Here is a 576,716-nt window from a genome sequence, read left to right as displayed (position 1 = left end):
AATGCAGTTACATAGCATTCAGGACACTGCAATTACACCTACATAGTTTTTAAATGATTTTGATGCAATACATTTTTTGATCTCCATGGGGAGGGCACTCAAGCTAAACTTTTACCCAGCTCTGAGTTCCACGACATCGTGCACAAACGTGACCATGTCCCCCTGACTTTATTTTTATTTTTTCACTCTATTTCATTCATTGTGTGTTTATAATGCAAGTAAGCCACTGTAACACTCAATTGTTTTTATTTTAAACAATTTTTGTGCATTTTTTCACACTTTGATGCATCTTGGGACATAGCCATTTTTTGCTCCAGGTGCACTTCAAAGGTGTTAGAAATTCATTTTGGAGGTACACAGGACACTACAATTGCACATTTATAGCATTCCAAACACTGCAGTTGCATCTATACACTTTTTAAATTATTTTGTGTTATATATTTTTTTGACCTCTTGGAGCACATGAAGCACCATAGCCTTCTGCAGAAGAAGTGACTCTGTACCCTGAACAACTAAAATGTGACAAATATAACTAAAACAGGTGGATGGATGCTAGAATTGTGTCTCAGACATTGCTGCTATATCACCTGAGGTATAATTTGGGTTCCTGATGTCCTCAAGGACCCACAAACTGTCAAGAGAGTCAATACCGAAAATTAGCTAAAATTGTCAAAAAAAGATTTTTTGACAAGATTTGCTAATTTGTCAAATAACTCAGACTGGATATCAGAGACACCTTTTGAGTGTTCAAGACATAAATACACTTGTTAGAAAGGCCAGATCTGATGCTTTCATTAGATCTGTCTACCTTTGGTATTATCTGAAATTTTTTTTCCAGCTTCCAAAAAAGGGAGAAACATGAGATTGTACCCGATTTTGAGCACGTTGGGCTGGGTGGAAGAAGTGACTTTGCCCCCTTAAACACAAAAACTTCAAAAAGTCGCCCCTGGAGGGCAGAAAAGGGTCTTAGACACTCCTGGTATGTCATCTAAGGTATACTAGGGTGTCCTTGGGTCCAGAACTGGAAATGTGATGTGACTCTGAGCTCTATGGCCTATAATGGAAAAAATGAGTTTGACACCAAACACCTTGAAATGTCACAAATAGGAGTCCGACATGTACCTGGAGGCTGGAAATGAGCCCTAGCCACTCTTGCTACATCACCTGAGATATATTATGGGGTCCTGGTGGCTAAGGGGACCCACAAACAGTCATGAGGGTTGATACTGAAAATTAGCAAAACTGGCTAATAGTGAGCACTTTTAGCAAGTTTTGCTAATTTTTCAAATAGCTCGGGCTGGATATCAGAGACACCGTTTGAGTGCACAAGATATAAATATACTTGTTAGAAAGGTCAGATCGTATGCTTTCATTTGATCTATTTACCTTTGCTATTATCTGAAGTTTTTTTTCAGCTTCCAACCAAGGGAAAAACCTGATATCGTACCCAATTTTGAGCACCTAGGCTGGGTGGAAGAAGTGACTTTGCCCCCTTAGACCCCAAAACTTCAAAAAGGCATCCCTGGAGGCCTGAAATGGGTCTTAGATACTCCTGCTATATCATCTGAGGTATACTATGGGGTCCTTGGGTCCAGAACTAGAAATGTGATGTGACTCTGCGCTCTATGGCCTACAATGGAAAAAATGAGTTTGACACCAAACACCTCGAAATGTCACAAATAGGAGTCAGACATGAACCTGGAGCCTGGAAATGAGCCCTAGCCTCTCTTGTTATGTCACCTGAGATATATAATGAGGTCCTGGTGGCTACAGGGACCTGAAAACAGTTATGAGGGTTGATACTGAAAATTAGCAAAAATTGTCAAAAAATGTTTTTGGACAAGATTTGCTAATTTGTCAAATAGCTCAGACTGGATATCAGAGACACTGTTTGAGTGTTCAAGACATAAATTCACTTGTTAGAAAGGTCGGATCTGATGCTTTCATGTGATCTATATACCTTTGGTCTTATATAAAGTTTTATTTCCAGCTTCCAGCCAAGGGAAAAACCTGAGAACGTACCCGATTTTGAGCACCTTGGGCTGGGTGGAAGAAGTGACTTTGACTCCTTAAACACAAAAACTTCAAAAAGTCACCCCTGGAGGCCAGAAAAGGGTCTTAGACACTCCTGGTATGTCATCTGAGGTATAATATGGGGTTCTTGGGTCCATAATGGAAAAAATGAGTTTGACACCAGACACCTCGAAATGTCACAAATAGGAGTCAGACATGTGCCTAGAGCCTGGAAATGACCCCTACCCACTCTTTTTATATCACCAGAGTTATATAATGGGGTCCTGGTGGCTACAGGGACCTGAAAACAGTGATGATACTTACCCATGTGAATTACCATGTATGTGGCACATTGTAAAGTAGTCTAAATGTGAAGTTGAATGTATGATGTTTTTCAATTACGTCACATATTCCAAAAAGTATGCCTTACATTTTGTCCCATAGTTCTAAAACCATACAACCTGGAAATATAATTCAAAGTGTAGCATAAAGCAAACATTATGCCCCTGTTCTGTGTCCATTTTCATGCTTGTGCCATGCTTAGAAGTGGTGAGAATCTTTCAGTGATTAAATGCTTGTTTTCAATAAAAAAATCTCAATTATTTTCAAATATGTCCCGTATATTGTGCCATAATTCATGATCCATACTAGATAGAGCTTCATTTGCACATGTTATGTTATGTTATGTTAAATTAAATTTGTTAAGCGCACGTACGCCCATAGGCTTCATGGCGCTGTTGGAGGATTTGCAAAACATAACATATAACAGAGAGGGCCCGAAATTAACTATGGGTAGGCTTGCCTAAAAAGCCAAGTTTTGAAAGCCTGTCTGAAAGCCAACAAGTCTTCATGAAGTCTCAATGTCAGAGGCAGAGAGTTCCACAGGGAGGGGGCCAAGAAGTGAAAAGAACCGCCTCCCTGGCGTTGTTTCCTAATACGAGGCACCACTAACAAGTTCTTTTGACCTGAGCGGAGAGCACGAGAGGGGGTGTAGCTAACAAGCAGCCTGCTAATAAATCCAGGGCCCTTACCTTGTAGAGCCCTAAAGATAATGCATCCAGCTTTAAAAGTTGCTCTCTGCGCTACTGGCAACCAGTGGAGACTGGCCAAACCCGGCCTGATGGACTGCCATTTGGGAATCTTACAAATCAGCCTGGCTGCTTGGTTCTGAACCAGTTGAAGTCTCTTGAGCTGCCCAACTGGAAGACCCAAATACAAACTGTTGGAATAGTCCAGACGGGACAGCACAAGAGCGACGATAACTTGGCTCAGAGCAGGGTGAGTTAATAAGTGGGCAATCTTCTTGATCTTACGAAGTTGAAAGAAACTTGAAGATACCACAGTCCCTACCTGACTTTTAAGCGAAAGATCTTCGTTAAAAGTAACCCCTAGGCTTTTTACTGTTTGGGACTTAGTTGGAGGATTTCCCATTTCTGGAGGCCAAAAATGTGGCACATGCAACACATTCTATGGAATGTCCCATTGCAGGATGCCAAATTACATGCCTCTAGGATGTAGAGAAAGTACATAAAAGTAACATTGACTCCAACTTGGGCGATTTTACATCTCCGGCCATCTGGTCACGCAATTTAAACTATTTTTGTTTATAATCAAGTGAGTTTTTATGCTATTGTGCTCATAATGCATCACATTAATCCTTAGCATGTCTATAATAAGCTACAATTGTAAAATAGATGAAAAAACATTTTAAACCATGTTTTATTTTTATTTTTAAAATCCTCATTGAAATAGACTTGTTACACCTATGCAGCTTTTACCGTACGCGTAATAAGAAAATGTGCCATAAAAAAGTGAGAATGACACATAGAGGTTTTTTTTCTTTTGTTTATGCAGCCTAATGTGAAAACAAGTCAAACTAATGTTTTACTTTACAAAAAATAAATTCCCAAATATGTGCGTTTTACCACTTCTATAAAACACCTCCAGAGAAAGTTGCATATAAATGAGTGAGGGTACATTTTTTTAAAAACTTTTTCCGGCTTGAGAATCCACATAACAAAAGGCTTAATTTGATATATAACACAACCTAAAAAAAATTCACAAAATTGATTTTTTTGCATTTTTCCCAAGCTCAATGTTAAACATCCGCTACACTGGTGCAACGAAAGGTGAAGTCTAAAAACGGAAACGGCTATAAAAAAAATCTGATATATATTTTTAAAAAATTCCTTTTGTTTCTGTGGCCTAAAGCCAAAAGGCTTCCAACAACACCTTTTTTTCAAAAATCGAACAATGTAAAAATCTCCTGCGAACATTTTTTCTTCCCCAAAAATAGTGAAAAATTTTGAGTTTTAGTGTAAACAAGTGAGCGTTTGAGATTTTTTCACCAGATAAAGTTTTTTATGATCACAGTACACTTAGGCTTCGGGTCCATATGTTTTCAATTATTTTGGCGCCCCAGAATTTTTTTTTCTTTTTTCCAAAAGCTGCACTGGTGCAGCTTCTCAGACTTGAGCCGTTGCACCAGTGGAGCACAAAAGAGAAACTTTTTAATAAAGGGATTTAAAATTAATTGAAGATATACATTATCTAAGGAATATTATAAAGCCTCGGAAATTATGACTTTTTTTTCATTTTCCATCATTTGTGAGCGTTTCAAACCACTTTGAAGCACTGGTGGAGCTTTAGGAATTTAATTATTAATATGATCAGAGATACTCCTAATGTGTTTACAATTCATGTGGGATGTCTCCAAGACACTGCAATCACACCTATATAGTTTTTAAATCATTTTGATAAATTTAAAATTTTGACCTCCGTAAGGGGGAAAGGTTGAACTTTTACCTCGCTCGGAGGTCCATGACTTTCGAGACCTTGTCCCTCTGAAATTTAAAATGGATTTTTCCAAGTAATTTGTAAAACTATCTTTCTGTGTCATTCATTGTGTGTTTAGCTTGCTATTGGGCCACTGTAGCACCTTGTTTTTTTCATTTTTATGCATTTTTGACCGTTTTTGAACACTTTGATGCTCCAAATGGTCTTTGGACTTAGTCACTTTTTGCTTCATGGAGACTTCAAAAGTGTTAGAAAGTCATTTTGGAGGTACACAGAACAGTGCAAATGCACCTATATAGCATTCAGGACACTCCAATCACACCTATTCGTTTTTAAATGGGGGGGGGCAAAGTTTTAACTTTTACCCCACTCGGAGTTCCATGACTTCCGTGACCTTGTCCCCCTGAAATTTAAAATAGCATTTTCCAAGTAATTTGTAAATATATTCATGCTGGGTCATTCATTATGTGTTTAGCAGGCTATTGGGCCACTGTAGCACTTGTTTTTCCCATTTGTATGCATTTTGGAGCATTTTTGAACACTTTGATGCACCAATGATGTCTTTGGACTTAGTCATTTTTCACTTCATGGAGACTTCAAAAGTGTTAGAAATTCATTTTGGAGGCACACAGAACAGTGCAAATGCAGTTACATAGCATTCAGGACACTGCAATTACACCCATACAGTTTTTAAATGATTTTGATTTAATACAATTTTTGACCTCCATGAGGAGGGCCCTTAAGCTGAACTTTTACCCAGCTCGGAGTTCCATGACTTCCATGACCTTGTCCCCCTGAAATTGAAAATCGAATTTTCAAAGTATTTTGTAAAACTATTCATTCTGTGTCATTCATTATGTCTTTAGCATGCTATTGGGCCACTGCGGCACTATGTTTTGTTAATTTTAACCAAATTTTGACCTTTTTTGAACACTTTGATGCACCAGTGAAGTTTTTGGACTTGGTCATTTTTCACTTCATGGAGACTTCAAAAGTGTTAGAAATTCATTTTGGAAATACCCAGAACAGTGCAAATGCAGTCATATAGCATTCAGGACACTGTAATTACACCTATATAGTTTGTAAATGATTTTGATGCAATAAAATGTTTGACCTCCATGGGGAGGCCACTCAAGCTAAATATTTTACCCAGCTCTGAGTTCCACGACTTCGGACAAAAAAGTGACCATGTCCCCCTGACTTTATTTTTATTTTTTCACTCTGTTTCATTCATTGTGTGTTTATAATGCAAGTAAGCCACTGTAACACTCAATTGTTTTTATTTTAAACAATTTTTGTGCATTTTTTCACACTTTGATACATCTTGGGACACAGCCATTTTTTGCTCCAGGTGCACTTCAACGGTGTTAGAAATTCATTTTGGAGGTACACAGAACAGTGCAAATGCACCTATATAGCATTCAGGACACTCAAATCACACCTATATTGTTTTTAAATGATTTTGATGAATTGAAAATTTTGACCTCCATAAGGGGGGCAAAGTTTGAACTTTTACCCACTCGGAGTTCCATGACTTCCGTGACCTTGTCCCCCTGAAATTTAAAATAGCATTTTCCAAGTAATTTGTAAATATATTTATTCTGGGTCAGTCATTATGTTTTTAGCATGCTATTGGGCCACTGTAGCACTTGTTGTTTTCCGATTTTAATGCATTTTGGAGCATTTTTGAACACTTTGATGCATCAATGATGTCTTTGGACTTAGTCATTTTTCACTTTATGGAGACTTTAAAAGTGTTAGAAATTCATTTTGGAGGCACACAGAACAGTGCAAATGCAGTTACATAGCATTCAGGACACTGCAATTACACCTATATAGTTTTTAAATGATTTTGATGCAATAACATTTTTGATCTCCATGGGGAAGGCACTCAAGCTAAACTTGTACCCAGCTCTGAGTTCCACGACATCGGACACAAACGTGACCATGTCCCCCTGACTTTATTTTTATTTTTTCACTCTATTTCATTCATTGTGTGTTTATAATGCAAGTAAGCCACTGTAACACTCAATTGTTTTTATTTTAAACAATTTTGTGCATTTTTTCACACTTTGATGCATCTTGGGACATAGCCATTTTTTGCTCCAGGTGCACTTCAAAGGTGTTAGAAATTCATTTTGGAGGTACACAGGACACTACAATTGCACATTTATAGCATTCCAAACACTGCAGTTGCATCTATACACTTTTTAAATTATTTTGTGTTATATATTTTTTTGACCTCTTGGAGCACATGAAGCACCATAGCCTTCTGCAGAAGAAGTGACTCTGTACCCTGAACAACTAAAATGTGACAAATATAACTAAAACAGATGGATGGATGCTAGAATTGTGTCTCAGACATTGCTGCTATATCACCTGAGGTATAATTTGGGTTCCTGATGTCCACAAGGACCCACAAACTGTCAAGAGAGTCGATACCGAAAATTAGCAAAAATTGTCAAAAAAAGTTTTTGGGACAAGATTTGCTAATTTGTCAAATAATTCAGACTGGATATCAGAGACACCTTTTGAGTGTTCAAGACATAAATACACTTGTTAGAAAGGCCAGATCTGATGCTTTCATTAGATCTGTCTACCTTTGGTATTATCTGAAATTTTTTTTCCAGCTTCCAGCCAAGGGAAAAACATGAGATTGTACCCGATTTTGAGCACGTTGGGCCTGGGTGGAAGAAGTGACTTTGCCCCCTTAAACACAAAAACTTCAAAAAGTCGCCCTTGGAGGGCAGAAAAGGGTCTTAGACACTCCTGGTATGTCATCTAAGGTATACTAGGGGGTCCTTGGGTCCAGAACTGGAAATGTGATGTGACTCTGAGCTCTATGGCCTATAATGGAAAAAATGAGTTTGACACCAAACACCTCGAAATGTCACAAATAGGAGTCCGACATGTACCTGGAGGCTGGAAATGAGCCCTAGCCACTCTTGCTACATCACCTGAGATATATTATGGGATCATGGTGGCTAAGGGGACCCACAAACAGTCATGAGGGTTGATACTGAAAATTAGCAAAACTGGCTAATAGTGAGCACTTTTAGCAAGTTTTGCTAATTTGTCAAATAGCTCGGGCTGGATATCAGAGACACCGTTTGAGTGCACAAGATATAAATACACTTGTTAGAAAGGTCAGATCTTATGCTTTCATTTGATCTATTTACCTTTGCTATTATCTGAAGTTTTTTTTCAGCTTCCAACCAAGGGAAAAACCTGATATCGTACCCAATTTTGAGCACCTAGGCTGGGTGGAAGAAGTGACTTTGCCCCCTTAGATCCCAAAACTTCAAAAAGTCATCCCTGGAGGCCTGAAATGGGTCTTATATACTCCTGCTATATCATCTGAGGTATACTATGGGGTCCTTGGGTCCAGAACTAGAAATGTGATGTGACTCTGCGCTCTATGGCCTACAATGGAAAAAATGAGTTTGACACCAAACACCTCGAAATGTCACAAATAGGAGTCAGACATGAACCTGGAGCCTGGAAATGAGCCCTAGCCTCTCTTGTTATATCACCTGAGATATATAATGAGGTCCTGGTGGCTACAGGGACCTGAAAACAGTTATGAGGGTTGATACTGAAAATTAGCAAAAATTGTCAAAAAATGTTTTTTGACAAGATTTGCTAATTTGTCAAATAGCTCAGACTGGATATCAGAGACACTGTTTGAGTGTTCAAGACATAAATACACTTGTTAGAAAGGTCGGATCTGATGCTTTCATGTGATCTATATACCTTTGGTCGTATATAAAGTTTTATTTCCAGCTTCCAGCCAAGGGAAAAACCTGAGATCGTACCCGATTTTGAGCACCTTGGGCTGGGTAGAAGAAGTGACTTTGACGCCTTAAATTTTTTTTTTCAAAAAGTCGCCCCTGGAGGCCAGAAAAGGGCCTTAGACACTCCTGGTATGTCATCTGAGGTATAATATGGGGTCCTTGGGTCCATAATGGAAAAAATTAGTTTGATACCAGACACCTCGAAATGTCACAAATAGGTGTCAGACATGTACCTAGAGCCTGGAAATGACCCCTACCCACTCTTTTTATATCACCAGAGTTATATAATGGGGTCCTGGTGGCTACAGGGACCTGAAAACAGTGATGATACTTACCCATGTGAATTACCATGTATGTGGCACATTGTAAAGTAGTCTAAATGTGAAGTTGAATGTATGATGTTTTTCAATTACGTCACATATTCCAAAAAGTATGCCTTACATTTTGTCCCATAGTTCTAAAACCATACAACCTGGAAATATAATTCAAAGTGTAGCATAAAGCAAACATTATGCCCCTGTTCTGTGTCCATTTTCATGCTTGTGCCATGCTTAGAAGTGGTGAGAATCTTTCAGTGATTAAATGCTTGTTTTCAATAAAAAAATCTCAATTATTTTCAAATATGTCCCGTATATTGTGCCATAATTCATGATCCATACTAGATAGAGCTTCATTTGCACATGTTATGTTATGTTATGTTAAATTAAATTTGTTAAGCGCACGTACGCCCATAGGCTTCATGGCGCTGTTGGAGGATTTGCAAAACATAACATATAACAGAGAGGGCCCGAAATTAACTATGGGTAGGCTTGCCTAAAAAGCCAAGTTTTGAAAGCCTGTCTGAAAGCCAACAAGTCTTCATGAAGTCTCAATGTCAGAGGCAGGGAGTTCCACAGGGAGGGGGCCAAGAAGTGAAAAGAACCGCCTCCCTGGCGTTGTTTCCTAATACGAGGCACCACTAACAAGTTCTTTTGACCTGAGCGGAGAGCACGAGAGGGGGTGTAGCTAACAAGCAGCCTGCTAATAAATCCAGGGCCCTTACCTTGTAGAGCCCTAAAGATAATGCATCCAGCTTTAAAAGTTGCTCTCTGCGCTACTGGCAACCAGTGGAGACTGGCCAAACCCGGCCTGATGGACTGCCATTTGGGAATCTTACAAATCAGCCTGGCTGCTTGGTTCTGAACCATGCTTCGAAGTGGTGAGAATCTTTCAGTGATTAAATGCTTGTTTTCAATTATTTTCAAATATGTCCCGTATATTGTGCCATAATTCATGATCCACACTAGATAGAGCTTCATTTGCACATGCATCACATTCTATGGAATGTCCCACTGCAGGATGCCAAATTACATGCCTCTAGGATGTAGAGAAAGTACATAAAAGTAACATTGACTCCAACGTGGGCGATTTTACATCTCCGGCCATCTGGTCACCCAATTTAAACTATTTTTGTTTATAATCAAGTGAGTTTTTATGCTATTGTGCTCATACTGCATCACATTAATCCTTAGCATGTCTATAATAAGCTAAAATTGTAAAATAGATGAAAAAACATTTTAAACCATGTTTTATTTTTATTTTTAAAATCCTCATTGAAATAGACTTGTTACACCTATGCAGCTTTTACTGTACGCGTAATAAGAAAATGTGCCATAAAAAAGTGAGAATGACACATAGAGGTTTTTTTTCTTTTGTTTATGCAGCCTAATGTGAAAACAAGTCAAACTAATGTTTTACTTTACAAAAAATAAATTCCCAAATTTGTGCGTTTTACCACTTCTATAAAACACCTCCAGAGAAAGTTGCATATAAATGAGTGAGGGTACATTTTTTTAAAAAACGTTTTCCGGCTTGAGAATCCACATAACAAAAGGCTTAATTTGATATATAACACAACCTAAAAAAAAATCACAAAATTGATTTTTTTACATTTTTCCCAAGCTCAATGTTAAACATCCGCTACACTGGTGCAACGAAAGGTGAAGTCTAAAAACGGAAACAGCTATAAAAAAAATCTGAAATATATTTTTCAAAAATTCCTTTTGTTTCTGTGGCCTAAAGCCAAAAGGCTTCTAACAACACCTTTTTTTCAAAAATCGAACAATGTAAAAATCTCCTGCGAACATTTTTTCTTCCCCAAAAATAGTGAAAAATGTTGAGTTTTAGTGTAAACAAGTGAGCGTTTGAGATTTTTTCACCAGATAAAGTTTTTTATGATCACAGTACACTTAGGCTTCGGGTCCATATGTTTTCAATTATTTTGGCGCCCCAGAATTTTTTTTTCTTTTTTCCAAAAGCTGCACTGGTGTAGCTCTCTGAAAAAGGGCGTGGCGGAATATTTTTTTGCGCACAAAGGGGGGTGCATATGAAAGAGGGCGTGGAAATATTATGATTGAGGACGTTTTTTTTTTCGACATGTGCGCATACATGGTAATTGACATGGGTAAGTAGCATCACTGTTTTCAGGTCCCTGTAGCCACCAGGACCCCATTATATAACTCTGGTGATATAAAAAGAGTGGGTAGGGGTCATTTCCAGGCTCTAGGTACATGTCTGACTCCTATTTGTGACATTTCGAGGTGTCTGGTGTCAAACTCATTTTTCCCATTATGGACCCAAGGACCCCATATTATACCTCAGATGACATACCTGGAGTGTCTAAGACCCTTTTCTGGCCTCCAGGGGCGACTTTTTGAAGTTTTTGTGTTTAAGGAGTCAAAGTCACTTCTTCCACCCAGCCCAAGGTGCTCAAAATCGGGTACGATCTCTGGTTTTTCCCTTGGCTGGAAGCTGGAAATAAAACTTTATATAAGACCAAAGGTATATAGATCACATGAAAGCATCAGATCCGACCTTTCTAACAAGTGTATTTATGTCTTGAACACTCAAACAGTGTCTCTGATATCCAGTCTGAGCTATTTGACAAATTAGCAAATCTTGTCAAAAAAAAATTTTTGACAATTTTTGCTAATTTTCAGTATCAACCCTCATAACTGTTTTCAGGTCCCTGTAGCCACCAGGACCTCATTATATATCTCAGGTGATATAACAAGAGAGGCTAGGGCTCATTTCCAGGCTCCAGGTTCATGTCTGACTCCTATTTGTGACATTTCGAGGTGTTTGGTGTCAAACTCATTTTTTCCATTGTAGGCCATAGAGCGCAGAGTCACATCACATTTCTAGTTCTGGACCCAAGGACCCCATAGTATACCTCAGATGATATAGAAGGAGTATCTAAGACCCATTTCAGGCCTCCAGGGATGACTTTTTGAAGTTTTGGGGTATAAGGGGGCAAAGTCACTTCTTCCACCCAGCCTAGGTGCTCAAAATTGGGTACGATATCAGGTTTTTCCCTTGGTTGTAAGCTGAAAAAAAACTTCAGATAATAGCAAAGGTAAATAGATCAAATGAAAGCATAAGATCTGACCTTTCTAACAAGTGTATTTATATCTTGTGCACTCAAACGGTGTCTCTGATATCCAGCCCGAGGTATTTGACAAATTAGCAAAACTTGCTAAAAGTGCTCACTATTAGCCAGTTTTGCTAATTTTCAGTATCAACCCTCATGACTGTTTGTGGGTCCCCTTAGCCACCAGGACCCCATAATATATCTCAGGTGATGTAGCAAGAGTGGCTAGGGCTCATTTCCAGCCTCCAGGTACATGTCGGACTCCTATTTGTGACATTTCGAGGTGTTTGATGTCAAACTCATTTTTTCCATTATAGGCCATAGAGCTCAGAGTCACATCACATTTCGAGTTCTGGACCCAAGGACCCCCTAGTATACCTCAGATGACATACCAGGAGTGTCTAAGACCCTTTTCTGCCCTCCAGGGGTGACTTTTTGAAGTTTTTGTGTTTAAGGGGGCAAAGTCACTTCTTCCACCCAGCCCAACGTGCTCAAAATCGGGTACAATCTCATGTTTTTCCCTTGGCTGGAAGCTGGAAAAAAAAATTCAGATAATACCAAAGGTAGACAGATCTAATGAAAGCATCAGATCTGGCCTTTCTAACAAGTGTATTTATGTCTTGAACACTCAAAAGGTGTCTCTGATATCCAGTCTGAGTTATTTGACAAATTAGCAAATCTTGTCAAAAAAAGTTTTTTTGACAAGATTTGCTAATTTTCGGTATCGACTCTCTTGACAGTTTGTGGGTCCTTGTGGACATCAGGTACCCAAATTATACCTCAGGTGATATAGCAGCAATGTCTGAGACACAATTCTAGCATCCATCCACCTGTTTTAGTTATATTTGTCACACTTTAGTTGTTCAGGGTACAGAGTCACTTCTTCTGCAGAAGGCTATGGTGCTTCATGTGCTCTAAGAGGTCAAAAAAATATATAACACAAAATAATTTAAAAAGTGTATAGATGCAACTGCAGTGTTTGGAATGCTATAAATGTGCAATTGTAGTGTCCTGTGTACCTCCAAAATGAATTTCTAACACCTTTGAAGTGCACCTGGAGCAAAAAATGGCTATGTCCCAAGATGCATCAAAGTGAAAAAATGCACAAAAATTGTTTAAAATAAAAACAATTGAGTGTTACAGTGGCTTACTTGCATTATAAACACACAATGAATGAAATAGAGTGAAAAAATAAAAATAAAGTCAGGGGGACATGGTCACGTTTGTGTCCGATGTCGTGGAACTCAGAGCTGGGTAAAAGTTTAGCTTGAGTGCCCTCCCCATGGAGATCAAAAATTGTATTGCATCAAAATCATTTAAAAACTATATAGGTGTAATTACAGTGTCCTGAATGCTATGTAACTGCATTTACACTGTTCTGTGTGCCTCCAAAATGAATTTCTAACACTTTTAAAGTCTCCATGTAGTGAAAAGTGACTAAGTCCAAAGACATCATTGGTGCATCAAAGTGTTCAAAAATGCTCCAAAATGCATAAAAATTGGAAAACAACAAGTGCTACAGTGGCCCAATAGCATGCTAAACACATAATGAATGACCCAGAATGAATATATTTAAGAATTACTTGGAAAATGCTATTTTAAATTTCAGGGGGACAAGGTCACGGAAGTCATGGAACTCCGAGTGGGGTAAAAGTTCAAACTTTGCCCCCCTTATGGAGGTCAAAATTTTCAATTCATCAAAATCATTTAAAAACGATATAGGTGTGATTCGAGTGTCCTGAATGCTATATAGGTGCATTTGCACTGTTCTGTGTACCTCCAAAATGAATTTCTAACACCTTTGAAGTGCAGCTGAAGCAAAAAATGGCTGTGTCCCAAGATGCATCAAAGTGTGAAAAAATGCACAAAAATTGTTTAAAATAAAAATAATTGAGTGTTACAGTGGCTTACTTGCATTATAAACACACAATGAATGAAACAGAGTGAAAAAATAAAAATAAAGTCAGGGGGACATGGTCACTTTTTTGTCCGAAGTCGTGGAACTCAGAGCTGGGTAAAATATTTAGCTTGAGTGCCCTCCCCATGGAGGTCAAACATTTTATTGCATCAAAATCATTTAAAAACTATATAGGTGTAATTGCAGTGTCCTGAATGCTATATGACTGCATTTGCACTGTTCTGGGTATTTCCAAAATGAATTTCTAACACTTTTGAAGTCTCCATGAAGTGAAAAATGACCAAGTCCAAAAACTTCACTGGTGCATCAAAGTGTTCAAAAAAGGTCAAAATGTGGTTAAAATTAACAACACATAGTGCCGCAGTGGCCCAATAGCATGCTAAAGACATAATGAATGACACAGAATGAATAGTTTTACAAAATACTTTGAAAATTCGATTTTCAATTTCAGGGGGACAAGTTCATGGAAGTTATGAAACTCCGAGCTGGGTAAAAGTTCAGCTTAAGGGCCCTCCTCATGGAGGTCAAAAATTGTATTAAATCAAAATCATTTAAAAACTGTATAGGTGTAATTGCAGTGTCCTGAATGCTATGTAACTGCATTTGCACTGTTCTGTGTGCCTCCAAAATGAATTTCTAACACTTTTGAAGTCTCCAAGAAGTGAAAAATGACTAAGTCCAAAGACATCATTGGTGCATCAAAGTGTTCAAAAATGCTCCAAAATGCATACAAATGGGAACAACAAGTGCTACAGTGGCCCAATAGCCTGCTAAACACATAATGAATGACCCAGAATGAATATATTTACAAATTACTTGGAAAATGCTATTTTAAATTTCAGGGGGACAAGGTCACGGAAGTCATGTAACTCCGAGTGGGGTAAAAGTTCAAACTTTGCCCCCCATTTAAAAACGAATAGATGTGATTGGAGTGTCCTGAAACGCTATATAGGTGCATTTGCACTGTTCTGTGTACCTCCAAAATGACTTTCTAACACTTTTGAAGTCTCCATGAAGCAAAAAGTGACTAAGTCCAAAGACCATTTGGAGCATTAAAGTGTTCAAAAACGGTCAAAAATGCATAAAAATGAAAAAAACAAAGTGCTACAGTGGCCCAATAGCAAGCTAAACACACAATGAATGACACAGAAAGATAGTTTTACAAATTACTTGGAAAAATCCATTTTAAATATCAGGGGGACAAGGTCTCGAAAGTCATGGAACTCCGAGCGGTGTAAAAGTTCAACCTTTCCCCCTTACGGAGGTCAAAATTTTAAATTCATCAAAATAATTTAAAAACTATATAGGTGTGATTGCAGTGTCTTGGAGACATCCCACATGAATTGTAAACACATTAGGAGTATCTCTGATCATATTAATAATTACATTCCTAAAGCTCCACCAGTGCTTCAAAGTGGTCCGAAACGCTAAAAAATGATGGAAAATGAAAAAAATCATCATTTCCGAGGCTTTATAATATTCCTTAGATAATGTATATCTTCAATTAATTTTAAATCACTTTATTAAAAAGTTTCTCTTTTGTGCTCCACTGGTGCAACGGCTCAAGTCTGAGAAGCTGCACCAGTGGAGCAAAAGCTACACTGGTGTAGTCGAAGCTACACTGGTGTAACAGAAGTCAAGCTACCAGTTTGACTCGCGCCCATGTCGAAAAAAAAAAACGTGCTCAATCATAATATTTCGACGCCCTCTTTCATATGCACCCCCCTTTGTGCGCAAAAAAATATTCCGCCACGCCCTTTTTCATAGAGCTACACCAGTGCAGCTTTTGGAAAAAAGAAAAAAAGATTCTGGGGCGCCAAAATAATTGAAAACATATGGACCCGAAGCCTAAGTGTACTGTGATCATAAAAAACTTTATCTGGTGAAAAAATCTCAAACGCTCACTTGTTTACACTAAAACTCAACATTTTTCACTATTTTTGGGGAAGAAAAAATGTTCGCAGGAGATTTTTACATTGTTCGATTTTTGAAAAAAAGGTGTTGTTGGAAGCCTTTTGGCTTTAGGCCACAGAAACAAAAGGAATTTTTGAAAAATATATTTCAGATATTTTTATAGCTGTTTCCGTTTTTAGACTTCACCTTTCGTTGCACCAGTGTAGCGGATGTTTAACATTGAGCTTGGGAAAAATGCAAAAAAATCAATTTTGTGAATTTTTTTTAGGTTGTGTTATATATCAAATTAAGCCTTTTGTTATGTGGATTCTCAAGCCGGAAAAAGTTTTTTTAAAAAAGGTACCCTCACTCATTTATATGCAACTTTCTCTGGAGGTGTTTTATAGAAGTGGTAAAACGCACAAATTTGGGAATTTATTTTTTGTAAAGTAAAACATTAGTTTGACTTGTTTTCACATTAGGCTGCATAAACAAAAGAAAAAAAACCTCTCTGTGTCATTCTCACTTTTTTATGGCACATTTTCTTATTACGCGTACATTAAAAGCTGCATAGGTGTAACAAGTCTATTTCAATGAGGATTTTAAAAATAAAAATAAAACATGGTTTAAAATGTTTTTTCATCTATTTTACAATTGTAGCTTATTATAGACATGCTAAGGATTATTGTGATGCATTATGAGCACAATAGCATAAAAACTCACTTGATTATAAACAATTTTTTTTTAAATTGGGTGACCAGATGGCCGGAGATGTAAAATCGCCCAAGTTGGAGTCAATGTTACTTTTATGTACTTTCTCTACATCCTAGAGGCATGTAATTTGGTATCCTGCAGTGGGACATTTCATAGAATGTGTTGCATGTGCAAATGAAGCTCTATCTAGTATGGATCATGAATTATGGCACAATATACGGGACATATTTGAAAATAATTGAGATTTTTTTATTGAAAACAAGCATTTAATCACTGAAAGATTCTCACCACTTCTAAGCATGGCACAAGCATGAAAATGGACACAGAACAGGGGCATAATGTTTGCTTTATGCTACACTTTCAATTATATTTCCAGGTTGTATGGTTTTAGAACTATGGGACAAAATGTAAGGCATACTTTTTGGAATATGTGACGTAATTGAAAAACATCATACATTCAACTTCACATTTAGACTACTTTACAATGTGCCACATACATGGTAATTCACATGGGTAAGTAGCATCACTGTTTTCAGGTCCCTGTAGCCACCATGACCCCATTATATAACTCTGGTGATATAAAAAGAGTGGGTAGGGGTCATTTCCAGGCTCTAGGTACATGTCTGACTCCTATTTGTGACATTTCGAGGTGTCTGGTGTCAAACTCATTTTTTCCATTATGGACCCAAGGACCCCATATTATACCTCAGATGACATACCAGGAGTGTCTAAGACCCTTTTCTGGCCTCCAGGGGCGACTTTTTGAAGTTTTTGTGTTTAAGGAGTCAAAGTCACTTCTTCCACCCAGCCCAAGGTGCTCAAAATCGGGTACGATCTCAGGTTTTTCCCTTGGCTGGAAGCTGGAAATAAAACTTTATATAAGACCAAAGGTATATAGATCACATGAAAGCATCAGATCCGACCTTTCTAACAAGTGTATTTATGTCTTGAACACTCAAACAGTGTCTCTGATATCCAGTCTGAGCTATTTGACAAATTAGCAAATCTTGTCAAAAAAATTTTTGGGACAATTTTTGCTAATTTTCAGTATCAACCCTCATAACTGTTTTCAGGTCCCTGTAGCCACCAGGACCTCATTATATATCTCAGGTGATATAACAAGAGAGGCTAGGGCTCATTTCCAGGCTCCAGGTTCATGTCTGACTCCTATTTGTGACATTTCGAGGTGTTTGGTGTCAAACTCATTTTTTCCATTGTAGGCCATAGAGCGCAGAGTCACATCACATTTCTAGTTCTGGACCCAAGGACCCCATAGTATACCTCAGATGATATGGAAGGAGTATCTAAGACCCATTTCAGGCCTCCAGGGATGACTTTTTGAAGTTTTGGGGTCTAAGGGGGCAAAGTCACTTCTTCCACCCAGCCTAGGTGCTCAAAATTGGGTACGATATCAGGTTTTTCCCTTGGTTGTAAGCTGAAAAAAAACTTCAGATAATAGCAAAGGTAAATAGATCAAATGAAAGCATAAGATCTGACCTTTCTAACAAGTGTATTTATATTTTGTGCTCTCAAACGGTGTCTCTGATATCCAGCCCGAGGTATTTGACAAATTAGCAAAACTTGCTAAAAGTGCTCACTATTAGCCAGTTTTGCTAATTTTCAGTATCAACCCTCATGACTGTTTGTGGGTCCCCTTAGCCACCAGGACCCCATAATATATCTCAGGTGATGTAGCAAGAGTGGCTAGGGCTCATTTCCAGCCTCCAGGTACATGTCGGACTCCTATTTGTGACATTTCGAGGTGTTTGGTGTCAAACTCATTTTTTCCATTATAGGCCATAGAGCTCAGAGTCACATCACATTTCCAGTTCTGGACCCAAGGACCCCTTAGTATACCTCAGATGACATACCAGGAGTGTCTAAGACCCTTTTCTGCCCTCCAGGGGCGACTTTTTGAAGTTTTTGTGTTTAAGGGGGCAAAGTCACTTCTTCCACCCAGCCCAACGTGCTCAAAATCGTGTACAATCTCATGTTTTTCCTGTGGCTGGAAGCTGGAAGAAAAATTTCAGATAATACCAAAGGTAGACAGATCTCATGAAAGCATCAGATCTGGCCTTTCTAACAAGTGTATTTATGTCTTGAACACTCAAAAGGTGTCTCTGATATCCAGTCTGAGTTATTTGACAAATTAGCAAATCTTGTCAAAAAAACTTTTTTGACAATTTTTGCTAATTTTCGGTATCGACTCTCTTGACAGTTTGTGGGTCCTTGTGGACATCAGGAACCCAAATTATACCTCGGGTGATATAGCAGCAATGTCTGAGACACAATTCTAGCATCCATCCACCTGTTTTAGTTATATTTGTCACATTTTAGTTGTTCAGGGTACAGAGTCACTTCTTCTGCAGAAGGCTATGGTGCTTCATGTGCTCCAAGAGGTCAAAAAAATATATAACACAAAATAATTAAAAAAGTGTATAGATGCAACTGCAGTGTTTGGAATGCTATAAATGTGCAATTGTAGTGTCCTGTGTACCTCCAAAATGAATTTCTAACACCTTTGAAGTGCACCTGGAGCAAAAAATGGCTATGTCCCAAGAGGCATCAAAGTGTGAAAAAATGCACAAAAATTGTTTAAAATAAAAACAATTGAGTGTTACAGTGTGGCTTACTTGCATTATAAACACACAATGAATGAAATAGAGTGAAAAAATAAAAATAAAGTCAGGGGGACATGGTCACGTTTGTGTCCGATGTCGTGGAACTCAGAGCTGGGTAAAAGTTTAGCTTGAGTGCCGTCCCCATGGAGATCAAAAATTGTATTGCATCAAAATCATTTAAAAACTATATAGGTGTAATTGCAGTGTCCTGAATGCTATGTAACTGTATTTGCACTGTTCTGTGTGCCTCCAAAATGAATTTCTAACACTTTTAAAGTCTCCATGAAGTGAAAAATGACTAAGTCCAAAGACATCATTGGTGCATTAAAGTGTTCAAAAATGCTCCAAAATGCATAAAAATCGGAAAAAAACAAGTGCTACAGTGGCCCAATAGCATGCTAAACACATAATGAATGACCCAGAATGAATATATTTACAAATTACTTCGAAAATGCTATTTTAAATTTCAGGGGGACAAGGTCACGGAAGTCATTGAACTCCGAGTGGGGTAAAAGTTCAAACTTTGCCCCCCTTATGGAGGTCAAAATTTTCAATTCATCAAAATCATTTAAAAACGATATAGGTGTGATTCGAGTGTCCTGAATGCTATATAGGTGCATTTGCACTGTTCTGTGTACCTCCAAAATGAATTTCTAACACCTTTGAAGTGCACCTGGAGCAAAAAATGGCTGTGTCCCAAGATGCATCAAAGTGTGAAAAAATGCACAAAAATTGTTTAAAATAAAAACAATTGAGTGTTACAGTGGCTTACTTGCATTATAAACACACAATGAATGAAACAGAGTGAAAAAATAAAAATAAAGTCAGGGGGACATGGTCACTTTTTTGTCCGAAGTCATGGAACTCAGAGCTGGGTAAAATATTTAGCTTGAGTGCCCTCCCCATGGAGGTCAAACATTTTATTGCATCAAAATCTTTTAAAAACTATATAGGTGTAATTGCAGTGTCCTGAATGCTATATGACTGCATTTGCACTGTTCTGGGTATTTCCAAAATGAATTTCTAACACTTTTGAAGTCTCCATGAAGTGAAAAATGACCAAGTCCAAAAACTTCACTGGTGCATCAAAGTGTTCAAAAAAGGTCAAAATGTGGTTAAAATTAACAAAACATAGTGCCGCAGTGGCGCAATAGCATGCTAAAGACATAGGGGCAGATTTATGTTGGTAATGCGCCACGTTTGCGTCACGCAACTGCGGCGTAAACGTGGCGCATCCCTACGACCCATTTACAACGTGACGCATCTAGGCAGATGCGTCACGTTGTAAAGCCCTGCGCCACTTGTGGGCGTTCCGGCGCAGGGTGGGCGTTCCAGGGCAGGTGCGCCTCGCAAAAGTTGCTGAGTGAAATCTATAAGATTTCACTCAGTCACTTTCAGGCCAATGCTGCGTCAAAACCCTGCGCCTGCTTGAAGCAGGCGTAGGTCTTGACGCAGCATTGGTCAGATAGGGCATCCCCGAGCTTTGCTGGAGCTACGTCGCGCTTGCGACGCAACTCCAGCAATGCGACACCTTTACGGCACAGATGCGTCACGCATCTGTGCCGTTTTTGCCCCATGGTGCGCCGCATTGTAAATGCAGCGCACAATGGGTGGCGGAGCAGCGGCGCAATATAACTGGCGCATCCCTGGGGATGCGCCAGTCATCATAAATCTGCCCCATAATGAATGACACAAAATGAATAGTTTTACAAAATACTTTGAACATTCGATTTTCAATTTCAGGGGGAAAAGGTCATGGAAGTCATGGAACTCCGAGCTGTGTAAAAGTTCAGCTTAAGGGCCCTCCTCATGGAGGTCAAAAATTTTATTAAATAAAAATCATTTAAAAACTGTATAGGTGTAATTGCAGTGTCCTGAATGCTATGTAACTGCATTTGCACTGTTCTGTGTGCCTCCAAAATTAATTTCTAACACTTTTGAAGTCTCCATGAAGTGAAAAATGACTAAGTCCAAAGACATCATTGGTGCATCAAAGTGTTAAAAAATGCTCCAAAATGCATACAAATGGGAACAACAAGTGCTACAGTGGCCCAATAGCCTGCTAAACACATAATGAATGACCCAGAATGAATATATTTACAAATTACTTGGAAAATGCTTTTTTAAATTTCAGGGGGACAATGTGGTCACGGAAGTCATGGAACTCCGAGTGGGGTAAAAGTTCAAACTTTGCCCCCTCATTTAAAAACGAATAGGTGTGATTGGAGTGTCCTGAATGCTATATAGGTGCATTTGCACTGTTCTGTGTACCTCCAAAATGACTTTCTAACACTTTTGAAGTCTCCATGAAGCAAAAAGTGACTAAGTCCAAAGACCATTTGGAGCATCAAAGTGTTCAAAAACGGTCAAAAATGCATAAAAATGAAAAAAACAAAGTGCTACAGTGGCCCAATAGCAAGCTAAACACACAATGAATGACACAGAAAGATAGTTTTACAAATTACTTGGAAAAATCCATTTTAAATTTCAGGGGGACAAGGTCTCGAAAGTCATGGAACTCCGAGCTGGGTAAAAGTTCAACCTTTCCCCCTTACGGAGGTCAAAATTTTAAATTCATCAAAATGATTTAAAAACTATATAGGTGTGATTGCAGTGTCTTGGAGACATCCCACATGAATTGTAAACACATTAGGAGTATCTCTGATCATATTAATAATTAAATTCCTAAAGCACCACCAGTTCTTCAAAGTGGTCCGAAACACTCAAAAATGATGGAAAATGAAAAAAAATCATAATTTCCGAGGCTTTATAATATTCCTTAGATAATGTATATCTTCAATTAATTTTAAATCCCTTTATTAAAAAGTTTCTCTTTTGTGCTCCACTGGTGCAACGGCTCAAGTCTGAGAAGCTGCACCAGTGGAGCAAAAGCTACACTGGTGTAGTCGAAGCTACACTGGTTTGACTCGCGCCCATGTCGAAAAAAAAAAACGTGCTCAATCATAATATTTCGACGCCCTCTTTCATATGCACCCCCCTTTGTGCGCAAAAAAATATTCCGCCACGCCCTTTTTCAGAGAGCTACACCAGTGCAGCTTTTGGAAAAAAGAAAAAAAATTCTGGGGCGCCAAAATAATTGAAAACATATGGACCCGAAGCCTAAGTGTACTGTGATCATAAAAAACTTTCAGCCTGATTCATGAAGCGTAATAGCGCTCGCAAAGGGCCAGATTCTCAGAATCTGGCCCTTTGCGAGTGCAATTTTTGCATTTGGGATTCATCATCCCAAATGCAAAAATCGCTAATAAAGAATTATCAAATATGCGAGGATTAGCATTTAAGGAATCTCTATTAGAGATTCCTTAAATGCTATTCATGACACATTTAAAAATTGCGAATTTGCAATTTTGGGCCGCTATTTACCGAGAGGTCAGACCTCTCGGTAAATAGCAAAAACTTAGAAAAATGCTTTTAAAAGCATTTTTCTAAGTTGCATGTTGCACACACACATGTCCTTTGGACATGTGTGTGCGCAACACCTGTTTCAATTTGCATTTCAGGGGTGTTACAGGGTGTCCTTTGGACACCCCTGGCACCCTTTCAATCGCTATCTTATTTGCGAGTAGCAAATTGCTACTCGCAAATAAGGAATACTCCCCATTCATTCCTATGGGCCTTTTGGCCCATAGGAATGAATGGGGTGTTATTCCTTATTTGCGAGTAGCAATTTGCTACTCGCAAATAAGGAATGTGTAGGAATCGCTATTTATTTAGCAATTCCTACATGAATACCGTTTTGCGAGTCCTTAATAGTGATTCGCTATGATTCGCTATTAGGGGCTCGCAAAACGGCCCGTTGATGAATAAGGCTGTTTATCTGGTGAAAAAATCTCAAACCCTCACTTGTTTACACTAAAACTCAACATTTTTCACTATTTTTGGGGAAGAAAAAATGTTCGCAGGAGATTTTTACATTGTTCGATTTTTGAAAAAAAGGTGTTGTTGGAAGCCTTTTGGCTTTAGGCCACAGAAACAAAAGGAATTTTTGAAAAATATATTTGAGATTTTTTTTATAGCTGTTTCCGTTTTTAGACTTCACCTTTCGTTGCACCAGTGTAGCGGATGTTTAACATTGAGCTTGGGAAAAATGCAAAAAAATCTATTTTGTGAATTTTTTTTAGGTTGTGTTATATATCAAATTAAGCCTTTTGTTATGTGGATTCTCAAGCCTGAAAACGTTTTTTAAAAAAATGTACCCTCACTCATTTATATGCAACTTTCTCTGGAGGTGTTTTATAGAAGTGGTAAAACGCACAAATTTGGGAATTTATTTTTTGTAAAGTAAAACATTAGTTTGACTTGTTTTCACATTAGGCTGCATAAACAAAAGAAAAAAAACCTCTCTGTGTCATTCTCACTTTTTTATGGCACATTTTCTTATTACGCGTACGGTAAAAGCTGCATAGGTGTAACAAGTCTATTTCAATGAGGATTTTAAAAATAAAAATAAAACATGGTTTAAAATGTTTTTTCATCTATTTTACAATTGTAGCTTATTATAGACATGCTAAGGATTAATGTGATGCATTATGAGCACAATAGCATAAAAACTCACTTGATTATAAACAAAAATAGTTTAAATTGGGTGACCAGATGGCCGGAGATGTAAAATCACCCAAGTTGGAGTCAATGTTACCTTTATGTACTTTCTCTACATCCTAGAGGCATGTAATTTGGCATCCTGCAGTGGGACATTCCATAGAATGTGTTGCATGTGCAAATGAAGCTCTATCTAGTATGGATCATGAATTATGGCACAATATACGGGACATATTTGAAAATAATTGAGATTTTTTTATTGAAAACAAGCATTTAATCACTGAAAGATTCTCACCACTTCTAAGCATGGCACAAGCATGAAAATGGACACAGAACAGGGGCATAATGTTTGCTTTATGCTACACTTTGAATTATATTTCCAGGTTGTATGGTTTTAGAACTATGGGACAAAATGTAAGGCATACTTTTTGGAATAAGTGACGTAATTGAAAAACATCATACATTCAACTTCACATTTAGACTACTTTACAATGTGCCACATACATGGTAATTCACATGGGTAAGTAGCATCACTGTTTTCAGGTCCCTGTAGCCACCAGGACCCCATTATATAACTCTGGTGATATGAAAAGAGTGGGTAGGGGTCATTTCCAGGCTCTAGGTACATGTCTGACTCCTATTTGTGACATTTCGAGGTGTCTGGTGTCAAACTCATTTTTTCCATTATGGACCCAAGGACCCCATATTATACCTCAGATGACATACCAGGAGTGTCTAAGACCCTTTTCTGGCCTCCAGGGGCGACTTTTTGAAGTTTTTGTGTTTAAGGAGTCAAAGTCACTTCTTCCACCCAGCCCAAGGTGCTCAAAATCGGGAACGATCTCAGGTTTTTCCCTTGGCTGGAAGCTGGAAATAAAACTTTATATAAGACCAAAGGTATATAGATCACATGAAAGCATCAGATCCGACCTTTCTAACAAGTGTATTTATGTCTTGAACACTCAAACAGTGTCTCTGATATCCAGTCTGAGCTATTTGACAAATTAGCAAATCTTGTCCAAAAACATTTTTTGACAATTTTTGCTAATTTTCAGTATCAACCCTCATAACTGTTTTCAGGTCCCTGTAGCCACCAGGACCTCATTATATATCTCAGGTGATATAACAAGAGAGGCTAGGGCTCATTTCCAGGCTCCAGGTTCATGTCTGACTCCTATTTGTGACATTTCGAGGTGTTTGGTGTCAAACTCATTTTTTCCATTGTAGGCCATAGAGCGCAGAGTCACATCACATTTCTAGTTCTGGACCCAAGGACCCCATAGTATACCTCAGATGATATAGCAGGAGTATCTAAGACCCATTTCAGGCCTCCAGGGATGACTTTTTGAAGTTTTGGGGTCTAAGGGGGCAAAGTCACTTCTTCCACCCAGCCTAGGTGCTCAAAATTGGGTACGATATCAGGTTTTTCCCTTGGTTGGAAGCTGAAAAAAAAACTTCAGATAATAGCAAAGGTAAATAGATCAAATGAAAGCATAAGATCTGACCTTTCTAACAAGTGTATTTATATCTTGTGCACTCAAACGGTGTCTCTGATATCCAGCCCGAGGTATTTGACAAATTAGCAAAACTTGCTAAAAGTGCTCACTATTAGCCAGTTTTGCTAATTTTCAGTATCAACCCTCATGACTGTTTGTGGGTCCCCTTAGCCACCAGGACCCCATAATATATCTCAGGTGATGTAGCAAGAGTGGCTAGGGCTCATTTCCAGCCTCCAGGTACATGTCGGACTCCTATTTGTGACATTTCGAGGTGTTTGGTGTCAAACTCATTTTTTCCATTATAGGCCATAGAGCTCAGAGTCACATCACATTTCCAGTTCTGGACCCAAGGACCCCCTAGTATACCTCAGATGACATACCAGGAGTGTCTAAGACCCTTTTCTGCCCTCCAGGGGCGACTTTTTGAAGTTTTTGTGTTTAAGGGGGCAAAGTCACTTCTTCCACACAGCCCAACGTGCTCAAAATCGGGTACAATCTCATGTTTTTCCCTTGGCTGGAAGCTGGAAAAAAAGCATCAGATCTGGCCTTTCTAACAAGTGTATTTATGTCTTGAACACTCAAAAGGTGTCTCTGATATCCAGTCTGAGTTATTTGACAAATTAGCAAATCTTGTCAAAAAAACTTTTTTTGACAATTTTTGCTAATTTTCGGTATCGACTCTCTTGACAGTTTGTGGGTCCTTGTGGACATCAGGAACCCAAATTATACCTCAGGTGATATAGCATCAATGTCTGAGACACAATTCTAGCATCCATACACCTGTTTTAGTTATATTTTTCACATTTTAGTTGTTCAGGGTACAGAGTCACTTCTTCTGCAGAAGGCTATGGTGCTTTATGTGCTCCAAGAGGTCAAAAAAATATATAATACAAAATAATTTAAAAAGTGTATAGATGCAACTGCAGTGTTTGGAATGCTATAAATGTGCAATTGTAGTGTCCTGTGTACCTCCAAAATGAATTTCTAACACCTTTGAAGTGCACCTGGAGCAAAAAATGGCTATGTCCCAAGATGCATCAAAGTGTGAAAAAATGCACAAAAATTGTTTAAAATAAAAACAATTGAGTGTTACAGTGGCTTACTTGCATTATAAACACACAATGAATTAAATAGAGTGAAAAAATAAAAATAAAGTCAGGGGGACATGGTGACGTTTGTGTCCGATGTCGTGGAACTCAGAGCTGGGTAAAAGTTCAGCTTAAGGGCCCTCCTCATGGAGGTCAAAAATTGTATTAAATCAAAATCATTTAAAAACTGTATAGGTGTAATTGCAGTGTCCTGAATGCTATGTAACTGCATTTGCACTGTTCTGTGTGCCTCCAAAATGAATTTCTAACACTTTTGAAGTCTCCTTGAAGTGAAAAATGACTAAGTCCAAAGACATCATTGGTGCATCAAAGTGTTCAAAAATGCTCCAAAATGCATACAAATGGGAAAAAACAAGTGCTACAGTGGCCCAATAGCCTGCTCAACACATAATGAATGACCCAGAATGAATATATTTACAAATTACTTGGAAAATGCTATTTTAAATTTCAGGGGGACAAGGTCACGGAAGTCATGGAACTCCGAGTGGGGTAAAAGTTAAAACTTTGCCCCCCCATTTAAAAACGAATAGGTGTGATTGGAGTGTCCTGAAACGCTATATAGGTGCATTTGCACTGTTCTGTGTACCTCCAAAATGACTTTCTAACACTTTTGAAGTCTCCATGAAGCAAAAAGTGACTAAGTCCAAAGACCATTTGGAGCATTAAAGTGTTCAAAAACGGTCAAAAATGCATAAAAATGAAAAAAAACAAATGCTACAGTGGCCCAATAGCAAGATAAACACACAATGAATGACACAGAAAGATAGTTTTACAAATTACTTGGAAAAATCCATTTTAAATTTCAGGGGGACAAGGTCTCGAAAGTCATGGACCTCCGAGCGGGGTAAAAGTTCAACCTTTCCCCCTTACGGAGGTCAAAATTTTAAATTCATCAAAATGATTTAAAAACTATATAGGTGTGATTGCAGTGTCTTGGACACATCCCACATGAATTGTAAACACATTAGGAGTATCTCTGATCATGTTAATAATTAAATTCCTAAAGCTCCACCAGTGCTTCAAAGTGGTCCGAAACGCTAAAAAATTATGGAAAATGAAAAAAAATCATCATTTCCGATGCTTTATAATATTCCTTAGATAATGTATATCTTCAATTAATTTTAAATCCCTTTATTAAAAAGTTTCTCTTTTGTGCTCCACTGGTGCAACGGCTCAAGTCTGAGAAGCTGCACCAGTGGAGCAAAAGCTACACTGGTGTAGTCGAAGCTACACTGGTGTAACAGAAGTCAAGCTACCAGTTTGACTCGCGCCCATGTCGGAAAAAAAAACGTGCTCAATCATAATATTTCGACGCCCTCTTTCATATGCACCCCCCTTTGTGCGCAAAAAAATATTCCGCCACGCCCTTTTTCAGAGAGCTACACCAGTGCAGCTTTTGGAAAAAAGAAAAAAAAATTCTGGGGCGCCAAAATAATTGAAAACATATGGACCCGAAGCCTAAGTGTGCTGTGATCATAAAAAACTTTATCTGGTGAAAAAATCTCAAACGCTCACTTGTTTACACTAAAACTCAACATTTTTCACTATTTTTGGGGAAGAAAAAATGTTCGCAGGAGATTTTTACATTGTTCGATTTTTGAAAAAAAGGTGTTGTTGGAAGCCTTTTGGCTTTAGGCCACAGAAACAAAAGGAATTTTTGAAAAATATATTTCAGATTTTTTTTATAGCTGTTTCCGTTTTTAGACTTCACCTTTCGTTGCACCAGTGTAGCGGATGTTTAACATTGAGCTTGGGAAAAATGCAAAAAAATCAATTTTGTGAATTTTTTTTAGGTTGTGTTATATATCAAATTAAGCCTTTTGTTATATGGATTCTCAAGCCGGAAAAAGTTTTTAAAAAAAATGTACCCTCACTCATTTATATGCAACTTTCTCTGGAGGTGTTTTATAGAAGTGGTAAAACGCACAAATTTGGGAATTTATTTTTTGTAAAGTAAAACATTAGTTTGACTTGTTTTCACATTAGGCTGCATAAACAAAAGAAAAAAAACCTCTATGTGTCATTCTCACTTTTTTATGGCACATTTTCTTATTACGCGTACGGTAAAAGCTGCATAGGTGTAACAAGTCTATTTCAATGAGGATTTTAAAAATAAAAATAAAACATGGTTTAAAATGTTTTTTCATCTATTTTACAATTGTAGCTTATTACACACATGCTAAGGATTAATGTGATGCATTATGAGCACAATAGCATAAAAACTCACTTGATTATAAACAAAAATAGTTTAAATTGGGTGACCAGATGGCCGGAGATGTAAAATCGCCCAAGTTGGAGTCAATGTTACTTTTATGTACTTTCCCTACATCCTAGAGGCATGTAATTTGGCATCCTGCAGTGGGACGTTCCATAGAATGTGTTGCATGTGCAAATGAAGCTCTATCTAGTATGGATCATGAATTATGGCACAATATACGGGACATATTTGAAAATAATTGAGTTTTTTTTATTGAAAACAAGCATTTAATCACTGAAAGATTCTCACCACTTCTAAGCATGGCACAAGCATGAAAATGGACACAGAACAGGGGCATAATGTTTGCTTTATGCTACACTTTGAATTATATTTCCAGGTTTTATGGATTTAGAACTATGGGACAAAATGTAAGGCATACTTTTTGGAATATGTGACGTAATTGAAAAACATCATACATTCAACTTCACATTTAGACTACTTTACAATGTGCCACATACATGGTAATTCACATGGGTAAGTAGCATCACTGTTTTCAGGTCCCTGTAGCCACCAGGACCCCATTATATAACTCTGGTGATATAAAAAGAGTGGGTAGGGGTCATTTCCAGGCTCTAGGTACATGTCTGACTCCTATTTGTGACATTTCGAGGTGTCTGGTGTCAAACTCATTTTTTCCATTATGGACCCAAGGACCCCATATTATACCTCAGATGACATACCAGGAGTGTCTAAGACCCTTTTCTGGCCTCCAGGGACGACTTTTTGAAGTTTTTGTGTTTAAGCAGTCAAAGTCACTTCTTCCACCCAGCCCAAGTGTAGGAGAGTAGGGTCTGCTATCCTATGGTCACCCCAAATTTTTGCTTTTTGCTTTACTGGTTTTCGACTACTGAGGCTGTGGGCCTGCTGATCAGACCCCCAGCCTGCTGTTCTCTCACTAAATTAATGATACCTGTGCTATAGGCACATACCACAATTGGAAATGGACTCCTTGTCAGCCCCTGTATAACGCACTATAGGTGCCCAGGGCATAGGGGCCACCAAGGCCTACCAGGGGCTGCAGCATATCTTTTGCCACCCCTGGCTGGTTCTTAAATTGACACAACTGGCTGATCACTCAGCTGGGGTAAGGTGGTGTAATCACCCCTTACTTAGATATAGTATACCTATATCTAAACCTATATCTGGACACATATAAATCTGTGAGCCACTCCTATGGAAGGCCTCATCAATCCTGGAGGCAGAGTGCGTGGTTTAATGTGAGATGGAGCTCTAGCATGAGCTGAGCCTGTCTGCAGTTTTCGGGAACAAATCCCTAAGCTGTTTCAGGATAATGCCATACCATATACTCTTAAGTATAATCCTCGCGGTTATATAGCAACTTTGGTTTGGCTTTATCAAAACATGTCGTGTAAGGTGTCATACAATTTGGAATACTATCCCCTCGCCAGTTCTGGCGACGGGGATAGCATTCCACCCCTCTAGAGGGGTAAGACATGTTACTTTACTTAAATGCGGTTAATTTCTAAAAGGACCTTGGATCCACAAAATGGATGCCTCTGCCACAGACACGAGTCTGACCCCCTGAAGCTGACCGAAACTCAGCCAGATGGGGCCTGGACAAAGGGTTTCCTGTCGCAGGGAGGTGTTACACCCGCTCAGACAGGAGATAGTGGATTGTAGCAGGGAGGTTTGAAAGAAACCAGACACTGCCTGGGGAGCACAAGGCTGCCCCTTGCATAATCCGGCCAAACCGGTTCTGGGGCACTCCAGCCCTCGTGCCAGGGCGGCCTGGATCAAAGGAAGGGGGTGTATCCACCCACTTCCTGGGTCCCACCCATAGGAGGGGACCTAGCAGGTAATCCAGCCCCCAAAATGAGTATAAGACTGGGAGCAGTGCCAATGCACTTCAGATTATCCTGATGAAACACAAGAAACAAAACTCTGGACCCTTCGACATCCTACTCAACGTAGAAGACTGAAGAATCTCCCTTGTGGTCAAGGAGTGACCACCCTGTGCAAACAGGCACCATCCAGCCATCGACGTCTGATTTGTCGCAGTTCCCGCCGGAACTCGAGCGACAGAGATCGACGAGATCAAGCTTGCCTGCCTTCGAACAGCCGGATCCACAGTCCCTGCAGAGCTGAGACCCGTGGAGGCGACCGGAAGCGTGGGGCACGCCATCTTGGAAAGACCACGAGACGCTGACCGTGCAGCCCGTGAGTGACCCTCGAAGCTGTACACCGGGGTTTGAGAAGCCCCAACCCTGAGCCACTCTTGCACCGAAGTTCAGCCCTCCATACTCGACGAGTGCTGCGTGGGGCCCTTCTGCTTCTTTTGGCTCAACGCGTTGGCCCGGTCACTTGCCAGCTGGCTTGTGGCCCCTGTGCCGACGAAATTTGAAATTCGACTTGCGATTCTGGTTGCTCCAGATTTGCACCAGCTCCCCTGAAAAGGAGCCCCCACTCTAACCCTCCTGGTTTGAGTGAGAAGCAATCTCCCGGTTCTGCGTGGATTGCTTTTGCCAAGTGTTGTTTGCTCCAATCTTGAAGCCGACAGCGCCGACGGCGAGAGCCAGCGTGGACAGATCGTGACCTGCTCCTGGACTTCGTAGATGCCCCAGAGCCCACGTGACAGCGGAGAGAAGCTCCTCAACAACCACCTGATTGCGCCCGACATTGCCTGGTTCCGTCCTGGTTCCACCCTGGTCACTGCTGAGTGACCCAGACTCTGTCCCCTCTGCTTTCAGGTACTTTTCGACTTGAGTCCACCCTTGGACCCCACCGGACACTTCTCTTTCACCCTGCCTGCAGCCCTTTCAGCTCCAAGCACCAAGAGCCTGCGTGACGAAACCCGACTCAACTTCGACCCTGTGCACCCGCTTCCTGTGGGGGAGGTAACATTGCAACGCCGGTGTTCCCACACTGGTACACACCTCTAGGGTCTGTGTCTTAAGTTTTGTTCCTCTAGGTTCAGCGGAAGTGTCCTTTAACTCTAACTTTGTAACTTTTACGCACCATTGGTTAACATTGGTGCATGCGTGCGCTTTCTGCACTGCACCCGAATCCCGCGGGCTTTTCCCGACTTCAGCATTGCTTGTCCCGACTGCTCCCAGCGATTCCCTAGGCCCTAGGCCTAACCACTGTTCGATTGGTATCTCTTATACCACTTGTTTAGTATATGGTCTGAGTGGCCCCTCGCCCTCATCCGTATTTGTGCAACTTTGTATGTTATACTGTGCTTTTGATTTAACGCGTGTGCCCCTTTATTCATAAAGAATACTGGGGATTGTTTTTAGTAATAAATACATATATTTTTATAATATATACTTGTGTGGTGTCCTTTCATTTGATATTACAGGATTGTATGTGGTAAAACAGCTCGCTTAACACGACCTCTTAAGTTAAGCCTTTAGGCTGCTTAGTCCATGCTACCCCTAGGATAGCTTGTCTAATAAGGTTGACTTACAACCAGACACCATAAGGGATTGTTTGGTCTGATAACAGGTGGTTCCAGAATTGGAAACATCACCTATCAGGCCAACTTCTCACATTGGTGAGCAGCGGTGCGGATTTTAGCTTGCTGTTGTTTTACCATTGCAATCTTTTATCAAATTGAAAGATCACATCAAGTACCTCTAGGTACATATAAATCAAAAGCTTAGCATATTTAAGTTCTACTGAACTTAGTAGCTGTAGATTAAAGGGATTAGCACACCCTGACTACAACTCACTAGCAAGGTACAGTAGGGAAACACTTAGTGTAGGTAGGTGCATCACTTACACCACACTAGAGTCATGTCTGACACAGGAAAAGCCTCAGGGTCTGCTCCTGTGACAGTTGACCTTACCCAGGCAACTTCCAGCTATGACAAACTAACCCACAAAGACTTGGTTGCCTTGTGCATCTCAAGAGGGTTAAAAAGGGGCAGAAGTCCCACCAGTCCTTCCCTGATAGCCATTCTAGAACAGGATGACTTAGAAAAGGCGAATGCAGTTCCCTTAGAGTCAGGAGATGGAGTGAACCCCCCTGTAACTGATACCCCTCCAGAGGAAGAAGAAGTGGAGAAAGAGGAGGAGGAGGAGGACTCAGATGTAGAGGACCCAGAGAAACAGGATCAGAGGGGTAGCCAGGTCCTAGTTGCCAGGCTTAACCAGGCCAACTTAGACCTACTGGGAAATGGAGAGGGCCAGCACCTCCCCAGATCCCACCATGTCATTCTCCCAGGCAACAGAAGAGTGAGATCTCCCTCAGGGGACTCTCATATTTCTAGTGCCTCAAGAGAATCTCAGAGAGGTATGACTGCCTCTCAGAAGATAGAGCATAGGGCCAGAATGAGGGCTGTCAAACTCCAAATAGAGAGGGAGGAGGTAGCCTTGGCTCAAGCTAGACTTGCCTTGGCAAGAGAGCAGAAATTGTGTGGCTTAGATGCCACTGGTGGCAGCAATATTCCTAGAGAAAAAGTCAGGAGCTATGATAATAGAAACCTGACAAAAATTGTGGCCCCCTACAAGGAAGGGGATGACATCCACAAATGGATGACTGCTCTTGAGAGAGCCTGCATGGTACAGCAGGTTCCTCAGGATCAGTGGGCTGCAATTTTATGGTACTCCTTTTCAGAGAAAGGGAGGGACAGGCTCCTCACAGTTAGACCTGAGGATGCCAACAACTACTCTGTCTTGAAGAGTGCTCTTATTGAAGGGTTTGGCCTAACCACTGAGCAATACAGGTTGTTGTTCAGAGACACCCAAAAAGCACAGACTCAAGACTGGACTGATTTTGTAGATTGTGCCACTAAGGCTCTGGAGGGTTGGTTGCAGGGAAGTAAAGTTTCAGACTATACAGGATTGTACAATCTTATCATGAGAGAACAGATCCTTAATAACTGTACAAACCAGCTGTTGCATCAATACCTTATTGACTCTGATCTGACCTCTCCCCAAGAATTGGGAAAGAAGGCGGACAAATGGGTCAGAACAAGGATTAAGCAGAAACCCCAGAACCAAGGTGGTGACCAGAAGAAAACAGACCAGAAGGGTGGAAATCAGAAAGATAAAGAAAAGGACCAGAAGTCTTCAGGCCCCCAAACTAGTAATAAGGAGGGTGGTTCCCAAAATGGAAACAAGAAAAAGAAGAATAATGGCCCAAAGAAGCCTTGGTGTAATACCTGCAAATCAGTTTCACACTGGGGCAGTGAATGCACCAAGACAAATCCAGTCCCCACCACTGCAGCTCCTAAAGCACCTGCACCCCCTAGTTCAGTAAGCAGTGGTGGAACACATCCAAAGGGTGTAGTAGGGTTGACCCTGGGTACTGAAGTAGGATCTGGCCTAGTCAGAATCCCTACTCAGGCAGTTCTCCTATATGATGTGGACCTAGCTTTGTCCACTACAGTGAGTCCCAGTAACCTGGGCAAATATAGGCAGACGCCTTTAATCAATGAGAAACTGGCTCAGGCCTACAGGGACACATGTGCCAGTGTCACAATGGTGACACCTGACTTTGTGGACCCTGGACAGATTGTACTAGGTGAAAGTTACCTAGTGACCAATGCAAGCAACTCCACTACTTCCCATAGTGTGGCAGTTGTGAACTTCTCCTGGGGAGGGGTAGATGGCCTAAAGAAAGTTGTTGTGAGTGCAGACCTCCCAGTAGACTATCTGTTAGGCAATGATCTTGAAAGCTCAGTTTGGTCAGAAGTGGAGTACAGGACTCATGCAGAAATGCTAGGGATTTCAGCACATGTCCTTGCAGTGACAAGGACTCAGGCTAAGAAGTGCCTTCCTGAACCAGTGGTGGATCTTGTAACAATAGACCAACCACAACCCAAGAGAAGGAGCAAGAGAGGAAAGGCTGAGCCTTCCACCTTGCCCCAGGTTGAGGATAAGGTTTCACAGGAAACTGATTCTGCAGTCCAAGAGGAGACTGTCTCTGAGGAGCTTGTACCTGACCAAGTTGAGTTTCTGGGGACAGGGGGACCCTCAAGGGCAGACCTGAGGCAGGCTCAATTAGATTGCCCTTCCCTTGAACCCCTCAGACAGCAGGCTGCTGCTGAGGCTGCTGGGGATGCCCAAGGTACCCATACTGTGTATTGGGATGATGGACTCCTTTATTCAGAGGCTAGAGACCCCAAGCCTGGTACAACCAGGAGGTTGGTCATACCTTTGAAGTTTAGGGGTTTCCTTCTTACCTTGGCCCATGATATTCCCCTTGCAGGACACTTAGGCCAGAACAAGACGTGGGACAGGCTTGTTTCACACTTTCACTGGCCTCATATGTCAGAAAATGTCAAGGAGTTTTGTCGCTCCTGTGTCACTTGCCAAGCCAGTGGTAAGTCAGGTGGCACAACAAAGGCCCCCCTCATACCACTACCTGTGGTGGGGGTACCCTTTGAAAGAGTTGGAATAGATATTGTGGGTCCCATGGACCCTCAAACAGCATCTGGGAACAGATTTATACTGGTGGTAGTGGATCATGCCACCAGGTATCCAGAAGCTATTCCCCTGAGGACCACCACAGCACCTGTGGTGGCAAAAGCCCTCATTGCAGTTTTCTCAAGAGTGGGCTTTCCAAAGGAGGTATTGTCAGACAGAGGTACTAACTTCATGTCTAGCTATTTGAAAGCAATGTGGAAGGAGTGTGGAGTAAACTACAAGTTTACCACACCCTATCACCCACAGTGCAATGGGCTTGTGGAGAGATTCAACAAGACCCTCAAGGGGATGATAAAAGGATTACCAGAGAAGCTTAGGCGGAAATGGGACATTCTTTTACCCTGCTTGCTCTTTGCTTACAGAGAGGTCCCACAGAAGGGGGTTGGCTACAGCCCTTTTGAACTTTTGTTTGGCCACCCTGTGAGGGGTCCATTGTGTTTGGTGAAGGAAGGATGGGAGTTACCTCTCAAAAAGCCTAAACTAGATATAGTGGACTATGTACTTGGTCTCCGCTCCCGGATGGCTGAGTATATGGAAAGAGCATCCAAAAACCTGGAGGCCAGTCAAGAATTACAGAAAGCTTGGCATGACCAAAAGGCTGTTCTGGTTGAGTTCCAGCCAGGACAGAAGGTGTGGGTACTGGAGCCAGTGGCCCCAGCAGCACTCCAGGACAATTGGAGTGGACCCTACCCTATCATTGAGAAAAAGGGAGAAGTCACCTACTTGGTTGACTTTGGAACCCCTAGGAGCCCCCACAGGGTGCTCCATGTGAATCGTTTGAAAGCATTTGTGGACAGGGAGGACATGAGCTTGCTCATGGCCACAGATGGGGAACAGGAGGAAGAGAGTGACCCTCTCCCAGACCTGCTTTCTCAGAACCCTGATGATGGTTCAGTTGATGGAGTAGCCTTGGCAGGCAGCCTCACTGACCAGCAACAGATGGACTGCAGACAAGTTTTGCAGGCCCACAGGCATTTGTTTTCACTCACACCCAGCCAGACTAACTGGTGCACCCATGATGTGGACACTGGTGACAGTCTGCCTGTCAAGAATAAGATCTACAGGCAACCTGATCATGTCAGGGATTGCATCAAGGCTGAGGTGCAAAAGATGTTGGAGCTTGGAGTGATTGAACCATCAGAGAGCCCATGGGCCAGCCCAGTAGTCCTTGTGCCAAAACCTCATACCCAAGATGGAAAGAGAGAAATGAGGTTTTGTGTGGACTACAGAGGTCTCAATGCTGTCACTAGGACAGATGCACATCCCATTCCAAGAGCAGATGAGCTCATTGACAGATTGGCTTCTGCCAAGTTTCTGAGCACATTTGATTTGACAGCTGGCTACTGGCAAATCAGACTAGCTGAGGAGTCAAAAGCCAAGACAGCATTCTCTACCCCCAGTGGGCATTATCAGTTTGTGGTGATGCCCTTTGGTTTGAAGAATGCCCCTGCCACCTTCCAAAGGTTGGTGAATCCAGTCCTTGCTGGGTTGGATGACTTTTGTGCAGTATATCTAGATGATATTGCTGTCTTTAGCTCCACCTGGGAGGATCACCTGATCCACCTGAAGAAGGTTTTGGAGGCTCTGCAAAAGGCAGGCCTAACTATCAAGGCTACTAAGTGCCAGATAGGGCAGAGTAAGGTTGTGTACCTGGGCCACCTAGTAGGTGGGGGTCAGGTTCAACCACTGGAGAGCAAATTCCAGACCATACAGGACTGGGCTCCTCCAGTTACCCAGACACAAGTCAGAGCCTTCTTGGGCCTGACTGGGTATTACAGAAAGTTTGTGAAAAACTATGGGTCCATTGTGACACCATTAAATGACTTGACATCCAAGAAGATGCCAAAAAAGGTTCAGTGGACAGTTAGCTGTCAAAAGGCATTTGAAGACCTGAAGAAGGCCATGTGCTCTCCACCTATCCCGAAGAGTCCTGACTACTCCAAACAGTTCATTGTACAGACAGATGCTTCTGAGTTGGGGGTGGGAGCTGTGCTTTCACAACTTAATCAAGATGGTCAAGACCAGCCCATTGCTTTTATTAGCAGAAGGCTGACCCCCAGAGAGAAACGTTGGTCAGCCATTGAGAGGGAGGCCTTTGCTGTGGTTTGGGCCCTGAAGAAGTTGATGTCCTACTTGTTTGGAACTCACTTCCTAGTTCAGACAGACCATAAGCCCCTCTTGTGGCTCAATCAGATGAAGGGTGAAAATCCCAAACTGCTCAGGTGGTCCATTTCCCTACAGGGGATGGACTTTACAGTGGAGCACCGCCCAGGGACTGACCATGGTAATGCAGATGGTCTCTCCAGGTACTTCCACTTAGAACATGAAGACTTATCTGGTCATGGTTAGTTTAATGTCCCTGCGTTTGGGGGGGGTTGTGTAGGAGAGTAGGGTCTGCTATCCTATGGTCACCCCAAATTTTTGCTTTTTGCTTCACTGGTTTTCGAATACTGAGGCTGTGGGCCTGCTGATCAGACCCCCAGCCTGCTGTTCTCTCACTAAATTAATGATACCTGTGCTATAGGCACATACCACAATTGGAAATGGACTCCTTGTCAGCCCCTGTATAACGCACTATAGGTGCCCAGGGCATAGGGGCCACCAAGGCCTACCAGGGGCTGCAGCATATCTTTTGCCACCCCTGGCTGGTTCTTAAATTGACACAACTGGCTGATCACTCAGCTGGGGTAAGGTGGTGTAATCACCCCTTACTTAGATATAGTATACCTATATCTAAACCTATATCTGGACACATATAAACCTGTGAGCCACTCCTATGGAAGGCCTCATCAATCCTGGAGGCAGAGTGCGTGGTTTAATGTGAGATGGAGCTCTAGCATGAGCTGAGCCTGTCTGCAGCTGTCGAGAACAAATCCCTAAGCTGTTTCAGGATAATGCCATACCATATACTCTTAAGTGCACTATAATCCTCGCGGTTATATAGCAACTTTGGTTTGGCTTTATCAAAACATGTCGTGTAAGGTGTCATACGATTTGGAATACTATCCCCTCGCCAGTTCTGGCGACGGGGATAGCATTCCACCCCTCTAGAGGGGTAAGACATGTTACTTTACTTAAATGCGGTTAATTTCTAAAAGGACCTTGGATCCACAAAATGGATGCCTCTGCCACAGACACGAGTCTGACCCCCTGAAGCTGACCGAAACTCAGCCAGATGGGGCCTGGACAAAGGGTTTCCTGTCGCAGGGAGGTGTTACACCCCCCCAGACAGGAGATAGTGGATTGTAGCAGGGAGGTTTGAAAGAAACCAGACACTGCCTGGGGAGCACAAGGCTGCCCCTTGCATAATCCGGCCAAACCGGTTCTGGGGCACTCCAGCCCTCGTGCCAGGGCGGCCTGGATCAAAGGAAGGGGGTGTATCCACCCACTTCCTGGGTCCCACCCATAGGAGGGGACCTAGCAGGTAATCCAGCCCCCAAAATTAGTATAAGACTGGGAGCAGTGCCAATGCACTTCAGATTATCCTGATGAAACACAAGAAACGAAACTCTGGACCCTTCGACATCCTACTCAACGTAGAAGACTGAAGAATCTCCCTTGTGGTCAAGGAGTGACCACCCTGTGCAAACAGGCACCATCCAGCCATTAACGTCTGCTTTGTTGCAGTTCCCGCCGGAACTCGAGCGACAGAGATCGACGAGATCAAGCTTGCCTGCCTTCGAACAGCCCGATCCACAGTCCCTGCAGAGCTGAGACCCGTGGAGGCGACCGGAAGCGTGGGGCACGCCACCTTGGAAAGACCACGAGACGCTGACCGTGCAGCCCACGAGTGACCCTCGAAGCTGTACACCGGGGTTTGAGAAGCCCCATCCCTGAGCCACTCTTGCACCGAAGTTCAGCCCTCCACACTCGATGAGTGCTGCGTGGGGCCCTTCTGCTTCTTTTGGCTCAACACGTTGGCCCGGTCACTTGCCAGCTGGCTTGTGGCCCCTGTGCCGACGAAACTTGAAATTCGACTTGCGATTCTGGTTGCTCCAGATTTGCACCAGCTCCCCTGAAAAGGAGCCCCCACTTTGACCCTCCTGGTTCGAGTGAGAAGCAATCTCCCGGTTCTGCGTGGATTGCTTTTGCCAAGTGTTGTTTGCTCCAATCTTGAAGCCGACAGCGCCGACGGCGAGAGCCTGCGTGGGACAGATCGTGACCTGCTCCTGGACTTCGTAGATGCCCCAGAGCCCACGTGACAGCGGAGAGAAGCTCCTCGACTACCACCTGATTGCGCCCGACATTGACTGGTTCAGTCCTGGTTCCACCCTGGTCACTGCTGAGTGACCCAGACTCTGTCCCCTCTGCTTTCAGGTACTTTTCAACTTGAGTCCACCCTTGGACCCCACCGGACACTTCTCTTTCACCCTGCCTGCAGCCCTTTCAGCTCCAAGCACCAAGAGCCTGCGTGGCGAAACCCGACTCAACTTCGACCCTGTGCACCCGCTTCCTGTGGGTGAGGTAACATACATTGCAACGCCGGTGTTCCCACACTGGTACACACCTCTAGGGTCTGTGTCTTAAGTTTTGTTCCTCTAGGTTCAGCGGAAGTGTCCTTTAACTCTAACTTTGTAACTTTTACGCACCATTGGTTAACATTGGTGCATGCGTGCGCTTTCTGCACTGCACCCGAATCCCGCGGGCTTTTCCCGACTTCAGCATTGCTTGTCCCGACTGCTCCCAGCGATTCCCTAGGCCCTAGGCCTAACCACTGTTCGATTGGTATCTCTTATACCACTTGTTTAGTATATGGTCTGAGTGGCCCCTCGCCCTCATCCATATTTGTGCATATTTGTATGTTATACTGTGCTTTTGATTTAACGCTTGTGCCCCTTTATTCATAAAGAATACTGGCGATTTTTTTTAGTAATAAATACATATATTTTTATAATATATACTTGTGTGGTGTCCTTTCATTTGATATTACAGGATTGTATGTGGTAAAACAGCTCGCTTAACACGACCTCTTAAGTTAAGCCTTTAGGCTGCTTAGTCCATGCTACCCCTAGGATAGCTTGTCTAATAAGGTTGACTTACAACCAGACACCATAAGGGATTGTTTGGTCTGATAACAGGTGGTTCCAGAATTGGAAACATCACCTATCAGGCCAACTTCTCACACCAAGGTGCTCAAAATCGGGTACGATCTCAGGTTTTTCCCTTGGCTGGAAGCTGGAAATAAAACTTTATATAAGACCAAAGGTATATAGATCACATGAAAGCATCAGATCCGACCTTTCTAACAAGTGTATTTATGTCTTGAACACTCAAACAGTGTCTCTGATATCCAGTCTGAGCTATTTGACAAATTAGCAAATCTTGTCAAAAAACATTTTTTGACAATTTTTGCTAATTTTCAGTATCAACCCTCATAACTGTTTTCAGGTCCCTGTAGCCACCAGGACCTCATTATATATCTCAGGTGATATAACAAGAGAGGCTAGGGCTCATTTCCAGGCTCCAGGTTCATGTCTGACTCCTATTTGTGACATTTCGAGGTGTTTGGTGTCAAACTCATTTTTTCCATTGTAGGCCATAGAGCGCCGTCACATCACATTTCTAGTTCTGGACCCAAGGATCCCATAGTATACCTCAGATGATATAGCAGGAGTATCTAAGACCCATTTTCTGCCCTCCAGGGGCGACTTTTTGAAGTTTTTGTGTTTAAGGGGGCAAAGTCACTTCTTCCACCCAGCCCAACGTGCTCAAAATCGGGTACGATCTCTGGTTTTTCCCTTGGCTGGAAGCTGGAAATAAAACTTTATATAAGACCAAAGGTATATAGATCACATGAAAGCATCAGATCCGACCTTTCTAACAAGTGTATTTATGTCTTGAACACTCAAACAGTGTCTCTGATATCCAGTCTGAGCTATTTGACAAATTAGCAAATCTTGTCAAAAAACATTTTTTGACAATTTTTGCTAATTTTCAGTATCAACCCTCATAACTGTTTTCAGGTCCCTGTAGCCACCAGGACCTCATTATATATCTCAGGTGATATAACAAGAGAGGCTAGGGCTCATTTCCAGGCTCCAGGTTCATGTCTGACTCCTATTTGTGACATTTCGAGGTGTTTGGTGTCAAACTCATTTTTTCCATTGTAGGCCATAGAGTCACATCACATTTCTAGTTCTGGACCCAAGGACCCCATAGTATACCTCAGATGATATAGAAGGAGTATCTAAGACCCATTTCAGGCCTCCAGGGATGACGTTTTGAAGTTTTGGGGTCTAAGGGGGCAAAGTCACTTCTTCCACCCAGCCTAGGTGCTCAAAATTGGGTACGATATCAGGTTTTTCCCTTGGTTGTAAGCTGAAAAAAAACTTCAGATAATAGCAAAGGTAAATAGATCAAATGAAAGCATAAGATCTGACCTTTCTAACAAGTGTATTTATATCTTGTGCACTCAAACGGTGTCTCTGATATCCAGCCCGAGGTATTTGACAAATTAGCAAAACTTGCTAAAAGTGCTCACTATTAGCCAGTTTTGCTAATTTTCAGTATCAACCCTCATGACTGTTTGTGGGTCCCCTTAGCCACCAGGACCCCATAATATATCTCAGGTGATGTAGCAAGAGTGGCTAGGGCTCATTTCCAGCCTCCAGGTACATGTCGGACTCCTATTTGTGACATTTCGAGGTGTTTGATGCCAAACTCATTTTTTCCATTATAGGCCATAGAGCTCAGAGTCACATCACATTTCGAGTTCTGGACCCAATGACCCCCTAGTATACCTCAGATGACATACCAGGAGTGTCTAAGACCCTTTTCTGCCCTCCAGGGGTGACGTTTTGAAGTTTTTGTGTTTAAGGGGGCAAAGTCACTTCTTCCACCCAGCCCAACGTGCTCAAAATCGGGTACAATCTCATGTTTTTCCCTTGGTTGGAAGCTGGAAAAAAAAATTCAGATAATACCAAAGGTAGACAGATCTAATGAAAGCATCAGATCTGGCCTTTCTAACAAGTGTATTTATGTCTTGAACACTCAAAAGGTGTCTCTGATATCCAGTCTGAGTTATTTGACAAATTAGCAAATCTTGTCAAAAAAAGTTTTTTTGACAAGATTTGCTAATTTTCGGTATCGACTCTCTTGACAGTTTGTGGGTCCTTGTGGACATCAGGTACCCAAATTATACCTCAGGTGATATAGCAGCAATGTCTGAGACACAATTCTAGCATCCATCCACCTGTTTTAGTTATATTTGTCACACTTTAGTTGTTCAGGGTACAGAGTCACTTCTTCTGCAGAAGGCTATGGTGCTTCATGTGCTCTAAGAGGTCAAAAAAATATATAACACAAAATAATTTAAAAAGTGTATAGATGCAACTGCAGTGTTTGGAATGCTATAAATGTGCAATTGTAGTGTCCTGTGTACCTCCAAAATGAATTTCTAACACCTTTGAAGTGCACCTGGAGCAAAAAATGGCTATGTCCCAAGATGCATCAAAGTGAAAAAATGCACAAAAATTGTTTAAAATAAAAACAATTGAGTGTTACAGTGGCTTACTTGCATTATAAACACACAATGAATGAAATAGAGTGAAAAAATAAAAATAAAGTCAGGGGGACATGGTCACGTTTGTGTCCGATGTCGTGGAACTCAGAGCTGGGTAAAAGTTTAGCTTGAGTGCCCTCCCCATGGAGATCAAAAATTGTATTGCATCAAAATCATTTAAAAACTATATAGGTGTAATTACAGTGTCCTGAATGCTATGTAACTGCATTTACACTGTTCTGTGTGCCTCCAAAATGAATTTCTAACACTTTAAAGTCTCCATGAAGTGAAAAGTGACTAAGTCCAAAGACATCATTGGTGCATCAAAGTGTTCAAAAATGCTCCAAAATGCATAAAAATCGGAAAAAAACAAGTGCTACAGTGGCCCAATAGCATGCTAAACACATAATGAATGACCCAGAATGAATATATTTACGAATTACTTGGAAAATGCTATTTTAAATTTCAGGGGGACAAGGTCACGGAAGTCATGGAACTCCGAGTGGGGTAAAAGTTCAAACTTTGCCCCCCTTATGGAGGTCAAAATTTTCAATTCATCAAAATCATTTAAAAACGATATAGGTGTGATTCGAGTGTCCTGAATGCTATATAGGTGCATTTGCACTGTTCTGTGTACCTCCAAAATGAATTTCTAACACCTTTGAAGTGCACCTGAAGCAAAAAATGGCTGTGTCCCAAGATGCATCAAAGTGTGAAAAAATGCACAAAAATTGTTTAAAATAAAAATAATTGAGTGTTACAGTGGCTTACTTGCATTATAAACACACAATGAATGAAACAGAGTGAAAAAATAAAAATAAAGTCAGGGGGACATGGTCACTTTTTTGTCCGAAGTCGTGGAACTCAGAGCTGGGTAAAATATTTAGCTTGAGTGCCCTCCCCATGGAGGTCAAACATTTTATTGCATCAAAATCATTTAAAAACTATATAGGTGTAATTGCAGTGTCCTGAATGCTATATGACTGCATTTGCACTGTTCTGGGTATTTCCAAAATTAATTTCTAACACTTTTGAAGTCTCCATGAAGTGAAAAATGACCAAGTCCAAAAACTTCACTGGTGCATCAAAGTGTTCAAAAAAGGTCAAAATGTGGTTAAAATTAACAACACATAGTGCCGCAGTGGCCCAATAGCATGCTAAAGACATAATGAATGACACAGAATGAATAGTTTTACAAAATACTTTGAAAATTCGATTTTCAATTTCAGGGGGACAAGTTCATGGAAGTCATGGAACTCCGAGCTGGGTAAAAGTTCAGCTTAAGGGCCCTCCTCATGGAGGTCAAAAATTGTATTAAATCAAAATCATTTAAAAACTGTATAGGTGTAATTGCAGTGTCCTGAATGCTATGTAACTGCATTTGCACTGTTCTGTGTGCCTCCAAAATGAATTTCTAACACTTTTGAAGTCTCCAAGAAGTGAAAAATGACTAAGTCCAAAGACATCATTGGTGCATCAAAGTGTTCAAAAATGCTCCAAAATGCATACAAATGGGAACAACAAGTGCTACAGTGGCCCAATAGCCTGCTAAACACATAATGAATGACCCAGAATGAATATATTTACAAATTACTTGGAAAATGCTATTTTAAATTTCAGGGGGACAAGGTCACGGAAGTCATGTAACTCCGAGTGGGGTAAAAGTTCAAACTTTGCCCCCCCATTTAAAAACGAATAGATGTGATTGGAGTGTCCTGAAACGCTATATAGGTGCATTTGCACTGTTCTGTGTACCTCCAAAATGACTTTCTAACACTTTTGAAGTCTCCATGAAGCAAAAAGTGACTAAGTCCAAAGACCATTTGGAGCATTAAAGTGTTCAAAAACGGTCAAAAATGCATAAAAATGAAAAAAACAAAGTGCTACAGTGGCCCAATAGCAAGCTAAACACACAATGAATGACACAGAAAGATAATTTCAGGGGGACAAGGTCTCGAAAGTCATGGAACTCCGAGCGGTGTAAAAGTTCAACCTTTCCCCCTTACGGAGGTCAAAATTTTAAATTCATCAAAATAATTTAAAAACTATATAGGTGTGATTGCAGTGTCTTGGAGACATCCCACATGAATTGTAAACACATTAGGAGTATCTCTGATCATATTAATAATTACATTCCTAAAGCTCCACCAGTGCTTCAAAGTGGTCCGAAACGCTAAAAAATGATGGAAAATGAAAAAAATCATCATTTCCGAGGCTTTATAATATTCCTTAGATAATGTATATCTTCAATTAATTTTAAATCCCTTTATTAAAAAGTTTCTCTTTTGTGCTCCACTGGTGCAACGGCTCAAGTCTGAGAAGCTGCACCAGTGGAGCAAAAGCTACACTGGTGTAGTCGAAGCTACACTGGTGTAACAGAAGTCAAGCTACCAGTTTGACTCGCGCCCATGTCGAAAAAAAAAACTTGCTCAATCATAATATTTCGACGCCCTCTTTCATATGCACCCCCCTTTGTGTGCAAAAAAATATTCCGCCACGCCCTTTTTCAGAGAGCTACACCAGTGCAGCTTTTGGAAAAAAGAAACACAAATTCTGGGGCGCCAAAATAATTGAAAACATATGGACCCGAAGCCTAAGTGTACTGTGATCATAAAAAACTTTATCTGGTGAAAAAATCTCAAACGCTCACTTGTTTACACTAAAACGCAACATTTTTCACTATTTTTGGGGAAGAAAAAATGTTCGCAGGAGATTTTTACATTGTTCGATTTTTGAAAAAAAGGTGTTGTTGGAAGCCTTTTGGCTTTAGGCCACAGAAACAAAAGGAATTTTTGAAAAATATATTTCAGATTTTTTTTATAGCTGTTTCCGTTTTTAGACTTCACCTTTCGTTGCACCAGTGTAGCGGATGTTTAACATTGAGCTTGGGAAAAATGCAAAAAAATCAATTTTTTGATTTTTTTTTAGGTTGTGTTATATATCAAATTAAGCCTTTTGTTATGTGGATTCTCAAGCCGGAAAAAGTTTTTTTAAAAAAGGTACCCTCACTCATTTATATGCAACTTTCTCTGGAGGTGTTTTATAGAAGTGGTAAAACGCACAAATTTGGGAATTTATTTTTTGTAAAGTAAAACATTAGTTTGACTTGTTTTCACATTAGGCTGCATAAACAAAAGAAAAAAAACCTCTCTGTGTCATTCTCACTTTTTTATGGCACATTTTCTTATTACGCGTACGGTAAAAGCTGCATAGGTGTAACAAGTCTATTTCAATGAGGATTTTAAAAATAAAAATAAAACATGGTTTAAAATGTTTTATCATCTATTTTACAATTGTAGCTTATTATAGACATGCTAAGGAATATTGTGATGCATTATGAGCACAATAGCATAAAAACTCACTTGATTATAAACAAAAATTGTTTAAATTGGGTGACCAGATGGCCGGAGATGTAAAATCGCCCAAGTTGGAGTCAATGTTACTTTTATGTACTTTCTCTACATCCTAGAGGCATGTAATTTGGCATCCTGCAGTGGGACATTCCATAGAATGTGTTGCATGTGCAAATGAAGCTCTATCTAGTATGGATCATGAATTATGGCACAATATACGGGACATATTTGAAAATAATTGAGATTTTTTTATTGAAAAAAAGCATTTAATCACTGAAAGATTCTCACCACTTCTAAGCATGGCACAAGCATGAAAATGGACACAGAACAGGGGCATAATGTTTGCTTTATGCTACACTTTCAATTATATTTCCAGGTTGTATGGTTTTAGAACTATGGGACAAAATGTAAGGCATACTTTTTGGAATGTGTGACGTAATTGAAAAACATCATACATTCAACTTCACATTTAGACTACTTTACAATGTGCCACATACATGGTAATTCACATGGGTAAGTAGCATCACTGTTTTCAGGTCCCTGTAGCCACCATGACCCCATTATATAACTCTGGTGATATAAAAAGAGTGGGTAGGGGTCATTTCCAGGCTCTAGGTACATGTCTGACTCCTATTTGTTACATTTCGAGGTGTCTGGTGTCAAACTCATTTTTTCCATTATGGACCCAAGGACCCCATATTATACCTCAGATGACATACCAGGAGTGTCTAAGACCCTTTTCTGGCCTCCAGGGGCGACTTTTTGAAGTTTTTGTGTTTAAGGAGTCAAAGTCACTTCTTCCACCCAGCCCAAGGTGCTCAAAATCGGGTACGATCTCAGGTTTTTCCCTTGGCTGGAAGCTGGAAATAAAACTTTATATAAGACCAAAGGTATATAGATCACATGAAAGCATCAGATCCGACCTTTCTAACAAGTGTATTTATGTCTTGAACACTCAAACAGTGTCTCTGATATCCAGTCTGAGCTATTTGACAAATTAGCAAATCTTGTCAAAAAACATTTTTGGACAATTTTTGCTAATTTTCAGTATCAACCCTCATAACTGTTTTCAGGTCCCTGTAGCCACCAGGACCTCATTATATATCTCAGGTGATATAACAAGAGAGGCTAGGGCTCATTTCCAGGCTCCAGGTTCATGTCTGACTCCTATTTGTGACATTTCGAGGTGTTTGGTGTCAAACTCATTTTTTCCATTGTAGGCCATAGAGCGCAGAGTCACATCACATTTCTAGTTCTGGACCCAAGGACCCTATAGTATACCTCAGATGATATAGAAGGAGTATCTAAGACCCATTTCAGGCCTCCAGGGATGACTTTTTGAAGTTTTGGGGTCTAAGGGGGCAAAGTCACTTCTTCCACCCAGCCTAGGTGCTCAAAATTGGGTACGATATCAGGTTTTTCCCTTGGTTGTAAACTGAAAAAAAACTTCAGGTAATAGCAAAGGTAAATAGATCAAATGAAAGCATAAGATCTGACCTTTCTAACAAGTGTATTTATATCTTGTGCACTCAAACGGTGTCTCTGATATCCAGCCCGAGGTATTTGACAAATTAGCAAAACTTGCTAAAAGTGCTCACTATTAGCCAGTTTTGCTAATTTTCAGTATCAACCCTCATGACTGTTTGTGGGTCCCCTTAGCCACCAGGACCCCATAATATATCTCAGGTGATGTAGCAAGAGTGGCTAGGGCTCATTTCCAGCCTCCAGGTACATGTCGGACTCCTATTTGTGACATTTCGAGGTGTTTGGTGTCAAACTCATTTTTTCCATTATAGGCCATAGAGCTCAGAGTCACATCACATTTCCAGTTCTGGACCCAAGGACCCCCTAGTATACCTCAGATGACATACCAGGAGTGTCTAAGACCCTTTTCTGCCCTCCAGGGGCGACTTTTTGAAGTTTTTGTGTTTAAGGGGCCAAAGTCACTTCTTCCACCCAGCCCAACGTGCTCAAAATCGTGTACAATCTCATGTTTTTCCAGTGGCTGGAAGCTGGAAAAAAAATTTCAGATAATACCAAAGGTAGACAGATCTAATGAAAGCATCAGATCTGGCCTTTCTAACAAGTGTATTTATGTCTTGACCACTCAAAAGGTGTCTCTGATATCCAGTCTGAGTTATTTGACAAATTAGCAAATCTTGTCAAAAAAACTTTTTTTGACAATTTTTGCTAATTTTCGGTATCGACTCTCTTAACAGTTTGTGGGTCCTTGTGGACATCAGGGACCCAAATTATACCTCAGGTGATATAGCAGCAATGTCTGAGACACAATTCTAGCATCCATCCACCTGTTTTAGTTATATTTGTCACATTTTAGTTGTTCAGGGTACAGAGTCACTTCTTCTGCAGAAGGCTATGGTGCTTCATGTGCTCCAAGAGGTCAAAAAAATATAGAACACAAAATAATTTAAAAAGTGTATAGATGCAACTGCAGTGTTTGGAATGCTATAAATGTGCAATTGTAGTGTCCTGTGTACCTCCAAAATGAATTTCTAACACCTTTGAAGTGCACCTGGAGCAAAAAATGGCTATGTCCCAAGATGCATCAAAGTGTGAAAAAATGCACAAAAATTGTTTAAAATAAAAACAATTGAGTGTTACAGTGGCTTACTTGCATTATAAACACACAATGAATGAAATAGAGTGAAAAAATAAAAATAAAGTCAGGGGGACATGGTCACGTTTGTGTCCGATGTCGTGGAACTCAGAGCTTGGTAAAAGTTTAGCTTGAGTGCCGTCCCCATGGAGATCAAAAATTGTATTGCATCAAAATCATTTAAAAACTATATAGGTGTAATTGCAGTGTCCTGAATGCTATGTAACTGTATTTGCACTGTTCTGTGTGCCTCCAAAATGAATTTCTAACACTTTTAAAGTCTCCATGAAGTGAAAAATGACTAAGTCCAAAGACATCATTGGTGCATCAAAGTGTTCAAAAATGCTCCAAAATGCATAAAAATCGGAAAAAAACAAGTGCTACAGTGGCCCAATAGCATGCTAAACACATAATGAATGACCCAGAATGAATATATTTACGAATTACTTGGAAAATGCTATTTTAAATTTCAGGGGGACAAGGTCACGGAAGTCATGGAACTCCGAGTGGGGTAAAAGTTCAAACTTTGCCCCCCTTATGGAGGTCAAAATTTTCAATTCATCAAAATCATTTAAAAACGATATAGGTGTGATTCGAGTGTCCTGAATGCACAAAAATTGTTTAAAATAAAAACAATTGAGTGTTACAGTGGCTTACTTGCATTATAAACACACAATGAATGAAACAGAGTGAAAAAATAAAAATAAAGTCAGGGGGACATGGTCACTTTTTTGTCCGAAGTCCTGGAACTCAGAGCTGGGTAAAATATTTAGCTTGAGTGCCCTCCCCATGGAGGTCAAACATTTTATTGCATCAAAATCATTTAAAAACTATATAGGTGTAATTGCAGTGTCCTGAATGCTATATGACTGCATTTGCACTGTTCTGGGTATTTCCAAAATGAATTTCTAACACTTTTGAAGTCTCCATGAAGTGAAAAATGACCAAGTCCAAAAACTTCACTGGTGCATCAAAGTGTTCAAAAAAGGTCAAAATGTGGTTAAAATTAACAACACATAGTGCCGCAGTGGCCCAATAGCATGCTAAAGACATAATGAATGACACAGAATGAATAGTTTTACAAAATACTTTGAAAATTCGATTTTCAATTTCAGGGGGACAAGTTCATGGAAGTCATGGAACTCCGAGCTGGGTAAAAGTTCAGCTTAAGGGCCCTCCTCATGGAGGTCAAAAATTGTATTAAATCAAAATCATTTAAAAACTGTATAGGTGTAATTACAGTGTCCTGAATGCTATGTAACTGCATTTGCACTGTTCTGTGTGCCTCCAAAATGAATTTCTAACACTTTTGAAGTCTCCAAGAAGTGAAAAATGACTAAGTCCAAAGACATCATTGGTGCATCAAAGTGTTCAAAAATGCTCCAAAATGCATACAAATGGGAACAACAAGTGCTACAGTGGCCCAATAGCCTGCTAAACACATAATGAATGACCCAGAATGAATATATTTACAAATTACTTGGAAAATGCTATTTTAAATTTCAGGGGGACAAGGTCACGGAAGTCATGTAACTCCGAGTGGGGTAAAAGTTCAATCTTTGCCCCCCCATTTAAAAACGAATAGATGTGATTGGAGTGTCCTGAAACGCTATATAGGTGCATTTGCACTGTTCTGTGTACCTCCAAAATGACTTTCTAACACTTTTGAAGTCTCCATGAAGCAAAAAGTGACTAAGTCCAAAGACCATTTGGAGCATTAAAGTGTTCAAAAACGGTCAAAAATGCATAAAAATGAAAAAAACAAAGTGCTACAGTGGCCCAATAGCAAGCTAAACACACAATGAATGACACAGAAAGATAGTTTTACAAATTACTTGGAAAAATCCATTTTAAATTTCAGGGGGACAAGGTCTCGAAAGTCATGGAACTCCGAGCGGTGTAAAAGTTCAACCTTTCCCCCTTACGGAGGTCAAAATTTTAAATTCATCAAAATAATTTAAAAACTATATAGGTGTGATTGCAGTGTCTTGGAGACATCCCACATGAATTGTAAACACATTAGGAGTATCTCTGATCATATTAATAATTACATTCCTAAAGCTCCACCAGTGCTTCAAAGTGGTCCGAAACGCTAAAAAATGATGGAAAATGAAAAAAATCATCATTTCCGAGGCTTTATAATATTCCTTGGATAATGTATATCTTCAATTAATTTTAAATCCCTTTATTAAAAAGTTTCTCTTTTGTGCTCCATGGTGCAACGGCTCAAGTCTGAGAAGCTGCACCAGTGGAGCAAAAGCTACACTGGTGTAGTTGAAGCTACACTGGTGTAACAGAAGTCAAGCTACCAGTTTGACTCGCGCCCATGTCGAAAAAAAAAAAACGTGCTCAATCATAATATTTCGACGCCCTCTTTCATATGCACCCCCCTTTGTGCGCAAAAAAATATTCCGCCACGCCCTTTTTCAGAGAGCTACACCAGTGCAGCTTTTGGAAAAAAGAAAAAAAAATTCTGGGGCGCCAAAATAATTGAAAACATATGGACCCGAAGCCTAAGTGTACTGTGATCATAAAAAACTTTATCTGGTGAAAAAATCGCAAACGCTCACTTGTTTACACTAAAACTCAACATTTTTCACTATTTTTGGGGAAGAAAGAATGTTCGCAGGAGATTTTTACATTGTTCGATTTTTGAAAAAAAGGTGTTGTTGGAAGCCTTTTGGCTTTAGGCCACAGAAACAAAAGGAATTTTTGAAAAATATATTTCAGATTTTTTTTATAGCTGTTTCCGTTTTTAGACTTCACCTTTCGTTGCACCAGTGTAGCGGATGTTTAACATTGAGCTTGGGAAAATGCAAAAAAATCAATTTTGTGAATTTCTTTTAGGTTGTGTTATATATCAAATTAAGCCTTTTGTTATGTGGATTCTCAAGCCGGAAAAAGTTTTTAAACAAAAGGTACCCTCACTCATTTATATGCAACTTTCTCTGGAGGTGTTTTATAGAAGTGGTAAAACGCACAAATTTGGGAATTTATTTTTTGTAAAGTAAAACATTAGTTTGACTTGTTTTCACATTAGGCTGCATAAACAAAAGAAAAAAAACCTCTCTGTGTCATTCTCACTTTTTTATGGCACATTTTCTTATTACGCGTATGGTAAAAGCTGCATAGGTGTAACAAGTCTATTTCAATGAGGATTTAAAAAATAGAAAATAAAAATGGTTTAAAATGTTTTTTCATCTATTTTACAATTGTAGCTTATTATAGACATGCTAAGGATTATTGTGATGCATTATGAGCACAATAGCATAAAAACTCACTTGATTATAAACAAAAATTGTTTAAATTGGGTGACCAGATGGCCGGAGATGTAAAATCGCCCAAGTTGGAGTCAATGTTACTTTTATGTACTTTCTCTACATCCTAGAGGCATGTAATTTGGCATCCTGCAGTGGGACATTCCATAGAATGTGTTGCATGTGCAAATGAAGCTCTATCTAGTATGGATCATGAATTATGGCACAATATACGGGACATATTTGAAAATAATTGAGATTTTTTTTATTGAAAACAAGCATTTAATCACTGAAAGATTCTCACCACTTCTAAGCATGGCACAAGCATGAAAATGGACACAGAACAGGGGCATAATGTTTGCTTTATGCTACACATTCAATTATATTTCCAGGTTGTTCGGTTTTAGAACTATGGGACAAAATGTAAGGCATACTTTTTGGAATATGTGACGTAATTGAAAAACATCATACATTCAACTTCACATTTAGACTACTTTACAATGTGCCACATACATGGTAATTCACATGGGTAAGTAGCATCACTGTTTTCAGGTCCCTGTAGCCACCATGACCCCATTATATAACTCTGGTGATATAAAAAGAGTGGGTAGGGGTCATTTCCAGGCTCTAGGTACATGTCTGACTCCTATTTGTGACATTTCGAGGTGTCTGGTGTCAAACTCATTTTTTCCATTATGGACCCAAGGACCCCATATTATACCTCAGATGACATACCAGGAGTGTCTAAGACCCTTTTCTGGCCTCCAGGGGCGACTTTTTGAAGTTTTTGTGTTTAAGGAGTCAAAGTCACTTCTTCCACCCAGCCCAAGGTGCTCAAAATCATGTACGATCTCAGGTTTTTCCCTTGGCTGGAAGCTGGAAATAAAACTTTATATAAGACCAAAGGTATATAGATCACATGAAAGCATCAGATCCGACCTTTCTAACAAGTGTATTTATGTCTTGAACACTCAAACAGTGTCTCTGATATCCAGTCTGAGCTATTTGACAAATTAGCAAATCTTGTCAAAAAACATTTTTTGACAATTTTTGCTAATTTTCAGTATCAACCCTCATAACTGTTTTCAGGTCCCTGTAGCCACCAGGACCTCATTATATATCTCAGGTGATATAACAAGAGAGGCTAGTGCTCATTTCCAGGCTCCAGGTTCATGTCTGACTCCTATTTGTGACATTTCGAGGTGTTTGGTGTCAAACTCATTTTTTTCCATTGTAGGCCATAGAGCGCAGAGTCACATCACATTTCTAGTTCTGGACCCAAGGACCCCATAGTATACCTCAGATGATATGGAAGGAGTATCTAAGACCCATTTCAGGCCTCCAGGGATGACTTTTTGAAGTTTTGGGGTCTAAGGGGGCAAAGTCACTTCTTCCACCCAGCCTAGGTGCTCAAAATTGGGTACGATATCAGGTTTTTCCCTTGGTTGTAAGCTGAAAAAAAACTTCAGATAATAGCAAAGGTAAATAGATCAAATGAAAGCATAAGATCTGACCTTTCTAACAAGTGTATTTATATCTTGTGCACTCAAACGGTGTCTCTGATATCGAGCCCGAGGTATTTGACAAATTAGCAAAACTTGCTAAAAGTGCTCACTATTAGCCAGTTTTGCTAATTTTCAGTATCAACCCTCATGACTGTTTGTGGGTCCCCTTAGCCACCAGGACCCCATAATATATCTCAGGTGATGTAGCAAGAGTGGCTAGGGCTCATTTCCAGCCTCCAGGTACATGTCGGACTACTATTTGTGACATTTCGAGGTGTTTGGTGTCAAACTCATTTTTTCCATTATAGGCCATAGAGCTCAGAGTCACATCACATTTCCAGTTCTGGACCCAAGGACCCCCTAGTATACCTCAGATGACATACCAGGAGTGTCTAAGACCCTTTTCTGCCCTCCAGGGGCGACTTTTTGAAGTTTTTGTGTTTAAGGGGGCAAAGTCACTTCTTCCACCCAGCCCAACGTGCTCAAAATCGGGTACAATCTCATGTTTTTCCCTTGGCTGGAAGCTGGAAAAAAAAATTCAGATAATACCAAAGGTAGACAGATCTAATGAAAGCATCAGATCTGGCCTTTCTAACAAGTGTATTTATGTCTTGAACACTCAAAAGGTGTCTCTGATATCCAGTCTGAGTTATTTGACAAATTAGCAAATCTTGTCAAAAAAACTTTTTTTGACAATTTTTGCTAATTTTCGGTATCGACTCTCTTGACAGTTTGTGGGTCCTTGTGGACATCAGGAACCCAAATTATACCTCAGGTGATATAGCAGCAATGTCTGAGACACAATTCTAGCATCCATCCACCTGTTTTAGTTATATTTGTCACACTTTAGTTGTTCAGGGTACAGAGTCACTTCTTCTGCAGAAGGCTATGGTGCTTCATGTGCTCCAAGAGGTCAAAAAAATATATAACACAAAATAATTTAAAAAGTGTATAGATGCAACTGCAGTGTTTGGAATGCTATAAATGTGCAATTGTAGTGTCCTGTGTACCTCCAAAATGAATTTCTAACACCTTTGAAGTGCACCTGGAGCAAAAAATGGCTATGTCCCAAGATGCATCAAAGTGAAAAAATGCACAAAAATTGTTTAAAATAAAAACAATTGAGTGTTACAGTGGCTTACTTGCATTATAAACACACAATGAATGAAATAGAGTGAAAAAATAAAAATAAAGTCAGGGGGACATGGTCACGTTTGTGTCCGATGTCGTGGAACTCAGAGCTGGGTAAAAGTTTAGCTTGAGTGCCCTCCCCATGGAGATCAAAAATTGTATTGCATCAAAATCATTTAAAAACTATATAGGTGTAATTACAGTGTCCTGAATGCTATGTAACTGCATTTACACTGTTCTGTGTGCCTCCAAAATTAATTTCTAACACTTTTAAAGTCTCCATGAAGTGAAAAATGACTAAGTCCAAAGACATCATTGGTGCATCAAAGTGTTCAAAAATGCTCCAAATGCATAAAAATCGGAAAAAAACAAGTGCTACAGTGGCCCAATAGCATGCTAAACACATAATGAATGACCCAGAATGAATATATTTACGAATTACTTGGAAAATGCTATTTTAAATTTCAGGGGGACAAGGTCACGGAAGTCATGGAACTCCGAGTGGCGTAAAAGTTCAAACTTTGCCCCTCTTATGGAGGTCAAAATTTTCAATTCATCAAAATCATTTAAAAACGATATAGGTGTGATTCGAGTGTCCTGAATGCTATATAGGTGCATTTGCACTGTTCTGTGTACCTCCAAAATGAATTTCTAACACCTTTGAAGTGCACCTGAAGCAAAAAATGGCTGTGTCCCAAGATGCATCAAAGTGTGAAAAAATGCACAAAAATTGTTTAAAATAAAAACAATTGAGTGTTACAGTGGCTTACTTGCATTATAAACACACAATGAATGAAACAGAGTGAAAAAATAAAAATAAAGTCAGGGGGACATGGTCACTTTTTGTCCAAAGTCATGGAACTCAGAGCTGGGTAAAATATTTAGCTTGAGTGCCCTCCCCATGGAGGTCAAACATTTTATTGCATCAAAATCATTTAAAAACTATATAGGTGTAATTGCAATGTCCTGAATGCTATATGACTGCATTTGCACTGTTCTGGGTATTTCCAAAATGAATTTCTAACACTTTTGAAGTCTCCATGAAGTGAAAAATGACCAAGTCCAAAAACTTCACTGGTGCATCAAAGTGTTCAAAAAAGGTCAAAATGTGGTTAAAATTAACAACACATAGTGCCGCAGTGGCCCAATAGCATGCTAAAGACATAATGAATGACACAGAATGAATAGTTTTACAAAATACTTTGAAAATTCGATTTTCAATTTCAGGGGGACAAGTTCATGGAAGTCATGGAACTCCGAGCTGGGTAAAAGTTCAGCTTAAGGGCCCTCCTCATGGAGGTCAAAAATTGTATTAAATCAAAATCATTTAAAAACTGTATAGGTGTAATTGCAGTGTCCTGAATGCTATGTAACTGCATTTGCACTGTTCTGTGTGCCTCCAAAATGAATTTCTAACACTTTTGAAGTCTCCAAGAAGTGAAAAATGACTAAGTCCAAAGACATCATTGGTGCATCAAAGTGTTCAAAAATGCTCCAAAATGCATACAAATGGGAACAACAAGTGCTACAGTGGCCCAATAGCCTGCTAAACACATAATGAATGACCCAGAATGAATATATTTACAAATTACTTGGAAAATGCTATTTTAAATTTCAGGGGGACAAGGTCATGGAAGTCATGTAACTCCGAGTGGGGTAAAAGTTCAAACTTTGCCCCCTCATTTAAAAACGAATAGATGTGATTGGAGTGTCCTGAAACGCTATATAGGTGCATTTGCACTGTTCTGTGTACCTCCAAAATGACTTTCTAACACTTTTGAAGTCTCCATGAAGCAAAAAGTGACTAAGTCCAAAGACCATTTGGAGCATTAAAGTGTTCAAAAACGGTCAAAAATGCATAAAAATGAAAAAAACAAAGTGCTACAGTGGCCCAATAGCAAGCTAAACACACAATGAATGACACAGAAAGATAGTTTTACAAATTACTTGGAAAAATCCATTTTAAATTTCAGGGGGACAAGGTCTCGAAAGTCATGGAACTCCGAGCGGTGTAAAAGTTCAACCTTTCCCCCTTACGGAGGTCAAAATTTTAAATTCATCAAAATAATTTAAAAACTATATAGGTGTGATTGCAGTGTCTTGGAGACATCCCACATGAATTGTAAACACATTAGGAGTATCTCTGATCATATTAATAATTACATTCCTAAAGCTCCACCAGTGCTTCAAAGTGGTCCGAAACGCTAAAAAATGATGGAAAATGAAAAAAATCATCATTTCCGAGGCTTTATAATATTCCTTAGATAATGTATATCTTCAATTAATTTTAAATCCCTTTATTAAAAAGTTTCTCTTTTGTGCTCCACTGGTGCAACGGCTCAAGTCTGAGAAGCTGCACCAGTGGAGCAAAAGCTACACTGGTGTAGTCGAAGCTACACTGGTGTATCAGAAGTCAAGCTACCAGTTTGACTCGCGCCCATGTCGAAAAAAAAAAACGTGCTCAATCATAATATTTCGACGCCCTCTTTCATATGCACCCCCCTTTGTGCGCAAAAAAATATTCCGCCACGCCCTTTTTCAGAGAGCTACACCAGTGCAGCTTTTGGAAAAAAGAAAAAAAAATTCTGGGGCGCCAAAATAATTGAAAACATATGGACCCGAAGCCTAAGTGTACTGTGATCATAAAAAACTTTATCTGGTGAAAAAATCTCAAACGCTCACTTGTTTACACTAAAACTCAACATTTTTCACTATTTTTGGGGAAGAAAAAATGTTCGCAGGAGATTTTTACATTGTTCGATTTTTGAAAAAAAGGTGTTGTTGGAAGCCTTTTGGCTTTAGGCCACAGAAACAAAAGGAATTTTTGAAAAATATATTTCAGATTTTTTTTATAGCTGTTTCCGTTTTTAGACTTCACCTTTCGTTGCACCAGTGTAGCGGATGTTTAACATTGAGCTTGGGAAAAATGCAAAAAAATCAATTTTGTGAATTTTTTTTAGGTTGTGTTATATATCAAATTAAGCCTTTTGTTATGTGGATTCTCAAGCCGTAAAAAGTTTTTAAAAAAAAGGTACCCTCACTCATTTATATGCAACTTTCTCTGGAGGTGTTTTATAGAAGTGGTAAAACGCACAAATTTGGGAATTTATTTTTTGTAAAGTAAAACATTAGTTTGACTTGTTTTCACATTAGGCTGCATAAACAAAAGAAAAAAAACCTCTCTGTGTCATTCTCACTTTTTTATGGCACATTTTCTTATTACGCGTACGGTAAAAGCTGCATAGGTGTAACAAGTCTATTTCAATGAGGATTTTAAAAATAAAAATAAAACATGGTTTAAAATGTTTTTTCATCTATTTTACAATTGTAGCTTATTATAGACATGCTAAGGATTATTGTGATGCATTATGAGCACAATAGCATAAAAACTCACTTGATTATAAACAAAAATTGTTTAAATTGGGTGACCAGATGGCCGGAGATGTAAAATCGCCCAAGTTGGAGTCAATGTTACTTTTATGTACTTTCTCTACATCCTAGAGGCATGTAATTTGGCATCCTGCAGTGGGACATTCCATAGAATGTGTTGCATGCGCAAATGAAGCTCTATCTAGTATGGATCATGAATTATGGCACAATATACGGGACATATTTGAAAATAATTGAGATTTTTTTATTGAAAACAAGCATTTAATCACTGAAAGATTCTCACCACTTCTAAGCATGGCACAAGCATGAAAATGGACACAGAACAGGGGCATAATGTTTGCTTTATGCTACACTTTCAATTATATTTCCAGGTTGTATGGTTTTAGAACTATGGGACAAAATGTAAGGCATACTTTTTGGAATATGTGACGTAATTGAAAAACATCATACATTCAACTTCACATTTAGACTACTTTACAATGTGCCACATACATGGTAATTCACATGGGTAAGTAGCATCACTGTTTTCAGGTCCCTGTAGCCACCATGACCCCATTATATAACTCTGGTGATATAAAAAGAGTGGGTAGGGGTCATTTCCAGGCTCTAGGTACATGTCTGACTCCTATTTGTGACATTTCGAGGTGTCTGGTGTCAAACTCATTTTTTCCATTATGGACCCAAGGACCCCATATTATACCTCATATGACATACCAGGAGTGTCTAAGACCCTTTTCTGGCCTCCAGGGGCGACTTTTTGAAGTTTTTGTGTTTAAGGAGTCAAAGTCACTTCTTCCACCCAGCCCAAGGTGCTCAAAATCGGGTACGATCTCAGGTTTTTCCCTTGGCTGGAAGCTGGAAATAAAACTTTATATAAGACCAAAGGTATATAGATCACATGAAAGGATCAGATCCGACCTTTCTAACAAGTGTATTTATGTCTTGAACACTCAAACAGTGTCTCTGATATCCAGTCTGAGCTATTTGACAAATTAGCAAATCTTGTCAAAAAAATTTTTTTGACAATTTTTGCTAATTTTCAGTATCAACCCTCATAACTGTTTTCAGGTCCCTGTAGCCACCAGGACCTAATTATATATCTCAGGTGATATAACAAGAGAGGCTAGGGCTCATTTCCAGGCTCCAGGTTCATGTCTGACTCCTATTTGTGACATTTCGAGGTGTTTGGTGTCAAACTCATTTTTTCCATTGTAGGCCATAGAGCGCAGTCACATCACATTTCTAGTTCTGGACCCAAGGACCCCATAGTATACCTCAGATGATATGGAAGGAGTATCTAAGACCCATTTCAGGCCTCCAGGGATGACTTTTTGAAGTTTTGGGGTCTAAGGGGGTAAAGTCACTTCTTCCACCCAGCCTAGGTGCTCAAAATTGGGTACGATATCAGGTTTTTCCCTTGGTTGTAAGCTGAAAAAAAACTTCAGATAATAGCAAAGGTAAATAGATCAAATGAAAGCATAAGATCTGACCTTTCTAACAAGTGTATTTATATCTTGTGCACTCAAACGGTGTCTCTGATATCCAGCCCGAGGTATTTGACAAATTAGCAAAACTTGCTAAAAGTGCTCACTATTAGCCAGTTTTGCTAATTTTCAGTATCAACCCTCATGACTGTTTGTGGGTCCCCTTAGCCACCAGGACCCCATAATATATCTCAGGTGATGTAGCAAGAGTGGCTAGGGCTCATTTCCAGCCTCCAGGTACATGTCGGACTCCTATTTGTGACATTTCGAGGTGTGTGGTGTCAAACTCATTTTTTCCATTATAGGCCATAGAGCTCAGAGTCACATCACATTTCCAGTTCTGGACCCAAGGACCCCCTAGTATACCTCAGATGACATACCAGGAGTGTCTAAGACCCTTTTCTGCCCTCCAGGGGCGACTTGTTGAAGTTTTTGTGTTTAAGGGGACAAAGTCACTTCTTCCACCCAGCCCAACGTGCTGAAAATCGGGTACAATCTCATGTTTTTCCCTTGGCTGGAAGCTGGAAAAAAAAATTCAGATAATACCAAAGGTAGACAGATCTAATGAAAGCATCAGATCTGGCCTTTCTAACAAGTGTATTTATGTCTTGAACACTCAAAAGGTGTCTCTGATATCCAGTCTGAGTTATTTGACAAATTAGCAAATCTTGTCAAAAAAACTTTTTTGACAATTTTTGCTAATTTTCGGTATCGACTCTCTTGACAGTTTGTGGGTCCTTGTGGACATCAGGAACCCAAATTATACCTCAGGTGATATAGCAGCAATGTCTGAGACACAATTCTAGCATCCATCCACCTGTTTTAGTTATATTTGTCACACTTTAGTTGTTCAGGGTACAGAGTCACTTCTTCTGCAGAAGGCTATGGTGCTTCATGTGCTCCAAGAGGTCAAAAAAATATATAACACAAAATAATTTAAAAAGTGTATAGATGCAACTGCAGTGTTTGGAATGCTATAAATGTGCAATTGTAGTGTCCTGTGTACCTCCAAAATGAATTTCTAACACCTTTGAAGTGCACCTGGAGCAAAAAATGGCTATGTCCCAAGATGCATCAAAGTGAAAAAATGCACAAAAATTGTTTAAAATAAAAACAATTGAGTGTTATAGTGGCTTACTTGCATTATAAACACACAATGAATGAAATAGAGTGCAAAAATAAAAATAAAGTCAGGGGGACATGGTCACGTTTGTGTCCGATGTCGTGGAACTCAGAGCTGGGTAAAAGTTTAGCTTGAGTGCCCTCCCCATGGAGATCAAAAATTGTATTGCATCAAAATCATTTAAAAACTATATAGGTGTAATTGCAGTGTCCTGAATGCTATGTAACTGCATTTACACTGTTCTGTGTGCCTCCAAAATGAATTTCTAACACTTTTAAAGTCTCCAAGAAGTGAAAAATGACTAAGTCCAAAGACATCATTGGTGCATCAAAGTGTTAAAAAATGCTCCAAAATGCATAAAAATCGGAAAAAAACAAGTGCTACAGTGGCCCAATAGCATGCTGAACACATAATGAATGACCCAGAATGAATATATTTACGAATTACTTGGAAAATGCTATTTTAAATTTCAGGGGGACAAGGTCACGGAAGTCATGGAACTCCGAGTGGGGTAAAAGTTCAAACTTTGCCCCCCTTATGGAGGTCAAAATTTTCAATTCATCAAAATCATTTAAAAACGATATAGGTGTGATTCGAGTGTCCTGAATGCTATATAGGTGCATTTGCACTGTTCTGTGTACCTCCAAAATGAATTTCTAACACCTTTGAAGTGCACCTGAAGCAAAAAATGGCTGTGTCCCAAGATGCATCAAAGTGTGAAAAAATGCACAAAAATTGTTTAAAATAAAAACAATTGAGTGTTACAGTGGCTTACTTGCATTATAAACACACAATGAATGAAACAGAGTGAAAAAATAAAAATAAAGTCAGGGGGACATGGTCACTTTTTTGTCCGAAGTCGTGGAACTCAGAGCTGGGTAAAATATTTAGCTTGAGTGCCCTCCCCATGGAGGTCAAACATTTTATTGCATCAAAATCATTTAAAAACTATATAGGTGTAATTGCAGTGTCCTGAATGCTATATGACTGCATTTGCACTGTTCTGGGTATTTCCAAAATGAATTTCTAACACTTTTGAAGTCTCCATGAAGTGAAAAATGACCAAGTCCAAAAACTTCACTGGTGCATCAAAGTGTTCAAAAAAGGTCAAAATGTGGTTAAAATTAACAAAACATAGTGCCGCAGTGGCGCAATAGCATGCTAAAGACATAGGGGCAGATTTATGTTGGTAATGCGCCACGTTTGCGTCACGCAACTGCGGCGTAAACGTGGGCATCCCTACGACCCATTTACAACGTGACGCATCTAGGCAGATGCGTCACGTTGTAAAGCCCTGCGCCACTTGTGGGCGTTCCGGCGCAGGGTGGGCGTTCCAGGGCAGGTGCGCCTCGCAAAAGTTGCTGAGTGAAATCTATAAGATTTCACTCAGTCACTTTCAGGCCAATGCTGCGTCAAAACCCTGCGCCTGCTTGAAGCAGGCGTAGGTCTTGACGCAGCATTGGTCAGATAGGGCACCCCCGAGCTTTGCTGGAGCTACGTCGCGCTTGCGACGCAACTCCAGCAATGCGACACCTTTACGGCACAGATGCGTCACGCATCTGTGCCGTTTTTGCCCCATGGTGCGCCGCATTGTAAATGCAGCGCACAATGGGTGGCGGAGCAGCGGCGCAATATAACTGGCGCATCCCTGGGGATGCGCCAGTCATCATAAATCTGCCCCATAATGAATGACACAAAATGAATAGTTTTACAAAATACTTTGAAAATTCGATTTTCAATTTCAGGGGGACAAGGTCATGGAAGTCATGGAACTCCGAGCTGGGTAAAAGTTCAGCTTAAGGGCCCTCCTCATGGAGGTCAAAAATTGTATTAAATCAAAATCATTTAAAAACTGTATAGGTGTAATTGCAGTGTCCTGAATGCTATGTAACTGCATTTGCACTGTTCTGTGTGCCTCCAAAATTAATTTCTAACACTTTTGAAGTCTCCATGAAGTGAAAAATGACTAAGTCCAAAGACATCATTGGTGCATCAAAGTGTTAAAAAATGCTCCAAAAGGCATACAAATGGGAACAACAAGTGCTACAGTGGCCCAATAGCCTGCTAAACACATAATGAATGACCCAGAATGAATATATTTACAAATTACTTGGAAAATGCTTTTTTAAATTTCAGGGGGACAATGTGGTCACGGAAGTCATGGAACTCCGAGTGGGGTAAAAGTTCAAACTTTGCCCCCCCATTTAAAAACAAATAGGTGTGATTGGAGTGTCCTGAATGCTATATAGGTGCATTTACACTGTTCTGTGTACCTCCAAAATGACTTTCTAACACTTTTGAAGTCTCCATGAAGCAAAAAGTGACTAAGTCCAAAGACCATTTGGAGCATCAAAGTGTTCAAAAACGGTCAAAAATGCATAAAAATTAAAAAAACAAAGTGCTACAGTGGCCCAATAGCAAGCTAAACACACAATGAATGACACAGAAAGATAGTTTTACAAATTACTTGGAAAAATCCATTTTAAATTTCAGGGGGACAAGGTCTCGAAAGTCATGGAACTCCGAGCGTGGTAAAAGTTCAACCTTTCCCCCTTACGGAGGTCAAAATTTTAAATTCATCAAAATGATTTAAAAACTATATAGGTGTGATTGCAGTGTCTTGGAGACATCCCACATGAATTGTAAACACATTAGGAGTATCTCTGATCATATTAATAATTAAATTCCTAAAGCACCACCAGTTCTTCAAAGTGGTCCGAAACACTCAAAAATGATGGAAAATGAAAAAAAATCATAATTTCCGAGGCTTTATAATATTCCTTAGATAATGTATATCTTCAATTAATTTTAAATCCCTTTATTAAAAAGTTTCTCTTTTGTGCTCCACTGGTGCAACGGCTCAAGTCTGAGAAGCTGCACCAGTGGAGCAAAAGCTACACTGGTGTAGTCGAAGCTACACTGGTTTGACTCGCGCCCATGTCGAAAAAAAAAAACGTGCTCAATCATAATATTTCGACGCCCTCTTTCATATGCACCCCCCTTTGTGCGCAAAAAAATATTCCGCCACGCCCTTTTTCAGAGAGCTACACCAGTGCAGCTTTTGGAAAAAAGAAAAAAAAATTCTGGGGCGCCAAAATAATTGAAAACGTATGGACCCGAAGCCTAAGTGTACTGTGATCATAAAAAACTTTCAGCCTGATTCATGAAGCGTAATAGCGCTCGCAAAGGGCCAGATTCTCAGAATCTGGCCCTTTGCGAGTGCAATTTTTGCATTTGGGATTCATCATCCCAAATGCAAAAATCGCTAATAAAGAATTATCAAATATGCGAGGATTAGCATTTAAGGAATCTCTATTAGAGATTCCTTAAATGCTATTCATGACACATTTAAAAATTGCGAATTTGCAATTTTGGGCCGCTATTTACCGAGAGGTCAGACCTCTCGGTAAATAGCAAAAACTTAGAAAAATGCTTTTAAAAGCATTTTTCTAAGTTGCATGTTGCACACACACATGTCCTTTGGACATGTGTGTGCGCAACACCTGTTTCAATTTGCATTTCAGGGGTGCTACAGGGTGTCCTTTGGACACCCCTGGCACCCTTTCAATCGCTATCTTATTTGCGAGTAGCAAATTGCTACTCGCAAATAAGGAATACTCCCCATTCATTCCTATGGGCCTTTTGGCCCATAGGAATGAATGGGGAGTATTCCTTATTTGCGAGTAGCAATTTGCTACTCGCAAATAAGGAATGTGTAGGAATCGCTATTTATTTAGCAATTCCTACATGAATACCGTTTTGCGAGTCCTTAATAGCGATTCGCTATGATTCGCTATTAGGGGCTCGCAAAACGGCCCGTTGATGAATAAGGCTGTTTATCTGGTGAAAAAATCTCAAACCCTCACTTGTTTACACTAAAACTCAACATTTTTCACTATTTTTGGGGAAGAAAAAATGTTCGCAGGAGATTTTTACATTGTTCGATTTTTGAAAAAAAGGTGTTGTTGGAAGCCTTTTGGCTTTAGGCCACAGAAACAAAAGGAATTTTTGAAAAATATATTTGAGATTTTTTTTATAGCTGTTTCCGTTTTTAGACTTCACCTTTCGTTGCACCAGTGTAGCGGATGTTTAACATTGAGCTTGGGAAAAATGCAAAAAAATCTATTTTGTGAATTTTTTTTAGGTTGTGTTATATATCAAATTAAGCCTTTTGTTATGTGGATTCTCAAGCCTGAAAAAGTTTTTTAAAAAAATGTACCCTCACTCATTTATATGCAACTTTCTCTGGAGGTGTTTTATAGAAGTGGTAAAACGCACAAATTTGGGAATTTATTTTTTGTAAAGTAAAACATTAGTTTGACTTGTTTTCACATTAGGCTGCATAAACAAAAGAAAAAAAACCTCTCTGTGTCATTCTCACTTTTTTATGGCACATTTTCTTATTACGCGTACGGTAAAAGCTGCATAGGTGTAACAAGTCTATTTCAATGAGGATTTTAAAAATAAAAATAAAACATGGTTTAAAATGTTTTTTCATCTATTTTACAATTGTAGCTTATTATAGACATGCTAAGGATTAATGTGATGCATTATGAGCACAATAGCATAAAAACTCACTTGATTATAAACAAAAATAGTTTAAATTGGGTGACCAGATGGCCGGAGATGTAAAATCGCCCAAGTTGGAGTCAATGTTACTTTTATGTACTTTCTCTACATCCTAGAGGCCTGTAATTTGGCATCCTGCAGTGGGACATTCCATAGAATGTGTTGCATGTGCAAATGAAGCTCTATCTAGTATGGATCATGAATTATGGCACAATATACGGGACATATTTGAAAATAATTGAGATTTTTTTATTGAAAACAAGCATTTAATCACTGAAAGATTCTCACCACTTCTAAGCATGGCACAAGCATGAAAATGGACACAAAACAGGGGCATAATGTTTGCTTTATGCTACACTTTGAATTATATTTCCAGGTTGTATGGTTTTAGAACTATGGGACAAAATGTAAGGCATACTTTTTGGAATAAGTGACGTAATTGAAAAACATCATACATTCAACTTCACATTTAGACTACTTTACAATGTGCCACATACATGGTAATTCACATGGGTAAGTAGCATCACTGTTTTCAGGTCCCTGTAGCCACCAGGACCCCATTATATAACTCTGGTGATATAAAAAGAGTGGGTAGGGGTCATTTCCAGGCTCTAGGTACATGTCTGACTCCTATTTATGACATTTCGAGGTGTCTGGTGTCAAACTCATTTTTTCCATTATGGACCCAAGGACCCCATATTATACCTCAGAAGACATACCAGGAGTGTCTAAGACCCTTTTCTGGCCTCCAGGGGCGACTTTTTGAAGTTTTTGTGTTTAAGGAGTCAAAGTCACTTCTTCCACCCAGCCCAAGGTGCTCAAAATCGGGTACGATCTCAGGTTTTTCCCTTGGCTGGAAGCTGGAAATAAAACTTTATATAAGACCAAAGGTATATAGATCACATGAAAGCATCAGATCCGACCTTTCTAACAAGTGTATTTATGTCTTGAACACTCAAACAGTGTCTCTGATATCCAGTCTGAGCTATTTGACAAATTAGCAAATCTTGTCAAAAAACATTTTTTGACAATTTTTGCTAATTTTCAGTATCAACCCTCATAACTGTTTTCAGGTCCCTGTAGCCACCAGGACCTCATTATATATCTCAGGTGATATAACAAGAGAGGCTAGGGCTCATTTCCAGGCTCCAGGTTCATGTCTGACTCCTATTTGTGACATTTCGAGGTGTTTGGTGTCAAACTCATTTTTTCCATTGTAGGCCATAGAGCGCAGAGTCACATCACATTTCTAGTTCTGGACCCATGGACCCCATAGTATACCTCAGATGATATAGCAGGAGTATCTAAGACCCATTTCAGGCCTCCAGGGATGACTTTTTGAAGTTTTGGGGTCTAAGGGGGCAAAGTCACTTCTTCCACCCAGCCTAGGTGCTCAAAATTGGGTACGATATCAGGTTTTTCCCTTGGTTGGAAGCTGGAAAAAAAACTTCAGATAATAGCAAAGGTAAATAGATCAAATGAAAGCATAAGATCTGACCTTTCTAACAAGTGTATTTATATCTTGTGCACTCAAACGGTGTCTCTGATATCCAGCCCGAGGTATTTGACAAATTAGCAAAACTTGCTAAAAGTGCTCACTATTAGCCAGTTTTGCTAATTTTCAGTATCAACCCTCATGACTGTTTGTGGGTCCCCTTAGCCACCAGGACCCCATAATATATCTCAGGTGATGTAGCAAGAGTGGCTAGGGCTCATTTCCAGCCTCCAGGTACATGTCGGACTCCTATTTGTGACATTTCGAGGTGTTTGGTGTCAAACTCATTTTTTCCATTATAGGCCATAGAGCTCAGAGTCACATCACATTTCCAGTTCTGGACCCAAGGACCCCCTAGTATACCTCAGATGACATACCAGGAGTATCTAAGACCCTTTTCTGCCCTCCAGGGGTGACTTTTTGAAGTTTTTGTGTTTAAGGGGGCAAAGTCACTTCTTCCACACAGCCCAACGTGCTCAAAATCGGGTACAATCTCATGTTTTTCCCTTGGCTGGAAGCTGGAAAAAAAGCATCAGATCTGGCCTTTCTAACAAGTGTATTTATGTCTTGAACACTCAAAAGGTGTCTCTGATATCCAGTCTGAGTTATTTGACAAATTAGCAAATCTTGTCAAAAAAACTTTTTTTGACAATTTTTGCTAATTTTCGGTATCGACTCTCTTGACAGTTTGTGGGTCCTTGTGGACATCAGGAACCCAAATTATACCTCAGGTGATATAGCATCAATGTCTGAGACACAATTCTAGCATCCATACACCTGTTTTAGTTATATTTGTCACATTTTAGTTGTTCAGGGTACAGAGTCACTTCTTCTGCAGAAGGCTATGGTGCTTTATGTGCTCCAAGAGGTCAAAAAAATATATAACACAAAATAATTTAAAAAGTGTATAGATGCAACTGCAGTGTTTGGAATGCTATAAATGTGCAATTGTAGTGTCCTGTGTACCTCCAAAATGAATTTCTAACACCTTTGAAGTGCACCTGGAGCAAAAAATGGCTATGTCCCAAGATGCATCAAAGTGTGAAAAAATGCACAAAAATTGTTTAAAATAAAAACAATTGAGTGTTACAGTGGCTTACTTGCATTATAAACACACAATGAATTAAATAGAGTGAAAAAATAAAAATAAAGTCAGGGGGACATGGTGACGTTTGTGTCCGATGTCGTGGAACTCAGAGCTGGGTAAAAGTTTACCTTGGAGATCAAAAATGTTATTGCATCAAAATCATTTAAAAACTATATAGGTGTAATTGCAGTGTTCTGAATGCTATGTAACTGCATTTGCACTGTTCTGTGTGCCTCCAAAATGAATTTCTAACTCTTTTAAAGTCTCCATTAAGTGAAAAATGACTAAGTCCAAAGACATCATTGGTGCATCAAAGTGTTCAAAAATGCTCCAAAATGCATAAAAATCGGAAAAAAACAATTGCTACAGTGGCCCAATAGCATGCTAAACACATAACGAATGACCCAGAATGAATATATTTACGAATTACTTGGAAAATGCTATTTTAAATTTCAGGGGGACAAGGTCACGGAAGTCATGGAACTCCGAGTGTGTAAAAGTTCAAACTTTGCCCCCCTTATGGAGGTCAAAATTTTCAATTCATCAAAATCATTTAAAAACGATATAGGTGTGATTCGAGTGTCCTGAATGGTATATAGGTGCATTTGCACTGTTCTGTGTACCTCCAAAATGAATTTCTAACACCTTTGAAGTGCACCTGGAGCAAAAAATGGCTGTGTCCCAAGATGCATCAAAGTGTGAAAAAATGCACAAAAATTGTTTAAAATAAAAACAATTGAGTGTTACAGTGGCTTACTTGCATTATAAACACACAATGAATGAAACAGAGTGAAAAAGTAAAAATAAAGTCAGGGGGACATGGTCACTTTTTTGTCCGAAGTCGTGGAACTCAGAGCTGGGTACAATATTTAGCTTGAGTGCCCTCCCCATGGAGGTCAAACATTTTATTGCATCAAAATCATTTAAGAACTATATAGGTGTAATTGCAGTGTCCTGAATGCTATATGACTGCATTTGCACCGTTCTGGGTATTTCCAAAATGAATTTCTTACACTTTTGAAGTCTCCATGAAGTGAAAAATGACCAAGTCCAACAACTTCACTGGTGCATCAAAGTGTTCAAAAAAGGGCAACATGTGGTTAAAATTAACAAAACATAGTGCCGCAGTGGCCCAATAGCATGCTAAAGACATAATGAATGACACAGAATGAATAGTTTTACAAAATACTTTGAAAATTCGATTTTCAATTTCAGGGAGACAAGGTCATGGAAGTCATGGAACTCCGAGCTGGGTAAAAGTTCAGCTTAAGGGCCCTCCTCATGGAGGTCAAAAATTGTATTAAATCAAAACCATTAAAAAACTGTATAGGTGTAATTGCAGTGTCCTGAATGCTATGTAACTGCATTTGCACTGTTCTGTGTGCCTCCAAAATGAATTTCTAACACTTTTGAAGTCTCCTTGAAGTGAAAAATGACTAAGTCCAAAGACATCATTGGTGCATCAAAGTGTTCAAAAATGCTCCAAAATGCATACAAATGGGAAAAAACAAGTGCTACAGTGGCCCAATAGCCTGCTAAACACATAATGAATGACCCAGAATGAATATATTTACAAATTACTTGGAAAATGCTATTTTAAATTTCAGGGGGACAAGGTCACGGAAGTCATGGAACTTCGAGTGGGGTAAAAGTTCAAACTTTGCCCCCCCATTTAAAAACGAATAGGTGTGATTGGAGTGTCCTGAAACGCTATATAGGTGCATTTGCACTGTTCTGTGTACCTCCAAAATGACTTTCTAACACTTTTGAAGTCTCCATGAAGCAAAAAGTGACTAAGTCCAAAGACCATTTGGAGCATTAAAGTGTTCAAAAACGGTCAAAAATGCATAAAAATGAAAAAAAACAAATGCTACAGTGGCCCAATAGCAAGATAAACACACAATGAATGACACAGAAAGATAGTTTTACAAATTACTTGGAAAAATCCATTTTAAATTTCAGGGGGACAAGGTCTCGAAAGTCATGGACCTCCGAGCGGGGTAAAAGTTCAACCTTTCCCCCTTACGGAGGTCAAAATTTTAAATTCATCAAAATGATTTAAAAACTATATAGGTGTGATTGCAGTGTCTTGGACACATCCCACATGAATTGTAAACACATTAGGAGTATCTCTGATCATGTTAATAATTAAATTCCTAAAGCTCCACCAGTGCTTCAAAGTGGTCCGAAACGCTAAAAAATTATGGAAAATGAAAAAAAATCATCATTTCCGATGCTTTATAATATTCCTTAGATAATGTATATCTTCAATTAATTTTAAATCCCTTTATTAAAAAGTTTCTCTTTTGTGCTCCACTGGTGCAACGGCTCAAGTCTGAGAAGCTGCACCAGTGGAGCAAAAGCTACACTGGTGTAGTCGAAGCTACACTGGTGTAACAGAAGTCAAGCTACCAGTTTGACTCGCGCCCATGTCGGAAAAAAAAACGTGCTCAATCATAATATTTCGACGCCCTCTTTCATATGCACCCCCCTTTGTGCGCAAAAAAATATTCCGCCACGCCCTTTTTCAGAGAGCTACACCAGTGCAGCTTTTGGAAAAAAGAAAAAAAAATTCTGGGGCGCCAAAATAATTGAAAACATATGGACCCGAAGCCTAAGTGTACTGTGATCATAAAAAACTTTATCTGGTGAAAAAATCTCAAACGCTCACTTGTTTACACTAAAACTCAACATTTTTCACTATTTTCGGGGAAGAAAAAATGTTCGCAGGAGATTTTTACATTGTTCGATTTTTGAAAAAAAGGTGTTGTTGGAAGCCTTTTGGCTTTAGGCCACAGAAACAAAAGGAATTTTTGAAAAATATATTTCAGATTTTTTTTATAGCTGTTTCCGTTTTTAGACTTCACCTTTCGTTGCACCAGTGTAGCCGATGTTTAACATTGAGCTTGGGAAAAATGCAAAAAAATCAATTTTGTGAATTTTTTTTAGGTTGTGTTATATATCAAATTAAGCCTTTTGTTATATGGATTCTCAAGCCGGAAAAAGTTTTTAAAAAAAATGTACCCTCACTCATTTATATGCAACTTTCTCTGGAGGTGTTTTATAGAAGTGTTAAAACGCACAAATTTGGGAATTTATTTTTTGTAAAGTAAAACATTAGTTTGACTTGGTGACCGTTCTGCTTCCTGCGGACTCGGACGCTCCCTACGCTGCTCCCTGACTCACCTTGCTTCCCTGCTGGGTATCGTTACGCAGCTCCGCTGCTCGCTTTGGCCGCCACTACATTGCTGCCTGATTTATTTGCATCGCGCTAATCCGCATACCATTGCCTATTTACAATTACCGATTTTCATTCTTTTCATTAATCTGCGCCGCTCCGCTGCTTGCCCTGGCCGCTGCTGCCTGCCTGGCATCACACTTGCTCTTGCCGCTCTGCGCTGCGTGTTACTGAGGTCACAATCGATTTCTGCAGGTAAAGTGCAGCTGATCGATCCTGCGAGGCCACCGGCCATTTTGTTGTTGTTGTTGTTGGTCGCCCTGCCCTAGTCTCCACCCCGCTCCCGCCTTCCCAGCTGACCCGCCCTCCCACTAAGCTCTACCTCCGCACTCTGACCCTAACGCGCTGTGACCGTTCTGCTTCCTGCGGACTCGGACGCTCCCTACGCTGCTCCCTGACTCACCTTGCTTCCCTGCTGGGTATCGTTACGCAGCTCCGCTGCTCGCTTTGGCCGCCACTACATTGCTGCCTGATTTATTTGCATCGCGCTAATCCGCATACCATTGCCTATTTACAATTACCGATTTTCATTCTTTTCATTAATCTGCGCCGCTCCGCTGCTTGCCCTGGCCGCTGCTGCCTGCCTGGCATCACACTTGCTCTTGCCGCTCTGCGCTGCGTGTTACTGAGGTCACAATCGATTTCTGCAGGTAAAGTGCAGCTGATCGATCCTGCGAGGCCACCGGCCATTTTGTTGTTGTTGTTGTTGGTCGCCCTGCCCTAGTCTCCACCCCGCTCCCGCCTTCCCAGCTGACCCGCCCTCGCCCCTCCCCCCTCACCACCATATATGACAGTAGTTCCCGCGCGCAGCGTTCACGCGCAGCGACCGCGCCCAATCCGCGCCCAAGGTGCGCCAAAGGTAAGCCCGTCTACGCCCGTCCGCGCCTGGACCGCGCCCAGCACCAGAGCCCCTGCCCCTCGCGCTGCCCAGTCCTCCCGCATTACCTACGATGCCGCCTCCCTCCTAGCCCTTAACCCCGGCCGCGCCCCCACCTGCGTCCAAGCCGCTCCTGGACGCACCCATGGACCTTTCTCCTGCTACTCCTGCAAATTCAGCAGCACTGTCACCAACTCCGCTACGACCACAACACAGATTCCCGACCCCAACCACCTAGAATGCATCCTTCTCAACACCCGCTCGGTCCACAGGCACGCCATTGACCTTTGGAACCTACTAGACACCATCTCTCCTGACGTCGCCTTCCTAACGGAAACATGGATGAACGCTTCCTCCGCCCCTGACATCGCCATCGCCATCCCTGATGACTATAAGATCACACGCAAGGACCGCACCGACCATACAGGAGGTGGAATCGCTATCGTCCATAAGAAAACAATCCGCATCTCAACCAGCTCTGATGCCAACCTCGCCAACTCCGAACACCTTCACTTCCAGATCCACATCGACCCCAAGACCACACTCAGAGGCACCCTCCTCTACAGACCACCAGGACCACGCGCAAAATTCAGTGAAGACATCACGGACTTCATCACCCCACAAGCACTCCCCTCCAAAGACTACATCCTTCTGGGAGACCTCAACTTTCACCTTGAAAAGATCAACGACCGCAACACCGCCACCCTCTTAGACTACCTCGACAACCTCGGACCTAAACAACTGGTCACTTCCCCCACCCACATCGCAGGTCACACTCTCGACCCCATCTTCACCTCCAGCAACCATGTCTCCTTCAGCCACACTACGGATCTCCTCTGGACTGACCACAGCTGCGTTCACTTCACCTACAACAAGCCGAAACCCATCATCCACCTCCAACCAACTCTACAAAGAAACTGGAACAAAATCACCACAGAACAGATCTCCACATCGCTCCTTCAAACCTCCCCAGCCCTCTCTTCTAACGCCAACGAAGCCGCCTCCAACCTCACCCTTTGGTTATCCAACACCGCCGACACCTTAGCACCACTGAAAAAACGTCAACACAAACTTGGCATCAAGAAGGCCGCATGGTTCAACGACGACCTCAAGAAGTCCAAGAAACTATGCCGCTCCCTTGAAAAGGCCTGGAAAAAAGACCCATCCACCAGCAACAAGGACGCCTTCAAAAGCGCCATCCGTACTCACCACCAACTGATCCGAAAAGCCAAGAAAACAGCATTCAAAGATCGACTTGACAACAACGCCCACAATAGCAAGGAACTTTTCAACATCGTCAAGGAATTTTCCAACCCCTCGGCCAACTCCAACGACATCACCCCCTCTCAAACCCTCTGCGATTCCCTAGCCTCTTTTTTCCACAACAAGATTGCTGACATCCACAACAGCTTTGACAACCAACCCGGAAGCCAACCCACCCTACCATCAGCTGACCATCTTCCCCCCGTTAACACCCTTAACGCCTGGAAGCCAATCTCCACTGAGGACACCATCCGCCTGATGAACTCCATCCACTCTGGATCCCCCACAGACCCATGCCCTCACCACATCTTCAACAAAGCAGACTCCGTCATAGCTCCGCACCTCCGAGACGTCATCAACTGCTCCTTCAACTCCGCTACCTTCCCAGAAGACTGGAAACACGCTGAACTCACCGCCCTTCTGAAAAAACCAACAGCAGACCCCACCGAACTCAAAAACTACCGCCCCATCTCGCTTCTTCCATTCCCGGCCAAAGTCATCGAGAAAGCCGTCAACAACCAACTCGCCGCCTTCCTCGAAGCCAACAAATCCCTCGACCCCTCACAATCTGGCTTCCGAGCCAAACACAGCACTGAGACCGCCCTCATCGCAGCAACAGACGACATTCGAACTCTGCTGGACAATGGAGACACAGTCGCCCTCATCCTCCTCGACCTCTCTGCAGCCTTCGACACAGTCTGCCACAGCACCCTTTTACAACGCCTCAGAAACATCGGAATCCAAGGAAAGGCACTGGAATGGATCACTTCGTTCCTCACCGGAAGAACCCAGAGAGTCCGCCTCCCACCTTTCAAGTCCGAGGCCACCGAAGTCATCTGCGGCGTACCACAAGGATCCTCACTCAGTCCCACCCTCTTCAACGTATACATGAGCCCCCTCGCGGCCATCGCCCGCCAACACAACCTCAACATCATCTCTTACGCGGATGACACTCAACTGATCCTATCTCTCACCAAGGACCCCAGCACCGCCAAAACTAACCTACACGAAGGAATGAAAGAAGTCGCCGAATGGATGAAACAAAGCCGTCTGAAACTGAACTCAGACAAAACAGAAGTCCTCATCTTAGGTAAATCCCCCTCTGCATGGGACGACTCCTGGTGGCCGGAAGCCCTCGGAAATGCACCCATCCCGACAGACCACGCACGGAACCTTGGTGTCATCCTGGATTCTTCACTCTCAATGAACAAACAAGTCAGCGCCGTATCCTCTTCCTGCTTTAACATTCTTCGCATGCTCAGAAAAACATTTCGCTGGATCCCCTCCGAAACAAGGAAAACAGTCACCCACGCTCTAGTCACGAGCCGACTGGACTACGGAAACACCCTCTACGCAGGTACCACCGCTAAACTCCAGAAGAAACTACAACGAATCCAAAACGCCTCAGCCAGGCTCATATTAGACATCCCACGCAACGAACACATCTCTGGTCACCTTAAAGACCTCCACTGGCTACCCGTCAATAAGAGGATTACTTTCCGACTGCTTACCCACGCACACAAATCACTCTACGACATCGGACCAGATTGCCTCAACTCTCGACTGTCCTTTTACACCCCCTCCCGACAACTTCGCTCTTCCAGCCTAGCCTTCGCCACTGTACCTCGCATCAACAAGACCACCATGGGAGGCAGATCCTTCTCATACCTGGCTGCCAAAACATGGAACTCACTCCCCGCTTACCTTCGCCTCACCCAGAATCACCTAGCGTTCAGAAAGCAGCTTAAAACGTGGATATTTGACAAATAATCCTCCTCCCCTTCCTAAGCGCCTTGAAACCCTCTGGGTATGTAGTGCGCTATATAAATGTTATGACTTGACTTGACTTGACATTAGGCTGCATAAACAAAAGAAAAAAAACCTCTATGTGTCATTCTCACTTTTTTATGGCACATTTTCTTATTACGCGTACGGTAAAAGCTGCATAGGTGTAACAAGTCTATTTCAATGAGGATTTAAAAAATAAAAATAAAACATGGTTTAAAATGTTTTTTCATCTATTTTACAATTGTAGCTTATTACAGACATGCTAAGGATTAATGTGATGCATTATGAGCACAATAGCATAACAACTCACATGATTATAAACAAAAATAGTTTAAATTGGGTGACCAGATGGCCGGAGATGTAAAATCGCCCAAGTTGGAGTCAATGTTACTTTTATGTACTTTCCCTACATCCTAGAGGCATGTAATTTGGCATCCTGCAGTGGGACATTCCATAGAATGTGTTGCATGTGCAAATGAAGCTCTATCTAGTATGGATCATGAATTATGGCACAATATACGGGACATATTTGAAAATAATTGAGTTTTTTTATTGAAAACAAGCATTTAATCACTGAAAGATTCTCACCACTTCTAAGCATGGCACAAGCATGAAAATGGACACAGAACAGGGGAATAATGTTTGCTTTATGCTACACTTTGAATTATATTTCCAGGTTTTATGGATTTAGAACTATGGGACAAAATGTAAGGCATACTTTTTGGAATATGTGACGTAATTGAAAAACATCATACATTCAACTTCACATTTAGACTACTTTACAATGTGCCACATACATGGTAATTCACATGGGTAAGTAGCATCACTGTTTTCAGGTCCCTGTAGCCACCAGGACCCCATTATATAACTCTGGTGATATAAAAAGAGTGGGTAGGGGTCATTTCCAGGCTCTAGGTACATGTCTGACTCCTATTTGTGACATTTCGAGGTGTCTGGTGTCAAACTCATTTTTTCCATTATGGACCCAAGGACCCCATATTATACCTCAGATGACATACCAGGAGTGTCTAAGACCCTTTTCTGCCCTCCAGGGACGACTTTTTGAAGTTTTTGTGTTTAAGGAGTCAAAGTCACTTCTTCCACCCAGCCCAAGTGTAGGAGAGTAGGGTCTGCTATCCTATGGTCACCCCAAATTTTTGCTTTTTGCTTCACTGGTTTTCGACTACTGAGGCTGTGGGCCTGCTGATCAGACCCCCAGCCTGCTGTTCTCTCACTAAATTAATGATACCTGTGCTATAGGCACATACCACAATTGGAAATGGACTCCTTGTCAGCCCCTGTATAACGCACTATAGGTGCCCAGGGCATAGGGGCCACCAAGGCCTACCAGGGGCTGCAGCATATCTTTTGCCACCCCTGGCTGGTTCTTAAATTGACACAACTGGCTGATCACTCAGCTGGGGTAAGGTGGTGTAATCACCCCTTACTTAGATATAGTATACCTATATCTAAACCTATATCTGGACACATATAAATCTGTGAGCCACTCCTATGGAAGGCCTCATCAATCCTGGAGGCAGAGTGTGTGGTTTAATGTGAGATGGAGCTCTAGCATGAGCTGAGCCTGTCTGCAGTTGTCGGGAACAAATCCCTAAGCTGTTTCAGGATAATGCCATACCATATACTCTTAAGTGCACTATAATCCTTGCGGTTATATAGCAACTTTGGTTTGGCTTTATCAAAACATGTCGTGTAAGGTGTCATACGATTTGGAATACTATCCCCTCGCCAGTTCTGGCGACGGGGATAGCATTCCACCCCTCTAGAGGGGTAAGACATGTTACTTTACTTAAATGCGGTTAATTTCTAAAAGGACCTTGGATCCACAAAATGGATGCCTCTGCCACAGACACGAGTCTGACCCCCTGAAGCTGACCGAAACTCAGCCAGATGGGGCCTGGACAAAGGGTTTCCTGTCGCAGGGAGGTGTTACACCCCCCCAGACAGGAGATAGTGGATTGTAGCAGGGAGGTTTGAAAGAAACCAGACACTGCCTGGGGAGCACAAGGCTGCCCCTTGCATAATCCGGCCAAACCGGTTCTGGGGCACTCCAGCCCTCGTGCCAGGGCGGCCTGGATCAAAGGAAGGGGGTGTATCCACCCACTTCCTGGGTCCCACCCATAGGAGGGGACCTAGCAGGTAATCCAGCCCCCAAAATGAGTATAAGACTGGGAGCAGTGCCAATGCACTTCAGATTATCCTGATGAAACACAAGAAACAAAACTCTGGACCCTTCGACATCCTACTCAACGTAGAAGACTGAAGAATCTCCCTTGTGGTCAAGGAGTGACCACCCTGTGCAAACAGGCACCATCCAGCCATCGACGTCTGATTTGTCGCAGTTCCCGCCAGAACTCGAGCGACAGAGATCGACGAGATCAAGCTTGCCTGCCTTCGAACAGCCCGATCCACAGTCCCTGCAGAGCTGAGACCCGTGGAGGCGACCGGAAGCGTGGGGCACGCCATCTTGGAAAGACCATGAGACGCTGACCGTGCAGCCCGTGAGTGACCCTCGAAGCTGTACACCGGGTTTGAGAAGCCCCAACCCTGAGCCACTCTTGCACCGAAGTTCAGCCCTCCACACTCGACGAGTGCTGCGTGGGGCCCTTCTGCTTCTTTTGGCTCAACGCGTTGGCCCGGTCACTTGCCAGCTGGCTTGTGGCCCCTGTGCAGACGAAACTTGAAATTCGACTTGCGATTCTGGTTGCTCCAGATTTGCACCAGCTCCCCTGAAAAGGAACCCCCACTCTAACCCTCCTGGTTTGAGTGAGAAGCAATCTCCCGGTTCTGCGTGGATTGCTTTTGCCAAGTGTTGTTTGCTCCAATCTTGAAGCCGACAGCGCCGACGGCGAGAGCCGGCGTGGGACAGATCGTGACCTGCTCCTGGACTTCATAGATGCCCCAGAGCCCACGTGACAGCGGAGAGAAGCTCCTCAACAACCACCTGATTGCGCCCGACATTGCCTGGTTCCGTCCTGGTTCCACCCTGGTCACTGCTGAGTGACCCAGACTCTGTCCCCTCTGCTTTCAGGTACTTTTCGACTTGAGTACACCCTTGGACCCCACCGGACACTTCTCTTTCACCCTGCCTGCAGCCCTTTCAGCTCCAAGCACCAAGAGCCTGCGTGACGAAACCCGACTCAACTTCGACCCTGTGCACCCGCTTCCTGTGGGGGAGGTAACATTGCAACGCCGGTGTTCCCACACTGATACACACCTCTAGGGTCTGTGTCTTAAGTTTTGTTCCTCTAGGTTCAGCGGAAGTGTCCTTTAACTCTAACTTTGTAACTTTTACGCACCATTGGTTAACATTGGTGCATGCGTGCGCTTTCTGCACTGCACCCGAATCCCGCGGGCTTTTCCCGACTTCAGCATTGCTTGTCCCGACTGCTCCCAGCGATTCCCTAGGCCCTAGGCCTAACCACTGTTCGATTGGTATCTCTTATACCACTTGTTTAGTATATGGTCTGAGTGGCCCCTCGCCCTCATCCGTATTTGTGCAACTTTGTATGTTATACTGTGCTTTTGATTTAACGCGTGTGCCCCTTTATTCATAAAGAATACTGGGGATTGTTTTTAGTAATAAATACATATATTTTTATAATATATACTTGTGTGGTGTCCTTTCATTTGATATTACAGGATTGTATGTGGTAAAACAGCTCGCTTAACACGACCTCTTAAGTTAAGCCTTTAGGCTGCTTAGTCCATGCTACCCCTAGGATAGCTTGTCTAATAAGGTTGACTTACAACCAGACACCATAAGGGATTGTTTGGTCTGATAACAGGTGGTTCCAGAATTGGAAACATCACCTATCAGGCCAACTTCTCACATTGGAGAGCAGCGGTGCGGATTTTAGCTTGCTGTTGTTTTACCATTGCAATCTTTTATCAAATTGAAAGATCACATCAAGTACCTCTAGGTACATATAAATCAAAAGCTTAGCATATTTAAGTTCTACTGAACTTAGTAGCTGTAGATTAAAGGGATTAGCACACCCTGACTACAACTCACTAGCAAGGTACAGTAGGGAAACACTTAGTGTAGGTAGGTGCATCACTTACACCACACTAGAGTCATGTCTGACACAGGAAAAGCCTCAGGGTCTGCTCCTGTGACAGTTGACCTTACCCAGGCAACTTCCAGCTATGACAAACTAACCCACAAAGACTTGGTTGCCTTGTGCATCTCAAGAGGGTTAAAAAGGGGCAGAAGTCCCACCAGTCCTTCCCTGATAGCCATTCTAGAACAGGATGACTTAGAAAAGGCGAATGCAGTTCCCTTAGAGTCAGGAGATGGAGTGAACCCCCCTGTAACTGATACCCCTCCAGAGGAAGAAGAAGTGGAGGAAGAGGAGGAGGAGGAGGACTCAGATGTAGAGGACCCAGAGAAACAGGATCAGAGGGATAGCCAGGTCCTAGTTGCCAGGCTTAACCAGGCCAACTTAGACCTACTGGGAAATGGAGAGGGCCAGCTCCTCCCCAGATCCCACCATGTCATTCTCCCAGGCAACAGAAGAGTGAGATCTCCCTCAGGGGACTCTCATATTTCTAGTGCCTCAAGAGAATCTCAGAGAGGTATGACTGCCTCTCAGAAGATAGAGCATAGGGCCAGAATGAGGGCTGTCAAACTCCAAATAGAGAGGGAGGAGGTAGCCTTGGCTCAAGCTAGACTTGCCTTGGCAAGAGAGCAGAAATTGTGTGGCTTAGATGCCACTGGTGGCAGCAATATTCCTAGAGAAAAAGTCAGGAGCTATGATAATAGAAACCTGACAAAAATTGTGGCCCCCTACAAGGAAGGGGATGACATCCACAAATGGATGACTGCTCTTGAGAGAGCCTGCATGGTACAGCAGGTTCCTCAGGATCAGTGGGCTGCAATTTTATGGTACTCCTTTTCAGAGAAAGGGAGGGACAGGCTCCTCACAGTTAGACCTGAGGATGCCAAAAACTACTCTGTCTTGAAGAGTGCTCTTATTGAAGGGTTTGGCCTAACCACTGAGCAATACAGGTTGTTGTTCAGAGACACCCAAAAAGCACAGACTCAAGACTGGACTGATTTTGTAGATTGTGCCACTAAGGCTCTGGAGGGTTGGTTGCAGGGAAGTAAAGTTTCAGACTATACAGGATTGTACAATCTTATCATGAGAGAACAGATCCTTAATAACTGTACAAACCAGCTGTTGCATCAATACCTTATTGACTCTGATCTGACCTCTCCCCAAGAATTGGGAAAGAAGGCGGACAAATGGGTCAGAACAAGGATTAAGCAGAAACCCCAGAACCAAGGTGGTGACCAGAAGAAAACAGACCAGAAGGGTGGAAATCAGAAAGATAAAGAAAAGGACCAGAAGTCTTCAGGCCCCCAAACTAGTAATAAGGAGGGTGGTTCCCAAAATGGAAACAAGAAAAAGAAGAATAATGGCCCAAAGAAGCCTTGGTGTAATACCTGCGAATCAGTTTCACACTGGGGCAGTGAATGCACCAAGACAAATCCAGTCCCCACCACTGCAGCTCCTAAAGCACCTGCACCCCCTAGTTCAGTAAGCAGTGGTGGAACACATCCAAAGGGTGTAGTAGGGTTGACCCTGGGTACTGAAGTAGGATCTGGCCTAGTCAGAATCCCTACTCAGGCAGTTCTCCTATATGATGTGGACCTAGCTTTGTCCACTACAGTGAGTCCCAGTAACCTGGGCAAATATAGGCAGACGCCTTTAATCAATGAGAAACTGGCTCAGGCCTACAGGGACACATGTGCCAGTGTCACAATGGTGACACCTGACTTTGTGGACCCTGGACAGATTGTACTAGGTGAAAGTTACCTAGTGACCAATGCAAGCAACTCCACTACTTCCCATAGTGTGGCAGTTGTGAACTTCTCCTGGGGAGGGGTAGATGGCCTAAAGAAAGTTGTTGTGAGTGCAGACCTCCCAGTAGACTATCTGTTAGGCAATGATCTTGAAAGCTCAGTTTGGTCAGAAGTGGAGTACAGGACTCATGCAGAAATGCTAGGGATTTCAGCACATGTCCTTGCAGTGACAAGGACTCAGGCTAAGAAGTGCCTTCCTGAACCAGTGGTGGATCTTGTAACAATAGACCAACCACAACCCAAGAGAAGGAGCAAGAGAGGAAAGGCTGAGCCTTCCACCTTGCCCCAGGTTGAGGATAAGGTTTCACAGGAAACTGATTCTGCAGTCCAAGAGGAGACTGTCTCTGAGGAGCTTGTACCTGACCAAGTTGAGTTTCTGGGGACAGGGGGACCCTCAAGGGCAGACCTGAGGCAGGCTCAATTAGATTGCCCTTCCCTTGAACCCCTCAGACAGCAGGCTGCTGCTGAGGCTGCTGGGGATGCCCAAGGTACCCATACTGTGTATTGGGATGATGGACTCCTTTATTCAGAGGCTAGAGACCCCAAGCCTGGTACAACCAGGAGGTTGGTCATACCTTTGAAGTTTAGGGGTTTCCTTCTTACCTTGGCCCATGATATTCCCCTTGCAGGACACTTAGGCCAGAACAAGACGTGGGACAGGCTTGTTTCACACTTTCACTGGCCTCATATGTCAGAAAATGTCAAGGAGTTTTGTCGCTCCTGTGTCACTTGCCAAGCCAGTGGTAAGTCAGGTGGCACAACAAAGGCCCCCCTCATACCACTACCTGTGGTGGGGGTACCCTTTGAAAGAGTTGGAATAGATATTGTGGGTCCCATGGACCCTCAAACAGCATCTGGGAACAGATTTATACTGGTGGTAGTGGATCATGCCACCAGGTATCCAGAAGCTATTCCCCTGAGGACCACCACAGCACCTGTGGTGGCAAAAGCCCTCATTGGAGTTTTCTCAAGAGTGGGCTTTCCAAAGGAGGTATTGTCAGACAGAGGTACTAACTTCATGTCTAGCTATTTGAAAGCAATGTGGAAGGAGTGTGGAGTAAACTACAAGTTTACCACACCCTATCACCCACAGTGCAATGGGCTTGTGGAGAGATTCAACAAGACCCTCAAGGGGATGATAAAAGGATTACCAGAGAAGCTTAGGCGGAAATGGGACATTCTTTTACCCTGCTTGCTCTTTGCTTACAGAGAGGTCCCACAGAAGGGGGTTGGCTACAGCCCTTTTGAACTTTTGTTTGGCCACCCTGTGAGGGGTCCATTGTGTTTGGTGAAGGAAGGATGGGAGTTACCTCTCAAAAAGCCTAAACTAGATATAGTGGACTATGTACTTGAGGGCAGATTTATGTTAACTGGCGCATCCCCGGGGATGCGCCAGTTAACATGCGCCACAGTGCGACACTGCTCCGCCACCCATGGTGCGCCGCATTTATGATGCGGCGCACCATGGTGCAAGGCAGTGAGGATGCGTGACGCATCTCTCGGCGTACGGGCGGCGCATTGCAGGAGTCATGTCGCAAGTGCGACATGACTCCTGCAATGCACAGGATCCACCTATTCAATGCATTGTGCGTCACCCTTACGCCTGCTTCAAGCAGGCGTAAGGAATTGACGTAGAACGTGGCTGAGTGAAATCTCATAGATTTCACTCAGCCACTTTTAGGAGGCGTTCCTGCGCAGGAACGCCCCCCCCTGCGCAGGAACGCCTCCTTATGGCGCAGGGGTTTCCAACGTGACGCATCTCCTAGATGCGTCACGTTGTAAATAGGGCGCATTGTTTTGCGCCGCCGTTGTGTCACATTATGTGACGCAATTGCGGCGCAAGGAGGCGCAAGGGAATCATAAATCTGCCCCTTGGTCTCCGCTCCCGGATGGCTGAGTATATGGAAAGAGCATCCAAAAACCTGGAGGCCAGTCAAGAATTACAGAAAGCTTGGCATGACCAAAAGGCTGTTCTGGTTGAGTTCCAGCCAGGACAGAAGGTGTGGGTACTGGAGCCAGTGGCCCCAGCAGCACTCCAGGACAATTGGAGTGGACCCTACCCTATCATTGAGAAAAAGGGAGAAGTCACCTACTTGGTTGACTTTGGAACCCCTAGGAGCCCCCACAGGGTGCTCCATGTGAATCGTTTGAAAGCATTTGTGGACAGGGAGGACATGAGCTTGCTCATGGCCACAGATGGGGGACAGGAGGAAGAGAGTGACCCTCTCCCAGACCTGCTTTCTCAGAACCCTGATGATGGTTCAGTTGATGGAGTAGCCTTGGCAGGCAGCCTCACTGACCAGCAACAGATGGACTGCAGACAAGTTTTGCAGGCCCACAGGTATTTGTTTTCACTCACACCCAGCCAGACTAACTGGTGCACCCATGAGGTGGACACTGGTGACAGTCTGCCTGTCAAGAATAAGATCTACAGGCAACCTGATCATGTCAGGGATTGCTGAGGTGCAAAAGATGTTGGAGCTTGGAGTGATTGAACCATCAGAGAGCCCATGGGCCAGCCCAGTAGTCCTTGTGCCAAAACCTCATACCCAAGATGGAAAGAGAGAAATGAGGTTTTGTGTGGACTACAGAGGTCTCAATGCTGTCACTAGGACAGATGCACATCCCATTCCAAGAGCAGATGAGCTCATTGACAGATTGGCTTCTGCCAAGTTTCTGAGCACATTTGATTTGACAGCTGGCTACTGGCAAATCAGACTAGCTGAGGAGTCAAAAGCCAAGACAGCATTCTCTACCCCCAGTGGGCATTATCAGTTTGTGGTGATGCCCTTTGGTTTGAAGAATGCCCCTGCCACCTTCCAAAGTTTGGTGAATCAAGTCCTTGCTGGGTTGGATGACTTTTGTGAGTATATCTAGATGATATTGCTGTCTTTAGCTCCACCTGGGAGGATCACCTGATCCACCTGAAGAAGGTTTTGGAGGCTCTGCAAAAGGCAGGCCTAACTATCAAGGCTACTAAGTGCCAGATAGGGCAGAGTAAGGTTGTGTACCTGGGCCACCTAGTAGGTGGGGGTCAGGTTCAACCACTGGAGAGCAAAATCCAGACCATACAGGACTGGGCTCCTCCAGTTACCCAGACACAAGTCAGAGCCTTCTTGGGCCTGACTGGGTATTACAGAAAGTTTGTGAAAAACTATGGGTCCATTGTGACACCATTAAATGACTTGACATCCAAGAAGATGCCAAAAAAGGTTCAGTGGACAGTTAGCTGTCAAAAGGCATTTGATGACCTGAAGAAGGCCATGTGCTCTCCACCTATCCCGAAGAGTCCTGACTACTCCAAACAGTTCATTGTACAGACAGATGCTTCTGAGTTGGGGGTGGGAGCTGTGCTTTCACAACTTAATCAAGATGGTCAAGACCAGCCCATTGCTTTTATTAGCAGAAGGCTGACCCCCAGAGAGAAACGTTGGTCAGCCATTGAGAGGGAGGCCTTTGCTGTGGTTTGGGCCCTGAAGAAGTTGAGGTCCTACTTGTTTGGAACTCACTTCCTAGTTCAGACAGACCATAAGCCCCTCTTGTGGCTCAATCAGATGAGGGGTGAAAATCCCAAACTGCTCAGGTGGTCCATTTCCCTACAGGGGATGGACTTTACAGTGGAGCACCGCCCAGGGACTGACCATGGTAATGCAGATGGTCTCTCCAGGTACTTCCACTTAGAACATGAAGACTTATCTGGTCATGGTTAGTTTAATGTCCCTGCGTTTGGGGGGGGGTTGTGTAGGAGAGTAGGGTCTGCTATCCTATGGTCACCCCAAATTTTTGCTTTTTGCTTCACTGGTTTTCGAATACTGAGGCTGTGGGCCTGCTGATCAGACCCCCAGCCTGCTGTTCTCTCACTAAATTAATGATACCTGTGCTATAGGCACATACCACAATTGGAAATGGACTCCTTGTCAGCCCCTGTATAACGCACTATAGGTGCCCAGGGCATAGGGGCCACCAAGGCCTACCAGGGGCTGCAGCATATCTTTTGCCACCCCTGGCTGGTTCTTAAATTGACACAACTGGCTGATCACTCAGCTGGGGTAAGGTGGTGTAATCACCCCTTACTTAGATATAGTATACCTATATCTAAACCTATATCTGGACACATATAAACCTGTGAGCCACTCCTATGGAAGGCCTCATCAATCCTGGAGGCAGAGTGCGTGGTTTAATGTGAGATGGAGCTCTAGCATGAGCTGAGCCTGTCTGCAGCTGTCGAGAACAAATCCCTAAGCTGTTTCAGGATAATGCCATACCATATACTCTTAAGTGCACTATAATCCTCGCGGTTATATAGCAACTTTGGTTTGGCTTTATCAAAACATGTCGTGTAAGGTGTCATACGATTTGGAATACTATCCCCTCGCCAGTTCTGGCGACGGGGATAGCATTCCACCCCTCTAGAGGGGTAAGACATGTTACTTTACTTAAATGCGGTTAATTTCTAAAAGGACCTTGGATCCACAAAATGGATGCCTCTGCCACAGACACGAGTCTGACCCCCTGAAGCTGACCGAAACTCAGCCAGATGGGGCCTGGACAAAGGGTTTCCTGTCGCGATAGTGGATTGTAGCAGGGAGGTTTGAAAGAAACCAGACACTGCCTGGGGAGCACAAGGCTGCCCCTTGCATAATCTGGCCAAACCGGTTCTGGGGCACTCCAGCCCTCGTGCCAGGGCGGCCTGGATCAAAGGAAGGGGGTGTATCCACCCACTTCCTGGGTCCCACCCATAGGAGGGGACCTAGCAGGTAATCCAGCCCCCAAAATTAGTATAAGACTGGGAGCAGTGCCAATGCACTTCAGATTATCCTGATGAAACACAAGAAACGAAACTCTGGACCCTTCGACATCCTACTCAACGTAGAAGACTGAAGAATCTCCCTTGTGGTCAAGGAGTGACCACCCTGTGCAAACAGGCACCATCCAGCCATTAACGTCTGCTTTGTTGCAGTTCCCGCCGGAACTCGAGCGACAGAGATCAACGAGATCAAGCTTGCCTGCCTTCGAACAGCCCGATCCACAGTCCCTGCAGAGCTGAGACCCGTGGAGGCGACCGGAAGCGTGGGGCACGCCATCTTGGAAAGACCACGAGACGCTGACCGTGCAGCCCACGAGTGACCCTCGAAGCTGTACACCGGGGTTTGAGAAGCCCCATCCCTGAGCCACTCTTGCACCGAAGTTCAGCCCTCCACACTCGATGAGTGCTGTGTGGGGCCCTTCTGCTTCTTTTGGCTCAACACGTTGGCCCGGTCACTTGCCAGCTGGCTTGTGGCCCCTGTGCCGACGAAACTTGAAATTCGACTTGCGATTCTGGTTGCTCCAGATTTGCACCAGCTCCCCTGAAAAGGAGCCCCCACTTTGACCCTCCTGGTTCGAGTGAGAAGCAATCTCCCGGTTCCGCGTGGATTGCTTTTGCCAAGTGTTGTTTGCTCCAATCTTGAAGCCAGGAAAATAGCTCTCCCGCCTAGGGAGAGAACGCCCCTATGCACAACTGTTGAAGGACCAAAGGGTCTGATTCTATACTTCCAATTTTTAACAAAACGATGTCCAAATTGGAGATGTTTTCACATTTTCAATGTTTATTGGATGTGGCTTTAAAGGATGCGATCGTGTATATGCTGTATGTCAAACATAGTAATCCAAAGCCATATATTTCATTCGAGGAGTGTTCATTATCACACAACCCAATGCATTTCGGGCGGAGCCCGTCGTCAGGGGGTTACTTTGTGTGACAATATCAGGCAGACTCGTGAGAGTTTCGTGAGGGTGCACCTGATATTGTCACACAAAGTAACCCCCTGACGACGGGCTCCGCCCGAAATGCATTGGGTTGTGTGATAATGAACACTCCTCGAATGAAATATATGGCTTTGGATTACTATGTTTGACATACAGCATATACACGATCGCATCCTTTAAAGCCACATCCAATAAACATTGAAAATGTGAAAACATCTCCAATTTGGACATCGTTTTGTTAAAAATTGGAAGTATAGAATCAGACCCTTTGGTCCTTCAACAGTTGTGCATAGGGGCGTTCTCTCCCTAGGCGGGAGAGCTATTTTCCTGTATTCACGTTGTTACACTGCTTGGCCAGACAGTGTTTCCCCATTGCACACTACAATCCTTTACAACAAACCACTTTGTTGATCAAATCAGCTGTGCGAGATCCTTCTTCATTTGTACCAATCTTGAAGCCGACAGCGCCGACGGCGAGAGCCTGCGTGGGACAGATCGTGACCTGCTCCTGGACTTCGTAGATGCCCCAGAGCCCACGTAACAGCGGAGAGAAGCTCCTCCACAACCACCTGATTGCGCCCGACATTGACTGGTTCAGTCCTGGTTCCACCCTGGTCACTGCTGAGTGACCCAGACTCTGTCGCCTCTGCTTTCAGGTACTTTTCAACTTGAGTCCACCCTTGGACCCCACCGGACACTTCTCTTTCACCCTGCCTGCAGCCCTTTCAGCTCCAAGCACCAAGAGCCTGCGTGGCGAAACCCGACTCAACTTCGACCCTGTGCACCCGCTTCCTGTGGGTGAGGTAACATTGCAACGCCAGTGTTCCCACACTGGTACACACCTCTAGGGTCTGTGTCTTAAGTTTTGTTCCTCTAGGTTCAGCGGAAGTGTCCTTTAACTCTAACTTTGTAACTTTTACGCACCATTGGTTAACATTGGTGCATGCGTGCGCTTTCTGCACTGCACCCGAATCCCGTGGGCTTTTCCCGACTTCAGCATTGCTTGTCCCGACTGCTCCCAGCGATTCCCTAGGCCCTAGGCCTAACCACTGTTCGATTGGTATCTCTTATACCACTTGTTTAGTATATGGTCTGAGTGGCCCCTCGCCCTCATCCATATTTGTGCAACTTTGTATGTTATACTGTGCTTTTGATTTAACGCTTGTGCCCCTTTATTCATAAAGAATACTGGGCATTTTTTTTAGTAATAAATACATATATTTTTATAATATATACTTGTGTGGTGTCCTTTCATTTGATATTACAGGATTGTATGTGGTAAAACAGCTCGCTTAACATGACCTCTTAAGTTAAGCCTTTAGGCTGCTTAGTCCATGCTACCCCTAGGATAGCTTGTCTAATAAGGTTGACTTACAACCAGACACCATAAGGGATTGTTTGGTCTGATAACAGGTGGTTCCAGAATTGGAAACATCACCTATCAGGCCAACTTCTCACACCAAGGTGCTCAAAATCGGGTACGATCTCAGGTTTTTCCCTTGGCTGGAAGCTGGAAATAAAACTTTATATAAGACCAAAGGTATATAGATCACATGAAAGCATCAGATCCGACCTTTCTAACAAGTGTATTTATGTCTTGAACACTCAAACAGTGTCTCTGATATCCAGTCTGAGCTATTTGACAAATTAGCAAATCTTGTCAAAAAACATTTTTTGACAATTTTTGCTAATTTTCAGTATCAACCCTCATAACTGTTTTCAGGTCCCTGTAGCCACCAGGACCTCATTATATATCTCAGGTGATATAACAAGAGAGGCTAGGGATCATTTCCAGGCTCCAGGTTCATGCCTGACTCCTATTTGTGACATTTCGAGGTGTTTGGTGTCAAACTCATTTTTTCCATTGTAGGCCATAGAGCACCGTCACATCACATTTCTAGTTCTGGACCCAAGGATCCCATAGTATACCTCAGATGATATAGCAGGAGTATCTAAGACCCATTTTCTGCCCTCCAGGGGCGACTTTTTGAAGTTTTTGTGTTTAAGGGGGCAAAGTCACTTCTTCCACCCAGCCCAACGTGCTCAAAATCGGGTACAATCTCATGTTTTTCCCTTGGCTGGAAGCTGGAAAAAAAATTTCAGATAATACCAAAGGTAGACAGATCTAATGAAAGCATCAGATCTGGCCTTACTAACAAGTGTATTTATGTCTTGAACACTCAAAAGGTGTCTCTGATATCCAGTCTGAGTTAATTGACAAATTAGCAAATCTTGTCAAAAAAACTTTTTTTGACAATTTTTGCTAATTTTCAGTATCGACTCTCTTGACAGTTTGTGGGTCCTTGTGGACATCAGGAACCCAAATTATACCTCAGGTGATATAGCAGCAATGTCTGAGACACAATTCTAGCATCCATCCACCTGTTTTAGTTATATTTGTCACATTTTAGTTGTTCAGTGTACAGAGTCACTTCTTCTGCAGAAGGCTATGGTGCTTCATGTGCTCCAAGAGGTCAAAAAAATATATACCACAAAATAATTTAAAAAGTGTATAGATGCAACTGCAGTGTTTGGAATGCTATAAATGTGCAATTGTAGTGTCCTGTGTACCTCCAAAATGAATTTCTAACACCTTTGAAGTGCACCTGGAGCAAAAAATGGCTATGTCCCAAGATGCATCAAAGTGTGAAAAAATGCACAAAAATTGTTTAAAATAAAAACAATTGAGTGTTACAGTGGCTTACTTGCATTATTAACACACAATGAATGAAATAGAGTGAAAAAATAAAAATAAAGTCAGGGGGACATGGTCACGTTTGTGTCCGATGTCGTGGAACTCAGAGCTGGGTAAAAGTTTAGCTTGAGTGCCCTCCCCATGGAGATCAAAAATGTTATTGCATCAAAATCATTTAAAAACTATATAGGTGTAATTGCAGTGTCCTGAATGCTATGCAACTGCATTTGCACTGTTCTGTGTGCCTCCAAAATGAATTTCTAACACTTTTAAAGTCTCCATGAAGTGAAAAATGACTAAGTCCAAAGACATCATTGGTGCATCAAAGTGTTCAAAAATGCTCCAAAATGCATAAAAATCTGAAATAAACAAGTGCTACAGTGGCCCAATAGCATGCTAAACACATAATGAATGACCCAGAATGAATATATTTACAAATTACTTGGAAAATGCTATTTTAAATTTCAGGGGGACATGGTCACGGAAGTCATGGAACTCCGAGTGGTGTAAAAGTTCAAACTTTGCCCCCCTTATGGAGGTCAAAATTTTCAATTCATCAAAATCATTTAAAAACGATATAGGTGTGATTCGAGTGTCCTGAATGCTATATAGGTGCATTTGCACTGTTCTGTGTTCCTCCGAAATGAATTTCTAACACCTTTGAAGTGCACCTGGAGCAAAAAATGGCTGTGTCCCAAGATGCATCAAAGTGTGAAAAAATGCACAAAAATTGTTTAAAATAAAAACAATTGAGTGTTACAGTGGCGTACTTGCATTATAAACACACAATGAATGAAACAGAGTGAAAAAATAAAAATAAAGTCAGAGGGACATGGTCACTTTTTTGTCCGAAGTCGTGGAACTCAGAGCTGGGTAAAATATTTAGCTTGAGTGCCCTCCCCATGGAGGTCAAACATTTTATTGCATCAAAATCATTTAAAAACTATATAGGTGTAATTGCAGTGTCCTGAATGCTATATGACTGCATTTGCACTGTTCTGGGTATTTCCAAAATGAATTTCTAACACTTTTGAAGTCTCCATGAAGTGAAAAATGACCAAGTCCAAAAACTTCACTGGTGCATCAAAGTGTACAAAAAAGGTCACAATTTGGTTAAAATTAACAAAACATAGTGCCGCAGTGGCCCAATAGCATGCTAAAGACATAATGAATGACACAGAATGAATAGTTTTACAAAATACTTTGAAAATTCGATTTTCAATTTCAGGGGGACAAGGTCATGGAAGTCATGGAACTCCGAGCTGTGTAAAAGTTCAGCTTAAGGGCCCTCCTCATCGAGGTCAAAAATTGTATTAAATCAAAATCATTTAAAAACTGTATAGGTGTAATTGCAGTGTCCTGAATGCTATGTAACTGCATTTGCACTGTTCTGTGTGCCTCCAAAATGAATTTCTAACACTTTTGAAGTCTCCATGAAGTGAAAAGTGACTAAGTCCAAAGACATCATTGGTGCATCAAAGTGTTCAAAAATGCTCCAAAATGCATACAAATGGGAAAAACAAGTGCTACAGTGGCCCAATAGCCTGCTAAACACATAATGAATGACCCAGAATGAATATATTTACAAATTACTTGGAAAATGCTATTTTAAATTTCAGGGGGACAAGGTCACGGAAGTCATGGAACTCCGAGTGGGGTAAAAGTTAAAACTTTGCCCCCCCCATTTAAAAACGAATAGGTGTGATTGGAGTGTCCTGAATGCTATATAGGTGCATTTGCACTGTTCTGTGTACCTCCAAAATGACTTTCTAACACTTTTGAAGTCTCCATGAAGCAAAAAGTGACTAAGTCCAAAGACCATTTGGAGCATCAAAGTGTTCAAAAACGGTCAAAAATGCATAAAAATGAAAAAAACAAGGTGCTACAGTGGCCCAATAGCAAGCTAAACACACAATGAATGACACAGAAAGATAGTTTTACAAATTACTTGGAAAAATCCATTTTAAATTTCAGGGGGACAAGGTCTCGAAAGTCATGGAACTCCGAGCGGGGTAAAAGTTCAACCTTTCCCCCTTACGGAGGTCAAAATTTTAAATTCATCAAAAAGATTATAAAACTATATAGGTGTGATTGCAGTGTCTTGGAGACATCCCACATGAATTGTAAACACATTAGGAGTATCTCTGATCATATTAATAATTAAATTCCTAAAGCTCCACCAGTGCTTCAAAGTGGTCCGAAACGCTCTGCGATAGGGAGTCAAATCGGGCTTGAGCAAGTCTTATCTTCGAGATAGAAGTTGAAGCTGGCTTGTGTTTGTGCAGATTTTAAGGTAGGAATTTGCTCATCAGGAATGATTTTGCTTCCTTTTTGAAGAGGAGCTTTGAGGTGATTTTTCTGATGAACGGCGAAAGCGAGTTCCAGATTCTTGGCGCCGCTCCAGAAAATGCTCTGTTGGAGGTTCAGTCTTGTTGAACCTTACGGGTGCAGGAGTAGGTCATCTGTGCTCCTGGAATGTCTGTTTCCTCCAGGTAGAGTACGTTTTTGGGCTAGGAACTGCGGGGTATTGTTGTGTAACGCCTTATGAGTAATACAAGCAATTTTTAAGTGAATACAAGCTTCATAGAGTAGCCAGTTGAGTGCCTTCAGGTGTGGCGATATGTGGTCGAATTTCCTTGATCCTGTAATGAGTCTAGCTGCGGCGTTGAGACAAGCTTTTAGAGGTGCAGTAGCAGTTTTAGGAAGCCCAGAGAGAGTGGAGCAACCATACTCCAGCCTTGAGATGACTGAGGCCTGAACTGCAGTTTTGAGGATGTGATCTCGATAAATGGCTTAATTTTCCTTAGATAGTTGAGGTGAAAGAGGGCCTTTTTAGCCATCAAGTTAATGTGGGCTTACATGTTAAGATTCTTATCCAGTGTGACTCCAAGTGATATTGTGGATTCCACCAGCGTTGGGGTGAAATTCAGGAAGGTGATCATTTTGGTCCATTCCTTTATTTCTTGAGAGGTTTTGGGGGGGAGATTAAGAGAAATTCGTTTTTTTGTTAATTTAACTTGAGGAAGTTGGTCGTTAGCCATTGTATGTTTTTTTCTAGAGCTAGATTCATTAACTTTATCTCTTCAATGGAGGTAAATTTGATGTAAAGTTGGGTGTCATCCGCGTACATGTGGTAGGAGATGCTTGCCTGCTGTAGTAGATCAGTGAGTGGTTCAACATATAAATTGAATAGAGTGGGAGACAAGGTAGAGCCTTAAGGTACTCCTAGTACGTTAGGTGAGGATAGAGAAAGGATCTTATTGGTCATGAATGATTGTGTTCCATTTTCCAGAAAGGATTTGAACCATAGAAGGACTGTGTCAGAAAAGCCCATCCTGTCTTCTAGTCTTCTTAGAAGTTTGTTGTGGTTGACCGTATCGAAGGCTGATGAGAGGTCAAGCAAGACTAGCAGGCATGTTTCATTGCAGTCAAGAGCTAAGAGGGCCTCGTCTACTATATGTAGGATGGCTGTTTCAGTGCTATGGCCAGGTCTGAAGCCCAATTGGTGTATTGGGTCTATTCCTGGGAATTGACAAAGGCCAGACTGCCAAACTGCAGTTTTTACTGAATTCGGCAGCACAAGTACTACTTGATATTCTCAAATATCATCCCACGTCTGCCAGTATAAGGCTGTTTCACTGGCTCCCAGTCCAACAGTGAGTAGAATTCAACACTCTCTGTCTTGTGCATTAGGCACTATATGGTGGGGGAGCCTTGGACATTCAGAAACTATTTTCCTGGTACTCCCCACAATGAAATCTTAGATCAGACAACACAGGGCTAGTACAGATTACCAAAGTACAAAAAGCCAGATGGGGAGGCAAAAGCTAGGCCTGGGCGGTGAACTCTGCTCACGGCATTTGCAGAGTTTCCTCCACTCTGCGTTATGCGGAGCTCGCGGAGTTACGAAAAACTCTGCTTCGCGCTTGTGTTCACCAATGTTAGGTTCGCAAGCACAAGCGTGGAAAATAAGCATCCAGGCGAGATTTCTCAATGCGGGGTGGTCAGGTTTCTCATTGCGAGTGGTCGCATATGGTCTCAAACTGCTTGTTTGCGCTGAGCAAGCTGCCGCTTGAGTAAAAATCTATTCTAGCGGCAGAAAAGAGAAAGAAGGGACCACTTGCACTGTGCAAATTGCCGTTCGCAATGATTGCACAGTGTGGACAAGCATCCGCTCTGTGCAATCACCGCAAACGGCATTTTTCTATGGAACTTCGCTTAGTGCAATAGAGTTTTTTTGCACTTTGCATAGCTCCGCTTAGTGCAACTCCACAAACTCCGCCCAGGGTTAGCAAAAGCCTCTCTCACCAAGCAGTCAAATTATGGAACATGCTACCTACCAGCATTAGACTTCAGTCTAATAGGTTTCTCTTTAGGAAATTGGTCAAGACCTGACTTTTCTCTCTGCAATAAACCTCGGTCGAGCCTGTGCAGCGGCAACAAGTCACTCCTAGCGCCAAGACATCTCGGCAATCGAGCGCTTTATAAATATGTCAGTCAGACAGTCAGATTGCTCTATTCTTTGTTATTAGGAGCTTTCCCCTTTTTTTATATGCTTCGGTAAATTTGCATGATGTAGGTTGAGTTCTGCCTACTGTTGATTTGAAGGGATTGTGCCATCCTTCCACTGCGCTGTTTGTTTTGGCTCCCAGTGCCAAGGTGCTGTCATAGACATTCCACCATAGTATCTTGTACTTGGCTTGACATCTGTGTCCTGAACGATGTAGTCTGCCAATACAAGTATCTTTGAAATAGTCCATTAGGGGTCTACGTTTGTCTTGATTCTATTGTACAAAGGGCTTTCTATTCGTAATTTAGTAAATTGATACTTGTATAGCGCACTACTCACCCGCAAGGGTCTCAAGGCGCTTGTATGAATACCGCTGTGGAACCCATCCTGGCTTTCCCTGTGAGTGGCCACTCCTGGGAACCCCCAAGGTGGAGGCCAGGCATCCTTAGCGTTGTGGGGGCCGTTGTGGAGATTAAGCAAGCTATTGCCCAGAGTTACAGAGTGGGACTCCATGATTGGAATAGGCACCGAGGCGAGAATTATCAGGTCCGTGGAATTTTGAGCCCAAGACCCGCCGAGGCGGGGAATTGAACCCTGGTCCCGGGCTAGACCTCTGCATCAGGGTCTGCCGCTCTAACCATTGAGCCACACTTCTCCACTAGTGTGGCGTGGATGTAGGCTAGGGCTACCATTTTTATTTCAACAAATTGGCTGTTAGTGGAGTATTCTACAACTAGCGCCTTAATGCAAGTATGGGGGTCCCAAAACCGCTGCACCCATGATGGCGGTCCCACCACCGCAATTTCGATGTTCCAACCACCCGATTGAGACCTTGGTGGTCTGACCGACAGAAGACCACCTCCGCCACAAGGATCCTAGATTCCACGGAAGGTGATGGTGTGTAAAGCGGTGGGGAATGGAGGCAGTGCTGGTATTGGCACTGCTGTGCCTGTTCCGACCTGGCTTTCCACAGACCTCTTGAAAGTTGGGATTCCACCATGAAAAGATCAACAGAAAGGCCGCGAGGGGGCCCCAAACAGGGCCTCTACCCATTGTTGAATGACTTGGTGCATGATAACAGTGTATGCACAACAGTACAGGCACAGCAGTGCCGCTGCATTGCCTTTAAGCTCACTCTGTGAGTCAAAGCATGCCACTGCCACAAAATCATCCCCCGCACACCACCAGCGCAGCGGGCAACTCAGAATGCAGTGGTTAGGATGCCACTGGCTTGGTTCCTTTCTGGAACTGCACAGGTCAGAATCAGGCCCTTTGTGTTGATTTTTGGAGGTAACACTAATTATAAATAGTAATAGTTTGCACTTCTGTCTACTTACTGTTCACATCTTCCCAATAGGCTGAATGATGTATTCAAAACATAGGCTGCAAAAATGGTAAATATGAATTTGGTAATTCATAAGGCAATCTAGGTTTGAATTCCAAGTGGGCATCATTACAATTTGTCCATCCTTCATTATACTTTAAATACACAATATACTGTTCAGATGTTGTAGTAGGTCCACCATGGAAAATAATAGCTACTGCTATAAATGTTCTTCCTTAAATAGATATTTGACTTACAATAAAAAATGTATTTTTGGTTTCCAATTTTCTTCCATTTTCTCTACAACGTTTTAGCATTAAAATTAGATATTTTTCAAATCTTTCTATATGGAATGTAGACAACATCTGTGATCTTCAATGCAAATATAACATATGCTGATTGGCTGTTTCTTATCAATTTGTTAAGGGGTACTGATTTGCAGTCTGGTATTGTCTAGTATATAAATCGTTCTGTTTGTATTTCAGTGGTGGAAGTAAATCAATACTCTTGACATTAAAGATCCCATCTGTAACTTCGTCCAAATACTTTTTCAATTTGTATTCCTTCATGTTCTAATACTCCAAGGATAAAGATTAGAAATTCTTGTGCATCTTGTTGTATTTTAACAGTAAATGTAAAAAAAAAACAGTACAAATATCCAAAAGTTGCCGAATGCCAGAAGCAGTATGGATTTTATTTCTGTCAGTTACCAACTGTTCAAATAAATGATGTAGTAAAATACAGAATCTTTTTTCATGATTTTCCATGATTTCTTGATGAAGATCAAAATGATAAAACACAACATTCAGAATCACATTAGCATAACAGTTGATACCTGAACTATTTTCAAACTGGTATCCTACAATGTCATCCACAGTTTTCATTTTCGTTTTCTTTACACCTTCAAGTTTCTTTTCAATTGTTTTCTTTTTTTGAACCTCAGTTGACTGCTTGACATATTTCCATTTTGGCAGATTACACATTCCTCATATATGGGATATTCACCTAAATCAGGTGAATAAAGTCTTCTTAAACGATTATACTCTCTTCCACAATTTGCATCTGCACTAAACTTTTTCTCATTGAAATCTATCAAATACAAACCAGACAATGTTCTTACTCGAGACAAGGCAACATATGCCATTCGGTCTTTGAACACTGTACTTCCAATATTTACAAACGCACGGTCTATACTTAAACCTTGAGATTTTAAGAATAGTTACTGCATATGCTCAAGACGGAGGAAACTGTTTTCTGCAAACATACAAATCTTTTACAAGCTAAAAACGTACAACACAACACCCAATCTGTCTTATCTCTTTGATCTGATCAAATTGTATAATCAAAAATTCTATTCCATCTCTGTTCTAAAATTTTACAAAATCAACTACTTTTCCCATTGCTCCATTTCCTAAACCTTCTTCTTCATTCAATTACACCATACAATTAACTGACAGTTAATACATACATGTAAAGTCTTTTCTAAGCCTGCAGTTTTAGATACAGTCTTATCCAAAGAATGCAATTTAGCCTGTAGTTTCTCTATAAGAAGAATAGTCACTACCTGGTGTTTAATTTTATCAATAGCTTCAATTTCCACAATGTGTTGTTTTTCCAGTTTCAAAAGTTCTTAATTAAATATAGAACACTCTTGCAGTGTAGCATTAGGCAAACTACAGACTTATTTTCTCCAAGCTTATTGTACATTACTTAAGCCGCTGTGTTACCAGTTGTAAACAAGTTCCTTGGTAACCAACTTTTTAAAGCTTGTTTGCCAGGTTTCGGCAAGTCACCAATTCTTATATCTTGAAGAATATGTCCATAATCTTCCTCACTTGCTTGTCGCATGTTCGTAACCAATTCTTTATATTCAAAATGTAACCAAATGTTCACATTTCCAATGCTTCCCAATGATTTCCTAGTGCCTGCATGAACAAGTGTTTTAAAAACAGGTTGTCCTTTTAAAGGAATTAGTTGTAGTAGGTCTCCAAATTATATGTTTTCCTCCAAACAAAACATAATGATATGTTTTTAAAATCTGATGCATTCTCAAGTATAAAAAGGTAAGCATTAAGTTTGAGGCCATGATCACCTCATCAATAATTAAAAGTTTCATTTTCTTCAGTACTCTTGACACTTCATAACAAGTGTTTCCAGATAGCTTCTGATATTCAAATTTCTTATCATGTTCAACTAGTAGCATAAGTTATCTATGTAAAGTAATCCCTTTAATGTTGTGTGCTACTAATCCAGTTGGAGCTGTTACAACACAAGATACAAGTGAATATGTAGTTTTGTGTAGATAACTGGTCAAAACTTTAATTACGAAATGTTTTCCAGTTCCAGCTTGACCACTGATGTACATTAGAACAGGTTTAAATGATGAACATTGGCATTATTTATTTCATGCAGCAAACCATATTGTATCTGTTGTGTCGCTTATAGAAAATATTTATTTTTGTTCACAATTTAGTTGTTCTTCTAACTTTTCCAATTGAATAATTTCCTGTTGTACATGTTGCATTGCAATTTCTACCTCATTCATGGCTATTGCTGTTTCATTTTTGATAATTGGTTGTCCCAGTGGATCTTGACTCAGTGGACCTGAACTTTAACTATCTGGAGAAATTTCTCTCGCTATTTTAGCTGCAGTAGTAGTTTCTTGTTCTATCTCATCATTTAACATTTGTAGATATGTAGGGAAAATTGTGTATTGAATACTATCTTAACTTGCAATAAAATAATTTTCATAGCATTCGAAATCTCCAAGTAATTCCGTTTCATTACTCCAAGGCTTGAACAGTTGCAGAGGTGCTAAAAAGAAAAAAATCCTTCTTATCTGGACATTTGCAACTCAGTTTTCTGTGGTTAATAAGATTTCCTTTGGCATGTTTTACTAAACATCCATCACATCCAATTACTGCATCATTTTCTTCTTTGATATTTTCTGTAACTTTTCTTTTAAAGCTGTAATGTTGAAGTATTTTATACAGAGAGATAGGTTTTTGAGTTGTGGAATCCTTTTGGGATAGTATGTATCCAAAATATTCATTTTAACAATATCTGTACTCTCTGGTTCATTCTGTGCTAAGTATTCAATTTCTTGTAACGATTTCAATACTCTATTTTGTGTGGAGGCAAGACCTAAACTTACCGAAATGATTCCTCTTGACTTTGAATATAAACTGGTAGAGCTTAAGTGATCTGAACAATCATAGGATCCAATTTCTCGATGTGAAAGCGTTTTCAAACTAAAGCTGTGCAATTTCTTGCTAAGCCTAAGACTCTTCTCTTGTGAAATTTCTTCCCAAATATCTTTCATATCTGTCTTTTCAGATTTAGTTGTATATGATGTAACAGCAATTAAATTATCTGCAACATATCAAATATCCATGTTTGCATTCCACATTTTCAAAATAACTGGATTGTAGTCATCAATATACTTTAAATCTTCAGTTCTTTTTAAGTTATATGTATTTTTGGGAGAATTCCGAGTTACTGTATGCCATACTGCTGCCCAAAAACTATTTACTCTTTCTTTAGAAATTATTGGACTATTCACTTTCGTTCTGACAGCCGATCGCAGTGTGTAGCAGGAGAGCAGCGGGACACCACAGCTAAGCTCCCAGCTCCCGGACCCCAGAGTCCCTGAGCCCCCGGAGAGACGCCGCAGTGGCACCTTCACCCGCAACTGCAGCCGAAAAAAAGACCAAAGGTGACAGAGTACGGACCCCAATGGTCTCAAGCCGAAAACAGTCAAGGGATTGTGGACTGCGGAGTGTGGAGTGCAGTGAGCGGCGTTTGGAGCTCGGTACCTGTTGCCTGGTGTTCAGAGGAGAGAGCGGAGCACGGAGACCAGAGACCGGCAGCGGTTGCGGAATGGAGGGGACTCGGAACGGAGCAGTAGAGAATTGAAGGGCTGCCTGTTCGCCCCTGACTTGCTTCCTGACTCGGTTAGGTTCGGAGGTCAGTCACAGCCGCTGCTTCATTCCCCCATGCTCCTGTGTCTCACAAAGCCAGCAGTAAGTGAAACGCACGGTGAGCCGCCCCCTCCTCACCACCCACGCCGCAATCTCTTCAGCAATCCTTTCAGCAACCCCTTCTGCAGCTGCAATTCCTGCCGCAGCCACCCTCTACCAGCCTCCACCTGCCTCTACCTGCCCTGCCCGCAGAGAATGTGAATGAGGTGCGGAGGGGAAAGTGTGTGAACAATGATCTGCAAAGCGGACTGTCTTAAGCAACACCTGCTGCAACCTAGCCTCCGTTCTAATCTTCTTTCCGCTGGTTAAAATTGTAATACCTGTGGCAGGTTCAGCGAAGGTTATCATTGAAGTTGCTATTGAGCCACTATTGAGCCACTGAGCTACAGTATTGCAAAAAAATTCTTTTAACGTCTTATCGTCTTTTGCAACTCTCAATATAGCCTGTGCTTCCAAGGCTGACTCCGGTTCTGAGCCAATCGTACGGTGGAGGCACCTACAGTATTAACAGCATCAACAGGTGGCTACACAACTCAGGGGCGAAGGATACCGGCCCGCGGCCCCCTTGCACTGCAAGCCACAGTGCCCATAGCCCGCAGCCTACAGTTACTCAGCTCCTCAGAGCTGCAACATAACTACTAAAGCAACCTGCCTGCCGCCTGTAGGCCAAGAGGCTACAAGGACAGGCGGCCGCAGGCATCCATAGGGCAATTGGGCAAAAGGTCCCTCACACTCGGCTGCATCAAAAGCTGAGGAAAAGGAAGGGGAGCTTGTGATAACAGGGCCAGCAGCTGGCTCTGGCCTTTGCTGTGAAAGCAGAGTGGGAGAAATGAGATCAGGAAGAGTCAGACAGACTCCAACCCAGAAGGCCAAGGGCAAAAAGCTAAGTAAAAGAAAAAAAACAATCAACTAAATCAGAAGGCTGTGATCTCAAGCAAAATACCCCACTAATATCTCCGTTAATAACAATGTTCAGAAACATAGAGGAAGGCACCAAAAGGAAGTCAGCCTAGAGTGACAGATTTTCATTACTTAAAGACCCTGGAGCTGCCATCTACTCTACAACAGCGGAGATTCCAGGCCTCATGACTCCTCTCGCTCCCCAGACAGCCTGTTCGCCTTTTAATGGAAAAAATAAGGTACAAAACAATTCCACACAAAATTTAAACTGTACAATCAATCCATGGTTTACGCAAAAATCGACTAAGAACACAGATAAGCCTGGTTTAAATCAGGCGGCCAAGGCGGAATTAATTAATGAAGTCAGTTTAGGCATTAGATTTAAAGAGGATATATGCCTGAGCAATGAACATCTTCAAGATGAAAGGACAAAAAGTGTGGATAACACAAATAACACTGACGAAGAAAGATCAGTCCATATGAACTAATCAGTAGGTTTGCAAAATCACGATCAGAAAATGCTTAGATACAGGGGAAAATCTTACTCCCCAACAACAATCCTCAAAACACCTCAAGGAAACCATACAACAAGGTTACAGATAGCCGCACAGGTCCATCAGGCGGACCAAGATGACCGAGAAAGCATAAATAACCCTTGGCAGATTGATACAATGTCGGTACCAACTAAAGACAGTATGCAAACATCTGTTTTTGAAACAAGCGTCCCAATGGGGGGAAGTGTTACGTTAACTCTCAAGACAACACAGCTTTACAAGGATTAAAAACCACTCAGACTAATGATATTAGTTATCTGTTTAATCAAGATCAAAAAATCAACCAAGAATTAAAATCGCAGCTTCAACAAGGAGAGACAGCTAATAATCAAAGTCCTTTTTCAGAGATTTTTAAATCTTTACTAAAACATTAGAGACAACAATAACAGCATTTAATATGCAAACAGACAAAATGGACATACAAATAGACCTCATGAATATTATAGCATTACAAATTGCAGGGATTAACACCAAACTGGACAACATGAACAATTTGATTTTAAGAGTTCGAGCAAAATATTCAGTTCAGTGCGCATGCAGCCCAATAATTGATTAATTAAGTCTATTGCCAACACTTCTAGAACAGATAATATTAATCAATAAATCAACTTTGGGAGTGAGAGACAAAAAAGATGAACCAACTGAACCCAACGCAGAAAATATACAAGTCCATTTAAGCTCGGTACCTTGCAAAGTTGAAACGGATTACCAGTCAACTGGAAATAGTGAAGCAAATAATCAGGATAAAAAAAGCAACAAAGAACTAAAGCTGTCACAGAAACAAAAAAAACGCGACAGGAAAGCTAGGAATAAAACGTCTCTATTAACGACACAGCTGACAACCAAGGTTTACCCAATGTTCTGTCCAGCAAGGACGAGCAATCTAACAACAGACTCAGCTAGTGTTACAGAAGAACGCCTGTCTAGTAGCAATAAGTCAGAAAATGCAGATAAGGACATCCAAGCAGAAGTTAATCAGAAAACAGGAAGAGGTGGAGAGATAAATTTGGATCTATGTATAAATCCTGGGGATCCACAGAAGATGACGAAAAGCAAAGGAAACAATAAAAATGGACCAAAGAATAAATCTATTAGAGCCGGGAATATAACTAGCAACAAAGAAATGATGAAGACAAAGGAGTCTATAGAACCACAGAATAAAAGTGGGCAAGGTATTGATCCCATCAAAGAAGATCTGATAAGTCAAGAAACAACCAGGACCAATGATTAGCAACACAACAGCTTACAATGCCCTTGTTAAAAAAACTATGGGGAATAAGGCGGCAAATAACCAAAGACAAAGACAAAAAAAACCGGAACAATATACCACGGAAACTCGTGAGGATGGAGGGGAGAGCCAAAAAACGGAACATAAAAAAGAAGAAAATTTAAACCCGAAGATCCAAAAGCTCAGAGACAGCATGTCGGAAGGACTGATAATGGACAACCCTAAGGCCTATGTGTTTGGTCCTGGTGAAACTAATCCAATGGTGAAAATTCAAATGAATCCCCAATTGAAACAGAGAGGTGAGAACACCCGAGGGAATTCGGATCAGGAAGTAGTAACTAACTACAACACAGGACGCCTTCAGGAGAACATTGTGTCGGTCGACAAACAGGTTCTAAACACTACGTTGGGAGACAAGACCCAATATGTAAACGTAAAAGTTGATAATAAAGATGACAAAAAACAAATTACAGCCGATAACAAGGAAGAAGAATACAATGTTACAGACAGATCATTGTAATGTGCTTCCGAAACAGAAATTACTGTTAACACCAGAATATTACTCAAAAGGGCCACAAGATATACTGAATAGGGGTAACATATTGAAATTAATAGCAAATATTCCAGCTTTAAATTACCTGACCTCGTCGAACTTATTGGCAGTAGAATTTATAGTAAAGGGAAGTCAAAAACATAAGGATCAAACATTAACAACGTGGCAGACTAAAGTAGATGTCCAGCACATTATGAACTCCAAGTCGCAATTTGAAGCTTGGGGAATTAAACTGTCAAGACCAACGACACCTCGCTATCCTGGCCCTTTAACCAGTAGCTTTAACAACAACAAGAGCTATGGACAAAGCCAAAAAGAAATCATGCCGAGTAACCATACAGTTCTCAAAGGAGCAATAGGCAGCAACCTTCCAATGGCACTGAAGAGAGACATACAGAACGATCAGGCAGCTGGAAAAGATGGGGTTAAGGACAATTGGCGCTGGCTGCCAGGAGTGCTAAGTTTGAATTCAGGCCATTGACCGATGGAAAAGACATCAGCTGCTCAAGACTCAAGAAACATACAAATGCTCTCATGGAACATAGCAGGGGCAAAAAAATGGCTAGAAAGTGGGTGTCAACCAAATAATTGGGATAAATATGATATATTAGCACTGCAGGAGACTTGGGCACTGGAAGATCTCCCTCAGACAAACTATATACATTATACAGTCCCAGCTATTAAAACCAAAGTTTACAGACGGCCAAAGGGGGACTGGCAGTCTATATATCTACAGAGCTAAAAATCGACTCAGAACAGATGGCCCCAGCAGGACCTAATATTCAACTGATCAACTTAACATCCGGGCCAGTGGGTAGAATAAAAACTGTCCTGCTGATAAATACATATGCACATCCCTTAGCAAGGAAAAAATCTGCCCACAATGTTCAGTTGATTGAAATTATTACAAATATAAGGAGTCCCAACCCCTTATGGGATTTGATACTTACAGGGGACTTTAACTTCAATTTAATTCACACACCGGATGAAGATGACTTGCTAGTATCTGACAATATATTCTGGAATGTTCCACAGCAATATCAGCCAATGAGACCTACAGTTGACCACGTAGGCCAAGGACTGGTAAATGCTCTAGAGTTTCCTGGGTTAAGAGTAATAAATGGAAGATCATTAGACGACTTCCCACCGAAACACACATTCCATGGGGGAAAGACGAGATCAAGACTGGACTATACAGCAATTTCTGTATCACTGATGCAATTCCTCTCCCACTTCTCAATAGAGTATACAACCAGGAGCGATCATTCCTACCAGCACACACACTTCAGGTTACAAATCACCAAACATCAGATAAACACAACAGTTGAAGGAAACATACATACAGTTGACCTAAAACGTCTAAAATGGTCAAATGACACAATCGAAACACTACAGTCCAAGATAAATATGAAGATAATGGCTAGTAAAGCGGAGGCCCAGGATAAAATTCAAACTTGGGTAAAATTTACGGTGGATCTAACTACATTAATGTCGACTGGAAAAAAGCAGACAAAAATTCATGGTAAAAAAAAAAGAAACGAATAAAAAAACAACGGCTGGGCTGTGAGCCTTGAAATGCAAACTCAAAAAAGCAATTAGGAGGTTAAAAAGAACAGTACCTGACCTAGCTGCCTGGGAGAGGGTACAGCAGTTAAGGAAAATCTTTAAAATGGAGCTATGGGAAGAAAAAGGAATGAACAATGATACATTTTGGGCCGAACTGCATTGTAGCGCTAAGAAAATGAATTCAAACCAGTTTTGGATAATCATAAACAAATTGTACATACCAGCGAATGTATTATCATCAAATATTCAAGAATACGAGTGGGCTGAATTTTTTACTACAAAGTTCATAGATATAGTTACCCAAGACACGCCCGAAGGAAACAACCTGGCTCAGGCTGAGGAAAAAGACAAATCCAAAGGGGTCACTGAATCAATCAGCCTAGGAGAAGTTATTACTCCTCACAGGAAAGAAAAAAAGACGCAGGGACAAAGCAAATGGAGGAAAAAGGAAAGCCGCAGGGGAATAATGGCATTCATTCCCCGATAACAGTGACAAGTCACTCGTCCTTGTCAAGTGAAGTAGTTATACGTATAATTAAGAAAGGCAGAAGTGACGTTGCTCCCAGCCCTAATGGAATCCCTCAAGCAATTTTCAAACATGACACATTGTTCTGGGGCAATCATCTTTTTAACCAAACCAAGAAATAGAGCTCCTAAATTATATGCCAGCGAATTGGCAAGGCTCGATATTGACACCTATTTTTAAAGGAGGTGAGAGATCTAATCCATCAAACTATAGGTTAATAGCCCTCCTGGACGTCGAAGCCAAATATTATGCCACTCTCGTACTAGAAGAGATTAAGGATTAGTCCGATAATCTCAACCTTATCCCGGTCAACCAGACAGGCTTCAGGCAAGGTATAGGGGCGATAACGAACATCTTAGCACTATCTCTAATAGCAAACAAGTGCAAGCAGAGGAAACTACATCTTTACCCCTGCTTTATAGACCTAAAAGCAGCTTTTGATAGTGTTGATCGTCACCTCTTGTGGAAAAAGTTGCGAGCATGGGACATACCTGAAAGGCTACTAAAAGGCATACTGCTATTCTATTCTAACATGTGGTTAAGAATTAAGATAGGTGATGGGTCCAGACTATCAAGGAAGCTGATAACGACCAGAGGCCTCAAGCAAGGGTGTGTTCTGGCCCCACACCTTTTTAATTTGTTTATGTCTGATCTTTCGCGGAGGCTAGACTGCACTAATTCTCATCCGCCGAAACTTGGTAAATTGGTACTCACTCATCTCTCATATGCCGATGATGTGGTGCTAATGAGTCAAACAAAGATCGGTCTTCAAAGAAGTTTAAATGAAATGTCAGCTTATATTTCAGAAAACAAACTTGAAATAAATACATCAAAGACAAAAACTATGGTGATCGGGATTCAGTGGAGATGTAAGCAGACTATCTGGCTTAACGGCAACCAACTAGAGGAGGTAAAAAAATATAGGTACCTGGGATTCTACATTGACAACTCACAAAACTATATGGAACAAAAAAGGTATATGACTCAGAGAACCAGTGCCCTCATATTTGCCTTCAGTTTACTGGCACAAAAAGTTGAAGGGCCCTTCAGACAAACCACTGCTTGCTGTAATGAAGGCAAAAATCCTTCCAACGATATCATATGCCAGCGCTGCCTTTCATGGTGAAGACGGAGAGGTTTTAAATCAATTAACAGTTTCCATCTATAAAAAAGTATTCCAGATACAAAGGTCGACCTCACCGGCACAGGTCCATCTTGAATTCGGCTTCACAAAACTTCTATTAACAATTCTTTTCTTTTGCTTTTCTCTTTCTTAAACACCATGGGCCCGATTCACAGAATGAACTTAAGACTCAATCCTAAACTTACTACTATTTTGGCATTCACAGAATGTACTTACTACTTTTGGCATTCACAGAATGATCTTACTACTTTTGGTTTTCACAGAAGTTAGGATTTTGCCTTAAGTTTGTTTAAGGCAGACTTAAGACAGACTTAAGACAAAATCCTAACTTCTGTGAATACCAAAAGTAGTAAGTGCATTCTGTGAATACCAAACTAGTAGTAAGTTTAGGATTGAGTCTTAAGTTCATTCTGTGAATCGGGCCCCATGGTTTCATCCAATATTCTCATTCTCTTCAATATTAATATAAATAATTGTTGTTATAATTCAAAAGCTATATCTACTAAAGTTTCAATGTGTTGCTTCTTTGTATACGCTGCTGAGCTTCTTTTATCTTTTTTTACAAAGTTTTATTGAATTTTGAAATACTCAACATTTGTATACGTATCTCTTTAAATTGTTTTTGCATTCTTATAACGTGCTGTTTTTCCAAAAACTAATGTTTTTTTACCATTAAAAATCCTCTTCTCCTTGTGCTTTGTTGTCAAACTTTTCTTTTTCCGTTCATTATTATTATCTTTCTTTAATCTCCCTGCAACTGTTTTAAGTAACTGTTTAGTGTTCTTACCAGAACAGACTTTATCCTTAGTAACATTTTGATCTTTTTCTAGTGCACTCTTTTTACTTTTCTCGAAGTGGATCTTTTTTTTGTTGTCTTCTACTTTAATGTTTTCTTGCCATCTTCAATTTGTGATCCAAACAAAATAATTTTCTGAAAAACAAAGAACAGTTCAATAGTTTGTTACATGAATTTACACTTTTAAATTAATTACATATCAATATTCATATTAACTAGTGAGCAATTACATTGTTATTCTCTTTACTACAAATAAAAACCAACACGTGCAGAAACAAGCAGGAGAACTGCAGAAAGAGGAAAAAAGGTGCTGAAAGAGAAGGAAAGGCATAGAAAGAAAATAAACGGTTAAAAACATTGAAAAGAAATACACAAAGAACAACACTGCTACTATAAAACGTGAGAAATACCGAAAGAGGTGACACAGGTGCACAAAGACACAATAGGGGTGCACACAGAAAAAACAGAGGTGCACAAACATGCAAGAGAAGTGCACAAAGAGGTGAGAGAGGTACAGAAAGAGGCAAGAGAAGTGCAAAACAGGGAAGACAGGTGCAAAAAAAGGCAAGAGGAGTGCACAAAGAAGCAAGACAGGTGCAGAAAGAAGAAAGAGAGATGCTCAAGGAGGCAAGAGAAATGCAGAAAGCGAAAAGAGGGATGCAGAAAGAGACAAGATGGGTGCAAAAGGAGACAAGATGAGTGCCAAAAGAACCAATACAAGTGCAGAAAGAAGCAACAGACGTGTACAAAGAGGCAAGAGAACTGCATAAAGAATTAAGAGATGCCCAAAAAGGAAAGTGAGGTTCAGAAAGATGGAAGACAAGTGCAGAAACATGCTATAGAGGTGTAGAAAGAGACTAAAGAGCTGCAGAAATGGGGAAGAGGGCTGCAGAAAGAAGAAAAAGAGGTCCAGGAAGAAACAAGAGAAGTGCAGAAAGAACCAACAGAGGTGCAGGAACAGACAAGAAGGATGCAGAAAGAGTCAAGAGAAGTGCAGAAAGAAGCAAGAGAACTCCAGAAATTCAAAACACCCATGTTTGCAATGTTACTATTGTAAGTCCCACCATATTCTTGAAAACATGCATGCATGTGTCTCTATCTTTTACTGGACACATCATACAACTAGTTGTATACCTGTACTACACATGTGTAGCATGTTCAGATGCATAGCACTTATAAGAATACTTCTGCAAGTAGAACTGCATTTCCCATTATAACCTAACACCTAAAATTATACGGCATACTCCAATGATACTTGTCCACAAACTCATACAAAGTAACATAATCACTAATCCCTCTGCCAGCATGTCTTAAATCTCACTTTTCTCTTGCAGCTTCACTGTTCAGTGACTAGTTACAGTATTGGGCCTAGCCAAATATAAAGCAGTAACCCTTTGCTGATGTGTGTCAATTTAGATGCCCGTACATGGGTTTATATAGGCAAAATTCGCATTGCCCTTATTTAGGCATAGAATCCCAGTCCTTATTTAGGCATTTGCCATGCAATCCAAATACTGGCACGGTAACCTACATCCATCCATCCCACGTCACAATGAGTTCTTAGAAACCAGACCCTTAAGCCATTGGGGCAATCCCTGCTTGGATTATTGATTTCCCCAAGAACTCATTTATTATGCATGAACCGCTATATCTTAAGGGTTCATTCATGACGTCTTCCTCTGCCCGACTTTACATCAATGCTAGCATACCTAAGTACCTTCCAGGTATAAATATACCTTCACTTGCCATGGCAAGTCATGGCTGCATACTTGCACGGCTCGGCACGGCTGCATACTTGGGCGGCTCAGCACGGCTGCATACTTGCATGACATGGCTCGCCACAGCAAGTTCAGTAGTAATGTGAGTCCCCACCTGAAGCACTTACCAGACGCTGTCTTCCCTGCTCGAACCCAGAGGGACTCTTGGCGTACCAACTATAGCTTACTATACTATAGAAAACAGCACATACTTCTTACCTCGTACTACACTTAGGTTAGGTACACTGGGGTAGAACTATTTAGAAGCATCAGATGAGTATTCACATTTTAGCCTGTGTTATTTATGTATATGTGTATGAATATAGGTCATAGCTAAAAGACAATGCTAGTACAGTATTATTTCTTCTTACTGCTCACGCTGTACATTTTATATCTTGCATACTGTCTTACGATCATAACAGCTCATATCTCTTGCACCAGAAATAAGACTGTTCAATAAATCCTTTTATTGAAACGCCCGTCTGTCCTTTATGTGTAACTCTGCAGAAACGAAGCATGCACGATTGACTAAGTGAAACTGTTATCTATTGTTTCCACGATTCTGAGAACCGTTCCAATTCTAAGGGAAACAAAGTTGTCATGTTTATGCGGTTGTCAGAAACTACTCCCTTCTTGTTTATTTGAGAAAATTCTAGTGACCTCTGAGTTAGCTGGCACACAAAGTAATTATGTTTAATGTACTCGATAGAGGCATACTGACCTCAGTCCTATGCCAAAACTATAGTCTATATTATTCCAATTCGCAGAGCCTATAAGGGAAATAGGTACTACACTACATCGCATGTCTCTGTTGTAAGTGTCACCATATTCCTGAAAGCATGCATGGATGTGTCTGTGACTCTTGCTAGTGGATTCATATTTAAAAGAAACATAAATATAGGTCTAGTATCTTCAGGTGCAATACAAGTGTGAAAATACATCTACAAGTAGAGACATAAATCAGTCACAAGTCAATGTTCCAACTTGATAAACTACACTTCTCATTTCAATCAGACACCAACATTTATAAGACATAGTTCAAGTGTACCATTCACAGACTCATCCGAAGTACCCTAATTAGTAATCCCTCTGCCAGCATGTCATAGACCTTACTTGTTTCTTGCAGCTTTACTATTCAGCGACTACTCAGAGTACTGGGCCTAGCCTAATATAAAGCATCAATCCTTCATATGTCTCTTTTGTAAGTCTCACCATACTCCTGTAAACATGCAGGCAAGAGTCCGTACCTTTTTCTAGTGCCATCATACATAAGTAAAACATACAAATATATCTGTACTTGTGTTTTATAGGTCGAGCATGTTCAGATGCATCACACATGTGAAAATACATGTACAAGTAGAGACATACCTCATTCACAACAGCAGGCTGTACTTTCAACTTGAAAGACTGCACTTCCCACTTCAAGCAGACACCTACATTTATACAGCGTCCTTCAATTGTACCTTTCCACAGACTCACAAAAAGTCGCCTAACCACTAATCCCTCTACCAGCATGTTTTAAACCTCACTTTTCTTTTGCTGCTTCACTAACCAGCAACTACTCAGAGTGTAGGGCCTAGTGAAATATAAAGCAGCAACCCTTTGCATGTCACTTTTGAAAGTCTCACCATATTCCTGAAAGCATTCATACATGTGTCTGTGTCTTTTGCTAGTGCTTTCATACATAAGTGAAACATACAAATAGATCTACACTTGTGTTGTATAGGTCTAACATCTTCAGATGCATAATACGTCTGAAAATACATCTACAAATAGAGACATACCTGAGTCCCAATATCACGAAGTCCTTTAAACTTGACAGACTGCACTTCCCATTTAAAGGAGACACCAACATATATATGGCGTACTTCCGGTATACCTTTCCACAGACTCATATGAAGTACCCAAATCACGAAACTTTCTGCCAGCATGTCTTAAAGCTCACTTTTCCCCTACACCTTCACTGTTCAGTGACTACTCAGAGTGTTGGGCCTAGCCAAAAATAAAGCAATAACCATTTGCATGTCTCTGTTGTAAGTCTCATCATATTCCTGAAAGCATGCAGGCAAGAGTCTGTACCTTTTGCTAGTGCCATCATGCATTAATAAAACATAAAAATGGATCTATACTTGTCTTCTATAGGTCTAGCATCTTGAGATGCATAACACGTGTGAAAATACATATACAAGTACAGACATACCTCAGTCACAAGCCCATGCAGTACTTTCAACTTGGAAGACTGAACTTCCCATTTCAAGCAGACACCCAAATTTATATGGCGTACTTCATGTGTACCTTTCCACAGACTCATAGGATGTCGCCTAATCAATAATCCCTCTACCAGCATGTCTTACACCTCACTGTTCTCCTGCAGCTTCACTATTCAGCCACTACTCAGAGTGTTGGTCATAGCCAACAATAAACAAACAACCCTTCTCATATTTCTGTTAAAAGTCCGGACCCCCTACCTGCGCCAGTTTGGGCCCCCGTGGACCCCATCGACCAGGCTTGGCCTCTTAGTGGGGACCGCGGGGGATCCCCAATGCCCCCTTGGTCCCTGCCAGCTCCCCGCCTGCGAGAGCCAGTATTGCTTTCAGACAAAGGGAGTTGCTGACATGCAGCTCCCTTTGCCCAATAGCAATTCTGCTTTGCTTCACGGAAGCAAGAGTAGTTTTTCTGCTCTTGCTTCCTTGAAGCTAAACAGAAGTTTGCAATGGCAGCGCGGGAGCAGTGATGCGGGGGCGCATGCCCCCTGGGTGATATTAACAAAGACCGGGGAGATGGAAGTCCCCAGGGCTGCGGTGGCCGCCCCATCCTATTTTGCCATTGCCCCGGGACCTGGCCCACCCAGGGGCTTAATTAAATTAAGCAGGGAGTCTTCCCTTCATTTTTAAAAAAGAAATTCAGCGGAATGCCCGCAGTCTATGCAACTCCTGCAAAAAAGTTTTTAAAAAAAAAATTTTTTTTTGGTCCTTGGGGTCCCTATGGGACCTCTGAGCAGGCCTAGGGGGTCAGGGTTTTTATACCCTGACCCATTTTCTTGTTTTTGTATCTTTTTTCAGATTTTTTCTTGTGCCTCGGTTGAACAGAGTCACAAGATGGCTGCCAACACTCCCTACTTTGAAGTGTTGCCAGCCAACCAGAGTCAAGCTCAAGCTCAAGAGAGTTTGCGGACTCGCCGCAGTCACTAGATATAAATTCTTTTTTTACACCATTTAATGAAAAGAGTGCTTTCTGAACCAAAAGATATTTTCTGCCAAATATGGTGTAATTCCGTTCAGCAGTTGGGGCTGTACCCGTGTCTAAAGTTTCCTATGGAATTAATATGTAGACAACATGTTTTGGGACCCCCCCTCTTTCCTCAGCCCCCACTTCACAAATCACCCCAGAACGTTTTAACACTGGAGCTGACCGGTGCGCCCCATTAGTATTGAGAATTTTGCAAAGCTTCATCAATCAGTGCTAAAGATATTGGCAAAAGAAAAATCGCTTTTTGGATAGAACCAAGGTCTTAACTATAACTACCTACTGGTGACAGCCAGTCGGTGTTATATATATATATATATTCACTGAAAAAACCATAGGTTATAGACCATATATAGTTAGGAATTAGCATTTAAAAAACCTTATTTTACTCACACAAAACCATTGAAATTCCATATATAGTTAGTTCCACTAACTATATATCGCGCACCCGCAATCCACTGCTGATGATGTCACATATTACATCATTCATGACATGGTCAGTGACATCACTGATGACATCACTGATGACAACATCCAGTGATTATGTGTTTCTGTAAAGTTTAAATATGTTTTACATATTGAAGAATGAGTGGATGTATAAGTGTCTGAATGAAGGTTTTAGTAGGTGCGTGATTGACTGTATGAGTGAGTGATTAAATGCGTCTTACTGAATGCACGGGTTAGTGACTAAACTGTCTGAAAGTGTGCATCAGTATGTCTGTTGTTGTGCAAGCTGCTGCATGTATTGATCAGTAGCTATATAAGTAGCTATATGGGTTATTGATTGGTTGCACAAGTATTTGTATGGGAGACTGAGTGTGTGTATGGCTGGCTGGGAGGTGTGTGACTCTGTGCAGATCAATGTGTACTTGCATCAGTGATTCTATAAGAGAGTAACTATGTGTTAGTATATGTTTCAAAAATGTAAGGTGTTCTGTGTTTAACTGTATAGATGAGAAAATGGAAGTGTGATTGATTCTTTTCAGGACTGACTAGGTGTGTGAGTAACTCCATGGATGAGTGGCAGAGTGTGAGTGTCTGTATAGGTGTATGAGTGCATATGATAGTGTTGTAAAGATGAGTGATTGTATGTATGAATGATTGTATGAGTGAATGTGTGTGTAGACATAGGAATCAGTGAGTGCGTATGTAGTAACTAGTATTGGTTTGTCAATGGTTTCAAAAATGATACTCTCTATTTAACACTGGGTGTAACGGAGGTTATATTAGAGTGTGAGGAGATGCATTGTATTATCACATGAATGATATCATCAGTGATGTGATCATTGATGTCAAGTGAGATGTCATCAGTGATGTCATTTGAGATGTCTTCAGTGATGTCATCAGTGATGTCACTGACCATGTCATGAATGATGTAATATGTGACATCATCAGCAGTGGATTGCGGGTGCGCGATATATAGTTAGTGCAACTAACTATATATGGAATTTCAATGGTTTTGTGTGAGTAAAATAAGGTTTTTTAAATGCTAATTCCTAACTATATATGGTCTATAACCTATGGTTTTTTCAGTGAATTTTCAAGGTTTTGTAAATGCTAATTCCTAACTATATATGGTCTATAACCTATGGTTTTTTCAGTGAATTTCATTGGTTTTTTAACAGCTAATATCTGTAGCTGTAAAATGTATTCTTCTTTAAATCCAAAAATATATTTTATATGTTTATTAATAACTTTTTTTTAAAATATTTTTTTTCTTTGTTCCCGCTTCGCGAATCGGGAAGCTTCCCGTTAGCTGACCTTGATGCCGCGAAATAGACCGCGAGCCGGTAAACGTTTCTTTACCGCAACTGCCGCGTTAGAAAACAACATCGTGACGCCTCCCGTCCGCATGACGTTTCGCGTTGTCGCGTGATACGTCATATGACGTGCTACGTTAGCGAACTGGTACGCTTACCGAGTCGCAAAGCGCAGGTTTCTGGAAGCAAACCGGGAGGCCCTGCAAAGCGCGTAACGTAAACACAGCAGGTCATGTGACTTGGTAATAACACTTTTCATTGGTTCATTTCACTTTTGGTTTCCTAATGATGTAAGACTAGGTCATATAATCTAAAATGAACACTTTTCATTGGTTGAGAACTATTGTTTTTCCCAAATGATGAAAATCCCTCCTTCTTTCCTCACTCTGACTTTCATCATTGTGAGAGAAAGACCCTTTGTTACCAGTGAGCAATGGCTTCTTTAGTAGCTTCAGCTGATGCTTCCCCACCACCTCCACCACATCCAAGGAAGAGTGGACCACCTGCTAAAGTTATAATTCAGCAAGAAGAGGAAGAAGAGGAACAGGACGACGAGCACGAAGAGAGGCACTTTTTGCCTGAGGAGCCCAGGACGTCTCACCGGAAAGAAAACTTAATTTGGCAATTTTTTAAAATTCCCAAAGGTCAGAAAAAAGTAAATGCAAGATACGTAACTTGCCTTATATGTCAAGATAGACTGTCCAGAGGGACCGACAAAAAATACAGTTTAGGAAACTACACAATGCATCGCCATATGACTAGGTGGCATCCTAACAACTACAGTGCTGCACAGTTTCGTAACGACCTAGATAATCTCCCTATTATGGCCAGAAGATCTGTTGTACCGGAAGTAACGGGACCAGAGGGCAGGGAGATGGTGCCAAATATACAAACGAGATTTCGTGAAGTAAAACAAGTCTGCGTACATTGCAGTGGATTCATTTGCTACGGAGAAAGTAGCATCACTCTGATCAACAGAGCTATTGACAATCATGCTCATGTTTATCCGAAACGCCCCAAACAATAAATTCTTTTTTTTTGTTTTGTTGCTCCTGTTGAGCCCTTTACAATGAATCGTTTTCGTTGCCCCCTCCGGAAAAAAACCAAAAAAAATATAAAACTGTTCAGAAAAATTCAAAAAAAGTAAAAAAATGTTCAGAAAAATAATAAAAAAAATATAAAACAACAAAAACAATAAAAAAAGTTCTTTTCAGAACTACCTCCCCGTTATTAAAAAATTGGTACAATATTTGGAACTGTGCCAACCTCTATTTCTCTTAGTTCGCTTCCCAGTTCGCTCCCCGGTACGCGAACCGGAAGCGAACCAAAAATTTTTTTTTTTTAAAAAGAACAGTAAGTATAAGGGAAGGAAACAGACAGTTATGTTAAAATAAAGACAGTTATAGGGGAGTAAACTAGAGATACTATTACCCGTAATCCACTGCTGATGATGTCACATATTACATCATTCATGACATGCTCAGTGACATCATCAGCAGAGGATTGCGGGTAACAGTATCCCTAGTTTATTCCCTATAGCTGTGTTTCTTTTAACATAACTGTCTGTTTCCTTCCCTTATACTTACTGTTCTTTTTAAAAAAAAATGTTTAGATCAGTCAGAAACAGTGAAAGTAATGAAATATAAAAGACTACGTAGAATATGAGCACTGTATGCAACAACTTTGACACTTACAGAAGCCTCACCTTCTCCATGCCTCCTACACAGTTCTACATGTACATCATAAATGCAAACAGAACAGAATTAATTATACATGTTAAATGGTTTATTTTTGCTGTTCTCAGAATGTATCAAATTTCACTAAAACAGTGACTTGAAGGTATTCATCATATAACAGCGGGGAAAAAAAAAACACAATCAAAATGATTGTGTTTAAAAAACCCATACAACATAACAAATCAGAATTCAGAACTCCTTAAAGTTAACTTACTTTCCATGACGGCCAAGGATGTCCTATGAACAGCTTACACTCTGTTGTGCTGTTATTACTTTCAACCCGCCACTTTCTGAAAGAAAACCTCCATCGTTTTCAAAAACATGTTACATACAATAAATGACTTCTCGCTCTCTACCACACGTTTCCACAAGGCCAAATCGTGTCTGAGCCATTTATAACTCTTAGAATTCTTTTAAGCCAATCCCGTCATGTTGTATTTCCGCAACTTTCACAATTAAAATGTTGAAGATCATTTTCACAATCCTGGACTAGTAATATCTTCCCCTTCTTGCTCAATCATGTTCTACATTTCCTATCACACTGATACTGCTTACTATGAAGCAGACTTACACTACCTTTATGACTAGTACAATTATTTAATTCTCTACATCACTTTTAATGACAAAGCAATGTAAAACAGTAGACAGCATTGCAGACTTACATTCCCTCTACTCCATGTTTTGATTGGCTGCTTCAATTAGCTTATAAAAAGAAACAGTTTTTCTGAACTCATTCAAAGTGCACGTATTTCTCCATGACGTCCAGTGTTATGGTAAGAAGTTATGTCTCTGTACTACACTTATCCTCAAGGCCAAATCGTGTAGGAGCCATTAGAACTTCTTGAAATTCCTCAGAGCACATCCCGAGATTCTTTCCCTAAAATTTTGGTTTTAAAAACACCAGGTAAGAGTTTTTAAGGTCATACGGCAATTTTTTTTTGAAAATTAAAACAGAATCATTGCAGAATGACCAGCCATTTCTACACTTTAAATAAGCTGTATAATGTCCTGATGTTATTGAAGGACCATCATGATATATAATTGCTACAGTTACAAAAGTCCTTCCTGATATTGACAACTGTGAAGCCACAACATTTTTAATTAAAGTTGTCAATTTTGTTCCATCAGGCCTACATCGTTGGAACATTAAAATGACATACTGGCCATATGTTCGTATAAATAATGTGGACATCATTTCAGATTTACATTGGCTACACTCCATGTTGTGATCAGCTGCTTTTACTAGCTTATTAAAAGAGACTGATTTACTGTCTGGCAAAGTTAAATATATAAATCTTTCTGAGTCTACACTAGTAGTACTTGATACCCTACAGTTCTCGCAGTCATGCTGCCATTGATAAGAAAGCCCAAACAGGTGATCTACATCTACACCTTCATCATGCAATACATCAAGCATATACATTAAAAACTCCTGACAATCTTGCTGACTATTTTGAGAGAATTGTGTTTGGCCTGAACATCTGTCTAACAGATTTCGAATTTCAGACACACTTTCTATGTTTGTTCTATCAGTGCTACATTTCTCTAACACAGAATTTAACAAACTGCAAAATCTTTGATCGGAATTGACCACAATCTCTTCTTTTACAATTTCTAGAGAAAACAAAACATTAACCACTACATTAGCATAGCAGTTGACACCAGAACTGTTTTCAAATTGAAAACCAACAACATCTTCAACAGAATCCTTTTTGTTTCTGCTTATAATTTCAGGTTCATCAACTTTTCGTCTTTTTGCTACAACCTCCCCAGTATTGGTCACATTTCTTTGTTTCCGGCCTACCACACGTTTCTCAAACAAAGGATACTGAGGCAAATGTGGCGCATACTCTCTTCTTAACCTATTGTATTCCTTAACACAATCTAGATCCGCACAAATGTTTGTGACATCACACTCAATCAAGTACAATCCCGATAAAGTTCTAACTCGTGACAATGCCACATATGCCATACCCTCCTTGAACACAGAACTGCCAATATTCACCAATGCACAGTCTACACTTAAACCTTGCGATTTATGGATTGTCACCGCATATGCCAAGCAAACAGGAAACTGCTTACGACGAACATATAAGTCTTTTACAAGCAAAAATCTAGCAGAACAACGAGCAATTAGCTGTACTTCCTCAATGCCATCAAATTTAATTTTTAAAAATTCAATTCCATCTCTATTTCTGTATTTCACAAAATCAACAACATTACCCATTGATCCATTTACCAGACCTCTTTCAACATGTAAATTCCTTCTTAAAATTATACGGCAGTTCAAGCACACATTCAGAGTCTTTTCAAAACCCGCAGTTTTAGATATACTCTTCTCTAATGAATCCAATTTTGTTTTCAGATTCTCAGACAAAATAATTGTTGATCCCATATGCTCTACTCTGTCAATAGCTTCCAGTTTCACAATCTCTTGCTTTTCTAAATGCAACATTTTGTTGTTGAATTTGGCACATTCTGCAAGAGTTGGCATCAAACATATTCCAGATTTTTTCTCAGTAACTTTCTAAAAAAAAATTCTCAGGCACAACATCTTCGTCTGGATATAAATTTGTCAGTAATCGTGCATGTAAAGCTTCTTTCCCATGCTCGGTCACTTTTCCAATTCTAACATCTTGTAGAATAGTCTTGTAAACTTCATCCTTTGCCTGACGCATATTTTCATGCAGTTCAGCATAATTGAAGTTTAACCATATATTGACGTTGCCAATGCTCCCTAAGCACTTCCTGGTATCTTCATGCGTGAGCATTTTGAACACAGGTTGCCCTTTCACTGGTGTCAGCTGCAGAAGATCTCCGAAAACAATGATGTGTTTGCCACCAAATAACACATCATACTCTGTTTTGAAAACTTCTTGCATTCTCAAATGCACAAAGGCAAGCATGACATTGGAAACCATGCTTACTTCGTCAATGATAAGAAGTTTCATTTTCCTCAAGACTCTTGAAACTTCAAAACAAGCATCTCCAGATAGCTTGTGATATTCTAATTTGTTGTCATGCTCCACTGGCAGCATCAGTAAACGATGTAAAGTAATCCCTTTAATGTTATGTGCTGCCAGTCCAGTTGGAGCGGTGACAACACAAGACAGCGATGACTCTGTCCTTTCCTGCAAATAACATGAAATTGCTTTAATAAGGAAACTTTTTCCAGTTCCCGCTTCTCCACTCACATACAGTCGGACAGGCTTCAACGACGTACATGAGCACTCTTTCTTGTCATGACTTAATCCATGATCAATTTGCATGGTAAGTTCGTCATATATTTTCCTCTGCTCAACGTTGAGTTGTCTTTCCAACTCTTCTAAGTTAACCGCATCCTCCTGAGCATGTGCCATGGCTCTTTCCACTTCATTCATAGCAGTGGCAGCTTCATTTTCGATAAGAGGTCCTCCTAGTGGATCCTGACTCAATGAAGCAGAACTCTGACTGTCCTGAGAACTGTCTCTGGCAATCTCGGCTGCAATCGTTGCTTCCTGCTCAATTTCCACAGTCAACATTTCTACATATTTGGGAAAAGCAGGACATTCTATGGTCTCCTTCGCAGCATTGAATGAGTCTTCGTAACAAAGGAAATCTCCAAGCAGTTCCTCTTCTGCACGCCAAGGCTTAAAAAGTTGCAAAAGTGCTAAATAGAAAAACTCCTTTTTTTCAGGAGATTCGCCACTCAATTTTCGATGGTTTATCAAGTGGCATTTTCTTTGCTTGACCAGACATCCCTCACTTCCTATTACAGCATACACTCCTTTCTCAGTATCTTCTTTGATGTTCCTCTTGAATATGTAATTTTGCAGAACCTCATACAGACAAACATTCTCGAGGTGACTGCTTCGATTTGGATAATATGTATCCAACATGTTGCTCTTCAAAATGTCGGTACTGTTTGGCTCCTTTTCCGCCAAATACTCAATTTCCCGCACAGGTTTCAGAACTCGATTACGCGTTGCAGCAAGACCAACACTCGCCCAAACGATACTCCTGGACTTGGCATAGAGACTTGCTGAAGACAACCGGTCAGAACATTCGTAAGCTCCGATTTCTCGATGCGACAACATCTTCAGACTGAAACTGTACAACTTCTTGCTGAGGCTCTTTTCATGGGAAATGTCCTCCCACATATCCTTCAATTCTGTCTTCTCTTTTTTGGTGATGTAAGATGTCAAATACCGAGCCACAGCCATACAGTTATCAGCCACAAACTGTATATCCATGTTAGCATTCCACATGGACAAAATCACCGGGTTGTAGTCGTTGATGTACTTAGACTCTTCGTTCCTCTTCAAATTGTATGTGTTTTTAGTTGATTTCTTCATCACATTATGTCGCAGCGAAGACATCAAACTGTTCACTCTTCCTTTAGAAATCACCGTTCGTGGAAAGCCGAAACGACATTTGGTGTAGAACTTGTCTTTGTTCCGGAATTTACGACGACAGTACTTTCCACATCGATGGCTTTGGAAACGTAGAACTTTTTCTCTTAGGCTTTTTTCTCCTTTGCGTTTGGAACAGCACACGTAGAATACTGTTCTATGAAACTCATCACTGAGTCTTCTGCATCCGTTCCAAATTTAGGTGCATCCTTGATCCACAGCAACATATGTATATGAGGAGCACCTCTTGCTTGGTACTCCTTCCTCCAGAAGAAATCCAACACCTCTCCAAGAGGTGGATTCTTCTTATTCATGATGAAAGACATCATACCTTCAAATCTATGATTGAAGTACCTACATACATTGACTGGATCCAAAGAGCACAGTTCTCCGGGTGTCTTGAATTCGATGTTTTCTACGTTAGCATTTGCCTCTCGTAGAAATTCAAGTAAGTCTTCCCAGCCATACTCAGCACAGCTCAAAGTGAGGAACCATGTGGGAGTTCCTAAGTTCCTCAGCATACATTTTAAATCACCATGACGACGGTACCAGTACTCATTAGTACCACGCTGACACGCCATGAGATTAATCAGGTGAGAATCCAAAATACTGTCTTGGACATTGACTTTATCCATAAAGTCACTTGCCGAGATGTTTTGCATGTGTATACCACTTTTCAAGATGTGGTTCACTGCATATGACAGTCCAGACAGATCGCTTTCAAACAGGAGATGAAACAAATAAGGAATGCATTGTCGAAACCTAGGATCTCCTGCATACAATCGCAAAGTCCGGTATTCAGAAGCAGGAATTTGATGAGGTCGCTCATCATATCTTCCTCCCTGACCTGTTGGAAAAAGCTGTGGGAAACACCGAGCTTCCAAACTTTCCTCCCAAACACTAATGGGACTCCCTTTCGCTTGTTTCATTTGAAACAACTCAATAGCATTCCCCATGACTTCCTTGGAATGCAAAGGATGAACACTATAATGTTCATATATTTCTTCACTAGTACAGGGTTCTACTTTCTCAATTTGACCAGCACACAAATCGCTATCCTCTTCCTCACTTACTTCCTCTTCTGCAACATATACATTTTTATAGTATTTATTATATTTTTTCAAATACAATGTTGCCCTTTTGACTTTCCTAACATCTACTAAATCTTGCCATATTTTCTTATTCTTTGTCGGAACCCCATTAACTAAGATAACAAGAGGTTCCTCTTCCACTTTTTCTACTCCAATTGTGTTAATGTTTTTCTTCAAATCTAGAGGCAAATAAACAACTCTTCCCTTTAATCCTCTCTGTAAATCTGATGGAGGCAATTTCCCTGTCTTTGGCTCCATTCTTACAATAGCCTGAAAGGGATGGATACTTTGAATCAAAATAGATTCATAAGTATTTAAATCCTTCAATTCAGAAGGAATCTCAACCAATTCCAGATTATTATGAACTGCTCTAGCAGGCATCTGGTTTTGATTTAATTTGTTACAACAATAAGTACACACACGTTGATCCAATCCCAAATCAAAACAATTTTCTACCATCAAGTATGTTGTAAAATCCTTCCATTCACTATTATTTTCCCTTTCACTTTTTCCATATAAATCCACTAACTTAGTCTGATTCTTATAATAAGTGCGTCGACAACACACACAAGTGAAATTTGGCCTCTCACTTGATTTCACCTCAAACGTCGCAATTTCCCTCTGGAAATTATCTGTACTGGAAACCTGTACACTATCTTCCACATTACTCTCTTCTTCTTGGTCAATTTCAACATTCTCCTCTTTACTTCCAAAGTAACAAAACTCAATTTCTTCACATATATTCTTCACATCTATTTCAGAACCATGCAAAAGCGCAGCGCATAATTGTTTAAGCATAATTGCTGGACTCTTAGCATAATACAACATTCTAACTAATTTCCTCACTTTATTATGATGCACTGCTAGCATCCTGAAATGATGAAAAACACTCTGGCATACTCTCCTGGAAAGACAAGCCAGTGAATGACCATGCAAACCTATCACTTCTCTCACTCTGCAAGGATCTAATTCTTGCAACAACATCATTTTCTGCTTCAAACTTTTCTTATTAAATGACCGTATAAAATCACAAAGCAAATTGATGGAATCCTGTCGTACACTGCAAATACTACTACACTTCCAGGTGTACACAGGACCCTTAGGACGTCTCCCTAAAACCTCATTACCTAACACCTCTTCTATCTCTGTTGTCACAAGTTTTTCTTTTTCAACTGGACAACCATCTTTCACTTCATAAGCTCGACCACTGGTGTCAACTGCATGCACCAAATCATTATCCTGGAAATAACTCTCCTCATTAAAAAATGCCTCAGAGCTTGAACTATGCATCCATTCTCCAGAAAAAACTTCACAAAAATTACTACGATTAACTATTCTCTTCCATCTACTATTTCTTTTGAAATCATAAATTGCCTTGTTTAGCTTCCTAATTCTATTGATTGTCAAAATAAATAACTTACGTTTAATTTCAAATGCCTGATCAATAACTTTCTCAACTATTTTTTTTCTCTTATAAAAAACCACTTTCTGTTGACCTTTCTTAATATTTTTTAACAAATTGCCAATTATCCTGTTGCGGAACATTCGTTTACGAATGTCCCTAAACTGTTGTTTCCTTCTACTTTCATGCATAGAGTTATCTCTTACTCTAGCAGTAACATTTCTCATTGGCCTTTCCTTACCGTTTGAATTGCTTCTCCTTTTCTGGACTGAAACATTTTCTGTAGTAATATTTTTTTTACTAGAGATATTTCTTATGAATGTTTTTGTACTCTTACCCGGTGCTTTCTTGGTGACTTGACAAATCTTTTTGTTAGAGGACTGCTGCTTTTTTTCATTCACCTGCTGTCTTTGACGTTTTGCAGCCTTTCTCACTCTTTCTTTGCTTGGCATCCTAAAATCTTGAAATAATCTGCAGTTGAATCTGTGGTAAAATATAATAAAAAATGTTATTAACCACTATTACCCAACAGTAAATTAATAACAGTCATCAAAAACTTAACACACTACTTAACATTTTTACATAGAAGAATTTTTTGTACATGGCAAATTTAGAATACAGAAATAGCAGAAAAGATATGGAATTTATATTCATTTTACCTGTGCTGTTTTATATATGAATCTGATCTAATTTTATGACCATATTTTAATATTTTATTGAAGACACTACACATAACCTGTTTTTGAAGGTGTCTTTATTTTTAAATTAAACGGTTTACATATTTACTTTTTATTTATTATAAATTTATAAAATAAATGTTTATAGTTCCATAGGCTCAAGCACGTCAGCTTCCCATCCTATGTCATACAATTCTGACAAATCTGCATCCTCATCACGTTCTTCTTCATCCTCAGGATTGAAATCATCCAAGGGATCAACATCCACTGATGTTTCAATTACGAGTTCAATGATGAGGTCGAAATCAACTGATTGCTGATTGTCGCTCATGTTGATGTTGTCTTTATCTTTAAAGAAAGATAACAACAATGAGATGTTGCACAGTAAGAGACAAATCTCAGAGATTATAATAGTAAAATTGTTTAACAAGAGTAACATTTTGCAGCTATTATTTAACCATGTCCAACGATGCTGAGGAGCAGAGGAGGTGAAGCCTATCTCCAATTTTTCACTGAACAGGACTCATCTCTTCTTAACCTTGGATAAACCTCACCGACTCTGTGTCCCCTGCACATAATTAAATGTAAAGGGGCAGATTTATATTAACTAGCACATCCCCAGGGATGCACCAGTTAACGTGCACCGCTGCTCTGCCACCCACGGTGTGCCGCATTTACAATCAGATAGGACAAAGCTGCATCAAAACCCTGCGCCTGCTTGAAGCAGGCATAGATCTTGACGCAGGTAGGCTGAAAGCTAAAGCAACAACTAAGTGTTGTGTGCAGAAGTTGCAAAAAAGGAAAAATGGCGTTTAAACCAGTAATGAGCCCATGCTAACTTAACACAGTGTAAAGATATCCAGGATCTACATCAGTTTGGGGTTCACGAACCTGGCAGGTACAAGGCACTGAGGCTTTGCACCATGCATGTCTCATCCTAAATCATATGTTGTTTGTGAATGAAACAATTTCCCAGACCAAATGCTTTGGATTGGCTACTTCTAAAAAATTAAACACCCCTACTATCCCGGAGTTAGAGGAATATGATGGTTGGAGTAATTTTACTCGGTTGTCCATTAAAGATTTACAGGCCCTACTCCGTAATTCTTCCTTTAACATTTCCAGTATAAATCCAAAAGGTTGGCTGCTTTGGCAACGTGCCTTATCCACGGTTTAATAACGCTGCCTTTTGCTTTATATAAGTTTTCAAATTGTATGAAATATATACCAATAGGTCGTTATGAACCTTTAGGTAGTGGTTTTCTTCATGAGGTCTGGTCGCTTCCATACACATACAGATTTTCAAAGATGATCAAGAAGTTTATCTGAATGGAGAGGAATGTACTGAGACACCAGATCATTCACTAATGTGTACGCACATACAGTTACACGGTTCATGCAACAAACACCGACCAAATATGGCTTGCGTGTTGCAAGGCACGCCAGTTCCTGCTATCATCCCCACGTTCAAGTTGTTGGAAAATGGTAGTTATTTGATGCTCAATAATGAAGATTGTTCTGGGTTAATTAAAAGTATTCCTTTTATCGTAACAGTAAGTGAACGGGTTATTTCCTGCAGAAATGTTCTATTTCCTCCCACACATGAACATAGGGAGTTTTCAATCTGGCCACAAATACCAACCTTGGGAGCACATTTCAACGGCATGGCAAGAATAAGAGCTCTTTTGTCTCAGAGAGAGGTGGCCTTGAGTTCGGCCCGTGAAACTTTCGTGCTTCACATAGCGAACACCCGTACAGAGGTGCAGACCCTTTTAAATACTGATTCGCCTTTGCATTTCAACGACATGGTTCGGACTATCTTTAACGCGTCCTCCACAAAGGGCCTGGCGCACTTTTTTAAAGTTGTTACCAGTGGTCTCGTGACTTCATTTGAGAAAATCTTTGGAGTCATCCCTGCTTTCTTTCATTCTATTTTTTCCACTGTGCTTGGTGGATTCCCATTTTTACTTGCATTACCAACGGACGCTCTTGTGCTTTTTTACATTTTTAAATATGGATGTCCCTCCTGTGCAAGCTCCCGCCCCGCAGCTGCTGACGCTGTTCCGCAATCGCATGCTTGAATATTATGGCACAATGCCGTTGGCGATATTAAGCACGGCATATGGATTATCTTTTCGATTCTCCTACTTCACCTGTGTCCAGCCTGTATTTCACTGCCTGACCTGTGATTTCGATTGGGCCATTGATTTGTGTCTCTGCGGACCGGTTTCTCCTGACGTCGACTTTAATCAGCTGATGAGTCCTATCATTACTCACGAGTTGGTTTGTCCTGGCGAAAGGATTATGGCTGTGGCATTGATGCATGGACTAATTGGTCCCTGGAATTTACTGGCGGCAACACAGTCTTTCTTGGAACAGAGCTTTCTTGAAAACCCACCGAGCTGTCCTCTGATGGTGATAGAGGATCCGGTGCTGGGAGAGCACGTATGTTCTTTTCCGCTTTTAAATTGGATGGCTGAACTCTTTTCGGATGAAGACGGTGACTTCCTATTAGAGGCTGTTGCAGCTTATTTTGCATACACAGTTATGTCATAGACCTTTTTCATGTTTGATATGCTGAGTACTAGCATTTCATTGACAATTCATTGACTTATTTGTCAAGTTTTTATTATTTAGCTTGCCAATTGGCTTAAGCCTCGATAAAGTAGTTGGCTGTTTTATTTTTCTTTAGCATTAAATTTTGCTAGTTTTTAATGTTTTACCTTGCGGACCGTGCACATATAAAGTTGCAATCTGCTCTCATGAGATGGCACTTCTATTATCTTATTCAGTTCGTTTCCGTATCATGGGGAGGTATCATGTAGATCCTGGATATCTTTACACCGTCTTAAGTTAGCATGGGCTCATTACCGGTTTAAACGCCATTTTTCCTTTTTTGCAACTTCTGCACACGACACTTAGTTGTTGCTTTAGCTTTCAACCTAATAGTTCATCGTGATTTACATGAGAATAATATGTTATTGCTCTACTATCTGCTTTACTTGTTAAACTATATCTGTACAGCGAGTGCTGAAGTTTCAAGAACAACACGATACAGAATTGTTATGAGGTCTGATCTCCACGACTTCATACTCATAACATAAGTGCAGCTTCTGCCAATTCTGGGCATGAGGCGGGTTTTATATTGCTTTGCCGAACACACATACACAACACTTGATGCGGTTCACATGAAGAGAGAGCTGGTGTATGCTGATGTGATTCCTTCAAATCTAAGACACTAAAGTATGGGCACGCCCTAAACCAACACAAAGAGACCTTCTTAGCAAATAATATAATATGTGTATTAGGGAGGGTGAGATATAAGCAGCCGCGGGCCGTGGAGGGAGTTACGGTGGGGCAGGGAGGCGGGGAGGGGGAGGGGCAGGGTGGAGCCCTCTCCACCCTGCCCCTCCCCCTCCCCGCTTCCCTGCCCCACCGTAACTCCCTTCACGGCCCGCGGCTGCTTATAAGTGTTGCTAACTCTTATTCATTTACAGCATGTTAACATACTGTCACCATTCGCTTCTTATGTACTAGTAACTATGCTGGTAATTTTGCTACTGATAATATGTGTACTTGTATTATCTAAGATACTACGCCTGAGAAGACGGCATTAGTAAATAAACATTTCAAATACACATGTGTTCTTCTTAACTCCATGTTCTGGTTTCTAAGAAATATATAACAACCGACTTTTCATGAGTTCCACGTATCCTGAGGTACTATAAGTTCATATTCTGGATTGTCTAAACATTGAGAGTTTGTTATATCCAATGTGACACTGTACCTAGCTTGCTAAGGGGTTTTTGATTACTAAGGTGAGTTTTGGGGCACCCTAATTCGCCGAGGTTCCAATCCTCTGTCCACAGTTCTGTGTGAGAACAGAAACCCTGCGACAGGGGCACCCCTGAGCCTTGCTGGAGCTTCATCACACTTGCGATACAACTCCAGCAATGCGCCACCTTTACGGCACAGATACGTCACGCATCTGTGCTGTTTTTGCCCCATGATGCGCCGCATTGTAAATGCAGCACACCATAGGTGACGGAACAGCGGCACAGAATGACTAACACATCCCTGGTGATGCGCCAGTCATCATAAATCTATCCCTATGCTTCTTATCTTGTTAGAGATGAACCGCCATATGTATCATCAAAGTTTTTTGCATTTCCTAAATAGCGAACTTTAAGGAATAAATAGCGATTCTTTACCATTCCTAGTTTGCGATGAGCTATTTGCTAATTACAAATTACCCATTCATTTCCATGCAGCAGGAGGCCCATAGGAATGAAGGTGCAATTTTCGATTAGCAATTACCTCATCGCAAATTACGAATTTTTCCGAGGGTGAAGGGGTGTCTCAAGAACACCCTGCTGCACCCCTGAAAAAGAAATTTGGGGGCATATGGCGCACATAAATTTTGAAAACATTCCTTTACCTCAAAAACGATTTTCAACTCATAATTTGAAAACACTGCACATGGGGAAATGACTTAAAATGTCCTTAAGACACATAAAAGCGTTTTTTGATTGCCTTTGCAGCATGTTTCAGTCACCTTTAACATGCCTATGTAACGCAAACATTCAAAATCTAAATTTGCCATGCACAGGTGGGAGCATATTTACAAGCAATTTGCTCCACAGACAAACTTCTTACATTGAAATGGGAAAAATAACATCAGAGACTCTCAATTACCTTATAAAGAAGCAGACACCATTATGTCCTTGTCATCAATATTAAAACCATTGCTTTTTCTCAAAAACGATTTACAAGTCATAATTTGAAAACACTCCACAGCTCCTATGCACAATAACACCCTGTCAGTACTAATACTTCACATTTTCTCCAATTACAATTTCTCAAAGAAACAAAATCTATTTGTAAAACACTTGAGACAAAGCAACATTTGAAAAACACAACTTTCTCCATACTTTTCTCCTTAAAGCACACTATTTTCTATCTAAATTAAAGAAATCTTTTCTCACCTTAGCAAATACTTTGAGTTTCAAAACAGTCTCAGAAACACACCAATTTGTCTTCAGCAGAGCAAAAGGTATGCACTCCAGAGTCTGCAGCTATCAAAAGCACAGAAATGCTGTAATTCTTCACACATATCTCTCATGTCACCCAATCAAAACTCTTCCCTCACTTTTTTTCAAATCAAAACCCTTCCCCCCTCTGCCCCCTCTCTGCTTTTTCTGCATAGCAACCACCTCTTGCAAGACCTCTGGTGTTTCCAAGTTCACACAACAATGTTGCAATTGAACTCTGAACTCTCAGTGCACCTGCATATCCAGTGCAATCTTTCATTTAATGTTTTTTTCTTCGCCACTCAAAATACATCTTTCAACGAACTCATCCATGCACCCTAACTTTCTGTTTTCAGCAATCAAAATCCACCAATCACTCTTACTGCTTCATTAACACAGAAACTCCTCAGTTTTTTTCATTTTACACTCTCATTTTTTCAACTGCCATTTCATTGCCACACTTCATCTGACTGCAGGAGAACCTTCTCTCGCCATGTTTTCTGTCTGGATTGTTGGACATAGTTACATCTATTGGGCTCAGAGGTACGCTGAAAACAGGAATTTACCTAACCTCAATTTACAAGATGTGGAAATTAAGTGGTTTGGCCACAGAGGATTAAAATGTCACCAATTGATACCATTGGTGAAAACCTTTATGCATTTGCCAAAACCTGACCTGTTAATTGTGCACTGTGGAGGTAATGATTTGGGCACTTTGACTGGGGTAGGTCTGGAAATGCTTTTAAAGGACACCTTTGAGCAATTGATGGCACTTTTTCCTCAGACTGCCTTGGTATATTCAAATATATGCCAAAGACAAAAATGGAGGTGGTCGAACCAATTTTGTCCACAAATTGAGAAATCGAGGAAGCATGTAAACAAATCTGTTTCAGCTTACATGAGAGACCATGGAATGGGCTCCCTGTACAACAATAACTTGCGTTACTACATGCAAGATATCTACAGAGGAGATGGAGTTCACTTCTCAGATGAGGGCAACAGAATTTTCATTCTGAATTTAAGAATGTGCATTGGTACCTACTTATAAGTACCTAAATGTACCATAAACCCAAAAGCTCTTCTCAGAGCTACCCTACATCTGATCACTCACAATTATTATTTTACTCTAACTTTTTTCACTAATTTTCAAGAAAGTACGCTCCCTGGGGCGCTTCCCGGTTCGCGAACCGGGCGCACTCCACGCAAAAAAACTAAAAAAACGATATATTTTTTTTTGCCCTACGAGACCCTTTTAAAGCCTCCACATCAAACCTAGGGGGTCAGGGAGGATCTACTATGCCCCCTTATGGTCATTTGCCCCTTCGCTTTGGCCTCCTCTTGTCTCTCGATCCTACCGAGAGACAAGATGGCGGCCGCTACGGACTGTTTGGAATGTTTACAGACGCCGGAGAACCAATCAGCTTCGCTTCACAAAGCTCCGTTGCGCGAAAAGTCCGCGAACCGGAGCGCTGCCCGGTCCGCTGTTACAGATATATATCTTTTTTTAAACGTTAATTTCTCAAAATCCACTGGAGCACATATATTGAGACCTACAAAAGGCACATCGGGCTACCAGTCCCTACAATTTTGCCAAGTTTCGTGCAAATCCATTCAGCCGTTCGGGCTAAAAGTGAGGCCAACCGCCCTATGGAAAACTCAATGTTAAAAACACGTTTTGGGACCCCCCTTTTTTCTCGACCCCCCCTGGACGAACCCCCCCCCCCAATTTTCAGGGGCTGCTCAGAAACAAAATGTGCCATTTTCCTGAAAATTTCAGCCAATTCCGTCCACAAATGCCAAAGTTATTAGACATAGAATTTTCAAAAATCCCATAGAGAAAAAATCCTAACTATATATACCTACTGGCGACCGCCAGTAGGTAATATATATATATGTATATATATATATATATCTTGACACCTTACCCGGCTGGGAAAGATTTGAGTCGCACTACTTCACGGTTAATTTCATTTCATTATTTATTCAAGTTTGACGGATTAATTGTCCCAATGCATTTCGGCCATTCACTCAGCCTTCTTCAGGGGAGGAAGTTCTTCAGACAGCAACCGGTTTCGCCTCTGGGTACCAGGTAATTAATATATATATATATATTCAAATGTTCAAAATAATTGACACACCAGATACGGTTAGCAAGCTTATGGTGGCCTGAGACAGACATGGGTCCAATGGAAGATCCAGAGTGGTGGTGGGCATAAGCAGCACCTATAGGGATTACAATAGCAGCCAAAATCTGCCTAATTAATTCTAAATACCTGCACAAGGATACTACACGAGAGAAAAATGTTTGCACATCAAATATGTCTCCTCACCTATGTGTCTCTGATGTCAAACTCGGAGGGAAATTTGGTGCACACATTTTGGAGTTGTAATTACCTAAAGGTGTTCTGGAGGAGTGACGGAAGGCTTATGCAATGAGGTCATGGACACATGAATCACACTTGATCCCCGTACTGTACTATTAAATATCATGGATTATCTTGGTCTCACAAGGTGCCAGAAAATATTACTCAGTTTGGGCGTGAAAGTGGTCCAACAAGACATTTCCCATAATTGATTCCCTTCAAATGCCAAGTATCATCAAATGGAAACATGGGGGCCGATTGGGATCGCGGTGAATCCGCATCCTCCGGGCCGGCGGAAGCCACCGCCGGCCCGGAGGATGCGGATTCACCGCTGCGGAGGCTCCAAAGACCCACCACCAGATTAGGATGGCTGGTGGGTCAGGAAGACCGTCCGCCGCTTTTCCGCCGCGGTCACATTCCAACTGTGGCGGAAAAGCTCTGATATGGTGGCGGTGTCTATATGACACCGCCAGCCATATTAGCATGGGGCAGAAGACATGCTTTTCCGCGGCGGCTTGTCCGTCGTGGAAAAGCATGTGGTCTTTCGTTTTTGGGGGCTCGTTGCGAGCCCCCAGGGTGTTGGTGGATGGGGGGAGCACATGGGGGGTACCTATGGTACCCCCCTGCATATGCATTCACGAAGCGGCAGGCACCGCAAAGCATGCACTTTTAACCTTGCGGCGGGCGCTGCTTCAAGCAGCACCCGCCGCAATGTTAAACATAGGGTATGTGCCCGCCAGGGTGGCGGTCACATCCTTATCTGCATGGAGAGAACGCCGCAGTCCCTGCAGACGTTCCCTCCACCTCGGGGGTGGCAGACGGATGCAGGTCCGTCCGCCATCCTAATAGGCCTCATGGTCTTGATGATTGCAGGCAGCTGGAAGAGCCTGGAAATAAAGCAAGTGGATGCCTTTGCAAACATGTAAAAGTCTGGGGACTTTGGCCCAACATTGAGGTTTTGATAACCTTTCCTCCTCAAAGAATCTATGCAGTAGGCAACTCTGTGCGAAGCAGAAACTGTTATACATGACTGATCCTCAAGGTATATATTGTACAGACACTGGAGACCTTTATTGGTTGACTTTAATGATTAGTTTGATATTAATAATGATTGCTTTTAATATACTATAGCAGGAGGCAATTATAGAAAACTTCATTTTCTGTTCTGTATTCTTTTGCTATGTTCTTAAAATAATGAAAAATCCAGATATATGAATTTCTTAAGTTTTTAAGTGAAAAAGCTCCAAGAAAAGCACAACATCTATGGGTGTGATTAACAGCGAACAAGGCTCAAGTTGTGGGGGACCATGATGTACAAAACACCATATAACAGTATTGGAATGATTCTAAAAGAATTTGCCTTTGTACTTACTGCCTGATTACAAGTTGTATGGTATGGACTAACAGTAAAATCACATGTATGTGTGGTGAATTTGCACCATAACTGTGCAGTTATGAGAAAAACCCCATGGAATGTTCAATTACCTTACAGAACCAATTTTTATAGTTGTAAACCCAGAAAACATTTCTAAAATCATTTACCAACTGCTCTGAGTAGTGGGGGTAGGGGAAGCAGGAGAGAGAAGGTTTTGTCCAGTAGGTGGCAGCACTCCAGAGTTCCTTGTCAAGAAGAAATGGGAAATAAAGCGTGTCTGCAGCTGCAGCCGAAGCCATATTTGGTTACTCCAGCCTGTAGTTTCAAGCATGATTCTTTCTTAGAAAAACTGGGTGTGGAAAAAGAGCTCGAAATCCTCCAGTCAGACGAGTCAGAAAGTTTTATCCTGGCATGATGCCCCAAAGACAGATATGTTAGCTAAAAGGGTCTGCTGAATCCTTCTTTTGTGTGGCAAAAATCCTAAAAACATGGCTTTTCAATAAATAGGTATGGCTATACAGGTATATTAAATCCTCAGTTTATTACCCTTCTTGCTAGGTTTCTAATAGGTCTTGCTTTATTCGTGTGCCAGAAATTCTCAGCGCCTAGACACATTCGGGTACTAGAGCGCTCTATAAATCGCAATTTAATTTAATTTCATTTCATTTAGCAGGACCATCCTGATGTGCCTGCTCTCCATGAGTGTGGCTTGTCAGATTGCCTTGGTGGCTAGTGACTGGTAGTTAGTGGTTGGTAGTTACCTGTGATTGTTTGTACCACACCTCCTGAGGTTAAACCATTTACATGTTTCAAGTTTTTCCTCTTGGTCACTTCTAAGGGTCCCAGGACCTCATAGACAGAACTTAGATGCTAGGAATCATTCAAGCAGAGACCACCAGCAAAGTCCAGTTGGGGTCCACCTGCCATTGATCTACAGGTTCCTTCCAGGAAAGGCCTCTTGCAGCTTCTTTTATGCCAATCGGGAGGTGAACCAACTGACCCTTGAAGTCCACTTCTCAATCCTTGGTAAAAGTGGAAGCAGGTCATGCCCCTCAGGACTCCTTACTCATTACAGACAACAGGCATCTTCCTCTTCTGTTCTTCCACAGGTCCAGAGGTGGTCAGAAGTGCTAGGAGTGAGGTGACACATTTGTGCAGTCCACTAGCTAGTAGGTGGGGATGACTCCCTGACCAATTGAAAGAAAGATCTTAGGGCCAACCATCCCCCTTTAAAAACACATTATATTTGCCTTATTGCAAACTATCCAACAGTATACCCTTTGTAGGGAAATTCAAGATTTCAGCAACCCTTCTCTACTTGGAGAAGACGTGTGGCCCACCAACTGTTGAGTCCATGACAATATGCATCCTCCACCTAACTAACCACAGTTGATTGGTTCCGGGACTACCCTCCCTCCCACTGTGAATTGAGTCAGGGGAGGTTAGAGTATATCGTTGGATCAAAAGGACCCACTTCTCCAGGTCTCACTTTACAATAAACTATGAATAAGAAGAACTCTTCCTGGTCCCTTTCAAGTTACTGTAGTTCTTCGGCCCTACCTATTGTCTTTACATGAGATAAGCTGATCACACCATGGGAACAGTTTCACATCTACTCAAGGGAGGCAGAGTTGACAGGGAGGGCATCCCAAGCAGGCTAATTTCAATTAGCCTCCTAAAGCTTTAGGCAAAAAAGTGCAACTTTTCAATAGTCACATTTCCTGAATATTTTGCAAAAATCCAATGTAATCCTTGAATTGGGCATTTTGTATAAATATCAAAACAGTGATTGAATGAACTCTTGAGTTTTTTCTAGGTCAATTGTACAAAATTAGAAATGTAATTGAACTTTACATATAGACATGGCCTTAGTACGTGTACAGTGAAAATAGCTATTGGAGGCTAGACACTGCAGGGGTATGTTAACTGTTAAGTACTACACACCCTGCCTGGTTACCTGCAAGTCTTACTTAGGGGGTGACCTGTTTAGTACTTAAAAGTAAGGTTTTCTCCTGTCAAAATAGGTTTATTTTTGACACGTTCAGCTGGAGGTTTCTAACATACAGTGGTCTAGTTATGCCTGTCAGACTGAAACAATGTTTTTTGGTCAGCCAAGTGTATGGCAAAACACATGCTACAATTCACTGGTGACTATTCTGTCATGTTTTAAGATACCAGGAAAATGCACTGGGAACTGGATAGTAGTGCCCCAGAGTTCAGAATTCAAATACTAGCAGCATCAATTAAAAACAGGGATAACCACACAAAAAGAGACACTTTCTCATAAGAAAGTTACTGAATGTATTTGATTATTTGTGCACAGCGGATAAAATTACACTTGATGCAAACCTTTGGATCAAAAAAGCATAGTCTAACTCTGAGTAGTTGAAAATCAACAAAGATACCTAAAATTGGAGAATAGATGGTCGAAATGTTTTGTATATCAACAAGGGAGGAGATTTAATTCAAGACAAGAAGTCAAAAACTGCTTTAAGGATATTTTGACAAATTTCCTTGAGCTATATTGTGACCCAGATATGACTCTAAAGTTTTATTATAAACTTGGAGCCCTCCTAGCGGGCTCTACCAACCATTAAAGGCCTGCTCCAGCATTAAGGGAATGGGCCTTTGATGGCTGGTAAAGCCCGCTTGGAGGTCTCCAAGGCTATTGGAACATTCCAATCCTAGAGGGCAGAGTGTTCTAATTAGTAAAAACAAAAGCCTCACCGTGCCAGAGGGGGTTTAAATCCCACTGGGCTCTGAAAGGCCTTTGCTCACAGCAACAGATGTGAAAAGAAAAAAAACATTGGAATGTTGCTCTCCTGGCTTCTACCAGCCAATAGAAGCCCAGAGCACTCCATTGTCCCTAATGGAGCTATCAACATTCTAATGTTCTATTAGTATATATTTGTCTAATGTTCTTTTAACTTGCCTATATAATAATTGGTCTATGTACACTATACTGCCTATGAAATACACTATATTATATAAACTTTCCAGATACAGAAAATGATATCCTATAATTAAAGTTGTTAATCTATTAGACAAATTAGGAGTAGTTGGTGTCAATGGGCTAATCTATACTATTCTGTTTATATGAATATTAATTGTATTTATTGATAGTGTATGTAGGTTTTAATAAAATAAATCACAACATTTTATTACCTTTTCTTTCTCTTCTTCCTTACGTGACCCATGTCCAGCGCTGGGCCATCTGCGAACAACAATTGCGACTTTAGGGAAAGGATTCTCTGGATGCGCCTTCATGGTCCTCTACCTGTACACCGCTGAGCTCTACCCCACCATCCTCAGGTATGGCTAGGCACTACATTCTGACATTCATGATTGATAATTTGGGAAACACCAACACCAAAACAATCTCATCAGTCTAAAAGAAAACATAAAAAAATACATAAAAGATTAAAGTTATCCTCTATCTCCAGAAGTATTTTTATCTGGGTTGCATTGAGAATCTGCATGTTGTGTGTTGTATTCTCTTATTCTGTTATAGCTTGTATTTCTCTTTAAATAGAACATTCTAACTTCGCTGATGTCACGATGCAACTTGGTGCTCTGGTATTCTGAGTCTGCCAGTTGCTCCTCAGCCTTGGATGAGATCACCAGCTTTTACTCTGCTACTTTCATTAAATCATCTTTATAATTCATAAAGTTTCCATGACCATTTATCTTCGTTTACATCACATGGCGACGATTGGCTCATCGTTTTTATTGAAGAAGTGAAGTACAGAGTGAGTTTAATTAATGGAAACTTGACTGGTGGAGAAGAACCTAAAGAAACGCGTGGAAAACGGAAATACGTCTTTGTAAAGAAACAAGGATTAATTGGGGATATTCGGCCGTAAAAGTATTGTGCTGGGACTAGTTCATGATTCCCCCCATGTGCGAAGTTGACAAGGTTTCTGCCAATTAACCGTATTATCATGTCATAATTCTTGCAAATTAAGGGCATTATATACACTATTTTGATGCACGGCAGTGCTGCAAGCCTTACTGCTATGTTAACGTGCATCAAAAGATACAAGTTATTTTTGATTTATTTATTTAACTTATAAGGCGCACAGCTACCCACAGTGGGTTTCCCGGCGCCAGGTAAAGGTCGTGCGGTGTAAACACCGCGTTGTAAGTTACAGAGCATTCCTGTCCTTATCCCCGTGTGCTGGCCCACAATGGGCTGTCATGCACCAACGCAGGTGCCCTTGCACCATGGTGCAATTGTAGGGGTGATTGTTTAGAATGCAACACACATAGACAAAGGAAAACAGTGGAGAAATAAAGGTATTAATCCTTGTTGTGCCTTCCTTACGTCTCCCCTGGGGAGGAAAAAGAATCTGCTGCATCCTCAGGTTTACAAAATCTTGCAAATCTGTGAATGCACCAGGTTCCATGGATGTTGAATGGGAAAACCTATAGCAACACCCATGAAATGCCCCATTCACGCAAAGTAATGCCTGAAAGGCGGCCATATTTAAAGGCCATGGAAAGCCACGGAGGCCGCCAGTGCATCAAGAACAAAAAAATGCACCGTCCGTGCAAAGGGCTTGCAAGTAAGCCAATAAGTTCCAAATGAATATTCTACACAGTTTCATTGTTGTGAACAAATTCAATAGTTGATTGGTTTCTCTTTCTTTTCTGAGTATGTTTTGAGGAAACATAAGTAAAAAAGATTTCAATCAAAACTTTCTGCAAAAATTATTCTTTCTTCGCACTATAACTTCAAAATCAAACCTAATGTGGCAAGATACTGACTACCGGAAAACACAAAATATGTAGAGATCCCATACTTAGGTTAAAAACTATTTCCTTCTCCTAAATTCTGGCCTGTGCCTCGTTCAACTGCTAAAATATATCTTCTTTTTTTTTTCACTGAGTTTTATACAGCGCAAACTTAACCCCAAGGTATCGGGAATCAGAGTGCCTTATACAAGCACCAGTTGCCAATAGGAATGAATGGGAAGGCCTTCCTTAATAGAAAAATGCAATTTACAATTCGCTATTAAGGAATATGTAGGAATCGCAATTTTTTGGGCAAAACCTACATGCATAGATAATTGTGACTCCCTAATAGCGATTCCTTAATAATCGCTATTAAGGATTCGCAATTCCCTACTTTGAAGCATGTGCCCCTTTGTCTCTTTCTCCTGCCAATGTACGGATGTATGACAGTACAACACGATCATTTTGATTGCGGTACTTTACATTGCGGTTTTTACAACGCAAGTCGTTACGACTTGGGTTGGAGGGTGCTGGATTGAGGAATAATATGATTTTCTATTCCCACTCCACCCCACGTAATAGTAGGGAAGGTGTTGGAATAGAAAATCACACTATTCCTTAACCTAGAGCGCCATCCAGCACAAGTCATTGTAATGACTTTCGTTGTAATGGCTGCGTGGTAAAGGTCGTGCGGTGTAAACACCGCCTTGTAAACAACGTTTCCCAAATGTACTATTGGTGATTATAAGATTTTCATATGTACATTATATTTGTCATAACATGCCCAGATTCATTGAAATAGTTTTATGGTTTTAATTAACTTAAATAATAAAGATACATTCTTCTTCTTAGTTCTGGGAATGGGTTTTTTAGAAATAATCTTATCATTTGATAATATTATACTAAATATAGAAGACTATGCACTAGATACTAAGATATGTGTTTGTTCTAGTTTTGCTAGAAAATATGAGTTATCTGTAAAACGTTCACCACAATATGAAGGATACAGGTAGTCGGGGCACGATTCACAGAACTAACGTAAGACAAAATCCTAAACTTACTACTTTTGGTATTCACAGAAGTTAGGATTTTGTCTTAAGTTTGTCTTAAGACAGACTTAAGACAGCTTAAGTTAGGATTTTGTCTTAAGCCTGTCTTTAGTCAGTTTTAAGACAAACTTAAGACAAAATCCTAACTTCTGTGAATACCAAAAGTAGTAATTTTAGGATTTTGTCTTAAGTTAGCTCTGTGAATCAGGCCCTATGTACTTTAGCACCTTCAGATTGTGATATTTTTTAGCAAATATTGTTTTTGGACAACTGTTGCATAGAGTGTACACATTTCTCAGAAGAATCTTTTGGATACTCTGTGGTGTATTTATCATGAGAGTTTCTCTGCCTGCAACAGTTTGACACAAACTCTTGCCACAGAGAGAATTTTTTTTCTTTACAGTGCCCACTTTTCTGCTGATATCAACTTTATTTCTTAATATACACTCAGTGAGTGCCACAGGTATAATACAGAGTAAAGCTGTATGTACAGGCTACTTTTTTTAAACTGGCTTTCAGTATTTTGTTTTTCTCTCAATATTTGTATAGAGATTTAATGTTGCAGTGAATGATGGTTTCCCATATATGTGTGGTTGATTCTTAATGTGATCTATCCTAACTGTAAAGTGTGTGCTATAGGCTTAGTGTTACATATAATGTTTGCTTTTAACACCTAAGTGAGTTGTATCTGTGGTTGCAGTAGTAATGGCTGATATTTTGGAGTTAATGTCAGGACTCTAATATCATAGTAATTTAAAGAGCAGTATTCAGAAAAATGTAGTTTGAATGATGTCATCAGCGATTTCATCAATGATGTCATTTGAGATGTCATCAGTGATGTTATAAATGATGTCATAGAACATGTCATGAGTGATGTCATATGTGAGGTCATGAGTATTGCATGGTCGGGGGCGCAAGTTATAGTTAGCCCTGCTAACTATAACTGCTGAATTTCAGGTTTTTTTTAGTTCAAAATGCTAATGATGCAACGGACAAAATCACCTACTTATAATGTTACTTGAAACTTTTTTTCAGTGAATTTAAAAGAAATTGTAAAACAAAAAAAATATTTTCACCACACCTAACTATAGCTTACTTTAACCTTTGTTTGTTTAGTGAATTTCATTTTCTAGGTTTTTTTTAGCTTTTAAAAAATGTAAGTCTATATATGGTATAGTAACTGAATAATGCATCGTGTGCGGACGGTATTCTGAAAGGGAATTGCTTTCGCATTGCAGCCTAACAAGAAATAGTGCACACTTTGCAAAATGTTTCTGAAAAATGATGTTTGAGTATAAAACAGAGTAATACAACATTTGTGTTGAGATTGTCTGTCTCTTCAGTCCATCTGACACTCATATTGAGACACTTTCTTGCTGTGACATACTCTGTCCCAGCCGACTGGTCTTTCAGCAGCACCAAGCCTTACATGTAATTTACTCTGCTGCGGCCCTAATACCATCAAGTCCGAGCTCGGACTGACTATGCCGCAGGGTGGTATGGCCTCCTGGAATGCGCTCCCTGTAAGTGGGCGCGCTGAACGCCTCCTGCTGTGACCTTTTCGCAGGACTTGGCGGCCTGCCCTGCAGCTACCCCTCTCCCCACTTGCCTGATCGGGAGAAGACCTGGAGGGCCTGGTGTTCACTTGGATTACCTGCCTATATCCCACCCCACAAGATTCAAGGGTGAGTGACTCTCCACTTGGCACTGCAGCTTGACCCTCTGCTTCGCGGATTGGAGCCAAATTGACAGTGTGGACTCCGTGCTTCTAGGGACGCCGTGATTTCAAGGGTCCTAATTGCTCATGTGTCCTCTGTGTGGGACCCCAGGCCACCTTGGAGAATTTGGCGTGCCCAAGTGGTAGGGTGCTTTTTCCCAGGTCTTCTGCTTAAACTTTCACTCAGGGTTATGTTTGGTGGTGGAAGAATGCACTCGCCTCATTCCTCAAGACCTGGTTTACATATCCAGAGGTGCCTCGCTTGCATCCTGCAATTAGGAGGGGGTTTGTTGGAGGTCTCAGTGGACCAAGAATAAGGGAAGTGGAATTACCAAAGCCTTCCAGAAGATCCTCTCTCATGTTGATCAACATTGTCTGTGAACTTGCTTGTGGCCTGATCCCTGACTGACAATTGTGTAGCAGATGAAGAGATTTTTCAAATCTTTGGTGTTTCTTTTATGACTGAAACCTTTTTCAGCTGGTTAACTGCAACCTCTGTTGGGCATACTGGACACAAGGCTGCTGAGGAGCTAGGAGGACTCTACCTCTAACGCAAGGTATGCTAAGCAGAGTTTCCTGCCAACAGTCTGGCACCCAGTTATTTATCCTGCTCATTGCTGCATGTTAGATTATACATTTCCCCCCACTCCATGCTCCATTAGGGTAAACTTAGACAATACTGGTTAGTGTCTCATTCTGCTGACTTGTCCTGTCCACTCTGTTTTGACATGCATCTTCTCAAGCTTGGACTTTGGGCTTCATGGGGAAACGCAAGACGGTGGTGGCAGCTCCAGTGCCCCCTTGCAAAAACCACAATGGATTCATTTTTACAGCGTGCTGCGGGGGTACTAGACAAGGAGATAGAGCTTGCGGTTCATCAGCTTTCTTGCTCCCTGGCAAAACACCAGCCCGCACTTTTATCCATTCCCCCAAGTGATTCATTTTGAGCTTTACACAGCCTGGAATTGGTGGAAATGACTGAGCCAGTCAGGTGGCTCTCTACCGTGCCCATCTCTGTCCAGGAAGTAGTAGGTTCTTTTGATGCCCTTGTAATTAGAGATGACATAAGCAGAAGCAAAAAAGTACCGGTGTTCGTGCCCAGTTGTAGTAAGGTCACTGTCAATCCAGTGGCTCCCTGCCCTCTCATTTCAACAGGGGTGCAGGGTACTGGTGAGGTTATTGGGATCAGGGCCAAAAGAAAGTGTTCCATGATAGGGGGTAAGGCAAAGCGTCCCAGGGCAGATGCCCAGATGTCCAACACACATGTTGCTCAGACCCTGTCTAAGGAGGACATGGCAGCTATGATGGAAACATTTGTGGGTACCTTATTGGAAGGACTGGACTCCAAATTGGAAACAAACAAGCTATGACTTGCCTCAATAGATCAGGATCTTCCTAATCTGACCCAGTATAACAACATGGGTAGCAACATAGTTAAACATGGCTCTGTGGATACATGGGACGCTCTGGTGTTGAGGGTTTTAGTCAGCCTGGGCCTTGTTCAGCAATTCAGCAGTATATACCACCCCCTTTTAATCACAGGAGAGTATTCTCCGGTGCACAAACAGAATATTGAGTTCTTAATATCGATACACAAAAATATTGAGTTGTAAATATTGTGATGCAGGAATATCGACAGCAAGAATATTGTGATCCAGAATATCGACTTTAAGGTAAGAAAATTAGTTTTTTTATATATCGAAGTCAGTAATATCGTGTCCAAAAATATTGTTGTTTAAAATATTGATTTATATATTAGAGTTATGTATTTTAGTATGTATTTTAAAAGTATGTGATAGTATTTTTTTAGCTAAGAATTGCTTTTGTTATTAATTATACTGTTACATTTTTAGTAGTTGATAATTTTATGTTAATTAAATGTGTTTTTAGTTCTGTAGCTGTTTGTGGGTTAATAGGGGAATAGGGTGGGAACTAATTTAATTATAATAAATACATTATTATTTTTTATTTATCAGTATTTATTTAATTTAGATTGTATGATGCCAATTGTGGTAATTAATTTGGTATTCATTAATTATTAGTTGGTTGTTAATTGTTACTAATTAATTAGTTGATAATTATATTGATTGTGTTTTTTTTAAGAGCTGGTTGTGGGTTTATAGCGGAATAGTATGGGAAGTAATTTAATAATAATACATTAATTAATATTTTTTATTTATTCGTATTTATTTAATTTTGATTATTTAATGTTAATTGTGGGAATTCATCTATTATTAATTAATTATTAATTGGTTGATAATTATTATCAATTAATTGGTAATTATGTTAACTGTATCAATTTTGTAGGAGCAGGTTGTGGCTTTATAGTGGAATAGGGTGTGAAGTAATTTATTAAAAAATAATCAATTGTTAATTAATGGTAATAAATGAATACATATTAATTATGAAAATTGTGTAATTCATGTGAAATGTGAATTGTGGCATTTATAGGGATAAAGGGTGAGTGCACAAGATATAAATACACTTGTTAGAAAGGTCAGATCTTATGCTTTCATTTATCTATTTACCTTTGCTATTATCTGAAGTTTTTTTCAGCTTCCAACCAAGGGAAAAACCTGATATCGTACCCAATTTTGAGCACCTAGGCTGGGTGGAAGAAGTGACTTTGCCCCCTTAGACCCCAAAACTTCAAAAAGTCATCCCTGGAGGCCTGAAATGGGTCTTAGATACTCCTGCTATATCATCTGAGGTATACTATGGGGTCCTTGGGTCCAGAACTAGAAATGTGATGTGACTCTGAGCTCTATGGTCTATAATGGAAAAAAAGAGTTTGACACCAAACACCTCGAAATGTCACAAATAGGAGTCAGACATGAACCTGGAGCCTGGAAATGAGCCCTAGCCTCTCTTGTTCTATCACCTGAGATATATAATGAGGTCCTGGTGGCTACAGGGACCTGAAAACAGTTATGAGGGTTGATACTGAAAATTAGCAAAAATTGTCCAAAATTTTTTTTGACAAGATTTGCTAATTTGTCAAATAGCTCAGACTGGATATCAGAGACACTGTTTGAGTGTTCAAGACATAAATACACTTGTTAGAAAGGGCAGATCTGATGCTTTCATGTGATCTATATACCTTTGGTCTTAGATAAAGTTTTATTTCCACCTTCCAGCCAAGGGAAAAACCTGAGATCGTACCCGATTTTGAGCACCTTGGGCTGGGTGGAAGAAGTGACTTTGACTCCTTAAACACAAAGGGGCATATTACCAACGTTAAGCGATATTTATCGCTAACGATGCTTAGCAACACATTTTTTAACGCTAAGCATCGTCAGAAATTATCGCAGATAAACCTTGCTATTATCAAGGTTTATCGCAAATGCGATAAAAAACGGCCGCAATGCATGACTATCGCTGAAAAGTCAGCGATATTCATGCATTACCGAGCTAATGCTCTTAGCCATGTTATCCACCTCCCATTGGATAACATGACTAAGAACTGCTCAGGGCAGGTGTTAGTTTTTGGAGATATCCGCGCTTAGCGCGAATATCTCCAAAAGTTGGTAATAGGAGATAGCGATGTTAGCGACTGTTTCCAGTCGCTAACATCTTGGCACGCCCACTTTGCATGTCATTAGTGATAAATATCACTGACATGCAAAGTGGGGCCAAAGATGGTCGCTATCTCCTACTAGCTGTCGCTAACTGGTGTTAGCAACAGCAAGGTAATAGGGAGATAATTTTATCTCCGCTTTCTTGGCTTTTAAAGCCAAAAAAGCGGAGATAAACCCCCTTGATAATATGCCCCAAAAACTTTAAAAAGTCGCCCCTGGAGGCCAGAAAAGGGTCTTAGACACTCCTGGTATGTCATCTGAGGTATAATATGGGGTCCTTGGGTCCATAATGGAAAAAATTAGTTTGACACCAGACACCTCGAAATGTCACAAATAGGAGTCAGACATGTACCGAGAGCCTGGAAATGACCCCTACCCACTCTTTTTATATCACCCATGTCGAAAAAAAAAAACGTGCTCAATCATAATATTTCTACGCCCTCTTTCATATGCACCCCCCTTTGTGGGCAAAAAAATATTCCGACACGCCCTTTTTCAGAGAGCTACACCAGTGCAGCTTTTGGAAAAAAGAAAAAAAAATTCTGGGGCGCCAAAATAATTGAAAACATATGGACCCGAAGCCTAAGTGTACTGTGATCATAAAAAACTTTATCTGGTGAAAAAATCTCAAACGCTCACTTGTTTACACTAAAACTCAACATTTTTCACTATTTTTGGGGAAGAAAAAATGTTCGCAGGAGATTTTTACATTGTTCGATTTTTGAAAAAAAGGTGTTGTTGGAAGCCTTTTGGCTTTAGGCCACAGAAACAAAAGGAATTTTTGAAAAATATATTTCAGATTTTTTTTATAGCTATTTCCGTTTTTAGACTTCACCTTTCGTTGCACCAGTGTAGCGGATGTTTAACATTGAGCTTGGGAAAAATGCAAAAAAATCAATTTTGTGAATTTTTTTTAGGTTGTGTTATATATCAAATTAAGCCTTTTGTTATGTGGATTCTCAAGCCGGAAAAAGTTTTGTAAAAAAATGTACCCTCACTCATTTATATGCAACTTTCTCTGGAGGTGTTTTATAGAAGTGGTAAAACGCACAAATTTGGGAATTTAGTTTTTTGTAAAGTAAAACATTAGTTTGACATTAGGCTGCATAAACAAAAGAAAAAAAACCTCTCTGTGTCATTTTCACTTTTTTATGGCACATTTTCTTATTACGCGTACGGTAAAAGCTGCATAGGTGTAACAAGTCTATTTCAATGAGGATTTTAAAAATAAAAATAAAACATGGTTTAAAATGTTTTTTCATCTATTTTACAATTGTAGCTTATTATAGACATGCTAAGGATTAATGTGATGCATTATGAGCACAATAGCATAAAAACTCACTTGATTATAAACAAAAATAGTTTAAATTGGGTGACCAGATGGCCGGAGATGTAAAATCGCCCAAGTTGGAGTCAATGTTACTTTTATGTACTTTCTCTACATCCTAGAGGCATGTAATTTGGCATCCTGCAGTGGGACATTCCATAGAATGTGTTGCATGTGCAAATGAAGCTCTATCTAGTATGGATCATGAATTATGGCACAATATACGGGACATATTTGAAAATAATTTAGATTTTTTTATTGAAAACAAGCATTTAATCACTGAAAGATTCTCACCACTTCTAAGCATGGCACAAGCATGAAAATGGACACAGAACAGGGGCATAATGTTTGCTTTATGCTACACTTTGAATTATATTTCCAGATTGTATGGTTTTAGAACTATGGGACGTAATTGAAAAACATCATACATTCAACTTCACATTTAGACTACTTCACAATGTGCCACATACATGGTAATTCACATGGGTAAGTAGCATCACTGTTTTCAGGTCCATGTAGCCACCAGGACCCCATTATATAACTCTGGTGATATAAAAAGAGTGGGTAGGGGTCATTTCCAGGCTCTAGGTACATGTCTGACTCCTATTTGTGACATTCCGAGGTGTCTGGTGTCAAACTCATTTTTTCCATTATGGACCCAAGGACCCCATATTATACCTCAGATGACATACCAGGAGTGTCTAAGACCCTTTTCTTGCCTCCAGGGGCAACTTTTTGAAGTTGTTTTGTTTAAGGAGTCAAAGTCACTTCTTCCACACAGTCCAAGGTGCTCAAAATCGGGTACGATCTCAGGTTTTTCCCTAGGCTGGAAGCTGGAAACAAAACTTTATATAAGACCAAAGGTATATAGATCACATGAAAGCATCAGATCCGACCTTTCTAACAAGTGTATTTATGTCTTGAACACTCAAACAGTGTCTCTGATATCCAGTCTGAGCTATTTGACAAATTAGCAAATCTTGTCAAAAAACATTTTTTGTCAATTTTTGCTAATTTTCAGTATCAACCCTCATAACTGTTTTCAGGTCCCTGTAGCCACCAGGACCTCATTATATATCTCAGGTGATATAAAAAGAGAGGCTAGGGCTCATTTCCAGGCTCCGGGTTCATGTCTGACTCCTATTTGTGACATTTCGAGGTGTTTGGTGTCAAACTCATTTTTTCCATTGTAGGCCATAGAGCGCAGAGTCACATCACATTTCTAGTTCTGGACCCAAGGACCCCATAGTATACCTCAGATGATATAGCAGGAGTATCTAAGACCCATTTCAGGCCTCCAGGGATGACTTTTTGAAGTTTTGGGGTCTAAGGGGGCAAAGTCACTTCTTCCACCCAGCCTAGGTGCTCAAAATTGGATACGATATCAGGTTTTTCCCTTGGTTGGAAGCTGAAAAAAAACTTCAGATAATAGCAAAGATAAATAGATCAAATGAAAGCATAAGATCTGACCTTTCTAACAAGTGTATTTATATCTTGTGCACTCAAACGGTGTCTCTGATATCCAGCCCGAGGTATTTGACAAATTAGCAAAACTTGCTAAAAGTGCTCACTAAAAGCCAGTTTTGCTAATTTTCAGTATCAACCCTCATGACTGTTTGTGGGTCCCCTTAGCCACCAGGACCCCATAATATATCTCAGGTGATGTAGCAAGAGTGGCTAGGGCTCATTTCCAGCCTCCAGGTACATGTCGGACTCCTATTTGTGACATTTCGAGGTGTTTGGTGTCAAACTCATTTTTTCCATTATAGGCCATAGAGCTCAGAGTCACATCACATTTCCAGTTCTGGACCCAAGGACCCCCTAGTATACCTCAGATGACATACCAGGAGTGTCTAAGACCCCTTTCTGCCCTCCAGGGGCGACTTTTTGAAGTTTTTGTGTTTAAGGGGGCAAAGTCACTTCTTCCACCCAGCCCAACGTGCTCAAAATCGGGTACAATCTTATGTTTTTCCCTTTGCTGGAAGCTGGAAAAAAAAATTCAGATAATACCAAAGGTAGACAGATCTCATGAAAGCATCAGATCTGGCCTTTCTAACACGTGTATTTATGTCTTGAACACTCAAAAGGTGTCTCTGATATCCAGTCTGAGTTATTTGACAAATTAGCAAATCTTGTCAAAAATACTTTTTTGACAATTTTTGCAAATTTTCGGTATCGACTCTCTTGACAGTTTGTGGGTCCTTGTGGACATCAGGAACCCAAATTATACCTCAGGTGATATAGCAGCAATGTCTGAGACACAATTCTAGCATCCATCCACCTGTTTTAGTTATATTTGTCACACTTTAGTTGTTCAGGGTACAGAGTCACTTCTTCTGCAGAAGGCTATGGTGCTTCATGTGCTCCAAGAGGTCAAAAAAATATATAACACAAAATAATTTAAAAAGTGTATAGATGCAACTGCAGTGTTTGGAATGCTATAAATGTGCAATTGTAGTGTCCTGTGTACCTCCAAAATGAATTTCTAACACCTTTGAAGTGCACCTGGAGCAAAAAATGGCTATGTCCCAAGATGCATCAAAGTGTGAAAAAATGCACAAATATTGTTTAAAATAAAAACAATTGAGTGTTACAGTGGCTTACTTGCATTATAAACACACAATGAATGAAATAGAGTGAAAAAATAAAAATAAAGTCAGGGGGACATGGTCACGTTTGTGTACGATGTCGTGGAACTCAGAGCTGGGTAAAAGTTTAGCTTGAGTGCCCTCCCCATGGAGATCAAAAATTGTATTGCATCAAAATCATTTAAAAACTATATAGGTGTAATTGCAGTGTCCTGAATGCTATGTAACTGCATTTACACTGTTCTGTGTGCCTCCAAAATGAATTTCTAACACTTTTAAAGTCTCCATGAAGGGAAAAATGACTAAGTCCAAAGACATCATTGGTGCATCAAAGTGTTCAAAAATGCTCCAAAATGCATAAAAATGGAGAAAAAACAAGTGCTACAGTGGCCCAATAGCATGCTAAACACATAATGAATGACCCAGAATGAATATATTTACGAATTACTTGGAAAATGCTATTTTAAATTTCAGGGGGACAAGGTCACGGAAGTCATGGAACTCCGAGTGGGGTAAAAGTTCAAACTTTGCCCCCCTTATGGAGGTCAACATTTTTAATTCATCAAAATCATTTAGAAACGATATAGGTGTGATTTGAGTGTCCTGAATGCTATATAGGTGCATTTGCACTGTTCTGTGTACCTCCAAAATGAATTTCTAACACCTTTGAAGTGCACCTGAAGCAAAAAATGGCTGTGTCCCAAGATGCATCAAAGTGTGAAAAAATGCACAAAAATTGTTTAAAATAAAAACAATTGAGTGTTACAGTGGCTTACTTGCATTATAAACACACAATGAATGAAACAGAGTGAAAAAATAAAAATAAAGTCAGGGGGACATGGTCACTTTTTTGTCCGAAGTCGTGGAACTCAGAGCTGGGTAAAATATTTAGCTTGAGTGCCCTCCCATGGAGGTCAAACATTTTATTGCATCAAAATCATTTAAAAACTATATAGGTGTAATTGCAGTGTCCTGAATGCTATATGACTGCATTTGCACTGTTCTGGGTATTTCCAAAATGAATTTCTAACACTTTTGAAGTCTCCATGAAGTGAAAAATGACCAAGTCCAAAAACTTCACTGGTGCATCAAAGTGTTCAAAAAAGGTCAAAATTTGGTTAAAATTAACAAAACATAGTGCCGCAGTGGCCCAATAGCATGCTAAAGACATAATGAATGACACAGAATGAATAGTTTTACAAAATACTTTGAAAATTCGATTTTCAATTTCAGGGGGACAAGGTCATGGAAGTCATGGAACTCCGAGCTGTGTAAAAGTTCAGCTTAAGGGCCCTCCTCATGGAGGTCAAAAATTTTATTAAATCAAAATCATTTAAAAACTGTATAGGTGTAATTGCAGTGTCCTGAATGCTATGTAACTGCATTTGCACTGTTCTGTGTGCCTCCAAAATGAATTTCTAACACTTTTGAAGTCTCCAAGAAGTGAAAAATGACTAAGTCCAAAGACATCATTGGTGCATCAAAGTGTTCAAAAATGCTCCAAAATGCATACAAATGGGAACAACAAGTGCTACAGTGGCCCAATAGCCTGCTAAACACATAATGAATGACCCAGAATGAATATATTTACAAATTACTTGGAAAATGCTATTTTAAATTTCAGGGGGACAAGGTCACGGAAGTCATGTAACTCCGAGTGGGGTGAAAGTTCAAACTTTGCCCCCCCATTTAAAAACGAATAGGTGTGATTGGAGTGTCCTGAAACGCTATATAGGTGCATTTGCACTGTTCTGTGTACCTCCAAAATGACTTTCTAACACCTTTGAAGTCTCCATGAAGCAAAAAGTGACTAAGTCCAAAGACCATTTGGAGCACTAAAGTGTTCAAAAACGGTCAAAAATGCATAAAAATGAAAAAAACAAAGTGCTACAGTGGCCCAATAGCAAGCTAAACACACAATGAATGACACAGAAAGATAGTTTTACAAATTACTTGGAAAAATCCATTTTAAATTTCAGGGGGACAAGGTCTCGAAAGTCATGGAACTCCGAGCGGTGTAAAAGTTCAACCTTTCCCCCTTACGGAGGTCAAAATTTTAAATTAATCAAAATAATTTAAAAACTATATAGGTGTGATTGCAGTGTCTTGGAGACATCCCACATGAATTGTAAACACATTAGGAGTATCTCTGATCATATTAATAATTACATTCCTAAAGCTCCACCAGTGCTTCAAAGTGGGCCGAAACGCTAAAAAATTATGGAAAATGAAAAAAATCATCATTTCCGAGGCTTTATAATATTCCTTAGATAATGTATATCTTCAATTAATTTTAAATCCCTTTATTAAAAAGTTTCTCTTTTGTGCTCCACTGGTGCAACGGCTCAAGTCTGAGAAGCTGCACCAGTGGAGCAAAAGCTACACTGGTGTAGTCGAAGCTACACTGGTGTAACAGAAGTCAAGCTACCAGTTTGACTCGCGCCCATGTCGAAAAAAAAAACGTGCTCAATCATAATATTTCGACGCCCTCTTTCATATGCACCCCCCTTTGTGCGCAAAAAAATATTCCGCCACGCCCTTTTTCAGAGAGCTACACCAGTGCAGCTTTTGGAAAAAAGAAAAAAAAATTCTGGGGCACCAAAATAATTGAAAACATATGGACCCGAAGCCTAAGTGTACTGTGATCATAAAAAACTTTATCTGGTGAAAAAATCTCAAACGCTCACTTGTTTACACTAAAACTCAACATTTTTCACTATTTTTGGGGAAGAAAAAATGTTCGCAGGAGATTTTTACATTGTTCGATTTTTGAAAAAAAGTTTTTTGAAAAGTTGGTCGTTAGCCATTGTATGTTATTTTCTAGAGCTAGATTCATTAACTTTATCTCTTCAATGGAGGTAAATTTGATGTAAAGTTGGGTGTCATCCGCGTACATGTGGTAGGAGATGCTTGCCTGCTGTAGTAGATCAGTGAGTGGTTCAACATATAAATTGAATAGAGTGGGAGACAAGGTAGAGCCTTAAGGTACTCCTAGTACGTTAGGTGAGGATAGAGAAAGGATCTTATTGGTCATGAATGATTGTGTTCCATTTTCCAGAAAGGATTTGAACCATAGAAGGACTGTGTCAGAAAAGCCCATCCTGTCTTCTAGTCTTCTTAGAAGTTTGTTGTGGTTGACCGTATCGAAGGCTGATGAGAGGTCAAGCAAGACTAGCAGGCATGTTTCATTGCAGTCAAGAGCTAAGAGGGCCTCGTCTACTATATGTAGGATGGCTGTTTCAGTGCTATGGCCAGGTCTGAAGCCCAATTGGTGTATTGGGTCTATTCCTGGGAATTGACAAAGGCCAGACTGCCAAACTGCAGTTTTTACTGAATTCGGCAGCACAAGTACTACTTGATATTCTCAAATATCATCCCACGTCTGCCAGTATAAGGCTGTTTCACTGGCTCCCAGTCCAACAGTGAGTAGAATTCAACACTCTCTGTCTTGTGCATTAGGCACTATATGGTGGGGGAGCCTTGGACATTCAGAAACTATTTTCCTGGTACTCCCCACAATGAAATCTTAGATCAGACAACACAGGGCTAGTACAGATTACCAAAGTACAAAAAGCCAGATGGGGAGGCAAAAGCTAGGCCTGGGCGGTGAACTCTGCTCACGGCATTTGCAGAGTTTCCTCCACTCTGCGTTATGCGGAGCTCGCGGAGTTACGAAAAACTCTGCTTCGCGCTTGTGTTCACCAATGTTAGGTTCGCAAGCACAAGCGTGGAAAATAAGCATCCAGGCGAGATTTCTCAATGCGGGGTGGTCAGGTTTCTCATTGCGAGTGGTCGCATATGGTCTCAAACTGCTTGTTTGCGCTGAGCAAGCTGCCGCTTGAGTAAAAATCTATTCTAGCGGCAGAAAAGAGAAAGAAGGGACCACTTGCACTGTGCAAATTGCCGTTCGCAATGATTGCACAGTGTGGACAAGCATCCGCTCTGTGCAATCACCGCAAACGGCATTTTTCTATGGAACTTCGCTTAGTGCAATAGAGTTTTTTTGCACTTTGCATAGCTCCGCTTAGTGCAACTCCACAAACTCCGCCCAGGGTTAGCAAAAGCCTCTCTCACCAAGCAGTCAAATTATGGAACACGCTACCTACCAGCATTAGACTTCAGTCTAATAGGTTTCTCTTTAGGAAATTGGTCAAGACCTGACTTTTCTCTCTGCAATAAACCTCGGTCGAGCCTGTGCAGCGGCAACAAGTCACTCCTAGCGCCAAGACATCTCGGCAATCGAGCGCTTTATAAATATGTCAGTCAGACAGTCAGATTGCTCTATTCTTTGTTATTAGGAGCTTTCCCCTTTTTTTATATGCTTCGGTAAATTTGCATGATGTAGGTTGAGTTCTGCCTACTGTTGATTTGAAGGGATTGTGCCATCCTTCCACTGCGCTGTTTGTTTTGGCTCCCAGTGCCAAGGTGCTGTCATAGACATTCCACCATAGTATCTTGTACTTGGCTTGACATCTGTGTCCTGAACGATGTAGTCTGCCAATACAAGTATCTTTGAAATAGTCCATTAGGGGTCTACGTTTGTCTTGATTCTATTGTACAAAGGGCTTTCTATTCGTAATTTAGTAAATTGATACTTGTATAGCGCACTACTCACCCGCAAGGGTCTCAAGGCGCTTGTACGAATACCGCTGTGGAACCCATCCTGGCTTTCCCTGTGAGTGGCCACTCCTGGGAACCCCCAAGGTGGAGGCCAGGCATCCTTAGCGTTGTGGGGGCCGTTGTGGAGATTAAGCAAGCTATTGCCCAGAGTTACAGAGTGGGACTCCATGATTGGAATAGGCACCGAGGCGAGAATTATCAGGTCCGTGGAATTTTGAGCCCAAGACCCGCCGAGGCGGGGAATTGAATCCTGGTCCCGGGCTAGACCTCTGCATCAGGGTCTGCCGCTCTAACCATTGAGCCACACTTCTCCACTAGTGTGGCGTGGATGTAGGCTAGGGCTACCATTTTTATTTCAACAAATTGGCTGTTAGTGGAGTATTCTACAACTAGAGCCTTAATGCAAGTATGGGGGTCCCAAAACCGCTGCACCCATGATGGCGGTCCCACCACCGCAATTTCGTTGTTCCAACCACCCGATTGAGACCTTGGTGGTCTGACCGACAGAAGACCACCTCCGCCACAAGGATCCTAGATTCCACGGAAGGTGATGGTGTGTAAAGCGGTGGGGAATGGAGGCAGTGCTGGTATTGGCACTGCTGTGCCTGTTCCGACCTGGCTTTCCACAGACCTCTTGAAAGTTGGGATTCCACCATGAAAAGATCAACAGAAAGGCCGCGAGGGGGCCCCAAACAGGGCCTCTACCCATTGTTGAATGACTTGGTGCATGATAACAGTGTATGCACAACAGTACAGGCACAGCAGTGCCGCTGCATTGCCTTTAGGCTCACTCTGTGAGTCAAAGCATGCCACTGCCACAAAATCATCCCCCGCACACCACCAGCGCAGCGGGCAACTCAGAATGCAGTGGTTAGGATGCCACTGGCTTGGTTCCTTTCTGGAACTGCACAGGTCAGAATCAGGCCCTTTGTGTTGATTTTTGGAGGTAACACTAATTATAAATAGTAATAGTTTGCACTTCTGTCTACTTACTGTTCACATCTTCCCAATAGGCTGAATGATGTATTCAAAACATAGGCTGCAAAAATGGTAAATATGAATTTGGTAATTCATAAGGCAATCTAGGTTTGAATTCCAAGTGGGCATCATTACAATTTGTCCATCCTTCATTATACTTTAAATACACAATATACTGTTCAGATGTTGTAGTAGGTCCACCGTGGAAAATAATAGCTACTGCTATAAATGTTCTTCCTTAAATAGATATTTGACTTACAATAAAAAATGTATTTTTGGTTTCCAATTTTCTTCCATTTTCTCTACAACGTTTTAGCATTAAAATTAGATATTTTTCAAATCTTTCTATATGGAATGTAGACAACATCTGTGATCTTCAATGCAAATATAACATATGCTGATTGGCTGTTTCTTATCAATTTGTTAAGGGGTACTGATTTGCAGTCTGGTATTGTCTAGTATATAAATCGTTCTGTTTGTATTTCAGTGGTGGAAGTAATTCAATACTCTTGACATTAAAGATCCCATCTGTAACTTCGTCCAAATACTTTTTCAATTTGTATTCCTTCATGTTCTAATACTCCAAGGATAAAGATTAGAAATTCTTGTGCATCTTGTTGTATTTTAACAGTAAATGTAAAAAAAACAGTACAAATATCCAAAAGTTGCCGAATGCCAGAAGCAGTATGGATTTTATTTCTGTCAGTTACCAACTGTTCAAATAAATGATGTAGTAAAATACAGAATCTTTTTTCATGATTTTCCATGATTTCTTGATGAAGATCAAAATGATAAAACACAACATTCAGAATCACATTAGCATAACAGTTGATACCTGAACTATTTTCAAACTGGTATCCTACAATGTCATCCACAGTTTTCATTTTCGTTTTCTTTACACCTTCAAGTTTCTTTTCAATTGTTTTCTTTTTTTGAACCTCAGTTGACTGCTTGACATATTTCCATTTTGGCAGATTACACATTCCTCATATATGGGATATTCACCTAAATCAGGTGTATAAAGTCTTCTTAAACGATTATACTCTCTTCCACAATTTGCATCTGCACTAACCTTTTTCTCATTGAAATCTATCAAATACAAACCAGACAATGTTCTTACTCGAGACAAGGCAACATATGCCATTCGGTCTTTGAACACTGTACTTCCAATATTTACAAACGCACGGTCTATACTTAAACCTTGAGATTTTAAGAATAGTTACTGCATATGCTCAAGACGGAGGAAACTGTTTTCTGCAAACATACAAATCTTTTACAAGCTAAAAACGTACAACACAACACCCAATCTGTCTTATCTCTTTGATCTGATCAAATTGTATAATCAAAAATTCTATTCCATCTCTGTTCTAAAATTTTACAAAATCAACTACTTTTCCCATTGCTCCATTTCCTAAACCTTCTTCTTCATTCAATTACACCATACAATTAACTGACAGTTAATACATACATGTAAAGTCTTTTCTAAGCCTGCAGTTTTAGATACAGTCTTATCCAAAGAATGCAATTTAGCCTGTAGTTTCTCTATAAGAAGAATAGTCACTACCTGGTGTTTAATTTTATCAATAGCTTCAATTTCCACAATGTGTTGTTTTTCCAGTTTCAAAAGTTCTTAATTAAATATAGAACACTCTTGCAGTGTAGCATTAGGCAAACTACAGACTTATTTTCTCCAAGCTTATTGTACATTACTTAAGCCGCTGTGTTACCAGTTGTAAACAAGTTCCTTGGTAACCAACTTTTTAAAGCTTGTTTGCCAGGTTTCGGCAAGTCACCAATTCTTATATCTTGAAGAATATGTCCATAATCTTCCTCACTTGCTTGTCGCATGTTCGTAACCAATTCTTTATATTCAAAATGTAACCAAATGTTCACATTTCCAATGCTTCCCAATGATTTCCTAGTGCCTGCATGAACAAGTGTTTTAAAAACAGGTTGTCCTTTTAAAGGAATTAGTTGTAGTAGGTCTCCAAATTATATGTTTTCCTCCAAACAAAACATAATAATATGTTTTTAAAATCTGATGCATTCTCAAGTATAAAAAGGTAAGCATTAAGTTTGAGGCCATGATCACCACATCAATAATTAAAAGTTTCATTTTCTTCAGTACTCTTGACACTTCATAACAAGTGTTTCCAGATAGCTTCTGATATTCAAATTTCTTATCATGTTCAACTAGTAGCATAAGTTATCTATGTAAAGTAATCCCTTTAATGTTGTGTGCTACTAATCCAGTTGGAGCTGTTACAACACAAGATACAAGTGAATATGTAGTTTTGTGTAGATAACTGGTCAAAACTTTAATTACGAAATGTTTTCCAGTTCCAGCTTGACCACTGATGTACATTAGAACAGGTTTAAATGATGAACATTGGCATTATTTATTTCATGCAGCAAACCATATTGTATCTGTTGTGTCGCTTATAGAAAATATTTATTTTTGTTCACAATTTAGTTGTTCTTCTAACTTTTCCAATTGAATAATTTCCTGTTGTACATGTTGCATTGCAATTTCTACCTCATTCATGGCTACTGCTGTTTCATTTTCGATAATTGGTTGTCCCAGTGGATCTTGACTCAGTGGACCTGAACTTTAACTATCTGGAGAAATTTCTCTCGCTATTTTAGCTGCAGTAGTAGTTTCTTGTTCTATCTCATCATTTAACATTTGTAGATATGTAGGGAAAATTGTGTATTGCATACTATCTTAACTTGCAATAAAATAATTTTCATAGCATTCGAAATCTCCAAGTAATTCCGTTTCATTACTCCAAGGCTTGAACAGTTGCAGAGGTGCTAAAAAGAAAAAAATCCTTCTTATCTGGACATTTGCAACTCAGTTTTCTGTGGTTAATAAGATTTCCTTTGGCATGTTTTACTAAACATCCATCACATCCAATTACTGCATCATTTTCTTCTTTGATATTTTCTGTAACTTTTCTTTTAAAGCTGTAATGTTGAAGTATTTTATACAGAGAGATAGGTTTTTGAGTTGTGGAATCCTTTTGGGATAGTATGTATCCAAAATATTCATTTTAACAATATCTGTACTCTCTGGTTCATTCTGTGCTAAGTATTCAATTTCTTGTAACGATTTCAATACTCTATTTTGTGTGGAGGCAAGACCTAAACTTACCGAAATGATTCCTCTTGACTTTGAATATAAACTGGTAGAGCTTAAGTGATCTGAACAATCATAGGATCCAATTTCTCGATGTGAAAGCGTTTTCAAACTAAAGCTGTGCAATTTCTTGCTAAGCCTAAGACTCTTCTCTTGTGAAATTTCTTCCCAAATATCTTTCATATCTGTCTTTTCAGATTTAGTTGTATATGATGTAACAGCAATTAAATTATCTGCAACATATCAAATATCCATGTTTGCATTCCACATTTTCAAAATAACTGGATTGTAGTCATCAATATACTTTAAATCTTCAGTTCTTTTTAAGTTATATGTATTTTTGGGAGAATTCCGAGTTACTGTATGCCATACTGCTGCCCAAAAACTATTTACTCTTTCTTTAGAAATTATTGGACTATTCACTTTCGTTCTGACAGCCGATCGCAGTGTGTAGCAGGAGAGCAGCGGGACACCACAGCTAAGCTCCCAGCTCCCTGACCCCAGAGTCCCTGAGCCCCCGGAGAGACGCCGCAGTGGCACCTTCACCCGCAACTGCAGCCAAAAAAAAGACCAAAGGTGACAGAGTACGGACCCCAATGGTCTCAAGCCGAAAACAGTCAAGGGATTGTGGACTGCGGAGTGTGGAGTGCAGTGAGCGGCGTTTGGAGCTCGGTACCTGTTGCCTGGTGTTCAGAGGAGAGAGCGGAGCACGGAGACCAGAGACCGGCAGCGGTTGCGGAATGGAGGGGACTCGGAACGGAGCAGTAGAGAATTGAAGGGCTGCCTGTTCGCCCCTGACTTGCTTCCTGACTCGGTTAGGTTCGGAGGTCAGTCACAGCCGCTGCTTCATTCCCCCATGCTCCTGTGTCTCACAAAGCCAGCAGTAAGTGAAACGCACGGTGAGCCGCCCCCTCCTCACCACCCACGCCGCAATCTCTTCAGCAATCCTTTCAGCAACCCCTTCTGCAGCTGCAATTCCTGCCGCAGCCACCCTCTACCAGCCTCCACCTGCCTCTACCTGCCCTGCCCGCAGAGAATGTGAATGAGGTGCGGAGGGGAAAGTGTGTGAACAATGATCTGCAAAGCGGACTGTCTTAAGCAACACCTGCTGCAACCTAGCCTCCGTTCTAATCTTCTTTCCGCTGGTTAAAATTGTAATACCTGTGGCAGGTTCAGCGAAGGTTATCATTGAAGTTGCTATTGAGCCACTATTGAGCCACTGAGCTACAGTATTGCAAAAAAATTCTTTTAACGTCTTATCGTCTTTTGCAACTCTCAATATAGCCTGTGCTTCCAAGGCTGACTCCGGTTCTGAGCCAATCGTACGGTGGAGGCACCTACAGTATAAACAGCATCAACAGGTGGCTACACAACTCAGGGGCGAAGGATACCGGCCCGCGGCCCCCTTGCACTGCAAGCCACAGTGCCCATAGCCCGCAGCCTACAGTTACTCAGCTCCTCAGAGCTGCAACATAACTACTAAAGCAACCTGCCTGCCGCCTGTAGGCCAAGAGGCTACAAGGACAGGCGGCCGCAGGCATCCATAGGGCAATTGGGCAAAAGGTCCCTCACACTCGGCTGCATCAAAAGCTGAGGAAAAGGAAGGGGAGCTTGTGATAACAGGGCCAGCAGCTGGCTCTGGCCTTTGCTGTGAAAGCAGAGTGGGAGAAATGAGATCAGGAAGAGTCAGACAGACTCCAACCCAGAAGGCCAAGGGCAAAAAGCTAAGTAAAAGAAAAAAAACAATCAACTAAATCAGAAGGCTGTGATCTCAAGCAAAATACCCCACTAATATCTCCGTTAATAACAATGTTCAGAAACATAGAGGAAGGCACCAAAAGGAAGTCAGCCTAGAGTGACAGATTTTCATTACTTAAAGACCCTGGAGCTGCCATCTACTCTACAACAGCGGAGATTCCAGGCCTCATGACTCCTCTCGCTCCCCAGACAGCCTGTTCGCCTTTTAATGGAAAAAATAAGGTACAAAACAATTCCACACAAAATTTAAACTGTACAATCAATCCATGGTTTACGCAAAAATCGACTAAGAACACAGATAAGCCTGGTTTAAATCAGGCGGCCAAGGCGGAATTAATTAATGAAGTCAGTTTAGGCATTAGATTTAAAGAGGATATATGCCTGAGCAATGAACATCTTCAAGATGAAAGGACAAAAAGTGTGGATAACACAAATAACACTGACGAAGAAAGATCAGTCCATATGAACTAATCAGTAGGTTTGCAAAATCACGATCAGAAAATGCTTAGATACAGGGGAAAATCTTACTCCCCAACAACAATCCTCAAAACACCTCAAGGAAACCATACAACAAGGTTACAGATAGCCGCACAGGTCCATCAGGCGGACCAAGATGACCGAGAAAGCATAAATAACCCTTGGCAGATTGATACAATGTCGGTACCAACTAAAGACATTATGCAAACATCTGTTTTTGAAACAAGCGTCCCAATGGGGGGAAGTGTTACGTTAACTCTCAAGACAACACAGCTTTACAAGGATTAAAAACCACTCAGACTAATGATATTAGTTATCTGTTTAATCAAGATCAAAAAATCAACCAAGAATTAAAATCGCAGCTTCAACAAGGAGAGACAGCTAATAATCAAAGTCCTTTTTCAGAGATTTTTAAATCTTTACTAAAACATTAGAGACAACAATAACAGCATTTAATATGCAAACAGACAAAATGGACATACAAATAGACCTCATGAATATTATAGCATTACAAATTGCAGGGATTAACACCAAACTGGACAACATGAACAATTTGATTTCAAGAGTTCGAGCAAAATATTCAGTTCAGTGCGCATGCAGCCCAATAATTGATTAATTAAGTCTATTGCCAACACTTCTAGAACAGATAATATTAATCAATAAATCAACTTTGGGAGTGAGAGACAAAAAAGATGAACCAACTGAACCCAACGCAGAAAATATACAAGTCCATTTAAGCTCGGTACCTTGCAAAGTTGAAACGGATTACCAGTCAACTGGAAATAGTGAAGCAAATAATCAGGATAAAAAAAGCAACAAAGAACTAAAGCTGTCACAGAAACAAAAAAAACGCGACAGGAAAGCTAGGAATAAAACGTCTCTATTAACGACACAGCTGACAACCAAGGTTTACCCAATGTTCTGTCCAGCAAGGACGAGCAATCTAACAACAGACTCAGCTAGTGTTACAGAAGAACGCCTGTCTAGTAGCAATAAGTCAGAAAATGCAGATAAGGACATCCAAGCAGAAGTTAATCAGAAAACAGGAAGAGGTGGAGAGATAAATTTGGATCTATGTATAAATCCTGGGGATCCACAGAAGATGACGAAAAGCAAAGGAAACAATAAAAATGGACCAAAGAATAAATCTATTAGAGCCGGGAATATAACTAGCAACAAAGAAATGATGAAGACAAAGTAGTCTATAGAACCACAGAATAAAAGTGGGCAAGGTATTGATCCCATCAAAGAAGATCTGATAAGTCAAGAAACAACCAGGACCAATGATTAGCAACACAACAGCTTACAATGCCCTTGTTAAAAAAACTATGGGGAATAAGGCGGCAAATAACCAAAGACAAAGACAAAAAAAACCGGAACAATATACCACGGAAACTCGTGAGGATGGAGGGGAGAGCCAAAAAACGGAACATAAAAAAGAAGAAAATTTAAACCCGAAGATCCAAAAGCTCAGAGACAGCATGTCGGAAGGACTGATAATGGACAACCCTAAGGCCTATGTGTTTGGTCCTGGTGAAACTAATCCAATGGTGAAAATTCAAATGAATCCCCAATTGAAACAGAGAGGTGAGAACACCCGAGGGAATTCGGATCAGGAAGTAGTAACTAACTACAACACAGGACGCCTTCAGGAGAACATTGTGTCGGTCGACAAACAGGTTCTAAACACTACGTTGGGAGACAAGACCCAATATGTAAACGTAAAAGTTGAAAATAAAGATGACAAAAAACAAATTACAGCCGATAACAAGGAAGAAGAATACAATGTTACAGACAGATCATTGTAATGTGCTTCCGAAACAGAAATTACTGTTAACACCAGAATATTACTCAAAAGGGCCACAAGATATACTGAATAGGGGTAACATATTGAAATTAACAGCAAATATTCCAGCTTTAAATTACCTGACCTCGTCGAACTTATTGGCAGTAGAATTTATAGTAAAGGGAAGTCAAAAACATAAGGATCAAACATTAACAACGTGGCAGACTAAAGTAGATGTCCAGCACATTATGAACTCCAAGTCGCAATTTGAAGCTTGGGGAATTAAACTGTCAAGACCAACGACACCTCGCTATCCTGGCCCTTTAACCAGTAGCTTTAACAACAACAAGAGCTATGGACAAAGCCAAAAAGAAATCATGCCGAGTAACCATACAGTTCTCAAAGGAGCAATAGGCAGCAACCTTCCAATGGCACTGAAGAGAGACATACAGAACGATCAGGCAGCTGGAAAAGATGGGGTTAAGGACAATTGGCGCTGGCTGCCAGGAGTGCTAAGTTTGAATTCAGGCCATTGACCGATGGAAAAGACATCAGCTGCTCAAGACTCAAGAAACATACAAATGCTCTCATGGAACATAGCAGGGGCAAAAAAATGGCTAGAAAGTGGGTGTCAACCAAATAATTGGGATAAATATGATATATTAGCACTGCAGGAGACTTGGGCACTGGAAGATCTCCCTCAGACAAACTATATACATTATACAGTCCCAGCTATTAAAACCAAAGTTTACAGACGGCCAAGGGGGGACTGGCAGTCTATATATCTACAGAGCTAAAAATCGACTCAGAACAGATGGCCCCAGCAGGACCTAATATTCAACTGATCAACTTAACATCCGGGCCAGTGGGTAGAATAAAAACTGTCCTGCTGATAAATACATATGCACATCCCTTAGCAAGGAAAAAATCTGCCCACAATGTTCAGTTGATTGAAATTATTACAAATATAAGGAGTCCCAACCCCTTATGGGATTTGATACTTACAGGGGACTTTAACTTCAATTTAATTCACACACCGGATGAAGATGACTTGCTAGTATCTGACAATATATTCTGGAATGTTCCACAGCAATATCAGCCAATGAGACCTACAGTTGACCACGTAGGCCAAGGACTGGTAAATGCTCTAGAGTTTCCTGGGTTAAGAGTAATAAATGGAAGATCATTAGACGACTTCCCACCGAAACACACATTCCATGGGGGAAAGACGAGATCAAGACTGGACTATACAGCAATTTCTGTATCACTGATGCAATTCCTCTCCCACTTCTCAATAGAGTATACAACCAGGAGCGATCATTCCTACCAGCACACACACTTCAGGTTACAAATCACCAAACATCAGATAAACACAACAGTTGAAGGAAACATACATACAGTTGACCTAAAACGTCTAAAATGGTCAAATGACACAATCGAAACACTACAGTCCAAGATAAATATGAAGATAATGGCTAGTAAAGCGGAGGCCCAGGATAAAATTCAAACTTGGGTAAAATTTACGGTGGATCTAACTACATTAATGTCGACTGGAAAAAAGCAGACAAAAATTCATGGTAAAAAAAAAAGAAACGAATAAAAAAACAACGGCTGGGCTGTGAGCCTTGAAATGCAAACTCAAAAAAGCAATTAGGAGGTTAAAAAGAACAGTACCTGACCTAGCTGCCTGGGAGAGGGTACAGCAGTTAAGGAAAATCTTTAAAATGGAGCTATGGGAAGAAAAAGGAATGAACAATGATACATTTTGGGCCGAACTGCATTGTAGCGCTAAGAAAATGAATTCAAACCAGTTTTGGATAATCATAAACAAATTGTACATACCAGCGAATGTATTATCATCAAATATTCAAGAATACGAGTGGGCTGAATTTTTTACTACAAAGTTCATAGATACAGTTACCCAAGACACGCCCGAAGGAAACAACCTGGCTCAGGCTGAGGAAAAAGACAAATCCAAAGGGGTCACTGAATCAATCAGCCTAGGAGAAGTTATTACTCCTCACAGGAAAGAAAAAAAAGACGCAGGGACAAAGCAAATGGAGGAAAAAGGAAAGCCGCAGGGGAATAATGGCATTCATTCCCCGATAACAGTGACAAGTCACTCGTCCTTGTCAAGTGAAGTAGTTATACGTATAATTAAGAAAGGCAGAAGTGACGTTGCTCCCAGCCCTAATGGAATCCCTCAAGCAATTTTCAAACATGACACATTGTTCTGGGGCAATCATCTTTTTAACCAAACCAAGAAATAGAGCTCCTAAATTATATGCCAGCGAATTGGCAAGGCTCGATATTGACACCTATTTTTAAAGGAGGTGAGAGATCTAATCCATCAAACTATAGGTTAATAGCCCTCCTGGACGTCGAAGCCAAATATTATGCCACTCTCGTACTAGAAGAGATTAAGGATTAGTCCGATAATCTCAACCTTATCCCGGTCAACCAGACAGGCTTCAGGCAAGGTATAGGGGCGATAACGAACATCTTAGCACTATCTCTAATAGCAAACAAGTGCAAGCAGAGGAAACTACATCTTTACCCCTGCTTTATAGACCTAAAAGCAGCTTTTGATAGTGTTGATCGTCACCTCTTGTGGAAAAAGTTGCGAGCATGGGACATACCTGAAAGGCTACTAAAAGGCATACTGCTATTCTATTCTAACATGTGGTTAAGAATTAAGATAGGTGATGGGTCCAGACTATCAAGGAAGCTGATAACGACCAGAGGCCTCAAGCAAGGGTGTGTTCTGGCCCCACACCTTTTTAATTTGTTTATGTCTGATCTTTCGCGGAGGCTAGACTGCACTAATTCTCATCCGCCGAAACTTGGTAAATTGGTACTCACTCATCTCTCATATGCCGATGATGTGGTGCTAATGAGTCAAACAAAGATCGGTCTTCAAAGAAGTTTAAATGAAATGTCAGCTTATATTTCAGAAAACAAACTTGAAATAAATACATCAAAGACAAAAACTATGGTGATCGGGATTCAGTGGAGATGTAAGCAGACTATCTGGCTTAACGGCAACCAACTAGAGGAGGTAAAAAAATATAGGTACCTGGGATTCTACATTGACAACTCACAAAACTATATGGAACAAAAAAGGTATATGACTCAGAGAACCAGTGCCCTCATATTTGCCTTCAGTTTACTGGCACAAAAAGTTGAAGGGCCCTTCAGACAAACCACTGCTTGCTGTAATGAAGGCAAAAATCCTTCCAACGATATCATATGCCAGCGCTGCCTTTCATGGTGAAGACGGAGAGGTTTTAAATCAATTAACAGTTTCCATCTATAAAAAAGTATTCCAGATACAAAGGTCGACCTCACCGGCACAGGTCCATCTTGAATTCGGCTTCACAAAACTTCTATTAACAATTCTTTTCTTTTGCTTTTCTCTTTCTTAAACACCATGGGCCCGATTCACAGAATGAACTTAAGACTCAATCCTAAACTTACTACTATTTTGGCATTCACAGAATGTACTTACTACTTTTGGCATTCACAGAATGATCTTACTACTTTTGGTTTTCACAGAAGTTAGGATTTTGCCTTAAGTTTGTTTAAGGCAGACTTAAGACAGACTTAAGACAGACTTAAGACAAAATCCTAACTTCTGTGAATACCAAAAGTAGTAAGTGCATTCTGTGAATACCAAACTAGTAGTAAGTTTAGGATTGAGTCTTAAGTTCATTCTGTGAATCGGGCCCCATGGTTTCATCCAATATTCTCATTCTCTTCAATATTAATATAAATAATTGTTGTTATAATTCAAAAGCTATATCTACTAAAGTTTCAATGTGTTGCTTCTTTGTATACGCTGCTGAGCTTCTTTTATCTTTTTTTACAAAGTTTTAATGAATTTTGAAATACTCAACATTTGTATACGTATCTCTTTAAATTGTTTTTGCATTCTTATAACGTGCTGTTTTTCCAAAAACTAATGTTTTTTTACCATTAAAAATCCTCTTCTCCTTGTGCTTTGTTGTCAAACTTTTCTTTTTCCGTTCATTATTATTATCTTTCTTTAATCTCCCTGCAACTGTTTTAAGTAACTGTTTAGTGTTCTTACCAGAACAGACTGTATCCTTAGTAACATTTTGATCTTTTTCTAGTGCACTCTTTTTACTTTTCTCGAAGTGGATCTTTTTTTGTTGTCTTCTACTTTAATGTTTTCTTGCCATCTTCAATTTGTGATCCAAACAAAATAATTTTCTGAAAAACAAAGAACAGTTCAATAGTTTGTTACATGAATTTACACTTTTAAATTAATTACATATCAATATTCATATTAACTAGTGAGCAATTACATTGTTATTCTCTTTACTACAAATAAAAACCAACACGTGCAGAAACAAGCAGGAGAACTGCAGAAAGAGGAAAAAAGGTGCTGAAAGAGAAGGAAAGGCATAGAAAGAAAATAAACGGTTAAAAACATTGAAAAGAAATACACAAAGAACAACACTGCTACTATAAAACGTGAGAAATACCGAAAGAGGTGACACAGGTGCACAAAGACACAATAGGGGTGCACACAGAAAAAACAGAGGTGCACAAACATGCAAGAGAAGTGCACAAAGAGGTGAGAGAGGTACAGAAAGAGGCAAGAGAAGTGCAAAACAGGGAAGACAAGTGCAAAAAAAGGCAAGAGGAGTGCACAAAGAAGCAAGACAGGTGCAGAAAGAAGAAAGAGAGATGCTCAAGGAGGCAAGAGAAATGCAGAAAGCGAAAAGAGGGATGCAGAAAGAGACAAGATGGGTGCAAAAGGAGACAAGATGAGTGCCAAAAGAACCAATACAAGTGCAGAAAGAAGAAACAGACGTGTACAAAGAGGCAAGAGAACTGCATAAAGAATTAAGAGATGCCCAAAAAGGAAAGTGAGGTTCAGAAAGATGGAAGACAAGTGCAGAAACATGCTATAGAGGTGTAGAAAGAGACAAAAGAGCTGCAGAAATGGGGAAGAGGGCTGCAGAAAGAAGAAAAAGAGGTCCAGGAAGAAACAAGAGAAGTGCAGAAAGAACCAACAGAGGTGCAGGAACAGACAAGAAGGATGCAGAAAGAGTCAAGAGAAGTGCAGAAAGAAGCAAGAGAACTCCAGAAATTCAAAACACCCATGTTTGCAATGTTACTATTGTAAGTCCCACCATATTCTTGAAAACATGCATGCATGTGTCTCTATCTTTTACTGGACACATCATACAACTAGTTGTATACCTGTACTACACATGTGTAGCATGTTCAGATGCATAGCACTTATAAGAATACTTCTGCAAGTAGAACTGCATTTCCCATTATAACCTAACACCTAAAATTATACGGCATACTCCAATGATACTTGTCCACAAACTCATACAAAGTAACATAATCACTAATCCCTCTGCCAGCATGTCTTAAATCTCACTTTTCTCTTGCAGCTTCACTGTTCAGTGACTAGTTACAGTATTGGGCCTAGCCAAATATAAAGCAGTAACCCTTTGCTGATGTGTGTCAATTTAGATGCCCGTACATGGGTTTATATAGGCAAAATTCGCATTGCCCTTATTTAGGCATAGAATCCCAGTCCTTATTTAGGCATTTGCCATGCAATCCAAATACTGGCACGGTAACCTACATCCATCCATCCCACGTCACAATGAGTTCTTAGAAACCAGACCCTTAAGCCATTGGGGCAATCCCTGCTTGGATTATTGATTTCCCCAAGAACTCATTTATTATGCATGAACCGCTATATCTTAAGGGTTCATTCATGACGTCTTCCTCTGCCCGACTTTACATCAATGCTAGCATACCTAAGTACCTTCCAGGTATAAATATACCTTCACTTGCCATGGCAAGTCATGGCTGCATACTTGCACGGCTCGGCACGGCTGCATACTTGGGCGGCTCAGCACGGCTGCATACTTGCATGACATGGCTCGCCACAGCAAGTTCAGTAGTAATGTGAGTCCCCACCTGAAGCACTTACCAGACGTTGTCTTCCCTGCTCGAACCCAGAGGGACTCTTGGCGTACCAACTATAGCTTACTATACTATAGAAAACAGCACATACTTCTTACCTCGTACTACACTTAGGTTAGGTACACTGGGGTAGAACTATTTAGAAGCATCAGATGAGTATTCACATTTTAGCCTGTGTTATTTATGTATATGTGTATGAATATATGTCATAGCTAAAAGACAATGCTAGTATAGTATTATTTCTTCTTACTGCTCACGCTGTACATTTTATATCTTGCATACTGTCTTACGATCATAACAGCTCATATCTCTTGCACCAGAAATAAGACTGTTCAATAAATCCTTTTATTGAAACGCCCGTCTGTCCTTTATGTGTAACTCTGCAGAAACGAAGCATGCACGATTGACTAAGTGAAACTGTTATCTATTGTTTCCACGATTCTGAGAACCGTTCCAATTCTAAGGGAAACAAAGTTGTCATGTTTATGCGGTTGTCAGAAACTACTCCCTTCTTGTTTATTTGAGAAAATTCTAGTGACCTCTGAGTTAGCTGGCACACAAAGTAATTATGTTTAATGTACTCGATAGAGGCATACTGACCTCAGTCCTATGCCAAAACTATAGTCTATATTATTCCAATTCGCAGAGCCTATAAGGGAAATAGGAACTACACTACATCGCATGTCTCTGTTGTAAGTGTCACCATATTCCTGAAAGCATGCATGGATGTTTCTGTGACTCTTGCTAGTGGATTCATATTTAAAAGAAACATAAATATAGGTCTAGTATCTTCAGGTGCAATACAAGTGTGAAAATACATCTACAAGTAGAGACATAAATCAGTCACAAGTCAATGTTCCAACTTGATAAACTGCACTTCTCATTTCAATCAGACACCAACATTTATAAGACATAGTTCAAGTGTACCATTCACAGACTCATCCGAAGTACCCTAATTAGTAATCCCTCTGCCAGCATGTCATAGACCTTACTTGTTTCTTGCAGCTTTACTATTCAGCGACTACTCAGAGTACTGGGCCTAGCCTAATATAAAGCATCAATCCTTCATATGTCTCTTTTGTAAGTCTCACCATACTCCTGTAAACATGCAGGCAAGAGTCCGTACCTTTTTCTAGTGCCATCATACATAAGTAAAACATACAAATATATCTGTACTTGTGTTTTATAGGTCGAGCATGTTCAGATGCATCACACATGTGAAAATACATGTACAAGTAGAGACATACCTCATTCACAACAGCAGGCTGTACTTTCAACTTGAAAGACTGCACTTCCCACTTCAAGCAGACACCTACATTTATACAGCGTCCTTCAATTGTACCTTTCCACAGACTCACAAAAAGTCGCCTAACCACTAATCCCTCTACCAGCATGTTTTAAACCTCACTTTTCTTTTGCTGCTTCACTAACCAGCAACTACTCAGAGTGTAGGGCCTAGTGAAATATAAAGCAGCAACCCTTTGCATGTCACTTTTGAAAGTCTCACCATATTCCTGAAAGCATTCATACATGTGTCTGTGTCTTTTGCTAGTGCTTTCATACATAAGTGAAACATACAAATAGATCTACATTTGTGTTTTATAGGTCTAACATCTTCAGATGCATAATACGTCTGAAAATACATCTACAAATAGAGACATACCTGAGTCCCAATATCACGAAGTCCTTTAAACTTGACAGACTGCACTTCCCATTTAAAGGAGACACCAACATATATATGGCGTACTTCCGGTATACCTTTCCACAGACTCATATGAAGTACCCAAATCACGAAACTTTCTGCCAGCATGTCTTAAAGCTCACTTTTCCCCTACACCTTCACTGTTCAGTGACTACTCAGAGTGTTGGGCCTAGCCAAAAATAAAGCAATAACCATTTGCATGTCTCTGTTTTAAGTCTCATCATATTCCTGAAAGCATGCAGGCAAGAGTCTGTACCCTTTGCTAGTGCCATCATGCATTAATAAAACATAAAAATGGATCTATACTTGTCTTCTATTGGTCTAGCATCTTGAGATGCATAACACGTGTGAAAATACATATACAAGTACAGACATACCTCAGTCACAAGCCCATGCAGTACTTTCAACTTGGAAGACTGAACTTCCCATTTCAAGCAGACACCCAAATTTATATGGCGTACTTCATGTGTACCTTTCCACAGACTCATAGGATGTCGCCTAATCAATAATCCCTCTACCAGCATGTCTTACACCTCACTGTTCTCCTGCAGCTTCACTATTCAGCCACTACTCAGAGTGTTGGTCATAGCCAACAATAAACAAACAACCCTTCTCATATTTCTGTTAAAAGTCCGGACCCCCTACCTGCGCCAGTTTGGGCCCCCGTGGACCCCATCGACCAGGCTTGGCCTCTTAGTGGGGACCGCGGGGGATCCCCAATGCCCCCTTGGTCCCTGCCAGCTCCCCGCCTGCGAGAGCCAGTATTGCTTTCAGACAAAGGGAGTTGCTGACATGCAGCTCCCTTTGCCCAATAGCAATTCTGCTTTGCTTCACGGAAGCAAGAGTAGTTTTTCTGCTCTTGCTTCCTTGAAGCTAAACAGAAGTTTGCAATGGCAGCGCGGGAGCAGTGATGCGGGGGCGCATGCCCCCTGGGTGATATTAACAAAGACCGGGGAGATGGAAGTCCCCAGGGCTGCGGTGGCCGCCCCATCCTATTTTGCCATTGCCCCGGGACCTGGCCCACCCAGGGGCTTAATTAAATTAAGCAGGGAGTCTTCCCTTCATTTTTAAAAAAGAAATTCAGCAGAATGCCCGCAGTCTATGCAACTCCTGCAAAAAAGTTTTTGTTAAAAAATTTTTTTTTTGGTCCTTGGGGTCCCTATGGGACCTCTGAGCAGGCCTAGGGGGTCAGGGTTTTTATACCCTGACCCATTTTCTTGTTTTTGTATCTTTTTTCAGATTTTTTCTTGTGCCTCGGTTGAACAGAGTCACAAGATGGCTGCCAACACTCCCTAGTTTGAAGTGTTGCCAGCCAACCAGAGTCAAGCTCAAGCTCAAGAGAGTTTGCGGACTCGCCGCAGTCACTAGATATAAATTCTTTTTTTACACCATTTAATGAAAAGAGTGCTTTCTGAACCAAAAGATATTTTCTGCCAAATATGGTGTAATTCCGTTCAGCAGTTGGGGCTGTACCCGTGTCTAAAGTTTCCTATGGAATTAATATGTAGACAACATGTTTTGGGACCCCCCCTCTTTCCTCAGCCCCCACTTCACAAATCACCCCAGAACGTTTTAACACTGGAGCTGACCGGTGCGCCCCATTAGTATTGAGAATTTTGCAAAGCTTCATCAATCAGTGCTAAAGATATTGGCAAAAGAAAAATCGCTTTTTGGATAGAACCAAGGTCTTAACTATAACTACCTACTGGTGACAGCCAGTCGGTGTTATATATATATATATATTCACTGAAAAAACCATAGGTTATAGACCATATATAGTTAGGAATTAGCATTTAAAAAACCTTATTTTACTCACACAAAACCATTGAAATTCCATATATAGTTAGTTCCACTAACTATATATCGCGCACCCGCAATCCACTGCTGATGATGTCACATATTACATCATTCATGACATGGTCAGTGACATCACTGATGACATCACTGATGACAACATCCAGTGATTATGTGTTTCTGTAAAGTTTAAATATGTTTTACATATTGAAGAATGAGTGGATGTATAAGTGTCTGAATGAAGGTTTTAGTAGGTGCGTGATTGACTGTATGAGTGAGTGATTAAATGCGTCTTACTGAATGCACGGGTTAGTGACTAAACTGTCTGAAAGTGTGCATCAGTATGTCTGTTGTTGTGCAAGCTGCTGCATGTGTTGATCAGTAGCTATATAAGTAGCTATATGGGTTATTGATTGGTTGCACAAGTATTTGTATGGGAGACTGAGTGTGTGTATGGCTGGCTGGGAGGTGTGTGACTCTGTGCAGATCAATGTGTACTTGTATCAGTGATTCTATAAGAGAGTAACTATGTGTTAGTATATGTTTAAAAAATGTAAGGTGTTCTGTGTTTAACTGTATAGATGAGAAAATGGAAGTGTGATTGATTCTTTTCAGGACTGACTAGGTGTGTGAGTAACTCCATGGATGAGTGGCAGAGTGTGAGTGTCTGTATAGGTGTATGAGTGCATATGATAGTGTTGTAAAGATGAGTGATTGTATGTATGAATGATTGTATGAGTGAATGTGTGTGTAGACATAGGAATCAGTGAGTGCGTATGTAGTAACTAGTATTGGTGTGTCAATGGTTTCAAAAATGATACTCTCTATTTAACACTGGGTGTAACGGAGGTTATATTAGAGTGTGAGGAGATGCATTGTATTATCACATGAATGATATCATCAGTGATGTGATCATTGATGTCAAGTGAGATGTCATCAGTGATGTCATTTGAGATGTCATCAGTGATGTCATCAGTGATGTCACTGACCATGTCATGAATGATGTAATATGTGACATCATCAGCAGTGGATTGCGGGTGCGCGATATATAGTTAGTGCAACTAACTATATATGGAATTTCAATGGTTTTGTGTGAGTAAAATAAGGTTTTTTAAATGCTAATTCCTAACTATATATGGTCTATAACCTATGGTTTTTTCAGTGAATTTTCAAGGTTTTGTAAATGCTAATTCCTAACTATATATGGTCTATAACCTATGGTTTTTTCAGTGAATTTCATTGGTTTTTTAACAGCTAATATCTGTAGCTGTAAAATGTATTCTTCTTTAAATCCAAAAATATATTTTATATGTTTATTAATAACTTTTTTTTTAAATATTTTTTTTTCTTCGTCCCCGCTTCGCGAATCGGGAAGCTTCCCGTTAGCTGACCTTGATGCCGCGAAATAGACCGCGAGCCGGTAAACGTTTCTTTACCGCAACTGCCGCGTTAGAAAACAACATCGTGACGCCTCCCGTCCGCATGACGTTTTGCGTTGTCGCGTGATACGTCATATGACGTGCTACGTTAGCGAACTGGTACGCTTACCGAGTCGCAAAGCGCAGGTTTCTGGAAGCAAACCGGGAGGCCCTGCAAAGCGCGTAACGTAAACACAGCAGGTCATGTGACTTGGTAATAACACTTTTCATTGGTTCATTTCACTTTTGGTTTCCTAATGATGTAAGACTAGGTCATATAATCTAAAATGAACACTTTTCATTGGTTGAGAACTATTGTTTTTCCCAAATGATGAAAATCCCTCCTTCTTTCCTCACTCTGACTTTCATCATTGTGAGAGAAAGACCCTTTGTTACCAGTGAGCAATGGCTTCTTTAGTAGCTTCAGCTGATGCTTCCCCACCACCTCCACCACATCCAAGGAAGAGTGGACCACCTGCTAAAGTTATAATTCAGCAAGAAGAGGAAGAAGAGGAACAGGACGACGAGCACGAAGAGAGGCACTTTTTGCCTGAGGAGCCCAGGACGTCTCACCGGAAAGAAAACTTAATTTGGCAATTTTTTAAAATTCCCAAAGGTCAGAAAAAAGTAAATGCAAGATACGTAACTTGCCTTATATGTCAAGATAGACTGTCCAGAGGGACCGACAAAAAATACAGTTTAGGAAACTACACAATGCATCGCCATATGACTAGGTGGCATCCTAACAACTACAGTGCTGCACAGTTTCGTAACGACCTAGATAATCTCCCTATTATGGCCAGAAGATCTGTTGTACCGGAAGTAACGGGGCCAGAGGGCAGGGAGATGGTGCCAAATATACAAATGAGATTTCGTGAAGTAAAACAAGTCTGCGTACATTGCAGTGGATTCATTTGCTACGGAGAAAGTAGCATCACTCTGATCAACAGAGCTATTGACAATCATGCTCATGTTTATCCGAAACGCCCCAAACAATAAATTCTTTTTTTTTGTTTTGTTGCTCCTGTTGAGCCCTTTACAATGAATCGTTTTCGTTGCCCCCTCCGAAAAAAAACCAAAAAAAATATAAAACTGTTCAGAAAAATTCAAAAAAAGTAAAAAAATGTTCAGAAAAATAATAAAACAAATATAAAACAACAAAAACAATAAAAAAAAAGTTCTTTTCAGAACTACCTCCCCGTTATTAAAAAATTGGTACAATATTTGGAACTGTGCCAACCTCTATTTCTCTTAGTTCGCTTCCCAGTTCGCTCCCCGGTACGCGAACCGGAAGCGAACCAAAACATTTTTTTTTTTTAAAAAGAACAGTAAGTATAAGGGAAGGAAACAGACAGTTATGTTAAAAGAAAGACAGTTATAGGGGAGTAAACTAGAGATACTATTACCCGTAATCCACTGCTGATGATGTCACATATTACATCATTCATGACATGCTCAGTGACATCATCAGCAGAGGATTGCGGGTAACAGTATCCCTAGTTTATTCCCTATAGCTGTGTTTCTTTTAACATAACTGTCTGTTTCCTTCCCTTATACTTACTGTTCTTTTTAAAAAAAATTTTTTAGATCAGTCAGAAACAGTGAAAGTAATGAAATATAAAAGACTACGTAGAATATGAGCACTGTATGCAACAACTTTGACACTTACAGAAGCCTCACCTTCTCCATGCCTCCTACACAGTTCTACATGTACATCATAAATGCAAACAGAACAGAATTAATTATACATGTTAAATGGTTTATTTTTGCTGTTCTCAGAATGTATCAAATTTCACTAAAACAGTGACTTGAAGGTATTCATCATATAACAGCGGGGAAAAAAAAAACACAATCAAAATGATTGTGTTTAAAAAACCCATACAACATAACAAATCAGAATTCAGAACTCCTTAAAGTTAACTTACTTTCCATGACGGCCAAGGATGTCCTATGAACAGCTTACACTCTGTTGTGCTGTTATTACTTTCAACCCGCCACTTTCTGAAAGAAAACCTCCATCGTTTTCAAAAACATGTTACATACAATAAATGACTTCTCGCTCTCTACCACACGTTTCCACAAGGCCAAATCGTGTCTGAGCCATTTATAACTCTTAGAATTCTTTTAAGCCAATCCCGTCATGTTGTATTTCCGCAACTTTCACAATTAAAATGTTGAAGATCATTTTCACAATCCTGGACTAGTAATATCTTCCCCTTCTTGCTCAATCATGTTCTACATTTCCTATCACACTGATACTGCTTACTATGAAGCAGACTTACACTACCTTTATGACTAGTACAATTATTTAATTCTCTACATCACTTTTAATGACAAAGCAATGTAAAACAGTAGACAGCATTGCAGACTTACATTCCCTCTACTCCATGTTTTGATTGGCTGCTTCAATTAGCTTATAAAAAGAAACAGTTTTTCTGAACTCATTCAAAGTGCACGTATTTCTCCATGACGTCCAGTGTTATGGTAAGAAGTTATGTCTCTGTACTACACTTATCCTCAAGGCCAAATCGTGTAGGAGCCATTAGAACTTCTTGAAATTCCTCAGAGCACATCCCGAGATTCTTTCCCTAAAATTTTGGTTTTAAAAACACCAGGTAAGAGTTTTTAAGGTCATACGGCAATTTTTTTTTTAAAATTAAAACAGAATCATTGCAGAATGACCAGCCATTTCTACACTTTAAATAAGCTGTATAATGTCCTGATGTTATTGAAGGACCATCATGATATATAATTGCTACAGTTACAAAAGTCCTTCCTGATATTGACAACTGTGAAGCCACAAAATTTTTAATTAAAGTTGTCAATTTTGTTCCATCAGGCCTACATCGTTGGAACATTAAAATGACATACTGGCCATATGTTCGTATAAATAATGTGGACATCATTTTAGATTTACATTGGCTACACTCCATGTTGTGATCAGCTGCTTTTACTAGCTTATTAAAAGAGACTGATTTACTGTCTGGCAAAGTTAAATATATAAATCTTTCTGAGTCTACACTAGTAGTACTTGATACCCTACAGTTCTCGCAGTCATGCTGCCATTGATAAGAAAGCCCAAACAGGTGATCTACATCTACACCTTCATCATGCAATACATCAAGCATATACATTAAAAACTCCTGACAATCTTGCTGACTATTTTGAGAGAATTGTGTTTGGCCTGAACATCTGTCTAACAGATTTCGAATTTCAGACACACTTTCTATGTTTGTTCTATCAGTGCTACATTTCTCTAACACAGAATTTAACAAACTGCAAAATCTTTGATCAGAATTGACCACAATCTCTTCTTTTACATTTTCTAGAGAAAACAAAACATTAACCACTACATTAGCATAGCAGTTGACACCAGAACTGTTTTCAAATTGAAAACCAACAACATCTTCAACAGAATCCTTTTTGTTTCTGCTTATAATTTCAGGTTCATCAACTTTTCGTCTTTTTGCTACAACCTCCCCAGTATTGGTCACATTTCTTCGTTTCCGGCCTACCACACGTTTCTCAAACAAAGGATACTGAGGCAAATGTGGCGCATACTCTCTTCTTAACCTATTGTATTCCTTAACACAATCTAGATCCGCACAAATGTTTGTGACATCACACTCAATCAAGTACAATCCCGATAAAGTTCTAACTCGTGACAATGCCACATATGCCATACCCTCCTTGAACACAGAACTGCCAATATTCACCAATGCACAGTCTACACTTAAACCTTGCGATTTATGGATTGTCACCGCATATGCCAAGCAAACAGGAAACTGCTTACGACGAACATATAAGTCTTTTACAAGCAAAAATCTAGCAGAACAACGAGCAATTAGCTGTACTTCCTCAATGCCATCAAATTTAATTTTTAAAAATTCAATTCCATCTCTATTTCTGTATTTCACAAAATCAACAACATTACCCATTGATCCATTTACCAGACCTCTTTCAACATGTAAATTCCTTCTTAAAATTATACGGCAGTTCAAGCACACATTCAGAGTCTTTTCAAAACCCGCAGTTTTAGATATACTCTTCTCTAATGAATCCAATTTTGTTTTCAGATTCTCAGACAAAATAATTGTTGATCCCATATGCTCTACTCTGTCAATAGCTTCCAGTTTCACAATCTCTTGCTTTTCTAAATGCAACATTTTGTTGTTGAATTTGGCACATTCTGCAAGAGTTGGCATCAAACATATTCCAGATTTTTTCTCAGTAACTTTCTAAAAAAAAATTCTCAGGCACAACATCTTCGTCTGGATATAAATTTGTCAGTAATCGTGCATGTAAAGCTTCTTTCCCATGCTCGGTCACTTTTCCAATTCTAACATCTTGTAGAATAGTCTTGTAAACTTCATCCTTTGCCTGACGCATATTTTCATGCAGTTCAGCATAATTGAAGTTTAACCATATATTGACGTTGCCAATGCTCCCTAAGCACTTCCTGGTATCTTCATGCGTGAGCATTTTGAACACAGGTTGCCCTTTCACTGGTGTCAGCTGCAGAAGATCTCCGAAAACAATGATGTGTTTGCCACCAAATAACACATCATACTCTGTTTTGAGAACTTCTTGCATTCTCAAATGCACAAAGGCAAGCATGACATTGGAAACCATGCTTACTTCGTCAATGATAAGAAGTTTCATTTTCCTCAAGACTCTTGAAACTTCAAAACAAGCATCTCCAGATAGCTTGTGATATTCTAATTTGTTGTCATGCTCCACTGGCAGCATCAGTAAACGATGTAAAGTAATCCCTTTAATGTTATGTGCTGCCAGTCCAGTTGGAGCGGTGACAACACAAGACAGCGATGACTCTGTCCTTTCCTGCAAATAACATGAAATTGCTTTAATAAGGAAACTTTTTCCAGTTCCCGCTTCTCCACTCACATACAGTCGGACAGGCTTCAACGACGTACATGAGCACTCTTTCTTGTCATGACTTAATCCATGATCAATTTGCATGGTAAGTTCGTCATATATTTTCCTCTGCTCAACGTTGAGTTGTCTTTCCAACTCTTCTAAGTTAACCGCATCCTCCTGAGCATGTGCCATGGCTCTTTCCACTTCATTCATAGCAGTGGCAGCTTCATTTTCGATAAGAGGTCCTCCTAGTGGATCCTGACTCAATGAAGCAGAACTCTGACTGTCCTGAGAACTGTCTCTGGCAATCTCGGCTGCAATCGTTGCTTCCTGCTCAATTTCCACAGTCAACATTTCTACATATTTGGGAAAAGCAGGACATTCTATGGTCTCCTTCGCAGCATTGAATGAGTCTTCGTAACAAAGGAAATCTCCAAGCAGTTCCTCTTCTGCACGCCAAGGCTTAAAAAGTTGCAAAAGTGCTAAATAGAAAAACTCCTTTTTTCAGGAGATTCGCCACTCAATTTTCGATGGTTTATCAAGTGGCATTTTCTTTGCTTGACCAGACATCCCTCACTTCCTATTACAGCATACACTCCTTTCTCAGTATCTTCTTTGATGTTCCTCTTGAATATGTAATTTTGCAGAACCTCATACAGACAAACATTCTCGAGGTGACTGCTTCGATTTGGATAATATGTATCCAACATGTTGCTCTTCAAAATGTCGGTACTGTTTGGCTCCTTTTCCGCCAAATACTCAATTTCCCGCACAGGTTTCAGAACTCGATTACGCGTTGCAGCAAGACCAACACTCGCCCAAACGATACTCCTGGACTTGGCATAGAGACTTGCTGAAGACAACCGGTCAGAACATTCGTAAGCTCCGATTTCTCGATGCGACAACATCTTCAGACTGAAACTGTACAACTTCTTGCTGAGGCTCTTTTCATGGGAAATGTCCTCCCACATATCCTTCAATTCTGTCTTCTCTTTTTTGGTGATGTAAGATGTCACATACCGAGCCACAGCCATACAGTTATCAGCCACAAACTGTATATCCATGTTAGCATTCCACATGGACAAAATCACCGGGTTGTAGTCGTTGATGTACTTAGACTCTTCGTTCCTCTTCAAATTGTATGTGTTTTTAGGTGATTTCTTCATCACATTATGTCGCAGCGAAGACATCAAACTGTTCACTCTTCCTTTAGAAATCACCGTTCGTGGAAAGCCGAAACCACATTTGGTGTAGAACTTGTCTTTGTTCCGGAATTTACGACGACAGTACTTTCCACATCGATGGCTTTGGAAACGTAGAACTTTTTCTCTTAGGCTTTTTTCTCCTTTGCGTTTGGAACAGCACACGTAGAATACTGTTCTATGAAACTCATCACTGAGTCTTCTGCATCCGTTCCAAATTTAGGTGCATCCTTGATCCACAGCAACATATGTACATGAGGAGCACCTCTTGCTTGGTACTCCTTCCTCCAGAAGAAATCCAACACCTCTTCAAGAGGTGGATTCTTCTTATTCATGATGAAAGACATCATACCTTCAAATCTATGATTGAAGTACCTACATACATTGACTGGATCCAAAGAGCACAGTTCTCCGGGTGTCTTGAATTCGATGTTTTCTACGTTAGCATTTGCCTCTCGTAGAAATTCAAGTAAGTCTTCCCAGCCATACTCAGCACAGCTCAAAGTGAGGAACCATGTGGGAGTTCCTAAGTTCCTCAGCATACATTTTAAATCACCATGACGACGGTACCAGTACTCATTAGTACCACGCTGACACGCCATGAGATTAATCAGGTGAGAATCCAAAATACTGTCTTGGACATTGACTTTATCCATAAAGTCACTTGCCGAGATGTTTTGCATGTGTATACCACTTTTCAAGATGTGGTTCACTGCATATGACAGTCCAGACAGATCGCTTTCAAACAGGAGATGAAACAAATAAGGAATGCATTGTCGAAACCTAGGATCTCCTGCATACAATCGCAAAGTCCGGTATTCAGAAGCAGGAATTTGATGAGGTCGCTCATCATATCTTCCTCCCTGACCTGTTGGAAAAAGCTGTGGGAAACACCGAGCTTCCAAACTTTCCTCCCAAACACTAATGGGACTCCCTTTCGCTTGTTTCATTTGAAACAACTCAATAGCATTCCCCATGACTTCCTTGGAATGCAAAGGATGAACACTATAATGTTCATATATTTCTTCACTAGTACAGGGTTCTACTTTCTCAATTTGACCAGCACACAAATCGCTATCCTCTTCCTCACTTACTTCCTCTTCTGCAACATATACATTTTTATAGTATTTATTATATTTTTTCAAATACAATGTTGCCCTTTTGACTTTCCTAACATCTACTAAATCTTGCCATATTTTCTTATTCTTTGTCGGAACCCCATTAACTAAGATAACAAGAGGTTCCTCTTCCACTTTTTCTACTCCAATTGTGTTAATGTTTTTCTTCAAATCTAGAGGCAAATAAACAACTCTTCCCTTTAATCCTCTCTGTAAATCTGATGGAGGCAATTTCCCTGTCTTTGGCTCCATTCTTACAATAGCCTGAAAGGGATGGATACTTTGAATCAAAATAGATTCATAAGTATTTAAATCCTTCAATTCAGAAGGAATCTCAACCAATTCCAGATTATTATGAACTGCTCTAGCAGGCATCTGGTTTTGATTTAATTTGTTACAACAATAAGTACACACACGTTGATCCAATCCCAAATCAAAACAATTTTCTACCATCAAGTATGTTGTAAAATCCTTCCATTCACTATTATTTTCCCTTTCACTTTTTCCATATAAATCCACTAACTTAGTCTGATTCTTATAATAAGTGCGTCGACAACACACACAAGTGAAATTTGGCCTCTCACTTGATTTCACCTCAAACGTCGCAATTTCCCTCTGGAAATTATCTGTACTGGAAACCTGTACACTATCTTCCACATTACTCTCTTCTTCTTGGTCAATTTCAACATTCTCCTCTTTACTTCCAAAGTAACAAAACTCAATTTCTTCACATATATTCTTCACATCTATTTCAGAACCATGCAAAAGAGCAGCGCATAATTGTTTAAGCATAATTGCTGGACTCTTAGCATAATACAACATTCTAACTAATTTCCTCACTTTATTATGATGCACTGCTAGCATCCTGAAATGATGAAAAACACTCTGGCATACTCTCCTGGAAAGACAAGCCAGTGAATGACCATGCAAACCTATCACTTCTCTCACTCTGCAAGGATCTAATTCTTGCAACAACATCATTTTCTGCTTCAAACTTTTCTTATTAAATGACCGTATAAAATCACAAAGCAAATTGATGGAATCCTGTCGTACACTGCAAATACTACTACACTTCCAGGTGTACACAGGACCCTTAGGACGTCTCCCTAAAACCTCATTACCTAACACCTCTTCTATCTCTGTTGTCACAAGTTTTTCTTTTTCAACTGGACAACCATCTTTCACTTCATAAGCTCGACCACTGGTGTCAACTGCATGCACCAAATCATTATCCTGGAAATAACTCTCCTCATTAAAAAATGCCTCAGAGCTTGAACTATGCATCCATTCTCCAGAAAAAACTTCACAAAAATTACTACGATTAACTATTCTCTTCCATCTACTATTTCTTTTGAAATCATAAATTGCCTTGTTTAGCTTCCTAATTCTATTGATTGTCAAAATAAATAACTTACGTTTAATTTCAAATGCCTGATCAATAACTTTCTCAACTATTTTTTTTCTCTTATAAAAAACCACTTTCTGTTGACCTTTCTTAATATTTTTTAACAAATTGCCAATTATCCTGTTGCGGAACATTCGTTTACGAATGTCCCTAAACTGTTGTTTCCTTCTACTTTCATGCATAGAGTTATCTCTTACTCTAGCAGTAACATTTCTCATTGGCCTTTCCTTACCGTTTGAATTGCTTCTCCTTTTCTGGACTGAAACATTTTCTGTAGTAATATTTTTTTTACTAGAGATATTTCTTATGAATGTTTTTGTACTCTTACCCGGTGCTTTCTTGGTGACTTGACAAATCTTTTTGTTAGAGGACTGCTGCTTTTTTTCATTCACCTGCTGTCTTTGACGTTTTGCAGCCTTTCTCACTCTTTCTTTGCTTGGCATCCTAAAATCTTGAAATAATCTGCAGTTGAATCTGTGGTAAAATATAATAAAAAATGTTATTAACCACTATTACCCAACAGTAAATAATAACAGTCATCAAAAACTTAACACACTACTTAACATTTTTACATAGAAGAATTTTTTGTACATGGCAAATTTAGAATACAGAAATAGCAGAAAAGAAATGGAATTTATATTCATTTTACCTGTGCTGTTTTATATATGAATCTGATCTAATTTTATGACCATATTTTAATATTTTATTGAAGACACTACACATAACCTGTTTTTGAAGGTGTCTTTATTTTTAAATTAAACGGGTTACATATTTACTTTTTATTTATTATAAATTTATAAAATAAATGTTTATAGTTCCATAGGCTCAAGCACGTCAGCTTCCCATCCTATGTCATACAATTCTGACAAATCTGCATCCTCATCACGTTCTTCTTCATCCTCAGGATTGAAATCATCCAAGGGATCAACAACATCCACTGATGTTTCAATTACGAGTTCAATGATGAGGTCGAAATCAACTGATTGCTGATTGTCGCTCATGTTGATGTTGTCTTTATCTTTAAAGAAAGATAACAACAATGAGATGTTGCACAGTAAGAGACAAATCTCAGAGATTATAATAGTAAAATTGTTTAACAAGAGTAACATTTTGCAGCTATTATTTAACCATGTCCAACGATGCTGAGGAGCAGAGGAGGTGAAGCCTATCTCCAATTTTTCACTGAACAGGACTCATCTCTTCTTAACCTTGGATAAACCTCACCGACTCTGTGTCCCCTGCACATAATTAAATATAAAGGGGCAGATTTATATTAACTAGCACATCCCCAGGGATGCACCAGTTAACGTGCACCGCTGCTCTGCCACCCACGGTGTGCCGCATTTACAATCAGATAGGACAAAGCTGCATCAAAACCCTGCGCCTGCTTGAAGCAGGCATAGATCTTGACGCAGGTAGGCTGAAAGCTAAAGCAACAACTAAGTGTTGTGTGCAGAAGTTGCAAAAAAGGAAAAATGGCGTTTAAACCAGTAATGAGCCCATGCTAACTTAACACAGTGTAAAGATATCCAGGATCTACATCAGTTTGGGGTTCACGAACCTGGCAGGTACAAGGCACTGAGGCTTTGCACCATGCATGTCTCATCCTAAATCATATGTTGTTTGTGAATGAAACAATTTCCCAGACCAAATGCTTTGGATTGGCTACTTCTAAAAAATTAAACACCCCTACTATCCCGGAGTTAGAGGAATATGATGGTTGGAGTAATTTTACTCGGTTGTCCATTAAAGATTTACAGGCCCTACTCCGTAATTCTTCCTTTAACATTTCCAGTATAAATCCAAAAGGTTGGCTGCTTTGGCAACGTGCCTTATCCACGGTTTAATAACGCTGCCTTTTGCTTTATATAAGTTTTCAAATTGTATGAAATATATACCAATAGGTCGTTATGAACCTTTAGGTAGTGGTTTTCTTCATGAGGTCTGGTCGCTTCCATACACATACAGATTTTCAAAGATGATCAAGAAGTTTATCTGAATGGAGAGGAATGTACTGAGACACCAGATCATTCACTAATGTGTACGCACATACAGTTACACGGTTCATGCAACAAACACCGACCAAATATGGCTTGCGTGTTGCAAGGCACGCCAGGTTCTGCTATCATCCCCACGTTCAAGTTGTTGGAAAATGGTAGTTATTTGATGCTCAATAATGAAGATTGTTCTGGGTTAATTAAAAGTATTCCTTTTATCGTAACAGTAAGTGAACGGGTTATTTCCTGCAGAAATGTTCTATTTCCTCCCACACATGAACATAGGGAGTTTTCAATCTGGCCACAAATACCAACCTTGGGAGCACATTTCAACGGCATGGCAAGAATAAGAGCTCTTTTGTCTCAGAGAGAGGTGGCCTTGAGTTCGGCCCATGAAACTTTCGTGCTTCACATAGCGAACACCCGTACAGAGGTGCAGACCCTTTTAAATACTGATTCGCCTTTGCATTTCAACGACATGGTTCGGACTATCTTTAACGCGTCCTCCACAAAGGGCCTGGCGCACTTTTTTAAAGTTGTTACCAGTGGTCTCGTGACTTCATTTGAGAAAATCTTTGGAGTCATCCCTGCTTTCTTTCATTCTATTTTTTCCACTGTGCTTGGTGGATTCACATTTTTACTTGCATTACCAACGGACGCTCTTGTGCTTTTTTACATTTTTAAATATGGATGTCCCTCCTGTGCAAGCTCCCGCCCTGCAGCTGCTGACGCTGTTCCGCAATCGCATGCTTGAATATTATGGCACAATGCCGTTGGCGATATTAAGCACGGCATATGGATTATCTTTTCGATTCTCCTACTTCACCTGTGTCCAGCCTGTATTTCACTGCCTGACCTGTGATTTCGATTGGGCCATTGATTTGTGTCTCTGCGGACCGGTTTCTTCTGACGTCGACTTTAATCAGCTGATGAGTCCTATCATTACTCACGAGTTGGTTTGTCCTGGCGAAAGGATTATGGCTGTGGCATTGATGCATGGACTAATTGGTCCCTGGAATTTACTGGCGGCAACACAGTCTTTCTTGGAACAGAGCTTTCTTGAAAACCCACCGAGCTGTCCTCTGATGGTGATAGAGGATCCGGTGCTGGGAGAGCACGTATGTTCTTTTCCGCTTTTAAATTGGAAGGCTGAACTCTTTTCGGATGAAGACGGTGACTTCCTATTAGAGGCTGTTGCAGCTTATTTTGCATACACAGTTATGTCATAGACCTTTTTCATGTTTGATATGCTGAGTACTAGCATTTCATTGACAATTCATTGACTTATTTGTCAAGTTTTTATTATTTAGCTTGCCAATTGGCTTAAGCCTCGATAAAGTAGTTGGCTGTTTTATTTTTCTTTAGCATTAAATTTTGCTAGTTTTTAATGTTTTACCTTGCGGACCGTGCACATATAAAGTTGCAATCTGCTCTCATGAGATGGCACTTCTATTATCTTATTCAGTTCGTTTCCGTATCATGGGGAGGTATCATGTAGATCCTGGATATCTTTACACCGTCTTAAGTTAGCATGGGCTCATTACCGGTTTAAACGCCATTTTTCCTTTTTTGCAACTTCTGCACACGACACTTAGTTGTTGCTTTAGCTTTCAACCTAATAGTTCATCGTGATTTACATGAGAATAATATGTTATTGCTCTACTATCTGCTTTACTTGTTAAACTATATCTGTACAGCGAGTGCTGAAGATTCAAGAACAACACGATACAGAATTGTTATGAGGTCTGATCTCCACGACTTCATACTCATAACATAAGTGCAGCTTCTGCCAATTCTGGGCATGAGGCGGGTTTTATATTGCTTTGCCGAACACACATACACAACACTTGATGCGGTTCACATGAAGAGAGAGCTGGTGTATGCTGATGTGATTCCTTCAAATCTAAGACACTAAAGTATGGGCACGCCCTAAACCAACACAAAGAGACCTTCTTAGCAAATAATATAATATGTGTATTAGGGAGGGTGAGATATAAGCAGCCGCGGGCCGTGGAGGGAGTTACGGTGGGGCAGGGAGGCGGGGAGGGGGAGGGGCAGGGTGGAGCCCTCTCCACCCTGCCCCTCCCCCTCCCCGCTTCCCTGCCCCACCGTAACTCCCTCCACGGCCCGCGGCTGCTTATAAGTGTTGCTAACTCTTATTCATTTACAGCATGTTAACATACTGTCACCATTCGCTTCTTATGTACTAGTAACTATGCTGGTAATTTTGCTACTGATAATATGTGTACTTGTATTATCTAAGATACTACGCCTGAGAAGACGGCATTAGTAAATAAACATTTCAAATACACATGTGTTCTTCTTAACTCCATGTTCTGGTTTCTAAGAAATATATAACAACCGACTTTTCATGAGTTCCACGTATCCTGAGGTACTATAAGTTCATATTCTGGATTGTCTAAACATTGAGAGTTTGTTATATCCAATGTGACACTGTACCTAGCTTGCTAAGGGGTTTTTGATTACTAAGGTGAGTTTTGGGGCACCCTAATTCGCCGAGGTTCCAATCCTCTGTCCACAGTTCTGTGTGAGAACAGAAACCCTGCGACAGGGGCACCCCTGAGCCTTGCTGGAGCTTCATCACACTTGCGATACAACTCCAGCAATGCGCCACCTTTACGGCACAGATACGTCACGCATCTGTGCTGTTTTTGCCCCATGATGCGCCGCATTGTAAATGCAGCACACCATAGGTGACGGAACAGCGGCACAGAATGACTAACACATCCCTGGTGATGCGCCAGTCATCATAAATCTATCCCTATGCTTCTTATCTTGTTAGAGATGAACCGCCATATGTATCATCAAAGTTTTTTGCATTTCCTAAATAGCGAACTTTAAGGAATAAATAGCGATTCTTTACCATTCCTAGTTTGCGATGAGCTATTTGCTAATTACAAATTACCCATTCATTTCCATGCAGCAGGAGGCCCATAGGAATGAAGGTGCAATTTTCGATTAGCAATTACCTCATCGCAAATTACGAATTTTTCCGAGGGTGCAGGGGTGTCTCAAGAACACCCTGCTGCACCCCTGAAAAAGAAATTTGGGGGCATATGGCGCACATAAATTTTGAAAACATTCCTTTACCTCAAAAACGATTTTCAACTCATAATTTGAAAACACTGCACATGGGGAAATGACTTAAAATGTCCTTAAGACACATAAAAGCGGTTTTTGATTGCCTTTGCAGCATGTTTCAGTCACCTTTAACATGCCTATGTAACGCAAACATTCAAAATCTAAATTTGCCATGCACAGGTGGGAGCATATTTACAAGCAATTTGCTCCACAGACAAACTTCTTACATTGAAATGGGAAAAATAACATCAGAGACTCTCAATTACCTTATAAAGAAGCAGACACCATTATGTCCTTGTCATCAATATTAAAACCATTGCTTTTTCTCAAAAACGATTTACAAGTCATAATTTGAAAACACTCCACAGCTCCTATGCACAATAACACCCTGTCAGTACTAATACTTCACATTTTCTCCAATTACAATTTCTCAAAGAAACAAAATCTATTTGTAAAACACTTGAGACAAAGCAACATTTGAAAAACACAACTTTCTTCATACTTTTCTCCTTAAAGCACACTATTTTCTATCTAAATTAAAGAAATCTTTTCTCACCTTAGCAAATACTTTGAGTTTCAAAACAGTCTCAGAAACACACCAATTTGTCTTCAGCAGAGCAAAAGGTATGCACTCCAGAGTCTGCAGCTATCAAAAGCACAGAAATGCTGTAATTCTTCACACATATCTCTCATGTCACCCAATCAAAACTCTTCCCTCACTTTTTTTCAAATCAAAACCCTTCCCCCCTCTGCCCCCTCTCTGCTTTTTCTGCATAGCAACCACCTCTTGCAAGACCTCTGGTGTTTCCAAGTTCACACAACAATGTTGCAATTGAACTCTGAACTCTCAGTGCACCTGCATATCCAGTGCAATCTTTCATTTAATGATTTTTTCTTCGCCACTCAAAATACATCTTTCAACGAACTCATCCATGCACCCTAACTTTCTGTTTTCAGCAATCAAAATCCACCAATCACTCTTACTGCTTCATTAACACAGAAACTCCTCAGTTTTTTTCATTTTACACTCTCATTTTTTCAACTGCCATTTCATTGCCACACTTCATCTGACTGCAGGAGAACCTTCTCTCGCCATGTTTTCTGTCTGGATTGTTGGACATAGTTACATCTATTGGGCTCAGAGGTACGCTGAAAACAGGAATTTACCTAACCTCAATTTACAAGATGTGGAAATTAAGTGGTTTGGCCACAGAGGATTAAAATGTCACCAATTGATACCATTGGTGAAAACCTTTATGCATTTGCCAAAACCTGACCTGTTAATTGTGCACTGTGGAGGTAATGATTTGGGCACTTTGACTGGGGTAGGTCTGGAAATGCTTTTAAAGGACACCTTTGAGCAATTGATGGCACTTTTTCCTCAGACTGCCTTGGTATATTCAAATATATGCCAAAGACAAAAATGGAGGTGGTCGAACCAATTTTGTCCACAAATTGAGAAATCGAGGAAGCATGTAAACAAATCTGTTTCAGCTTACATGAGAGACCATGGAATGGGCTCCCTGTACAACAATAACTTGCGTTACTACATGCAAGATATCTACAGAGGAGATGGAGTTCACTTCTCAGATGAGGGCAACAGAATTTTCATTCTGTATTTAAGAATGTGCATTGGTACCTACTTATAAGTACCTAAATGTACCATAAACCCAAAAGCTCTTCTCAGAGCTACCCTACATCTGATCACTCACAATTATTATTTTACTCTAACTTTTTTCACTAATTTTCAAGAAAGTACGCTCCCTGGGGCGCTTCCCGGTTCGCGAACCGGGCGCACTCCACGCAAAAAAACTAAAAAAATGATATCTTTTTTTTTGCCCTACGAGACCCTTTTAAAGCCTCCACATCAAACCTAGGGGGTCAGGGAGGATCTACTATGCCCCCTTATGGTCATTTGCCCCTTCGCTTTGGCCTCCTCTTGTCTCTCGATCCTACCGAGAGACAAGATGGCGGCCGCTACGGACTGTTTGGAATGTTTACAGACGCCGAAGAACCAATCAGCTTCGCAAAGCTCCGTAACGCGAAAAGTACACGAAGCGGAGCGCTGTTACAGATATATATCTTTTTTTGAACGTTAATTTCTCAAAATCCACTGGAGCACATATATTGAGACCTAGCAAAGGCACATCGGGCTACCAGTCCCTACAATTTTGCCAAGTTTCGTGCAAATCCATTCAGCCGTTCGATTATTATTATTTATTTATTTTTTGCCCCGCGGGGCCCTTTTAAAACCTCCACATCAAACCTAGGGGGTCAGCGAGAATCTACTATGCCCCCTTATGGTCATTTGCCCCTTCGCTTTGGCCTCCTCTTGTCTCTCGATCCTACCGAGAGACAAGATGGCGGCCGCTACGGACTGTTTGGAATGTTTACAGACGCCGGAGAACCAATCAGCTTCGCTTCACAAAGCTCCGTTGCGCGAAAAGTCCACGAACCGGAGCGCTGCCCGGTCCGCTGTTACAGATATATATCTTTTTTAAACGTTAATTTCTCAAAATCCACTGGAGCACATATATTGAGACCTACAAAAGGCACATCGGGCTACCAGTCCCTACAATTTTGCCAAGTTTCGTGCAAATCCATTCAGCCGTTCGGGCTAAAAGTGAGGCCAACCGCCCTATGGAAAACTCAATGTTAAAAACACGTTTTGGGACCCCCCTTTTTTCTCGACCCCCCCTGGACGAACCCCCCCCCCAATTTTCAGGGGCTGCTCAGAAACAAAATGTGCCATTTTCCTGAAAATTTCAGCCAATTCCGTCCACAAATGCCAAAGTTATTAGACATAGAATTTTCAAAAATCCCATAGAGAAAAAATCCTAACTATATATACCTACTGGCGACCGCCAGTAGGTAATATATATATATGTATATATATATATATATCTTGACACCTTACCCGGCTGGGAAAGATTTGAGTCGCACTACTTCACGGTTAATTTCATTTCATTATTTATTCAAGTTTGACGGATTAATTGTCCCAATGCATTTCGGCCATTCACTCAGCCTTCTTCAGGGGAGGAAGTTCTTCAGACAGCAACCGGTTTCGCCTCTGGGTACCAGGTAATTAATATATATATATATATTCAAATGTTCAAAATAATTGACACACCAGATACGGTTAGCAAGCTTATGGTGGCCTGAGACAGACATGGGTCCAATGGAAGATCCAGAGTGGTGGTGGGCATAAGCAGCACCTATAGGGATTACAATAGCAGCCAAAATCTGCCTAATTAATTCTAAATACCTGCACAAGGATACTACACGAGAGAAAAATGTTTGCACATCAAATATGTCTCCTCACCTATGTGTCTCTGATGTCAAACTCGGAGGGAAATTTGGTGCACACATTTTGGAGTTGTAATTACCTAAAGGTGTTCTGGAGGAGTGACGGAAGGCTTATGCAATGAGGTCATGGACACATGAATCACACTTGATCCCCGTACTGTACTATTAAATATCATGGATTATCTTGGTCTCACAAGGTGCCAGAAAATATTACTCAGTTTGGGCGTGAAAGTGGTCCAACAAGACATTTCCCATAATTGATTCCCTTCAAATGCCAAGTATCATCAAATGGAAACATGGGGGCCGATTGGGATCGCGGTGAATCCGCATCCTCCGGGCCGGCGGAAGCCACCGCCGGCCCGGAGGATGCGGATTCACCGCTGCGGAGGCTCCAAAGACCCACCGCCAGATTAGGATGGCTGGTGGGTCAGGAAGACCGTCCGCCGCTTTTCCGCCGCGGTCACATTCCAACTGTGGCGGAAAAGCTCTGATATGGTGGCGGTGTCTATATGACACCGCCAGCCATATTAGCATGGGGCAGAAGACATGCTTTTCCGCGGCGGCTTGTCCGTCGTGGAATAGCATGTGGTCTTTCGTTTTTGGGGGCTCGTTGCGAGCCCCCAGGGTGTTGGTGGATGGGGGGAGCACATGGGGGGTACCTATGGTACCCCCCTGCATATGCATTCACGAAGCGGCAGGCACCGCGAAGCATGCACTTTTAACCTTGCGGCGGGCGCTGCTTCAAGCAGCACCCGCCGCAATGTTAAACATAGGGTATGTGCCCGCCAGGGTGGCGGTCACATCCTTATCTGCATGGAGAGAACGCCGCAGTCCCTGCAGACGTTCCCTCCACCTCGGGGGTGGCAGACGGATGCAGGTCCGTCCGCCATCCTAATAGGCCTCATGGTCTTGATGATTGCAGGCAGCTGGAAGAGCCTGGAAATAAAGCAAGTGGATGCCTTTGCAAACATGTAAAAGTCTGGGGACTTTGGCCCAACATTGAGGTTTTGATAACCTTTCCTCCTCAAAGAATCAATGCAGTAGGCAACTCTGTGCGAAGCAGAAACTGTTATACATGACTGATCCTCAAGGTATATATTGTACAGACACTGGAGACCTTTATTGGTTGACTTTAATGATTAGTTTGATATTAATAATGATTGCTTTTAATATACTATAGCAGGAGGCAATTATAGAAAACTTCATTTTCTGTTCTGTATTCTTTTGCTATGTTCTTAAAATAATGAAAAATCCAGATATATGAATTTCTTAAGTTTTTAAGTGAAAAAGCTCCAAGAAAAGCACAACATCTATGGGTGTGATTAACAGCGAACAAGGCTCAAGTTGTGGGGGACCATGATGTACAAAACACCATATAACAGTATTGGAATGATTCTAAAAGAATTTGCCTTTGTACTTACTGCCTGATTACAAGTTGTATGGTATGGACTAACAGTAAAATCACATGTATGTGTGGTGAATTTGCACCATAACTGTGCAGTTATGAGTAAAACCCCATGGAATGTTCAATTACCTTACAGAACCAATTTTTATAGTTGTAAACCCAGAAAACATTTCTAAAATCATTTACCAACTGCTCTGAGTAGTGGGGGTAGGGGAAGCAGGAGAGAGAAGGTTTTGTCCAGTAGGTGGCAGCACTCCAGAGTTCCTTGTCAAGAAGAAATGGGAAATAAAGCGTGTCTGCAGCTGCAGCCGAAGCCATATTTGGTTACTCCAGCCTGTAGTTTCAAGCATGATTCTTTCTTAGAAAAACTGGGTGTGGAAAAAGAGCTCGAAATCCTCCAGTCAGACGAGTCAGAAAGTTTTATCCTGGCATGATGCCCCAAAGACAGATATGTTAGCTAAAAGGGTCTGCTGAATCCTTCTTTTGTGTGGCAAAAATCCTAAAAACATGGCTTTTCAATAAATAGGTATGGCTATACAGGTATATTAAATCCTCAGTTTATTACCCTTCTTGCTAGGTTTCTAATAGGTCTTGCTTTATTCGTGTGCCAGAAATTCTCAGCGCCTAGACACATTCGGGTACTAGAGCGCTCTATAAATCGCAATTTAATTTAATTTCATTTCATTTAGCAGGACCATCCTGATGTGCCTGCTCTCCATGAGTGTGGCTTGTCAGATTGCCTTGGTGGCTAGTGACTGGTAGTTAGTGGTTGGTAGTTACCTGTGATTGTTTGTACCACACCTCCTGAGGTTAAACCATTTACATGTTTCAAGTTTTTCCTCTTGGTCACTTCTAAGGGTCCCAGGACCTCATAGACAGAACTTAGATGCTAGGAATCATTCAAGCAGAGACCACCAGCAAAGTCCAGTTGGGGTCCACCTGCCATTGATCTACAGGTTCCTTCCAGGAAAGGCCTCTTGCAGCTTCTTTTATGCCAATCGGGAGGTGAACCAACTGACCCTTGAAGTCCACTTCTCAATCCTTGGTAAAAGTGGAAGCAGGTCATGCCCCTCAGGACTCCTTACTCATTACAGACAACAGGCATCTTCCTCTTCTGTTCTTCCACAGGTCCAGAGGTGGTCAGAAGTGCTAGGAGTGAGGTGACACATTTGTGCAGTCCACTAGCTAGTAGGTGGGGATGACTCCCTGACCAATTGAAAGAAAGATCTTAGGGCCAACCATCCCCCTTTAAAAACACATTATATTTGCCTTATTGCAAACTATCCAACAGTATACCCTTTGTAGGGAAATTCAAGATTTCAGCAACCCTTCTCTACTTGGAGAAGACGTGTGGCCCACCAACTGTTGAGTCCATGACAATATGCATCCTCCACCTAACTAACCACAGTTGATTGGTTCCGGGACTACCCTCCCTCCCACTGTGAATTGAGTCAGGGGAGGTTAGAGTATATCGTTGGATCAAAAGGACCCACTTCTCCAGGTCTCACTTTACAATAAACTATGAATAAGAAGAACTCTTCCTGGTCCCTTTCAAGTTACTGTAGTTCTTCGGCCCTACCTATTGTCTTTACATGAGATAAGCTGATCACACCATGGGAACAGTTTCACATCTACTCAAGGGAGGCAGAGTTGACAGGGAGGGCATCCCAAGCAGGCTAATTTCAATTAGCCTCCTAAAGCTTTAGGCAAAAAAGTGCAACTTTTCAATAGTCACATTTCCTGAATATTTTGCAAAAATCCAATGTAATCCTTGAATTGGGCATTTTGTATAAATATCAAAACAGTGATTGAATGAACTCTTGAGTTTTTTCTAGGTCAATTGTACAAAATTAGAAATGTAATTGAACTTTACATATAGACATGGCCTTAGTACGTGTACAGTGAAAATAGCTATTGGAGGCTAGACACTGCAGGGGTATGTTAACTGTTAAGTACTACACACCCTGCCTGGAAGTGGTAAAACGCACAAATTTGGGAATTTATTTTTTGTAAAGTAAAACATTAGTTTGACTTGTTTTCACATTAGGCTGCATAAACAAAAGAAAAGACAAAAGAAAAAAAACCTCTATGTGTCATTCTCACTTTTTTATGGCACATTTTCTTATTACGCGTACAGTAAAAGCTGCATAGGTGTAACTAGTCTATTTCAATGAGGATTTTAAAAATAAAAATAAAACATGGTTTAAAATGTTTTTTCATCTATTTTACAATTGTAGCTTATTATAGACATGCTAAGGATTAATGTGATGCATTATGAGCACAATAGCATAAAAACTCACTTGATTATAAACAAAAATAGTTTAAATTGGGTGACCAGATGGCCGGAGATGTAAAATCGCCCAAGTTGGAGTCAATGTTACTTTTATGTACTTTCTCTACATCCTAGAGGCATGTAATATGGCATCCTGCAATGGGACATTCGATAGAATGTGTTGCATGTGCAAATAAAGCTCTATCTAGTATGGATCATGAATTATGGCACAATATACGGGACATATTTGAAAATAATTGAGATTTTTTTATTGAAAACAAGCATTTAATCACTGAAAGATTCTCACCACTTCTAAGCATGGCACAAGCATGAAAATGGACACAGAACAGGGGCATAATGTTTGCTTTATGCTACACTTTGAATTATATTTCCAGGTTGTATGGTTTTAGAACTATGGGACAAAATGTAAGGCATACTTTTTGGAATATGTGACGTAATTGAAAAACATCATACTTTCAACTTCACATTTAGACTACTTTACAATGTGCCACATACATGGTAATTCACATGGGTAAGTAGCATCACTGTTTTCAGGTCCCTATAGCCACCAGGACCCCTTTATATAACTCTGGTGATATAAAAAGAGTGGGTAGGGGTCATTTCCAGGCTCTAGGTACATGTCTGACTCCTATTTGTGACATTTCGAGGTGTCTGGTGTCAAACTCATTTTTTCCATTATGGACCCAAGGACCCCATATTATACCTCAGATGACATACCAGGAGTATCTAAGACCCTTTTCTGGCCTCCAGGGGCGACTTTTTGAATTTTTTTTTTTTAAGGAGTCAAAGTCACTTCTTCCACCCAGCCCAAGGTGCTCAAAATTGGGTACGATATCAGGTTTTTCCCTTGGTTGGAAGCTGAAAAAAAACTTCAGATAATAGCAAAGGTAAATAGATCAAATGAAAGCATAAGATCTGACCTTTCTAACAAGTGTATTTATATCTTGTGCACTCAAACGGTGTCTCTGATATCCAGCCCGAGCTATTTGACAAATTAGCAAAACTTGCTAAAAGTGCTCACTATTAGCCAGTTTTGCTAATTTTCAGTATCAACCCTCATGACTGTTTGTGGGTCCCCTTAGCCACCATGACCCCATAATATATCTCAGGTGATGTAGCAAGAGTGGCTAGGGCTCATTTCCAGCCTCCAGGTACATGTCGGACTCCTATTTGTGACATTTCGAGGTGTTTGGTGTCAAACTCATTTTTTCCATTATAGGCCATAGAGCTCAGAGTCACATCACATTTCCAGTTCTGGACCCAAGGACCCCCTAGTATACCTCAGATGACATACCAGGAGTGTCTAAGACCCTTTTCTGCCCTCCAGGGGCGACTTTTTGAAGTTTTTGTGTTTAAGGGGGCAAAGTCACTTCTTCCACCCAGCCCAACGTGCTGAAAATCGGGTACAATCTCATGTTTTTCCCTTGGCTGGAAGCTGGAAAAAAAAATTCAGATAATACCAAAGGTAGACAGATCTAATGAAAGCATCAGATCTGGCCTTTCTAACAAGTGTATTTATATCTTGAACACTCAAAAGGTGTCTCTGATATCCAGTCTGAGTTATTTGACAAATTAGCAAATCTTGTCAAAAAAAGTTTTTTTGACAAGATTTGCTAATTTTCGTTATCGACTCTCTTGACAGTTTGTGGGTCCTTGTGGACATCAGGAACCCAAATTATACCTCAGGTGATATAGCAGCAATGTCTGAGACACAATTCTAGCATCCATCCACCTGTTTTAGTTATATTTGTCACACTTTAGTTGTTCAGGGTACAGAGTCACTTCTTCTGCAGAAGGCTATGGTGCTTCATGTGCTCCAAGAGGTCAAACAAATATATAACACAAAATAATTTAAAAAGTGTATAGATGCAACTGCAGTGTTTGGAATGCTATAAATGTGCAATTGTAGTGTCCTGTGTACCTCCAAAATGAATTTCTAACACCTTTGAAGTGCACCTGGAGCAAAAAATGGCTATGTCCCAAGATGCATCAAAGTGAAAAAATGCACAAAAATTGTTTGAAATAAAAACAATTGAGTGTTACAGTGGCTTACTTGCATTATAAACACACAATGAATGAAACAGAGTGAAAAAATAAAAATAAAGTCAGGGGACATGGTCACGTTTGTGTCCGATGTCGTGGAACTCAGAGCTGGGTAAAAGTTTAGCTTGAGTGCCCTCCCCATGGAGATCAAAAATTGTATTGCATCAAAATCATTTAAAAACTATATAGGTGTAATTACAGTGTCCTGAATGCTATGTAACTGCATTTGCACTGTTCTGTGTGCCTCCAAAATGAATTTCTAACACTTTTAAAGTCTCCATGAAGTGAAAAATGACTAAGTCCAAAGACATCATTGGTGCATCAAAGTGTTCAAAAATGCTCCAAAATGCATAAAAATCGGGAAAAAACAAGTGCTACAGTGGCCCAATAGCATGCTAAACACATAATGAATGACCCAGAATGAATATATTTACGAATTACTTGGAAAATGCTATTTTAAATTTCAGGGGGACAAGGTCACGGAAGTCATGGAACTCCGAGTGGGGTAAAAGTTCAAACTTTGCCCCCCTTATGGAGGTCAAAATTTTCAATTCATCAAAATCATTTAAAAACGATATAGGTGTGATTCGAGTGTCCTGAATGCTATATAGGTGCATTTGCACTGTTCTGTGTACCTCCAAAATGAATTTCTAACACCTTTGAAGTGCACCTGAAGCAAAAAATGGCTGTGTCCCAAGATGCATCAAAGTGTGAAAAAATGCACAAAAATTGTTTACAATAAAAACAATTGAGTGTTACAGTGGCTTACTTGCATTATAAACACACAATGAATGAAACAGAGTGAAAAAATAAAAATAAAGTCAGGGGGACATGGTCACTTTTTTGTCCGAAGTCGTGGAACTCAGAGCTGGGTAAAATATTTAGCTTGAGTGCCCTCCCCATGGAGGTCAAACATTTTATTGCATCAAAATCATTTAAAAACTATATAGGTGTAATTGCAGTGTCCTGAATGCTATATGACTGCATTTGCACTGTTCTGGGTATTTCCAAAATGAATTTCTAACACTTTTGAAGTCTCCATGAAGTGAAAAATGACCAAGTCCAGAAACTTCACTGGTGCATCAAAGTGTTCAAAAAAGGTCAAAATGTGGTTAAAATTAACAACACATAGTGCCGCAGTGGCCCAATAGCATGCTAAAGACATAATGAATGACACAGAATGAATAGTTTTACAAAATACTTTGAAAATTCGATTTTCAATTTCAGGGGGACAAGTTCATGGAAGTCATGGAACTCCAAGCTGGGTAAAAGTTCAGCTTAAGGGCCCTCCTCATGGAGGTCAAAAATTGTATTAAATCAAAATCATTTAAAAACTGTATAGGTGAAATTGCAGTGTCCTGAATGCTATGTAACTGCATTTGCACTGTTCTGTGTGCCTCCAAAATGAATTTCTAACACTTTTGAAGTCTCCAAGAAGTGAAAAATGACTAAGTCCAAAGACATCATTGGTGCATCAAAGTGTTCAAAAATGCTCCAAAATGCATACAAATGGGAACAACAAGTGCTACAGTGGCCCAATAGCCTGCTAAACACATAATGAATGACCCAGAATGAATATATTTACAAATTACTTGGAAAATGCTATTTTAAATTTCAGGGGGACAAGGTCACGGAAGTCATGTAACTCCGAGTGGGGTAAAAGTTCAAACTTTGCCCCCCCATTTAAAAACGAATAGATGTGATTAGAGTGTGCTGAAACGCTATATAGGTGCATTTGCACTGTTCTGTGTACCTCCAAAATGACTTTCTAACACTTTTGAAGTCTCCATGAAGCAAAAAGTGACTAAGTCCAAAGACCATTTGGAGCATTAAAGTGTTCAAAAACGGTCAAAAATGCATAAAAATGAAAAAAACTAAGTGCTACAGTGGCCCAATAGCAAGCTAAACACACAATGAATGACACAGAAAGATAGTTTTACAAATTACTTGGAAAAATCCATTTTAAATTTCAGGGGGACAAGGTCTCGAAAGTCATGGAACTCCGAGCGGTGTAAAAGTTCAACCTTTCCCCCTTACGGAGATAAAAATTTTTAATTCATCAAAATAATTTAAAAACTATATAGGTGTGATTGCAGTGTCTTGGAGACATCCCACATGAATTGTAAACACATTAGGAGTATCTCTGATCATATTAATAATTACATTCCTAAAGCTCCACCAGTGCTTCAAAGTGGTCCGAAACGCTAAAAAATGATGGAAAATGAAAAAAATCATCATTTCCGAGGCTTTATAATATTCCTTAGATAATGTATATCTTCAATTAATTTTAAATCCCTTTATTAAAAAGTTTCTCTTTTGTGCTCCACTGGTGCAACGGCTCAAGTCTGAGAAGCTGCACCCGTGGAGCAAAAGCTACACTGGTGTAGTCGAAGCTACACTGGTGTAACAGAAGTCAAGCTACCAGTTTGACTCGCGCCCATGTCGAAAAAAAAAACGTGCTCAATCATAATATTTCGACGCCCTCTTTTATATGCACCCCCCTTTGTGCGCAAAAAAATATTCCGCCACGCCCTTTTTCAGAGAGCTACACCAGTGCAGCTTTTGGAAAAAAGAAAAAAAAATTCTGGGGCGCCAAAATAATTGAAAACATATGGACCCGGAGCCTAAGTGTACTGTGATCATAAAAAACTTTATCTGGTGAAAAAATCTCAAACGCTCACTTGTTTACACTAAAACTCAACATTTTTCACTATTTTTGGGGAAGAAAAAATGTTCGCAGGAGATTTTTACATTGTTCGATTTTTGAAAAAAAGGTGTTGTTGGAAGCCTTTTGGCTTTAGGCCACAGAAACAAAAGGAATTTTTGAAAAATATATTTCAGATTTTTTTTATAGCTGTTACCGTTTTTAGACTTCACCTTTCGTTGCACCAGTGTATCGGATGTTTAACATTGAGCTTGGGAAAAATGCAAAAAAATCAATTTTGTGAATTTTTTTTAGGTTGTGTTATATATCAAATTAAGCCTTTTGTTATGTGGATTCTCAAGCCGGAAAAAGTTTTTTAAAAAAAGGTACCCTCACTCATTTATATGCAACTTTCTCTGGAGGTGTTTTATAGAAGTGGTAAAACGCACAAATTTGGGAATTTATTTTTTGTAAAGTAAAACATTAGTTTGACTTGTTTTCACATTAGGCTGCATAAACAAAAGAAAAAAAACCTCTCTGTGTCATTCTCACTTTTTTATGGCACATTTTCTTATTACGCGTACGGTAAAAGCTGCATAGGTGTAACAAGTCTATTTCAATGAGGATTTTAAAAATAAAAATAAAACATGGTTTAAAATGTTTTTTCATCTATTTTACAATTGTAGCTTATTATAGACATGCTAAGGACTATTGTGATGCATTATGAGCACAATAGCATAAAAACTCACTTGATTATAAACAAAAATTGTTTAAATTGGGTGACCAGATGGCCGGAGATGTAAAATCGCCCAAGTTGGAGTCAATGTTACTTTTATGTACTTTCTCTACATCCTAGAGACATGTAATTTGGCATCCTGCAGTGGGACATTCCATAGAATGTGTTGCATGTGCAAATGAAGCTCTATCTAGTATGGATCATGAATTATGGCACAATATACGGGACATATTTGAAAATAATTGAGATTTTTTATTGAAAAAAAGCATTTAATCACTGAAAGATTCTCACCCACTTCTATGCATGGCACAAGCTTGAAAATGGACACAGAACAGGGGCATAATGTTTGCTTTATGCTACACTTTCAAATATATTTCCAGGTTGTATGGTTTTAGAACTATGGGACAAAATGTAAGGCATACTTTTTGGAATATGTGACGTAATTGAAAAACATCATACATTCAACTTCACATTTAGACTACTTTACAATGTGCCACATACATGGTAATTCACATGGGTAAGTAGCATCACTGTTTTCAGGTCCCTGTAGCCACCATGACCCCATTATATAACTCTGGTGATATAAAAAGAGTGGGTAGGGGTCATTTCCAGGCTCTAGGTACATGTCTGACTCCTATTTGTGACATTTCGAGGTGTCTGGTGTCAAACTCATTTTTTCCATTATGGACCCAAGGACCCCATATTATACCTCAGATGACATACCAGGAGTGTCTAAGACCCTTTTCTGGCCTCCAGGGGCGACTTTTTGAAGTTTTTGTGTTTAAGGATTCAAAGTCACTTCTTCCACCCAGCCCAAGGTGCTCAAAATCGGGTACGATCTCAGGTTTTTCCCTTGGCTGGAAGCTGGAAATAAAACTTTATATAAGACCAAAGGTATATAGATCACATGAAAGCATCAGATCCGACCTTTCTAACAAGTGTATTTATGTCTTGAACACTCAAACAGTGTCTCTGATATCCAGTCTGAGCTATTTGACAAATTAGCAAATCTTGTCAAAAAAAAATTTTTGACAATTTTTGCTAATTTTCAGTATCAACCCTCATAACTGTTTTCAGGTCCCTGTAGCCACCAGGACCTCATTATATATCTCAGGTGATATAACAAGAGAGGCTAGGGCTCATTTCCAGGCTCCAGGTTCATGTCTGACTCCTATTTGTGACATTTCGAGGTGTTTGGTGTCAAACTCATTTTTTCCATTGTAGGCCTAGAGCGCAGAGTCACATCACATTTCTAGTTCTGGACCCAAGGACCCCATAGTATACCTCAGATGATATAGAAGGAGTATCTAAGACCCATTTCAGGCCTCCAGGGATGACTTTTTGAAGTTTTGGGGTCTAAGGGGGCAAAGTCACTTCTTCCACCCAGCCTAGGTGCTCAAAATTGGGTACGATATCAGGTTTTTCCCTTGGTTGTAAACTGAAAAAAAACTTCAGATAATAGCAAAGGTAAATAGATCAAATGAAAGCATAGGATCTGACCTTTCTAACAAGTGTATTTATATCTTGTGCACTCAAACGGTGTCTCTGATATCCAGCCCGAGGTATTTGACAAATTAGCAAAACTTGCTAAAAGTGCTCACTATTAGCCAGTTTTGCTAATTTTCAGTATCAACCCTCATGACTGTTTGTGGGTCCCCTTAGCCACCAGGACCCCATAATATATCTCAGGTGATGTAGCAAGAGTGGCTAGGGCTCATTTCCAGCCTCCAGGTACATGTCGGACTCCTATTTGTGATATTTCGAGGTGTTTGGTGTCAAACTCCTTTTTTCCATTATAGGCCATAGAGCTCAGAGTCACATCACATTTCCAGTTCTGGACCCAAGGACCCCCTAGTATACCTCAGATGACATACCAGGAGTGTCTAAGACCCTTTTCTGCCCTCCAGGGGCGACTTTTTGAAGTTTTTGTGTTTAAGGGGGCAAAGTCACTTCTTCCACCCAGCCCAACGTGCTCAAAATCGTGTACAATCTCATGTTTTTCCCTTGGCTGGAAGCTGGAAAAAAAATTTCAGATAATACCAAAGGTAGACAGATCTAATGAAAGCATCAGATCTGGCCTTTCTAACAAGTGTATTTATGTCTTGACCACTCAAAAGGTGTCTCTGATATCCAGTCTGAGTTATTTGACAAATTAGCAAATCTTGTCAAAAAAACTTTGTTTGACAATTTTTGCTAATTTTCGGTATCGACTCTCTTGACAGTTTGTGGGTCCTTGTGGACATCAGGAACCCAAATTATACCTCAGGTGATATAGCAGCAATGTCTGAGACACAATTCTAGCATCCATCCACCTGTTTTAGTTATATTTGTCACATTTTAGTTGTTCAGGGTACAGAGTCACTTCTTCTGCAGAAGGCTATGGTGCTTCATGTGCTCCAAGAGGTCAAACAAATATATAACACAAAATAATTTAAAACGTGTATAGATGCAACTGCAGTGTTTGGAATGCTATAAATGTGCAATTTTAGTGTCCTGTGTACCTCCAAAATGAATTTCTAACACCTTTGAAGTGCACCTGGAGCAAAAAATGGCTATGTCCCAAGATGCATCAAAGTGTGAAAAAATGCACAAAAATTGTTTAAAATAAAAACAATTGAGTGTTACAGTGGCTTACTTGCATTATAAACACACAATGAATGAAATAGAGTGAAAAAATAAAAATAAAGTCAGGGGGAAATGGTCACGTTTGTGTCCGATGTCGTGGAACTCAGAGCTGGGTAAAAGTTTAGCTTGAGTGCCGTCCCCATGGAGATCAAAAATTGTATTGCATCAAAATCATTTAAAAACTATATAGGTGTAATTGCAGTGTCCTGAATGCTATGTAACTGTATTTGCACTGTTCTGTGTGCCTCCAAAATGAATTTCTAACACTTTTGAAGTCTCCATGAAGTGAAAAATGACCAAGTCCAAAAACTTCACTGGTGCATCAAAGTGTTCAAAAAAGGTCAAAATGTGGTTAAAATTAACAAAACATAGTGCCGCAGTGGCGCAATAGCATGCTAAAGACATAGGGGCAGATTTATGTTGGTAATGCGCCACGTTTGCGTCACGCAAATGCGGCGTAAACGTGGCGCATCCCTACGACCCATTTACAACGTGACGCATCTAGGCAGATGCATCACGTTGTAAAGCCCTGCGCCACTTGTGGGCGTTCCGGCGCAGGGTGGGCGTTCCGGGGCAGGTGCGCCTCGCAAAAGTTGCTGAGTGAAATCTATAAGATTTCACTCAGTCACTTTCAGGCCATTGCTGCGTCAAAACCCTGCGCCTGCTTGAAGCAGGCGTAGGTCTTGACGCAACATTGGTCAGATAGGGCACCCCCGAGCTTTGCTGGAGCTACGTCGCGCTTGCGACGCAACTCCAGCAATGCGACACCTTTACGGCACAGATGCGTCACGCATCTGTTCCGTTTTTGCCCCATGGTGCGCCGCATTGTAAATGCAGCGCACAATGGGTGGCGGAGCAGCGGCGCAATATAACTGGCGCATCCCTGGGGATGCGCCAGTCATCATAAATCTGCCCCATAATGAATGACACAAAATGAATAGTTTTGCAAAATACTTTGAAAATTCGATTTTCAATTTCAGGGGGACAAGGTCATGGAAGTCATGGAACTCCGAGATGTGTAAAAGTTCAGCTTAAGGGCCCTCCTCATGGAGGTCAAAAATTGTATTAAATCAAAATCATTTAAAAACTGTATAGGTGTAATTGCAGTGTCCTGAATGCTATGTAACTGCATTTGCACTGTTCTGTGTGCCTCCAAAATGAATTTCTAACACTTTTGAAGTCTCCATGAAGTGAAAAATGACTAAGTCCAAAGACATCATTGGTGCATCAAAGTGTTAAAAAATGCTCCAAAATGCATACAAATGGGAACAACAAGTGCTACAGTGGCCCAATAGCCTGCTAAACACATAATGAATGACCCAGAATGAATATATTTACAAATTAATTGGAAAATGCTTTTTTAAATTTCAGGGGGACAATGTGGTCACGGAAGTCATGGAACTCCGAGTGGTGTAAAAGTTCAAACTTTGCCCCCCCATTTAAAAACGAATAGTTGTGATTGGAGTGTCCTGAATGCTATATAGGTGCATTTGCACTGTTCTGTGTACCTCCAAAATGACTTTCTAACACTTTTGAAGTCTCCATGAAGCAAAAAGTGACATGCAGCCTGATTCATGTACATGCCGTTTTGCGTGTCCCTAATAGCGAATCATAGCGATTCGCTATTGAGGACACGCAAAACGGCATTCATGAAGGAATTGCTACTTAAATAGCGATTCCTACATGTTCTTTATTTGCGAGTAGCAATTTGCTACTCGCAAATACTCCCCATTCATTCCTATGGGCCAAGAGGCCCATAGGAATGAATGGGGATTTGCGAGTAGCAAATTGCTACTCGCAACTAAGATAGCGATTTTAAGGGTGCCAGGGGTGTCCAAAGGACGCCCTGTAGCACCCCTAAAATGCACTTTTGGACAGGTGTTGCGCACACACATGTCCAAAGGACATGTGTGTGTGCTACATGCAACTTTGAAAAATGCTTTTAAAAGCATTTTTCTGAGTTTTTGCTATTTACCGACAGGTCTGACCTGTCGGTAAATAGCGGCCCCAAAAGTCCAAAATCGCTATTTTGTTTTGTGTCATGAATAGCATTTGAGGAATCTCTATTAGAGATTCCTTAAATGCCATTCCACGCAAATATGCGAATTCTTACATAGCGATTTTTGCATTTGGTATCATGAATACCAAATGCAAAAATCGCACTCGCAAAGGGCCAGATTCTCAGAATCTGGCCCTTTGCGAGTGCAATTTACCTACATGAATCAGGCTGTATGTCCAAAGACCATTTGGAGCATCAAAGTGTTCAGAAACGGTCAAAAATGCATAAAAATGAAAAAAACAAAGTGCTACAGTGGCCCAATAGCAAGCTAAACACACAATGAATGACACAGAAAGATAGTTTTACAAATTACTTGGAAAAATCCATTTTAAATTTCAGGGGGACAAGGTCTCGAAAGTCATGGAACTCCGAGCGTGGTAAAAGTTCAACCTTTCCCCCTTACGGAGGTCAAAATTTTAAATTCATCAAAATGATTTAAAAACTATATAGGTGTGATTGCAGTGTCTTGGAGACATCCCACATGAATTGTAAACACATAGGAGTATCTCTGATCATATTAATAATTAAATTCCTAAAGCACCACCAGTTCTTCAAAGTGGTCCGAAACACTCAAAAATGATGGGAAATGAAAAAAAAATCATAATTTCCGAGGCTTTATAATATTCCTTAGATAATGTATATCTTCAATTAATTTTAAATCCCTTTATTAAAAAGTTTCTCTTTTGTGCTCCACTGGTGCAACGGCTCAAGTCTGAGAAGCTGCACCAGTGGAGCAAAAGCTACACTGGTGTAGTCGAAGCTACACTGGTTTGACTCGCGCCCATGTCGGAAAAAAAAACGTGCTCAATCATAATATTTCGACGCCCTCTTCCATATGCACCCCCCTTTGTGCGCAAAAAAATATTCCGCCACGCCCTTTTTCAGAGAGCTACACCAGTGCAGCTTTTGAAAAAAAGAAAAAAAAATTCTGGGGCGCCAAAATAATTGAAAACATATGGACCCGAAGCCTAAGTGTACTGTGATCATAAAATCTTTCAGCCTGATTCATGAAGCGTAATAGCGCTCGCAAAGGGCCAGATTCTCAGAATCTGGCCCTTTGCGAGTGCAATTTTTGCATTTGGGATTCATCATCCAAAATGCAAAAATCGCTAATAAAGAATTAGCAAATATGCGAGGATTAGCATTTAAGGAATCTCTATTAGAGATTCCTTAAATGCTATTCATGACACATTTAAAAATTGCGAATTTGCAATTTTGGGCCGCTATTTACCGAGAGGTCAGACCTCTCGGTAAATAGCAAAAACTTAGAAAAATGCTTTTAAAAGCATTTTTCTAAGTTGCATGTTGCACACACACATGTCCTTTGGACATGTGTGTGCGCTACACCTGTTTCAATTTGCATTTCAGGGGTGCTACAGGGTGTCCTTTGGACACCCCTGGCACCCTTTCAATCGCTATCTTATTTGCGAGTAGCAAATTGCTACTCGCAAATAAGGAATACTCCCCATTCATTCCTATGGGCCTTTTGGCCCATAGGAATGAATGGGGTGTTATTCCTTATTTGCGAGTAGCAATTTGCTACTCGCAAATAAGGAATGTGTAGGAATCGCTATTTATTTAGCAATTCCTACATGAATACCGTTTTGGGAGTCCTTAATAGCGATTCGCTATGATTCGCTATTAGGGGCTCGCAAAACGGCCCGTTGATGAATAAGGCTGTTTATCTGGTGAAAAAATCTCAAACCCTCACTTGTTTACACTAAAACTCAACATTTTTCACTATTTTTGGGGAAGAAAAAATGTTCGCAGGAGATTTTTACATTGTTCGATTTTTGAAAAAAAGGTGTTGTTGGAAGCCTTTTGGCTTTAGGCCACAGAAACAAAAGGAATTTTTGAAAAATATATTTCAGATTTTTTTTATAGCTGTTTCTGTTTTTAGACTTCACCTTTCGTTGCACCAGTGTAGCGGATGTTTAACATTGAGCTTGGGAAAAATGCAAAAAAATCAATTTTGTGAATTTTTTTTAGGTTGTGTTATATATCAAATTAAGCCTTTTGTTATGTGGATTCTCAAGCCGGAAAAAGTTTTTTAAAAAAAGGTACCCTCACTCATTTATATGCAACTTTCTCTGGAGGTGTTTTATAGAAGTGGTAAAACGCACAAATTTGGGAATTTATTTTTTGTAAAGTAAAACATTAGTTTGACTTGTTTTCACATTAGGCTGCATAAACAAAAGAAAAAAAACCTCTCTGTGTCATTCTCACTTTTTTATGGCACATTTTCTTATTACGCGTACGGTAAAAGCTGCATAGGTGTAACAAGTCTGTTTCAATGAGGATTTTAAAAATAAAAATAAAACATGGTTTAAAATGTTTTTTCATCTATTTTACAATTGTAGCTTATTATAGACATGCTAAGGATTGATGTGATGCATTATGAGCACAATAGCATAAAAACTCACTTGATTATAAACAAAAATAGTTTAAATTGGGTGACCAGATGGCCGGAGATGTAAAATCGCCCAAGTTGGAGTCAATGTCACTTTTATGTACTTTCTCTACATCCTAGAGGCATGTAATTTGGCATCCTGCAGTGGGACATTCCATAGAATGTGTTGCATGTGCAAATGAAGCTCTATCTAGTATGGATCATGAATTATGGCACAATATACAGGACATATTTGAAAATAATTGAGATTTTTTTATTGAAAACAGGCATTTAATCACTGAAAGATTCTCACCACTTCTAAGCATGGCACAAGCATGAAAATGGACACAAAACAGGGGCATAATGTTTTCTTTATGCTACACTTTGAATTATATTTCCAGGTTGTATGGTTTTAGAACTATGGGACAAAATGTAAGGCATACTTTTTGGAATAAGTGACGTAATTGAAAAACATCATACATTCAACTTCACATTTAGACTACTTTACAATGTGCCACATACATGGTAATTCACATGGGTAAGTAGCATCACTGTTTTCAGGTCCCTGTAGCCACCAGGACCCCATTATATAACTCTGGTGATATAAAAAGAGTGGGTAGGGGCCATTTCCAGGCTCTAGGTACATGTCTGACTCCTATTTGTGACATTTCGAGGTGTCTGGTGTCAAACTCATTTTTTCCATTATGGACCCAAGGACCCCATATTATACCTCAGATGACATACCAGGAGTGTCTAAGACCCTTTTCTGGCCTCCAGGGGCGACTTTTTGAAGTTTTTGTGTTTAAGGAGTCAAAGTCACTTCTTCCACCCAGCCCAAGGTGCTCAAAATCGGGTACGATCTCAGGTTTTTCCCTTGGCTGGTTCGAGTGTCCTGAATGGTATATAGGTGCATTTGCACTGTTCTGTGTACCTCCAAAATGAATTTCTAACACCTTTGAAGTGCACCTGGAGCAAAAAATGGCTGTGTCCCAAGATGCATCAAAGTGTGAAAAAATACACAAAAAAAGTTTAAGAATCTCCAAGGGCTTGAACTAGAGCTTAACTTCAGCCTGAAGTCTCAGGGATACAAGACTTAACCAATCAGCTCCCCCTGAATTCCCTTGCTGGCATTTGAACTGCCTGGTGTTGTGGTGGGCCTTCTGGGAGACTGCGTGTCACTGGGAGCTGGAAGCCCAACGCAACAACGAGAAGCGTGTCGCTGCTGCAGCCGCTCTCATTGCTTCGCCGAAGAAGCGAGCTGCCGCTGCTGCTGTCATCATCGCATCGCCGAAGCACAGCACATCGCAGGAGAAGCGGGACGCTGCCACAGAGGTTATCTTCGCATCCCGAGTGGCAGGGCCTGTCGTGGCTCCAAAGTTCATCAAGTCACCGCACAGCCGTCGGGCGTGCATGCACCACACCAACGTTGTCGCATCGCAACCAAGACGCCATTTTGTCGCATTGCACCGGAGAAGAGTATTGCATCGAGGTGCCATCTTGTTGCATCATACCAGAGAGCAGTAAGAAACCGACGCATCAACTCCCCACACAGTAAGGAATCGAGCATCAACTCCCCTGCGCAGCAGTAAGAAACCAACGAATCCACTCCCCAGTGTGTAAGGAACCGATGCATCAACTTCCCTGTGACCCTTTTGGTTTCTTTGCGTTACGCATCAAAGGTACATTGAGAGTAAAGCGTTGCACTTACAACTTGAGAGAACTGAGCATTTTTATTACATTTTAAAGTCTATTTTTGAATACAGTATTGTGGATTTTTGTCATTTGGTCTTGTGTTCAGTCTACATAAAAAGAATTATTTTTATAATACAACCTGTGTGGTGTCCATTTGTAGTGTTGCCACTGTATTACTGTACGTGTTCACAAATGCTTTACACACTGCCTCTGAGATAAGCCTGCCTGCTTGTGTCAAGCTACCAAGGGGGTGAGCAGAAGTTATTTTAGGAGTGCTGCCCCCCACCCCGACTAGACGCAAGGGTCCCTATTTGTCAAATGTACCTGCCTATGCCAACTAGAAAACCCCAAATCTACCATGTGTCATCTATTATGTGGGTCATGGCTGATTTGGTACTGTGCCCATATCGGAAGCAAGATTGTAATTGGTCAAGCAGGTGAAGTGGTCAATGTGGTTACTAAGCTGCATGTAGACACATTTTTCAAGTAGTTTGGCCAGGGTCGAGATGTTGAATATTGGGCGATAGTTATTCAGGTCTAACGGGTCTGCTGATACTTGCTTTAGGATGGTGATACCTGACCAGATTTAAGGATGTGTGGGATGGTTCCTTGCTGAAGAGAGGTATTTATAATCCTGGTCCAGAGGGGCACTAGCAGTGGAATAAAGGTCTTCAAGTGGGTTTCTGGGAGAGGGTCTGTAAAATGATTGGAGGGATTCAAAGCTGTGAGCGTGTTTAAGATAGTTTCTTCGCTGTAGAGGTAGAAGGTGGTCCATGAGGTGTTGTTCTTGAGGTCGAGCTTTGCAGAGCCGTTAAGCGTGGTCACTGGTGTGGTCAGCGAGGAGTTCATGTGTGTGTAGGTATGGTATATTAGGTCGTTAAGTACGTCTGTCTTTAAGTTTTTAGTCTTTGTTGTGAAAAAGGAGGCATGTTCCTCGCAACTGGGGAGTGTTTCGAGATTATCTTGGGGGGAGTAGGAGACACCCTTAGATTGAGCTTTCATTATTTTGAATAGTTTTTCGGGGCAATTCTTAGCATGGTCTAATTGTTTACATATGAAGTCAGCTTCTCAACGTCTAATCATTCTGTAATAGGAGTTTCTGGTGCATCTTAGTAATTTGAGTTAGGCAGCAGATGGAGCGGTTCTCCATTGTCTTTAAATTGCTCTCAGTGATCTTCTGTCTTCATTTAGCTTTCTATCATACCAGGGGTTTGAGTCTTTTGTGGTGACTCTTTTCAATTGTAGGGGTGCTAGGTTGTCAAGTACCCTGTTCATATAGGGGAAGTAGTGATCAGTCAGATCCTGTACATCCTTTAATCCATGCAGTGATTGCGAGAGGATGTGGCTAGCTGTTGCGAGAGCGGCAGGATTGAGGTTTTCTAGGTTCCTCTTCCAGATTTTCATTGTCGTACGCTAGACAGAGAGTAGTTTGACTACTTCCTTGGTATGGAAAGTGATTATGTGTTAGTCGGACCAGTCGCAAGGGAGAACCGATTTCAGCTGGGTAGAGTCTGCTTTGGAAATTACTAGATCAAGCGTTAAGCCTTTTTCGTGTGTGGGGCTATCACAGATTTGAGACAAATTGAGGTCGAACAGGAAAGCTTTGAGGCTATTGACCTCTGGGTCATCAAGATAATTCCAGTGGAGGTTGAAGTCCCCCAGGAAGATCTGAGTATTCTGTTGACCGACAATTGTTGCTAGAATATCCATAATGTGTTTGATAAAGGTAAGGTTGTCGCCAGGAGGATGGTAGAATGAATGAAGTGAGCATATTGACTTGTTATTGCTTGTGATGTCTAGGCAAAGGTATTCACAGGAAGAGAATACCAGGGAATGTGGGCGGTTCACAGAGAGCTTGTTCCAATGAATGTAGGCAATGCCACCCCCTCTCCTACTGCAAATCTGTCTTGACCCTATACCTCATGGGAACAGTCCAGCCCGAACTGCCAAACCATGTCTTCCCTGGACCTGAAACAAGCATTTTGGGATCAGTTTCGGGCTAACAGCCTTCATTAGCCAGGCTCGCTTTGATACAGTGGCAAAGTGAGCAAGGGACCCACGTTTGGACCTTCCCTGCAAAGTTCATACCTAAATTCAGAGCAGGCTCTTCCCCGTATTCGTTTTGAATCTGTTTCAGGGCGTCTGGTATTACCTCCATGGACGGAACACCATGTGTTTTAGTGTAGAGAGCAGCAAAGACTGTGCCCCAAGTGGTTCAGTGTTCCAGATGTGGTGTGATCCCCATTGGTAAACAGATTGTTAGAATTCTATATTTGCCATAAGGGATGTTATTAGGAAACACTGTTTCGATTTGAGTCATTTTTTGAGCTATCCAGAATGGAATTTGTTCACGTTTTGCGGGCAATTTACCCATGACTGCGTGTAACGTCTGTGGAGTGATTTTTAGTGCATTCCCCTGGTGAGAGCTTTGTTGTGGGACAATTAATGTTGGTTGGACTGTTAAAGTCTGCATGACATATTGGACCAATTGTCTGTGGATTTTGATGAACTCTTTGAGTTGAGCAAGAAATTCTACTTCTGTCATGTATTCCATTTCAGGATGAGGTGTGTAACCTGCTAAAAATGGCAATGTTGCTCCTGGTCTACCTAGTGGACCGAGCCTGGTAATGTGATTTAAATGTTATGGTATAAGAGTGGATTTCAACATCCTCGAAAGTAATATATTCCTCTGGTGGATCATCTTCTCTGCAGAAGTGAAACAAATAAGTTATTGGATTTGATTCATGGAATACTATCCATAAATAGAATACATCTGTCTGCCTCTATTACAAAAACTGCTCTACCACCTCTTGGTGTTAGGCCATGCTTTACAAGTTTTAGAGTGATGGCTCTCCTTATATTAATAGGAATGATTATAGCATTCATCGGTTTCAGTAAAACCTGTAAAGTTAAAAACTGCTCAGCTTGGTCAGCCGCAGCAACACCAGTTTCCGTGGAATTGCCATTTTCGGTCATTGTGAAATGAAAATTGCAGAGCAAGTTTCAAGGGAACAAAGATAAGGTGCACAATATTTTGGAACACTGAATCCTTCAACGTTGAACAAACCAAACAGCTAATACATTGGATTTTCAACCTACTCAGCTATGGTGGATATTTTCCCTTACCCACTCCAGACGTCTTATGGAGTATTACGAGTAAAGGGGTCTCTGAGAAAAGCACGACTAGGTTACTTCAGCACCTAGTGTTACATTTTTGCCTTACCAAACCGTTGGGCACCATGTAGTATAGTTCCTATATCTCTGATATGCTCTGCACGTTGAAACATTATACACTATAGTTCAGACATAGGACTGATGTCAGTATGTCTCTATCGAGTATATTAAACATAATTACTTTTGTGTGCCATCAGAGGTCACTAGAAACTTCTCGAATGAACAAGAAGCAATTAGTTTCTGACAACCGCATAAACATGGCAGCTTTGTTTCCCTTAGAATCGGAACAATCTCAGAATTGTGGAAACAAGAGATAGCAATAGATAACAGTTTCACTCATTCAATTGTGTATGCTTTGTTTCTACAGAGTTGCCCAGAAATGGAGAGACAGGCGTTTCAATAAAAGAACTTATTGAACAGTCCTATTTCCCATGCAAGAGATATGAACTGCTACAATCATAAGACAGAATGCCAAGTATAATACGTACATCATTCGCAGTAAGATAACATACTTCTGCAATTGCATGGTATGTAGCTATGACATATATAACAATACATACATAAATAACACAGGCTAAAATACTCAACTGGTGCTTCTAAATAACCCTACCCCAGTGTACCTAACCTAAGTGAAGTGCGAGGGAAGAAGCAGGTGCTGTTAGCTATAGTATAGTTTAAGTTTAGTTTTGCCAAGAGTTGCCAAAAGTTTCTCTAGGTTCTAGTCTGCTCCATACCTTAGAATGAGAGAGGTTGTAATCTATTTTCCAGTACTCGATCTCTAACACCCTGCAAGGAGAGTCCGAAACACTGGAGCTGGATTTTCTGTAAAGAAGCTGACAGGGTCCGGTCAGTGCGTCAGTTGGGGACTTGACTTTCTTCTTAACTTGCTGTGGCGAGCCATGTCATGCAAGTAGGTAGCCTAAACTCACTGTGGTTTGCCATGGCAAGTGAAGGTATATTTATACCTTGAAGGTGTTTAGGAATGCCAGTATTGATATACAAGTCGGGCATAAGAATGTCATGAATGAACCCCTAATGAATAAATGTTTATGCATAATAAATAAATTCTTGGAGAAATCAATATCCAGGCAAGGGAAAGTCCTAAAGGCTTAAGAGTCTGGTTTTCCAAGAACTCGTTGTGACAAAGATAAACAGATGTATTTGAACCTGCCTGTATTTGGTTAGCATGAGCAATTCCTAAATAAGAGCTGGATTTCTATGCCTAAATAACGGCAATGTGAATTGTACATATATACGGGCATGTTTCGGGAAATCTATATATCTAAATCGACACATAACATCCTGGGACCGATTTTGGGCTAAAAGCCCTCATCAGCCAGGCTAGGTTCAATCCAGTGGCAAAGTGAGCAAGGTACCCACTTCTGGGCATAACCTGCCAATTTAGGGTGAACAAAGCAAACACAAGGAGATGATGGACAGAGTGCTGAAACTTTTCAAACACTCATCCCCAGTCACAGATCTGGGTTTAATACATCCTCAATCTTTAGCTCAATTTGCCACCCCAGTTCAGATAGACAAATATGCAAATCAGTCTTGACCCTCTGCCTCATGGGAACAATCCAGCCCGACCTGCCAAGCCATGTCTTCCCTGGACCGGAAACAAGCATCCTAGGACCAGTTTCTGGCTATCAGCCGTCATCAGCCAGGATAGCTTGACTCCAGTGGCGTGAAGAGCAGGGGACTCACGTCTCAGCATACCCGTCCCTCTCTGGGTGACAAATGCAAAAACAACAGTTGATGGACAGAATGGGATAAAGGGATTTAAAATTAATTGAAGATATACATTATCTAAGGAATATTATAAAGCATCGGAAATGATGATTTTTTTCATTTTCCATCATTTTTTAGCGTTTCGGACCACTTTGAAGCACTGGTGGAGCTTTAGGAATTTAATTATTAACATGATCAGAGATACTCCTAATGTGTTTACAATTCATGTGGGATGTGTCCAAGACACTGCAATCACACCTATATAGTTTTTAAATCATTTTGATGGATTTAAAATTTTGACCTCTGTAAGGGGGAAAGGTTGAACTTTTACCCCGCTCGGAGTTCCATGACTTTCGAGACCTTGTCCCCCTGAAATTTAAAATGGATTTTTCCAAGTAATTTGTAAAACTATCTTTCTGTGTCATTCATTGTGTGTTTATCTTGCTATTGGGCCACTGTAGCACTTGTTTTTTTTCATTTTTATGCATTTTTGACCGTTTTTGAACACTTTAATGCTCCAAATGGTCTTTGGACTTAGTCACTTTTTGCTTCATGGAGACTTCAAAAGTGTTAGAAAGTCATTTTGGAGGTACACAGAACAGTGCAAATGCACCTATATAGCGTTTCAGGACACTCCAATCACACCTATTCGTTTTTAAATGGGGGGGGCAAAGTTTGAACTTTTACCCCACTCGGAGTTCCATGACTTCCGTGACCTTGTCCCCCTGAAATTTAAAATAGCATTTTCCAAGTAATTTGTAAATATATTCATTCTGGGTCATTCATTATGTGTTTAGCAGGCTATTGGGCCACTGTAGCACTTGTTTTTTCCCATTTGTATGCATTTTGGAGCATTTTTGAACACTTTGATGCACCAATGATGTCTTTGGACTTAGTCATTTTTCACTTCATGGAGACTTCAAAAGTGTTAGAAATTCATTTTGGAGGCACACAGAACAGTGCAAATGCAGTTACATAGCATTCAGGACACTGCAAATACACCTATACAGTTTTTAAATGATTTTGATTTAATACAATTTTTGACCTCCATGAGGAGGGCCCTTAAGCTGAACTTTTACCCAGCTCGGAGTTCCATGACTTCCATGACCTTGTCTCCCTGAAATTGAAAATCGAATTTTCAAAGTATTTTGTAAAACTATTCATTCTGTGTCATTCATTATGTCTTTAGCATGCTATTGGGCCACTGCGGCACTATGTTTTGTTAATTTTAACCACATGTTGCCCTTTTTTGAACACTTTGATGCACCAGTGAAGTTTTTGGACTTGGTCATTTTTCACTTCATGGAGACTTTAAAAGTGTTAGAAATTCATTTTGGAAATACCCAGAACAGTGCAAATGCAGTCATATAGCATTCAGGACACTGCAATTACACCTATATAGTTTTTAAAGGATTTTGATGCAATAAAATGTTTGACCTCCATGGGGAGGGCACTCAAGCTAAATATTTTACCCAGCTCTGAGTTCCACGACTTCGCACAAAAAAGTGACCATGTCCCCCTGACTTTATTTTTATTTTTTCACTCTGTTTCATTCATTGTGTGTTTATAATGCAAGTAAGCCACTGTAACACTCAATTGTTTTTATTTTAAACAATTTTTGTGCATTTTTTCACACTTTGATGCATCTTGGGACACAGCCATTTTTTGCTCCAGGTGCACTTCAAAGGTGTTAGAAATTCATTTTGGAGGTACACAGAACAGTGCAAATGCACCTATATAGCATTCAGGACACTCGAATCACACCTATATCATTTTTAAATGATTTTGATGAATTGAAAATTTTGACCTCCATAAGGGGGGCAAAGTTTGAACTTTTACCCCACTCGGAGTTCCATGACTTCCGTGACCTTGTCCCCCTGAAATTTAAAATAGCATTTTCCAAGTAATTTGTAAATATATTCATTCTGGGTCATTCATTATGTGTTTAGCATGCTATTGGGCCACTGCAGCACTTGTTTTTGTCCGATTTTTATGCATTTTGGAGCATTTTTGTACACTTTGATGCACCAATGATGTCTTTGGACTTGGTCATTTTCCACTTCATGGAGACTTTAAAAGTGTTAGAAATTCATTTTGGAGGCACACAGAACAGTGCAAATGCAGTTACATAGCACTCAGGACACTGCAATTACACCTACATAGTTTTTAAATGATTTTGATGCAATACATTTTTTGATCTCCATGGGGAGGGCACTCAAGCTAAACTTTTACCCAGCTCTGAGTTCCACGACATCGTGCACAAACGTGACCATGTCCCCCTGACTTTATTTTTATTTTTTCACTCTATTTCATTCATTGTGTGTTTATAATGCAAGTAAGCCACTGTAACACTCAATTGTTTTTATTTTAAACAATTTTTGTGCATTTTTTCACACTTTGATGCATCTTGGGACATAGCCATTTTTTGCTCCAGTTGCACTTCAAAGGTGTTAGAAATTCATTTTGGAGGTACACAGGACACTACAATTGCACATTTATAGCATTCCAAACACTGCAGTTGCATCTATACACTTTTTAAATTATTTTGTGTTATATATTTTTTTGACCTCTTGGAGCACATGAAGCACCATAGCCTTCTGCAGAAGAAGTGACTCTGTACCCTGAACAACTAAAATGTGACAAATATAACTAAAACAGGTGGATGGATGCTAGAATTGTGTCTCAGACATTGCTGCTATATCACCTGAGGTATAATTTGGGTTCCTGATGTCCTCAAGGACCCACAAACTGTCAAGAGAGTCAATACCGAAAATTAGCAAAAATTGTCAAAAAAAGATTTTTTGACAAGATTTGCTAATTTGTCAAATAACTCAGACTGAATATCAGAGACACCTTTTGAGTGTTCAAGACATAAATACACTTGTTAGAAAGGCCAGATCTGATGCTTTCATTAGATCTGTCTACCTTTGGTATTATCTGAAATTTTTTTTCCAGCTTCCAAAAAAGGGAGAAACATGAGATTGTACCCGATTTTGAGCACGTTGGGCTGGGTGGAAGAAGTGACTTTGCCCCCTTAAACACAAAAACTTCAAAAAGTCGCCCCTGGAGGGCAGAAAAGGGTCTTAGACACTCCTGGTATGTCATCTGAGGTATACTAGGGGGTCCTTGGGTCCAGAACTGGAAATGTGATGTGACTCTGAGCTCTATGGCATATAATGGAAAAAATGAGTTTGACACCAAACACCTCAAAATGTCACAAATAGGAGTCCGACATGTACCTGGAGGCTGGAAATGAGCCCTAGCCACTCTTGCTACATCACCTGAGATATATTATGGGGTCCTGGTGGCTAAGGGGACCCAGAAACAGTCATGAGGGTTGATACTGAAAATTAGCAAAACTGGCTAATAGTGAGCACTTTTAGCAAGTTTTGCTAATTTGTCAAATAGCTCGGGCTGGATATCAGAGACACCGTTTGAGTGCACAAGATATAAATACACTTGTTAGAAAGGTCAGATCTTATGCTTTCATTTGATTTATTTACCTTTGCTATTATCTGAAGTTTTTTTTCAGCTTCCAACCAAGGGAAACACCTGATATCGTACCCAATTTTGAGCACCTTGGGCTGGGTGGAAGAAGTGACTTTGACTCCTTAAAAAAAAAATTTCAAAAAGTCGCCCCTGGAGGCCAGAAAAGGGTCTTAGATACTCCTGGTATGTCATCTGAGGTATAATATGGGGTCCTTGGGTCCATAATGGAAAAAATGAGTTTGACACCAGACACCTCGAAATGTCACAAATAGGAGTCAGACATGTACCTAGAGCCTGGAAATGACCCCTACCCACTCTTTTTATATCACCAGAGTTATATAATGGGGTCCTGGTGGCTACAGGGACCTGAAAACAGTGATGCTACTTACCCATGTGAATTACCATGTATGTGGCACATTGTAAAGTAGTCTAAATGTGAAGTTGAAAGTATGATGTTTTTCAATTACGTCACATATTCCAAAAAGTATGCCTTACATTTTGTCCCATAGTTCTAAAACCATACAACCTGGAAATATAATTCAAAGTGTAGCATAAAGCAAACATTATGCCCCTGTTCTGTGTCCATTTTCATGCTTGTGCCATGCTTAGAAGTGGTGAGAATCTTTCAGTGATTAAATGCTTGTTTTCAATTAAAAAATCTCAATTATTTTCAAATATGTCCCGTATATTGTGCCATAATTCATGATCCATACTAGATAGAGCTTCATTTGCACATGCAACACATTCTATGGAATGTCCCATTGCAGGATGCCAAATTACATGCCTCTAGGATGTAGAGAAAGTACATAAAAGTAACATTGACTCCAACTTGGGCGATTTTACATCTCCGGCCATCTGGTCACCCAATTTAAACTATTTTTGTTTATAATCAAGTGAGTTTTTATGCTATTGTGCTCATAATGCATCACATTAATCCTTAGCATGTCTATAATAAGCTACAATTGTAAAATAGATGAAAAAACATTTTAAACCATGTTTTATTTTTATTTTTAAAATCCTCATTGAAATAGACTTGTTACACCTATGCAGCTTTTACTGTACGCGTAATAAGAAAATGTGCCATAAAAAAGTGAGAATGACACATAGAGGTTTTTTTTCTTTTGTTTATGCAGCCTAATGTGAAAACAAGTCAAACTAATGTTTTACTTTACAAAAAATAAATTCCCAAATTTGTGCGTTTTACCACTTCTATAAAACACCTCCAGAGAAAGTTGCATATAAATGAGTGAGGGTACATTTTTTTTAAAAACTTTTTCCGGCTTGAGAATCCACATAACAAAAGGCTTAATTTGATATATAACACAAGCTAAAAAAAATTCACAAAATTGATTTTTTTGCATTTTTCCCAAGCTCAATGTTAAACATCCGCTACACTGGTGCAACAAAAGGTGAAGTCTAAAAACGGAAACAGCTATAAAAAAAATCTGAAATATATTTTTCAAAAATTCCTTTTGTTTCTGTAGCCTAAAGCCAAAAGGCTTCCAACAACACCTTTTTTTCAAAAATCGAACAATGTAAAAATCTCCTGCAAACATTTTTTCTTCCCCAAAAATAGTGAAAAATGTTGAGTTTTAGTGTAAACAAGTGAGCGTTTGAGATTTTTTCACCAGATAAAGTTTTTTATGATCATAGTACACTTAGGCTTCGGGTCCATATGTTTTCAATTAATTTGGCGCCCCAGAATTTTTTTTTCTTTTTTCCAAAAGCTGCACTGGTGTAGCTCTCTGAAAAAGGGCGTGGCGGAATATTTTTTTGCGCACAAAGGGGGGTGCATATGAAAGAGGGCGTCGAAATATTATGATTGAGCACGTTTTGTTTTTTTCGACATGGGCGCGAGTGAAGCTGTTAGCTTGACTACTGTTACACCAGTGTAGCTTCGACTACACCAGTGTAGCTTTTGCTCCACTGGTGCAGCTTCTCAGACTTGAGCCGTTGCACCAGTGGAGCACAAAAGAAAAACTTTTTAATAAAGGGATTTAAAATTAATTGAAGATATACATAATCTAAGGAATATTATAAAGCCTTGGAAATGATGAATTTATTTCATTTTCCATCATTTTTGAGCGTTTTGGACCACTTTGAAGCACTGGTGGAGCTTTAGGAATTTAATGATTAATATGATCAGAGATACTCCTAATGTGTTTACAATTCATGTGGGATGTCTCCAAGACACTGCAATCACACCTATATAGTTTTAAATCATTTTGATGAATTTAAAATTTTGACCTCCGTAAGGGGGAAAGGTTGAACTTTTACCCCGCTCGGAGTTCCATGACTTTCGTGACCTTGTCCCCCTGAAATTTAAAATGGATTTTTCCAAGTAATTTGTAAATATATTCATTCTGGGTCATTCATTATGTGTTTATCAGGCTATTGGGCCACTGTAGCACTTGTTTTTTTCCATTTGTATGCATTTTGGAGCATTTTTGAACACTTTGATGCACCAATGATGTCTTTGGACTTAGTCATTTTTCACTTCATGGAGACTTCAAAAGTGTTAGAAATTCATTTTGGAGGCACACAGAACAGTGCAAATGCAGTTACATAGCATTCAGGACACTGCAATTACACCTATATAGTTTTTAAATGATTTTGATTTAATACAATTTTTGACCTCCATGAGGAGGGCCCTTAAGCTGAACTTTTACGCCGCTCGGAGTTCCATGACTTTCGTGACCTTGTCCCCCTGAAATTTAAAATGGATTTTTCCAAGTAATTTGTAAATATATTCATTCTGGGTCATTCATTATGTGTTTAGCAGGCTATTGGGCCACTGTAGCACTTGTTTTTTCCATTTGTATGCATTTTGGAGCATTTTTGAACACTTTGATGCACCAATGATGTCTTTGGACTTAGTCATTTTTCACTTCATGGAGACTTCAAAAGTGTTAGAAATTCATTTTGGAGGCACACAGAACAGTGCAAATGCAGTTACATAGCATTCAGGACACTGCAATTACACCTATATAGTTTTTAAATGATTTTGATTTAATACAATTTTTGACCTCCATGAGGAGGGCCCTTAAGCTGAACTTTTTCCCAGCTCGGAGTTCCATGACTTCCATGACCTTGTCCCCCTGAAATTGAAAATCGAATTTTCAAAGTATTTTGTAAAACTATTCATTCTGTGTCATTCATTATGTCTTTAGCATGCTATTGGGCCACTGCGGCACTATGTTTTGTTAATTTTAACCAAATTTTGACCTTTTTTGAACACTTTGATGCACCAGTTAAGTTTTTGGACTTGGTCATTTTTCACTTCATGGAGACTTCAAAAGTGTTAGAAATTCATTTTGGAAATACCCAGAACAGTGCAAATGCAGTCATATAGCATTCAGGACACTGCAATTACACCTATATAGTTTTTAAAGGATTTTGATGCAATAAAATGTTTGACCTCCATGGGGAGGGCACTCAAGCTAAATATTTTACCCAGCTCTGAGTTCCACGACTTCGGACAAAAAAGTGACCATGTCCCCCTGACTTTATTTTTATTTTTTCACTCTGTTTCATTCATTGTGTGTTTATAATGCAAGTAAGCCACTGTAACACTCAATTGTTTTTATTTTAAACAATTTTTGTGCATTTTTTCACACTTTGATGCATCTTGGGACACAGCCATTTTTTGCTCCAGGTGCACTTCAAAGGTGTTAGAAATTCATTTTGGAGGTACACAGAACAGTGCAAATGCACCTATATAGCATTCAGGACACTCGAATCACACCTATATCATTTTTAAATGATTTTGATGAATTGAAAATTTTGACCTCCATAAGGGGGGCAAAGTTTGAACTTTTACCCCACTCGGAGTTCCATGACTTCCGTGACCTTGTCCCCCTGAAATTTAAAATAGCATTTTCCAAGTAATTTGTAAATATATTCATTCTGGGTCATTCATTATGTGTTTAGCATGCTATTGGGCCACTGCAGCACTTGTTTTTGTCCGATTTTTATGCATTTTGGAGCATTTTTGTACACTTTGATGCACCAATGATGTCTTTGGACTTAGTCATTTTTCACTTGATGGAGACTTTAAAAGTGTTAGAAATTCATTTTGGAGGCACACAGAACAGTGCAAATGCAGTTACATAGCATTCAGGACACTGCAATTACACCTATATAGTTTTTAAATGATTTTGATGCAATAACATTTTTGATCTCCATGGGGAGGGCACTCAAGCTAAACTTTTACCCAGCTCTGAGTTCCACGACATCGTTCACAAACGTGACCATGTCCCCCTGACTTTATTTTTATTTTTTCACTCTATTTCATTCATTATGTGTTTATAATGCAAGTAAGCCACTGTAACACTCAATTGTTTTTATTTTAAACAATTTCTGTGCATTTTTTCACACTTTGATGCATCTTGGGACATAGCCATTTTTTGCTCCAGGTGCACTTCAAAGGTGTTAGAAATTCATTTTGGAGGTACACAGGACACTACAATTGCACATTTATAGCATTCCAAACACTGCAGTTGCATCTATACACTTTTTAAATTGTTTTGTGTTATATATTTTTTGACCTCTTGGAGCACATGAAGCACCATAGCCTTCTGCAGAAGAAGTGACTCTGTACCCTGAACAACTAAAATGTGACAAATATAACTAAAACAGGTGGATGGATGCTAGAATTGTGTCTCAGACATTGCTGCTATATCACCTGAGGTATAATTTGGGTTCCTGATGTCCTCAAGGACCCACAAACTGTCAAGAGAGTCGATACCGAAAATTAGCAAAAATTGTCAAAAAAAGTTTTTTTGACAAGATTTGCTAATTTGTCAAATAACTCAGACTGGATATCAGAGACACCTTTTGAGTGTTCAAGACATAAATACACTTGTTAGAAAGGCCAGATCTGATACTTTCATTAGATCTGTCTACCTTTGGTATTATCTGAAATTTTTTTTCCAGCTTCCAAAAAAGGGAGAAACATGAGATTGTACCCGATTTTGAGCACGTTGGGCTGGGTGGAAGAAGTGACTTTGCCCCCTTAAACACAAAAACTTCAAAAAGTCGCCCCTGGAGGGCAGAAAAGGGTCTTAGACACTCCTGGTATGTCATCTAAGGTATACTAGGGTGTCCTTGGGTCCAGAACTGGAAATGTGATGTGACTCTGAGCTCTATGGCCTATAATGGAAAAAATGAGTTTGACACCAAACACCTTGAAATGTCACAAATAGGAGTCCGACATGTACCTGGAGGCTGGAAATGAGCCCTAGCCACTCTTGCTACATCACCTGAGATATATTATGGGGTCCTGGTGGCTAAGGGGACCCACAAACAGTCATGAGGGTTGATACTGAAAATTAGCAAAACTGGCTAATAGTGAGCACTTTTTGCAAGTTTTGCTAATTTGTCAAATAGCTCGGGCTGGATATCAGAGACACCGTTTGAGTGCACAAGATATAAATATACTTGTTAGAAAGGTCAGATCGTATGCTTTCATTTGATCTATTTACCTTTGCTATTATCTGAAGTTTTTTTTCAGCTTCCAACCAAGGGAAAAACCTGATATCGTACCCAATTTTGAGCACCTAGGCTGGGTGGAAGAAGTGACTTTGCCCCCTTAGACCCCAAAACTTCAAAAAGGCATCCCTGGAGGCCTGAAATGGGTCTTAGATACTCCTGCTATATCATCTGAGGTATACTATGGGGTCCTTGGGTCCAGAACTAGAAATGTGATGTGACTCTGCGCTCTATGGCCTACAATGGAAAAAATGAGTTTGACACCAAACACCTCGAAATGTCACAAATAGGAGTCAGACATGAACCTGGAGCCTGGAAATGAGCCCTAGCCTCTCTTGTTATGTCACCTGAGATATATAATGAGGTCCTGGTGGCTACAGGGACCTGAAAACAGTTATGAGGGTTGATACTGAAAATTAGCAAAAATTGTCAAAAAATGTTTTTGGACAAGATTTGCTAATTTGTCAAATAGCTCAGACTGGATATCAGAGACACTGTTTGAGTGTTCAAGACATAAATTCACTTGTTAGAAAGGTCGGATCTGATGCTTTCATGTGATCTATATACCTTTGGTCTTATATAAAGTTTTATTTCCAGCTTCCAGCCAAGGGAAAAACCTGAGAACGTACCCGATTTTGAGCACCTTGGGCTGGGTGGAAGAAGTGACTTTGACTCCTTAAACACAAAAACTTCAAAAAGTCACCCCTGGAGGCCAGAAAAGGGTCTTAGACACTCCTGGTATGTCATCTGAGGTATAATATGGGGTTCTTGGGTCCATAATGGAAAAAATGAGTTTGACACCAGACACCTCGAAATGTCACAAATAGGAGTCAGACATGTGCCTAGAGCCTGGAAATGACCCCTACCCACTCTTTTTATATCACCAGAGTTATATAATGGGGTCCTGGTGGCTACAGGGACCTGAAAACAGTGATGATACTTACCCATGTGAATTACCATGTATGTGGCACATTGTAAAGTAGTCTAAATGTGAAGTTGAATGTATGATGTTTTTCAATTACGTCACATATTCCAAAAAGTATGCCTTACATTTTGTCCCATAGTTCTAAAACCATACAACCTGGAAATATAATTCAAAGTGTAGCATAAAGCAAACATTATGCCCCTGTTCTGTGTCCATTTTCATGCTTGTGCCATGCTTAGAAGTGGTGAGAATCTTTCAGTGATTAAATGCTTGTTTTCAATAAAAAAATCTCAATTATTTTCAAATATGTCCCGTATATTGTGCCATAATTCATGATCCATACTAGATAGAGCTTCATTTGCACATGTTATGTTATGTTATGTTAAATTAAATTTGTTAAGCGCACGTACGCCCATAGGCTTCATGGCGCTGTTGGAGGATTTGCAAAACATAACATATAACAGAGAGGGCCCGAAATTAACTATGGGTAGGCTTGCCTAAAAAGCCAAGTTTTGAAAGCCTGTCTGAAAGCCAACAAGTCTTCATGAAGTCTCAATGTCAGAGGCAGAGAGTTCCACAGGGAGGGGGCCAAGAAGTGAAAAGAACCGCCTCCCTGGCGTTGTTTCCTAATACGAGGCACCACTAACAAGTTCTTTTGACCTGAGCGGAGAGCACGAGAGGGGGTGTAGCTAACAAGCAGCCTGCTAATAAATCCAGGGCCCTTACCTTGTAGAGCCCTAAAGATAATGCATCCAGCTTTAAAAGTTGCTCTCTGCGCTACTGGCAACCAGTGGAGACTGGCCAAACCCGGCCTGATGGACTGCCATTTGGGAATCTTACAAATCAGCCTGGCTGCTTGGTTCTGAACCAGTTGAAGTCTCTTGAGCTGCCCAACTGGAAGACCCAAATACAAACTGTTGGAATAGTCCAGACGGGACAGCACAAGAGCGACGATAACTTGGCTCAGAGCAGGGTGAGTTAATAAGTGGGCAATCTTCTTGATCTTACGAAGTTGAAAGAAACTTGAAGATACCACAGTCCCTACCTGACTTTTAAGCGAAAGATCTTCGTTAAAAGTAACCCCTAGGCTTTTTACTGTTTGGGACTTAGTTGGAGGATTTCCCATTTCTGGAGGCCAAAAATGTGGCACATGCAACACATTCTATGGAATGTCCCATTGCAGGATGCCAAATTACATGCCTCTAGGATGTAGAGAAAGTACATAAAAGTAACATTGACTCCAACTTGGGCGATTTTACATCTCCGGCCATCTGGTCACGCAATTTAAACTATTTTTGTTTATAATCAAGTGAGTTTTTATGCTATTGTGCTCATAATGCATCACATTAATCCTTAGCATGTCTATAATAAGCTACAATTGTAAAATAGATGAAAAAACATTTTAAACCATGTTTTATTTTTATTTTTAAAATCCTCATTGAAATAGACTTGTTACACCTATGCAGTTTTTACTGTACGCGTAATAAGAAAATGTGCCATAAAAAAGTGAGAATGACACATAGAGGTTTTTTTTCTTTTGTTTATGCAGCCTAATGTGAAAACAAGTCAAACTAATGTTTTACTTTACAAAAAATAAATTCCCAAATATGTGCGTTTTACCACTTCTATAAAACACCTCCAGAGAAAGTTGCATATAAATGAGTGAGGGTACATTTTTTTAAAAACTTTTTCCGGCTTGAGAATCCACATAACAAAAGGCTTAATTTGATATATAACACAACCTAAAAAAAATTCACAAAATTGATTTTTTTGCATTTTTCCCAAGCTCAATGTTAAACATCCGCTACACTGGTGCAACGAAAGGTGAAGTCTAAAAACGGAAACGGCTATAAAAAAAATCTGATATATATTTTTAAAAAATTCCTTTTGTTTCTGTGGCCTAAAGCCAAAAGGCTTCCAACAACACCTTTTTTTCAAAAATCGAACAATGTAAAAATCTCCTGCGAACATTTTTTCTTCCCCAAAAATAGTGAAAATTTTTGAGTTTTAGTGTAAACAAGTGAGCGTTTGAGATTTTTTCACCAGATAAAGTTTTTTATGATCACAGTACACTTAGGCTTCGGGTCCATATGTTTTCAATTATTTTGGCGCCCCAGAATTTTTTTTTCTTTTTTCCAAAAGCTGCACTGGTGCAGCTTCTCAGACTTGAGCCGTTGCACCAGTGGAGCACAAAAGAGAAACTTTTTAATAAAGGGATTTAAAATTAATTGAAGATATACATTATCTAAGGAATATTATAAAGCCTCGGAAATTATGACATTTTTTTCATTTTCCATCATTTGTGAGCGTTTCAAACCACTTTGAAGCACTGGTGGAGCTTTAGGAATTTAATTATTAATATGATCAGAGATACTCCTAATGTGTTTACAATTCATGTGGGATGTCTCCAAGACACTGCAATCACACCTATATAGTTTTTAAATCATTTTGATAAATTTAAAATTTTGACCTCCGTAAGGGGGAAAGGTTGAACTTTTACCTCGCTCGGAGGTCCATGACTTTCGAGACCTTGTCCCCCTGAAATTTAAAATGGATTTTTCCAAGTAATTTGTAAAACTATCTTTCTGTGTCATTCATTGTGTGTTTAGCTTGCTATTGGGCCACTGTAGCACCTTGTTTTTTTCATTTTTATGCATTTTTGACCGTTTTTGAACACTTTGATGCTCCAAATGGTCTTTGGACTTAGTCACTTTTTGCTTCATGGAGACTTCAAAAGTGTTAGAAAGTCATTTTGGAGGTACACAGAACAGTGCAAATGCACCTATATAGCATTCAGGACACTCCAATCACACCTATTCGTTTTTAAATGGGGGGGGGCAAAGTTTTAACTTTTACCCCACTCGGAGTTCCATGACTTCCGTGACCTTGTCCCCCTGAAATTTAAAATAGCATTTTCCAAGTAATTTGTAAATATATTCATGCTGGGTCATTCATTATGTGTTTAGCAGGCTATTGGGCCACTGTAGCACTTGTTTTTCCCATTTGTATGCATTTTGGAGCATTTTTGAACACTTTGATGCACCAATGATGTCTTTGGACTTAGTCATTTTTCACTTCATGGAGACTTCAAAAGTGTTAGAAATTCATTTTGGAGGCACACAGAACAGTGCAAATGCAGTTACATAGCATTCAGGACACTGCAATTACACCCATACAGTTTTTAAATGATTTTGTGTTTAATACAATTTTTGACCTCCATGAGGAGGGCCCTTAAGCTGAACTTTTACCCAGCTCGGAGTTCCATGACTTCCATGACCTTGTCCCCCTGAAATTGAAAATCGAATTTTCAAAGTATTTTGTAAAACTATTCATTCTGTGTCATTCATTATGTCTTTAGCATGCTATTGGGCCACTGCGGCACTATGTTTTGTTAATTTTAACCAAATTTTGACCTTTTTTGAACACTTTGATGCACCAGTGAAGTTTTTGGACTTGGTCATTTTTCACTTCATGGAGACTTCAAAAGTGTTAGAAATTCATTTTGGAAATACCCAGAACAGTGCAAATGCAGTCATATAGCATTCAGGACACTGTAATTACACCTATATAGTTTGTAAATGATTTTGATGCAATAAAATGTTTGACCTCCATGGGGAGGCCACTCAAGCTAAATATTTTACCCAGCTCTGAGTTCCACGACTTCGGACAAAAAAGTGACCATGTCCCCCTGACTTTATTTTTATTTTTTCACTCTGTTTCATTCATTGTGTGTTTATAATGCAAGTAAGCCACTGTAACACTCAATTGTTTTTATTTTAAACAATTTTTGTGCATTTTTTCACACTTTGATACATCTTGGGACACAGCCATTTTTTGCTCCAGGTGCACTTCAACGGTGTTAGAAATTCATTTTGGAGGTACACAGAACAGTGCAAATGCACCTATATAGCATTCAGGACACTCAAATCACACCTATATTGTTTTTAAATGATTTTGATGAATTGAAAATTTTGACCTCCATAAGGGGGGCAAAGTTTGAACTTTTACCCACTCGGAGTTCCATGACTTCCGTGACCTTGTCCCCCTGAAATTTAAAATAGCATTTTCCAAGTAATTTGTAAATATATTTTTTCTGGGTCAGTCATTATGTTTTTAGCATGCTATTGGGCCACTGTAGCACTTGTTGTTTTCCGATTTTAATGCATTTTGGAGCATTTTTGAACACTTTGATGCATCAATGATGTCTTTGGACTTAGTCATTTTTCACTTTATGGAGACTTTAAAAGTGTTAGAAATTCATTTTGGAGGCACACAGAACAGTGCAAATGCAGTTACATAGCATTCAGGACACTGCAATTACACCTATATAGTTTTTAAATGATTTTGATGCAATAACATTTTTGATCTCCATGGGGAAGGCACTCAAGCTAAACTTGTACCCAGCTCTGAGTTCCACGACATCGGACACAAACGTGACCATGTCCCCCTGACTTTATTTTTATTTTTTCACTCTATTTCATTCATTGTGTGTTTATAATGCAAGTAAGCCACTGTAACACTCAATTGTTTTTATTTTAAACAATTTTGTGCATTTTTTCACACTTTGATGCATCTTGGGACATAGCCATTTTTTGCTCCAGGTGCACTTCAAAGGTGTTAGAAATTCATTTTGGAGGTACACAGGACACTACAATTGCACATTTATAGCATTCCAAACACTGCAGTTGCATCTATACACTTTTTAAATTATTTTGTGTTATATATTTTTTTGACCTCTTGGAGCACATGAAGCACCATAGCCTTCTGCAGAAGAAGTGACTCTGTACCCTGAACAACTAAAATGTGACAAATATAACTAAAACAGATGGATGGATGCTAGAATTGTGTCTCAGACATTGCTGCTATATCACCTGAGGTATAATTTGGGTTCCTGATGTCCACAAGGACCCACAAACTGTCAAGAGAGTCGATACCGAAAATTAGCAAAAATTGTCAAAAAAAGTTTTTGGGACAAGATTTGCTAATTTGTCAAATAATTCAGACTGGATATCAGAGACACCTTTTGAGTGTTCAAGACATAAATACACTTGTTAGAAAGGCCAGATCTGATGCTTTCATTAGATCTGTCTACCTTTGGTATTATCTGAAATTTTTTTTCCAGCTTCCAGCCAAGGGAAAAACATGAGATTGTACCCGATTTTGAGCACGTTGGGCCTGGGTGGAAGAAGTGACTTTGCCCCCTTAAACACAAAAACTTCAAAAAGTCGCCCTTGGAGGGCAGAAAAGGGTCTTAGACACTCCTGGTATGTCATCTAAGGTATACTAGGGGGTCCTTGGGTCCAGAACTGGAAATGTGATGTGACTCTGAGCTCTATGGCCTATAATGGAAAAAATGAGTTTGACACCAAACACCTCGAAATGTCACAAATAGGAGTCCGACATGTACCTGGAGGCTGGAAATGAGCCCTAGCCACTCTTGCTACATCACCTGAGATATATTATGGGATCATGGTGGCTAAGGGGACCCACAAACAGTCATGAGGGTTGATACTGAAAATTAGCAAAACTGGCTAATAGTGAGCACTTTTAGCAAGTTTTGCTAATTTGTCAAATAGCTCGGGCTGGATATCAGAGACACCGTTTGAGTGCACAAGATATAAATACACTTGTTAGAAAGGTCAGATCTTATGCTTTCATTTGATCTATTTACCTTTGCTATTATCTGAAGTTTTTTTTCAGCTTCCAACCAAGGGAAAAACCTGATATCGTACCCAATTTTGAGCACCTAGGCTGGGTGGAAGAAGTGACTTTGCCCCCTTAGATCCCAAAACTTCAAAAAGTCATCCCTGGAGGCCTGAAATGGGTCTTATATACTCCTGCTATATCATCTGAGGTATACTATGGGGTCCTTGGGTCCAGAACTTGAAATGTGATGTGACTCTGCGCTCTATGGCCTACAATGGAAAAAATGAGTTTGACACCAAACACCTCGAAATGTCACAAATAGGAGTCAGACATGAACCTGGAGCCTGGAAATGAGCCCTAGCCTCTCTTGTTATATCACCTGAGATATATAATGAGGTCCTGGTGGCTACAGGGACCTGAAAACAGTTATGAGGGTTGATACTGAAAATTAGCAAAAATTGTCAAAAAATGTTTTTTGACAAGATTTGCTAATTTGTCAAATAGCTCAGACTGGATATCAGAGACACTGTTTGAGTGTTCAAGACATAAATACACTTGTTAGAAAGGTCGGATCTGATGCTTTCATGTGATCTATATACCTTTGGTCGTATATAAAGTTTTATTTCCAGCTTCCAGCCAAGGGAAAAACCTGAGATCGTACCCGATTTTGAGCACCTTGGGCTGGGTAGAAGAAGTGACTTTGACGCCTTAAAATTTTTTTTTCAAAAAGTCGCCCCTGGAGGCCAGAAAAGGGCCTTAGACACTCCTGGTATGTCATCTGAGGTATAATATGGGGTCCTTGGGTCCATAATGGAAAAAATTAGTTTGATACCAGACACCTCGAAATGTCACAAATAGGTGTCAGACATGTACCTAGAGCCTGGAAATGACCCCTACCCACTCTTTTTATATCACCAGAGTTATATAATGGGGTCCTGGTGGCTACAGGGACCTGAAAACAGTGATGATACTTACCCATGTGAATTACCATGTATGTGGCACATTGTAAAGTAGTCTAAATGTGAAGTTGAATGTATGATGTTTTTCAATTACGTCACATATTCCAAAAAGTATGCCTTACATTTTGTCCCATAGTTCTAAAACCATACAACCTGGAAATATAATTCAAAGTGTAGCATAAAGCAAACATTATGCCCCTGTTCTGTGTCCATTTTCATGCTTGTGCCATGCTTAGAAGTGGTGAGAATCTTTCAGTGATTAAATGCTTGTTTTCAATAAAAAAATCTCAATTATTTTCAAATATGTCCCGTATATTGTGCCATAATTCATGATCCATACTAGATAGAGCTTCATTTGCACATGTTATGTTATGTTATGTTAAATTAAATTTGTTAAGCGCACGTACGCCCATAGGCTTCATGGCGCTGTTGGAGGATTTGCAAAACATAACATATAACAGAGAGGGCCCGAAATTAACTATGGGTAGGCTTGCCTAAAAAGCCAAGTTTTGAAAGCCTGTCTGAAAGCCAACAAGTCTTCATGAAGTCTCAATGTCAGAGGCAGGGAGTTCCACAGGGAGGGGGCCAAGAAGTGAAAAGAACCGCCTCCCTGGCGTTGTTTCCTAATACGAGGCACCACTAACAAGTTCTTTTGACCTGAGCGGAGAGCACGAGAGGGGGTGTAGCTAACAAGCAGCCTGCTAATAAATCCAGGGCCCTTACCTTGTAGAGCCCTAAAGATAATGCATCCAGCTTTAAAAGTTGCTCTCTGCGCTACTGGCAACCAGTGGAGACTGGCCAAACCCGGCCTGATGGACTGCCATTTGGGAATCTTACAAATCAGCCTGGCTGCTTGGTTCTGAACCATGCTTCGAAGTGGTGAGAATCTTTCAGTGATTAAATGCTTGTTTTCAATTATTTTCAAATATGTCCCGTATATTGTGCCATAATTCATGATCCACACTAGATAGAGCTTCATTTGCACATGCATCACATTCTATGGAATGTCCCACTGCAGGATGCCAAATTACATGCCTCTAGGATGTAGAGAAAGTACATAAAAGTAACATTGACTCCAACGTGGGCGATTTTACATCTCCGGCCATCTGGTCACCCAATTTAAACTATTTTTGTTTATAATCAAGTGAGTTTTTATGCTATTGTGCTCATACTGCATCACATTAATCCTTAGCATGTCTATAATAAGCTAAAATTGTAAAATAGATGAAAAAACATTTTAAACCATGTTTTATTTTTATTTTTAAAATCCTCATTGAAATAGACTTGTTACACCTATGCAGCTTTTACTGTACGCGTAATAAGAAAATGTGCCATAAAAAAGTGAGAATGACACATAGAGGTTTTTTTTCTTTTGTTTATGCAGCCTAATGTGAAAACAAGTCAAACTAATGTTTTACTTTACAAAAAATAAATTCCCAAATTTGTGCGTTTTACCACTTCTATAAAACACCTCCAGAGAAAGTTGCATATAAATGAGTGAGGGTACATTTTTTTAAAAAACGTTTTCCGGCTTGAGAATCCACATAACAAAAGGCTTAATTTGATATATAACACAACCTAAAAAAAATTCACAAAATTGATTTTTTTACATTTTTCCCAAGCTCAATGTTAAACATCCGCTACACTGGTGCAACGAAAGGTGAAGTCTAAAAACGGAAACAGCTATAAAAAAAATCTGAAATATATTTTTCAAAAATTCCTTTTGTTTCTGTGGCCTAAAGCCAAAAGGCTTCTAACAACACCTTTTTTTCAAAAATCGAACAATGTAAAAATCTCCTGCGAACATTTTTTCTTCCCCAAAAATAGTGAAAAATGTTGAGTTTTAGTGTAAACAAGTGAGCGTTTGAGATTTTTTCACCAGATAAAGTTTTTTATGATCACAGTACACTTAGGCTTCGGGTCCATATGTTTTCAATTATTTTGGCGCCCCAGAATTTTTTTTTCTTTTTTCCAAAAGCTGCACTGGTGTAGCTCTCTGAAAAAGGGCGTGGCGGAATATTTTTTTGCGCACAAAGGGGGGTGCATATGAAAGAGGGCGTCGAAATATTATGATTGAGGACGTTTTTTTTTCGACATGTGCGCATACATGGTAATTGACATGGGTAAGTAGCATCACTGTTTTCAGGTCCCTGTAGCCACCAGGACCCCATTATATAACTCTGGTGATATAAAAAGAGTGGGTAGGGGTCATTTCCAGGCTCTAGGTACATGTCTGACTCCTATTTGTGACATTTCGAGGTGTCTGGTGTCAAACTCATTTTTCCCATTATGGACCCAAGGACCCCATATTATACCTCAGATGACATACCTGGAGTGTCTAAGACCCTTTTCTGGCCTCCAGGGGCGACTTTTTGAAGTTTTTGTGTTTAAGGAGTCAAAGTCACTTCTTCCACCCAGCCCAAGGTGCTCAAAATCGGGTACGATCTCTGGTTTTTCCCTTGGCTGGAAGCTGGAAATAAAACTTTATATAAGACCAAAGGTATATAGATCACATGAAAGCATCAGATCCGACCTTTCTAACAAGTGTATTTATGTCTTGAACACTCAAACAGTGTCTCTGATATCCAGTCTGAGCTATTTGACAAATTAGCAAATCTTGTCAAAAAATTTTTTTTGACAATTTTTGCTAATTTTCAGTATCAACCCTCATAACTGTTTTCAGGTCCCTGTAGCCACCAGGACCTCATTATATATCTCAGGTGATATAACAAGAGAGGCTAGGGCTCATTTCCAGGCTCCAGGTTCATGTCTGACTCCTATTTGTGACATTTCGAGGTGTTTGGTGTCAAACTCATTTTTTCCATTGTAGGCCATAGAGCGCAGAGTCACATCACATTTCTAGTTCTGGACCCAAGGACCCCATAGTATACCTCAGATGATATAGAAGGAGTATCTAAGACCCATTTCAGGCCTCCAGGGATGACTTTTTGAAGTTTTGGGGTCTAAGGGGGCAAAGTCACTTCTTCCACCCAGCCTAGGTGCTCAAAATTGGGTACGATATCAGGTTTTTCCCTTGGTTGTAAGCTGAAAAAAAACTTCAGATAATAGCAAAGGTAAATAGATCAAATGAAAGCATAAGATCTGACCTTTCTAACAAGTGTATTTATATCTTGTGCACTCAAACGGTGTCTCTGATATCCAGCCCGAGGTATTTGACAAATTAGCAAAACTTGCTAAAAGTGCTCACTATTAGCCAGTTTTGCTAATTTTCAGTATCAACCCTCATGACTGTTTGTGGGTCCCCTTAGCCACCAGGACCCCATAATATATCTCAGGTGATGTAGCAAGAGTGGCTAGGGCTCATTTCCAGCCTCCAGGTACATGTCGGACTCCTATTTGTGACATTTCGAGGTGTTTGATGTCAAACTCATTTTTTCCATTATAGGCCATAGAGCTCAGAGTCACATCACATTTCGAGTTCTGGACCCAAGGACCCCCTAGTATACCTCAGATGACATACCAGGAGTGTCTAAGACCCTTTTCTGCCCTCCAGGGGTGACTTTTTGAAGTTTTTGTGTTTAAGGGGGCAAAGTCACTTCTTCCACCCAGCCCAACGTGCTCAAAATCGGGTACAATCTCATGTTTTTCCCTTGGCTGGAAGCTGGAAAAAAAAATTCAGATAATACCAAAGGTAGACAGATCTAATGAAAGCATCAGATCTGGCCTTTCTAACAAGTGTATTTATGTCTTGAACACTCAAAAGGTGTCTCTGATATCCAGTCTGAGTTATTTGACAAATTAGCAAATCTTGTCAAAAAAAGTTTTTTTGACAAGATTTGCTAATTTTCGGTATCGACTCTCTTGACAGTTTGTGGGTCCTTGTGGACATCAGGTACCCAAATTATACCTCAGGTGATATAGCAGCAATGTCTGAGACACAATTCTAGCATCCATCCACCTGTTTTAGTTATATTTGTCACACTTTAGTTGTTCAGGGTACAGAGTCACTTCTTCTGCAGAAGGCTATGGTGCTTCATGTGCTCTAAGAGGTCAAAAAAATATATAACACAAAATAATTTAAAAAGTGTATAGATGCAACTGCAGTGTTTGGAATGCTATAAATGTGCAATTGTAGTGTCCTGTGTACCTCCAAAATGAATTTCTAACACCTTTGAAGTGCACCTGGAGCAAAAAATGGCTATGTCCCAAGATGCATCAAAGTGAAAAAATGCACAAAAATTGTTTAAAATAAAAACAATTGAGTGTTACAGTGGCTTACTTGCATTATAAACACACAATGAATGAAATAGAGTGAAAAAATAAAAATAAAGTCAGGGGGACATGGTCACGTTTGTGTCCGATGTCGTGGAACTCAGAGCTGGGTAAAAGTTTAGCTTGAGTGCCCTCCCCATGGAGATCAAAAATTGTATTGCATCAAAATCATTTAAAAACTATATAGGTGTAATTACAGTGTCCTGAATGCTATGTAACTGCATTTACACTGTTCTGTGTGCCTCCAAAATGAATTTCTAACACTTTTAAAGTCTCCATGAAGTGAAAAGTGACTAAGTCCAAAGACATCATTGGTGCATCAAAGTGTTCAAAAATGCTCCAAAATGCATAAAAATTGGAAAAAAACAAGTGCTACAGTGGCCCAATAGCATGCTAAACACATAATGAATGACCCAGAATAAATATATTTAAGAATTACTTGGAAAATGCTATTTTAAATTTCAGGGGGACAAGGTCACGGAAGTCATGGAACTCCGAGTGGGGTAAAAGTTCAAACTTTGCCCCCCTTATGGAGGTCAAAATTTTCAATTCATCAAAATCATTTAAAAACGATATAGGTGTGATTCGAGTGTCCTGAATGCTATATAGGTGCATTTGCACTGTTCTGTGTACCTCCAAAATGAATTTCTAACACCTTTGAAGTGCACCTGAAGCAAAAAATGGCTGTGTCCCAAGATGCATCAAAGTGTGAAAAAATGCACAAAAATTGTTTAAAATAAAAATAATTGAGTGTTACAGTGGCTTACTTGCATTATAAACACACAATGAATGAAACAGAGTGAAAAAATAAAAATAAAGTCAGGGGGACATGGTCACTTTTTTGTCCGAAGTCGTGGAACTCAGAGCTGGGTAAAATATTTAGCTTGAGTGCCCTCCCCATGGAGGTCAAACATTTTATTGCATCAAAATCATTTAAAAACTATATAGGTGTAATTGCAGTGTCCTGAATGCTATATGACTGCATTTGCACTGTTCTGGGTATTTCCAAAATGAATTTCTAACACTTTTGAAGTCTCCATGAAGTGAAAAATGACCAAGTCCAAAAACTTCACTGGTGCATCAAAGTGTTCAAAAAAGGTCAAAATGTGGTTAAAATTAACAACACATAGTGCCGCAGTGGCCCAATAGCATGCTAAAGACATAATGAATGACACAGAAGGAATAGTTTTACAAAATACTTTGAAAATTCGATTTTCAATTTCAGGGGGACAAGTTCATGGAAGTTATGAAACTCCGAGCTGGGTAAAAGTTCAGCTTAAGGGCCCTCCTCATGGAGGTCAAAAATTGTATTAAATCAAAATCATTTAAAAACTGTATAGGTGTAATTGCAGTGTCCTGAATGCTATGTAACTGCATTTGCACTGTTCTGTGTGCCTCCAAAATGAATTTCTAACACTTTTGAAGTCTCCAAGAAGTGAAAAATGACTAAGTCCAAAGACATCATTGGTGCATCAAAGTGTTCAAAAATGCTCCAAAATGCATACAAATGGGAACAACAAGTGCTACAGTGGCCCAATAGCCTGCTAAACACATAATGAATGACCCAGAATGAATATATTTACAAATTACTTGGAAAATGCTATTTTAAATTTCAGGGGGACAAGGTCACGGAAGTCATGTAACTCCGAGTGGGGTAAAAGTTCAAACTTTGCCCCCCATTTAAAAACGAATAGATGTGATTGGAGTGTCCTGAAACGCTATATAGGTGCATTTGCACTGTTCTGTGTACCTCCAAAATGACTTTCTAACACTTTTGAAGTCTCCATGAAGCAAAAAGTGACTAAGTCCAAAGACCATTTGGAGCATTAAAGTGTTCAAAAACGGTCAAAAATGCATAAAAATGAAAAAAACAAAGTGCTACAGTGGCCCAATAGCAAGCTAAACACACAATGAATGACACAGAAAGATAGTTTTACAAATTACTTGGAAAAATCCATTTTAAATTTCAGGGGGACAAGGTCTCGAAAGTCATGGAACTCCGAGCGGTGTAAAAGTTCAACCTTTCCCCCTTACGGAGGTCAAAATTTTAAATTCATCAAAATAATTTAAAAACTATATAGGTGTGATTGCAGTGTCTTGGAGACATCCCACATGAATTGTAAACACATTAGGAGTATCTCTGATCATATTAATAATTACATTCCTAAAGCTCCACCAGTGCTTCAAAGTGGTCCGAAACGCTAAAAAATGATGGAAAATGAAAAAAATCATCATTTCCGAGGCTTTATAATATTCCTTAGATAATGTATATCTTCAATTAATTTTAAATCCCTTTATTAAAAAGTTTCTCTTTTGTGCTTCACTGGTGCAACGGCTCAAGTCTGAGAAGCTGCACCAGTGGAGCAAAAGCTACACTGGTGTAGTCGAAGCTACACTGGTGTAACAGAAGTCAAGCTACCAGTTTGACTCGCGCCCATGTCGAAAAAAAAAAACTTGCTCAATCATAATATTTCGACGCCCTCTTTCATATGCACCCCCCTTTGTGTGCAAAAAAATATTCCGCCACGCCCTTTTTCAGAGAGCTACACCAGTGCAGCTTTTGGAAAAAAGAAAAAAAAATTCTGGGGCGCCAAAATAATTGAAAACATATGGACCCGAAACCTAAGTGTACTGTGATCATAAAAAACTTTATCTGGTGAAAAAATCTCAAACGCTCACTTGTTTACACTAAAACTCAACATTTTTCACTATTTTTGGGGAAGAAAAAATGTTCGCAGGAGATTTTTACATTGTTCGATTTTTGAAAAAAAGGTGTTGTTGGAAGCCTTTTGGCTTTAGGCCACAGAAACAAAAGGAATTTTTGAAAAATATATTTCAGATTTTTTTTATAGCTGTTTCCGTTTTTAGACTTCACCTTTCGTTGCACCAGTGTAGCGGATGTTTAACATTGAGCTTGGGAAAAATGCAAAAAAATCAATTTTTTGAATTTTTTTTAGGTTGTGTTATATATCAAATTAAGCCTTTTGTTATGTGGATTCTCAAGCCGGAAAAAGTTTTTTTAAAAAAGGTACCCTCACTCATTTATATGCAACTTTCTCTGGAGGTGTTTTATAGAAGTGGTAAAACGCACAAATTTGGGAATTTATTTTTTGTAAAGTAAAACATTAGTTTGACTTGTTTTCACATTAGGCTGCATAAACAAAAGAAAAAAAACCTCTCTGTGTCATTCTCACTTTTTTATGGCACATTTTCTTATTACGCGTACGGTAAAAGCTGCATAGGTGTAACAAGTCTATTTCAATGAGGATTTTAAAAATAAAAATAAAACATGGTTTAAAATGTTTTTTCATCTATTTTACAATTGTAGCTTATTATAGACATGCTAAGGATTATTGTGATGCATTATGAGCACAATAGCATAAAAACTCACTTGATTATAAACAAAAATTGTTTAAATTGGGTGACCAGATGGCCGGAGATGTAAAATCGCCCAAGTTGGAGTCAATGTTACTTTTATGTACTTTCTCTACATCCTAGAGGCATGTAATTTGGCATCCTGCAGTGGGACATTCCATAGAATGTGTTGCATGTGCAAATGAAGCTCTATCTAGTATGGATCATGAATTATGGCACAAATAAGGGACATATTTGAAAATAATTGAGATTTTTTTATTGAAAACAAGCATTTAATCACTGAAAGATTCTCACCACTTCTAAGCATGGCACAAGCATGAAAATGGACACAGAACAGGGGCATAATGTTTGCTTTATGCTACACTTTCAATTATATTTCCAGGTTGTATGGTTTTAGAACTATGGGACAAAATGTAAGGCATACTTTTTGGAATATGTGACGTAATTGAAAAACATCATACATTCAACTTCACATTTAGACTACTTTACAATGTGCCACATACATGGTAATTCACATGGGTAAGTAGCATCACTGTTTTCAGGTCCCTGTAGCCACCATGACCCCATTATATAACTCTGGTGATATAAAAAGAGTGGGTAGGGGTCATTTCCAGGCTCTAGGTACATGTCTGACTCCTATTTGTGACATTTCGAGGTGTCTGGTGTCAAACTCATTTTTTCCATTATGGACCCAAGGACCCCATATTATACCTCAGATGACATACCAGGAGTGTCTAAGACCCTTTTCTGGCCTCCAGGGGCGACTTTTTGAAGTTTTTGTGTTTAAGGAGTCAAAGTCACTTCTTCCACCCAGCCCAAGGTGCTCAAAATCGGGTACGATCTCAGGTTTTTCCCTTGGCTGGAAGCTGGAAATAAAACTTTATATAAGACCAAAGGTATATAGATCACATGAAAGCATCAGATCCGACCTTTCTAACAAGTGTATTTATGTCTTGAACACTCAAACAGTGTCTCTGATATCCAGTCTGAGCTATTTGACAAATTAGCAAATCTTGTCAAAATTTTTTTTTTTACAATTTTTGCTAATTTTCAGTATCAACCCTCATAACTGTTTTCAGGTCCCTGTAGCCACCAGGACCTAATTATATATCTCAGGTGATATAACAAGAGAGGCTAGGGCTCATTTCCAGGCTCCAGGTTCATGTCTGACTCCTATTTGTGACATTTCGAGGTGTTTGGTGTCAAACTCATTTTTTCCATTGTAGGCCATAGAGCGCAGTCACATCACATTTCTAGTTCTGGACCCAAGGACCCCATAGTATACCTCAGATGATATGGAAGGAGTATCTAAGACCCATTTCAGGCCTCCAGGGATGACTTTTTGAAGTTTTGGGGTCTAAGGGGGTAAAGTCACTTCTTCCACCCAGCCTAGGTGCTCAAAATTGGGTACGATATCAGGTTTTTCCCTTGGTTGTAAGCTGAAAAAAAACTTCAGATAATAGCAAAGGTAAATAGATCAAATGAAAGCATAAGATCTGACCTTTCTAACAAGTGTATTTATATCTTGTGCACTCAAACGGTGTCTCTGATATCGAGCCCGAGGTATTTGACAAATTAGCAAAACTTGCTAAAAGTGCTCACTATTAGCCAGTTTTGCTAATTTTCAGTATCAACCCTCATGACTGTTTGTGGGTCCCCTTAGTCACCAGGACCCCATAATATATCTCAGGTGATGTAGCAAGAGTGGCTAGGGCTCATTTCCAGCCTCCAGGTACATGTCGGACTCCTATTTGTGACATTTCGAGGTGTGTGGTGTCAAACTCATTTTTTCCATTATAGGCCATAGAGCTCAGAGTCACATCACATTTCCAGTTCTGGACCCAAGGACCCCCTAGTATACCTCAGATGACATACCAGGAGTGTCTAAGACCCTTTTCTGCCCTCCAGGGGCGACTTGTTGAAGTTTTTGTGTTTAAGGGGGCAAAGTCACTTCTTCCACCCAGCCCAACGTGCTGAAAATCGTGTACAATCTCATGTTTTTCCCTTGGCTGGAAGCTGGAAAAAAAAATTCAGATAATACCAAAGGTAGACAGATCTAATGAAAGCATCAGATCTGGCCTTTCTAACAAGTGTATTTATGTCTTGAACACTCAAAAGGTGTCTCTGATATCCAGTCTGAGTTATTTGACAAATTAGCAAATCTTGTCAAAAAAACTTTTTTTGACAATTTTTGCTAATTTTCGGTATCGACTCTCTTGACAGTTTGTGGGTCCTTGTGGACATCAGGAACCCAAATTATACCTCAGGTGATATAGCAGCAATGTCTGAGACACAATTCTAGCATCCATCCACCTGTTTTAGTTATATTTGTCACACTTTAGTTGTTCAGGGTACAGAGTCACTTCTTCTGCAGAAGGCTATGGTGCTTCATGTGCTCCAAGAGGTCAAAAAAATATATAACACAAAATAATTTAAAAAGTGTATAGATGCAACTGCAGTGTTTGGAATGCTATAAATGTGCAATTGTAGTGTCCTGTGTACCTCCAAAATGAATTTCTAACACCTTTGAAGTGCACCTGGAGCAAAAAATGGCTATGTCCCAAGATGCATCAAAGTGAAAAAATGCACAAAAATTGTTTAAAATAAAAACAATTGAGTGTTACAGTGGCTTACTTGCATTATAAACACACAATGAATGAAATAGAGTGAAAAAATAAAAATAAAGTCAGGGGGACATGGTCACGTTTGTGTCCGATGTCGTGGAACTCAGAGCTGGGTAAAAGTTTAGCTTGAGTGCCCTCCCCATGGAGATCAAAAATTGTATTACATCAAAATCATTTAAAAACTATATAGGTGTAATTGCAGTGTCCTGAATGCTATGTAACTGCATTTACACTGTTCTGTGTGCCTCCAAAATGAATTTCTAACACTTTTAAAGTCTCCAAGAAGTGAAAAATGACTAAGTCAAAAGACATCATTGGTGCATCAAAGTGTTAAAAAATGCTCCAAAATGCATAAAAATCGGGAAAAAACAAGTGCTACAGTGGCCCAATAGCATGCTGAACACATAATGAATGACCCAGAATGAATATATTTACGAATTACTTGGAAAATGCTATTTTAAATTTCAGGGGGACAAGGTCACGGAAGTCATGGAACTCCGAGTGGGGTAAAAGTTCAAACTTTGCCCCCCTTATGGAGGTCAAAATGTTCAATTCATCAAAATCATTTAAAAACGATATAGGTGTGATTCGAGTGTCCTGAATGCTATATAGGTGCATTTGCACTGTTCTGTGTACCTCCAAAATGAATTTCTAACACCTTTGAAGTGCACCTGAAGCAAAAAATGGCTGTGTCCCAAGATGCATCAAAGTGTGAAAAAATGCACAAAAATTGTTTAAAATAAAAACAATTGAGTGTTACAGTGGCTTACTTGCATTATAAACACACAATGAATGAAACAGAGTGAACAAATAAAAATAAAGTCAGGGGGACATGGTCACTTTTTTGTCCGAAGTCGTGGAACTCAGAGCTGGGTAAAATATTTAGCTTGAGTGCCCTCCTCATGGAGGTCAAACATTTTATTGCATCAAAATCATTTAAAAACTATATAGGTGTAATTGCAGTGTCCTGAATGCTATATGACTGCATTTGCACTGTTCTGGGTATTTCCAAAATGAATTTCTAACACTTTTGAAGTCTCCATGAAGTGAAAAATGACCAAGTCCAAAAACTTCACTGGTGCATCAAAGTGTTCAAAAAAGGTCAAAATGTGGTTAAAATTAACAACACATAGTGCCGCAGTGGCCCAATAGCATGCTAAAGACATAATGAATGACACAGAATGAATAGTTTTACAAAATACTTTGAAAATTCGATTTTCAATTTCAGGGGGACAAGTTCATGGAAGTTATGAAACTCCGAGCTGGGTAAAAGTTCAGCTTAAGGGCCCTCCTCATGGAGGTCAAAAATTGTATTAAATCAAAATCATTTAAAAACTGTATAGGTGTAATTGCAGTGTCCTGAATGCTATGTAACTGCATTTGCACTGTTCTGTGTGCCTCCAAAATGAATTTCTAACACTTTTGAAGTCTCCATGAAGTGAAAAATGACTAAGTCCAAAGACATCATTGGTGCATCAAAGTGTTCAAAAATGCTCCAAAATGCATACAAATGGGAACAACAAGTGCTACAGTGGCCCAATAGCCTGCTAAACACATAATGAATGACCCAGAATGAATATATTTACAAATTACTTGGAAAATGCTATTTTAAATTTCAGGGGGACAAGGTCACGGAAGTCATGTAACTCCGAGTGGGGTAAAAGTTCAAACTTTGCCCCCCCATTTAAAAACGAATAGATGTGATTGGAGTGTCCTGAAACGCTATATAGGTGCATTTGCACTGTTCTGTGTACCTCCAAAATGACTTTCTAACACTTTTGAAGTTTCCATGAAGCAAAAAGTGACTAAGTCCAAAGACCATTTGGAGCATTAAAGTGTTCAAAAACGGTCAAAAATGCATAAAAATGAAAAAAACAAAGTGCTACAGTGGCCCAATAGCAAGCTAAACACACAATGAATGACACAGAAAGATAGTTTTACAAATTACTTGGAAAAATCCATTTTAAATATCAGGGGGACAAGGTCTCGAAAGTCATGGAACTCCGAGCGGTGTAAAAGTTCAACCTTTCCCCCTTACGGAGGTCAAAATTTTAAATTCATCAAAATAATTTAAAAACTATATAGGTGTGATTGCAGTGTCTTGGAGACATCCCACATGAATTGTAAACACATTAGGAGTATCTCTGATCATATTAATAATTACATTCCTAAAGCTCCACCAGTGCTTCAAAGTGGTCCGAAACGCTAAAAAATGATGGAAAATGAAAAAAATCATCATTTCCGAGGCTTTATAATATTCCTTAGATAATGTATATCTTCAATTAATTTTAAATCCCTTTATTAAAAAGTTTCTCTTTTGTGCTCCACTGGTGCAACGGCTCAAGTCTGAGAAGCTGCACCAGTGGAGCAAAAGCTACACTGGTGTAGTCGAAGCTACACTGGTGTAACAGAAGTCAAGCTACCAGTTTGACTCGCGCCCATGTCGAAAAAAAAAAACGTGCTCAATCATAATATTTCGACGCCCTCTTTCATATGCACCCCCCTTTGTGCGCAAAAAAATATTCCGCCACGCCCTTTTTCATAGAGCTACACCAGTGCAGCTTTTGGAAAAAAGAAAAAAAGATTCTGGGGCGCTAAAATAATTGAAAACATATGGACCCGAAGCCTAAGTGTACTGTGATCATAAAAAACTTTATCTGGTGAAAAAATCTCAAACGCTCACTTGTTTACACTAAAACTCAACATTTTTCACTATTTTTGGGGAAGAAAAAATGTTCGCAGGAGATTTTTACATTGTTCGATTTTTGAAAAAAAGGTGTTGTTGGAAGCCTTTTGGCTTTAGGCCACAGAAACAAAAGGAATTTTTGAAAAATATATTTCAGATATTTTTATAGCTGTTTCCGTTTTTAGACTTCACCTTTCGTTGCACCAGTGTAGCGGATGTTTAACATTGAGCTTGGGAAAAATGCAAAAAAATCAATTTTGTGAATTTTTTTTAGGTTGTGTTATATATCAAATTAAGCCTTTTGTTATGTGGATTCTCAAGCCGGAAAAAGTTTTTTTAAAAAAGGTACCCTCACTCATTTATATGCAACTTTCTCTGGAGGTGTTTTATAGAAGTGGTAAAACGCACAAATTTGGGAATTTATTTTTTGTAAAGTAAAACATTAGTTTGACTTGTTTTCACATTAGGCTGCATAAACAAAAGAAAAAAAACCTCTCTGTGTCATTCTCACTTTTTTATGGCACATTTTCTTATTACGCGTACATTAAAAGCTGCATAGGTGTAACAAGTCTATTTCAATGAGGATTTTAAAAATAAAAATAAAACATGGTTTAAAATGTTTTTTCATCTATTTTACAATTGTAGCTTATTATAGACATGCTAAGGATTATTGTGATGCATTATGAGCACAATAGCATAAAAACTCACTTGATTATAAACAAAATTTTTTTAAATTGGGTGACCAGATGGCCGGAGATGTAAAATCGCCCAAGTTGGAGTCAATGTTACTTTTATGTACTTTCTCTACATCCTAGAGGCATGTAATTTGGTATCCTGCAGTGGGACATTCCATAGAATTTGTTGCATGTGCAAATGAAGCTCTATCTAGTATGGATCATGAATTATGGCACAATATACGGGACATATTTGAAAATAATTGAGATTTTTTTATTGAAAACAAGCATTTAATCACTGAAAGATTCTCACCACTTCTAAGCATGGCACAAGCATGAAAATGGACACAGAACAGGGGCATAATGTTTGCTTTATGCTACACTTTCAATTATATTTCCAGGTTGTATGGTTTTAGAACTATGGGACAAAATGTAAGGCATACTTTTTGGAATATGTGACGTAATTGAAAAACATCATACATTCAACTTCACATTTAGACTACTTTACAATGTGCCACATACATGGTAATTCACATGGGTAAGTAGCATCACTGTTTTCAGGTCCCTGTAGCCACCATGACCCCATTATATAACTCTGGTGATATAAAAAGAGTGGGTAGGGGTCATTTCCAGGCTCTAGGTACATGTCTGACTCCTATTTGTGACATTTCGAGGTGTCTGGTGTCAAACTCATTTTTTCCATTATGGACCCAAGGACCCCATATTATACCTCAGATGACATACCAGGAGTGTCTAAGACCCTTTTCTGGCCTCCAGGGGCGACTTTTTGAAGTTTTTGTGTTTAAGGAGTCAAAGTCACTTCTTCCACCCAGCCCAAGGTGCTCAAAATCGGGTACGATCTCAGGTTTTTCCCTTGGCTGGAAGCTGGAAATAAAACTTTATATAAGACCAAAGGTATATAGATCACATGAAAGCATCAGATCCGACCTTTCTAACAAGTGTATTTATGTCTTGAACACTCAAACAGTGTCTCTGATATCCAGTCTGAGCTATTTGACAAATTAGCAAATCTTGTCAAAAAAATTTTTGGGACAATTTTTGCTAATTTTCAGTATCAACCCTCATAACTGTTTTCAGGTCCCTGTAGCCACCAGGACCTCATTATATATCTCAGGTGATATAACAAGAGAGGCTAGGGCTCATTTCCAGGCTCCAGGTTCATGTCTGACTCCTATTTGTGACATTTCGAGGTGTTTGGTGTCAAACTCATTTTTTCCATTGTAGGCCATAGAGCGCAGAGTCACATCACATTTCTAGTTCTGGACCCAAGGACCCCATAGTATACCTCAGATGATATGGAAGGAGTATCTAAGACCCATTTCAGGCCTCCAGGGATGACTTTTTGAAGTTTTGGGGTCTAAGGGGGCAAAGTCACTTCTTCCACCCAGCCTAGGTGCTCAAAATTGGGTACGATATCAGGTTTTTCCCTTGGTTGTAAGCTGGAAAAAAACTTCAGATAATAGCAAAGGTAAATAGATCAAATGAAAGCATAAGATCTGACCTTTCTAACAAGTGTATTTATATTTTGTGCTCTCAAACGGTGTCTCTGATATCCAGCCCGAGGTATTTGACAAATTAGCAAAACTTGCTAAAAGTGCTCACTATTAGCCAGTTTTGCTAATTTTCAGTATCAACCCTCATGACTGTTTGTGGGTCCCCTTAGCCACCAGGACCCCATAATATATCTCAGGTGATGTAGCAAGAGTGGCTAGGGCTCATTTCCAGCCTCCAGGTACATGTCGGACTCCTATTTGTGACATTTCGAGGTGTTTGGTGTCAAACTCATTTTTTCCATTATAGGCCATAGAGCTCAGAGTCACATCACATTTCCAGTTCTGGACCCAAGGACCCCTTAGTATACCTCAGATGACATACCAGGAGTGTCTAAGACCCTTTTCTGCCCTCCAGGGGCGACTTTTTGAAGTTTTTGTGTTTAAGGGGGCAAAGTCACTTCTTCCACCCAGCCCAACGTGCTCAAAATCGTGTACAATCTCATGTTTTTCCTGTGGCTGGAAGCTGGAAGAAAAATTTCAGATAATACCAAAGGTAGACAGATCTCATGAAAGCATCAGATCTGGCCTTTCTAACAAGTGTATTTATGTCTTGAACACTCAAAAGGTGTCTCTGATATCCAGTCTGAGTTATTTGACAAATTAGCAAATCTTGTCAAAAAAACTTTTTTGACAATTTTTGCTAATTTTCGGTATCGACTCTCTTGACAGTTTGTGGGTCCTTGTGGACATCAGGAACCCAAATTATACCTCGGGTGATATAGCAGCAATGTCTGAGACACAATTCTAGCATCCATCCACCTGTTTTAGTTATATTTGTCACATTTTAGTTGTTCAGGGTACAGAGTCACTTCTTCTGCAGAAGGCTATGGTGCTTCATGTGCTCCAAGAGGTCAAAAAAATATATAACACAAAATAATTAAAAAAGTGTATAGATGCAACTGCAGTGTTTGGAATGCTATAAATGTGCAATTGTAGTGTCCTGTGTACCTCCAAAATGAATTTCTAACACCTTTGAAGTGCACCTGGAGCAAAAAATGGCTATGTCCCAAGAGGCATCAAAGTGTGAAAAAATGCACAAAAATTGTTTAAAATAAAAACAATTGAGTGTTACAGTGGCTTACTTGCATTATAAACACACAATGAATGAAATAGAGTGAAAAAATAAAAATAAAGTCAGGGGGACATGGTCACGTTTGTGTCCGATGTCGTGGAACTCAGAGCTGGGTAAAAGTTTAGCTTGAGTGCCGTCCCCATGGAGATCAAAAATTGTATTGCATCAAAATCATTTAAAAACTATATAGGTGTAATTGCAGTGTCCTGAATGCTATGTAACTGTATTTGCACTGTTCTGTGTGCCTCCAAAATGAATTTCTAACACTTTTAAAGTCTCCATGAAGTGAAAAATGACTAAGTCCAAAGACATCATTGGTGCATCAAAGTGTTCAAAAATGCTCCAAAATGCATAAAAATCGGAAAAAAACAAGTGCTACAGTGGCCCAATAGCATGCTAAACACATAATGAATGACCCAGAATGAATATATTTACAAATTACTTCGAAAATGCTATTTTAAATTTCAGGGGGACAAGGTCACGGAAGTCATTGAACTCCGAGTGGGGTAAAAGTTCAAACTTTGCCCCCCTTATGGAGGTCAAAATTTTCAATTCATCAAAATCATTTAAAAACGATATAGGTGTGATTCGAGTGTCCTGAATGCTATATAGGTGCATTTGCACTGTTCTGTGTACCTCCAAAATGAATTTCTAACACCTTTGAAGTGCACCTGGAGCAAAAAATGGCTGTGTCCCAAGATGCATCAAAGTGTGAAAAAATGCACAAAAATTGTTTAAAATAAAAACAATTGAGTGTTACAGTGGCTTACTTGCATTATAAACACACAATGAATGAAACAGAGTGAAAAAATAAAAATAAAGTCAGGGGGACATGGTCACTTTTTTGTCCGAAGTCATGGAACTCAGAGCTGGGTAAAATATTTAGCTTGAGTGCCCTCCCCATGGAGGTCAAACATTTTATTGCATCAAAATCTTTTAAAAACTATATAGGTGTAATTGCAGTGTCCTGAATGCTATATGACTGCATGTGCACTGTTCTGGGTATTTCCAAAATGAATTTCTAACACTTTTGAAGTCTCCATGAAGTGAAAAATGACCAAGTCCAAAAACTTCACTGGTGCATCAAAGTGTTCAAAAAAGGTCAAAATGTGGTTAAAATTAACAAAACATAGTGCCGCAGTGGCGCAATAGCATGCTAAAGACATAGGGGCAGATTTATGTTGGTAATGCGCCACGTTTGCGTCACGCAACTGCGGCGTAAACGTGGCGCATCCCTACGACCCATTTACAACGTGACGCATCTAGGCAGATGCGTCACGTTGTAAAGCCCTGCGCCACTTGTGGGCGTTCCGGCGCAGGGTGGGCGTTCCAGGGCAGGTGCGCCTCGCAAAAGTTGCTGAGTGAAATCTATAAGATTTCACTCAGTCACTTTCAGGCCAATGCTGCGTCAAAACCCTGCGCCTGCTTGAAGCAGGCGTAGGTCTTGACGCAGCATTGGTCAGATAGGGCATCCCCGAGCTTTGCTGGAGCTACGTCGCGCTTGCGACGCAACTCCAGCAATGCGACACCTTTACGGCACAGATGCGTCACGCATCTGTGCCGTTTTTGCCCCATAGTGCGCCGCATTGTAAATGCAGCGCACAATGGGTGGCGGAGCAGCGGCGCAATATAACTGGCGCATCCCTGGGGATGCGCCAGTCATCATAAATCTGCCCCATAATGAATGACACAAAATGAATAGTTTTACAAAATACTTTGAAAATTCGATTTTCAATTTCAGGGGGAAAAGGTCATGGAAGTCATGGAACTCCGAGCTGTGTAAAAGTTCAGCTTAAGGGCCCTCCTCATGGAGGTCAAAAATTGTATTAAATAAAAATCATTTAAAAACTGTATAGGTGTAATTGCAGTGTCCTGAATGCTATGTAACTGCATTTGCACTGTTCTGTGTGCCTCCAAAATTAATTTCTAACACTTTTGAAGTCTCCATGAAGTGAAAAATGACTAAGTCCAAAGACATCATTGGTGCATCAAAGTGTTAAAAAATGCTCCAAAATGCATACAAATGGGAACAACAAGTGCTACAGTGGCCCAATAGCCTGCTAAACACATAATGAATGACCCAGAATGAATATATTTACAAATTACTTGGAAAATGCTTTTTTAAATTTCAGGGGGACAATGTGGTCACGGAAGTCATGGAACTCCGAGTGGGGTAAAAGTTCAAACTTTGCCCCCCCATTTAAAAACGAATAGGTGTGATTGGAGTGTCCTGAATGCTATATAGGTGCATTTGCACTGTTCTGTGTACCTCCAAAATGACTTTCTAACACTTTTGAAGTCTCCATGAAGCAAAAAGTGACTAAGTCCAAAGACCATTTGGAGCATCAAAGTGTTCAAAAACGGTCAAAAATGCATAAAAATGAAAAAAACAAAGTGCTACAGTGGCCCAATAGCAAGCTAAACACACAATGAATGACACAGAAAGATAGTTTTACAAATTACTTGGAAAAATCCATTTTAAATTTCAGGGGGACAAGGTCTCGAAAGTCATGGAACTCCGAGCGGGGTAAAAGTTCAACCTTTCCCCCTTACGGAGGTCAAAATTTTAAATTCATCAAAATGATTTAAAAACTATATAGGTGTGATTGCAGTGTCTTGGAGACATCCCACATGAATTGTAAACACATTAGGAGTATCTCTGATCATATTAATAATTAAATTCCTAAAGCACCACCAGTTCTTCAAAGTGGTCCGAAACACTCAAAAATGATGGAAAATGAAAAAAAATCATAATTTCCGAGGCTTTATAATATTCCTTAGATAATGTATATCTTCAATTAATTTTAAATCCCTTTATTAAAAAGTTTCTCTTTTGTGCTCCACTGGTGCAACGGCTCAAGTCTGAGAAGCTGCACCAGTGGAGCAAAAGCTACACTGGTGTAGTCGAAGCTACACTGGTTTGACTCGCGCCCATGTCGAAAAAAAAAACGTGCTCAATCATAATATTTCGACGCCCTCTTTCATATGCACCCCCCTTTGTGCGCAAAAAAATATTCCGCCACGCCCTTTTTCAGAGAGCTACACCAGTGCAGCTTTTGGAAAAAAGAAAAAAAATTCTGGGGCGCCAAAATAATTGAAAACATATGGACCCGAAGCCTAAGTGTACTGTGATCATAAAAAACTTTCAGCCTGATTCATGAAGCGTAATAGCGCTCGCAAAGGGCCAGATTCTCAGAATCTGGCCCTTTGCGAGTGCAATTTTTGCATTTGGGATTCATCATCCCAAATGCAAAAATCGCTAATAAAGAATTATCAAATATGCGAGGATTAGCATTTAAGGAATCTCTATTAGAGATTCCTTAAATGCTATTCATGACACATTTAAAAATTGCGAATTTGCAATTTTGGGCCGCTATTTACCGAGAGGTCAGACCTCTCGGTAAATAGCAAAAACTTAGAAAAATGCTTTTAAAAGCATTTTTCTAAGTTGCATGTTGCACACACACATGTCCTTTGGACATGTGTGTGCGCAACACCTGTTTCAATTTGCATTTCAGGGGTGCTACAGGGTGTCCTTTGGACACCCCTGGCACCCTTTCAATCGCTATCTTATTTGCGAGTAGCAAATTGCTACTCGCAAATAAGGAATACTCCCCATTCATTCCTATGGGCCTTTTGGCCCATAGGAATGAATGGGGTGTTATTCCTTATTTGCGAGTAGCAATTTGCTACTCGCAAATAAGGAATGTGTAGGAATCGCTATTTATTTAGCAATTCCTACATGAATACCGTTTTGCGAGTCCTTAATAGCGATTCGCTATGATTCGCTATTAGGGGCTCGCAAAACGGCCCGTTGATGAATAAGGCTGTTTATCTGGTGAAAAAATCTCAAACCCTCACTTGTTTACACTAAAACTCAACATTTTTCACTATTTTTGGGGAAGAAAAAATGTTCGCAGGAGATTTTTACATTGTTCGATTTTTGAAAAAAAGGTGTTGTTGGAAGCCTTTTGGCTTTAGGCCACAGAAACAAAAGGAATTTTTGAAAAATATATTTGAGATTTTTTTTATAGCTGTTTCCGTTTTTAGACTTCACCTTTCGTTGCACCAGTGTAGCGGATGTTTAACATTGAGCTTGGGAAAAATGCAAAAAAATCTATTTTGTGAATTTTTTTTAGGTTGTGTTATATATCAAATTAAGCCTTTTGTTATGTGGATTCTCAAGCCTGAAAAAGTTTTTTAAAAAAATGTACCCTCACTCATTTATATGCAACTTTCTCTGGAGGTGTTTTATAGAAGTGGTAAAACGCACAAATTTGGGAATTTATTTTTTGTAAAGTAAAACATTAGTTTGACTTGTTTTCACATTAGGCTGCATAAACAAAAGAAAAAAAACCTCTCTGTGTCATTCTCACTTTTTTATGGCACATTTTCTTATTACGCGTACGGTAAAAGCTGCATAGGTGTAACAAGTCTATTTCAATGAGGATTTTAAAAATAAAAATAAAACATGGTTTAAAATGTTTTTTCATCTATTTTACAATTGTAGCTTATTATAGACATGCTAAGGATTAATGTGATGCATTATGAGCACAATAGCATAAAAACTCACTTGATTATAAACAAAAATAGTTTAAATTGGGTGACCAGATGGCCGGAGATGTAAAATCACCCAAGTTGGAGTCAATGTTACTTTTATGTACTTTCTCTACATCCTAGAGGCATGTAATTTGGCATCCTGCAGTGGGACATTCCATAGAATGTGTTGCATGTGCAAATGAAGCTCTATCTAGTATGGATCATGAATTATGGCACAATATACGGGACATATTTGAAAATAATTGAGATTTTTTTATTGAAAACAAGCATTTAATCACTGAAAGATTCTCACCACTTCTAAGCATGGCACAAGCATGAAAATGGACACAAAACAGGGGCATAATGTTTGCTTTATGCTACACTTTGAATTATATTTCCAGGTTGTATGGTTTTAGAACTATGGGACAAAATGTAAGGCATACTTTTTGGAATAAGTGACGTAATTGAAAAACATCATACATTCAACTTCACATTTAGACTACTTTACAATGTGCCACATACATGGTAATTCACATGGGTAAGTAGCATCACTGTTTTCAGGTCCCTGTAGCCACCAGGACCCCATTATATAACTCTGGTGATATGAAAAGAGTGGGTAGGGGTCATTTCCAGGCTCTAGGTACATGTCTGACTCCTATTTGTGACATTTCGAGGTGTCTGGTGTCAAACTCATTTTTTCCATTATGGACCCAAGGACCCCATATTATACCTCAGATGACATACCAGGAGTGTCTAAGACCCTTTTCTGGCCTCCAGGGGCGACTTTTTGAAGTTTTTGTGTTTAAGGAGTCAAAGTCACTTCTTCCACCCAGCCCAAGGTGCTCAAAATCGGGAACGATCTCAGGTTTTTCCCTTGGCTGGAAGCTGGAAATAAAACTTTATATAAGACCAAAGGTATATAGATCACATGAAAGCATCAGATCCGACCTTTCTAACAAGTGTATTTATGTCTTGAACACTCAAACAGTGTCTCTGATATCCAGTCTGAGCTATTTGACAAATTAGCAAATCTTGTCCAAAAACATTTTTTGACAATTTTTGCTAATTTTCAGTATCAACCCTCATAACTGTTTTCAGGTCCCTGTAGCCACCAGGACCTCATTATATATCTCAGGTGATATAACAAGAGAGGCTAGGGCTCATTTCCAGGCTCCAGGTTCATGTCTGACTCCTATTTGTGACATTTCGAGGTGTTTGGTGTCAAACTCATTTTTTCCATTGTAGGCCATAGAGCGCAGAGTCACATCACATTTCTAGTTCTGGACCCAAGGACCCCATAGTATACCTCAGATGATATAGCAGGAGTATCTAAGACCCATTTCAGGCCTCCAGGGATGACTTTTTGAAGTTTTGGGGTCTAAGGGGGCAAAGTCACTTCTTCCACCCAGCCTAGGTGCTCAAAATTGGGTACGATATCAGGTTTTTCCCATTTGGAAGCTGAAAAAAAAACTTCAGATAATAGCAAAGGTAAATAGATCAAATGAAAGCATAAGATCTGACCTTTCTAACAAGTGTATTTATATCTTGTGCACTCAAACGGTGTCTCTGATATCCAGCCCGAGGTATTTGACAAATTAGCAAAACTTGCTAAAAGTGCTCACTATTAGCCAGTTTTGCTAATTTTCAGTATCAACCCTCATGACTGTTTGTGGGTCCCCTTAGCCACCAGGACCCCATAATATATCTCAGGTGATGTAGCAAGAGTGGCTAGGGCTCATTTCCAGCCTCCAGGTACATGTCGGACTCCTATTTGTGACATTTCGAGGTGTTTGGTGTCAAACTCATTTTTTCCATTATAGGCCATAGAGCTCAGAGTCACATCACATTTCCAGTTCTGGACCCAAGGACCCGCTAGTATACCTCAGATGACATACCAGGAGTGTCTAAGACCCTTTTCTGCCCTCCAGGGGCGACTTTTTGAAGTTTTTGTGTTTAAGGGGGCAAAGTCACTTCTTCCACACAGCCCAACGTGCTCAAAATCGGGTACAATCTCATGTTTTTCCCTTGGCTGGAAGCTGGAAAAAAAGCATCAGATCTGGCCTTTCTAACAAGTGTATTTATGTCTTGAACACTCAAAAGGTGTCTCTGATATCCAGTCTGAGTTATTTGACAAATTAGCAAATCTTGTCAAAAAAACTTTTTTTGACAATTTTTGCTAATTTTCGGTATCGACTCTCTTGACAGTTTGTGGGTCCTTGTGGACATCAGGAACCCAAATTATACCTCAGGTGATATAGCATCAATGTCTGAGACACAATTCTAGCATCCATACACCTGTTTTAGTTATATTTTTCACATTTTAGTTGTTCAGGGTACAGAGTCACTTCTTCTGCAGAAGGCTATGGTGCTTTATGTGCTCCAAGAGGTCAAAAAAATATATAATACAAAATAATTTAAAAAGTGTATAGATGCAACTGCAGTGTTTGGAATGCTATAAATGTGCAATTGTAGTGTCCTGTGTACCTCCAAAATGAATTTCTAACACCTTTGAAGTGCACCTGGAGCAAAAAATGGCTATGTCCCAAGATGCATCAAAGTGTGAAAAAATGCACAAAAATTGTTTAAAATAAAAACAATTGAGTGTTACAGTGGCTTACTTGCATTATAAACACACAATGAATTAAATAGAGTGAAAAAATAAAAATAAAGTCAGGGGGACATGGTGACGTTTGTGTCCGATGTCGTGGAACTCAGAGCTGGGTAAAAGTTCAGCTTAAGGGCCCTCCTCATGGAGGTCAAAAATTGTATTAAATCAAAATCATTTAAAAACTGTATAGGTGTAATTGCAGTGTCCTGAATGCTATGTAACTGCATTTGCACTGTTCTGTGTGCCTCCAAAATGAATTTCTAACACTTTTGAAGTCTCCTTGAAGTGAAAAATGACTAAGTCCAAAGACATCATTGGTGCATCAAAGTGTTCAAAAATGCTCCAAAATGCATACAAATGGGAAAAAACAAGTGCTACAGTGGCCCAATAGCCTGCTCAACACATAATGAATGACCCAGAATGAATATATTTACAAATTACTTGGAAAATGCTATTTTAAATTTCAGGGGGACAAGGTCACGGAAGTCATGGAACTCCGAGTGGGGTAAAAGTTAAAACTTTGCCCCCCCATTTAAAAACGAATAGGTGTGATTGGAGTGTCCTGAAACGCTATATAGGTGCATTTGCACTGTTCTGTGTACCTCCAAAATGACTTTCTAACACTTTTGAAGTCTCCATGAAGCAAAAAGTGACTAAGTCCAAAGACCATTTGGAGCATTAAAGTGTTCAAAAACGGTCAAAAATGCATAAAAATGAAAAAAAACAAATGCTACAGTGGCCCAATAGCAAGATAAACACACAATGAATGACACAGAAAGATAGTTTTACAAATTACTTGGAAAAATCCATTTTAAATTTCAGGGGGACAAGGTCTCGAAAGTCATGGACCTCCGAGCGGGGTAAAAGTTCAACCTTTCCCCCTTACGGAGGTCAAAATTTTAAATTCATCAAAATGATTTAAAAACTATATAGGTGTGATTGCAGTGTCTTGGACACATCCCACATGAATTGTAAACACATTAGGAGTATCTCTGATCATGTTAATAATTAAATTCCTAAAGCTCCACCAGTGCTTCAAAGTGGTCCGAAACGCTAAAAAATTATGGAAAATGAAAAAAAATCATCATTTCCGATGCTTTATAATATTCCTTAGATAATGTATATCTTCAATTAATTTTAAATCCCTTTATTAAAAAGTTTCTCTTTTGTGCTCCACTGGTGCAACGGCTCAAGTCTGAGAAGCTGCACCAGTGGAGCAAAAGCTACACTGGTGTAGTCGAAGCTACACTGGTGTAACAGAAGTCAAGCTACCAGTTTGACTCGCGCCCATGTCGGAAAAAAAAACGTGCTCAATCATAATATTTCGACGCCCTCTTTCATATGCACCCCCCTTTGTGCGCAAAAAAATATTCCGCCACGCCCTTTTTCAGAGAGCTACACCAGTGCAGCTTTTGGAAAAAAGAAAAAAAAATTCTGGGGCGCCAAAATAATTGAAAACATATGGACCCGAAGCCTAAGTGTGCTGTGATCATAAAAAACTTTATCTGGTGAAAAAATCTCAAACGCTCACTTGTTTACACTAAAACTCAACATTTTTCACTATTTTTGGGGAAGAAAAAATGTTCGCAGGAGATTTTTACATTGTTCGATTTTTGAAAAAAAGGTGTTGTTGGAAGCCTTTTGGCTTTAGGCCACAGAAACAAAAGGAATTTTTGAAAAATATATTTCAGATTTTTTTTATAGCTGTTTCCGTTTTTAGACTTCACCTTTCGTTGCACCAGTGTAGCGGATGTTTAACATTGAGCTTGGGAAAAATGCAAAAAAATCAATTTTGTGAATTTTTTTTAGGTTGTGTTATATATCAAATTAAGCCTTTTGTTATATGGATTCTCAAGCCGGAAAAAGTTTTTAAAAAAAATGTACCCTCACTCATTTATATGCAACTTTCTCTGGAGGTGTTTTATAGAAGTGGTAAAACGCACAAATTTGGGAATTTATTTTTTGTAAAGTAAAACATTAGTTTGACTTGTTTTCACATTAGGCTGCATAAACAAAAGAAAAAAAACCTCTATGTGTCATTCTCACTTTTTTATGGCACATTTTCTTATTACGCGTACGGTAAAAGCTGCATAGGTGTAACAAGTCTATTTCAATGAGGATTTTAAAAATAAAAATAAAACATGGTTTAAAATGTTTTTTCATCTATTTTACAATTGTAGCTTATTACACACATGCTAAGGATTAATGTGATGCATTATGAGCACAATAGCATAAAAACTCACTTGATTATAAACAAAAATAGTTTAAATTGGGTGACCAGATGGCCGGAGATGTAAAATCGGCCAAGTTGGAGTCAATGTTACTTTTATGTACTTTCCCTACATCCTAGAGGCATGTAATTTGGCATCCTGCAGTGGGACGTTCCATAGAATGTGTTGCATGTGCAAATGAAGCTCTATCTAGTATGGATCATGAATTATGGCACAATATACGGGACATATTTGAAAATAATTGAGTTTTTTTATTGAAAACAAGCATTTAATCACTGAAAGATTCTCACCACTTCTAAGCATGGCACAAGCATGAAAATGGACACAGAACAGGGGCATAATGTTTGCTTTATGCTACACTTTGAATTATATTTCCAGGTTTTATGGATTTAGAACTATGGGACAAAATGTAAGGCATACTTTTTGGAATATGTGACGTAATTGAAAAACATCATACATTCAACTTCACATTTAGACTACTTTACAATGTGCCACATACATGGTAATTCACATGGGTAAGTAGCATCACTGTTTTCAGGTCCCTGTAGCCACCAGGACCCCATTATATAACTCTGGTGATATAAAAAGAGTGGGTAGGGGTCATTTCCAGGCTCTAGGTACATGTCTGACTCCTATTTGTGACATTTCGAGGTGTCTGGTGTCAAACTCATTTTTTCCATTATGGACCCAAGGACCCCATATTATACCTCAGATGACATACCAGGAGTGTCTAAGACCCTTTTCTGGCCTCCAGGGACGACTTTTTGAAGTTTTTGTGTTTAAGCAGTCAAAGTCACTTCTTCCACCCAGCCCAAGTGTAGGAGAGTAGGGTCTGCTATCCTATGGTCACCCCAAATTTTTGCTTTTTGCTTTACTGGTTTTCGACTACTGAGGCTGTGGGCCTGCTGATCAGACCCCCAGCCTGCTGTTCTCTCACTAAATTAATGATACCTGTGCTATAGGCACATACCACAATTGGAAATGGACTCCTTGTCAGCCCCTGTATAACGCACTATAGGTGCCCAGGGCATAGGGGCCACCAAGGCCTACCAGGGGCTGCAGCATATCTTTTGCCACCCCTGGCTGGTTCTTAAATTGACACAACTGGCTGATCACTCAGCTGGGGTAAGGTGGTGTAATCACCCCTTACTTAGATATAGTATACCTATATCTAAACCTATATCTGGACACATATAAATCTGTGAGCCACTCCTATGGAAGGCCTCATCAATCCTGGAGGCAGAGTGCGTGGTTTAATGTGAGATGGAGCTCTAGCATGAGCTGAGCCTGTCTGCAGTTTTCGGGAACAAATCCCTAAGCTGTTTCAGGATAATGCCATACCATATACTCTTAAGTATAATCCTCGCGGTTATATAGCAACTTTGGTTTGGCTTTATCAAAACATGTCGTGTAAGGTGTCATACGATTTGGAATACTATCCCCTCGCCAGTTCTGGCGACGGGGATAGCATTCCACCCCTCTAGAGGGGTAAGACATGTTACTTTACTTAAATGCGGTTAATTTCTAAAAGGACCTTGGATCCACAAAATGGATGCCTCTGCCACAGACACGAGTCTGACCCCCCGAAACTGACCGAAACTCAGCCAGATGGGGCCTGGACAAAGGGTTTCCTGTCGCAGGGAGGTGTTACACCCGCCCAGACAGGAGATAGTGGATTGTAGCAGGGAGGTTTGAAAGAAACCAGACACTGCCTGGGGAGCACAAGGCTGCCCCTTGCATAATCCGGCCAAACCAGTTCTGGGGCACTCCAGCCCTCGTGCCAGGGCGGCCTGGATCAAAGGAAGGGGGTGTATCCACCCACTTCCTGGGTCCCACCCATAGGAGGGGACCTAGCAGGTAATCCAGCCCCCAAAATGAGTATAAGACTGGGAGCAGTGCCAATGCACTTCAGATTATCCTGATGAAACACAAGAAACAAAACTCTGGACCCTTCGACATCCTACTCAACGTAGAAGACTGAAGAATCTCCCTTGTGGTCAAGGAGTGACCACCCTGTGCAAACAGGCACCATCCAGCCATCGACGTCTGATTTGTCGCAGTTCCCGCCGGAACTCGAGCGACAGAGATCGACGAGATCAAGCTTGCCTGCCTTCGAACAGCCGGATCCACAGTCCCTGCAGAGCTGAGACCCGTGGAGGCGACCGGAAGCGTGGGGCACGCCATCTTGGAAAGACCACGAGACGCTGACCGTGCAGCCCGTGAGTGACCCTCGAAGCTGTACACCGGGGTTTGAGAAGCCCCAACCCTGAGCCACTCTTGCACCGAAGTTCAGCCCTCCATACTCGACGAGTGCTGCGTGGGGCCCTTCTGCTTCTTTTGGCTCAACGCGTTGGCCCGGTCACTTGCCAGCTGGCTTGTGGCCCCTGTGCCGACGAAATTTGAAATTCGACTTGCGATTCTGGTTGCTCCAGATTTGCACCAGCTCCCCTGAAAAGGAGCCCCCACTCTAACCCTCCTGGTTTGAGTGAGAAGCAATCTCCCGGTTCTGCGTGGATTGCTTTTGCCAAGTGTTGTTTGCTCCAATCTTGAAGCCGACAGCGCCGACGGCGAGAGCCAGCGTGGACAGATCGTGACCTGCTCCTGGACTTCGTAGATGCCCCAGAGCCCACGTGACAGCGGAGAGAAGCTCCTCAACAACCACCTGATTGCGCCCGACATTGCCTGGTTCCGTCCTGGTTCCACCCTGGTCACTGCTGAGTGACCCAGACTCTGTCCCCTCTGCTTTCAGGTACTTTTCGACTTGAGTCCACCCTTGGACCCCACCGGACACTTCTCTTTCACCCTGCCTGCAGCCCTTTCAGCTCCAAGCACCAAGAGCCTGCGTGACGAAACCCGACTCAACTTCGACCCTGTGCACCCGCTTCCTGTGGGGGAGGTAACATTGCAACGCCGGTGTTCCCACACTGGTACACACCTCTAGGGTCTGTGTCTTAAGTTTTGTTCCTCTAGGTTCAGCGGAAGTGTCCTTTAACTCTAACTTTGTAACTTTTACGCACCATTGGTTAACATTGGTGCATGCGTGCGCTTTCTGCACTGCACCCGAATCCCGCGGGCTTTTCCCGACTTCAGCATTGCTTGTCCCGACTGCTCCCAGCGATTCCCTAGGCCCTAGGCCTAACCACTGTTCGATTGGTATCTCTTATACCACTTGTTTAGTATATGGTCTGAGTGGCCCCTCGCCCTCATCCGTATTTGTGCAACTTTGTATGTTATACTGTGCTTTTGATTTAACGCGTGTGCCCCTTTATTCATAAAGAATACTGGGGATTGTTTTTAGTAATAAATACATATATTTTTATAATATATACTTGTGTGGTGTCCTTTCATTTGATATTACAGGATTGTATGTGGTAAAACAGCTCGCTTAACACGACCTCTTAAGTTAAGCCTTTAGGCTGCTTAGTCCATGCTACCCCTAGGATAGCTTGTCTAATAAGGTTGACTTACAACCAGACACCATAAGGGATTGTTTGGTCTGATAACAGGTGGTTCCAGAATTGGAAACATCACCTATCAGGCCAACTTCTCACATTGGTGAGCAGCGGTGCGGATTTTAGCTTGCTGTTGTTTTACCATTGCAATCTTTTATCAAATTGAAAGATCACATCAAGTACCTCTAGGTACATATAAATCAAAAGCTTAGCATATTTAAGTTCTACTGAACTTAGTAGCTGTAGATTAAAGGGATTAGCACACCCTGACTACAACTCACTAGCAAGGTACAGTAGGGAAACACTTAGTGTAGGTAGGTGCATCACTTACACCACACTAGAGTCATGTCTGACACAGGAAAAGCCTCAGGGTCTGCTCCTGTGACAGTTGACCTTACCCAGGCAACTTCCAGCTATGACAAACTAACCCACAAAGACTTGGTTGCCTTGTGCATCTCAAGAGGGTTAAAAAGGGGCAGAAGTCCCACCAGTCCTTCCCTGATAGCCATTCTAGAACAGGATGACTTAGAAAAGGCGAATGCAGTTCCCTTAGAGTCAGGAGATGGAGTGAACCCCCCTGTAACTGATACCCCTCCAGAGGAAGAAGAAGTGGAGGAAGAGGAGGAGGAGGAGGACTCAGATGTAGAGGACCCAGAGAAACAGGATCAGAGGGGTAGCCAGGTCCTAGTTGCCAGGCTTAACCAGGCCAACTTAGACCTACTGGGAAATGGAGAGGGCGAGCACCTCCCCAGATCCCACCATGTCATTCTCCCAGGCAACAGAAGAGTGAGATCTCCCTCAGGGGACTCTCATATTTCTAGTGCCTCAAGAGAATCTCAGAGAGGTATGACTGCCTCTCAGAAGATAGAGCATAGGGCCAGAATGAGGGCTGTCAAACTCCAAATAGAGAGGGAGGAGGTAGCCTTGGCTCAAGCTAGACTTGCCTTGGCAAGAGAGCAGAAATTGTGTGGCTTAGATGCCACTGGTGGCAGCAATATTCCTAGAGAAAAAGTCAGGAGCTATGATAATAGAAACCTGACAAAAATTGTGGCCCCCTACAAGGAAGGGGATGACATCCACAAATGGATGACTGCTCTTGAGAGAGCCTGCATGGTACAGCAGGTTCCTCAGGATCAGTGGGCTGCAATTTTATGGTACTCCTTTTCAGAGAAAGGGAGGGACAGGCTCCTCACAGTTAGACCTGAGGATGCCAACAACTACTCTGTCTTGAAGAGTGCTCTTATTGAAGGGTTTGGCCTAACCACTGAGCAATACAGGTTGTTGTTCAGAGACACCCAAAAAGCACAGACTCAAGACTGGACTGATTTTGTAGATTGTGCCACTAAGGCTCTGGAGGGTTGGTTGCAGGGAAGTAAAGTTTCAGACTATACAGGATTGTACAATCTTATCATGAGAGAACAGATCCTTAATAACTGTACAAACCAGCTGTTGCATCAATACCTTATTGACTCTGATCTGACCTCTCCCCAAGAATTGGGAAAGAAGGCGGACAAATGGGTCAGAACAAGGATTAAACAGAAACCCCAGAACCAAGGTGGTGACCAGAAGAAAACAGACCAGAAGGGTGGAAATCAGAAAGATAAAGAAAAGGACCAGAAGTCTTCAGGCCCCCAAACTAGTAATAAGGAGGGTGGTTCCCAAAATGGAAACAAGAAAAAGAAGAATAATGGCCCAAAGAAGCCTTGGTGTAATACCTGCAAATCAGTTTCACACTGGGGCAGTGAATGCACCAAGACAAATCCAGTCCCCACCACTGCAGCTCCTAAAGCACCTGCACCCCCTAGTTCAGTAAGCAGTGGTGGAACACATCCAAAGGGTGTAGTAGGGTTGACCCTGGGTACTGAAGTAGGATCTGGCCTAGTCAGAATCCCTACTCAGGCAGTTCTCCTATATGATGTGGACCTAGCTTTGTCCACTACAGTGAGTCCCAGTAACCTGGGCAAATATAGGCAGACGCCTTTAATCAATGAGAAACTGGCTCAGGCCTACAGGGACACATGTGCCAGTGTCACAATGGTGACACCTGACTTTGTGGACCCTGGACAGATTGTACTAGGTGAAAGTTACCTAGTGACCAATGCAAGCAACTCCACTACTTCCCATAGTGTGGCAGTTGTGAACTTCTCCTGGGGAGGGGTAGATGGCCTAAAGAAAGTTGTTGTGAGTGCAGACCTCCCAGTAGACTATCTGTTAGGCAATGATCTTGAAAGCTCAGTTTGGTCAGAAGTGGAGTACAGGACTCATGCAGAAATGCTAGGGATTTCAGCACATGTCCTTGCAGTGACAAGGACTCAGGCTAAGAAGTGCCTTCCTGAACCAGTGGTGGATCTTGTAACAATAGACCAACCACAACCCAAGAGAAGGAGCAAGAGAGGAAAGGCTGAGCCTTCCACCTTGCCCCAGGTTGAGGATAAGGTTTCACAGGAAACTGATTCTGCAGTCCAAGAGGAGACTGTCTCTGAGGAGCTTGTACCTGACCAAGTTGAGTTTCTGGGGACAGGGGGACCCTCAAGGGCAGACCTGAGGCAGGCTCAATTAGATTGCCCTTCCCTTGAACCCCTCAGACAGCAGGCTGCTGCTGAGGCTGCTGGGGATGCCCAAGGTACCCATACTGTGTATTGGGATGATGGACTCCTTTATTCAGAGGCTAGAGACCCCAAGCCTGGTACAACCAGGAGGTTGGTCATACCTTTGAAGTTTAGGGGTTTCCTTCTTACCTTGGCCCATGATATTCCCCTTGCAGGACACTTAGGCCAGAACAAGACGTGGGACAGGCTTGTTTCACACTTTCACTGGCCTCATATGTCAGAAAATGTCAAGGAGTTTTGTCGCTCCTGTGTCACTTGCCAAGCCAGTGGTAAGTCAGGTGGCACAACAAAGGCCCCCCTCATACCACTACCTGTGGTGGGGGTACCCTTTGAAAGAGTTGGAATAGATATTGTGGGTCCCATGGACCCTCAAACAGCATCTGGGAACAGATTTATACTGGTGGTAGTGGATCATGCCACCAGGTATCCAGAAGCTATTCCCCTGAGGACCACCACAGCACCTGTGGTGGCAAAAGCCCTCATTGCAGTTTTCTCAAGAGTGGGCTTTCCAAAGGAGGTATTGTCAGACAGAGGTACTAACTTCATGTCTAGCTATTTGAAAGCAATGTGGAAGGAGTGTGGAGTAAACTACAAGTTTACCACACCCTATCACCCACAGTGCAATGGGCTTGTGGAGAGATTCAACAAGACCCTCAAGGGGATGATAAAAGGATTACCAGAGAAGCTTAGGCGGAAATGGGACATTCTTTTACCCTGCTTGCTCTTTGCTTACAGAGAGGTCCCACAGAAGGGGGTTGGCTACAGCCCTTTTGAACTTTTGTTTGGCCACCCTGTGAGGGGTCCATTGTGTTTGGTGAAGGAAGGATGGGAGTTACCTCTCAAAAAGCCTAAACTAGATATAGTGGACTATGTACTTGGTCTCCGCTCCCGGATGGCTGAGTATATGGAAAGAGCATCCAAAAACCTGGAGGCCAGTCAAGAATTACAGAAAGCTTGGCATGACCAAAAGGCTGTTCTGGTTGAGTTCCAGCCAGGACAGAAGGTGTGGGTACTGGAGCCAGTGGCCCCAGCAGCACTCCAGGACAATTGGAGTGGACCCTACCCTATCATTGAGAAAAAGGGAGAAGTCACCTACTTGGTTGACTTTGGAACCCCTAGGAGCCCCCACAGGGTGCTCCATGTGAATCGTTTGAAAGCATTTGTGGACAGGGAGGACATGAGCTTGCTCATGGCCACAGATGGGGAACAGGAGGAAGAGAGTGACCCTCTCCCAGACCTGCTTTCTCAGAACCCTGATGATGGTTCAGTTGATGGAGTAGCCTTGGCAGGCAGCCTCACTGACCAGCAACAGATGGACTGCAGACAAGTTTTGCAGGCCCACAGGCATTTGTTTTCACTCACACCCAGCCAGACTAACTGGTGCACCCATGAGGTGGACACTGGTGACAGTCTGCCTGTCAAGAATAAGATCTACAGGCAACCTGATCATGTCAGGGATTGCATCAAGGCTGAGGTGCAAAAGATGTTGGAGCTTGGAGTGATTGAACCATCAGAGAGCCCATGGGCCAGCCCAGTAGTCCTTGTGCCAAAACCTCATACCCAAGATGGAAAGAGAGAAATGAGGTTTTGTGTGGACTACAGAGGTCTCAATGCTGTCACTAGGACAGATGCACATCCCATTCCAAGAGCAGATGAGCTCATTGACAGATTGGCTTCTGCCAAGTTTCTGAGCACATTTGATTTGACAGCTGGCTACTGGCAAATCAGACTAGCTGAGGAGTCAAAAGCCAAGACAGCATTCTCTACCCCCAGTGGGCATTATCAGTTTGTGGTGATGCCCTTTGGTTTGAAGAATGCCCCTGCCACCTTCCAAAGGTTGGTGAATCCAGTCCTTGCTGGGTTGGATGACTTTTGTGCAGTATATCTAGATGATATTGCTGTCTTTAGCTCCACCTGGGAGGATCACCTGATCCACCTGAAGAAGGTTTTGGAGGCTCTGCAAAAGGCAGGCCTAACTATCAAGGCTACTAAGTGCCAGATAGGGCAGAGTAAGGTTGTGTACCTGGGCCACCTAGTAGGTGGGGGTCAGGTTCAACCACTGGAGAGCAAATTCCAGACCATACAGGACTGGGCTCCTCCAGTTACCCAGACACAAGTCAGAGCCTTCTTGGGCCTGACTGGGTATTACAGAAAGTTTGTGAAAAACTATGGGTCCATTGTGACACCATTAAATGACTTGACATCCAAGAAGATGCCAAAAAAGGTTCAGTGGACAGTTAGCTGTCAAAAGGCATTTGATGACCTGAAGAAGGCCATGTGCTCTCCACCTATCCCGAAGAGTCCTGACTACTCCAAACAGTTCATTGTACAGACAGATGCTTCTGAGTTGGGGGTGGGAGCTGTGCTTTCACAACTTAATCAAGATGGTCAAGACCAGCCCATTGCTTTTATTAGCAGAAGGCTGACCCCCAGAGAGAAACGTTGGTCAGCCATTGAGAGGGAGGCCTTTGCTGTGGTTTGGGCCCTGAAGAAGTTGATGTCCTACTTGTTTGGAACTCACTTCCTAGTTCAGACAGACCATAAGCCCCTCTTGTGGCTCAATCAGATGAAGGGTGAAAATCCCAAACTGCTCAGGTGGTCCATTTCCCTACAGGGGATGGACTTTACAGTGGAGCACCGCCCAGGGACTGACCATGGTAATGCAGATGGTCTCTCCAGGTACTTCCACTTAGAACATGAAGACTTATCTGGTCATGGTTAGTTTAATGTCCCTGCGTTTGGGGGGGGTTGTGTAGGAGAGTAGGGTCTGCTATCCTATGGTCACCCCAAATTTTTGCTTTTTGCTTCACTGGTTTTCGAATACTGAGGCTGTGGGCCTGCTGATCAGACCCCCAGCCTGCTGTTCTCTCACTAAATTAATGATACCTGTGCTATAGGCACATACCACAATTGGAAATGGACTCCTTGTCAGCCCCTGTATAACGCACTATAGGTGCCCAGGGCATAGGGGCCACCAAGGCCTACCAGGGGCTGCAGCATATCTTTTGCCACCCCTGGCTGGTTCTTAAATTGACACAACTGGCTGATCACTCAGCTGGGGTAAGGTGGTGTAATCACCCCTTACTTAGATATAGTATACCTATATCTAAACCTATATCTGGACACATATAAACCTGTGAGCCACTCCTATGGAAGGCCTCATCAATCCTGGAGGCAGAGTGCGTGGTTTAATGTGAGATGGAGCTCTAGCATGAGCTGAGCCTGTCTGCAGCTGTCGAGAACAAATCCCTAAGCTGTTTCAGGATAATGCCATACCATATACTCTTAAGTGCACTATAATCCTCGCGGTTATATAGCAACTTTGGTTTGGCTTTATCAAAACATGTCGTGTAAGGTGTCATACGATTTGGAATACTATCCCCTCGCCAGTTCTGGCGACGGGGATAGCATTCCACCCCTCTAGAGGGGTAAGACATGTTACTTTACTTAAATGCGGTTAATTTCTAAAAGGACCTTGGATCCACAAAATGGATGCCTCTGCCACAGACACGAGTCTGACCCCCTGAAGCTGACCGAAACTCAGCCAGATGGGGCCTGGACAAAGGGTTTCCTGTCGCAGGGAGGTGTTACACCCCCCCAGACAGGAGATAGTGGATTGTAGCAGGGAGGTTTGAAAGAAACCAGACACTGCCTGGGGAGCACAAGGCTGCCCCTTGCATAATCCGGCCAAACCGGTTCTGGGGCACTCCAGCCCTCGTGCCAGGGCGGCCTGGATCAAAGGAAGGGGGTGTATCCACCCACTTCCTGGGTCCCACCCATAGGAGGGGACCTAGCAGGTAATCCAGCCCCCAAAATTAGTATAAGACTGGGAGCAGTGCCAATGCACTTCAGATTATCCTGATGAAACACAAGAAACGAAACTCTGGACCCTTCGACATCCTACTCAACGTAGAAGACTGAAGAATCTCCCTTGTGGTCAAGGAGTGACCACCCTGTGCAAACAGGCACCATCCAGCCATTAACGTCTGCTTTGTTGCAGTTCCCGCCGGAACTCGAGCGACAGAGATCGACGAGATCAAGCTTGCCTGCCTTCGAACAGCCCGATCCACAGTCCCTGCAGAGCTGAGACCCGTGGAGGCGACCGGAAGCGTGGGGCACGCCACCTTGGAAAGACCACGAGACGCTGACCGTGCAGCCCACGAGTGACCCTCGAAGCTGTACACCGGGGTTTGAGAAGCCCCATCCCTGAGCCACTCTTGCACCGAAGTTCAGCCCTCCACACTCGATGAGTGCTGCGTGGGGCCCTTCTGCTTCTTTTGGCTCAACACGTTGGCCCGGTCACTTGCCAGCTGGCTTGTGGCCCCTGTGCCGACGAAACTTGAAATTCGACTTGCGATTCTGGTTGCTCCAGATTTGCACCAGCTCCCCTGAAAAGGAGCCCCCACTTTGACCCTCCTGGTTCGAGTGAGAAGCAATCTCCCGGTTCTGCGTGGATTGCTTTTGCCAAGTGTTGTTTGCTCCAATCTTGAAGCCGACAGCGCCGACGGCGAGAGCCTGCATGGGACAGATCGTGACCTGCTCCTGGACTTCGTAGATGCCCCAGAGCCCACGTGACAGCGGAGAGAAGCTCCTCGACTACCACCTGATTGCGCCCGACATTGACTGGTTCAGTCCTGGTTCCACCCTGGTCACTGCTGAGTGACCCAGACTCTGTCCCCTCTGCTTTCAGGTACTTTTCAACTTGAGTCCACCCTTGGACCCCACCGGACACTTCTCTTTCACCCTGCCTGCAGCCCTTTCAGCTCCAAGCACCAAGAGCCTGCGTGGCGAAACCCGACTCAACTTCGACCCTGTGCACCCGCTTCCTGTGGGTGAGGTAACATACATTGCAACGCCGGTGTTCCCACACTGGTACACACCTCTAGGGTCTGTGTCTTAAGTTTTGTTCCTCTAGGTTCAGCGGAAGTGTCCTTTAACTCTAACTTTGTAACTTTTACGCACCATTGGTTAACATTGGTGCATGCGTGCGCTTTCTGCACTGCACCCGAATCCCGCGGGCTTTTCCCGACTTCAGCATTGCTTGTCCCGACTGCTCCCAGCGATTCCCTAGGCCCTAGGCCTAACCACTGTTCGATTGGTATCTCTTATACCACTTGTTTAGTATATGGTCTGAGTGGCCCCTCGCCCTCATCCATATTTGTGCATATTTGTATGTTATACTGTGCTTTTGATTTAACGCTTGTGCCCCTTTATTCATAAAGAATACTGGCGATTTTTTTTAGTAATAAATACATATATTTTTATAATATATACTTGTGTGGTGTCCTTTCATTTGATATTACAGGATTGTATGTGGTAAAACAGCTCGCTTAACACGACCTCTTAAGTTAAGCCTTTAGGCTGCTTAGTCCATGCTACCCCTAGGATAGCTTGTCTAATAAGGTTGACTTACAACCAGACACCATAAGGGATTGTTTGGTCTGATAACAGGTGGTTCCAGAATTGGAAACATCACCTATCAGGCCAACTTCTCACACCAAGGTGCTCAAAATCGGGTACGATCTCAGGTTTTTCCCTTGGCTGGAAGCTGGAAATAAAACTTTATATAAGACCAAAGGTATATAGATCACATGAAAGCATCAGATCCGACCTTTCTAACAAGTGTATTTATGTCTTGAACACTCAAACAGTGTCTCTGATATCCAGTCTGAGCTATTTGACAAATTAGCAAATCTTGTCAAAAAACATTTTTTGACAATTTTTGCTAATTTTCAGTATCAACCCTCATAACTGTTTTCAGGTCCCTGTAGCCACCAGGACCTCATTATATATCTCAGGTGATATAACAAGAGAGGCTAGGGCTCATTTCCAGGCTCCAGGTTCATGTCTGACTCCTATTTGTGACATTTCGAGGTGTTTGGTGTCAAACTCATTTTTTCCATTGTAGGCCATAGAGCGCCGTCACATCACATTTCTAGTTCTGGACCCAAGGATCCCATAGTATACCTCAGATGATATAGCAGGAGTATCTAAGACCCATTTTCTGCCCTCCAGGGGCGACTTTTTGAAGTTTTTGTGTTTAAGGGGGCAAAGTCACTTCTTCCACCCAGCCCAACGTGCTCAAAATCGGGTACGATCTCTGGTTTTTCCCTTGGCTGGAAGCTGGAAATAAAACTTTATATAAGACCAAAGGTATATAGATCACATGAAAGCATCAGATCCGACCTTTCTAACAAGTGTATTTATGTCTTGAACACTCAAACAGTGTCTCTGATATCCAGTCTGAGCTATTTGACAAATTAGCAAATCTTGTCAAAAAACATTTTTTGACAATTTTTGCTAATTTTCAGTATCAACCCTCATAACTGTTTTCAGGTCCCTGTAGCCACCAGGACCTCATTATATATCTCAGGTGATATAACAAGAGAGGCTAGGGCTCATTTCCAGGCTCCAGGTTCATGTCTGACTCCTATTTGTGACATTTCGAGGTGTTTGGTGTCAAACTCATTTTTTCCATTGTAGGCCATAGAGTCACATCACATTTCTAGTTCTGGACCCAAGGACCCCATAGTATACCTCAGATGATATAGAAGGAGTATCTAAGACCCATTTCAGGCCTCCAGGGATGACTTTTTGAAGTTTTGGGGTCTAAGGGGGCAAAGTCACTTCTTCCACCCAGCCTAGGTGCTCAAAATTGGGTACGATATCAGGTTTTTCCCTTGGTTGTAAGCTGAAAAAAAACTTCAGATAATAGCAAAGGTAAATAGATCAAATGAAAGCATAAGATCTGACCTTTCTAACAAGTGTATTTATATCTTGTGCACTCAAACGGTGTCTCTGATATCCAGCCCGAGGTATTTGACAAATTAGCAAAACTTGCTAAAAGTGCTCACTATTAGCCAGTTTTGCTAATTTTCAGTATCAACCCTCATGACTGTTTGTGGGTCCCCTTAGCCACCAGGACCCCATAATATATCTCAGGTGATGTAGCAAGAGTGGCTAGGGCTCATTTCCAGCCTCCAGGTACATGTCGGACTCCTATTTGTGACATTTCGAGGTGTTTGATGCCAAACTCATTTTTTCCATTATAGGCCATAGAGCTCAGAGTCACATCACATTTCGAGTTCTGGACCCAATGACCCCCTAGTATACCTCAGATGACATACCAGGAGTGTCTAAGACCCTTTTCTGCCCTCCAGGGGTGACGTTTTGAAGTTTTTGTGTTTAAGGGGGCAAAGTCATTTCTTCCACCCAGCCCAACGTGCTCAAAATCGGGTACAATCTCATGTTTTTCCCTTGGTTGGAAGCTGGAAAAAAAAATTCAGATAATACCAAAGGTAGACAGATCTAATGAAAGCATCAGATCTGGCCTTTCTAACAAGTGTATTTATGTCTTGAACACTCAAAAGGTGTCTCTGATATCCAGTCTGAGTTATTTGACAAATTAGCAAATCTTGTCAAAAAAAGTTTTTTTGACAAGATTTGCTAATTTTCGGTATCGACTCTCTTGACAGTTTGTGGGTCCTTGTGGACATCAGGTACCCAAATTATACCTCAGGTGATATAGCAGCAATGTCTGAGACACAATTCTAGCATCCATCCACCTGTTTTAGTTATATTTGTCACACTTTAGTTGTTCAGGGTACAGTCACTTCTTCTGCAGAAGGCTATGGTGCTTCATGTGCTCTAAGAGGTCAAAAAAATATATAACACAAAATAATTTAAAAAGTGTATAGATGCAACTGCAGTGTTTGGAATGCTATAAATGTGCAATTGTAGTGTCCTGTGTACCTCCAAAATGAATTTCTAACACCTTTGAAGTGCACCTGGAGCAAAAAATGGCTATGTCCCAAGATGCATCAAAGTGAAAAAATGCACAAAAATTGTTTAAAATAAAAACAATTGAGTGTTACAGTGGCTTACTTGCATTATAAACACACAATGAATGAAATAGAGTGAAAAAATAAAAATAAAGTCAGGGGGACATGGTCACGTTTGTGTCCGATGTCGTGGAACTCAGAGCTGGGTAAAAGTTTAGCTTGAGTGCCCTCCCCATGGAGATCAAAAATTGTATTGCATCAAAATCATTTAAAAACTATATAGGTGTAATTACAGTGTCCTGAATGCTATGTAACTGCATTTACACTGTTCTGTGTGCCTCCAAAATGAATTTCTAACACTTTAAAGTCTCCATGAAGTGAAAAGTGACTAAGTCCAAAGACATCATTGGTGCATCAAAGTGTTCAAAAATGCTCCAAAATGCATAAAAATCGGAAAAAAACAAGTGCTACAGTGGCCCAATAGCATGCTAAACACATAATGAATGACCCAGAATGAATATATTTACGAATTACTTGGAAAATGCTATTTTAAATTTCAGGGGGACAAGGTCACGGAAGTCATGGAACTCCGAGTGGGGTAAAAGTTCAAACTTTGCCCCCCTTATGGAGGTCAAAATTTTCAATTCATCAAAATCATTTAAAAACGATATAGGTGTGATTCGAGTGTCCTGAATGCTATATAGGTGCATTTGTACTGTTCTGTGTACCTCCAAAATGAATTTCTAACACCTTTGAAGTGCACCTGAAGCAAAAAATGGCTGTGTCCCAAGATGCATCAAAGTGTGAAAAAATGCACAAAAATTGTTTAAAATAAAAATAATTGAGTGTTACAGTGGCTTACTTGCATTATAAACACACAATGAATGAAACAGAGTGAAAAAATAAAAATAAAGTCAGGGGGACATGGTCACTTTTTTGTCCGAAGTCGTGGAACTCAGAGCTGGGTAAAATATTTAGCTTGAGTGCCCTCCCCATGGAGGTCAAACATTTTATTGCATCAAAATCATTTAAAAACTATATAGGTGTAATTGCAGTGTCCTGAATGCTATATGACTGCATTTGCACTGTTCTGGGTATTTCCAAAATTAATTTCTAACACTTTTGAAGTCTCCATGAAGTGAAAAATGACCAAGTCCAAAAACTTCACTGGTGCATCAAAGTGTTCAAAAAAGGTCAAAATGTGGTTAAAATTAACAACACATAGTGCCGCAGTGGCCCAATAGCATGCTAAAGACATAATGAATGACACAGAATGAATAGTTTTACAAAATACTTTGAAAATTCGATTTTCAATTTCAGGGGGACAAGTTCATGGAAGTCATGGAACTCCGAGCTGGGTAAAAGTTCAGCTTAAGGGCCCTCCTCATGGAGGTCAAAAATTGTATTAAATCAAAATCATTTAAAAACTGTATAGGTGTAATTGCAGTGTCCTGAATGCTATGTAACTGCATTTGCACTGTTCTGTGTGCCTCCAAAATGAATTTCTAACACTTTTGAAGTCTCCAAGAAGTGAAAAATGACTAAGTCCAAAGACATCATTGGTGCATCAAAGTGTTCAAAAATGCTCCAAAATGCATACAAATGGGAACAACAAGTGCTACAGTGGCCCAATAGCCTGCTAAACACATAATGAATGACCCAGAATGAATATATTTACAAATTACTTGGAAAATGCTATTTTAAATTTCAGGGGGACAAGGTCACGGAAGTCATGTAACTCCGAGTGGGGTAAAAGTTCAAACTTTGCCCCCCCATTTAAAAACGAATAGATGTGATTGGAGTGTCCTGAAACGCTATATAGGTGCATTTGCACTGTTCTGTGTACCTCCAAAATGACTTTCTAACACTTTTGAAGTCTCCATGAAGCAAAAAGTGACTAAGTCCAAAGACCATTTGGAGCATTAAAGTGTTCAAAAACGGTCAAAAATGCATAAAAATGAAAAAAACAAAGTGCTACAGTGGCCCAATAGCAAGCTAAACACACAATGAATGACACAGAAAGATAGTTTTACAAATTACTTGGAAAAATCCATTTTAAATTTCAGGGGGACAAGGTCTCGAAAGTCATGGAACTCCGAGCGGTGTAAAAGTTCAACCTTTCCCCCTTACGGAGGTCAAAATTTTAAATTCATCAAAATAATTTAAAAACTATATAGGTGTGATTGCAGTGTCTTGGAGACATCCCACATGAATTGTAAACACATTAGGAGTATCTCTGATCATATTAATAATTACATTCCTAAAGCTTCACCAGTGCTTCAAAGTGGTCCGAAACGCTAAAAAATGATGGAAAATGAAAAAAATCATCATTTCCGAGGCTTTATAATATTCCTTAGATAATGTATATCTTCAATTAATTTTAAATCCCTTTATTAAAAAGTTTCTCTTTTGTGCTCCACTGGTGCAACGGCTCAAGTCTGAGAAGCTGCACCAGTGGAGCAAAAGCTACACTGGTGTAGTCGAAGCTACACTGGTGTAACAGAAGTCAAGCTACCAGTTTGACTCGCGCCCATGTCGAAAAAAAAAAACTTGCTCAATCATAATATTTCGACGCCCTCTTTCATATGCACCCCCCTTTGTGTGCAAAAAAATATTCCGCCACGCCCTTTTTCAGAGAGCTACACCAGTGCAGCTTTTGGAAAAAAGAAACACAAATTCTGGGGCGCCAAAATAATTGAAAACATATGGACCCGAAGCCTAAGTGTACTGTGATCATAAAAAACTTTATCTGGTGAAAAAATCTCAAACGCTCACTTGTTTACACTAAAACGCAACATTTTTCACTATTTTTGGGGAAGAAAAAATGTTCGCAGGAGATTTTTACATTGTTCGATTTTTGAAAAAAAGGTGTTGTTGGAAGCCTTTTGGCTTTAGGCCACAGAAACAAAAGGAATTTTTGAAAAATATATTTCAGATTTTTTTTATAGCTGTTTCCGTTTTTAGACTTCACCTTTCGTTGCACCAGTGTAGCGGATGTTTAACATTGAGCTTGGGAAAAATGCAAAAAAATCAATTTTTTGATTTTTTTGTAGGTTGTGTTATATATCAAATTAAGCCTTTTGTTATGTGGATTCTCAAGCCGGAAAAAGTTTTTTTAAAAAAGGTACCCTCACTCATTTATATGCAACTTTCTCTGGAGGTGTTTTATAGAAGTGGTAAAACGCACAAATTTGGGAATTTATTTTTTGTAAAGTAAAACATTAGTTTGACTTGTTTTCACATTAGGCTGCATAAACAAAAGAAAAAAAACCTCTCTGTGTCATTCTCACTTTTTTATGGCACATTTTCTTATTACGCGTACGGTAAAAGCTGCATAGGTGTAACAAGTCTATTTCAATGAGGATTTTAAAAATAAAAATAAAACATGGTTTAAAATGTTTTATCATCTATTTTACAATTGTAGCTTATTATAGACATGCTAAGGATTATTGTGATGCATTATGAGCACAATAGCATAAAAACTCACTTGATTATAAACAAAAATTGTTTAAATTGGGTGACCAGATGGCCGGAGATGTAAAATCGCCCAAGTTGGAGTCAATGTTACTTTTATGTACTTTCTCTACATCCTAGAGGCATGTAATTTGGCATCCTGCAGTGGGACATTCCATAGAATGTGTTGCATGTGCAAATGAAGCTCTATCTAGTATGGATCATGAATTATGGCACAATATACGGGACATATTTGAAAATAATTGAGATTTTTTTATTGAAAAAAAGCATTTAATCACTGAAAGATTCTCACCACTTCTAAGCATGGCACAAGCATGAAAATGGACACAGAACAGGGGCATAATGTTTGCTTTATGCTACACTTTCAATTATATTTCCAGGTTGTATGGTTTTAGAACTATGGGACAAAATGTAAGGCATACTTTTTGGAATGTGTGACGTAATTGAAAAACATCATACATTCAACTTCACATTTAGACTACTTTACAATGTGCCACATACATGGTAATTCACATGGGTAAGTAGCATCACTGTTTTCAGGTCCCTGTAGCCACCATGACCCCATTATATAACTCTGGTGATATAAAAAGAGTGGGTAGGGGTCATTTCCAGGCTCTAGGTACATGTCTGACTCCTATTTGTTACATTTCGAGGTGTCTGGTGTCAAACTCATTTTTTCCATTATGGACCCAAGGACCCCATATTATACCTCAGATGACATACCAGGAGTGTCTAAGACCCTTTTCTGGCCTCCAGGGGCGACTTTTTGAAGTTTTTGTGTTTAAGGAGTCAAAGTCACTTCTTCCACCCAGCCCAAGGTGCTCAAAATCATGTACGATCTCAGGTTTTTCCCTTGGCTGGAAGCTGGAAATAAAACTTTATATAAGACCAAAGGTATATAGATCACATGAAAGCATCAGATCCGACCTTTCTAACAAGTGTATTTATGTCTTGAACACTCAAACAGTGTCTCTGATATCCAGTCTGAGCTATTTGACAAATTAGCAAATCTTGTCAAAAAACATTTTTGGACAATTTTTGCTAATTTTCAGTATCAACCCTCATAACTGTTTTCAGGTCCCTGTAGCCACCAGGACCTCATTATATATCTCAGGTGATATAACAAGAGAGGCTAGGGCTCATTTCCAGGCTCCAGGTTCATGTCTGACTCCTATTTGTGACATTTCGAGGTGTTTGGTGTCAAACTCATTTTTTTCCATTGTAGGCCATAGAGCGCAGAGTCACATCACATTTCTAGTTCTGGACCCAAGGACCCCATAGTATACCTCAGATGATATGGAAGGAGTATCTAAGACCCATTTCAGGCCTCCAGGGATGACTTTTTGAAGTTTTGGGGTCTAAGGGGGCAAAGTCACTTCTTCCACCCAGCCTAGGTGCTCAAAATTGGGTACGATATCAGGTTTTTCCCTTGGTTGTAAGCTGAAAAAAAACTTCAGATAATAGCAAAGGTAAATAGATCAAATGAAAGCATAAGATCTGACCTTTCTAACAAGTGTATTTATATCTTGTGCACTCAAACGGTGTCTCTGATATCCAGCCCGAGGTATTTGACAAATTAGCAAAACTTGCTAAAAGTGCTCACTATTAGCCAGTTTTGCTAATTTTCAGTATCAACCCTCATGACTGTTTGTGGGTCCCCTTAGCCACCAGGACCCCATAATATATCTCAGGTGATGTAGCAAGAGTGGCTAGGGCTCATTTCCAGCCTCCAGGTACATGTCGGACTCCTATTTGTGACATTTCGAGGTGTTTGGTGTCAAACTCATTTTTTCCATTATAGGCCATAGAGCTCAGAGTCACATCACATTTCCAGTTCTGGACCCAAGGACCCCCTAGTATACCTCAGATGACATACCAGGAGTGTCTAAGACCCTTTTCTGCCCTCCAGGGGCGACTTTTTGAAGTTTTTGTGTTTAAGGGGCCAAAGTCACTTCTTCCACCCAGCCCAACGTGCTCAAAATCGGGTACAATCTCATGTTTTTCCCTTGGCTGGAAGCTGGAAAAAAAAATTCAGATAATACCAAAGGTAGACAGATCTAATGAAAGCATCAGATCTGGCCTTTCTAACAAGTGTATTTATGTCTTGAACACTCAAAAGGTGTCTCTGATATCCAGTCTGAGTTATTTGACAAATTAGCAAATCTTGTCAAAAAAATTTTTTGACAATTTTTGCTAATTTTCGGTATCGACTCTCTTGACAGTTTGTGGGTCCTTGTGGACATCAGGAACCCAAATTATACCTCAGGTGATATAGCAGCAATGTCTGAGACACAATTCTAGCATCCATCCACCTGTTTTAGTTATATTTGTCACACTTTAGTTGTTCAGGGTACAGAGTCACTTCTTCTGCAGAAGGCTATGGTGCTTCATGTGCTCCAAGAGGTCAAAAAAATATATAACACAAAATAATTTAAAAAGTGTATAGATGCAACTGCAGTGTTTGGAATGCTATAAATGTGCAATTGTAGTGTCCTGTGTACCTCCAAAATGAATTTCTAACACCTTTGAAGTGCACCTGGAGCAAAAAATGGCTATGTCCCAAGATGCATCAAAGTGAAAAAATGCACAAAAATTGTTTAAAATAAAAACAATTGAGTGTTACAGTGGCTTACTTGCATTATAAACACACAATGAATGAAATAGAGTGAAAAAATAAAAATAAAGTCAGGGGGACATGGTCACGTTTGTGTCCGATGTCGTGGAACTCAGAGCTGGGTAAAAGTTTAGCTTGAGTGCCCTCCCCATGGAGATCAAAAATTGTATTGCATCAAAATCATTTAAAAACTATATAGGTGTAATTACAGTGTCCTGAATGCTATGTAACTGCATTTACACTGTTCTGTGTGCCTCCAAAATTAATTTCTAACACTTTTAAAGTCTCCATGAAGTGAAAAATGACTAAGTCCAAAGACATCATTGGTGCATCAAAGTGTTCAAAAATGCTCCAAATGCATAAAAATCGGAAAAAAACAAGTGCTACAGTGGCCCAATAGCATGCTAAACACATAATGAATGACCCAGAATGAATATATTTACGAATTACTTGGAAAATGCTATTTTAAATTTCAGGGGGACAAGGTCACGGAAGTCATGGAACTCCGAGTGGCGTAAAAGTTCAAACTTTGCCCCTCTTATGGAGGTCAAAATTTTCAATTCATCAAAATCATTTAAAAACGATATAGGTGTGATTCGAGTGTCCTGAATGCTATATAGGTGCATTTGCACTGTTCTGTGTACCTCCAAAATGAATTTCTAACACCTTTGAAGTGCACCTGAAGCAAAAAATGGCTGTGTCCCAAGATGCATCAAAGTGTGAAAAAATGCACAAAAATTGTTTAAAATAAAAACAATTGAGTGTTACAGTGGCTTACTTGCATTATAAACACACAATGAATGAAACAGAGTGAAAAAATAAAAATAAAGTCAGGGGGACATGGTCACTTTTTGTCCAAAGTCATGGAACTCAGAGCTGGGTAAAATATTTAGCTTGAGTGCCCTCCCCATGGAGGTCAAACATTTTATTGCATCAAAATCATTTAAAAACTATATAGGTGTAATTGCAATGTCCTGAATGCTATATGACTGCATTTGCACTGTTCTGGGTATTTCCCAAATGAATTTCTAACACTTTTGAAGTCTCCATGAAGTGAAAAATGACCAAGTCCAAAAACTTCACTGGTGCATCAAAGTGTTCAAAAAAGGTCAAAATGTGGTTAAAATTAACAACACATAGTGCCGCAGTGGCCCAATAGCATGCTAAAGACATAATGAATGACACAGAATGAATAGTTTTACAAAATACTTTGAAAATTCGATTTTCAATTTCAGGGGGACAAGTTCATGGAAGTCATGGAACTCCGAGCTGGGTAAAAGTTCAGCTTAAGGGCCCTCCTCATGGAGGTCAAAAATTGTATTAAATCAAAATCATTTAAAAACTGTATAGGTGTAATTGCAGTGTCCTGAATGCTATGTAACTGCATTTGCACTGTTCTGTGTGCCTCCAAAATGAATTTCTAACACTTTTGAAGTCTCCAAGAAGTGAAAAATGACTAAGTCCAAAGACATCATTGGTGCATCAAAGTGTTCAAAAATGCTCCAAAATGCATACAAATGGGAACAACAAGTGCTACAGTGGCCCAATAGCCTGCTAAACACATAATGAATGACCCAGAATGAATATATTTACAAATTACTTGGAAAATGCTATTTTAAATTTCAGGGGGACAAGGTCACGGAAGTCATGTAACTCCGAGTGGGGTAAAAGTTCAAACTTTGCCCCCCCATTTAAAAACGAATAGATGTGATTGGAGTGTCCTGAAACGCTATATAGGTGCATTTGCACTGTTCTGTGTACCTCCAAAATGACTTTCTAACACTTTTGAAGTCTCCATGAAGCAAAAAGTGACTAAGTCCAAAGACCATTTGGAGCATTAAAGTGTTCAAAAACGGTCAAAAATGCATAAAAATGAAAAAAACAAAGTGCTACAGTGGCCCAATAGCAAGCTAAACACACAATGAATGACACAGAAAGATAGTTTTACAAATTACTTGGAAAAATCCATTTTAAATTTCAGGGGGACAAGGTCTCGAAAGTCATGGAACTCCGAGCGGTGTAAAAGTTCAACCTTTCCCCCTTACGGAGGTCAAAATTTTAAATTCATCAAAATAATTAAAAAACTATATAGGTGTGATTGCAGTGTCTTGGAGACATCCCACATGAATTGTAAACACATTAGGAGTATCTCTGATCATATTAATAATTACATTCCTAAAGCTCCACCAGTGCTTCAAAGTGGTCCGAAACGCTAAAAAATGATGGAAAATGAAAAAAATCATCATTTCCGAGGCTTTATAATATTCCTTAGATAATGTATATCTTCAATTAATTTTAAATCCCTTTATTAAAAAGTTTCTCTTTTGTGCTCCACTGGTGCAACGGCTCAAGTCTGAGAAGCTGCACCAGTGGAGCAAAAGCTACACTGGTGTAGTCGAAGCTACACTGGTGTATCAGAAGTCAAGCTACCAGTTTGACTCGCGCCCATGTCGAAAAAAAAAAACGTGCTCAATCATAATATTTCGACGCCCTCTTTCATATGCACCCCCCTTTGTGCGCAAAAAAATATTCCGCCACGCCCTTTTTCAGAGAGCTACACCAGTGCAGCTTTTGGAAAAAAGAAAAAAAAATTCTGGGGCGCCAAAATAATTGAAAACATATGGACCCGAAGCCTAAGTGTACTGTGATCATAAAAAACTTTATCTGGTGAAAAAATCTCAAACGCTCACTTGTTTACACTAAAACTCAACATTTTTCACTATTTTTGGGGAAGAAAAAATGTTCGCAGGAGATTTTTACATTGTTCGATTTTTGAAAAAAAGGTGTTGTTGGAAGCCTTTTGGCTTTAGGCCACAGAAACAAAAGGAATTTTTGAAAAATATATTTCAGATTTTTTTTATAGCTGTTTCCGTTTTTAGACTTCACCTTTCGTTGCACCAGTGTAGCGGATGTTTAACATTGAGCTTGGGAAAAATGCAAAAAAATCAATTTTGTGAATTTTTTTTAGGTTGTGTTATATATCAAATTAAGCCTTTTGTTATGTGGATTCTCAAGCCGGAAAAAGTTTTTAAAAAAAAGGTACCCTCACTCATTTATATGCAACTTTCTCTGGAGGTGTTTTATAGAAGTGGTAAAACGCACAAATTTGGGAATTTATTTTTTGTAAAGTAAAACATTAGTTTGACTTGTTTTCACATTAGGCTGCATAAACAAAAGAAAAAAAACCTCTCTGTGTCATTCTCACTTTTTTATGGCACATTTTCTTATTACGCGTACGGTAAAAGCTGCATAGGTGTAACAAGTCTATTTCAATGAGGATTTTAAAAATAAAAATAAAACATGGTTTAAAATGTTTTTTCATCTATTTTACAATTGTAGCTTATTATAGACATGCTAAGGATTATTGTGATGCATTATGAGCACAATAGCATAAAAACTCACTTGATTATAAACAAAAATTGTTTAAATTGGGTGACCAGATGGCCGGAGATGTAAAATCGCCCAAGTTGGAGTCAATGTTACTTTTATGTACTTTCTCTACATCCTAGAGGCATGTAATTTGGCATCCTGCAGTGGGACATTCCATAGAATGTGTTGCATGCGCAAATGAAGCTCTATCTAGTATGGATCATGAATTATGGCACAATATACGGGACATATTTGAAAATAATTGAGATTTTTTTATTGAAAACAAGCATTTAATCACTGAAAGATTCTCACCACTTCTAAGCATGGCACAAGCATGAAAATGGACACAGAACAGGGGCATAATGTTTGCTTTATGCTACACTTTCAATTATATTTCCAGGTTGTATGGTTTTAGAACTATGGGACAAAATGTAAGGCATACTTTTTGGAATATGTGACGTAATTGAAAAACATCATACATTCAACTTCACATTTAGACTACTTTACAATGTGCCACATACATGGTAATTCACATGGGTAAGTAGCATCACTGTTTTCAGGTCCCTGTAGCCACCATGACCCCATTATATAACTCTGGTGATATAAAAAGAGTGGGTAGGGGTCATTTCCAGGCTCTAGGTACATGTCTGACTCCTATTTGTGACATTTCGAGGTGTCTGGTGTCAAACTCATTTTTTCCATTATGGACCCAAGGACCCCATATTATACCTCATATGACATACCAGGAGTGTCTAAGACCCTTTTCTGGCCTCCAGGGGCGACTTTTTGAAGTTTTTGTGTTTAAGGAGTCAAAGTCACTTCTTCCACCCAGCCCAAGGTGCTCAAAATCGGGTACGATCTCAGGTTTTTCCCTTGGCTGGAAGCTGGAAATAAAACTTTATATAAGACCAAAGGTATATAGATCACATGAAAGGATCAGATCCGACCTTTCTAACAAGTGTATTTATGTCTTGAACACTCAAACAGTGTCTCTGATATCCAGTCTGAGCTATTTGACAAATTAGCAAATCTTGTCAAAAAATATTTTTTGACAATTTTTGCTAATTTTCAGTATCAACCCTCATAACTGTTTTCAGGTCCCTGTAGCCACCAGGACCTAATTATATATCTCAGGTGATATAACAAGAGAGGCTAGGGCTCATTTCCAGGCTCCAGGTTCATGTCTGACTCCTATTTGTGACATTTCGAGGTGTTTGGTGTCAAACTCATTTTTTCCATTGTAGGCCATAGAGCGCAGTCACATCACATTTCTAGTTCTGGACCCAAGGACCCCATAGTATACCTCAGATGATATGGAAGGAGTATCTAAGACCCATTTCAGGCCTCCAGGGATGACTTTTTGAAGTTTTGGGGTCTAAGGGGGTAAAGTCACTTCTTCCACCCAGCCTAGGTGCTCAAAATTGGGTACGATATCAGGTTTTTCCCTTGGTTGTAAGCTGAAAAAAAACTTCAGATAATAGCAAAGGTAAATAGATCAAATGAAAGCATAAGATCTGACCTTTCTAACAAGTGTATTTATATCTTGTGCACTCAAACGGTGTCTCTGATATCCAGCCCGAGGTATTTGACAAATTAGCAAAACTTGCTAAAAGTGCTCACTATTAGCCAGTTTTGCTAATTTTCAGTATCAACCCTCATGACTGTTTGTGGGTCCCCTTAGCCACCAGGACCCCATAATATATCTCAGGTGATGTAGCAAGAGTGGCTAGGGCTCATTTCCAGCCTCCAGGTACATGTCGGACTCCTATTTGTGACATTTCGAGGTGTGTGGTGTCAAACTCATTTTTTCCATTATAGGCCATAGAGCTCAGAGTCACATCACATTTCCAGTTCTGGACCCAAGGACCCCCTAGTATACCTCAGATGACATACCAGGAGTGTCTAAGACCCTTTTCTGCCCTCCAGGGGCGACTTGTTGAAGTTTTTGTGTTTAAGGGGACAAAGTCACTTCTTCCACCCAGCCCAACGTGCTGAAAATCGGGTACAATCTCATGTTTTTCCCTTGGCTGGAAGCTGCAAAAAAAAATTCAGATAATACCAAAGGTAGACAGATCTAATGAAAGCATCAGATCTGGCCTTTCTAACAAGTGTATTTATGTCTTGAACACTCAAAAGGTGTCTCTGATATCCAGTCTGAGTTATTTGACAAATTAGCAAATCTTGTCAAAAAAACTTTTTTGACAATTTTTGCTAATTTTCGGTATCGACTCTCTTGACAGTTTGTGGGTCCTTGTGGACATCAGGAACCCAAATTATACCTCAGGTGATATAGCAGCAATGTCTGAGACACAATTCTAGCATCCATCCACCTGTTTTAGTTATATTTGTCACACTTTAGTTGTTCAGGGTACAGAGTCACTTCTTCTGCAGAAGGCTATGGTGCTTCATGTGCTCCAAGAGGTCAAAAAAATATATAACACAAAATAATTTAAAAAGTGTATAGATGCAACTGCAGTGTTTGGAATGCTATAAATGTGCAATTGTAGTGTCCTGTGTACCTCCAAAATGAATTTCTAACACCTTTGAAGTGCACCTGGAGCAAAAAATGGCTATGTCCCAAGATGCATCAAAGTGAAAAAATGCACAAAAATTGTTTAAAATAAAAACAATTGAGTGTTATAGTGGCTTACTTGCATTATAAACACACAATGAATGAAATAGAGTGCAAAAATAAAAATAAAGTCAGGGGGACATGGTCACGTTTGTGTCCGATGTCGTGGAACTCAGAGCTGGGTAAAAGTTTAGCTTGAGTGCCCTCCCCATGGAGATCAAAAATTGTATTGCATCAAAATCATTTAAAAACTATATAGGTGTAATTGCAGTGTCCTGAATGCTATGTAACTGCATTTACACTGTTCTGTGTGCCTCCAAAATGAATTTCTAACACTTTTAAAGTCTCCAAGAAGTGAAAAATGACTAAGTCCAAAGACATCATTGGTGCATCAAAGTGTTAAAAAATGCTCCAAAATGCATAAAAATCGGAAAAAAACAAGTGCTACAGTGGCCCAATAGCATGCTGAACACATAATGAATGACCCAGAATGAATATATTTACGAATTACTTGGAAAATGCTATTTTAAATTTCAGGGGGACAAGGTCACGGAAGTCATGGAACTCCGAGTGGGGTAAAAGTTCAAACTTTGCCCCCCTTATGGAGGTCAAAATTTTCAATTCATCAAAATCATTTAAAAACGATATAGGTGTGATTCGAGTGTCCTGAATGCTATATAGGTGCATTTGCACTGTTCTGTGTACCTCCAAAATGAATTTCTAACACCTTTGAAGTGCACCTGAAGCAAAAAATGGCTGTGTCCCAAGATGCATCAAAGTGTGAAAAAATGCACAAAAATTGTTTAAAATAAAAACAATTGAGTGTTACAGTGGCTTACTTGCATTATAAACACACAATGAATGAAACAGAGTGAAAAAATAAAAATAAAGTCAGGGGGACATGGTCACTTTTTTGTCCGAAGTCGTGGAACTCAGAGCTGGGTAAAATATTTAGCTTGAGTGCCCTCCCCATGGAGGTCAAACATTTTATTGCATCAAAATCATTTAAAAACTATATAGGTGTAATTGCAGTGTCCTGAATGCTATATGACTGCATTTGCACTGTTCTGGGTATTTCCAAAATGAATTTCTAACACTTTTGAAGTCTCCATGAAGTGAAAAATGACCAAGTCCAAAAACTTCACTGGTGCATCAAAGTGTTCAAAAAAGGTCAAAATGTGGTTAAAATTAACAAAACATAGTGCCGCAGTGGCGCAATAGCATGCTAAAGACATAGGGGCAGATTTATGTTGGTAATGCGCCACGTTTGCGTCACGCAACTGCGGCGTAAACGTGGGCATCCCTACGACCCATTTACAACGTGACGCATCTAGGCAGATGCGTCACGTTGTAAAGCCCTGCGCCACTTGTGGGCGTTCCGGCGCAGGGTGGGCGTTCCAGGGCAGGTGCGCCTTGCAAAAGTTGCTGAGTGAAATCTATAAGATTTCACTCAGTCACTTTCAGGCCAATGCTGCGTCAAAACCCTGCGCCTGCTTGAAGCAGGCGTAGGTCTTGACGCAGCATTGGTCAGATAGGGCACCCCCGAGCTTTGCTGGAGCTACGTCGCGCTTGCGACGCAACTCCAGCAATGCGACACCTTTACGGCACAGATGCGTCACGCATCTGTGCCGTTTTTGCCCCATGGTGCGCCGCATTGTAAATGCAGCGCACAATGGGTGGCGGAGCAGCGGCGCAATATAACTGGCGCATCCCTGGGGATGCGCCAGTCATCATAAATCTGCCCCATAATGAATGACACAAAATGAATAGTTTTACAAAATACTTTGAAAATTCGATTTTCAATTTCAGGGGGACAAGGTCATGGAAGTCATGGAACTCCGAGCTGGGTAAAAGTTCAGCTTAAGGGCCCTCCTCATGGAGGTCAAAAATTGTATTAAATCAAAATCATTTAAAAACTGTATAGGTGTAATTGCAGTGTCCTGAATGCTATGTAACTGCATTTGCACTGTTCTGTGTGCCTCCAAAATTAATTTCTAACACTTTTGAAGTCTCCATGAAGTGAAAAATGACTAAGTCCAAAGACATCATTGGTGCATCAAAGTGTTAAAAAATGCTCCAAAAGGCATACAAATGGGAACAACAAGTGCTACAGTGGCCCAATAGCCTGCTAAACACATAATGAATGACCCAGAATGAATATATTTACAAATTACTTGGAAAATGCTTTTTTAAATTTCAGGGGGACAATGTGGTCACGGAAGTCATGGAACTCCGAGTGGGGTAAAAGTTCAAACTTTGCCCCCCCATTTAAAAACAAATAGGTGTGATTGGAGTGTCCTGAATGCTATATAGGTGCATTTACACTGTTCTGTGTACCTCCAAAATGACTTTCTAACACTTTTGAAGTCTCCATGAAGCAAAAAGTGACTAAGTCCAAAGACCATTTGGAGCATCAAAGTGTTCAAAAACGGTCAAAAATGCATAAAAATTAAAAAAACAAAGTGCTACAGTGGCCCAATAGCAAGCTAAACACACAATGAATGACACAGAAAGATAGTTTTACAAATTACTTGGAAAAATCCATTTTAAATTTCAGGGGGACAAGGTCTCGAAAGTCATGGAACTCCGAGCGTGGTAAAAGTTCAACCTTTCCCCCTTACGGAGGTCAAAATTTTAAATTCATCAAAATGATTTAAAAACTATATAGGTGTGATTGCAGTGTCTTGGAGACATCCCACATGAATTGTAAACACATTAGGAGTATCTCTGATCATATTAATAATTAAATTCCTAAAGCACCACCAGTTCTTCAAAGTGGTCCGAAACACTCAAAAATGATGGAAAATGAAAAAAAATCATAATTTCCGAGGCTTTATAATATTCCTTAGATAATGTATATCTTCAATTAATTTTAAATCCCTTTATTAAAAAGTTTCTCTTTTGTGCTCCACTGGTGCAACGGCTCAAGTCTGAGAAGCTGCACCAGTGGAGCAAAAGCTACACTGGTGTAGTCGAAGCTACACTGGTTTGACTCGCGCCCATGTCGAAAAAAAAAAACGTGCTCAATCATAATATTTCGACGCCCTCTTTCATATGCACCCCCCTTTGTGCGCAAAAAAATATTCCGCCACGCCCTTTTTCAGAGAGCTACACCAGTGCAGCTTTTGGAAAAAAGAAAAAAAAATTCTGGGGCGCCAAAATAATTGAAAACATATGGACCCGAAGCCTAAGTGTACTGTGATCATAAAAAACTTTCAGCCTGATTCATGAAGCGTAATAGCGCTCGCAAAGGGCCAGATTCTCAGAATCTGGCCCTTTGCGAGTGCAATTTTTGCATTTGGGATTCATCATCCCAAATGCAAAAATCGCTAATAAAGAATTATCAAATATGCGAGGATTAGCATTTAAGGAATCTCTATTAGAGATTCCTTAAATGCTATTCATGACACATTTAAAAATTGCGAATTTGCAATTTTGGGCCGCTATTTACCGAGAGGTCAGACCTCTCGGTAAATAGCAAAAACTTAGAAAAATGCTTTTAAAAGCATTTTTCTAAGTTGCATGTTGCACACACACATGTCCTTTGGACATGTGTGTGCGCAACACCTGTTTCAATTTGCATTTCAGGGGTGCTACAGGGTGTCCTTTGGACACCCCTGGCACCCTTTCAATCGCTATCTTATTTGCGAGTAGCAAATTGCTACTCGCAAATAAGGAATACTCCCCATTCATTCCTATGGGCCTTTTGGCCCATAGGAATGAATGGGGAGTATTCCTTATTTGCGAGTAGCAATTTGCTACTCGCAAATAAGGAATGTGTAGGAATCGCTATTTATTTAGCAATTCCTACATGAATACCGTTTTGCGAGTCCTTAATAGCGATTCGCTATGATTCGCTATTAGGGGCTCGCAAAACGGCCCGTTGATGAATAAGGCTGTTTATCTGGTGAAAAAATCTCAAACCCTCACTTGTTTACACTAAAACTCAACATTTTTCACTATTTTTGGGGAAGAAAAAATGTTCGCAGGAGATTTTTACATTGTTCGATTTTTGAAAAAAAGGTGTTGTTGGAAGCCTTTTGGCTTTAGGCCACAGAAACAAAAGGAATTTTTGAAAAATATATTTGAGATTTTTTTTATAGCTGTTTCCGTTTTTAGACTTCACCTTTCGTTGCACCAGTGTAGCGGATGTTTAACATTGAGCTTGGGAAAAATGCAAAAAAATCTATTTTGTGAATTTTTTTTAGGTTGTGTTATATATCAAATTAAGCCTTTTGTTATGTGGATTCTCAAGCCTGAAAAAGTTTTTTAAAAAAATGTACCCTCACTCATTTATATGCAACTTTCTCTGGAGGTGTTTTATAGAAGTGGTAAAACGCACAAATTTGGGAATTTATTTTTTGTAAAGTAAAACATTAGTTTGACTTGTTTTCACATTAGGCTGCATAAACAAAAGAAAAAAAACCTCTCTGTGTCATTCTCACTTTTTTATGGCACATTTTCTTATTACGCGTACGGTAAAAGCTGCATAGGTGTAACAAGTCTATTTCAATGAGGATTTTAAAAATAAAAATAAAACATGGTTTAAAATGTTTTTTCATCTATTTTACAATTGTAGCTTATTATAGACATGCTAAGGATTAATGTGATGCATTATGAGCACAATAGCATAAAAACTCACTTGATTATAAACAAAAATAGTTTAAATTGGGTGACCAGATGGCCGGAGATGTAAAATCGCCCAAGTTGGAGTCAATGTTACATTTATGTACTTTCTCTACATCCTAGAGGCATGTAATTTGGCATCCTGCAGTGGGACATTCCATAGAATGTGTTGCATGTGCAAATGAAGCTCTATCTAGTATGGATCATGAATTATGGCACAATATACGGGACATATTTGAAAATAATTGAGATTTTTTTATTGAAAACAAGCATTTAATCACTGAAAGATTCTCACCACTTCTAAGCATGGCACAAGCATGAAAATGGACACAAAACAGGGGCATAATGTTTGCTTTATGCTACACTTTGAATTATATTTCCAGGTTGTATGGTTTTAGAACTATGGGACAAAATGTAAGGCATACTTTTTGGAATAAGTGACGTAATTGAAAAACATCATACATTCAACTTCACATTTAGACTACTTTACAATGTGCCACATACATGGTAATTCACATGGGTAAGTAGCATCACTGTTTTCAGGTCCCTGTAGCCACCAGGACCCCATTATATAACTCTGGTGATATAAAAAGAGTGGGTAGGGGTCATTTCCAGGCTCTAGGTACATGTCTGACTCCTATTTATGACATTTCGAGGTGTCTGGTGTCAAACTCATTTTTTCCATTATGGACCCAAGGACCCCATATTATACCTCAGAAGACATACCAGGAGTGTCTAAGACCCTTTTCTGGCCTCCAGGGGCGACTTTTTGAAGTTTTTGTGTTTAAGGAGTCAAAGTCACTTCTTCCACCCAGCCCAAGGTGCTCAAAATCGGGTACGATCTCAGGTTTTTCCCTTGGCTGGAAGCTGGAAATAAAACTTTATATAAGACCAAAGGTATATAGATCACATGAAAGCATCAGATCCGACCTTTCTAACAAGTGTATTTATGTCTTGAACACTCAAACAGTGTCTCTGATATCCAGTCTGAGCTATTTGACAAATTAGCAAATCTTGTCAAAAAACATTTTTTGACAATTTTTGCTAATTTTCAGTATCAACCCTCATAACTGTTTTCAGGTCCCTGTAGCCACCAGGACCTCATTATATATCTCAGGTGATATAACAAGAGAGGCTAGGGCTCATTTCCAGGCTCCAGGTTCATGTCTGACTCCTATTTGTGACATTTCGAGGTGTTTGGTGTCAAACTCATTTTTTCCATTGTAGGCCATAGAGCGCAGAGTCACATCACATTTCTAGTTCTGGACCCAAGGACCCCATAGTATACCTCAGATGATATAGCAGGAGTATCTAAGACCCATTTCAGGCCTCCAGGGATGACTTTTTGAAGTTTTGGGGTCTAAGGGGGCAAAGTCACTTCTTCCACCCAGCCTAGGTGCTCAAAATTGGGTACGATATCAGGTTTTTCCCTTGGTTGGAAGCTGGAAAAAAAACTTCAGATAATAGCAAAGGTAAATAGATCAAATGAAAGCATAAGATCTGACCTTTCTAACAAGTGTATTTATATCTTGTGCACTCAAACGGTGTCTCTGATATCCAGCCCGAGGTATTTGACAAATTAGCAAAACTTGCTAAAAGTGCTCACTATTAGCCAGTTTTGCTAATTTTCAGTATCAACCCTCATGACTGTTTGTGGGTCCCCTTAGCCACCAGGACCCCATAATATATCTCAGGTGATGTAGCAAGAGTGGCTAGGGCTCATTTCCAGCCTCCAGGTACATGTCGGACTCCTATTTGTGACATTTCGAGGTGTTTGGTGTCAAACTCATTTTTTCCATTATAGGCCATAGAGCTCAGAGTCACATCACATTTCCAGTTCTGGACCCAAGGACCCCCTAGTATACCTCAGATGACATACCAGGAGTATCTAAGACCCTTTTCTGCCCTCCAGGGGTGACTTTTTGAAGTTTTTGTGTTTAAGGGGGCAAAGTCACTTCTTCCACACAGCCCAACGTGCTCAAAATCGGGTACAATCTCATGTTTTTCCCTTGGCTGGAAGCTGGAAAAAAAGCATCAGATCTGGCCTTTCTAACAAGTGTATTTATGTCTTGAACACTCAAAAGGTGTCTCTGATATCCAGTCTGAGTTATTTGACAAATTAGCAAATCTTGTCAAAAAAACTTTTTTGGACAATTTTTGCTAATTTTCGGTATCGACTCTCTTGACAGTTTGTGGGTCCTTGTGGACATCAGGAACCCAAATTATACCTCAGGTGATATAGCATCAATGTCTGAGACACAATTCTAGCATCCATACACCTGTTTTAGTTATATTTGTCACATTTTAGTTGTTCAGGGTACAGAGTCACTTCTTCTGCAGAAGGCTATGGTGCTTTATGTGCTCCAAGAGGTCAAAAAAATATATAACACAAAATAATTTAAAAAGTGTATAGATGCAACTGCAGTGTTTGGAATGCTATAAATGTGCAATTGTAGTGTCCTGTGTACCTCCAAAATGAATTTCTAACACCTTTGAAGTGCACCTGGAGCAAAAAATGGCTATGTCCCAAGATGCATCAAAGTGTGAAAAAATGCACAAAAATTGTTTAAAATAAAAACAATTGAGTGTTACAGTGGCTTACTTGCATTATAAACACACAATGAATTAAATAGAGTGAAAAAATAAAAATAAAGTCAGGGGGACATGGTGACGTTTGTGTCCGATGTCGTGGAACTCAGAGCTGGGTAAAAGTTTACCTTGGAGATCAAAAATGTTATTGCATCAAAATCATTTAAAAACTATATAGGTGTAATTGCAGTGTTCTGAATGCTATGTAACTGCATTTGCACTGTTCTGTGTGCCTCCAAAATGAATTTCTAACTCTTTTAAAGTCTCCATTAAGTGAAAAATGACTAAGTCCAAAGACATCATTGGTGCATCAAAGTGTTCAAAAATGCTCCAAAATGCATAAAAATCGGAAAAAAACAATTGCTACAGTGGCCCAATAGCCTGCTAAACACATAATGAATGACCCAGAATGAATATATTTACTTGGAAAATGCTATTTTAAATTTCAGGGGGACAAGGTCACGGAAGTCATGGAACTTCGAGTGGGGTAAAAGTTCAAACTTTGCCCCCCCATTTAAAAACGAATAGGTGTGATTGGAGTGTCCTGAAACGCTATATAGGTGCATTTGCACTGTTCTGTGTACCTCCAAAATGACTTTCTAACACTTTTGAAGTCTCCATGAAGCAAAAAGTGACTAAGTCCAAAGACCATTTGGAGCATTAAAGTGTTCAAAAACGGTCAAAAATGCATAAAAATGAAAAAAAACAAATGCTACAGTGGCCCAATAGCAAGATAAACACACAATGAATGACACAGAAAGATAGTTTTACAAATTACTTGGAAAAATCCATTTTAAATTTCAGGGGGACAAGGTCTCGAAAGTCATGGACCTCCGAGCGGGGTAAAAGTTCAACCTTTCCCCCTTATGGAGGTCAAAATTTTAAATTCATCAAAATGATTTAAAAACTATATAGGTGTGATTGCAGTGTCTTGGACACATCCCACATGAATTGTAAACACATTAGGAGTATCTCTGATCATGTTAATAATTAAATTCCTAAAGCTCCACCAGTGCTTCAAAGTGGTCCGAAACGCTAAAAAATTATGGAAAATGAAAAAAAATCATCATTTCCGATGCTTTATAATATTCCTTAGATAATGTATATCTTCAATTAATTTTAAATCCCTTTATTAAAAAGTTTCTCTTTTGTGCTCCACTGGTGCAACGGCTCAAGTCTGAGAAGCTGCACCAGTGGAGCAAAAGCTACACTGGTGTAGTCGAAGCTACACTGGTGTAACAGAAGTCAAGCTACCAGTTTGACTCGCGCCCATGTCGGAAAAAAAAACGTGCTCAATCATAATATTTCGACGCCCTCTTTCATATGCACCCCCCTTTGTGCGCAAAAAAATATTCCGCCACGCCCTTTTTCAGAGAGCTACACCAGTGCAGCTTTTGGAAAAAAGAAAAAAAAATTCTGGGGCGCCAAAATAATTGAAAACATATGGACCCGAAGCCTAAGTGTACTGTGATCATAAAAAACTTTATCTGGTGAAAAAATCTCAAACGCTCACTTGTTTACACTAAAACTCAACATTTTTCACTATTTTTGGGGAAGAAAAAATGTTCGCAGGAGATTTTTACATTGTTCGATTTTTGAAAAAAAGGTGTTGTTGGAAGCCTTTTGGCTTTAGGCCACAGAAACAAAAGGAATTTTTGAAAAATATATTTCAGATTTTTTTTATAGCTGTTTCCGTTTTTAGACTTCACCTTTCGTTGCACCAGTGTAGCCGATGTTTAACATTGAGCTTGGGAAAAATGCAAAAAAATCAATTTTGTGAATTTTTTTTAGGTTGTGTTATATATCAAATTAAGCCTTTTGTTATATGGATTCTCAAGCCGGAAAAAGTTTTTAAAAAAAATGTACCCTCACTCATTTATATGCAACTTTCTCTGGAGGTGTTTTATAGAAGTGTTAAAATGCACAAATTTGGGAATTTATTTTTTGTAAAGTAAAACATTAGTTTGACTTGGTGACCGTTCTGCTTCCTGCGGACTCGGACGCTCCCTACGCTGCTCCCTGACTCACCTTGCTTCCCTGCTGGGTATCGTTACGCAGCTCCGCTGCTCGCTTTGGCCGCCACTACATTGCTGCCTGATTTATTTGCATCGCGCTAATCCGCATACCATTGCCTATTTACAATTACCGATTTTCATTCTTTTCATTAATCTGCGCCGCTCCGCTGCTTGCCCTGGCCGCTGCTGCCTGCCTGGCATCACACTTGCTCTTGCCGCTCTGCGCTGCGTGTTACTGAGGTCACAATCGATTTCTGCAGGTAAAGTGCAGCTGATCGATCCTGCGAGGCCACCGGCCATTTTGTTGTTGTTGTTGTTGGTCGCCCTGCCCTAGTCTCCACCCCGCTCCCGCCTTCCCAGCTGACCCGCCCTCCCACTAAGCTCTACCTCCGCACTCTGACCCTAACGCGCTGTGACCGTTCTGCTTCCTGCGGACTCGGACGCTCCCTACGCTGCTCCCTGACTCACCTTGCTTCCCTGCTGGGTATCGTTACGCAGCTCCGCTGCTCGCTTTGGCCGCCACTACATTGCTGCCTGATTTATTTGCATCGCGCTAATCCGCATACCATTGCCTATTTACAATTACCGATTTTCATTCTTTTCATTAATCTGCGCCGCTCCGCTGCTTGCCCTGGCCGCTGCTGCCTGCCTGGCATCACACTTGCTCTTGCCGCTCTGCGCTGCGTGTTACTGAGGTCACAATCGATTTCTGCAGGTAAAGTGCAGCTGATCGATCCTGCGAGGCCACCGGCCATTTTGTTGTTGTTGTTGTTGGTCGCCCTGCCCTAGTCTCCACCCCGCTCCCGCCTTCCCAGCTGACCCGCCCTCGCCCCTCCCCCCTCACCACCATATATGACAGTAGTTCCCGCGCGCAGCGTTCACGCGCAGCGACCGCGCCCAATCCGCGCCCAAGGTGCGCCAAAGGTAAGCCCGTCTACGCCCGTCCGCGCCTGGACCGCGCCCAGCGCCAGAGCCCCTGCCCCTCGCGCTGCCCAGTCCTCCCGCATTACCTACGATGCCGCCTCCCTCCTAGCCCTTAACCCCGGCCGCGCCCCCACCTGCGTCCAAGCCGCTCCTGGACGCACCCATGGACCTTTCTCCTGCTACTCCTGCAAATTCAGCAGCACCGTCACCAACTCCGCTACGACCACAACACAGATTCCCGACCCCAACCACCTAGAATGCATCCTTCTCAACACCCGCTCGGTCCACAGGCACGCCATTGACCTTTGGAACCTACTAGACACCATCTCTCCTGACGTCGCCTTCCTAACGGAAACATGGATGAACGCTTCCTCCGCCCCTGACATCGCCATCGCCATCCCTGATGACTATAAGATCACACGCAAGGACCGCACCGACCATACAGGAGGTGGAATCGCTATCGTCCATAAGAAAACAATCCGCATCTCAACCAGCTCTGATGCCAACCTCGCCAACTCCGAACACCTTCACTTCCAGATCCACATCGACCCCAAGACCACACTCAGAGGCACCCTCCTCTACAGACCACCAGGACCACGCGCAAAATTCAGTGAAGACATCACGGACTTCATCACCCCACAAGCACTCCCCTCCAAAGACTACATCCTTCTGGGAGACCTCAACTTTCACCTTGAAAAGATCAACGACCGCAACACCGCCACCCTCTTAGACTACCTCGACAACCTCGGACCTAAACAACTGGTCACTTCCCCCACCCACATCGCAGGTCACACTCTCGACCCCATCTTCACCTCCAGCAACCATGTCTCCTTCAGCCACACTACGGATCTCCTCTGGACTGACCACAGCTGCGTTCACTTCACCTACAACAAGCCGAAACCCATCATCCACCTCCAACCAACTCTACAAAGAAACTGGAACAAAATCACCACAGAACAGATCTCCACATCGCTCCTTCAAACCTCCCCAGCCCTCTCTTCTAACGCCAACGAAGCCGCCTCCAACCTCACCCTTTGGTTATCCAACACCGCCGACACCTTAGCACCACTGAAAAAACGTCAACACAAACTTGGCATCAAGAAGGCCGCATGGTTCAACGACGACCTCAAGAAGTCCAAGAAACTATGCCGCTCCCTTGAAAAGGCCTGGAAAAAAGACCCATCCACCAGCAACAAGGACGCCTTCAAAAGCGCCATCCGTACTCACCACCAACTGATCCGAAAAGCCAAGAAAACAGCATTCAAAGATCGACTTGACAACAACGCCCACAATAGCAAGGAACTTTTCAACATCGTCAAGGAATTTTCCAACCCCTCGGCCAACTCCAACGACATCACCCCCTCTCAAACCCTCTGCGATTCCCTAGCCTCTTTTTTCCACAACAAGATTGCTGACATCCACAACAGCTTTGACAACCAACCCGGAAGCCAACCCACCCTACCATCAGCTGACCATCTTCCCCCCGTTAACACCCTTAACGCCTGGAAGCCAATCTCCACTGAGGACACCATCCGCCTGATGAACTCCATCCACTCTGGATCCCCCACAGACCCATGCCCTCACCACATCTTCAACAAAGCAGACTCCGTCATAGCTCCGCACCTCCGAGACGTCATCAACTGCTCCTTCAACTCCGCTACCTTCCCAGAAGACTGGAAACACGCTGAACTCACCGCCCTTCTGAAAAAACCAACAGCAGACCCCACCGAACTCAAAAACTACCGCCCCATCTCGCTTCTTCCATTCCCGGCCAAAGTCATCGAGAAAGCCGTCAACAACCAACTCGCCGCCTTCCTCGAAGCCAACAAATCCCTCGACCCCTCACAATCTGGCTTCCGAGCCAAACACAGCACTGAGACCGCCCTCATCGCAGCAACAGACGACATTCGAACTCTGCTGGACAATGGAGACACAGTCGCCCTCATCCTCCTCGACCTCTCTGCAGCCTTCGACACAGTCTGCCACAGCACCCTTTTACAACGCCTCAGAAACATCGGAATCCAAGGAAAGGCACTGGAATGGATCACTTCGTTCCTCACCGGAAGAACCCAGAGAGTCCGCCTCCCACCTTTCAAGTCCGAGGCCACCGAAGTCATCTGCGGCGTACCACAAGGATCCTCACTCAGTCCCACCCTCTTCAACGTATACATGAGCCCCCTCGCGGCCATCGCCCGCCAACACAACCTCAACATCATCTCTTACGCGGATGACACTCAACTGATCCTATCTCTCACCAAGGACCCCAGCACCGCCAAAACTAACCTACACGAAGGAATGAAAGAAGTCGCCGAATGGATGAAACAAAGCCGTCTGAAACTGAACTCAGACAAAACAGAAGTCCTCATCTTAGGTAAATCCCCCTCTGCATGGGACGACTCCTGGTGGCCGGAAGCCCTCGGAAATGCACCCATCCCGACAGACCACGCACGGAACCTTGGTGTCATCCTGGATTCTTCACTCTCAATGAACAAACAAGTCAGCGCCGTATCCTCTTCCTGCTTTAACATTCTTCGCATGCTCAGAAAAACATTTCGCTGGATCCCCTCCGAAACAAGGAAAACAGTCACCCACGCTCTAGTCACGAGCCGACTGGACTACGGAAACACCCTCTACGCAGGTACCACCGCTAAACTCCAGAAGAAACTACAACGAATCCAAAACGCCTCAGCCAGGCTCATATTAGACATCCCACGCAACGAACACATCTCTGGTCACCTTAAAGACCTTCACTGGCTACCCGTCAATAAGAGGATTACTTTCCGACTGCTTACCCACGCACACAAATCACTCTACGACATCGGACCAGATTGCCTCAACTCTCGACTGTCCTTTTACACCCCCTCCCGACAACTTCGCTCTTCCAGCCTAGCCTTCGCCACTGTACCTCACATCAACAAGACCACCATGGGAGGCAGATCCTTCTCATACCTGGCTGCCAAAACATGGAACTCACTCCCCGCTTACCTTCGCCTCACCCAGAATCACCTAGCGTTCAGAAAGCAGCTTAAAACGTGGATATTTGACAAATAATCCTCCTCCCCTTCCTAAGCGCCTTGAAACCCTCTGGGTATGTAGTGCGCTATATAAATGTTATGACTTGACTTGACTTGACATTAGGCTGCATAAACAAAAGAAAAAAAACCTCTATGTGTCATTCTCACTTTTTTATGGCACATTTTCTTATTACGCGTACGGTAAAAGCTGCATAGGTGTAACAAGTCTATTTCAATGAGGATTTAAAAAATAAAAATAAAACATGGTTTAAAATGTTTTTTCATCTATTTTACAATTGTAGCTTATTACAGACATGCTAAGGATTAATGTGATGCATTATGAGCACAATAGCATAACAACTCACTTGATTATAAACAAAAATAGTTTAAATTGGGTGACCAGATGGCCGGAGATGTAAAATCGCCCAAGTTGGAGTCAATGTTACTTTTATGTACTTTCCCTACATCCTAGAGGCATGTAATTTGGCATCCTGCAGTGGGACATTCCATAGAATGTGTTGCATGTGCAAATGAAGCTCTATCTAGTATGGATCATGAATTATGGCACAATATACGGGACATATTTGAAAATAATTGAGTTTTTTTATTGAAAACAAGCATTTCATCACTGAAAGATTCTCACCACTTCTAAGCATGGCACAAGCATGAAAATGGACACAGAACAGGGGAATAATGTTTGCTTTATGCTACACTTTGAATTATATTTCCAGGTTTTATGGATTTAGAACTATGGGACAAAATGTAAGGCATACTTTTTGGAATATGTGACGTAATTGAAAAACATCATACATTCAACTTCACATTTAGACTACTTTACAATGTGCCACATACATGGTAATTCACATGGGTAAGTAGCATCACTGTTTTCAGGTCCCTGTAGCCACCAGGACCCCATTATATAACTCTGGTGATATAAAAAGAGTGGGTAGGGGTCATTTCCAGGCTCTAGGTACATGTCTGACTCCTATTTGTGACATTTCGAGGTGTCTGGTGTCAAACTCATTTTTTCCATTATGGACCCAAGGACCCCATATTATACCTCAGATGACATACCAGGAGTGTCTAAGACCCTTTTCTGCCCTCCAGGGACGACTTTTTGAAGTTTTTGTGTTTAAGGAGTCAAAGTCACTTCTTCCACCCAGCCCAAGTGTAGGAGAGTAGGGTCTGCTATCCTATGGTCACCCCAAATTTTTGCTTTTTGCTTCACTGGTTTTCGACTACTGAGGCTGTGGGCCTGCTGATCAGACCCCCAGCCTGCTGTTCTCTCACTAAATTAATGATACCTGTGCTATAGGCACATACCACAATTGGAAATGGACTCCTTGTCAGCCCCTGTATAACGCACTATAGGTGCCCAGGGCATAGGGGCCACCAAGGCCTACCAGGGGCTGCAGCATATCTTTTGCCACCCCTGGCTGGTTCTTAAATTGACACAACTGGCTGATCACTCAGCTGGGGTAAGGTGGTGTAATCACCCCTTACTTAGATATAGTATACCTATATCTAAACCTATATCTGGACACATATAAATCTGTGAGCCACTCCTATGGAAGGCCTCATCAATCCTGGAGGCAGAGTGTGTGGTTTAATGTGAGATGGAGCTCTAGCATGAGCTGAGCCTGTCTGCAGTTGTCGGGAACAAATCCCTAAGCTGTTTCAGGATAATGCCATACCATATACTCTTAAGTGCACTATAATCCTTGCGGTTATATAGCAACTTTGGTTTGGCTTTATCAAAACATGTCGTGTAAGGTGTCATACGATTTGGAATACTATCCCCTCGCCAGTTCTGGCGACGGGGATAGCATTCCACCCCTCTAGAGGGGTAAGACATGTTACTTTACTTAAATGCGGTTAATTTCTAAAAGGACCTTGGATCCACAAAATGGATGCCTCTGCCACAGACACGAGTCTGACCCCCTGAAGCTGACCGAAACTCAGCCAGATGGGGCCTGGACAAAGGGTTTCCTGTCGCAGGGAGGTGTTACACCCCCCCAGACAGGAGATAGTGGATTGTAGCAGGGAGGTTTGAAAGAAACCAGACACTGCCTGGGGAGCACAAGGCTGCCCCTTGCATAATCCGGCCAAACCGGTTCTGGGGCACTCCAGCCCTCGTGCCAGGGCGGCCTGGATCAAAGGAAGGGGGTGTATCCACCCACTTCCTGGGTCCCACCCATAGGAGGGGACCTAGCAGGTAATCCAGCCCCCAAAATGAGTATAAGACTGGGAGCAGTGCCAATGCACTTCAGATTATCCTGATGAAACACAAGAAACAAAACTCTGGACCCTTCGACATCCTACTCAACGTAGAAGACTGAAGAATCTCCCTTGTGGTCAAGGAGTGACCACCCTGTGCAAACAGGCACCATCCAGCCATCGACGTCTGATTTGTCGCAGTTCCCGCCAGAACTCGAGCGACAGAGATCGACGAGATCAAGCTTGCCTGCCTTCGAACAGCCCGATCCACAGTCCCTGCAGAGCTGAGACCCGTGGAGGCGACCGGAAGCGTGGGGCACGCCATCTTGGAAAGACCACGAGACGCTGACCGTGCAGCCTGTGAGTGACCCTCGAAGCTGTACACCGGGTTTGAGAAGCCCCAACCCTGAGCCACTCTTGCACCGAAGTTCAGCCCTCCACACTCGACGAGTGCTGCGTGGGGCCCTTCTGCTTCTTTTGGCTCAAAGCGTTGGCCCGGTCACTTGCCAGCTGGCTTGTGGCCCCTGTGCAGACGAAACTTGAAATTCGACTTGCGATTCTGGTTGCTCCAGATTTGCACCAGCTCCCCTGAAAAGGAACCCCCACTCTAACCCTCCTGGTTTGAGTGAGAAGCAATCTCCCGGTTCTGCGTGGATTGCTTTTGCCAAGTGTTGTTTGCTCCAATCTTGAAGCCGACAGCGCCGACGGCGAGAGCCGGCGTGGGACAGATCGTGACCTGCTCCTGGACTTCATAGATGCCCCAGAGCCCACGTGACAGCGGAGAGAAGCTCCTCAACAACCACCTGATTGCGCCCGACATTGCCTGGTTCCGTCCTGGTTCCACCCTGGTCACTGCTGAGTGACCCAGACTCTGTCCCCTCTGCTTTCAGGTACTTTTCGACTTGAGTACACCCTTGGACCCCACCGGACACTTCTCTTTCACCCTGCCTGCAGCCCTTTCAGCTCCAAGCACCAAGAGCCTGCGTGACGAAACCCGACTCAACTTCGACCCTGTGCACCCGCTTCCTGTGGGGGAGGTAACATTGCAACGCCGGTGTTCCCACACTGGTACACACCTCTAGGGTCTGTGTCTTAAGTTTTGTTCCTCTAGGTTCAGCGGAAGTGTCCTTTAACTCTAACTTTGTAACTTTTACGCACCATTGGTTAACATTGGTGCATGCGTGCGCTTTCTGCACTGCACCCGAATCCCGCGGGCTTTTCCCGACTTCAGCATTGCTTGTCCCGACTGCTCCCAGCGATTCCCTAGGCCCTAGGCCTAACCACTGTTCGATTGGTATCTCTTATACCACTTGTTTAGTATATGGTCTGAGTGGCCCCTCGCCCTCATCCGTATTTGTGCAACTTTGTATGTTATACTGTGCTTTTGATTTAACGCGTGTGCCCCTTTATTCATAAAGAATACTGGGGATTGTTTTTAGTAATAAATACATATATTTTTATAATATATACTTGTGTGGTGTCCTTTCATTTGATATTACAGGATTGTATGTGGTAAAACAGCTCGCTTAACACGACCTCTTAAGTTAAGCCTTTAGGCTGCTTAGTCCATGCTACCCCTAGGATAGCTTGTCTAATAAGGTTGACTTACAACCAGACACCATAAGGGATTGTTTGGTCTGATAACAGGTGGTTCCAGAATTGGAAACATCACCTATCAGGCCAACTTCTCACATTGGAGAGCAGCGGTGCGGATTTTAGCTTGCTGTTGTTTTACCATTGCAATCTTTTATCAAATTGAAAGATCACATCAAGTACCTCTAGGTACATATAAATCAAAAGCTTAGCATATTTAAGTTCTACTGAACTTAGTAGCTGTAGATTAAAGGGATTAGCACACCCTGACTACAACTCACTAGCAAGGTACAGTAGGGAAACACTTAGTGTAGGTAGGTGCATCACTTACACCACACTAGAGTCATGTCTGACACAGGAAAAGCCTCAGGGTCTGCTCCTGTGACAGTTGACCTTACCCAGGCAACTTCCAGCTATGACAAACTAACCCACAAAGACTTGGTTGCCTTGTGCATCTCAAGAGGGTTAAAAAGGGGCAGAAGTCCCACCAGTCCTTCCCTGATAGCCATTCTAGAACAGGATGACTTAGAAAAGGCGAATGCAGTTCCCTTAGAGTCAGGAGATGGAGTGAACCCCCCTGTAACTGATACCCCTCCAGAGGAAGAAGAAGTGGAGGAAGAGGAGGAGGACTCAGATGTAGAGGACCCAGAGAAACAGGATCAGAGGGATAGCCAGGTCCTAGTTGCCAGGCTTAACCAGGCCAACTTAGACCTACTGGGAAATGGAGAGGGCCAGCTCCTCCCCAGATCCCACCATGTCATTCTCCCAGGCAACAGAAGAGTGAGATCTCCCTCAGGGGACTCTCATATTTCTAGTGCCTCAAGAGAATCTCAGAGAGGTATGACTGCCTCTCAGAAGATAGAGCATAGGGCCAGAATGAGGGCTGTCAAACTCCAAATAGAGAGGGAGGAGGTAGCCTTGGCTCAAGCTAGACTTGCCTTGGCAAGAGAGCAGAAATTGTGTGGCTTAGATGCCACTGGTGGCAGCAATATTCCTAGAGAAAAAGTCAGGAGCTATGATAATAGAAACCTGACAAAAATTGTGGCCCCCTACAAGGAAGGGGATGACATCCACAAATGGATGACTGCTCTTGAGAGAGCCTGCATGGTACAGCAGGTTCCTCAGGATCAGTGGGCTGCAATTTTATGGTACTCCTTTTCAGAGAAAGGGAGGGACAGGCTCCTCACAGTTAGACCTGAGGATGCCAAAAACTACTCTGTCTTGAAGAGTGCTCTTATTGAAGGGTTTGGCCTAACCACTGAGCAATACAGGTTGTTGTTCAGAGACACCCAAAAAGCACAGACTCAAGACTGGACTGATTTTGTAGATTGTGCCACTAAGGCTCTGGAGGGTTGGTTGCAGGGAAGTAAAGTTTCAGACTATACAGGATTGTACAATCTTATCATGAGAGAACAGATCCTTAATAACTGTACAAACCAGCTGTTGCATCAATACCTTATTGACTCTGATCTGACCTCTCCCCAAGAATTGGGAAAGAAGGCGGACAAATGGGTCAGAACAAGGATTAAGCAGAAACCCCAGAACCAAGGTGGTGACCAGAAGAAAACAGACCAGAAGGGTGGAAATCAGAAAGATAAAGAAAAGGACCAGAAGTCTTCAGGCCCCCAAACTAGTAATAAGGAGGGTGGTTCCCAAAATGGAAACAAGAAAAAGAAGAATAATGGCCCAAAGAAGCCTTGGTGTAATACCTGCGAATCAGTTTCACACTGGGGCAGTGAATGCACCAAGACAAATCCAGTCCCCACCACTGCAGCTCCTAAAGCACCTGCACCCCCTAGTTCAGTAAGCAGTGGTGGAACACATCCAAAGGGTGTAGTAGGGTTGACCCTGGGTACTGAAGTAGGATCTGGCCTAGTCAGAATCCCTACTCAGGCAGTTCTCCTATATGATGTGGACCTAGCTTTGTCCACTACAGTGAGTCCCAGTAACCTGGGCAAATATAGGCAGACGCCTTTAATCAATGAGAAACTGGCTCAGGCCTACAGGGACACATGTGCCAGTGTCACAATGGTGACACCTGACTTTGTGGACCCTGGACAGATTGTACTAGGTGAAAGTTACCTAGTGACCAATGCAAGCAACTCCACTACTTCCCATAGTGTGGCAGTTGTGAACTTCTCCTGGGGAGGGGTAGATGGCCTAAAGAAAGTTGTTGTGAGTGCAGACCTCCCAGTAGACTATCTGTTAGGCAATGATCTTGAAAGCTCAGTTTGGTCAGAAGTGGAGTACAGGACTCATGCAGAAATGCTAGGGATTTCAGCACATGTCCTTGCAGTGACAAGGACTCAGGCTAAGAAGTGCCTTCCTGAACCAGTGGTGGATCTTGTAACAATAGACCAACCACAACCCAAGAGAAGGAGCAAGAGAGGAAAGGCTGAGCCTTCCACCTTGCCCCAGGTTGAGGATAAGGTTTCACAGGAAACTGATTCTGCAGTCCAAGAGGAGACTGTCTCTGAGGAGCTTGTACCTGACCAAGTTGAGTTTCTGGGGACAGGGGGACCCTCAAGGGCAGACCTGAGGCAGGCTCAATTAGATTGCCCTTCCCTTGAACCCCTCAGACAGCAGGCTGCTGCTGAGGCTGCTGGGGATGCCCAAGGTACCCATACTGTGTATTGGGATGATGGACTCCTTTATTCAGAGGCTAGAGACCCCAAGCCTGGTACAACCAGGAGGTTGGTCATACCTTTGAAGTTTAGGGGTTTCCTTCTTACCTTGGCCCATGATATTCCCCTTGCAGGACACTTAGGCCAGAACAAGACGTGGGACAGGCTTGTTTCACACTTTCACTGGCCTCATATGTCAGAAAATGTCAAGGAGTTTTGTCGCTCCTGTGTCACTTGCCAAGCCAGTGGTAAGTCAGGTGGCACAACAAAGGCCCCCCTCATACCACTACCTGTGGTGGGGGTACCCTTTGAAAGAGTTGGAATAGATATTGTGGGTCCCATGGACCCTCAAACAGCATCTGGGAACAGATTTATACTGGTGGTAGTGGATCATGCCACCAGGTATCCAGAAGCTATTCCCCTGAGGACCACCACAGCACCTGTGGTGGCAAAAGCCCTCATTGGAGTTTTCTCAAGAGTGGGCTTTCCAAAGGAGGTATTGTCAGACAGAGGTACTAACTTCATGTCTAGCTATTTGAAAGCAATGTGGAAGGAGTGTGGAGTAAACTACAAGTTTACCACACCCTATCACCCACAGTGCAATGGGCTTGTGGAGAGATTCAACAAGACCCTCAAGGGGATGATAAAAGGATTACCAGAGAAGCTTAGGCGGAAATGGGACATTCTTTTACCCTGCTTGCTCTTTGCTTACAGAGAGGTCCCACAGAAGGGGGTTGGCTACAGCCCTTTTGAACTTTTGTTTGGCCACCCTGTGAGGGGTCCATTGTGTTTGGTGAAGGAAGGATGGGAGTTACCTCTCAAAAAGCCTAAACTAGATATAGTGGACTATGTACTTGAGGGCAGATTTATGTTAACTGGCGCATCCCCAGGGATGCGCCAGTTAACATGCGCCACAGTGCGACACTGCTCCGCCACCCATGGTGCGCCGCATTTATGATGCGGCGCACCATGGTGCAAGGCAGTGAGGATGCGTGACGCATCTCTCGGCGTACGGGCGGCGCATTGCAGGAGTCATGTCGCAAGTGCGACATGACTCCTGCAATGCACAGGATCCACCTATTCAATGCATTGTGCGTCACCCTTACGCCTGCTTCAAGCAGGCGTAAGGAATTGACGTAGAACGTGGCTGAGTGAAATCTCATAGATTTCACTCAGCCACTTTTAGGAGGCGTTCCTGCGCAGGAACGCCCCCCCCTGCGCAGGAACGCCTCCTTATGGCGCAGGGGTTTCCAACGTGACGCATCTCCTAGATGCGTCACGTTGTAAATAGGGCGCATTGTTTTGCGCCGCCGTTGCGTCACATTATGTGACGCAATTGCGGCGCAAGGAGGCGCAAGGGAATCATAAATCTGCCCCTTGGTCTCCGCTCCCGGATGGCTGAGTATATGGAAAGAGCATCCAAAAACCTGGAGGCCAGTCAAGAATTACAGAAAGCTTGGCATGACCAAAAGGCTGTTCTGGTTGAGTTCCAGCCAGGACAGAAGGTGTGGGTACTGGAGCCAGTGGCCCCAGCAGCACTCCAGGACAATTGGAGTGGACCCTACCCTATCATTGAGAAAAAGGGAGAAGTCACCTACTTGGTTGACTTTGGAACCCCTAGGAGCCCCCACAGGGTGCTCCATGTGAATCGTTTGAAAGCATTTGTGGACAGGGAGGACATGAGCTTGCTCATGGCCACAGATGGGGGACAGGAGGAAGAGAGTGACCCTCTCCCAGACCTGCTTTCTCAGAACCCTGATGATGGTTCAGTTGATGGAGTAGCCTTGGCAGGCAGCCTCACTGACCAGCAACAGATGGACTGCAGACAAGTTTTGCAGGCCCACAGGTATTTGTTTTCACTCACACCCAGCCAGACTAACTGGTGCACCCATGAGGTGGACACTGGTGACAGTCTGCCTGTCAAGAATAAGATCTACAGGCAACCTGATCATGTCAGGGATTGCTGAGGTGCAAAAGATGTTGGAGCTTGGAGTGATTGAACCATCAGAGAGCCCATGGGCCAGCCCAGTAGTCCTTGTGCCAAAACCTCATACCCAAGATGGAAAGAGAGAAATGAGGTTTTGTGTGGACTACAGAGGTCTCAATGCTGTCACTAGGACAGATGCACATCCCATTCCAAGAGCAGATGAGCTCATTGACAGATTGGCTTCTGCCAAGTTTCTGAGCACATTTGATTTGACAGCTGGCTACTGGCAAATCAGACTAGCTGAGGAGTCAAAAGCCAAGACAGCATTCTCTACCCCCAGTGGGCATTATCAGTTTGTGGTGATGCCCTTTGGTTTGAAGAATGCCCCTGCCACCTTCCAAAGTTTGGTGAATCAAGTCCTTGCTGGGTTGGATGACTTTTGTGAGTATATCTAGATGATATTGCTGTCTTTAGCTCCACCTGGGAGGATCACCTGATCCACCTGAAGAAGGTTTTGGAGGCTCTGCAAAAGGCAGGCCTAACTATCAAGGCTACTAAGTGCCAGATAGGGCAGAGTAAGGTTGTGTACCTGGGCCACCTAGTAGGTGGGGGTCAGGTTCAACCACTGGAGAGCAAAATCCAGACCATACAGGACTGGGCTCCTCCAGTTACCCAGACACAAGTCAGAGCCTTCTTGGGCCTGACTGGGTATTACAGAAAGTTTGTGAAAAACTATGGGTCCATTGTGACACCATTAAATGACTTGACATCCAAGAAGATGCCAAAAAAGGTTCAGTGGACAGTTAGCTGTCAAAAGGCATTTGATGACCTGAAGAAGGCCATGTGCTCTCCACCTATCCCGAAGAGTCCTGACTACTCCAAACAGTTCATTGTACAGACAGATGCTTCTGAGTTGGGGGTGGGAGCTGTGCTTTCACAACTTAATCAAGATGGTCAAGACCAGCCCATTGCTTTTATTAGCAGAAGGCTGACCCCCAGAGAGAAACGTTGGTCAGCCATTGAGAGGGAGGCCTTTGCTGTGGTTTGGGCCCTGAAGAAGTTGAGGTCCTACTTGTTTGGAACTCACTTCCTAGTTCAGACAGACCATAAGCCCCTCTTGTGGCTCAATCAGATGAAGGGTGAAAATCCCAAACTGCTCAGGTGGTCCATTTCCCTACAGGGGATGGACTTTACAGTGGAGCACCGCCCAGGGACTGACCATGGTAATGCAGATGGTCTCTCCAGGTACTTCCACTTAGAACATGAAGACTTATCTGGTCATGGTTAGTTTAATGTCCCTGCGTTTGGGGGGGGGTTGTGTAGGAGAGTAGGGTCTGCTATCCTATGGTCACCCCAAATTTTTGCTTTTTGCTTCACTGGTTTTCGAATACTGAGGCTGTGGGCCTGCTGATCAGACCCCCAGCCTGCTGTTCTCTCACTAAATTAATGATACCTGTGCTATAGGCACATACCACAATTGGAAATGGACTCCTTGTCAGCCCCTGTATAACGCACTATAGGTGCCCAGGGCATAGGGGCCACCAAGGCCTACCAGGGGCTGCAGCATATCTTTTGCCACCCCTGGCTGGTTCTTAAATTGACACAACTGGCTGATCACTCAGCTGGGGTAAGGTGGTGTAATCACCCCTTACTTAGATATAGTATACCTATATCTAAACCTATATCTGGACACATATAAACCTGTGAGCCACTCCTATGGAAGGCCTCATCAATCCTGGAGGCAGAGTGCGTGGTTTAATGTGAGATGGAGCTCTAGCATGAGCTGAGCCTGTCTGCAGCTGTCGAGAACAAATCCCTAAGCTGTTTCAGGATAATGCCATACCATATACTCTTAAGTGCACTATAATCCTCGCGGTTATATAGCAACTTTGGTTTGGCTTTATCAAAACATGTCGTGTAAGGTGTCATACGATTTGGAATACTATCCCCTCGCCAGTTCTGGCGACGGGGATAGCATTCCACCCCTCTAGAGGGGTAAGACATGTTACTTTACTTAAATGCGGTTAATTTCTAAAAGGACCTTGGATCCACAAAATGGATGCCTCTGCCACAGACACGAGTCTGACCCCCTGAAGCTGACCGAAACTCAGCCAGATGGGGCCTGGACAAAGGGTTTCCTGTCGCGATAGTGGATTGTAGCAGGGAGGTTTGAAAGAAACCAGACACTGCCTGGGGAGCACAAGGCTGCCCCTTGCATAATCTGGCCAAACCGGTTCTGGGGCACTCCAGCCCTCGTGCCAGGGCGGCCTGGATCAAAGGAAGGGGGTGTATCCACCCACTTCCTGGGTCCCACCCATAGGAGGGGACCTAGCAGGTAATCCAGCCCCCAAAATTAGTATAAGACTGGGAGCAGTGCCAATGCACTTCAGATTATCCTGATGAAACACAAGAAACGAAACTCTGGACCCTTCGACATCCTACTCAACGTAGAAGACTGAAGAATCTCCCTTGTGGTCAAGGAGTGACCACCCTGTGCAAACAGACACCATCCAGCCATTAACGTCTGCTTTGTTGCAGTTCCCGCCGGAACTCGAGCGACAGAGATCAACGAGATCAAGCTTGCCTGCCTTCGAACAGCCCGATCCACAGTCCCTGCAGAGCTGAGACCCGTGGAGGCGACCGGAAGCGTGGGGCACGCCATCTTGGAAAGACCACGAGACGCTGACCGTGCAGCCCACGAGTGACCCTCGAAGCTGTACACCGGGGTTTGAGAAGCCCCATCCCTGAGCCACTCTTGCACCAAAGTTCAGCCCTCCACACTCGATGAGTGCTGTGTGGGGCCCTTCTGCTTCTTTTGGCTCAACACGTTGGCCCGGTCACTTGCCAGCTGGCTTGTGGCCCCTGTGCCGACGAAACTTGAAATTCGACTTGCGATTCTGGTTGCTCCAGATTTGCACCAGCTCCCCTGAAAAGGAGCCCCCACTGTGACCCTCCTGGTTCGAGTGAGAAGCAATCTCCCGGTTCCGCGTGGATTGCTTTTGCCAAGTGTTGTTTGCTCCAATCTTGAAGCCGACAGCGCCGACGGCGAGAGCCTGCATGGGACAGATCGTGACCTGCTCCTGGACTTCGTAGATGCCCCAGAGCCCACGTAACAGCGGAGAGAAGCTCCTCCACAACCACCTGATTGCGCCCGACATTGACTGGTTCAGTCCTGGTTCCACCCTGGTCACTGCTGAGTGACCCAGACTCTGTCGCCTCTGCTTTCAGGTACTTTTCAACTTGAGTCCACCCTTGGACCCCACCGGACACTTCTCTTTCACCCTGCCTGCAGCCCTTTCAGCTCCAAGCACCAAGAGCCTGCGTGGCGAAACCCGACTCAACTTCGACCCTGTGCACCCGCTTCCTGTGGGTGAGGTAACATTGCAACGCCAGTGTTCCCACACTGGTACACACCTCTAGGGTCTGTGTCTTAAGTTTTGTTCCTCTAGGTTCAGCGGAAGTGTCCTTTAACTCTAACTTTGTAACTTTTACGCACCATTGGTTAACATTGGTGCATGCGTGCGCTTTCTGCACTGCACCCGAATCCCGCGGGCTTTTCCCGACTTCAGCATTGCTTGTCCCGACTGCTCCCAGCGATTCCCTAGGCCCTAGGCCTAACCACTGTTCGATTGGTATCTCTTATACCACTTGTTTAGTATATGGTCTGAGTGGCCCCTCGCCCTCATCCATATTTGTGCAACTTTGTATGTTATACTGTGCTTTTGATTTAACGCTTGTGCCCCTTTATTCATAAAGAATACTGGGCATTTTTTTTAGTAATAAATACATATATTTTTATAATATATACTTGTGTGGTGTCCTTTCATTTGATATTACAGGATTGTATGTGGTAAAACAGCTCGCTTAACATGACCTCTTAAGTTAAGCCTTTAGGCTGCTTAGTCCATGCTACCCCTAGGATAGCTTGTCTAATAAGGTTGACTTACAACCAGACACCATAAGGGATTGTTTGGTCTGATAACAGGTGGTTCCAGAATTGGAAACATCACCTATCAGGCCAACTTCTCACACCAAGGTGCTCAAAATCGGGTACGATCTCAGGTTTTTCCCTTGGCTGGAAGCTGGAAATAAAACTTTATATAAGACCAAAGGTATATAGATCACATGAAAGCATCAGATCCGACCTTTCTAACAAGTGTATTTATGTCTTGAACACTCAAACAGTGTCTCTGATATCCAGTCTGAGCTATTTGACAAATTAGCAAATCTTGTCAAAAAACATTTTTTGACAATTTTTGCTAATTTTCAGTATCAACCCTCATAACTGTTTTCAGGTCCCTGTAGCCACCAGGACCTCATTATATATCTCAGGTGATATAACAAGAGAGGCTAGGGATCATTTCCAGGCTCCAGGTTCATGCCTGACTCCTATTTGTGACATTTCGAGGTGTTTGGTGTCAAACTCATTTTTTCCATTGTAGGCCATAGAGCACCGTCACATCACATTTCTAGTTCTGGACCCAAGGATCCCATAGTATACCTCAGATGATATAGCAGGAGTATCTAAGACCCATTTTCTGCCCTCCAGGGGCGACTTTTTGAAGTTTTTGTGTTTAAGGGGGCAAAGTCACTTCTTCCACCCAGCCCAACGTGCTCAAAATCGGGTACAATCTCATGTTTTTCCCTTGGCTGGAAGCTGGAAAAAAAATTTCAGATAATACCAAAGGTAGACAGATCTAATGAAAGCATCAGATCTGGCCTTACTAACAAGTGTATTTATGTCTTGAACACTCAAAAGGTGTCTCTGATATCCAGTCTGAGTTAATTGACAAATTAGCAAATCTTGTCAAAAAAACTTTTTTTGACAATTTTTGCTAATTTTCAGTATCGACTCTCTTGACAGTTTGTGGGTCCTTGTGGACATCAGGAACCCAAATTATACCTCAGGTGATATAGCAGCAATGTCTGAGACACAATTCTAGCATCCATCCACCTGTTTTAGTTATATTTGTCACATTTTAGTTGTTCAGTGTACAGAGTCACTTCTTCTGCAGAAGGCTATGGTGCTTCATGTGCTCCAAGAGGTCAAAAAAATATATACCACAAAATAATTTAAAAAGTGTATAGATGCAACTGCAGTGTTTGGAATGCTATAAATGTGCAATTGTAGTGTCCTGTGTACCTCCAAAATGAATTTCTAACACCTTTGAAGTGCACCTGGAGCAAAAAATGGCTATGTCCCAAGATGCATCAAAGTGTGAAAAAATGCACAAAAATTGTTTAAAATAAAAACAATTGAGTGTTACAGTGGCTTACTTGCATTATTAACACACAATGAATGAAATAGAGTGAAAAAATAAAAATAAAGTCAGGGGGACATGGTCACGTTTGTGTCCGATGTCGTGGAACTCAGAGCTGGGTAAAAGTTTAGCTTGAGTGCCCTCCCCATGGAGATCAAAAATGTTATTGCATCAAAATCATTTAAAAACTATATAGGTGTAATTGCAGTGTCCTGAATGCTATGCAACTGCATTTGCACTGTTCTGTGTGCCTCCAAAATGAATTTCTAACACTTTTAAAGTCTCCATGAAGTGAAAAATGACTAAGTCCAAAGACATCATTGGTGCATCAAAGTGTTCAAAAATGCTCCAAAATGCATAAAAATCTGAAATAAACAAGTGCTACAGTGGCCCAATAGCATGCTAAACACATAATGAATGACCCAGAATGAATATATTTACAAATTACTTGGAAAATGCTATTTTAAATTTCAGGGGGACATGGTCACGGAAGTCATGGAACTCCGAGTGGTGTAAAAGTTCAAACTTTGCCCCCCTTATGGAGGTCAAAATTTTCAATTCATCAAAATCATTTAAAAACGATATAGGTGTGATTCGAGTGTCCTGAATGCTATATAGGTGCATTTGCACTGTTCTGTGTTCCTCCGAAATGAATTTCTAACACCTTTGAAGTGCACCTGGAGCAAAAAATGGCTGTGTCCCAAGATGCATCAAAGTGTGAAAAAATGCACAAAAATTGTTTAAAATAAAAACAATTGAGTGTTACAGTGGCGTACTTGCATTATAAACACACAATGAATGAAACAGAGTGAAAAAATAAAAATAAAGTCAGAGGGACATGGTCACTTTTTTGTCCGAAGTCGTGGAACTCAGAGCTGGGTAAAATATTTAGCTTGAGTGCCCTCCCCATGGAGGTCAAACATTTTATTGCATCAAAATCATTTAAAAACTATATAGGTGTAATTGCAGTGTCCTGAATGCTATATGACTGCATTTGCACTGTTCTGGGTATTTCCAAAATGAATTTCTAACACTTTTGAAGTCTCCATGAAGTGAAAAATGACCAAGTCCAAAAACTTCACTGGTGCATCAAAGTGTACAAAAAAGGTCACAATTTGGTTAAAATTAACAAAACATAGTGCCGCAGTGGCCCAATAGCATGCTAAAGACATAATGAATGACACAGAATGAATAGTTTTACAAAATACTTTGAAAATTCGATTTTCAATTTCAGGGGGACAAGGTCATGGAATTCATGGAACTCCGAGCTGTGTAAAAGTTCAGCTTAAGGGCCCTCCTCATCGAGGTCAAAAATTGTATTAAATCAAAATCATTTAAAAACTGTATAGGTGTAATTGCAGTGTCCTGAATGCTATGTAACTGCATTTGCACTGTTCTGTGTGCCTCCAAAATGAATTTCTAACACTTTTGAAGTCTCCATGAAGTGAAAAGTGACTAAGTCCAAAGACATCATTGGTGCATCAAAGTGTTCAAAAATGCTCCAAAATGCATACAAATGGGAAAAACAAGTGCTACAGTGGCCCAATAGCCTGCTAAACACATAATGAATGACCCAGAATGAATATATTTACAAATTACTTGGAAAATGCTATTTTAAATTTCAGGGGGACAAGGTCACGGAAGTCATGGAACTCCGAGTGGGGTAAAAGTTAAAACTTTGCCCCCCCCATTTAAAAACGAATAGGTGTGATTGGAGTGTCCTGAATGCTATATAGGTGCATTTGCACTGTTCTGTGTACCTCCAAAATGACTTTCTAACACTTTTGAAGTCTCCATGAAGCAAAAAGTGACTAAGTCCAAAGACCATTTGGAGCATCAAAGTGTTCAAAAACGGTCAAAAATGCATAAAAATGAAAAAAACAAGGTGCTACAGTGGCCCAATAGCAAGCTAAACACACAATGAATGACACAGAAAGATAGTTTTACAAATTACTTGGAAAAATCCATTTTAAATTTCAGGGGGACAAGGTCTCGAAAGTCATGGAACTCCGAGCGGGGTAAAAGTTCAACCTTTCCCCCTTACGGAGGTCAAAATTTTAAATTCATCAAAAAGATTATAAAACTATATAGGTGTGATTGCAGTGTCTTGGAGACATCCCACATGAATTGTAAACACATTAGGAGTATCTCTGATCATATTAATAATTAAATTCCTAAAGCTCCACCAGTGCTTCAAAGTGGTCCGAAACGCTCTGCGATAGGGAGTCAAATCGGGCTTGAGCAAGTCTTATCTTCGAGATAGAAGTTGAAGCTGGCTTGTGTTTGTGCAGATTTTAAGGTAGGAATTTGCTCATCAGGAATGATTTTGCTTCCTTTTTGAAGAGGAGCTTTGAGGTGATTTTTCTGATGAACGGCGAAAGCGAGTTCCAGATTCTTGGCGCCGCTCCAGAAAATGCTCTGTTGGAGGTTCAGTCTTGTTGAACCTTACTGGTGCAGGAGTAGGTCATCTGTGCTCCTGGAATGTCTGTTTCCTCCAGGTAGAGTACGTTTTTGGGCTAGGAACTGCGGGGTATTGTTGTGTAACGCCTTATGAGTAATACAAGCAATTTTTAAGTGAATACAAGCTTCATAGAGTAGCCAGTTGAGTGCCTTCAGGTGTGGCGATATGTGGTCGAATTTCCTTGATCCTGTAATGAGTCTAGCTGCGGCGTTGAGACAAGCTTTTAGAGGTGCAGTAGCAGTTTTAGGAAGCCCAGAGAGAGTGGAGCAACCATACTCCAGCCTTGAGATGACTGAGGCCTGAACTGCAGTTTTGAGGATGTGATCTCGATAAATGGCTTAATTTTCCTTAGATAGTTGAGGTGAAAGAGGGCCTTTTTAGCCATCAAGTTAATGTGGGCTTACATGTTAAGATTCTTATCCAGTGTGACTCCAAGTGATATTGTGGATTCCACCAGCGTTGGGGTGAAATTCAGGAAGGTGATCATTTTGGTCCATTCCTTTATTTCTTGAGAGGTTTTGGGGGGGAGATTAAGAGAAATTCGTTTTTTTGTTAATTTAACTTGAGGAAGTTGGTCGTTAGCCATTGTATGTTTTTTTCTAGAGCTAGATTCATTAACTTTATCTCTTCAATGGAGGTAAATTTGATGTAAAGTTGGGTGTCATCCGCGTACATGTGGTAGGAGATGCTTGCCTGCTGTAGTAGATCAGTGAGTGGTTCAACATATAAATTGAATAGAGTGGGAGACAAGGTAGAGCCTTAAGGTACTCCTAGTACGTTAGGTGAGGATAGAGAAAGGATCTTATTGGTCATGAATGATTGTGTTCCATTTTCCAGAAAGGATTTGAACCATAGAAGGACTGTGTCAGAAAAGCCCATCCTGTCTTCTAGTCTTCTTAGAAGTTTGTTGTGGTTGACCGTATCGAAGGCTGATGAGAGGTCAAGCAAGACTAGCAGGCATGTTTCATTGCAGTCAAGAGCTAAGAGGGCCTCGTCTACTATATGTAGGATGGCTGTTTCAGTGCTATGGCCAGGTCTGAAGCCCAATTGGTGTATTGGGTCTATTCCTGGGAATTGACAAAGGCCAGACTGCCAAACTGCAGTTTTTACTGAATTCGGCAGCACAAGTACTACTTGATATTCTCAAATATCATCCCACGTCTGCCAGTATAAGGCTGTTTCACTGGCTCCCAGTCCAACAGTGAGTAGAATTCAACACTCTCTGTCTTGTGCATTAGGCACTATATGGTGGGGGAGCCTTGGACATTCAGAAACTATTTTCCTGGTACTCCCCACAATGAAATCTTAGATCAGACAACACAGGGCTAGTACAGATTACCAAAGTACAAAAAGCCAGATGGGGAGGCAAAAGCTAGGCCTGGGCGGTGAACTCTGCTCACGGCATTTGCAGAGTTTCCTCCACTCTGCGTTATGCGGAGCTCGCGGAGTTACGAAAAACTCTGCTTCGCGCTTGTGTTCACCAATGTTAGGTTCGCAAGCACAAGCGTGGAAAATAAGCATCCAGGCGAGATTTCTCAATGCGGGGTGGTCAGGTTTCTCATTGCGAGTGGTCGCATATGGTCTCAAACTGCTTGTTTGCGCTGAGCAAGCTGCCGCTTGAGTAAAAATCTATTCTAGCGGCAGAAAAGAGAAAGAAGGGACCACTTGCACTGTGCAAATTGCCGTTCGCAATGATTGCACAGTGTGGACAAGCATCCGCTCTGTGCAATCACCGCAAACGGCATTTTTCTATGGAACTTCGCTTAGTGCAATAGAGTTTTTTTGCACTTTGCATAGCTCCGCTTAGTGCAACTCCACAAACTCCGCCCAGGGTTAGCAAAAGCCTCTCTCACCAAGCAGTCAAATTATGGAACACGCTACCTACCAGCATTAGACTTCAGTCTAATAGGTTTCTCTTTAGGAAATTGGTCAAGACCTGACTTTTCTCTCTGCAATAAACCTCGGTCGAGCCTGTGCAGCGGCAACAAGTCACTCCTAGCGCCAAGACATCTCGGCAATCGAGCGCTTTATAAATATGTCAGTCAGACAGTCAGATTGCTCTATTCTTTGTTATTAGGAGCTTTCCCCTTTTTTTATATGCTTCGGTAAATTTGCATGATGTAGGTTGAGTTCTGCCTACTGTTGATTTGAAGGGATTGTGCCATCCTTCCACTGCGCTGTTTGTTTTGGCTCCCAGTGCCAAGGTGCTGTCATAGACATTCCACCATAGTATCTTGTACTTGGCTTGACATCTGTGTCCTGAACGATGTAGTCTGCCAATACAAGTATCTTTGAAATAGTCCATTAGGGGTCTACGTTTGTCTTGATTCTATTGTACAAAGGGCTTTCTATTCGTAATTTAGTAAATTGATACTTGTATAGCGCACTACTCACCCGCAAGGGTCTCAAGGCGCTTGTATGAATACCGCTGTGGAACCCATCCTGGCTTTCCCTGTGAGTGGCCACTCCTGGGAACCCCCAAGGTGGAGGCCAGGCATCCTTAGCGTTGTGGGGGCCGTTGTGGAGATTAAGCAAGCTATTGCCCAGAGTTACAGAGTGGGACTCCATGATTGGAATAGGCACCGAGGCGAGAATTATCAGGTCCGTGGAATTTTGAGCCCAAGACCCGCCGAGGCGGGGAATTGAACCCTGGTCCCGGGCTAGACCTCTGCATCAGGGTCTGCCGCTCTAACCATTGAGCCACACTTCTCCACTAGTGTGGCGTGGATGTAGGCTAGGGCTACCATTTTTATTTCAACAAATTGGCTGTTAGTGGAGTATTCTACAACTAGCGCCTTAATGCAAGTATGGGGGTCCCAAAACCGCTGCACCCATGATGGCGGTCCCACCACCGCAATTTCGATGTTCCAACCACCCGATTGAGACCTTGGTGGTCTGACCGACAGAAGACCACCTCCGCCACAAGGATCCTAGATTCCACGGAAGGTGATGGTGTGTAAAGCGGTGGGGAATGGAGGCAGTGCTGGTATTGGCACTGCTGTGCCTGTTCCGACCTGGCTTTCCACAGACCTCTTGAAAGTTGGGATTCCACCATGAAAAGATCAACAGAAAGGCCGCGAGGGGGCCCCAAACAGGGCCTCTACCCATTGTTGAATGACTTGGTGCATGATAACAGTGTATGCACAACAGTACAGGCACAGCAGTGCCGCTGCATTGCCTTTAAGCTCACTCTGTGAGTCAAAGCATGCCACTGCCACAAAATCATCCCCCGCACACCACCAGCGCAGCGGGCAACTCAGAATGCAGTGGTTAGGATGCCACTGGCTTGGTTCCTTTCTGGAACTGCACAGGTCAGAATCAGGCCCTTTGTGTTGATTTTTGGAGGTAACACTAATTATAAATAGTAATAGTTTGCACTTCTGTCTACTTACTGTTCACATCTTCCCAATAGGCTGAATGATGTATTCAAAACATAGGCTGCAAAAATGGTAAATATGAATTTGGTAATTCATAAGGCAATCTAGGTTTGAATTCCAAGTGGGCATCATTACAATTTGTCCATCCTTCATTATACTTTAAATACACAATATACTGTTCAGATGTTGTAGTAGGTCCACCATGGAAAATAATAGCTACTGCTATAAATGTTCTTCCTTAAATAGATATTTGACTTACAATAAAAAATGTATTTTTGGTTTCCAATTTTCTTCCATTTTCTCTACAACGTTTTAGCATTAAAATTAGATATTTTTCAAATCTTTCTATATGGAATGTAGACAACATCTGTGATCTTCAATGCAAATATAACATATGCTGATTGGCTGTTTCTTATCAATTTGTTAAGGGGTACTGATTTGCAGTCTGGTATTGTCTAGTATATAAATCGTTCTGTTTGTATTTCAGTGGTGGAAGTAAATCAATACTCTTGACATTAAATATCCCATCTGTAACTTCGTCCAAATACTTTTTCAATTTGTATTCCTTCATGTTCTAATACTCCAAGGATAAAGATTAGAAATTCTTGTGCATCTTGTTGTATTTTAACAGTAAATGTAAAAAAAAAACAGTACAAATATCCAAAAGTTGCCGAATGCCAGAAGCAGTATGGATTTTATTTCTGTCAGTTACCAACTGTTCAAATAAATGATGTAGTAAAATACAGAATCTTTTTTCATGATTTTCCATGATTTCTTGATGAAGATCAAAATGATAAAACACAACATTCAGAATCACATTAGCATAACAGTTGATACCTGAACTATTTTCAAACTGGTATCCTACAATGTCATCCACAGTTTTCATTTTCGTTTTCTTTACACCTTCAAGTTTCTTTTCAATTGTTTTCTTTTTTTGAACCTCAGTTGACTGCTTGACATATTTCCATTTTGGCAGATTACACATTCCTCATATATGGGATATTCACCTAAATCAGGTGAATAAAGTCTTCTTAAACGATTATACTCTCTTCCACAATTTGCATCTGCACTAAACTTTTTCTCATTGAAATCTATCAAATACAAACCAGACAATGTTCTTACTCGAGACAAGGCAACATATGCCATTCGGTCTTTGAACACTGTACTTCCAATATTTACAAACGCACGGTCTATACTTAAACCTTGAGATTTTAAGAATAGTTACTGCATATGCTCAAGACGGAGGAAACTGTTTTCTGCAAACATACAAATCTTTTACAAGCTAAAAACGTACAACACAACACCCAATCTGTCTTATCTCTTTGATCTGATCAAATTGTATAATCAAAAATTCTATTCCATCTCTGTTCTAAAATTTTACAAAATCAACTACTTTTCCCATTGCTCCATTTCCTAAACCTTCTTCTTCATTCAATTACACCATACAATTAACTGACAGTTAATACATACATGTAAAGTCTTTTCTAAGCCTGCAGTTTTAGATACAGTCTTATCCAAAGAATGCAATTTAGCCTGTAGTTTCTCTATAAGAAGAATAGTCACTACCTGGTGTTTAATTTTATCAATAGCTTCAATTTCCACAATGTGTTGTTTTTCCAGTTTCAAAAGTTCTTAATTAAATATAGAACACTCTTGCAGTGTAGCATTAGGCAAACTACAGACTTATTTTCTCCAAGCTTATTGTACATTACTTAAGCCGCTGTGTTACCAGTTGTAAACAAGTTCCTTGGTAACCAACTTTTTAAAGCTTGTTTGCCAGGTTTCGGCAAGTCACCAATTCTTATATCTTGAAGAATATGTCCATAATCTTCCTCACTTGCTTGTCGCATGTTCGTAACCAATTCTTTATATTCAAAATGTAACCAAATGTTCACATTTCCAATGCTTCCCAATGATTTCCTAGTGCCTGCATGAACAAGTGTTTTAAAAACAGGTTGTCCTTTTAAAGGAATTAGTTGTAGTAGGTCTCCAAATTATATGTTTTCCTCCAAACAAAACATAATGATATGTTTTTAAAATCTGATGCATTCTCAAGTATAAAAAGGTAAGCATTAAGTTTGAGGCCATGATCACCTCATCAATAATTAAAAGTTTCATTTTCTTCAGTACTCTTGACACTTCATAACAAGTGTTTCCAGATAGCTTCTGATATTCAAATTTCTTATCATGTTCAACTAGTAGCATAAGTTATCTATGTAAAGTAATCCCTTTAATGTTGTGTGCTACTAATCCAGTTGGAGCTGTTACAACACAAGATACAAGTGAATATGTAGTTTTGTGTAGATAACTGGTCAAAACTTTAATTACGAAATGTTTTCCAGTTCCAGCTTGACCACTGATGTACATTAGAACAGGTTTAAATGATGAACATTGGCATTATTTATTTCATGCAGCAAACCATATTGTATCTGTTGTGTCGCTTATAGAAAATATTTATTTTTGTTCACAATTTAGTTGTTCTTCTAACTTTTCCAATTGAATAATTTCCTGTTGTACATGTTGCATTGCAATTTCTACCTCATTCATGGCTATTGCTGTTTCATTTTTGATAATTGGTTGTCCCAGTGGATCTTGACTCAGTGGACCTGAACTTTAACTATCTGGAGAAATTTCTCTCGCTATTTTAGCTGCAGTAGTAGTTTCTTGTTCTATCTCATCATTTAACATTTGTAGATATGTAGGGAAAATTGTGTATTGAATACTATCTTAACTTGCAATAAAATAATTTTCATAGCATTCGAAATCTCCAAGTAATTCCGTTTCATTACTCCAAGGCTTGAACAGTTGCAGAGGTGCTAAAAAGAAAAAAATCCTTCTTATCTGGACATTTGCAACTCAGTTTTCTGTGGTTAATAAGATTTCCTTTGGCATGTTTTACTAAACATCCATCACATCCAATTACTGCATCATTTTCTTCTTTGATATTTTCTGTAACTTTTCTTTTAAAGCTGTAATGTTGAAGTATTTTATACAGAGAGATAGGTTTTTGAGTTGTGGAATCCTTTTGGGATAGTATGTATCCAAAATATTCATTTTAACAATATCTGTACTCTCTGGTTCATTCTGTGCTAAGTATTCAATTTCTTGTAACGATTTCAATACTCTATTTTGTGTGGAGGCAAGACCTAAACTTACCGAAATGATTCCTCTTGACTTTGAATATAAACTGGTAGAGCTTAAGTGATCTGAACAATCATAGGATCCAATTTCTCGATGTGAAAGCGTTTTCAAACTAAAGCTGTGCAATTTCTTGCTAAGCCTAAGACTCTTCTCTTGTGAAATTTCTTCCCAAATATCTTTCATATCTGTCTTTTCAGATTTAGTTGTATATGATGTAACAGCAATTAAATTATCTGCAACATATCAAATATCCATGTTTGCATTCCACATTTTCAAAATAACTGGATTGTAGTCATCAATATACTTTAAATCTTCAGTTCTTTTTAAGTTATATGTATTTTTGGGAGAATTCCGAGTTACTGTATGCCATACTGCTGCCCAAAAACTATTTACTCTTTCTTTAGAAATTATTGGACTATTCACTTTCGTTCTGACAGCCGATCGCAGTGTGTAGCAGGAGAGCAGCGGGACACCACAGCTAAGCTCCCAGCTCCCGGACCCCAGAGTCCCTGAGCCCCCGGAGAGACGCCGCAGTGGCACCTTCACCCGCAACTGCAGCCGAAAAAAAGACCAAAGGTGACAGAGTACGGACCCCAATGGTCTCAAGCCGAAAACAGTCAAGGGATTGTGGACTGCGGAGTGTGGAGTGCAGTGAGCGGCGTTTGGAGCTCGGTACCTGTTGCCTGGTGTTCAGAGGAGAGAGCGGAGCACGGAGACCAGAGACCGGCAGCGGTTGCGGAATGGAGGGGACTCGGAACGGAGCAGTAGAGAATTGAAGGGCTGCCTGTTCGCCCCTGACTTGCTTCCTGACTCGGTTAGGTTCGGAGGTCAGTCACAGCCGCTGCTTCATTCCCCCATGCTCCTGTGTCTCACAAAGCCAGCAGTAAGTGAAACGCACGGTGAGCCGCCCCCTCCTCACCACCCACGCCGCAATCTCTTCAGCAATCCTTTCAGCAACCCCTTCTGCAGCTGCAATTCCTGCCGCAGCCACCCTCTACCAGCCTCCACCTGCCTCTACCTGCCCTGCCCGCAGAGAATGTGAATGAGGTGCGGAGGGGAAAGTGTGTGAACAATGATCTGCAAAGCGGACTGTCTTAAGCAACACCTGCTGCAACCTAGCCTCCGTTCTAATCTTCTTTCCGCTGGTTAAAATTGTAATACCTGTGGCAGGTTCAGCGAAGGTTATCATTGAAGTTGCTATTGAGCCACTATTGAGCCACTGAGCTACAGTATTGCAAAAAAATTCTTTTAACGTCTTATCGTCTTTTGCAACTCTCAATATAGCCTGTGCTTCCAAGGCTGACTCCGGTTCTGAGCCAATCGTACGGTGGAGGCACCTACAGTATTAACAGCATCAACAGGTGGCTACACAACTCAGGGGCGAAGGATACCGGCCCGCGGCCCCCTTGCACTGCAAGCCACAGTGCCCATAGCCCGCAGCCTACAGTTACTCAGCTCCTCAGAGCTGCAACATAACTACTAAAGCAACCTGCCTGCCGCCTGTAGGCCAAGAGGCTACAAGGACAGGCGGCCGCAGGCATCCATAGGGCAATTGGGCAAAAGGTCCCTCACACTCGGCTGCATCAAAAGCTGAGGAAAAGGAAGGGGAGCTTGTGATAACAGGGCCAGCAGCTGGCTCTGGCCTTTGCTGTGAAAGCAGAGTGGGAGAAATGAGATCAGGAAGAGTCAGACAGACTCCAACCCAGAAGGCCAAGGGCAAAAAGCTAAGTAAAAGAAAAAAAACAATCAACTAAATCAGAAGGCTGTGATCTCAAGCAAAATACCCCACTAATATCTCCGTTAATAACAATGTTCAGAAACATAGAGGAAGGCACCAAAAGGAAGTCAGCCTAGAGTGACAGATTTTCATTACTTAAAGACCCTGGAGCTGCCATCTACTCTACAACAGCGGAGATTCCAGGCCTCATGACTCCTCTCGCTCCCCAGACAGCCTGTTCGCCTTTTAATGGAAAAAATAAGGTACAAAACAATTCCACACAAAATTTAAACTGTACAATCAATCCATGGTTTACGCAAAAATCGACTAAGAACACAGATAAGCCTGGTTTAAATCAGGCGGCCAAGGCGGAATTAATTAATGAAGTCAGTTTAGGCATTAGATTTAAAGAGGATATATGCCTGAGCAATGAACATCTTCAAGATGAAAGGACAAAAAGTGTGGATAACACAAATAACACTGACGAAGAAAGATCAGTCCATATGAACTAATCAGTAGGTTTGCAAAATCACGATCAGAAAATGCTTAGATACAGGGGAAAATCTTACTCCCCAACAACAATCCTCAAAACACCTCAAGGAAACCATACAACAAGGTTACAGATAGCCGCACAGGTCCATCAGGCGGACCAAGATGACCGAGAAAGCATAAATAACCCTTGGCAGATTGATACAATGTCGGTACCAACTAAAGACATTATGCAAACATCTGTTTTTGAAACAAGCGTCCCAATGGGGGGAAGTGTTACGTTAACTCTCAAGACAACACAGCTTTACAAGGATTAAAAACCACTCAGACTAATGATATTAGTTATCTGTTTAATCAAGATCAAAAAATCAACCAAGAATTAAAATCGCAGCTTCAACAAGGAGAGACAGCTAATAATCAAAGTCCTTTTTCAGAGATTTTTAAATCTTTACTAAAACATTAGAGACAACAATAACAGCATTTAATATGCAAACAGACAAAATGGACATACAAATAGACCTCATGAATATTATAGCATTACAAATTGCAGGGATTAACACCAAACTGGACAACATGAACAATTTGATTTTAAGAGTTCGAGCAAAATATTCAGTTCAGTGCGCATGCAGCCCAATAATTGATTAATTAAGTCTATTGCCAACACTTCTAGAACAGATAATATTAATCAATAAATCAACTTTGGGAGTGAGAGACAAAAAAGATGAACCAACTGAACCCAACGCAGAAAATATACAAGTCCATTTAAGCTCGGTACCTTGCAAAGTTGAAACGGATTACCAGTCAACTGGAAATAGTGAAGCAAATAATCAGGATAAAAAAAGCAACAAAGAACTAAAGCTGTCACAGAAACAAAAAAAACGCGACAGGAAAGCTAGGAATAAAACGTCTCTATTAACGACACAGCTGACAACCAAGGTTTACCCAATGTTCTGTCCAGCAAGGACGAGCAATCTAACAACAGACTCAGCTAGTGTTACAGAAGAACGCCTGTCTAGTAGCAATAAGTCAGAAAATGCAGATAAGGACATCCAAGCAGAAGTTAATCAGAAAACAGGAAGAGGTGGAGAGATAAATTTGGATCTATGTATAAATCCTGGGGATCCACAGAAGATGACGAAAAGCAAAGGAAACAATAAAAATGGACCAAAGAATAAATCTATTAGAGCCGGGAATATAACTAGCAACAAAGAAATGATGAAGACAAAGGAGTCTATAGAACCACAGAATAAAAGTGGGCAAGGTATTGATCCCATCAAAGAAGATCTGATAAGTCAAGAAACAACCAGGACCAATGATTAGCAACACAACAGCTTACAATGCCCTTGTTAAAAAAACTATGGGGAATAAGGCGGCAAATAACCAAAGACAAAGACAAAAAAAACCGGAACAATATACCACGGAAACTCGTGAGGATGGAGGGGAGAGCCAAAAAACGGAACATAAAAAAGAAGAAAATTTAAACCCGAAGATCCAAAAGCTCAGAGACAGCATGTCGGAAGGACTGATAATGGACAACCCTAAGGCCTATGTGTTTGGTCCTGGTGAAACTAATCCAATGGTGAAAATTCAAATGAATCCCCAATTGAAACAGAGAGGTGAGAACACCCGAGGGAATTCGGATCAGGAAGTAGTAACTAACTACAACACAGGACGCCTTCAGGAGAACATTGTGTCGGTCGACAAACAGGTTCTAAACACTACGTTGGGAGACAAGACCCAATATGTAAACGTAAAAGTTGATAATAAAGATGACAAAAAACAAATTACAGCCGATAACAAGGAAGAAGAATACAATGTTACAGACAGATCATTGTAATGTGCTTCCGAAACAGAAATTACTGTTAACACCAGAATATTACTCAAAAGGGCCACAAGATATACTGAATAGGGGTAACATATTGAAATTAATAGCAAATATTCCAGCTTTAAATTACCTGACCTCGTCGAACTTATTGGCAGTAGAATTTATAGTAAAGGGAAGTCAAAAACATAAGGATCAAACATTAACAACGTGGCAGACTAAAGTAGATGTCCAGCACATTATGAACTCCAAGTCGCAATTTGAAGCTTGGGGAATTAAACTGTCAAGACCAACGACACCTCGCTATCCTGGCCCTTTAACCAGTAGCTTTAACAACAACAAGAGCTATGGACAAAGCCAAAAAGAAATCATGCCGAGTAACCATACAGTTCTCAAAGGAGCAATAGGCAGCAACCTTCCAATGGCACTGAAGAGAGACATACAGAACGATCAGGCAGCTGGAAAAGATGGGGTTAAGGACAATTGGCGCTGGCTGCCAGGAGTGCTAAGTTTGAATTCAGGCCATTGACCGATGGAAAAGACATCAGCTGCTCAAGACTCAAGAAACATACAAATGCTCTCATGGAACATAGCAGGGGCAAAAAAATGGCTAGAAAGTGGGTGTCAACCAAATAATTGGGATAAATATGATATATTAGCACTGCAGGAGACTTGGGCACTGGAAGATCTCCCTCAGACAAACTATATACATTATACAGTCCCAGCTATTAAAACCAAAGTTTACAGACGGCCAAAGGGGGACTGGCAGTCTATATATCTACAGAGCTAAAAATCGACTCAGAACAGATGGCCCCAGCAGGACCTAATATTCAACTGATCAACTTAACATCCGGGCCAGTGGGTAGAATAAAAACTGTCCTGCTGATAAATACATATGCACATCCCTTAGCAAGGAAAAAATCTGCCCACAATGTTCAGTTGATTGAAATTATTACAAATATAAGGAGTCCCAACCCCTTATGGGATTTGATACTTACAGGGGACTTTAACTTCAATTTAATTCACACACCGGATGAAGATGACTTGCTAGTATCTGACAATATATTCTGGAATGTTCCACAGCAATATCAGCCAATGAGACCTACAGTTGACCACGTAGGCCAAGGACTGGTAAATGCTCTAGAGTTTCCTGGGTTAAGAGTAATAAATGGAAGATCATTAGACGACTTCCCACCGAAACACACATTCCATGGGGGAAAGACGAGATCAAGACTGGACTATACAGCAATTTCTGTATCACTGATGCAATTCCTCTCCCACTTCTCAATAGAGTATACAACCAGGAGCGATCATTCCTACCAGCACACACACTTCAGGTTACAAATCACCAAACATCAGATAAACACAACAGTTGAAGGAAACATACATACAGTTGACCTAAAACGTCTAAAATGGTCAAATGACACAATCGAAACACTACAGTCCAAGATAAATATGAAGATAATGGCTAGTAAAGCGGAGGCCCAGGATAAAATTCAAACTTGGGTAAAATTTACGGTGGATCTAACTACATTAATGTCGACTGGAAAAAAGCAGACAAAAATTCATGGTAAAAAAAAAAGAAACGAATAAAAAAACAACGGCTGGGCTGTGAGCCTTGAAATGCAAACTCAAAAAAGCAATTAGGAGGTTAAAAAGAACAGTACCTGACCTAGCTGCCTGGGAGAGGGTACAGCAGTTAAGGAAAATCTTTAAAATGGAGCTATGGGAAGAAAAAGGAATGAACAATGATACATTTTGGGCCGAACTGCATTGTAGCGCTAAGAAAATGAATTCAAACCAGTTTTGGATAATCATAAACAAATTGTACATACCAGCGAATGTATTATCATCAAATATTCAAGAATACGAGTGGGCTGAATTTTTTACTACAAAGTTCATAGATATAGTTACCCAAGACACGCCCGAAGGAAACAACCTGGCTCAGGCTGAGGAAAAAGACAAATCCAAAGGGGTCACTGAATCAATCAGCCTAGGAGAAGTTATTACTCCTCACAGGAAAGAAAAAAAGACGCAGGGACAAAGCAAATAGAGGAAAAAGGAAAGCCGCAGGGGAATAATGGCATTCATTCCCCGATAACAGTGACAAGTCACTCGTCCTTGTCAAGTGAAGTAGTTATACGTATAATTAAGAAAGGCAGAAGTGACGTTGCTCCCAGCCCTAATGGAATCCCTCAAGCAATTTTCAAACATGACACATTGTTCTGGGGCAATCATCTTTTTAACCAAACCAAGAAATAGAGCTCCTAAATTATATGCCAGCGAATTGGCAAGGCTCGATATTGACACCTATTTTTAAAGGAGGTGAGAGATCTAATCCATCAAACTATAGGTTAATAGCCCTCCTGGACGTCGAAGCCAAATATTATGCCACTCTCGTACTAGAAGAGATTAAGGATTAGTCCGATAATCTCAACCTTATCCCGGTCAACCAGACAGGCTTCAGGCAAGGTATAGGGGCGATAACGAACATCTTAGCACTATCTCTAATAGCAAACAAGTGCAAGCAGAGGAAACTACATCTTTACCCCTGCTTTATAGACCTAAAAGCAGCTTTTGATAGTGTTGATCGTCACCTCTTGTGGAAAAAGTTGCGAGCATGGGACATACCTGAAAGGCTACTAAAAGGCATACTGCTATTCTATTCTAACATGTGGTTAAGAATTAAGATAGGTGATGGGTCCAGACTATCAAGGAAGCTGATAACGACCAGAGGCCTCAAGCAAGGGTGTGTTCTGGCCCCACACCTTTTTAATTTGTTTATGTCTGATCTTTCGCGGAGGCTAGACTGCACTAATTCTCATCCGCCGAAACTTGGTAAATTGGTACTCACTCATCTCTCATATGCCGATGATGTGGTGCTAATGAGTCAAACAAAGATCGGTCTTCAAAGAAGTTTAAATGAAATGTCAGCTTATATTTCAGAAAACAAACTTGAAATAAATACATCAAAGACAAAAACTATGGTGATCGGGATTCAGTGGAGATGTAAGCAGACTATCTGGCTTAACGGCAACCAACTAGAGGAGGTAAAAAAATATAGGTACCTGGGATTCTACATTGACAACTCACAAAACTATATGGAACAAAAAAGGTATATGACTCAGAGAACCAGTGCCCTCATATTTGCCTTCAGTTTACTGGCACAAAAAGTTGAAGGGCCCTTCAGACAAACCACTGCTTGCTGTAATGAAGGCAAAAATCCTTCCAACGATATCATATGCCAGCGCTGCCTTTCATGGTGAAGACGGAGAGGTTTTAAATCAATTAACAGTTTCCATCTATAAAAAAGTATTCCAGATACAAAGGTCGACCTCACCGGCACAGGTCCATCTTGAATTCGGCTTCACAAAACTTCTATTAACAATTCTTTTCTTTTGCTTTTCTCTTTCTTAAACACCATGGGCCCGATTCACAGAATAAACTTAAGACTCAATCCTAAACTTACTACTATTTTGGCATTCACAGAATGTACTTACTACTTTTGGCATTCACAGAATGATCTTACTACTTTTGGTTTTCACAGAAGTTAGGATTTTGCCTTAAGTTTGTTTAAGGCAGACTTAAGACAGACTTAAGACAGACTTAAGACAAAATCCTAACTTCTGTGAATACCAAAAGTAGTAAGTGCATTCTGTGAATACCAAACTAGTAGTAAGTTTAGGATTGAGTCTTAAGTTCATTCTGTGAATCGGGCCCCATGGTTTCATCCAATATTCTCATTCTCTTCAATATTAATATAAATAATTGTTGTTATAATTCAAAAGCTATATCTACTAAAGTTTCAATGTGTTGCTTCTTTGTATACGCTGCTGAGCTTCTTTTATCTTTTTTTACAAAGTTTTAATGAATTTTGAAATACTCAACATTTGTATACGTATCTCTTTAAATTGTTTTTGCATTCTTATAACGTGCTGTTTTTCCAAAAACTAATGTTTTTTTACCATTAAAAATCCTCTTCTCCTTGTGCTTTGTTGTCAAACTTTTCTTTTTCCGTTCATTATTATTATCTTTCTTTAATCTCCCTGCAACTGTTTTAAGTAACTGTTTAGTGTTCTTACCAGAACAGACTTTATCCTTAGTAACATTTTGATCTTTTTCTAGTGCACTCTTTTTACTTTTCTCGAAGTGGATCTTTTTTTTGTTGTCTTCTACTTTAATGTTTTCTTGCCATCTTCAATTTGTGATCCAAACAAAATAATTTTCTGAAAAACAAAGAACAGTTCAATAGTTTGTTACATGAATTTACACTTTTAAATTAATTACATATCAATATTCATATTAACTAGTGAGCAATTACATTGTTATTCTCTTTACTACAAATAAAAACCAACACGTGCAGAAACAAGCAGGAGAACTGCAGAAAGAGGAAAAAAGGTGCTGAAAGAGAAGGAAAGGCATAGAAAGAAAATAAACGGTTAAAAACATTGAAAAGAAATACACAAAGAACAACACTGCTACTATAAAACGTGAGAAATACCGAAAGAGGTGACACAGGTGCACAAAGACACAATAGGGGTGCACACAGAAAAAACAGAGGTGCACAAACATGCAAGAGAAGTGCACAAAGAGGTGAGAGAGGTACAGAAAGAGGCAAGAGAAGTGCAAAACAGGGAAGACAGGTGCAAAAAAAGGCAAGAGGAGTGCACAAAGAAGCAAGACAGGTGCAGAAAGAAGAAAGAGAGATGCTCAAGGAGGCAAGAGAAATGCAGAAAGCGAAAAGAGGGATGCAGAAAGAGACAAGATGGGTGCAAAAGGAGACAAGATGAGTGCCAAAAGAACCAATACAAGTGCAGAAAGAAGCAACAGACGTGTACAAAGAGGCAAGAGAACTGCATAAAGAATTAAGAGATGCCCAAAAAGGAAAGTGAGGTTCAGAAAGATGGAAGACAAGTGCAGAAACATGCTATAGAGGTGTAGAAAGAGACTAAAGAGCTGCAGAAATGGGGAAGAGGGATGCAGAAAGAAGAAAAAGAGGTCCAGGAAGAAACAAGAGAAGTGCAGAAAGAACCAACAGAGGTGCAGGAACAGACAAGAAGGATGCAGAAAGAGTCAAGAGAAGTGCAGAAAGAAGCAAGAGAACTCCAGAAATTCAAAACACCCATGTTTGCAATGTTACTATTGTAAGTCCCACCATATTCTTGAAAACATGCATGCATGTGTCTCTATCTTTTACTGGACACATCATACAACTAGTTGTATACCTGTACTACACATGTGTAGCATGTTCAGATGCATAGCACTTATAAGAATACTTCTGCAAGTAGAACTGCATTTCCCATTATAACCTAACACCTAAAATTATACGGCATACTCCAATGATACTTGTCCACAAACTCATACAAAGTAACATAATCACTAATCCCTCTGCCAGCATGTCTTAAATCTCACTTTTCTCTTGCAGCTTCACTGTTCAGTGACTAGTTACAGTATTGGGCCTAGCCAAATATAAAGCAGTAACCCTTTGCTGATGTGTGTCAATTTAGATGCCCGTACATGGGTTTATATAGGCAAAATTCGCATTGCCCTTATTTAGGCATAGAATCCCAGTCCTTATTTAGGCATTTGCCATGCAATCCAAATACTGGCACGGTAACCTACATCCATCCATCCCACGTCACAATGAGTTCTTAGAAACCAGACCCTTAAGCCATTGGGGCAATCCCTGCTTGGATTATTGATTTCCCCAAGAACTCATTTATTATGCATGAACCGCTATATCTTAAGGGTTCATTCATGACGTCTTCCTCTGCCCGACTTTACATCAATGCTAGCATACCTAAGTACCTTCCAGGTATAAATATACCTTCACTTGCCATGGCAAGTCATGGCTGCATACTTGCACGGCTCGGCACGGCTGCATACTTGGGCGGCTCAGCACGGCTGCATACTTGCATGACATGGCTCGCCACAGCAAGTTCAGTAGTAATGTGAGTCCCCACCTGAAGCACTTACCAGACGCTGTCTTCCCTGCTCGAACCCAGAGGGACTCTTGGCGTACCAACTATAGCTTACTATACTATAGAAAACAGCACATACTTCTTACCTCGTACTACACTTAGGTTAGGTACACTGGGGTAGAACTATTTAGAAGCATCAGATGAGTATTCACATTTTAGCCTGTGTTATTTATGTATATGTGTATGAATATAGGTCATAGCTAAAAGACAATGCTAGTACAGTATTATTTCTTCTTACTGCTCACGCTGTACATTTTATATCTTGCATACTGTCTTACGATCATAACAGCTCATATCTCTTGCACCAGAAATAAGACTGTTCAATAAATCCTTTTATTGAAACGCCCGTCTGTCCTTTATGTGTAACTCTGCAGAAACGAAGCATGCACGATTGACTAAGTGAAACTGTTATCTATTGTTTCCACGATTCTGAGAACCGTTCCAATTCTAAGGGAAACAAAGTTGTCATGTTTATGCGGTTGTCAGAAACTACTCCCTTCTTGTTTATTTGAGAAAATTCTAGTGACCTCTGAGTTAGCTGGCACACAAAGTAATTATGTTTAATGTACTCGATAGAGGCATACTGACCTCAGTCCTATGCCAAAACTATAGTCTATATTATTCCAATTCGCAGAGCCTATAAGGGAAATAGGTACTACACTACATCGCATGTCTCTGTTGTAAGTGTCACCATATTCCTGAAAGCATGCATGGATGTGTCTGTGACTCTTGCTAGTGGATTCATATTTAAAAGAAACATAAATATAGGTCTAGTATCTTCAGGTGCAATACAAGTGTGAAAATACATCTACAAGTAGAGACATAAATCAGTCACAAGTCAATGTTCCAACTTGATAAACTACACTTCTCATTTCAATCAGACACCAACATTTATAAGACATAGTTCAAGTGTACCATTCACAGACTCATCCGAAGTACCCTAATTAGTAATCCCTCTGCCAGCATGTCATAGACCTTACTTGTTTCTTGCAGCTTTACTATTCAGCGACTACTCAGAGTACTGGGCCTAGCCTAATATAAAGCATCAATCCTTCATATGTCTCTTTTGTAAGTCTCACCATACTCCTGTAAACATGCAGGCAAGAGTCCGTACCTTTTTCTAGTGCCATCATACATAAGTAAAACATACAAATATATCTGTACTTGTGTTTTATAGGTCGAGCATGTTCAGATGCATCACACATGTGAAAATACATGTACAAGTAGAGACATACCTCATTCACAACAGCAGGCTGTACTTTCAACTTGAAAGACTGCACTTCCCACTTCAAGCAGACACCTACATTTATACAGCGTCCTTCAATTGTACCTTTCCACAGACTCACAAAAAGTCGCCTAACCACTAATCCCTCTACCAGCATGTTTTAAACCTCACTTTTCTTTTGCTGCTTCACTAACCAGCAACTACTCAGAGTGTAGGGCCTAGTGAAATATAAAGCAGCAACCCTTTGCATGTCACTTTTGAAAGTCTCACCATATTCCTGAAAGCATTCATACATGTGTCTGTGTCTTTTGCTAGTGCTTTCATACATAAGTGAAACATACAAATAGATCTACACTTGTGTTTTATAGGTCTAACATCTTCAGATGCATAATACGTCTGAAAATACATCTACAAATAGAGACATACCTGAGTCCCAATATCACGAAGTCCTTTAAACTTGACAGACTGCACTTCCCATTTAAAGGAGACACCAACATATATATGGCGTACTTCCGGTATACCTTTCCACAGACTCATATGAAGTACCCAAATCACGAAACTTTCTGCCAGCATGTCTTAAAGCTCACTTTTCCCCTACACCTTCACTGTTCAGTGACTACTCAGAGTGTTGGGCCTAGCCAAAAATAAAGCAATAACCATTTGCATGTCTCTGTTGTAAGTCTCATCATATTCCTGAAAGCATGCAGGCAAGAGTCTGTACCTTTTGCTAGTGCCATCATGCATTAATAAAACATAAAAATGGATCTATACTTGTCTTCTATAGGTCTAGCATCTTGAGATGCATAACACGTGTGAAAATACATATACAAGTACAGACATACCTCAGTCACAAGCCCATGCAGTACTTTCAACTTGGAAGACTGAACTTCCCATTTCAAGCAGACACCCAAATTTATATGGCGTACTTCATGTGTACCTTTCCACAGACTCATAGGATGTCGCCTAATCAATAATCCCTCTACCAGCATGTCTTACACCTCACTGTTCTCCTGCAGCTTCACTATTCAGCCACTACTCAGAGTGTTGGTCATAGCCAACAATAAACAAACAACCCTTCTCATATTTCTGTTAAAAGTCCGGACCCCCTACCTGCGCCAGTTTGGGCCCCCGTGGACCCCATCGACCAGGCTTGGCCTCTTAGTGGGGACCGCGGGGGATCCCCAATGCCCCCTTGGTCCCTGCCAGCTCCCCGCCTGCGAGAGCCAGTATTGCTTTCAGACAAAGGGAGTTGCTGACATGCAGCTCCCTTTGCCCAATAGCAATTCTGCTTTGCTTCACGGAAGCAAGAGTAGTTTTTCTGCTCTTGCTTCCTTGAAGCTAAACAGAAGTTTGCAATGGCAGCGCGGGAGCAGTGATGCGGGGGCGCATGCCCCCTGGGTGATATTAACAAAGACCGGGGAGATGGAAGTCCCCAGGGCTGCGGTGGCCGCCCCATCCTATTTTGCCATTGCCCCGGGACCTGGCCCACCCAGGGGCTTAATTAAATTAAGCAGGGAGTCTTCCCTTCATTTTTAAAAAAGAAATTCAGCGGAATGCCCGCAGTCTATGCAACTCCTGCAAAAAAGTTTTTTTAAAAAAAATTTTTTTTTGGTCCTTGGGGTCCCTATGGGACCTCTGAGCAGGCCTAGGGGGTCAGGGTTTTTATACCCTGACCCATTTTCTTGTTTTTGTATCTTTTTTCAGATTTTTTCTTGTGCCTCGGTTGAACAGAGTCACAAGATGGCTGCCAACACTCCCTACTTTGAAGTGTTGCCAGCCAACCAGAGTCAAGCTCAAGCTCAAGAGAGTTTGCGGACTCGCCGCAGTCACTAGATATAAATTCTTTTTTTACACCATTTAATGAAAAGAGTGCTTTCTGAACCAAAAGATATTTTCTGCCAAATATGGTGTAATTCCGTTCAGCAGTTGGGGCTGTACCCGTGTCTAAAGTTTCCTATGGAATTAATATGTAGACAACATGTTTTGGGACCCCCCCTCTTTCCTCAGCCCCCACTTCACAAATCACCCCAGAACGTTTTAACACTGGAGCTGACCGGTGCGCCCCATTAGTATTGAGAATTTTGCAAAGCTTCATCAATCAGTGCTAAAGATATTGGCAAAAGAAAAATCTCTTTTTGGATAGAACCAAGGTCTTAACTATAACTACCTACTGGTGACAGCCAGTCGGTGTTATATATATATATATATTCACTGAAAAAACCATAGGTTATAGACCATATATAGTTAGGAATTAGCATTTAAAAAACCTTATTTTACTCACACAAAACCATTGAAATTCCATATATAGTTAGTTCCACTAACTATATATCGCGCACCCGCAATCCACTGCTGATGATGTCACATATTACATCATTCATGACATGGTCAGTGACATCACTGATGACATCACTGATGACAACATCCAGTGATTATGTGTTTCTGTAAAGTTTAAATATGTTTTACATATTGAAGAATGAGTGGATGTATAAGTGTCTGAATGAAGGTTTTAGTAGGTGCGTGATTGACTGTATGAGTGAGTGATTAAATGCGTCTTACTGAATGCACGGGTTAGTGACTAAACTGTCTGAAAGTGTGCATCAGTATGTCTGTTGTTGTGCAAGCTGCTGCATGTGTTGATCAGTAGCTATATAAGTAGCTATATGGGTTATTGATTGGTTGCACAAGTATTTGTATGGGAGACTGAGTGTGTGTATGGCTGGCTGGGAGGTGTGTGACTCTGTGCAGATCAATGTGTACTTGCATCAGTGATTCTATAAGAGAGTAACTATGTGTTAGTATATGTTTCAAAAATGTAAGGTGTTCTGTGTTTAACTGTATAGATGAGAAAATGGAAGTGTGATTGATTCTTTTCAGGACTGACTAGGTGTGTGAGTAACTCCATGGATGAGTGGCAGAGTGTGAGTGTCTGTATAGGTGTATGAGTGCATATGATAGTGTTGTAAAGATGAGTGATTGTATGTATGAATGATTGTATGAGTGAATGTGTGTGTAGACATAGGAATCAGTGAGTGCGTATGTAGTAACTAGTATTGGTGTGTCAATGGTTTCAAAAATGATACTCTCTATTTAACACTGGGTGTAACGGAGGTTATATTAGAGTGTGAGGAGATGCATTGTATTATCACATGAATGATATCATCAGTGATGTGATCATTGATGTCAAGTGAGATGTCATCAGTGATGTCATTTGAGATGTCTTCAGTGATGTCATCAGTGATGTCACTGACCATGTCATGAATGATGTAATATGTGACATCATCAGCAGTGGATTGCGGGTGCGCGATATATAGTTAGTGCAACTAACTATATATGGAATTTCAATGGTTTTGTGTGAGTAAAATAAGGTTTTTTAAATGCTAATTCCTAACTATATATGGTCTATAACCTATGGTTTTTTCAGTGAATTTTCAAGGTTTTGTAAATGCTAATTCCTAACTATATATGGTCTATAACCTATGGTTTTTTCAGTGAATTTCATTGGTTTTTTAACAGCTAATATCTGTAGCTGTAAAATGTATTCTTCTTTAAATCCAAAAATATATTTTATATGTTTATTAATAACTTTTTTTTAAAATATTTTTTTTTCTTTGTTCCCGCTTCGCGAATCGGGAAGCTTCCCGTTAGCTGACCTTGATGCCGCGAAATAGACCGCGAGCCGGTAAACGTTTCTTTACCGCAACTGCCGCGTTAGAAAACAACATCGTGACGCCTCCCGTCCGCATGACGTTTTGCGTTGTCGCGTGATACGTCATATGACGTGCTACGTTAGCGAACTGGTACGCTTACCGAGTCGCAAAGCGCAGGTTTCTGGAAGCAAACCGGGAGGCCCTGCAAAGCGCGTAACGTAAACACAGCAGGTCATGTGACTTGGTAATAACACTTTTCATTGGTTCATTTCACTTTTGGTTTCCTAATGATGTAAGACTAGGTCATATAATCTAAAATGAACACTTTTCATTGGTTGAGAACTATTGTTTTTCCCAAATGATGAAAATCCCTCCTTCTTTCCTCACTCTGACTTTCATCATTGTGAGAGAAAGACCCTTTGTTACCAGTGAGCAATGGCTTCTTTAGTAGCTTCAGCTGATGCTTCCCCACCACCTCCACCACATCCAAGGAAGAGTGGACCACCTGCTAAAGTTATAATTCAGCAAGAAGAGGAAGAAGAGGAACAGGACGACGAGCACGAAGAGAGGCACTTTTTGCCTGAGGAGCCCAGGACGTCTCACCGGAAAGAAAACTTAATTTGGCAATTTTTTAAAATTCCCAAAGGTCAGAAAAAAGTAAATGCAAGATACGTAACTTGCCTTATATGTCAAGATAGACTGTCCAGAGGGACCGACAAAAAATACAGTTTAGGAAACTACACAATGCATCGCCATATGACTAGGTGGCATCCTAACAACTACAGTGCTGCACAGTTTCGTAACGACCTAGATAATCTCCCTATTATGGCCAGAAGATCTGTTGTACCGGAAGTAACGGGACCAGAGGGCAGGGAGATGGTGCCAAATATACAAACGAGATTTCGTGAAGTAAAACAAGTCTGCGTACATTGCAGTGGATTCATTTGCTACGGAGAAAGTAGCATCACTCTGATCAACAGAGCTATTGACAATCATGCTCATGTTTATCCGAAACGCCCCAAACAATAAATTCTTTTTTTTTGTTTTGTTGCTCCTGTTGAGCCCTTTACAATGAATCGTTTTCGTTGCCCCCTCCGGAAAAAAACCAAAAAAAATATAAAACTGTTCAGAAAAATTCAAAAAAAGTAAAAAAATGTTCAGAAAAATAATAAAAAAAATATAAAACAACAAAAACAATAAAAAAAGTTCTTTTCAGAACTACCTCCCCGTTATTAAAAAATTGGTACAATATTTGGAACTGTGCCAACCTCTATTTCTCTTAGTTCGCTTCCCAGTTCGCTCCCCGGTACGCGAACCGGAAGCGAACCAAAAATTTTTTTTTTTTAAAAAGAACAGTAAGTATAAGGGAAGGAAACAGACAGTTATGTTAAAATAAAGACAGTTATAGGGGAGTAAACTAGAGATACTATTACCCGTAATCCACTGCTGATGATGTCACATATTACATCATTCATGACATGCTCAGTGACATCATCAGCAGAGGATTGCGGGTAACAGTATCCCTAGTTTATTCCCTATAGCTGTGTTTCTTTTAACATAACTGTCTGTTTCCTTCCCTTATACTTACTGTTCTTTTTAAAAAAAATTTTTTAGATCAGTCAGAAACAGTGAAAGTAATGAAATATAAAAGACTACGTAGAATATGAGCACTGTATGCAACAACTTTGACACTTACAGAAGCCTCACCTTCTCCATGCCTCCTACACAGTTCTACATGTACATCATAAATGCAAACAGAACAGAATTAATTATACATGTTAAATGGTTTATTTTTGCTGTTCTCAGAATGTATCAAATTTCACTAAAACAGTGACTTGAAGGTATTCATCATATAACAGCGGGGAAAAAAAAAACACAATCAAAATGATTGTGTTTAAAAAACCCATACAACATAACAAATCAGAATTCAGAACTCCTTAAAGTTAACTTACTTTCCATGACGGCCAAGGATGTCCTATGAACAGCTTACACTCTGTTGTGCTGTTATTACTTTCAACCCGCCACTTTCTGAAAGAAAACCTCCATCGTTTTCAAAAACATGTTACATACAATAAATGACTTCTCGCTCTCTACCACACGTTTCCACAAGGCCAAATCGTGTCTGAGCCATTTATAACTCTTAGAATTCTTTTAAGCCAATCCCGTCATGTTGTATTTCCGCAACTTTCACAATTAAAATGTTGAAGATCATTTTCACAATCCTGGACTAGTAATATCTTCCCCTTCTTGCTCAATCATGTTCTACATTTCCTATCACACTGATACTGCTTACTATGAAGCAGACTTACACTACCTTTATGACTAGTACAATTATTTAATTCTCTACATCACTTTTAATGACAAAGCAATGTAAAACAGTAGACAGCATTGCAGACTTACATTCCCTCTACTCCATGTTTTGATTGGCTGCTTCAATTAGCTTATAAAAAGAAACAGTTTTTCTGAACTCATTCAAAGTGCACGTATTTCTCCATGACGTCCAGTGTTATGGTAAGAAGTTATGTCTCTGTACTACACTTATCCTCAAGGCCAAATCGTGTAGGAGCCATTAGAACTTCTTGAAATTCCTCAGAGCACATCCCGAGATTCTTTCCCTAAAATTTTGGTTTTAAAAACACCAGGTAAGAGTTTTTAAGGTCATACGGCAATTTTTTTTTGAAAATTAAAACAGAATCATTGCAGAATGACCAGCCATTTCTACACTTTAAATAAGCTGTATAATGTCCTGATGTTATTGAAGGACCATCATGATATATAATTGCTACAGTTACAAAAGTCCTTCCTGATATTGACAACTGTGAAGCCACAACATTTTTAATTAAAGTTGTCAATTTTGTTCCATCAGGCCTACATCGTTGGAACATTAAAATGACATACTGGCCATATGTTCGTATAAATAATGTGGACATCATTTCAGATTTACATTGGCTACACTCCATGTTGTGATCAGCTGCTTTTACTAGCTTATTAAAAGAGACTGATTTACTGTCTGGCAAAGTTAAATATATAAATCTTTCTGAGTCTACACTAGTAGTACTTGATACCCTACAGTTCTCGCAGTCATGCTGCCATTGATAAGAAAGCCCAAACAGGTGATCTACATCTACACCTTCATCATGCAATACATCAAGCATATACATTAAAAACTCCTGACAATCTTGCTGACTATTTTGAGAGAATTGTGTTTGGCCTGAACATCTGTCTAACAGATTTCGAATTTCAGACACACTTTCTATGTTTGTTCTATCAGTGCTACATTTCTCTAACACAGAATTTAACAAACTGCAAAATCTTTGATCGGAATTGACCACAATCTCTTCTTTTACAATTTCTAGAGAAAACAAAACATTAACCACTACATTAGCATAGCAGTTGACACCAGAACTGTTTTCAAATTGAAAACCAACAACATCTTCAACAGAATCCTTTTTGTTTCTGCTTATAATTTCAGGTTCATCAACTTTTCGTCTTTTTGCTACAACCTCCCCAGTATTGGTCACATTTCTTTGTTTCCGGCCTACCACACGTTTCTCAAACAAAGGATACTGAGGCAAATGTGGCGCATACTCTCTTCTTAACCTATTGTATTCCTTAACACAATCTAGATCCGCACAAATGTTTGTGACATCACACTCAATCAAGTACAATCCCGATAAAGTTCTAACTCGTGACAATGCCACATATGCCATACCCTCCTTGAACACAGAACTGCCAATATTCACCAATGCACAGTCTACACTTAAACCTTGCGATTTATGGATTGTCACCGCATATGCCAAGCAAACAGGAAACTGCTTACGACGAACATATAAGTCTTTTACAAGCAAAAATCTAGCAGAACAACGAGCAATTAGCTGTACTTCCTCAATGCCATCAAATTTAATTTTTAAAAATTCAATTCCATCTCTATTTCTGTATTTCACAAAATCAACAACATTACCCATTGATCCATTTACCAGACCTCTTTCAACATGTAAATTCCTTCTTAAAATTATACGGCAGTTCAAGCACACATTCAGAGTCTTTTCAAAACCCGCAGTTTTAGATATACTCTTCTCTAATGAATCCAATTTTGTTTTCAGATTCTCAGACAAAATAATTGTTGATCCCATATGCTCTACTCTGTCAATAGCTTCCAGTTTCACAATCTCTTGCTTTTCTAAATGCAACATTTTGTTGTTGAATTTGGCACATTCTGCAAGAGTTGGCATCAAACATATTCCAGATTTTTTCTCAGTAACTTTCTAAAAAAAAATTCTCAGGCACAACATCTTCGTCTGGATATAAATTTGTCAGTAATCGTGCATGTAAAGCTTCTTTCCCATGCTCGGTCACTTTTCCAATTCTAACATCTTGTAGAATAGTCTTGTAAACTTCATCCTTTGCCTGACGCATATTTTCATGCAGTTCAGCATAATTGAAGTTTAACCATATATTGACGTTGCCAATGCTCCCTAAGCACTTCCTGGTATCTTCATGCGTGAGCATTTTGAACACAGGTTGCCCTTTCACTGGTGTCAGCTGCAGAAGATCTCCGAAAACAATGATGTGTTTGCCACCAAATAACACATCATACTCTGTTTTGAAAACTTCTTGCATTCTCAAATGCACAAAGGCAAGCATGACATTGGAAACCATGCTTACTTCGTCAATGATAAGAAGTTTCATTTTCCTCAAGACTCTTGAAACTTCAAAACAAGCATCTCCAGATAGCTTGTGATATTCTAATTTGTTGTCATGCTCCACTGGCAGCATCAGTAAACGATGTAAAGTAATCCCTTTAATGTTATGTGCTGCCAGTCCAGTTGGAGCGGTGACAAAACAAGACAGCGATGACTCTGTCCTTTCCTGCAAATAACATGAAATTGCTTTAATAAGGAAACTTTTTCCAGTTCCCGCTTCTCCACTCACATACAGTCGGACAGGCTTCAACGACGTACATGAGCACTCTTTCTTGTCATGACTTAATCCATGATCAATTTGCATGGTAAGTTCGTCATATATTTTCCTCTGCTCAACGTTGAGTTGTCTTTCCAACTCTTCTAAGTTAACCGCATCCTCCTGAGCATGTGCCATGGCTCTTTCCACTTCATTCATAGCAGTGGCAGCTTCATTTTCGATAAGAGGTCCTCCTAGTGGATCCTGACTCAATGAAGCAGAACTCTGACTGTCCTGAGAACTGTCTCTGGCAATCTCGGCTGCAATCGTTGCTTCCTGCTCAATTTCCACATTCAACATTTCTACATATTTGGGAAAAGCAGGACATTCTATGGTCTCCTTCGCAGCATTGAATGAGTCTTCGTAACAAAGGAAATCTCCAAGCAGTTCCTCTTCTGCACGCCAAGGCTTAAAAAGTTGCAAAAGTGCTAAATAGAAAAACTCCTTTTTTTCAGGAGATTCGCCACTCAATTTTCGATGGTTTATCAAGTGGCATTTTCTTTGCTTGACCAGACATCCCTCACTTCCTATTACAGCATACACTCCTTTCTCAGTATCTTCTTTGATGTTCCTCTTGAATATGTAATTTTGCAGAACCTCATACAGACAAACATTCTCGAGGTGACTGCTTCGATTTGGATAATATGTATCCAACATGTTGCTCTTCAAAATGTCGGTACTGTTTGGCTCCTTTTCCGCCAAATACTCAATTTCCCGCACAGGTTTCAGAACTCGATTACGCGTTGCAGCAAGACCAACACTCGCCCAAACGATACTCCTGGACTTGGCATAGAGACTTGCTGAAGACAACCGGTCAGAACATTCGTAAGCTCCGATTTCTCGATGCGACAACATCTTCAGACTGAAACTGTACAACTTCTTGCTGAGGCTCTTTTCATGGGAAATGTCCTCCCACATATCCTTCAATTCTGTCTTCTCTTTTTTGGTGATGTAAGATGTCAAATACCGAGCCACAGCCATACAGTTATCAGCCACAAACTGTATATCCATGTTAGCATTCCACATGGACAAAATCACCGGGTTGTAGTCGTTGATGTACTTAGACTCTTCGTTCCTCTTCAAATTGTATGTGTTTTTAGTTGATTTCTTCATCACATTATGTCGCAGCGAAGACATCAAACTGTTCACTCTTCCTTTAGAAATCACCGTTCGTGGAAAGCCGAAACGACATTTGGTGTAGAACTTGTCTTTGTTCCGGAATTTACGACGACAGTACTTTCCACATCGATGGCTTTGGAAACGTAGAACTTTTTCTCTTAGGCTTTTTTCTCCTTTGCGTTTGGAACAGCACACGTAGAATACTGTTCTATGAAACTCATCACTGAGTCTTCTGCATCCGTTCCAAATTTAGGTGCATCCTTGATCCACAGCAACATATGTATATGAGGAGCACCTCTTGCTTGGTACTCCTTCCTCCAGAAGAAATCCAACACCTCTCCAAGAGGTGGATTCTTCTTATTCATGATGAAAGACATCATACCTTCAAATCTATGATTGAAGTACCTACATACATTGACTGGATCCAAAGAGCACAGTTCTCCGGGTGTCTTGAATTCGATGTTTTCTACGTTAGCATTTGCCTCTCGTAGAAATTCAAGTAAGTCTTCCCAGCCATACTCAGCACAGCTCAAAGTGAGGAACCATGTGGGAGTTCCTAAGTTCCTCAGCATACATTTTAAATCACCATGACGACGGTACCAGTACTCATTAGTACCACGCTGACACGCCATGAGATTAATCAGGTGAGAATCCAAAATACTGTCTTGGACATTGACTTTATCCATAAAGTCACTTGCCGAGATGTTTTGCATGTGTATACCACTTTTCAAGATGTGGTTCACTGCATATGACAGTCCAGACAGATCGCTTTCAAACAGGAGATGAAACAAATAAGGAATGCATTGTCGAAACCTAGGATCTCCTGCATACAATCGCAAAGTCCGGTATTCAGAAGCAGGAATTTGATGAGGTCGCTCATCATATCTTCCTCCCTGACCTGTTGGAAAAAGCTGTGGGAAACACCGAGCTTCAAACTTTCCTCCCAAACACTAATGGGACTCCCTTTCGCTTGTTTCATTTGAAACAACTCAATAGCATTCCCCATGACTTCCTTGGAATGCAAAGGATGAACACTATAATGTTCATATATTTCTTCACTAGTACAGGGTTCTACTTTCTCAATTTGACCAGCACACAAATCGCTATCCTCTTCCTCACTTACTTCCTCTTCTGCAACATATACATTTTTATAGTATTTATTATATTTTTTCAAATACAATGTTGCCCTTTTGACTTTCCTAACATCTACTAAATCTTGCCATATTTTCTTATTCTTTGTCGGAACCCCATTAACTAAGATAACAAGAGGTTCCTCTTCCACTTTTTCTACTCCAATTGTGTTAATGTTTTTCTTCAAATCTAGAGGCAAATAAACAACTCTTCCCTTTAATCCTCTCTGTAAATCTGATGGAGGCAATTTCCCTGTCTTTGGCTCCATTCTTACAATAGCCTGAAAGGGATGGATACTTTGAATCAAAATAGATTCATAAGTATTTAAATCCTTCAATTCAGAAGGAATCTCAACCAATTCCAGATTATTATGAACTGCTCTAGCAGGCATCTGGTTTTGATTTAATTTGTTACAACAATAAGTACACACACGTTGATCCAATCCCAAATCAAAACAATTTTCTACCATCAAGTATGTTGTAAAATCCTTCCATTCACTATTATTTTCCCTTTCACTTTTTCCATATAAATCCACTAACTTAGTCTGATTCTTATAATAAGTGCGTCGACAACACACACAAGTGAAATTTGGCCTCTCACTTGATTTCACCTCAAACGTCGCAATTTCCCTCTGGAAATTATCTGTACTGGAAACCTGTACACTATCTTCCACATTACTCTCTTCTTCTTGGTCAATTTCAACATTCTCCTCTTTACTTCCAAAGTAACAAAACTCAATTTCTTCACATATATTCTTCACATCTATTTCAGAACCATGCAAAAGCGCAGCGCATAATTGTTTAAGCATAATTGCTGGACTCTTAGCATAATACAACATTCTAACTAATTTCCTCACTTTATTATGATGCACTGCTAGCATCCTGAAATGATGAAAAACACTCTGGCATACTCTCCTGGAAAGACAAGCCAGTGAATGACCATGCAAACCTATCACTTCTCTCACTCTGCAAGGATCTAATTCTTGCAACAACATCATTTTCTGCTTCAAACTTTTCTTATTAAATGACCGTATAAAATCACAAAGCAAATTGATGGAATCCTGTCCTACACTGCAAATACTACTACACTTCCAGGTGTACACAGGACCCTTAGGACGTCTCCCTAAAACCTCATTACCTAACACCTCTTCTATCTCTGTTGTCACAAGTTTTTCTTTTTCAACTGGACAACCATCTTTCACTTCATAAGCTCGACCACTGGTGTCAACTGCATGCACCAAATCATTATCCTAGAAATAACTCCTCATTAAAAAATGCCTCAGAGCTTGAACTATGCATCCATTCTCCAGAAAAAACTTCACAAAAATTACTACGATTAACTATTCTCTTCCATCTACTATTTCTTTTGAAATCATAAATTGCCTTGTTTAGCTTCCTAATTCTATTGATTGTCAAAATAAATAACTTACGTTTAATTTCAAATGCCTGATCAATAACTTTCTCAACTATTTTTTTTCTCTTATAAAAAACCACTTTCTGTTGACCTTTCTTAATATTTTTTAACAAATTGCCAATTATCCTGTTGCGGAACATTCGTTTACGAATGTCCCTAAACTGTTGTTTCCTTCTACTTTCATGCATAGAGTTATCTCTTACTCTAGCAGTAACATTTCTCATTGGCCTTTCCTTACCGTTTGAATTGCTTCTCCTTTTCTGGACTGAAACATTTTCTGTAGTAATATTTTTTTTACTAGAGATATTTCTTATGAATGTTTTTGTACTCTTACCCGGTGCTTTCTTGGTGACTTGACAAATCTTTTTGTTAGAGGACTGCTGCTTTTTTTCATTCACCTGCTGTCTTTGACGTTTTGCAGCCTTTCTCACTCTTTCTTTGCTTGGCATCCTAAAATCTTGAAATAATCTGCAGTTGAATCTGTGGTAAAATATAATAAAAAATGTTATTAACCACTATTACCCAACAGTAAATTAATAACAGTCATCAAAAACTTAACACACTACTTAACATTTTTACATAGAAGAATTTTTTGTACATGGCAAATTTAGAATACAGAAATAGCAGAAAAGATATGGAATTTATATTCATTTTACCTGTGCTGTTTTATATATGAATCTGATCTAATTTTATGACCATATTTTAATATTTTATTGAAGACACTACACATAACCTGTTTTTGAAGGTGTCTTTATTTTTAAATTAAACGGTTTACATATTTACTTTTTATTTATTATAAATTTATAAAATAAATGTTTATAGTTCCATAGGCTCAAGCACGTCAGCTTCCCATCCTATGTCATACAATTCTGACAAATCTGCATCCTCATCACGTTCTTCTTCATCCTCAGGATTGAAATCATCCAAGGGATCAACATCCACTGATGTTTCAATTACGAGTTCAATGATGAGGTCGAAATCAACTGATTGCTGATTGTCGCTCATGTTGATGTTGTCTTTATCTTTAAAGAAAGATAACAACAATGAGATGTTGCACAGTAAGAGACAAATCTCAGAGAATATAATAGTAAAATTGTTTAACAAGAGTAACATTTTGCAGCTATTATTTAACCATGTCCAACGATGCTGAGGAGCAGAGGAGGTGAAGCCTATCTCCAATTTTTCACTGAACAGGACTCATCTCTTCTTAACCTTGGATAAACCTCACCGACTCTGTGTCCCCTGCACATAATTAAATGTAAAGGGGCAGATTTATATTAACTAGCACATCCCCAGGGATGCACCAGTTAACGTGCACCGCTGCTCTGCCACCCACGGTGTGCCGCATTTACAATCAGATAGGACAAAGCTGCATCAAAACCCTGCGCCTGCTTGAAGCAGGCATAGATCTTGACGCAGGTAGGCTGAAAGCTAAAGCAACAACTAAGTGTTGTGTGCAGAAGTTGCAAAAAAGGAAAAATGGCGTTTAAACCAGTAATGAGCCCATGCTAACTTAACACAGTGTAAAGATATCCAGGATCTACATCAGTTTGGGGTTCACGAACCTGGCAGGTACAAGGCACTGAGGCTTTGCACCATGCATGTCTCATCCTAAATCATATGTTGTTTGTGAATGAAACAATTTCCCAGACCAAATGCTTTGGATTGGCTACTTCTAAAAAATTAAACACCCCTACTATCCCGGAGTTAGAGGAATATGATGGTTGGAGTAATTTTACTCGGTTGTCCATTAAAGATTTACAGGCCCTACTCCGTAATTCTTCCTTTAACATTTCCAGTATAAATCCAAAAGGTTGGCTGCTTTGGCAACGTGCCTTATCCACGGTTTAATAACGCTGCCTTTTGCTTTATATAAGTTTTCAAATTGTATGAAATATATACCAATAGGTCGTTATGAACCTTTAGGTAGTGGTTTTCTTCATGAGGTCTGGTCGCTTCCATACACATACAGATTTTCAAAGATGATCAAGAAGTTTATCTGAATGGAGAGGAATGTACTGAGACACCAGATCATTCACTAATGTGTACGCACATACAGTTACACGGTTCATGCAACAAACACCGACCAAATATGGCTTGCGTGTTGCAAGGCACGCCAGTTCCTGCTATCATCCCCACGTTCAAGTTGTTGGAAAATGGTAGTTATTTGATGCTCAATAATGAAGATTGTTCTGGGTTAATTAAAAGTATTCCTTTTATCGTAACAGTAAGTGAACGGGTTATTTCCTGCAGAAATGTTCTATTTCCTCCCACACATGAACATAGGGAGTTTTCAATCTGGCCACAAATACCAACCTTGGGAGCACATTTCAACGGCATGGCAAGAATAAGAGCTCTTTTGTCTCAGAGAGAGGTGGCCTTGAGTTCGGCCCGTGAAACTTTCGTGCTTCACATAGCGAACACCCGTACAGAGGTGCAGACCCTTTTAAATACTGATTCGCCTTTGCATTTCAACGACATGGTTCGGACTATCTTTAACGCGTCCTCCACAAAGGGCCTGGCGCACTTTTTTAAAGTTGTTACCAGTGGTCTCGTGACTTCATTTGAGAAAATCTTTGGAGTCATCCCTGCTTTCTTTCATTCTATTTTTTCCACTGTGCTTGGTGGATTCCCATTTTTACTTGCATTACCAACGGACGCTCTTGTGCTTTTTTACATTTTTAAATATGGATGTCCCTCCTGTGCAAGCTCCCGCCCCGCAGCTGCTGACGCTGTTCCGCAATCGCATGCTTGAATATTATGGCACAATGCCGTTGGCGATATTAAGCACGGCATATGGATTATCTTTTCGATTCTCCTACTTCACCTGTGTCCAGCCTGTATTTCACTGCCTGACCTGTGATTTCGATTGGGCCATTGATTTGTGTCTCTGCGGACCGGTTTCTCCTGACGTCGACTTTAATCAGCTGATGAGTCCTATCATTACTCACGAGTTGGTTTGTCCTGGCGAAAGGATTATGGCTGTGGCATTGATGCATGGACTAATTGGTCCCTGGAATTTACTGGCGGCAACACAGTCTTTCTTGGAACAGAGCTTTCTTGAAAACCCACCGAGCTGTCCTCTGATGGTGATAGAGGATCCGGTGCTGGGAGAGCACGTATGTTCTTTTCCGCTTTTAAATTGGATGGCTGAACTCTTTTCGGATGAAGACGGTGACTTCCTATTAGAGGCTGTTGCAGCTTATTTTGCATACACAGTTATGTCATAGACCTTTTTCATGTTTGATATGCTGAGTACTAGCATTTCATTGACAATTCATTGACTTATTTGTCAAGTTTTTATTATTTAGCTTGCCAATTGGCTTAAGCCTCGATAAAGTAGTTGGCTGTTTTATTTTTCTTTAGCATTAAATTTTGCTAGTTTTTAATGTTTTACCTTGCGGACCGTGCACATATAAAGTTGCAATCTGCTCTCATGAGATGGCACTTCTATTATCTTATTCAGTTCGTTTCCGTATCATGGGGAGGTATCATGTAGATCCTGGATATCTTTACACCGTCTTAAGTTAGCATGGGCTCATTACCGGTTTAAACGCCATTTTTCCTTTTTTGCAACTTCTGCACACGACACTTAGTTGTTGCTTTAGCTTTCAACCTAATAGTTCATCGTGATTTACATGAGAATAATATGTTATTGCTCTACTATCTGCTTTACTTGTTAAACTATATCTGTACAGCGAGTGCTGAAGTTTCAAGAACAACACGATACAGAATTGTTATGAGGTCTGATCTCCACGACTTCATACTCATAACATAAGTGCAGCTTCTGCCAATTCTGGGCATGAGGCGGGTTTTATATTGCTTTGCCGAACACACATACACAACACTTGATGCGGTTCACATGAAGAGAGAGCTGGTGTATGCTGATGTGATTCCTTCAAATCTAAGACACTAAAGTATGGGCACGCCCTAAACCAACACAAAGAGACCTTCTTAGCAAATAATATAATATGTGTATTAGGGAGGGTGAGATATAAGCAGCCGCGGGCCGTGGAGGGAGTTACGGTGGGGCAGGGAGGCGGGGAGGGGGAGGGGCAGGGTGGAGCCCTCTCCACCCTGCCCCTCCCCCTCCCCGCTTCCCTGCCCCACCGTAACTCCCTTCACGGCCCGCGGCTGCTTATAAGTGTTGCTAACTCTTATTCATTTACAGCATGTTAACATACTGTCACCATTCGCTTCTTATGTACTAGTAACTATGCTGGTAATTTTGCTACTGATAATATGTGTACTTGTATTATCTAAGATACTACGCCTGAGAAGACGGCATTAGTAAATAAACATTTCAAATACACATGTGTTCTTCTTAACTCCATGTTCTGGTTTCTAAGAAATATATAACAACCGACTTTTCATGAGTTCCACGTATCCTGAGGTACTATAAGTTCATATTCTGGATTGTCTAAACATTGAGAGTTTGTTATATCCAATGTGACACTGTACCTAGCTTGCTAAGGGGTTTTTGATTACTAAGGTGAGTTTTGGGGCACCCTAATTCGCCGAGGTTCCAATCCTCTGTCCACAGTTCTGTGTGAGAACAGAAACCCTGCGACAGGGGCACCCCTGAGCCTTGCTGGAGCTTCATCACACTTGCGATACAACTCCAGCAATGCGCCACCTTTACGGCACAGATACGTCACGCATCTGTGCTGTTTTTGCCCCATGATGCGCCGCATTGTAAATGCAGCACACCATAGGTGACGGAACAGCGGCACAGAATGACTAACACATCCCTGGTGATGCGCCAGTCATCATAAATCTATCCCTATGCTTCTTATCTTGTTAGAGATGAACCGCCATATGTATCATCAAAGTTTTTTGCATTTCCTAAATAGCGAACTTTAAGGAATAAATAGCGATTCTTTACCATTCCTAGTTTGCGATGAGCTATTTGCTAATTACAAATTACCCATTCATTTCCATGCAGCAGGAGGCCCATAGGAATGAAGGTGCAATTTTCGATTAGCAATTACCTCATCGCAAATTACGAATTTTTCCGAGGGTGAAGGGGTGTCTCAAGAACACCCTGCTGCACCCCTGAAAAAGAAATTTGGGGGCATATGGCGCACATAAATTTTGAAAACATTCCTTTACCTCAAAAACGATTTTCAACTCATAATTTGAAAACACTGCACATGGGGAAATGACTTAAAATGTCCTTAAGACACATAAAAGCGTTTTTTGATTGCCTTTGCAGCATGTTTCAGTCACCTTTAACATGCCTATGTAACGCAAACATTCAAAATCTAAATTTGCCATGCACAGGTGGGAGCATATTTACAAGCAATTTGCTCCACAGACAAACTTCTTACATTGAAATGGGAAAAATAACATCAGAGACTCTCAATTACCTTATAAAGAAGCAGACACCATTATGTCCTTGTCATCAATATTAAAACCATTGCTTTTTCTCAAAAACGATTTACAAGTCATAATTTGAAAACACTCCACAGCTCCTATGCACAATAACACCCTGTCAGTACTAATACTTCACATTTTCTCCAATTACAATTTCTCAAAGAAACAAAATCTATTTGTAAAACACTTGAGACAAAGCAACATTTGAAAAACACAACTTTCTCCATACTTTTCTCCTTAAAGCACACTATTTTCTATCTAAATTAAAGAAATCTTTTCTCACCTTAGCAAATACTTTGAGTTTCAAAACAGTCTCAGAAACACACCAATTTGTCTTCAGCAGAGCAAAAGGTATGCACTCCAGAGTCTGCAGCTATCAAAAGCACAGAAATGCTGTAATTCTTCACACATATCTCTCATGTCACCCAATCAAAACTCTTCCCTCACTTTTTTTCAAATCAAAACCCTTCCCCCCTCTGCCCCCTCTCTGCTTTTTCTGCATAGCAACCACCTCTTGCAAGACCTCTGGTGTTTCCAAGTTCACACAACAATGTTGCAATTGAACTCTGAACTCTCAGTGCACCTGCATATCCAGTGCAATCTTTCATTTAATGATTTTTTCTTCGCCACTCAAAATACATCTTTCAACGAACTCATCCATGCACCCTAACTTTCTGTTTTCAGCAATCAAAATCCACCAATCACTCTTACTGCTTCATTAACACAGAAACTCCTCAGTTTTTTTCATTTTACACTCTCATTTTTTCAACTGCCATTTCATTGCCACACTTCATCTGACTGCAGGAGAACCTTCTCTCGCCATGTTTTCTGTCTGGATTGTTGGACATAGTTACATCTATTGGGCTCAGAGGTACGCTGAAAACAGGAATTTACCTAACCTCAATTTACAAGATGTGGAAATTAAGTGGTTTGGCCACAGAGGATTAAAATGTCACCAATTGATACCATTGGTGAAAACCTTTATGCATTTGCCAAAACCTGACCTGTTAATTGTGCACTGTGGAGGTAATGATTTGGGCACTTTGACTGGGGTAGGTCTGGAAATGCTTTTAAAGGACACCTTTGAGCAATTGATGGCACTTTTTCCTCAGACTGCCTTGGTATATTCAAATATATGCCAAAGACAAAAATGGAGGTGGTCGAACCAATTTTGTCCACAAATTGAGAAATCGAGGAAGCATGTAAACAAATCTGTTTCAGCTTACATGAGAGACCATGGAATGGGCTCCCTGTACAACAATAACTTGCGTTACTACATGCAAGATATCTACAGAGGAGATGGAGTTCACTTCTCAGATGAGGGCAACAGAATTTTCATTCTGAATTTAAGAATGTGCTTTGGTACCTACTTATAAGTACCTAAATGTACCATAAACCCAAAAGCTCTTCTCAGAGCTACCCTACATCTGATCACTCACAATTATTATTTTACTCTAACTTTTTTCACTAATTTTCAAGAAAGTACGCTCCCTGGGGCGCTTCCCGGTTCGCGAACCGGGCGCACTCCACGCAAAAAAACTAAAAAAACGATATATTTTTTTTTGCCCTACGAGACCCTTTTAAAGCCTCCACATCAAACCTAGGGGGTCAGGGAGGATCTACTATGCCCCCTTATGGTCATTTGCCCCTTCGCTTTGGCCTCCTCTTGTCTCTCGATCCTACCGAGAGACAAGATGGCGGCCGCTACGGACTGTTTGGAATGTTTACAGACGCCGGAGAACCAATCAGCTTCGCTTCACAAAGCTCCGTTGCGCGAAAAGTCCGCGAACCGGAGCGCTGCCCGGTCCGCTGTTACAGATATATATCTTTTTTTAAACGTTAATTTCTCAAAATCCACTGGAGCACATATATTGAGACCTACAAAAGGCACATCGGGCTACCAGTCCCTACAATTTTGCCAAGTTTCGTGCAAATCCATTCAGCCGTTCGGGCTAAAAGTGAGGCCAACCGCCCTATGGAAAACTCAATGTTAAAAACACGTTTTGGGACCCCCCTTTTTTCTCGACCCCCCCTGGACGAACCCCCCCCCCCAATTTTCAGGGGCTGCTCAGAAACAAAATGTGCCATTTTCCTGAAAATTTCAGCCAATTCCGTCCACAAATGCCAAAGTTATTAGACATAGAATTTTCAAAAATCCCATAGAGAAAAAATCCTAACTATATATACCTACTGGCGACCGCCAGTAGGTAATATATATATATGTATATATATATATATATCTTGACACCTTACCCGGCTGGGAAAGATTTGAGTCGCACTACTTCACGGTTAATTTCATTTCATTATTTATTCAAGTTTGACGGATTAATTGTCCCAATGCATTTCGGCCATTCACTCAGCCTTCTTCAGGGGAGGAAGTTCTTCAGACAGCAACCGGTTTCGCCTCTGGGTACCAGGTAATTAATATATATATATATATTCAAATGTTCAAAATAATTGACACACCAGATACGGTTAGCAAGCTTATGGTGGCCTGAGACAGACATGGGTCCAATGGAAGATCCAGAGTGGTGGTGGGCATAAGCAGCACCTATAGGGATTACAATAGCAGCCAAAATCTGCCTAATTAATTCTAAATACCTGCACAAGGATACTACACGAGAGAAAAATGTTTGCACATCAAATATGTCTCCTCACCTATGTGTCTCTGATGTCAAACTCGGAGGGAAATTTGGTGCACACATTTTGGAGTTGTAATTACCTAAAGGTGTTCTGGAGGAGTGACGGAAGGCTTATGCAATGAGGTCATGGACACATGAATCACACTTGATCCCCGTACTGTACTATTAAATATCATGGATTATCTTGGTCTCACAAGGTGCCAGAAAATATTACTCAGTTTGGGCGTGAAAGTGGTCCAACAAGACATTTCCCATAATTGATTCCCTTCAAATGCCAAGTATCATCAAATGGAAACATGGGGGCCGATTGGGATCGCGGTGAATCCGCATCCTCCGGGCCGGCGGAAGCCACCGCCGGCCCGGAGGATGCGGATTCACCGCTGCGGAGGCTCCAAAGACCCACCGCCAGATTAGGATGGCTGGTGGGTCAGGAAGACCGTCCGCCGCTTTTCCGCCGCGGTCACATTCCAACTGTGGCGGAAAAGCTCTGATATGGTGGCGGTGTCTATATGACACCGCCAGCCATATTAGCATGGGGCAGAAGACATTCTTTTCCGCGGCGGCTTGTCCGTCGTGGAAAAGCATGTGGTCTTTCGTTTTTGGGGGCTCGTTGCGAGCCCCCAGGGTGTTGGTGGATGGGGGGAGCACATGGGGGGTACCTATGGTACCCCCCTGCATATGCATTCACGAAGCGGCAGGCACCGCAAAGCATGCACTTTTAACCTTGCGGCGGGCGCTGCTTCAAGCAGCACCCGCCGCAATGTTAAACATAGGGTATGTGCCCGCCAGGGTGGCGGTCACATCCTTATCTGCATGGAGAGAACGCCGCAGTCCCTGCAGACGTTCCCTCCACCTCGGGGGTGGCAGACGGATGCAGGTCCGTCCGCCATCCTAATAGGCCTCATGGTCTTGATGATTGCAGGCAGCTGGAAGAGCCTGGAAATAAAGCAAGTGGATGCCTTTGCAAACATGTAAAAGTCTGGGGACTTTGGCCCAACATTGAGGTTTTGATAACCTTTCCTCCTCAAAGAATCTATGCAGTAGGCAACTCTGTGCGAAGCAATAACTGTTATACATGACTGATCCTCAAGGTATATATTGTACAGACACTGGAGACCTTTATTGGTTGACTTTAATGATTAGTTTGATATTAATAATGATTGCTTTTAATATACTATAGCAGGAGGCAATTATAGAAAACTTCATTTTCTGTTCTGTATTCTTTTGCTATGTTCTTAAAATAATGAAAAATCCAGATATATGAATTTCTTAAGTTTTTAAGTGAAAAAGCTCCAAGAAAAGCACAACATCTATGGGTGTGATTAACAGCGAACAAGGCTCAAGTTGTGGGGGACCATGATGTACAAAACACCATATAACAGTATTGGAATGATTCTAAAAGAATTTGCCTTTGTACTTACTGCCTGATTACAAGTTGTATGGTATGGACTAACAGTAAAATCACATGTATGTGTGGTGAATTTGCACCATAACTGTGCAGTTATGAGAAAAACCCCATGGAATGTTCAATTACCTTACAGAACCAATTTTTATAGTTGTAAACCCAGAAAACATTTCTAAAATCATTTACCAACTGCTCTGAGTAGTGGGGGTAGGGGAAGCAGGAGAGAGAAGGTTTTGTCCAGTAGGTGGCAGCACTCCAGAGTTCCTTGTCAAGAAGAAATGGGAAATAAAGCGTGTCTGCAGCTGCAGCCGAAGCCATATTTGGTTACTCCAGCCTGTAGTTTCAAGCATGATTCTTTCTTAGAAAAACTGGGTGTGGAAAAAGAGCTCGAAATCCTCCAGTCAGACGAGTCAGAAAGTTTTATCCTGGCATGATGCCCCAAAGACAGATATGTTAGCTAAAAGGGTCTGCTGAATCCTTCTTTTGTGTGGCAAAAATCCTAAAAACATGGCTTTTCAATAAATAGGTATGGCTATACAGGTATATTAAATCCTCAGTTTATTACCCTTCTTGCTAGGTTTCTAATAGGTCTTGCTTTATTCGTGTGCCAGAAATTCTCAGCGCCTAGACACATTCGGGTACTAGAGCGCTCTATAAATCGCAATTTAATTTAATTTCATTTCATTTAGCAGGACCATCCTGATGTGCCTGCTCTCCATGAGTGTGGCTTGTCAGATTGCCTTGGTGGCTAGTGACTGGTAGTTAGTGGTTGGTAGTTACCTGTGATTGTTTGTACCACACCTCCTGAGGTTAAACCATTTACATGTTTCAAGTTTTTCCTCTTGGTCACTTCTAAGGGTCCCAGGACCTCATAGACAGAACTTAGATGCTAGGAATCATTCAAGCAGAGACCACCAGCAAAGTCCAGTTGGGGTCCACCTGCCATTGATCTACAGGTTCCTTCCAGGAAAGGCCTCTTGCAGCTTCTTTTATGCCAATCGGGAGGTGAACCAACTGACCCTTGAAGTCCACTTCTCAATCCTTGGTAAAAGTGGAAGCAGGCCATGCCCCTCAGGACTCCTTACTCATTACAGACAACAGGCATCTTCCTCTTCTGTTCTTCCACAGGTCCAGAGGTGGTCAGAAGTGCTAGGAGTGAGGTGACACATTTGTGCAGTCCACTAGCTAGTAGGTGGGGATGACTCCCTGACCAATTGAAAGAAAGATCTTAGGGCCAACCATCCCCCTTTAAAAACACATTATATTTGCCTTATTGCAAACTATCCAACAGTATACCCTTTGTAGGGAAATTCAAGATTTCAGCAACCCTTCTCTACTTGGAGAAGACGTGTGGCCCACCAACTGTTGAGTCCATGACAATATGCATCCTCCACCTAACTAACCACAGTTGATTGGTTCCGGGACTACCCTCCCTCCCACTGTGAATTGAGTCAGGGGAGGTTAGAGTATATCGTTGGATCAAAAGGACCCACTTCTCCAGGTCTCACTTTACAATAAACTATGAATAAGAAGAACTCTTCCTGGTCCCTTTCAAGTTACTGTAGTTCTTCGGCCCTACCTATTGTCTTTACATGAGATAAGCTGATCACACCATGGGAACAGTTTCACATCTACTCAAGGGAGGCAGAGTTGACAGGGAGGGCATCCCAAGCAGGCTAATTTCAATTAGCCTCCTAAAGCTTTAGGCAAAAAAGTGCAACTTTTCAATAGTCACATTTCCTGAATATTTTGCAAAAATCCAATGTAATCCTTGAATTGGGCATTTTGTATAAATATCAAAACAGTGATTGAATGAACTCTTGAGTTTTTTCTAGGTCAATTGTACAAAATTAGAAATGTAATTGAACTTTACATATAGACATGGCCTTAGTACGTGTACAGTGAAAATAGCTATTGGAGGCTAGACACTGCAGGGGTATGTTAACTGTTAAGTACTACACACCCTGCCTGGTTACCTGCAAGTCTTACTTAGGGGGTGACCTGTTTAGTACTTAAAAGTAAGGTTTTCTCCTGTCAAAATAGGTTTATTTTTGACACGTTCAGCTGGAGGTTTCTAACATACAGTGGTCTAGTTATGCCTGTCAGACTGAAACAATGTTTTTTGGTCAGCCAAGTGTATGGCAAAACACATGCTACAATTCCCTGGTGACTATTCTGTCATGTTTTAAGATACCAGGAAAATGCACTGGGAACTGGATAGTAGTGCCCCAGAGTTCAGAATTCAAATACTAGCAGCATCAATTAAAAACAGGGATAACCACACAAAAAGAGACACTTTCTCATAAGAAAGTTACTGAATGTATTTGATTATTTGTGCACAGCGGATAAAATTACACTTGATGCAAACCTTTGGATCAAAAAAGCATAGTCTAACTCTGAGTAGTTGAAAATCAACAAAGATACCTAAAATTGGAGAATAGATGGTCGAAATGTTTTGTATATCAACAAGGGAGGAGATTTAATTCAAGACAAGAAGTCAAAAACTGCTTTAAGGATATTTTGACAAATTTCCTTGAGCTATATTGTGACCCAGATATGACTCTAAAGTTTTATTATAAACTTGGAGCCCTCCTAGCGGGCTCTACCAACCATTAAAGGCCTGCTCCAGCATTAAGGGAATGGGCCTTTGATGGCTGGTAAAGCCCGCTTGGAGGTCTCCAAGGCTATTGGAACATTCCAATCCTAGAGGGCAGAGTGTTCTAATTAGTAAAAACAAAAGCCTCACCGTGCCAGAGGGGGTTTAAATCCCACTGGGCTCTGAAAGGCCTTTGCTCACAGCAATAGATGTGAAAAGAAAAAAAACATTGGAATGTTGCTCTCCTGGCTTCTACCAGCCAATAGAAGCCCAGAGCACTCCATTGTCCCTAATGGAGCTATCAACATTCTAATGTTCTATTAGTATATATTTGTCTAATGTTCTTTTAACTTGCCTATATAATAATTGGTCTATGTACACTATACTGCCTATGAAATACACTATATTATATAAACTTTCCAGATACAGAAAATGATATCCTATAATTAAAGTTGTTAATCTATTAGACAAATTAGGAGTAGTTGGTGTCAATGGGCTAATCTATACTATTCTGTTTATATGAATATTAATTGTATTTATTGATAGTGTATGTAGGTTTTAATAAAATAAATCACAACATTTTATTACCTTTTCTTTCTCTTCTTCCTTACGTGACCCATGTCCAGCGCTGGGCCCTCTGCGAACAACAATTGCGACTTTAGGGAAAGGATTCTCTGGATGCGCCTTCATGGTCCTCTACCTGTACACCGCTGAGCTCTACCCCACCATCCTCAGGTATGGCTAGGCACTACATTCTGACATTCATGATTGATAATTTGGGAAACACCAACACCAAAACAATCTCATCAGTCTAAAAGAAAACATAAAAAAATACATAAAAGATTAAAGTTATCCTCTATCTCCAGAAGTATTTTTATCTGGGTTGCATTGAGAATCTGCATGATGTGTGTTGTATTCTCTTATTCTGTTATAGCTTGTATTTCTCTTTAAATAGAACATTCTAACTTCGCTGATGTCACGATGCAACTTGGTGCTCTGGTATTCTGAGTCTGCCAGTTGCTCCTCAGCCTTGGATGAGATCACCAGCTTTTACTCTGCTACTTTCATTAAATCATCTTTATAATTCATAAAGTTTCCATGACCATTTATCTTCGTTTACATCACATGGCGACGATTGGCTCATCGTTTTTATTGAAGAAGTGAAGTACAGAGTGAGTTTAATTAATGGAAACTTGACTGGTGGAGAAGAACCTAAAGAAACGCGTGGAAAACGGAAATACGTCTTTGTAAAGAAACAAGGATTAATTGGGGATATTCGGCCGTAAAAGTATTGTGCTGGGACTAGTTCATGATTCCCCCCATGTGCGAAGTTGACAAGGTTTCTGCCAATTAACCGTATTATCATGTCATAATTCTTGCAAATTAAGGGCATTATATACACTATTTTGATGCACGGCAGTGCTGCAAGCCTTACTGCTATGTTAACGTGCATCAAAAGATACAAGTTATTTTTGATTTATTTATTTAACTTATAAGGCGCACAGCTACCCACAGTGGGTTTCCCGGCGCCAGGTAAAGGTCGTGCGGTGTAAACACCGCGTTGTAAGTTACAGAGCATTCCTGTCCTTATCCCCGTGTGCTGGCCCACAATGGGCTGTCATGCACCAACGCAGGTGCCCTTGCACCATGGTGCAATTGTAGGGGTGATTGTTTAGAATGCAACACACATAGACAAAGGAAAACAGTGGAGAAATAAAGGTATTAATCCTTGTTGTGCCTTCCTTACGTCTCCCCTGGGGAGGAAAAAGAATCTGCTGCATCCTCAGGTTTACAAAATCTTGCAAATCTGTGAATGCACCAGGTTCCATGGATGTTGAATGGGAAAACCTATAGCAACACCCATGAAATGCCCCATTCACGCAAAGTAATGCCTGAAAGGCGGCCATATTTAAAGGCCATGGAAAGCCACGGAGGCCGCCAGTGCATCAAGAACAAAAAAATGCACCGTCCGTGCAAAGGGCTTGCAAGTAAGCCAATAAGTTCCAAATGAATATTCTACACAGTTTCATTGTTGTGAACAAATTCAATAGTTGATTGGTTTCTCTTTCTTTTCTGAGTATGTTTTGAGGAAACATAAGTAAAAAAGATTTCAATCAAAACTTTCTGCAAAAATTATTCTTTCTTCGCACTATAACTTCAAAATCAAACCTAATGTGGCAAGATACTGACTACCGGAAAACACAAAATATGTAGAGATCCCATACTTAGGTTAAAAACTATTTCCTTCTCCTAAATTCTGGCCTGTGCCTCGTTCAACTGCTAAAATATATCTTCTTTTTTTTTCACTGAGTTTTATACAGCGCAAACTTAACCCCAAGGTATCGGGAATCAGAGTGCCTTATACAAGCACCAGTTGCCAATAGGAATGAATGGGAAGGCCTTCCTTAATAGAAAAATGCAATTTACAATTCGCTATTAAGGAATATGTAGAAATCGCAATTTTTTGGGCAAAACCTACATGCATAGATAATTGTGACTCCCTAATAGCGATTCCTTAATAATCGCTATTAAGGATTCGCAATTCCCTACTTTGAAGCATGTGCCCCTTTGTCTCTTTCTCCTGCCAATGTACGGATGTATGACAGTACAACACGATCATTTTGATTGCGGTACTTTACATTGCGGTTTTTACAACGCAAGTCGTTACGACTTGGGTTGGAGGGTGCTGGATTGAGGAATAATATGATTTTCTATTCCCACTCCACCCCACGTAATAGTAGGGAAGGTGTTGGAATAGAAAATCACACTATTCCTTAACCTAGAGCGCCATCCAGCACAAGTCATTGTAATGACTTTCGTTGTAATGGCTGCGTGGTAAAGGTCGTGCGGTGTAAACACCGCCTTGTAAACAACGTTTCCCAAATGTACTATTGGTGATTATAAGATTTTCATATGTACATTATATTTGTCATAACATGCCCAGATTCATTGAAATAGTTTTATGGTTTTAATTAACTTAAATAATAAAGATACATTCTTCTTCTTAGTTCTGGGAATGGGTTTTTTAGAAATAATCTTATCATTTGATAATTTTATACTAAATATAGAAGACTATGCACTAGATACTAAGATATGTGTTTGTTCTAGTTTTGCTAGAAAATATGAGTTATCTGTAAAACGTTCACCACAATATGAAGGATACAGGTAGTCGGGGCACGATTCACAGAACTAACGTAAGACAAAATCCTAAACTTACTACTTTTGGTATTCACAGAAGTTAGGATTTTGTCTTAAGTTTGTCTTAAGACAGACTTAAGACAGCTTAAGTTAGGATTTTGTCTTAAGCCTGTCTTTAGTCAGTTTTAAGACAAACTTAAGACAAAATCCTAACTTCTGTGAATACCAAAAGTAGTAATTTTAGGATTTTGTCTTAAGTTAGCTCTGTGAATCAGGCCCTATGTACTTTAGCACCTTCAGATTGTGATATTTTTTAGCAAATATTGTTTTTGGACAACTGTTGCATAGAGTGTACACATTTCTCAGAAGAATCTTTTGGATACTCTGTGGTGTATTTATCATGAGAGTTTCTCTGCCTGCAACAGTTTGACACAAACTCTTGCCACAGAGAGAATTTTTTTTCTTTACAGTGCCCACTTTTCTGCTGATATCAACTTTATTTCTTAATATACACTCAGTGAGTGCCACAGGTATAATACAGAGTAAAGCTGTATGTACAGGCTACTTTTTTTAAACTGGCTTTCAGTATTTTGTTTTTCTCTCAATATTTGTATAGAGATTTAATGTTGCAGTGAATGATGGTTTCCCATATATGTGTGGTTGATTCTTAATGTGATCTATCCTAACTGTAAAGTGTGTGCTATAGGCTTAGTGTTACATATAATGTTTGCTTTTAACACCTAAGTGAGTTGTATCTGTGGTTGCAGTAGTAATGGCTGATATTTTGGAGTTAATGTCAGGACTCTAATATCATAGTAATTTAAAGAGCAGTATTCAGAAAAATGTAGTTTGAATGATGTCATCAGCGATTTCATCAATGATGTCATTTGAGATGTCATCAGTGATGTTATAAATGATGTCATAGAACATGTCATGAGTGATGTCATATGTGAGGTCATGAGTATTGCATGGTCGGGGGCGCAAGTTATAGTTAGCCCTGCTAACTATAACTGCTGAATTTCAGGTTTTTTTTAGTTCAAAATGCTAATGATGCAACGGACAAAATCACCTACTTATAATGTTACTTGAAACTTTTTTTCAGTGAATTTAAAAGAAATTGTAAAACAAAAAAAATATTTTCACCACACCTAACTATAGCTTACTTTAACCTTTGTTTGTTTAGTGAATTTCATTTTCTAGTTTTTTTTTAGCTTTTAAAAAATGTAAGTCTATATATGGTATAGTAACTGAATAATGCATCGTGTGCGGACGGTATTCTGAAAGGGAATTGCTTTCGCATTGCAGCCTAACAAGAAATAGTGCACACTTTGCAAAATGTTTCTGAAAAATGATGTTTGAGTATAAAACAGAGTAATACAACATTTGTGTTGAGATTGTCTGTCTCTTCAGTCCATCTGACACTCATATTGAGACACTTTCTTGCTGTGACATACTCTGTCCCAGCCGACTGGTCTTTCAGCAGCACCAAGCCTTACATGTAATTTACTCTGCTGCGGCCCTAATACCATCAAGTCCGAGCTCGGACTGACTATGCCGCAGGGTGGTATGGCCTCCTGGAATGCGCTCCCTGTAAGTGGGCGCGCTGAACGCCTCCTGCTGTGACCTTTTCGCAGGACTTGGCGGCCTGCCCTGCAGCTACCCCTCTCCCCACTTGCCTGATCGGGAGAAGACCTGGAGGGCCTGGTGTTCACTTGGATTACCTGCCTATATCCCACCCCACAAGATTCAAGGGTGAGTGACTCTCCACTTGGCACTGCAGCTTGACCCTCTGCTTCGCGGATTGGAGCCAAATTGACAGTGTGGACTCCGTGCTTCTAGGGACGCCGTGATTTCAAGGGTCCTAATTGCTCATGTGTCCTCTGTGTGGGACCCCAGGCCACCTTGGAGAATTTGGCGTGCCCAAGTGGTAGGGTGCTTTTTCCCAGGTCTTCTGCTTAAACTTTCACTCAGGGTTATGTTTGGTGGTGGAAGAATGCACTCGCCTCATTCCTCAAGACCTGGTTTACATATCCAGAGGTGCCTCGCTTGCATCCTGCAATTAGGAGGGGGTTTGTTGGAGGTCTCAGTGGACCAAGAATAAGGGAAGTGGAATTACCAAAGCCTTCCAGAAGATCCTCTCTCATGTTGATCAACATTGTCTGTGAACTTGCTTGTGGCCTGATCCCTGACTGACAATTGTGTAGCAGATGAAGAGATTTTTCAAATCTTTGGTGTTTCTTTTATGACTGAAACCTTTTTCAGCTGGTTAACTGCAACCTCTGTTGGGCATACTGGACACAAGGCTGCTGAGGAGCTAGGAGGACTCTACCTCTAACGCAAGGTATGCTAAGCAGAGTTTCCTGCCAACAGTCTGGCACCCAGTTATTTATCCTGCTCATTGCTGCATGTTAGATTATACATTTCCCCCCACTCCATGCTCCATTAGGGTAAACTTAGACAATACTGGTTAGTGTCTCATTCTGCTGACTTGTCCTGTCCACTCTGTTTTGACATGCATCTTCTCAAGCTTGGACTTTGGGCTTCATGGGGAAACGCAAGACGGTGGTGGCAGCTCCAGTGCCCCCTTGCAAAAACCACAATGGATTCATTTTTACAGCGTGCTGCGGGGGTACTAGACAAGGAGATAGAGCTTGCGGTTCATCAGCTTTCTTGCTCCCTGGCAAAACACCAGCCCGCACTTTTATCCATTCCCCCAAGTGATTCATTTTGAGCTTTACACAGCCTGGAATTGGTGGAAATGACTGAGCCAGTCAGGTGGCTCTCTACCGTGCCCATCTCTGTCCAGGAAGTAGTAGGTTCTTTTGATGCCCTTGTAATTAGAGATGACATAAGCAGAAGCAAAAAAGTACCGGTGTTCGTGCCCAGTTGTAGTAAGGTCACTGTCAATCCAGTGGCTCCCTGCCCTCTCATTTCAACAGGGGTGCAGGGTACTGGTGAGGTTATTGGGATCAGGGCCAAAAGAAAGTGTTCCATGATAGGGGGTAAGGCAAAGCGTCCCAGGGCAGATGCCCAGATGTCCAACACACATGTTGCTCAGACCCTGTCTAAGGAGGACATGGCAGCTATGATGGAAACATTTGTGGGTACCTTATTGGAAGGACTGGACTCCAAATTGGAAACAAACAAGCTATGACTTGCCTCAATAGATCAGGATCTTCCTAATCTGACCCAGTATAACAACATGGGTAGCAACATAGTTAAACATGGCTCTGTGGATACATGGGACGCTCTGGTGTTGAGGGTTTTAGTCAGCCTGGGCCTTGTTCAGCAATTCAGCAGTATATACCACCCCCTTTTAATCACAGGAGAGTATTCTCCGGTGCACAAACAGAATATTGAGTTCTTAATATCGATACACAAAAATATTGAGTTGTAAATATTGTGATGCAGGAATATCGACAGCAAGAATATTGTGATCCAGAATATCGACTTTAAGGTAAGAAAATTAGTTTTTTTATATATCGAAGTCAGTAATATCGTGTCCAAAAATATTGTTGTTTAAAATATTGATTTATATATTAGTGTTATGTATTTTAGTATGTATTTTAAAAGTATGTGATAGTATTTTTTTAGCTAAGAATTGCTTTTGTTATTAATTATACTGTTACATTTTTAGTAGTTGATAATTTTATGTTAATTAAATGTGTTTTTAGTTCTGTAGCTGTTTGTGGGTTAATAGGGGAATAGGGTGGGAAGTAATTTAATTATAATAAATACATTATTATTTTTTATTTATCAGTATTTATTTAATTTAGATTGTATGATGCCAATTGTGGTAATTAATTTGGTATTCATTAATTATTAGTTGGTTGTTAATTGTTACTAATTAATTAGTTGATAATTATATTGATTGTGTTTTTTTAAGAGCTGGTTGTGGGTTTATAGCGGAATAGTATGGGAAGTAATTTAATAATAATACATTAATTAATATTTTTTATTTATTCGTATTTATTTAATTTTGATTATTTAATGTTAATTGTGGGAATTCATCTATTATTAATTAATTATTAATTGGTTGATAATTATTATCAATTAATTGGTAATTATGTTAACTGTATCAATTTTGTAGGAGCAGGTTGTGGCTTTATAGTGGAATAGGGTGTGAAGTAATTTATTAAAAAATAATCAATTGTTAATTAATGGTAATAAATGAATACATATTAATTATGAAAATTGTGTAATTCATGTGAAATGTGAATTGTGGCATTTATAGGGATAAAGGGTGAGTGCACAAGATATAAATACACTTGTTAGAAAGGTCAGATCTTATGCTTTCATTTATCTATTTACCTTTGCTATTATCTGAAGTTTTTTTCAGCTTCCAACCAAGGGAAAAACCTGATATCGTACCCAATTTTGAGCACCTAGGCTGGGTGGAAGAAGTGACTTTGCCCCCTTAGACCCCAAAACTTCAAAAAGTCATCCCTGGAGGCCTGAAATGGGTCTTAGATACTCCTGCTATATCATCTGAGGTATACTATGGGGTCCTTGGGTCCAGAACTAGAAATGTGATGTGACTCTGAGCTCTATGGTCTATAATGGAAAAAAAGAGTTTGACACCAAACACCTCGAAATGTCACAAATAGGAGTCAGACATGAACCTGGAGCCTGGAAATGAGCCCTAGCCTCTCTTGTTCTATCACCTGAGATATATAATGAGGTCCTGGTGGCTACAGGGACCTGAAAACAGTTATGAGGGTTGATACTGAAAATTAGCAAAAATTGTCCAAAATTTTTTTTGACAAGATTTGCTAATTTGTCAAATAGCTCAGACTGGATATCAGAGACACTGTTTGAGTGTTCAAGACATAAATACACTTGTTAGAAAGGGCAGATCTGATGCTTTCATGTGATCTATATACCTTTGGTCTTAGATAAAGTTTTATTTCCACCTTCCAGCCAAGGGAAAAACCTGAGATCGTACCCGATTTTGAGCACCTTGGGCTGGGTGGAAGAAGTGACTTTGACTCCTTAAACACAAAGGGGCATATTACCAACGTTAAGCGATATTTATCGCTAACGATGCTTAGCAACACATTTTTTAACGCTAAGCATCGTCAGAAATTATCGCAGATAAACCTTGCTATTATCAAGGTTTATCGCAAATGCGATAAAAAACGGCCGCAATGCATGACTATCGCTGAAAAGTCAGCGATATTCATGCATTACCGAGCTAATGCTCTTAGCCATGTTATCCACCTCCCATTGGATAACATGACTAAGAACTGCTCAGGGCAGGTGTTAGTTTTTGGAGATATCCGCGCTTAGCGCGAATATCTCCAAAAGTTGGTAATAGGAGATAGCGATGTTAGCGACTGTTTCCAGTCGCTAACATCTTGGCACGCCCACTTTGCATGTCATTAGTGATAAATATCACTGACATGCAAAGTGGGGCCCAAGATGGTCGCTATCTCCTACTAGCTGTCGCTAACTGGTGTTAGCAACAGCAAGGTAATAGGGAGATAATTTTATCTCCGCTTTCTTGGCTTTTAAAGCCAAAAAAGCGGAGATAAACCCCCTTGATAATATGCCCCAAAAACTTTAAAAAGTCGCCCCTGGAGGCCAGAAAAGGGTCTTAGACACTCCTGGTATGTCATCTGAGGTATAATATGGGGTCCTTGGGTCCATAATGGAAAAAATTAGTTTGACACCAGACACCTCGAAATGTCACAAATAGGAGTCAGACATGTACCGAGAGCCTGGAAATGACCCCTACCCACTCTTTTTATATCACCCATGTCGAAAAAAAAAAACGTGCTCAATCATAATATTTCTACGCCCTCTTTCATATGCACCCCCCTTTGTGGGCAAAAAAATATTCCGACACGCCCTTTTTCAGAGAGCTACACCAGTGCAGCTTTTGGAAAAAAGAAAAAAAAATTCTGGGGCGCCAAAATAATTGAAAACATATGGACCCGAAGCCTAAGTGTACTGTGATCATAAAAAACTTTATCTGGTGAAAAAATCTCAAACGCTCACTTGTTTACACTAAAACTCAACATTTTTCACTATTTTTGGGGAAGAAAAAATGTTCGCAGGAGATTTTTACATTGTTCGATTTTTGAAAAAAAGGTGTTGTTGGAAGCCTTTTGGCTTTAGGCCACAGAAACAAAAGGAATTTTTGAAAAATATATTTCAGATTTTTTTTATAGCTATTTCCGTTTTTAGACTTCACCTTTCGTTGCACCAGTGTAGCGGATGTTTAACATTGAGCTTGGGAAAAATGCAAAAAAATCAATTTTGTGAATTTTTTTTAGGTTGTGTTATATATCAAATTAAGCCTTTTGTTATGTGGATTCTCATGCCGGAAAAAGTTTTGTAAAAAAATTTACCCTCACTCATTTATATGCAACTTTCTCTGGAGGTGTTTTATAGAAGTGGTAAAACGCACAAATTTGGGAATTTATTTTTTGTAAAGTAAAACATTAGTTTGACATTAGGCTGCATAAACAAAAGAAAAAAAACCTCTCTGTGTCATTTTCACTTTTTTATGGCACATTTTCTTATTACGCGTACGGTAAAAGCTGCATAGGTGTAACAAGTCTATTTCAATGAGGATTTTAAAAATAAAAATAAAACATGGTTTAAAATGTTTTTTCATCTATTTTACAATTGTAGCTTATTATAGACATGCTAAGGATTAATGTGATGCATTATGAGCACAATAGCATAAAAACTCACTTGATTATAAACAAAAATAGTTTAAATTGGGTGACCAGATGGCCGGAGATGTAAAATCGCCCAAGTTGGAGTCAATGTTACTTTTATGTACTTTCTCTACATCCTAGAGGCATGTAATTTGGCATCCTGCAGTGGGACATTCCATAGAATGTGTTGCATGTGCAAATGAAGCTCTATCTAGTATGGATCATGAATTATGGCACAATATACGGGACATATTTGAAAATAATTTAGATTTTTTTATTGAAAACAAGCATTTAATCACTGAAAGATTCTCACCACTTCTAAGCATGGCACAAGCATGAAAATGGACACAGAACAGGGGCATAATGTTTGCTTTATGCTACACTTTGAATTATATTTCCAGATTGTATGGTTTTAGAACTATGGGACGTAATTGAAAAACATCATACATTCAACTTCACATTTAGACTACTTCACAATGTGCCACATACATGGTAATTCACATGGGTAAGTAGCATCACTGTTTTCAGGTCCATGTAGCCACCAGGACCCCATTATATAACTCTGGTGATATAAAAAGAGTGGGTAGGGGTCATTTCCAGGCTCTAGGTACATGTCTGACTCCTATTTGTGACATTCCGAGGTGTCTGGTGTCAAACTCATTTTTTCCATTATGGACCCAAGGACCCCATATTATACCTCAGATGACATACCAGGAGTGTCTAAGACCCTTTTCTTGCCTCCAGGGGCAACTTTTTGAAGTTGTTTTGTTTAAGGAGTCAAAGTCACTTCTTCCACACAGTCCAAGGTGCTCAAAATCGGGTACGATCTCAGGTTTTTCCCTAGGCTGGAAGCTGGAAACAAAACTTTATATAAGACCAAAGGTATATAGATCACATGAAAGCATCAGATCCGACCTTTCTAACAAGTGTATTTATGTCTTGAACACTCAAACAGTGTCTCTGATATCCAGTCTGAGCTATTTGACAAATTAGCAAATCTTGTCAAAAAACATTTTTTGTCAATTTTTGCTAATTTTCAGTATCAACCCTCATAACTGTTTTCAGGTCCCTGTAGCCACCAGGACCTCATTATATATCTCAGGTGATATAAAAAGAGAGGCTAGGGCTCATTTCCAGGCTCCGGGTTCATGTCTGACTCCTATTTGTGACATTTCGAGGTGTTTGGTGTCAAACTCATTTTTTCCATTGTAGGCCATAGAGCGCAGAGTCACATCACATTTCTAGTTCTGGACCCAAGGACCCCATAGTATACCTCAGATGATATAGCAGGAGTATCTAAGACCCATTTCAGGCCTCCAGGGATGACTTTTTGAAGTTTTGGGGTCTAAGGGGGCAAAGTCACTTCTTCCACCCAGCCTAGGTGCTCAAAATTGGATACGATATCAGGTTTTTCCCTTGGTTGGAAGCTGAAAAAAAACTTCAGATAATAGCAAAGATAAATAGATCAAATGAAAGCATAAGATCTGACCTTTCTAACAAGTGTATTTATATCTTGTGCACTCAAACGGTGTCTCTGATATCCAGCCCGAGGTATTTGACAAATTAGCAAAACTTGCTAAAAGTGCTCACTAAAAGCCAGTTTTGCTAATTTTCAGTATCAAGCCTCATGACTGTTTGTGGGTCCCCTTAGCCACCAGGACCCCATAATATATCTCAGGTGATGTAGCAAGAGTGGCTAGGGCTCATTTCCAGCCTCCAGGTACATGTCGGACTCCTATTTGTGACATTTCGAGGTGTTTGGTGTCAAACTCATTTTTTCCATTATAGGCCATAGAGCTCAGAGTCACATCACATTTCCAGTTCTGGACCCAAGGACCCCCTAGTATACCTCAGATGACATACCAGGAGTGTCTAAGACCCCTTTCTGCCCTCCAGGGGCGACTTTTTGAAGTTTTTGTGTTTAAGGGGGCAAAGTCACTTCTTCCACCCAGCCCAACGTGCTCAAAATCGGGTACAATCTTATGTTTTTCCCTTTGCTGGAAGCTGGAAAAAAAAATTCAGATAATACCAAAGGTAGACAGATCTAATGAAAGCATCAGATCTGGCCTTTCTAACACGTGTATTTATGTCTTGAACACTCAAAAGGTGTCTCTGATATCCAGTCTGAGTTATTTGACAAATTAGCAAATCTTGTCAAAAATACTTTTTTGACAATTTTTGCTAATTTTCGGTATCGACTCTCTTGACAGTTTGTGGGTCCTTGTGGACATCAGGAACCCAAATTATACCTCAGGTGATATAGCAGCAATGTCTGAGACACAATTCTAGCATCCATCCACCTGTTTTAGTTATATTTGTCACACTTTAGTTGTTCAGGGTACAGAGTCACTTCTTCTGCAGAAGGCTATGGTGCTTCATGTGCTCCAAGAGGTCAAAAAAATATATAACACAAAATAATTTAAAAAGTGTATAGATGCAACTGCAGTGTTTGGAATGCTATAAATGTGCAATTGTAGTGTCCTGTGTACCTCCAAAATGAATTTCTAACACCTTTGAAGTGCACCTGGAGCAAAAAATGGCTATGTCCCAAGATGCATCAAAGTGTGAAAAAATGCACAAATATTGTTTAAAATAAAAACAATTGAGTGTTACAGTGGCTTACTTGCATTATAAACACACAATGAATGAAATAGAGTGAAAAAATAAAAATAAAGTCAGGGGGGCATGGTCACGTTTGTGTCCGATGTCGTGGAACTCAGAGCTGGGTAAAAGTTTAGCTTGAGTGCCCTCCCCATGGAGATCAAAAATTGTATTGCATCAAAATCATTTAAAAACTATATAGGTGTAATTGCAGTGTCCTGAATGCTATGTAACTGCATTTACACTGTTCTGTGTGCCTCCAAAATGAATTTCTAACACTTTTAAAGTCTCCATGAAGGGAAAAATGACTAAGTCCAAAGACATCATTGGTGCATCAAAGTGTTCAAAAATGCTCCAAAATGCATAAAAATTGAGAAAAAACAAGTGCTACAGTGGCCCAATAGCATGCTAAACACATAATGAATGACCCAGAATGAATATATTTACGAATTACTTGGAAAATGCTATTTTAAATTTCAGGGGGACAAGGTCACGGAAGTCATGGAACTCCGAGTGGGGTAAAAGTTCAAACTTTGCCCCCCTTATGGAGGTCAACATTTTTAATTCATCAAAATCATTTAGAAACGATATAGGTGTGATTTGAGTGTCCTGAATGCTATATAGGTGCATTTGCACTGTTCTGTGTACCTCCAAAATGAATTTCTAACACCTTTGAAGTGCACCTGAAGCAAAAAATGGCTGTGTCCCAAGATGCATCAAAGTGTGAAAAAATGCACAAAAATTGTTTAAAATAAAAACAATTGAGTGTTACAGTGGCTTACTTGCATTATAAACACACAATGAATGAAACAGAGTGAAAAAATAAAAATAAAGTCAGGGGGACATGGTCACTTTTTTGTCCGAAGTCGTGGAACTCAGAGCTGGGTAAAATATTTAGGTGGAGTGCCCTCCCATGGAGGTCAAACATTTTATTGCATCAAAATCATTTAAAAACTATATAGGTGTAATTGCAGTGTCCTGAATGCTATATGACTGCATTTGCACTGTTCTGGGTATTTCCAAAATGAATTTCTAACACTTTTGAAGTCTCCATGAAGTGAAAAATGACCAAGTCCAAAAACTTCACTGGTGCATCAAAGTGTTCAAAAAAGGTCAAAATTTGGTTAAAATTAACAAAACATAGTGCCGCAGTGGCCCAATAGCATGCTAAAGACATAATGAATGACACAGAATGAATAGTTTTACAAAATACTTTGAAAATTCGATTTTCAATTTCAGGGGGACAAGGTCATGGAAGTCATGGAACTCCGAGCTGTGTAAAAGTTCAGCTTAAGGGCCCTCCTCATGGAGGTCAAAAATTTTATTAAATCAAAATCATTTAAAAACTGTATAGGTGTAATTGCAGTGTCCTGAATGCTATGTAACTGCATTTGCACTGTTCTGTGTGCCTCCAAAATGAATTTCTAACACTTTTGAAGTCTCCAAGAAGTGAAAAATGACTAAGTCCAAAGACATCATTGGTGCATCAAAGTGTTCAAAAATGCTCCAAAATGCATACAAATGGGAACAACAAGTGCTACAGTGGCCCAATAGCCTGCTAAACACATAATGAATGACCCAGAATGAATATATTTACAAATTACTTGGAAAATGCTATTTTAAATTTCAGGGGGACAAGGTCACGGAAGTCATGTAACTCCGAGTGGGGTGAAAGTTCAAACTTTGCCCCCCCATTTAAAAACGAATAGGTGTGATTGGAGTGTCCTGAAACGCTATATAGGTGCATTTGCACTGTTCTGTGTACCTCCAAAATGACTTTCTAACACTTTTGAAGTCTCCATGAAGCAAAAAGTGACTAAGTCCAAAGACCATTTGGAGCACTAAAGTGTTCAAAAACGGTCAAAAATGCATAAAAATGAAAAAAACAAAGTGCTACAGTGGCCCAATAGCAAGCTAAACACACAATGAATGACACAGAAAGATAGTTTTACAAATTACTTGGAAAAATCCATTTTAAATTTCAGGGGGACAAGGTCTCGAAAGTCATGGAACTCCGAGCGGTGTAAAAGTTCAACCTTTCCCCCTTACGGAGGTCAAAATTTTAAATTAATCAAAATAATTTAAAAACTATATAGGTGTGATTGCAGTGTCTTGGAGACATCCCACATGAATTGTAAACACATTAGGAGTATCTCTGATCATATTAATAATTACATTCCTAAAGCTCCACCAGTGCTTCAAAGTGGGCCGAAACGCTAAAAAATTATGGAAAATGAAAAAAATCATCATTTCCGAGGCTTTATAATATTCCTTAGATAATGTATATCTTCAATTAATTTTAAATCCCTTTATTAAAAAGTTTCTCTTTTGTGCTCCACTGGTGCAACGGCTCAAGTCTGAGAAGCTGCACCAGTGGAGCAAAAGCTACACTGGTGTAGTCGAAGCTACACTGGTGTAACAGAAGTCAAGCTACCAGTTTGACTCGCGCCCATGTCGAAAAAAAAAACGTGCTCAATCATAATATTTCGTCGCCCTCTTTCATATGCACCCCCCTTTGTGCGCAAAAAAATATTCCGCCACGCCCTTTTTCAGAGAGCTACACCAGTGCAGCTTTTGGAAAAAAGAAAAAAAAATTCTGGGGCACCAAAATAATTGAAAACATATGGACCCGAAGCCTAAGTGTACTGTGATCATAAAAAACTTTATCTGGTGAAAAAATCTCAAACGCTCACTTGTTTACACTAAAACTCAACATTTTTCACTATTTTTGGGGAAGAAAAAATGTTCGCAGGAGATTTTTACATTGTTCGATTTTTGAAAAAAAGTTTTTTGAAAAGTTGGTCGTTAGCCATTGTATGTTATTTTCTAGAGCTAGATTCATTAACTTTATCTCTTCAATGGAGGTAAATTTGATGTAAAGTTGGGTGTCATCCGCGTACATGTGGTAGGAGATGCTTGCCTGCTGTAGTAGATCAGTGAGTGGTTCAACATATAAATTGAATAGAGTGGGAGACAAGGTAGAGCCTTAAGGTACTCCTAGTACGTTAGGTGAGGATAGAGAAAGGATCTTATTGGTCATGAATGATTGTGTTCCATTTTCCAGAAAGGATTTGAACCATAGAAGGACTGTGTCAGAAAAGCCCATCCTGTCTTCTAGTCTTCTTAGAAGTTTGTTGTGGTTGACCGTATCGAAGGCTGATGAGAGGTCAAGCAAGACTAGCAGGCATGTTTCATTGCAGTCAAGAGCTAAGAGGGCCTCGTCTACTATATGTAGGATGGCTGTTTCAGTGCTATGGCCAGGTCTGAAGCCCAATTGGTGTATTGGGTCTATTCCTGGGAATTGACAAAGGCCAGACTGCCAAACTGCAGTTTTTACTGAATTCGGCAGCACAAGTACTACTTGATATTCTCAAATATCATCCCACGTCTGCCAGTATAAGGCTGTTTCACTGGCTCCCAGTCCAACAGTGAGTAGAATTCAACACTCTCTGTCTTGTGCATTAGGCACTATATGGTGGGGGAGCCTTGGACATTCAGAAACTATTTTCCTGGTACTCCCCACAATGAAATCTTAGATCAGACAACACAGGGCTAGTACAGATTACCAAAGTACAAAAAGCCAGATGGGGAGGCAAAAGCTAGGCCTGGGCGGTGAACTCTGCTCACGGCATTTGCAGAGTTTCCTCCACTCTGCGTTATGCGGAGCTCGCGGAGTTACGAAAAACTCTGCTTCGCGCTTGTGTTCACCAATGTTAGGTTCGCAAGCACAAGCGTGGAAAATAAGCATCCAGGCGAGATTTCTCAATGCGGGGTGGTCAGGTTTCTCATTGCGAGTGGTCGCATATGGTCTCAAACTGCTTGTTTGCGCTGAGCAAGCTGCCGCTTGAGTAAAAATCTATTCTAGCGGCAGAAAAGAGAAAGAAGGGACCACTTGCACTGTGCAAATTGCCGTTCGCAATGATTGCACAGTGTGGACAAGCATCCGCTCTGTGCAATCACCGCAAACGGCATTTTTCTATGGAACTTCGCTTAGTGCAATAGAGTTTTTTTGCACTTTGCATAGCTCCGCTTAGTGCAACTCCACAAACTCCGCCCAGGGTTAGCAAAAGCCTCTCTCACCAAGCAGTCAAATTATGGAACACGCTACCTACCAGCATTAGACTTCAGTCTAATAGGTTTCTCTTTAGGAAATTGGTCAAGACCTGACTTTTCTCTCTGCAATAAACCTCGGTCGAGCCTGTGCAGCGGCAACAAGTCACTCCTAGCGCCAAGACATCTCGGCAATCGAGCGCTTTATAAATATGTCAGTCAGACAGTCAGATTGCTCTATTCTTTGTTATTAGGAGCTTTCCCCTTTTTTTATATGCTTCGGTAAATTTGCATGATGTAGGTTGAGTTCTGCCTACTGTTGATTTGAAGGGATTGTGCCATCCTTCCACTGCGCTGTTTGTTTTGGCTCCCAGTGCCAAGGTGCTGTCATAGACATTCCACCATAGTATCTTGTACTTGGCTTGACATCTGTGTCCTGAACGATGTAGTCTGCCAATACAAGTATCTTTGAAATAGTCCATTAGGGGTCTACGTTTGTCTTGATTCTATTGTACAAAGGGCTTTCTATTCGTAATTTAGTAAATTGATACTTGTATAGCGCACTACTCACCCGCCAGGGTCTCAAGGCGCTTGTACGAATACCGCTGTGGAACCCATCCTGGCTTTCCCTGTGAGTGGCCACTCCTGGGAACCCCCAAGGTGGAGGCCAGGCATCCTTAGCGTTGTGGGGGCCGTTGTGGAGATTAAGCAAGCTATTGCCCAGAGTTACAGAGTGGGACTCCATGATTGGAATAGGCACCGAGGCGAGAATTATCAGGTCCGTGGAATTTTGAGCCCAAGACCCGCCGAGGCGGGGAATTGAATCCTGGTCCCGGGCTAGACCTCTGCATCAGGGTCTGCCGCTCTAACCATTGAGCCACACTTCTCCACTAGTGTGGCGTGGATGTAGGCTAGGGCTACCATTTTTATTTCAACAAATTGGCTGTTAGTGGAGTATTCTACAACTAGCGCCTTAATGCAAGTATGGGGGTCCCAAAACCGCTGCACCCATGATGGCGGTCCCACCACCGCAATTTCGTTGTTCCAACCACCCGATTGAGACCTTGGTGGTCTGACCGACAGAAGACCACCTCCGCCACAAGGATCCTAGATTCCACGGAAGGTGATGGTGTGTAAAGCGGTGGGGAATGGAGGCAGTGCTGGTATTGGCACTGCTGTGCCTGTTCCGACCTGGCTTTCCACAGACCTCTTGAAAGTTGGGATTCCACCATGAAAAGATCAACAGAAAGGCCGCGAGGGGGCCCCAAACAGGGCCTCTACCCATTGTTGAATGACTTGGTGCATGATAACAGTGTATGCACAACAGTACAGGCACAGCAGTGCCGCTGCATTGCCTTTAGGCTCACTCTGTGAGTCAAATCATGCCACTGCCACAAAATCATCCCCCGCACACCACCAGCGCAGCGGGCAACTCAGAATGCAGTGGTTAGGATGCCACTGGCTTGGTTCCTTTCTGGAACTGCACAGGTCAGAATCAGGCCCTTTGTGTTGATTTTTGGAGGTAACACTAATTATAAATAGTAATAGTTTGCACTTCTGTCTACTTACTGTTCACATCTTCCCAATAGGCTGAATGATGTATTCAAAACATAGGCTGCAAAAATGGTAAATATGAATTTGGTAATTCATAAGGCAATCTAGGTTTGAATTCCAAGTGGGCATCATTACAATTTGTCCATCCTTCATTATACTTTAAATACACAATATACTGTTCAGATGTTGTAGTAGGTCCACCGTGGAAAATAATAGCTACTGCTATAAATGTTCTTCCTTAAATAGATATTTGACTTACAATAAAAAATGTATTTTTGGTTTCCAATTTTCTTCCATTTTCTCTACAACGTTTTAGCATTAAAATTAGATATTTTTCAAATCTTTCTATATGGAATGTAGACAACATCTGTGATCTTCAATGCAAATATAACATATGCTGATTGGCTGTTTCTTATCAATTTGTTAAGGGGTACTGATTTGCAGTCTGGTATTGTCTAGTATATAAATCGTTCTGTTTGTATTTCAGTGGTGGAAGTAATTCAATACTCTTGACATTAAAGATCCCATCTGTAACTTCGTCCAAATACTTTTTCAATTTGTATTCCTTCATGTTCTAATACTCCAAGGATAAAGATTAGAAATTCTTGTGCATCTTGTTGTATTTTAACAGTAAATGTAAAAAAAAACCAGTACAAATATCCAAAAGTTGCCGAATGCCAGAAGCAGTATGGATTTTATTTCTGTCAGTTACCAACTGTTCAAATAAATGATGTAGTAAAATACAGAATCTTTTTTCATGATTTTCCATGATTTCTTGATGAAGATCAAAATGATAAAACACAACATTCAGAATCACATTAGCATAACAGTTGATACCTGAACTATTTTCAAACTGGTATCCTACAATGTCATCCACAGTTTTCATTTTCGTTTTCTTTACACCTTCAAGTTTCTTTTCAATTGTTTTCTTTTTTTGAACCTCAGTTGACTGCTTGACATATTTCCATTTTGGCAGATTACACATTCCTCATATATGGGATATTCACCTAAATCAGGTGTATAAAGTCTTCTTAAACGATTATACTCTCTTCCACAATTTGCATCTGCACTAACCTTTTTCTCATTGAAATCTATCAAATACAAACCAGACAATGTTCTTACTCGAGACAAGGCAACATATGCCATTCGGTCTTTGAACACTGTACTTCCAATATTTACAAACGCACGGTCTATACTTAAACCTTGAGATTTTAAGAATAGTTACTGCATATGCTCAAGACGGAGGAAACTGTTTTCTGCAAACATACAAATCTTTTACAAGCTAAAAACGTACAACACAACACCCAATCTGTCTTATCTCTTTGATCTGATCAAATTGTATAATCAAAAATTCTATTCCATCTCTGTTCTAAAATTTTACAAAATCAACTACTTTTCCCATTGCTCCATTTCCTAAACCTTCTTCTTCATTCAATTACACCATACAATTAACTGACAGTTAATACATACATGTAAAGTCTTTTCTAAGCCTGCAGTTTTAGATACAGTCTTATCCAAAGAATGCAATTTAGCCTGTAGTTTCTCTATAAGAAGAATAGTCACTACCTGGTGTTTAATTTTATCAATAGCTTCAATTTCCACAATGTGTTGTTTTTCCAGTTTCAAAAGTTCTTAATTAAATATAGAACACTCTTGCAGTGTAGCATTAGGCAAACTACAGACTTATTTTCTCCAAGCTTATTGTACATTACTTAAGCCGCTGTGTTACCAGTTGTAAACAAGTTCCTTGGTAACCAACTTTTTAAAGCTTGTTTGCCAGGTTTCGGCAAGTCACCAATTCTTATATCTTGAAGAATATGTCCATAATCTTCCTCACTTGCTTGTCGCATGTTCGTAACCAATTCTTTATATTCAAAATGTAACCAAATGTTCACATTTCCAATGCTTCCCAATGATTTCCTAGTGCCTGCATGAACAAGTGTTTTAAAAACAGGTTGTCCTTTTAAAGGAATTAGTTGTAGTAGGTCTCCAAATTATATGTTTTCCTCCAAACAAAACATAATAATATGTTTTTAAAATCTGATGCATTCTCAAGTATAAAAAGGTAAGCATTAAGTTTGAGGCCATGATCACCACATCAATAATTAAAAGTTTTATTTTCTTCAGTACTCTTGACACTTCATAACAAGTGTTTCCAGATAGCTTCTGATATTCAAATTTCTTATCATGTTCAACTAGTAGCATAAGTTATCTATGTAAAGTAATCCCTTTAATGTTGTGTGCTACTAATCCAGTTGGAGCTGTTACAACACAAGATACAAGTGAATATGTAGTTTTGTGTAGATAACTGGTCAAAACTTTAATTACGAAATGTTTTCCAGTTCCAGCTTGACCACTGATGTACATTAGAACAGGTTTAAATGATGAACATTGGCATTATTTATTTCATGCAGCAAACCATATTGTATCTGTTGTGTCGCTTATAGAAAATATTTATTTTTGTTCACAATTTAGTTGTTCTTCTAACTTTTCCAATTGAATAATTTCCTGTTGTACATGTTGCATTGCAATTTCTACCTCATTCATGGCTACTGCTGTTTCATTTTCGATAATTGGTTGTCCCAGTGGATCTTGACTCAGTGGACCTGAACTTTAACTATCTGGAGAAATTTCTCTCGCTATTTTAGCTGCAGTAGTAGTTTCTTGTTCTATCTCATCATTTAACATTTGTAGATATGTAGGGAAAATTGTGTATTGCATACTATCTTAACTTGCAATAAAATAATTTTCATAGCATTCGAAATCTCCAAGTAATTCCGTTTCATTACTCCAAGGCTTGAACAGTTGCAGAGGTGCTAAAAAGAAAAAAATCCTTCTTATCTGGACATTTGCAACTCAGTTTTCTGTGGTTAATAAGATTTCCTTTGGCATGTTTTACTAAACATCCATCACATCCAATTACTGCATCATTTTCTTCTTTGATATTTTCTGTAACTTTTCTTTTAAAGCTGTAATGTTGAAGTATTTTATACAGAGAGATAGGTTTTTGAGTTGTGGAATCCTTTTGGGATAGTATGTATCCAAAATATTCATTTTAACAATATCTGTACTCTCTGGTTCATTCTGTGCTAAGTATTCAATTTCTTGTAACGATTTCAATACTCTATTTTGTGTGGAGGCAAGACCTAAACTTACCGAAATGATTCCTCTTGACTTTGAATATAAACTGGTAGAGCTTAAGTGATCTGAACAATCATAGGATCCAATTTCTCGATGTGAAAGCGTTTTCAAACTAAAGCTGTGCAATTTCTTGCTAAGCCTAAGACTCTTCTCTTGTGAAATTTCTTCCCAAATATCTTTCATATCTGTCTTTTCAGATTTAGTTGTATATGATGTAACAGCAATTAAATTATCTGCAACATATCAAATATCCATGTTTGCATTCCACATTTTCAAAATAACTGGATTGTAGTCATCAATATACTTTAAATCTTCAGTTCTTTTTAAGTTATATGTATTTTTGGGAGAATTCCGAGTTACTGTATGCCATACTGCTGCCCAAAAACTATTTACTCTTTCTTTAGAAATTATTGGACTATTCACTTTCGTTCTGACAGCCGATCGCAGTGTGTAGCAGGAGAGCAGCGGGACACCACAGCTAAGCTCCCAGCTCCCTGACCCCAGAGTCCCTGAGCCCCCGGAGAGACGCCGCAGTGGCACCTTCACCCGCAACTGCAGCCAAAAAAAAGACCAAAGGTGACAGAGTACGGACCCCAATGGTCTCAAGCCGAAAACAGTCAAGGGATTGTGGACTGCGGAGTGTGGAGTGCAGTGAGCGGCGTTTGGAGCTCGGTACCTGTTGCCTGGTGTTCAGAGGAGAGAGCGGAGCACGGAGACCAGAGACCGGCAGCGGTTGCGGAATGGAGGGGACTCGGAACGGAGCAGTAGAGAATTGAAGGGCTGCCTGTTCGCCCCTGACTTGCTTCCTGACTCGGTTAGGTTCGGAGGTCAGTCACAGCCGCTGCTTCATTCCCCCATGCTCCTGTGTCTCACAAAGCCAGCAGTAAGTGAAACGCACGGTGAGCCGCCCCCTCCTCACCACCCACGCCGCAATCTCTTCAGCAATCCTTTCAGCAACCCCTTCTGCAGCTGCAATTCCTGCCGCAGCCACCCTCTACCAGCCTCCACCTGCCTCTACCTGCCCTGCCCGCAGAGAATGTGAATGAGGTGCGGAGGGGAAAGTGTGTGAACAATTATCTGCAAAGCGGACTGTCTTAAGCAACACCTGCTGCAACCTAGCCTCCGTTCTAATCTTCTTTCCGCTGGTTAAAATTGTAATACCTGTGGCAGGTTCAGCGAAGGTTATCATTGAAGTTGCTATTGAGCCACTATTGAGCCACTGAGCTACAGTATTGCAAAAAAATTCTTTTAACGTCTTATCGTCTTTTGCAACTCTCAATATAGCCTGTGCTTCCAAGGCTGACTCCGGTTCTGAGCCAATCGTACGGTGGAGGCACCTACAGTATTAACAGCATCAACAGGTGGCTACACAACTCAGGGGCGAAGGATACCGGCCCGCGGCCCCCTTGCACTGCAAGCCACAGTGCCCATAGCCCGCAGCCTACAGTTACTCAGCTCCTCAGAGCTGCAACATAACTACTAAAGCAACCTGCCTGCCGCCTGTAGGCCAAGAGGCTACAAGGACAGGCGGCCGCAGGCATCCATAGGGCAATTGGGCAAAAGGTCCCTCACACTCGGCTGCATCAAAAGCTGAGGAAAAGGAAGGGGAGCTTGTGATAACAGGGCCAGCAGCTGGCTCTGGCCTTTGCTGTGAAAGCAGAGTGGGAGAAATGAGATCAGGAAGAGTCAGACAGACTCCAACCCAGAAGGCCAAGGGCAAAAAGCTAAGTAAAAGAAAAAAAACAATCAACTAAATCAGAAGGCTGTGATCTCAAGCAAAATACCCCACTAATATCTCCGTTAATAACAATGTTCAGAAACATAGAGGAAGGCACCAAAAGGAAGTCAGCCTAGAGTGACAGATTTTCATTACTTAAAGACCCTGGAGCTGCCATCTACTCTACAACAGCGGAGATTCCAGGCCTCATGACTCCTCTCGCTCCCCAGACAGCCTGTTCGCCTTTTAATGGAAAAAATAAGGTACAAAACAATTCCACACAAAATTTAAACTGTACAATCAATCCATGGTTTACGCAAAAATCTACTAAGAACACAGATAAGCCTGGTTTAAATCAGGCGGCCAAGGCGGAATTAATTAATGAAGTCAGTTTAGGCATTAGATTTAAAGAGGATATATGCCTGAGCAATGAACATCTTCAAGATGAAAGGACAAAAAGTGTGGATAACACAAATAACACTGACGAAGAAAGATCAGTCCATATGAACTAATCAGTAGGTTTGCAAAATCACGATCAGAAAATGCTTAGATACAGGGGAAAATCTTACTCCCCAACAACAATCCTCAAAACACCTCAAGGAAACCATACAACAAGGTTACAGATAGCCGCACAGGTCCATCAGGCGGACCAAGATGACCGAGAAAGCATAAATAACCCTTGGCAGATTGATACAATGTCGGTACCAACTAAAGACATTATGCAAACATCTGTTTTTGAAACAAGCGTCCCAATGGGGGGAAGTGTTACGTTAACTCTCAAGACAACACAGCTTTACAAGGATTAAAAACCACTCAGACTAATGATATTAGTTATCTGTTTAATCAAGATCAAAAAATCAACCAAGAATTAAAATCGCAGCTTCAACAAGGAGAGACAGCTAATAATCAAAGTCCTTTTTCAGAGATTTTTAAATCTTTACTAAAACATTAGAGACAACAATAACAGCATTTAATATGCAAACAGACAAAATGGACATACAAATAGACCTCATGAATATTATAGCATTACAAATTGCAGGGATTAACACCAAACTGGACAACATGAACAATTTGATTTCAAGAGTTCGAGCAAAATATTCAGTTCAGTGCGCATGCAGCCCAATAATTGATTAATTAAGTCTATTGCCAACACTTCTAGAACAGATAATATTAATCAATAAATCAACTTTGGGAGTGAGAGACAAAAAAGATGAACCAACTGAACCCAACGCAGAAAATATACAAGTCCATTTAAGCTTGGTACCTTGCAAAGTTGAAACGGATTACCAGTCAACTGGAAATAGTGAAGCAAATAATCAGGATAAAAAAAGCAACAAAGAACTAAAGCTGTCACAGAAACAAAAAAAACGCGACAGGAAAGCTAGGAATAAAACGTCTCTATTAACGACACAGCTGACAACCAAGGTTTACCCAATGTTCTGTCCAGCAAGGACGAGCAATCTAACAACAGACTCAGCTAGTGTTACAGAAGAACGCCTGTCTAGTAGCAATAAGTCAGAAAATGCAGATAAGGACATCCAAGCAGAAGTTAATCAGAAAACAGGAAGAGGTGGAGAGATAAATTTGGATCTATGTATAAATCCTGGGGATCCACAGAAGATGACGAAAAGCAAAGGAAACAATAAAAATGGACCAAAGAATAAATCTATTAGAGCCGGGAATATAACTAGCAACAAAGAAATGATGAAGACAAAGTAGTCTATAGAACCACAGAATAAAAGTGGGCAAGGTATTGATCCCATCAAAGAAGATCTGATAAGTCAAGAAACAACCAGGACCAATGATTAGCAACACAACAGCTTACAATGCCCTTGTTAAAAAAACTATGGGGAATAAGGCGGCAAATAACCAAAGACAAAGACAAAAAAAACCGGAACAATATACCACGGAAACTCGTGAGGATGGAGGGGAGAGCCAAAAAACGGAACATAAAAAAGAAGAAAATTTAAACCCGAAGATCCAAAAGCTCAGAGACAGCATGTCGGAAGGACTGATAATGGACAACCCTAAGGCCTATGTGTTTGGTCCTGGTGAAACTAATCCAATGGTGAAAATTCAAATGAATCCCCAATTGAAACAGAGAGGTGAGAACACCCGAGGGAATTCGGATCAGGAAGTAGTAACTAACTACAACACAGGACGCCTTCAGGAGAACATTGTGTCGGTCGACAAACAGGTTCTAAACACTACGTTGGGAGACAAGACCCAATATGGAAACGTAAAAGTTGAAAATAAAGATGACAAAAAACAAATTACAGCCGATAACAAGGAAGAAGAATACAATGTTACAGACAGATCATTGTAATGTGCTTCCGAAACAGAAATTACTGTTAACACCAGAATATTACTCAAAAGGGCCACAAGATATACTGAATAGGGGTAACATATTGAAATTAACAGCAAATATTCCAGCTTTAAATTACCTGACCTCGTCGAACTTATTGGCAGTAGAATTTATAGTAAAGGGAAGTCAAAAACATAAGGATCAAACATTAACAACGTGGCAGACTAAAGTAGATGTCCAGCACATTATGAACTCCAAGTCGCAATTTGAAGCTTGGGGAATTAAACTGTCAAGACCAACGACACCTCGCTATCCTGGCCCTTTAACCAGTAGCTTTAACAACAACAAGAGCTATGGACAAAGCCAAAAAGAAATCATGCCGAGTAACCATACAGTTCTCAAAGGAGCAATAGGCAGCAACCTTCCAATGGCACTGAAGAGAGACATACAGAACGATCAGGCAGCTGGAAAAGATGGGGTTAAGGACAATTGGCGCTGGCTGCTAGGAGTGCTAAGTTTGAATTCAGGCCATTGACCGATGGAAAAGACATCAGCTGCTCAAGACTCAAGAAACATACAAATGCTCTCATGGAACATAGCAGGGGCAAAAAAATGGCTAGAAAGTGGGTGTCAACCAAATAATTGGGATAAATATGATATATTAGCACTGCAGGAGACTTGGGCACTGGAAGATCTCCCTCAGACAAACTATATACATTATACAGTCCCAGCTATTAAAACCAAAGTTTACAGACGGCCAAAGGGGGACTGGCAGTCTATATATCTACAGAGCTAAAAATCGACTCAGAACAGATGGCCCCAGCAGGACCTAATATTCAACTGATCAACTTAACATCCGGGCCAGTGGGTAGAATAAAAACTGTCCTGCTGATAAATACATATGCACATCCCTTAGCAAGGAAAAAATCTGCCCACAATGTTCAGTTGATTGAAATTATTACAAATATAAGGAGTCCCAACCCCTTATGGGATTTGATACTTACAGGGGACTTTAACTTCAATTTAATTCACACACCGGATGAAGATGACTTGCTAGTATCTGACAATATATTCTGGAATGTTCCACAGCAATATCAGCCAATGAGACCTACAGTTGACCACGTAGGCCAAGGACTGGTAAATGCTCTAGAGTTTCCTGGGTTAAGAGTAATAAATGGAAGATCATTAGACGACTTCCCACCGAAACACACATTCCATGGGGGAAAGACGAGATCAAGACTGGACTATACAGCAATTTCTGTATCACTGATGCAATTCCTCTCCCACTTCTCAATAGAGTATACAACCAGGAGCGATCATTCCTACCAGCACACACACTTCAGGTTACAAATCACCAAACATCAGATAAACACAACAGTTGAAGGAAACATACATACAGTTGACCTAAAACGTCTAAAATGGTCAAATGACACAATCGAAACACTACAGTCCAAGATAAATATGAAGATAATGGCTAGTAAAGCGGAGGCCCAGGATAAAATTCAAACTTGGGTAAAATTTACGGTGGATCTAACTACATTAATGTCGACTGGAAAAAAGCAGACAAAAATTCATGGTAAAAAAAAAAGAAACGAATAAAAAAACAACGGCTGGGCTGTGAGCCTTGAAATGCAAACTCAAAAAAGCAATTAGGAGGTTAAAAAGAACAGTACCTGACCTAGCTGCCTGGGAGAGGGTACAGCAGTTAAGGAAAATCTTTAAAATGGAGCTATGGGAAGAAAAAGGAATGAACAATGATACATTTTGGGCCGAACTGCATTGTAGCGCTAAGAAAATGAATTCAAACCAGTTTTGGATAATCATAAACAAATTGTACATACCAGCGAATGTATTATCATCAAATATTCAAGAATACGAGTGGGCTGAATTTTTTACTACAAAGTTCATAGATACAGTTACCCAAGACACGCCCGAAGGAAACAACCTGGCTCAGGCTGAGGAAAAAGACAAATCCAAAGGGGTCACTGAATCAATCAGCCTAGGAGAAGTTATTACTCCTCACAGGAAAGAAAAAAAAGACGCAGGGACAAAGCAAATGGAGGAAAAAGGAAAGCCGCAGGGGAATAATGGCATTCATTCCCCGATAACAGTGACAAGTCACTCGTCCTTGTCAAGTGAAGTAGTTATACGTATAATTAAGAAAGGCAGAAGTGACGTTGCTCCCAGCCCTAATGGAATCCCTCAAGCAATTTTCAAACATGACACATTGTTCTGGGGCAATCATCTTTTTAACCAAACCAAGAAATAGAGCTCCTAAATTATATGCCAGCGAATTGGCAAGGCTCGATATTGACACCTATTTTTAAAGGAGGTGAGAGATCTAATCCATCAAACTATAGGTTAATAGCCCTCCTGGACGTCGAAGCCAAATATTATGCCACTCTCGTACTAGAAGAGATTAAGGATTAGTCCGATAATCTCAACCTTATCCCGGTCAACCAGACAGGCTTCAGGCAAGGTATAGGGGCGATAACGAACATCTTAGCACTATCTCTAATAGCAAACAAGTGCAAGCAGAGGAAACTACATCTTTACCCCTGCTTTATAGACCTAAAAGCAGCTTTTGATAGTGTTGATCGTCACCTCTTGTGGAAAAAGTTGCGAGCATGGGACATACCTGAAAGGCTACTAAAAGGCATACTGCTATTCTATTCTAACATGTGGTTAAGAATTAAGATAGGTGATGGGTCCAGACTATCAAGGAAGCTGATAACGACCAGAGGCCTCAAGCAAGGGTGTGTTCTGGCCCCACACCTTTTTAATTTGTTTATGTCTGATCTTTCGCGGAGGCTAGACTGCACTAATTCTCATCCGCCGAAACTTGGTAAATTGGTACTCACTCATCTCTCATATGCCGATGATGTGGTGCTAATGAGTCAAACAAAGATCGGTCTTCAAAGAAGTTTAAATGAAATGTCAGCTTATATTTCAGAAAACAAACTTGAAATAAATACATCAAAGACAAAAACTATGGTGATCGGGATTCAGTGGAGATGTAAGCAGACTATCTGGCTTAACGGCAACCAACTAGAGGAGGTAAAAAAATATAGGTACCTGGGATTCTACATTGACAACTCACAAAACTATATGGAACAAAAAAGGTATATGACTCAGAGAACCAGTGCCCTCATATTTGCCTTCAGTTTACTGGCACAAAAAGTTGAAGGGCCCTTCAGACAAACCACTGCTTGCTGTAATGAAGGCAAAAATCCTTCCAACGATATCATATGCCAGCGCTGCCTTTCATGGTGAAGACGGAGAGGTTTTAAATCAATTAACAGTTTCCATCTATAAAAAAGTATTCCAGATACAAAGGTCGACCTCACCGGCACAGGTCCATCTTGAATTCGGCTTCACAAAACTTCTATTAACAATTCTTTTCTTTTGCTTTTCTCTTTCTTAAACACCATGGGCCCGATTCACAGAATGAACTTAAGACTCAATCCTAAACTTACTACTATTTTGGCATTCACAGAATGTACTTACTACTTTTGGCATTCACAGAATGATCTTACTACTTTTGGTTTTCACAGAAGTTAGGATTTTGCCTTAAGTTTGTTTAAGGCAGACTTAAGACAGACTTAAGACAGACTTAAGACAAAATCCTAACTTCTGTGAATACCAAAAGTAGTAAGTGCATTCTGTGAATACCAAACTAGTAGTAAGTTTAGGATTGAGTCTTAAGTTCATTCTGTGAATCGGGCCCCATGGTTTCATCCAATATTCTCATTCTCTTCAATATTAATATAAATAATTGTTGTTATAATTCAAAAGCTATATCTACTAAAGTTTCAATGTGTTGCTTCTTTGTATACGCTGCTGAGCTTCTTTTATCTTTTTTTACAAAGTTTTAATGAATTTTGAAATACTCAACATTTGTATACGTATCTCTTTAAATTGTTTTTGCATTCTTATAACGTGCTGTTTTTCCAAAAACTAATGTTTTTTTACCATTAAAAATCCTCTTCTCCTTGTGCTTTGTTGTCAAACTTTTCTTTTTCCGTTCATTATTATTATCTTTCTTTAATCTCCCTGCAACTGTTTTAAGTAACTGTTTAGTGTTCTTACCAGAACAGACTGTATCCTTAGTAACATTTTGATCTTTTTCTAGTGCACTCTTTTTACTTTTCTCGAAGTGGATCTTTTTTTGTTGTCTTCTACTTTAATGTTTTCTTGCCATCTTCAATTTGTGATCCAAACAAAATAATTTTCTGAAAAACAAAGAACAGTTCAATAGTTTGTTACATGAATTTACACTTTTAAATTAATTACATATCAATATTCATATTAACTAGTGAGCAATTACATTGTTATTCTCTTTACTACAAATAAAAACCAACACGTGCAGAAACAAGCAGGAGAACTGCAGAAAGAGGAAAAAAGGTGCTGAAAGAGAAGGAAAGGCATAGAAAGAAAATAAACGGTTAAAAACATTGAAAAGAAATACACAAAGAACAACACTGCTACTATAAAACGTGAGAAATACCGAAAGAGGTGACACAGGTGCACAAAGACACAATAGGGGTGCACACAGAAAAAACAGAGGTGCACAAACATGCAAGAGAAGTGCACAAAGAGGTGAGAGAGGTACAGAAAGAGGCAAGAGAAGTGCAAAACAGGGAAGACAAGTGCAAAAAAAGGCAAGAGGAGTGCACAAAGAAGCAAGACAGGTGCAGAAAGAAGAAAGAGAGATGCTCAAGGAGGCAAGAGAAATGCAGAAAGCGAAAAGAGGGATGCAGAAAGAGACAAGATGGGTGCAAAAGGAGACAAGATGAGTGCCAAAAGAACCAATACAAGTGCAGAAAGAAGAAACAGACGTGTACAAAGAGGCAAGAGAACTGCATAAAGAATTAAGAGATGCCCAAAAAGGAAAGTGAGGTTCAGAAAGATGGAAGACAAGTGCAGAAACATGCTATAGAGGTGTAGAAAGAGACAAAAGAGCTGCAGAAATGGGGAAGAGGGCTGCAGAAAGAAGAAAAAGAGGTCCAGGAAGAAACAAGAGAAGTGCAGAAAGAACCAACAGAGGTGCAGGAACAGACAAGAAGGATGCAGAAAGAGTCAAGAGAAGTGCAGAAAGAAGCAAGAGAACTCCAGAAATTCAAAACACCCATGTTTGCAATGTTACTATTGTAAGTCCCACCATATTCTTGAAAACATGCATGCATGTGTCTCTATCTTTTACTGGACACATCATACAACTAGTTGTATACCTGTACTACACATGTGTAGCATGTTCAGATGCATAGCACTTATAAGAATACTTCTGCAAGTAGAACTGCATTTCCCATTATAACCTAACACCTAAAATTATACGGCATACTCCAATGATACTTGTCCACAAACTCATACAAAGTAACATAATCACTAATCCCTCTGCCAGCATGTCTTAAATCTCACTTTTCTCTTGCAGCTTCACTGTTCAGTGACTAGTTACAGTATTGGGCCTAGCCAAATATAAAGCAGTAACCCTTTGCTGATGTGTGTCAATTTAGATGCCCGTACATGGGTTTATATAGGCAAAATTCGCATTGCCCTTATTTAGGCATAGAATCCCAGTCCTTATTTAGGCATTTGCCATGCAATCCAAATACTGGCACGGTAACCTACATCCATCCATCCCACGTCACAATGAGTTCTTAGAAACCAGACCCTTAAGCCATTGGGGCAATCCCTGCTTGGATTATTGATTTCCCCAAGAACTCATTTATTATGCATGAACCGCTATATCTTAAGGGTTCATTCATGACGTCTTCCTCTGCCCGACTTTACATCAATGCTAGCATACCTAAGTACCTTCCAGGTATAAATATACCTTCACTTGCCATGGCAAGTCATGGCTGCATACTTGCACGGCTCGGCACGGCTGCATACTTGGGCGGCTCAGCACGGCTGCATACTTGCATGACATGGCTCGCCACAGCAAGTTCAGTAGTAATGTGAGTCCCCACCTGAAGCACTTACCAGACGTTGTCTTCCCTGCTCGAACCCAGAGGGACTCTTGGCGTACCAACTATAGCTTACTATACTATAGAAAACAGCACATACTTCTTACCTCGTACTACACTTAGGTTAGGTACACTGGGGTAGAACTATTTAGAAGCATCAGATGAGTATTCACATTTTAGCCTGTGTTATTTATGTATATGTGTATGAATATATGTCATAGCTAAAAGACAATGCTAGTATAGTATTATTTCTTCTTACTGCTCACGCTGTACATTTTATATCTTGCATACTGTCTTACGATCATAACAGCTCATATCTCTTGCACCAGAAATAAGACTGTTCAATAAATCCTTTTATTGAAACGCCCGTCTGTCCTTTATGTGTAACTCTGCAGAAACGAAGCATGCACGATTGACTAAGTGAAACTGTTATCTATTGTTTCCACGATTCTGAGAACCGTTCCAATTCTAAGGGAAACAAAGTTGTCATGTTTATGCGGTTGTCAGAAACTACTCCCTTCTTGTTTATTTGAGAAAATTCTAGTGACCTCTGAGTTAGCTGGCACACAAAGTAATTATGTTTAATGTACTCGATAGAGGCATACTGACCTCAGTCCTATGCCAAAACTATAGTCTATATTATTCCAATTCGCAGAGCCTATAAGGGAAATAGGAACTACACTACATCGCATGTCTCTGTTGTAAGTGTCACCATATTCCTGAAAGCATGCATGGATGTTTCTGTGACTCTTGCTAGTGGATTCATATTTAAAAGAAACATAAATATAGGTCTAGTATCTTCAGGTGCAATACAAGTGTGAAAATACATCTACAAGTAGAGACATAAATCAGTCACAAGTCAATGTTCCAACTTGATAAACTGCACTTCTCATTTCAATCAGACACCAACATTTATAAGACATAGTTCAAGTGTACCATTCACAGACTCATCCGAAGTACCCTAATTAGTAATCCCTCTGCCAGCATGTCATAGACCTTACTTGTTTCTTGCAGCTTTACTATTCAGCGACTACTCAGAGTACTGGGCCTAGCCTAATATAAAGCATCAATCCTTCATATGTCTCTTTTGTAAGTCTCACCATACTCCTGTAAACATGCAGGCAAGAGTCCGTACCTTTTTCTAGTGCCATCATACATAAGTAAAACATACAAATATATCTGTACTTGTGTTTTATAGGTCGAGCATGTTCAGATGCATCACACATGTGAAAATACATGTACAAGTAGAGACATACCTCATTCACAACAGCAGGCTGTACTTTCAACTTGAAAGACTGCACTTCCCACTTCAAGCAGACACCTACATTTATACAGCGTCCTTCAATTGTACCTTTCCACAGACTCACAAAAAGTCGCCTAACCACTAATCCCTCTACCAGCATGTTTTAAACCTCACTTTTCTTTTGCTGCTTCACTAACCAGCAACTACTCAGAGTGTAGGGCCTAGTGAAATATAAAGCAGCAACCCTTTGCATGTCACTTTTGAAAGTCTCACCATATTCCTGAAAGCATTCATACATGTGTCTGTGTCTTTTGCTAGTGCTTTCATACATAAGTGAAACATACAAATAGATCTACATTTGTGTTTTATAGGTCTAACATCTTCAGATGCATAATACGTCTGAAAATACATCTACAAATAGAGACATACCTGAGTCCCAATATCACGAAGTCCTTTAAACTTGACAGACTGCACTTCCCATTTAAAGGAGACACCAACATATATATGGCGTACTTCCGGTATACCTTTCCACAGACTCATATGAAGTACCCAAATCACGAAACTTTCTGCCAGCATGTCTTAAAGCTCACTTTTCCCCTACACCTTCACTGTTCAGTGACTACTCAGAGTGTTGGGCCTAGCCAAAAATAAAGCAATAACCATTTGCATGTCTCTGTTTTAAGTCTCATCATATTCCTGAAAGCATGCAGGCAAGAGTCTGTACCCTTTGCTAGTGCCATCATGCATTAATAAAACATAAAAATGGATCTATACTTGTCTTCTATAGGTCTAGCATCTTGAGATGCATAACACGTGTGAAAATACATATACAAGTACAGACATACCTCAGTCACAAGCCCATGCAGTACTTTCAACTTGGAAGACTGAACTTCCCATTTCAAGCAGACACCCAAATTTATATGGCGTACTTCATGTGTACCTTTCCACAGACTCATAGGATGTCGCCTAATCAATAATCCCTCTACCAGCATGTCTTACACCTCACTGTTCTCCTGCAGCTTCACTATTCAGCCACTACTCAGAGTGTTGGTCATAGCCAACAATAAACAAACAACCCTTCTCATATTTCTGTTAAAAGTCCGGACCCCCTACCTGCGCCAGTTTGGGCCCCCGTGGACCCCATCGACCAGGCTTGGCCTCTTAGTGGGGACCGCGGGGGATCCCCAATGCCCCCTTGGTCCCTGCCAGCTCCCCGCCTGCGAGAGCCAGTATTGCTTTCAGACAAAGGGAGTTGCTGACATGCAGCTCCCTTTGCCCAATAGCAATTCTGCTTTGCTTCACGGAAGCAAGAGTAGTTTTTCTGCTCTTGCTTCCTTGAAGCTAAACAGAAGTTTGCAATGGCAGCGCGGGAGCAGTGATGCGGGGGCGCATGCCCCCTTGGTGATATTAACAAAGACCGGGGAGATGGAAGTCCCCAGGGCTGCGGTGGCCGCCCCATCCTATTTTGCCATTGCCCCGGGACCTGGCCCACCCAGGGGCTTAATTAAATTAAGCAGGGAGTCTTCCCTTCATTTTTAAAAAAGAAATTCAGCAGAATGCCCGCAGTCTATGCAACTCCTGCAAAAAAGTTTTTGTTAAAAAAAAATTTTTTGGGTCCTTGGGGTCCCTATGGGACCTCTGAGCAGGCCTAGGGGGTCAGGGTTTTTATACCCTGACCCATTTTCTTGTTTTTGTATCTTTTTTCAGATTTTTTCTTGTGCCTCGGTTGAACAGAGTCACAAGATGGCTGCCAACACTCCCTAGTTTGAAGTGTTGCCAGCCAACCAGAGTCAAGCTCAAGCTCAAGAGAGTTTGCGGACTCGCCGCAGTCACTAGATATAAATTCTTTTTTTACACCATTTAATGAAAAGAGTGCTTTCTGAACCAAAAGATATTTTCTGCCAAATATGGTGTAATTCCGTTCAGCAGTTGGGGCTGTACCCGTGTCTAAAGTTTCCTATGGAATTAATATGTAGACAACATGTTTTGGGACCCCCCCTCTTTCCTCAGCCCCCACTTCACAAATCACCCCAGAACGTTTTAACACTGGAGCTGACCGGTGCGCCCCATTAGTATTGAGAATTTTGCAAAGCTTCATCAATCAGTGCTAAAGATATTGGCAAAAGAAAAATCGCTTTTTGGATAGAACCAAGGTCTTAACTATAACTACCTACTGGTGACAGCCAGTCGGTGTTATATATATATATATATTCACTGAAAAAACCATAGGTTATAGACCATATATAGTTAGGAATTAGCATTTAAAAAACCTTATTTTACTCACACAAAACCATTGAAATTCCATATATAGTTAGTTCCACTAACTATATATCGCGCACCCGCAATCCACTGCTGATGATGTCACATATTACATCATTCATGACATGGTCAGTGACATCACTGATGACATCACTGATGACAACATCCAGTGATTATGTGTTTCTGTAAAGTTTAAATATGTTTTACATATTGAAGAATGAGTGGATGTATAAGTGTCTGAATGAAGGTTTTAGTAGGTGCGTGATTGACTGTATGAGTGAGTGATTAAATGCGTCTTACTGAATGCACGGGTTAGTGACTAAACTGTCTGAAAGTGTGCATCAGTATGTCTGTTGTTGTGCAAGCTGCTGCATGTGTTGATCAGTAGCTATATAAGTAGCTATATGGGTTATTGATTGGTTGCACAAGTATTTGTATGGGAGACTGAGTGTGTGTATGGCTGGCTGGGAGGTGTGTGACTCTGTGCAGATCAATGTGTACTTGTATCAGTGATTCTATAAGAGAGTAACTATGTGTTAGTATATGTTTAAAAAATGTAAGGTGTTCTGTGTTTAACTGTATAGATGAGAAAATGGAAGTGTGATTGATTCTTTTCAGGACTGACTAGGTGTGTGAGTAACTCCATGGATGAGTGGCAGAGTGTGAGTGTCTGTATAGGTGTATGAGTGCATATGATAGTGATTGTATGTATGAATGATTGTATGAGTGAATGTGTGTGTAGACATAGGAATCAGTGAGTGCGTATGTAGTAACTAGTATTGGTGTGTCAATGGTTTCAAAAATGATACTCTCTATTTAACACTGGGTGTAACGGAGGTTATATTAGAGTGTGAGGAGATGCATTGTATTATCACATGAATGATATCATCAGTGATGTGATCATTGATGTCAAGTGAGATGTCATCAGTGATGTCATTTGAGATGTCATCAGTGATGTCATCAGTGATGTCACTGACCATGTCATGAATGATGTAATATGTGACATCATCAGCAGTGGATTGCGGGTGCGCGATATATAGTTAGTGCAACTAACTATATATGGAATTTCAATGGTTTTGTGTGAGTAAAATAAGGTTTTTTAAATGCTAATTCCTAACTATATATGGTCTATAACCTATGGTTTTTTCAGTGAATTTTCAAGGTTTTGTAAATGCTAATTCCTAACTATATATGGTCTATAACCTATGGTTTTTTCAGTGAATTTCATTGGTTTTTTAACAGCTAATATCTGTAGCTGTAAAATGTATTCTTCTTTAAATCCAAAAATATATTTTATATGTTTATTAATAACTTTTTTTTTAAATATTTTTTTTTCTTCGTCCCCGCTTCGCGAATCGGGAAGCTTCCCGTTAGCTGACCTTGATGCCGCGAAATAGACAGCGAGCCGGTAAACGTTTCTTTACCGCAACTGCCGCGTTAGAAAACAACATCGTGACGCCTCCCGTCCGCATGACGTTTCGCGTTGTCGCGTGATACGTCATATGACGTGCTACGTTAGCGAACTGGTACGCTTACCGAGTCGCAAAGCGCAGGTTTCTGGAAGCAAACCGGGAGGCCCTGCAAAGCGCGTAACGTAAACACAGCAGGTCATGTGACTTGGTAATAACACTTTTCATTGGTTCATTTCACTTTTGGTTTCCTAATGATGTAAGACTAGGTCATATAATCTAAAATGAACACTTTTCATTGGTTGAGAACTATTGTTTTTCCCAAATGATGAAAATCCCTCCTTCTTTCCTCACTCTGACTTTCATCATTGTGAGAGAAAGACCCTTTGTTACCAGTGAGCAATGGCTTCTTTAGTAGCTTCAGCTGATGCTTCCCCACCACCTCCACCACATCCAAGGAAGAGTGGACCACCTGCTAAAGTTATAATTCAGCAAGAAGAGGAAGAAGAGGAACAGGACGACGAGCACGAAGAGAGGCACTTTTTGCCTGAGGAGCCCAGGACGTCTCACCGGAAAGAAAACTTAATTTGGCAATTTTTTTAAATTCCCAAAGGTCAGAAAAAAGTAAATGCAAGATACGTAACTTGCCTTATATGTCAAGATAGACTGTCCAGAGGGACCGACAAAAAATACAGTTTAGGAAACTACACAATGCATCGCCATATGACTAGGTGGCATCCTAACAACTACAGTGCTGCACAGTTTCGTAACGACCTAGATAATCTCCCTATTATGGCCAGAAGATCTGTTGTACCGGAAGTAACGGGGCCAGAGGGCAGGGAGATGGTGCCAAATATACAAACGAGATTTCGTGAAGTAAAACAAGTCTGCGTACATTGCAGTGGATTCATTTGCTACGGAGAAAGTAGCATCACTCTGATCAACAGAGCTATTGACAATCATGCTCATGTTTATCCGAAACGCCCCAAACAATAAATTCTTTTTTTTTGTTTTGTTGCTCCTGTTGAGCCCTTTACAATGAATCGTTTTCGTTGCCCCCTCCGAAAAAAACCCAAAAAAAATATAAAACTGTTCAGAAAAATTCAAAAAAAGTAAAAAAATGTTCAGAAAAATAATAAAAAAAATATAAAACAACAAAAACAATAAAAAAAAAAGTTCTTTTCAGAACTACCTCCCCGTTATTAAAAAATTGGTACAATATTTGGAACTGTGCCAACCTCTATTTCTCTTAGTTCGCTTCCCAGTTCGCTCCCCGGTACGCGAACCGGAAGCGAACCAAAACATTTTTTTTTTTAAAAAGAACAGTAAGTATAAGGGAAGGAAACAGACAGTTATGTTAAAAGAAAGACAGTTATAGGGGAGTAAACTAGAGATACTATTACCCGTAATCCACTGCTGATGATGTCACATATTACATCATTCATGACATGCTCAGTGACATCATCAGCAGAGGATTGCGGGTAACAGTATCCCTAGTTTATTCCCTATAGCTGTGTTTCTTTTAACATAACTGTCTGTTTCCTTCCCTTATACTTACTGTTCTTTTTAAAAAAAAATTTTTAGATCAGTCAGAAACAGTGAAAGTAATGAAATATAAAAGACTACGTAGAATATGAGCACTGTATGCAACAACTTTGACACTTACAGAAGCCTCACCTTCTCCATGCCTCCTACACAGTTCTACATGTACATCATAAATGCAAACAGAACAGAATTAATTATACATGTTAAATGGTTTATTTTTGCTGTTCTCAGAATGTATCAAATTTCACTAAAACAGTGACTTGAAGGTATTCATCATATAACAGCGGGGAAAAAAAAAACACAATCAAAATGATTGTGTTTAAAAAACCCATACAACATAACAAATCAGAATTCAGAACTCCTTAAAGTTAACTTACTTTCCATGACGGCCAAGGATGTCCTATGAACAGCTTACACTCTGTTGTGCTGTTATTACTTTCAACCCGCCACTTTCTGAAAGAAAACCTCCATCGTTTTCAAAAACATGTTACATACAATAAATGACTTCTCGCTCTCTACCACACGTTTCCACAAGGCCAAATCGTGTCTGAGCCATTTATAACTCTTAGAATTCTTTTAAGCCAATCCCGTCATGTTGTATTTCCGCAACTTTCACAATTAAAATGTTGAAGATCATTTTCACAATCCTGGACTAGTAATATCTTCCCCTTCTTGCTCAATCATGTTCTACATTTCCTATCACACTGATACTGCTTACTATGAAGCAGACTTACACTACCTTTATGACTAGTACAATTATTTAATTCTCTACATCACTTTTAATGACAAAGCAATGTAAAACAGTAGACAGCATTGCAGACTTACATTCCCTCTACTCCATGTTTTGATTGGCTGCTTCAATTAGCTTATAAAAAGAAACAGTTTTTCTGAACTCATTCAAAGTGCACGTATTTCTCCATGACGTCCAGTGTTATGGTAAGAAGTTATGTCTCTGTACTACACTTATCCTCAAGGCCAAATCGTGTAGGAGCCATTAGAACTTCTTGAAATTCCTCAGAGCACATCCCGAGATTCTTTCCCTAAAATTTTGGTTTTAAAAACACCAGGTAAGAGTTTTTAAGGTCATACGGCAATTTTTTTTTGAAAATTAAAACAGAATCATTGCAGAATGACCAGCCATTTCTACACTTTAAATAAGCTGTATAATGTCCTGATGTTATTGAAGGACCATCATGATATATAATTGCTACAGTTACAAAAGTCCTTCCTGATATTGACAACTGTGAAGCCACAAAATTTTTAATTAAAGTTGTCAATTTTGTTCCATCAGGCCTACATCGTTGGAACATTAAAATGACATACTGGCCATATGTTCGTATAAATAATGTGGACATCATTTTAGATTTACATTGGCTACACTCCATGTTGTGATCAGCTGCTTTTACTAGCTTATTAAAAGAGACTGATTTACTGTCTGGCAAAGTTAAATATATAAATCTTTCTGAGTCTACACTAGTAGTACTTGATACCCTACAGTTCTCGCAGTCATGCTGCCATTGATAAGAAAGCCCAAACAGGTGATCTACATCTACACCTTCATCATGCAATACATCAAGCATATACATTAAAAACTCCTGACAATCTTGCTGACTATTTTGAGAGAATTGTGTTTGGCCTGAACATCTGTCTAACAGATTTCGAATTTCAGACACACTTTCTATGTTTGTTCTATCAGTGCTACATTTCTCTAACACAGAATTTAACAAACTGCAAAATCTTTGATCAGAATTGACCACAATCTCTTCTTTTACATTTTCTAGAGAAAACAAAACATTAACCACTACATTAGCATAGCAGTTTACACCAGAACTGTTTTCAAATTGAAAACCAACAACATCTTCAACAGAATCCTTTTTGTTTCTGCTTATAATTTCAGGTTCATCAACTTTTCGTCTTTTTGCTACAACCTCCCCAGTATTGGTCACATTTCTTCGTTTCCGGCCTACCACACGTTTCTCAAACAAAGGATACTGAGGCAAATGTGGCGCATACTCTCTTCTTAACCTATTGTATTCCTTAACACAATCTAGATCCGCACAAATGTTTGTGACATCACACTCAATCAAGTACAATCCCGATAAAGTTCTAACTCGTGACAATGCCACATATGCCATACCCTCCTTGAACACAGAACTGCCAATATTCACCAATGCACAGTCTACACTTAAACCTTGCGATTTATGGATTGTCACCGCATATGCCAAGCAAACAGGAAACTGCTTACGACGAACATATAAGTCTTTTACAAGCAAAAATCTAGCAGAACAACGAGCAATTAGCTGTACTTCCTCAATGCCATCAAATTTAATTTTTAAAAATTCAATTCCATCTCTATTTCTGTATTTCACAAAATCAACAACATTACCCATTGATCCATTTACCAGACCTCTTTCAACATGTAAATTCCTTCTTAAAATTATACGGCAGTTCAAGCACACATTCAGAGTCTTTTCAAAACCCGCAGTTTTAGATATACTCTTCTCTAATGAATCCAATTTTGTTTTCAGATTCTCAGACAAAATAATTGTTGATCCCATATGCTCTACTCTGTCAATAGCTTCCAGTTTCACAATCTCTTGCTTTTCTAAATGCAACATTTTGTTGTTGAATTTGGCACATTCTGCAAGAGTTGGCATCAAACATATTCCAGATTTTTTCTCAGTAACTTTCTAAAAAAAAATTCTCAGGCACAACATCTTCGTCTGGATATAAATTTGTCAGTAATCGTGCATGTAAAGCTTCTTTCCCATGCTCGGTCACTTTTCCAATTCTAACATCTTGTAGAATAGTCTTGTAAACTTCATCCTTTGCCTGACGCATATTTTCATGCAGTTCAGCATAATTGAAGTTTAACCATATATTGACGTTGCCAATGCTCCCTAAGCACTTCCTGGTATCTTCATGCGTGAGCATTTTGAACACAGGTTGCCCTTTCACTGGTGTCAGCTGCAGAAGATCTCCGAAAACAATGATGTGTTTGCCACCAAATAACACATCATACTCTGTTTTGAGAACTTCTTGCATTCTCAAATGCACAAAGGCAAGCATGACATTGGAAACCATGCTTACTTCGTCAATGATAAGAAGTTTCATTTTCCTCAAGACTCTTGAAACTTCAAAACAAGCATCTCCAGATAGCTTGTGATATTCTAATTTGTTGTCATGCTCCACTGGCAGCATCAGTAAACGATGTAAAGTAATCCCTTTAATGTTATGTGCTGCCAGTCCAGTTGGAGCGGTGACAACACAAGACAGCGATGACTCTGTCCTTTCCTGCAAATAACATGAAATTGCTTTAATAAGGAAACTTTTTCCAGTTCCCGCTTCTCCACTCACATACAGTCGGACAGGCTTCAACGACGTACATGAGCACTCTTTCTTGTCATGACTTAATCCATGATCAATTTGCATGGTAAGTTCGTCATATATTTTCCTCTGCTCAACGTTGAGTTGTCTTTCCAACTCTTCTAAGTTAACCGCATCCTCCTGAGCATGTGCCATGGCTCTTTCCACTTCATTCATAGCAGTGGCAGCTTCATTTTCGATAAGAGGTCCTCCTAGTGGATCCTGACTCAATGAAGCAGAACTCTGACTGTCCTGAGAACTGTCTCTGGCAATCTCGGCTGCAATCGTTGCTTCCTGCTCAATTTCCACAGTCAACATTTCTACATATTTGGGAAAAGCAGGACATTCTATGGTCTCCTTCGCAGCATTGAATGAGTCTTCGTAACAAAGGAAATCTCCAAGCAGTTCCTCTTCTGCACGCCAAGGCTTAAAAAGTTGCAAAAGTGCTAAATAGAAAAACTCCTTTTTTCAGGAGATTCGCCACTCAATTTTCGATGGTTTATCAAGTGGCATTTTCTTTGCTTGACCAGACATCCCTCACTTCCTATTACAGCATACACTCCTTTCTCAGTATCTTCTTTGATGTTCCTCTTGAATATGTAATTTTGCAGAACCTCATACAGACAAACATTCTCGAGGTGACTGCTTCGATTTGGATAATATGTATCCAACATGTTGCTCTTCAAAATGTCGGTACTGTTTGGCTCCTTTTCCGCCAAATACTCAATTTCCCGCACAGGTTTCAGAACTCGATTACGCGTTGCAGCAAGACCAACACTCGCCCAAACGATACTCCTGGACTTGGCATAGAGACTTGCTGAAGACAACCGGTCAGAACATTCGTAAGCTCCGATTTCTCGATGCGACAACATCTTCAGACTGAAACTGTACAACTTCTTGCTGAGGCTCTTTTCATGGGAAATGTCCTCCCACATATCCTTCAATTCTGTCTTCTCTTTTTTGGTGATGTAAGATGTCACATACCGAGCCACAGCCATACAGTTATCAGCCACAAACTGTATATCCATGTTAGCATTCCACATGGACAAAATCACCGGGTTGTAGTCGTTGATGTACTTAGACTCTTCGTTCCTCTTCAAATTGTATGTGTTTTAGGTGATTTCTTCATCACATTATGTCGCAGCGAAGACATCAAACTGTTCACTCTTCCTTTAGAAATCACCGTTCGTGGAAAGCCGAAACCACATTTGGTGTAGAACTTGTCTTTGTTCCGGAATTTACGACGACAGTACTTTCCACATCGATGGCTTTGGAAACGTAGAACTTTTTCTCTTAGGCTTTTTTCTCCTTTGCGTTTGGAACAGCACACGTAGAATACTGTTCTATGAAACTCATCACTGAGTCTTCTGCATCCGTTCCAAATTTAGGTGCATCCTTGATCCACAGCAACATATGTACATGAGGAGCACCTCTTGCTTGGTACTCCTTCCTCCAGAAGAAATCCAACACCTCTTCAAGAGGTGGATTCTTCTTATTCATGATGAAAGACATCATACCTTCAAATCTATGATTGAAGTACCTACATACATTGACTGGATCCAAAGAGCACAGTTCTCCGGGTGTCTTGAATTCGATGTTTTCTACGTTAGCATTTGCCTCTCGTAGAAATTCAAGTAAGTCTTCCCAGCCATACTCAGCACAGCTCAAAGTGAGGAACCATGTGGGAGTTCCTAAGTTCCTCAGCATACATTTTAAATCACCATGACGACGGTACCAGTACTCATTAGTACCACGCTGACACGCCATGAGATTAATCAGGTGAGAATCCAAAATACTGTCTTGGACATTGACTTTATCCATAAAGTCACTTGCCGAGATGTTTTGCATGTGTATACCACTTTTCAAGATGTGGTTCACTGCATATGACAGTCCAGACAGATCGCTTTCAAACAGGAGATGAAACAAATAAGGAATGCATTGTCGAAACCTAGGATCTCCTGCATACAATCGCAAAGTCCGGTATTCAGAAGCAGGAATTTGATGAGGTCGCTCATCATATCTTCCTCCCTGACCTGTTGGAAAAAGCTGTGGGAAACACCGAGCTTCCAAACTTTCCTCCCAAACACTAATGGGACTCCCTTTCGCTTGTTTCATTTGAAACAACTCAATAGCATTCCCCATGACTTCCTTGGAATGCAAAGGATGAACACTATAATGTTCATATATTTCTTCACTAGTACAGGGTTCTACTTTCTCAATTTGACCAGCACACAAATCGCTATCCTCTTCCTCACTTACTTCCTCTTCTGCAACATATACATTTTTATAGTATTTATTATATTTTTTCAAATACAATGTTGCCCTTTTGACTTTCCTAACATCTACTAAATCTTGCCATATTTTCTTATTCTTTGTCGGAACCCCATTAACTAAGATAACAAGAGGTTCCTCTTCCACTTTTTCTACTCCAATTGTGTTAATGTTTTTCTTCAAATCTAGAGGCAAATAAACAACTCTTCCCTTTAATCCTCTCTGTAAATCTGATGGAGGCAATTTCCCTGTCTTTGGCTCCATTCTTACAATAGCCTGAAAGGGATGGATACTTTGAATCAAAATAGATTCATAAGTATTTAAATCCTTCAATTCAGAAGGAATCTCAACCAATTCCAGATTATTATGAACTGCTCTAGCAGGCATCTGGTTTTGATTTAATTTGTTACAACAATAACTACACACACGTTGATCCAATCCCAAATCAAAACAATTTTCTACCATCAAGTATGTTGTAAAATCCTTCCATTCACTATTATTTTCCCTTTCACTTTTTCCATATAAATCCACTAACTTAGTCTGATTCTTATAATAAGTGCGTCGACAACACACACAAGTGAAATTTGGCCTCTCACTTGATTTCACCTCAAACGTCGCAATTTCCCTCTGGAAATTATCTGTACTGGAAACCTGTACACTATCTTCCACATTACTCTCTTCTTCTTGGTCAATTTCAACATTCTCCTCTTTACTTCCAAAGTAACAAAACTCAATTTCTTCACATATATTCTTCACATCTATTTCAGAACCATGCAAAAGAGCAGCGCATAATTGTTTAAGCATAATTGCTGGACTCTTAGCATAATACAACATTCTAACTAATTTCCTCACTTTATTATGATGCACTGCTAGCATCCTGAAATGATGAAAAACACTCTGGCATACTCTCCTGGAAAGACAAGCCAGTGAATGACCATGCAAACCTATCACTTCTCTCACTCTGCAAGGATCTAATTCTTGCAACAACATCATTTTCTGCTTCAAACTTTTCTTATTAAATGACCGTATAAAATCACAAAGCAAATTGATGGAATCCTGTCGTACACTGCAAATACTACTACACTTCCAGGTGTACACAGGACCCTTAGGACGTCTCCCTAAAACCTCATTACCTAACACCTCTTCTATCTCTGTTGTCACAAGTTTTTCTTTTTCAACTGGACAACCATCTTTCACTTCATAAGCTCGACCACTGGTGTCAACTGCATGCACCAAATCATTATCCTGGAAATAACTCTCCTCATTAAAAAATGCCTCAGAGCTTGAACTATGCATCCATTCTCCAGAAAAAACTTCACAAAAATTACTACGATTAACTATTCTCTTCCATCTACTATTTCTTTTGAAATCATAAATTGCCTTGTTTAGCTTCCTAATTCTATTGATTGTCAAAATAAATAACTTACGTTTAATTTCAAATGCCTGATCAATAACTTTCTCAACTATTTTTTTTCTCTTATAAAAAACCACTTTCTGTTGACCTTTCTTAATATTTTTTAACAAATTGCCAATTATCCTGTTGCGGAACATTCGTTTACGAATGTCCCTAAACTGTTGTTTCCTTCTACTTTCATGCATAGAGTTATCTCTTACTCTAGCAGTAACATTTCTCATTGGCCTTTCCTTACCGTTTGAATTGCTTCTCCTTTTCTGGACTGAAACATTTTCTGTAGTAATATTTTTTTTACTAGAGATATTTCTTATGAATGTTTTTGTACTCTTACCCGGTGCTTTCTTGGTGACTTGACAAATCTTTTTGTTAGAGGACTGCTGCTTTTTTTCATTCACCTGCTGTCTTTGACGTTTTGCAGCCTTTCTCACTCTTTCTTTGCTTGGCATCCTAAAATCTTGAAATAATCTGCAGTTGAATCTGTGGTAAAATATAATAAAAAATGTTATTAACCACTATTACCCAACAGTAAATAATAACAGTCATCAAAAACTTAACACACTACTTAACATTTTTACATAGAAGAATTTTTTGTACATGGCAAATTTAGAATACAGAAATAGCAGAAAAGAAATGGAATTTATATTCATTTTACCTGTGCTGTTTTATATATGAATCTGATCTAATTTTATGACCATATTTTAATATTTTATTGAAGACACTACACATAACCTGTTTTTGAAGGTGTCTTTATTTTTAAATTAAACGGTTTACATATTTACTTTTTATTTATTATAAATTTATAAAATAAATGTTTATAGTTCCATAGGCTCAAGCACGTCAGCTTCCCATCCTATGTCATACAATTCTGACAAATCTGCATCCTCATCACGTTCTTCTTCATCCTCAGGATTGAAATCATCCAAGGGATCAACAACATCCACTGATGTTTCAATTACGAGTTCAATGATGAGGTCGAAATCAACTGATTGCTGATTGTCGCTCATGTTGATGTTGTCTTTATCTTTAAAGAAAGATAACAACAATGAGATGTTGCACAGTAAGAGACAAATCTCAGAGATTATAATAGTAAAATTGTTTAACAAGAGTAACATTTTGCAGCTATTATTTAACCATGTCCAACGATGCTGAGGAGCAGAGGAGGTGAAGCCTATCTCCAATTTTTCACTGAACAGGACTCATCTCTTCTTAACCTTGGATAAACCTCACCGACTCTGTGTCCCCTGCACATAATTAAATATAAAGGGGCAGATTTATATTAACTAGCACATCCCCAGGGATGCACCAGTTAACGTGCACCGCTGCTCTGCCACCCACGGTGTGCCGCATTTACAATCAGATAGGACAAAGCTGCATCAAAACCCTGCGCCTGCTTGAAGCAGGCATAGATCTTGACGCAGGTAGGCTGAAAGCTAAAGCAACAACTAAGTGTTGTGTGCAGAAGTTGCAAAAAAGGAAAAATGGCGTTTAAACCAGTAATGAGCCCATGCTAACTTAACACAGTGTAAAGATATCCAGGATCTACATCAGTTTGGGGTTCACGAACCTGGCAGGTACAAGGCACTGAGGCTTTGCACCATGCATGTCTCATCCTAAATCATATGTTGTTTGTGAATGAAACAATTTCCCAGACCAAATGCTTTGGATTGGCTACTTCTAAAAAATTAAACACCCCTACTATCCCGGAGTTAGAGGAATATGATGGTTGGAGTAATTTTACTCGGTTGTCCATTAAAGATTTACAGGCCCTGCTCCGTAATTCTTCCTTTAACATTTCCAGTATAAATCCAAAAGGTTGGCTGCTTTGGCAACGTGCCTTATCCACGGTTTAATAACGCTGCCTTTTGCTTTATATAAGTTTTCAAATTGTATGAAATATATACCAATAGGTCGTTATGAACCTTTAGGTAGTGGTTTTCTTCATGAGGTCTGGTCGCTTCCATACACATACAGATTTTCAAAGATGATGAAGAAGTTTATCTGAATGGAGAGGAATGTACTGAGACACCAGATCATTCACTAATGTGTACGCACATACAGTTACACGGTTCATGCAACAAACACCGACCAAATATGGCTTGCGTGTTGCAAGGCACGCCAGGTTCTGCTATCATCCCCACGTTCAAGTTGTTGGAAAATGGTAGTTATTTGATGCTCAATAATGAAGATTGTTCTGGGTTAATTAAAAGTATTCCTTTTATCGTAACAGTAAGTGAACGGGTTATTTCCTGCAGAAATGTTCTATTTCCTCCCACACATGAACATAGGGAGTTTTCAATCTGGCCACAAATACCAACCTTGGGAGCACATTTCAACGGCATGGCAAGAATAAGAGCTCTTTTGTCTCAGAGAGAGGTGGCCTTGAGTTCGGCCCATGAAACTTTCGTGCTTCACATAGCGAACACCCGTACAGAGGTGCAGACCCTTTTAAATACTGATTCGCCTTTGCATTTCAACGACATGGTTCGGACTATCTTTAACGCGTCCTCCACAAAGGGCCTGGCGCACTTTTTTAAAGTTGTTACCAGTGGTCTCGTGACTTCATTTGAGAAAATCTTTGGAGTCATCCCTGCTTTCTTTCATTCTATTTTTTCCACTGTGCTTGGTGGATTCACATTTTTACTTGCATTACCAACGGACGCTCTTGTGCTTTTTTACATTTTTAAATATGGATGTCCCTCCTGTGCAAGCTCCCGCCCTGCAGCTGCTGACGCTGTTCCGCAATCGCATGCTTGAATATTATGGCACAATGCCGTTGGCGATATTAAGCACGGCATATGGATTATCTTTTCGATTCTCCTACTTCACCTGTGTCCAGCCTGTATTTCACTGCCTGACCTGTGATTTCGATTGGGCCATTGATTTGTGTCTCTGCGGACCGGTTTCTTCTGACGTCGACTTTAATCAGCTGATGAGTCCTATCATTACTCACGAGTTGGTTTGTCCTGGCGAAAGGATTATGGCTGTGGCATTGATGCATGGACTAATTGGTCCCTGGAATTTACTGGCGGCAACACAGTCTTTCTTGGAACAGAGCTTTCTTGAAAACCCACCGAGCTGTCCTCTGATGGTGATAGAGGATCCGGTGCTGGGAGAGCACGTATGTTCTTTTCCGCTTTTAAATTGGAAGGCTGAACTCTTTTCGGATGAAGACGGTGACTTCCTATTAGAGGCTGTTGCAGCTTATTTTGCATACACAGTTATGTCATAGACCTTTTTCATGTTTGATATGCTGAGTACTAGCATTTCATTGACAATTCATTGACTTATTTGTCAAGTTTTTATTATTTAGCTTGCCAATTGGCTTAAGCCTCGATAAAGTAGTTGGCTGTTTTATTTTTCTTTAGCATTAAATTTTGCTAGTTTTTAATGTTTTACCTTGCGGACCGTGCACATATAAAGTTGCAATCTGCTCTCATGAGATGGCACTTCTATTATCTTATTCAGTTCGTTTCCGTATCATGGGGAGGTATCATGTAGATCCTGGATATCTTTACACCGTCTTAAGTTAGCATGGGCTCATTACCGGTTTAAACGCCATTTTTCCTTTTTTGCAACTTCTGCACACGACACTTAGTTGTTGCTTTAGCTTTCAACCTAATAGTTCATCGTGATTTACATGAGAATAATATGTTATTGCTCTACTATCTGCTTTACTTGTTAAACTATATCTGTACAGCGAGTGCTGAAGATTCAAGAACAACACGATACAGAATTGTTATGAGGTCTGATCTCCACGACTTCATACTCATAACATAAGTGCAGCTTCTGCCAATTCTGGGCATGAGGCGGGTTTTATATTGCTTTGCCGAACACACATACACAACACTTGATGCGGTTCACATGAAGAGAGAGCTGGTGTATGCTGATGTGATTCCTTCAAATCTAAGACACTAAAGTATGGGCACGCCCTAAACCAACACAAAGAGACCTTCTTAGCAAATAATATAATATGTGTATTAGGGAGGGTGAGATATAAGCAGCCGCGGGCCGTGGAGGGAGTTACGGTGGGGCAGGGAGGCGGGGAGGGGGAGGGGCAGGGTGGAGCCCTCTCCACCCTGCCCCTCCCCCTCCCCGCTTCCCTGCCCCACCGTAACTCCCTCCACGGCCCGCGGCTGCTTATAAGTGTTGCTAACTCTTATTCATTTACAGCATGTTAACATACTGTCACCATTCGCTTCTTATGTACTAGTAACTATGCTGGTAATTTTGCTACTGATAATATGTGTACTTGTATTATCTAAGATACTACGCCTGAGAAGACGGCATTAGTAAATAAACATTTCAAATACACATGTGTTCTTCTTAACTCCATGTTCTGGTTTCTAAGAAATATATAACAACCGACTTTTCATGAGTTCCACGTATCCTGAGGTACTATAAGTTCATATTCTGGATTGTCTAAACATTGAGAGTTTGTTATATCCAATGTGACACTGTACCTAGCTTGCTAAGGGGTTTTTGATTACTAAGGTGAGTTTTGGGGCACCCTAATTCGCCGAGGTTCCAATCCTCTGTCCACAGTTCTGTGTGAGAACAGAAACCCTGCGACAGGGGCACCCCTGAGCCTTGCTGGAGCTTCATCACACTTGCGATACAACTCCAGCAATGCGCCACCTTTATGGCACAGATACGTCACGCATCTGTGCTGTTTTTGCCCCATGATGCGCCGCATTGTAAATGCAGCACACCATAGGTGACGGAACAGCGGCACAGAATGACTAACACATCCCTGGTGATGCGCCAGTCATCATAAATCTATCCCTATGCTTCTTATCTTGTTAGAGATGAACCGCCATATGTATCATCAAAGTTTTTTGCATTTCCTAAATAGCGAACTTTAAGGAATAAATAGCGATTCTTTACCATTCCTAGTTTGCGATGAGCTATTTGCTAATTACAAATTACCCATTCATTTCCATGCAGCAGGAGGCCCATAGGAATGAAGGTGCAATTTTCGATTAGCAATTACCTCATCGCAAATTACGAATTTTTCCGAGGGTGCAGGGGTGTCTCAAGAACACCCTGCTGCACCCCTGAAAAAGAAATTTGGGGGCATATGGCGCACATAAATTTTGAAAACATTCCTTTACCTCAAAAACGATTTTCAACTCATAATTTGAAAACACTGCACATGGGGAAATGACTTAAAATGTCCTTAAGACACATAAAAGCGGTTTTTGATTGCCTTTGCAGCATGTTTCAGTCACCTTTAACATGCCTATGTAACGCAAACATTCAAAATCTAAATTTGCCATGCACAGGTGGGAGCATATTTACAAGCAATTTGCTCCACAGACAAACTTCTTACATTGAAATGGGAAAAATAACATCAGAGACTCTCAATTACCTTATAAAGAAGCAGACACCATTATGTCCTTGTCATCAATATTAAAACCATTGCTTTTTCTCAAAAACGATTTACAAGTCATAATTTGAAAACACTCCACAGCTCCTATGCACAATAACACCCTGTCAGTACTAATACTTCACATTTTCTCCAATTACAATTTCTCAAAGAAACAAAATCTATTTGTAAAACACTTGAGACAAAGCAACATTTGAAAAACACAACTTTCTTCATACTTTTCTCCTTAAAGCACACTATTTTCTATCTAAATTAAAGAAATCTTTTCTCACCTTAGCAAATACTTTGAGTTTCAAAACAGTCTCAGAAACACACCAATTTGTCTTCAGCAGAGCAAAAGGTATGCACTCCAGAGTCTGCAGCTATCAAAAGCACAGAAATGCTGTAATTCTTCACACATATCTCTCATGTCACCCAATCAAAACTCTTCCCTCACTTTTTTTCAAATCAAAACCCTTCCCCCCTCTGCCCCCTCTCTGCTTTTTCTGCATAGCAACCACCTCTTGCAAGACCTCTGGTGTTTCCAAGTTCACACAACAATGTTGCAATTGAACTCTGAACTCTCAGTGCACCTGCATATCCAGTGCAATCTTTCATTTAATGATTTTTTCTTCGCCACTCAAAATACATCTTTCAACGAACTCATCCATGCACCCTAACTTTCTGTTTTCAGCAATCAAAATCCACCAATCACTCTTACTGCTTCATTAACACAGAAACTCCTCAGTTTTTTTCATTTTACACTCTCATTTTTTCAACTGCCATTTCATTGCCACACTTCATCTGACTGCAGGAGAACCTTCTCTCGCCATGTTTTCTGTCTGGATTGTTGGACATAGTTACATCTATTGGGCTCAGAGGTACGCTGAAAACAGGAATTTACCTAACCTCAATTTACAAGATGTGGAAATTAAGTGGTTTGGCCACAGAGGATTAAAATGTCACCAATTGATACCATTGGTGAAAACCTTTATGCATTTGCCAAAACCTGACCTGTTAATTGTGCACTGTGGAGGTAATGATTTGGGCACTTTGACTGGGGTAGGTCTGGAAATGCTTTTAAAGGACACCTTTGAGCAATTGATGGCACTTTTTCCTCAGACTGCCTTGGTATATTCAAATATATGCCAAAGACAAAAATGGAGGTGGTCGAACCAATTTTGTCCACAAATTGAGAAATCGAGGAAGCATGTAAACAAATCTGTTTCAGCTTACATGAGAGACCATGGAATGGGCTCCCTGTACAACAATAACTTGCGTTACTACATGCAAGATATCTACAGAGGAGATGGAGTTCACTTCTCAGATGAGGGCAACAGAATTTTCATTCTGTATTTAAGAATGTGCATTGGTACCTACTTATAAGTACCTAAATGTACCATAAACCCAAAAGCTCTTCTCAGAGCTACCCTACATCTGATCACTCACAATTATTATTTTACTCTAACTTTTTTCACTAATTTTCAAGAAAGTACGCTCCCTGGGGCGCTTCCCGGTTCGCGAACCGGGCGCACTCCACGCAAAAAAACTAAAAAAATGATATATTTTTTTTTGCCCTACGAGACCCTTTTAAAGCCTCCACATCAAACCTAGGGGGTCAGGGAGGATCTACTATGCCCCCTTATGGTCATTTGCCCCTTCGCTTTGGCCTCCTCTTGTCTCTCGATCCTACCGAGAGACAAGATGGCGGCCGCTACGGACTGTTTGGAATGTTTACAGACGCCGAAGAACCAATCAGCTTCGCAAAGCTCCGTAACGCGAAAAGTACACGAAGCGGAGCGCTGTTACAGATATATATCTTTTTTTGAACGTTAATTTCTCAAAATCCACTGGAGCACATATATTGAGACCTAGCAAAGGCACATCGGGCTACCAGTCCCTACAATTTTGCCAAGTTTCGTGCAAATCCATTCAGCCGTTCGATTATTATTATTTATTTTTTTTTTGCCCCGCGGGGCCCTTTTAAAACCTCCACATCAAACCTAGGGGGTCAGCGAGAATCTACTATGCCCCCTTATGGTCATTTGCCCCTTCGCTTTGGCCTCCTCTTGTCTCTCGATCCTACCGAGAGACAAGATGGCGGCCGCTACGGACTGTTTGGAATGTTTACAGACGCCGGAGAACCAATCAGCTTCGCTTCACAAAGCTCCGTTGCGCGAAAAGTCCACGAACCGGAGCGCTGCCCGGTCCGCTGTTACAGATATATATCTTTTTTAAACGTTAATTTCTCAAAATCCACTGGAGCACATATATTGAGACCTACAAAAGGCACATCGGGCTACCAGTCCCTACAATTTTGCCAAGTTTCGTGCAAATCCATTCAGCCGTTCGGGCTAAAAGTGAGGCCAACCGCCCTATGGAAAACTCAATGTTAAAAACACGTTTTGGGACCCCCCTTTTTTCTCGACCCCCCCTGGACGAACCCCCCCCCCAATTTTCAGGGGCTGCTCAGAAACAAAATGTGCCATTTTCCTGAAAATTTCAGCCAATTCCGTCCACAAATGCCAAAGTTATTAGACATAGAATTTTCAAAAATCCCATAGAGAAAAAATCCTAACTATATATACCTACTGGCGACCGCCAGTAGGTAATATATATATATGTATATATATATATATATCTTGACACCTTACCCGGCTGGGAAAGATTTGAGTCGCACTACTTCACGGTTAATTTCATTTCATTATTTATTCAAGTTTGACGGATTAATTGTCCCAATGCATTTCGGCCATTCACTCAGCCTTCTTCAGGGGAGGAAGTTCTTCAGACAGCAACCGGTTTCGCCTCTGGGTACCAGGTAATTAATATATATATATATATTCAAATGTTCAAAATAATTGACACACCAGATACGGTTAGCAAGCTTATGGTGGCCTGAGACAGACATGGGTCCAATGGAAGATCCAGAGTGGTGGTGGGCATAAGCAGCACCTATAGGGATTACAATAGCAGCCAAAATCTGCCTAATTAATTCTAAATACCTGCACAAGGATACTACACGAGAGAAAAATGTTTGCACATCAAATATGTCTCCTCACCTATGTGTCTCTGATGTCAAACTCGGAGGGAAATTTGGTGCACACATTTTGGAGTTGTAATTACCTAAAGGTGTTCTGGAGGAGTGACGGAAGGCTTATGCAATGAGGTCATGGACACATGAATCACACTTGATCCCCGTACTGTACTATTAAATATCATGGATTATCTTGGTCTCACAAGGTGCCAGAAAATATTACTCAGTTTGGGCGTGAAAGTGGTCCAACAAGACATTTCCCATAATTGATTCCCTTCAAATGCCAAGTATCATCAAATGGAAACATGGGGGCCGATTGGGATCGCGGTGAATCCGCATCCTCCGGGCCGGCGGAAGCCACCGCCGGCCCGGAGGATGCGGATTCACCGCTGCGGAGGCTCCAAAGACCCACCGCCAGATTAGGATGGCTGGTGAGTCAGGAAGACCGTCCGCCGCTTTTCCGCCGCGGTCACATTCCAACTGTGGCGGAAAAGCTCTGATATGGTGGCGGTGTCTATATGACACCGCCAGCCATATTAGCATGGGGCAGAAGACATGCTTTTCCGCGGCGGCTTGTCCGTCGTGGAAAAGCATGTGGTCTTTCGTTTTTGGGGGCTCGTTGCGAGCCCCCAGGGTGTTGGTGGATGGGGGGAGCACATGGGGGGTACCTATGGTACCCCCCTGCATATGCATTCACGAAGCGGCAGGCACCGCGAAGCATGCACTTTTAACCTTGCGGCGGGCGCTGCTTCAAGCAGCACCCGCCGCAATGTTAAACATAGGGTATGTGCCCGCCAGGGTGGCGGTCACATCCTTATCTGCATGGAGAGAACGCCGCAGTCCCTGCAGACGTTCCCTCCACCTCGGGGGTGGCAGACGGATGCAGGTCCGTCCGCCATCCTAATAGGCCTCATGGTCTTGATGATTGCAGGCAGCTGGAAGAGCCTGGAAATAAAGCAAGTGGATGCCTTTGCAAACATGTAAAAGTCTGGGGACTTTGGCCCAACATTGAGGTTTTGATAACCTTTCCTCCTCAAAGAATCAATGCAGTAGGCAACTCTGTGCGAAGCAGAAACTGTTATACATGACTGATCCTCAAGGTATATATTGTACAGACACTGGAGACCTTTATTGGTTGACTTTAATGATTAGTTTGATATTAATAATGATTGCTTTTAATATACTATAGCAGGAGGCAATTATAGAAAACTTCATTTTCTGTTCTGTATTCTTTTGCTATGTTCTTAAAATAATGAAAAATCCAGATATATGAATTTCTTAAGTTTTTAAGTGAAAAAGCTCCAAGAAAAGCACAACATCTATGGGTGTGATTAACAGCGAACAAGGCTCAAGTTGTGGGGGACCATGATGTACAAAACACCATATAACAGTATTGGAATGATTCTAAAAGAATTTGCCTTTGTACTTACTGCCTGATTACAAGTTGTATGGTATGGACTAACAGTAAAATCACATGTATGTGTGGTGAATTTGCACCATAACTGTGCAGTTATGAGTAAAACCCCATGGAATGTTCAATTACCTTACAGAACCAATTTTTATAGTTGTAAACCCAGAAAACATTTCTAAAATCATTTACCAACTGCTCTGAGTAGTGGGGGTAGGGGAAGCAGGAGAGAGAAGGTTTTGTCCAGTAGGTGGCAGCACTCCAGAGTTCCTTGTCAAGAAGAAATGGGAAATAAAGCGTGTCTGCAGCTGCAGCCGAAGCCATATTTGGTTACTCCAGCCTGTAGTTTCAAGCATGATTCTTTCTTAGAAAAACTGGGTGTGGAAAAAGAGCTCGAAATCCTCCAGTCAGACGAGTCAGAAAGTTTTATCCTGGCATGATGCCCCAAAGACAGATATGTTAGCTAAAAGGGTCTGCTGAATCCTTCTTTTGTGTGGCAAAAATCCTAAAAACATGGCTTTTCAATAAATAGGTATGGCTATACAGGTATATTAAATCCTCAGTTTATTACCCTTCTTGCTAGGTTTCTAATAGGTCTTGCTTTATTCGTGTGCCAGAAATTCTCAGCGCCTAGACACATTCGGGTACTAGAGCGCTCTATAAATCGCAATTTAATTTAATTTCATTTCATTTAGCAGGACCATCCTGATGTGCCTGCTCTCCATGAGTGTGGCTTGTCAGATTGCCTTGGTGGCTAGTGACTGGTAGTTAGTGGTTGGTAGTTACCTGTGATTGTTTGTACCACACCTCCTGAGGTTAAACCATTTACATGTTTCAAGTTTTTCCTCTTGGTCACTTCTAAGGGTCCCAGGACCTCATAGACAGAACTTAGATGCTAGGAATCATTCAAGCAGAGACCACCAGCAAAGTCCAGTTGGGGTCCACCTGCCATTGATCTACAGGTTCCTTCCAGGAAAGGCCTCTTGCAGCTTCTTTTATGCCAATCGGGAGGTGAACCAACTGACCCTTGAAGTCCACTTCTCAATCCTTGGTAAAAGTGGAAGCAGGTCATGCCCCTCAGGACTCCTTACTCATTACAGACAACAGGCATCTTCCTCTTCTGTTCTTCCACAGGTCCAGAGGTGGTCAGAAGTGCTAGGAGTGAGGTGACACATTTGTGCAGTCCACTAGCTAGTAGGTGGGGATGACTCCCTGACCAATTGAAAGAAAGATCTTAGGGCCAACCATCCCCCTTTAAAAACACATTATATTTGCCTTATTGCAAACTATCCAACAGTATACCCTTTGTAGGGAAATTCAAGATTTCAGCAACCCTTCTCTACTTGGAGAAGACGTGTGGCCCACCAACTGTTGAGTCCATGACAATATGCATCCTCCACCTAACTAACCACAGTTGATTGGTTCCGGGACTACCCTCCCTCCCACTGTGAATTGAGTCAGGGGAGGTTAGAGTATATCGTTGGATCAAAAGGACCCACTTCTCCAGGTCTCACTTTACAATAAACTATGAATAAGAAGAACTCTTCCTGGTCCCTTTCAAGTTACTGTAGTTCTTCGGCCCTACCTATTGTCTTTACATGAGATAAGCTGATCACACCATGGGAACAGTTTCACATCTACTCAAGGGAGGCAGAGTTGACAGGGAGGGCATCCCAAGCAGGCTAATTTCAATTAGCCTCCTAAAGCTTTAGGCAAAAAAGTGCAACTTTTCAATAGTCACATTTCCTGAATATTTTGCAAAAATCCAATGTAATCCTTGAATTGGGCATTTTGTATAAATATCAAAACAGTGATTGAATGAACTCTTGAGTTTTTTCTAGGTCAATTGTACAAAATTAGAAATGTAATTGAACTTTACATATAGACATGGCCTTAGTACGTGTACAGTGAAAATAGCTATTGGAGGCTAGACACTGCAGGGGTATGTTAACTGTTAAGTACTACACACCCTGCCTGGTTACCTGCAAGTCTTACTTAGGGGGTGACCTGTTTAGTACTTAAAAGTAAGGTTTTCTCCTGTCAAAATAGGTTTATTTTTGACACGTTCAGCTGGAGGTTTCTAACATACAGTGGTCTAGTTATGCCTGTCAGACTGAAACAATGTTTTTTGGTCAGCCAAGTGTATGGCAAAACACATGCTACAATTCACTGGTGACTATTCTGTCATGTTTTAAGATACCAGGAAAATGCACTGGGAACTGGATAGTAGTGCCCCAGAGTTCAGAATTCAAATACTAGCAGCATCAATTAAAAACAGGGATAACCACACAAAAAGAGACACTTTCTCATAAGAAAGTTACTGAATGTATTTGATTATTTGTGCACAGCGGATAAAATTACACTTGATGCAAACCTTTGGATCAAAAAAGCATAGTCTAACTCTGAGTAGTTGAAAATCAACAAAGATACCTAAAATTGGAGAATAGATGGTCGAAATGTTTTGTATATCAACAAGGGAGGAGATTTAATTCAAGACAAGAAGTCAAAAACTGCTTTAAGGATATTTTGACAAATTTCCTTGAGCTATATTGTGACCCAGATATGACTCTAAAGTTTTATTATAAACTTGGAGCCCTCCTAGCGGGCTCTACCAACCATTAAAGGCCTGCTCCAGCATTAAGGGAATGGGCCTTTGATGGCTGGTAAAGCCCGCTTGGAGGTCTCCAAGGCTATTGGAACATTCCAATCCTAGAGGGCAGAGTGTTCTAATTAGTAAAAACAAAAGCCTCACCGTGCCAGAGGGGGTTTAAATCCCACTGGGCTCTGAAAGGCCTTTGCTCACAGCAACAGATGTGAAAAGAAAAAAAACATTGGAATGTTGCTCTCCTGGCTTCTACCAGCCAATAGAAGCCCAGAGCACTCCATTGTCCCTAATGGAGCTATCAACATTCTAATGTTCTATTAGTATATATTTGTCTAATGTTCTTTTAACTTGCCTATATAATAATTGGTCTATGTACACTATACTGCCTATGAAATACACTATATTATATAAACTTTCCAGATACAGAAAATGATATCCTATAATTAAAGTTGTTAATCTATTAGACAAATTAGGAGTAGTTGGTGTCAATGGGCTAATCTATACTATTCTGTTTATATGAATATTAATTGTATTTATTGATAGTGTATGTAGGTTTTAATAAAATAAATCACAAAATTTTATTACCTTTTCTTTCTCTTCTTCCTTACGTGACCCATGTCCAGCGCTGGGCCCTCTGCGAACAACAATTGCGACTTTAGGGAAAGGATTCTCTGGATGCGCCTTCATGGTCCTCTACCTGTACACCGCTGAGCTCTACCCCACCATCCTCAGGTATGGCTAGGCACTACATTCTGACATTCATGATTGATAATTTGGGAAACACCAACACCAAAACAATCTCATCAGTCTAAAAGAAAACATAAAAAAATACATAAAAGATTAAAGTTATCCTCTATCTCCAGAAGTATTTTTATCTGGGTTGCATTGAGAATCTGCATGTTGTGTGTTGTATTCTCTTATTCTGTTATAGCTTGTATTTCTCTTTAAATAGAACATTCTAACTTCGCTAATGTCACGATGCAACTTGGTGCTCTGGTATTCTGAGTCTGCCAGTTGCTCCTCAGCCTTGGATGAGATCACCAGCTTTTACTCTGCTACTTTCATTAAATCATCTTTATAATTCATAAAGTTTCCATGACCATTTATCTTCGTTTACATCACATGGCGACGATTGGCTCATCGTTTTTATTGAAGAAGTGAAGTACAGAGTGAGTTTAATTAATGGAAACTCGACTGGTGGAGAAGAACCTAAAGAAACGCGTGGAAAACGGAAATACGTCTTTGTAAAGAAACAAGGATTAATTGGGGATATTCGGCCGTAAAAGTATTGTGCTGGGACTAGTTCATGATTCCCCCCATGTGCGAAGTTGACAAGGTTTCTGCCAATTAACCGTATTATCATGTCATAATTCTTGCAAATTAAGGGCATTATATACACTATTTTGATGCACGGCAGTGCTGCAAGCCTTACTGCTATGTTAACGTGCATCAAAAGATACAAGTTATTTTTGATTTATTTATTTAACTTATAAGGCGCACAGCTACCCACAGTGGGTTTCCCGGCGCCAGGTAAAGGTCGTGCGGTGTAAACACCGCGTTGTAAGTTACAGAGCATTCCTGTCCTTATCCCCGTGTGCTGGCCCACAATGGGCTGTCATGCACCAACGCAGGTGCCCTTGCACCATGGTGCAATTGTAGGGGTGATTGTTTAGAATGCAACACACATAGACAAAGGAAAACAGTGGAGAAATAAAGGTATTAATCCTTGTTGTGCCTTCCTTACGTCTCCCCTGGGGAGGAAAAGGAATCTGCTGCATCCTCAGGTTTACAAAATCTTGCAAATCTGTGAATGCACCAGGTTCCATGGATGTTGAATGGGAAAACCTATAGCAACACCCATGAAATGCCCCATTCACGCAAAGTAATGCCTGAAAGGCGGCCATATTTAAAGGCCATGGAAAGCCACGGAGGCCGCCAGTGCATCAAGAACAAAAAAATGCACCGTCCGTGCAAAGGGCTTGCAAGTAAGCCAATAAGTTCCAAATGAATATTCTACACAGTTTCATTGTTGTGAACAAATTCAATAGTTGATTGGTTTCTCTTTCTTTTCTGAGTATGTTTTGAGGAAACATAAGTAAAAAAGATTTCAATCAAAACTTTCTGCAAAAATTATTCTTTCTTCGCACTATAACTTCAAAATCAAACCTAATGTGGCAAGATACTGACTACCGGAAAACACAAAATATGTAGAGATCCCATACTTAGGTTAAAAACTATTTCCTTCTCCTAAATTCTGGCCTGTGCCTCGTTCAACTGCTAAAATATATCTTCTTTTTTTTTCACTGAGTTTTATACAGCGCAAACTTAACCCCAAGGTATCGGGAATCAGAGTGCCTTATACAAGCACCAGTTGCCAATAGGAATGAATGGGAAGGCCTTCCTTAATAGCAAAATGCAATTTACAATTCGCTATTAAGGAATATGTAGGAATCGCAATTTTTTGGGCAAAACCTACATGCATAGATAATTGTGACTCCCTAATAGCGATTCCTTAATAATCGCTATTAAGGATTCGCAATTCCCTACTTTGAAGCATGTGCCCCTTTGTCTCTTTCTCCTGCCAATGTACGGATGTATGACAGTACAACACGATCATTTTGATTGCGGTACTTTACATTGCGGTTTTTACAACGCAAGTCGTTACGACTTGGGTTGGAGGGTGCTGGATTGAGGAATAATATGATTTTCTATTCCCACTCCACCCCACGTAATAGTAGGGAAGGTGTTGGAATAGAAAATCACACTATTCCTTAACCTAGAGCGCCATCCAGCACAAGTCATTGTAATGACTTTCGTTGTAATGGCTGCGTGGTAAAGGTCGTGCGGTGTAAACACCGCCTTGTAAACAACGTTTCCCAAATGTACTATTGGTGATTATAAGATTTTCATATGTACATTATATTTGTCATAACATGCCCAGATTCATTGAAATAGTTTTATGGTTTTAATTAACTTAAATAATAAAGATTCATTCTTCTTCTTAGTTCTGGGAATGGGTTTTTTAGAAATAATCTTATCATTTGATAATTTTATACTAAATATAGAAGACTATGCACTAGATACTAAGATATGTGTTTGTTCTAGTTTTGCTAGAAAATATGAGTTATCTGTAAAACGTTCACCACAATATGAAGGATATAGGTAGTCGGGGCACGATTCACAGAACTAACGTAAGACAAAATCCTAAACTTACTACTTTTGGTATTCACAGAAGTTAGGATTTTGTCTTAAGTTTGTCTTAAGACAGACTTAAGACAGCTTAAGTTAGGATTTTGTCTTAAGCCTGTCTTTAGTCAGTTTTAAGACAAACTTAAGACAAAATCCTAACTTCTGTGAATACCAAAAGTAGTAATTTTAGGATTTTGTCTTAAGTTAGCTCTGTGAATCAGGCCCTATGTACTTTAGCACCTTCAGATTGTGATATTTTTTAGCAAATATTGTTTTTGGACAACTGTTGCATAGAGTGTACACATTTCTCAGAAGAATCTTTTGGATACTCTGTGGTGTATTTATCATGAGAGTTTCTCTGCCTGCAACAGTTTGACACAAACTCTTGCCACAGAGAGAATTTTTTTTCTTTACAGTGCCCACTTTTCTGCTGATATCAACTTTATTTCTTAATATACACTCAGTGAGTGCCACAGGTATAATACAGAGTAAAGCTGTATGTACAGGCTACTTTTTTTAAACTGGCTTTCAGTATTTTGTTTTTCTCTCAATATTTGTATAGAGATTTAATGTTGCAGTGAATGATGGTTTCCCATATATGTGTGGTTGATTCTTAATGTGATCTATCCTAACTGTAAAGTGTGTGCTATAGGCTTAGTGTTACATATAATGTTTGCTTTTAACACCTAAGTGAGTTGTATCTGTGGTTGCAGTAGTAATGGCTGATATTTTGGAGTTAATGTCAGGACTCTAATATCATAGTAATTTAAAGAGCAGTATTCAGAAAAATGTAGTTTGAATGATGTCATCAGCGATTTCATCAATGATGTCATTTGAGATGTCATCAGTGATGTTATAAATGATGTCATAGAACATGTCATGAGTGATGTCATATGTGAGGTCATGAGTATTGCATGGTCGGGGGCGCAAGTTATAGTTAGCCCTGCTAACTATAACTGCTGAATTTCAGTTTTTTTTTAGTTCAAAATGCTAATGATGCAACGGACAAAATCACCTACTTATAATGTTACTTGAAACTTTTTTTCAGTGAATTTAAAAGAAATTGTAAAACAAAAAAAATATTTTCACCACACCTAACTATAGCTTACTTTAACCTTTGTTTGTTTAGTGAATTTCATTTTCTAGTTTTTTTTTAGCTTTTAAAAAATGTAAGTCTATATATGGTATAGTAACTGAATAATGCATCGTGTGCGGACGGTATTCTGAAAGGGAATTGCTTTCGCATTGCAGCCTAACAAGAAATAGTGCACACTTTGCAAAATGTTTCTGAAAAATGATGTTTGAGTATAAAACAGAGTAATACAACATTTGTGTTGAGATTGTCTGTCTCTTCAGTCCATCTGACACTCATATTGAGACACTTTCTTGCTGTGACATACTCTGTCCCAGCCGACTGGTCTTTCAGCAGCACCAAGCCTTACATGTAATTTACTCTGCTGCGGCCCTAATACCATCAATTCCGAGCTCGGACTGACTATGCCGCAGGGTGGTATGGCCTCCTGGAATGCGCTCCCTGTAAGTGGGCGCGCTGAACGCCTCCTGCTGTGACCTTTTCGCAGGACTTGGCGGCCTGCCTTGCAGCTACCCCTCTCCCCACTTGCCTGATCGGGAGAAGACCTGGAGGGCCTGGTGTTCACTTGGATTACCTGCCTATATCCCACCCCACAAGATTCAAGGGTGAGTGACTCTCCACTTGGCACTGCAGCTTGACCCTCTGCTTCGCGGATTGGAGCCAAATTGACAGTGTGGACTCCGTGCTTCTAGGGACGCCGTGATTTCAAGGGTCCTAATTGCTCATGTGTCCTCTGTGTGGGACCCCAGGCCACCTTGGAGAATTTGGAGTGCCCAAGTGGTAGGGTGCTTTTTCCCAGGTCTTCTGCTTAAACTTTCACTCAGGGTTATGTTTGGTGGTGGAAGAATGCACTCGCCTCATTCCTCAAGACCTGGTTTACATATCCAGAGGTGCCTCGCTTGCATCCTGCAATTAGGAGGGGGTTTGTTGGAGGTCTCAGTGGACCAAGAATAAGGGAAGTGGAATTACCAAAGCCTTCCAGAAGATCCTCTCTCATGTTGATCAACATTGTCTGTGAACTTGCTTGTGGCCTGATCCCTGACTGACAATTGTGTAGCAGATGAAGAGATTTTTCAAATCTTTGGTGTTTCTTTTATGACTGAAACCTTTTTCAGCTGGTTAACTGCAACCTCTGTTGGGCATACTGGACACAAGGCTGCTGAGGAGCTAGGAGGACTCTACCTCTAACGCAAGGTATGCTAAGCAGAGTTTCCTGCCAACAGTCTGGCACCCAGTTATTTATCCTGCTCATTGCTGCATGTTAGATTATACATTTCCCCCCACTCCATGCTCCATTAGGGTAAACTTAGACAATACTGGTTAGTGTCTCATTCTGCTGACTTGTCCTGTCCACTCTGTTTTGACATGCATCTTCTCAAGCTTGGACTTTGGGCTTCATGGGGAAACGCAAGACGGTGGTGGCAGCTCCAGTGCCCCCTTGCAAAAACCACAATGGATTCATTTTTACAGCGTGCTGCGGGGGTACTAGACAAGGAGATAGAGCTTGCGGTTCATCAGCTTTCTTGCTCCCTGGCAAAACACCAGCCCGCACTTTTATCCATTCCCCCAAGTGATTCATTTTGAGCTTTACGCAGCCTGGAATTGGTGGGAATGACTGAGCCAGTCAGGTGGCTCTCTACCGTGCCCATCTCTGTCCAGGAAGTAGTAGGTTCTTTTGATGCCCTTGTAATTAGAGATGACATAAGCAGAAGCAAAAAAGCACCGGTGTTCGTGCCCAGTTGTAGTAAGGTCACTGTCAATCCAGTGGCTCCCTGCCCTCTCATTTCAACAGGGGTGCAGGGTACTGGTGAGGGTATTGGGATCAGGGCCAAAAGAAAGTGTTCCATGATAGGGGGTAAGGCAAAGCGTCCCAGGGCAGATGCCCAGATGTCCAACACACATGTTGTTCAGACCCTGTCTAAGGAGGACATGGCAGCTATGATGGAAACATTTGTGGGTACCTCATTGGAAGGACTGGACTCCAAATTGGAAACAAACAAGCTATGACTTGCCTCAATAGATCAGGATCTTCCTAATCTGACCCAGTATAACAACATGAGTAGCAACATAGTTAAACATGGCTCTGTGGATACATGGGACGCTCTGGTGTTGAGGGTTTTAGTCAGCCTGGGCCTTGTTCAGCAATTCAGCAGTATATACCACCCCCTTTTAATCACAGGAGAGTATTCTCCGGTGCACAAACAGAATATTGAGTTCTTAATATCGATACACAAAAATATTGAGTTGTAAATATTGTGATGCAGGAATATCGACAGCAAGAATATTGTGATCCAGAATATCGACTTTAAGGTAAGAAAATTAGTTTTTTTATATATCGAAGTCAGTAATATCGTGTCCAAAAATATTGTTGTTTAAAATATTGATTTATATATTAGTGTTATGTATTTTAGTATGTATTTTAAAAGTATGTGATAGTATTTTTTTAGCTAAGAATTGCTTTTGTTATTAATTATACTGTTACATTTTTAGTAGTTGATAATTTTATGTTAATTAAATGTGTTTTTAGTTCTGTAGCTGTTTGTGGGTTAATAGGGGAATAGGGTGGGAAGTAATTTAATTATAATAAATACATTATTATTTTTTATTTATCAGTATTTATTTAATTTAGATTGTATGATGCCAATTGTGGTAATTAATTTGGTATTCATTAATTATTAGTTGGTTGTTAATTGTTACTAATTAATTAGTTGATAATTATATTGATTGTGTTTTTTTTAAGAGCTGGTTGTGGGTTTATAGCGGAATAGTATGGGAAGTAATTTAATAATAATACATTAATTAATATTTTTTATTTATTCGTATTTATTTAATTTTGATTATATAATGTTAATTGTGGGCATTCATCTATTATTAATTAATTATTAATTGGTTGATAATTATTATCAATTAATTGGTAATTATGTTAACTGTATCAATTTTGTAGGAGCAGGTTGTGGCTTTATAGTGGAATAGGGTGTGAAGTAATTTATTAAAAAATAATCAATTGTTAATTAATGGTAATAAATGAATACATATTAATTATGAAAATTGTGTAATTCATGTGAAATGTGAATTGTGGCATTTATAGGGATAAAGGGTGAGTGCACAAGATATAAATACACTTGTTAGAAAGGTCAGATCTTATGCTTTCATTTATCTATTTACCTTTGCTATTATCTGAAGTTTTTTTTCAGCTTCCAACCAAGGGAAAAACCTGATATCGTACCCAATTTTGAGCACCTAGGCTGGGTGGAAGAAGTGACTTTGCCCCCTTAGACCCCAAAACTTCAAAAAGTCATCCCTGGAGGCCTGAAATGGGTCCTAGATACTCCTGCTATATCATCTGAGGTATACTATGGGGTCCTTGGGTCCAGAACTAGAAATGTGATGTGACTCTGAGCTCTATGGCCTACAATGGAAAAAAGGAGTTTGACACCAAACACCTCGAAATGTCACAAATAGGAGTCAGACATGAACCTGGAGCCTGGAAATGAGCCCTAGCCTCTCTTGTTATATCACCTGAGATATATAATGAGGTCCTGGTGGCTACAGGGACCTGAAAACAGTTATGAGGGTTGATACTGAAAATTAGCAAAAATTGTCAAAAAATGTTTTTTGACAAGATTTGCTAATTTGTCAAATAGCTCAGACTGGATATCAGAGACACTGTTTGAGTGTTCAAGACATAAATACACTTGTTAGAAAGGTCGGATCTGATGCTTTCATGTGATCTATATACCTTTGGTCTTATATAAAGTTTTATTTCCAGCTTCCAGCCAAGGGAAAAACCTGAGTTCGTACCCGATTTTGAGCACCTTGGGCTGGGTGGAAGATGTGACTTTGACTCCTTAAACACAAAAACTTCAAAAAGTCGCCCCTGGAGGCCAGAAAAGGGTCTTAGACACTCCTGGTATGTCATCTGAGGTATAATATGGGGTCCTTGGGTCCATAATGGAAAAAATGAGTTTGACACCAGAGTTTGCTCCAAAATGCATACAAATGGGAACAACAAGTGCTACAGTGGCCCAATAGCCTGCTAAACACATAATGAATGACCCAGAATGAATATATTTACAAATTACTTGGAAAATGCTGTTTTAAATTTCAGGGGGACAAGGTCACGGAAGTCATGTAACTCCGAGTGGGGTAAAAGTTCAAACTTTGCCCCCCCATTTAAAAACGAATAGGTGTGATTGGAGTGTCCTGAAACGCTATATAGGTGCATTTGCACTGTTCTGTGTACCTCCAAAATGACTTTCTAACACTTTTGAAGTCTCCATGAAGCAAAAAGTGACTAAGTCCAAAGACCATTTGGAGCATTAAAGTGTTCAAAAACGGTCAAAAATGCATAAAAATGAAAAAAACTAAGTGCTACAGTGGCCCAATAGCAAGCTAAACACACAATGAATGACACAGAAAGATAGTTTTACAAATTACTTGGAAAAATCCATTTTAAATTTCAGGGGGACAAGGTCTCGAAAGTCATGGAACTCCGAGCGGTGTAAAAGTTCAACCTTTCCCCCTTACGGAGGTCAAAATTTTAAATTCATCAAAATAATTTAAAAACTATATAGGTGTGATTGCAGTGTCTTGGAGACATCCCACATGAATTGTAAACACATTAGGAGTATCTCTGATCATATTAATAATTACATTCCTAGAGCTCCACCAGTGCTTCAAAGTGGTCCGAAACGCTAAAAAATGATGGAAAATGAAAATAATCATCATTTCCGAGGCTTTATAATATTCCTTAGATAATGTATATCTTCAATTAATTTTAAATCCCTTTATTAAAAAGTTTCTCTTTTGTGCTCCACTGGTGCAACGGCTCAAGTCTGAGAAGCTGCACCAGTGGAGCAAAAGCTACACTGGTGTAGTCGAAGCTACCCCTACTAATAGGCACCCGTCTGCACCACTCACAGCCTCCATCTATGGGCAGCTACCCCTTTCCACACTCCTGTTTGAAGCTTGTAGACACGCCATCAGGTACTTGCAGTTCACCTTCCTCTGACTACCTCTACCTATAGACCTGCCAGCTCTCCCTTCCCTTACTGGCAGTGTGTCCCTTTGAATCCAGCTGCTATTTAATCAGTCTTCCGTGAGTGACCTAGTAAAACTTCTATCTCTGCTACTTGTCATTGCATGCCACTCACCCCTCCATTTTTGCAACTCTCCTCTCCATTTGCTTTCTTTAGATTATTCAAACCATCTGAAAATCTCTTTAAGTTTGCAGTAAGTCCTACCAATCAGCCACTCATGTAATGGCCACTGCACTCTGCCTACATCATTGTGATTGATCTGTTAGTTCTCCTTTCTTCTGTCCACAGTGGGTGGACAGAAGAAAGATTGAGATTGAGTTTATTGACACTCACCCCTTTCTTTCTCTGCCCCACAGTGAGGGTTCTAATTGGGATGAAGTTTGAGGAGCTCATAATAGACGTTGGAGGCTTTGGAAGGTTCTAAATATTCATTCTGCTCCTCGTAGCAATTTACCGAATCTCAATCACCGTCCAATTTGTGCTGCACAACTTCCTGGTGGTGGTGCCTCACCACTCCTGTGCCCTCCAGAATGGATTTGTGAATCTCACAGAGGAAGAACTGCTCCTCATCAGCATCCCCAGGGAAGCAGATGGGACTCTCAGCTCCTGCAAGATGTACAGAGAGCCTCAATGGCACCTTCTGGAGAACTCTACCTGGAATCCAGCCAAAGACTGCAGCTGGGGACCACCCAACAACTCTACCTGGGGAACAGTCAGTGCCTCCTTCTGGGGAACACATAATGCCTCTTCCCGGGGACCACCCAATGCCTCCACCTGGGGAACACTCAATACCTCCTCCTGGGGGCCACACAGCATTTTCACACGGGGGCCACCCAACAACTCCACCCTGCAGAGCTGCCAGCATGGCTGGACCTATGAACACTCCCAGTTCACCTCTACCATAGCCACTCAGGTAAGAGTTACTTAACTTCCAGCTGTAGCCATATAACCAGGATGAGTGTAAATGTTTGGGGAAAGCAGCCAGTATGTGCAAGGTGAAAATATGATTACATTATTGTATAGTGACCCTCAAAAACTATCAGTGGAGAGAAAGAACCCGCAAAATTGCCACTGTAAAACCACCTTGGTATTTTAAGAGCAACCATGAATTAAGCATGGTGGTAAAACTGACCACACCCCTGCTGCCACAAGGTGTCACTGTGGTGGTCACCATACTTGGCCTCAGCACGATATGATACAAAATTATCTGTAGCACATGAATTGCACACATCAAAAAGAACGTATATATGTTTAAAACAATCTTTTTTAATGTGAATACACAATGGCGCTTCTAGTAATTCTTCACACATGAGTAACATTGCATCCACAGGAATTAGATTGGATACAACAAATACAATCATTATGGAAACAGACTAATATGATTTAGGATGAAACCTAATGAATTATGATGGTTAAAACCTCTGCAAAGCAAAAGTGCATCAGGGTTCCACACAGACATCAAAAAACTTATATGATTAACCAAGTAAAACATTGTAGGCTAGAATGGTTTACCTCTAATCCCAAAACATTTTTATGACACAATACGGTAGTGCTCTGAAAAGAACAACCCGAACTCTGTTCCAAACACCTAAATGTCAGTTTGCAGAACTTCAATTGTAAAAAGTTGTGCTTTCAGCAAGGGTAACAGAGTCCTCAGACATCCGCTCTGATCTGTTACCCTACAGGCTGTACCATAACATACTATAACATGATAGGCCATGCCATAACGTACCATACCATACCACACCACTCCATACCATACCATACCATGCCATACCATACCATACCATACCATACCATACCACACCACACCACTCCATACCATACCACACCACTCCATACCATACCATACCATGCCATACCATACCATACCATACCATACCACACCACTCCATACCATACCATACCATGCCATACCATACCATACCATACCATACCATACCATACCATACCACACCACACCACTCCATACCATACCATACCGTACCGTACCATACCATACCATACCATACCATACCATACCACACCACTCCATACCATACCATACCACGCCGCTCCATACCATACCATACCATACCATACCATACCATACCATACCATACCATATCATACCATACCATACCACACCACTCCATACATACCATACCACACCACTCCATACCATACCATACCATACCACACCACTCCATACCATACCATACCATACCATACCATACCATACCACACCACTCCATACCATACCATACCACACCACTCCATACCATACCATACCATACCATACCATACCATACCACACCACACCATACCATACCATACCATACCATACCATACCATACCATACCATACCACACCACTCCATACCATACCATACCACACCACTCCATACCATACCATACCATTCCATACCATACCTTAATGTACAATGACAGGGCAGACCATATCCTATTATCCAGTCATCCTCACCTCCTTTAACTTCTGCCTACCCATGAACCCGCAAGTCTCTCTCACCACCCTTCATATCTCTACCCCTCAAGTCACCCTAACCTCCCATTATTTCTATTCACGCCTGAACCCTCAAGTCACACTCACGTCCAAGTACCTCTACACATCCCTGAACCTTCAAGCCACACTTGCTTCCATTTTCTTCTAGTCACCCCTGAGCCCACAAGTCACCCTCGCCTCCCCTTACTTCTACCCACCACTGACTCATCAAATCACCCACACCTCCCATTACCTCTACCCACCCCATAACCATCAAGTTACTCTCACCTGCATTTACCCTCTACCCACACCTGAGCCCTCAAGTCACCCTCATCTCCCATTACCTCACTGACCCTGAACCCTTAGTTTACTCTCCCCTCCAATTACCTGTACCATCCCTCAATTCTCAAGTCACACTTGGTTCCCTTTTCTTCTAGTCACCTCTGAGCCCACAAGTCACCCTCACCTCTCCTTACTTCTACCCACCACTGACCCCTCAAATCACCCTCTACTCCCTTTACTTTTAAACACTGCTTAACCCTCAAGTCACTCTCACTACCTTTTACCTCTCTCTAGCTCTGAGCAGTCAAGTCACCATCACCTCTACTCTCCCCTCATATCATTCTCATCTATCTTTACCTCTACCCACCCCTGGACTCGCAAGTCACCCTCACATCCATTTACCTCTATCTACCTTGCGCCTTCAAGTCACTCTCGGCTCCTTTACCTATTTTGAAACTTCAAGTTATACTCACCTTCATTTACCTATACCCACCCTTACATTCTCAAGCCATCCTCACCTCCCTATACCTTTTTCCAACGCTGAATCCTCAAGTCACCCTCAACTATTTTTCCTCTACCTAGCCTTCAAACGTCAACTCACCCTCGCTTCCCTTCTCCTATACCCTCCGATGAGCCGTCAAGTCTACCTCACTTTGCTTTATCCCTGACCACCCCATAGCCCTCTGTCACCCTCACCTCCCTACCTTTAGCATCCCATGAGCCTTCAAGTCACTCTCAGCTCGCTTTACCTGTCTACCTGTGAATCCTAAATTCACCCTCAATTCCATGAACTCCCTTCCTTGAACTCCCCAGCTGCCCACACTGCCCCTTAACTTTTTCTATTACTGAACTGTCAAGTCACCCTCACCTTCCTTCACCTCTACCCATCCTTCAACCTTCAAATCACTCTCCCCTCCCATTACCTCTACTTACCCCAGAACCCTTAAGTTACTCTCACCTTCATTTACCTCTACCCACCCTTGAACACTCAAATTACCCTCACCTCTCATTTCTTCTACTCACCTGTGAACCCTCAAGTCACTCTCATCTCCAATTACCTACCCACCCCTGAACTCTCAAGTCACTTTCACCTCCCTTTATCTCTACTCACCCTAAGTCCACAAGTTACCCACACCTCTCCTTACGTCTACCCCCAATCCCTCAAATATCCCTTACCACTCTTTACCTTTAAAAACCCCAGAACCCTCAAGTCACCCTCATCTTCCTTCACCTCTACCCATCTTCCAACCTTCAAGTCAGTCTCACCTTGCATTACCTCTACTCACCCCAGAGCCCTCAAGTCAATCTCACCTCCATTTGCCTCTACCCACCTTTGAACACTCAAGTCACCCTCACCTCTCATTACCTCTACTCACCCCTGAACCCTCAAGTCACTCTCCCCTCCAATTACTGGTACCCATCCCTGAATCCACAAGCCACACTTGGTTCCCTTTTCTTCTAGTCACCTCTGAGCCCACAAGTCACCCACGCCTCCATGTTTTTCCTTTATATTCACTTCCATGGTTCATTACAGAACTTCAATAAACAAGTAAACACAGTTAGCCATTCATAACTTTCTGATACCTGGTGCAGTCATGTACATTATCGATTTTGCATGCAGTGGGTAAGCTCTCAGTCCATCGTCTTAGCAGCTAAAGAAGTGTAGGAATGTTCACATTTTTACAGACAGGGTTCAAGCTTCAGCAGCCTATTTCTCCCAATTATCTTATGTTGTTGTGTACTTCTCTCCAATAGCCCATGTCAAGTCTCCCTCTCCACCGTTCCCACATGTATTGATTCCTCTTATGTTTTGCTTTCAGCGTTATCTAGGTCATCTTTCCTTCGTGCCTAGAGTAACAGTGCATGTTACAAATGCAATATAACATAATATCTTGGTGCTCAGCCAGGTAGGTTTGCAGCGGATCCCATATGTCATGTGGTTCGGAAGTAATCGGCATTAGGTCCGTGTCTGTGAGTAGCTGCTCTTGGCAGCATATGAGGTTGTGTATCCATTCCTTAAATGTAGGTGCTCTTCCCCTCTATCACAGCAGTCATTGTCTCAGAACTGGAAGCAGTGGAGTATAATCAGAGTGTAATATAAGGGATGTAAGAATTTAAAGTGTATGATTCGTAACCTGCTACTTCCAAATTTGCTGGCAGCAATATGCCCATTGGCGGTCATCAATGGGGGTTCCCAACTCCTCATCCCAGTGAACTCGCAAGTTTAGTTTCTGGTCGGGACTGTTTGTCTGGGGGTGCGATAGACCATGGAGACCACATGTGGAGGTGCAGGGTTTTTGCAACAGGGTATGCAATGGAGCCAACGTCGCAGGCTCTGCGAGAAAGACAGGGGCAGCCTTTTTGATGTGCTGTCGCACATCAAAAGGGGTGGGCTGATGGCCTCAGAAAAAATCTTCCCCGGGACAGAAAGTTCTGTTTTCATGCATATCTTTCCATGTCAGTTTCTCGATCTTGCCCTCGGGCAATAGTGCGCTCTACAAATCCAATAATCAAATCAAATCAAATCAAATTTGTCAGCCGCCCGCCTTGTGAGTAACTGGGAGGTCTGGGTGATGCTGTATTCCCAGCAATGGGGACTGTAGCATGGGTGTTTGTACCCTTTAAGCAAATTTCTGCCACGCTATGTTCGTGCAATCGACTGTCGTCAGATTTTTCCCCTCAGTTGCTTAGGGGAGCAAAGGAATGCTGTGGTCGGAACGGGAGACATGTAACCCTGCTCCACAGCTAAGTGTGGCATGCATGGTGGTGGGCGTATCCAATATGCTGCAAAGTTTATGTTTATGTTTATGTTTATGTTTGGGGGATTTTATATAGCGCTCTATCGCTCCGAGGAGCATCTTGGCGCTAGGTTCAATTTGTGTGGTTCATAGGCAGAAGGGAGATGTAATAGCCCCTAAAGTAGATATTAGACCAGGGTTTTGCAGGTGGAGGCAGTTTGGTTGTAGATCCAGGTTTTAATGGCTTTCCTAAATTTGCTCTCGCAGGAGATTTCACGAATTTGAGGTGGGAGTGTGTTCCACGCTCTAGCGCCTTTGACCGCCAGGGACTTTCCCCCTCTAGTGGCCAATCGAAACTTTGGAATAGTCATTAGATTGGCAGTAGCAGATCTTAAATGACGTCCGGGGTGGTAGCGATTAAATTTGTTAATCAGGTAGGTAGGGCCTCTTTTATGAAATGCTCTGAAGGAAATGATCAGTAACTTGAATAGGATTCTCTTTTGGATAGGGAGCCAGTGGAGGGTGTCAAGTGCTGCGGATGCTGAGGATTTTCTTGGCATTTTTAGCACCAGCCTTGCTGCAGTATTTTGTACCATCTGCAGCTTATGTAGGAGGGCCTTATTGGCACCCACATATAGTCCGTTACAATAGTCCAACCTAGATGTGATCAATGCCACCGCTACCGTTTTCCTAGCAGGTAGGGGGAGGAAGTCAAAGAATTTCCGAAGACTTTTGATGATATTAAAACAGGAGCCAGCCACTTCACTGGTCTGTTGCTTGAAGGATAGTGCCTCGTCAATTTTAATTCCTAAATTTCGGGTACTCTTTATGGTGCTCGGCGGGGCTTCAGCATTAGGTGGCCAGCAGGTTTGGGGCGAAAACAAATTATTTTTCCCAAAGGGTAAAATTTCCGTCTTTGCAGTGTTGCATCTCAGGTGGTTTATGTTCATCCACTCAAAAGTGGCCTTCAGACAATCTCTGAGGGAACGTTCAGCAATTGCCGCGTCCTCATCTAGGATTACAACTAGTTGAGTGTCATCGGCGTAGGCTATTGAGCTGATAGCAAAAGAGGAAATAAGTTTCATTAGAGGGACCATATATAGGTTAAACAATATGGGGCTTAAGCTAGAGCCCTGAGGTACCCCTGATTGAACTTCTCTTGCCTCAGAATGATGTGGACCTAGGAGAATAGTCTGTTTTCTTTGTCTGAGGAAGTTGGTAAACCATTTCAACACGGTGCCCCCTATGCCTGCACTACTCAGGCGATGAAGTAGAATATCATGGGACACCGTGTCGAACGCCGCAGATAGATCCAGTAGGATCAGGACGGCTCTTTTGCCCTGATCCAGAGCGGCCCTGATGGTTTCCGTTGAGAAAATGAGGGCAGATTCAGTTGAGTGGTGAGAGCGGAAACCTGCTTGATTGGGATGTAACAAGTTGTTGTTCTCTAAATATGCAGTAAGTTGTTTGTTTACACATGTCTCTGTGAGTTTGCATAGTGCTGGGAGAAGTGATATGGGTCGGAGATTTGACAGTGTCGTAGGATCCTGAATAGCTTTTTTCTGAAGGGGTTTGACTACCGCGACCTTCCAGCATGCGGGGATATCTCCTGTTTGTAGGGAGGAGTTCAGGATTGAGTTTATGATTGGGTTGACCTCATCTTTTATAGCCTTGAGTAGTAGGGGTGGGCAGGGATCAAGAGGGGAGCCTGAGTTCAATTTTGAGATAGCTTGAGCGGACTCGGTTGAGTTAATCCAAGTAAAACTATCCCATGTAGTGGTACAAGGTGGATCTTTTTGGATGGTAGGGTCGGCTGTGTTTAATGCTAGTTGACTGATCTGTGGAAACTCTTTTGTAAAGTTTGTGATTTTCTGTTCGAAATATTCCGGTATTTTGTCGCAGAGGGCTTGGGACGGTGGAATTTCATGTGATAATATTTTGGGTTTTCTGAAGCCATTGACTATTTGGAATATTTCTTTTTGGTTGTTGTTGGTCGACTCTATCAAGTTGGTGTAGTAGTTTGTTTTCGCCAACTTGATGGAGGTGTGGTAATTCCTCCTGACATTCTTATAGTTTTCCCTATCTTCCTTCTTGTAATGGCGTCGCCATTTTCTTTCCAGGAGTTTCACTTCTCTTAACGTGGCTTTTAGGGATTTAGTGTACCAGGGAGCGGACTTTTTCCTTTGTATTTTGTTTGATTTGGCTCCTCCTGTTGTCAGTTTTTCCCCAATGGATTTCACCCAGTTATTATAGTTTGCATAATCAGTGCACACATTTCCCACTGGTGTTGGTTTTGCTGTCTGTACCCAGTTCATTAGTTCCGGGTGCTCGATGATTTTTTTCCAGCAGGGGGTGGGATTAGTGGTGATGGGAATTGACTTAGTTTCTTTATTATTGTCTATTTTTAGATTGAAACTCATAAGTTTATGGTCTGACCATGTTTGGGTCAGAGGAGGATCGACAATTAATGTATTGATATTCGAGCATATGCAATCTAATATATGCCCAGCATTATGAGTAGGCTCCTGAGTTAGAATCGTCAAGCCTAGTATAGTCAATATGTCTTTAAAGCAAATAGTGTTGGGGTCATTGGGGTTATCTAGATGTATATTTATATCTCCTAGTAGAGTGAAATTGGCCGAGCGTAGGATTAGGTTAGCGAGAGCTTCCCCAAAGCTGTCCAAGAAGCGGGTAGCTTGTCCGGGGGGTCGATACACTAATAGACCGGAAAAAGTAAAAGAGTCATGGGCTTGCAGACTGAAACTGAGGCATTCTGCTTCCTTTATCTCAGATATTTCCGCAGTGGCGCATTTAAAGGAGTCACGATAAATTATGGCTAATCCTCCTCCTCCTCCTCAAAGTGTGCTGGGAAACAACCTTTACAATGCAACTTTTACAACGCACTACCATTACAACGAAACTTTTACAACACAAGATCCATTAAATCGCATGCCATTACAACGCAGTCATTACAACGCATACCATTACAACGCATACCATCTCAACGCATGTCATTACACAACGCAGTCATTACAACGCATACCATTACAACGCATACCTCACTACTCATAGTACCCTTACACTATCCAACACTTACCCCATTGTTGCACCCCCTGGAGTTAGAATAGTAATTTTTACCCCTACACTATCCAACACTTACCCTACTGTTGCACCCCCTGGAGTTAGAATAGTAATTTCTACCCATACACTATCCAACACTTACCTTCCTGTTGCATCCCCTGGAGTTAGAATAATTACCCCTATACTATGCAATGTAATGGTATGCGTTGTAATGGTACGCATTGTAAAGGTAGTATGCGTTGTAATGGAATGCGTTGTAATGGTAGTTTTTAGAAAATTCGTTGTAATGGCATGCATTGTAATGGAATGCGTTGTAAGGGATTTTGCGTTGTAAAAAATGCGCTGTAAAGGCATGCGTTTTAAAAGTATGTGTTGTAACGTCATACATCTAGTGTGCTTGGGCGCATTGAAAATAGAGATCCATGTCAGGTGCCCTCTAGCAAAGGGCTGGGTCAAAAGCTCCCATTTCATCCTGGGCTGTTTCCCTCCCGACGCTAATCAAGTCAATTGGGTCTTTAGAGTTTGGAAAAATTGCCTACTGGGTTCATATGGGATATTAATGAACATGTGGAGTGGTTTTGGGAGTATTATCATCTTAATCAGGGCGTCCTGTCCTGCCAGCGACAGGGGCTTAGAGATCCATCTTGTGATGAACTCTGTCAGGGTTTCCAGCGTTCGTCCTTTGTTATTGCGCATCAGCTCCGCCTTGTCTCTTGCTATCGTGATCCCTAGATATTTAACGTCTGATTCACACCATTTTAGTGGGTAATCAGGAGCAAATCATTGGACAGCCTGGGTAAGGGGGGAAATTTGGAGTTTTCTCCAGTTGATGTTTATTCCAGAGAACATTACAAAATGTATAAGCTCCCTTAATAAAAGATTGAAGCTAATTTTGGGTTCCCGCATGTACAATGTTATGTCGTCTGTGTAAAGAAAGTATGGGCGAAATGTGCAAATTCGCGGTACGCAAATTCGTGTGAAAGCGAATTCGCGGTCTGCAAAATCTATGAATTTGTGCGAACTTGCGGATTTTTTTATTTTTTCGTGCTCGCTGGTTTTTTTTTCAGCACGGCTACCGCGAACTTACCCATGCGGTCGTTTTTGGGCGCGGCCATCTTGTTAGCGGGAGGAAAACAACTCGGCAAACTAAGAATCAAGGTAAGTCAACGCAGCGCGCGCGAGATTGTATTTTTGAAGCGCGAACAAGCAAAAAAATTCGCGAACTTGCGGATTGTTTGGCAATTTCGCGTGATTCGCGGACCGCGAAATTACCAAAAATACACAAATTCCCCAAGCGGAACGAATTTTCAGCCCATATTTAGTGTAAATACACACTAGAATGTTCCTAGTTGGATACTGCAGCTCATATTCCCTGTGATACTGTCGGAGCTTGGCTGCCAGCGACTCCACAGCTTCTGGTCTCTACCTTCACACGTCTGTCTCCTTCCAGTCAGAGGCTGACAGCAGAGTTGCCACTGGGGCCGTTGCCGGTTTGATGCTTGTGTCGGGTGTTACCTGCTCCCAGTCTGGTGAGCTAGGTTTAGTGGCGCAACTCTTTCCAAGCAGCTGCCATTTTAGGCGATCCATGTCTGCTGCTAGTAGCGCTCATGCTTGGTCACCATTCAGTGCTCGGCGGGTCTTGGGCTAAAAAATCCAACGGACCTGATCATTCTTGCCTCGGTGCCTATTCCAATCATGGAGTCCCACTCTGCAACTCTGGGCAATAGCTTGCTTAATCTCCACAATGGCCCCCACAACGCTAAGGATGCCTGGCCTCCACCTTGGGGGTGCCCAGGAGTGGACACCTCACAGGGAAAGCCAGGATGGGTTCCACAGCGGTATTCGTACAAGCGCATTGAGACCCTTGTGGGTGAGTAGTGCGCTATACAAGTATCAATTTACAATTTTTTTTACAATTTTTTTTAAACAGTTGTGCTCCTCTGGCTGCTCAGTGGGCCATACGCTTCTTCTACGGCTCCATTTGGATGCTATATTTGGACTAATGGGGCAGGATGATGTTGCTTAGTGTTCCCGGGCGGGAAGAGCCTCACGGAAATGTGGCCATCTTGCTAGCGCCCCACCCTCGCCTCCCTTTACCTTTAAAAACCCCTGAACCCTCAAGTCACCCTAACCTCCCATTACCTCTACTTAACCCTGAACCATCAAGTCACTCTCACCTCAAGTTACCTTAACCCACCCCTGAACGCTCACCGAATGCCTGAAGCCTCAATTCACCCTCCTCTTCACCTGTCCTCTTCCCACTCTTCAGCTATCAAGTTACTCTCAGCTCTCTTTACCTGCCTGTGAACCCTCAAGTCACACTTACCTCCCCTTACCTCTAACTATCCTTGAACTCTCAATCCACCCTCAGATCCCCTTACTTTTACCCATCCCTAAAACCTCAAGTCAACCTCACCTCCCTTTCCCTCTACCCAAGCTTGGGAAACATCCTTTACAACGCAACTTTTACCACGCAGTGCCTTTACAACGCTGGTTTTTCAACGCAAGTCATTACAACGAATTGCGCTGGGGGGCCCTCTAGGATAGGTAATAGTTTAATTTACTATGCAACACCTTCCCTACTATCCACGGGGACTGGAGTTGGAATAGTAAATTAAACTATTCACTATCCAGCACCCCCCAACGCAAGTCGTTGTAACGACTTGCGTTGAAAAAACTGCGTTGTAAAGGCATGCATAGTAAACGCATGCGTTGTAACAACGTACATCCCCAAGTTTCAACCCTCAAGCCAATCTTGTTACCCTTTATCTCTACCTTCCCCTAAACCATCATGTTACACTTGCCTACCTTTACCACCATCTACCCCTCAACTCTCAGGTCACCATTGCCTCCCTTTACCTTTAGCCACCCTTGAGCTCTCAAGTCACCCTTGGATCCCTTTACCTCTACCGACACCTGATTTCTCAAGTCACCCTCTCTTACCCTTTCCTCTCCCCACCCCTAAGCCCTGAAGTTACCAGCATCTTCTTCATATATGTCCAACCGTGTGCCCCTTGTCACCCTCACCCCTATGAGCTTTTAAGTCTCAGCTCCCTTTACCTCTATCCACCTGTGAATATCCACATCACAGTCACATCGATTTACCTCTACCCACTCTTGAACTCTCAAATCACCCGCACCTTCTATTACTTTTATCCACCCCTGTACCCACAAGTCACCCTCAACTTCATTTACCTCTACCAAGCCTTCGACCATCAAGTCACCCTCGCCTCCCTTTAGCTCTATCCAGCCTTACACCCTAAGGTCACCCTCACCTTTCGTTACCTCTAATCACCTCTTAGACCTCAAGAAACCCTTGCCTCCATTTACCTCTATCTACCCATGATTTTCAAGTCACCCTCACCTTCCATTACCTCAACCCATTCCTGAAACCTCAAGTCACCCTTACCCCACAACCTCTAACCACTCCTGATCCCTAAAACCCCCCTACCTCCCTTTACCTCAACAAATCCCTAAACCCTAAAATCACATTTTTTTTTAAAAACACATTTTTATTGATTTACAAAAGCAATACACCAGCCATTCAGCACTACATCACAATAATCTAGGATTACATCTACAAATTTGCGCTTCCCAGTATGCAGAACAAAATGGAATGAAATCGGACAATCCCTTTATGGCTAGACCTCCCCCCGACCATTTCCCCCAGACTCTGGGATATTTCTTGAGACACCCATGTGCCACATACATGACTTTCTCCTGTCTGGCCCTCCAGTCCACTCCAGTCCGCCATCGCCCCACACTCGGGGTTCTGGGCATTTCCAGGAGGCCACGATGTCTTTCTTGGCAACCACCATACCTACAGTAAAAAACAATTTCTCATTCCTAGACCCATCCAACCCATCAGTGATCCCCAGGATCATGTGCTTTGGGTCATGGGGGACCTCCCATCCTAAGACTTTGGTGTGTTCTTCCTCGATGTCCCTCCAGAATCGCGCTACGCGGGGGAAGGCCCATACCATATGGAGGAATTCAGATGGTCATGGCCACACCTAGTACAGGCTGAGGTCGGACTAAACCCTGCCCGATGAAAGCACACTGGGGTGAGGTATGCGGTATGTAAATAGTAGAGCTGCTCCAAGCTCAGCCTAGCAGATGTGGTGACCATTCTGGGGGCCATAAGGGCGTCACACCAGTCCTCCTACTCCAAGGGGCCCACCTAGTCCTCCCACTGAGCCCGCAGTCGGTCTAGGGAAGTAGGGGTATTGTTGATCAGTGTATGGTAAATGCGGGGCCCACCTAGTCCTCCCAATATCAGGTATGTAAGAATTTAAAGTGTATGATTCGTAACCTGCTACTTGCTGAGACCTTCCAAATTTGCTGGCAGCAATATGGTGGTCATCAATGTTTTTTTGTACTTGTATAGCGCACAGCTACCCGCAGTGGGTTTCCCGGCGCTTGAACGAATACCGCAAGGGAACCCTTCCTGGCTTTCCTTGTGAAGTGTCCACTCTTGGGCACCCCCATGGTGCAGACCAGGCATCCCTCGTGTTGTGGGGGTCGTTGTGGAGACTAAGCAAGCTATTGCCCAGAGTTGCAGCACGGGACCCATGATCAGAATAGGCACCGAGGCGAGAATATCCGGTTAGGGGAATTAATGTGCGCGAGTCCCGCCGAGGTGGGAATCGAACCCTGGTCCCTGGCCAGAGCTCTGCATCGAGGTCTGCCTGCTCTAACCATTGAGCCACACTTCTCAATGGGGGTTCCCAACTCCTCATCCCAGTGAACTTGCATGTTTAGTTTCGGGTCGGGACTGTTTGTCTGGGTGGTGCGATAGAGCATGGAGACCACATGTGGAGGTGCGGGGTTTTGCAACAGGGTATGCAATGGAGCCAACACCGCAGGTCCTCGATCTTCCGAAGCATTTGTTAGCCGCCCACCTCGTGAGTAACTGGGAGGTCTGGGTGATGCTGTATTCCCAGCAACGGAAACTGTAGCATGGGTGTTTGTAACCTCTAAGGAAATTTCTGCCAGGCTATGTTCGTGCAATCGACTGTCGTCAGATTTTTCCCCTCAGTTGCTTAGTGGAGCTCAGGAATGCTGTGGTCGGAACGGGAGACATGTATCCCTGCTCCACAGCTAAGTGTGGCATGTATGGTGGTGGGCGAATCCAATACGCTGCAAAGTGTGCTGGGAAACAACCTTTACAACGCAACTTTTACAACGCACTACCATTACAACAAAACTTTTACAATGCAAGATCTATTACATCGCATGCCATTACAATGCAGTCATTCCAACGCATACCATCACAACGCATGTCAATACAACGCAGTCATTATGACGCATACCATTATAACACATACCATCACAACGCATAGTAGCCTTACACTATCCAAAACTTACCCTACTGTTGCACCCCCTGGAGTTAGAATAGTAATTTTTACTCCTACACTATCCAACACTTACCCTACTTTTGCACCCCCCTGGAGTTAGAATAGTAATTTTTACCCCTACACTATCCAACACTTACCCTACTGTTGCACACCCTGGAGTTAGAATAGTAATTTGTACCCCTATACTATCCAATACTTACCATACATGCAATGTAATGGTATGTGTTCTAATGTTATGCGTTGTAAAGGTAGTATGCGTTATAATGAAATGCGTTGTAAAGGTAGTTTTTAGACAATTCGTTGTAATGGCATGCGTTGTAATGGTAGTTTTTAGAAAATTCGTTGTAATGGCATGCGTTGGTGTGGAATGCGTTGCAAAGGATTTTGCGTTGCAAAAATGCGTTGTAAAGGCATGCATTGTAAAAGTATGCGTTGTAACGTCATACATCCAGTGTGCTTGGGCGCATTGAAAATATAGATCCATGTCAGGTGCCCTCTAGCAAAGGGCTGGGTCAAAAGCTCCCATTTCATCCTGGGCTGTTTCCCTCCCGACGCTAATCAAGTCAATTGGGTCTTTAGAGTTTTGAAAAATTGCCGACTGGGTGCATATGGAATATTAATGAACAGGTGGAGTGGTGTTGGGAGTATAATCATCTTTATCAGGGCGTTCCGTCCTGCCAGCGACAGGGGCTTACAGATCCATCTTGTGATGGACTCCATCAGGGCATCCAGCGTTCGCCCTTAATTATTGCGCATCAGCTCCGCCTTGCCTCTTGCTATCGTGATCCCTAGATATTTAACGTCTGCTTCACACCCTTTTAGTGGGTAATCAGGAGCAAATCGTTGGACAGCCTGGTGAGGGGGGGACATTTGGAGTTTTCACCAGTTGATGTTTATTCTCAAGAGCATTCCAAAATATATAAGTTCCCCTAGTAATGGATTGAAGCTAATTCTGGGTTCCCGCATGTACAATGTTATGTCATCCTTGTAAAGAGACACTAGAATATCCCTGGTTGGATACTGCAGCGCATATACCCTGTGATGCTGTCGGAGCTTGGCTGCCAGCGACTCCACAGCTACTGATCTCTACCTTCACACGTCTGTCTCCTTCCCGTCAGAGGCTGACAGCAGAGTTGCCACCGGCGCCGCTGCCGGTTTGATGCTTGTGTCAGGTGTTACCTGCTCCCAGTCTGGTGAGCTAGGTTCAGCAGCGCAACGCTTTCCAAGCAGCTGCCATTTTAGGCGATCTGTGTCTGCTGCTAGTAGCGCTCATGCTTAGTCACCATTCAGTGCTGTTTTTAAGCTGTTGTGCTCCTCCATCTGCTCGGTGGGCCATACGCTTCTTCTACGGCTCTATTTGGATGCTAAATTTAGACTGATGGGGCAGGATAATGTTGCTTAGTGTTCCCGCGCGGCAAGAGCCTCACGCAATTGTGGCCATCTTGCTTGTGCGCCATCTTGCGCCCCACCCTCGCCTCCCTTTGCCTTTAAAAACCCCTGAACCCTCAAGTCACCCTAACCTCCCATTACCTCTACTTACCCCTGAACCATCAAGTCACTCTCACCTCCAGTTACATTATCCCACCCCTGATTGCTCACCGAATGCCTGAGGCCTCAATTCACCCTCACATCCCTTTACCTCTACCCACTCTTCAGCTCTCAAAGAACTATCAGCTCCCTTTACCTACCTGTGAACCCTCAAGTCACACTTACCTCCCCTTACCTCTAACTATCCTTGAACTCTCAAGCCACCTTCAGATCCCCTTACTTTTACCCATCCCTGAAACCTCAAGTCAACCTCAACTCCCTTCACCTCTACCCAAGCTTGAACCCTCAAGCCACCCTTGTTACCCTTTATCTCTACCTTCCCCTAAACCATCAAGTTACCCTTGCCTACCTTTACCACTATCTACCCCTCAACTCTCAGGTCACCATTGCCTCCCTTTACCTCTATCCAGCCTTAAACCCTAATGTCACCCTGACCTTTCCTCACCTCCAATCACCTCTAAGAGCTCAAGAAACCCTTGCCTCCATTTACTTCTATATACCCATGATTTTCAAGTCACCCTCACCTTCCATTACCTCAACCCATTCCTGAAACCTCAAGTCACCCTTACCCCATTACCTCTACCCACTCCTGATCCTTAAACCCCCCCTCCCTCCCTTTACCTCAACAAATCCCTAAACCCTAAAATCAAATTTTTTTTTATAAACACAATTATTGATTTACAAAAGCAATACATCAGCCTTTCAGCACTCCACCATAATAATCTAGGGTTACATCCACACATTTGCGCTACCCAGTATGCAGACAATAATACATTTCCCCCAGACTCTACGATATTTCTTGGGACACCCATGTGCCAAATACATGACTTTCTCCTGTGTGGCGCACCAGTCCACTCCGCCATCGCCCCACACTCGGGGTTCAGGGCTTTTCCAGGAGGCCGCAACGTCTGTCTTGGCAACCACCATACCTGTAGTAAAAAACAATTTCTCATTCCTAGACCCATCCAACCCATCAGTGATGCCCAGGATCGTGTGCTTTGGGTCATGGGGGACCTCCCATCCGAAGACTTCGGTGAGTTCTTCCTCGATGCCCCTCCAGAATCGCGCTAGGCGGGGGAAGGCCCATACCATATGGAGGAAGTCAGCTGGTCATGGCCACACCTAGTACAGCCTGAGGTCAGACTAAACCCCACCCGATGAAGGCGCACCGGGGTGAGGTATGCGGTATGTAAATAGTAGAGCTGCACCAAGTGCAGCCGAGCAGATGCGGTGACCGTTCTGGGGGCCATAAGGGCATCACGCCAGTCCTCCTCCCCCAAGGGCCCACCTAGTCCTCCCACTGATCCCACAGTCGGTCTAGGGAAGTAGGGGTATTGTTGATCAGTGTATGGTAAATGCGGGAGATGCCACCCTTCCCCAGATCCCCAAACATAATCTGAGCTTCAGGCGGGCTGTGATCAGGAAGCCGCGTACCTGTTGTAAGGTGTGTGTGGAGGGCGTGCCGCAGTTGCACATAAAAATCACAATTTTTTAAATGTAATAACTATGGTGTTTTTAAAAAAAAAATTCCTGAGTTGTAAAATACTGCATGGTAAAGGTACAAATACTTATCTGTGTGTTACTTACCTGCATGGTAAAGACTGCAAGGTAAAGGCCTTGAATCATAAAGGGTGCACGTTAAAGAATGCTTCCCCTCAGGCAGAACACTATTGTTTTAGGGGTTTTAGGTTTGTTTGATGTCCTTCAATATATTGGGTGTGCCCCTTCTCCTCACAGCTGGCCCTTGCCCTCCTACACAGGATACTTTAGGTCTCGCCGGAGATAGCGCATGCACTGTCAGTTGCAAGACATTTTGTTTACTTAGGGGACTTAGAGCCTGCCTGTTGCTTACCATTTGTTGGCTTCATCATCACTCTCATTTCCTTGCTTTACTTTGGTCAGCAAGTGCAGGCTTTACTTCCTCTTCTTGTCTTCGTCCCTACTGTGGAGCATTGCTTTCCTTGTCCATCATCCTTGCACTACTCACTGCTTTCAGCAGTACTCTTTGTTCCTTTTACTTGCATCTCCTTCCTCCTGCCCCCTCTCCCCTTCACCATTGCTGCTTACCCAATCCACCTCCACACCCTCCTACTTTGTTGCTTGCCCCTCTTGTTCAGCAAGAAAAAAGAAGCCAAAAGTCACTCCAATGGCTGTCAACATGCTACAAAGATGCAAATAGCACTGCTCTCCTTGCTCTGCATGGTCTTTTTGGTGCTATCTTCATGGGTTGGCAAAACAGCAAACTTCAGCTCAGACATAAGATAATTAAGCATTTTTGTTTGTGAAGGCAGGTAATAATCCCAAAAGAAAATGGATCACTGCCCCTCGTGGTCAGCCCTGGCCACGTAATATCGCTTTTTTCCCCCTAACTTTCAGCTATTCTACACAGCAGTCCTGCTACTGTACAACATTGCTAAAGGAAATTGACAAAGGCAATAACACTCCCATATAAAAGACCTTTTTGCTGTGCCATTGTTTGTCTTTATTTCCAGTGCAGAGTGGGGTGTACTTTGGTTTTCTCCTTGCAGGAGTGTGAGGTTCTCTGGGCATCCCTGATGCATTCAATCCCTCTACCAAGGTGGTGATGGCATTATCTAGACTGAATGGTGAAATCTAAACAGCCCCAGGTAAGGCATTCCTATCTTAATATTGACTGCAGAATATCACAATATTAGAATATTGTGACAATGATATTGAGGACCAAAGTATTGTGAAGATACTCTGATGATAGTGGGCTGGGGGTACAACACGTCAAGGATGCCCAGAGAACCTCACACGCCTGAGAGGAGAAAACCAGACTGAAAAAAATGCCATTTCTTGCGCGTAACAGTTGACGTTACGCTGCCAGGGGTAAGAGATGATATGGTTTGTGGTGTGAGAGATATTTGGTTCAAAGGCAATTTGCTAACTATAAAATACTCTAATACATAGGCCGTTATTTACTAAGGGCCTGATTTAAATGTTGGCGGACCTGGTCCCGTCATCACTTTTTCGACAGTTTCACCACCCGCCTACTTGGCAGTCTGCCCGCTCGATTTAGATGTTGGCAGTCCATATGCAAAAGGCCAATTGAGTCCGGCTGACTCCTCCAGCATATCCTTCCTTCCTCGACGCCCTCAGAGGCAAAAGTGGCAGTCAGAGGGAGTCCAGCCAGGATTCCCACTGACTTTCCATGGGGAATATCTGGCGGAAAAACCTCATACTTCTAGTTGGCAAAATTGAAGGAAATGAGTTCAAAACTTAACATTTCTGCTGTTTCTGACTTGTGTTTCTGTCTTGGACCCTATTGTCCAGGTCCTCCCTTTGCAGCTGAAACTTGTTCACAATGCTAATTCACTATGTTGTCACTGGAAACAAAGGTAAGTATTATTACACTTGTCCCACTATGAATTGTGTGTTAACATTTGCATTGGCCTCTTGCATTTTTACATTGCTCTTACATGCAATTTTTTTATGTCTCATGCATAAGTGTGCACCTTACCACCTATCGTGGTAAAATGTGCACATCTGTGTTGAGACTTAAAAAAATATTTTTGGGTGGTGGCTGTTGTGGGTGTTGCGCCCTTGGTGCCTGTGGGTGTAAATTCAACAGTGTGTGTATGTTGGTGGTGTGCATAACAATATGTACAAAAAAGGGCAAATTAACTACATAGACATATTGACAGTAAGTGCAGTGAGATAATGACAAGTAGAACTTACCTGTCCCCACACCACCTGGACCTCACTCCATCAGGACACCACCACCAGGACACCGCCAGCACAAGGGGAACATCTAAATATGCTTGGCGCAAACCCACAAGCATGATGACAACATAGTGCTGTAGCCAGAAGCAAAGACAACCGATGCAGTGGTTACTCAGTCTCCTTTTGCCACACCTAAATACGGCGGACAGAACGCCATCAGCTCGACGGAATACGTGGGACCGCAGCCAAGGTGGGACGCTGGTTGTACTGCCAAGATCTAAATCAGGCTTGCATCACTTTTTTGGTGGAGGCCAAATATGACTCTTTCCTACGCAAGTCATTACCTCCCGTGCCTTCACATCCCGGTTGTTACACCGACTGCTTTGTTTCCATGCAATGCCATTACAGCGCAAGTGATTACATCGACTTGCAGTAGATGGCGCTGTAACACTAGAAATTTATAATTTACTATTCCAACTCCAGCCTCGCAACAGTAGGGAAGGTGTAGGAATAGTAAACTATACTATTCCTTATGTTAGAGCGCCATCTACTGCAAGTCGATGTAAAGACTTGCGTATTAATGGCATTGCATGGTAACAACGCAGTCGTTGTAACAAATGCATTGTAAAGGTTGTTTCCTCTGTTGACCCAATGCAAAATCTATTTTGTGAATTACAAACGCATGCAACAACCTGATTCGAGCAGCTTTGCATGGCTTTGTGAAAACATAAATAAAGCAAAGCAGCACTGCCTAGCATTAACTTGAGTCAGAGAGGTGTTACATGGATGCAGCATGGGTATTCTTGTGCATTCAACCAAGTATTGGGGCGCAAACCCAGACAGCAGAACTGTACCATATCATAGTATGATGAATGAATGAATTCGTACTTGTATAGCGCCCTTATACCCCAAGGTGTCTTGGTGCTGTACGCATACCGCTGTGGAACCCTTCCTGGCTTTTCCCTGTGAAATGTCCACTCCTGGGCACCCCCAAGGTGAAGCCAGGCATCCAGCACTGTTGGGGCCGTTGTGGAGATTAAGCAAGCTATGGCCCAGAGTTGCAGAGTGGGACCCATGGTTAGAATAGGCACCGAGGCGAGAATTATCAGGTCCGAGGAAATTGAGCCCAAGAACCCCGAGGCGGGAATTGAACCCTGGTCCCGGCCAGACTACTGCATCAGGATCTGCCGCTCTAACCATTGAGCCACACTTCTCCACCATAAATAATATAGCAAATTTCTGCCTTCGTCTTTTGACACAACACAGTGCAGCAATTTCCCTGTCTGATTTGCATTGCATTATGTTGCATTAAAGTTTAGTAAATTGAGGCCTAAATACTTTTTGGAGGAGTGTACCATTAGTTAATATTGCGGTTATGTGTATATTAATAGATGATATTCTTTAAGAATATTCTGGTAATTCAAATTCCGCAGACATGATGAAATACTTAAAGCTTGAGTAGAGGGCGCTGGAGAAATATGCAAGTCATTAAAAGTCTGCAGTTGTGTGCTAAAAAGTCCTATTCCATGGGAGAGTACTAGTAGTTAAATCTTTGGAGGTGTGCACTGATATTATAATTTCTGGAGGTTTATATTACCTCTAGTCTAGATGTAGGCAATATAAGTAAATACTCAGTAGGCTTGCTCTAGCAACTCTTTTGTAGTTCATACTCTGCATGAACACAAGCAGTTATACTTTGAAAGATTGTGCTCATGGTTCAGTCAGACAATCAAATATTTGCATTCAGTTAAAAGCCATAAAAAGATAAAACCAGAAAACACAAATACTTATAAACAAATGACAGGAAATGAATAAATATATGTATCAGGCTACAAAGTGCAATTTTATAACACATAAGAATCTGGTCAATATATAACCATCGAGTCAGACCTGAGATTAGAATAACTCATAGAGGGTTCATATTTAAAAGGTTCAAGTGTTTAAACAATGAGTAAGGTTCCCTCTCTTCTAACCGCCTTCAAGGAACTGCATTTCCCAAAGTTATTCTTGCAAAGTGCATATTTTTAAGTACTATATGTTGGATTTTGTATCGTTTTGCGCTTGTCTTAAATATATAAAGTATTGGATATTTTTCTAAACTGGTGCGGTGTCCTTTTGAAGTGTTTTCACTGAATCTCTGTTGGTTATGTGCAAATGCTTTACACAGCGCCATGTAGCCTTACGGCTAGAGCGGTCGACCTCGGTCCTGGGGAACTGGGTTAGAGTCTCGGGAACGACACTCAAACATCCTGTGATTCTGAGCAAATCACTTAATCTCCCCATGCCTACAAAAAAAAATTAATGTGTTCATCTGTAACGAAAATGGTACTCATTCAAAACGCTCTGATATCCGATGTCTCGGATCTAGTTTGCGCTGTATAAAACAAAAAAAAACAAAAAAAGATACGTCTAACTACTCATGCCAAGCTACCAAGGGGGTGAGCAGGGGTTATTTCAGTAGTGTATCCCCCTTATCCTGACTAGAAGGAAGGGTCCTTACTTGGACAAAAGTGCAAACCATTGCCAACTAGAGACCCCCATTTCTAACAGTATGTGATTAAAAAAAAGCAAATATTCATTGAAGAAAACCTAAGTGGAAGTAATGTTTAATTTAGCTTTGGTTGTAACACCTAAATGATTTTTAAAAATCCCCAGAATTTCATGGAAATAAACACTAAAAGTCATGGAAACCAAAACTCGCATACCAAATGCAATGCTTGCGACCTCACAATATTTGAAGATATAAACAACACTGGACCTGATTCACAAGGTAAACGTACACTTTCGTGTTAGTTTACTATTTTTTGGTAATCAAAAACTATAGGGCATTTTAGCAAGGCGGGTGATATTTCTATCGCTCTATTAGCAAGCTGTTGCTAACTGATGTTAGCGACAGCTTTGAGGCGATAGCGAGCGGTTTGGGGCCCGCTTTGCATGTCAGCGATATTTATCGCTAATGACATGCAAAGTGGGAGTACCCAACCTGTTAGCGACTGAAAGCAGTCGCTAACATCGCTATCGCCTATTACCAACACAGGCGTAGCGTTGGACCAAAAACTAACACCTGCTCAGACCAGTTCTTAGCCATTATATCCAATGCGAGGTGGATATAATGGCTAAGAACCTGTTAGCGATAATGCGTGAATATTGCTGTATTCTCCGCGATATTCACGGATGTTGCCGCTATTGCCTGGAAACTTATCGCTTTTGAGATAAACGTAGCTAATAGCATGTTACATCTGCGATAAAATTGGCGATGCACGGTGATAGAAATAATGTCGCTAAGCTTATTTAGCGATAAATATCGCTAGTTGTTGATAATATGCCCCTATGAGTTTATTTTACTAATAGTAATTTTATGAGAATGGCGATACCACAGCCGGGGTCAGGCCTATCTTTTTATGCGAGCAGTCGCCGCCTCAAATGCATAGTCTCAATAGTTGTCAAAATTACTATTAGTAAAATTGAACCAAGAGATTTTGAATAACCAAAAAAAAAGTACACATACACAAAAGTGTAAGTTTACCTTTATGAATAATGCTCACAGCATCTAGAAACATTTTAAGGTAGCATTTTTTGGTTTCTGATTTTTTTTTGTGGATTTAATTAACTATACAAATAAACTTTCATTCATCCATTCAATAAAACAACACATACTCGAACCAATCAAAAAAAAAACTTTCTAGTCATCTCTTTCAGAGTGGAGGGTAATATGTTGTGTAATCTCATCTGTAAGATTAATTATGTAATTTGTAGTTGCGCTTGTCACATCAAGAGTGAAGTAATATGCATTGCATTTTGAGTGGAACCTATGTCTTTATAGCTATTGTCTGAGTTATAGATTGCAGTCCTTATCATAGTCTGCCATTTTCAGTAGTTTTTGTAGTTTCAATTGTAACCATAACTCTGAATTTATTAACTGTTTTACAAGACGTTAAGGTGTTATACCTAACAATATTAAAAACTTTACTTTAGCCTTTGTTTACCACAATTAAAGAGTAAGTACATACACCCTCTTTGTCAATACGATTGTTTATGTGAACTTGTAAAGTAAGGACACACTACTATCACTTAAACATGATGTAGAAATGTTTTTACACTTTGTCAACGTGAACGACTAAACATGGTCACAAGGTCTACTTTGAGGCCTGGCTGTAATAGTGATAGAGTTAAAAAACATTCTCTCTACATGGTTTGCACAAATCACTAAAGGAACTTATGGGCCTTCACTCATTTGGCCTCTATTTATCAACTCAAATCGAGAGTTTTTGACACGTAAATGCAACGGAAAGGATTCTGCGGCAGATTCTCAACTTCTGGCGCATCTCTGCTAATCCGCAGGGATGCGCCAGTACAGTTGCGACACGCCAAACCACCCGTGTGCCACCACTGATGCGCCGCATTTACGATGCGGCGCACCGAGGCGCACGGATGAGCAGATGCGTGTCGCATTCCCCAGCGGAAAGTCGGCGCATTGCTGGAGTCGCGTCCCAAGCGCAGTGCGGCTCCAGCAAGGCTCGGGGTACCCCTATGCCTAACGTGCTGCATCAATCCTTACGCCTGCTTCAAGCAGGTGCATGGGTTTGATGCAGCATGGCCGTAAAAGTGACTGAGTGAAATCTTGTAGATTTCACTCAGCCGCTTTTCCGAGGCGTTCCTGCGCCGTAATGCCCCCCCCGTGCCGGAACGCCCATATGTGGCGCAGGGCTTTACAACGTGACGCATCTGCCATGTCACGTGATGCCATGCTGCGGAGTAAATACCCCGCAGCATGGCGCTGGCTTTGCACCGCCGCTGCGTCACAAACGTGATGCAACAACGGTGCAAATGTGGCGTACGAGGCTTGTAAATCTGCCCCTCCATAATAACTTTCAAGTGTCAATGTTCACCCAGAACAATCAGGAATAACTAGATCATTGCTAGTTGGCTTGAAACATATTTTCACTTACCTCACACTGTGTTTAACCCCTTGCATGCGGTGCTCTTGTGCGTAGGATGGCCGGGGGCCGTCCGATCTGAGCACACGTGGAATTTTGCCGCACCGCGGCAAAATTCTGCCCGCGCCCAAGGGGTTAAATGTATGTCTTGAATATATATCATTTGTGATGTATATATTGTGCTGTGATTTGTAAATACATTTCTTTGTTTTCACTTCACGTCACCAATTTGTTGATAAGTGTAATTGTATATTATATATCTGTGTGTGCATATATATGTTTTGGTCTCCTTTATGAGTACACAACTTTCACCTAATTTGTTATAAAATCATATATTGATTTATAAATACATGAGTTTCTTTTGTTTGGACTTACACTTGGACATATTTCATCAAATGATAGTCTCATCTTAGTAGAGCGTCCAAGTATACAAATAATTTAGGCGCTCCCTAAAGCTAATAGGTGGCAGAACCACTTCACTTAATGCTTTAAGGGGGAGCACAGGCACTCTACACCTAGTTAGCAGGGGTACACTGCACAGAGGTCTAAAGTCAGCAAATTAGGGTCCAGAAAAAGTTGAGCTTATTATTCAGAAAAAATTACATTTCCTATTTGCGCTTTAATTTTTGCCCACTTCTCTCTTGCTGAATCCCCAGAAACTGGAGTCTCCAGCACTTAACCCGCTAAAATCCTCTGAAATTGCATGAAGATTTGTTACAGCACCAAACCTATTAGCACATGAAAACACTTCTGCCACCTTTTTAACAATGTTTTGCCCCCTTGATAGATCCGAAAAAACGTGCTAAACCTGAGAATACTAACCTTGCTAAATGTTTGTCAAAATTTGTTGGAGGTTATCAAAGAATGCCATAGTCATTAGCAAATGAACACTTTTGGCCACCCCATTTAACAGGGCTCTCTTCTTGATGCATCTGCACACATCTGAAATACCAAGTGTAACGTAAACATGATAAGCAGGGGAAAAAATGTGTACGCATTTTTATAAAATAATGCTAAAGCTATGGGTGGATGGAAAAAACCTTTGCAGCTGTCACGATATCTCCATGAATTAACCCTTCTCTACAGAGCAGATTTCCCCCACAACCTTCAATGGCAGCACAGAACTGCACTACATTGCATGGCTACCTGTTTAATGTTCTTTATATTTTATAGAAAAACTAAAGTTAAGTGGAAGTTAAGGCTGATAGGGTTCTATGAGTTACTACAATACAAACCCTAAAATGACAAGAAATTCACAAAAGAATGTACTAGCGTGCCATTAGCTCCCACTGCAGCTCCCACTGCTACCGATCTCACTAAGGGCCATATACAGGTAATTTTTATTTTGAGATTCTCAAATTCAGATTTTTAGGGAATCGCAATTAGAAAATCACAAAACGCAATGTAGGTAGGATTAACAAAATTTTTTGCGAATCCCACTTATTCCTTATTTGCGAATCGCAAATTGAGATTCTCAAATAAGGGACACCTTCTCATTCATTCCTATGTGCTAGAAGGCCCATAGGAATGAATGGGAAGACATTCTCAATTGCGATTCTCAATTAGAGAATCGCAAATTGAGAATGCAATTTCAGGGTTGCAAGGGTGTCAATAGGACACCCTTTTGCACCCCTGAAATTAACATGTGTGCACATGTGGACCACATCCATACCCTAAGGGCATGTATGTGACCCACATGGCACTTTGAAAATTGCCAAAAAGTGCATTTTTCAAAGAAATTACAAATTACCACCAACCTAAAGTGGGTGGTATTTTGCGATTCCTTAAGCCAAAATTCACACAACTTGGGTGCTTCCTACATTGCTTTTAAGGAATCACAATTTGCGATTCCTTAAATGCAATTGCAAAATAAGGAATTGCAAATTTTAGGATTCCTCATTTTGCATGTGGGTTTTTGTGTGCTAGATAGCACACTGCCCAAATTTTGCGAATTTCAGCATTTGCGAGCACAATTAGGCTTCCTACGTATGGCCCTAAAACATTAATTCAAGCTTTCTCCATGAGTTACGGAAGGTGTAAATGAAAAGTTCAGAAAAGATTGAGAAAGTCTATTGATGAGAGTTTAAGAGTTTATTTGGTGGTACGAAGACGTAGCTGGGTGTCACATAGAATTGAAATGTTGATTACATAAGATTTTGCTTGTGTTTGAAGGTATTAGTGTATGTTGTAAAAGTGTCTGAGACTGAGGCCATTGGCAGTTGGGGCCACATGCATCAAAGTCAGGATTTGCGATTCCTAAATAGCGACTTTTAGGAAATCGCTATTTGGGAATCGCAAATCCCTATGCATGTAGGAATTGCAAAAATAATTGTGATTCCTACTCTTTCCTTAATTGCGATTTGCAAATTGTGAGTTGCAAAGATGGCTTCCCATTCATTTCTATTGGCCTAGAGGCCCATATGAATGAATGGGATTTGCATGCGCAATTTGCGAATTGCACCCGATAGGTGCAATTTCAAGGCTGCAAGGGTGCCAAAAGGACCCCCTGTTGCACACCTGAAATTTCCATGTTACCACATGTTGCGCACACACATGCCCCAAGGGCATGTGTGTGTGTGCAACATGGAACTTTAAAAAATGCACTTTAGTGCATTTTTCAAAGTTTTCGCAAATTACCATAACGTTTAAATTCATGGAAATTTGCGATACCTAATAGCAAAATCGCTATTTGAAATTGCATCATGCATTGCATTAAGGGAATCGCAATTCCCTAAATGCATTCGCAATTTAAATAATCACAAATTTTTTAGTTACCTAAATTGCGAATTTGCGTTGATGTATCCCAAATGCAAACATACTGGTATTTAGTATGATGTATGTGCCCCTTGGTCTGTTGTTGGGTGGTTTAATCCTGTGTTTTGACATGCTCCTCCAATGTCAGAGTGTGATATTGAACTGTGATTTTTATTGTTTTCTTAAAGTGTTTCTTCTTTCTTAGAAATCTGAATATTTATTTTTATTATGGACACGATTAGTAAGATTGTACATCATACAATGAGTTACAGTAGGGTCACAAAATCTACAATGTTACAAAGAAGTTATGGAGATGGTGGAAGTTAAGTATAAGTGAGGAAAGTTGGGTTGGGAGCTAAAGTTTTATCAGCAGCTGAACTTGCGGACACTCCCCTGACTAGAATGTGAATTGCACAAGTACTGTACTCTTGACCTGGGCTGATGAAAGTAGTTTTACTGTAGGAGTTGAAGAATCCCACTGTCTTCAATGGCCTGACTGAGAAGAGTGCTGTAGAATAACACTAGGCAGATATCACTGTCAATAACAGGAGTGCCTGGGAATCCAATGAATAGTCCTAGTGATACTTACATATGAAATGTGGTACCATGTCTTCTGCTTAAATGTGTGAGACTCTGGACTGTCTGTTCATAGATACCCAATCCAAGATGGTTCAATACACAACACCTGCTCTTGTGCATGAAGACACGGAGATGATGTATCATCACCATATCTAATGTATAGGAAAGAGCATCAGAGAGAATCAACCGGAGAAAAGAAATCCATCTCTGACACTGGCACCTTTCTCTTTCAGTGGGACCTGGTGTGTGAGCGGAAATAGCTCAATCAGTCCTCAGCCACCTTCTTCTTCATCGGGGTCACGGTGGGATCCATTTTGATTGGTTACCTGGCTGATAGGTACAGTATCATTCATCCATTCTTTGTTTGATGCGTATGCATGGTTCTGCATGTTGAGGAATACTTGCTCATGACTGTATTCTGTGTGTACTACACTGAGGTCTCTGTTCAAGGCATTCTTGTCTTGGTTAGAAGTGCTAAAGTAGACAACATCTTTCCACAGGGTGGACGAGAGCTGATGGTGGTTTATGGATTGGTAATCAATAACTGGACAGTTGTACCACTGAGTCACTGCTAATCTTTCACTATGCTATCAATGTTCCAGGAGCACTGAATTGATGGTTTATTGAGTAGGAGTGTCTCATATATATGAATTATTAAATATATTGTCACGGATTAAGAATTATGTAATAATTTATTGTTGAATTTTAATGCTCTATGTCATGCACTTTGATGGTTTTAATTTAACCGAATAAAGTTATGTTTGACTTGATTCAGATTCCATTCTCCAGGTTCTTGGGGTGATTCAAGCTTAAGAAGCATTCCATATGGCGGAAGAGAAGCAGCATCATGTTTTGAGCTGCAGGGCCATTTCATAACTGAGAGCTCCTCCACCACCACTAAAATAGGAAGGTAGGGGTGTAGGTGAGTAGGGATATCCAACTTAAAAGATCTTGTGGTGGCCCCATCTGAGGGTAGCTACTCAGGCCATGTGTAGTGGAGACCCTTGAGGTCCACTGGGGCTGAGTTCAGGTGACTTCCTCCCTCAGACACTGAGTCAGAACCAGTGCCAGAGGAAGGCAGACAGGACAGCAGATCCAGCAGCACAAGGTGTATCAAACCAGTGACACTTGGCAGAGGGGAGATGCTTTCTCCAGTGCCAAGATTAATGTAAAGGTGTTTTATCTTCCAGGGATGACAAGTGGACCACTCACCAGGAAGCAGCATCCAAAACCAATGTGTGCAAGACAGAAACCGGACACTGTTAAAGTGTTAAACTTCTGTCAAAGAAATAAATATTGTGGTCAAGAAAATAAAGGTAATACATGTAAAATGATCAAAATTGGCTGCATACCCTCCTAATAGATGGCAAGGCAATCTTTAAAGTACATGTTAAAAAACTAGTCATTAGATGTGTGCCCGCATAAGTAAAGGGTCTGCGTTCGTCCTTCACTGGGAACCGAACACCCCACTGTAGTGCTTGGCTCTCACAGGGTAGTGAAACAGAGCAGTCCAAGGCGTTCTCAAGGGAGGTGGTTTGGGCTAGTAATCACTATTCACAGATGTGCAGTATTAACACTCAATAAATGATTGCCCAGCCTCTGCTTTTTCTTTATATCAAAAAAGGAAAAATAAATTTATTACACAGACACTACTCAATACTATGCAGCAATTTGCAAATATACACAGCCTAATAGAAATGCTTCTTTATGACATTGCGTAAACATTCTCACCCTTCCCTACAGAGGTAGTTGAGTATCTCGACTCACATGCCTAAACATTAATGTGTCCCTGAGTGCAAGGGTTTAACATAACTTGGAATAAGAGCACTTCATACTGGCACCAAAGTGAGTGGCAATCAACCTCATTATTTCAACACACATTTCATTGTAGGAATAAATGAAATAATTACATATAACTAGAACTGAGGGCACTTAATACTGGCAATGAAGCATGCAGACATCCATCAAGACTGGCTGGTAGTCTCATTACTTAAATAAAGTATTAGCAAGAGTAAATGTCTAAGCATGACTGGGAGATCTGTGCACTCATCATAGCTGTTAACATCAATAATGCACTAAAGGGAAACACATTTATAATTAGATCACCTTTCAACTATTATAATTCACCCCCAGAGTGTGTTTGCAATGTCACTTTTATACACATTCAATATAAAATACTGCAGGATAAATATAATCCCTAAAGGACATCTCTGTTGTAATTACACCAAGGACTGCCCTGGCCCACCCTGGAGACAGAAATTTAGTACGGCAGCGAAGCCCCACACAATTTGCTAAACAAATGGGCTAAACAGGGCCTGAGTTATGTCTCAGTGAAGTTTATTCAATTGGGACGGTCTTTGCCTCGTTTTTCTCCTGGTGGCGAGTCCTAGCTACCTGAAGCACTGTCTTCGGCTTCCTTGCCTCAAAGCGTGATGCACCTTGTTTTGAGCTTGTTTCACTGGCTTCCAGCACCAGCCTTTCACTTTGCTCTTCTGGGCCTTTCTCCCCCTTGTGCAGAAGCCCAGTCTTTCCCCCAATAAGTCCTCAGGGGGTGTTAGGGGACCAGAGTCCCTGGCCCTTGGGAAGTGTTCCATTGGTCCTGGGGTCAATTAGAGGCAGAGTCCTTAGTCCAGGGGACAGTCAAGGGTTTTCCTCCTTCCGATTGTCCATGACGTCAGCCTCCAGTCCCAGTGTCCAGCAGAAAACCACATCCAATTGAGCTCCCGACCCTGTGCAGGCCCATGTAAGTGGGGGAGGGAGTGTCCAGCAGGCCCGTGAGTCTGGCTTTTCCTTATTGACACATGACCTCCCCTTCCCTATCCCAACCTCCCTGCACAGCCTTCTGAGATAGCTTAAAATGGCTTCACAAAGGTTACTTGCCACATGTGTTCTGGGGGGTCTCAGCTCTACATCTTGCTGACATCTCTGCCAGGGCCTTTCCCACAGTATATCTTCAACGAAGTCCCCCCCCTGGTTTGGCTCTAGAGGTATGAACTCCCTCCTTTGTAGAGAGGCCTGGGCCAGACCCTCTTCCTGGCACAGGATGACAGCTGGCTGATTGATGAAGAGTAGTTTACCTAATCTCTTCTTCCTTCAGAGCTGACTTAAGCACTGTTAATTGCTTCATTTGATGGGTGCGGCTTTTGTTGCTAGAGAGAATAGCAGGGTCACAAAAGGTCTGGGCTCTGATCCTCGTCAGAGACATATGACATTTGTAGATGACCCATAAGCTGCACAAATCTGCTTTTGGACTTCAAAGAATTGTTCTTTTCATACAGAGTACAGTGTATTTTGATGCAAGACTGAAGTATGTAGACCCCAGGGAACTGGAGCTATGCCCTAAGGCAGCCTTTCCCATAGGAGTATAATGGAGAGTCACTACAGTCAAGACAGTAAAGCACACTGACTTCCCTACATGTGTACACCCACATATCAGGCCTATCCCAGGTCACCACCCAACTCTGCACAGTCCCTTCTGTGCCAAGCTGCCCATGTGCAGTTCATGTGCTGCTCACAACAGGAGTCTCCCACATGCAGCCCTCCCGTGTGTGTACAAGTGTTCATGTGCAGCTAGCCAAGTGCCTCTTATCCTTGCTGCATCGCAGTGGCCTTATCTTAAAAGGTGGACACTGGTGGCAAACATGTGCAGTCCATTTTACCATGAGTCACAACAAAAAGGTAAGAACCCTTGTGATCAAAAGTGAAAAACCAAGGTAGAATAGATAGTCAGAACCATCTTCTCATAGTACATATATGTTGAAATCCTTTTTTGTCTTGCACTAGGTAATGTTTACTTTAGCACCAACATTTTGTTCAAGATAGTCAATTTCCCAAAAGGCCCACAACAAACATACTTTCTCATATTTCAATATCTGTCAGCTTCTCAGATAAGCAGAACCTAGCTTTGTTTATGTTGTTTAGGTACTTTGCTGTCATTTCAAGAAGCAGATAGCTAGTAGCAGCGACAAGTGTATTGTGCTTGCGACCTTGACACAAACGGTGGTGTTACGAATGCTTTCTTTGGAATGCCTGAAGATTTGATCTTCTCGACAGACTCTCACTCAATTCTTATATATCATTCTCACCATTATTACGAGAAAAATGAGCCTTGTGATTTGTGATGTAAGATGTGACCAAAAGTGCCATGGGACACAAACAAAACAAAACAACTAAATCCGATTTAACAAGCTACACCTTTGTGGCCCTGTATAGCTTGATAAACCCAGAGTAAAGTAACCCACTGCAAATCACTGTGTTGCATTACTCTGCCCCGGGGGGTTCCGTGGGTGGAGCGTGGGTGTTCCCACACATCCACCCATGGATTTTGGCTCACTCCCAGATTTACCATTACCGGTAGACCTGGGAATGTGTCAAGATGCTACGCCTCCCTTGGTGAGATGCAGCAAGCAAAGATATCTTTATTTCTCCTTGTGTTTTCCTATTTCGTTGTGTGTGCATTCTGCAGCACACATTAACCCCTTCGATGCTGATGACGGTCCCCAGCCGTCATGCATCACGGGGCTCGTGTGCTGATGACGGCTGGGGGCCGTCATAAACCCGCCCACTCGCGATTCCGCCGCACAGGCGCAGAATCGCGGCCGCGCCCGAGGGGTTAAAAGAGGAAAATCCCTCTGAGGATTATTTTTGTGCAGGAAGGTGTCCCTTACATCACAGAGCAGACCTGTCTGCAACACTGACACCCTCGCATCATGGAGCAGAGGTGCCTGTGCTGACTCTAGGCAGGACATTGTGCGCCAGCACAAGAAAAGGATATCAATGTGCCGTATAATGTTATATACGGCCCTTTCCTGCCCTTTCACGCAGTGCAGGAAGGTGGCTTGCTACACTGTGTGAAATATTGATAAATATGCCTCAGAGTGTGTGAATTCTCTTGCACTTTTGTCTAAGGCTATGGTAATGAAAACACAAATGAATGTATGCTTTGAAAGGGCACAAACGCAGAAAATAGGCAAGCCACATGACATAAATGGCCTAGGGACGCGGAGGATATTTTTGCAGCACCTAACTATATTAAACTTATGCTTTTGTGTAGTGATTCTGATCACAAACACCACAGGGAAAACAAACATACACAAAGCACTTAAACACTATTCATTTATGCAGCAAAACTGCAGTTTCTTTTTTTTAATTGATCAGGCTTCAGACTATCTTTAAAAATCTTTGGGCCACTTCACAGAACTAATCTTGGATAAAGTCCTAAACTCACTACTTTTGATATTCACAGAAGGCATTTATTTGTAGTAAAGTTAAGACTCCTACCTTTACTACTGCTAAACTGAGACAAAATCCTGACTTTATGAATTTCGGAATTAACAAAAGGCATTTAGTAGTAGTAAAAATTAAAAGGCATTTAGTAGTAGTAAAGTTAGTATTCCTAACTTTACTACTACTACATGCCTTTTGTGAATACCGAAAGTTGTAAAGTTAGGATTTTGTCTCAGTTTAGTAGTAGTAAAGTTAGGAGTCCTAACTGTACTCACTACTAGGCCAGGACAGAATGTCGATTATGCTAGAGTAGTTGGACTAATTTCGGTAATTCTCCATTTCTCTTTGATCCAGAGTTATCAATAATTATTTGTCTACTCCACCTTGCATAATTGAGAATAATGTGGGGGGAAATCAGATTACAAGAGCACATTTAGCTATCATTAGACCGCTTGTACTTACTATTTGTGTTATGTTGCATTTAGTGCTATTTCTTTGCACAAAATGTACCCTCAAGTCCATTTTGGATTGAAGGGTGCATTTTGGATTAAGAAAATTGAATTAAATGCAGAATTACTTTTCTCGCGTACTTCAAGCTTAATCTCGCAGAATTCTTAGGTAATTCTGTGAGATTACACAACACAGATTTAATCAGAATTACTTCCACCCCTACTTACCACCCCTGTGGAAAGCACTGATGCACTTGCCTACATAGCAATCTTGCAACACCATATTGGGTGTATGTTTATAAGGGTGATATCCTTTCTTTGATCCAATGTGGGTACACTTTCTGTGTCATGTGCGATAACCACTGAGAAGTGATTCTTGTTTAATTTATGTAATGTGGTGGATTTAGAAGTATGACAGGCAGGTCACAATTTATACTCCACTATATTGGTCCGTTTATGTTTATGCTTCCAGTAGGGATAGGTTGGAGGCAGAGATGGTCAGCAGATCATCTTGGATGGACTCAGCTATAATCATCCCTTACATGATTTTCATTTTGAGATTTCAAGCACATGGTCATAATATGTAGTTAGTTGTGATATGCAGTGGTGGCCTACATTAAAGTCCTCCAGTATTTGGTTATTCCTTGCTTGTTCAGGTGAAGATGGGTGGCTTGTATAGATGTGTAAAACTAGTTCAATTTGCATATGCGTAAGTATGGGAAATTTCAGGACAATTACACAAAATTCTGCTTTAATAAGGGCAATGCAACAATGCCATTTTGGACACATTGCTTGCTAGACAAACATAAATGTGGCAAACGACAGCCACACGAGCTCTGTTTACTCGCATTGTTCCTGTGTCCTTGTGCTAAATTCTTTCCACCAAAGTGGTGTAATTGCATAATGTCAGGAATTCGAAGTAAGAAGCTTACAATGAAATTAAGAAAATTTAGTGAGATTATGCCAGACTAATAGAAATTTCACTTGAGCCTAGCAGTTTGTTGCTGTGCACTGGTACAGGACAGGATGAGAAACATAACCTGTGGTGGTTCCCTCTTGCATGAGTATAAATGAGCAGAGGAAGAGAAGGTAATATTATTTCTACTAGTGAGACCCAGGAAGGTCATGTAGGAATTTACGTTACCACTTAATACCCAAACTCGACACAGATCAGTCATTTATGGACACAAAAAGTTGTAAGTGTGTTTGCGGACATGAGGACAGTGTGCTGGTCAGATTGTTGTATATCTGTGGATTATAGATTGCATTTGAGAAATGCTTATTTTTCAAGGTTCTATCTCATGGTTAGAGAATAGTGTAGTTATCTTGCAGCCATGTTTTCACCTTTCTTCTCAACTGTTAATGCTCCTGAATGCTTCAAATCATGGTGTATAGGTCCTGAAGCAAGCGGGTGGCCACTTTGTCATCTGTAAGTTTTAGGGCATCCCTTATGAATACGAGGGTGGTGCCTATACCCAGTCTGAATACAGATTGTTGGTCAGACATTGGATTTTTCCTCAGTAACTAAAGAAAACTGAGTGTTATCTCAAATATTTTACCTAGGTTTGGCCAATAGATATTGGTTTTCTGGTTCCAATGGGTTGAGTTTCTCCTTCTTGAGCAGTAGTCTGATGTGCAAGGTTTTTTAACTCAGGTGGGAAAGAACCACACTCCAAGTACTTGTTGAGTAAGCTTCAGGCAACCACCCCGGTGCAGGTTGTATAAAAGATATCTTTAAAGATGTTTAGAGGTGCTGAGTCTGAAGAGATCGCAACTGTCTGGCTGCCCTAAAAGTTTTGTGAACGTATTTGTTTTAGACAGTTTATGAGTCATGTATGGGGAGTGTAAGATATGTTATCATTAGGTAATTTTCTTTCTTTTCAATCTTTCAGATCAATTCCATGGAGATTTTGTCACAAAAAGTTTCCGATAGTGGGGTTTCTGCATTTTGGAACTCTGGATTGTGGAATTTTGGTAGCATCTGGTGAGGTACATTATATGGGTAGTCCTCTTCAATTATGTATACAGAGTAATTTGTATTGATATCGTTCAGATGGCAGTGTGAAGGCTCTGTTATACTGGCATAATCTAAAGTTGTCTTTTCTGTCCCTTGATGCCCTCCACTTGCATTGTAGAATGCTGAGTTGTATTTCCATTCTTTTTATGTTTTCATTAATCCATGTGGTTCTCTTCTTGTTGTTAACCATGTATATGGTCATTATCAGTGCCCGGTAGGCCTGTTCAGTAGAGAAGGCACTGTATGTCTTAAGGTCATACATTTATTTTGGTTCTTTTGTGCTGGGATTTGAGTGTTTTGAGGTCTATTTTGTCAAATGTTGGTATGTGCATTTACCGTTGGTGGGTCTAGTCATTTCTGAAGTGTTTTTATTGATGGATATGCTGACCATGAAGTTAACAACTTTGTGATGACTCAAGGTTATTGGGGTGTTGTGGTCATTGTGATATGTCCCAGGGGGACAGATATGACATTCAATGTGTGTCTAGTGCAATTAGCTGGCCCAAAACATTTTGTTGGAGACCTTATCGTTGGATGCGATTGCTGTGTTTTTGCTTTTCAGAATAGATGTTGAAGTCTCCTATAATGTAGAGGTTTGGGTGGTACAGAAAAGTCTTGGTCACTGTATCCAGTAAGACATCTTTAAAGTTTGCTTTGCTGGGTGGTGGTCTATTGATCAGGAACAAGGAACAAGCTAGAGCTGGTGACATCTTGCCAAAATGGATTTACCCTCACTGAAGTTTTTGATGAGTTATTTTTTGTGCTTTTCTATGGATAATTGCTAGGCCTACTATTTTACCAATATTCATATATTAAGGTGGGACAACTTTGTGGAATGAGGGAGTGGAGTCTTCCCTGAGCCATGTTTCTATGATGAATGTGAGGTCTTGCACATCGTATATGTTGAAGCAGATTTTGTTCGTTGACCGTGTATTAAAAAGATTATTATTTCTTTGCTCCCTCTGCTAGGCAAATTCTAGAAAGCTATATCAACAAACAGCTGGTGACGTTCTTAGAAGAGCACAAGATCTTAGACCCTCATAATTGGGTTTCAGAGTGTTTTACAGTGCAGATATCGCACTAGTGGCAATCACTGACACCATCAGACTATCACTAAATCCAGGTACCCCAGTTACGTTCGTACGACTGAATCTATCTGTGGCCTTTGATATGGTTTGTCTGATAGACACCGCCAGCCATGTTAGAGCTTTTCCACCGCGGTCGGAAGGCGACCGCGGCGGAAAAGCTGCGGACCGATTTTGAGACCCACCGCCATCCTAATTTGGCGGTGGGTCTTTTGTGCCTCCCCAGCGGTTTTCCCGCATCCTCCGGGCCGGCGGTGGCTTCCGCCGGCCCGGAGGATGTGGGAAAACCGCAATCCTAATCGGCCCCATGGTGGTGAAAATTTTTCGTCTAAAGATCAACCAAACCGTTTCCATGCAAGGCCACGTCAATACTACCTGTGGCACCTGCTTTGCCACAATGCAGTTTTTAAGGAAAGTTTTTCTGAAGCTCCAACCCAACTCTAGGAAGTCTATAGTCCAGGCACTAATCACCAGTTGGCTAGACTATGGGAATGCACTATTAGTGGCAGCAAATGTCAGTTTGTTGCCCAAACTGCAAGATGAGCAGACTACAGCTCCTCGGCCTATTTGAAAACTGCCCCCCTCGCTCTTCTGTCAATCATATTCTGAAAACCTTGCATTGACTTCCCATTTAAAAATGGACAATCTTTAAACTATGCTGCCTAACCCATAAGGCACTAAATAGGACCATTCCTGCGTATCTGTACTTCAGACTCCATCACTATTAGCTCACTAGCCTGATTAAGTATACAAAAAAAAACTTTTTAAGATTCCACATATTTGTACCTCCAGATATGGTGTTAGATAATTTTCTTATTTGGCCCCATTCCACTGGAACAAACTGCCCCCCTCATTCGTACCTGTTCCAAATTTGTGGCGTTCAAGAAGTTGTTAAAAAAATGGATATCCTGAAAAGTACACTCTGTCCTGAATAGCAAAGTGCAGAGTTACTCTCTTTGGAGTGAGTCGTGCACTATACCAAGTGCATGTTTTCTCAAAGCATATTGTGCTTGATAATATACCCTTTTAAGCCTCTAAATCTATTCTAGCTCCGATAGTTTAACTACTCAATATAAGACTGTACACAATAATATGAATCACTCACTATAAGTGTGGGTAATTCTGGATCGGTTATCTCTAACGCCAGAATTAGATTTTTCAGTTCAGCCAGCTGTGCTGTGCAAAAACCTAGCTACTGCGTAAATGTTTTTAGAGGTTGAAAAATGTCATCCTTCATTTGACCCTTTACCAAGTGGTGGAGTATTGCTGCTAAGGCTGGAATGGGAGTTATGACAATGATGTATTTCTCCAGAGCCAATGATCTTTCTTTCACTTCAGTTGCCTTTACTGCCATCAGAATTTTTTCTGTTGGTCCAAAACACATTTCTCCATTGGTACATAAGTGCGATTTATATGCAATTGGTACTGTGTCACCCTCATTGAAAGATACATATGTGTATTCCGTGGTCCCTGCAATTATAGGGATGGCCAAGTTTGTGGTGTTGACACTGGTGTGAGTAATTTTAAAGCTAACATGTCAGCTTATACTGAACGCAAGATCTTTGTATTCTCTGGTGTCTTATGTCTACCGGTATTACATGTTTAATGAATGAAATGAATGAAATGAATGAATAAAAAGACATTTATAGAGTGCATGGCTACCCGGGAGTGTCCCAGCGCTGAGGTCCAACACGGATGGAGAACGAAGCTCAAAGAAACAGCAGAGTCTTGAGATGTTTACGGAAGGTCAGGTGATTGGTGGTTGTGTGCAGGTAGAGTGGCAGGGAGTTCCAGAGCTTGGCGGCATTGTAGGAGAAAAGCCGTCCGCCGCTTCTGGCCTTCTTTATTCTGGGGACTTCAGCCAAGTGCAGTTCATCTGACCGAAGTTTTCTGTTTGCTCTGTATGGGTGGATCAATGTTGAATTGATGGAGGGGCCGGTCCCTGACAACGTTTGGTGCGCAATGCATAGAGTTTTAAATCTGATGCTTTCTTGCACTGGGAGCCAGTGGAGGGAGCGAATTGAGGGTTTTGCTGATTGTCTATTGGGTGCTCCTGTCAGGAGTCTGGCGGCGCTGTTATGGACTAGCTGGAGTTTGCAGATGACTGAGGCGGGAGCGCCCAGGTATAGTGCGTTCCCGTAATCCAGTCTGGAGAGTATGAGGGATTGTACCAGTACCTTTTTTGCTAGGGGAGTGAGAAGAGGGAGGATTTTGCGGACCATTTTGAGTAGGCCAAAGCAGGTCGCTGCTGTCTTCCTGGCCTGTGTCCTGAAATTGAATTCCTGATCCAGCCAGATGCCCAGGCTCTTGATCTCCGATTTTGGAGCCGGAGGGGGGGATCCATGCCCGTGGGCCACATTAGGCTGGGGTTAAAGCTAAGAGGATTGCCCAGTACCATGATCTCAGTTTTTCCGCCGTTCAATTTAAGCTGGGATGTATCCATTCACCTCGAGATGTTTTCTAGGCAGGTGTGCAGGTTGTTGGTTTTGGGGTCTGCCTAGTTGAGCGCGACCACCAATTGCGTGTCATCCGCATAGGTCACTATGCGGATATTAGAGGGGGCTTCTATGGCTTCTAGTGGGTCACAATATACGTTAAAAAGGGTTGGGCTAAGCGAGGACCCCTGGGGGACCCCGCTAGTAAGGGGGGTGGGTTTGGATAGTGTATTCTCCTCAAAGATCTGGAAGGTTCTTCCCTCTAAGAAGGAGCGCAGCCATTGAAGTACAGTGCCTGTGACTCCTATATTCCTCAAACGATAGATTAGGGGCATATGGTTCACCGTATCGAACGCTGCGCTTAGATCGAGGAGAATGATAGCTGTAGAGCCACCCGAATCTAGTATGTTTCTGCTTTCTTCCACTACTGCCAGCAGGGCCGTTTCGGTGCTCTGGCGAGGACGGAACCCAGTTTTGGAGGAGTGGAGCAGGTTGTGATTTTCAAGGAATTCAGAGAGGATTTGGTTGACATATTTTTCAGTGATTTTACTTATTTACTTATTTACTTATTTTACTTATTTACTTATCTCTCCGGTAGGAGAGATATTGGCCAGTAATTGCCTAGCTCTTCTGGGTCATGGTTCGGTTTTTTAAGTAAGGCGTTGACCATGGCCCTTTTCCAGCTATTGGGGACCTTTCCTGTAGCTAGTGATGTGTTGATCAGGTTGATCATGCTGTGGGCTAAGGTGGCCACTGCTTGTTTCATGATGTTGAGTGGTGCTGGGTCAGTTGGAGATCCGCTCTTGACCGAGGAGAGCAGAGTAAGCAGGGTTTCCGGAGACGGGGGGGGGGGGGGAGGCCTCTAAAGTGGGTACAGGATTTAAGAATCTTGCTAATTTATTGCACCTTTGGCCAGATGGATCAGGGACGGTGCGGGGGGGAGGGTGTTTTAAGTATTTTTTTAATGATAGTAAAGGTTTCTCTGGGTGAGTTGAGGGCGGTTAGGATCTTGTCCTCATAATAAGCGACTTGGGCTTTTTTAGTTTCTGCCTTATAAGTGCGGATGGCAGCTCTGTTTTCTGCTCTTTCGGTGGGAAGGAATTCTTTCCTCCTTAGCCTTTCTTTGATCTTGCATTGCTGTTTTAAACCCACAGGTTGAGGGAGAACCAAGGTGAATTGTGGGGCCCGCCAGACTTTTTTATTCTGGACTTTGGAAGGACTGAATCGAGTGATTGCTCTATCCAGTTTGAGAAGGCTTCGTTGGCTATTAAAGGACAGGGGTTGGGTCTGGGTTTGGTACTTTCAAGTTCTTGGATCCATTTTGTTAAGGGGAGTTTGTACCAGGGGCGGCCAATGGTCCATGTGGGTTGAGGGGGGTATGTTGCGTTGTGGAGACTAGGAGAGGGCGACCAAAAAGTGGTCTGACCATGGGAGGGTGGTGGGGTCAGATCCGTGTAGGTCCTCTAGACTTGAGAACACCGAGTCTAGGAGCTGACCTTTCGCATGGGTAGCGTGTGTGATTTTTTGGATCAGTTGGAGGGCTGAGATCATTAGCGTTGGTTGCTTGTGCATCGTCAAAGTGGAGATTAAAGTCTCCTAGGAGCGTGAAGTTAGGCGCTGAGCTGGCTAGGTTTGCTACGGCCTCCAATAGAGATTGGCTGAAGGATCCTATCGCTCCAGGTGGGCGATAGATGAGGATGCCTGAGAACGATAGGAAGGGTGAGAATTCGAAGATAAAGTTGGCATTTTCGCAATCTGCGATTGGGTTTCCGAGCAATCGGCAAGTGAATCGATCCTTGTGGATAATGGCTGTCCCACCCCCTTTGCCTGTAGTGCGGTCGACCCTCTGTACTACAAAGCCCTGAGGAAGTGCTTGGATGATGTTGGGGTCGGAGCAGGTGTTATGCCAAGTTTCAGTGATAAACAGCACATCAGGGTCTGAGTCTTTGAGAAGCATCCAGATCTTTGCTGTGTGTTTGGGGAGTGATTTTCAGTTCAATAGAAGAATTCTGATTTGTTGGAGGAGGATGGTAGAATCTGGCCTGTTGGGAGAGAATTTATGCTGGCAATGTGGACGGTGTTCCGGAAGGATGAAGTGGGTGCAAGAAGTTCCCAGGGGTAAACTGTCTGAGCTGGGTGTTGGAATAATGGTATTGATTGGGGATGAAGATGCAGAGTTTCTGGCCCCTGGGCCTGGTCCGGCGTGGACAGGCACAGACGGGCGCAAACGGGAGCAGACGGGCGCAGGCGGGCTTTTCTTTGGCACGCTTTCAGAGAGCCAGCGGCGCATCCGCTGCGCGGTCGCGTTATCACGCGTTTTTGTAGCGGGACAGGGAGACTCCTGGGTCCAGCAACTAGACTGCTGACCTGCCTCTCACGATGCAAAAGTGCGGAATGTGCCCCCTATGAGCCCCGGAGCATTGAACATAGCTCTGTCCCCACAACAACACAGTAAAACAGGTATTTTCTGCACACACAAATAAAATGATTTTTTAAATTTAAAGGTCAGAGATATTTATCAAATGGTTGACCAGGAGACTCATTCTACGTACTCGAGTGATCCGCCTCCGGTCCGAATTAGTGAGCAGATTCATGATAGAGGGACTAAAATGCCCTTCTGGTGTGGTCACCGTGGTCACAAGTCACTGAAGCACCTCTTCACTGAGAATAAGGAAGATAGATATGAGATGACGAAAAATAATGTTGAAGTGGCACTTTATTCGTTAAGTCATAGGTAGATCAGAAAATACATTTATCATTTCATTTAGCTGGTGCAAAAACCATTGAAACCCTGACTCCACTCCGTCAGGAATAAAACACAGGTTCACATTTATAATGCGCAAGAGCCTAGAAGGCAGGCTGGAGCAAGGATCTATTAAAAGGCACAATTGAAATCAGTTAGAGAATAAAAATACAGAACATATTCTAAAATGTTCTAGCACCTAGAGGACAAACCTTACTAGAGGAAACTAGCCATGCAAGATTTACCAATTTAAGAGACCTTAAATGCAACGAATTGGGTTTGGATGAAAAACACAGAGAACAATAAGAAAGATTAAAAAAGGCAAAAAAGATATCTAGATTGGGAGGTACCACCTGTTAATAGGCCTTGAAGTCCCAGATCAGATAAACGGCCGGCCGGAGAACCCAGGCTTGTGTTAGACACAGCAGGAGGGCTGTGATCTCTAAGTGGGGTATTGGACCTATTATACCTGTTCAATGCAGAACTATTAAACCGCATTGATGTATGATCTGGTCCAGGTGGTTGACCACACTTCCTAGGACACAGACGTGGTCAGGTGCCTTGGCGGGTGGTTGGCCATGCTTGACCGCAAAATATAAACAAAGAAGATTTGTAGCGTAGATATCTCTAAAAATATATATGAGACCGGAATTTTAAAAACAGGTGCTACCATTGCAAGATGCTTCGTGGTTTAATTTGAGCGAGCTTGGAACATTTCAAAATGAAAATTAAGCAATGGTCAAATATGTACCAACTGGTCTTGTGTATGTTCGTGCGCTAGTCTTGCAATTGTGGAAAGTTTCTGTTCTGTGGTTGCCCAAGCTACCTCGTCGTGTTCAGCACAAAAGAAATGCATGTTTAAGAACATCGGACGTAGTATATTTTACTATCAAAAAGGTGGTAACATGGGGCAGTGGGCTTTCTGGCTTGGACCCGTTATGGGGTGACAATAAGGATATGTGGCCTACCACTTATTGGTTGTTTATGATAAAAATGGTCAAAATAGCACATTTCCAGATTTTCATCTGGCAGGGCCTACATGGGACCTTCATTCTATATGGTCGAGCAAAAATGCTAGGTTGGGAATTTAGATATTAGACGTGAACCTCCAACATTCATCTTATGCTTAATCAGTCCCAGTCTTCAACCTTTGATATGGTCAAGTCAAAGGCAGTGCTAAACAAGATAGTTTCTAGAAAGAAATAGATAAAAATGTGACTGCACCTCATCAGGATTGCCCCAATGTTGTTCCCCCTCAGCATATTTTATGTGCTCTCACAAGTGCTACTTTTCAACTGTTTTGCCAAGGGTACCTATCTTGTCTCCGGTATACTTTTTCATCATGTTGGAAGCTTTCTATTCTTTTTTTGTTTTGTTACCCTTCTTGATGACAGTTCGGGCTCTGCTCAGTCTTTGGTTTACTAACACTTCAATGATGTACCTTCTCTACACATATTGAAGCTTAACGTGTCAGGATAGTCCATGACATACCCCTACAGTGTTAGAGGTCTCTGCATTGTATAATTACACTATATGTTGTGGATGAACTGTTGAAGACCTCCTATTTTTCCGGCTGGTACAAATTCCCAATTATGATGAAAACATTAAGAAAAATGATTGGAAAAATGTCAGGATTTCCCCAGTGAAGACTGAAGTCCCCAAGGAAAGTTTTACTGTCACAACAATTATTGATTAGGCATTGAGCTCCGTGCACACGTAGATAAAGGTACATTATCACCAGTATGGTGATGAATGATGTTTATTGTTATAGGGAGAGTCTGTTACGAGTTAGGATCTCGAGTCAAACACTGAAAGGAGTAAATTAATCAATAAGGGCCTGATTCACAGAACTAACTTAAGACAAAATCCCAAACTTACTACTTTTGGTATTCACAGAAGGCATTTAGTATTAGTAAAGTTAGGATTTTGTCTTAACTTTCTCTTAAGTCTGTCTTAAATCTGTCTTAAGTCTGTCCTAAGTTTGTCTTAAATTTGTCTTAAGTCTGTCTTAAATCTGTCTTAAGACTGTCTTAAGTCAAACTTAAGACCGTCTTAAGTCAAACTTAAGTCAAACTTAAGACAAAATTCTAACTTTACTACTACTAAATGCCTTCTGTGAATACCAAACGTAGTAAGTTTAGGATTTTGTCTTAAGTTAGTTCTGTGAATCGGGCCCAGAGTACTTTGCACTTAAGAGCTTTTGTTATAAGTAGGACAGCCCTTCTCCAAAGCCTACCTTGAAAATCACATCAAGTGATGAAGTACTCCAGAGGGTGCTGTAGGTCCATGGCATTGTAGGAAAAGTTATTGAACCGGTTTTCCATGAGTACTAATAAATCAAGATTGTAATGGATAATCGTGTCAGCGATCTCCAGTCTGCACTTCACTCCTGATCTAAAATTATATTTGTTGGTGTTATGTTTTCACAATTTTTTGTGAACTTGACCTGGACAGAACATTTATGGCCCTCACACAATTCAGGGTATGCACTGACCAACTTGAGTAGAGTGAATGATGAGTTGTGACACACATCACTCTCACCTAATTTGGACCTATACATTTATCCCACACTCCAGGTACATTTCTAAAGCCTTCATTCATGCTTGAGGTATTTGTGAGCTGTACATCCTTTAAAATATGTATAATCTACAGCATCATTTTTAAAGTTACTAACCAGATATCACAGTTGTTTGACATCTGCTTCATCTGCCCTCTCTTGCCTCATCCACAGTGCTTTTCATCTCCTTCGTGTGCAGTGATTCGGCCGCCGCTCTTCCACCCAAGCTTTTTCTGCACTATTGTTCACCCTCACTACTCTCCTAATGTAACCTCATAAATCCTCATATGCTTTGCATCATCAGCCCTCTCCTTTCATATTTCAGTAAATTGTACTACACCGCCCAGCTTTCTTTGTATTAACACCAAATTACTGTTTACGAAAAAATTATATCTTTCCAAACGAAAAAAGTAAGATTGCACTGTTTAAGAAAAAAGTTACCCTTTTCACATATATCTTTTAAAGAAATCTATATATATATATATACACACACACACACACACACACACACATATATATATATATGCAAAAAAAGAAGATGAAGCAGAGAACTCTGGGTAGTTCTCAAGTTTAGGTTGAAAACAGCTCCAGTATAGAGTACTTTCAACACCAGCGACACTCTAAATTTGCTCACCTCAAATGTCTGCTTTTCTATCAAAGTCTTTAGCCGTAGGATTTGCACAGTGCCATCCACGCCGAGATAGAAAGGGACAACATCTTTAAGCATAGGATTAGCACAGTGCAGTACCGAGCTGTAAAGTGGCCAAAGGCTTTTACCACTCCAGGCAATGTATTATAGCTTTAGATTGGTAAAATACCATCCAAGCCAACCTGAAATGAATGAAAGCAACCCCTGACACGTGTTTCACTCTCATTAGAGCTCTTCAGAGAGGTATAGCTTTGTCCAAAAACAAGGTAGCACCCAGTATAATATATATATATATTCCCTGGTGTAAAATAATGTACAGTTTTGTATACTGTGCGCTTTACAAAATACACCACATTTGCATTTTTTTTACATTGTATACAGATTCAATTGCAGAATTTTTTTTTAGTATTTATTCATTTCAGGAAATCTCGATTTTAAAATGTAAGCAAATGAACAAAGTTGTTTAATGTACAAGTACACTTTATAAATGTGGTTAATAAAAGTATCACATTTTTCTAATTACATCTGGACAACACCTTACATTAAGACAATTATTTGATATTCAATTATTCATTTCGGAAAATATGCATCACTATAACAACTACAAACCCATTTATTCAATCAGTGTATTTACACAATTAAATCACTCTTTCACAACACATTTTAAACACATTCACATATTAATCCACTTATAAAAATGTAACAATAACACACCTTAAAATACTATGGTAGTTGCTCATATCACACTTCTTAACTATTGAAAGCACACAATATACAACAACAAAACCAACAGCTCATCACTCACTTATTAATGGTGAGACCTATTGTCTTTGTCAGAGCTTGTGTTTACTCATCATCCAGATGAGAGGCAGCTCCTGCAGTGTTTCTCATTGTGACATGCACTCTTCTCCAGTACACCACAGGGACATTGTGAGCTGGCAGACACAGACTGCTGTCTTTGTGGGATATAACCAGCAAAGGCAGCTGTTAATTAGCTGTTCTGGTCTGATTGTTTTACTCCATATTAGAACATTGGAATGTTGGGAGCTCCATTGAAAACAATGGAGTGCTCCGGGCTTATAATGGCTGGTATAAGCCCGGAGCTCCAACATTCCAATGTTTCTTTGTCCACAGCTCTGGCTGTAAACAAAGGCTTCAGGGAGCCTGAGGGGATTCTGATCCACTCACGCTCCCATAAGGATTTGTTCTTTTTTGTTAGAACATTCTGCCCTCTAGTGGCAGAATATTCTAATAGCCTTATAGCCCTTCGTAGCCGGGCTATACCGGCTATTAAAGTCCCTCTTCCTTGTTAAAGGCCCTTGCCTTCGGCTCAGGCCTTTAACGCTGGAGAGGGCCTTTAATAGCCGGTATAGCCCTCTACGGCGGGCTACAAAGGCTATATTAAGGCTCTATGAGTTGATAAAGGCACTGAACCCTCATCATGAGCTCCTGCCAGAGGATAGGGCTTATAACGAGAGTTAGGACTGTAATGCGTTTAGAACATTCCACCGTCTGAAAATGTTCTAAACTTAAATAAGGAGAATCTGACACTGAACACTGAAAGACAAACATGGAATGTTAGAGCAGAAGGTTTATACTAGCCAGTACTGGACTCGAGCCATTCCATAATGGAGCTTCTAACATTCCAATGTTCTAAAGTGTGTTAATGCCCTTCACAATGATTGTGATGTCTCCAACATCCACCCTCTCGCCTACTCCTATCAAAAGTCAATAGTGTACTGCAGGAGTGTTTCAGCCGGGTACCTGCATCATAATATATGTGCTGAACTCCCTACAACCTTATTAAATACCCCACTATCAGCATTCCAATTGTTGGACGAAACATCTCAAATTGTCTGACACACCCAATTGATCTTTTTTTTATATTCAGGGATTACGTTTGCATTTACTAAACAGTATTATTCCTTGGATTTGAATTAAGGTTGGCTGAGCATTATTTCCATATGGGTTTCATTTCAGTGTCCATGATTTTGGAATAATGTGTCCATCAATTCCAGCAGAGTATAAGCAGTTTAAGACACCCATGGTTTCATGTGTTTCCGTACAGGTATGGGCGCCGTACGATGCTCCTGGTAACATCTGTATTCGCATTGCTGTCCGGGATGGCCGCTGCAGCATCTGTAAATTATCCAATGTTTGCAGTCTTCAGGTCTCTTCTGGGTTTATGGATTTCAGGATTTCCTATGATCACGACTGCATTAGGTAAGTAATGTGAGCAGAATGTTTTTTACCACCCATCAGCAGTGTCCCACATTCATGGATTATGACCTTTTGAGAACCATTGGTTGCTTGGTGCTAGGGGCTAATTTGGGGATAAATATGAGCTGAATGAAAAGTTCTTTTTCCAGCTCTTCATACTTCTCGCAAAGCACTTTTGATTCCTATACAATTCCTTCACCCTATTGCTCTTCCCTCATCTCTTCAGCCCTACTTTTGTCTTCCCTGTTCTTCAAATTTTCTTTTTACACTTGTTTCTCTCCATTAGCTCCCGCCTAGCCAGTATTCCTTTGTTCTACTCTTTGCAAGGGTTTAGACTATTTGCAAGCATTCCTCCCATCAACTTCTATTTGTTTGATATAAGCCCCTTAGTGGCGAAAAGTGGATCCACACTGCAGGATAGAAGGTATAGCTATTTATGAGGTGTAATGAGGCCCAAACTGATCTGGGGTTGCTTGTGCTCCCTTCTGAAGGGACCATCAACTGGTATTCTGGGATGGACCATTCCCATAAGAAGCAGGATTGGTACTAATCTTCACAAGGTGGGCCTCAGAGTGGAGTGGCACAGTGGGTGAAAAATGATCAGTTGAAAAGCTACCCAGAACAATTGACAGTAGTTAGACTATTTGCAAGCATTCCCCCATCCCCTGTTGTGTGTTTGATGCATTTTAAGGAACCCTACATGCCTAATCTTTAGCAGTAAGGTATTGCTGTTTTATCTGAACTTCATCTAACCAATAACTTGGCCGGTATCCAATGTAGGAGAGTCATGAATTGAATCTTTAGCGCCAAGACGCCCTCGGGCATATGTTCGCGCTCTATAAATCTCATAAATAAATAAATAAATAAATATGTTTCCAGTCTTAAGACTGTCTTTGAGGAGTGACTAAATCAGACCCTCCAGGATATAGCGGCATGGATTCGCAAATTTAGCGGTACAAATATGGAAATTTAGCAGCACAAATATGGAAATTGGGAAAAATGCAAAAAAATCAATTTTTTGAATTTTTTTTAGGTTGTGTTATATATCAAATTAAGCCTTTTGTTATGTGGATTCTCAAGCCGGAAAAAGTTTTTTTAAAAAAGGTACCCTCACTCATTTATATGCAACTTTCTCTGGAGGTGTTTTATAGAAGTGGTAAAACGCACAAATTTGGGAATTTATTTTTTGTAAAGTAAAACATTAGTTTGACTTGTTTTCACATTAGGCTGCATAAACAAAAGAAAAAAAACCTCTCTGTGTCATTCTCACTTTTTTATGGCACATTTTCTTATTACGCGTACGGTAAAAGCTGCATAGGTGTAACAAGTCTATTTCAATGAGGATTTTAAAAATAAAAATAAAACATGGTTTAAAATGTTTTTTCATCTATTTTACAATTGTAGCTTATTATAGACATGCTAAGGATTATTGTGATGCATTATGAGCACAATAGCATAAAAACTCACTTGATTATAAACAAAAATTGTTTAAATTGGGTGACCAGATGGCCGGAGATGTAAAATCGCCCAAGTTGGAGTCAATGTTACTTTTATGTACTTTCTCTACATCCTAGAGGCATGTAATTTGGCATCCTGCAGTGGGACATTCCATAGAATGTGTTGCATGTGCAAATGAAGCTCTATCTAGTATGGATCATGAATTATGGCACAAATAAGGGACATATTTGAAAATAATTTAGATTTTTTTATTGAAAACAAGCATTTAATCACTGAAAGATTCTCACCACTTCTAAGCATGGCACAAGCATGAAAATGGACACAGAACAGGGGCATAATGTTTGCTTTATGCTACACTTTCAATTATATTTCCAGGTTGTATGGTTTTAGAACTATGGGACAAAATGTAAGGCATACTTTTTGGAATATGTGACGTAATTGAAAAACATCATACATTCAACTTCACATTTAGACTACTTTACAATGTGCCACATACATGGTAATTCACATGGGTAAGTAGCATCACTGTTTTCAGGTCCCTGTAGCCACCATGACCCCATTATATAACTCTGGTGATATAAAAAGAGTGGGTAGGGGTCATTTCCAGGCTCTAGGTACATGTCTGACTCCTATTTGTGACATTTCGAGGTGTCTGGTGTCAAACTCATTTTTTCCATTATGGACCCAAGGACCCCATATTATACCTCAGATGACATACCAGGAGTGTCTAAGACCCTTTTCTGGCCTCCAGGGGCGACTTTTTGAAGTTTTTGTGTTTAAGGAGTCAAAGTCACTTCTTCCACCCAGCCCAAGGTGCTCAAAATCGGGTACGATCTCAGGTTTTTCCCTTGGCTGGAAGCTGGAAATAAAACTTTATATAAGACCAAAGGTATATAGATCACATGAAAGCATCAGATCCGACCTTTCTAACAAGTGTATTTATGTCTTGAACACTCAAACAGTGTCTCTGATATCCAGTCTGAGCTATTTGACAAATTAGCAAATCTTGTCAAAAATTTTTTTTTTACAATTTTTGCTAATTTTCAGTATCAACCCTCATAACTGTTTTCAGGTCCCTGTAGCCACCAGGACCTAATTATATATCTCAGGTGATATAACAAGAGAGGCTAGGGCTCATTTCCAGGCTCCAGGTTCATGTCTGACTCCTATTTGTGACATTTCGAGGTGTTTGGTGTCAAACTCATTTTTTCCATTGTAGGCCATAGAGCGCAGTCACATCACATTTCTAGTTCTGGACCCAAGGACCCCATAGTATACCTCAGATGATATGGAAGGAGTATCTAAGACCCATTTCAGGCCTCCAGGGATGACTTTTTGAAGTTTTGGGGTCTAAGGGGGTAAAGTCACTTCTTCCACCCAGCCTAGGTGCTCAAAATTGGGTACGATATCAGGTTTTTCCCTTGGTTGTAAGCTGAAAAAAAACTTCAGATAATAGCAAAGGTAAATAGATCAAATGAAAGCATAAGATCTGACCTTTCTAACAAGTGTATTTATATCTTGTGCACTCAAACGGTGTCTCTGATATCGAGCCCGAGGTATTTGACAAATTAGCAAAACTTGCTAAAAGTGCTCACTATTAGCCAGTTTTGCTAATTTTCAGTATCAACCCTCATGACTGTTTGTGGGTCCCCTTAGTCACCAGGACCCCATAATATATCTCAGGTGATGTAGCAAGAGTGGCTAGGGCTCATTTCCAGCCTCCAGGTACATGTCGGACTCCTATTTGTGACATTTCGAGGTGTGTGGTGTCAAACTCATTTTTTCCATTATAGGCCATAGAGCTCAGAGTCACATCACATTTCCAGTTCTGGACCCAAGGACCCCCTAGTATACCTCAGATGACATACCAGGAGTGTCTAAGACCCTTTTCTGCCCTCCAGGGGCGACTTGTTGAAGTTTTTGTGTTTAAGGGGGCAAAGTCACTTCTTCCACCCAGCCCAACGTGCTGAAAATCGTGTACAATCTCATGTTTTTCCCTTGGCTGGAAGCTGGAAAAAAAAATTCAGATAATACCAAAGGTAGACAGATCTAATGAAAGCATCAGATCTGGCCTTTCTAACAAGTGTATTTATGTCTTGAACACTCAAAAGGTGTCTCTGATATCCAGTCTGAGTTATTTGACAAATTAGCAAATCTTGTCAAAAAAACTTTTTTTGACAATTTTTGCTAATTTTCGGTATCGACTCTCTTGACAGTTTGTGGGTCCTTGTGGACATCAGGAACCCAAATTATACCTCAGGTGATATAGCAGCAATGTCTGAGACACAATTCTAGCATCCATCCACCTGTTTTAGTTATATTTGTCACACTTTAGTTGTTCAGGGTACAGAGTCACTTCTTCTGCAGAAGGCTATGGTGCTTCATGTGCTCCAAGAGGTCAAAAAAATATATAACACAAAATAATTTAAAAAGTGTATAGATGCAACTGCAGTGTTTGGAATGCTATAAATGTGCAATTGTAGTGTCCTGTGTACCTCCAAAATGAATTTCTAACACCTTTGAAGTGCACCTGGAGCAAAAAATGGCTATGTCCCAAGATGCATCAAAGTGAAAAAATGCACAAAAATTGTTTAAAATAAAAACAATTGAGTGTTACAGTGGCTTACTTGCATTATAAACACACAATGAATGAAATAGAGTGAAAAAATAAAAATAAAGTCAGGGGGACATGGTCACGTTTGTGTCCGATGTCGTGGAACTCAGAGCTGGGTAAAAGTTTAGCTTGAGTGCCCTCCCCATGGAGATCAAAAATTGTATTACATCAAAATCATTTAAAAACTATATAGGTGTAATTGCAGTGTCCTGAATGCTATGTAACTGCATTTACACTGTTCTGTGTGCCTCCAAAATGAATTTCTAACACTTTTAAAGTCTCCAAGAAGTGAAAAATGACTAAGTCAAAAGACATCATTGGTGCATCAAAGTGTTAAAAAATGCTCCAAAATGCATAAAAATCGGGAAAAAACAAGTGCTACAGTGGCCCAATAGCATGCTGAACACATAATGAATGACCCAGAATGAATATATTTACGAATTACTTGGAAAATGCTATTTTAAATTTCAGGGGGACAAGGTCACGGAAGTCATGGAACTCCGAGTGGGGTAAAAGTTCAAACTTTGCCCCCCTTATGGAGGTCAAAATGTTCAATTCATCAAAATCATTTAAAAACGATATAGGTGTGATTCGAGTGTCCTGAATGCTATATAGGTGCATTTGCACTGTTCTGTGTACCTCCAAAATGAATTTCTAACACCTTTGAAGTGCACCTGAAGCAAAAAATGGCTGTGTCCCAAGATGCATCAAAGTGTGAAAAAATGCACAAAAATTGTTTAAAATAAAAACAATTGAGTGTTACAGTGGCTTACTTGCATTATAAACACACAATGAATGAAACAGAGTGAACAAATAAAAATAAAGTCAGGGGGACATGGTCACTTTTTTGTCCGAAGTCGTGGAACTCAGAGCTGGGTAAAATATTTAGCTTGAGTGCCCTCCTCATGGAGGTCAAACATTTTATTGCATCAAAATCATTTAAAAACTATATAGGTGTAATTGCAGTGTCCTGAATGCTATATGACTGCATTTGCACTGTTCTGGGTATTTCCAAAATGAATTTCTAACACTTTTGAAGTCTCCATGAAGTGAAAAATGACCAAGTCCAAAAACTTCACTGGTGCATCAAAGTGTTCAAAAAAGGTCAAAATGTGGTTAAAATTAACAACACATAGTGCCGCAGTGGCCCAATAGCATGCTAAAGACATAATGAATGACACAGAATGAATAGTTTTACAAAATACTTTGAAAATTCGATTTTCAATTTCAGGGGGACAAGTTCATGGAAGTTATGAAACTCCGAGCTGGGTAAAAGTTCAGCTTAAGGGCCCTCCTCATGGAGGTCAAAAATTGTATTAAATCAAAATCATTTAAAAACTGTATAGGTGTAATTGCAGTGTCCTGAATGCTATGTAACTGCATTTGCACTGTTCTGTGTGCCTCCAAAATGAATTTCTAACACTTTTGAAGTCTCCATGAAGTGAAAAATGACTAAGTCCAAAGACATCATTGGTGCATCAAAGTGTTCAAAAATGCTCCAAAATGCATACAAATGGGAACAACAAGTGCTACAGTGGCCCAATAGCCTGCTAAACACATAATGAATGACCCAGAATGAATATATTTACAAATTACTTGGAAAATGCTATTTTAAATTTCAGGGGGACAAGGTCACGGAAGTCATGTAACTCCGAGTGGGGTAAAAGTTCAAACTTTGCCCCCCCATTTAAAAACGAATAGATGTGATTGGAGTGTCCTGAAACGCTATATAGGTGCATTTGCACTGTTCTGTGTACCTCCAAAATGACTTTCTAACACTTTTGAAGTTTCCATGAAGCAAAAAGTGACTAAGTCCAAAGACCATTTGGAGCATTAAAGTGTTCAAAAACGGTCAAAAATGCATAAAAATGAAAAAAACAAAGTGCTACAGTGGCCCAATAGCAAGCTAAACACACAATGAATGACACAGAAAGATAGTTTTACAAATTACTTGGAAAAATCCATTTTAAATATCAGGGGGACAAGGTCTCGAAAGTCATGGAACTCCGAGCGGTGTAAAAGTTCAACCTTTCCCCCTTACGGAGGTCAAAATTTTAAATTCATCAAAATAATTTAAAAACTATATAGGTGTGATTGCAGTGTCTTGGAGACATCCCACATGAATTGTAAACACATTAGGAGTATCTCTGATCATATTAATAATTACATTCCTAAAGCTCCACCAGTGCTTCAAAGTGGTCCGAAACGCTAAAAAATGATGGAAAATGAAAAAAATCATCATTTCCGAGGCTTTATAATATTCCTTAGATAATGTATATCTTCAATTAATTTTAAATCCCTTTATTAAAAAGTTTCTCTTTTGTGCTCCACTGGTGCAACGGCTCAAGTCTGAGAAGCTGCACCAGTGGAGCAAAAGCTACACTGGTGTAGTCGAAGCTACACTGGTGTAACAGAAGTCAAGCTACCAGTTTGACTCGCGCCCATGTCGAAAAAAAAAAACGTGCTCAATCATAATATTTCGACGCCCTCTTTCATATGCACCCCCCTTTGTGCGCAAAAAAATATTCCGCCACGCCCTTTTTCATAGAGCTACACCAGTGCAGCTTTTGGAAAAAAGAAAAAAAGATTCTGGGGCGCTAAAATAATTGAAAACATATGGACCCGAAGCCTAAGTGTACTGTGATCATAAAAAACTTTATCTGGTGAAAAAATCTCAAACGCTCACTTGTTTACACTAAAACTCAACATTTTTCACTATTTTTGGGGAAGAAAAAATGTTCGCAGGAGATTTTTACATTGTTCGATTTTTGAAAAAAAGGTGTTGTTGGAAGCCTTTTGGCTTTAGGCCACAGAAACAAAAGGAATTTTTGAAAAATATATTTCAGATATTTTTATAGCTGTTTCCGTTTTTAGACTTCACCTTTCGTTGCACCAGTGTAGCGGATGTTTAACATTGAGCTTGGGAAAAATGCAAAAAAATCAATCTTGTGAATTTTTTTTAGGTTGTGTTATATATCAAATTAAGCCTTTTGTTATGTGGATTCTCAAGCCGGAAAAAGTTTTTTTAAAAAAGGTACCCTCACTCATTTATATGCAACTTTCTCTGGAGGTGTTTTATAGAAGTGGTAAAACGCACAAATTTGGGAATTTATTTTTTGTAAAGTAAAACATTAGTTTGACTTGTTTTCACATTAGGCTGCATAAACAAAAGAAAAAAAACCTCTCTGTGTCATTCTCACTTTTTTATGGCACATTTTCTTATTACGCGTACATTAAAAGCTGCATAGGTGTAACAAGTCTATTTCAATGAGGATTTTAAAAATAAAAATAAAACATGGTTTAAAATGTTTTTTCATCTATTTTACAATTGTAGCTTATTATAGACATGCTAAGGATTATTGTGATGCATTATGAGCACAATAGCATAAAAACTCACTTGATTATAAACAAATTTTTTTTAAATTGGGTGACCAGATGGCCGGAGATGTAAAATCGCCCAAGTTGGAGTCAATGTTACTTTTATGTACTTTCTCTACATCCTAGAGGCATGTAATTTGGTATCCTGCAGTGGGACATTCCATAGAATGTGTTGCATGTGCAAATGAAGCTCTATCTAGTATGGATCATGAATTATGGCACAATATACGGGACATATTTGAAAATAATTGAGATTTTTTTATTGAAAACAAGCATTTAATCACTGAAAGATTCTCACCACTTCTAAGCATGGCACAAGCATGAAAATGGACACAGAACAGGGGCATAATGTTTGCTTTATGCTACACTTTCAATTATATTTCCAGGTTGTATGGTTTTAGAACTATGGGACAAAATGTAAGGCATACTTTTTGGAATATGTGACGTAATTGAAAAACATCATACATTCAACTTCACATTTAGACTACTTTACAATGTGCCACATACATGGTAATTCACATGGGTAAGTAGCATCACTGTTTTCAGGTCCCTGTAGCCACCATGACCCCATTATATAACTCTGGTGATATAAAAAGAGTGGGTAGGGGTCATTTCCAGGCTCTAGGTACATGTCTGACTCCTATTTGTGACATTTCGAGGTGTCTGGTGTCAAACTCATTTTTTCCATTATGGACCCAAGGACCCCATATTATACCTCAGATGACATACCAGGAGTGTCTAAGACCCTTTTCTGGCCTCCAGGGGCGACTTTTTGAAGTTTTTGTGTTTAAGGAGTCAAAGTCACTTCTTCCACCCAGCCCAAGGTGCTCAAAATCGGGTACGATCTCAGGTTTTTCCCTTGGCTGGAAGCTGGAAATAAAACTTTATATAAGACCAAAGGTATATAGATCACATGAAAGCATCAGATCCGACCTTTCTAACAAGTGTATTTATGTCTTGAACACTCAAACAGTGTCTCTGATATCCAGTCTGAGCTATTTGACAAATTAGCAAATCTTGTCAAAAAAATTTTTGGGACAATTTTTGCTAATTTTCAGTATCAACCCTCATAACTGTTTTCAGGTCCCTGTAGCCACCAGGACCTCATTATATATCTCAGGTGATATAACAAGAGAGGCTAGGGCTCATTTCCAGGCTCCAGGTTCATGTCTGACTCCTATTTGTGACATTTCGAGGTGTTTGGTGTCAAACTCATTTTTTCCATTGTAGGCCATAGAGCGCAGAGTCACATCACATTTCTAGTTCTGGACCCAAGGACCCCATAGTATACCTCAGATGATATGGAAGGAGTATCTAAGACCCATTTCAGGCCTCCAGGGATGACTTTTTGAAGTTTTGGGGTCTAAGGGGGCAAAGTCACTTCTTCCACCCAGCCTAGGTGCTCAAAATTGGGTACGATATCAGGTTTTTCCCTTGGTTGTAAGCTGAAAAAAAACTTCAGATAATAGCAAAGGTAAATAGATCAAATGAAAGCATAAGATCTGACCTTTCTAACAAGTGTATTTATATTTTGTGCTCTCAAACGGTGTCTCTGATATCCAGCCCGAGGTATTTGACAAATTAGCAAAACTTGCTAAAAGTGCTCACTATTAGCCAGTTTTGCTAATTTTCAGTATCAACCCTCATGACTGTTTGTGGGTCCCCTTAGCCACCAGGACCCCATAATATATCTCAGGTGATGTAGCAAGAGTGGCTAGGGCTCATTTCCAGCCTCCAGGTACATGTCGGACTCCTATTTGTGACATTTCGAGGTGTTTGGTGTCAAACTCATTTTTTCCATTATAGGCCATAGAGCTCAGAGTCACATCACATTTCCAGTTCTGGACCCAAGGACCCCTTAGTATACCTCAGATGACATACCAGGAGTGTCTAAGACCCTTTTCTGCCCTCCAGGGGCGACTTTTTGAAGTTTTTGTGTTTAAGGGGGCAAAGTCACTTCTTCCACCCAGCCCAACGTGCTCAAAATCGTGTACAATCTCATGTTTTTCCTGTGGCTGGAAGCTGGAAGAAAAATTTCAGATAATACCAAAGGTAGACAGATCTCATGAAAGCATCAGATCTGGCCTTTCTAACAAGTGTATTTATGTCTTGAACACTCAAAAGGTGTCTCTGATATCCAGTCTGAGTTATTTGACAAATTAGCAAATCTTGTCAAAAAAACTTTTTTGACAATTTTTGCTAATTTTCGGTATCGACTCTCTTGACAGTTTGTGGGTCCTTGTGGACATCAGGAACCCAAATTATACCTCGGGTGATATAGCAGCAATGTCTGAGACACAATTCTAGCATCCATCCACCTGTTTTAGTTATATTTGTCACATTTTAGTTGTTCAGGGTACAGAGTCACTTCTTCTGCAGAAGGCTATGGTGCTTCATGTGCTCCAAGAGGTCAAAAAAATATATAACACAAAATAATTAAAAAAGTGTATAGATGCAACTGCAGTGTTTGGAATGCTATAAATGTGCAATTGTAGTGTCCTGTGTACCTCCAAAATGAATTTCTAACACCTTTGAAGTGCACCTGGAGCAAAAAATGGCTATGTCCCAAGAGGCATCAAAGTGTGAAAAAATGCACAAAAATTGTTTAAAATAAAAACAATTGAGTGTTACAGTGGCTTACTTGCATTATAAACACACAATGAATGAAATAGAGTGAAAAAATAAAAATAAAGTCAGGGGGACATGGTCACGTTTGTGTCCGATGTCGTGGAACTCAGAGCTGGGTAAAAGTTTAGCTTGAGTGCCGTCCCCATGGAGATCAAAAATTGTATTGCATCAAAATCATTTAAAAACTATATAGGTGTAATTGCAGTGTCCTGAATGCTATGTAACTGTATTTGCACTGTTCTGTGTGCCTCCAAAATGAATTTCTAACACTTTTAAAGTCTCCATGAAGTGAAAAATGACTAAGTCCAAAGACATCATTGGTGCATCAAAGTGTTCAAAAATGCTCCAAAATGCATAAAAATCGGAAAAAAACAAGTGCTACAGTGGCCCAATAGCATGCTAAACACATAATGAATGACCCAGAATGAATATATTTACAAATTACTTCGAAAATGCTATTTTAAATTTCAGGGGGACAAGGTCACGGAAGTCATTGAACTCCGAGTGGGGTAAAAGTTCAAACTTTGCCCCCCTTATGGAGGTCAAAATTTTCAATTCATCAAAATCATTTAAAAACGATATAGGTGTGATTCGAGTGTCCTGAATGCTATATAGGTGCATTTGCACTGTTCTGTGTACCTCCAAAATGAATTTCTAACACCTTTGAAGTGCACCTGGAGCAAAAAATGGCTGTGTCCCAAGATGCATCAAAGTGTGAAAAAATGCACAAAAATTGTTTAAAATAAAAACAATTGAGTGTTACAGTGGCTTACTTGCATTATAAACACACAATGAATGAAACAGAGTGAAAAAATAAAAATAAAGTCAGGGGGACATGGTCACTTTTTTGTCCGAAGTCATGGAACTCAGAGCTGGGTAAAATATTTAGCTTGAGTGCCCTCCCCATGGAGGTCAAACATTTTATTGCATCAAAATCTTTTAAAAACTATATAGGTGTAATTGCAGTGTCCTGAATGCTATATGACTGCATGTGCACTGTTCTGGGTATTTCCAAAATGAATTTCTAACACTTTTGAAGTCTCCATGAAGTGAAAAATGACCAAGTCCAAAAACTTCACTGGTGCATCAAAGTGTTCAAAAAAGGTCAAAATGTGGTTAAAATTAACAAAACATAGTGCCGCAGTGGCGCAATAGCATGCTAAAGACATAGGGGCAGATTTATGTTGGTAATGCGCCACGTTTGCGTCACGCAACTGCGGCGTAAACGTGGCGCATCCCTACGACCCATTTACAACGTGACGCATCTAGGCAGATGCGTCACGTTGTAAAGCCCTGCGCCACTTGTGGGCGTTCCGGCGCAGGGTGGGCGTTCCAGGGCAGGTGCGCCTCGCAAAAGTTGCTGAGTGAAATCTATAAGATTTCACTCAGTCACTTTCAGGCCAATGCTGCGTCAAAACCCTGCGCCTGCTTGAAGCAGGCGTAGGTCTTGACGCAGCATTGGTCAGATAGGGCATCCCCGAGCTTTGCTGGAGCTACGTCGCGCTTGCGACGCAACTCCAGCAATGCGACACCTTTACGGCACAGATGCGTCACGCATCTGTGCCGTTTTTGCCCCATAGTGCGCCGCATTGTAAATGCAGCGCACAATGGGTGGCGGAGCAGCGGCGCAATATAACTGGCGCATCCCTGGGGATGCGCCAGTCATCATAAATCTGCCCCATAATGAATGACACAAAATGAATAGTTTTACAAAATACTTTGAAAATTCGATTTTCAATTTCAGGGGGAAAAGGTCATGGAAGTCATGGAACTCCGAGCTGTGTAAAAGTTCAGCTTAAGGGCCCTCCTCATGGAGGTCAAAAATTGTATTAAATAAAAATCATTTAAAAACTGTATAGGTGTAATTGCAGTGTCCTGAATGCTATGTAACTGCATTTGCACTGTTCTGTGTGCCTCCAAAATTAATTTCTAACACTTTTGAAGTCTCCATGAAGTGAAAAATGACTAAGTCCAAAGACATCATTGGTGCATCAAAGTGTTAAAAAATGCTCCAAAATGCATACAAATGGGAACAACAAGTGCTACAGTGGCCCAATAGCCTGCTAAACACATAATGAATGACCCAGAATGAATATATTTACAAATTACTTGGAAAATGCTTTTTTAAATTTCAGGGGGACAATGTGGTCACGGAAGTCATGGAACTCCGAGTGGGGTAAAAGTTCAAACTTTGCCCCCCCATTTAAAAACGAATAGGTGTGATTGGAGTGTCCTGAATGCTATATAGGTGCATTTGCACTGTTCTGTGTACCTCCAAAATGACTTTCTAACACTTTTGAAGTCTCCATGAAGCAAAAAGTGACTAAGTCCAAAGACCATTTGGAGCATCAAAGTGTTCAAAAACGGTCAAAAATGCATAAAAATGAAAAAAACAAAGTGCTACAGTGGCCCAATAGCAAGCTAAACACACAATGAATGACACAGAAAGATAGTTTTACAAATTACTTGGAAAAATCCATTTTAAATTTCAGGGGGACAAGGTCTCGAAAGTCATGGAACTCCGAGCGGGGTAAAAGTTCAACCTTTCCCCCTTACGGAGGTCAAAATTTTAAATTCATCAAAATGATTTAAAAACTATATAGGTGTGATTGCAGTGTCTTGGAGACATCCCACATGAATTGTAAACACATTAGGAGTATCTCTGATCATATTAATAATTAAATTCCTAAAGCACCACCAGTTCTTCAAAGTGGTCCGAAACACTCAAAAATGATGGAAAATGAAAAAAAATCATAATTTCCGAGGCTTTATAATATTCCTTAGATAATGTATATCTTCAATTAATTTTAAATCCCTTTATTAAAAAGTTTCTCTTTTGTGCTCCACTGGTGCAACGGCTCAAGTCTGAGAAGCTGCACCAGTGGAGCAAAAGCTACACTGGTGTAGTCGAAGCTACACTGGTTTGACTCGCGCCCATGTCGAAAAAAAAAAACGTGCTCAATCATAATATTTCGACGCCCTCTTTCATATGCACCCCCCTTTGTGCGCAAAAAAATATTCCGCCACGCCCTTTTTCAGAGAGCTACACCAGTGCAGCTTTTGGAAAAAAGAAAAAAAATTCTGGGGCGCCAAAATAATTGAAAACATATGGACCCGAAGCCTAAGTGTACTGTGATCATAAAAAACTTTCAGCCTGATTCATGAAGCGTAATAGCGCTCGCAAAGGGCCAGATTCTCAGAATCTGGCCCTTTGCGAGTGCAATTTTTGCATTTGGGATTCATCATCCCAAATGCAAAAATCGCTAATAAAGAATTATCAAATATGCGAGGATTAGCATTTAAGGAATCTCTATTAGAGATTCCTTAAATGCTATTCATGACACATTTAAAAATTGCGAATTTGCAATTTTGGGCCGCTATTTACCGAGAGGTCAGACCTCTCGGTAAATAGCAAAAACTTAGAAAAATGCTTTTAAAAGCATTTTTCTAAGTTGCATGTTGCACACACACATGTCCTTTGGACATGTGTGTGCGCAACACCTGTTTCAATTTGCATTTCAGGGGTGCTACAGGGTGTCCTTTGGACACCCCTGGCACCCTTTCAATCGCTATCTTATTTGCGAGTAGCAAATTGCTACTCGCAAATAAGGAATACTCCCCATTCATTCCTATGGGCCTTTTGGCCCATAGGAATGAATGGGGTGTTATTCCTTATTTGCGAGTAGCAATTTGCTACTCGCAAATAAGGAATGTGTAGGAATCGCTATTTATTTAGCAATTCCTACATGAATACCGTTTTGCGAGTCCTTAATAGCGATTCGCTATGATTCGCTATTAGGGGCTCGCAAAACGGCCCGTTGATGAATAAGGCTGTTTATCTGGTGAAAAAATCTCAAACCCTCACTTGTTTACACTAAAACTCAACATTTTTCACTATTTTTGGGGAAGAAAAAATGTTCGCAGGAGATTTTTACATTGTTCGATTTTTGAAAAAAAGGTGTTGTTGGAAGCCTTTTGGCTTTAGGCCACAGAAACAAAAGGAATTTTTGAAAAATATATTTGAGATTTTTTTTATAGCTGTTTCCGTTTTTAGACTTCACCTTTCGTTGCACCAGTGTAGCGGATGTTTAACATTGAGCTTGGGAAAAATGCAAAAAAATCTATTTTGTGAATTTTTTTTAGGTTGTGTTATATATCAAATTAAGCCTTTTGTTATGTGGATTCTCAAGCCTGAAAAAGTTTTTTAAAAAAATGTACCCTCACTCATTTATATGCAACTTTCTCTGGAGGTGTTTTATAGAAGTGGTAAAACGCACAAATTTGGGAATTTATTTTTTGTAAAGTAAAACATTAGTTTGACTTGTTTTCACATTAGGCTGCATAAACAAAAGAAAAAAAACCTCTCTGTGTCATTCTCACTTTTTTATGGCACATTTTCTTATTACGCGCACGGTAAAAGCTGCATAGGTGTAACAAGTCTATTTCAATGAGGATTTTAAAAATAAAAATAAAACATGGTTTAAAATGTTTTTTCATCTATTTTACAATTGTAGCTTATTATAGACATGCTAAGGATTAATGTGATGCATTATGAGCACAATAGCATAAAAACTCACTTGATTATAAACAAAAATAGTTTAAATTGGGTGACCAGATGGCCGGAGATGTAAAATCACCCAAGTTGGAGTCAATGTTACTTTTATGTACTTTCTCTACATCCTAGAGGCATGTAATTTGGCATCCTGCAGTGGGACATTCCATAGAATGTGTTGCATGTGCAAATGAAGCTCTATCTAGTATGGATCATGAATTATGGCACAATATACGGGACATATTTGAAAATAATTGAGATTTTTTTATTGAAAACAAGCATTTAATCACTGAAAGATTCTCACCACTTCTAAGCATGGCACAAGCATGAAAATGGACACAAAACAGGGGCATAATGTTTGCTTTATGCTACACTTTGAATTATATTTCCAGGTTGTATGGTTTTAGAACTATGGGACAAAATGTAAGGCATACTTTTTGGAATAAGTGACGTAATTGAAAAACATCATACATTCAACTTCACATTTAGACTACTTTACAATGTGCCACATACATGGTAATTCACATGGGTAAGTAGCATCACTGTTTTCAGGTCCCTGTAGCCACCAGGACCCCATTATATAACTCTGGTGATATGAAAAGAGTGGGTAGGGGTCATTTCCAGGCTCTAGGTACATGTCTGACTCCTATTTGTGACATTTCGAGGTGTCTGGTGTCAAACTCATTTTTTCCATTATGGACCCAAGGACCCCATATTATACCTCAGATGACATACCAGGAGTGTCTAAGACCCTTTTCTGGCCTCCAGGGGCGACTTTTTGAAGTTTTTGTGTTTAAGGAGTCAAAGTCACTTCTTCCACCCAGCCCAAGGTGCTCAAAATCGGGAACGATCTCAGGTTTTTCCCTTGGCTGGAAGCTGGAAATAAAACTTTATATAAGACCAAAGGTATATAGATCACATGAAAGCATCAGATCCGACCTTTCTAACAAGTGTATTTATGTCTTGAACACTCAAACAGTGTCTCTGATATCCAGTCTGAGCTATTTGACAAATTAGCAAATCTTGTCCAAAAACATTTTTTGACAATTTTTGCTAATTTTCAGTATCAACCCTCATAACTGTTTTCAGGTCCCTGTAGCCACCAGGACCTCATTATATATCTCAGGTGATATAACAAGAGAGGCTAGGGCTCATTTCCAGGCTCCAGGTTCATGTCTGACTCCTATTTGTGACATTTCGAGGTGTTTGGTGTCAAACTCATTTTTTCCATTGTAGGCCATAGAGCGCAGAGTCACATCACATTTCTAGTTCTGGACCCAAGGACCCCATAGTATACCTCAGATGATATAGCAGGAGTATCTAAGACCCATTTCAGGCCTCCAGGGATGACTTTTTGAAGTTTTGGGGTCTAAGGGGGCAAAGTCACTTCTTCCACCCAGCCTAGGTGCTCAAAATTGGGTACGATATCAGGTTTTTCCCATTTGGAAGCTGAAAAAAAAACTTCAGATAATAGCAAAGGTAAATAGATCAAATGAAAGCATAAGATCTGACCTTTCTAACAAGTGTATTTATATCTTGTGCACTCAAACGGTGTTTCTGATATCCAGCCCGAGGTATTTGACAAATTAGCAAAACTTGCTAAAAGTGCTCACTATTAGCCAGTTTTGCTAATTTTCAGTATCAACCCTCATGACTGTTTGTGGGTCCCCTTAGCCACCAGGACCCCATAATATATCTCAGGTGATGTAGCAAGAGTGGCTAGGGCTCATTTCCAGCCTCCAGGTACATGTCGGACTCCTATTTGTGACATTTCGAGGTGTTTGGTGTCAAACTCATTTTTTCCATTATAGGCCATAGAGCTCAGAGTCACATCACATTTCCAGTTCTGGACCCAAGGACCCGCTAGTATACCTCAGATGACATACCAGGAGTGTCTAAGACCCTTTTCTGCCCTCCAGGGGCGACTTTTTGAAGTTTTTGTGTTTAAGGGGGCAAAGTCACTTCTTCCACACAGCCCAACGTGCTCAAAATCGGGTACAATCTCATGTTTTTCCCTTGGCTGGAAGCTGGAAAAAAAGCATCAGATCTGGCCTTTCTAACAAGTGTATTTATGTCTTGAACACTCAAAAGGTGTCTCTGATATCCAGTCTGAGTTATTTGACAAATTAGCAAATCTTGTCAAAAAAACTTTTTTTGACAATTTTTGCTAATTTTCGGTATCGACTCTCTTGACAGTTTGTGGGTCCTTGTGGACATCAGGAACCCAAATTATACCTCAGGTGATATAGCATCAATGTCTGAGACACAATTCTAGCATCCATACACCTGTTTTAGTTATATTTTTCACATTTTAGTTGTTCAGGGTACAGAGTCACTTCTTCTGCAGAAGGCTATGGTGCTTTATGTGCTCCAAGAGGTCAAAAAAATATATAATACAAAATAATTTAAAAAGTGTATAGATGCAACTGCAGTGTTTGGAATGCTATAAATGTGCAATTGTAGTGTCCTGTGTACCTCCAAAATGAATTTCTAACACCTTTGAAGTGCACCTGGAGCAAAAAATGGCTATGTCCCAAGATGCATCAAAGTGTGAAAAAATGCACAAAAATTGTTTAAAATAAAAACAATTGAGTGTTACAGTGGCTTACTTGCATTATAAACACACAATGAATTAAATAGAGTGAAAAAATAAAAATAAAGTCAGGGGGACATGGTGACGTTTGTGTCCGATGTCGTGGAACTCAGAGCTGGGTAAAAGTTCAGCTTAAGGGCCCTCCTCATGGAGGTCAAAAATTGTATTAAATCAAAATCATTTAAAAACTGTATAGGTGTAATTGCAGTGTCCTGAATGCTATGTAACTGCATTTGCACTGTTCTGTGTGCCTCCAAAATGAATTTCTAACACTTTTGAAGTCTCCTTGAAGTGAAAAATGACTAAGTCCAAAGACATCATTGGTGCATCAAAGTGTTCAAAAATGCTCCAAAATGCATACAAATGGGAAAAAACAAGTGCTACAGTGGCCCAATAGCCTGCTCAACACATAATGAATGACCCAGAATGAATATATTTACAAATTACTTGGAAAATGCTATTTTAAATTTCAGGGGGACAAGGTCACGGAAGTCATGGAACTCCGAGTGGGGTAAAAGTTAAAACTTTGCCCCCCCATTTAAAAACGAATAGGTGTGATTGGAGTGTCCTGAAACGCTATATAGGTGCATTTGCACTGTTCTGTGTACCTCCAAAATGACTTTCTAACACTTTTGAAGTCTCCATGAAGCAAAAAGTGACTAAGTCCAAAGACCATTTGGAGCATTAAAGTGTTCAAAAACGGTCAAAAATGCATAAAAATGAAAAAAAACAAATGCTACAGTGGCCCAATAGCAAGATAAACACACAATGAATGACACAGAAAGATAGTTTTACAAATTACTTGGAAAAATCCATTTTAAATTTCAGGGGGACAAGGTCTCGAAAGTCATGGACCTCCGAGCGGGGTAAAAGTTCAACCTTTCCCCCTTACGGAGGTCAAAATTTTAAATTCATCAAAATGATTTAAAAACTATATAGGTGTGATTGCAGTGTCTTGGACACATCCCACATGAATTGTAAACACATTAGGAGTATCTCTGATCATGTTAATAATTAAATTCCTAAAGCTCCACCAGTGCTTCAAAGTGGTCCGAAACGCTAAAAAATTATGGAAAATGAAAAAAAATCATCATTTCCGATGCTTTATAATATTCCTTAGATAATGTATATCTTCAATTAATTTTAAATCCCTTTATTAAAAAGTTTCTCTTTTGTGCTCCACTGGTGCAACGGCTCAAGTCTGAGAAGCTGCACCAGTGGAGCAAAAGCTACACTGGTGTAGTCGAAGCTACACTGGTGTAACAGAAGTCAAGCTACCAGTTTGACTCGCGCCCATGTCGGAAAAAAAAACGTGCTCAATCATAATATTTCGACGCCCTCTTTCATATGCACCCCCCTTTGTGCGCAAAAAAATATTCCGCCACGCCCTTTTTCAGAGAGCTACACCAGTGCAGCTTTTGGAAAAAAGAAAAAAAAATTCTGGGGCGCCAAAATAATTGAAAACATATGGACCCGAAGCCTAAGTGTGCTGTGATCATAAAAAACTTTATCTGGTGAAAAAATCTCAAACGCTCACTTGTTTACACTAAAACTCAACATTTTTCACTATTTTTGGGGAAGAAAAAATGTTCGCAGGAGATTTTTACATTGTTCGATTTTTGAAAAAAAGGTGTTGTTGGAAGCCTTTTGGCTTTAGGCCACAGAAACAAAAGGAATTTTTGAAAAATATATTTCAGATTTTTTTTATAGCTGTTTCCGTTTTTAGACTTCACCTTTCGTTGCACCAGTGTAGCGGATGTTTAACATTGAGCTTGGGAAAAATGCAAAAAAATCAATTTTGTGAATTTTTTTTAGGTTGTGTTATATATCAAATTAAGCCTTTTGTTATATGGATTCTCAAGCCGGAAAAAGTTTCTAAAAAAAATGTACCCTCACTCATTTATATGCAACTTTCTCTGGAGGTGTTTTATAGAAGTGGTAAAACGCACAAATTTGGGAATTTATTTTTTGTAAAGTAAAACATTAGTTTGACTTGTTTTCACATTAGGCTGCATAAACAAAAGAAAAAAAACCTCTATGTGTCATTCTCACTTTTTTATGGCACATTTTCTTATTACGCGTACGGTAAAAGCTGCATAGGTGTAACAAGTCTATTTCAATGAGGATTTTAAAAATAAAAATAAAACATGGTTTAAAATGTTTTTTCATCTATTTTACAATTGTAGCTTATTACACACATGCTAAGGATTAATGTGATGCATTATGAGCACAATAGCATAAAAACTCACTTGATTATAAACAAAAATAGTTTAAATTGGGTGACCAGATGGCCGGAGATGTAAAATCGGCCAAGTTGGAGTCAATGTTACTTTTATGTACTTTCCCTACATCCTAGAGGCATGTAATTTGGCATCCTGCAGTGGGACGTTCCATAGAATGTGTTGCATGTGCAAATGAAGCTCTATCTAGTATGGATCATGAATTATGGCACAATATACGGGACATATTTGAAAATAATTGAGTTTTTTTATTGAAAACAAGCATTTAATCACTGAAAGATTCTCACCACTTCTAAGCATGGCACAAGCATGAAAATGGACACAGAACAGGGGCATAATGTTTGCTTTATGCTACACTTTGAATTATATTTCCAGGTTTTATGGATTTAGAACTATGGGACAAAATGTAAGGCATACTTTTTGGAATATGTGACGTAATTGAAAAACATCATACATTCAACTTCACATTTAGACTACTTTACAATGTGCCACATACATGGTAATTCACATGGGTAAGTAGCATCACTGTTTTCAGGTCCCTGTAGCCACCAGGACCCCATTATATAACTCTGGTGATATAAAAAGAGTGGGTAGGGGTCATTTCCAGGCTCTAGGTACATGTCTGACTCCTATTTGTGACATTTCGAGGTGTCTGGTGTCAAACTCATTTTTTCCATTATGGACCCAAGGACCCCATATTATACCTCAGATGACATACCAGGAGTGTCTAAGACCCTTTTCTGGCCTCCAGGGACGACTTTTTGAAGTTTTTGTGTTTAAGCAGTCAAAGTCACTTCTTCCACCCAGCCCAAGTGTAGGAGAGTAGGGTCTGCTATCCTATGGTCACCCCAAATTTTTGCTTTTTGCTTTACTGGTTTTCGACTACTGAGGCTGTGGGCCTGCTGATCAGACCCCCAGCCTGCTGTTCTCTCACTAAATTAATGATACCTGTGCTATAGGCACATACCACAATTGGAAATGGACTCCTTGTCAGCCCCTGTATAACGCACTATAGGTGCCCAGGGCATAGGGGCCACCAAGGCCTACCAGGGGCTGCAGCATATCTTTTGCCACCCCTGGCTGGTTCTTAAATTGACACAACTGGCTGATCACTCAGCTGGGGTAAGGTGGTGTAATCACCCCTTACTTAGATATAGTATACCTATATCTAAACCTATATCTGGACACATATAAATCTGTGAGCCACTCCTATGGAAGGCCTCATCAATCCTGGAGGCAGAGTGCGTGGTTTAATGTGAGATGGAGCTCTAGCATGAGCTGAGCCTGTCTGCAGTTTTCGGGAACAAATCCCTAAGCTGTTTCAGGATAATGCCATACCATATACTCTTAAGTATAATCCTCGCGGTTATATAGCAACTTTGGTTTGGCTTTATCAAAACATGTCGTGTAAGGTGTCATACGATTTGGAATACTATCCCCTCGCCAGTTCTGGCGACGGGGATAGCATTCCACCCCTCTAGAGGGGTAAGACATGTTACTTTACTTAAATGCGGTTAATTTCTAAAAGGACCTTGGATCCACAAAATGGATGCCTCTGCCACAGACACGAGTCTGACCCCCCGAAACTGACCGAAACTCAGCCAGATGGGGCCTGGACAAAGGGTTTCCTGTCGCAGGGAGGTGTTACACCCGCCCAGACAGGAGATAGTGGATTGTAGCAGGGAGGTTTGAAAGAAACCAGACACTGCCTGGGGAGCACAAGGCTGCCCCTTGCATAATCCGGCCAAACCAGTTCTGGGGCACTCCAGCCCTCGTGCCAGGGCGGCCTGGATCAAAGGAAGGGGGTGTATCCACCCACTTCCTGGGTCCCACCCATAGGAGGGGACCTAGCAGGTAATCCAGCCCCCAAAATGAGTATAAGACTGGGAGCAGTGCCAATGCACTTCAGATTATCCTGATGAAACACAAGAAACAAAACTCTGGACCCTTCGACATCCTACTCAACGTAGAAGACTGAAGAATCTCCCTTGTGGTCAAGGAGTGACCACCCTGTGCAAACAGGCACCATCCAGCCATCGACGTCTGATTTGTCGCAGTTCCCGCCGGAACTCGAGCGACAGAGATCGACGAGATCAAGCTTGCCTGCCTTCGAACAGCCGGATCCACAGTCCCTGCAGAGCTGAGACCCGTGGAGGCGACCGGAAGCGTGGGGCACGCCATCTTGGAAAGACCACGAGACGCTGACCGTGCAGCCCGTGAGTGACCCTCGAAGCTGTACACCGGGGTTTGAGAAGCCCCAACCCTGAGCCACTCTTGCACCGAAGTTCAGCCCTCCATACTCGACGAGTGCTGCGTGGGGTCCTTCTGCTTCTTTTGGCTCAACGCGTTGGCCCGGTCACTTGCCAGCTGGCTTGTGGCCCCTGTGCCGACGAAATTTGAAATTCGACTTGCGATTCTGGTTGCTCCAGATTTGCACCAGCTCCCCTGAAAAGGAGCCCCCACTCTATCCCTCCTGGTTTGAGTGAGAAGCAATCTCCCGGTTCTGCGTGGATTGCTTTTGCCAAGTGTTGTTTGCTCCAATCTTGAAGCCGACAGCGCCGACGGCGAGAGCCAGCGTGGACAGATCGTGACCTGCTCCTGGACTTCGTAGATGCCCCAGAGCCCACGTGACAGCGGAGAGAAGCTCCTCAACAACCACCTGATTGCGCCCGACATTGCCTGGTTCCGTCCTGGTTCCACCCTGGTCACTGCTGAGTGACCCAGACTCTGTCCCCTCTGCTTTCAGGTACTTTTCGACTTGAGTCCACCCTTGGACCCCACCGGACACTTCTCTTTCACCCTGCCTGCAGCCCTTTCAGCTCCAAGCACCAAGAGCCTGCGTGACGAAACCCGACTCAACTTCGACCCTGTGCACCCGCTTCCTGTGGGGGAGGTAACATTGCAACGCCGGTGTTCCCACACTGGTACACACCTCTAGGGTCTGTGTCTTAAGTTTTGTTCCTCTAGGTTCAGCGGAAGTGTCCTTTAACTCTAACTTTGTAACTTTTACGCACCATTGGTTAACATTGGTGCATGCGTGCGCTTTCTGCACTGCACCCGAATCCCGCGGGCTTTTCCCGACTTCAGCATTGCTTGTCCCGACTGCTCCCAGCGATTCCCTAGGCCCTAGGCCTAACCACTGTTCGATTGGTATCTCTTATACCACTTGTTTAGTATATGGTCTGAGTGGCCCCTCGCCCTCATCCGTATTTGTGCAACTTTGTATGTTATACTGTGCTTTTGATTTAACGCGTGTGCCCCTTTATTCATAAAGAATACTGGGGATTGTTTTTAGTAATAAATACATATATTTTTATAATATATACTTGTGTGGTGTCCTTTCATTTGATATTACAGGATTGTATGTGGTAAAACAGCTCGCTTAACACGACCTCTTAAGTTAAGCCTTTAGGCTGCTTAGTCCATGCTACCCCTAGGATAGCTTGTCTAATAAGGTTGACTTACAACCAGACACCATAAGGGATTGTTTGGTCTGATAACAGGTGGTTCCAGAATTGGAAACATCACCTATCAGGCCAACTTCTCACATTGGTGAGCAGCGGTGCGGATTTTAGCTTGCTGTTGTTTTACCATTGCAATCTTTTATCAAATTGAAAGATCACATCAAGTACCTCTAGGTACATATAAATCAAAAGCTTAGCATATTTAAGTTCTACTGAACTTAGTAGCTGTAGATTAAAGGGATTAGCACACCCTGACTACAACTCACTAGCAAGGTACAGTAGGGAAACACTTAGTGTAGGTAGGTGCATCACTTACACCACACTAGAGTCATGTCTGACACAGGAAAAGCCTCAGGGTCTGCTCCTGTGACAGTTGACCTTACCCAGGCAACTTCCAGCTATGACAAACTAACCCACAAAGACTTGGTTGCCTTGTGCATCTCAAGAGGGTTAAAAAGGGGCAGAAGTCCCACCAGTCCTTCCCTGATAGCCATTCTAGAACAGGATGACTTAGAAAAGGCGAATGCAGTTCCCTTAGAGTCAGGAGATGGAGTGAACCCCCCTGTAACTGATACCCCTCCAGAGGAAGAAGAAGTGGAGGAAGAGGAGGAGGAGGAGGACTCAGATGTAGAGGACCCAGAGAAACAGGATCAGAGGGGTAGCCAGGTCCTAGTTGCCAGGCTTAACCAGGCCAACTTAGACCTACTGGGAAATGGAGAGGGCGAGCACCTCCCCAGATCCCACCATGTCATTCTCCCAGGCAACAGAAGAGTGAGATCTCCCTCAGGGGACTCTCATATTTCTAGTGCCTCAAGAGAATCTCAGAGAGGTATGACTGCCTCTCAGAAGATAGAGCATAGGGCCAGAATGAGGGCTGTCAAACTCCAAATAGAGAGGGAGGAGGTAGCCTTGGCTCAAGCTAGACTTGCCTTGGCAAGAGAGCAGAAATTGTGTGGCTTAGATGCCACTGGTGGCAGCAATATTCCTAGAGAAAAAGTCAGGAGCTATGATAATAGAAACCTGACAAAAATTGTGGCCCCCTACAAGGAAGGGGATGACATCCACAAATGGATGACTGCTCTTGAGAGAGCCTGCATGGTACAGCAGGTTCCTCAGGATCAGTGGGCTGCAATTTTATGGTACTCCTTTTCAGAGAAAGGGAGGGACAGGCTCCTCACAGTTAGACCTGAGGATGCCAACAACTACTCTGTCTTGAAGAGTGCTCTTATTGAAGGGTTTGGCCTAACCACTGAGCAATACAGGTTGTTGTTCAGAGACACCCAAAAAGCACAGACTCAAGACTGGACTGATTTTGTAGATTGTGCCACTAAGGCTCTGGAGGGTTGGTTGCAGGGAAGTAAAGTTTCAGACTATACAGGATTGTACAATCTTATCATGAGAGAACAGATCCTTAATAACTGTACAAACCAGCTGTTGCATCAATACCTTATTGACTCTGATCTGACCTCTCCCCAAGAATTGGGAAAGAAGGCGGACAAATGGGTCAGAACAAGGATTAAACAGAAACCCCAGAACCAAGGTGGTGACCAGAAGAAAACAGACCAGAAGGGTGGAAATCAGAAAGATAAAGAAAAGGACCAGAAGTCTTCAGGCCCCCAAACTAGTAATAAGGAGGGTGGTTCCCAAAATGGAAACAAGAAAAAGAAGAATAATGGCCCAAAGAAGCCTTGGTGTAATACCTGCAAATCAGTTTCACACTGGGGCAGTGAATGCACCAAGACAAATCCAGTCCCCACCACTGCAGCTCCTAAAGCACCTGCACCCCCTAGTTCAGTAAGCAGTGGTGGAACACATCCAAAGGGTGTAGTAGGGTTGACCCTGGGTACTGAAGTAGGATCTGGCCTAGTCAGAATCCCTACTCAGGCAGTTCTCCTATATGATGTGGACCTAGCTTTGTCCACTACAGTGAGTCCCAGTAACCTGGGCAAATATAGGCAGACGCCTTTAATCAATGAGAAACTGGCTCAGGCCTACAGGGACACATGTGCCAGTGTCACAATGGTGACACCTGACTTTGTGGACCCTGGACAGATTGTACTAGGTGAAAGTTACCTAGTGACCAATGCAAGCAACTCCACTACTTCCCATAGTGTGGCAGTTGTGAACTTCTCCTGGGGAGGGGTAGATGGCCTAAAGAAAGTTGTTGTGAGTGCAGACCTCCCAGTAGACTATCTGTTAGGCAATGATCTTGAAAGCTCAGTTTGGTCAGAAGTGGAGTACAGGACTCATGCAGAAATGCTAGGGATTTCAGCACATGTCCTTGCAGTGACAAGGACTCAGGCTAAGAAGTGCCTTCCTGAACCAGTGGTGGATCTTGTAACAATAGACCAACCACAACCCAAGAGAAGGAGCAAGAGAGGAAAGGCTGAGCCTTCCACCTTGCCCCAGGTTGAGGATAAGGTTTCACAGGAAACTGATTCTGCAGTCCAAGAGGAGACTGTCTCTGAGGAGCTTGTACCTGACCAAGTTGAGTTTCTGGGGACAGGGGGACCCTCAAGGGCAGACCTGAGGCAGGCTCAATTAGATTGCCCTTCCCTTGAACCCCTCAGACAGCAGGCTGCTGCTGAGGCTGCTGGGGATGCCCAAGGTACCCATACTGTGTATTGGGATGATGGACTCCTTTATTCAGAGGCTAGAGACCCCAAGCCTGGTACAACCAGGAGGTTGGTCATACCTTTGAAGTTTAGGGGTTTCCTTCTTACCTTGGCCCATGATATTCCCCTTGCAGGACACTTAGGCCAGAACAAGACGTGGGACAGGCTTGTTTCACACTTTCACTGGCCTCATATGTCAGAAAATGTCAAGGAGTTTTGTCGCTCCTGTGTCACTTGCCAAGCCAGTGGTAAGTCAGGTGGCACAACAAAGGCCCCCCTCATACCACTACCTGTGGTGGGGGTACCCTTTGAAAGAGTTGGAATAGATATTGTGGGTCCCATGGACCCTCAAACAGCATCTGGGAACAGATTTATACTGGTGGTAGTGGATCATGCCACCAGGTATCCAGAAGCTATTCCCCTGAGGACCACCACAGCACCTGTGGTGGCAAAAGCCCTCATTGCAGTTTTCTCAAGAGTGGGCTTTCCAAAGGAGGTATTGTCAGACAGAGGTACTAACTTCATGTCTAGCTATTTGAAAGCAATGTGGAAGGAGTGTGGAGTAAACTACAAGTTTACCACACCCTATCACCCACAGTGCAATGGGCTTGTGGAGAGATTCAACAAGACCCTCAAGGGGATGATAAAAGGATTACCAGAGAAGCTTAGGCGGAAATGGGACATTCTTTTACCCTGCTTGCTCTTTGCTTACAGAGAGGTCCCACAGAAGGGGGTTGGCTACAGCCCTTTTGAACTTTTGTTTGGCCACCCTGTGAGGGGTCCATTGTGTTTGGTGAAGGAAGGATGGGAGTTACCTCTCAAAAAGCCTAAACTAGATATAGTGGACTATGTACTTGGTCTCCGCTCCCGGATGGCTGAGTATATGGAAAGAGCATCCAAAAACCTGGAGGCCAGTCAAGAATTACAGAAAGCTTGGCATGACCAAAAGGCTGTTCTGGTTGAGTTCCAGCCAGGACAGAAGGTGTGGGTACTGGAGCCAGTGGCCCCAGCAGCACTCCAGGACAATTGGAGTGGACCCTACCCTATCATTGAGAAAAAGGGAGAAGTCACCTACTTGGTTGACTTTGGAACCCCTAGGAGCCCCCACAGGGTGCTCCATGTGAATCGTTTGAAAGCATTTGTGGACAGGGAGGACATGAGCTTGCTCATGGCCACAGATGGGGAACAGGAGGAAGAGAGTGACCCTCTCCCAGACCTGCTTTCTCAGAACCCTGATGATGGTTCAGTTGATGGAGTAGCCTTGGCAGGCAGCCTCACTGACCAGCAACAGATGGACTGCAGACAAGTTTTGCAGGCCCACAGGCATTTGTTTTCACTCACACCCAGCCAGACTAACTGGTGCACCCATGAGGTGGACACTGGTGACAGTCTGCCTGTCAAGAATAAGATCTACAGGCAACCTGATCATGTCAGGGATTGCATCAAGGCTGAGGTGCAAAAGATGTTGGAGCTTGGAGTGATTGAACCATCAGAGAGCCCATGGGCCAGCCCAGTAGTCCTTGTGCCAAAACCTCATACCCAAGATGGAAAGAGAGAAATGAGGTTTTGTGTGGACTACAGAGGTCTCAATGCTGTCACTAGGACAGATGCACATCCCATTCCAAGAGCAGATGAGCTCATTGACAGATTGGCTTCTGCCAAGTTTCTGAGCACATTTGATTTGACAGCTGGCTACTGGCAAATCAGACTAGCTGAGGAGTCAAAAGCCAAGACAGCATTCTCTACCCCCAGTGGGCATTATCAGTTTGTGGTGATGCCCTTTGGTTTGAAGAATGCCCCTGCCACCTTCCAAAGGTTGGTGAATCCAGTCCTTGCTGGGTTGGATGACTTTTGTGCAGTATATCTAGATGATATTGCTGTCTTTAGCTCCACCTGGGAGGATCACCTGATCCACCTGAAGAAGGTTTTGGAGGCTCTGCAAAAGGCAGGCCTAACTATCAAGGCTACTAAGTGCCAGATAGGGCAGAGTAAGGTTGTGTACCTGGGCCACCTAGTAGGTGGGGGTCAGGTTCAACCACTGGAGAGCAAATTCCAGACCATACAGGACTGGGCTCCTCCAGTTACCCAGACACAAGTCAGAGCCTTCTTGGGCCTGACTGGGTATTACAGAAAGTTTGTGAAAAACTATGGGTCCATTGTGACACCATTAAATGACTTGACATCCAAGAAGATGCCAAAAAAGGTTCAGTGGACAGTTAGCTGTCAAAAGGCATTTGATGACCTGAAGAAGGCCATGTGCTCTCCACCTATCCCGAAGAGTCCTGACTACTCCAAACAGTTCATTGTACAGACAGATGCTTCTGAGTTGGGGGTGGGAGCTGTGCTTTCACAACTTAATCAAGATGGTCAAGACCAGCCCATTGCTTTTATTAGCAGAAGGCTGACCCCCAGAGAGAAACGTTGGTCAGCCATTGAGAGGGAGGCCTTTGCTGTGGTTTGGGCCCTGAAGAAGTTGATGTCCTACTTGTTTGGAACTCACTTCCTAGTTCAGACAGACCATAAGCCCCTCTTGTGGCTCAATCAGATGAAGGGTGAAAATCCCAAACTGCTCAGGTGGTCCATTTCCCTACAGGGGATGGACTTTACAGTGGAGCACCGCCCAGGGACTGACCATGGTAATGCAGATGGTCTCTCCAGGTACTTCCACTTAGAACATGAAGACTTATCTGGTCATGGTTAGTTTAATGTCCCTGCGTTTGGGGGGGGTTGTGTAGGAGAGTAGGGTCTGCTATCCTATGGTCACCCCAAATTTTTGCTTTTTGCTTCACTGGTTTTCGAATACTGAGGCTGTGGGCCTGCTGATCAGACCCCCAGCCTGCTGTTCTCTCACTAAATTAATGATACCTGTGCTATAGGCACATACCACAATTGGAAATGGACTCCTTGTCAGCCCCTGTATAACGCACTATAGGTGCCCAGGGCATAGGGGCCACCAAGGCCTACCAGGGGCTGCAGCATATCTTTTGCCACCCCTGGCTGGTTCTTAAATTGACACAACTGGCTGATCACTCAGCTGGGGTAAGGTGGTGTAATCACCCCTTACTTAGATATAGTATACCTATATCTAAACCTATATCTGGACACATATAAACCTGTGAGCCACTCCTATGGAAGGCCTCATCAATCCTGGAGGCAGAGTGCGTGGTTTAATGTGAGATGGAGCTCTAGCATGAGCTGAGCCTGTCTGCAGCTGTCGAGAACAAATCCCTAAGCTGTTTCAGGATAATGCCATACCATATACTCTTAAGTGCACTATAATCCTCGCGGTTATATAGCAACTTTGGTTTGGCTTTATCAAAACATGTCGTGTAAGGTGTCATACGATTTGGAATACTATCCCCTCGCCAGTTCTGGCGACGGGGATAGCATTCCACCCCTCTAGAGGGGTAAGACATGTTACTTTACTTAAATGCGGTTAATTTCTAAAAGGACCTTGGATCCACAAAATGGATGCCTCTGCCACAGACACGAGTCTGACCCCCTGAAGCTGACCGAAACTCAGCCAGATGGGGCCTGGACAAAGGGTTTCCTGTCGCAGGGAGGTGTTACACCCCCCCAGACAGGAGATAGTGGATTGTAGCAGGGAGGTTTGAAAGAAACCAGACACTGCCTGGGGAGCACAAGGCTGCCCCTTGCATAATCCGGCCAAACCGGTTCTGGGGCACTCCAGCCCTCGTGCCAGGGCGGCCTGGATCAAAGGAAGGGGGTGTATCCACCCACTTCCTGGGTCCCACCCATAGGAGGGGACCTAGCAGGTAATCCAGCCCCCAAAATTAGTATAAGACTGGGAGCAGTGCCAATGCACTTCAGATTATCCTGATGAAACACAAGAAACGAAACTCTGGACCCTTCGACATCCTACTCAACGTAGAAGACTGAAGAATCTCCCTTGTGGTCAAGGAGTGACCACCCTGTGCAAACAGGCACCATCCAGCCATTAACGTCTGCTTTGTTGCAGTTCCCGCCGGAACTCGAGCGACAGAGATCGACGAGATCAAGCTTGCCTGCCTTCGAACAGCCCGATCCACAGTCCCTGCAGAGCTGAGACCCGTGGAGGCGACCGGAAGCGTGGGGCACGCCACCTTGGAAAGACCACGAGACGCTGACCGTGCAGCCCACGAGTGACCCTCGAAGCTGTACACCGGGATTTGAGAAGCCCCATCCCTGAGCCACTCTTGCACCGAAGTTCAGCCCTCCACACTCGATGAGTGCTGCGTGGGGCCCTTCTGCTTCTTTTGGCTCAACACGTTGGCCCGGTCACTTGCCAGCTGGCTTGTGGCCCCTGTGCCGACGAAACTTGAAATTCGACTTGCGATTCTGGTTGCTCCAGATTTGCACCAGCTCCCCTGAAAAGGAGCCCCCACTTTGACCCTCCTGGTTCGAGTGAGAAGCAATCTCCCGGTTCTGCGTGGATTGCTTTTGCCAAGTGTTGTTTGCTCCAATCTTGAAGCCGACAGCGCCGACGGCGAGAGCCTGCATGGGACAGATCGTGACCTGCTCCTGGACTTCGTAGATGCCCCAGAGCCCACGTGACAGCGGAGAGAAGCTCCTCGACTACCACCTGATTGCGCCCGACATTGACTGGTTCAGTCCTGGTTCCACCCTGGTCACTGCTGAGTGACCCAGACTCTGTCCCCTCTGCTTTCCGGTACTTTTCAACTTGAGTCCACCCTTGGACCCCACCGGACACTTCTCTTTCACCCTGCCTGCAGCCCTTTCAGCTCCAAGCACCAAGAGCCTGCGTGGCGAAACCCGACTCAACTTCGACCCTGTGCACCCGCTTCCTGTGGGTGAGGTAACATACATTGCAACGCCGGTGTTCCCACACTGGTACACACCTCTAGGGTCTGTGTCTTAAGTTTTGTTCCTCTAGGTTCAGCGGAAGTGTCCTTTAACTCTAACTTTGTAACTTTTACGCACCATTGGTTAACATTGGTGCATGCGTGCGCTTTCTGCACTGCACCCGAATCCCGCGGGCTTTTCCCGACTTCAGCATTGCTTGTCCCGACTGCTCCCAGCGATTCCCTAGGCCCTAGGCCTAACCACTGTTCGATTGGTATCTCTTATACCACTTGTTTAGTATATGGTCTGAGTGGCCCCTCGCCCTCATCCATATTTGTGCATATTTGTATGTTATACTGTGCTTTTGATTTAACGCTTGTGCCCCTTTATTCATAAAGAATACTGGCGATTTTTTTTAGTAATAAATACATATATTTTTATAATATATACTTGTGTGGTGTCCTTTCATTTGATATTACAGGATTGTATGTGGTAAAACAGCTCGCTTAACACGACCTCTTAAGTTAAGCCTTTAGGCTGCTTAGTCCATGCTACCCCTAGGATAGCTTGTCTAATAAGGTTGACTTACAACCAGACACCATAAGGGATTGTTTGGTCTGATAACAGGTGGTTCCAGAATTGGAAACATCACCTATCAGGCCAACTTCTCACACCAAGGTGCTCAAAATCGGGTACGATCTCAGGTTTTTCCCTTGGCTGGAAGCTGGAAATAAAACTTTATATAAGACCAAAGGTATATAGATCACATGAAAGCATCAGATCCGACCTTTCTAACAAGTGTATTTATGTCTTGAACACTCAAACAGTGTCTCTGATATCCAGTCTGAGCTATTTGACAAATTAGCAAATCTTGTCAAAAAACATTTTTTGACAATTTTTGCTAATTTTCAGTATCAACCCTCATAACTGTTTTCAGGTCCCTGTAGCCACCAGGACCTCATTATATATCTCAGGTGATATAACAAGAGAGGCTAGGGCTCATTTCCAGGCTCCAGGTTCATGTCTGACTCCTATTTGTGACATTTCGAGGTGTTTGGTGTCAAACTCATTTTTTCCATTGTAGGCCATAGAGCGCCGTCACATCACATTTCTAGTTCTGGACCCAAGGATCCCATAGTATACCTCAGATGATATAGCAGGAGTATCTAAGACCCATTTTCTGCCCTCCAGGGGCGACTTTTTGAAGTTTTTGTGTTTAAGGGGGCAAAGTCACTTCTTCCACCCAGCCCAACGTGCTCAAAATCGGGTACGATCTCTGGTTTTTCCCTTGGCTGGAAGCTGGAAATAAAACTTTATATAAGACCAAAGGTATATAGATCACATGAAAGCATCAGATCCGACCTTTCTAACAAGTGTATTTATGTCTTGAACACTCAAACAGTGTCTCTGATATCCAGTCTGAGCTATTTGACAAATTAGCAAATCTTGTCAAAAAACATTTTTTGACAATTTTTGCTAATTTTCAGTATCAACCCTCATAACTGTTTTCAGGTCCCTGTAGCCACCAGGACCTCATTATATATCTCAGGTGATATAACAAGAGAGGCTAGGGCTCATTTCCAGGCTCCAGGTTCATGTCTGACTCCTATTTGTGACATTTCGAGGTGTTTGGTGTCAAACTCATTTTTTCCATTGTAGGCCATAGAGTCACATCACATTTCTAGTTCTGGACCCAAGGACCCCATAGTATACCTCAGATGATATAGAAGGAGTATCTAAGACCCATTTCAGGCCTCCAGGGATGACTTTTTGAAGTTTTGGGGTCTAAGGGGGCAAAGTCACTTCTTCCACCCAGCCTAGGTGCTCAAAATTGGGTACGATATCAGGTTTTTCCCTTGGTTGTAAGCTGAAAAAAAACTTCAGATAATAGCAAAGGTAAATAGATCAAATGAAAGCATAAGATCTGACCTTTCTAACAAGTGTATTTATATCTTGTGCACTCAAACGGTGTCTCTGATATCCAGCCCGAGGTATTTGACAAATTAGCAAAACTTGCTAAAAGTGCTCACTATTAGCCAGTTTTGCTAATTTTCAGTATCAACCCTCATGACTGTTTGTGGGTCCCCTTAGCCACCAGGACCCCATAATATATCTCAGGTGATGTAGCAAGAGTGGCTAGGGCTCATTTCCAGCCTCCAGGTACATGTCGGACTCCTATTTGTGACATTTCGAGGTGTTTGATGCCAAACTCATTTTTTCCATTATAGGCCATAGAGCTCAGAGTCACATCACATTTCGAGTTCTGGACCCAATGACCCCCTAGTATACCTCAGATGACATACCAGGAGTGTCTAAGACCCTTTTCTGCCCTCCAGGGGTGACGTTTTGAAGTTTTTGTGTTTAAGGGGGCAAAGTCATTTCTTCCACCCAGCCCAACGTGCTCAAAATCGGGTACAATCTCATGTTTTTCCCTTGGTTGGAAGCTGGAAAAAAAAATTCAGATAATACCAAAGGTAGACAGATCTAATGAAAGCATCAGATCTGGCCTTTCTAACAAGTGTATTTATGTCTTGAACACTCAAAAGGTGTCTCTGATATCCAGTCTGAGTTATTTGACAAATTAGCAAATCTTGTCAAAAAAAGTTTTTTTGACAAGATTTGCTAATTTTCGGTATCGACTCTCTTGACAGTTTGTGGGTCCTTGTGGACATCAGGTACCCAAATTATACCTCAGGTGATATAGCAGCAATGTCTGAGACACAATTCTAGCATCCATCCACCTGTTTTAGTTATATTTGTCACACTTTAGTTGTTCAGGGTACAGTCACTTCTTCTGCAGAAGGCTATGGTGCTTCATGTGCTCTAAGAGGTCAAAAAAATATATAACACAAAATAATTTAAAAAGTGTATAGATGCAACTGCAGTGTTTGGAATGCTATAAATGTGCAATTGTAGTGTCCTGTGTACCTCCAAAATGAATTTCTAACACCTTTGAAGTGCACCTGGAGCAAAAAATGGCTATGTCCCAAGATGCATCAAAGTGAAAAAATGCACAAAAATTGTTTAAAATAAAAACAATTGAGTGTTACAGTGGCTTACTTGCATTATAAACACACAATGAATGAAATAGAGTGAAAAAATAAAAATAAAGTCAGGGGGACATGGTCACGTTTGTGTCCGATGTCGTGGAACTCAGAGCTGGGTAAAAGTTTAGCTTGAGTGCCCTCCCCATGGAGATCAAAAATTGTATTGCATCAAAATCATTTAAAAACTATATAGGTGTAATTACAGTGTCCTGAATGCTATGTAACTGCATTTACACTGTTCTGTGTGCCTCCAAAATGAATTTCTAACACTTTAAAGTCTCCATGAAGTGAAAAGTGACTAAGTCCAAAGACATCATTGGTGCATCAAAGTGTTCAAAAATGCTCCAAAATGCATAAAAATCGGAAAAAAACAAGTGCTACAGTGGCCCAATAGCATGCTAAACACATAATGAATGACCCAGAATGAATATATTTACGAATTACTTGGAAAATGCTATTTTAAATTTCAGGGGGACAAGGTCACGGAAGTCATGGAACTCCGAGTGGGGTAAAAGTTCAAACTTTGCCCCCCTTATGGAGGTCAAAATTTTCAATTCATCAAAATCATTTAAAAACGATATAGGTGTGATTCGAGTGTCCTGAATGCTATATAGGTGCATTTGTACTGTTCTGTGTACCTCCAAAATGAATTTCTAACACCTTTGAAGTGCACCTGAAGCAAAAAATGGCTGTGTCCCAAGATGCATCAAAGTGTGAAAAAATGCACAAAAATTGTTTAAAATAAAAATAATTGAGTGTTACAGTGGCTTACTTGCATTATAAACACACAATGAATGAAACAGAGTGAAAAAATAAAAATAAAGTCAGGGGGACATGGTCACTTTTTTGTCCGAAGTCGTGGAACTCAGAGCTGGGTAAAATATTTAGCTTGAGTGCCCTCCCCATGGAGGTCAAACATTTTATTGCATCAAAATCATTTAAAAACTATATAGGTGTAATTGCAGTGTCCTGAATGCTATATGACTGCATTTGCACTGTTCTGGGTATTTCCAAAATTAATTTCTAACACTTTTGAAGTCTCCATGAAGTGAAAAATGACCAAGTCCAAAAACTTCACTGGTGCATCAAAGTGTTCAAAAAAGGTCAAAATGTGGTTAAAATTAACAACACATAGTGCCGCAGTGGCCCAATAGCATGCTAAAGACATAATGAATGACACAGAATGAATAGTTTTACAAAATACTTTGAAAATTCGATTTTCAATTTCAGGGGGACAAGTTCATGGAAGTCATGGAACTCCGAGCTGGGTAAAAGTTCAGCTTAAGGGCCCTCCTCATGGAGGTCAAAAATTGTATTAAATCAAAATCATTTAAAAACTGTATAGGTGTAATTGCAGTGTCCTGAATGCTATGTAACTGCATTTGCACTGTTCTGTGTGCCTCCAAAATGAATTTCTAACACTTTTGAAGTCTCCAAGAAGTGAAAAATGACTAAGTCCAAAGACATCATTGGTGCATCAAAGTGTTCAAAAATGCTCCAAAATGCATACAAATGGGAACAACAAGTGCTACAGTGGCCCAATAGCCTGCTAAACACATAATGAATGACCCAGAATGAATATATTTACAAATTACTTGGAAAATGCTATTTTAAATTTCAGGGGGACAAGGTCACGGAAGTCATGTAACTCCGAGTGGGGTAAAAGTTCAAACTTTGCCCCCCCATTTAAAAACGAATAGATGTGATTGGAGTGTCCTGAAACGCTATATAGGTGCATTTGCACTGTTCTGTGTACCTCCAAAATGACTTTCTAACACTTTTGAAGTCTCCATGAAGCAAAAAGTGACTAAGTCCAAAGACCATTTGGAGCATTAAAGTGTTCAAAAACGGTCAAAAATGCATAAAAATGAAAAAAACAAAGTGCTACAGTGGCCCAATAGCAAGCTAAACACACAATGAATGACACAGAAAGATAGTTTTACAAATTACTTGGAAAAATCCATTTTAAATTTCAGGGGGACAAGGTCTCGAAAGTCATGGAACTCCGAGCGGTGTAAAAGTTCAACCTTTCCCCCTTACGGAGGTCAAAATTTTAAATTCATCAAAATAATTTAAAAACTATATAGGTGTGATTGCAGTGTCTTGGAGACATCCCACATGAATTGTAAACACATTAGGAGTATCTCTGATCATATTAATAATTACATTCCTAAAGCTTCACCAGTGCTTCAAAGTGGTCCGAAACGCTAAAAAATGATGGAAAATGAAAAAAATCATCATTTCCGAGGCTTTATAATATTCCTTAGATAATGTATATCTTCAATTAATTTTAAATCCCTTTATTAAAAAGTTTCTCTTTTGTGCTCCACTGGTGCAACGGCTCAAGTCTGAGAAGCTGCACCAGTGGAGCAAAAGCTACACTGGTGTAGTCGAAGCTACACTGGTGTAACAGAAGTCAAGCTACCAGTTTGACTCGCGCCCATGTCGAAAAAAAAAAACTTGCTCAATCATAATATTTCGACGCCCTCTTTCATATGCACCCCCCTTTGTGTGCAAAAAAATATTCCGCCACGCCCTTTTTCAGAGAGCTACACCAGTGCAGCTTTTGGAAAAAAGAAACACAAATTCTGGGGCGCCAAAATAATTGAAAACATATGGACCCGAAGCCTAAGTGTACTGTGATCATAAAAAACTTTATCTGGTGAAAAAATCTCAAACGCTCACTTGTTTACACTAAAACGCAACATTTTTCACTATTTTTGGGGAAGAAAAAATGTTCGCAGGAGATTTTTACATTGTTCGATTTTTGAAAAAAAGGTGTTGTTGGAAGCCTTTTGGCTTTAGGCCACAGAAACAAAAGGAATTTTTGAAAAATATATTTCAGATTTTTTTTATAGCTGTTTCCGTTTTTAGACTTCACCTTTCGTTGCACCAGTGTAGCGGATGTTTAACATTGAGCTTGGGAAAAATGCAAAAAAATCAATTTTTTGATTTTTTTGTAGGTTGTGTTATATATCAAATTAAGCCTTTTGTTATGTGGATTCTCAAGCCGGAAAAAGTTTTTTTAAAAAAGGTACCCTCACTCATTTATATGCAACTTTCTCTGGAGGTGTTTTATAGAAGTGGTAAAACGCACAAATTTGGGAATTTATTTTTTGTAAAGTAAAACATTAGTTTGACTTGTTTTCACATTAGGCTGCATAAACAAAAGAAAAAAAACCTCTCTGTGTCATTCTCACTTTTTTATGGCACATTTTCTTATTACGCGTACGGTAAAAGCTGCATAGGTGTAACAAGTCTATTTCAATGAGGATTTTAAAAATAAAAATAAAACATGGTTTAAAATGTTTTATCATCTATTTTACAATTGTAGCTTATTATAGACATGCTAAGGATTATTGTGATGCATTATGAGCACAATAGCATAAAAACTCACTTGATTATAAACAAAAATTGTTTAAATTGGGTGACCAGATGGCCGGAGATGTAAAATCGCCCAAGTTGGAGTCAATGTTACTTTTATGTACTTTCTCTACATCCTAGAGGCCTGTAATTTGGCATCCTGCAGTGGGACATTCCATAGAATGTGTTGCATGTGCAAATGAAGCTCTATCTAGTATGGATCATGAATTATGGCACAATATACGGGACATATTTGAAAATAATTGAGATTTTTTTATTGAAAACAAGCATTTAATCACTGAAAGATTCTCACCACTTCTAAGCATGGCACAAGCATGAAAATGGACACAGAACAGGGGCATAATGTTTGCTTTATGCTACACTTTCAATTATATTTCCAGGTTGTATGGTTTTAGAACTATGGGACAAAATGTAAGGCATACTTTTTGGAATGTGTGACGTAATTGAAAAACATCATACATTCAACTTCACATTTAGACTACTTTACAATGTGCCACATACATGGTAATTCACATGGGTAAGTAGCATCACTGTTTTCAGGTCCCTGTAGCCACCATGACCCCATTATATAACTCTGGTGATATAAAAAGAGTGGGTAGGGGTCATTTCCAGGCTCTAGGTACATGTCTGACTCCTATTTGTTACATTTCGAGGTGTCTGGTGTCAAACTCATTTTTTCCATTATGGACCCAAGGACCCCATATTATACCTCAGATGACATACCAGGAGTGTCTAAGACCCTTTTCTGGCCTCCAGGGGCGACTTTTTGAAGTTTTTGTGTTTAAGGAGTCAAAGTCACTTCTTCCACCCAGCCCAAGGTGCTCAAAATCGGGTACGATCTCAGGTTTTTCCCTTGGCTGGAAGCTGGAAATAAAACTTTATATAAGACCAAAGGTATATAGATCACATGAAAGCATCAGATCCGACCTTTCTAACAAGTGTATTTATGTCTTGAACACTCAAACAGTGTCTCTGATATCCAGTCTGAGCTATTTGACAAATTAGCAAATCTTGTCAAAAAACATTTTTGGACAATTTTTGCTAATTTTCAGTATCAACCCTCATAACTGTTTTCAGGTCCCTGTAGCCACCAGGACCTCATTATATATCTCAGGTGATATAACAAGAGAGGCTAGGGCTCATTTCCAGGCTCCAGGTTCATGTCTGACTCCTATTTGTGACATTTCGAGGTGTTTGGTGTCAAACTCATTTTTTCCATTGTAGGCCATAGAGCGCAGAGTCACATCACATTTCTAGTTCTGGACCCAAGGACCCTATAGTATACCTCAGATGATATAGAAGGAGTATCTAAGACCCATTTCAGGCCTCCAGGGATGACTTTTTGAAGTTTTGGGGTCTAAGGGGGCAAAGTCACTTCTTCCACCCAGCCTAGGTGCTCAAAATTGGGTACGATATCAGGTTTTTCCCTTGGTTGTAAACTGAAAAAAAACTTCAGGTAATAGCAAAGGTAAATAGATCAAATGAAAGCATAAGATCTGACCTTTCTAACAAGTGTATTTATATCTTGTGCACTCAAACGGTGTCTCTGATATCCAGCCCGAGGTATTTGACAAATTAGCAAAACTTGCTAAAAGTGCTCACTATTAGCCAGTTTTGCTAATTTTCAGTATCAACCCTCATGACTGTTTGTGGGTCCCCTTAGCCACCAGGACCCCATAATATATCTCAGGTGATGTAGCAAGAGTGGCTAGGGCTCATTTCCAGCCTCCAGGTACATGTCGGACTCCTATTTGTGACATTTCGAGGTGTTTGGTGTCAAACTCATTTTTTCCATTATAGGCCATAGAGCTCAGAGTCACATCACATTTCCAGTTCTGGACCCAAGGACCCCCTAGTATACCTCAGATGACATACCAGGAGTGTCTAAGACCCTTTTCTGCCCTCCAGGGGCGACTTTTTGAAGTTTTTGTGTTTAAGGGGCCAAAGTCACTTCTTCCACCCAGCCCAACGTGCTCAAAATCGTGTACAATCTCATGTTTTTCCAGTGGCTGGAAGCTGGAAAAAAAATTTCAGATAATACCAAAGGTAGACAGATCTAATGAAAGCATCAGATCTGGCCTTTCTAACAAGTGTATTTATGTCTTGACCACTCAAAAGGTGTCTCTGATATCCAGTCTGAGTTATTTGACAAATTAGCAAATCTTGTCAAAAAAACTTTTTTTGACAATTTTTGCTAATTTTCGGTATCGACTCTCTTAACAGTTTGTGGGTCCTTGTGGACATCAGGAACCCAAATTATACCTCAGGTGATATAGCAGCAATGTCTGAGACACAATTCTAGCATCCATCCACCTGTTTTAGTTATATTTGTCACATTTTAGTTGTTCAGGGTACAGAGTCACTTCTTCTGCAGAAGGCTATGGTGCTTCATGTGCTCCAAGAGGTCAAAAAAATATAGAACACAAAATAATTTAAAAAGTGTATAGATGCAACTGCAGTGTTTGGAATGCTATAAATGTGCAATTGTAGTGTCCTGTGTACCTCCAAAATGAATTTCTAACACCTTTGAAGTGCACCTGGAGCAAAAAATGGCTATGTCCCAAGATGCATCAAAGTGTGAAAAAATGTACAAAAATTGTTTAAAATAAAAACAATTGAGTGTTACAGTGGCTTACTTGCATTATAAACACACAATGAATGAAATAGAGTGAAAAAATAAAAATAAAGTCAGGGGGACATGGTCACGTTTGTGTCCGATGTCGTGGAACTCAGAGCTTGGTAAAAGTTTAGCTTGAGTGCCGTCCCCATGGAGATCAAAAATTGTATTGCATCAAAATCATTTAAAAACTATATAGGTGTAATTGCAGTGTCCTGAATGCTATGTAACTGTATTTGCACTGTTCTGTGTGCCTCCAAAATGAATTTCTAACACTTTTAAAGTCTCCATGAAGTGAAAAATGACTAAGTCCAAAGACATCATTGGTGCATCAAAGTGTTCAAAAATGCTCCAAAATGCATAAAAATCGGAAAAAAACAAGTGCTACAGTGGCCCAATAGCATGCTAAACACATAATGAATGACCCAGAATGAATATATTTACGAATTACTTGGAAAATGCTATTTTAAATTTCAGGGGGACAAGGTCACGGAAGTCATGGAACTCCGAGTGGGGTAAAAGTTCAAACTTTGCCCCCCTTATGGAGGTCAAAATTTTCAATTCATCAAAATCATTTAAAAACTATATAGGTGTGATTCGAGTGTCCTGAATGCACAAAAATTGTTTAAAATAAAAACAATTGAGTGTTACAGTGGCTTACTTGCATTATAAACACACAATGAATGAAACAGAGTGAAAAAATAAAAATAAAGTCAGGAGGACATGGTCACTTTTTTGTCCGAAGTCGTGGAACTCAGAGCTGGGTAAAATATTTAGCTTGAGTGCCCTCCCCATGGAGGTCAAACATTTTATTGCATCAAAATCATTTAAAAACTATATAGGTGTAATTGCAGTGTCCTGAATGCTATATGACTGCATTTGCACTGTTCTGGGTATTTCCAAAATGAATTTCTAACACTTTTGAAGTCTCCATGAAGTGAAAAATGACCAAGTCCAAAAACTTCACTGGTGCATCAAAGTGTTCAAAAAAGGTCAAAATGTGGTTAAAATTAACAACACATAGTGCCGCAGTGGCCCAATAGCATGCTAAAGACATAATGAATGACACAGAATGAATAGTTTTACAAAATACTTTGAAAATTCGATTTTCAATTTCAGGGGGACAAGTTCATGGAAGTCATGGAACTCCGAGCTGGGTAAAAGTTCAGCTTAAGGGCCCTCCTCATGGAGGTCAAAAATTGTATTAAATCAAAATCATTTAAAAACTGTATAGGTGTAATTACAGTGTCCTGAATGCTATGTAACTGCATTTGCACTGTTCTGTGTGCCTCCAAAATGAATTTCTAACACTTTTGAAGTCTCCAAGAAGTGAAAAATGACTAAGTCCAAAGACATCATTGGTGCATCAAAGTGTTCAAAAATGCTCCAAAATGCATACAAATGGGAACAACAAGTGCTACAGTGGCCCAATAGCCTGCTAAACACATAATGAATGACCCAGAATGAATATATTTACAAATTACTTGGAAAATGCTATTTTAAATTTCAGGGGGACAAGGTCACGGAAGTCATGTAACTCCGAGTGGGGTAAAAGTTCAATCTTTGCCCCCCCATTTAAAAACGAATAGATGTGATTGGAGTGTCCTGAAACGCTATATAGGTGCATTTGCACTGTTCTGTGTACCTCCAAAATGACTTTCTAACACTTTTGAAGTCTCCATGAAGCAAAAAGTGACTAAGTCCAAAGACCATTTGGAGCATTAAAGTGTTCAAAAACGGTCAAAAATGCATAAAAATGAAAAAAACAAAGTGCTACAGTGGCCCAATAGCAAGCTAAACACACAATGAATGACACAGAAAGATAGTTTTACAAATTACTTGGAAAAATCCATTTTAAATTTCAGGGGGACAAGGTCTCGAAAGTCATGGAACTCCGAGCGGTGTAAAAGTTCAACCTTTCCCCCTTACGGAGGTCAAAATTTTAAATTCATCAAAATAATTTAAAAACTATATAGGTGTGATTGCAGTGTCTTGGAGACATCCCACATGAATTGTAAACACATTAGGAGTATCTCTGATCATATTAATAATTACATTCCTAAAGCTCCACCAGTGCTTCAAAGTGGTCCGAAACGCTAAAAAATGATGGAAAATGAAAAAAATCATCATTTCCGAGGCTTTATAATATTCCTTGGATAATGTATATCTTCAATTAATTTTAAATCCCTTTATTAAAAAGTTTCTCTTTTGTGCTCCATGGTGCAACGGCTCAAGTCTGAGAAGCTGCACCAGTGGAGCAAAAGCTACACTGGTGTAGTTGAAGCTACACTGGTGTAACAGAAGTCAAGCTACCAGTTTGACTCGCGCCCATGTCGAAAAAAAAAAAACGTGCTCAATCATAATATTTCGACGCCCTCTTTCATATGCACCCCCCTTTGTGCGCAAAAAAATATTCCGCCACGCCCTTTTTCAGAGAGCTACACCAGTGCAGCTTTTGGAAAAAAGAAAAAAAAATTCTGGGGCGCCAAAATAATTGAAAACATATGGACCCGAAGCCTAAGTGTACTGTGATCATAAAAAACTTTATCTGGTGAAAAAATCGCAAACGCTCACTTGTTTACACTAAAACTCAACATTTTTCACTATTTTTGGGGAAGAAAGAATGTTCGCAGGAGATTTTTACATTGTTCGATTTTTGAAAAAAAGGTGTTGTTGGAAGCCTTTTGGCTTTAGGCCACAGAAACAAAAGGAATTTTTGAAAAATATATTTCAGATTTTTTTTATAGCTGTTTCCGTTTTTAGACTTCACCTTTCGTTGCACCAGTGTAGCGGATGTTTAACATTGAGCTTGGGAAAATGCAAAAAAATCAATTTTGTGAATTTCTTTTAGGTTGTGTTATATATCAAATTAAGCCTTTTGTTATGTGGATTCTCAAGCCGGAAAAAGTTTTTAAACAAAAGGTACCCTCACTCATTTATATGCAACTTTCTCTGGAGGTGTTTTATAGAAGTGGTAAAACGCACAAATTTGGGAATTTATTTTTTGTAAAGTAAAACATTAGTTTGACTTGTTTTCACATTAGGCTGCATAAACAAAAGAAAAAAAACCTCTCTGTGTCATTCTCACTTTTTTATGGCACATTTTCTTATTACGCGTATGGTAAAAGCTGCATAGGTGTAACAAGTCTATTTCAATGAGGATTTAAAAAATAGAAAATAAAACATGGTTTAAAATGTTTTTTCATCTATTTTACAATTGTAGCTTATTATAGACATGCTAAGGATTATTGTGATGCATTATGAGCACAATAGCATAAAAACTCACTTGATTATAAACAAAAATTGTTTAAATTGGGTGACCAGATGGCCGGAGATGTAAAATCGCCCAAGTTGGAGTCAATGTTACTTTTATGTACTTTCTCTACATCCTAGAGGCATGTAATTTGGCATCCTGCAGTGGGACATTCCATAGAATGTGTTGCATGTGCAAATGAAGCTCTATCTAGTATGGATCATGAATTATGGCACAATATACGGGACATATTTGAAAATAATTGAGATTTTTTTTATTGAAAACAAGCATTTAATCACTGAAAGATTCTCACCACTTCTAAGCATGGCACAAGCATGAAAATGGACACAGAACAGGGGCATAATGTTTGCTTTATGCTACACATTCAATTATATTTCCAGGTTGTTCGGTTTTAGAACTATGGGACAAAATGTAAGGCATACTTTTTGGAATATGTGACGTAATTGAAAAACATCATACATTCAACTTCACATTTAGACTACTTTACAATGTGCCACATACATGGTAATTCACATGGGTAAGTAGCATCACTGTTTTCAGGTCCCTGTAGCCACCATGACCCCATTATATAACTCTGGTGATATAAAAAGAGTGGGTAGGGGTCATTTCCAGGCTCTAGGTACATGTCTGACTCCTATTTGTGACATTTCGAGGTGTCTGGTGTCAAACTCATTTTTTCCATTATGGACCCAAGGACCCCATATTATACCTCAGATGACATACCAGGAGTGTCTAAGACCCTTTTCTGGCCTCCAGGGGCGACTTTTTGAAGTTTTTGTGTTTAAGGAGTCAAAGTCACTTCTTCCACCCAGCCCAAGGTGCTCAAAATCATGTACGATCTCAGGTTTTTCCCTTGGCTGGAAGCTGGAAATAAAACTTTATATAAGACCAAAGGTATATAGATCACATGAAAGCATCAGATCCGACCTTTCTAACAAGTGTATTTATGTCTTGAACACTCAAACAGTGTCTCTGATATCCAGTCTGAGCTATTTGACAAATTAGCAAATCTTGTCAAAAAACATTTTTTGACAATTTTTGCTAATTTTCAGTATCAACCCTCATAACTGTTTTCAGGTCCCTGTAGCCACCAGGACCTCATTATATATCTCAGGTGATATAACAAGAGAGGCTAGTGCTCATTTCCAGGCTCCAGGTTCATGTCTGACTCCTATTTGTGACATTTCGAGGTGTTTGGTGTCAAACTCATTTTTTTCCATTGTAGGCCATAGAGCGCAGAGTCACATCACATTTCTAGTTCTGGACCCAAGGACCCCATAGTATACCTCAGATGATATGGAAGGAGTATCTAAGACCCATTTCAGGCCTCCAGGGATGACTTTTTGAAGTTTTGGGGTCTAAGGGGGCAAAGTCACTTCTTCCACCCAGCCTAGGTGCTCAAAATTGGGTACGATATCAGGTTTTTCCCTTGGTTGTAAGCTGAAAAAAAACTTCAGATAATAGCAAAGGTAAATAGATCAAATGAAAGCATAAGATCTGACCTTTCTAACAAGTGTATTTATATCTTGTGCACTCAAACGGTGTCTCTGATATCGAGCCCGAGGTATTTGACAAATTAGCAAAACTTGCTAAAAGTGCTCACTATTAGCCAGTTTTGCTAATTTTCAGTATCAACCCTCATGACTGTTTGTGGGTCCCCTTAGCCACCAGGACCCCATAATATATCTCAGGTGATGTAGCAAGAGTGGCTAGGGCTCATTTCCAGCCTCCAGGTACATGTCGGACTACTATTTGTGACATTTCGAGGTGTTTGGTGTCAAACTCATTTTTTCCATTATAGGCCATAGAGCTCAGAGTCACATCACATTTCCAGTTCTGGACCCAAGGACCCCCTAGTATACCTCAGATGACATACCAGGAGTGTCTAAGACCCTTTTCTGCCCTCCAGGGGCGACTTTTTGAAGTTTTTGTGTTTAAGGGGGCAAAGTCACTTCTTCCACCCAGCCCAACGTGCTCAAAATCGGGTACAATCTCATGTTTTTCCCTTGGCTGGAAGCTGGAAAAAAAAATTCAGATAATACCAAAGGTAGACAGATCTAATGAAAGCATCAGATCTGGCCTTTCTAACAAGTGTATTTATGTCTTGAACACTCAAAAGGTGTCTCTGATATCCAGTCTGAGTTATTTGACAAATTAGCAAATCTTGTCAAAAAAAATTTTTTGACAATTTTTGCTAATTTTCGGTATCGACTCTCTTGACAGTTTGTGGGTCCTTGTGGACATCAGGAACCCAAATTATACCTCAGGTGATATAGCAGCAATGTCTGAGACACAATTCTAGCATCCATCCACCTGTTTTAGTTATATTTGTCACACTTTAGTTGTTCAGGGTACAGAGTCACTTCTTCTGCAGAAGGCTATGGTGCTTCATGTGCTCCAAGAGGTCAAAAAAATATATAACACAAAATAATTTAAAAAGTGTATAGATGCAACTGCAGTGTTTGGAATGCTATAAATGTGCAATTGTAGTGTCCTGTGTACCTCCAAAATGAATTTCTAACACCTTTGAAGTGCACCTGGAGCAAAAAATGGCTATGTCCCAAGATGCATCAAAGTGAAAAAATGCACAAAAATTGTTTAAAATAAAAACAATTGAGTGTTACAGTGGCTTACTTGCATTATAAACACACAATGAATGAAATAGAGTGAAAAAATAAAAATAAAGTCAGGGGGACATGGTCACGTTTGTGTCCGATGTCGTGGAACTCAGAGCTGGGTAAAAGTTTAGCTTGAGTGCCCTCCCCATGGAGATCAAAAATTGTATTGCATCAAAATCATTTAAAAACTATATAGGTGTAATTACAGTGTCCTGAATGCTATGTAACTGCATTTACACTGTTCTGTGTGCCTCCAAAATTAATTTCTAACACTTTTAAAGTCTCCATGAAGTGAAAAATGACTAAGTCCAAAGACATCATTGGTGCATCAAAGTGTTCAAAAATGCTCCAAATGCATAAAAATCGGAAAAAAACAAGTGCTACAGTGGCCCAATAGCATGCTAAACACATAATGAATGACCCAGAATGAATATATTTACGAATTACTTGGAAAATGCTATTTTAAATTTCAGGGGGACAAGGTCACGGAAGTCATGGAACTCCGAGTGGCGTAAAAGTTCAAACTTTGCCCCTCTTATGGAGGTCAAAATTTTCAATTCATCAAAATCATTTAAAAACGATATAGGTGTGATTCGAGTGTCCTGAATGCTATATAGGTGCATTTGCACTGTTCTGTGTACCTCCAAAATGAATTTCTAACACCTTTGAAGTGCACCTGAAGCAAAAAATGGCTGTGTCCCAAGATGCATCAAAGTGTGAAAAAATGCACAAAAATTGTTTAAAATAAAAACAATTGAGTGTTACAGTGGCTTACTTGCATTATAAACACACAATGAATGAAACAGAGTGAAAAAATAAAAATAAAGTCAGGGGGACATGGTCACTTTTTGTCCAAAGTCATGGAACTCAGAGCTGGGTAAAATATTTAGCTTGAGTGCCCTCCCCATGGAGGTCAAACATTTTATTGCATCAAAATCATTTAAAAACTATATAGGTGTAATTGCAATGTCCTGAATGCTATATGACTGCATTTGCACTGTTCTGGGTATTTCCCAAATGAATTTCTAACACTTTTGAAGTCTCCATGAAGTGAAAAATGACCAAGTCCAAAAACTTCACTGGTGCATCAAAGTGTTCAAAAAAGGTCAAAATGTGGTTAAAATTAACAACACATAGTGCCGCAGTGGCCCAATAGCATGCTAAAGACATAATGAATGACACAGAATGAATAGTTTTACAAAATACTTTGAAAATTCGATTTTCAATTTCAGGGGGACAAGTTCATGGAAGTCATGGAACTCCGAGCTGGGTAAAAGTTCAGCTTAAGGGCCCTCCTCATGGAGGTCAAAAATTGTATTAAATCAAAATCATTTAAAAACTGTATAGGTGTAATTGCAGTGTCCTGAATGCTATGTAACTGCATTTGCACTGTTCTGTGTGCCTCCAAAATGAATTTCTAACACTTTTGAAGTCTCCAAGAAGTGAAAAATGACTAAGTCCAAAGACATCATTGGTGCATCAAAGTGTTCAAAAATGCTCCAAAATGCATACAAATGGGAACAACAAGTGCTACAGTGGCCCAATAGCCTGCTAAACACATAATGAATGACCCAGAATGAATATATTTACAAATTACTTGGAAAATGCTATTTTAAATTTCAGGGGGACAAGGTCACGGAAGTCATGTAACTCCGAGTGGGGTAAAAGTTCAAACTTTGCCCCCCCATTTAAAAACGAATAGATGTGATTGGAGTGTCCTGAAACGCTATATAGGTGCATTTGCACTGTTCTGTGTACCTCCAAAATGACTTTCTAACACTTTTGAAGTCTCCATGAAGCAAAAAGTGACTAAGTCCAAAGACCATTTGGAGCATTAAAGTGTTCAAAAACGGTCAAAAATGCATAAAAATGAAAAAAACAAAGTGCTACAGTGGCCCAATAGCAAGCTAAACACACAATGAATGACACAGAAAGATAGTTTTACAAATTACTTGGAAAAATCCATTTTAAATTTCAGGGGGACAAGGTCTCGAAAGTCATGGAACTCCGAGCGGTGTAAAAGTTCAACCTTTCCCCCTTACAGAGGTCAAAATTTTAAATTCATCAAAATAATTAAAAAACTATATAGGTGTGATTGCAGTGTCTTGGAGACATCCCACATGAATTGTAAACACATTAGGAGTATCTCTGATCATATTAATAATTACATTCCTAAAGCTCCACCAGTGCTTCAAAGTGGTCCGAAACGCTAAAAAATGATGGAAAATGAAAAAAATCATCATTTCCGAGGCTTTATAATATTCCTTAGATAATGTATATCTTCAATTAATTTTAAATCCCTTTATTAAAAAGTTTCTCTTTTGTGCTCCACTGGTGCAACGGCTCAAGTCTGAGAAGCTGCACCAGTGGAGCAAAAGCTACACTGGTGTAGTCGAAGCTACACTGGTGTATCAGAAGTCAAGCTACCAGTTTGACTCGCGCCCATGTCGAAAAAAAAAAACGTGCTCAATCATAATATTTCGACGCCCTCTTTCATATGCACCCCCCTTTGTGCGCAAAAAAATATTCCGCCACGCCCTTTTTCAGAGAGCTACACCAGTGCAGCTTTTGGAAAAAAGAAAAAAAAATTCTGGGGCGCCAAAATAATTGAAAACATATGGACCCGAAGCCTAAGTGTACTGTGATCATAAAAAACTTTATCTGGTGAAAAAATCTCAAACGCTCACTTGTTTACACTAAAACTCAACATTTTTCACTATTTTTGGGGAAGAAAAAATGTTCGCAGGAGATTTTTACATTGTTCGATTTTTGAAAAAAAGGTGTTGTTGGAAGCCTTTTGGCTTTAGGCCACAGAAACAAAAGGAATTTTTGAAAAATATATTTCAGATTTTTTTTATAGCTGTTTCCGTTTTTAGACTTCACCTTTCGTTGCACCAGTGTAGCGGATGTTTAACATTGAGCTTGGGAAAAATGCAAAAAAATCAATTTTGTGAATTTTTTTTAGGTTGTGTTATATATCAAATTAAGCCTTTTGTTATGTGGATTCTCAAGCCGGAAAAAGTTTTTAAAAAAAAGGTACCCTCACTCATTTATATGCAACTTTCTCTGGAGGTGTTTTATAGAAGTGGTAAAACGCACAAATTTGGGAATTTATTTTTTGTAAAGTAAAACATTAGTTTGACTTGTTTTCACATTAGGCTGCATAAACAAAAGAAAAAAAACCTCTCTGTGTCATTCTCACTTTTTTATGGCACATTTTCTTATTACGCGTACGGTAAAAGCTGCATAGGTGTAACAAGTCTATTTCAATGAGGATTTTAAAAATAAAAATAAAACATGGTTTAAAATGTTTTTTCATCTATTTTACAATTGTAGCTTATTATAGACATGCTAAGGATTATTGTGATGCATTATGAGCACAATAGCATAAAAACTCACTTGATTATAAACAAAAATTGTTTAAATTGGGTGACCAGATGGCCGGAGATGTAAAATCGCCCAAGTTGGAGTCAATGTTACTTTTATGTACTTTCTCTACATCCTAGAGGCATGTAATTTGGCATCCTGCAGTGGGACATTCCATAGAATGTGTTGCATGCGCAAATGAAGCTCTATCTAGTATGGATCATGAATTATGGCACAATATACGGGACATATTTGAAAATAATTGAGATTTTTTTATTGAAAACAAGCATTTAATCACTGAAAGATTCTCACCACTTCTAAGCATGGCACAAGCATGAAAATGGACACAGAACAGGGGCATAATGTTTGCTTTATGCTACACTTTCAATTATATTTCCAGGTTGTATGGTTTTAGAACTATGGGACAAAATGTAAGGCATACTTTTTGGAATATGTGACGTAATTGAAAAACATCATACATTCAACTTCACATTTAGACTACTTTACAATGTGCCACATACATGGTAATTCACATGGGTAAGTAGCATCACTGTTTTCAGGTCCCTGTAGCCACCATGACCCCATTATATAACTCTGGTGATATAAAAAGAGTGGGTAGGGGTCATTTCCAGGCTCTAGGTACATGTCTGACTCCTATTTGTGACATTTCGAGGTGTCTGGTGTCAAACTCATTTTTTCCATTATGGACCCAAGGACCCCATATTATACCTCATATGACATACCAGGAGTGTCTAAGACCCTTTTCTGGCCTCCAGGGGCGACTTTTTGAAGTTTTTGTGTTTAAGGAGTCAAAGTCACTTCTTCCACCCAGCCCAAGGTGCTCAAAATCGGGTACGATCTCAGGTTTTTCCCTTGGCTGGAAGCTGGAAATAAAACTTTATATAAGACCAAAGGTATATAGATCACATGAAAGGATCAGATCCGACCTTTCTAACAAGTGTATTTATGTCTTGAACACTCAAACAGTGTCTCTGATATCCAGTCTGAGCTATTTGACAAATTAGCAAATCTTGTCAAAAAATATTTTTTGACAATTTTTGCTAATTTTCAGTATCAACCCTCATAACTGTTTTCAGGTCCCTGTAGCCACCAGGACCTAATTATATATCTCAGGTGATATAACAAGAGAGGCTAGGGCTCATTTCCAGGCTCCAGGTTCATGTCTGACTCCTATTTGTGACATTTCGAGGTGTTTGGTGTCAAACTCATTTTTTCCATTGTAGGCCATAGAGCGCAGTCACATCACATTTCTAGTTCTGGACCCAAGGACCCCATAGTATACCTCAGATGATATGGAAGGAGTATCTAAGACCCATTTCAGGCCTCCAGGGATGACTTTTTGAAGTTTTGGGGTCTAAGGGGGTAAAGTCACTTCTTCCACCCAGCCTAGGTGCTCAAAATTGGGTACGATATCAGGTTTTTCCCTTGGTTGTAAGCTGAAAAAAAACTTCAGATAATAGCAAAGGTAAATAGATCAAATGAAAGCATAAGATCTGACCTTTCTAACAAGTGTATTTATATCTTGTGCACTCAAACGGTGTCTCTGATATCCAGCCCGAGGTATTTGACAAATTAGCAAAACTTGCTAAAAGTGCTCACTATTAGCCAGTTTTGCTAATTTTCAGTATCAACCCTCATGACTGTTTGTGGGTCCCCTTAGCCACCAGGACCCCATAATATATCTCAGGTGATGTAGCAAGAGTGGCTAGGGCTCATTTCCAGCCTCCAGGTACATGTCGGACTCCTATTTGTGACATTTCGAGGTGTGTGGTGTCAAACTCATTTTTTCCATTATAGGCCATAGAGCTCAGAGTCACATCACATTTCCAGTTCTGGACCCAAGGACCCCCTAGTATACCTCAGATGACATACCAGGAGTGTCTAAGACCCTTTTCTGCCCTCCAGGGGCGACTTGTTGAAGTTTTTGTGTTTAAGGGGACAAAGTCACTTCTTCCACCCAGCCCAACGTGCTGAAAATCGGGTACAATCTCATGTTTTTCCCTTGGCTGGAAGCTGCAAAAAAAAATTCAGATAATACCAAAGGTAGACAGATCTAATGAAAGCATCAGATCTGGCCTTTCTAACAAGTGTATTTATGTCTTGAACACTCAAAAGGTGTCTCTGATATCCAGTCTGAGTTATTTGACAAATTAGCAAATCTTGTCAAAAAAACTTTTTTGACAATTTTTGCTAATTTTCGGTATCGACTCTCTTGACAGTTTGTGGGTCCTTGTGGACATCAGGAACCCAAATTATACCTCAGGTGATATAGCAGCAATGTCTGAGACACAATTCTAGCATCCATCCACCTGTTTTAGTTATATTTGTCACACTTTAGTTGTTCAGGGTACAGAGTCACTTCTTCTGCAGAAGGCTATGGTGCTTCATGTGCTCCAAGAGGTCAAAAAAATATATAACACAAAATAATTTAAAAAGTGTATAGATGCAACTGCAGTGTTTGGAATGCTATAAATGTGCAATTGTAGTGTCCTGTGTACCTCCAAAATGAATTTCTAACACCTTTGAAGTGCACCTGGAGCAAAAAATGGCTATGTCCCAAGATGCATCAAAGTGAAAAAATGCACAAAAATTGTTTAAAATAAAAACAATTGAGTGTTATAGTGGCTTACTTGCATTATAAACACACAATGAATGAAATAGAGTGCAAAAATAAAAATAAAGTCAGGGGGACATGGTCACGTTTGTGTCCGATGTCGTGGAACTCAGAGCTGGGTAAAAGTTTAGCTTGAGTGCCCTCCCCATGGAGATCAAAAATTGTATTGCATCAAAATCATTTAAAAACTATATAGGTGTAATTGCAGTGTCCTGAATGCTATGTAACTGCATTTACACTGTTCTGTGTGCCTCCAAAATGAATTTCTAACACTTTTAAAGTCTCCAAGAAGTGAAAAATGACTAAGTCCAAAGACATCATTGGTGCATCAAAGTGTTAAAAAATGCTCCAAAATGCATAAAAATCGGAAAAAAACAAGTGCTACAGTGGCCCAATAGCATGCTGAACACATAATGAATGACCCAGAATGAATATATTTACGAATTACTTGGAAAATGCTATTTTAAATTTCAGGGGGACAAGGTCACGGAAGTCATGGAACTCCGAGTGGGGTAAAAGTTCAAACTTTGCCCCCCTTGTGGAGGTCAAAATTTTCAATTCATCAAAATCATTTAAAAACGATATAGGTGTGATTCGAGTGTCCTGAATGCTATATAGGTGCATTTGCACTGTTCTGTGTACCTCCAAAATGAATTTCTAACACCTTTGAAGTGCACCTGAAGCAAAAAATGGCTGTGTCCCAAGATGCATCAAAGTGTGAAAAAATGCACAAAAATTGTTTAAAATAAAAACAATTGAGTGTTACAGTGGCTTACTTGCATTATAAACACACAATGAATGAAACAGAGTGAAAAAATAAAAATAAAGTCAGGGGGACATGGTCACTTTTTTGTCCGAAGTCGTGGAACTCAGAGCTGGGTAAAATATTTAGCTTGAGTGCCCTCCCCATGGAGGTCAAACATTTTATTGCATCAAAATCATTTAAAAACTATATAGGTGTAATTGCAGTGTCCTGAATGCTATATGACTGCATTTGCACTGTTCTGGGTATTTCCAAAATGAATTTCTAACACTTTTGAAGTCTCCATGAAGTGAAAAATGACCAAGTCCAAAAACTTCACTGGTGCATCAAAGTGTTCAAAAAAGGTCAAAATGTGGTTAAAATTAACAAAACATAGTGCCGCAGTGGCGCAATAGCATGCTAAAGACATAGGGGCAGATTTATGTTGGTAATGCGCCACGTTTGCGTCACGCAACTGCGGCGTAAACGTGGGCATCCCTACGACCCATTTACAACGTGACGCATCTAGGCAGATGCGTCACGTTGTAAAGCCCTGCGCCACTTGTGGGCGTTCCGGCGCAGGGTGGGCGTTCCAGGGCAGGTGCGCCTTGCAAAAGTTGCTGAGTGAAATCTATAAGATTTCACTCAGTCACTTTCAGGCCAATGCTGCGTCAAAACCCTGCGCCTGCTTGAAGCAGGCGTAGGTCTTGACGCAGCATTGGTCAGATAGGGCACCCCCGAGCTTTGCTGGAGCTACGTCGCGCTTGCGACGCAACTCCAGCAATGCGACACCTTTACGGCACAGATGCGTCACGCATCTGTGCCGTTTTTGCCCCATGGTGCGCCGCATTGTAAATGCAGCGCACAATGGGTGGCGGAGCAGCGGCGCAATATAACTGGCGCATCCCTGGGGATGCGCCAGTCATCATAAATCTGCCCCATAATGAATGACACAAAATGAATAGTTTTACAAAATACTTTGAAAATTCGATTTTCAATTTCAGGGGGACAAGGTCATGGAAGTCATGGAACTCCGAGCTGGGTAAAAGTTCAGCTTAAGGGCCCTCCTCATGGAGGTCAAAAATTGTATTAAATCAAAATCATTTAAAAACTGTATAGGTGTAATTGCAGTGTCCTGAATGCTATGTAACTGCATTTGCACTGTTCTGTGTGCCTCCAAAATTAATTTCTAACACTTTTGAAGTCTCCATGAAGTGAAAAATGACTAAGTCCAAAGACATCATTGGTGCATCAAAGTGTTAAAAAATGCTCCAAAAGGCATACAAATGGGAACAACAAGTGCTACAGTGGCCCAATAGCCTGCTAAACACATAATGAATGACCCAGAATGAATATATTTACAAATTACTTGGAAAATGCTTTTTTAAATTTCAGGGGGACAATGTGGTCACGGAAGTCATGGAACTCCGAGTGGGGTAAAAGTTCAAACTTTGCCCCCCCATTTAAAAACAAATAGGTGTGATTGGAGTGTCCTGAATGCTATATAGGTGCATTTACACTGTTCTGTGTACCTCCAAAATGACTTTCTAACACTTTTGAAGTCTCCATGAAGCAAAAAGTGACTAAGTCCAAAGACCATTTGGAGCATCAAAGTGTTCAAAAACGGTCAAAAATGCATAAAAATTAAAAAAACAAAGTGCTACAGTGGCCCAATAGCAAGCTAAACACACAATGAATGACACAGAAAGATAGTTTTACAAATTACTTGGAAAAATCCATTTTAAATTTCAGGGGGACAAGGTCTCGAAAGTCATGGAACTCCGAGCGTGGTAAAAGTTCAACCTTTCCCCCTTACGGAGGTCAAAATTTTAAATTCATCAAAATGATTTAAAAACTATATAGGTGTGATTGCAGTGTCTTGGAGACATCCCACATGAATTGTAAACACATTAGGAGTATCTCTGATCATATTAATAATTAAATTCCTAAAGCACCACCAGTTCTTCAAAGTGGTCCGAAACACTCAAAAATGATGGAAAATGAAAAAAAATCATAATTTCCGAGGCTTTATAATATTCCTTAGATAATGTATATCTTCAATTAATTTTAAATCCCTTTATTAAAAAGTTTCTCTTTTGTGCTCCACTGGTGCAACGGCTCAAGTCTGAGAAGCTGCACCAGTGGAGCAAAAGCTACACTGGTGTAGTCGAAGCTACACTGGTTTGACTCGCGCCCATGTCGAAAAAAAAAAACGTGCTCAATCATAATATTTCGACGCCCTCTTTCATATGCACCCCCCTTTGTGCGCAAAAAAATATTCCGCCACGCCCTTTTTCAGAGAGCTACACCAGTGCAGCTTTTGGAAAAAAGAAAAAAAAATTCTGGGGCGCCAAAATAATTGAAAACATATGGACCCGAAGCCTAAGTGTACTGTGATCATAAAAAACTTTCAGCCTGATTCATGAAGCGTAATAGCGCTCGCAAAGGGCCAGATTCTCAGAATCTGGCCCTTTGCGAGTGCAATTTTTGCATTTGGGATTCATCATCCCAAATGCAAAAATCGCTAATAAAGAATTATCAAATATGCGAGGATTAGCATTTAAGGAATCTCTATTAGAGATTCCTTAAATGCTATTCATGACACATTTAAAAATTGCGAATTTGCAATTTTGGGCCGCTATTTACCGAGAGGTCAGACCTCTCGGTAAATAGCAAAAACTTAGAAAAATGCTTTTAAAAGCATTTTTCTAAGTTGCATGTTGCACACACACATGTCCTTTGGACATGTGTGTGCGCAACACCTGTTTCAATTTGCATTTCAGGGGTGCTACAGGGTGTCCTTTGGACACCCCTGGCACCCTTTCAATCGCTATCTTATTTGCGAGTAGCAAATTGCTACTCGCAAATAAGGAATACTCCCCATTCATTCCTATGGGCCTTTTGGCCCATAGGAATGAATGGGGAGTATTCCTTATTTGCGAGTAGCAATTTGCTACTCGCAAATAAGGAATGTGTAGGAATCGCTATTTATTTAGCAATTCCTACATGAATACCGTTTTGCGAGTCCTTAATAGCGATTCGCTATGATTCGCTATTAGGGGCTCGCAAAACGGCCCGTTGATGAATAAGGCTGTTTATCTGGTGAAAAAATCTCAAACCCTCACTTGTTTACACTAAAACTCAACATTTTTCACTATTTTTGGGGAAGAAAAAATGTTCGCAGGAGATTTTTACATTGTTCGATTTTTGAAAAAAAGGTGTTGTTGGAAGCCTTTTGGCTTTAGGCCACAGAAACAAAAGGAATTTTTGAAAAATATATTTGAGATTTTTTTTATAGCTGTTTCCGTTTTTAGACTTCACCTTTCGTTGCACCAGTGTAGCGGATGTTTAACATTGAGCTTGGGAAAAATGCAAAAAAATCTATTTTGTGAATTTTTTTTAGGTTGTGTTATATATCAAATTAAGCCTTTTGTTATGTGGATTCTCAAGCCTGAAAAAGTTTTTTAAAAAAATGTACCCTCACTCATTTATATGCAACTTTCTCTGGAGGTGTTTTATAGAAGTGGTAAAACGCACAAATTTGGGAATTTATTTTTTGTAAAGTAAAACATTAGTTTGACTTGTTTTCACATTAGGCTGCATAAACAAAAGAAAAAAAACCTCTCTGTGTCATTCTCACTTTTTTATGGCACATTTTCTTATTACGCGTACGGTAAAAGCTGCATAGGTGTAACAAGTCTATTTCAATGAGGATTTTAAAAATAAAAATAAAACATGGTTTAAAATGTTTTTTCATCTATTTTACAATTGTAGCTTATTATAGACATGCTAAGGATTAATGTGATGCATTATGAGCACAATAGCATAAAAACTCACTTGATTATAAACAAAAATAGTTTAAATTGGGTGACCAGATGGCCGGAGATGTAAAATCGCCCAAGTTGGAGTCAATGTTACATTTATGTACTTTCTCTACATCCTAGAGGCATGTAATTTGGCATCCTGCAGTGGGACATTCCATAGAATGTGTTGCATGTGCAAATGAAGCTCTATCTAGTATGGATCATGAATTATGGCACAATATACGGGACATATTTGAAAATAATTGAGATTTTTTTATTGAAAACAAGCATTTAATCACTGAAAGATTCTCACCACTTCTAAGCATGGCACAAGCATGAAAATGGACACAAAACAGGGGCATAATGTTTGCTTTATGCTACACTTTGAATTATATTTCCAGGTTGTATGGTTTTAGAACTATGGGACAAAATGTAAGGCATACTTTTTGGAATAAGTGACGTAATTGAAAAACATCATACATTCAACTTCACATTTAGACTACTTTACAATGTGCCACATACATGGTAATTCACATGGGTAAGTAGCATCACTGTTTTCAGGTCCCTGTAGCCACCAGGACCCCATTATATAACTCTGGTGATATAAAAAGAGTGGGTAGGGGTCATTTCCAGGCTCTAGGTACATGTCTGACTCCTATTTATGACATTTCGAGGTGTCTGGTGTCAAACTCATTTTTTCCATTATGGACCCAAGGACCCCATATTATACCTCAGAAGACATACCAGGAGTGTCTAAGACCCTTTTCTGGCCTCCAGGGGCGACTTTTTGAAGTTTTTGTGTTTAAGGAGTCAAAGTCACTTCTTCCACCCAGCCCAAGGTGCTCAAAATCGGGTACGATCTCAGGTTTTTCCCTTGGCTGGAAGCTGGAAATAAAACTTTATATAAGACCAAAGGTATATAGATCACATGAAAGCATCAGATCCGACCTTTCTAACAAGTGTATTTATGTCTTGAACACTCAAACAGTGTCTCTGATATCCAGTCTGAGCTATTTGACAAATTAGCAAATCTTGTCAAAAAACATTTTTTGACAATTTTTGCTAATTTTCAGTATCAACCCTCATAACTGTTTTCAGGTCCCTGTAGCCACCAGGACCTCATTATATATCTCAGGTGATATAACAAGAGAGGCTAGGGCTCATTTCCAGGCTCCAGGTTCATGTCTGACTCCTATTTGTGACATTTCGAGGTGTTTGGTGTCAAACTCATTTTTTCCATTGTAGGCCATAGAGCGCAGAGTCACATCACATTTCTAGTTCTGGACCCAAGGACCCCATAGTATACCTCAGATGATATAGCAGGAGTATCTAAGACCCATTTCAGGCCTCCAGGGATGACTTTTTGAAGTTTTGGGGTCTAAGGGGGCAAAGTCACTTCTTCCACCCAGCCTAGGTGCTCAAAATTGGGTACGATATCAGGTTTTTCCCTTGGTTGGAAGCTGGAAAAAAAACTTCAGATAATAGCAAAGGTAAATAGATCAAATGAAAGCATAAGATCTGACCTTTCTAACAAGTGTATTTATATCTTGTGCACTCAAACGGTGTCTCTGATATCCAGCCCGAGGTATTTGACAAATTAGCAAAACTTGCTAAAAGTGCTCACTATTAGCCAGTTTTGCTAATTTTCAGTATCAACCCTCATGACTGTTTGTGGGTCCCCTTAGCCACCAGGACCCCATAATATATCTCAGGTGATGTAGCAAGAGTGGCTAGGGCTCATTTCCAGCCTCCAGGTACATGTCGGACTCCTATTTGTGACATTTCGAGGTGTTTGGTGTCAAACTCATTTTTTCCATTATAGGCCATAGAGCTCAGAGTCACATCACATTTCCAGTTCTGGACCCAAGGACCCCCTAGTATACCTCAGATGACATACCAGGAGTATCTAAGACCCTTTTCTGCCCTCCAGGGGTGACTTTTTGAAGTTTTTGTGTTTAAGGGGGCAAAGTCACTTCTTCCACACAGCCCAACGTGCTCAAAATCGGGTACAATCTCATGTTTTTCCCTTGGCTGGAAGCTGGAAAAAAAGCATCAGATCTGGCCTTTCTAACAAGTGTATTTATGTCTTGAACACTCAAAAGGTGTCTCTGATATCCAGTCTGAGTTATTTGACAAATTAGCAAATCTTGTCAAAAAAACTTTTTTGGACAATTTTTGCTAATTTTCGGTATCGACTCTCTTGACAGTTTGTGGGTCCTTGTGGACATCAGGAACCCAAATTATACCTCAGGTGATATAGCATCAATGTCTGAGACACAATTCTAGCATCCATACACCTGTTTTAGTTATATTTGTCACATTTTAGTTGTTCAGGGTACAGAGTCACTTCTTCTGCAGAAGGCTATGGTGCTTTATGTGCTCCAAGAGGTCAAAAAAATATATAACACAAAATAATTTAAAAAGTGTATAGATGCAACTGCAGTGTTTGGAATGCTATAAATGTGCAATTGTAGTGTCCTGTGTACCTCCAAAATGAATTTCTAACACCTTTGAAGTGCACCTGGAGCAAAAAATGGCTATGTCCCAAGATGCATCAAAGTGTGAAAAAATGCACAAAAATTGTTTAAAATAAAAACAATTGAGTGTTACAGTGGCTTACTTGCATTATAAACACACAATGAATTAAATAGAGTGAAAAAATAAAAATAAAGTCAGGGGGACATGGTGACGTTTGTGTCCGATGTCGTGGAACTCAGAGCTGGGTAAAAGTTTACCTTGGAGATCAAAAATGTTATTGCATCAAAATCATTTAAAAACTATATAGGTGTAATTGCAGTGTTCTGAATGCTATGTAACTGCATTTGCACTGTTCTGTGTGCCTCCAAAATGAATTTCTAACTCTTTTAAAGTCTCCATTAAGTGAAAAATGACTAAGTCCAAAGACATCATTGGTGCATCAAAGTGTTCAAAAATGCTCCAAAATGCATAAAAATCGGAAAAAAACAATTGCTACAGTGGCCCAATAGCCTGCTAAACACATAATGAATGACCCAGAATGAATATATTTACTTGGAAAATGCTATTTTAAATTTCAGGGGGACAAGGTCACGGAAGTCATGGAACTTCGAGTGGGGTAAAAGTTCAAACTTTGCCCCCCCATTTAAAAACGAATAGGTGTGATTGGAGTGTCCTGAAACGCTATATAGGTGCATTTGCACTGTTCTGTGTACCTCCAAAATGACTTTCTAACACTTTTGAAGTCTCCATGAAGCAAAAAGTGACTAAGTCCAAAGACCATTTGGAGCATTAAAGTGTTCAAAAACGGTCAAAAATGCATAAAAATGAAAAAAAACAAATGCTACAGTGGCCCAATAGCAAGATAAACACACAATGAATGACACAGAAAGATAGTTTTACAAATTACTTGGAAAAATCCATTTTAAATTTCAGGGGGACAAGGTCTCGAAAGTCATGGACCTCCGAGCGGGGTAAAAGTTCAACCTTTCCCCCTTATGGAGGTAAAAATTTTAAATTCATCAAAATGATTTAAAAACTATATAGGTGTGATTGCAGTGTCTTGGACACATCCCACATGAATTGTAAACACATTAGGAGTATCTCTGATCATGTTAATAATTAAATTCCTAAAGCTCCACCAGTGCTTCAAAGTGGTCCGAAACGCTAAAAAATTATGGAAAATGAAAAAAAATCATCATTTCCGATGCTTTATAATATTCCTTAGATAATGTATATCTTCAATTAATTTTAAATCCCTTTATTAAAAAGTTTCTCTTTTGTGCTCCACTGGTGCAACGGCTCAAGTCTGAGAAGCTGCACCAGTGGAGCAAAAGCTACACTGGTGTAGTCGAAGCTACACTGGTGTAACAGAAGTCAAGCTACCAGTTTGACTCGCGCCCATGTCGGAAAAAAAAACGTGCTCAATCATAATATTTCGACGCCCTCTTTCATATGCACCCCCCTTTGTGCGCAAAAAAATATTCCGCCACGCCCTTTTTCAGAGAGCTACACCAGTGCAGCTTTTGGAAAAAAGAAAAAAAAATTCTGGGGCGCCAAAATAATTGAAAACATATGGACCCGAAGCCTAAGTGTACTGTGATCATAAAAAACTTTATCTGGTGAAAAAATCTCAAACGCTCACTTGTTTACACTAAAACTCAACATTTTTCACTATTTTTGGGGAAGAAAAAATGTTCGCAGGAGATTTTTACATTGTTCGATTTTTGAAAAAAAGGTGTTGTTGGAAGCCTTTTGGCTTTAGGCCACAGAAACAAAAGGAATTTTTGAAAAATATATTTCAGATTTTTTTTATAGCTGTTTCCGTTTTTAGACTTCACCTTTCGTTGCACCAGTGTAGCCGATGTTTAACATTGAGCTTGGGAAAAATGCAAAAAAATCAATTTTGTGAATTTTTTTTAGGTTGTGTTATATATCAAATTAAGCCTTTTGTTATATGGATTCTCAAGCCGGAAAAAGTTTTTAAAAAAAATGTACCCTCACTCATTTATATGCAACTTTCTCTGGAGGTGTTTTATAGAAGTGTTAAAACGCACAAATTTGGGAATTTATTTTTTGTAAAGTAAAACATTAGTTTGACTTGGTGACCGTTCTGCTTCCTGCGGACTCGGACGCTCCCTACGCTGCTCCCTGACTCACCTTGCTTCCCTGCTGGGTATCGTTACGCAGCTCCGCTGCTCGCTTTGGCCGCCACTACATTGCTGCCTGATTTATTTGCATCGCGCTAATCCGCATACCATTGCCTATTTACAATTACCGATTTTCATTCTTTTCATTAATCTGCGCCGCTCCGCTGCTTGCCCTGGCCGCTGCTGCCTGCCTGGCATCACACTTGCTCTTGCCGCTCTGCGCTGCGTGTTACTGAGGTCACAATCGATTTCTGCAGGTAAAGTGCAGCTGATCGATCCTGCGAGGCCACCGGCCATTTTGTTGTTGTTGTTGTTGGTCGCCCTGCCCTAGTCTCCACCCCGCTCCCGCCTTCCCAGCTGACCCGCCCTCCCACTAAGCTCTACCTCCGCACTCTGACCCTAACGCGCTGTGACCGTTCTGCTTCCTGCGGACTCGGACGCTCCCTACGCTGCTCCCTGACTCACCTTGCTTCCCTGCTGGGTATCGTTACGCAGCTCCGCTGCTCGCTTTGGCCGCCACTACATTGCTGCCTGATTTATTTGCATCGCGCTAATCCGCATACCATTGCCTATTTACAATTACCGATTTTCATTCTTTTCATTAATCTGCGCCGCTCCGCTGCTTGCCCTGGCCGCTGCTGCCTGCCTGGCATCACACTTGCTCTTGCCGCTCTGCGCTGCGTGTTACTGAGGTCACAATCGATTTCTGCAGGTAAAGTGCAGCTGATCGATCCTGCGAGGCCACCGGCCATTTTGTTGTTGTTGTTGTTGGTCGCCCTGCCCTAGTCTCCACCCCGCTCCCGCCTTCCCAGCTGACCCGCCCTCGCCCCTCCCCCCTCACCACCATATATGACAGTAGTTCCCGCGCGCAGCGTTCACGCGCAGCGACCGCGCCCAATCCGCGCCCAAGGTGCGCCAAAGGTAAGCCCGTCTACGCCCGTCCGCGCCTGGACCGCGCCCAGCGCCAGAGCCCCTGCCCCTCGCGCTGCCCAGTCCTCCCGCATTACCTACGATGCCGCCTCCCTCCTAGCCCTTAACCCCGGCCGCGCCCCCACCTGCGTCCAAGCCGCTCCTGGACGCACCCATGGACCTTTCTCCTGCTACTCCTGCAAATTCAGCAGCACCGTCACCAACTCCGCTACGACCACAACACAGATTCCCGACCCCAACCACCTAGAATGCATCCTTCTCAACACCCGCTCGGTCCACAGGCACGCCATTGACCTTTGGAACCTACTAGACACCATCTCTCCTGACGTCGCCTTCCTAACGGAAACATGGATGAACGCTTCCTCCGCCCCTGACATCGCCATCGCCATCCCTGATGACTATAAGATCACACGCAAGGACCGCACCGACCATACAGGAGGTGGAATCGCTATCGTCCATAAGAAAACAATCCGCATCTCAACCAGCTCTGATGCCAACCTCGCCAACTCCGAACACCTTCACTTCCAGATCCACATCGACCCCAAGACCACACTCAGAGGCACCCTCCTCTACAGACCACCAGGACCACGCGCAAAATTCAGTGAAGACATCACGGACTTCATCACCCCACAAGCACTCCCCTCCAAAGACTACATCCTTCTGGGAGACCTCAACTTTCACCTTGAAAAGATCAACGACCGCAACACCGCCACCCTCTTAGACTACCTCGACAACCTCGGACCTAAACAACTGGTCACTTCCCCCACCCACATCGCAGGTCACACTCTCGACCCCATCTTCACCTCCAGCAACCATGTCTCCTTCAGCCACACTACGGATCTCCTCTGGACTGACCACAGCTGCGTTCACTTCACCTACAACAAGCCGAAACCCATCATCCACCTCCAACCAACTCTACAAAGAAACTGGAACAAAATCACCACAGAACAGATCTCCACATCGCTCCTTCAAACCTCCCCAGCCCTCTCTTCTAACGCCAACGAAGCCGCCTCCAACCTCACCCTTTGGTTATCCAACACCGCCGACACCTTAGCACCACTGAAAAAACGTCAACACAAACTTGGCATCAAGAAGGCCGCATGGTTCAACGACGACCTCAAGAAGTCCAAGAAACTATGCCGCTCCCTTGAAAAGGCCTGGAAAAAAGACCCATCCACCAGCAACAAGGACGCCTTCAAAAGCGCCATCCGTACTCACCACCAACTGATCCGAAAAGCCAAGAAAACAGCATTCAAAGATCGACTTGACAACAACGCCCACAATAGCAAGGAACTTTTCAACATCGTCAAGGAATTTTCCAACCCCTCGGCCAACTCCAACGACATCACCCCCTCTCAAACCCTCTGCGATTCCCTAGCCTCTTTTTTCCACAACAAGATTGCTGACATCCACAACAGCTTTGACAACCAACCCGGAAGCCAACCCACCCTACCATCAGCTGACCATCTTCCCCCCGTTAACACCCTTAACGCCTGGAAGCCAATCTCCACTGAGGACACCATCCGCCTGATGAACTCCATCCACTCTGGATCCCCCACAGACCCATGCCCTCACCACATCTTCAACAAAGCAGACTCCGTCATAGCTCCGCACCTCCGAGACGTCATCAACTGCTCCTTCAACTCCGCTACCTTCCCAGAAGACTGGAAACACGCTGAACTCACCGCCCTTCTGAAAAAACCAACAGCAGACCCCACCGAACTCAAAAACTACCGCCCCATCTCGCTTCTTCCATTCCCGGCCAAAGTCATCGAGAAAGCCGTCAACAACCAACTCGCCGCCTTCCTCGAAGCCAACAAATCCCTCGACCCCTCACAATCTGGCTTCCGAGCCAAACACAGCACTGAGACCGCCCTCATCGCAGCAACAGACGACATTCGAACTCTGCTGGACAATGGAGACACAGTCGCCCTCATCCTCCTCGACCTCTCTGCAGCCTTCGACACAGTCTGCCACAGCACCCTTTTACAACGCCTCAGAAACATCGGAATCCAAGGAAAGGCACTGGAATGGATCACTTCGTTCCTCACCGGAAGAACCCAGAGAGTCCGCCTCCCACCTTTCAAGTCCGAGGCCACCGAAGTCATCTGCGGCGTACCACAAGGATCCTCACTCAGTCCCACCCTCTTCAACGTATACATGAGCCCCCTCGCGGCCATCGCCCGCCAACACAACCTCAACATCATCTCTTACGCGGATGACACTCAACTGATCCTATCTCTCACCAAGGACCCCAGCACCGCCAAAACTAACCTACACGAAGGAATGAAAGAAGTCGCCGAATGGATGAAACAAAGCCGTCTGAAACTGAACTCAGACAAAACAGAAGTCCTCATCTTAGGTAAATCCCCCTCTGCATGGGACGACTCCTGGTGGCCGGAAGCCCTCGGAAATGCACCCATCCCGACAGACCACGCACGGAACCTTGGTGTCATCCTGGATTCTTCACTCTCAATGAACAAACAAGTCAGCGCCGTATCCTCTTCCTGCTTTAACATTCTTCGCATGCTCAGAAAAACATTTCGCTGGATCCCCTCCGAAACAAGGAAAACAGTCACCCACGCTCTAGTCACGAGCCGACTGGACTACGGAAACACCCTCTACGCAGGTACCACCGCTAAACTCCAGAAGAAACTACAACGAATCCAAAACGCCTCAGCCAGGCTCATATTAGACATCCCACGCAACGAACACATCTCTGGTCACCTTAAAGACCTCCACTGGCTACCCGTCAATAAGAGGATTACTTTCCGACTGCTTACCCACGCACACAAATCACTCTACGACATCGGACCAGATTGCCTCAACTCTCGACTGTCCTTTTACACCCCCTCCCGACAACTTCGCTCTTCCAGCCTAGCCTTCGCCACTGTACCTCACATCAACAAGACCACCATGGGAGGCAGATCCTTCTCATACCTGGCTGCCAAAACATGGAACTCACTCCCCGCTTACCTTCGCCTCACCCAGAATCACCTAGCGTTCAGAAAGCAGCTTAAAACGTGGATATTTGACAAATAATCCTCCTCCCCTTCCTAAGCGCCTTGAAACCCTCTGGGTATGTAGTGCGCTATATAAATGTTATGACTTGACTTGACTTGACATTAGGCTGCATAAACAAAAGAAAAAAAACCTCTATGTGTCATTCTCACTTTTTTATGGCACATTTTCTTATTACGCGTACGGTAAAAGCTGCATAGGTGTAACAAGTCTATTTCAATGAGGATTTAAAAAATAAAAATAAAACATGGTTTAAAATGTTTTTTCATCTATTTTACAATTGTAGCTTATTACAGACATGCTAAGGATTAATGTGATGCATTATGAGCACAATAGCATAACAACTCACTTGATTATAAACAAAAATAGTTTAAATTGGGTGACCAGATGGCCGGAGATGTAAAATCGCCCAAGTTGGAGTCAATGTTACTTTTATGTACTTTCCCTACATCCTAGAGGCATGTAATTTGGCATCCTGCAGTGGGACATTCCATAGAATGTGTTGCATGTGCAAATGAAGCTCTATCTAGTATGGATCATGAATTATGGCACAATATACGGGACATATTTGAAAATAATTGAGTTTTTTTATTGAAAACAAGCATTTCATCACTGAAAGATTCTCACCACTTCTAAGCATGGCACAAGCATGAAAATGGACACAGAACAGGGGAATAATGTTTGCTTTATGCTACACTTTGAATTATATTTCCAGGTTTTATGGATTTAGAACTATGGGACAAAATGTAAGGCATACTTTTTGGAATATGTGACGTAATTGAAAAACATCATACATTCAACTTCACATTTAGACTACTTTACAATGTGCCACATACATGGTAATTCACATGGGTAAGTAGCATCACTGTTTTCAGGTCCCTGTAGCCACCAGGACCCCATTATATAACTCTGGTGATATAAAAAGAGTGGGTAGGGGTCATTTCCAGGCTCTAGGTACATGTCTGACTCCTATTTGTGACATTTCGAGGTGTCTGGTGTCAAACTCATTTTTTCCATTATGGACCCAAGGACCCCATATTATACCTCAGATGACATACCAGGAGTGTCTAAGACCCTTTTCTGCCCTCCAGGGACGACTTTTTGAAGTTTTTGTGTTTAAGGAGTCAAAGTCACTTCTTCCACCCAGCCCAAGTGTAGGAGAGTAGGGTCTGCTATCCTATGGTCACCCCAAATTTTTGCTTTTTGCTTCACTGGTTTTCGACTACTGAGGCTGTGGGCCTGCTGATCAGACCCCCAGCCTGCTGTTCTCTCACTAAATTAATGATACCTGTGCTATAGGCACATACCACAATTGGAAATGGACTCCTTGTCAGCCCCTGTATAACGCACTATAGGTGCCCAGGGCATAGGGGCCACCAAGGCCTACCAGGGGCTGCAGCATATCTTTTGCCACCCCTGGCTGGTTCTTAAATTGACACAACTGGCTGATCACTCAGCTGGGGTAAGGTGGTGTAATCACCCCTTACTTAGATATAGTATACCTATATCTAAACCTATATCTGGACACATATAAATCTGTGAGCCACTCCTATGGAAGGCCTCATCAATCCTGGAGGCAGAGTGTGTGGTTTAATGTGAGATGGAGCTCTAGCATGAGCTGAGCCTGTCTGCAGTTGTCGGGAACAAATCCCTAAGCTGTTTCAGGATAATGCCATACCATATACTCTTAAGTGCACTATAATCCTTGCGGTTATATAGCAACTTTGGTTTGGCTTTATCAAAACATGTCGTGTAAGGTGTCATACGATTTGGAATACTATCCCCTCGCCAGTTCTGGCGACGGGGATAGCATTCCACCCCTCTAGAGGGGTAAGACATGTTACTTTACTTAAATGCGGTTAATTTCTAAAAGGACCTTGGATCCACAAAATGGATGCCTCTGCCACAGACACGAGTCTGACCCCCTGAAGCTGACCGAAACTCAGCCAGATGGGGCCTGGACAAAGGGTTTCCTGTCGCAGGGAGGTGTTACACCCCCCCAGACAGGAGATAGTGGATTGTAGCAGGGAGGTTTGAAAGAAACCAGACACTGCCTGGGGAGCACAAGGCTGCCCCTTGCATAATCCGGCCAAACCGGTTCTGGGGCACTCCAGCCCTCGTGCCAGGGCGGCCTGGATCAAAGGAAGGGGGTGTATCCACCCACTTCCTGGGTCCCACCCATAGGAGGGGACCTAGCAGGTAATCCAGCCCCCAAAATGAGTATAAGACTGGGAGCAGTGCCAATGCACTTCAGATTATCCTGATGAAACACAAGAAACAAAACTCTGGACCCTTCGACATCCTACTCAACGTAGAAGACTGAAGAATCTCCCTTGTGGTCAAGGAGTGACCACCCTGTGCAAACAGGCACCATCCAGCCATCGACGTCTGATTTGTCGCAGTTCCCGCCAGAACTCGAGCGACAGAGATCGACGAGATCAAGCTTGCCTGCCTTCGAACAGCCCGATCCACAGTCCCTGCAGAGCTGAGACCCGTGGAGGCGACCGGAAGCGTGGGGCACGCCATCTTGGAAAGACCACGAGACGCTGACCGTGCAGCCTGTGAGTGACCCTCGAAGCTGTACACCGGGTTTGAGAAGCCCCAACCCTGAGCCACTCTTGCACCGAAGTTCAGCCCTCCACACTCGACGAGTGCTGCGTGGGGCCCTTCTGCTTCTTTTGGCTCAAAGCGTTGGCCCGGTCACTTGCCAGCTGGCTTGTGGCCCCTGTGCAGACGAAACTTGAAATTCGACTTGCGATTCTGGTTGCTCCAGATTTGCACCAGCTCCCCTGAAAAGGAACCCCCACTCTAACCCTCCTGGTTTGAGTGAGAAGCAATCTCCCGGTTCTGCGTGGATTGCTTTTGCCAAGTGTTGTTTGCTCCAATCTTGAAGCCGACAGCGCCGACGGCGAGAGCCGGCGTGGGACAGATCGTGACCTGCTCCTGGACTTCATAGATGCCCCAGAGCCCACGTGACAGCGGAGAGAAGCTCCTCAACAACCACCTGATTGCGCCCGACATTGCCTGGTTCCGTCCTGGTTCCACCCTGGTCACTGCTGAGTGACCCAGACTCTGTCCCCTCTGCTTTCAGGTACTTTTCGACTTGAGTACACCCTTGGACCCCACCGGACACTTCTCTTTCACCCTGCCTGCAGCCCTTTCAGCTCCAAGCACCAAGAGCCTGCGTGACGAAACCCGACTCAACTTCGACCCTGTGCACCCGCTTCCTGTGGGGGAGGTAACATTGCAACGCCGGTGTTCCCACACTGGTACACACCTCTAGGGTCTGTGTCTTAAGTTTTGTTCCTCTAGGTTCAGCGGAAGTGTCCTTTAACTCTAACTTTGTAACTTTTACGCACCATTGGTTAACATTGGTGCATGCGTGCGCTTTCTGCACTGCACCCGAATCCCGCGGGCTTTTCCCGACTTCAGCATTGCTTGTCCCGACTGCTCCCAGCGATTCCCTAGGCCCTAGGCCTAACCACTGTTTGATTGGTATCTCTTATACCACTTGTTTAGTATATGGTCTGAGTGGCCCCTCGCCCTCATCCGTATTTGTGCAACTTTGTATGTTATACTGTGCTTTTGATTTAACGCGTGTGCCCCTTTATTCATAAAGAATACTGGGGATTGTTTTTAGTAATAAATACATATATTTTTATAATATATACTTGTGTGGTGTCCTTTCATTTGATATTACAGGATTGTATGTGGTAAAACAGCTCGCTTAACACGACCTCTTAAGTTAAGCCTTTAGGCTGCTTAGTCCATGCTACCCCTAGGATAGCTTGTCTAATAAGGTTGACTTACAACCAGACACCATAAGGGATTGTTTGGTCTGATAACAGGTGGTTCCAGAATTGGAAACATCACCTATCAGGCCAACTTCTCACATTGGAGAGCAGCGGTGCGGATTTTAGCTTGCTGTTGTTTTACCATTGCAATCTTTTATCAAATTGAAAGATCACATCAAGTACCTCTAGGTACATATAAATCAAAAGCTTAGCATATTTAAGTTCTACTGAACTTAGTAGCTGTAGATTAAAGGGATTAGCACACCCTGACTACAACTCACTAGCAAGGTACAGTAGGGAAACACTTAGTGTAGGTAGGTGCATCACTTACACCACACTAGAGTCATGTCTGACACAGGAAAAGCCTCAGGGTCTGCTCCTGTGACAGTTGACCTTACCCAGGCAACTTCCAGCTATGACAAACTAACCCACAAAGACTTGGTTGCCTTGTGCATCTCAAGAGGGTTAAAAAGGGGCAGAAGTCCCACCAGTCCTTCCCTGATAGCCATTCTAGAACAGGATGACTTAGAAAAGGCGAATGCAGTTCCCTTAGAGTCAGGAGATGGAGTGAACCCCCCTGTAACTGATACCCCTCCAGAGGAAGAAGAAGTGGAGGAAGAGGAGGAGGACTCAGATGTAGAGGACCCAGAGAAACAGGATCAGAGGGATAGCCAGGTCCTAGTTGCCAGGCTTAACCAGGCCAACTTAGACCTACTGGGAAATGGAGAGGGCCAGCTCCTCCCCAGATCCCACCATGTCATTCTCCCAGGCAACAGAAGAGTGAGATCTCCCTCAGGGGACTCTCATATTTCTAGTGCCTCAAGAGAATCTCAGAGAGGTATGACTGCCTCTCAGAAGATAGAGCATAGGGCCAGAATGAGGGCTGTCAAACTCCAAATAGAGAGGGAGGAGGTAGCCTTGGCTCAAGCTAGACTTGCCTTGGCAAGAGAGCAGAAATTGTGTGGCTTAGATGCCACTGGTGGCAGCAATATTCCTAGAGAAAAAGTCAGGAGCTATGATAATAGAAACCTGACAAAAATTGTGGCCCCCTACAAGGAAGGGGATGACATCCACAAATGGATGACTGCTCTTGAGAGAGCCTGCATGGTACAGCAGGTTCCTCAGGATCAGTGGGCTGCAATTTTATGGTACTCCTTTTCAGAGAAAGGGAGGGACAGGCTCCTCACAGTTAGACCTGAGGATGCCAAAAACTACTCTGTCTTGAAGAGTGCTCTTATTGAAGGGTTTGGCCTAACCACTGAGCAATACAGGTTGTTGTTCAGAGACACCCAAAAAGCACAGACTCAAGACTGGACTGATTTTGTAGATTGTGCCACTAAGGCTCTGGAGGGTTGGTTGCAGGGAAGTAAAGTTTCAGACTATACAGGATTGTACAATCTTATCATGAGAGAACAGATCCTTAATAACTGTACAAACCAGCTGTTGCATCAATACCTTATTGACTCTGATCTGACCTCTCCCCAAGAATTGGGAAAGAAGGCGGACAAATGGGTCAGAACAAGGATTAAGCAGAAACCCCAGAACCAAGGTGGTGACCAGAAGAAAACAGACCAGAAGGGTGGAAATCAGAAAGATAAAGAAAAGGACCAGAAGTCTTCAGGCCCCCAAACTAGTAATAAGGAGGGTGGTTCCCAAAATGGAAACAAGAAAAAGAAGAATAATGGCCCAAAGAAGCCTTGGTGTAATACCTGCGAATCAGTTTCACACTGGGGCAGTGAATGCACCAAGACAAATCCAGTCCCCACCACTGCAGCTCCTAAAGCACCTGCACCCCCTAGTTCAGTAAGCAGTGGTGGAACACATCCAAAGGGTGTAGTAGGGTTGACCCTGGGTACTGAAGTAGGATCTGGCCTAGTCAGAATCCCTACTCAGGCAGTTCTCCTATATGATGTGGACCTAGCTTTGTCCACTACAGTGAGTCCCAGTAACCTGGGCAAATATAGGCAGACGCCTTTAATCAATGAGAAACTGGCTCAGGCCTACAGGGACACATGTGCCAGTGTCACAATGGTGACACCTGACTTTGTGGACCCTGGACAGATTGTACTAGGTGAAAGTTACCTAGTGACCAATGCAAGCAACTCCACTACTTCCCATAGTGTGGCAGTTGTGAACTTCTCCTGGGGAGGGGTAGATGGCCTAAAGAAAGTTGTTGTGAGTGCAGACCTCCCAGTAGACTATCTGTTAGGCAATGATCTTGAAAGCTCAGTTTGGTCAGAAGTGGAGTACAGGACTCATGCAGAAATGCTAGGGATTTCAGCACATGTCCTTGCAGTGACAAGGACTCAGGCTAAGAAGTGCCTTCCTGAACCAGTGGTGGATCTTGTAACAATAGACCAACCACAACCCAAGAGAAGGAGCAAGAGAGGAAAGGCTGAGCCTTCCACCTTGCCCCAGGTTGAGGATAAGGTTTCACAGGAAACTGATTCTGCAGTCCAAGAGGAGACTGTCTCTGAGGAGCTTGTACCTGACCAAGTTGAGTTTCTGGGGACAGGGGGACCCTCAAGGGCAGACCTGAGGCAGGCTCAATTAGATTGCCCTTCCCTTGAACCCCTCAGACAGCAGGCTGCTGCTGAGGCTGCTGGGGATGCCCAAGGTACCCATACTGTGTATTGGGATGATGGACTCCTTTATTCAGAGGCTAGAGACCCCAAGCCTGGTACAACCAGGAGGTTGGTCATACCTTTGAAGTTTAGGGGTTTCCTTCTTACCTTGGCCCATGATATTCCCCTTGCAGGACACTTAGGCCAGAACAAGACGTGGGACAGGCTTGTTTCACACTTTCACTGGCCTCATATGTCAGAAAATGTCAAGGAGTTTTGTCGCTCCTGTGTCACTTGCCAAGCCAGTGGTAAGTCAGGTGGCACAACAAAGGCCCCCCTCATACCACTACCTGTGGTGGGGGTACCCTTTGAAAGAGTTGGAATAGATATTGTGGGTCCCATGGACCCTCAAACAGCATCTGGGAACAGATTTATACTGGTGGTAGTGGATCATGCCACCAGGTATCCAGAAGCTATTCCCCTGAGGACCACCACAGCACCTGTGGTGGCAAAAGCCCTCATTGGAGTTTTCTCAAGAGTGGGCTTTCCAAAGGAGGTATTGTCAGACAGAGGTACTAACTTCATGTCTAGCTATTTGAAAGCAATGTGGAAGGAGTGTGGAGTAAACTACAAGTTTACCACACCCTATCACCCACAGTGCAATGGGCTTGTGGAGAGATTCAACAAGACCCTCAAGGGGATGATAAAAGGATTACCAGAGAAGCTTAGGCGGAAATGGGACATTCTTTTACCCTGCTTGCTCTTTGCTTACAGAGAGGTCCCACAGAAGGGGGTTGGCTACAGCCCTTTTGAACTTTTGTTTGGCCACCCTGTGAGGGGTCCATTGTGTTTGGTGAAGGAAGGATGGGAGTTACCTCTCAAAAAGCCTAAACTAGATATAGTGGACTATGTACTTGAGGGCAGATTTATGTTAACTGGCGCATCCCCAGGGATGCGCCAGTTAACATGCGCCACAGTGCGACACTGCTCCGCCACCCATGGTGCGCCGCATTTATGATGCGGCGCACCATGGTGCAAGGCAGTGAGGATGCGTGACGCATCTCTCGGCGTACGGGCGGCGCATTGCAGGAGTCATGTCGCAAGTGCGACATGACTCCTGCAATGCACAGGATCCACCTATTCAATGCATTGTGCGTCACCCTTACGCCTGCTTCAAGCAGGCGTAAGGAATTGACGTAGAACGTGGCTGAGTGAAATCTCATAGATTTCACTCAGCCACTTTTAGGAGGCGTTCCTGCGCAGGAACGCCCCCCCCTGCGCAGGAACGCCTCCTTATGGCGCAGGGGTTTCCAACGTGACGCATCTCCTAGATGCGTCACGTTGTAAATAGGGCGCATTGTTTTGCGCCGCCGTTGCGTCACATTATGTGACGCAATTGCGGCGCAAGGAGGCGCAAGGGAATCATAAATCTGCCCCTTGGTCTCCGCTCCCGGATGGCTGAGTATATGGAAAGAGCATCCAAAAACCTGGAGGCCAGTCAAGAATTACAGAAAGCTTGGCATGACCAAAAGGCTGTTCTGGTTGAGTTCCAGCCAGGACAGAAGGTGTGGGTACTGGAGCCAGTGGCCCCAGCAGCACTCCAGGACAATTGGAGTGGACCCTACCCTATCATTGAGAAAAAGGGAGAAGTCACCTACTTGGTTGACTTTGGAACCCCTAGGAGCCCCCACAGGGTGCTCCATGTGAATCGTTTGAAAGCATTTGTGGACAGGGAGGACATGAGCTTGCTCATGGCCACAGATGGGGGACAGGAGGAAGAGAGTGACCCTCTCCCAGACCTGCTTTCTCAGAACCCTGATGATGGTTCAGTTGATGGAGTAGCCTTGGCAGGCAGCCTCACTGACCAGCAACAGATGGACTGCAGACAAGTTTTGCAGGCCCACAGGTATTTGTTTTCACTCACACCCAGCCAGACTAACTGGTGCACCCATGAGGTGGACACTGGTGACAGTCTGCCTGTCAAGAATAAGATCTACAGGCAACCTGATCATGTCAGGGATTGCTGAGGTGCAAAAGATGTTGGAGCTTGGAGTGATTGAACCATCAGAGAGCCCATGGGCCAGCCCAGTAGTCCTTGTGCCAAAACCTCATACCCAAGATGGAAAGAGAGAAATGAGGTTTTGTGTGGACTACAGAGGTCTCAATGCTGTCACTAGGACAGATGCACATCCCATTCCAAGAGCAGATGAGCTCATTGACAGATTGGCTTCTGCCAAGTTTCTGAGCACATTTGATTTGACAGCTGGCTACTGGCAAATCAGACTAGCTGAGGAGTCAAAAGCCAAGACAGCATTCTCTACCCCCAGTGGGCATTATCAGTTTGTGGTGATGCCCTTTGGTTTGAAGAATGCCCCTGCCACCTTCCAAAGTTTGGTGAATCAAGTCCTTGCTGGGTTGGATGACTTTTGTGAGTATATCTAGATGATATTGCTGTCTTTAGCTCCACCTGGGAGGATCACCTGATCCACCTGAAGAAGGTTTTGGAGGCTCTGCAAAAGGCAGGCCTAACTATCAAGGCTACTAAGTGCCAGATAGGGCAGAGTAAGGTTGTGTACCTGGGCCACCTAGTAGGTGGGGGTCAGGTTCAACCACTGGAGAGCAAAATCCAGACCATACAGGACTGGGCTCCTCCAGTTACCCAGACACAAGTCAGAGCCTTCTTGGGCCTGACTGGGTATTACAGAAAGTTTGTGAAAAACTATGGGTCCATTGTGACACCATTAAATGACTTGACATCCAAGAAGATGCCAAAAAAGGTTCAGTGGACAGTTAGCTGTCAAAAGGCATTTGATGACCTGAAGAAGGCCATGTGCTCTCCACCTATCCCGAAGAGTCCTGACTACTCCAAACAGTTCATTGTACAGACAGATGCTTCTGAGTTGGGGGTGGGAGCTGTGCTTTCACAACTTAATCAAGATGGTCAAGACCAGCCCATTGCTTTTATTAGCAGAAGGCTGACCCCCAGAGAGAAACGTTGGTCAGCCATTGAGAGGGAGGCCTTTGCTGTGGTTTGGGCCCTGAAGAAGTTGAGGTCCTACTTGTTTGGAACTCACTTCCTAGTTCAGACAGACCATAAGCCCCTCTTGTGGCTCAATCAGATGAAGGGTGAAAATCCCAAACTGCTCAGGTGGTCCATTTCCCTACAGGGGATGGACTTTACAGTGGAGCACCGCCCAGGGACTGACCATGGTAATGCAGATGGTCTCTCCAGGTACTTCCACTTAGAACATGAAGACTTATCTGGTCATGGTTAGTTTAATGTCCCTGCGTTTGGGGGGGGGTTGTGTAGGAGAGTAGGGTCTGCTATCCTATGGTCACCCCAAATTTTTGCTTTTTGCTTCACTGGTTTTCGAATACTGAGGCTGTGGGCCTGCTGATCAGACCCCCAGCCTGCTGTTCTCTCACTAAATTAATGATACCTGTGCTATAGGCACATACCACAATTGGAAATGGACTCCTTGTCAGCCCCTGTATAACGCACTATAGGTGCCCAGGGCATAGGGGCCACCAAGGCCTACCAGGGGCTGCAGCATATCTTTTGCCACCCCTGGCTGGTTCTTAAATTGACACAACTGGCTGATCACTCAGCTGGGGTAAGGTGGTGTAATCACCCCTTACTTAGATATAGTATACCTATATCTAAACCTATATCTGGACACATATAAACCTGTGAGCCACTCCTATGGAAGGCCTCATCAATCCTGGAGGCAGAGTGCGTGGTTTAATGTGAGATGGAGCTCTAGCATGAGCTGAGCCTGTCTGCAGCTGTCGAGAACAAATCCCTAAGCTGTTTCAGGATAATGCCATACCATATACTCTTAAGTGCACTATAATCCTCGCGGTTATATAGCAACTTTGGTTTGGCTTTATCAAAACATGTCGTGTAAGGTGTCATACGATTTGGAATACTATCCCCTCGCCAGTTCTGGCGACGGGGATAGCATTCCACCCCTCTAGAGGGGTAAGACATGTTACTTTACTTAAATGCGGTTAATTTCTAAAAGGACCTTGGATCCACAAAATGGATGCCTCTGCCACAGACACGAGTCTGACCCCCTGAAGCTGACCGAAACTCAGCCAGATGGGGCCTGGACAAAGGGTTTCCTGTCGCGATAGTGGATTGTAGCAGGGAGGTTTGAAAGAAACCAGACACTGCCTGGGGAGCACAAGGCTGCCCCTTGCATAATCTGGCCAAACCGGTTCTGGGGCACTCCAGCCCTCGTGCCAGGGCGGCCTGGATCAAAGGAAGGGGGTGTATCCACCCACTTCCTGGGTCCCACCCATAGGAGGGGACCTAGCAGGTAATCCAGCCCCCAAAATTAGTATAAGACTGGGAGCAGTGCCAATGCACTTCAGATTATCCTGATGAAACACAAGAAACGAAACTCTGGACCCTTCGACATCCTACTCAACGTAGAAGACTGAAGAATCTCCCTTGTGGTCAAGGAGTGACCACCCTGTGCAAACAGACACCATCCAGCCATTAACGTCTGCTTTGTTGCAGTTCCCGCCGGAACTCGAGCGACAGAGATCAACGAGATCAAGCTTGCCTGCCTTCGAACAGCCCGATCCACAGTCCCTGCAGAGCTGAGACCCGTGGAGGCGACCGGAAGCGTGGGGCACGCCATCTTGGAAAGACCACGAGACGCTGACCGTGCAGCCCACGAGTGACCCTCGAAGCTGTACACCGGGGTTTGAGAAGCCCCATCCCTGAGCCACTCTTGCACCGAAGTTCAGCCCTCCACACTCGATGAGTGCTGTGTGGGGCCCTTCTGCTTCTTTTGGCTCAACACGTTGGCCCGGTCACTTGCCAGCTGGCTTGTGGCCCCTGTGCCGACGAAACTTGAAATTCGACTTGCGATTCTGGTTGCTCCAGATTTGCACCAGCTCCCCTGAAAAGGAGCCCCCACTGTGACCCTCCTGGTTTGAGTGAGAAGCAATCTCCCGGTTCCGCGTGGATTGCTTTTGCCAAGTGTTGTTTGCTCCAATCTTGAAGCCGACAGCGCCGACGGCGAGAGCCTGCGTGGGACAGATCGTGACCTGCTCCTGGACTTCGTAGATGCCCCAGAGCCCACGTAACAGCGGAGAGAAGCTCCTCCACAACCACCTGATTGCGCCCGACATTGACTGGTTCAGTCCTGGTTCCACCCTGGTCACTGCTGAGTGACCCAGACTCTGTCGCCTCTGCTTTCAGGTACTTTTCAACTTGAGTCCACCCTTGGACCCCACCGGACACTTCTCTTTCACCCTGCCTGCAGCCCTTTCAGCTCCAAGCACCAAGAGCCTGCGTGGCGAAACCCGACTCAACTTCGACCCTGTGCACCCGCTTCCTGTGGGTGAGGTAACATTGCAACGCCAGTGTTCCCACACTGGTACACACCTCTAGGGTCTGTGTCTTAAGTTTTGTTCCTCTAGGTTCAGCGGAAGTGTCCTTTAACTCTAACTTTGTAACTTTTACGCACCATTGGTTAACATTGGTGCATGCGTGCGCTTTCTGCACTGCACCCGAATCCCGCGGGCTTTTCCCGACTTCAGCATTGCTTGTCCCGACTGCTCCCAGCGATTCCCTAGGCCCTAGGCCTAACCACTGTTCGATTGGTATCTCTTATACCACTTGTTTAGTATATGGTCTGAGTGGCCCCTCGCCCTCATCCATATTTGTGCAACTTTGTATGTTATACTGTGCTTTTGATTTAACGCTTGTGCCCCTTTATTCATAAAGAATACTGGGCATTTTTTTTAGTAATAAATACATATATTTTTATAATATATACTTGTGTGGTGTCCTTTCATTTGATATTACAGGATTGTATGTGGTAAAACAGCTCGCTTAACATGACCTCTTAAGTTAAGCCTTTAGGCTGCTTAGTCCATGCTACCCCTAGGATAGCTTGTCTAATAAGGTTGACTTACAACCAGACACCATAAGGGATTGTTTGGTCTGATAACAGGTGGTTCCAGAATTGGAAACATCACCTATCAGGCCAACTTCTCACACCAAGGTGCTCAAAATCGGGTACGATCTCAGGTTTTTCCCTTGGCTGGAAGCTGGAAATAAAACTTTATATAAGACCAAAGGTATATAGATCACATGAAAGCATCAGATCCGACCTTTCTAACAAGTGTATTTATGTCTTGAACACTCAAACAGTGTCTCTGATATCCAGTCTGAGCTATTTGACAAATTAGCAAATCTTGTCAAAAAACATTTTTTGACAATTTTTGCTAATTTTCAGTATCAACCCTCATAACTGTTTTCAGGTCCCTGTAGCCACCAGGACCTCATTATATATCTCAGGTGATATAACAAGAGAGGCTAGGGATCATTTCCAGGCTCCAGGTTCATGCCTGACTCCTATTTGTGACATTTCGAGGTGTTTGGTGTCAAACTCATTTTTTCCATTGTAGGCCATAGAGCACCGTCACATCACATTTCTAGTTCTGGACCCAAGGATCCCATAGTATACCTCAGATGATATAGCAGGAGTATCTAAGACCCATTTTCTGCCCTCCAGGGGCGACTTTTTGAAGTTTTTGTGTTTAAGGGGGCAAAGTCACTTCTTCCACCCAGCCCAACGTGCTCAAAATCGGGTACAATCTCATGTTTTTCCCTTGGCTGGAAGCTGGAAAAAAAATTTCAGATAATACCAAAGGTAGACAGATCTAATGAAAGCATCAGATCTGGCCTTACTAACAAGTGTATTTATGTCTTGAACACTCAAAAGGTGTCTCTGATATCCAGTCTGAGTTAATTGACAAATTAGCAAATCTTGTCAAAAAAACTTTTTTTGACAATTTTTGCTAATTTTCAGTATCGACTCTCTTGACAGTTTGTGGGTCCTTGTGGACATCAGGAACCCAAATTATACCTCAGGTGATATAGCAGCAATGTCTGAGACACAATTCTAGCATCCATCCACCTGTTTTAGTTATATTTGTCACATTTTAGTTGTTCAGTGTACAGAGTCACTTCTTCTGCAGAAGGCTATGGTGCTTCATGTGCTCCAAGAGGTCAAAAAAATATATACCACAAAATAATTTAAAAAGTGTATAGATGCAACTGCAGTGTTTGGAATGCTATAAATGTGCAATTGTAGTGTCCTGTGTACCTCCAAAATGAATTTCTAACACCTTTGAAGTGCACCTGGAGCAAAAAATGGCTATGTCCCAAGATGCATCAAAGTGTGAAAAAATGCACAAAAATTGTTTAAAATAAAAACAATTGAGTGTTACAGTGGCTTACTTGCATTATTAACACACAATGAATGAAATAGAGTGAAAAAATAAAAATAAAGTCAGGGGGACATGGTCACGTTTGTGTCCGATGTCGTGGAACTCAGAGCTGGGTAAAAGTTTAGCTTGAGTGCCCTCCCCATGGAGATCAAAAATGTTATTGCATCAAAATCATTTAAAAACTATATAGGTGTAATTGCAGTGTCCTGAATGCTATGCAACTGCATTTGCACTGTTCTGTGTGCCTCCAAAATGAATTTCTAACACTTTTAAAGTCTCCATGAAGTGAAAAATGACTAAGTCCAAAGACATCATTGGTGCATCAAAGTGTTCAAAAATGCTCCAAAATGCATAAAAATCTGAAATAAACAAGTGCTACAGTGGCCCAATAGCATGCTAAACACATAATGAATGACCCAGAATGAATATATTTACAAATTACTTGGAAAATGCTATTTTAAATTTCAGGGGGACATGGTCACGGAAGTCATGGAACTCCGCGTGGTGTAAAAGTTCAAACTTTGCCCCCCTTATGGAGGTCAAAATTTTCAATTCATCAAAATCATTTAAAAACGATATAGGTGTGATTCGAGTGTCCTGAATGCTATATAGGTGCATTTGCACTGTTCTGTGTTCCTCCGAAATGAATTTCTAACACCTTTGAAGTGCACCTGGAGCAAAAAATGGCTGTGTCCCAAGATGCATCAAAGTGTGAAAAAATGCACAAAAATTGTTTAAAATAAAAACAATTGAGTGTTACAGTGGCGTACTTGCATTATAAACACACAATGAATGAAACAGAGTGAAAAAATAAAAATAAAGTCAGAGGGACATGGTCACTTTTTTGTCCGAAGTCGTGGAACTCAGAGCTGGGTAAAATATTTAGCTTGAGTGCCCTCCCCATGGAGGTCAAACATTTTATTGCATCAAAATCATTTAAAAACTATATAGGTGTAATTGCAGTGTCCTGAATGCTATATGACTGCATTTGCACTGTTCTGGGTATTTCCAAAATGAATTTCTAACACTTTTGAAGTCTCCATGAAGTGAAAAATGACCAAGTCCAAAAAGTTCACTGGTGCATCAAAGTGTACAAAAAAGGTCACAATTTGGTTAAAATTAACAAAACATAGTGCCGCAGTGGCCCAATAGCATGCTAAAGACATAATGAATGACACAGAATGAATAGTTTTACAAAATACTTTGAAAATTCGATTTTCAATTTCAGGGGGACAAGGTCATGGAAGTCATGGAACTCCGAGCTGTGTAAAAGTTCAGCTTAAGGGCCCTCCTCATCGAGGTCAAAAATTGTATTAAATCAAAATCATTTAAAAACTGTATAGGTGTAATTGCAGTGTCCTGAATGCTATGTAACTGCATTTGCACTGTTCTGTGTGCCTCCAAAATGAATTTCTAACACTTTTGAAGTCTCCATGAAGTGAAAAGTGACTAAGTCCAAAGACATCATTGGTGCATCAAAGTGTTCAAAAATGCTCCAAAATGCATACAAATGGGAAAAACAAGTGCTACAGTGGCCCAATAGCCTGCTAAACACATAATGAATGACCCAGAATGAATATATTTACAAATTACTTGGAAAATGCTATTTTAAATTTCAGGGGGACAAGGTCACGGAAGTCATGGAACTCCGAGTGGGGTAAAAGTTAAAACTTTGCCCCCCCCATTTAAAAACGAATAGGTGTGATTGGAGTGTCCTGAATGCTATATAGGTGCATTTGCACTGTTCTGTGTACCTCCAAAATGACTTTCTAACACTTTTGAAGTCTCCATGAAGCAAAAAGTGACTAAGTCCAAAGACCATTTGGAGCATCAAAGTGTTCAAAAACGGTCAAAAATGCATAAAAATGAAAAAAACAAGGTGCTACAGTGGCCCAATAGCAAGCTAAACACACAATGAATGACACAGAAAGATAGTTTTACAAATTACTTGGAAAAATCCATTTTAAATTTCAGGGGGACAAGGTCTCGAAAGTCATGGAACTCCGAGCGGGGTAAAAGTTCAACCTTTCCCCCTTACGGAGGTCAAAATTTTAAATTCATCAAAAAGATTATAAAACTATATAGGTGTGATTGCAGTGTCTTGGAGACATCCCACATGAATTGTAAACACATTAGGAGTATCTCTGATCATATTAATAATTAAATTCCTAAAGCTCCACCAGTGCTTCAAAGTGGTCCGAAACGCTCTGCGATAGGGAGTCAAATCGGGCTTGAGCAAGTCTTATCTTCGAGATAGAAGTTGAAGCTGGCTTGTGTTTGTGCAGATTTTAAGGTAGGAATTTGCTCATCAGGAATGATTTTGCTTCCTTTTTGAAGAGGAGCTTTGAGGTGATTTTTCTGATGAACGGCGAAAGCGAGTTCCAGATTCTTGGCGCCGCTCCAGAAAATGCTCTGTTGGAGGTTCAGTCTTGTTGAACCTTACTGGTGCAGGAGTAGGTCATCTGTGCTCCTGGAATGTCTGTTTCCTCCAGGTAGAGTACGTTTTTGGGCTAGGAACTGCGGGGTATTGTTGTGTAACGCCTTATGAGTAATACAAGCAATTTTTAAGTGAATACAAGCTTCATAGAGTAGCCAGTTGAGTGCCTTCAGGTGTGGCGATATGTGGTCGAATTTCCTTGATCCTGTAATGAGTCTAGCTGCGGCGTTGAGACAAGCTTTTAGAGGTGCAGTAGCAGTTTTAGGAAGCCCAGAGAGAGTGGAGCAACCATACTCCAGCCTTGAGATGACTGAGGCCTGAACTGCAGTTTTGAGGATGTGATCTCGATAAATGGCTTAATTTTCCTTAGATAGTTGAGGTGAAAGAGGGCCTTTTTAGCCATCAAGTTAATGTGGGCTTACATGTTAAGATTCTTATCCAGTGTGACTCCAAGTGATATTGTGGATTCCACCAGCGTTGGGGTGAAATTCAGGAAGGTGATCATTTTGGTCCATTCCTTTATTTCTTGAGAGGTTTTGGGGGGGAGATTAAGAGAAATTCGTTTTTTTGTTAATTTAACTTGAGGAAGTTGGTCGTTAGCCATTGTATGTTTTTTTCTAGAGCTAGATTCATTAACTTTATCTCTTCAATGGAGGTAAATTTGATGTAAAGTTGGGTGTCATCCGCGTACATGTGGTAGGAGATGCTTGCCTGCTGTAGTAGATCAGTGAGTGGTTCAACATATAAATTGAATAGAGTGGGAGACAAGGTAGAGCCTTAAGGTACTCCTAGTACGTTAGGTGAGGATAGAGAAAGGATCTTATTGGTCATGAATGATTGTGTTCCATTTTCCAGAAAGGATTTGAACCATAGAAGGACTGTGTCAGAAAAGCCCATCCTGTCTTCTAGTCTTCTTAGAAGTTTGTTGTGGTTGACCGTATCGAAGGCTGATGAGAGGTCAAGCAAGACTAGCAGGCATGTTTCATTGCAGTCAAGAGCTAAGAGGGCCTCGTCTACTATATGTAGGATGGCTGTTTCAGTGCTATGGCCAGGTCTGAAGCCCAATTGGTGTATTGGGTCTATTCCTGGGAATTGACAAAGGCCAGACTGCCAAACTGCAGTTTTTACTGAATTCGGCAGCACAAGTACTACTTGATATTCTCAAATATCATCCCACGTCTGCCAGTATAAGGCTGTTTCACTGGCTCCCAGTCCAACAGTGAGTAGAATTCAACACTCTCTGTCTTGTGCATTAGGCACTATATGGTGGGGGAGCCTTGGACATTCAGAAACTATTTTCCTGGTACTCCCCACAATGAAATCTTAGATCAGACAACACAGGGCTAGTACAGATTACCAAAGTACAAAAAGCCAGATGGGGAGGCAAAAGCTAGGCCTGGGCGGTGAACTCTGCTCACGGCATTTGCAGAGTTTCCTCCACTCTGCGTTATGCGGAGCTCGCGGAGTTACGAAAAACTCTGCTTCGCGCTTGTGTTCACCAATGTTAGGTTCGCAAGCACAAGCGTGGAAAATAAGCATCCAGGCGAGATTTCTCAATGCGGGGTGGTCAGGTTTCTCATTGCGAGTGGTCGCATATGGTCTCAAACTGCTTGTTTGCGCTGAGCAAGCTGCCGCTTGAGTAAAAATCTATTCTAGCGGCAGAAAAGAGAAAGAAGGGACCACTTGCACTGTGCAAATTGCCGTTCGCAATGATTGCACAGTGTGGACAAGCATCCGCTCTGTGCAATCACCGCAAACGGCATTTTTCTATGGAACTTCGCTTAGTGCAATAGAGTTTTTTTGCACTTTGCATAGCTCCGCTTAGTGCAACTCCACAAACTCCGCCCAGGGTTAGCAAAAGCCTCTCTCACCAAGCAGTCAAATTATGGAACACGCTACCTACCAGCATTAGACTTCAGTCTAATAGGTTTCTCTTTAGGAAATTGGTCAAGACCTGACTTTTCTCTCTGCAATAAACCTCGGTCGAGCCTGTGCAGCGGCAACAAGTCACTCCTAGCGCCAAGACATCTCGGCAATCGAGCGCTTTATAAATATGTCAGTCAGACAGTCAGATTGCTCTATTCTTTGTTATTAGGAGCTTTCCCCTTTTTTTATATGCTTCGGTAAATTTGCATGATGTAGGTTGAGTTCTGCCTACTGTTGATTTGAAGGGATTGTGCCATCCTTCCACTGCGCTGTTTGTTTTGGCTCCCAGTGCCAAGGTGCTGTCATAGACATTCCACCATAGTATCTTGTACTTGGCTTGACATCTGTGTCCTGAACGATGTAGTCTGCCAATACAAGTATCTTTGAAATAGTCCATTAGGGGTCTACGTTTGTCTTGATTCTATTGTACAAAGGGCTTTCTATTCGTAATTTAGTAAATTGATACTTGTATAGCGCACTACTCACCCGCAAGGGTCTCAAGGCGCTTGTATGAATACCGCTGTGGAACCCATCCTGGCTTTCCCTGTGAGTGGCCACTCCTGGGAACCCCCAAGGTGGAGGCCAGGCATCCTTAGCGTTGTGGGGGCCGTTGTGGAGATTAAGCAAGCTATTGCCCAGAGTTACAGAGTGGGACTCCATGATTGGAATAGGCACCGAGGCGAGAATTATCAGGTCCGTGGAATTTTGAGCCCAAGACCCGCCGAGGCGGGGAATTGAACCCTGGTCCCGGGCTAGACCTCTGCATCAGGGTCTGCCGCTCTAACCATTGAGCCACACTTCTCCACTAGTGTGGCGTGGATGTAGGCTAGGGCTACCATTTTTATTTCAACAAATTGGCTGTTAGTGGAGTATTCTACAACTAGCGCCTTAATGCAAGTATGGGGGTCCCAAAACCGCTGCACCCATGATGGCGGTCCCACCACCGCAATTTCGATGTTCCAACCACCCGATTGAGACCTTGGTGGTCTGACCGACAGAAGACCACCTCCGCCACAAGGATCCTAGATTCCACGGAAGGTGATGGTGTGTAAAGCGGTGGGGAATGGAGGCAGTGCTGGTATTGGCACTGCTGTGCCTGTTCCGACCTGGCTTTCCACAGACCTCTTGAAAGTTGGGATTCCACCATGAAAAGATCAACAGAAAGGCCGCGAGGGGGCCCCAAACAGGGCCTCTACCCATTGTTGAATGACTTGGTGCATGATAACAGTGTATGCACAACAGTACAGGCACAGCAGTGCCGCTGCATTGCCTTTAAGCTCACTCTGTGAGTCAAAGCATGCCACTGCCACAAAATCATCCCCCGCACACCACCAGCGCAGTGGGCAACTCAGAATGCAGTGGTTAGGATGCCACTGGCTTGGTTCCTTTCTGGAACTGCACAGGTCAGAATCAGGCCCTTTGTGTTGATTTTTGGAGGTAACACTAATTATAAATAGTAATAGTTTGCACTTCTGTCTACTTACTGTTCACATCTTCCCAATAGGCTGAATGATGTATTCAAAACATAGGCTGCAAAAATGGTAAATATGAATTTGGTAATTCATAAGGCAATCTAGGTTTGAATTCCAAGTGGGCATCATTACAATTTGTCCATCCTTCATTATACTTTAAATACACAATATACTGTGCAGATGTTGTAGTAGGTCCACCATGGAAAATAATAGCTACTGCTATAAATGTTCTTCCTTAAATAGATATTTGACTTACAATAAAAAATGTATTTTTGGTTTCCAATTTTCTTCCATTTTCTCTACAACGTTTTAGCATTAAAATTAGATATTTTTCAAATCTTTCTATATGGAATGTAGACAACATCTGTGATCTTCAATGCAAATATAACATATGCTGATTGGCTGTTTCTTATCAATTTGTTAAGGGGTACTGATTTGCAGTCTGGTATTGTCTAGTATATAAATCGTTCTGTTTGTATTTCAGTGGTGGAAGTAAATCAATACTCTTGACATTAAATATCCCATCTGTAACTTCGTCCAAATACTTTTTCAATTTGTATTCCTTCATGTTCTAATACTCCAAGGATAAAGATTAGAAATTCTTGTGCATCTTGTTGTATTTTAACAGTAAATGTAAAAAAAAAACAGTACAAATATCCAAAAGTTGCCGAATGCCAGAAGCAGTATGGATTTTATTTCTGTCAGTTACCAACTGTTCAAATAAATGATGTAGTAAAATACAGAATCTTTTTTCATGATTTTCCATGATTTCTTGATGAAGATCAAAATGATAAAACACAACATTCAGAATCACATTAGCATAACAGTTGATACCTGAACTATTTTCAAACTGGTATCCTACAATGTCATCCACAGTTTTCATTTTCGTTTTCTTTACACCTTCAAGTTTCTTTTCAATTGTTTTCTTTTTTTGAACCTCAGTTGACTGCTTGACATATTTCCATTTTGGCAGATTACACATTCCTCATATATGGGATATTCACCTAAATCAGGTGAATAAAGTCTTCTTAAACGATTATACTCTCTTCCACAATTTGCATCTGCACTAAACTTTTTCTCATTGAAATCTATCAAATACAAACCAGACAATGTTCTTACTCGAGACAAGGCAACATATGCCATTCGGTCTTTGAACACTGTACTTCCAATATTTACAAACGCACGGTCTATACTTAAACCTTGAGATTTTAAGAATAGTTACTGCATATGCTCAAGACGGAGGAAACTGTTTTCTGCAAACATACAAATCTTTTACAAGCTAAAAACGTACAACACAACACCCAATCTGTCTTATCTCTTTGATCTGATCAAATTGTATAATCAAAAATTCTATTCCATCTCTGTTCTAAAATTTTACAAAATCAACTACTTTTCCCATTGCTCCATTTCCTAAACCTTCTTCTTCATTCAATTACACCATACAATTAACTGACAGTTAATACATACATGTAAAGTCTTTTCTAAGCCTGCAGTTTTAGATACAGTCTTATCCAAAGAATGCAATTTAGCCTGTAGTTTCTCTATAAGAAGAATAGTCACTACCTGGTGTTTAATTTTATCAATAGCTTCAATTTCCACAATGTGTTGTTTTTCCAGTTTCAAAAGTTCTTAATTAAATATAGAACACTCTTGCAGTGTAGCATTAGGCAAACTACAGACTTATTTTCTCCAAGCTTATTGTACATTACTTAAGCCGCTGTGTTACCAGTTGTAAACAAGTTCCTTGGTAACCAACTTTTTAAAGCTTGTTTGCCAGGTTTCGGCAAGTCACCAATTCTTATATCTTGAAGAATATGTCCATAATCTTCCTCACTTGCTTGTCGCATGTTCGTAACCAATTCTTTATATTCAAAATGTAACCAAATGTTCACATTTCCAATGCTTCCCAATGATTTCCTAGTGCCTGCATGAACAAGTGTTTTAAAAACAGGTTGTCCTTTTAAAGGAATTAGTTGTAGTAGGTCTCCAAATTATATGTTTTCCTCCAAACAAAACATAATGATATGTTTTTAAAATCTGATGCATTCTCAAGTATAAAAAGGTAAGCATTAAGTTTGAGGCCATGATCACCTCATCAATAATTAAAAGTTTCATTTTCTTCAGTACTCTTGACACTTCATAACAAGTGTTTCCAGATAGCTTCTGATATTCAAATTTCTTATCATGTTCAACTAGTAGCATAAGTTATCTATGTAAAGTAATCCCTTTAATGTTGTGTGCTACTAATCCAGTTGGAGCTGTTACAACACAAGATACAAGTGAATATGTAGTTTTGTGTAGATAACTGGTCAAAACTTTAATTACGAAATGTTTTCCAGTTCCAGCTTGACCACTGATGTACATTAGAACAGGTTTAAATGATGAACATTGGCATTATTTATTTCATGCAGCAAACCATATTGTATCTGTTGTGTCGCTTATAGAAAATATTTATTTTTGTTCACAATTTAGTTGTTCTTCTAACTTTTCCAATTGAATAATTTCCTGTTGTACATGTTGCATTGCAATTTCTACCTCATTCATGGCTATTGCTGTTTCATTTTTGATAATTGGTTGTCCCAGTGGATCTTGACTCAGTGGACCTGAACTTTAACTATCTGGAGAAATTTCTCTCGCTATTTTAGCTGCAGTAGTAGTTTCTTGTTCTATCTCATCATTTAACATTTGTAGATATGTAGGGAAAATTGTGTATTGAATACTATCTTAACTTGCAATAAAATAATTTTCATAGCATTCGAAATCTCCAAGTAATTCCGTTTCATTACTCCAAGGCTTGAACAGTTGCAGAGGTGCTAAAAAGAAAAAAATCCTTCTTATCTGGACATTTGCAACTCAGTTTTCTGTGGTTAATAAGATTTCCTTTGGCATGTTTTACTAAACATCCATCACATCCAATTACTGCATCATTTTCTTCTTTGATATTTTCTGTAACTTTTCTTTTAAAGCTGTAATGTTGAAGTATTTTATACAGAGAGATAGGTTTTTGAGTTGTGGAATCCTTTTGGGATAGTATGTATCCAAAATATTCATTTTAACAATATCTGTACTCTCTGGTTCATTCTGTGCTAAGTATTCAATTTCTTGTAACGATTTCAATACTCTATTTTGTGTGGAGGCAAGACCTAAACTTACCGAAATGATTCCTCTTGACTTTGAATATAAACTGGTAGAGCTTAAGTGATCTGAACAATCATAGGATCCAATTTCTCGATGTGAAAGCGTTTTCAAACTAAAGCTGTGCAATTTCTTGCTAAGCCTAAGACTCTTCTCTTGTGAAATTTCTTCCCAAATATCTTTCATATCTGTCTTTTCAGATTTAGTTGTATATGATGTAACAGCAATTAAATTATCTGCAACATATCAAATATCCATGTTTGCATTCCACATTTTCAAAATAACTGGATTGTAGTCATCAATATACTTTAAATCTTCAGTTCTTTTTAAGTTATATGTATTTTTGGGAGAATTCCGAGTTACTGTATGCCATACTGCTGCCCAAAAACTATTTACTCTTTCTTTAGAAAATATTGGACTATTCACTTTCGTTCTGACAGCCGATCGCAGTGTGTAGCAGGAGAGCAGCGGGACACCACAGCTAAGCTCCCAGCTCCCGGACCCCAGAGTCCCTGAGCCCCCGGAGAGACGCCGCAGTGGCACCTTCACCCGCAACTGCAGCCGAAAAAAAGACCAAAGGTGACAGAGTACGGACCCCAATGGTCTCAAGCCGAAAACAGTCAAGGGATTGTGGACTGCGGAGTGTGGAGTGCAGTGAGCGGCGTTTGGAGCTCGGTACCTGTTGCCTGGTGTTCAGAGGAGAGAGCGGAGCACGGAGACCAGAGACCGGCAGCGGTTGCGGAATGGAGGGGACTCGGAACGGAGCAGTAGAGAATTGAAGGGCTGCCTGTTCGCCCCTGACTTGCTTCCTGACTCGGTTAGGTTCGGAGGTCAGTCACAGCCGCTGCTTCATTCCCCCATGCTCCTGTGTCTCACAAAGCCAGCAGTAAGTGAAACGCACGGTGAGCCGCCCCCTCCTCACCACCCACGCCGCAATCTCTTCAGCAATCCTTTCAGCAACCCCTTCTGCAGCTGCAATTCCTGCCGCAGCCACCCTCTACCAGCCTCCACCTGCCTCTACCTGCCCTGCCCGCAGAGAATGTGAATGAGGTGCGGAGGGGAAAGTGTGTGAACAATGATCTGCAAAGCGGACTGTCTTAAGCAACACCTGCTGCAACCTAGCCTCCGTTCTAATCTTCTTTCCGCTGGTTAAAATTGTAATACCTGTGGCAGGTTCAGCGAAGGTTATCATTGAAGTTGCTATTGAGCCACTATTGAGCCACTGAGCTACAGTATTGCAAAAAAATTCTTTTAACGTCTTATCGTCTTTTGCAACTCTCAATATAGCCTGTGCTTCCAAGGCTGACTCCGGTTCTGAGCCAATCGTACGGTGGAGGCACCTACAGTATTAACAGCATCAACAGGTGGCTACACAACTCAGGGGCGAAGGATACCGGCCCGCGGCCCCCTTGCACTGCAAGCCACAGTGCCCATAGCCCGCAGCCTACAGTTACTCAGCTCCTCAGAGCTGCAACATAACTACTAAAGCAACCTGCCTGCCGCCTGTAGGCCAAGAGGCTACAAGGACAGGCGGCCGCAGGCATCCATAGGGCAATTGGGCAAAAGGTCCCTCACACTCGGCTGCATCAAAAGCTGAGGAAAAGGAAGGGGAGCTTGTGATAACAGGGCCAGCAGCTGGCTCTGGCCTTTGCTGTGAAAGCAGAGTGGGAGAAATGAGATCAGGAAGAGTCAGACAGACTCCAACCCAGAAGGCCAAGGGCAAAAAGCTAAGTAAAAGAAAAAAAACAATCAACTAAATCAGAAGGCTGTGATCTCAAGCAAAATACCCCACTAATATCTCCGTTAATAACAATGTTCAGAAACATAGAGGAAGGCACCAAAAGGAAGTCAGCCTAGAGTGACAGATTTTCATTACTTAAAGACCCTGGAGCTGCCATCTACTCTACAACAGCGGAGATTCCAGGCCTCATGACTCCTCTCGCTCCCCAGACAGCCTGTTCGCCTTTTAATGGAAAAAATAAGGTACAAAACAATTCCACACAAAATTTAAACTGTACAATCAATCCATGGTTTACGCAAAAATCGACTAAGAACACAGATAAGCCTGGTTTAAATCAGGCGGCCAAGGCGGAATTAATTAATGAAGTCAGTTTAGGCATTAGATTTAAAGAGGATATATGCCTGAGCAATGAACATCTTCAAGATGAAAGGACAAAAAGTGTGGATAACACAAATAACACTGACGAAGAAAGATCAGTCCATATGAACTAATCAGTAGGTTTGCAAAATCACGATCAGAAAATGCTTAGATACAGGGGAAAATCTTACTCCCCAACAACAATCCTCAAAACACCTCAAGGAAACCATACAACAAGGTTACAGATAGCCGCACAGGTCCATCAGGCGGACCAAGATGACCGAGAAAGCATAAATAACCCTTGGCAGATTGATACAATGTCGGTACCAACTAAAGACATTATGCAAACATCTGTTTTTGAAACAAGCGTCCCAATGGGGGGAAGTGTTACGTTAACTCTCAAGACAACACAGCTTTACAAGGATTAAAAACCACTCAGACTAATGATATTAGTTATCTGTTTAATCAAGATCAAAAAATCAACCAAGAATTAAAATCGCAGCTTCAACAAGGAGAGACAGCTAATAATCAAAGTCCTTTTTCAGAGATTTTTAAATCTTTACTAAAACATTAGAGACAACAATAACAGCATTTAATATGCAAACAGACAAAATGGACATACAAATAGACCTCATGAATATTATAGCATTACAAATTGCAGGGATTAACACCAAACTGGACAACATGAACAATTTGATTTTAAGAGTTCGAGCAAAATATTCAGTTCAGTGCGCATGCAGCCCAATAATTGATTAATTAAGTCTATTGCCAACACTTCTAGAACAGATAATATTAATCAATAAATCAACTTTGGGAGTGAGAGACAAAAAAGATGAACCAACTGAACCCAACGCAGAAAATATACAAGTCCATTTAAGCTCGGTACCTTGCAAAGTTGAAACGGATTACCAGTCAACTGGAAATAGTGAAGCAAATAATCAGGATAAAAAAAGCAACAAAGAACTAAAGCTGTCACAGAAACAAAAAAAACGCGACAGGAAAGCTAGGAATAAAACGTCTCTATTAACGACACAGCTGACAACCAAGGTTTACCCAATGTTCTGTCCAGCAAGGACGAGCAATCTAACAACAGACTCAGCTAGTGTTACAGAAGAACGCCTGTCTAGTAGCAATAAGTCAGAAAATGCAGATAAGGACATCCAAGCAGAAGTTAATCAGAAAACAGGAAGAGGTGGAGAGATAAATTTGGATCTATGTATAAATCCTGGGGATCCACAGAAGATGACGAAAAGCAAAGGAAACAATAAAAATGGACCAAAGAATAAATCTATTAGAGCCGGGAATATAACTAGCAACAAAGAAATGATGAAGACAAAGGAGTCTATAGAACCACAGAATAAAAGTGGGCAAGGTATTGATCCCATCAAAGAAGATCTGATAAGTCAAGAAACAACCAGGACCAATGATTAGCAACACAACAGCTTACAATGCCCTTGTTAAAAAAACTATGGGGAATAAGGCGGCAAATAACCAAAGACAAAGACAAAAAAAACCGGAACAATATACCACGGAAACTCGTGAGGATGGAGGGGAGAGCCAAAAAACGGAACATAAAAAAGAAGAAAATTTAAACCCGAAGATCCAAAAGCTCAGAGACAGCATGTCGGAAGGACTGATAATGGACAACCCTAAGGCCTATGTGTTTGGTCCTGGTGAAACTAATCCAATGGTGAAAATTCAAATGAATCCCCAATTGAAACAGAGAGGTGAGAACACCCGAGGGAATTCGGATCAGGAAGTAGTAACTAACTACAACACAGGACGCCTTCAGGAGAACATTGTGTCGGTCGACAAACAGGTTCTAAACACTACGTTGGGAGACAAGACCCAATATGTAAACGTAAAAGTTGATAATAAAGATGACAAAAAACAAATTACAGCCGATAACAAGGAAGAAGAATACAATGTTACAGACAGATCATTGTAATGTGCTTCCGAAACAGAAATTACTGTTAACACCAGAATATTACTCAAAAGGGCCACAAGATATACTGAATAGGGGTAACATATTGAAATTAATAGCAAATATTCCAGCTTTAAATTACCTGACCTCGTCGAACTTATTGGCAGTAGAATTTATAGTAAAGGGAAGTCAAAAACATAAGGATCAAACATTAACAACGTGGCAGACTAAAGTAGATGTCCAGCACATTATGAACTCCAAGTCGCAATTTGAAGCTTGGGGAATTAAACTGTCAAGACCAACGACACCTCGCTATCCTGGCCCTTTAACCAGTAGCTTTAACAACAACAAGAGCTATGGACAAAGCCAAAAAGAAATCATGCCGAGTAACCATACAGTTCTCAAAGGAGCAATAGGCAGCAACCTTCCAATGGCACTGAAGAGAGACATACAGAACGATCAGGCAGCTGGAAAAGATGGGGTTAAGGACAATTGGCGCTGGCTGCCAGGAGTGCTAAGTTTGAATTCAGGCCATTGACCGATGGAAAAGACATCAGCTGCTCAAGACTCAAGAAACATACAAATGCTCTCATGGAACATAGCAGGGGCAAAAAAATGGCTAGAAAGTGGGTGTCAACCAAATAATTGGGATAAATATGATATATTAGCACTGCAGGAGACTTGGGCACTGGAAGATCTCCCTCAGACAAACTATATACATTATACAGTCCCAGCTATTAAAACCAAAGTTTACAGACGGCCAAAGGGGGACTGGCAGTCTATATATCTACAGAGCTAAAAATCGACTCAGAACAGATGGCCCCAGCAGGACCTAATATTCAACTGATCAACTTAACATCCGGGCCAGTGGGTAGAATAAAAACTGTCCTGCTGATAAATACATATGCACATCCCTTAGCAAGGAAAAAATCTGCCCACAATGTTCAGTTGATTGAAATTATTACAAATATAAGGAGTCCCAACCCCTTATGGGATTTGATACTTACAGGGGACTTTAACTTCAATTTAATTCACACACCGGATGAAGATGACTTGCTAGTATCTGACAATATATTCTGGAATGTTCCACAGCAATATCAGCCAATGAGACCTACAGTTGACCACGTAGGCCAAGGACTGGTAAATGCTCTAGAGTTTCCTGGGTTAAGAGTAATAAATGGAAGATCATTAGACGACTTCCCACCGAAACACACATTCCATGGGGGAAAGACGAGATCAAGACTGGACTATACAGCAATTTCTGTATCACTGATGCAATTCCTCTCCCACTTCTCAATAGAGTATACAACCAGGAGCGATCATTCCTACCAGCACACACACTTCAGGTTACAAATCACCAAACATCAGATAAACACAACAGTTGAAGGAAACATACATACAGTTGACCTAAAACGTCTAAAATGGTCAAATGACACAATCGAAACACTACAGTCCAAGATAAATATGAAGATAATGGCTAGTAAAGCGGAGGCCCAGGATAAAATTCAAACTTGGGTAAAATTTACGGTGGATCTAACTACATTAATGTCGACTGGAAAAAAGCAGACAAAAATTCATGGTAAAAAAAAAAGAAACGAATAAAAAAACAACGGCTGGGCTGTGAGCCTTGAAATGCAAACTCAAAAAAGCAATTAGGAGGTTAAAAAGAACAGTACCTGACCTAGCTGCCTGGGAGAGGGTACAGCAGTTAAGGAAAATCTTTAAAATGGAGCTATGGGAAGAAAAAGGAATGAACAATGATACATTTTGGGCCGAACTGCATTGTAGCGCTAAGAAAATGAATTCAAACCAGTTTTGGATAATCATAAACAAATTGTACATACCAGCGAATGTATTATCATCAAATATTCAAGAATACGAGTGGGCTGAATTTTTTACTACAAAGTTCATAGATATAGTTACCCAAGACACGCCCGAAGGAAACAACCTGGCTCAGGCTGAGGAAAAAGACAAATCCAAAGGGGTCACTGAATCAATCAGCCTAGGAGAAGTTATTACTCCTCACAGGAAAGAAAAAAAGACGCAGGGACAAAGCAAATAGAGGAAAAAGGAAAGCCGCAGGGGAATAATGGCATTCATTCCCCGATAACAGTGACAAGTCACTCGTCCTTGTCAAGTGAAGTAGTTATACGTATAATTAAGAAAGGCAGAAGTGACGTTGCTCCCAGCCCTAATGGAATCCCTCAAGCAATTTTCAAACATGACACATTGTTCTGGGGCAATCATCTTTTTAACCAAACCAAGAAATAGAGCTCCTAAATTATATGCCAGCGAATTGGCAAGGCTCGATATTGACACCTATTTTTAAAGGAGGTGAGAGATCTAATCCATCAAACTATAGGTTAATAGCCCTCCTGGACGTCGAAGCCAAATATTATGCCACTCTCGTACTAGAAGAGATTAAGGATTAGTCCGATAATCTCAACCTTATCCCGGTCAACCAGACAGGCTTCAGGCAAGGTATAGGGGCGATAACGAACATCTTAGCACTATCTCTAATAGCAAACAAGTGCAAGCAGAGGAAACTACATCTTTACCCCTGCTTTATAGACCTAAAAGCAGCTTTTGATAGTGTTGATCGTCACCTCTTGTGGAAAAAGTTGCGAGCATGGGACATACCTGAAAGGCTACTAAAAGGCATACTGCTATTCTATTCTAACATGTGGTTAAGAATTAAGATAGGTGATGGGTCCAGACTATCAAGGAAGCTGATAACGACCAGAGGCCTCAAGCAAGGGTGTGTTCTGGCCCCACACCTTTTTAATTTGTTTATGTCTGATCTTTCGCGGAGGCTAGACTGCACTAATTCTCATCCGCCGAAACTTGGTAAATTGGTACTCACTCATCTCTCATATGCCGATGATGTGGTGCTAATGAGTCAAACAAAGATCGGTCTTCAAAGAAGTTTAAATGAAATGTCAGCTTATATTTCAGAAAACAAACTTGAAATAAATACATCAAAGACAAAAACTATGGTGATCGGGATTCAGTGGAGATGTAAGCAGACTATCTGGCTTAACGGCAACCAACTAGAGGAGGTAAAAAAATATAGGTACCTGGGATTCTACATTGACAACTCACAAAACTATATGGAACAAAAAAGGTATATGACTCAGAGAACCAGTGCCCTCATATTTGCCTTCAGTTTACTGGCACAAAAAGTTGAAGGGCCCTTCAGACAAACCACTGCTTGCTGTAATGAAGGCAAAAATCCTTCCAACGATATCATATGCCAGCGCTGCCTTTCATGGTGAAGACGGAGAGGTTTTAAATCAATTAACAGTTTCCATCTATAAAAAAGTATTCCAGATACAAAGGTCGACCTCACCGGCACAGGTCCATCTTGAATTCGGCTTCACAAAACTTCTATTAACAATTCTTTTCTTTTGCTTTTCTCTTTCTTAAACACCATGGGCCCGATTCACAGAATAAACTTAAGACTCAATCCTAAACTTACTACTATTTTGGCATTCACAGAATGTACTTACTACTTTTGGCATTCACAGAATGATCTTACTACTTTTGGTTTTCACAGAAGTTAGGATTTTGCCTTAAGTTTGTTTAAGGCAGACTTAAGACAGACTTAAGACAGACTTAAGACAAAATCCTAACTTCTGTGAATACCAAAAGTAGTAAGTGCATTCTGTGAATACCAAACTAGTAGTAAGTTTAGGATTGAGTCTTAAGTTCATTCTGTGAATCGGGCCCCATGGTTTCATCCAATATTCTCATTCTCTTCAATATTAATATAAATAATTGTTGTTATAATTCAAAAGCTATATCTACTAAAGTTTCAATGTGTTGCTTCTTTGTATACGCTGCTGAGCTTCTTTTATCTTTTTTTACAAAGTTTTAATGAATTTTGAAATACTCAACATTTGTATACGTATCTCTTTAAATTGTTTTTGCATTCTTATAACGTGCTGTTTTTCCAAAAACTAATGTTTTTTTACCATTAAAAATCCTCTTCTCCTTGTGCTTTGTTGTCAAACTTTTCTTTTTCCGTTCATTATTATTATCTTTCTTTAATCTCCCTGCAACTGTTTTAAGTAACTGTTTAGTGTTCTTACCAGAACAGACTTTATCCTTAGTAACATTTTGATCTTTTTCTAGTGCACTCTTTTTACTTTTCTCGAAGTGGATCTTTTTTTTGTTGTCTTCTACTTTAATGTTTTCTTGCCATCTTCAATTTGTGATCCAAACAAAATAATTTTCTGAAAAACAAAGAACAGTTCAATAGTTTGTTACATGAATTTACACTTTTAAATTAATTACATATCAATATTCATATTAACTAGTGAGCAATTACATTGTTATTCTCTTTACTACAAATAAAAACCAACACGTGCAGAAACAAGCAGGAGAACTGCAGAAAGAGGAAAAAAGGTGCTGAAAGAGAAGGAAAGGCATAGAAAGAAAATAAACGGTTAAAAACATTGAAAAGAAATACACAAAGAACAACACTGCTACTATAAAACGTGAGAAATACCGAAAGAGGTGACACAGGTGCACAAAGACACAATAGGGGTGCACACAGAAAAAACAGAGGTGCACAAACATGCAAGAGAAGTGCACAAAGAGGTGAGAGAGGTACAGAAAGAGGCAAGAGAAGTGCAAAACAGGGAAGACAGGTGCAAAAAAAGGCAAGAGGAGTGCACAAAGAAGCAAGACAGGTGCAGAAAGAAGAAAGAGAGATGCTCAAGGAGGCAAGAGAAATGCAGAAAGCGAAAAGAGGGATGCAGAAAGAGACAAGATGGGTGCAAAAGGAGACAAGATGAGTGCCAAAAGAACCAATACAAGTGCAGAAAGAAGCAACAGACGTGTACAAAGAGGCAAGAGAACTGCATAAAGAATTAAGAGATGCCCAAAAAGGAAAGTGAGGTTCAGAAAGATGGAAGACAAGTGCAGAAACATGCTATAGAGGTGTAGAAAGAGACTAAAGAGCTGCAGAAATGGGGAAGAGGGATGCAGAAAGAAGAAAAAGAGGTCCAGGAAGAAACAAGAGAAGTGCAGAAAGAACCAACAGAGGTGCAGGAACAGACAAGAAGGATGCAGAAAGAGTCAAGAGAAGTGCAGAAAGAAGCAAGAGAACTCCAGAAATTCAAAACACCCATGTTTGCAATGTTACTATTGTAAGTCCCACCATATTCTTGAAAACATGCATGCATGTGTCTCTATCTTTTACTGGACACATCATACAACTAGTTGTATACCTGTACTACACATGTGTAGCATGTTCAGATGCATAGCACTTATAAGAATACTTCTGCAAGTAGAACTGCATTTCCCATTATAACCTAACACCTAAAATTATACGGCATACTCCAATGATACTTGTCCACAAACTCATACAAAGTAACATAATCACTAATCCCTCTGCCAGCATGTCTTAAATCTCACTTTTCTCTTGCAGCTTCACTGTTCAGTGACTAGTTACAGTATTGGGCCTAGCCAAATATAAAGCAGTAACCCTTTGCTGATGTGTGTCAATTTAGATGCCCGTACATGGGTTTATATAGGCAAAATTCGCATTGCCCTTATTTAGGCATAGAATCCCAGTCCTTATTTAGGCATTTGCCATGCAATCCAAATACTGGCACGGTAACCTACATCCATCCATCCCACGTCACAATGAGTTCTTAGAAACCAGACCCTTAAGCCATTGGGGCAATCCCTGCTTGGATTATTGATTTCCCCAAGAACTCATTTATTATGCATGAACCGCTATATCTTAAGGGTTCATTCATGACGTCTTCCTCTGCCCGACTTTACATCAATGCTAGCATACCTAAGTACCTTCCAGGTATAAATATACCTTCACTTGCCATGGCAAGTCATGGCTGCATACTTGCACGGCTCGGCACGGCTGCATACTTGGGCGGCTCAGCACGGCTGCATACTTGCATGACATGGCTCGCCACAGCAAGTTCAGTAGTAATGTGAGTCCCCACCTGAAGCACTTACCAGACGCTGTCTTCCCTGCTCGAACCCAGAGGGACTCTTGGCGTACCAACTATAGCTTACTATACTATAGAAAACAGCACATACTTCTTACCTCGTACTACACTTAGGTTAGGTACACTGGGGTAGAACTATTTAGAAGCATCAGATGAGTATTCACATTTTAGCCTGTGTTATTTATGTATATGTGTATGAATATAGGTCATAGCTAAAAGACAATGCTAGTACAGTATTATTTCTTCTTACTGCTCACGCTGTACATTTTATATCTTGCATACTGTCTTACGATCATAACAGCTCATATCTCTTGCACCAGAAATAAGACTGTTCAATAAATCCTTTTATTGAAACGCCCGTCTGTCCTTTATGTGTAACTCTGCAGAAACGAAGCATGCACGATTGACTAAGTGAAACTGTTATCTATTGTTTCCACGATTCTGAGAACCGTTCCAATTCTAAGGGAAACAAAGTTGTCATGTTTATGCGGTTGTCAGAAACTACTCCCTTCTTGTTTATTTGAGAAAATTCTAGTGACCTCTGAGTTAGCTGGCACACAAAGTAATTATGTTTAATGTACTCGATAGAGGCATACTGACCTCAGTCCTATGCCAAAACTATAGTCTATATTATTCCAATTCGCAGAGCCTATAAGGGAAATAGGTACTACACTACATCGCATGTCTCTGTTGTAAGTGTCACCATATTCCTGAAAGCATGCATGGATGTGTCTGTGACTCTTGCTAGTGGATTCATATTTAAAAGAAACATAAATATAGGTCTAGTATCTTCAGGTGCAATACAAGTGTGAAAATACATCTACAAGTAGAGACATAAATCAGTCACAAGTCAATGTTCCAACTTGATAAACTACACTTCTCATTTCAATCAGACACCAACATTTATAAGACATAGTTCAAGTGTACCATTCACAGACTCATCCGAAGTACCCTAATTAGTAATCCCTCTGCCAGCATGTCATAGACCTTACTTGTTTCTTGCAGCTTTACTATTCAGCGACTACTCAGAGTACTGGGCCTAGCCTAATATAAAGCATCAATCCTTCATATGTCTCTTTTGTAAGTCTCACCATACTCCTGTAAACATGCAGGCAAGAGTCCGTACCTTTTTCTAGTGCCATCATACATAAGTAAAACATACAAATATATCTGTACTTGTGTTTTATAGGTCGAGCATGTTCAGATGCATCACACATGTGAAAATACATGTACAAGTAGAGACATACCTCATTCACAACAGCAGGCTGTACTTTCAACTTGAAAGACTGCACTTCCCACTTCAAGCAGACACCTACATTTATACAGCGTCCTTCAATTGTACCTTTCCACAGACTCACAAAAAGTCGCCTAACCACTAATCCCTCTACCAGCATGTTTTAAACCTCACTTTTCTTTTGCTGCTTCACTAACCAGCAACTACTCAGAGTGTAGGGCCTAGTGAAATATAAAGCAGCAACCCTTTGCATGTCACTTTTGAAAGTCTCACCATATTCCTGAAAGCATTCATACATGTGTCTGTGTCTTTTGCTAGTGCTTTCATACATAAGTGAAACATACAAATAGATCTACACTTGTGTTTTATAGGTCTAACATCTTCAGATGCATAATACGTCTGAAAATACATCTACAAATAGAGACATACCTGAGTCCCAATATCACGAAGTCCTTTAAACTTGACAGACTGCACTTCCCATTTAAAGGAGACACCAACATATATATGGCGTACTTCCGGTATACCTTTCCACAGACTCATATGAAGTACCCAAATCACGAAACTTTCTGCCAGCATGTCTTAAAGCTCACTTTTCCCCTACACCTTCACTGTTCAGTGACTACTCAGAGTGTTGGGCCTAGCCAAAAATAAAGCAATAACCATTTGCATGTCTCTGTTGTAAGTCTCATCATATTCCTGAAAGCATGCAGGCAAGAGTCTGTACCTTTTGCTAGTGCCATCATGCATTAATAAAACATAAAAATGGATCTATACTTGTCTTCTATAGGTCTAGCATCTTGAGATGCATAACACGTGTGAAAATACATATACAAGTACAGACATACCTCAGTCACAAGCCCATGCAGTACTTTCAACTTGGAAGACTGAACTTCCCATTTCAAGCAGACACCCAAATTTATATGGCGTACTTCATGTGTACCTTTCCACAGACTCATAGGATGTCGCCTAATCAATAATCCCTCTACCAGCATGTCTTACACCTCACTGTTCTCCTGCAGCTTCACTATTCAGCCACTACTCAGAGTGTTGGTCATAGCCAACAATAAACAAACAACCCTTCTCATATTTCTGTTAAAAGTCCGGACCCCCTACCTGCGCCAGTTTGGGCCCCCGTGGACCCCATCGACCAGGCTTGGCCTCTTAGTGGGGACCGCGGGGGATCCCCAATGCCCCCTTGGTCCCTGCCAGCTCCCCGCCTGCGAGAGCCAGTATTGCTTTCAGACAAAGGGAGTTGCTGACATGCAGCTCCCTTTGCCCAATAGCAATTCTGCTTTGCTTCACGGAAGCAAGAGTAGTTTTTCTGCTCTTGCTTCCTTGAAGCTAAACAGAAGTTTGCAATGGCAGCGCGGGAGCAGTGATGCGGGGGCGCATGCCCCCTGGGTGATATTAACAAAGACCGGGGAGATGGAAGTCCCCAGGGCTGCGGTGGCCGCCCCATCCTATTTTGCCATTGCCCCGGGACCTGGCCCACCCAGGGGCTTAATTAAATTAAGCAGGGAGTCTTCCCTTCATTTTTAAAAAAGAAATTCAGCGGAATGCCCGCAGTCTATGCAACTCCTGCAAAAAAGTTTTTTTAAAAAAAAATTTTTTTTGGTCCTTGGGGTCCCTATGGGACCTCTGAGCAGGCCTAGGGGGTCAGGGTTTTTATACCCTGACCCATTTTCTTGTTTTTGTATCTTTTTTCAGATTTTTTCTTGTGCCTCGGTTGAACAGAGTCACAAGATGGCTGCCAACACTCCCTACTTTGAAGTGTTGCCAGCCAACCAGAGTCAAGCTCAAGCTCAAGAGAGTTTGCGGACTCGCCGCAGTCACTAGATATAAATTCTTTTTTTACACCATTTAATGAAAAGAGTGCTTTCTGAACCAAAAGATATTTTCTGCCAAATATGGTGTAATTCCGTTCAGCAGTTGGGGCTGTACCCGTGTCTAAAGTTTCCTATGGAATTAATATGTAGACAACATGTTTTGGGACCCCCCCTCTTTCCTCAGCCCCCACTTCACAAATCACCCCAGAACGTTTTAACACTGGAGCTGACCGGTGCGCCCCATTAGTATTGAGAATTTTGCAAAGCTTCATCAATCAGTGCTAAAGATATTGGCAAAAGAAAAATCGCTTTTTGGATAGAACCAAGGTCTTAACTATAACTACCTACTGGTGACAGCCAGTCGGTGTTATATATATATATATATTCACTGAAAAAACCATAGGTTATAGACCATATATAGTTAGGAATTAGCATTTAAAAAACCTTATTTTACTCACACAAAACCATTGAAATTCCATATATAGTTAGTTCCACTAACTATATATCGCGCACCCGCAATCCACTGCTGATGATGTCACATATTACATCATTCATGACATGGTCAGTGACATCACTGATGACATCACTGATGACAACATCCAGTGATTATGTGTTTCTGTAAAGTTTAAATATGTTTTACATATTGAAGAATGAGTGGATGTATAAGTGTCTGAATGAAGGTTTTAGTAGGTGCGTGATTGACTGTATGAGTGAGTGATTAAATGCGTCTTACTGAATGCACGGGTTAGTGACTAAACTGTCTGAAAGTGTGCATCAGTATGTCTGTTGTTGTGCAAGCTGCTGCATGTGTTGATCAGTAGCTATATAAGTAGCTATATGGGTTATTGATTGGTTGCACAAGTATTTGTATGGGAGACTGAGTGTGTGTATGGCTGGCTGGGAGGTGTGTGACTCTGTGCAGATCAATGTGTACTTGCATCAGTGATTCTATAAGAGAGTAACTATGTGTTAGTATATGTTTCAAAAATGTAAGGTGTTCTGTGTTTAACTGTATAGATGAGAAAATGGAAGTGTGATTGATTCTTTTCAGGACTGACTAGGTGTGTGAGTAACTCCATGGATGAGTGGCAGAGTGTGAGTGTCTGTATAGGTGTATGAGTGCATATGATAGTGTTGTAAAGATGAGTGATTGTATGTATGAATGATTGTATGAGTGAATGTGTGTGTAGACATAGGAATCAGTGAGTGCGTATGTAGTAACTAGTATTGGTGTGTCAATGGTTTCAAAAATGATACTCTCTATTTAACACTGGGTGTAACGGAGGTTATATTAGAGTGTGAGGAGATGCATTGTATTATCACATGAATGATATCATCAGTGATGTGATCATTGATGTCAAGTGAGATGTCATCAGTGATGTCATTTGAGATGTCTTCAGTGATGTCATCAGTGATGTCACTGACCATGTCATGAATGATGTAATATGTGACATCATCAGCAGTGGATTGCGGGTGCGCGATATATAGTTAGTGCAACTAACTATATATGGAATTTCAATGGTTTTGTGTGAGTAAAATAAGGTTTTTTAAATGCTAATTCCTAACTATATATGGTCTATAACCTATGGTTTTTTCAGTGAATTTTCAAGGTTTTGTAAATGCTAATTCCTAACTATATATGGTCTATAACCTATGGTTTTTTCAGTGAATTTCATTGGTTTTTTAACAGCTAATATCTGTAGCTGTAAAATGTATTCTTCTTTAAATCCAAAAATATATTTTATATGTTTATTAATAACTTTTTTTTAAAATATTTTTTTTTCTTTGTTCCCGCTTCGCGAATCGGGAAGCTTCCCGTTAGCTGACCTTGATGCCGCGAAATAGACCGCGAGCCGGTAAACGTTTCTTTACCGCAACTGCCGCGTTAGAAAACAACATCGTGACGCCTCCCGTCCGCATGACGTTTTGCGTTGTCGCGTGATACGTCATATGACGTGCTACGTTAGCGAACTGGTACGCTTACCGAGTCGCAAAGCGCAGGTTTCTGGAAGCAAACCGGGAGGCCCTGCAAAGCGCGTAACGTAAACACAGCAGGTCATGTGACTTGGTAATAACACTTTTCATTGGTTCATTTCACTTTTGGTTTCCTAATGATGTAAGACTAGGTCATATAATCTAAAATGAACACTTTTCATTGGTTGAGAACTATTGTTTTTCCCAAATGATGAAAATCCCTCCTTCTTTCCTCACTCTGACTTTCATCATTGTGAGAGAAAGACCCTTTGTTACCAGTGAGCAATGGCTTCTTTAGTAGCTTCAGCTGATGCTTCCCCACCACCTCCACCACATCCAAGGAAGAGTGGACCACCTGCTAAAGTTATAATTCAGCAAGAAGAGGAAGAAGAGGAACAGGACGACGAGCACGAAGAGAGGCACTTTTTGCCTGAGGAGCCCAGGACGTCTCACCGGAAAGAAAACTTAATTTGGCAATTTTTTAAAATTCCCAAAGGTCAGAAAAAAGTAAATGCAAGATACGTAACTTGCCTTATATGTCAAGATAGACTGTCCAGAGGGACCGACAAAAAATACAGTTTAGGAAACTACACAATGCATCGCCATATGACTAGGTGGCATCCTAACAACTACAGTGCTGCACAGTTTCGTAACGACCTAGATAATCTCCCTATTATGGCCAGAAGATCTGTTGTACCGGAAGTAACGGGACCAGAGGGCAGGGAGATGGTGCCAAATATACAAACGAGATTTCGTGAAGTAAAACAAGTCTGCGTACATTGCAGTGGATTCATTTGCTACGGAGAAAGTAGCATCACTCTGATCAACAGAGCTATTGACAATCATGCTCATGTTTATCCGAAACGCCCCAAACAATAAATTCTTTTTTTTTGTTTTGTTGCTCCTGTTGAGCCCTTTACAATGAATCGTTTTCGTTGCCCCCTCCGGAAAAAAACCAAAAAAAATATAAAACTGTTCAGAAAAATTCAAAAAAAGTAAAAAAATGTTCAGAAAAATAATAAAAAAAATATAAAACAACAAAAACAATAAAAAAAGTTCTTTTCAGAACTACCTCCCCGTTATTAAAAAATTGGTACAATATTTGGAACTGTGCCAACCTCTATTTCTCTTAGTTCGCTTCCCAGTTCGCTCCCCGGTACGCGAACCGGAAGCGAACCAAAAATTTTTTTTTTTTAAAAAGAACAGTAAGTATAAGGGAAGGAAACAGACAGTTATGTTAAAATAAAGACAGTTATAGGGGAGTAAACTAGAGATACTATTACCCGTAATCCACTGCTGATGATGTCACATATTACATCATTCATGACATGCTCAGTGACATCATCAGCAGAGGATTGCGGGTAACAGTATCCCTAGTTTATTCCCTATAGCTGTGTTTCTTTTAACATAACTGTCTGTTTCCTTCCCTTATACTTACTGTTCTTTTTAAAAAAAATTTTTTAGATCAGTCAGAAACAGTGAAAGTAATGAAATATAAAAGACTACGTAGAATATGAGCACTGTATGCAACAACTTTGACACTTACAGAAGCCTCACCTTCTCCATGCCTCCTACACAGTTCTACATGTACATCATAAATGCAAACAGAACAGAATTAATTATACATGTTAAATGGTTTATTTTTGCTGTTCTCAGAATGTATCAAATTTCACTAAAACAGTGACTTGAAGGTATTCATCATATAACAGCGGGGAAAAAAAAAACACAATCAAAATGATTGTGTTTAAAAAACCCATACAACATAACAAATCAGAATTCAGAACTCCTTAAAGTTAACTTACTTTCCATGACGGCCAAGGATGTCCTATGAACAGCTTACACTCTGTTGTGCTGTTATTACTTTCAACCCGCCACTTTCTGAAAGAAAACCTCCATCGTTTTCAAAAACATGTTACATACAATAAATGACTTCTCGCTCTCTACCACACGTTTCCACAAGGCCAAATCGTGTCTGAGCCATTTATAACTCTTAGAATTCTTTTAAGCCAATCCCGTCATGTTGTATTTCCGCAACTTTCACAATTAAAATGTTGAAGATCATTTTCACAATCCTGGACTAGTAATATCTTCCCCTTCTTGCTCAATCATGTTCTACATTTCCTATCACACTGATACTGCTTACTATGAAGCAGACTTACACTACCTTTATGACTAGTACAATTATTTAATTCTCTACATCACTTTTAATGACAAAGCAATGTAAAACAGTAGACAGCATTGCAGACTTACATTCCCTCTACTCCATGTTTTGATTGGCTGCTTCAATTAGCTTATAAAAAGAAACAGTTTTTCTGAACTCATTCAAAGTGCACGTATTTCTCCATGACGTCCAGTGTTATGGTAAGAAGTTATGTCTCTGTACTACACTTATCCTCAAGGCCAAATCGTGTAGGAGCCATTAGAACTTCTTGAAATTCCTCAGAGCACATCCCGAGATTCTTTCCCTAAAATTTTGGTTTTAAAAACACCAGGTAAGAGTTTTTAAGGTCATACGGCAATTTTTTTTTGAAAATTAAAACAGAATCATTGCAGAATGACCAGCCATTTCTACACTTTAAATAAGCTGTATAATGTCCTGATGTTATTGAAGGACCATCATGATATATAATTGCTACAGTTACAAAAGTCCTTCCTGATATTGACAACTGTGAAGCCACAACATTTTTAATTAAAGTTGTCAATTTTGTTCCATCAGGCCTACATCGTTGGAACATTAAAATGACATACTGGCCATATGTTCGTATAAATAATGTGGACATCATTTCAGATTTACATTGGCTACACTCCATGTTGTGATCAGCTGCTTTTACTAGCTTATTAAAAGAGACTGATTTACTGTCTGGCAAAGTTAAATATATAAATCTTTCTGAGTCTACACTAGTAGTACTTGATACCCTACAGTTCTCGCAGTCATGCTGCCATTGATAAGAAAGCCCAAACAGGTGATCTACATCTACACCTTCATCATGCAATACATCAAGCATATACATTAAAAACTCCTGACAATCTTGCTGACTATTTTGAGAGAATTGTGTTTGGCCTGAACATCTGTCTAACAGATTTCGAATTTCAGACACACTTTCTATGTTTGTTCTATCAGTGCTACATTTCTCTAACACAGAATTTAACAAACTGCAAAATCTTTGATCGGAATTGACCACAATCTCTTCTTTTACAATTTCTAGAGAAAACAAAACATTAACCACTACATTAGCATAGCAGTTGACACCAGAACTGTTTTCAAATTGAAAACCAACAACATCTTCAACAGAATCCTTTTTGTTTCTGCTTATAATTTCAGGTTCATCAACTTTTCGTCTTTTTGCTACAACCTCCCCAGTATTGGTCACATTTCTTTGTTTCCGGCCTACCACACGTTTCTCAAACAAAGGATACTGAGGCAAATGTGGCGCATACTCTCTTCTTAACCTATTGTATTCCTTAACACAATCTAGATCCGCACAAATGTTTGTGACATCACACTCAATCAAGTACAATCCCGATAAAGTTCTAACTCGTGACAATGCCACATATGCCATACCCTCCTTGAACACAGAACTGCCAATATTCACCAATGCACAGTCTACACTTAAACCTTGCGATTTATGGATTGTCACCGCATATGCCAAGCAAACAGGAAACTGCTTACGACGAACATATAAGTCTTTTACAAGCAAAAATCTAGCAGAACAACGAGCAATTAGCTGTACTTCCTCAATGCCATCAAATTTAATTTTTAAAAATTCAATTCCATCTCTATTTCTGTATTTCACAAAATCAACAACATTACCCATTGATCCATTTACCAGACCTCTTTCAACATGTAAATTCCTTCTTAAAATTATACGGCAGTTCAAGCACACATTCAGAGTCTTTTCAAAACCCGCAGTTTTAGATATACTCTTCTCTAATGAATCCAATTTTGTTTTCAGATTCTCAGACAAAATAATTGTTGATCCCATATGCTCTACTCTGTCAATAGCTTCCAGTTTCACAATCTCTTGCTTTTCTAAATGCAACATTTTGTTGTTGAATTTGGCACATTCTGCAAGAGTTGGCATCAAACATATTCCAGATTTTTTCTCAGTAACTTTCTAAAAAAAAATTCTCAGGCACAACATCTTCGTCTGGATATAAATTTGTCAGTAATCGTGCATGTAAAGCTTCTTTCCCATGCTCGGTCACTTTTCCAATTCTAACATCTTGTAGAATAGTCTTGTAAACTTCATCCTTTGCCTGACGCATATTTTCATGCAGTTCAGCATAATTGAAGTTTAACCATATATTGACGTTGCCAATGCTCCCTAAGCACTTCCTGGTATCTTCATGCGTGAGCATTTTGAACACAGGTTGCCCTTTCACTGGTGTCAGCTGCAGAAGATCTCCGAAAACAATGATGTGTTTGCCACCAAATAACACATCATACTCTGTTTTGAAAACTTCTTGCATTCTCAAATGCACAAAGGCAAGCATGACATTGGAAACCATGCTTACTTCGTCAATGATAAGAAGTTTCATTTTCCTCAAGACTCTTGAAACTTCAAAACAAGCATCTCCAGATAGCTTGTGATATTCTAATTTGTTGTCATGCTCCACTGGCAGCATCAGTAAACGATGTAAAGTAATCCCTTTAATGTTATGTGCTGCCAGTCCAGTTGGAGCGGTGACAACACAAGACAGCGATGACTCTGTCCTTTCCTGCAAATAACATGAAATTGCTTTAATAAGGAAACTTTTTCCAGTTCCCGCTTCTCCACTCACATACAGTCGGACAGGCTTCAACGACGTACATGAGCACTCTTTCTTGTCATGACTTAATCCATGATCAATTTGCATGGTAAGTTCGTCATATATTTTCCTCTGCTCAACGTTGAGTTGTCTTTCCAACTCTTCTAAGTTAACCGCATCCTCCTGAGCATGTGCCATGGCTCTTTCCACTTCATTCATAGCAGTGGCAGCTTCATTTTCGATAAGAGGTCCTCCTAGTGGATCCTGACTCAATGAAGCAGAACTCTGACTGTCCTGAGAACTGTCTCTGGCAATCTCGGCTGCAATCGTTGCTTCCTGCTCAATTTCCACATTCAACATTTCTACATATTTGGGAAAAGCAGGACATTCTATGGTCTCCTTCGCAGCATTGAATGAGTCTTCGTAACAAAGGAAATCTCCAAGCAGTTCCTCTTCTGCACGCCAAGGCTTAAAAAGTTGCAAAAGTGCTAAATAGAAAAACTCCTTTTTTTCAGGAGATTCGCCACTCAATTTTCGATGGTTTATCAAGTGGCATTTTCTTTGCTTGACCAGACATCCCTCACTTCCTATTACAGCATACACTCCTTTCTCAGTATCTTCTTTGATGTTCCTCTTGAATATGTAATTTTGCAGAACCTCATACAGACAAACATTCTCGAGGTGACTGCTTCGATTTGGATAATATGTATCCAACATGTTGCTCTTCAAAATGTCGGTACTGTTTGGCTCCTTTTCCGCCAAATACTCAATTTCCCGCACAGGTTTCAGAACTCGATTACGCGTTGCAGCAAGACCAACACTCGCCCAAACGATACTCCTGGACTTGGCATAGAGACTTGCTGAAGACAACCGGTCAGAACATTCGTAAGCTCCGATTTCTCGATGCGACAACATCTTCAGACTGAAACTGTACAACTTCTTGCTGAGGCTCTTTTCATGGGAAATGTCCTCCCACATATCCTTCAATTCTGTCTTCTCTTTTTTGGTGATGTAAGATGTCAAATACCGAGCCACAGCCATACAGTTATCAGCCACAAACTGTATATCCATGTTAGCATTCCACATGGACAAAATCACCGGGTTGTAGTCGTTGATGTACTTAGACTCTTCGTTCCTCTTCAAATTGTATGTGTTTTTAGTTGATTTCTTCATCACATTATGTCGCAGCGAAGACATCAAACTGTTCACTCTTCCTTTAGAAATCACCGTTCGTGGAAAGCCGAAACGACATTTGGTGTAGAACTTGTCTTTGTTCCGGAATTTACGACGACAGTACTTTCCACATCGATGGCTTTGGAAACGTAGAACTTTTTCTCTTAGGCTTTTTTCTCCTTTGCGTTTGGAACAGCACACGTAGAATACTGTTCTATGAAACTCATCACTGAGTCTTCTGCATCCGTTCCAAATTTAGGTGCATCCTTGATCCACAGCAACATATGTATATGAGGAGCACCTCTTGCTTGGTACTCCTTCCTCCAGAAGAAATCCAACACCTCTCCAAGAGGTGGATTCTTCTTATTCATGATGAAAGACATCATACCTTCAAATCTATGATTGAAGTACCTACATACATTGACTGGATCCAAAGAGCACAGTTCTCCGGGTGTCTTGAATTCGATGTTTTCTACGTTAGCATTTGCCTCTCGTAGAAATTCAAGTAAGTCTTCCCAGCCATACTCAGCACAGCTCAAAGTGAGGAACCATGTGGGAGTTCCTAAGTTCCTCAGCATACATTTTAAATCACCATGACGACGGTACCAGTACTCATTAGTACCACGCTGACACGCCATGAGATTAATCAGGTGAGAATCCAAAATACTGTCTTGGACATTGACTTTATCCATAAAGTCACTTGCCGAGATGTTTTGCATGTGTATACCACTTTTCAAGATGTGGTTCACTGCATATGACAGTCCAGACAGATCGCTTTCAAACAGGAGATGAAACAAATAAGGAATGCATTGTCGAAACCTAGGATCTCCTGCATACAATCGCAAAGTCCGGTATTCAGAAGCAGGAATTTGATGAGGTCGCTCATCATATCTTCCTCCCTGACCTGTTGGAAAAAGCTGTGGGAAACACCGAGCTTCCAAACTTTCCTCCCAAACACTAATGGGACTCCCTTTCGCTTGTTTCATTTGAAACAACTCAATAGCATTCCCCATGACTTCCTTGGAATGCAAAGGATGAACACTATAATGTTCATATATTTCTTCACTAGTACAGGGTTCTACTTTCTCAATTTGACCAGCACACAAATCGCTATCCTCTTCCTCACTTACTTCCTCTTCTGCAACATATACATTTTTATAGTATTTATTATATTTTTTCAAATACAATGTTGCCCTTTTGACTTTCCTAACATCTACTAAATCTTGCCATATTTTCTTATTCTTTGTCGGAACCCCATTAACTAAGATAACAAGAGGTTCCTCTTCCACTTTTTCTACTCCAATTGTGTTAATGTTTTTCTTCAAATCTAGAGGCAAATAAACAACTCTTCCCTTTAATCCTCTCTGTAAATCTGATGGAGGCAATTTCCCTGTCTTTGGCTCCATTCTTACAATAGCCTGAAAGGGATGGATACTTTGAATCAAAATAGATTCATAAGTATTTAAATCCTTCAATTCAGAAGGAATCTCAACCAATTCCAGATTATTATGAACTGCTCTAGCAGGCATCTGGTTTTGATTTAATTTGTTACAACAATAAGTACACACACGTTGATCCAATCCCAAATCAAAACAATTTTCTACCATCAAGTATGTTGTAAAATCCTTCCATTCACTATTATTTTCCCTTTCACTTTTTCCATATAAATCCACTAACTTAGTCTGATTCTTATAATAAGTGCGTCGACAACACACACAAGTGAAATTTGGCCTCTCACTTGATTTCACCTCAAACGTCGCAATTTCCCTCTGGAAATTATCTGTACTGGAAACCTGTACACTATCTTCCACATTACTCTCTTCTTCTTGGTCAATTTCAACATTCTCCTCTTTACTTCCAAAGTAACAAAACTCAATTTCTTCACATATATTCTTCACATCTATTTCAGAACCATGCAAAAGCGCAGCGCATAATTGTTTAAGCATAATTGCTGGACTCTTAGCATAATACAACATTCTAACTAATTTCCTCACTTTATTATGATGCACTGCTAGCATCCTGAAATGATGAAAAACACTCTGGCATACTCTCCTGGAAAGACAAGCCAGTGAATGACCATGCAAACCTATCACTTCTCTCACTCTGCAAGGATCTAATTCTTGCAACAACATCATTTTCTGCTTCAAACTTTTCTTATTAAATGACCGTATAAAATCACAAAGCAAATTGATGGAATCCTGTCGTACACTGCAAATACTACTACACTTCCAGGTGTACACAGGACCCTTAGGACGTCTCCCTAAAACCTCATTACCTAACACCTCTTCTATCTCTGTTGTCACAAGTTTTTCTTTTTCAACTGGACAACCATCTTTCACTTCATAAGCTCGACCACTGGTGTCAACTGCATGCACCAAATCATTATCCTAGAAATAACTCCTCATTAAAAAATGCCTCAGAGCTTGAACTATGCATCCATTCTCCAGAAAAAACTTCACAAAAATTACTACGATTAACTATTCTCTTCCATCTACTATTTCTTTTGAAATCATAAATTGCCTTGTTTAGCTTCCTAATTCTATTGATTGTCAAAATAAATAACTTACGTTTAATTTCAAATGCCTGATCAATAACTTTCTCAACTATTTTTTTTCTCTTATAAAAAACCACTTTCTGTTGACCTTTCTTAATATTTTTTAACAAATTGCCAATTATCCTGTTGCGGAACATTCGTTTACGAATGTCCCTAAACTGTTGTTTCCTTCTACTTTCATGCATAGAGTTATCTCTTACTCTAGCAGTAACATTTCTCATTGGCCTTTCCTTACCGTTTGAATTGCTTCTCCTTTTCTGGACTGAAACATTTTCTGTAGTAATATTTTTTTTACTAGAGATATTTCTTATGAATGTTTTTGTACTCTTACCCGGTGCTTTCTTGGTGACTTGACAAATCTTTTTGTTAGAGGACTGCTGCTTTTTTTCATTCACCTGCTGTCTTTGACGTTTTGCAGCCTTTCTCACTCTTTCTTTGCTTGGCATCCTAAAATCTTGAAATAATCTGCAGTTGAATCTGTGGTAAAATATAATAAAAAATGTTATTAACCACTATTACCCAACAGTAAATTAATAACAGTCATCAAAAACTTAACACACTACTTAACATTTTTACATAGAAGAATTTTTTGTACATGGCAAATTTAGAATACAGAAATAGCAGAAAAGATATGGAATTTATATTCATTTTACCTGTGCTGTTTTATATATGAATCTGATCTAATTTTATGACCATATTTTAATATTTTATTGAAGACACTACACATAACCTGTTTTTGAAGGTGTCTTTATTTTTAAATTAAACGGTTTACATATTTACTTTTTATTTATTATAAATTTATAAAATAAATGTTTATAGTTCCATAGGCTCAAGCACGTCAGCTTCCCATCCTATGTCATACAATTCTGACAAATCTGCATCCTCATCACGTTCTTCTTCATCCTCAGGATTGAAATCATCCAAGGGATCAACATCCACTGATGTTTCAATTACGAGTTCAATGATGAGGTCGAAATCAACTGATTGCTGATTGTCGCTCATGTTGATGTTGTCTTTATCTTTAAAGAAAGATAACAACAATGAGATGTTGCACAGTAAGAGACAAATCTCAGAGAATATAATAGTAAAATTGTTTAACAAGAGTAACATTTTGCAGCTATTATTTAACCATGTCCAACGATGCTGAGGAGCAGAGGAGGTGAAGCCTATCTCCAATTTTTCACTGAACAGGACTCATCTCTTCTTAACCTTGGATAAACCTCACCGACTCTGTGTCCCCTGCACATAATTAAATGTAAAGGGGCAGATTTATATTAACTAGCACATCCCCAGGGATGCACCAGTTAACGTTCACCGCTGCTCTGCCACCCACGGTGTGCCGCATTTACAATCAGATAGGACAAAGCTGCATCAAAACCCTGCGCCTGCTTGAAGCAGGCATAGATCTTGACGCAGGTAGGCTGAAAGCTAAAGCAACAACTAAGTGTTGTGTGCAGAAGTTGCAAAAAAGGAAAAATGGTGTTTAAACCAGTAATGAGCCCATGCTAACTTAACACAGTGTAAAGATATCCAGGATCTACATCAGTTTGGGGTTCACGAACCTGGCAGGTACAAGGCACTGAGGCTTTGCACCATGCATGTCTCATCCTAAATCATATGTTGTTTGTGAATGAAACAATTTCCCAGACCAAATGCTTTGGATTGGCTACTTCTAAAAAATTAAACACCCCTACTATCCCGGAGTTAGAGGAATATGATGGTTGGAGTAATTTTACTCGGTTGTCCATTAAAGATTTACAGGCCCTACTCCGTAATTCTTCCTTTAACATTTCCAGTATAAATCCAAAAGGTTGGCTGCTTTGGCAACGTGCCTTATCCACGGTTTAATAACGCTGCCTTTTGCTTTATATAAGTTTTCAAATTGTATGAAATATATACCAATAGGTCGTTATGAACCTTTAGGTAGTGGTTTTCTTCATGAGGTCTGGTCGCTTCCATACACATACAGATTTTCAAAGATGATCAAGAAGTTTATCTGAATGGAGAGGAATGTACTGAGACACCAGATCATTCACTAATGTGTACGCACATACAGTTACACGGTTCATGCAACAAACACCGACCAAATATGGCTTGCGTGTTGCAAGGCACGCCAGTTCCTGCTATCATCCCCACGTTCAAGTTGTTGGAAAATGGTAGTTATTTGATGCTCAATAATGAAGATTGTTCTGGGTTAATTAAAAGTATTCCTTTTATCGTAACAGTAAGTGAACGGGTTATTTCCTGCAGAAATGTTCTATTTCCTCCCACACATGAACATAGGGAGTTTTCAATCTGGCCACAAATACCAACCTTGGGAGCACATTTCAACGGCATGGCAAGAATAAGAGCTCTTTTGTCTCAGAGAGAGGTGGCCTTGAGTTCGGCCCGTGAAACTTTCGTGCTTCACATAGCGAACACCCGTACAGAGGTGCAGACCCTTTTAAATACTGATTCGCCTTTGCATTTCAACGACATGGTTCGGACTATCTTTAACGCGTCCTCCACAAAGGGCCTGGCGCACTTTTTTAAAGTTGTTACCAGTGGTCTCGTGACTTCATTTGAGAAAATCTTTGGAGTCATCCCTGCTTTCTTTCATTCTATTTTTTCCACTGTGCTTGGTGGATTCCCATTTTTACTTGCATTACCAACGGACGCTCTTGTGCTTTTTTACATTTTTAAATATGGATGTCCCTCCTGTGCAAGCTCCCGCCCCGCAGCTGCTGACGCTGTTCCGCAATCGCATGCTTGAATATTATGGCACAATGCCGTTGGCGATATTAAGCACGGCATATGGATTATCTTTTCGATTCTCCTACTTCACCTGTGTCCAGCCTGTATTTCACTGCCTGACCTGTGATTTCGATTGGGCCATTGATTTGTGTCTCTGCGGACCGGTTTCTCCTGACGTCGACTTTAATCAGCTGATGAGTCCTATCATTACTCACGAGTTGGTTTGTCCTGGCGAAAGGATTATGGCTGTGGCATTGATGCATGGACTAATTGGTCCCTGGAATTTACTGGCGGCAACACAGTCTTTCTTGGAACAGAGCTTTCTTGAAAACCCACCGAGCTGTCCTCTGATGGTGATAGAGGATCCGGTGCTGGGAGAGCACGTATGTTCTTTTCCGCTTTTAAATTGGATGGCTGAACTCTTTTCGGATGAAGACGGTGACTTCCTATTAGAGGCTGTTGCAGCTTATTTTGCATACACAGTTATGTCATAGACCTTTTTCATGTTTGATATGCTGAGTACTAGCATTTCATTGACAATTCATTGACTTATTTGTCAAGTTTTTATTATTTAGCTTGCCAATTGGCTTAAGCCTCGATAAAGTAGTTGGCTGTTTTATTTTTCTTTAGCATTAAATTTTGCTAGTTTTTAATGTTTTACCTTGCGGACCGTGCACATATAAAGTTGCAATCTGCTCTCATGAGATGGCACTTCTATTATCTTATTCAGTTCGTTTCCGTATCATGGGGAGGTATCATGTAGATCCTGGATATCTTTACACCGTCTTAAGTTAGCATGGGCTCATTACCGGTTTAAACGCCATTTTTCCTTTTTTGCAACTTCTGCACACGACACTTAGTTGTTGCTTTAGCTTTCAACCTAATAGTTCATCGTGATTTACATGAGAATAATATGTTATTGCTCTACTATCTGCTTTACTTGTTAAACTATATCTGTACAGCGAGTGCTGAAGTTTCAAGAACAACACGATACAGAATTGTTATGAGGTCTGATCTCCACGACTTCATACTCATAACATAAGTGCAGCTTCTGCCAATTCTGGGCATGAGGCGGGTTTTATATTGCTTTGCCGAACACACATACACAACACTTGATGCGGTTCACATGAAGAGAGAGCTGGTGTATGCTGATGTGATTCCTTCAAATCTAAGACACTAAAGTATGGGCACGCCCTAAACCAACACAAAGAGACCTTCTTAGCAAATAATATAATATGTGTATTAGGGAGGGTGAGATATAAGCAGCCGCGGGCCGTGGAGGGAGTTACGGTGGGGCAGGGAGGCGGGGAGGGGGAGGGGCAGGGTGGAGCCCTCTCCACCCTGCCCCTCCCCCTCCCCGCTTCCCTGCCCCACCGTAACTCCCTTCACGGCCCGCGGCTGCTTATAAGTGTTGCTAACTCTTATTCATTTACAGCATGTTAACATACTGTCACCATTCGCTTCTTATGTACTAGTAACTATGCTGGTAATTTTGCTACTGATAATATGTGTACTTGTATTATCTAAGATACTACGCCTGAGAAGACGGCATTAGTAAATAAACATTTCAAATACACATGTGTTCTTCTTAACTCCATGTTCTGGTTTCTAAGAAATATATAACAACCGACTTTTCATGAGTTCCACGTATCCTGAGGT

The sequence above is a fragment of the Lissotriton helveticus genome, chromosome 6 (genome assembly GCF_964261635.1).
Source record: "Lissotriton helveticus chromosome 6, aLisHel1.1, whole genome shotgun sequence".
In the NCBI taxonomy this organism is placed as follows: domain Eukaryota; kingdom Metazoa; phylum Chordata; class Amphibia; order Caudata; family Salamandridae; genus Lissotriton; species Lissotriton helveticus.
This window is presented reverse-complemented; position numbering follows the sequence as displayed.